We start from the raw sequence: 543,009 nt of genomic DNA on the forward strand, positions 1-543,009 counted from the left end.
CCCTCCAAGCTTTGCCATCAGTTCCTAAACTCTCCCAGTCTGCGGAGCCATGGGTGCATGGCTACCTCAATCGCTGGCAGAATCCGTCAGTGGGCACTTCCAGAATTTACGCCAACATAAGAGTTCCTTGACGGAAACTCCTTCTGGATTCTCTGCGTGACAGTTTCCTGCGCGGAGTGGGCGTCCCCAGCGGAGGTCCTGAGCCCTCTCCGCTGTTCTCACTGGAAACATCTTGGAGCCATTCCTCTGATTGAGTTTCTGCAGGAACTCTCCCTCTCCCCCTACTGGTTCCTTCCTCCGCATCCGAAGGTCTCCTAGCCTCCTTGAGCCCTTCCACCACCTGACTCTCCGATGGCAGTTCCCAGACCTCCACCTCCCCTCCAGGACTCTCCTCACCCCCCATTTCCCCCTCTTCTCTGGGTGGCGAGGCTGGGAACCCCCTGAAAGAATCCTCCTCATCTTCGGATGACTCGAAAACCGCTCTCCACCTACTACTGTCCCTTCTTTCCCCATACTCTTCCCCATCTGATTCTTCTTCCTCTTCCTGTCCTGATTCTGGGAATCCCTCAAACTCCTCTTCCTCATCAGTGGTGCCGAAGTGTTCCTCCCAGAACCTAGCCAAGGGCTGGGGCTTCCTTGGGAACCGGCGATGAAACGTTCCTACTAAGACCTCATCCTTGACCATTTCTGCCGGTAACCAGGTATTTTCGGACTCCGGTTCCCCTTCCCATGCCACTAAGTACTCCACCTGTTTCCCCTTCCACCGAGAGTCGAGTATTTCTGCTACATGACTGCTTCGCTCCCTCTCTTCTACTTGCAGTGCCACGGGAACCTCACCTTCACGTCCCCAAAATTCCCGCCCCTCCCGGTATGGTAATAGTAATGACCTATGGAATACTGGATGCAGTTTCATGTTGTCTGGCAGCCTGAGTTTAAAGGCCACCGTATTGACCTGCTGTATAACCTCGAAGGGTCCCAGTCGTTTTGGCCGCAATTTTTTGCAACCCCCCCTTGAACGGTAACCCTTGTGTTGACAACCACACCCGGTTCCCCACCCTTATGGTCTCTCCTTCCCTTCTGCTCCTATCTGCCTGCTTCTTGTATTCTGCCTTGGCCCTATCCAAATTCATTTTGAGCTATTGATGTATTGCTTCCATTTCTTCCACAAAATGTTCCGCTGTCGGCACGCTCCATCTTTCCCCTCCTTCCCCTGGAAATGCCCTGGGGTGACACCCATAGGTAAAGGTAAAGGTACCCCTGCCCGTACGGGCCAGTCTTGACAGACTCTGGGGTTGTGCGCCCATCTCACTTAAGAGGCCAGGGGCCAGCGCTGTCCGGAGACACTTCCGGGTCACGTGGCCAGCGTGACATCGCTGCTCTGGCGAGCCAGAGCTGCACACGGAAACGCCGTTTACCTTCCCGCCAGTAAGCGGTCCCTATTTATCTACTTGCACCCGAGGGTGCTTTCAAACTGCTAGGTTGGCAGGCGCTGGGACCGAGCAACGGGAGCGCACCCCGCCACAGGGATTCGAACCGCCGACCTTTCGATCGGCAAGCCCTAGGCGCTGAGGCTTTTACCCACAGCGCCACCCGCGTCCCTGGTGACACCCATAGTTAGCCATAAATGGACTCATGCCCGTGGACACATTTTCCGCATTATTGTATGCGAATTCGGCTAGGGCTAATTTCTCTACCCAATCATTCTCTCTGTCATTTACATAACACCTCAGATATTATTGCAGAATACTGTTTGCCCTTTCCGCCTGCCCATTAGTTTCTGGGTGTCTGGCGGTTGAGAAATTGACTTCCACGTGCAGTAAGCTCATGAGCTTCCTCCAGAACCTGGACGTAAATTGTTTCCCTCGGTCTGAGACCACCTTCAAGGGGGCGCCATGCAACCTAAAAACGTGTTTTACAAACAACTTGGCGGTTTCTTCCGCCGTTACCGCATGTGAGCAAGCTATAAAGTTGCACATCTTGGTTAACAGGTCTACCACTACCATTACTGCAGTTTTCCCCTTGGATCTTGGTAAATCCGTCATGAAATCTATGGAAACTGCCTCCCATGGCCGTTCGGGTGTGGGTAATGGTTCCAGCAATCCCGCCTGCGCCGCCCTCTCCCCCTTCGTTCGCTGGCAGCGGTCGCACCCCCTTACATACTCTCGTACATCTTCCCTCACCTTGGGCCACCAGAATTGCCTGGTAACTAACCACATTGTTTTGTGTTGCCCAAAGTGCCCCGCGGTGGGGCTGTCGTGCATTTGTTTGAGTACCCTACCCCTCAATTCCCCTTCTGGTAGTACAATGCCCCGTTCCTTTCTTCAAACCCCCCGGTGATCTCCCCGGCTCTCCTGAGCCCTCTGAGCTTATCTTGGGCGTATTCATCGTTCTCTGTCCCTTCTACCAGTTCTCGTTGCCCCACCAATGCTCCCCCACACACCCAGTGGTCCTCGGGGATGACATGTCTCTCTTCAGGCGCTCCCTCCCCCTCCATATACTCTGGTTTTCGAGAGAGAGCGTCCGCCCTTACGTTCTCTGGTCCCGGTACGTAGCGAATCTCAAAATGGAACTTGGAAAATTCCTGTGCCCATCGTACTTGTCTCTAGTTCAGTACTCGGGCCGTTCGCCAATATTCCAGGTTCTTGTGGTCCGTGCACACCTGGACCTTGCGCTGCGCTACTATTAGCAGGCGCCGCCATTGTCGAAACGCTTCATAAATGGCGAGCAGTTCCCTGTCGTACACTGTGTAGTTCCTTTCGGATTTATTCAACTTCCGCGAGAAGAAGGCACACGGTCTCCAGTCCGACGCATCCTTCCCCGGTTGGAGCAGAACTGCCCCTACCGCTCGATCTGATGCATCTGTTTCCACCCTCATCGGTTTCTGTAGATCCACGTGCAAGAGCTGTTCTTCCGAAGTGAACGCTTTCTTTAGCCTTTCAAACACTCGCTGTGCCTCTTCCGTCCATGCAAATTTCTTCTTACTACTGAGACAATCGGTGATGAGAGCCGTTAAGTGGGCAAAGTTTTTGATGAACTTCCGATAGAAGTTTCCAAACCCCAGGAATCTCTGCACGTCCTTCCTGGTTCTGGGTGTCTTCCATTCCAGTACCACCTGGACCTTGCTAGGATCCATGGCCAATCCCTTGTCTGACAAACGGTACCCCAGGAATTCCACCTCTCTGGTATGGAACTGGCACTTCTCCAGTTTGACCCACAGCTGGTTTGCTTGCAGCCGGCTTAGGACCTCTCGGACATCTCGGACATGCTGCTCTTCGTCCTCTAAGTAGACTAACACATCGTCTAAGAAGGCCACACAGTTCTTATAGAGCAAAGGTCCCAGCACGTAATTCATCAAGGATTGAAAGCAGGCTGAGCCCCCCTGTAATCTGAAGGGCATAACGAGATACTCAAAGGCCCCCAAGGGGGTGAACATGGTAGTTTTCCATTCATCCCCCTTCCTCATCCTTATCAGGTTATACGCCCCCCTCAGGTCCAGCTTGGTAAAAATCTTTCCCTTCCTCACCCTGGTCAAAATGTCGTCAATCCTGGGCATGGGAAAGGCCACAGGTTCTGACACCGCGTTGACGGCCCGGAAGTCCACGACCAGCCTGGGTTTATTAGTGTCTTTTTTGTCCACAAAAAACACTGGGCTGCCCCCCATCGCTCTTGACTCCCTGATGAAACCTCGTTTCAGGTTCTTGTCTATGAACTCCCTTAACTCCTGCATCTCCCTGTCTGACATGGCGTACAGCTTGCCCACTGGTAGCTGGGATCCCGGGAGTAGGTTAATTTGACAGTCAAAGGGTCTATGCGGGGGCAGTCTATCTGCTTCCTTCTCACTGAAGACGTCACCCAGGTCGGCGTATTGTCGGGGTATTTCTCCCTTTTCCCCCACCGCCATCCCTGCCAGACTGGCCCTAGCCAGCCCCTGCATTTCTCTTCCCTTGCAGTGCTCTAGGCAATGAGCTGACCCAAAAGAGACTGTCCGCTGGTGCCATCCCACTAGCGGGTCATGTAGCGCCAGCCAGCTCATTCCCAAGATGATGGGAGGTCCCGCTAGTGTGGCTACATGAAATGCAATGACTTCCGTGTGCCTTGCCACTCTCATTGTCATGGGGACCGTCTGTTGGTTTACTTCCCCTCCCAGCAGTTCCCTCCCGTCAATCGTTGTCACCTGCAAGGAAGGACTTAAGGGCAGCATCTGTATCTGGTGCTCTGACGCAAACTCCTTACTCATGATATTGCAGGAGCTGCCTGAATCTAAGAGGGCTTTTATCGTGAGTGGATGTCCATTGGGTAGCTCTAGTAGCACCTCTACGACGAGAGCAGCTCTCGGGGGTTCCGGCTTGGGCACGTTCACTGATCCTTGGCCTGACTGCTGTGCCCTGTCGCTGGCAACCAGGGGTTGGCTTTTACTTGCTCCTTAACCCCCTCCTCCTCACTCCCAACAGCCCCCACCATTCCTTGCCATCCCTTCCTTTGCGGGCAGACCCTGGCAAAATGTCCTGGCTGTTGACAAAGGAAACATTTCTTGGAGCTCTTCCCCTCCTTTTTCCGCCCTTCGTTAACATTTGAAGTTACGCGTGCACTCGCCCCTCCAATCTCCATCGGTTCCACTGACGGGGAAGGTTGCGCCGGCATCTCAGGAATGCGGAAATCATTCCAACGCTCTCCTCTCCCTTCCTGCTTCTCCAGAGCTCTCGCCTCCTGGCACGCTAAAATTGCAAGCGCTCCCTTGGTCAGCTGATCCATGGACTCCGGACGGGGCGCGCGGGAAAGTTCATCTTGCACCGCTGGGGCTAGACCTTCTTCAAACAACATTTGTATCGGGTCCAAAGACAGATCCCACCCCAATTTATGTATAAGCATGGTAAACTGTGTCCAATACTCTCTGACTGATTGATTTCCCTGTTTGCACACCATTAACTGTCTGCGTACCACGCCCTGTTCAATCTGGCTGGAAAACATCAAGTCCATCGCACTAAAGAATTTCCTCAAGTCTTTTAAGGCGCTATTATTATTTGCCATCAGGGGCCTCACCCAATCTCTAGCCCCTCCCTCGAGGTGTCCAATCACAAAAGCCACTCTCGATTCCTCATCGGCAAAGTCATTGTGTTGCAGGTTCAGTGCATACTGCATCTCTGTCTTAAAGGCTTGGTAGTTCCTTGGATCACCCCCAAATTTCTGTACCAACCCAGGTACATTCCTTCCGATGGGGGTGGGTTTCCCCTGTGCATCCTGCGCCCTCCTTTCCTTGAGCCGCGCCGTGCCAGCTGGTGCTCCAAAGCTCTGTTTCTCCCCTCCAGAGTTGGTCCCCCTCCAGCTCCTCCTGCTCCTCCGGCTCCGGTTGGGTTGCTCATGATGCCTCTCCTTCGCACAAGCAGCGTCAAAGACTGACGGATTGCTGTAATGGGAAAAGGGGGCTGCTCGTGCGTAAGCGTTTAAGCCCTCCAAGCTTTGCCATCAGTTCCTAAACTCTCCCAGTCCGCGGAGCCATGGGTGCATGGCTACCTCAATCGCTGGCAGAATCCGTCAGTGGGCACTTCCGGAATTTACGCCAACATAAGAGTTCCTTGACGGAAACTCCTTCTGGATTCTCTGCGTGACAGTTTCCTGCGTGGAGTGGGCGTCCCCAGCGGAGGTCCTGAGCCCTCCCCGCTGTTCTCACTGGAAACATCTTGGAGCCATTCCTCCGATTGAGTTTCTGCAGGAACTCTCCCTCTCCCCCTACTGGTTCCTTCCTCCGCATCCGAAGGTCTCCTAGCCTCCTTGAGCCCTTCCACCACCTGACTCTCCGATGGCAGTTCCCTGACAGATAGATATTGTGAACTTTGACTTTTTTCCTTTTAAAAAAATGGAGCCCTGCTTGGAACCTCCTGGTGAAGAACGCATAGCAAATATATTTAATAAATGATTAAAAGATGTAATAAATTCTGCTGCAATGCAATGCAAAAAAAGAAGAAGGAAATCTAATGCTGTGAACTATTCAAAGCGAATTATTGGTGTGTTGCGTTAATAGGGAGGTGGTACAATGAACTGAAGGATGCAAATTGTCTTAACAAGAGCTAGATGTGGATTTTGGGTATTATTCCCGTCCCATTGTTTCAGAGTGCCGCTGGTAGTGGGAAGAGGCATTGTTATTTTGATTAATCTCCCTCAGATACTAAAACGTCTGCCAAAGTTGTTGTTCTTGCTGTTTTGCTCGGGTGACATATGGCATGAAGCTTTTAACAATATGTGTACACCCAATTCATGCTCGCGGGTTTGCTGTCCTCCATTATTCTTGCCCAGAGGAAGGCGCCTAACTGTATCATCCTGAACATTTTTTCTTGTGATTGCCTGAAATGTCCGCTGTTATGTGGCTGTAAATGCTTCTCAATGCATTAATTTGAGGCTCCTTTCTTGAGCACAGCCCTGCTCTTGCTCTCTTGAGACACACTTCAACTTGACCTCATGACTGTCTGCAGCCAATTAAGGCATAAACAGAGCAGATATATATTTCCCTGCACTTTTACTTGCTCCTTTGCAGCCCGGATTTTCAACCTGCTCATTGTTCAAGTAAAAACACCCATTGTACTTTCCACACGAAACTTGCTGGTTGTGCGAGCAAACTCTTATCTTTGTACTTTCTCTCTACAGGAACGGAATAATCCATCTTATTCTGTCAGTCTTGAATGTGTTCATTCATAACTCTCCTGTATCCCCTTTTCTGCATGAACCTGTAATTTAAACAAAACCTGCACAAAAGCAATCACACTATAATATAATCATCATTATATTTATTTATACCTCAACTTTTTTTCCCTGACAGGGGCTCAAGGCGGCTGACTTCAGAACAGCTAAAAACATGGGGAGAATAATAGTTCAAAAACAATTAAACATTGTTAGATTTAAAACTATATATGCATACATTCTTAAAATCTATTTAAAACATACAGATAATTAAAATAAAAAGAGCACAGCCACAGACCTTTCATTAAAAGCAGCCAGTTCCCAAAAGCCTGTTGGAACAAGAAAGACTTTACCTGCCGATGGAAGAACAACAAGGAATGAGACTGTCTAGCATCTCTAGGAGGGAGTTCCGGAACCTGGGAGCAGCCACTGAAAAGGCCATTTCCTGCATCCCCACCACGTGTGCCTGTGAAGGTGGCAAGACCAGGGGGAAACCTCCCTCGGAAATCTCAAAACCTGGGCAAGTTCATATGGGGAAATGCAATCTTTCAAATTGTTGTTGTTATTGTTGTTTAGTCGTGTCCAACTCTTCGTGATCCCATGGACCAGAGCACGCCAGGCACTTCTGTCCTCCACTGCCTCCTGCAGTTTGGTCAAACTCATACTGGTAGCTTCAAGAACACTATCCAACCATCTTGTCCTCTGCCATCCCCTTCTCCTTGTGTCCTCCATCTTTCCCAACATCAGGGTCTTTTCCAGGGAGTCTTCTCTTCTCATGAGGTGGCCAAAATATAGGAGTCTCAGCTTCAGGATCTGTCCTTTCAGTGAGCACTCAGGGCTGATTTCCCTAAGAATGGATAGGTTTGATCTTCTTGCAGTCCATGGGACTCTCAAGAGTCTCCTCCAGCACCATAATTCAAAAGCATCAATTCTTCGTCAATCAGCCTTCTTGATGGTCCAGCTCTCACTTCCATACATCACTACTGGGAAAACCATAGCTTTAACTATACGGACCTTTGTTGGCAAGGTGATGTCTCTGCTTTTTCAAATAGCTGGGACCTAAGCTGTATGTTATAACCAGTACGGCTGTACCTTGCTTCACAAACGCCTTGCGAGTCAAACCTTTTGACTCCCGAACACCACAAATCTGGAAGTGAGCATTCCAGTTTGTGAACATTCTTTGGAACCTGAATGTCCAATGAGGCTTCTGCAGCTTCCAATTGGCTGCAGGAGCTTCCTGCAGCCAATCAGAAGCCACGCCTTGGTTTCTGAACATTTTGGAAGTCAAACAGACTTCCGGAACAGATTCCGTTTGACTACCACTGTACTTTGAATTGTGCCTGGAAACAGACTGGCAGCCCATGGAGATGGTGTAGCAAGGGAGTCATCTGCTCCCTATAACAAACCTTAGTCGGCAATATAGTGGCTGCATTTTTAACCAGTCGAAGTTTCTGAGCACTTTTCAGAGGCAGCCGCATGTAGAGCTCATTACGGGAATGTGACTGCGGCCAAATCAGACATCTCAAGGAATGGCTGCAGCTGTTGCATTAGCTTTCGCTGTGTGAATGCAGTGGTGTCACAACGGGGAAGCGGGGGCGGTGCGCCCCGGGTGTCATTTCTGGGGGGGGGTGACAAGAAGTCACCCTGTGGGGGCTCACGGCAGTGCAAGCAGCCATCGCGCCACCGCTGCCACATGTGGAGGATTCTCCGTTCGCGGCTGCAGCTGTGAACAGAGGATCCCGGTGCCAGTGGCAAACCACTATTTACAGCACGTGCGGCGCTGCATGCATGCGCTTTACGTAACGACACCACACATGCGCTGTACATAGCAGTTTGCTGGTGGTGCCGCTCCAGCGCTGTACAGACAGCGGTGGGAACCCTCCATCGCCACTGCAGCCGCAAGCAGAGGATCCCGGCACCATCCATACGGCGCTGGAGCGGCGGCACCAGCAAACAGCTACAATGCACATGTGCTGTACATAGTGGTTTGCCGCTCCAGGTGTCATGACCCCTTCGTTCACCCCACTGTGAATGCATTCCTGGCCAGTGCAGAGAACCAGGCATTCATGCTCAGGACTGAGTTCAAAAACACACCCAGCCAGAGAATGCATACAAAAATGTATATATTGAGGGAAGGTATGTGTAAAAATGCATGTATCGATGAAAATAACAAACAACAATGCATTAGATCCAGGGAGGAAAATGCTTGAAGGAAAATGTGTACATTAGGCAAAGCCACATACCAAAATCTGTACTGGGAAAAATGCACATTAAAACGCTGAGGAATTTTCATGAGGTCATTAAAAAAAAAAACAAGCTGGCGCAGAAATGTGAAGAGCAGTATTTAAGATTTTCAGAAACTGCCCTATGTGAACACTGCAAAACTAACCATTTTCAAGAACACTTATCTTCAAGCCTACTTGGGCGCATTTCATTCCTGGAGTTTTCACAGGAAAGCAGTTTCACTGACAAAGATCTCCACAGGTGAAACTGCTGTGAAACAAATGACATTCACATGTAATAATCTCTTGGTGTTCTGCTGTCCAAGGTGGCTGCCTCAGACTGCCTCCTGGGCAGGCCAGCCCTGAGCTAATGGGTCACAGTCCCTGGGTCATGGTTCAACCTCAACCTCTTAGGGAACAATCTTATGCACAAGAAGCTGTCATAAAGAAAGCTGATGTAAATGAAGACAGCATGAAGTTACATGGGATCCAAACCTGAAACTGGGATAGCTCAGTCAGTAGAGCATGAGACTCTTAATCTCAGGGCTGCGGGTTCGAGCCCCACAATGGGCATTACAGTGGGTTGGACTACATGACCCTTCTGGTCCCTTTGTGATTCTGTGATTCAAACCCTGTTCCAGTAGCAGGGCTGTCGATGCTGTCCTACCTAACCCTGGCCAGTGGAGTAGGGAGGGGGGCACAGGAGCAGTTGCCCCGGGCACAAAATCTGTTAGGGGTGCAAAATTTCAACACCCAATGCTGCCTCAATACAGCTGTGCACTTCTGTCTCTGGGCTCCATTGAAAACGGCTTCTCCATGCAAACTAGGAAGTGACTTCTCCAGCCAACAGAATGGCTCTTCTTTTCTTATATCTGCAGCTGCACCCATTTCCTGGGTGATGCAGAAGCCTTACGCAGTTGAATGAGCATGCATTTTCCATCCATTCCCCTACTCCACCCACCCCTTTGCTCGGCCCCAGGGGGTGGCAACCCACGCTACTGACCTTGGCAGTCAGGTCTTTAAAACAGTGTTCTATACTGGATTGCAAGGCCATGTGACCTTAGCATCTAGCCTAAGTCTCGCACTTTTGTCCTGCCCCCAGCCCCCAGAATGCACCTGGGGGGGGCGGTTTACACCAGGGTTGTCTCAGATAGCTTCATCTCAGATAGCTGAGCCCTGGTCTGCTGGGTCAGGGTTGGGGACTTCATGTTGGATGAGCCAGGAATAAGTCTGATGAGCCAGAGACCTACTGCATTCTAATATGTTCATAATGGTGGATGTTGTCATAGGGTTGAAATCCTATATAAACATACATGGGAATGAGTCCCATTGAATTGGCTTGCTACTGAGCAGACATGTATAGGATTGCACAGTCAGGCACTTTGCCACATTTGCTCCAATTAAGAAAGTGATTCGCTTGCATTAGGTTCACAAATGTAATTGAATGGAATTTGAATGCATTCTTACTTTGGTATTTGCAAGTGACAGAAGTAAAAACCTCTTCATTGTCTGTCTGTCCTGTCCTCCCGCCCCATTTGTGCATCTCAGGCACATCTTCCCTCAATGTCCCAAGATATCTGCAGAGATGGAAGCTAAAACAATTTAAAAATTATAGCCTTTCCACATTTTATACTGCACTTCAATCAGATTTAAGCCTCGTCCTTTATTTTTATTTTGCTGCTGCTGTTGTTGCAGGAAAATAAAAGGAGATAACATGCAAGACAATTCTCTATATTATCATGAATGTACCTGCAGGTTGATTTTTATAGCTCTGCATTCAATAGATGTTATTTTCCTCTCTGGGAAGAGCGAGCGCTAACTTCTGTGGTGCCAGAAAGTGCTGCTTAAATTGTTTTAAGGTCAGTGAATGGAAACTTTCCATCTGCAATTTTTGCCCCAAATCTCCCGACAGTAATATTGCAACATCACAATGATATTCATTATTCAAGGTAGACACGGCAGGATGAACAAAAAGCAAGACGCGAAGGTATCTTTTGTATGATTCAAAAGCCAAATGTAGCTTTATTTCAGCTGCTGGAGCAGCGGGGGTTAGGGTGGGCATAAGCAGCTCTGCTGGAATCAGCATGTGAATACATTATGATGCACAAAGGCTATATCAGAGCAGGTGACAAATATTCTAAAGATGTCATTGATCCCCATGATTCCTATGAATGCAGACTAGCCAGAGAGACTTGAGGACAGGAGCAACATCTTCAAAAACATGAAAACAATGACCGCTCCCCACATCAAATGGGGGGCGCCTTTTGCGTGTTCACGTGCAGCCCCCATGATCCCAGTGTGGCTCCCAGTAGTATGGACTGGCTTCGCCCTCCCCAGGCTGGATACCTGGAGGTCTCCGCCTACCTCAGCCAATCGCCCTATCCCGCCTGGGGAGGCATTGCCAGGGGATAGGCCAGGTAGGGGGAGGGACCACCCTGCCAACACAACAGAAGGTGAATCTTACCTGTGAAGCATTATTTGGCTCCAGAGCTTCTCCCACCCTGCCCTCCCTCAGTTAAGCCTTCTTTTGCAAGTTAACTTTCCACAGGTACGCGCTGCTACGTCAGGGTTGCTGTTGAAGGGCCCGAAATGAATTTTCCTGCATTGGCAGGAAACGTCACAACTTTGGCAGTTTCAGGCCTTGGGCAGAATCCTTTAGTCTATCTTTCTAAATGGGGGGGGGGCATGAAGCGGTGACCCATGCCCCCCCTTGCAGCAGTGATCCCAGGGTTCCCCTTTAGAGGGGTCTTGAGGGGAGGCATTGGCCATACGCCGAGAAGTTACCATTTCTCTCCCCTGCAACAGCGGCAAAACAGGGGGCGGGCTCTCTGCTTGAACATATGTTCTCCAGAGCCAGCCCAATCCCCACACATTCTGGATAACCCTGAAGTCTCCCAGATCCCTGACTGGGGACTGGGAAGGGTAAACGCCCAATATCTGAGCCAAGGTCTCCCAACATCTGAAACCTAATAAAGTTGTGGCCAATTTTAATCCCATAGCACGTTGTCTTGAGTCATTATTCCACTCAGGGGTTGCCTGGGGTTGGTAGGACTCTGCCTGTCATGCAAAAGAGCCTGATGGATACTCAGTGGAAGGCTGCAAGCAAGACCTGAGCATCACAGCAGCCTCCCCACCTGCAATTTCAAGCAACTAGTATTCAGGTGCATACTGCCTCCGACAGTGGAGGTACAAGACCACCACCTTGATTGGCAGCCACTGATAGCCTCATCCTCCATGAATTTGTCTAATTGTCTTTTAAAACCATCCAAGTTGGTGGAGATCATTGCCTCCTATAAGAGTGGATTCCATAGTATTTCATCATAGTATGTGAGAACCATCATAGTATTTGAGAACCATCAGTGGTTCTCAAAGGGTGTGTTGAACCCACACCGGGGTGAGAGGAGAAGATGGCAAGTATGGTAGGAAGATTCAAGGATGAAGGAACGTTTCCACTGAGGTCCAGCTCCGAGAGCCTTCTGGCGGTCCCCTCACTGCAAGAAGCAAAGTTACAGGGAACCAGGCAGAGGGCCTTCTCGGTAGTGGCACCAGCCCTGTGGAATTCCCTCCCACCAGATGTCAAAGAGAAGAATAACTACCAGACTTTTAGAAGACATCTGAAGGCAGCCCTGTTTAGGGAAGCTTTTAATGTCTGAAGCATTACTGTATTTTAATATTTTGTTGGAAGCCGCCCAGAGTGGCTGGGGAAGCCCAGCCAGATGGGCGGGGTATAAATAATAATAAATTATTATTATTATTAGTATACAAAATTAGGTTCCCCCCCAAAAAAGCATGAGAGCTGATAATGTCCCCTATCTGAAATCCTGGAAGGCACTGTCAGATGACCCTCCCATCAGATGTCAAAGAAATAAACAACTACCTGACTTTTAGAAGACATCTGAAGGTTTAGAGAAGTTTTTAATGTTTGATGTTTTATTGTATTTTTAATCTTTTGTTGGAAGCTGCCTAGAGTGGCTGGGAAAACTCAGCCAGATGGGTGGGGTATAAATAATAAATTTTATCATCATCACCATCAAAGAAACATTTAAGCATTTCAGTGTAATATAATATATTATAGTACCAAAACATTTTTTGGGATTTACAGCCAGAAACAGTATCCACTTCAAGAGCATTGACTATTCTACAGTTCTCCATGACATATTGTAGTGAACAGAGATTTCCAGCTCTGAGTAATCTGAGAGATCAGAAAGGAGAAAGGCTTCATTGCGTTGATGAGAAGATGAGAGTCTGTTTGCCTCAAATTAGACATAACATAAATGAGATTACCTGGCAAAAGCCAGCTCACACCTCTCATTGAGTTTGTATACGTACTTAAGGTGCATATACAAGAGGCTTGCTTAGAGTTATATTTTGGGGGTGATAAGTGTTCTTATATGTCTGCATTGTTTTATAATTTCCGGACGTCCTATGATCATATTATAAAATGGTTCTATGTTATAAACCAAGCACTGCTAGAAGTTGTTTCCTTTTGTTATCCAATGTATTTCTTATCAATAAAAAATTGAGCAATTTTTTATTCTGAAAGTGTGGCCCACAGAAAAAAGTTTGGCAACCACTGCCCTTTTTCTCAACCAATGACTGTGTTCCACAAGAGAGGGCAGTCTGCAGATAACTGTCCTTATCAAGAGGTCCATTGTGAATGATCTGGAAGATTTATGAGATTTTCTCCTGAGTCTGAATCTTTCTTGCTACGAGAAAGCTCCAATGTTCCAATGTGAGAGGAGGGGTCCAGCTGAATCATTATTTATATGGCCCTTAATTAGTCTACATTCTGTTTTCCTGTGGCCTTTCCTTCTCACCGAGGCTCAAATGTTGTTGGCACACACACACCTGCTAAGCTCTTATGTCATATATCGACCAAGGAAAATGAGACTCCTTTGCTAAGGGCAAGTGGCTCAGAATACCCTGACAACCAGTCATGTCAGCATGTTCATAGTCATCATTAACTTCACAATGTTATAATAATGAAAGTTCTTTCTCCTGTTTTACACATTCAGAGATTCATAATACAATCATTAACTCTGTAGTCAGGAAGTCAAAACAGCTATTCCCTAAAGAAGGAACTAAGATGTCAAGGAAGCATGGAGTGCCATAGTATTTACTTACATTTTTCAAAGTCACCACTTAGTCCATCAGCACTGTTAATTTAAGTTTAATTATGCTCAATTAAAACTTTCACAGCTGGCAGGTCTTTGATAATGATAGTTCAAGTGTTACAGGCAGGAATATCACTAAGTAGAAACTTGGTTGCAATCTACACATGTAGAGAAATTGATGCAACTAAATTCTGAGTAATAACAGAGTTATAAATCCAGGGAAATCAAATTTCCATGATGTTTCCCCCGACTCGCAGTCAGACTGCATTATTGGTTTTGTTGTCTTAAGTTTGAGTGACATTGGATCAGGATGAGAACTCATTTGGCTGAGGTCAGAGATCTCTTAAGATGGTGACAACATAGGACTATGCAAGCTTACAGAAGAAGGGTAAACGACATGAGAATAACATATGCCATGTTGTACTTACTATCAGAGTATTGGCCAATTTTTTTGCTTGTGTAAGTATTGTAAAGCATGCATTATCAATTACATATCTGGCACATAGCCCCTTTAAAAGAAACAGCTATGACCCAGGAGGCCAGATTATGGAGAGTTGATTCATGCAGCAGTCACATGGCAGTTTGCGCCATCTCCCCAATATTTCACTAAGAAATCCATGTGCAACCCCATCGAAAAGCCACAGTCCCATAATGTGGCAGCTCTTGCAGTGTGAAAGGAACTTTAGAAAATGGGACAGAAGTTTCCGAGCACAATTCAAAGTGTTGGTGCTGACCTTTAAAGCTCTAAACAGCCTCGGTCCAGTATACCTGAAGGTGCGTTTCCACCACCATCGTTCTGCCCAGACGCTGAGGTCCAGTGCCGAGGGCCTTCTGGCGGTTCCCTCACAGGGAACCAGGCAGAGGGCCTTCTCGGTAGTGGCACCAGCCCTGTGGAATGCCCTCCCACCAGATGTCAAAGAGAACAACAACTACCAGACTTTTAGAAGACATCTGAAGGCAGCCCTGTTTAGGGAAGCTTTTAATGTCTGATGCATTACTGTATTTTAATATTTTGTTGGAAGCTGCCCAGAGTGGCTGGGGAAGCCCAGCCAGATGGGCGGGGTATAAATATATTATTATTATTATTATTATTATTATTATTATTATTATTATTATTATTATTACAATCAGGTAAACTAACACAGTATTTCCTATGTCTGAATGCACCTTCAGAGGCGTGGCTCGACTGTATGAATTTAGCTTCTACTTTGTGCAGGTTCCCAGGCCTAATCAAAAATAAAGCTTAAGTTCCCATTAACTCTGCTTGCAGTATATTTATATATAAGCAGCAGAAGAGAAGAGAAGTATGACACAGCAGGCTCATTAAAAATATGCTGGATTTCAGATGCAGCACAAGCATGAGGTGATTTAGCCTAGGAAGTCCCATATGATTTGATGCACATTTCGGCTTTTACGAACTTCAGTGGTGAACTGCTGGAATGACCCCAAACTGCTAGAATGGTCTGATTCCTGTGACAACTCAACCTTCATGACCGTTTGCCAAGCACGGTTGTGAGGATCCTTGTTTCGGTAGCTGACATCTGCCTGTTCTCACTTATCAAAAAAAAAAAAAAAAAAACCCACAACAACCCAGCATTTCACTTAGCAATTAAGTGTAAGCTGTGAAATGCATAGCTTTGCAGCCCATGACCAGATGGCTGACTCTGCTAATTGTTACACTTAGTGACCAATTAGAAAAATGCCTTATGCACATTACTAAGTCACTAATAAATAATTAGTCGAGGCCACTTTTAAGTTATGAGCAGAAATGCTGTTAATATTGCTGAACCTCAGGTAGAAACCAATGTCTTCAGAGAAGACTTTTGCAAAGGATTGGAGGCTGGGTCCAGGTTACGGGCACGATAGCAATTTGAAACTCTGTGGCAGCGGTTGGCAAGGTCTTATCCACTGCTGCACTAAGCAAGCTGCTGTTTGCTTTGGGAACTATTGTCACAGTGGCCAGGTTAACTCACAGTTGGATGCCATAATGGTTATTGCCTGAAAATAGCACCGTTACCACCTGCCACTATTATTTGCACAGTGGGTATGCACAATGTTCCCCATTTCCAGTGATTGGCACACTCAGTCCAACGCCATTTTTTGGAATTAACATCTATCCACCTATGAACACTTGCTTTGACTTTCATTAATGTTGCTGGCCAAATTCGCATTGGCTTTAATAACAGGGCACTGTGGCACATATTAAAAAGGATTCGGCGCTGGAACAGAGGAAAGAAATGAAAAGAATTTGTGTGGGTGAGAGAAAATCTAATGATGTTTGTGCCTAGGACTTTGTAGGCACAGTACAAAGATTAAGAACCCACAAGCTTACACTCTATGATCATTGTTCTTTCAATTATGGTTATTAAGTTGGAGCCAGATTTACAAAGCAATCAAAAACCCCAATCTACTGGGCTCGAGAGGGTTTGGATATGGCAGAAATATCCCTCCAGCTGGGTCTTATCAGTTCTGCAGGTGGCAGGATGGGGTTGGTGTTTCTACTGCCTCAGAGGCCTTGGGAAATAGTCTCAAATAAAAATTGTAGGAGAGAGAAACAACAATGACTTTACTGTGGGTGTCTGCTATGGAACGCCAAGCCAAACTAAAGACTTGGATGATGCCTTCCTAAAGCAGACCAACAAACATTCAAAAAGGACAGTGGAGGAAGGTTGGAAGAAATTTAAAGACTATCTACAGAAACATTGTAAAATTAATGAATGTTGGAAGGATGTTGGAATGAAGTTATGTGGTTTTAGCAGAAATGTTATAAAGGTTTAGGAAAAAACAGACTGTTAATTGGTGAAAGGAGGGAAAGTAAAGTTACATTATATTAAGATAAATTACAGAACAAAAATTGGAAAAGATGGAAAGGATTTGCTGAAATAGTTAACCAAACTAGAATACAAAAAAGGGAGGTGTGAGGAGGTCAAGGAAACAAGCAAATGAAAGATAAGTTATGGGAAGATTCGCTGTGTATTTTAATGGATTTTATTTTTCTGTTTTCTTCTTTTTCTTTTTCTTTCTTTTTTTTCCTTATTGTGATGTGTTTTGTTTTTGTTTAATATGGTGTTTTTACTTTTTCTTTTTGTAACCTTTAAAAACTTTAATAAATATTATTTTTTTAAAAAAAAAACATTCAAAAAGGAGAGCTACAGTAGTCATGGGAGACTTCAATTTCCCTGATATCTTTTGGAACTCAAAATCTGCCAGGAATGTAAGGTTCAAAAAATTCCTCCATTGATTCGCTGACAATTTCATTTCCTGGAAGGTGGAAGAAGCTACAACGGGGTCATCTATCTTGGACCTGGTCCTCACCAACAGAGAGGAAATGATCAACAAAGTGGAAGTACGGGAAACTTGGGAGGAAGTGATCATGTCCTCTTAGGTTTCATGATACACAGGCAAGCGAAAGCTGTGTGTAGTCGGACATGCACTCTGGACTTTAAGAAGGCCAATTTCAGAAAGCTTAAGATGCTACTGGTAAGATCCCATGTTCAGAAATACTCAAAGAGAAGGGAGTCCAAGATGGATTGGCCTTTCTGAAAGGTGAAACGTTGAAGGTACAAATGCAGACAATTCCAACAGGAAAGAAAAGTGGGAGGCATCTAAAGAACCACTGTGGCTGCATAAGGAACTTGGAGATTTGAGATTTGAGAACTGTAAATATAAGAAATGGAAGAAAGGGGAAATCAGTGCTCCGTGAGTGAAGTGAAGCAATGGACCACAACTGCAAGAGAACATTAAAAAGGCAGCACATCACCTGCTTCTGTGGGAGCTGATAGCCTGATAAGAGCTCTACAAGCCAGAGCTCAAAAGCCCCATTTTGGGGGCAGGGAGCAGGATAGGAGGGCTATACAAAGATCACTCTGGGACAGAGTGATCAAACTGGATTTAATCAAAAGAACAGCATCAAAAGCCTGTTTTCTGAATAGATCCTGTTCTCTCATAGGAAGTTTACGCTCATGATTTTCTGTTTTAACCAAAGATGTTATCTTGTTCCCATTCTTCTCTCTCCCCCCCACCACCACCGACATCCTTTTAGCCCCTATAAACAGAGCATAAGGAATACAGATTAATTAAACATCAGACTGAATCTAGATTGTTGTATATGTCTCTCTCTCTCCCAGGACAGCAGCATTAGGGGAGAGAGAGAGAGAGAGAGAGAGAGAGAGAGAGAGAGAGAGAGAAATGCATTTATGCAGTTTATCATAATTTTATTCGGGGAAGGGAAATTATGCTTTTCTGGGAAAGCTGAAGTTGTAGCTTCTTTCCCTGAGCACAAAGGAACAAAAGCAAGTAGGTACATTATAACTGTTATCTGCACACAGAGTTAGAGTTCCCTTTCCATTTGCTGGTGACTCTGCATATAAGTTACCTGTTAAATGCAAGGGGGAAATGGGCAACACAGCATCCATAGAACTGATGGAATGAAACAATGTGTATTGCAAAAGCGTGTTTACAGGTGAGTGAATCTGGCTGCCCACATCACCCCCAGATTTGAAACACTTCAGTGTGGCTGCCTTCATCCTAAATGAATCTCTGGAAGCCCTGGGCAAAGAGATGAGGTTAAACCAGTGGTGTAGTGTGAGGAGGGCACAGGAGCAGTTGCCCCGGGTGCAAAATTGTTAGAGGGTGCAATATTCCAACACCCAATGCTGCCTCAATACAGCTGTGGCTCTGTTGAAAACGGCTGCTCCATGGAAACCAGAAAGTGACCTCTCCAGACAATGGAACAACTCTTATTTTCTTATCTCTGTGGCTGCAATCTCTTGGGCGACACAGATACTGTTAGGCATCTCTACCACCCCACCCTCTGCAGAGCCCTAGATGCTGTGCCACCGAGTTGAAATTGAAAGGAGACAAGATGGAGATGATACAGGGTTTCCAAGCTGCCACAGGCAAGCTGTGCTCATATTCCAAGTTTGATTCCAAGCCCAGGGAGAAAACTGAAGAGGAATCGATTGCTACTCTATCCCCTCATATTGCTGTGTCTTTTAACAATTTGGAAGCAGCCAAATTCTTTGCTAGCAGCTCCAGCTGGAATAACCTGTCATTTGCTCTAACCCTGAATTTTGTTATAACTCCATGCATGCATGTTAAGCCTCTTGCAAGGTTATTGTCAGTTCCTGCATGGCTTTATTCGAAAAGAAAAAGCTTTTATATGAGCAGTTGCCCCAAGTTTTAATATCCTTGTGGTGTCTGCTAATCTGTTAGCCTGCTAATGTGGGCTAGATGTTCTTGATGTATTAATTTTTCTCTTTGTTCTGATGTATGTTGGTTTTTGGGGGTTTGTTGTAAGTGGCATTGAGTTGTCCTGGCAAGAAAAAGTAAAGAAGAAGAAGAAGAAGAAGAAGAAGAAGAAGAAGAAGAAGAAGAAGAAGAAGAAGAGGAGGAGGAGGAGGAGGAGGAGGAGGAGGAGGAGGAGGAGGAGGAGGAGGTGGTGTATGGAGGAGATGGGTTTAAATAACCCCTTTATCCATCATGGAGTACTTGGAGTCCATATGCTTTTTTATTTCATAGATGAGGATTTTCCCCCTGTTGGGTCCTCTCTCTCTCTCTCTCCATAAGAGGGAATAACGACTCCATCTGCTCATGTGGAACCTGATGAATCCAAACAGTCACCATTCAAAACAAAAGACATTTCAGTGCCTCATGAATACGAAAGCTTAGCTCTCTACAACATTGGTGAACCCATCTGCTGGAATCCCAAATCATTATTTTCTCAGGCGTTCATTCCCACCTCCCTCGATAGGCCATTTCTTTCACTGTTTTCAAAGCCAGACAGCTCAACATCTCAATTATGTTCTGAATGTGCTATCAAGTCAGTATTCAGGGCACTAGTTTCTGTTAGTGTGGTTTTCCAACTTGGCAGGTGTTCAGTTTTTCTTTACTACTTCATTTAGTGTTGAGCATTGCCATGTTACAATATGCACCATTTATCAAAGTAACCTGTTGCCTTCCGATGCCAATCTCTTATCAGATGTAACATGCCCAATTTTTTAAATAAAAAACCCACCTCTTTTCTTCACAATTTGGTAATAGCAATAGGCCTTATTTTGATTCTTACACATCATTCACCTAGTAACTGTTTTCACTCTTAATTTAATAGAAGATAAGGGCAAATTAAGCCTATAAAACTCTAAGAGCTTTAAATGAGGTTTGTGCATCTGGCCTTTAGTAAACATTTTCTCACCATTAAAGAAACATGTTAATATTATAGGGACATTTCAGGTTATTCAAAGTCACTTTCCTTGCAGAAAAGGATAGCATGGGCAATTCCTATTGTGCTAATTGTTTCCAGAAAAGCAAGACAAATATTCTTCATCCCTCCCACCCCCTTTTTAACACTAAAATGAAGAGTCCCCCTTGCTGTTAAAGGGAGGATTAGTAATAGCTTTCCATGTTCTAAAGTACCTGCAGCAAATCATTAGCTCTATGTAGATCATCCCACAGCGAATAGATAGTGAATGTAATCACCTAGGGAGCACAGAAAAATGAAGCAAAGAAATGAGTTCACAGAATGTCATCGGACAGAACAGAAGCACAAGGGAAAGCTCAAAGGCTGTGTATCCAATATCATTTACTCCAGCTCCAGCATGCTACCATTCTTGGTGTTTGAAGCTATATACACGTGACATTAGCCACAAGCCCCCTGTATCCTGCAGCTTCTTGAGAAACACTCCTGTTTGATCTGCTTTTCCTCAAAACAACTTCCATCCAATTAGAAAAAAGAAGCTGCGATTAGCTGAGGTGTGCACAGCGGAGGCAGAGATTGCACACGTACAGACGAGAAAACGTAGTATAAACACTGGCAACTGGGAAACACTGGCTTGCAAGCGCTCCAAAGGGAGAATAGCTTCTACCAAAGGCGACATGGACTTTGAAGGTGCTCAAACTCAGGACGAAAGGGAGAAATGAGCTAAGAGGAAGGCACATTTGGCAAATCCTCACTGTGTTCAACTCCTGTCCAGAAACCTATGTTTCCACTGTGGAAGGATGTGCGGATCCAAAATTGGCCTCTGCAATCACTTACTGACACACTGCTAAGACCATATCCATGGAAGACAATCTTACTCAGCTATGAGTTATTGCCAAAGAAGAAGAAGCTACGCAAATGACAACTCAGGAAATTGGAGTTCAGTGCAGGGAAGCAATCCTGATAATGCACATCAGTTGAAAACATTCCCGCCCCCTCTCTGGTGTGTGTAGCAAGGTAAGAAAGTCACTTGAAATACAGCAGGGGGGATGTACTTGCTGAAATTCAAACCGCTGACGTGTACACAGCCAAGGTTTCATGGTGCATCGATCCCCATAGGGAGGGAAGGAGAGGAGAGAATCTATGTTTTCCCCGTGAAAGCATGATGAAAAACATGATGAAAACCCACCAGCTCTTTACGACATATTATTCCTAAAATATGCATTTTTTTTGCAATACAATCTTGATTAGCATTCACATTTTTGCAAGCCACTTCCCCATATGCAATGCATTTTTGTTTGTTACTTTACTAATATGTATTTTTAATGCGTTCTTTCCCCGTATATGTGCATTTTAGGAACTGTGCTTTAAAATGTAAATGAAATTTCTCCTTCATCCTTAAGCATAAATAAAACTAGACAAGACTAAAGGAGCAGAGGACAGACTCTTGCATAGCTGTCAACTTTTCCCTTTTCTTGCAAGGAATCCTATTCAGAATAAGGGAATTTCCCTTAAAAAAAGGAAAATCTTGACAGCTATGGACTCTTGCTATCTAGGTCCAGGGCAGCATGTGTGGTCATACAGCTGACTATAAGGAGAACACCCTAAGGGCCACATGAACTCTCTCATCATCTCAGGGTAAACCAGGTCAGTAGTCGAGTGTCTGGAATATTTTCAGGTAGCAACCAATTTCTGGGTAACCAAACCTGGCAAAGTCCTGCCACCAAGGACAATATCTCTCATATTCTGGCACCACTCAACTGGGCTATAGACAAACTGATTCAGGTGGAGACATTTTTTCAAAAGTTATGGAAACTAAAGGGGATGGAAGACGCAGAGGGCACTTGTGACAGGGGATCCACAACCAAGGACTCATTGTGCATTGTTATATAAAAATTGATGCAAGAACAACTAGTCCAGGCTTCTTCAACCTTGGCCCTCCAGATGTTTTGAGACTACAATTCCCATCATCCCAACCACTGGTCCTGCTAGCTAAGGATCATGGGAGTTGTAGGCCAAAAACATCTGGAGGGCCAAGATTGAGGAAACCTGAACTAGTCTACGGCTACACATAGGGTCCAGCACAACCATGGAACCAAAGAGTAGAGCAGGGCAAGCCCTACCATGCAACAAGATGGAGTAGGTCACTTCAGGCAGTGGATATTTTTTTCTTAGCAGAGGAGTAGAGATGGATAAAGGCAGAACTTGATATCTGAATGGTAAAATTAGATTTTAAAAGTGCTGTCCTATAATGGAAGGGGTGGCATTAGGTGGTCTGGTTTAGTTAGTAAAATGTTTTTTGGGAGTTGAACTAGAGCATCTTTCCCCAACCTGTCCCTTTCCAGAAGTTTTAGGCCATATTTCTTATCACCCCTGATCATTGGCCATTCTGGCTGCAGCTGATGCAAGCTGGGTTCTGACAACATCTGGAAGATGCGACAGGTTAGAGAAGGCTGAGTTTCATTCTTGGATAAGGTCTTAGACTACGGAGTGCAGAATTACAACTAGGTGTCACATCCTAGAACATTAAGGACTGGCAAAGGTAAGGTCTCATAGATAAAGTTTGGCAGAATTCTGGATAGGGCTCTGGGCAGCAGCCACAAGGCTGAGTCAGCTACACTGATGTATAGCCAAAAGACAAAAGCATACAGGTTTATCTTCAGATAATCAATCCAGACAGTCAGGTTAAGGTAATTAAGGGCTCTTCTCACTTTACAATCTCCATACCATTTTGAGAGAGTTCTTTTTCTTCTTCCTCTTTAAGGAACAGCCAGACAATTATGTGATGAACAGCAGGTGTATTTTGCATTAAGAGCTCTGTACCCAAGTTCAAACTTTAACTCAGAATTGGCTACATTAGTTCAAAAATGAAATCTTGGGAGCAGGGCTGAATTGAGAGCCAAAGAAGCCATTTTCCAGGGCAAATAGAATTTGTAAGGAGAATTAAGAAAAATAAATATTCTACAAAAATTAATGTAAAATACCTTCAATTAGACTCCCAGAACTGAGCTTCAACAACTGGAACTGTCAGGTTCAAAGGCGATATGTCATTAACTATTAGTTTCTAAGGAGCAAGAAGAGAAATGGTATATTGTTGTTGTTTTTTTATAATATTTTTTATTAGTTTTATGAAATACAGAAAAAAGAATAAAGAACATATTATGAAAGTAGAAAAGCAAAGTAAGAGAAATGGTATATTGCAGGGTGAAGAATGTGCCCCTTGAGAATTCATTAGACTTCAACACCCATCATCCCTGATCAGTGGACATGCTGGATGGCACTGTAGGAAGTTGGAGTTCGACAACACTTGGAGGGCCACAAGTTCTCTACTGTTGGTGTGTTGCCTTCATGCCTATACCCAGGGCCATCTTGTGGGCCCCTGTGGTAAACAGGATGCTGGTTTAGATCAGAAATAGTCAATGTGATATTCTCCAGATGTTGGACTACAACTCATAGAATCATAGAATCATAGAGTTGGAAGAGACCACAAGGGCCATCGAGTCCAACCCCTTGCCAAGCAGGAAACACCATCGGAGCACTCCTGACATATGGTTGTCAAGCCTCTGCTTAAAGACCTCCAAAGAAGGAGACTCCACCACACTCCTTGGCAGCAAATTCCACTGTTGAACAGCTCTTACTGTCAGGAAGTTCTTCCTAATGTTTAGGTGGAATCTTCTTTCTTGTAGTTTGGATCCATTGCTCCGTGTCCGCTTCTCTGGAGTACCCTGGTGGCTGGGGCTGATGGGAGTTGTAGTCCAACAACATCTGGAGAGCATCACATTAGCTACGCCTAGTCTAGATGGCAAAGGTCTTCTACCTATTTCCATCATAGCTGTGGATCATCTGCAACTTGTAAAACCTACCATCAGGCCCCTTCAGTTAGTCTCAGCCATAAGGGTAGGCAAATGCCCAGTGACTTTTCATAAAAGTAGGAGAAGACACCAGGAAAATTCTATGGCCCATTTATATTCATCATTCTTTCCCCACCTGCTATTGCAGTAGCTACAGCCAGTGGCTGCCTGCATCAGTACCAGCATGCAAGGCTCTCTCTGATGGATTGCAAAGGGGAGAGGATTTAAAGGTGCCCCTCTCTCGATTTCCCCTCCACCCTCTGTCAGAGCTTCAGGATGCGAGAACCTGTCTTCGTGCTGCTGTCTAATTGCCTAGAGAGTCTGCCAACTCATTTTCCAGTGCTATATATGATGGTGCTGGAGTTTTCTCAACTTCAGTTCAATGCACTGATAAGACTGAAACAACAATGATCGGAGCCAAAAGCTATCACTACGGCATTATTCCTAGCAAGGGACAGGCTCATTTAACACAGGGAATCCAGCGAGAGAAGCCAGCGTTGTTTGTGCTCCCATCTCCTCTCCCACTCAAATTTCAATGCAGAGCCAGTTCAGGAAGAACTTCTTAATTTTTCAGGAGTAAGCAAAAGAAGAGGAGTTGAATCACGGGCTGCATGGATGACCTCTGTTTCACACAACACTGACCAATGGCAGAGACTAGTCTATTAGGGCAAATGGGACACTGCCCTACCAGGCTCCTCCTGGCTTCAAGCAACCCCCACCAGCTTGCCTCCTTACTTAACAACAGTCCTTAACAACAGGGGGTGACACTCTTCCTCCTTAGACTTGATGTTGACTTTGTAGAACCCAACCTGGAGAAGGGTGTGAACCAAAGGCAAATTAGTTGGCTCTGCCTGTTGTTGACTCTACCCCTGCCAGCCATTTGTTCTATCGGCATCCCTGCCAGTTCTACCAGCCCCCACTGCTACCCAACTCTTTTTAGGTTTACGTACAAAAGTAATTCCATTATGTTCATTGAACCTACTCTTGTGTAAGTGTCTAATTGACTGCAGATTTAGGAACATGAAATCTTGTGGGTCTACTCCGTCTCCAAAAGAGATATTTCTCACCTATCCAATTCTCAACGTATCAAGACAATGACAATTAATAATAGTGACCATTAAAAAAGAATTCTCCCCAGTCCAGCCAAAGACTGTATGCATGTGAAAAGAGACAAAGGTGGAATCTACAGGCATATAAAGAAACACTGTGAAAAATGCTTTTTTAAAAAAATGTTTTGAAAAATGCATTGAATTTGCCATAGCTCAGCATCGCCATCTAGTGTCACATTTGTATACTGCACTTTACATCACACTTAAAATGTTTTATTTGCAGCTGTATAGCTGAATCTCATATGGTGTCCATACTGGAAAGGGAATTGAACATGTAAATGGGTGCTACATGCATATTTCTCCAGCTTGGGTCAGCAGCCAAAATTGCATACATTTTTTAGCCCTTTTAAAAATGATGGAGTCATGCTCATAAGCTCATAAGGAGGGGAAGCAGAATGAAGTCTTTCCTCCCTGATCACAATCCCTTCAACCGTTAATCAGCGAGATTCCAACTGTGCAAAAAGGGCTGTGTGCACAGATCCCCAGCTGTTTCATACATACTCTGTTGAACTAGATCCCATAATTATATGTTGAAAATATTGCCATATTTCCAACACATACTTACTGATTCTGGCCAGAATGTACATAGAAGCAGCTCAGAAATTTCAGAAAAGCTAGATCATTTGTTCCCTGGATGTAACTTTTTTGCAAATGCTGAGCTATGGACTACTTCCTATTCATTTGGTTCCATTATGTGCTAGTGAATAATTTTTTATCTTAGAGAATAGTATCTTCTTAATCTGACAGCATGTCCATCTAACGATTTGTGAGCTGAAACAAGCTATAGATAAATACATAACCGATAAGTGCTGTATATAATAAAAATATCATTAAAATGGTTATAATCTATAAAACTGTTTAAACACAAGTACGCATAAGATAATTATCAATGAAACATATATTAAATTAGTGAAATGTTTAAAACAAACATAGATGGCTAAATTATATGTCTGTGTACACTGGTTGGGGGAATAAACTATTATTAGTATTTATTAACTTATACAGTGGTACCTCAGGTTACATACGCTTCAGGTTACAGACTCCGCTAACCCAGAAATAGTGTTTCAGGTTAAGAACTTTGCTTTAGGATGAGAACAGAAATCGTGCTCCGGTGACGCGGCAGCAGCAGGAGGCCCCATTAGCTAAAGTGGTGCTTCAGGTTAAGAACAGTTTCAGGTTAAGTATGGACCTCTGGAATGAATTAAGTACTTAACCCGAGGTACCACTGTATACCACTTATGTGCCAAAATGGCTTCCATATAGCAAGCTTGCCTGCCTAACGTCAATATGGAGGTTGTGATAGTGGATGAGGCAAAAGCTGAAAGAAGATCCAAATATTGAAACCTAAGAAGAGAAAGCTAGTTATATGGCCTGGAACAGAAACGGATGAAGTGAATGCAATACATTTTTGCTGTTGTTGCTTTCCGTTTGCAAACAAGACATAACTGATTATGTCCCCTCACATTTTTGCATTGTGTTTCCTTTGCATTGAAACAAATGGAATGGAATAATGTGATATCAACGCAACTTAAGTAATTTATAATAATTTACATGACTAATTACTTAAATTAGCTGCGCTATGTAATTTCACCACATTGGAAGTAACGGCAGAAGATGAACTGCAGTAAAACAGAGACAGCACTGCCTGCAACAAATATAGGGCAGAATGATTCCTTCTTACGTACCTAGAATCATAGAGTTGGAAGGGAGCCAAGGGCCATCTAGTCCAACCCCCTGCAATGCCATTTATAGATCTAATTTATATTTCTCATTATGATATATAAATGTAATAAATGGTAAACAAATAAATAAATTTTGACAGTTTTGTTTTTGACCCCTTTCCTACTGATCCCTAGCGTGGAACTCACCAAGCCAGTTGCCTCAGCCCCAATATCAGCCACTGCTAGTTAAGACATTTTTAATGTCTACGTGAAGTAAGTATCTTGAATCTGACACTCTCCAATCAGAGGCTGGCTGGGAAGGTTCTCAAGCCTCTCCTAGCAAACGCCTCCGAGTGCCTGTCGTTTCACGGCCAATCTATTCGCTGTGCCAATCCATTCCTTAGCACCGTTCCCTTGTAATGGCGCCTCAATTATAGCATTCCATCGGAGAGCAATGAGGCTGAATTAAGCCTGGGACGTCTGCCAGTGAAGTTACACCCCTTTGCACCAGGGCTGAATTTGAGCCTCCCCTGTGTCCCATTAGGCTTAAGTTCCAATTGTTATGTATCTTCTTTACGCTTCGTTTAAAAGGAGCGCTTCGAATGAAGGTCACCTGGATCTGCACCAGGTGGATGGGCCTGATAAGTAGAATACTCCCCCCTTTTTTTTTATTCCTTAATAATGCAGCCGTGCCTGAAAATAAATCAGTACTTCTTCAAAGTTTTGGAATACATTACGTTATATAACACGGGTCATCTATGAGCAGATTAACACTAAACCTCTGAAGTACTTCTGCGGGGATGTAAGCACATCTGCACTGAGGCTCGTGCTCTTTCATCTCATCTGTGTCAGACAAATTCTCACACGTACTGGTTCAGTGCGGTAGAAGAAAGCCAGTTGAGAGAGGAATCCTAAGCATTAGAAGTCACAGGAAATTATGCCAACTTATGCCAGCATCAAGCATGCCAGAACAAATCCCCGTTCAATACTGCTAACTGAGACAGCCTAAGCCTGGCAGAGAGGGTAAAAAAAACCACAAGTCTATAAAACAGAGTTTGTCTTACACCACCCTTTTGGTAGGTATAGGTTCTGCTGAGTCACCAGGGACTCATCTACGCAGCTGCAAATAAAATGTTTTAAATGTGTTGTAAAGTGCAACATATAAATGTGACGCTAGATGGCGAAAGTGAGCTATGCAAAATTCAATGCATTTTTCAAAACGTTTTTTAAAAAAGCATTTTCACAGCATTTTTCTTACATGTGTGTAGATTCCACCCAGGTCACACAACCGAGCCGAATAGAGTTAGACTGCAGCATAAACTCCCCACTGCCTGGTTCTGCCACTCCCCAGAAAAGCTCATTTCCCAGGGCTTATGCCTGCAAAAGTTCCACTCAGCTTGGCTCAGCTGTCTGGCCCCCCAAGTCAGAATGGGGGGGGGGGTGTCTCTAGAGGACCTGTGTTTAGGAATTTATGTTGGTGTAACTTGGCTGAACCAGGAACCAGCCAGCTGAGCCAGAGATCCATCACATCCTAATTCACTCATCCCTTTACAGGGAAGTTTTTAATTGTTGATGTTTTGGTGTGTTTTAAATGTTTTGTTGGGAGCTGCCCAAAGTGATTGGGGCACCCTAGTTAGATGGGAAGCATTTGAATTATTATTATTATTATTATTATTATTATTATTATTATTATTGATCTAGGGTTAGGATTGTGCCCTAAGGAGCTACTCCATGGGTGCAACAAGCCTGTTAAGAAATTGCCCAGCAACCTTCCAACAAATAATAATTTAGGGTGCAATCCATACTTGCCACCCTGTGCCCACCCAAACTGAACAGGATTGAACCCTCCAGTCACCAGCTCAAATATTCCAAGGATGAGACATGGAAATGGAAGTTACTTTCACAAGGCTGGGATGGGTGGGGCAGTTTAGAGAAGCTGGCGGACAGAGTTCTTTGCAGCACTAGTCAAAAGTGTTTAACTTTTAAGATGGCTATTTAGGGATGCTGGAAGGCTACATTACAGTGGTACCGGTTAAGAACTTAATTCGTTCCGGAGGTCCGTTCTTAACCTGAAACTGTTCTTAACCTGAGGTACCACTTTCACTAATGGGGCCTCCCACTGCCACCGCGCCACCAGAGCACTATTTCTGTTCTCATCCTGAAGCATAGTTCTTAACCCGAGGTACTATTTCTGGGTTAGCGGAGTCTGTAACCTGAAGCGTCTGTAATCTGGAGTGTCTGTAACCTGAAGCGTCTGTAACCCAAGATACCACTGTATATAGATCAGTTATTCCATATCTAGAGCATACTAAGGTGCTTTAAAGACAAATATTATTATGCCTTCAAACACTTGGAATGCTTGTGTTTTTAGAAGAAACCTGGGATGTTAGAACTGATTATGCAAATATAGGACTATCTGCTGACAAGCCCTCTTGCTACAGAAAATACGTCTAGTCGCTCTTGGCACCAGAAGGCAACCATCAGATTTGAAAGCAGATTCCTTGGGACTTTGCACGAAACCCACTCTTCAAAGGACAAGGCTAGATAATAGAGCAATATATTGATTTGATGCTTCCTTCAGCCTTCAGTCTCACATATAGAAAGCTCCGTGGTTCTCTGCTTTGTTTCATACCTGCAGATTGTGATGCTTGAAAACCCGTTTCCTTGCACAAAATCACGTATGTGAACCATAGGCAAGGAAGGGCAGGCTGTGAATCCACCCACCCTTTATACTTCTTCTAAACAGCAAGCCAACATCCATTGTGTTTCCTGTCCAATCCCTCCCTGATTTTCATTTAGCTGAAATGGTTCTCAAGCAAGCTTTTGTTTTGCCCAAAGCATCTCAGAACTCTTACTTCTTCTCTCCGATGGAAGTAGTTCCAATAAAAGAAAGTACCATCGCTATGCTTTATACATTACTCTGTGCAACAGAAGGCAAAGAAACTTATCTCCCCATATTCTTCAGAAGGCAATATGCTTGTTAGTGAGGGAAGAGAATATAAACCATTTTCGTAGATTTGCACTTCGCTGGCAGTGCTTAAGGTGCGATGAAGGTCATATGTGACAGGGTTTTAGTCATTCCTCTCTGCAGTTTGAGTTCTCATTATGAGACTTTCTCCCGTCACTTGCAAAACTGTGGCACTCTTCATAAATGCCAAAGGGAGTTCTCCCCCTTTAGAGCGATGAAAGGACACCGTGTTCTTCACCACTGCCCAATTCAGCATCGCATGAGCCATTGAAATGGGACATTTCCACTTGCTGAGCTCAAATCTCTTCTTTGTAATACAGTCATGGAGCATTACTCTGCTAACCTTTCCATTCTCCTCTGTAATGGATCATACAAGAAGCACCTTAAAATTGGCCACCATTTGGCCAGTCCCTTTTGTAATTTGTTAAGAAAAATGAGGCAATGGGATAAATGTTTAGTTGTAAGAATGTTTCCCATGAAGAGAACTGGAATTGCAATCATAAAATTGCAGAATCGTAGCGTTGGAAGGAACTCCAAAGGTCATCTTGTCTAATCCCCCGCAAAGCGTGTTCTCCTTCCTGGAGAGCACGTGTTGCGGTGGGGGCTAACAAGACACCCCACTGTTGCTGCACGGGTAAAGTCAGTTGGCCACCATTGTGATTGGGCTCCCCTTGTCATTGGGGGGATTTAGATGTTGCCATTTTGTGATTGACAGCCAGAGGAGTTAAATTCCCTGCACACAGCATTGAGCTTCCTCTTTTCACTGCGCGCATCGGATCACCCGCCCACCCTCCCTATATTTAGGGTTGTTCACGTTGACCTTTCTATGCCTGTCATGGGGTCGTCTGCTTTTGGGACAGGGGCCCGGTAGGAATTTTGTCCATTTGGCTGATTGGCTGGAGCCATTTGGTTTTTGCCTACTGCATAGCAAATCATCACAACTTGTAAAGTTGTGGTTAGGCATTGGTTTTTTGAATTGGTTGGTGGAGGGGCATGGATTGGCTGTGCCTGCCCCTCTAATGCTGCTGCTGCAAGGGTATTCCATTAAAGGAATCCAGGGGCACGTCATGACTTTGTCCGAACCCCAGTCAAGGGGCTAGGGCCACGCAAGAGCCCCAGAGAGCATTTGGGGAGAGGTGAGGTCATGGTACCCAGCTCCATCGCTCTCCCCAAAATGTTTTCCCTTTTCTGACTTTCGCTGGCATGCAACCAATGCCTAAGCAACCACTCACATTTTTTGTATTTTAATAAAGTTGTGGCCAAAATTATGCCAAAAAGCCTTAAAAAATATTCCGTGTGAATTGTGTTTTTATTGGGGTGGCTTGGGGACCTCAACACGCAATGCAGGAATCTCAGCTAAATCATCCATGATAGATGCATCCAACCTCTGCTTAAAAACCTCCAAGGAAGGAGAGTTCACCACCTCCCAAGGGAGTTCATTCCAATGTCAAGCAGCTCTTATGGTTCTTCCTGATGCTTGGTCAGAATCTCCTTTCTTGTAACATGAAGGTTTCCTCTGTCCTATGACACGAGCTGATTCATACAGTACAGCTGAAATCAATGTTGTATTTGTAAAGATGGGCCATTTTGCTGAACACCATATAGGTACAGTTGCAGACTGTAATTTTTAGCGTTTCATGTCCATTAGAGCTCAATTTCCCAATGATGGTAATAATAGGATTTCTCACCTAGCTTTCATCATAAAATTCCATGGTGGGTTAAAGTAAGATTAAAATACAAGATTAAAAATCCGTTAAACTGTTTATAATCAGAAGAATGGGGTGGGTTCTGTGATAGAAATTTTATGGTCTTAGATATATGGTATAGTGAAGTTGAGGCTCCAATACTGATGTTTGGAAAGATGGAGGGCACAAGGAGACGGGGACAACAGAGGACGAGATGGCTGGATGGTGTTCTCGAAGCTACAAACATGAGCCTGACCAAACTGCGGGAGGCAGTGAAAGACAGGAGTGCCTGGCATGCTCTGGTCCATGGGGTCACGAAGAGTCGGACACGACTAAACGACTAAACAACAACAAATGTTCATATGCATACCAACCAAGCACATACATAGATCAGCAAAGGAAGACAGTCCTGGAACCATTTTGATTCCAAACTGTCCCAAACTGACCAAATGTTTTCTCTGCAAGGTCAAAGTGGGAAATCTCCCTATTGTCTCTTTCCTCACAAATTCTGTCTTAAGGGCACATTTAAGATATGAATAGGGTGTGAGCCTGTGACCTGGCCCAGGAACTAAGTATTTATCACTACAAAAGAATGGCCAGGCTACCCAGGCAATCCAATCAAGTAACCTGCCAGACAGGAGAAAAGCAACATTCAAAATTTATGTTTTAGACTGCCTTTTTTGTGATGTAGGTATGATGTATCTGAGGGGTGGTCTTAGGTTACACCCCTTCTGTGATGTATATATGATGTTTCTGGGGGTGGTCTTGATCTACAGGGTGGCAATTTCAAAAGTCTTTATAAGGCCTTGTGCACCATTTTTCGGGGTTTCCTCCTCCTCTCCTGTGGGTGAGGGGAGCACCCTGTTGTAACAGAACAATAAAGATCAAGCTTACTAGCTGCTTTGCTTCTCAATATTCTCTGGTTGTCCTCTGTTATTCTCTCCTACCAATAGGGAACATAGCTGTCAAGTGTCCCTTATTTGAAGGGACAGTCCCTTATTCCAGCGCCATGTCCCGCTGCTGTCCCTTATTGATGGATGTCCCTTAAATGTTCCTTAAATGATGCCCCTTAAATTTCAAAGGAAGCAGCTCCTCTCCCTCCCTCCCTGCCAGCCAGGGAAGAGGGAGGTTCCAACTGTGTTGCTTGGCTGTGTTGCTCACCCACTAAGAAGTCTAAGAACGACTGGGGGGTGGAGCTTGCATGCCTTGTGTGTGGCTAGTTAATGCAAGCTGAGGGGTTTTTTGAATGCTGGACACCATTTTGTTGCACGTGCTGCTGCAAACTTTGCAGTGCAAAGCCAGGCCAGGGAGCCATCTTAAGTTGAGGCTGCATAGGCCTTGTGGTGCATGTGATTCAGATTCTATTCAGTTGAACCTCTGGTTACAAAGTTGGTTGGACAGTGTTCTCAAACCTACCCAGCATGAGTGTGAGCAGACTGCAGGAGGACAGGAAGACTGGAGTGCCTGGAACAGGTGAGGCTGCAGGTCCCTTATTTTGGCTGCTGGTCCCTTATTTTCAAGGCTGCTGGTCCCTTATTTTCAAATCTGTAAGTTGACAGCTATGATAGGGAACCTATGTAAGTACTCTATATTGGCTCTTGGATACCCCATAAGGGAAAAGGGCAATTTTTGTTTACAACAGTTCCTAAAACAACTGCATTTGGGTGTCAGAGGACAGGGTAAAGAAGCGTGTCTTCAGAATATGATGAGGCAGCGGGAGAGGAGACTGGAAAACCACATGGGAGGGAAAACGGAATGGTTTGATTAAGGAGGGCCTGGCTGGCAAATTGGAAGAGTAAACAGGAGCACTCCATGCCACGTCCTTCTTGGAGCAGGTCCCAATTGAAATAAATTTGTTATACTTTTTCCCTAACCATGCCTACTTGGGTGTAAGCGTTATTGAATTCAGTGAAGTTTATTCCCAGGCAAATGGATTTAGGATTGCAGTTTTAGTCTTTACGGTGCCAAAGGCCTCTTTGTTACTATAGCCGATGCAGAATTATTTCTGCTTTAGCAGAGAACAGTGGGGAGGGGGAGTCCGCAGATGGGAATCAACTCAAGAGCCGCCGTAAACAGCAGCCTGTAAAGGATAATAGTTCACTTTAAATTATATTCAAATCCTCAGTTTGTCCACAAGATGGCATTTTGTTTGCTTACAGTCCTGCCGCTCTCGACAATGTACTGCATATTGTTTGCTCAGGCGACATGACTATTTTACCAGAACAACGGTTGCAATCCCAAGGAACAGTATTGCTTCGGATATTTTCACAACAGCTCTCATTTCCATCTGCCAACGCTGGTGCTACAAAGCTCCGTCACCCTTATTTTGTGGAAATGTAACACTCTGGCAAATAATCAGACCTGTGGATGAGCTCTGCCAAATTGGTTTCCTAGGTTCCTGGTACCTCAAATTCAAAACACAGGAATTATTCCCAAATGGCTTGAAAAGAAGCCCTGGGGAAATGGAGGTTCCCACTCCATCTCTGAAATCATTGCTATGACTTTATTATCCCCCCCCCACACACACACACGCCTTGTAATAGGCTGAGAAATGTTCACCAATCACTGGGTGCTTAAAAATGTAAGAAACGCTCCGCTGGTGAGCAGGCCTTGTTTCTTCTAAGAAAGAGTTTACTTCATATAATCCGTGTGATTTATTGCTGGCTGGCTCCCTGACATCAAAGCGGCCTACAACATGGAAAAATACATGGCTGTTGTTGTTGTTTAGTCGTTTAGTCGTGTCCGACTCTTCGTGACCCCATGGACCAGAGCACGCCAGGCACTCCTGTCTTCCACTGCCTCCTGCAGTTTGGTCAAACTCATCCTGGTGACTTCGAAAACACTTTCCAACCACCTCATCCTCTGTCGTCTCCTTCTCCTTATGCCCTCCATCTTTCCCAGCATCAGGGTCTTTTCCAGGGAGTCTTCTCTTCTCATGAGGTGGCCAAAGTATTGGAGCCTCAGCTTCACAATCTGTCCTTCCAGTGAGCACTCAGGGCTGATTTCCTTTAGAATGGATAGGTTTGATCTTCTTGCAGTCCATGGGACTCTCAAGAGTCTCCTCCAGCACCATAATTCAAAAGCATCAATTCTTCAGCGATCAGCCTTTTTTATGGTCCAGCTCTCACTTCCATACATCACTACTGGGAAAACCATAGCTTTAACTATACAGACCTTTCTTGGCAAGGTGATGTCTCTGCTTTTTAAGATGCTGTCTAGGTTTGTCATTGCTTTTCTCCCTAGAAGCAGGCGTTTTTTAATTTCGTGACTGCTGTCACCATCTGCAGTCCTAAACAATAAATAAAATGTTAACAAAAAGCCCACCAAACTGAACTATTTCCACATAAATCACAAAACGAACTGAAATAAAGATACAAAAAGACAATAGCAACAACCCTCCCATACAAACAAAACACCCCAAACAACTCCCCAGACCAAGACTCTGTTCAGCAACCTCAGCTTATGTAGCTGGAGTCAGTCAGGGTCCTGCTCTTCCACACCAGGTGGAAAAAGACCTACAAGGCAGGGAGCAGGTCTTCCAGGATTCACAGCCAAGATACAGAAGAAGAAAGGTTAGAATGTATAAATGCTATTCCCAGCAATGGTTTAGTAGTGCTATATATTACAGCCTGGTTGGCTCTGACCCTCCACAGGGCCTTTTTCATGGTGGTTCCCAGGTGTGCCGGTCTCCATCATGATTAAATTTCAGGAGGAATTTGAAAACCTTCCTGTTTACACACGCATTTGGTGGCTGGAGAATACTGTTCCTGGCATCCTTGAGATAATTCGATGAACGCATGTTTCAAATTTGTAATTGTTTTTTTAGAATGCTTTAATCAGTTTTAGGATGTTTTTGCTTTGCTTTTGTCTTAAAATTGTATATCTGCTGCTCTGAGCTCCTTGGCGACAAAGGGTGGGATATAAATTCAATAAACAAATGCATACATCTTGGTAGTGGGGGTAATAAAGGTGGAATCCTGTACAGTCCTAAAGCAAATACTGTGTGAGCCTCTAACCAGGCTACATGCTTATTTCTGAAACACTGAGCAATGTTATTTCGATGCTTGTGATAAAGAATTGAGTTTGGCTTTCCACAAATAGCCTGTTTGCAGAGGCCGAGTCTGCCTAGCATTAACCAACCAAGTCTGTGTGGTACAGCTGTTTTCCCTCTCATAGTCTGGGCTAGATTAATCTACTTGGACATATCACTATATTGGAACACATGAGTAGCAGTGGATCAGCTTGGTGGAGTCACCTGTTTCCTGTTGTACAACGATGACATTTATGTTTCCTGCCATCTTTGCTCCTGCCCGATAAGCTGAAAACTGCTGCTGCTTATCAGGAAGGGAAAGTGTTATAAAACATACTCCAGCCTTCAATATCTACCCAGACAGTGTATCAGGATGCTTGGCTTCTCATATCTGGGAGGTCATATCCATTAACTCCCACAGTATGGTTTTCAAACACATCACCTGGGAGTCCACAAGGAGGAGTTGCACACACAAAAAGTTGCAGAGTTGCGACGGAAGATTTTGGACTCTGCTGGGTCTGCATGTAATGAATTAACCAATCATTTTCTTTTGTTTTTATTTCATTGATGGATCATTTCCAATGAAACAGGCCGGAATGGTTTACAATAAAACCACGAACAATAAAAACACAAATAAAAACAAATTCAGATCCAATACATGTACAGACCAGGATAAAAATACAGAGGTATCTCTGGTTACGTACTTAATTCGTTCTAGAGGTCCATTCTTAACTTGAAACTGTTCTTAACCTGAAGCACCACTTTAGCTAATGGGGCCGCCTGCTGCTGCCACACCGCCACTGCGTGATTTCTGTTCTCATCCTGAGCAAAGTTCTTAACCCAAGGTACTATTTCTGGGTTAGCGGAGTCTGTAACCTGAAGCGTATGTAACCTGAAGCGTATGTAACCCGAGGTACCACTGTAGTTATGAGCTTTTTTCAGGAGTAGGCTGAATGCATGGGAGCCCCTTTTAATTGTAGGCTAGCATCCTGGTGAGCCGATAGCCTGGGTGATGGGCCATTAAGGGGAACAAAGGAAGGGGCTCTGTGCAAGACGGCAAATAGGTGGGGCCTCCTCCCTCAGTTGGCAGGTAGTTAGAAAGACAAGTGCAGAATTGAGAGGAGATAGAGTTGAATATGCCTGTTGTCTTTGTCCATGGAGTTTTCTTGGCAGGGATACCTGAGTGGCTTGCCGGTTCCTGCTCCAGGTGGATCACGTTTGGTCAAAACTCTCCACTATGACCTGTCCATCTTGGGTGGCCCTGCATGGCATAGCTCATAGATTCTCTGAGTTATTGTGGTGTAGTGGTTAAGAGCGGTAGTCACGTAATCTGGGGAACCGGGTTCGAGTTCCGCTCCTCCACATGCAGCTGCTGGATGACCTTGGGCCAGTCACACTTCTTTGAAGTCTCTCAGCCCCACTCACCTCACAGAGTGTTTGTTGTGGGGGAGGAAGGGAAAAGGAGATTGTTAGCCGCTTTGAGACTCCTGAAGGGGAGTGAAAGGCGGGATATCAAATCCAAACTCTTCTTCTTATTATTATTCAAGCCCCTTCACCACGGCAAGGCAGTGATCCATGAAGGCCTGAGTGCTCACTGGAAGGACAGATCGTGAAGCTGAGACTCCAATACTTTGGCCACCTCATGAGAAGAGAAGACTCCCTGGAAAAGACCCTGATGTTGGGAAAGATGGAGGGCACAAGGAGAAGGGGACGACAGAGGACGAGATGGTTGGACAGTGTCCTCGAAGCTACAAACATGAGTCTGAACAAACTGCGGGAGGCAGTGGAAGACAGGAGTGCCTGGCGTGCTCTGGTCCATGGGGTCACGAAGAGTCGGACACAACTAAATGACTAAACAACAACAACAAGAGTTGAATACAGCCGTACCTTGTGTTGCGGCCGGGATCCATTCTGGAGCCCCGACCACTGGCTGAAAAAGACGCAGGGCAAAGTGCCACGTATGCACATGGAGCAGTTTGTGCTTCTGCTCATGTGCAAGCTGCAAACCCAGAAGTAACCCATTCCGGTACTTCCGGGTTTGCTGTGGATGTTCGCTGGAATGGATGCTAGATGAGGCGGACGTTCACGGAGGTATTACTGTAATGAGAGCCAGAAGCTAGAAGAAAAGCTGCAGACTGAGAAGCCAGAGAGGGTTAGAGCAATAGTTGATTTCTGTTTGAATCCAAGGCTGCAGCTATGAGGGAAATAAGGACCTCTTGAGGCGTTAATTCTGCGAGCCCCTCCATCGTTGGCTCAGGTTGCATATATGTGTAAATAAATCATATATCATAAAGACATGACAGTCTCCTCTGTGCCTCATTCCTGAAGAACTCTGGATAAACACCAGGAACCCCTGGAATCTAGCATCTCTCAGAGATTGGGGGGGTGGCTTGTTGAAGATAGGAAGGTCTTTGAGAGGTGCTGATAGGAAGTTCTTTGAGATGGCTCTTATCTGATATTCAACGACAGAGAGTTCCAATGGATAGGTGTGGCCTCACTTAAAGGCCCGATTCCTACAATGTGCATATCTAAATTGATTATTTATTAGTTTAACTGTTTCATAGATCTGTACTGTTGGAAGGGATACCAAGGGTCATCTAGCCCAACACTCTGCAATGCAGGGAACACAGATAAAGATTCCTTCCCTGATGGATGGCCATCCCACCTCTGTTTAGAAACCTCAAGTGAAGAGGAGTCCAACACTTTCTGAGATGGAGTCATGTACATGCCTACTTGGACATTATCCCCATTGAGTTCAATGGTACAATCTTCCCAGGCTGGTGTATATAGACCCTCCAAGTGTCCCAGGATTTACGGAGGTCATCCTGGTTTCTGATTTGATCCTGGAATGTCCCGCTTTTCCTTAGGACATCCCTATTTCCTTCAGAGAAATGTTGGGAGGGTTCGTTTTTCATTTGGAAAAATGTTGGAGGGTATGGTCTATCTAGAAGTGCAGCCTAAATATTGTGCGAGGAGATGAGGAGGGGATATTGGTTGTTTATGTTCTCATTTTTATTATCCATTTTATGTTTTTTATCTTGTATTTTTATGTTGTGAACCGCTCTGAGATCCATGGGTGACAGGTACTATACCCATTTAACTAATAAATAAATGCTATTTTTAGGCTGTAGTCAGATATCCACTTACCAGGGAGTAAGATTAATTAGATTCAATGGAATGTTTTTTCTAAGCAGACATGTACAGGATTTCACAGTTAATATTTAATACATTAATATTACTTTCTACAGTGTAATGATATGTTCTGCATGGATTTTTTTGTTGATGATTTCTTTAAAACAGTATTCTATCATTTTAATTCTTTATTATTATTATTATGGTCCGTGGGCAGTAAGAATAAACTCTGACCATGCGCCACTCAAAGCTAAGCATTTTTATATACCACAGATCTCAATGGGACAGCTGAACCAAGTACCTTGATCTCTTCAAGTGGAATTTATGGCATAGAAAAAGTGCTTTGCTGCAGTGCCATAGCGTGGGTTGCCTGTGCCCGAGGCCACTCAGATATGGGTGTGAGGAAGTGAGGAAAACAGACAGAGTATGCGTGCACATTCAACTGCCTAACAGTGTCTATGTCACTCAGGAAATCACTCTCAACACAAATCTCTGTTTGTTAGGGACTGGATAACTTCAAGGGAAGTGTGTGTTTTTTAAAAGGGGAGGGTAGAAGAGGGATGGCCAACATGTGACCCTCTTAATGTTGCTGGACTCCATCTCTCATCAACCCTGACCATCAGTCATGCTGTCCTGGGCAGATTGGATTTGGAGTCCAACAGCATCTGAAAGACATTGAATCAGAGAGGGACTGGAAACCAAGTAACGTAAAATGAGTTCTGATCCGAGCATCATCTGCACTCCTGCATGGGAGACGCCCCATTGACATACCATCCCTAGCTTGTTCCTGCAGAAATTGTGGAGAAACCATGGCAACAGGAAGCCCCATGGAGACCTTTGATGAGTGGTTCACTGTGAATGGCTTGATATGAGAATCAAAAACAAAACAAAAGTCCATGCTCCACACACACACCCGGAGCTAGTTTGTAACTGGTATCTTTAGACCTGACTAAAGAAAGAGGCAATTAAATCCAGGACAAAGCAAGGAATGAAATGCAGAATCTGGAGGACAAAGAGAAGGCTCCACTCATTTATCATTTGTGACAACATGCTGAGAGAAACTGTGGATGCCGCACCGACAATCTGCACACACAAAAAATGCCCTGGGGAAAACAGGAGAGCAGAACTTAGGACATATCAACACATGATGGCCAAATGCTAGATAGCAGACAGGTTTGTACCTTTGGTTTGTTGCCAATGAGATGGTTAGTCTGCATGGCCTAGAACTCCTTATCACTGTGGAGGGATATCTCATAGAATCATAGAGTTGGAAGAGACCTTGTGGATCATCTAATCAGCTGTCCTTTATGGGGATTGAACCTGCAACTGAGCTATCCAAGGACTGCAGTGAAGGCTCACCTGGTTGAATCCAATATACAAATTCTTGACATGTGCGCTCTCTCTCACTTTCTCTCCGAAAGTGGTGGTGCAAGTTTACAACCCCAATAAGAGGTAAAGGTAAAGGACCCTCGGATGGTTAAGTCCAGCTAAAGGCGACTATGGGGTTGCAGCGCTCATCTCACTTTTAGGCTGAGGGAGCCGGCGTTTTTCCACAGACAGCTTTATGGGTCATGTGGCCAGCATGACTAAACCTCTTCTGGTGCAATGGAGCACTGTGATGGAAACCAGAGCGCATGGAAACGGTGTTTACCTTCCCGCCGCAGTGGTACCTATTTATCTACTTGCACTGGTGTGCTTTCGAACTGCTAGGTTGGCAGGAGCTGAGACGGAGCAACAGGAGTTCTCCCCGTCACGGGGACTCGAACCACCGACCTTCCAATCTGCAAGCCCAAGAGGCTCAGTGTTTAGACCACAGCACCACCCGCATCCCTGCTCCCAATAAGAACAAGGTATTAGCGGTAACAATTGATTGTTAGAGATGCAGGATATGTCAGTGTTACTTTAGCAACTTTACCCAACAAAAGTGATGGTTCCATATCAGCTAAGTTTTTGTGGCACTTGATCTGTTAAGCCTATTGTGTAGTACATAGGTGTTTTACAGAAGACTCCAAATATTTTGCTGGCCTTGATAGCTAAGCCTATTTATTTATTTATTTATTTATATTGATTTATTGATTTATTTATTCCCACAAAGGTGAACTTGAAGCAACTCACAAAAGCAAACGTTAAAAGCAAATTTAAAATATAAGAATAACAACATAAAATGCTTACCAATCGTATATATGAAAGAGCAAATCCAATATTGTGGTTACCCAAGCTCTCCCTTCTCTCAAGGAAGCCATCCTGCACCAGCTTCTTATGCATAGGTTCGCTCTTTGGGGGAAACTGTGCATAACAATGCACGTTGGTGAAAATAATATCAGAAAATGCATTATATTAGGGAAAATTGCCTACTAAAAAGTTCATGTATTAGGGAAAGTTACCTAAATGAGTATATTAGGAGAGATTCACATTAAAACAAATTAAAATTTTCAGAAAGACCAACTGGTGTGGGAAAATGAAGAAATGAGTATAAAGTTGGAAAAACGAGAAAATGAAATCTACCCAAATTGACAAATTCACACAGGCTTAAGTACATTCAGTTTAATGCACATTGTCCTCCTTGTGATTGAGAACCCTACACCCTTCAACCAATACAAGTCCAGAATGCCTGAAGATGACTCGGGTGACCTTGAATTCAAGCACTGATAGACAATAGGTGCATTTCCCAGCCCCCTCAATCACAAAGAAAAAGTAGCAGGCACAGGTAGTCATCTGTTGTCCATTGATGCCTTAGGAACTGAATTAGTTCCAAAGATTTTGTGCCTATTTACCACTGTGTATTGTCTGCAAAAATGAGGCATAAACCATCAAAGCCTTTCTTTTACATTAATTTGCATTCCAAGTGACAGTTTGTATGCCAAGTTTCAACATGATGTAGATTAGGAGGTCTGAGTTATGAACTCGTGCCCAAGAAGGTTTACAATGGAAGCGGCAATGAATCCTTAATTATAGCATCATAAAGACGATAATGTAAACACAAGATGTTGCAATGGGAAGTAACAGATATATTTGGCATGGCCTTTAACTTATGGTTTGCTGCAGTTTTACCATCTCTCTCGGAGAGTGGTCTTTTCCATTTATTTACTGTATCTTTTTTTAATCTTTGACAGTTATTTTCCGATTGCAAATGCAGTTAGGGAAAGTACACATTATTCCTCCAATCAAAGAAGGCCTAAAAGATGAACAATTTCAAATTATCTGGGTCCCGGGTCATCATCATCATCATCATCATCATTTATCATTTATACCTCGCCCATCTGGCTGGGTTTCCCCAGCCACTCAGTGTGAGAGGGTGAATCACAAACTGAAATACATAATGTGTACATTTATTTGGTCATTCAGGGCAAGTAGCACCTCAGTAGCAGATGTGTGGGAAATGGTTGTGAAGTTTTGGAGTTATACATGCATGCAAGCCTGCTTCGGACCCCATAAGTAGCCCTCAGGTATAGTGGAAGATTTCCACTGCTAGCTATTTAGGAGAAAGACTGCCATCAGTTTGAAGTGACTACTGGGATTTTTTCCCCCACCCTAACCCTAACCTAACCCATAGAAGCCAACTTCTAGGGGCCATGGGGACTTCAGTCCCCCCAATAAAATATTTGAGGGGGCCTGGCCCTCCAAAGTTGATGGGCATTGTCATTCAAATGATGCGCCTCATGTGATCAATTATGCAGGGTGGGACTTACTTGCCCCCCCAATATTTTATTCAAGTTGGCACCCCTGCCCTAACCCTAATAGTCTTCAACTTCCAAACGTCCTTTCTTTTTAACATTTATCCCCAGTAGAGTTGTTTTGTGCATTGTAAGTGGAAAACCACAGGTATTGGTTGCACCTATGTGAGTGGTTAAATGACAGAAAGTGTGCTGGACTATAAAGGAAATGGTCTCTGACCCATTTAGGACCTGATCAAAACCAGCTTTTGCTTTGCTCTAGGGCCTGTGGTCCTCCAGATGTTGATGGACCCCAACTTCCAAGAGCCTGAGCCAACATTACCAACAATAGAGAATGATGGGAGTTGCAGTACAGTGATGTGCACAGGCTAAACATCTGTTCCAAACTGTGGCTCTGGTGGCTTTCCACACAGCATGCTTTTACAGTACATATAGCGCTGGGTTCCCAGCATCAGGCCAGGCAATTCATGAAAGGAGCTTAGCTGCAGGTGGGCAAGTCAGCCAGTAAGAAATTGCTGCAGCCCTTCTGTGGACTTGTTTAGAAGTCTAGGTTAAGGCTATGGCGGGAGAAGCTATCCCAGGAGGTAGATCTGTATTCTGCTAAGAGTGAAAATTCTATGAAATTGTCTCACTCTCATCTCAGCCTATTAATAAGGAAGTGAGTTCCTGCTGCTCAATTCTCATCTGCAAGTCATTTCTATGCATTTTTTTACATTTAACCTAATCACATCCCCGAGAAGCTGATCGCCTAGTACTATTGCAGAGCATCATTGAAAGCCAAATTATTATCCACTGCTGTACTGTCCATCATTTCCCAGAGACCATAAACACATAAGACATAATCTCTACGAAGAGTTAAAAGGGCACTGGGAAAACTTGGCAAACGGAGCTCAGTTTTAACAGTCCCCATAAAATAACATCTGCCGCTTGTTTTCATTCTGAATGGGCTTTTTTAGATCACTGCGGGGTACACCACTGTTCGTTTCTGGTGTAATTCATCTAAATATTTAATAATATTTTTTGTGCACATATATATGCTATTTACAAAGGGGTGTGCAACTACCATAAGATTTCATTTGGATCCTGATTCAGTACTTTAGAAAGCATACTGCTGCCCAATTTTATGCAGGGTCAAACTGTATCTGCTCCATTACCACTCCCACCCCCAGTTCACTATGGTGAGATTAAAAAAAGCTGTAGCTGATTTTTTTGCCTTTGACAGAAGTGAATGAAATTTGCAGGCAAACAAACCTCTCCCAAGTTGATAAAGTCTGCCAAACTACAGACAGCTAGGTCTAGGCACTTTTGTTCCAGGTACCTTTAAAGTTTGTTTTTAAAAGAAAAAGAAAGAAATGCCTATAGCTTTGGGAGTAGGGTGGCATTTGATTAAATTTTTAAGCATGAATCCTGCCAAATCATAGGGAGGAATGATTTACCTGCAAGGTTTGCAGATATAGTTTTGGGGTAGGTAAAACAGCGTGGCGCTGTGGGTTAAAGCCTCAGCGCCTAGGACTTGCCAATCGAAAGGTCGGCGGTTCGAATCCCTGCGGCGGGGTGCGCTCCCGCTGCTCGGTCCCAGCGCCTGCCAACCTAGCAGTTTGAAAGCACCTCTGGGTGCAAGTAGATAAATAGGGACCGCTTACCAGCGGGAAGGTAAACGGCGTTTCCGTGTGCGGCTCTGGCTCGCCAGAGCAGCGATGTCACGCTGGCCACGTGACCCGGAAGTGTCTCCGGACAGCGCTGGCCCCTGGCCTCTTGAGTGAGATGGGCGCACAACCCCAGAGTCTGTCAAGACTGGCCCGTACGGGCAGGGGTACATTTACCTTTACCTTTAAAACAGAAATCATGCTGACCTAGCATTTGTGAGCAATTGGCCTTTCAGATGTAAGATAGGTGTTCCTGGGTAAGAAACCTAGAAAACCACAGACAGATAGGTCCAGGGCTTTCATGCTAAGCATTTTTAAAGTTGAATTGAGGTCTGGAAGACCTGGCAGTGATTTGAAATCTTGGTAAAATAGTCTGGGCTGCATCACCAGATATATGGTGTCCCGAGCAAGCAAAATAATAGTCCCACTCTAATCTGCCTTGGTCAGTGTCCTGGAGTACTGTAAGATGATCAAGGGTCTGAAAACCACGGCTTAGGAGGAACAGCTGAGGGAGTTGGGTATGTTTAGCTTGGGAAAGAGGAGACTGAGAGGAAAAATGAAGGCTACCTTCAAATATCTAAAGGGTTGTCTCATGGAAGAGGGAACAAGCACAATATACATCAGGAGGCTTAGATTGGTTGGAATCGAGCATACACTTCTAGAGTTAAAACTAAATACATTCCTTCTGGTAAATGAGCCACCATAGATGCTTGAGGGCCATGAAAAGTGGTGTCGCAGGTTTTTTAGACCTGTCTACCCCATGTACTAAGGGACGTGGGTGGCGCTGTGGGTTAAACCACAGAGCCTAGGACTTGCCGATCAGAAGATTGATGGTTCACATCCCCGTGATGGGGTGAGCTCCCGTTGCTTGGTCCCTGCTCCTGCCAACCTAGCAGTTCGAAAGCACGTCAAAGTGCAAGTAGATAAATAGGTACCACTCTGGTGGGAAGGTAAACGGCGTTTCCGTGCGCTGCTCTGGTTCACCAGAAGTGGCTTAGTCATGCTGGCCACATGACCTGGAAGCTGTACGCTGGCTCCCTCGGCCAATAAAGCGAGATGAGCGCCGCAACCCCAGAGTCGGTCATGACTGGACCTAATGGTCAGGGGTCCCTTTACCTTTACCCCATGTACTATCTGAAACCAAAGGGGAACATTGGTTGCCGAATGTGGTGGTGTTCTTTCAGCTGTCCAACCCCACTATTAACTCTTTTCCAATAATATGACAAGGTTGCCATCCCACAAAACCAGATACCTAGATGGAGAATGAAGAGGCAGCTGAAGTAATGCACTTTAGCATTACTTGTGCTTCTGACCACATCCACTTTCTACTCTGTCCCCACCCGCCATCGCCATCAAGGAAACTGACCCTCAGGCCTTAAAATCCTTCCATCCACGCAGAGAAAGCCATTGTGGAACCTCAGTCTGAATTAACTGTGTTAATGGCTTCAGGCATAATACCCACAAAGAGCCACACACAAAAAATAGGTATGGAAAAGGAGCTTGCAGGTATCAAGATACATTATGAGCCACTGGTGTTTTTGGTTTGGTTTTTTTCCCATTTCTTTTTTGAAGACAATGTTATTAGCACTGTTGCTTGCCAAACTAACCAATCAAGCAGTTCACCCAGAGAAAAGGTTTCCAGTGTTGCCAAATATAAAAAGCGCATCAACTGAATCTGTAATTGAGCTTGAAAGCTAATGAAAAGCCTGTGCTTAACCTTTCTTCGCTTCTGTCTATGTTTCGAATGCCATTGGAGATGCTCGCTTTGCATATCCCAACAGACAAAAACTTCAGGTCAGTGCTTGCATTAATCTTTGAGCTGGACAAATTGTATGTTTGTAAGGTATAAAGGGCAGCGCGGTTGTGTTTTCCATTATACACCGGGGAGCCGCTGCGAGAGCAGGTGGAACTTGTGTTATACTATGAACTATTGTTTAAACTTCTGGAAGGATGTTGGGGATACTGCTTGCACAGAGAAACACATTCACATGGTGGAAGTAGCAGGACTGTGTCAAGTAGCCATGCCCCTTCCATGCTGACACATATCATGGCCACATGAATTCAGTGTCAGCTTCAGATGTGTGCACATGCATCATGCATGTGAATGAGAACCCTTAGCAGTCAGGGTTTCTGCTTGCACGGAGGACCTCCTATGGACATGCATCAATCAGTGTGCAGGGCCCCTTCATGCCAACTGTGAATGTGTGGCGCCTAAGAGGGAATCTGATGGGTTGCATCATGGAGCTGCTGGACGACGTCTCACTCTCTTTGTCACATATTCTGTGAGAGGATTAATACCCCCAGTATTAAGTTCACATAGGAGACTGTCCATATAGCTCAGTGTTGTCTACCCTGACTGGCAGTGACTCTCCAAGGTTTCAGGCAGGAAGTATTTTGAGGCATCCCTGGGATAGGGTCTTCTGTATGCAAAGGTGTCAGGAGCTCGTCCTGCACTCGGGTAGGACCCTGGTAGACACACATGCCCAACTGGCATGATCTCACTTTATTTGTTGCAAGTTTGAGACTTTCACTTGAATCTATTAATTGACAGTTTTGATACATTGGATACATTGGAGGATTGTTGCTAAAAACTTTTTCTTTGGAGACTTTCTGTTTCTTTGCTTTCGTGTATATTGGATACTTTGAATTACCCCCTCTAGAGGGCTGAGGGGTAACAGTTGCGAAACAGACTGTAAAAAAACAAGTCAGTGGATTTTTCCATCTAAAAGCTGCTCCTGTGGGAACGACCTTGGGACATGAGTGGCCCACCAGAAGAGATAACAACAAGAGCTAAAAGTAAAATCGCACAAAAGAAAAGGGGCTCAATATCAAGCCTACTGCCAGCAGGTGCAGCCGGGCAGGAAAAAGTGACAAATATACCCATGGATCCAGTGACACAAGCATTACTTAAAGTAAATGAATCTTTAGAAGTTTTACAAAGCAGAGTACGGAAAATACCAAACAGTTGACAGAACTTTCAACAAAACTAGATCTGAATACTAAAAGTATTACATCTAATACAGAAACTATAAATAAATTGATTGAAGAAAATGCCATAACTCGGAAAATTGCTGAAGAAGCTAAAACTACTGCTGAAACACAGGAAAAATTGGCACCAGTCTGTAAAAAGTTGGATGAACATGATGTGACCTTGTCTTTGTGGGACCTACAGAGGAAAGAGAGAAATTTGAGACTAAGATTAGTCCCTGAAAGTGAAAAAGATAACCTGGTGGACTTTCTCACAAAAGAGTTTTCGGAATTCTGGCAGGTAAACTTGAAGGAAGAAGAATTTAAGATAACAGCCGCCTTCAGATTGGGCAAGAGACAAAACACAAAGAGCCCAAGGGATTGTCTGATAACTTTAAGATCCAAAGAGGAAAGAGACAAAATATTAAATCTACATTATCAGAAAACTTTAGAGATCGAAGACGCTTATGTGCAGATCTACAAGGACATCCCTAAATACATTTTGGAGGCGAGAACTCATTACAAAGACCTGGTTGACCTGCTGAAAAGTAACAATATACCTTTCAGGTGGGAATTTCCACAAGGTTTGTCTTTCAACTACAAAGGAAAGAAAGTAAAAATAAGAACAGTGCAAGACAAAGAACAATTCCTGCAAAGAAACGAGGAGGACCTTCAGAAGGGAGTGGTGGAACGGACTTCAGAAGCAGATATTCTAAATTTAACATTTGGACTGAAACCACAGACAGAGGAAGAACAGAAGCAGGGAGCAGCTGGAGGAGGGACTAACTAAACAACAAGATGTCTCTGCAATTTCTAAGTTGGAACTGCAATGGCTTGAACCTTCCCAGAAAAAGGCGTGAGGTTTTTCACATTTTGAAAAGAGAACAATTGGACTTGATTTGTTTACAAGAAACCCACGTGACCAGGGCACACAGAAAACTGCTTATAAATAAAAGATTAGGACAGGAATTTATTTCATCAGACAAAGTTATGAAAAGAGGAGTGGTGATCTATGCAAAGGAAAAGTTGGCCCCAAAGCTGATTTTTAAAGATGAACAAGGAAGATTTTTGGCAATTGAAATACAAGTCCAAGGAGAAAATTTTTTGACAGTTGGAATTTAGGCACCAAACGAAGGGAAGGCAGAATTCTTCAAGAAGTTGCATGAGACTTTAATGGACCATTTGGATTATAAAGTAATTATGATGGGAGATATGAATGGTGTGGTCTCCACAAACATGGACAAAGCACAAAGACAGGTGGTCTCCAAGGACGGGAGATTACCAAAGACTTTCTTTGAAATGACTGAAAATATGGATTTGATTGACATCTGGAGAACAAGGAACCCTCTGGAAAGAGAGGGAACCTTTTTCTCTGAAGCAAACATGACATGGACAAGAATTGACCAAATATGGGTTACTAGTGGGATGGCTCCAAAGATAAAAAAAAGTAGAAATCTGCCCAAAGGCTTGCTCCGACCATAACGCCGTAAAGATGGAGATGAAACTAACAACAGCTGGTTCCTTCAGATGGAGAATGAATGACACCCTTTTTAGAGATGAAGAGATTTACAAGAAGGCCCAAAAAACTTTGAAAGACTATTTTGAGATAAACTTGAGGACAGATGTCAAGAAAAGAATAATCTGGGACGCAAGTAAAGCCGTGATGCGAGGTTTCCTAATACAACAGAATTCTTTAAAGAGGATGAAACAAAATGAGAAGAAAGATAAGATCTTGGAAAAGATGAAAGAAGGAGAAAAGAAATTGAGGTCAAAACCAAAGTCTCATGAGATTTTAAGAGAAATTAAGTTTTACCAGATGCAGTATATGGAACTATTGAATCAAGAGATAGAATGGAAAATTAAGCAAATGAGACAAAGGACATTTGAATCAGCAGACAAATGTGGGAAACTTCTAGCATGGCAATTGAAGAAGAGACAAAAATTGAACACAGTTACAAGTTTGGAGGTGGAAGGAAAGAACATTTATAAACCAAATGAGATTAGTAACTGTTTTCAGAGTTACTTTAGAAGATTATATGCAAGAGGGCCGGAGAATGAAGGAGTAATAGACGATTTTCTTAAGAAATATGGTTTACAAAAGATTTCACAACAAAGTACAATGGTTTTGAATGAGAAAATAACAGAACATGAAATAGAGGGTGCCATTCAAAATATGCAATTAGGGAAATCTCCAGAACCAGATGGGTTGACCTCCAGATATTACAAGGCTTTGAAGGAATGGTTAGTACAACCGTTGAAGGAGGTCTGCAATGAAATTTTAGAGGGGAAAAAGGCACCGGAATTGTGGAAAGAAGCATTTATTACACTTATACCAAAAACTGAGACTGAAAAGAACCAGATAAAGAACTACCGCCCTATATCATTACTTAATGTGGATTACAAAATATTTGCTGACATTTTGGCAAAAAGATTAAAGAAGGTGTTGGTGGAAGAGATTCATAAGGACCAGGCTGGCTTTCTCCCAGGGAGGCATTTGTCAGATAATGTGAGAAATATAATTGACATTATGGAATTGCTAGAAGTCAACATTAATACGAAGGCGGTATTAATATTTGTGGATGCGGAGAAAGCTTTTGATAACATTTCCTGGAATTTTATGAAGAAGAATCTCCATGGGATGGGGGTAGGCCAAAGGTTTGAAAATGGTATAGGTGCAATATATTCTGAACAAAAAGCGAAATTAATTGTGAACAATGTGGTTACTGAAGAACTTCCTATAGAAAAGGGGACACGTCAGGGGTGCCCAATATCCCCACTACTTTTTATATCTGTCCTGGAGGTTTTGTTAAATATGATCAGGGGGGACCAGCTGGTTAAAGGAATTCAGGTCGGAGCTAAACAATACAAATTGAGGGCCTTTGCAGATGACTTAGTTTTAACTTTACAACAGCCAGACACTAGTACGAAAAGAGTTTTAGAACTAATTCAAGCTTTTGGTCAAGTAGCAGGATTTACGTTGAATAAGCAAAAGACTAAAGTTTTGGAGAAAAACTTAACAAATGCTGAAAAAGAGAGATTTCAAAGTGAAACTGGATTAATGGTGGCAAAGAAAGTGAAATATTTGGGGATTAACATGACATCTAAGAATGTGAACTTATTTAAAGATAACTATGATAAATGTTGGACAGAGATAAAGAAAGATCTAGAAATATGGTCAAGTTTGAGACTTTCCTTGTTAGGCCGAATTGCTGTAATTAAGATGAATGTATTGCCTAGAATGTTATTCTTGTTCCAAACATTACAGATTGTTGATAGAATGGACTGTTTCAAGAAGTGGCAGAAAGATATATCTAAATTTGTCTGGCAGGGCAAAAAGCCCAGAATAAAATTTAAGATATTAACTGATGCAAAAGATTGAGGGGGGTTTGCCCTGCCGGACTTAAAACTGTACTATGAATCGGCAGCTTTCTGCTGGTTGAAAGACTGGCTACTTCTTGAGAATACAGACATTTTGGATTTGGAAGGGTTTGATAACAGATTCGGTTGGCATGCATATATATGGTATGACAAGGTAAAAACTCATAAAGGATTTAAAAACCATATTGTCAGGAAAGCACTATATAATGTTTGGATTCGATATAAAGATTTGTTGGAAAATAAAACCCCTAGGTGGTTGTCACCAATGGAAGCTAAGGAGGTGAAAAAACTTAATATGGAATCGAAATGGCCAAAATATTGTGAAATATTAGAGCAAGAGAGTGGAAAAATCAAATTACCGAATTTTGAGAAAATGAAGTCCAAGGTACGAGATTGGCTTCATTACTATCAAATAATGGAAGTGTTCAAACAAGACAGGAAAATTGGCTTCCAGGTGGAGAGATCAAAATTAGAAACAGAACTGTTAGAACCCAATACTAAGAATTTGTCAAGAATGTATAACCTGCTGTTGAAATGGAATACACTAGATGAGACAGTTAAACCAGCTATGATTAAGTGAGCAAAAGACATTGGTCATGATATTATGTTTGCTGACTGGGAACAGTTATGGACCACAGGTATAAAATTTACGGCATGTAATGCCTTAAGAGAAAATATAATGAAAATGATTTACAGGTGGTACATGACCCCAGTCAAGCTTGCAAAAATTTATCATCTGCCCAATAATAAATGTTGGAAATGTAATGAGACTGAAGGTACCTTCTACCACCTCTGGTGGACTTGCCCGAGGATTAAGGCCTTCTGGGAAATGATTTATAACGAAATTAAGAAGATGCTTAAATGTACTTTTCATAAGAAACCAGAGGCATTTCTCCTGGGCATAGTCGGCCAACTGGTGCCTAAGAAGGACAGGACGTTTTTTATGTATGCCACTACAGCAGCAAGGATTCTCTTAGCAAAGTATTGGAAGACACAAGAACTACCCACATTGGAAGAATGGCACACGAAGGTGATTGACTATATGGGACTTGCGGAGATGACCAGCAGAATCCGTGACCAAGAAAAAGAGACGGTGGAAGAAGATTGGAAGAAATTTAAAGTATATCTTAAGAACTGTTGTAAAATTGAAGAGTGCTAAAATGTCAAGGGAAAAGAAAATATTGAATTATAGCTACAATTGATTAAGTATGAAAAGAAGCTAAAAAAGAAAATAAGTAATTAGACAATTGGTGTAAGGAGTTGTTGAAAAAATCTCAAAATAGGGATGCAGAAAAGGAGAGGTAAGGGGAAGTCTGGGAAGTAAGGTTTATGAAAATTAGGTTTGAAATTATACATGTTTATATGTTTTGTTTGTTTATGTATGGTGTCTTGTTTTGTCTTTAAATCTGTGTTGAAAAAAACAATAAAAAATTATATTAAAAAGAGAGAGAGAGAGAGAGAGAGAGAGAGAGAGAGAGAGAGAGAGAGAGAGAGAGATGCCCAACTGGCATGTTCTCTCCCTCCTGGTCTTTCGTTTGGGAGCTACAAAAGCTTTCTTCTGCCCGAACATCACAGCGACCGATGCCAACCGACACTGGCACACTTAGGGATCCACAGAGTCTGCACAGTTCACGTGACAGAACTCAGCATTTTGGCTAATCTCCTTTACATACATATAAACACACACGGAGCACTGCAAAATGGCTCTCTCTCTCTCTAGAATCAGACAGCAAAAAGAAAGAACAAAGGACAATAGTCCCACTTCACAGAACACAGTAACACAAACATCCTGTCTCTGTCACTTCCCACTCTGTGGAGTCAAAACATATACCATCATGTGAAAGACAGCAATCCCATGACTGCAATCACGGAGCAGGAATTCTAACACTAATCTACAACACCTTCTCCAACATTTTCTCATCCGATGTCTCTCAGATTTCATAGAGAAGGAGGTAGAAAAATGCCAGCAGAAGGAGATGGGTGACATGTGACTGCCCCACCCCATCTCCCGCAAGCAGCCCCATAAGACACCAAGAAAAGCCTCTCACTAGAGTCAGAGCCCCTTCCGTATGGGGTGGCCTGTCATGCAGAGACAATCAGGTGGGGGAATTCCTGTACACAGAAAGTGTTTCAGCCCGATTTCAGGCAGTCTCTCACCCTTCTTCCTCAATCTCTCATAACACAGCCAACCCCATTCATCAGGGTCCCCCAAACTTTGGGAAAGGCAAGTCTGCTGAAGGAGGAGGCATAGGTGGGGAAATCATCTTCCACTCACCTCTTTCTGTCGGTCTTTGTTCTGCACATTGTGCGACGTGAGATTTCAGTTGAGATAACCTTTTGATATTTTAAACAATAGCTCCATCAAAAAGGAAAGGCCAGCTCCACCCACTCCCTGTCTTTTCTTCAGAACTGGAATGATGCATGTTCCTACAGTGCAATCTAGCACGTCTGTTCAAAAGTGAGCCCCATGGGATTCACTCTCAGGTAAGTGTGTGTAAGATTTCAGCCTTAATCAACCAAAGAGCACTTGGAGATCGATAACGTTTTGTAAATCTGTTTTTCTTACATTCGGCTTGTGAGCACAATAGCAGTCTGATTATAAGCAAAAGGAGACGTACCGAGTTTTCTTTGGTTTGGGCAAGGAAAAGGTGAGCAAGATGCAGAACGATGAGCTGCTGCTACGGATTAGGATCCCTTCACCGCTCAAGGCTCTCCATCATCTCAAAGCCACTCACAAATTATTAGGTAATTACTTTCCGTTGTTTAGCAGGCAGCTTGTTCTGATTTCAGCTTTCTTTTGTTGTCAGCAACAGAGCTTATTATATCTCTATTGTGCGCCCTGTAGCAACAAGTTCAAAATCCAGAAGATCTCCAGGCCACTCAGGGGGAAATTGCGTGCAAATTGTGTATACTAGGCAAAATCCATACAAAAATGTGTATGTTAAGACAGAGGTGCACGGAAATTCTGACCAATTTTCATAACCACTTTCGAACAAAACAAAAAATCACAAACTGTTACAGAAATGTGGTGAGCTGAAGTTTGAAGATACAAGAGATTCAGAGGAAGCAAAATGGACTGGTTCATTCCAGTGGTGGAGCTTCATGCTGCAGCACTGGGGGGGGGGTGGAGAGCAGGCAGGGGTGGGGTTGGCGTGTGCCCTGGGGGCGTGGCACACCACCTGTGGGGGCGTGGCGCCCAGCGCAGGTGCGGGAACAACTACGATGACACCCCATCGGCATCACGCTGCCGGGGGGTGTTGCACTCCCCCCTTACTCCTCTTCCTCCGCCAGTAGTTCATTCATCCCTACCAGCAGCTGATCCACGGGCTGGGGACAGGGGTGGAACATAATCCTTGCCATTAACCCTACAATACTAACTCCAGGCACTTTGCCCTGCATGAAGATAAGCACATCTCTCCCCCATCGCATGAAATCTGGAAGCACAAGAGGGGGAGACACCACTTGATCATGTTCCTTCTCTTACCATTTCTCATGAAAGTGGAAGCAGGCTTTGTGCCATGCACCTTTATCATTCACTCTGGGCATGAAGACATAGCAGTTCAATTCCACAGGGAACCACAATAGGGTTTGTAAGGCACAAATTGTTCCATGTAACCTTGGTGATGTACCTGCAGCATCTTTGAAAGAGAATGATGAAGTGATAGGTCAGTCTTTTTTAGGTTCCATTGTGTGCTCTCTCTCGTTTCCCTCCCTCGCGCTGTTATCAGGTAACCTGCTCCCTTCTGCAAATCCTACCACAGTTCCCAGCTGGATACCAGTTTCTGGCAATATAAGAAAGCCTGGAGGCTGTACATCTGTTCTGGAACTGTCAGGTAGTGCAGTGAGTGAAGAAGCCCATAAATCTGTAGTGCTCGACTTCGCCCAGGAAAAGAAAACCGGTCTGTTCTTTTGCAGCACCAAAGAATACCATGCATCTTGAGTTTGCTTGGAGCATTTTGCTGACAGACAGCCTGAACATCACATGCTTTTGTTGAATCAAACAGCATAATGGATAAGCAAAGTATGGTTTTGCATGGCGATCCTGAATCTGAGTTCCTTATTGATTACACAAGGATTTAGTCCACGTTGCTATAGATATTATTATTATTAAGGTAAGGTAAAGGTAAAGGACCCCTGGATGGTTAAGTCCAGTCAAAGGCGACTATGGGGTTGTGGAACTTATCTTGCTTTCAGGCCGAGGGAGCTGGCATTTGTCCACAGCAGTGGCGTAGCGTGGGGGGTGCAGGGGGGGCTGGCCGCACCGGGCGCAACATCTGGGGGTTAGGGTTAGGGGGCGCAAATCCACGGGTTAGGGGGTGCAAATTACTTGCCTTGCCCCGGGTGCTGGCAACCCACGCTACGCCACTGGTCCACAGTCAGCTTTCCAGGTCATGTTGCCAGTAGGACTAAACCACTTCTGGCACAACGGAACACCGTGACGGAAGCCAGAGCACACGGAAACACCGTTTCCCTTCCTGCTGCAGCGATACCTATTTATCTACTTGCAATGGCATGCTTTCTAACTGCTAGGTTGGCAGGGGCTGAGACGGAGGTCACCCCGTCACGGGGATTCGAACCGCTGACCTTCTGATCAGCAAGCCCAAGAGGCTCAGTGGTTTAGACCACAGTGCCATTCACATCCCTTGTTTGTTTGTTTGTTTGTTTGTTTGTTTGTTTGTAGTAGTAGTAGTACACTGCCCTTCGTCCAAAGATCAAAGGGCGGTTCACAACATAAAAATACAAAACGAGAACACAAAAACCATAATAAAAACATGAACGAAAACAAACCAATCACCCCTCTTCCACAACCACATTTAAAAAGCCATATAATCATCAGCCAAAAGGCCTGATTAAAGAGAAACATTTTTGTCTGGCGCCTAAAGATATGCAATGAAGGCAGCAGGTGAGCCTCCCTGGGGAAAGCATTTAAAGCATTTCACAAACAGGGAGCCACCACAGGATAGGTCTGTTCTCATGTTGCCACCCACCAGACCTCTCGTGGAGGAGGCACATGAAGAAGGGCCTCAGAGAACCAACTCAGGGTCTGGGTTGGTTCATATGGAGAGAGGTGGTCCTTGAGGTATTGGGTACTTAATAAACTATGCCAGCATATATTCAGCTAAACCAGGGTTGGGGACTTAATCCCAGCTGAGCCAGGCATCAGCCAGTTGAGCCAGAGAACCACTGCATCCTACGCTGCTCATCCCAGTGGAACTAGCCATGTGATCATCCCCTAGGATGATTTCCAGGCAAAACACAATCATCCAAAATAAATGGAATGCTGCTACTTTTGTTTTTTGTTCCTTTTAACTGAGGCACCACCTCCAATTACAGAGGCAGGATGAAGAAATTAACAAATTCAAAACACTGTTTATGATCAACTCGCGTTGAATTATTTTCTATGCAAACACAGTAAACTCCATGTTTAAAAACTGACATAGTATCATGCCTTTTTATGCCGAAGCTGTGCATTGTTGCTACGGAAATGATGTATTGTGTCTGTAATTACAGCTTTCCTTCATGAACAACACAGGTAAGTGACAAAGACAATTTTAAAAGGACCTACCAAATAGAATTACATTTGTTTGTTCAGGTACAGGTAAGAAATGTTCTAAGCGAATGCTTGGATTTCTTAAATTTCATGGACTGATCTATCTGCTCACTGATTCTCTCATAGGTCATTAGATTCCTGCATTGCAGGGGGTTGGGCTAGATGACCCTTGCGGTCCCTTCCAACTCTATGGTTTTATGACCATAGATAAAGTTGAAGCGAGGGAAAATGAGACCAAGGATGCTGTAGGCAACGCAGCAGAATAACAAACAAACAAACCAAAAAAGGCACAGTGAAGCACCATGGAGACTGAAGCAACTTGAATAGCAAAGGGTAGGAGGGGTGTTGATTTTTACTATTTGGTCATGAGTTGGGTATGTTTTTTGTTTCTCTCTCCCAGCATCAAATACGCTACATTCAAATAAAATATTACAATTAGAGAAAGTTTGGCTCTTTCATCATTAGACTTTCCCTTTGGTGTCAGAACAAATGGCTTGGAGACTGGTTGCCCGAAGGACTGTCTGCTTCCATTTAGATTTGCCCAGACCTCAAGATCATCACAGGCCCTCCTCCAAGTTTCCGCTGCCTACAGAGGTGAGATGGGTGGTTTACCAAAGTGAGGACTTTTAGTGGAATACCCTCCCCAGGGGGAGTAGCATGGCACCTACATTAAGATCCTTTGGTGCCTTTAAATAAAATAGATTTCTGATTCTCCAAATTGTCCATATAATTATTAACAAAATAATGGTTGTTATTATTTTCACACATTCAGAATTGATCATTCACAGAATATTTAAAACAAAATGCATGCAGATGAAACAGAATCACTTAGTTACCCATTTGCTTTAAGATTAGAGAGACATGGAGAAGCCTTTCTTTTGTCCTTGGAACAGATTATTTTTCTTGGGTTTAAAATGTTGGTATGTTGCTTACGGGGGACGCAGGTGGCGCTGTGGGTTAAAGCCTCAGCGCCTAGGACTTGCCGATCGAAAGGTCGGCGGTTCGAATCCCTGCGGCGGGGTGCGCTCCCGCTGCTCGGTCCCAGCGCCTGCCAACCTAGCAGTTCGAAAGCACCTCCGGGTGCAAGTAGATAAATAGGGACCGCTTACCAGCAGGAAGGTAAACGGCGTTTCCGTGTGTGGCTCTGGCTCGCCAGAGCAGCGATGTCACCCTGGCCACGTGACCCGGAAGTGTCTCTGGACAGCGCTGGCCCCTGGCCTCTTGAGTGAGATGGGCGCACAACCCCAGAGTCTGTCAAGACTGGCCCGTACGGGCAGGGGTACCTTTACCTTTATGTTGCTTACGCCGCTCTTAATGCAGGGAATTGGAGTCGTTGCTTTTCTGTGTTTTAAGTAATGTTTTCATAATGTTTTATTGCATGTTGCTTTTAATTCTTATGTAAATTGCTAAGAGGACCTTTATTTATTGTGTGGCCAACTCCCATTGACAGATGGTCCTCCAACCTTTCCTTTAAAGGTGATGGAGAGTCCACCACCTTACGAGGAAGTCCATTCCACTGCTGAACAGCTCTTAGCATCAGAAGATTCTTCTTGATGTTTCATCAGAATCTCCTTTCCTGTAACTTGAATCCATTGGTTCAGATCCCACCCTCTGGAGCAGGAGAATGCAACTTCGTACCTCTAAGAACTATGAGCAAGAAGCTACGGCTTTGCCATTTGATCAGTTACCCTCTCTCTGAGACAATGGGCACATTTCTCCTAACACACATATAATGCATTTTTGTGCACATTATCTGGAGAAAGGAGAATTTCAAAGAAGCGGCTGTATTTCAGTTCAAAGGATTAACTGCATGTTGGTGATATTTCAGGAACTGCAAATTAGGTAGGTTTGTCGTAAAATGTCAACCAAACTGATTTTCTCTCCTCTCCCGTCCAGTCAAATGGGAAGAGCAGATAAAAAAAGGGGCAGATGGATATACACTTTTCTTTTCTCTGATGCCAAGGCAAATTCTACCCTGGACTATCTCTTATAATGTTTTCGCCAAGAAAACCAATTACAATAGCCATAAAAATATAATTGCATAAAATCATATTTTATTCATATTAATTATCTGTTTCAACACCACGTAATAGAATTGTATTTCCGTGTTTCACACAATTTGTTGTTGCTGTTGGAGGAACGTTGCCTGGTCATAAAGTATGAGAAATATACAAGAGAGAAAAGAAAAGCTCGAGTCAAAATGTTAATTAAATGGGTCCTATTTCATGAAGCATTATGCCTAAAAAGTATAATAAAAAAAAGAAAAGGACCAAATGCAGTAAAAATTCTCAGTGCTGCAATCTTTTGTCACTATAACACAATGCAATGAAACAGAGAATGATCAAACTTCTAGCTGAGATTTCTGAAATTCCCAAGACCAGAAGTCACACAGGTAGCAATCCAACCTACACTTCCTGGGGGCCAAGTGGCTTCCAGTGAAATGTTCAAAGGCCTGTACTGTTATCCTAGAACATGCATTGACAACATGGTACCTGTAAGAACACTTGTGCCCAGAGAGGCCTTCCTTGATGCCACACAGAAAGTAGGCCTGAAAGAAACAGTCTGTTGCAGCCAATAGAAAACATTGTGGAGTGGACTTGGTTGTTGGGTTTATGTGTCATGCTTGTGACAGTTTCTCCAGTTTGTAAATGTGTCCATTTTCCCAAAAAGGTTGGCAACGCCTGAAGTTTCCCCCTCAAAAATGGCATAGTGGTAAATTTTGAAGTGGAAGATCTGAACATGACTACTCCCCTAGCCACCCTTCCCAGGACAGTCCTTAGACATGCCTCTCTCTAAGGTGAGTCTTAAAAGACAAGCTTTGATCCAGGTGTTGGTCCATTATATAGCTGCGTGCACACATGCACCAGTGTGCAGTGCGTAGAATGATGCCCAGTTTAGAAGGATGTCAGGACATGTGTCGGGACCAGGTCAGTCTCATTAGAACCTGAAATAAGCAGCTTGAAATAAGTAAGACTGCAATTCATCTAATTATTTGCCATTGCGCAATCAGGGTCTTCCCTGGTTATGAGTGAGAAAATGTTTTCCAGGCATGAAACTCATTCTGATGAGCTCATGGTCATCTACAACAATATGTGGAAGGGTCTTAGCTCAGTGGAGGAACATGCAGAAGGTAGAAGATTCAGTCCCTGGCACCTCCAGGCAAGCCTAGGAGAGAATTCTGCCTGAAACTTGGAGAGCCTCTGCCAGTCAGTGCAGATAATTCTAAACTAGACTACCAGTTGCCTGACATGGAATGAGGCAGTTCCCTATGTCCCTGTGGCCCGAGAGAGTAAAGGGATGGGAATTCCGTTTGTGCATATATGTATTACTATGCAGATATGAATTTAGGTGGGCATTGTCCAGCACCTAGTATATGTACACAGCTCACAATCCAGGACGGAAGCTGCATTCGGAAATGCTTCTTCTGTGTGGGCAAATCTCCTTATGATATGATCCAAATAAGCTCATATCCTCCAACATTTCACTGGTCGAAATTGGGATGCTTGTGTTTTTGGTGTGAGTCAGCTGATTTTGGTGTGAGTCAGCTGATTTGTGCCATAGCGTCAGGCCAAAAAAAGGGACATTCTGGGTATCCAGTCAGAAACTAGGATGGCTTCCGGGATGTTCCGCTCAAATCAGAACTATTGAGGTGTTTGCGGGCCACAATAAAATATGCAGTATTTGAGCATGCTTAAGCCCAATAGCTGAAATTGACTATTCACAGAATAGTCTTGCAAAAACCATGGTTTTATAACATACCTCAGTATAAAGCCCATCTATTATGATGCAACTGCCAGGATGAAAGGCACAAAAGAAGTTCAGCAATGCCTCTTAGAAGATCAATGTCTAATAATGAGAGCTTACTGGCTTTGCAAGATACAGGATAAAAAGCCTATGCTCTCTTAGCAAATGTGGTTGGCTGAACCAGTTATTTTCTACTCTCCCTTTGTCTCCTTCACTCTTTCAAATATGACAGCAAAACACTCTAAGCGCTAACCAGACAAGTAAGCTTTGTTCAGGTTTCTTTAGAAAGCTGCTCCTGGATTGTGCATTGGGATTTTTTAACCTCTTTATCCACAAATGACGTTTGTTGAGACCAGCTAGCTGTCCACACTCAAAGGGAACTCCATAAATTGCTTGTTTAGAGAAACTCAGGGCCTCAGAAGGTATATTTCCAAGCTACTTTCTTGATTCGTCATAACCTGCCCTATTACTCATTTATTTATTTCTTATATTTTTTTATATGTGAACTAAACTTTCAGCTAAAATGAACATTGCCTTACAATGAGTTTTTGCCAGCCTTCCATCCAGGCTGTACTGTAGGAAAATCTTATTACATTTTTGCCCTGGCGTGCGTCACTTTCCGCTTGTTTACATTGAATTGCATTTCCCATTTTATGGTCCACTCACTCAGTTTGAGGAGATCTCTTTGGAGCGCTTCACAATCATTTTTGTTTTAACCACCCTGAATGATTTTAGTATCATCAGCAAACTTGACCACCTCGCTGCTCAGCCCTAACTCTAGATTGTGAAGTTAAAAAGCACAGATTGGGGGACTTTCTACATCCTGCCACTGTCTGTTTATTCCTACTCTCTCCTTCCTGTTATGTAACTAGCTCCTGGTTGAAAAGAGAACCTCTCCTCTTATTCCATGATGGCTAAGCTTGCTCAGCAGTCAAATGTCAAAAACATATGAAAATCAAAGTACGCTATGCTAACTCAAGTCCATTGATTTCCACTGGTCTACTCTGACTAATGTTGTAAATCATCCATAATACAATATTTATAGAGCCACGACATTATAGGCTTTTACAGTTCTGGTGTGTTACTTTAGAAATAGGTAGCATCAGGGAAAGGTAGCATCACCACGAGACCAGATGCTGACTCTTCAAAATCGTGGTTCATGCTGGGCAGCAGGGAAGGGAAACCTAAGGCAAACCTAAGGCAATTCATATGATGCTGGACATGAATTTCCATCAGTCCCAGCTTTCATGACCAATGATTAGGGATAACTGGCATTGTAACATACAGTTGTACCTTAGATCTCAAACGCCTTGGCTCCTGAACAAATATGCTCCCGAATGATTGAAACCTGAAAGTGGGTGTTCCAGTTTTCGAATGATTTTCGGAAGCCGAACATCCAGCGCAGCTTCCACGGCAGCCAATCGGAAGCTGCGCCTTGGTTTTCGAATGGTTCCGGGAGTCGAACGGACTCCCAGAACGCATTCTGTTCGAGAACCAAGGTACGACTGTACAGTGGTACCTCAGGTTAAGTACATAATTCGTTCCAGAGGTCCATTCTTAACCTGAAACTGTTCTTAACCTGAAGCACCACTTTAGCTAATGGGGCCTTCTGCTGCTGCCACGCCACCGGAGTATAATTTCTGTTCTCATCTTGAAGCAAAGTTCTTAACCCGAGGTAATATTTCTGGGTTAGAGGAGTCCGTAACCTGAAGCGTATGTAACCCGAGGTACCACTGTACTTAAGCAGGGCTACAAAAGAATCTTAGCGAGTATTAGCCTGTTGTATTACTTCTTCAGCTTCTATGGAGGTAACATTTTATCTACCTCAGCATTGGAGTTCAGCATTTGACACAAATGCTTTCTGGGCTCAATCAGAACACAAAGCGGGGAAGCTGTGGGATAGGTCCACTAGCTTTTTCCTTTCTTTCACTGCCTCTGCTGCTTGTCATGTGTTGGAGGGCGAGCTTCTGCTCAGGGGAGCCTGCGCTATTCATGTGGAATCTGTTAAGGTTTGTTGTACATAAAATGCTGCATTTGGATGCCTTGTATTTAAGATACTGTAGAGGGAAGTTTACCTTAAGCAAGAAGTTTTAGTCTGGCAAAAACATCAGAGAAGGCTTGTAATTTTCCATTACCATGACATCACAGTGGTCATTAGAACGGCATATCCAGTAGCGAGGTCCCAACTAAAGAAAAATGGCAACTTAAAATGGTGGAAAATGCGCAGCTTGCAGACCTAACATACAGAATAAGAGAACAAGAAGAGCATACGTTTAAAGAAGATTGGAAAATGTTTATTGAATATATGGGGGGGGGACTGTGTGCTCTTGAAAACGTTGGCAGCATTAATATAAATTCAACAGTGTAAACAAGATTTGATGGATGTAATAATGGAATACTGAATCGTTTAGTTTATGTAAAATATGCAGGGATTTATGATATGCAAAATGAACCATGGAAAGAGAAGAAGGGAAATTGTTGACGTTTTGAGGTTGTTTAAATGAATATTCTAAATTGTAAAATAGAAAATATAATAAAAATTATACACAAAAATAGAATGGCATCCCCATGAAACACAGAGAAATGGAGCTCTCACAGCAGGAAGTTGAAACTTGAGAAGCCTGTGTGTGCTTGTCCAAGATGGCTGAAAGCAGCAGCAGTTGCAGAGAAGCTCTCCAATGATAGTCAAGTTTAGGATCTACCTCTGGGACCTGAGAGAGGAAGTTTATGGAACTGCATATAGATCTGGAACCCATTGCTGGTTTTCAGTGTGTTACTTTGTTATTTTGTCTTATTGAAGCTGGTATTTAAGACGGCTCTGCAGCAAAGCTTTGAAACTTGTTCTTGCAGTGGAGGAAATTCATTTCTACACAAGGTCAAGACCGGGAATCTCACTGAAGAACTCTTAACAGGATCCTGGAAAATCAGGGCTGCATCTCCCCAAATCCAGGCAGCACCCTGCTGCTAATAGGCACCCCCCAAATTATGATGGGGCAGCAAGAAGGAGGGCAAATGCTTGAAGAGGGTCATAGCCATGCTCAATCTTCAAGGCTGAACAAGCTTGCCAGATCACTGATGCTGGTCCAGACACTCCAAAAAATTGTGTTATAATACTATTTCTTGCCTACCTCTCTGGCTTGGAAGTGCTCTATCGCCACCTACTGGAACATCTGTTAAATGTCAAAGGAGAGTCGTGATTCTTTGTGAATGAAGCGACAAATGGGGGAGGGGGCTCAGTATTTCTGTAGCATAACAGGCTTAAGTGTTTCAGCTGCACCTGGGAGGTGGGTGTATTAATTTCACATGCACAGCAAGCAAAATGCATAGATTTTGCATTGTGTTCTATTGAAATGAGGGACTGTCCATTTCTAAAGACGCAAGAGAGATGATGAGATGGAGGTTCAGAATAGCCAGTACTTATGAACCCTTGCACTGTTATCGTCCTCAAGCCTTTTCTGCCTATTCCAACGTCTCTGAAATAGCCTGTTGGGTTCTGAATCTCAGTGAACAGGACAGGCTCTGTATAAGCAGCGGGTTTCACCCATACTGTCCAGTTAGCCACCAGGAGTGCCATCAATCAGTGGAAGGTTTTAGGTTGAATTCTTGGCATCTACAGCTAAAAGGATCTCGAGGAACTGGAGCTGGGAAGGATCCACTGGCTAAATCAGGTGTGAGGAATTTTTTTCTGGGTTTTGTGTACCAGTGGGTGGGCATAGCCACAGGGAAAAGGTAGATAGGGCAACAGATGTGATTCTTACCTTTTTACGGCAGGCTACGATCAGGGGTTTCTGCACACAAATATCTCCATTGCAGCAAGTTAAGAGTCATTATCCAAGTTCAAGGAGCCCCAGACAAAAGGAGGTGGAGCAAGGCATGTGAGGGGTGTGGCACAGGAAGCGGCGTGGCTTGGGGATAGTCCTGAGGCCTGACTGTTGTATGGACACCTTATTTTGGAGGCCTGTGGTTCCACAACCTTCAGGACTTTATTCTATCTCTATGATATGCCTCTAAATATCTGTTGCTGGGAACCACAGGAGAGGAAAGTGCTGTTGCACTCAGATCCTGCTGTAGGCTTCCCATGGGCATCTAGTTGACCTCTGTGAGAACAGTGTTAGACTAGATGGGCTTTTGGTTTGATCCAGCAGATTCTTCTTGTGTTCTTATCCCTGGCAAAACTCAACACCATAATTTCAGCAGCAGGAGCAGCTCCTTAAATTGTGAACCACTTCCACTACTGATATTTGCTGCATAGTAGAGGGGACGCAATGCACTTACTGGAGGTTGTCAAGAGGTGGCAGGGAAGGCAAGGAAACTGCTGACCAGGGGCTGTGCAGGTTCACAGCTGCTGAATTGCTAGCTGCACTCAATGCACCCTGTATGGGTCAGTCTAGGCTAGGATCAATGGTGGAGTGAAAGCTTGTTGAAGTCCTTGTGGAATTTCTCTTAACTGCTTACAATGGGCTGAACTGATTGCTATAAAAATTATAAGCCAGCTGGAGAGAAAGAAAAGGACTAGCTTGTAGATTTGGCTGCTGAGTCATTCAGGGAAGGGGAGTGGGATGCAAGAGTATTCCTTGGCTCTCAGTCTCTGTACTCTAGCCATTAAGTGACAACACTTTTGCTGCTGTTATGGCACTGCCAACAAAGATTACCATCTAAATCCCATCATTTTTACTTGCGACCAGATGGTCACAGATCGTGGGTTCCAAAAATTAAAGCTTATTCCACCACTCGCAGAATTGCAGAAGAGTAACTTTCCATTATGTTCCTGGTGCCACACTATCTGCTTTAGTGCAATGGTACTCCCTTTATTGAATCAGTTTTAAAACTAAATGAGGTGTAATGGTTCTGCCCCCATGGAGTGAACAGTTCAGAATCTCCTGTTCTTCCTCGGGACTCTCAGAGCACATTATATTAGGGCTTCCATTCGTCTTCCATCCAAGGGCTGCTCCCATTCAAACTTGGTTAACTTCAGGTTTTCATGCTGCAGGTTTTCATGCTCTCGGATTATCCATTTGAATCTGTTGTCAATACACAGGCAATCTGTTCCTGCGCAAACTACAACTGCAAACATTTAGCTCAGAAAACAGTTTTGAATTTAAAAAGCTGCCTTACACCAAGACACGCTCCTTGTTGTATACACTGAGTGGCAGTGACTCTCCAGTGTGTCAGACAGAGGACATCACTAGCCCTTCTTGGAGATACCGGGAACTGAACCTGGGCATTTTGCTCTACAGCTGAGCTATGGCCCAACTTGAGTGCCAAAGCCAAACCAGCCAAACCATAATTTTGATGGAATAACTGTGTGAGTGTGTTTACAACCACCAGATTGACCTTTGGTAATGATTATGCTTATAAATTATATTGGTAAACATCTATGTACTTAAAAAACAAATATAACATTTTTTTCTTTTTATTGTTTATAGGAATATGTCATTATGTTTATAAATATCTCAATAAATTAAGATAAACTAGTGAAATAGTAGGGACGCAGGTGGCGCTGTGGGTTAAACCACAGAGCCTAGGACTTGCGGATCAGAAGGTCGGCGGTTCGAATTCCTGTGATGGAATGAGCTCCCGTTGCTCGGTCCCTGCTCCTGCCAACCTAGCAGTTCGAAAGCTTGTCAAAGTCCAAGTAGATAAATAGGTACCGCTCCGGCGGGAAGGTAAACGGCGTTTCCATGCACTGCTCTGGTTCGCCAGAAGCGGCTTAGTCCTGCTGGCCACATGAACCGGAAGCTGTACGCCGGCTCCCTCGGCCAGTAAAGCGAGATGAGTGCTGCAACCCCAGAGTTGGTCATGACTGGAACTAATGGTCAGAGGTCTCTTTACCTTTAGTGAAACAGAGATTGGTTTTCAGTGGCAATCTAGAGTTTGTTGTTTGTGCGGGCAAAATTAGTTAAAAGGGATGAAAGCTCTGTAAGTATCAGATTCCCTCCCCCTTACTTGTGTAAGCACACCCTGAGTCTCTGTTCTTTGATATGGAAAGTTGGAGGGGGAAGGGGTGTGTTACCATGGTTTAATGAAACATAAACAGTGAATGTAACCCATGGAACAGACTCCAACGAGCATTACGAAAAGAAAACAATTCAACAGATTCCATTCTTGAAAATGAATCTCTTTTCAAATCCTGGCGGGTGGTAGGAGAGTGTGAGTTATTCAAGTATTTCTTTTATGGGGGCTTTCTCATCTGTAGCTCAGATATCAGAGAAATGTCGAGTGTTGTTGTGTGCCGGCTCTTGAGTTGTCAGTGCCGTTGGAATCCAGGCTCGTGCTGGAATGAAACTCACTGATGTGTGCCTTTGTTGTCAGCTCTTTGCTTTGTTGCCGTAAAACCTGCAACTTTCAGCACCCTCCCTGCAGCTTTTACTAGGATTGGCCACCCATTAGCCACATCAGGAAAATGTTAACAAGGGGAAGCTCAACCCCAAGGCAGTGTTTCCCAAGCTTGGGTTGCCAGCTTTTTTTGGACTACAACTCCCATCATCCCTAGCTGGCAAGATCAGTGGACAGGGATGACGGGAATTGTAGCCCAAAAGCAGCTGGAGAACCAAGTTTGGGAAATGCTACTCTAGGGGAAGAAGAAGAAGAAGAAGAAGAAGAAGAAGAAGAAGAAGAAGAAGAAGAAGCCCTGCTGAACCCTCCCACTCATAGATGGATGCACTTGAGATTTGTTTGTAAAATGGCTCATTCTGTACCAACATTTGATGATATCATGTGTGTCACCTTTGCAGTTCCATCTGCGAAATCTGGAACATGTGACACAGTACCCCAAAGCAGTTTCCTGCTTGCTCGCAATTTTGTTCATCATAATACATTACCAATCTAAGAGCACTTAGATGTCTGGCTGAGTTCTCCAGGTGTAGCCATTAAGGCTCTGTGAGCGACTGAACTCACTCCATTTGAGCTTCAGATTTGCTTTTCAGTATGAGCCTAGCATCCCTGGTTAGGCATGAAGTGAAGGAAGAGAAGCCGATTGGACTGCAGATACACACCGCTCAATTCTCATAATTTAGCCTATTTCGTGCATAAGGAGCCAAAGAGAAAGTGAGATTGAGCTCAGCTCCATCTAGACTTGATAACAAAAGTTTCTCTCTCCCTTCCTTTCATGCCACAACTTCAAGTGAACCAGTACTCTAGCCGAGAAAACTGGAAAGACCTTTGGAGATGTTGTCTTTTATGGTGTTATGGGTAATGGGAGACCTCTGCTACTAATAATGTTAAGAACTCATCAAGAACAGCACATCAACAGCAAGAATACTACTGGCCCAAAAATGGAAGGAGGAAGAATTACCATCAATAGAAGAATGGAGAATGAAATTAATGGACTACGCAGAATTAGATAAATTATGGAAGGGTCCGGAACCGACGAGATCACAAGTTTACCAAGGACTGGAGTAAATTTGTGGACTATATGAAAAGCATATGTGATACGCAAATAATGTTTGTGGGTTTACAGGAAGCTTTGTGAAGAAATAATATTGGAAACACTGTAAAAAAGGGAACAAGGGAATAGGTTTATTTAAAATAAAAAGCAATGTTAAATTTAGAATTGCAGATAGAAGATTAGAAAATGGAAGATTCGCGGATGAGCTGAAAGAAGTCAAAATTATGTATCTGTGATAATATTGAAAATGTAAGTTTAAATCTTGTATTGAAAATTGAATAAAAATATTTTTTTTAAAAAAGAACGGCACATCTACTTCTAAATCCGGGCTGGAGAACATGTTGCCCTCCAGGAGCTGATGAAGGACAACTCCCAATCATCTAACTATTGGCCATTTTGGCTGGGACAGATGGAGTCCAAAAACATCAGGAAGACCACATGTTGCTCACTCTTGTTCTAATTACTCCACCCTATGTTTAAGCACACAAATCCAAGGAGCCACCTAACTTCCTTACAAAGTACACAATTCACCTGGGGCTTACAAGGGAGGAATCTATAGCAAAGGCGGATCTAGGGGATCCTAGGCAGAACTGGTGTGGTCACACCAGTGCTTCTGTGGCACTACATCAGGCACTGCAACTATGACATCCAACAGAAGGTGAGGGGGCGACAACACTGGATTTTGGCATCACACAAGGCACCACTGAAATTTGAGATGCCAATGTCCACCACTGATCTACAGAAGTCCTTGTTTAGCTATGTTTATTTCATTGACTTTGTCTCCATCTTCTATCTTAGCAAAGCAAGATCAATTCACAGTGAAGTGTGATTGATTGTGATGGATGCGACGGCAGAGGATTTAGGTCTGTGAATTAGAGCTGTCTGGTAGATCAGCTCTATTTGGGGGAACTTCAGAAATGAAAAGAGGTTGTACAAGTCTGAGAATGTGATATCTCTCTACTTACTTCAGAGAGATTTCAAATGGGCTGTCTTCTGAACCATCAGATCTCCAATAAAAGGCATTCAGTCCCAGCCATGTGCTGGCTGAGTGACTGCCGAGGGAGCTGCAGGTATAATAGAACCCATTTAAGGGTAATCCCCTATAGATATGAGAAACTGTGAGCTGGCCACGAGGTTAATGGTAAGTGATGGTCTGTGTGCCTTAAGATTCCTTGTAGGCACTGCACCCTTCAGATCCTGGTCACAGATAGTATCTTGTGAATGTGGCTTTCAAGATGGATTTGGAACACAGGAAACTGCCTTATATTGAGTCATACTATTAAGGACATACAAACAGACTTCCTGGATCAGGCCAATGGCCCATCTAGTCCAGGTCTAGATCCTGTTCTCACAGTGGTCAACCAGTGACAGTCTGTGGTGCTCAATGAAGGTTCCCTTGGAGTAAACCCATTTAAATTAATGGACTTAACTTAGTCAGGTTCTTTAATGCCAGTGAGATACCACTTAGTGCATCTAAGATAATATTGGCATACATGCAATAAGAAGAACCCTCCTGGATCACGTCAAAGACCCAACTAGTCCAGCATCCTCCTCTCGCAATGTGGCCAATCAGATGCCCATGGGAAGTCCACAAGCAGGACCTGAGTGTAACAGCACTCTCCCCACTGGTAATTTCCAGCAACGGGTATACAGAGACGTTCTTCCTCTGAGAGTAGAGGTAGAACACAGGCATTAAGGAAGGGGAACTGCAAATGCAAGTGCAGGTATTGAGCACCTGTCCATGCATCTCTGCCCAGCACTCAGGGCTCTGCCTAAGCCACACCCCTTCTCATGCCACACTCTTCACAGGACTTGCTCAACCCAATCCTTGGCTACTGTCTCCAACAGAGGAGGGAGAACACAGCCATCATGGCTAGTAGCCATGGACAGCCCTAACTTTCATGTTTTTGTCTAGTCTTCTTTTAAAGCCATCCAAGTTTATTAGAACATCATACACAGTGCATTTGATGATGATGATGATGATGATGATGATAATAATAATAATAATAATAATAATAATAATAATACCTTTATTGTAATTGTACAACCTGTGTACAATGAGCCTCCCCCCCAACACTCAATCTCTTATCAAACAACACACCACCTTGCAAGTCAATTTCACTATGTTATTTTTCGTTCAACAGCCTAACAGCTCACGGATAGAAGCTATTTTTTAGCCTGTTGGTATGGCTGATTATACTTCTATATCTCCTGCCCGAGGGTAGAAGATTAAAGAGGTGATGGCCGGGGTGTGAGTCACCCTGAGAATTTTTCTCACTCTCCTAAGGCAACGATCCCTTGCGATGTCATCTAGCAGACTCAAGGGACAGCCCGTGATATCATGTGCTGTATTCACCACCCTCTGTAGAGACTTTCTGTCCGTGGCTGTCAGGCCAGCATACCACACTATGATACAATATGAAAGGATTGTTCATCAGTTGTTGTTTAACATTATTCTTTCGCAAGACCCTGAGGAAATGGACTCTCTGTTGGACCTTTCTGACCACCTGAGTTACGTTGATTTTCCAAGTGAGGTCCTCACTAAGGTAAACTCCCAGGAATTTAAAGGAGAAGACTCTCTCTACACAGCCCCCCCCCCAACTGATATACAACGGGGCAGGTTCCCCTCTCTTCCTCCGGAAGTCCAACACCATCTCCTTTGTCTTACTAATATTTAGGTGCAAGTTATTCTCTAAGCACCATGTAGATACTTTTTGAACCTCCCCCCTGTACGCTCTTTCATCTCCGCCTGCAATTAGGCCCATTATGGTAGTATCATCTGCAAATTTAATAATTACTGTGGATGGATCAGTAATTTGGCCTAGTACTGTCAACACTGATTGGCAGAGTCTCTCCCAGGCCTACCTGGAGATACCAGGGATTGAACATGAGACCTGCACGCAGAGCATGCATCCTCTACTACTGAGCTTTGGCCCTTTACATGTGCCCGGATGGAAACCTGATACACTAGCTGTTTAGCTAGAATTCAACAGGTGCTACACCAGTTAACTCATCTGCCATCTAAAATTCGTGGTCCTGAGACAATGGACCTGATGGTCCTGATCCATGGACCTACAACCTGGAGGCTCCTTCAAGCCACTCTGTTACCTATTGCAAAGCAAAACGTTGTTGTTGACAGCCTTGATGCATGGGCGCAATGATGTGTAGGTGATCATCTCTCTGCAGTCGAAGGAGCACACTCAGTTAATGGTTTAATTCGGTGGCTCAAATTTACCCATGGCATTTCCATAGGTTTATTACAAAAAGCTACATGATTGAGGTACATCATATTTTACCGCTGCCTGTTCCCAGGCAATGGAGGGAAGCATTATCCAACTGAATAATCTGCCCACTCACACAGTTGTTGCCTGCTAGTTCATAAATCAAAGTTAATTAAGCTGAAGCATCATTTCTGATGGGACTGAAATTTGCATGTACATATTTAATAATGAATAACTGCAGATACTGCTTTATCAGGAAAGACCTCTGCCATTGTATTTCTATTAATCTCTGGGGAGTGTGCTAAATGGAGGTTACACAAGTCGATTAAAGCTAATTTTTTAGAGCAGGATCCTAAGATGAAATAATGATATCCTTGGTGAAATGTAATGGGCACCAAAGCTGTTAGACTTTGGATCAAATTCCCACTCCGTACTTTGTCCACCTCAAGCTAAAAACTAAATTACTTTTTATGCCTTCTAGGTTAACAGCACCATCCAGGGTGATTTTTTTTTTATTTTTTTTTTTTGCTTTATTTGGCTTTTAGACCTATCTTCAGCAAAAATAAATAAAAATCCAAGAGCCGTATAGTACTTTAATTTATTTGCCTCTGTGTTTCTATTGCTAATGTATGTGTGCAAATATTAAGTAAATGCAATCTTATCATGTCTACTCAGATGGAAGTCCCATTCAGTTCAATGAGGCTTACTCCCAGAGAAGTCCAACCTAAATGTTGATCTGGTGTGTATTGTGTGTATTCACCATTTTGTCAGCCACCAGGAAGATGTGTGTTGTACAGTAACAGTTGTTGTTGCTGTTTAGTTGTTTAGTTGTGTCTGACTCTTTGTAACCCCATGGACCAGAGCATGCCAGGCACTCCTGTCCTCCACTGACTCCCGTAATTTGGTCAAACTCATGCTGGTAGCTTCCAGAACACTGTCGAGCCATCTCGTCCTCTGTCATCCCCTTCTCCTTGTGCCCTCCATCTTTCCCAACATCAGGGTCTTTTCCAGGGAGTCTTCTCTTCTCGTGAGGTGGCCAAAGTATTGGAGCCTCAGCTTCAGGATCTGTCCTTCCAGTGAGCACTCAGGGCTGATTTCCTTAAGAACGGATAGGTTTGATCTTCTTGCAGCCCATGGGACTCCAGCACCATAATTCAAAAGCATTCATTCTTTGGCGATCAGCCTTCTTTATGGTCCAGCTCTCACTTCCATACATCACCACTGGGAAAACCATAGCTTTAACTATACGGTTAACTATACAGTAACAGTACAATCCTATATATTTTGAAATATTTCTAGACCACTTTTCCATCCAAAGTGGCTTATAAAAGTCATGCCACATTATAAAAAGGGGAAGCAACATGACTTAGCAGTAGAGCATCAGCAAAAGGTCAGTGCATGCAAAAAATCCCATGTTCAATTCTCAGCATCTCCAGGTACGACTGAGAGAGAACCCATGGCCGGCCAGTGTACACAATATTAAACTAGAGGATCCAATGTTCTTGACTTGAGGAGCAAGTCTATGCACAAGGAACTGGTGTGAAACAAGCCAGTGTAAATTAACCTCACACCATACCCAAATCAGGTTCAGCAGTGGGGCGCCTGCTGCTGTGCCTATGTTGTGGGGGGTGGGAAAACCTTTTAAAATAGTGTTCTGTGCTGAGTTGCCAGGTCATATGACTGGGCTGAATGGGGTTAGGGTCCAGTTTAACTCACTGCCCCAGTCCTGCCCCTGCCACACACCCTTTTGGGGGGATTGAACATGCCACGGATTAGCCAGGTTCAGCTCAGTTGGGATGAGCAAGTTACACATTTGTATTTTTGAACGAGACAAGGTTGAGAATTTAAGGCTGGCTGAATGTGGCTGAGCCAGGAATCAGCTGTCTGAGCCAGAAATCCATTGCATCCTTAGTTGCTCTTCTTGCCACAGGATTTCCCCCATAGTAGAAGACAGCTTCCAAGAACAAAACATATCTGCCCAGAAATAATAATAATAATAATAATAATAATAATAATAATAATAATAATAATTTATTTATACCCTGCCCATCTGGCTGAGTTTCCCCAGCCACTCTGGGCGGCTCCCAATCAAGTGTTAAAACAGTACAGCATTAAATATTAAAAACTTCCCTGAACAGTGCTGCCATCAGATGTCTTTAAAAGATAGGATAGCTGCTTATTTCCTTCACATCTGAAGGGAGGGTGTTCCACAGGGAGGGCGCCACTACTGAGAAGGCCCTCTGTCTGGTTCCCTGTAACCTCACTTCTCGCAATGAGGGAACCGCCAGAAGGCCCTCAGCGCTGGATCTCAGTGTCTGGGCTGAACGATGGGGGTGGAGATGCTCCTTCAGGTATACAAGTAATTTTCCCTTTGTTTTCAGTTGGGCTTACTCCTACATAGTGCATAAAGAACTGTGCGTTTGTGGAGCCATTTCTAAAACGTATGTTGATTGCTTATATTCCACCCCATCAAAAGCTTTGAAGAAATGTACAGCAAAACCCGCAATAAATTATATCTCTACATAATGACAAAGAGCCAGTCAGTGACGAGCAGTTAAAAGAGAGGGAGGGGAAAGTTTAGAGGAACATGACGAAAGTCTCCTGCAGAAAGCAAGTGAGTTGTCTCTATAAGCTCCTTGGATCGGAGATCACCTCGGAATGACATGTAAACCCCCGTTAGCTCCCTGTAGGAAAGAATACATAAACATATAACGTGATGTGAAGTATTACACCCTGGAGTGTGAGGCCGCATAGTCAAAACACAGTGCAGCCTCTTATCATGTCAGCCGCCGTATGCCAAGCGACTTCCGCTGCGCATTTTAAGTGGATCAGTTCCGCGCAATGGCTTTGTCATTGTCAAGATGCTCTTTCGAACAGGAACCAAAAGCTTGCACCCATCTTGGAGCTCTGCAAATTGTGCGTGACACTCTGTGGATTATCACGTGGTTACACTGATCTTACGTCGGACAGCCCCTCTGAGGTTCCGCAAGTAATTAATTACGTATGGATCTACCCTTTTACATTTAGTAGCTTATTATTCCTGTTTACAGGCGTGAAGCATTTGTGACATGTGTTTACTGTTATGCTTGACGAAACAGCATTTGTGTATCTCTGAGTGACAGCCAAACCACACACTACAGCAAGGATGGGGAACCACATCCCCGTGGCAAATATGTCCCCTCAGGTTATGCCCCTCACCGACTCTGCTTCGCACTCTCCTTGAGTGTTTTTCCCTACCCAAAGTAACACAGCGTATGTGGAATTGGCTACCATAAATCACCAACTTGAATGATTTAATGAGAAGATTAGACGAATTCATCGATGGTGAGGCTACCCCTGGCTTTTAGGCATGATGATTGTTGTTAAGTATAATTGTTAAACTGCATGCCAAAACAGAGGAATGCCTGGCTGTATATTGCTAACTTTGGGGGGTTTTATCCATGGTGGTATATTGACAGCTCTTAGAAAGTCGAGGTAATTTCAATCTGTTTTAGTAGTTTCACTTTTGTATGTTCTAAAGTATGGTTGTGATTCCCCGCCCCCCTCTTATTTTCTTTATGTTTTATCTCTCGGTAAACTGGTTTGAGGTTCTTCACAATCGTGTGGTATATAAATTTATGAAATAAATAAATAAATGCTGGCACCAAGCCTAGTCTCCAACCCTGGTGCTCTACTCTAAGAACAAAAGGAGAGCCTGGTACTTGATACCTACGAAATTGGCAAAAATGTATAGGATGAGTAGTAAATTATGTTGGAAATGTAAAGAGAAGGATGGCGATTTTTATCACATGTGGAGGTCACGTGAGAAAACAAAATCATTTTGGGAACTGATTTACAATGAATTGAAAAAGATGCTTAAATATACCTTCCCCCAAAACCAGAAGCCTTTTTGCTGGGTTTGATGGGAGAGGAAATTGAAAAAGTGGATTAAAGGTTATTTAGGTATGCAATGACTGCTGCTAGAACTTTGTTTGCCCAAAAATGGAAAGTACAGGAATTACCAATGGTGGAGGAGTGACAGACGGGAATGATGGATTATGTGGAACTAGCAAAACTAACCTGCAGGATCCGTAAGCAGGAGGAAGCAAAATTCCAAAGAGATTGGAGTAAATTCATGGATTATATAATTAATAACTGTAGAAATGTGAAGACACTAGCAGGACTGAAATAAATCTTACAACGCAGACTTGACAAAATAAGAAGAAACTGCAAGAAGAAGTAGACTGAAATAGGAAAACCTGTTGGAGGGAGGGAAGTCACAGCTCGGCAGAGTGATGGATAAGGAAGTGTGTGAATGACTGGTAAAATTTATCGTATTTTGTTTGTTTAAAATGGAAAATCAATTAAAAAAACATTTTTTTGGGGGGGGAGAACATAAGGAGAGCCTTCTGGATCAGACCAACATCCCATCAAGTCCAGTATCCTGTTCTCATAGTAGCCAACCAGACGCCTGGTGAGAAACCCGCAAGCAAGACATGACCACAAGAGCAGTACAGTGGTACCTCGGGTTAAGATCTTAATTCGTTCTGGAGGTCCGTTCTTAACCTGAAACTGTTCTTAACCTGAGGTACCACTTTAGCTAATGGAGCCTCTTGCTGCCGCCACACGATTTCTGTTCTCATCCCGAAGCAACGTTCTTAACCTGAGGTACTATTTCTGGGTTAGCGGAGTCTGTAACCTGAAGCGTCTGTAACCTGAAGAGTCTGTAACCCGAGGTACCATTGTATGTCATTTTACATGTCCCCACGTCACCCACCTCCATTGTGAACCAGCGGTTGTGAAAGGATGGGGAAGTGAGGTTTTTCAACAGAATGGCGCACAAAGTTTCTTCTAAATTTGCCTTGGACATACGTATTACTTGCAAAGTGTTTCTGTGATTGGACCTCCACTAATTATCTTCAGCAAAGAAAGGTGGGGGGGAGAGAGAGAGAAAGCAGATGCAGCAGGCTAAAAAAAGACGTACAAAACACCATCTTGAATTGTATGCACAAAGGAAGGGTGGTTGTTGTTGTTTTATCATACCCAGCTCAGTTAGGTGTTTACCTGTTTCTGTGGCTCCAGCCTGGCAGGACGCCTAGTAATTCTTCTGGGGATTCTTGCTTCCTAAAACACCTTTGCATCTGTGTACAAAGACTAACCTCAGCTGTGGGGCAGGACTGTCTTGCTGCAGCTGGTTTGAAAGCCTGCTACGACACCTGTTGTATTGCCCAGGCACACGGGATGAACAGACGAAGCAAGAAACCTTTGGTGATGCAGGAACATCACATGCTCCGAGTGCCTCATTGGCCTGTGTTTCTGTCTTCCCCTCTGACCAATATTGTCAGCGATCCAAAATCTGACTGCAGGACTTGGGGAATTATGCACAGCTCAAGCAGGGGGGCTAGAAAGGAGAATCCACCTTTCAACCAGAGCTCTGCTTAAAAAATATAGGCAGCCAGTTTGGTTACCTCTGGGATAGAGAACTTTGCTGCTTTCTCTTTGGCTGCATTGAAGAAGTACTTTATTCTGCTTTTCAAGTGTTTCTTCGCTTGATAATTTCGCATTTTATTAGATCTGCCACCCAACGTTAAGCCACTTCTGAAAATCTAGTGGAGTCCAGTATGATGTCATGGTTGAAGTGTTGGACTAGGTGGCCCAGAAATGGAAACAACAGGAAATACCGACTGTGGAAGAATGGAGAATGAAGCTGTTAGACTATGCGGAGCTGGACAAATTGACAGGGAAGATTAGATATTTAAGAGACCAAAAGTTCATCGAGGACTGGGGGAAATTTGTGGAATATCTGGAACATATAAGTGAGGGACAGATAATGCTAAAGGCATTTAAAGAAGCACTGTGAAAAATTAAGAAGTATTGTCTAAAGGGAATAGAAAGAAAGATATTAATAATGTCAATATAAATTTAAGAAATGCGTAATTTAAATAATAACTATGGATGATTTACGGAAAAGCTGAAGGAAGTCCTGAAAAGGAATAAGTTGTGAAAAATTTGATGTGAAACTAATATGTTTTTTTTTGTTGTTTTTGATGTAAACTAATAAAAATTTATTTTTTAAAAAAATGAAGTGTTGGACTAGGACCTGGGAGACCAGCATTCGAATCCCCACTCAGCCATAAAGCTCACTGGGTGATCTTCGGCCAGTCACTGTCACTCTCAGCCTAACCTGCATCACATGGTTGTGTGGGGATGAAATTCATAGGAGGAGAGCTCTGTACACTACCTTTATCTCATTGGAGAAAGGTTGGAATATAAATGGAATAAAAAATAAACAAAGAGTTCAGAGCCAGGGGCTCCTTACCCATAGAGGCTAGTGGCGCGGGGCGCCGGGGTGCCGGGGTGCCGGGGCGCCAAGTTCTGGAGGGCGCAAGGGAAGAGGCAGAGGGAATTGTGGTCTGAAAAACAGCTGGAGACCCAAGTTTGGGATACCCCGATCAAAACGCTTTGAAGGCAATGGCTAGCAGTGCCCTAAAATACATACCTGGACCTGTTTTGATTGATGTCTTCAGGAGACTTTGTGGATATTTAAGTTCTAATTAGAAAAATCTTAATAATTATTCATAAAGGAAACAGTTTATAAGAAGTAAATAAGGAGGCCAGATACAGGATAAAGGAAGTCTTTTATTTGGTTGTTTGTATTGTTGTATGTTATGCTCACTGTATGTTATGTTCACGTCTAATAAGGGTGGATTTGTGTATGGGGGGTTGAAGGGTTTATGTTATGTTGTAAATAAAATTCCAATAAAAATAGACCTAACATGAAGGCAATGGGTAGCATGCCTCATTCTTCTCCAACATGGTGCCTTCCAGATATTTTGGACTACAATTCTCATCTTCCCTGACCATTAGCTATCCATGCTGTTTGGAGCTGATGGGAGTTGGAGTTCAAAACACCTGGAGTGCATTAGGCTGGAGAAGGCTAGATGTGAACATTGTTGATGTTGTGTTCTATAGAATAACACATATAGGGGGTGGAAGTGCTGGGCTACACATTTTCTACAGTGGATTGATGATCGACTTGCAGGAAGTTCCACATAAGCTTGCTGCAGCAGAGAAAGATGTCATCTTGTGCATATAACAACAGCACACATCAAGAGTAGGAAGGAATGGTTTACTTTTATATCTTCATCAGTAAGTGTTGTTTTAACACAGGCTGTGACTTTCATTCACTCAGCCTTTTATTACATAATTGGATTTTATGTAGCCACATTATTGCAATTAAATGGGACATTTCTCATTCTTTGCGACTTCCATTTCATTGAATGCTCTGCTCGCTGCCTAACCTAAAGAGACATTCATCCTACCTGCAACAAATTGCAGAGATTACTACAATCTTGTCGCACAAATGTAACCAGCACAGGGCCAAATACAATGCTACTCCAACTCAGAGTAGGTGCATTGAAATAGACATTGGTCAACATTTTTCAATAGGTCTACTCTGGGTAGAATTATTTTTAATAATGTTATTATTTGTACCCCACTCATCTGACTAGGTTGCCCTTAATTCCTTAAGTGATTTTTTCTGTGCTTAGTTTCCTTAAGAACAGTGTCTATATCCTGCATACTTAATCTCTCGCCCGTATATTACATCTGAAAGGACAGGCCTAAACATGTGGCCTGGCTCACTACCTCGAGTTATCTACTCTGCATGTGCTTTGAGATCTCTGCATTGGACTCACTGATGGCAACTGCGTTAGGCTCAGACCAGAGGCGTAGCTAGCCTCTCAGGTGCCCGGTGCAACGCACGCACCCTGCAGCTGGGAGCAGGGCGAGCCACCCATGGGGCTGGGCATGTTGTGTGGAGCCTCTCTGCAGCCTCCCCCTCATCTGTAGGGTGGCTGAGGGAGAGGCTGTGGGCAGGCGCAAGCTCCACGCTGCCTTTTCAGGCAGCGCTGAGCCTGCAGGTCCTCAAGCCACCACATCACTTCCAGAGAGATGTGTGGCTCGGGCACACTGCAGGCCCCATGGTGAGTGCTGGCCCCCATGGTGAGGGGCCCATAGCTGTCAACCTTTCCCTTTTTAAAAGGGAAATTCCCTTATTCCGAATAGGATTCCTCCCAAGAAAAGGGAAAAGTTGACAGCTATGGTGGGGCCCAGTGCCAGCTACTTTTTATTGTGTTGACTGAACTAAAAGGTTTCGTGAACCCCCTCCCCCTTTTTTTAAAAACTCATATTTTTGTCATTTTATCACACACACACACCCATAATGACACCTGGGGTGGCCGCACCCTCTGCCACTGGCTTAGACTCAGAGTTCCCCATCTGTAAATAGCAAAATGTTTTCTAGATGCTTAATCCCTTGTCTAAATAATGATATGGTTGACATGATTTGTACTCCTTGGTTTCCCTTTCTTCCTTGAACCATCTGCACTGCATGTAGGATATTTTAATGCTTTTTGATCATAGCAAAATTATAGTTTATGGAAGGCTTGCCTTATGCCGACTCTGACATCAATCCAGCACCAGGCAAAAACATTTTTGTATTGCCAGGCATTCAAAAGCTGGTGTGATTGTTCTCGGGAATGGACCCAGGATCATGATTGCGTGCTGAGGTCCCCAAGACACCCCAAACCCAATAACTCAAACTTCACACATTATTTTTGTTTAAGGTTTTTGGCTTAATTTTGGCCACAACTTTATTATCAATACAAATTGTGAGTGGTTGCTTAGGCATTGGTTAGACTATCTGTCCTCCCCGCCTTGGGGACAGCCCTGACTCCGTAGTCAGTGCGGAAGAGCAAGATCAGGGTCAACTGGAGCTGCGAAACAGACCCTCAGCTAATCCCCGCATGCTCCTTGGAACTTACACGGCCCGCACCCTGCACCAAGGGTTTGGACGAAGGGGATGGTAAGTTCCAGAATTCCTTTAACGGAATACCCGTGCAGCATTGGAGGGGCAGGCCCAGCCTATCCATACCCCTCCACCAACCAATTTTAACCAATGCCTAACCGCCAACCTTACAAGTTGTGACGATTTGCTACGCAGTAGGCAAAACCCAATTGGCACACACTAATCAGCCAAGAGGTAAATTCCTACTGGGCCCCCGCACCAAGGCGAACGACCCCATGACAGGCATAGCAAGGTCAAGCGAAGCCCAACAAGGGAGGGCGGGCGGGAGATCCGATGTCCACAGCAAAAGAGAAAGAGAAAGCTGTGGACCTTGCTTAAATAGCCACTGACCCCACCCCTAAGTTTGCAACATCAACTTTCCCCAGATAACCAGATCCTCCCATCTAAACAAGCCCTGGCTTTAACTTGCCTAGCAATCATGGGGTGCCTTGTATAGCCCCATCCGCAACCCGTGCTCTCCTTTTAGTGAGAACACGCTTTGCTTTGTGGTGCTATGGTTGGGAGACAAGATGTTTTTAGCTGTGCTATGCTTCTTTTCTTGACATGTTTACCTAATTGAATTGTTTTATGGTGTTTAAACGCTGGGTTTTAGGCAAGTTTCATATTTTTCTATATTGTATTTTATATTTTTTCACTGCACTGTGATGTCTTTGTAAAAAGCAATTCTTAAACACATCATCATCCTCTAGATCAGTGCTGGAGAAGCTGTGGTCCTTCAGATATCTTGGACTCCCAACTCCCCAACGTGGTCAGAGATGTTGAGATAGCCAGCAACATCCTGATCTGGCCACAAGATCCTCATCCCTGTTCTAGATTGTGAGCAGCTGCAGACATGTATGGCTGATAAAACTAGTGGCAGGTGACCTGTGAACACATAACAACATTCAGGTATGTGTGCTCTACTCCTGCCCAGCAGGATCCACACTTTCTTAACTCAAGGGATAGAAGAAGAAGAAGAAGAAGAAGAAGAAGAAGAAGAAGAAGAAGAAGAAGAGGAGGAGGAGGAGGAGGAGGAGGAGGAGGAGGAGTAGTTTGGATTTGGTATTCCACCTTTTACTCCCTTTAAGGAGTCTCAAAGCGGCTAACAATCTCCTTTCCCTTCCTCCCCCACAACAAACACTCTGTGAGGTGAGTGAGGCTGAGAGACTTCAAAGAAGTGTGACTAGCCCAAGGTCACCCAGCAGCTGCATGTGGAGGAACGGAGACGTGAACCCGGTTCCCCAGATTGCGAGACTACCGTTCTTAACCACTACACCACACTGGCTCATCCATTTCTTCTTGAAGAAAGGCTATTTATGGAACATTAACGGAACCAGGGTGAGCAGCTGTCTGTCCAAAACATACTTTACTATAGGACTTTCGCCCATGTCACTCATACAGTCTTAGTTATCTGGCCTGTTGTAGTAGATAACTCGGTTGGGAGGCACTGATTTGCATTCAGAAGGTCCCAGGTCCAATCGTGGGCGTCTCCAGGAAACTCAATGCCCAATCAGTGTGGGCCTTACTCAGTTAGTTAGACCATTGACCCAACTTGGTGCAATGCTGTTTAAGTTCCACCTTAGCTTGTTTGACCTTTACAAGACTTGGCAATTGAAGCAGAATTTACTGAGCATCGCTTTTGCACACTTCATTCTCTCCCTGCATGTTCCTTTCAAGAAAAGGTACCAAATATATTTGTTTGGAAAGTGAAACATCCAATGTCATGCCACGATAAGTGTGTGTGTGTGTGTGTGTGTGTGTGTGTGTGTGCGGTATTTCACTATATTATTTCCACACACACCCTCCACCGCATTGAGATAAATGGAGCTTAAAGGCAAACCAAGATGCATCTTAAAAGATTAGCCTGATAATTCCAATATGTCCTTTAATATGGAGGCCAGCTGTGAAACAGAAAGCATGAGAAGTGGAACCAACTCCTTATATTAGGTTGGCATGGCACCCGTCGCTGGCATGGCCTGAGCGGCGGCTATGGCGTCTGGAAAGCCGTTGATAAGAAAATCCTGTTACAATGTGGCACTTTACTGTATGATTAGTATTTATTAATTTGCACCTCATGTGACTTTGCTTTGACTCGATCTGTTTGTAAGCATGTGCGTCAGGCTGTAGCATTCTCTGGCATCAAGAAAAGGTACAGAAAAGCTTTTCAACCAATTTTGGGTACAGGGGAATACAAGGGTGGTATCCGGCAATGCCTGCATGTGAGCGGAACAGACTTTAGCTCATGCAGTAGGACTTCACTTTCCTCTCATACCCCCTTCCCAAATCTGCTCTGTGTTGTTGGGGGGACAGCATCAAGAACAGAGATCAGGGGGCTGAAGAAGGGAGGGAGGGAGGGAGGGAGGGAGGGAGGGAGGGAGGGAGGGAGGGAAAATGAAATCCCAGCACCCGTCTATCAAAGTGACCCACAGAGGGTTGGCCACTTCTGGATCTGGCCTCGATCCAGTCCCATACACCTGCCCTATCCCATGCCATTCAAGATCTCCCAGCCCTCCAACCAGCTTGCAGACCACTGCAATGATCAAAAACTTTATTTCCCTGGAATTCCAGATGTTTCCCTCCTTCCCTTGTTTTGTTCACTCTATTCCACAACCAGGACTAGGTTAAAAGAGAGTGGGGAAAGAGAGTCCCCCCTCCCTCCACACACATACTCCCCCCACCACCACCTGCTAGCACCCTTTACTAAACTGTAATTACAGTTGTGGAGGTGAAAGACTGTCAAGCCCATTGTCTGCCTCTTAACTTGAATGCATGAGTTGGTTGGATTTTGATGAGATGAGCAGTTCTGGGGAAGAGGATTTTAATTCCCTCTGTAGTTTTCTAAATCAGCTTCTAGGAAGTTACTCTTTTGAGGGTGGTTGATCCAAGTTCAGACCGCAAGTTTGAAACTATATTGTGTACTTTGCAACCAATAGTAATCTACCTGTGGTCTCCTTGCTGCTGCATGGAACAATGCATGAATCAGACCTTTGGAATTAGTAAGCAAAGCTTTTAAACTTACTTAAGAGTGTGTGCCTGTTCATTGCTAGAGGGGTAGATAGAGGGGGCAGGTGTTTTAAGGCAGACTAAAAGGGATCTGCAAAAAGGTTTAACAACCTATATTCCACTTTATGCTGCTGGTTAGCTCTGAGGGTGTTTTTAACTCTGCTGGGGGTTCTCTCCCACTGGAGGCTGTGTAAAGCCCTGCATTCTGAATCTAGGCACACAGCCAATTCTTTTGTTCTATTTTCCTCCCACAAATATAACTTGTCAAGAGAGTTCATTAGCCTTTAGGATTGACAGGCATGCAAAAAAAAAAAAAAAAACTTATGGAGAACTTTTATTTAAATGCCACTTCATTATTAAAATTATTCTTAAGCCTTCTTGGTATAATATTAATGCCTGTATTAAAAGTGAACTGTGACATTTCTTTGCAAGCTGTTTATCCTGAACATGATCATTAGTGGGAATGCATTTGGGTTAACAAAAGAATGTAATAAGAGCCCTGATGGATCAGGCCAAAGGCCCATCTAGTCCTGTTTTCATAGTGGCCAAGGAGATGCCTATGGGAAGCACGCAAGCCATTCCTGAGTGCAACAGCACTCTCCCCACTTTGATTCTTGACAAATTGTATTAGAAAGCATAGAGATAGAACACTGTCTAGATAAATCACAAGCCTGGACTTTCCTTGTTTTTAGTCGCATGGGCCTGCATTGTTGCAGAGATAAACTGGAAGAAGATAGACCAGAAAGCATTTGGAGAAGGTGGGTTCTTCATAGGTGTGTCCATCTTGAGGACTTGTATCTATGAGATGGCTTCTGTAGGTTGCCAATAGAGAACAACAATAATCTGTAGTTTTGTGTGTGTGTACATTGTTGGCAAGCAACCAAGGAAACGGGGGCAATTGACAGGTCCCCAGCTGGCTCCAGCCCACCAGCCGGTGTGCCGGGCGAACTCCAGTCCTTGGTGCAGCATGAATCTGTGACCTGAGCTTCAGAAGCTAGGGCACGCTACTCAGCAGAGTAAAAGCTGCGCAAATGGAAGTGGCAGGAGAGGCTGTGTGAGCTTATTTACAAGCTGTTTTTTCAGCGTACATCAGGACAAAAGGAAACATGTCTGATCTCGTTCGTGTCCAAAGCAAAGCGGCAAAAGCTATACACAAACGGAAGTTCCCAGCAAGCTGTGCTGAAGTGTAAACAGGCATGTGACACACAACAATCATGCCTGTTCCTTAAGGAACGGAATATCCCAACATACATGTGTGTGTTGGAACTCAGGCTCACTCAGCCCCATCCCAAGCATGTTTACCTAGAAGTAAATCCTTTTATTAAGTTCAGTAGGTCTTACTCCAAAGCAAAGTTGTATTAAGGATTGCAGCTTTGCAGCCCAATCCTATGACTATGCTTCCTCAAAGTCATTGCCACTGAATGACTGGATCCCACAGGGCTCCTTTCCAAGGAAGTGTGCACCAGACTGCAATCTTTGAAAAGATGTGTTTATTTAATAAAATGCAAACTGCTTTGGGCTCATTCTCACTGTTCATTTTAAAAGGCATGTGTGTTTTAAAAACTGGCTATTTTATATGTTGTTAGTCTCGTACAACATCGTCTGGGGGAACTTATGTCCTAAAAGGTGGTTTAGAAATCTTTTATTAACAGCAAGGTGAGGGTAAGCAGGAAATGGATGCAAAAGATCGATCAGCTGGAAGAGGAGAAAATATGCTTTTAACATCTGATCACAGATGAGTCAGTCTCCAAGGCATCCCATCAGAAGAAAGTTTCTGTAGGTCAGACTGAAAGCCATTTAGAATCTGAGTTTGGAAGGACAGGCTGAAAGTCATTCAGGATCTTAACTAGCTCACTTGACACATGGTGGGGCAGCTTAACAAGTCAAAATGTTCTCACAGCTGCTTAGTCCCCATAAGAAAAGGCTTTTGCTAATAGTTCCAAAGGACATGGACTAGACTCATCAGTTCTTGAATAGGACCTGCAGTCCTTATCAAAAGCTTTATAAGACAAGGCTCAAGTCCCATGCAGAACTTTCACAGATCCTTGTATAATCATACAATCTCTAGGGTGGGTGGATGCATTTCATCACTGGACTACCAATGGCATCAATAGAAAGCTGCCATTTCACTAGAGAGTCCACATTTCAGTCCAGACTCTATTATTGCAAGTGAAAACATACATCCACAAGGGTGGCTGTTTACATAACTTTACAACTACAAAACCCATGACGCAGTGTGGTGGTGAGTACAATTTCTGAAGTCTCTAGCTGAGCCACAAAGTCCTGATGTCATGAAGGAACTGCTGGGGAAACCCATCAAAGTGGCTGTTGGATTTCCAGTGGAATTCTGCTATGTGCTACTGAGAAATGGAAGTGGCAAGAAATGGAATTCCACAAGAGGCTTCACGCATGATTTAAACACACAATTACCTGGGTCTACTCCTGATTTCGTCTCGTTTCCTGTAACTTTCCAACAGTTTGACTTCACCCCTGAAAGTATACTCTTCCATTGTCTCCTGGGACAGATGGATGCCAGCAATAATTGCTTGGACTAGTGATGAATAGATACAAGTTGCTTTCTGGCTGATGGGTGTCAAAGGGACTGAAGAAGTAGAATTGAGACAAGGATGGTGTGGGGAAAATAAGTTGGTCTGGAAGGGACTTAAGGGTGGATTTAAGTGTATTCACAATGTCAGAGGTCTGAAGAGCAGATTACCACCACCATCACAAATACAAATGTGCACCTTAAGTCAGCTTCCCCTTGCCATTTTATTTGGAACATGAGCTAGGATCTCCTTGACTAAAACAAAGGTTGTCTTAGCCCAGGTACATGATATTCTTGTAAAGAAGGTGGTAAAATGCGGTCTTGACTATGCTACCACTCAGTGGATTTGTAACTGGCTGACTGACCGAACCCAAAGGGTGCTCATCAATGGTTCCTCTTCATCCTGGAGAAGAGTGACTAGTGGGGTGCCACAGGGTTCTGTCTTGGGCCCGGTCTTATTCAACATCTTTATCAACGACTTGGATGATGGACTCAAGGGCATCCTGATCAAATTTGCAGATGACACCAAACTGGGAGGGGTGGCTAACACCCCAGAGGACAGGATCACATTTCAAAACGACCTTGACAGATTAGAGAACTGGGCCAAAACAAACAAGATGAATTTTAACAGGGAGAAATGTAAAGTATTGCACTTGGGCAAAAAAAATGAGAGGCACAAATGCAAGATGGGTGACACCTGGCTTGAGAGCAGTACATGTGAAAAGGATCTAGGAGTCTTGGTTGACCACAAACTTGACATGAGCCAACAGTGTGACGCGGCAGCTAAAAAAGCCAATGCAATTCTGGGCTGCATCAATAGGAGTATAGCATCTAGATCAAGGGAAGTAATAGTGCCACTGTATTCTGCTCTGGTCAGACCTCACCTGGAGTACTGTGTCCAGTTCTGGGCACCACAGTTCAAGAAGGACACTGACAAACTGGAACGTGTCCAGAGGAGGGCAACCAAAATGGTCAAAGGCCTGGAAACGATGCCTTATGAGGAACGGCTAAGGGAGCTGGGCATGTTTAGCCTGGAGAAGAGGAGGAGGTTAAGGGGTGATATGATAGCCATGTTCAAATATATAAAAAGATGTCACATAGAGGAGAGAGAAAGGTTGTTTTCTGCTGCTCCAGAGAAGCGGACACGGAGCAATGGATCCAAACTACAAGAAAGAAGATTCCACCTAAACATTAGGAAGAACTTCCTGACAGTAAGAGCTGTTCGGCAGTGGAATTTGCTGCCAAGGAGTGTGGTGGAGTCTCCTTCTTTGGAGGTCTTTAAGCAGAGGCTTGACAACCATATGTCAGGAGTGCTCTGATGGTGTTTCCTGCTTGGCAGGGGGTTGGACTCGATGGCCCTTGTGGTCTCCTCCAACTCTATGATTCTATGATTCTATGAAGGCAACGAGCCTGGCGTTAGGAACATAGGATGCTGCCCTATACTGAGTCAGAACACTGGTCCATCCAGATCAGCATCTGACTCTCCAGATTTCAGGCAGAATTCCCTTACATCCCTACCTGGAGATGCTGGAAAATAGACCTGGGACCTTCTGCATTCAAAGCAGATGCTCCGTTACTGAGCTATTTAGGTAGTTACAAGCAATTGCCATTCATAGACCACACTACCATTTCCCCAACCCCACAACTCCTCCTTCAAGGCCAGTTTACTTCTGAGTTGATCTGGATAGGATCGCACTGTTAGCCTAGTGAACAACTTCACAACTTGTGGCCCTGAACCTCCTTCCATGTTAAATGAAGAAGCACTTTCTTTTGCTTGTCCTAAATATACTGCCAATCATTTTTTATTGGTTCTAGTATTATGCAGACTATTCCTACCTTCTCCATCTCCTAAATTCACACCATTCATGCCCCCGTCACCTGTATCCGCTGTCATCATTCTTCTTAACTAAAAAGTTGAAATCCAGAGGACAAGGACAACAGGCTGAAAATTAGCACAACACTTCAAAATAATCCTGCATTTGTTGACCAAACTCTCTTTTTAAATTAGTCCCTGAAATTGACTATTTTCTTTTTTTATATAATAGATTTTTAAAGAAATTGACTATTTATTTTCAAGTCGTTCATTTGCTACATTTGTAAGCAGGTAAGATGGAGGCAAAACTGTATGATTATCTCTCTCTCTCTGTCTGTCTCACACACACACACACAGCCACCATTGATCAGATCAGAATTAACAATTACCTCCCACTTCTTTAACTTTAATGTCCTTTCTGGAATCTCCACGGGACGTTCATTTCACAACATTTGCATAACACAGAACAAACATGATTTTCATAATGGCTGAGGAATCTTGCATGATATCTCAGGAGACCTGAGAATGAATCAAGAAAGTGTGAATCATTGTTTACCTTAGAAATAGTAGCCTGAAGCCCAGATAAAATATGCTAATGGATTTGTTCAATTCTAAAAGAAACATAAGGGGCAACTCAAACCACTTCATCAGTTATACAGTACCTTGTATGCAGATGAACACCAAAAAATACCTGTGGGATTTTACTCTGGATATCACTTCTTCCTTCTTATATTCACGAATGTAATACCCAAATGCCTATCATTCCGATGAGTGTGATATTTGAGGCCTGTCTGTGAATGGAAAGGGAGCCATTGTGTTTCTGCCAGGCTTTCAAATTTCAGTGGCACCCTTTGTGAGGTCAAAATCCCACACACACTCTTCATTCTGCTCAATTCACTATGTCAGGCATAGGCAAACTCGGCCCTCCAGATGTTTTGGGACTACAACTCCCATCATCCCTGACCACTGGTCCTGTTAGCTAGGGATGATGGGAGTTGTAGTCCCAAAACATCCGGAGGGCCGAGTTTGCCTATGCTTGCACTAGGTCATCATTATGACATCCTGCAGCGCCCCCTAGGCTTAGCACCCAGTGCCACAGAACCAGTAGTGTTGCCCTAAATCCGCATCTGTGCACACTGTGTGAGAGGCAGCTGTTCATTTAAATTGGGATGGGTAAGCATTTCAGTCCCCAAATGTGGACCCAACAACCAAGAATATTGGCAGAAGTGTGCATTATTCAGTAATTAACACTGCTAAGTTTTCCAAATCCATGGATTATTATTAACATCCCAGAACACTTTGTTCTTTTCACTCAGTTGCCTTTTGGCATGCTGATCCATCACTACCACTCTGTTTTTCCACTTATCTTTTAATCTTTAGTTTTCAGCATTTGCTTATTATACAAGATTACCATTTTCACCCTGCATTGCTCTATATCAGGCTTCCTCAACCTCAGCCTTCCAGATGTTTTTGGCCTACAACTCCCATGATCCCTAGCTAGCAGGACCAGTGGTCAGGGATGCTGGGAATTGTAGTCTCAAAACATCTGGAAGGCCGAGGTTGAGGAAGCCTGCTCTATATTTCCAAAATACCCCTCCTGTTTGTAGGACAGTCTTCTACCACCAGCTAGATTGGGGATAACCAACATGGTGCCCTCCAGATGTTTTGGACTCCCATTCTCATCAGCCCCCAACCAACATGGCTTGTGGTCAGGGATGATGGAAGATGTGGCCCACAACATCTGGAAGGGTGGCCCTGTTGGTTCCTCCTGAGCTTGATGATGTTTCTATGCTCCATTTTCTATTTCTGTGTCCCATTCTTCAAGCTACGCATTCCCTACTCTTTCTTTCTTTCTCTCTCTTAGCAGCAAATATCCTTATGATATTTACAAGAGAAGTAATATTTGAATAGTTCCTCTGTTTGGTATTTCCCCTGAAAATACCAAAAGCAGTCAGGTTTCCATGATATTTCTATTGACATTAATATCAGCAGAGAGAAGGTTTCAGGGAGAGAAAGAAAAATATCCGAGTTCCTGCCGACCTCCAACCGGTTGATTTAAACTAGAGGGTCTGGGAAGAAAAGTGGGAGGAAAATAAAATTCAGATAAGTGTACATGTCCAATGTTAGCTGCGTTTTGATTCACATATTGTTTCAGGGAGTGCGAATTAGGTAAGTTTTCATTGAACTGGGGACCACACCAAATTTCCCTCCTACCCCTAGCATAGGCGCTGACTCCTAAAGGCCGAAGCTGTTTTGGCCCCCCAATTATATTTTTTGAGAGGGCTGGGCCTCCTCAATATTCAGAGGAGGATGTGCATGTGATGTCGAGTTGCCCTCCCACCTGATCATCTGGGGAAGCTGACACTTCTGATCCCTAGATAGGTACCATTTCTCCCTGAGATTCCTCTGTGCTTGCCTCAGCCTACACCAATGTAACCAGGATGTTAAGGTGAGTATGCAACACCTCAAAGCCTGTGGCAACCAAGATGTATGGTTTCATTATTAAAACCTCTTCATACCAAAAGCCACATATCTTGTCACTTTACGCTTGTGTTTGAAACTTTTAATTGTATAATAACATTCTCCGTCAGATAATAAAGCATTTGTGATAACGTCTCCTGAAATTCCAGGCTGGGGCTTTAGTTTATGGTGAGATTCTAAAGCCTCTTCGTCTCCCTCTTCTTCTTCTTTGCCAAAGTCTTAAGGCTAAGAACAATCCATAAATGAGAAACATATGCACTGCAGAGGAGCATTAATTTAAGACTTTTGCTATGATTACTAGCATGGAATGCTTCTGAGAGTTATTCTGCCCCCAATCCCCACTCCATACAATTAAAACGCTAATGCTGCACAATCCTGCATGATAAACAATTTGCATAAGCCACTTTTCTATTCTGCAGGCATTTATTAATTCTCTGCTAAAGGTTATTAGTATCTTTGTTTCCATGTTGTTTCTGTGTGGATCTTTCTCTAAAGAAATGTTCATTATCATGCCATATTCCTCTAATAGACTTAAGCATCAGTTTCACCATCCTTTTCACATATAAGAGACAGGCAGGAATAATTATTAAGTTCAACAGAGGCTCATTCTGTTGCTCCCCTTTAATGTAAGGGCATCTGCAATTATTTTTATTTTTATAGAGCCCGACACCTGCGGATTGTATTATGTGTCTGTTTCAGAAGACGCCCACATGTCTTTGGGAAATGTGTATAGAATTCACTGATCTAACACTCTGTTCATTTGCTCAAATCACTATATGGCCTTTTGGAAATTGGCACAAACACCCCTGTTCAGTATTCATTCATTTCTAAGCTTATTTCACAGACATTTAGCAGAGGAAGTTTAGAAAAAGTAAGTCAAGTCGCTTTTTCCCCAGTCATGTATACATAAACACTTCTGAAACTTTGAATTGTGGACTTATTTCATACCCTCCAAGTGTCCCTATTTTCTAGGGACAGTCCCGGAATTTTGAAAGCCATGCCAGCTTCTGATTTGATCCCAGAATGTCCCTATTTTGGGGAGGAGGATAAGCCGGCGCTTGTCCCTTGGACAGCACACCCAAGCTAATGCCTATGGAAAGCCCACAAACAGAACAACCCTCTCTTCCCCCAACAACCTTAGCCCAACAACTCTCTCCTTTGTGGTTCCCCAAAGAAAGTGTAACATATGGATAGCTCAGTGTTGAGTCATGATGACATATCGCACCCTGCTTTCGTGCACAGGAAAGGAAACACACAAAAAATGCAGCATTTTTACATTCTGCATAATCTGAGTCAACAGCACAATCCTGCTCTATTAAGGCCCACAACTGCCATCAAACAGCCATACTGTCTAACTGAAATATGAAACTATGCACCAAGACTGGCTTTTGATGAGATGGATGGTTCTGAGCCGAGCCATAAACTTCCCTTCACTGGGTAGCTCACATCTCTCACATATTTATGTCTGGCTTCAAACATTTCATATATAAAAAAGGCTTTGGCTCTGTGTGCTGTCCCAATATTTTTTAAAGTTCAACTTCCTCCAAAGTTTGCAAAGGAGTTGGGTAAAGAGACCAACAATATAGTCATGGTGGCTGGGGACTGAAACTGAGCTTTTGAATGCTATGGAATTTATTTATTTATTTTAAACAGCTTTATTTGGATCAAGAGTGCTAGGGCCTACACTAGCTCCTACAAGCAGGTCAAGAAAGATGACCCTCCTTGAATTAACCTAGAAGTCCAAAAACTCCATTGCTTCAAGATTTTCATTTATCTTTTCTGTGGCTATGCAAGCCTTCTCTTTTGGAGGCATAATTTAACTCAGTGGGATGTTGTCTTCCATTTCAAGCCATGGGGATGCTATGGGTCTTAAAATGAAATATGTTTCTCCAATATTTAGGTGAAAGCTCATACTACTGAGCAAAAATAATACCTTAGTAATTCCTTTATTCCTTTGCCTAATTGAGTTGTGTCCTGATATATTGAGCTGCAAAAGATTTATAAGTTAATTAACTGTAGGTACGGCTAGCCATAACAATTTGTGAAGTTCATCAGCATTTTTGGACCCCAAACAATGAAGCACTAAAAGCAGTCTCCTCCACCCTGGTTCTCTCCAGATTTTGCTGGATCCATTGGCCCCTTGGCTAGTAGTCAGGGATTATGTGAATCGTAGTCCAAAACATTTGAAGGCCACTGGGTTGGGGAAGGTCAACATCTAGAGGTCCACAGCCACGGTACCACCGCTGTGAATATTTGCCACAATATTTATGATCATGCAGCCACATGAGTAGCTGCAGTGCTCCAACACTGTTTAGGCCTGTTATAGAGAAGCAGAAGGGAGATCATATAATGGTAGCTTAGCAATTCTTGAGCACAGCTTCTGCCACTCCTGCCTTCCCTCCATCTTCTGCCAACCTCCACCCACCTTGCCAAAACCCCTAGACACGGCCCCCTTCACCTTCTTTTTACACCTGAACAAACTCCCTTTTCAGCTCACCTTCAACGTCCTTCTCACTTCACTGTCTCCCATGCTGAGCAGCTGTAGCTCAGTGACAGAGCATCTGCTTTACATGAAGAAGGTCCCAGGTTCAAGCCCCAGCATCTCCAGATAGGACTGGGAATGTTTCCTGCCTGAAAGCATGTTTTCCTAGATGGAGAGCACAGGTTGCGGTAGGGCTAACAAGATACCTCATTGTTGCCAGGCGGGTTAGTTTGGATGTCCACCGTTGTGATTTGGCTCCTCTTGTTGTTGGGGAGAGCTGATGTTGCCAATTATTGATTGACAGCCTTAGGTGCCATTTGGTTTTTTGCCTATTGCGTAGCAAATCGTCACAACTTATAAGGTTGCGGTTAGGCATTGGTTTTAGAAAATTGGTTGGTGGTGGGGTATGGATTGGCTGTGCCTGCCCCTCCAGTGCTGCAAGGGTATTATGTTAAAGGAATCCGGGGGCTCACCATGCTTTTGTCCGCACCCCTGTCAAGGGGGCTAGGGCCACGCAAAAGCCCCAGGGAGCATTTGGGGAGAGGTGAGGGTCTGGCACCCAGCTCCATTTTCTCCCCAAAAATGTTTTCCCTTACTGCCTTCACATATTTGCAGATGTCAGTTCTGTCCCTGGGTGGGGACAGATAGTCACAACCAATGCCTAAGCAACCACTCACATTTTGTATTTTAATAAAGTTGTGGCCAAAATTATGCCAAAAGCCTTAAACAAAAATTCCTGTGTGAAGTGTGAATTCATTTGGGGGTGGCTTGGGGACCTCGACACGCAAACACAAGGCATACAATGCTGAGCAAGGTGAACCAATGGTTTGATTCAGTATGTGGTCTCTTTCCATGTGCCCATCCTAACTCTCAACATCAGAAATACCGTTCTCACCCGTGTGTGTATGTTTTAGGCCCCAAAACTTGTCAGGTTTTTACTCCTCTTGCTTCTTCATCTCCCACAGACATTCTCTTTCTAAGACTGATTATTTATTCCTCTGGGGGAAGCAATTATAAAATGAAGGAACACGCGAGGACATACGGAGTCAGGATAATCAGTCACTCTTGATTTCGCTCTGCAACCTTTGAATTATTGATTATTACGTAGATGGCAGTTTTGCTCGGCTTCCCTTCCCCTCCCCTAGAATTTCTTCCATTAATTTAGTTCATTAGATCAGAGGTGGAAACCTGTGGCTGTGTTGGTGTTGCCAGACGTCAACTCCCATCAGCCCCAGCCAACAAGGCCAATGGTCAGGAATGACAGGAGTTGGAGTCCAGTAGCGTCCAGAGCAACACCAATTCTCCACCCCTGGAAAGAGTAACTTTTTTAAAGATGGGGGGGGCATGTGTGTGTACAATACAAAATAAGCCTAAGCCATTCAATTAATAAATGAAATTGTGCAATGCGGTAAGCACAGACACTTAAGAGACATGCAGACAGGCAGAATGCAAGTTTTGTTAAAGTTAGCATTGCAAAGATTGTATAATGGGGTGGGGGGCTATGTGGTACCCTCAGATGTTGCTGCATTCCAGCTCCCATCATCCCTGACCATCAGCCATGCTGACTGGACCTGATTGACAGGGACTGTGCATCAAAGGAGGAATGGTGGAGACTGTCATGGCTAAAAAATGGCTGCTGTTTCTTTAATGCTTAAAAAGCTGGGTCAGCATGAGTCAGCAGCCTGCACCGAGTTATATATAGAGTGAGAAATGTTAGTTTGTTTTTGGTTGGGTTGGTTGGTTGGTTGGTTGGTTGGTTGGTTAGTTAGTGAGTGAAAGCTGGTAGTGTTGATGTGTGTACAGTTGGTCAGTCACTTTTGCAGAAAGACTTTTAAGAATAAAAGCAGAAAGTACTCTGCAAGGATACTCTTCTCGTGGACTCTTTTATGCTGACAAGGGTCCGAGGACCAGGCTGAGGCAACAAAGGGAGGTCAGAACCCTTTCTCTTTTTTTTTACAAACACTGACAGAGACTGCCTCCCCCCCCCCCCCTCGGACCTTCCCGAGAAGAGGAGGACAGTATAGATTTACAACGGTGGTTTGCAGAAGGTCATGACTCTGAGACAGAAGAGGGACAAAACTGGGAGATAGTGGAAGGAGAGAAGGGGGAAGCAGCAGAGCCAGAGCAGCTGGCTGACACATTATCATTAGAAGGCATTCCACACCTCCCTTCTCCTAGGACCCGGTGGGCATTGAAAGTAGGAGAACGGAAAGCTCAAAGGCAGAAAGCACAGATCAGCCAACATAGGGATGATGTATAATAGGAGAGATGCTCTGTTACTCAGAGCAACACGATTATCCTAGAGACAGCAGCCTACATCTCTCTCTGCGAATACTGAATAAAACACCTTGGCAAGAGCTTCTTGTTTTTCCATTACTGGCAGCCTGCCGTGAGAGAGGAGGATCAGATTCCCTGAAGCCTGTCACTGATGGGAGTTGAGAGATCTGAAGGGTCCCAGTTTGTCTGTCTGTACCGTATAGAAACAGAAGAAAGGCTTTTAGGAGAAGAATGTAAGAAGAGCTTGCTGGATCAGACCAATGGCCCATGTCATCCAGCATCCTGCTCTCACAGTGGCCAATCAGATTCCCAGGAGAAGCCTGCAAGCAAGACACCCACACAAGAACACTCTCTTCTTCTGCGGTTTCCAAATACTAGCACTCAGAAGCATACTGACTGTGGAGGCAGAGCATCATCATCATGGCTCGGAACCATTGATAGACGTATCTGCCATGGATTTGTCTAAAGCCATCCAAGTTGGTGGCCACCACTGCCTCCTATGGAAGTGAGTTCCATAGTTTAACTATGTACTTTGGGAAGAACTACTTTGTTTTCTCTGTCTTGAATCTTCCAACACCCAGCGCCATTGGATGCCTGCAAGTTGTAGTGTGATGAGATAGGGAGAGAAAAAACGTTTCTCTATCCGCTTTCCCTATACAGTGGTACCTCAGGTTAAGTACTTAATTCGTTCCAGAGGTCCGTTCTTAACCTGAAACTGTTCTTAACCTGAAGCACCACTTTAGCTAATGGGGCCTCCTGCTGCTGCTGCACCGCCGGAGCACGATTTCTGTTCTCATCCTGAAGCAAAGTTCTTAACCCAAGGTAATATTTCTGGGTTAGTGGAGTCTGTAACCTGAAGCATATGTAACCTGAAGCGTATGTAACCACCGAGGTACCACTGTACTGCACAATTTTATAAACTATCACCTATTCCCTAAACTAAAAAGATCCAAATCCTGGATTCTGTTCTCACGGTGGTTAACCCAGGGCTATGGGATTTATTTGCAAACCACTTAGAAGTTTTACTTACAGTTAAGCAGGTTAGAAATTTTATGAAATAAATAAATATGAAGTCCAAAGAGGCTGATGGACTCTGGTGGATTTCTGATGGCTGTGTGGGATTTTGCAGTGGATAGAACAAATGATCACATCAAGGCTCTTGTTTCACTATGGAACAGTGAAATGAGTAGGATCGTTGACATCATCATTTCCACAGGTGCCATGCATAGGGCATTGAGCTGAAGGGGCGCAAAATTGAGATGATCTGTCACGAAATTAAAAGACGCCTGCTTCTTGGGAGAAAAGTGATGACAAACCTAGACAGCATCTTAAAAAGCAGAGACATCACCTTGCCAACAAAGGTCCATATACTTAAAGTTATGGTTTTCCCAGTAGTGATGTATGGAAGTGAGAGCTGGACCCTAACGAAGGCTGATCGCCGAAGAATTGATGCTTTGGAATTATGGTGCTGGAGGAGACTCTTGAGAGTCCCATGGACTGCAAGAAGATCAAACCTATCCATTCTGAAGGAAATCAGCCCTGAGTGCTCACTGGAAGGACAGATCCTGAAGCTGAGGCTCCAATACTTTGGCCACCTCATGAGAAGAGAAGACTCCCTGGAAAATACCCTGATGTTGGGAAAGATGGAGGGCACAAGGAGAAGGGGACGACAGAGAACGAGATGGTTGGACAGTGTTCTCCATGCTACCAGCATGGGTTTGACCAAACTGCAGGAGGCAGTGGAAGACAGGAGTGCCTGGTGTGCTCTGGTCCATGGGGTCACAAAGAATCGGACACGACTAAACAACTAAATAACAACATTACTGAAAAGATTCGGGTGCTACATTTTTACCTCACTCAGAGCGCCATAGTACAAAAGATTACCAAATCCACCCTTGTTCTCAGGGGCCGTGAAGATCTCATTACTCACCGCTATCCTGAGGAGGTGTAGTTGATGGGTCATGTTGGAGGAAGACTGGGGCACAAGTGATAGAAATCTCACTCAGAAGCCAGCCAAACACATGGTATGACATATCATCATGCCTAGTATACGATGGTGAAGGCAGCAAATAAATTATATTTAGCTGCATCCATCACATCCTCGTGGAGACAGCTGGCAGAGTAGTTCTGTGTAATCCAGAAACTAGATCGGGGGGGGGGGGGCAATCCTGGGAACAAATGGTTATTAGTTTTGGGTTTCTTTAAAAAAATATTTTTTATTAAAGATTTCTTAGTTTACCCAAAATGTGCATTGTGATTAGTTGTGAGCAATCTGGAAGGCATTTTGAAAATAATGCCACTCAAAATTGCCGTTTCTTCCAGCAGAACTTGTAGAATACTCTTCCTGCAGAAATTCATCCTTGCTTCTGGCATCTCTTGAAGGATTTTTTCATGATAAGCCAGTCTTTTTGATGGTTGTTTTGGACTGTTTTGTGGCATTCTATGTTGTATTGTAATTGCATATTTTGTTGTATGCTGCTTTGATATTTTATATGAAGGGATGCCCTGTAAATATATTTGTAAATAAAGGAGGAGGATATTTCTGCAGTAGCATTCTTCTGCTGATTATGCTCTAACCCCTCAGCCTATATATCACTAATATGACCATCACTACCAATCATGTTTCTTGCAATCTTAGCAAAACCTTCCTTGTCCACAGAACAACAACAACCAAGTATTTCCCTTATGGAACTTTGAACATTTTGGAACCATTTTTGTTCCAAAGATACAGAAAAGGGGTCAGCAAAGTAGAAGACAGTACACCAGTTTGGCAATAAATTTCAGTTACCTCTTAAGCGAGATAAAATGCAATCATTGCTCTAGCCAAGGTATACTGAAAGTTTGCACAGTAAATTTCTCCCAGATAAAAGAATTTTTCTAAGGTACCCCACTCTAAAGACTTTGCCCTTCCTTTGCAGAACATTGTTTGGAACTAATATATAAGCACTGGCATTTATATATTCATATTATTTATATTATACCCTACCTGGGAAAGGAATGAGTTGGCTTTACACCAGAGACAGGGGAGAAATTTGATTCTGTTTGCATTTATTATTAGCAGCAATAATTATTATTATAATTGGATTTATACTTTCCTCCAGGGAGCCCAGAGTGGCAAAACTTTCTGAAACAATAGGAGAGCTGAAACACGGCCATCGTTTGAAATGCTCACTTCTCTGAATTTTGTGATGTAATTCTCCAGCCAACCAATGTTTACCAAAAAAAAAAGCATATATTAGAAGAAAATGTGCGTAAAAATAAAGACATTGGTAAAAATAATGTGCAAAAAAATACATTCTGTTGGGGGGAAATTGCATTCAAAAATATGTACATTGCTCAAAACTACATTATTAGGAGAAATTCACACTAAAATACTAATGAATTTTCATGAGCATCTTTTAAAAAATCTGCAGATTGTTGCAGAAAATGTGGACGACCTTAAAACTGGAAAAATGAGAAGCTGAGGAAACCGAATTCAGCGAAAGCATTCCTTTGCTGGCTCAGCCAGCCTCTTGCCAGCCAACATATGCCCTCGCTTCTGCCCACTAAATGGGCAGAAAGGCAGTTGGTGGTATTTCTGCTACTGGAGCCTGGCAGAATACCACATTCTGGTAGCGGGGCTGAGCCTCCTGGATCCTGAACCACTCTCTCAGCTGATCCAGCACCATTCTGCTCTCCACCCTCCAACCTTCCACCACTGCCTTCATGAATGGCCATGCTGTGGATGTTGTGATAGGTCCATCACTTCACAGAGGCAGTGGCAGGTTTGGGTGGCTCTGGCCACAATGCTTAGAATATAAGCATGGAAATCCATGGGACTTAATCATAACTTGTCAGCATCCAACCCGATATATTTAAAGTGCAATAAAGCAAACAAAGGGGTGGGACTTTCCTCACCTGTTATATTTACCAATGAATGCTGACTGGGGTGAAGATGGAAAGCTGAGGAGGAGAGTGAAAGGAATCCTGGAAGAAGGTTTAGCTGATTAGCTGGATAGAAGGAGCACTCTGCACTGTGTCATTTTATTAAAGGTCCCACTTGCTTCTTATGCACTTTAAATGAGAGAGAGAGAGATGGGGAGAGAGAGAGAGAGAGAGAGAGAGAGAGAGAGAGAGAGAGAGAGAAAAGCTGGGTTGACTTACAGTTCATTGCTAGTAAAACAGACACTCTCTGAGTGATCAGTACTCATGATGGTCATCATGTATACTTTGCCCTGGCAGGTATACTTTCAAAAATGCTACTTCTTCCAATAGCTGGTTTCTCCTTGAGTTACTTTTATGGGACCGTTTTGTTGGCTCTGCTGGAGTAAATTGGCTTTAAATTCACCCCAATGACTCCCTCGAGAAAAATCTGTGTTTCTTGTATGTCTCTGTTTATTATAACCATAGATGGCCATCCAGCCTCTGCTTTAAAAATGAAGAAAAGTCCACCGCCTTCTGAGGGAATCCAACATAAGAGGGATCACATCAGTTTGTAAAGCCCTTTCCTATAAAAGCCATTTTGCCTCATTGTCTAGTGCCTCAGATACTTCACACATTTTCCTGATACCTGGGCATGTCTGCCATGTTTGTTCCTGTGGCGTGGCATTATGAACTATGTGGGTTTGTATAAAGCTTGCTTTATTATTTTATTCAGACTTGCATTTTCCCCATCCTTATTGTCCAACAATATTCTTCTTTGGTGCGTGTACTTCCATGGGTTCCCTTTTATGCCCCATTTTTATTCACTGTAAATAAACTACCTCACTGTGATGGCCTGGGATTCCGATTCAGAGGCTGAACCAGAGGAATCCCAGCCTGCACAGGAGTCCCTGCCTCCAGGGCCGGCTGAACTGGGGCAAGGCCTAGATTCTGAGGAGCCTGCACCTGTGTCAGATCCTCAGGAGCAGGCACCAGGTGAAACCATTCTGGCCCCAGAGGTGCTTGAGGACTCAGTGTCTACAGGTGAGCCTCCTCCGGGGCCCAGTAACCCTTCGGCCTCTCCTGAACTGCAGAGGCTTAGGGCAGAGAGGCGAAGGGAACTGGTTGCTCCCAGGAGGAGTGCTCGCCTTAAGGCCAGGAGAGGCGGGGCTCCTGGGGGCCGGGACCGCCCCTGGCCTTAGAGAAGATAAAGGCCAGTCAGCCCGGTCCCAGGTTGCGGGAGCAACGTCGTTGTTGAGTACCTGCTCTTACCCGGACCTAGACCTGAACCTCCAGTGTTCCTGTTCCTCGCCCGGCTTCCTGCTTCTGACCTTCCAGCGTTCCTGTTCCCGCCCGGCTTCCAGCTTCGGACCTTCCAGTGTTCCTGTTCCCTGCCCGGCCTCCTGCTTCTGACCTTCCAGCGTTCCTGTTCCCGCCCGGCTTCCAGCTTCGGACCTTCCAGTGTTCCTGTTCCCTGCCCGGCCTCCTGCTTCTGACCTTCCACCGTTCTTGTTCCCACCCGGCTTCCAGCTTCGGACCTTCCAGTGTTCCTGTTCCCTGCCCGGCCTCCTGCTTCTGACCTTCCACCGTTCTTGTTCCCACCCGGCTTCCAGCTTCTGACCTTCCAGTGTTCCTGTTCCCTGCCCGGCCTCCTGCTTCTGACCTTCCACCGTTCTTGTTCCCCGCCCGGCTTCCTGCTTCTGGTCTTCGAGAGTTCCTGTCCCCGCCCGGCTCCCTGTTTCGGACCTCGCCTCACATCTTGTGAACTCTGACTTCGGTAACAGTACCTTCCCCCCAGGACCAGCACACTCACTTAAATTTGGTGTGCTTTATTCTGGAATGACCATTCCCCACATCAAATGGGGGGCGCCTTTTGTGTGGTCGTGCACAGCCCCCCGGATCCCAGTGCGGCTCCCGGTAGTACAGGCTGGCTTCACCCTTCCTGGTTGGATACCTGGATGTCTCCGCCTACCTCAGCCAATTGGCCAATCCTGCTTAGGGAGGCATTGCCAGGGGGTCGGCCAGGTAGGGGGAGGGACCGCCCTGCCCACACAACAGAAGGTGAATCTTACCTGTGAAGCGTTAGTTGGCTCCTGTTTTTTGGATTTCTTGGTTAACTCCTACTGTGTATCGTGTAACTGCCTGAGGTTCAGAGGGCAGAGAGTGGACTTTTAGTTCTTGCCTATCTGTATCTCCAGAGATATCTGGTAAAGTCTGATGGGTCTCTTGCCCCAGACTGTATGACAATCAGGAGTGATGGCTGCCTCCTATTTTTGCAGAGTCTAGTTAGAAGGTTCTGGTTGGAATTCTGTACCAGCTTAGGCCAAAACAAGATTTCTCACTGCTGGGGCTTGCAGGTCAGGCAATCCTGACACCCATCACCCTTGAAGATTGGCTTATGAGCACAGGTGTGGCATAGGGGTGCCAGGGGGGCCATTGCCCCAGGTGCACAATGGGTAGAGGCTTGTGAACCAGGCTCCATCTGCAGAGATCCCCATCACACAGCTGCTCACTCGTGAGGCGAGGACTGGGTGATTGGAGGGTGGAGAGTACCCTCTGTGCTGCACCCATCCCTGCCCAGCATGTGAATGCCCGCTCATCGGGGGTGAGGGCTGGGTGAGCAGAGGATGAAGAGCTCTTTCCATTCCCTGCTCCTGCCCAGCATGTGAGTACCTGCCTGTTGGTGGCGAGGGCTGGGTGAGTCACAGAGGGTGGTCTTCACCCTTCACTCCTGGCTCAAGCCTGACCTGGGGAGAGGAGAGAGGAGAGTCAACAGCAGCGTTGGCTGGGTGTAAGGATGCTGCCAAGGCAGCATTCTCTCGCCTGACCAGGCTGGAAGCAATGGGCTATCTGTTAGAATTCCTGCCCCATGATTGCAGTCATGGGACTTTTGTCTTTCACATGGTCGTATATGTTTTGACTCCACTGAGTGGGAAGTGACGGAGACAGGATGTTTGTGTTACTGTGTTCTGTGAAGTGGGATTATGTCCTTTGTTCTTTTTCTTTTTGCTGTCTGATGCTAGAGAGAGAGAGGGAGCCATGTTGCAGTGCTCTGTGAGTGTTTATATGTAAATAAAGTAGATTAGCCAAAATGCTGATTTGCTGAGGTCTGTTACGCAACTGCACAAACTCTGCGGATCCCTAAGTGTGCCTGTGTTGGCTGGCATTGGTCATTGTGATGTTCGGGCTGAAGAAAGCTTTTGAAGCTCCTGAACATTGACCAGGAGGGAGGGAACATGCCAGTCGGGCATGTCTCTGCCAGGGTCCTACTCGAAGTGTATGCCATGCCCATTGGGGTGCACCCGCCCTGGGAAGCTGGAGCATATGCTCCACCACTGTTTATGAGAACCAGAGTTCAACCACAGTTGATGGGTCACAACTTCCTCAGCCCTAGCCCTTCATGCCATGGATCAGCCCCCAAAACTTGTATTAGTACCATAGTTTAGCCATGGAGCACATGAAGTCATAACTGGAAGCATATTCCAAGTGACCTACCGTCATCACTGAGTAACTGCAAGTAGAGATGGAATTAGGAGGAACCGAGGAGTCATTACTCTGGACCCTGAGTGGAATGAGGACTTAGATTCCATGTTGTGTTGCTTGGATGCCAACCAAATTCTCAAATGAGCTGGGTATTTGCACCCAACCATACACATGTCAGGTCTTCTCAAAGTCCCAGAGCTGTACAATGCAGTGCAGAATAATAATAATAATAATAAAGTACATTGGTTTGGATTTAATCTATTTTGTATGAATGTGTTTGATGTAAATAATTCAGAATAATTGAAGGAAGATTGCATACAGTTTATTCCTGTGTGGGGACATGATGAGAAAAGCCTTTTAAAGTCATCATAGACATAACTGACATGACAATCTAGATCAAACTGAGACACCATTATTTTTCTGGTGGAAAGGAAGAAAAACTATATCAACTCACACAGGCACTCACGTACATATATACAATACCATAATCAGAAATGTGTTCTAGAGCAAGGAGTTCTTAAATTACTTCTTTTTTTAATGAGCTGAACTACGCTTTCTATTTGCCTGCTGAATTTAAGGCCAAGACTCTATCCAAAGCAAGGTGCAAATATATGTATTTAAAAAAAAAAAAAAAAGCAAACAGTAAAATCCATATCCGTGTTCAATTTACCTAAAAATAATGTTAGGCTTCAAATAAGAGAAGAGAGGCTATTAACCAACCTGCCTAGTGTTGCATTTCATTTTAAACAAAAAAAATCACCTAAGATTTAGTCCGTTACATTAAAAGAGACTGCAAATAAAATATAAGTAGAAAATGATGGCATAAAACTGCAAGCCACACCAGGGAGAACTAAGACCAGCTTTATCTTTCCTTTGCAATGCATATTCCATTTTTCTTTCCTGAATGGCTTCATATATAATTTTAATGAAATTGGGGGGGGGGGGACCTTTTGATATCGCTTTAATTTTCTCTCTGTTTACCAGCCTTCTGAAGATCTCATGCTGCAAAGCACCAAGCGCTCCTAGACCTTCCACTGATCCAGGCAGGTGGTTGTATCCAATGAAGACGGGCTCAGAGTAGACCTGTTGACATCAGTGGACTTGTTCATGACTAGCTGAAGTCCATTAATTTCACTAGAGCAACCTCTGAACACCAAGCCAAACATGGTTCACACTTCCAACTGTGGGGAAGGTCAGAATTAGGGGTGTGCACAAAGCCACCAGATTTGGTGTCTCACTTCTTAACCCATTCCTGATCTACAGCAAGACGACTCATTCATTTCACTGTAAAAACAATCCCTGATTACTTTATAGTAAAATATAATTGATAAGTATAAACTATAAAGCATAAAAAGCAATATAAAACACAGTAAAATGACACAAATGAACTACAATATTAAAACTTCAGGGCTTTTCTGGGTGAATTTGTTAATTTTGGTATCTCTCCACTTCATATTTTTCAATGAAATATTTTTCATATTTCAGCTCTCCACATTTCAACATCAGTTGGCAGTATATGCAAAGTCTTCGTGAACATTCACCAGCATTTTAGTGTGAATTTCTCTGAATACATACATTTTTTGTATGTAATTTGGCCTGGTGCACATTTTTTGCAAAGCATTTTCTCCAAATACAATGCACTTACGTATGCTATTTTTATTAACATATGCATTTTTAGCCACATTTTACCCTAGTGTATGCATTTTTGTACAGATTACATGGCCAGAGAACTGCACTGCAAAATTCAGACCTGTGCAAATTCTGAAGGACAGCTTCAGTTCATGTATTTTTTCAGAAAGTGTGAATTATGTAGGTTCACCTTTAAGCGTGAATGGAATCAAATTTCTCCTCAATCCCTAGTGATGCATAAATTCAGTAAACTGAAACTTCCTGCCCGAAGCTTCTCCCTGTGGACCTTGAGTCTCTCCACTTCCTTCCATTATTGATTCGATGTGCAGAGATTGATATATTCAGTGCTCTGGGTTTTTAATGCACGTTTATCTCAGCCAATAATTTCTGTTTGCTCTCGTTTCCCCCCTGTTCTTGCCTTTGTTTCCCAATTCTCTCCCTAACTTTCTCTTCCCCCCATTACTTATTTATATTTACAAATCCAAAACTGCATTTCATCAAGGATAAACTGCTGGTGCTCGAGGCTAGCTCTAGCTTTCAAATGTTCAGCAAAAGTATGCGCCTCTCAAAAATAAAACGAATGCTTTATTATCATTTGCCACATTCATTCTTATGCAATGCGTTTGCTCCGAAAGTTAAGCTGGGTTAAACTGTAATCATATTTTTGCTGTGCCCATAACGACTTATTATTCTGCATATTTTTCAGTAAAGCTAAAACCATGGTGACAAGCTACAAATGGCCAGTTTTTATACTGCCCCGGGCCTTGTGAGCCCAGATTCATAGCTGTTGCTGCATCATCCAGGGTGACACTCTGTTTGGGTATCATGATATAAAAATGGCTCACTTCACAACTGGTAAACCACCAACATCCAGATAAATGCAGCTGGGGCCTGCTCTAGGTTTGAGTGGCTCATGGGAACATAATAAGCGGCCATATGCAAGTCAGACTACTGTATTGGTTCATCTCATTCAGTATTGTTTATACTGTCTGAAAGTGGCTCTCAAGGCAGCTGCGAGAATACTAGTGGCCAGAAGTTGGAAATGCGAAACCACACCAACAATAACAGAATGGCAAACACTCATGATAGAGTATTTCCAATTAGCAAAGCTGACTGGAAAAGCCAGGGGAACCTTAAATCAAAATGTATACGGAGAATGGAAAATATTTAAGGAATATCTAAGACTATATTGTAAAAATGATAGCATCCTAGCAGAATTGAATGATATTTGTGTATAATACATAAATGGAATAAATATCTTAGAGGAATATATGGGGAAAGATATAAAACAAACCGTGATAAAATCAAGACAATAGAAAAAGTATAATGAGAACGATTGGAAGCTTTTCACAGAAGACTTTATTGGATAAGACTTGATGTTGTATAAATATCTGGTACTTTTAACTGTTATTTTCTTTTTCTTTTCTTGTTACTTTTAAACTTTTTGATGCAGAGAACTCTTTTTTTCCTCCCTTCTTTTTCTTTCTTTTCTGTTCTTAACTTTGTTGTACTTACCTTTATGGTAAGATTGCATTTTAAACCAATAAAGATGTAATTATAAATTTAAAAAAAAGAAAGTGGCTCCCAAGGGTTTTAGATGAGGCATTCCCAGCCCTGTCTTCAGATGCCAGGAACTGAACCAGGGAGCTTCTCCATGCAAAGCAGAAGCTCTACATCTGAGCTACAGCCCTCCCCCTAATTCCTCACCATAGGATCCTCTGGTGAGCTGGCGTAACCAAATGAAGAAAATGGCAAAGTTATTCTTCTGCTGAGCACTGCACAGAATGACCCAGAGTGATGTATCACCTTCCTGGAGCATTGTGGGGCAATTGCAGTACTAATCACCAAATAAATATATATAAATAAATAAAAATAAATTGTCCAGTAGCACCTTTGTTGTTGTTTAGTTTAGTCGTGTCCGACTATTCATGACCCCATGTACCAGAGCACACCAGGCACTCCTGTCTTCCACTTCCTCCTGCAGTTTGGTCAAACTCATGTTAATAATAATAATAATAATAATAATAATAATAATAATAATAATAATAATTGTACCCCACCCATCTGGCTGGGTTTCCCCAGCCACTGTGAGCGGCTTCCAACAAAGATTAAAAATGCATTAAAATGTCACACATTAAAAACTTCCCTGAACAGGACCTTTGAGAACACTGTCCAACCATCTTGTCCTCTGTCATCCCCTTCCCCTTGTGCCCTCAGTCTTTTCCAACATCAGGGTCCTTACCAGGGAGTCTTCTCTTCTCATGAGTTGGCCAAAGTATTGGAGCCTAAGTTAGTTCTTGGTATAAGCTTTCGTGTGCATGCACATTTCTTCAGATACACGCACACGAAAGCTTATACCAAGAACAAAATAGTTGGTCTCTAAGCTGCTATGGGACAACTTTTTAATTTTTATATATATTTCAACTGCATCAAACCAGCACAGCTACCTACCTGAATCTGATCACCAAGTACTCATTGGAGAAATGCTCTGAAAGGAGGGCTCAGCACAATGACATTGGATGCTGCTATAATAATAATAATAATAATAATAATAATAATAATAATAATTTATTATTTATAGCCCGCCCATCTGGCTGAGTTTTCCCCAGCCACTCTGGGCGGCTCCCAATCAGTGTTAAAAACCGTACAGCATTACATATTAAAAACTTCCCTGAACAGGGCTGCCTTAAGATGTCTTCTGAACGTCAGGTAATTCTTTATCTCTTTGACATCTGATGGGAGGGCGTTCCACAGGGCGGGCGCCGCTACCGAGAAGGCCCTCTGTCTGGTTCCCTGTAGCCTCACTTCTCGCAATGAGGGAACCGCCAGAAGGCCCTCGGCGCTGGATCTCAGAGTCCGGGCTGAACGATGGGGGTGGAGACGCTCCTTCAGGTATACAGGACCGAGGCCGGTGACTCATGTAGCCAGCCAGCCAGCAATATATAGTGGCCCAACAGGCATGAGATAGAGCACTCTTTTTGCTGCCTGTCTGGAACAGCAGAAATGGAGGTGTGGATTGTCACACACCTTGTTGTTGTTGTCGTTTACTTCTTCCTGACTCTTCATGACCCCATGGACCAGAGCATGCCAGGCACTCCTGTCTTCCACTGCTTCCTGCAGTTTGGTCAAACCCATGCTGATAGCTTTGAGAACACTATCCAACCATCTCGTCCTCTGTTGTCCCCTTCTCCTTGTGCCCTCCATTTTCCCAGCATCAGGGTCTTTTCCAGGGAGTCTTCTCTTCTCACGAGGTAGCCAAAGTATGGGAGTCTCAGCTTCAGGATCTGTCCTTCCAGTGAGCACTCAGGGCTGATTTCCTTCAGAATGGATAGGTTTGATCTTCTTGCAGTCCATGGGACTCTCAAGAATTTCCTCCAGCACCATAGTTCAAAAGCATCAATTCTTCGGCGATCAGCCTTCTTTATGGTCCAGCTCTCACTTCCATACATCACTACTGGGAAAACCATAGCTTTAACTATACAGTCTACAATCCATGGCATTGGATTTTCCATTTTTCAGCACCCTAGTGCAGCCCATCCCTGTGGGGCTCACTGTCAGTGCTGATCAGATTCATCCTAAAAGCAAGGCCTTTCGAAGGCATGTGTTCCCCTCACCTGTACCAGGTCACCTGCAGAAGGGGGTTTACAACTGGGAACTCCCTGGTACGGCCAACCCCAGTGGGGCTCAGTGTGGGTTCCAAACAGTAGATCAGTAGGTCCTGCTTGCAAAGGAAGAACCAGGATCTCACTTCAAGCCTGCAGTTGCACTTTTGGAGCCATATTCTTACCTGCCTCACACCTGATGTCACATACAGCATCAGGTATCAGGCAAGTAATGATGTGGGTTTGCGGGAAAGGCTTTGGCAAGCCACAATGGAGCCTATGGGGAGCACAATTAATCCTGAAGACTGGAGGTTCGCCACTCCTGCTCTACAGAAGTGTAGAGAAACCTCTCTTTTCTTTAGGATGTCAGTATGGATATCTCAACATCTTACTTATGTGAAATCAAGGTGACTACCTTCACTCCAAGTATGTGTGCTAAGGATCCAAGCCCTAAATAAGAATCCTGCTTAGAAAATTAAAGGGGAAAAATCCCCAAATGAAGAAAAACCAGAAAGCACAGACTTCCTCTACTTTACTCTTGATTATTCATTTCACAGAAAAGGTGGCAAATGTGCTAATTTCTGGATATGGTAAAGGTATGCCCTTTCCTGTTAAGACTTTGTAGGATTCATCAAGGGAAGGGTAAAATTAAACCTACAGTAAAGAGGGAACCTGATGCTTTCTAATCAAATGTGGTTATCCATACTCTTCACTGCATTCCCTAATTCAAATCTGCAATGCTCACAAAGTTTGTCAAATACATTTAATATGCCACTTTCTATGTAGTACTTTCGTATCTTTTTTCCAATGTTTTGCTAAAACACATCCAGCCTTCCCTTGAAAATCTCTGGGGAACTAGATTCTACAATATCTTTAGACAGCTTGTTTCATTGATGAACTGCTCTTATAATTAAGACAGATAGGCAGATAGAGAGGAGGAATGAGTGTGTGCGTGTTTTACCTTGGTGTTTAAGCTAAATCTATCTTCTTGCAGTTTAAATTACAGAAGTTTGAAATGTTCCAGAGAAATTGCACTGGCCTCACAGTGACTTTTCTTGAAATTCCTCACATGTTTTCCCCTGCAGGGCAAAAACCTCAACATTTGATTCAAATTTATCTTCAGATGAAATTTGCAGACATTATAGGAAAGCACAGAAACCCTAGGAGAAATTTTGCAAGTTGCAGCTGAAGTGTTTTGCCTTCTTCCAGAACTCCTTGGGTGTTTCACCTGCAAAGGAACCATTCACTCTGCAAACGGTTTTTTTTCTTTCTTAATGTCCTAGACAAGCCCTTCTGAAGAGGATAAAGTAGCTGCATCTTTAGGATAATGTTAATAATGTTTAAATTTTCCATTTAAAATGATTCCATGAGGCATGTCTGAGAAGAACCCATGCCCAGCAGCTTTACAGAATGACTCCCAGTTGGAGTAGACAGCAAAGCCAGATGTAGTGATACGACAGTCTGGATACTGAAGGACAGGCAGCTTTGGCAGACTTCTCTGGGTGGCCAAAGGTTCCTCACACCTTCGCTAAGCCATGGTTTGGCTAGGTGTGGCTTGTTTAGTGCATCTGCCCAGATGGAAATGTGGTCCTCAGTCTGAAAAAAAACCTCTGCTATAGACAAATGATTAGTTCTGCCTCATTTTCTCTTCTGTCAGGTTTTGTTTCATAATGCCCCGCTCAAATATCTGGCTACCATTGTTTTCTTTTACATTCTTATAGCCTATAGCCAGAACCTGAAGAGTGCACAATGCAACATATCCCCCTTTCCGCTGCAAAAGTTTGTTTCCATTTTGTGTTATCATCACTTCAATAAAACACTCGTAGCAGCTACACCCAGCCAAATTGTGTTAGTGGGATTCCTTCCCTTGTACTCCAGTAAGCTGCATGCTAGTGAGAAAAGGCCAAAATGCTTTCTTTTTCATCTCTTGTATATTAAGAAAAAATACATTTCTTCAGTAAATTACTTTGACACGAGGCCAACAATGTATCTGCATGTTGTGTTTCAAAAATGTTCTCTTCTTACTAGAGCAACGTTGGTGTGAAACGCAAGTGGTTCGGAGACAAAATTCAGAGGATTGATTCCAGACAACAGCTTAATATTGCAAACAAGGAGCTAAGCAATTGCAGAGATTTATTGGATTTTCAATAGAAACCCCAACTCTGTGATCCTCTTCTGAGGCTCTTCTTCATCTGCCTCTTCCACCAGAGGTCTGGAGGGTGGCAACGGGCCTTTTCTGCAGTGGCTCCCCATTTGTGGGAAGCTGTCCCCAGGGAGGTTTAGCTGGTGCCTTCATTATATATCCTTGTTGTTTAGTCATTTATGGTAGTCGTGTCCGACTCTTTGTGACCCCACAGACCAGAGCACGCCAGGCACTCCTGTCTTCACTGCCTCCCGCAGTTTGGTCAAATTCATGTGGATCGCTTCGAGAACACTGTCCAACCATCTCGTCCTCTGTCATCCCCTTCTCCTTGTGCCCTCAATCTTTCCCAGCATCAGGGTCTTTTCCAGGGAGTCTTCTCTTCTCATGAGGTAGCCAAAGTACTGGAGCCTCAGCTTCAGGATCTGTCCTTCCAGTGAGCACTCAGGGTTGATTTCCTTCAGAATGGATAGGTTTGATCTTCTTGCAGTCCCTGGGACTGCAAGTGATATATTTGAAGAGGGCCAGGCTCCCCCAAAGTTGATGGACATCACCATTCAAATTGTGCATGTCACATCTTGTGATTGATTATGTGGGGTGGGGCTTACCTGCCCCCCCAATATTTTATTCTAGTTGGCACCTCTGCACAAACCTGAGACAGCTCTTTGGATTCCAGACACTGAGGTGTAGGGCTGTCCTTGGACAAGTTTTTGTTCCCATAGCAACCGCATGCCATCGAACAACTATTCTGGGAGGCCTATCTGCAACTCTGAGGACCAGGAGGCTAGATTACCTTAGCTATCTATTCCTGTCTTCAAATATGTCAGAACTATGACTATACCAAAGAGCTCGTAACACCTCAGTGCAGGCTTCACTGACAGCTCCCATCAAAACATTTGCCATGATGGCAGCCATTGCCAGCTGGGAGATGCCATCCAAATTAGTGAGAAAAGAGAAGGGTATAAAAAAGTCCCCGGAGGTAGCTCACAAACAACAGCAGGCTACTGAATCTGCAGCCAGGCAAAACTTTTAATTTTTGAGTGTAATGTGGAGTGGCAAAGATAAAGTAAATGGAATGTCAAGAACGACGGCCTTTTCAGAAATGTAAGGTATAGTTTCTTGTGGTATCTATTAAGATAGGGTGGAAGTGGGAAACATAGTTAACAGTGCTGCTCCGTTAGAAATAATGACCAGGGCAGCCATAAGGAATAATAATCTCATATTATCTTAGGATAACAGCTCCTATTAACATAAGCCACAAATGCATCCTGTTTCAAGTGTTCTATGACCACACACAAAAAATCCACCATGTTAAGGGCCTTCTCGGTAGTGGTGTCCGCCCTGTGGAACGCCCTCCCATCAGATGTCAAGGAAATAAACAACTATCCGACTTATGTTTGATGTTTTATCGTGTTTTTGGTATTCTGTTGGGAGCCACCCTGAGTGGTTGAGGAAACTCAGCCAGATGGGTGGGGTATAAATAATAAATAATAATCTACCCAGAGCTTGAGGTACAGATACAGACAATTTCAGTGAATATTATCAGAAATGCATAATTAAACCTAAAAGAGTTTACAGTGGTACCTCTGGTTACGAAATTAATTCGCTCCAGAGGTCCGTTTTTAACCTGAAACCATTCTTAACCTGAGGTACCACTTTAGCTAATGGGGCCTCCCACTGCCACCGGAGCACAATTTCTGTTCTCATCCTGGGCCAAAGTTCTTAACCTGAGGTACTACTTCCGGGTTAGTGGGATCTGTAACCCGAAATGTTTGTAACCCGAGGTACCACTGTTTTGGGAAAATTGGAAATTTAGAGTCAAGGGATCAAGTAGAAGCCTTTGGGAATAAGACACCTCTGGGCAATGTTCATGGAGCAGAAGAGCCATTTGCCTTGTGGCTTCCTCCAAATGCATGGAGATTCTCCAGAGAAGGACTAGACTCTCTCCAGAAAGTGTGAGAATCTGGTCTGCATAAAAAGCTGGCAGCAATGTAGTGTTGCAGCTACTGCATGGTGCTGCCACCATGTGGAAAGAATGCATTCATTCATTCATTCATTCATTTGTTTGCTTCTTTGATCAACCATCATTATCCAGTGACATTTTATAGAGGTGCATTACAAAAACATTGGGGCTTTCATTCAAAATTAAATAATATTTTCCCACCACCACCACTCCTCCAGGGAGCTCAGGGTGATTTGCATGAGTTCCCTGCCCCTTCTTAATGCCCTATCTCCTTGTATTTGTATTGTTACTTTGCAATGTACCTTTAAACTCAACCTCCTTGTTATTAGCATCACCTGGAGCTGGCTTTATATGTTTCTCAAAAAATATTGTTAGTCGCAGTGACTACATTATTACATAAGCACTGTTCCACAGCATTTGATATTTTCATTTACATACATTCATTTGAAATAAGATGGGGTATGTACTCTTTTTCATTAATGTTTGTATTATACTTTATAATTTTTGTAAAGTGATATGTCATGCAGATCATTGTCTGTAAAAAAAAAATTCAGTTTATGAAGCATTCTATATCCACCCACCACGCTGACGAAGAATTCTGCGAAACAGTAGTCAATATCCGGAATCACTCTTCAGTGTTGGGCATCATATTTGTTAAATACACAAAGCTTCACAGCTTGTCTTTCATCGTACCAAATTTGATACCTCATTTCATTTAAAGATTTTCAGAGACTTTGAAACTAAAGATTTCATTTTGAACTTTTTATGGTTTGAAGGAATTCTATAAAGGTTGTCTATGACATATGTATATGGTCATCATGTTGCCCAGACATTGTTGACGTTCTCTTTGCAACACAGGAGTTTGTTTGAAGAAGAGTTTGGATTTGGTATCCCAATTTGTCACTACCCTAAGGAGTCTCAAAGGGGCTAACAATCTCCTTTCCCTTCCTCCCCCACAACAAACACTCTGTGAGGTGAGTGGGCCTGAGTGACTTCAAAGAAGTGTGACTAGCCCAAGGTCACCCAGCAGCTGCATGTGGAGGAGCGGAGACGCGAACCTGGTTCACCAGATTATGAGACTACTGCTCTTAACCACTACACCTCACTGGTTTGGATACCTTCTTAATGCCCGGCTACCCTCTGACGTAGAATAAGCTAGTAAGAGGATCTGAGCCCAGCAGTGCCCTTCCTACTTGAAATTCCCAACAACTGACATTCAGGAAATTGGTCTCTGACGGTGGAGGTACGACATGAGCATTGTGGCCACTGATACTGACATTGTCTAATGTACTTAACTGGAATGAATAGATAGATATAGATATGTAATTGGGTGTCTATCTATACTGGTGAGGATGATTACCTTTTTTCTCCCTTTAAATGCACATAGTTCCGGCAAGCTTAACGAAATGTCTGGAATTGGGAGAAATGGACTAGCTGACCGAATTTGTTCAAAGGAGAGAAGGAAAGTTGTAGAAGGTTAATTTTGCTGAAAGGTGGGGCCGTTTTGTTGAATTCTGGAAGGACCTGTAAGACTTGAAAGAACTTTGTTTCTGCAAATGGCACCACTTTTTTAAAAGAATACAGTTGCTAGGTGGGGGTAAGAAACTTGCATAGAGCTGAAGCAGGAAGCTGAGAGTGTGGTGCTCTTTCCCACTTCCTCTTCCAGCTCTATGGGCTTGTTAATTCTACTGGGTTCAATTTTAATTAGATCCCTTGGAAAATTAAAATGTGTATACACACGTTTGTCTGTCTGTCTGTCTGTCTGTCTCTCTCTCTCTCTCTCTTTCTCTTTCTCTCTTTCTCTCTCTTTCTTGGCCGGGGGGAGCATGATCCAGGAAGAGAAGTGACCAGAGACAGTGGCAACCACAGCACTAACTCAAAAATCCAAACATGTCCATGAGCCCGAAAAGCATTAGTAACCCATCCTGAAAGCTACACTGGTTCCATGTGGCCTGTGAGTCGAAAGTGCCTGGAATGAGCACTCTGGAAACCTCAAAAAGTACCTTAGCTTAGAGGCACTCTCAGGAAACACTTTAAGACTAAAAAGTCCTACATTCAATAAAGGAAGGAAAAAACCCACAATTCTGATGTCTAATGCTCAGCTGCTAGCAACCGAAATATCAGTTGTAGTCAGTGACTGTGACAATAACTTCTAAATCTGTCCTATTTCACAATGTAACTTTTTTCCCTCTTTCTAAAGATCTCAAGAAAGAAAGAAAGAAATGGGGTTGCATTTGATTTCCTCTTCTTTCTTTCCCCCCTTTTAAAGAAAATGTTCATTTGCATGTGTTCTAGTTTCATCTCGAGCAAGAAAATTGTAACATCTCTATGACTGTCAGGCCATTTTAATGAGTTGAAGAAAAGTGTTTTCTTATAAATTATTCATCCCATAACTCTTCTATTTTCAAGTTTCTTCCCATTGCTATAGGACATTAGTGTGCTGTTCCTTATGAGGGGGGGGGAATACAACTCCAAAACTGCCATGTGACAGCTGACATTTTCACATGAGGATGTACAGATTTTGGATATCTGAAAGCTCTGGGATAGAACTTTCAGAGCTCTGAGTGTTGGCAGTTGCAAGGTTGGCAACATTTTTATTTCGTACGTCAGAAAAGCAGGGGATTGTAAACCTATAATAGGTTTTTTTCTGAAGTTTTTTTCCTGAAGTTTTTAGTCCCTTTGTAAAACTTGGGGTTCCCTTGTGCCTGACAATTCCCCTCACCCTTTGCGCATGGCTGATGTCATATTTGCTATATAGAGACTGACTCTTGGAGAAAGAGTTCACTGTTAATATATAAGATGAGTGAAATCTGCCCATCTCATTTCAGAATAGCTTTCTCAGGGAATGAGTCACTTTTACCAGGGGTGGGGAACCTTTGACCCATGGACTATTAATGGCCAGCCAAGGGATCCAATTTGGCCCAAGAGCCTGATTCCCGAAAACCACACTCACATCTCAGTCACTGGGTAACATCAGCGGGGTGAGGTTCAATCCTTCTGGATAATGCCCTCCCCTCCACCCACAGAACAACTTTGACATGCGAGTGAGACCACCTGACATCATCATGACATCACTTGGCTGACAGGTGAGCCTCTCACATCCACCTGCAAAACTTGAGTATGGGAGAGAGGGAGATAAAACATGTGAGCCACTGGGGAAAAAAGATTCCCTACTTGTAAAGCTCACACTCCACTCCTCCTTTCTTTAAAAAGGTGTGGGTTTTATTTGCTGTGGATGCATACCCTGTAACTTGGTAAGATGTGCAGTTATACTAAGGTAAGTTATACTAGGAATGTGGGTGGTGCTGTGGTCTAAACCACTGAACCCCTTCAGCTTGCCGATCCAAAGGCCAGTGGTTTGAATTCACGTGACAGGGTGAACTCCCGTTGCTCTGTCTCAGCTTCTGCCAACCTAGCAGTTTGAAAACACTCCAGTGCAAGTAGATAAATAGGTACCCCTGCGGCAGGAAGGTAAATGGGATTTCCACGCGCTCTGGCTTCTGTCATGGTGTTTTGTTGCGCCAGAAGTGGTTTAGTCATGCTGGCCACACACCCTGGAAAGCTGTCTGTGGACAAATGCCAGCTCCCACAGCCTGAAGCAAGATGTGTGTTGCACCCCATAGTCACCTTTGACTGGACTTAACCATCCAGGGGTCCTTTACCTTTTTACCATTTTGCAGTTATACTCTTCTGAAAGTAAAGATGCTACTGTATCTTTGGTTGGCCAACCAGTGAACTGGAGCACAAAACAGAACTGCAATTTCATTTGGGCAAAACAATAAATAAGAGAACTACATTTTCAAGACACCCACACCCACAGATGCCTACATTCCATACTTACAGGAATATGTCAATACAAACAATTTACTATACTACAGCAGAAGAGCGCTGAGCAACAGAGAGCCTGCAAATGATTGTTTTTATCTCTCATAAAATGTTTCTGAAATGTGGCACTGTGATGCACTATCAAGCATACGCAATTGCATCTTGCTGTTAACCAGAAGGTTGGTGGTCTGAACCCACCTAGGGATGACTGTGGGCAAGATTCCTGCATCGCAGGGAGTTGGGATCGATGACCCTTGAGGTCCCTTGCAACTCTATAATTCTATTATTCTGAGCAGATGACTCTTTTAGAGAAAATCACAAGCCTTTTAACAAATGCCCAAATGGTACCAGATAGGAACTCCTAAATAAAATCAGATAATCAACTATTTTCTTTTTGATCTCGTCATCGCTACTCTAATTAAATTAACTTCAAGCACCGTATTCCACAAGGAAACTAATGAAGGATTTTTTTCTATTAGGAGATGTGCTGCACATTAATAGCGAAATGAATGGAAAGAAATGAGCAATACCTTATGCATGTTAAATCTTTGTTTAACAAGATGTCTATTAGGACAAGATGTCTATTGGTATCAGCACTGTCTGGAGGCTATATGTTTTGACAATTTATCTCTCATTTTCTTGTCTAGCAGGGTAGACTCGCAAGAAGATGTAGAGGCACGCAAATTCAAGCTGAGCTTTGCAAGAACAGTTTTGCTGGATCAGACCATCCACCATCTCATCTATCGGGGCAGACTTTGGTAATTTTTTGTCATATGGTGTCCCATATGAGGCCAAAATTTGGCACCCCCAAATGGATCGTCTCAATTACAGATCTTCTCAATTTTGCATCCCTTCGGCTAAGCACCCAGTGTAGGGGAATCACTTTGTTGTTGTTGTTTAGTCGTTTAGTCGTGTCCAACTCTTCATGACCCCATGGACCAGAGCACGCCAGGCACTCCTGTCTTCCACTGCGTCCCGCAGTTTGGTCAAACTCATGCTGGTAGCTTCAAGAACACTATCCAACCATCTCGTCCTCTGTCGTCCCCTTCTCCTTGTGCCCTCCATCTTTCCCAACATCAGGGTCTTTTCCAGGGAGTCTTCTCTTCTCATGAGGTGGCCAAAGTATTGGAGCCTCAGCTTCAGGATCTGTCCTTCCAGTGAGCACTCAGGGCTGATTTCCTTCAGAATGGAGAGGTTTGATCTTCTTGCAGTCCATGGGACTCTCAAGAGTCTCCTCCAGCACCATAATTCAAAAGCATCAATTCTTCGGCGATCAGCCTTCTGCCCTTCATGGATCACTGCCTCCCCTTCATGGATCACTGCCTTGCCGTGGCGAAGGAGCTTGAAGCTATGAACTATGCCGTGCAGGACACCCAAGATGGACAGGTCATAGTGGAAAGCTTTGATCAAATGTGATCCACCTGGAGCAGGAACCTCCAGTATCCCTGCCAAGAAACTCCATGGACAAAGACAACAGGGGAATCGCTTGGACCACCCTAAATCCCGCACTGTGTCTAGTATTCTATCTCCAACAACAACCAGACAAATCCTTCTGGGATTCTAACAAGCATAACAAGAAGGATACCCAGTTATATTTTTCTAGAAAAAGAAGTGCTGACCATGAACACCTCCTCATTCTCTTAGAATGGCAGTGGTGTCCACCTAAGAGGGGCCAGAACTGAGTTCCAGCGATTTGTGGCTGAAAAAAAGTCCCAAGAATACCCTTTGCTTCTAGTAAAAGGGTAGCCAGCACGGTTACCCCATGCCAAATGCCCTATTGTCAGGGATGATGGTACCTGTAGTCCAGCAAAATCTGAAGCGCACCATTTTGACCTCTGATCTAACAGAGCTATTCCCTCTGAAGATAATAAAGAAGAGTATATTTGTCACTCTGTTGGCTTCCTTGGGGACCAGGTTCCACAGAAAGGCACCCAAGCTGGAAATGTTCTCTCCCTGGTTGCCACCCATCAATGGTGAGAGCAGTTGAATGGTCCCACTCTTTAATTCCATCCTTGTACTGCTCCAGCTGTTGACACTTTGATACAGAAGAAGCTGTGTGATAACCGACTCATATAACTCCATGAAAGGTGCAGGGTCACTGGGTCTGGCAACACAAATGTTATGTGCTGTCTGAAGCCCTCTCTTAGTTCCTTTGAATGAGAGAATTCTGCCTGTAGCCATATTTGATCAAGTGGGAATTGCTGTTGGGGTTACAAATGAATCCATGGGGGGGGGGGGTTCCAAAGAGCCAACAGGTCCCCAAAATCTCAGAACAGCTACTGCATGACTAGAAACAGAGTTTGTCAGAGGATGCCTGGATACAAACAGTAGTCAGAAGGTCCTGTTCAGATCAGCCCTGAGTGGGAAATATATTAAATCTCCCTCACAGCAGAATTTGCATATATAATCTACTCTATGTAGTGCAGAAGGTTTATCCTGTCAAATAAACATACAGTAATAATTTATGCTCTCTCTCTCTCTCAGCAATCAAGCTAACGGTTTTGAAATATGTAAATGGTTAGGATAGAAAATGGCAACACTTTGGAGTAAGTGGCAAATCTTCATTAATTCCATTGGCAGCAATTATATTAACGAAACCAATTTCGAATAATTTGTATTAATGTGGAAATGGCTGGAGAAGCTGCCTTTAATTACCCTCGTAACTGCAAAGATAAAATAATATACATTTTTATGTGATGTCCTTTTTTTTTACAAGGGAGATGTAAATAAATCTTTAAAATAATTTATTCTGTTAGTTGCTGGGGAAACCTTATTGTTGATATGACAACCGTGGCCAAGTAAATCAGTTCACAGCTTGCCTCCCATTCGCCTGCACTCCACACTTTCATTGGAGATAACTATTTTCTATCTGCTATGCGACAGTGACATCTAGAGAAAAGGAAGCAAAGATGAGGATACACAGGGGAAAGAGGCTGAATTTGGAGTAGCAGCTCACAACAATCACTGCTACACTCATAACAGCATGAGTAGCCATAAATCAGGTGTAGCTAGGAAGTCTATGCACCCTAGTCCAATATGGGGCTGGATCTGAGAGAAATTTGCTTCTTCTGCTGGGCCTCTGCACTTTCGATCCATCTTGCAGGAAGGTCTGGGAGCAGCATGGCTACATATATGAGATGCTATGCCAAGTAGATCCTTCATCAATCCATTATCAGAGAAGAATGATTACAAGCCATAGAAAAGGGTCCCCCATTTCATTCTCTAGGATTTGTAGTTCAAAGGCGAGAGAGAGAGAGGCCAGGCATCAGTAGCAGAAAATTCTCAGCACCTTACCAAGGTACAATTCCCAGGATTATTAGGGGAAGCGAGGGTAAGATCAAAACAAAGCAAGTTTGTTATCAACTTACAAGGTAGGGTCAAGAAAAACATTTTGCTGTAGCTGAGAATGTATCATTAAGATGGATTTATGCTAATAAATTGTGCTATTTTGGGAGGACATCTGTGCATGGTCTGGATTGTAGAAGCGATCATGATTCCCCCTCCCAAAAGACAAGCTCACTGGGGAACAAACAGTGTGACAGAATACTGACTCCAGGCTTTGTATCAACAGTTCCAACTGCCAAGCAACTTTTCTAAACCAACTAGTGGCTTGTCTCCTTGGCTATGGGAACACCTAATGGAAGACAGCAACCAAAGCTAAATCTCCAGCTGAGGTTCTTTCTTGTTGTTGTTGTTGTTGTTGTTTAGTCGTGTCTGACTCTTCGTGACTCCATGGACCAGAGCACGCCAGGCACTCCTGTCTTCCACTGCCTCCCGTAGTTTGGTCAAACTCATGTTAGTAGCTTCAAGAACACTGTCCAACCATTTCGTTCTCTGTCGTCCCCTTCTTCTTGTGCCCTCCATCTTTCCCAACATCAGGGTCTTTTCCAGGGAGTCTTCTCTTCTCATGAGGTAGCCAAAGTATTGGAGCCTCAGCTTCAGGATCTGTCCTTCCAGTGAGCACTCAGGGCTGATTTCCTTAAGAATGGATAGGTTTGATCTTCTTGCAGTCCATGGGACTCTCAAGAGTCTCCAGCACCATAATTCAAAAGCATCCATTCTTTGGCGATCAACCTTCTTTATGGTCCAGCTCTCACTTCCATACATCACTACAAACCATAGCTTTAACTATACGGACCCTTGTTGGCAAGGTGATGTCTCTGCTTTTTAAGATGCTGTCTAGGTTTGTCATTGCTTTTCTCCCAAGAAGCAGGCGTCTTTTAATTGCGTGACTGCTGTCACCATCTGCAGTGACCATGGAGCCCAAGAAAGTAAAATCTCTCACTGCCTCCATTTCTTCCCCTTCTATTTGCCAGGAGGTGATGGGACCAGTGGCCATGATCTTAGTTTTTTTTATGTTGAGCTTCAGACCATATTTTGCGCTCTCCTCTTTCACCCTCATTAAAAGGTTCTTTAATTCCTCCTCACTTTCTGCCATCAAGGTTGTGTCATCTGCATATCTGAGGTTGTTGCTATTTCTTCTGGCAATCTTAATTCTGGCTTGGGATTCATCCAGCCCAGCTTTTCGCATGATGAATTCTGGAACTCTAGCTTTCTCCATAATCCAGCGCATGTTTGCAATTTGGTCTCTTGTTTCTCTGCCCCTTTGAAATCCAGCTTGCACTTCTGGGCGTTCTCAGTCCACATACTGCTTAAGCCTGCCTTGTAGAATTTTAAGCATAACCTTACTAGCATGTGAAATGAGTGCAATTGTGCTGTCGTTGGAGCATTCTTGAGAGTTGTTAGGGGACCCTTATTTCCCTCCCAAAAAGGTAAAATTCCCAGAGTCCCCTGAGAATGGATTGGCTTTTAAACTACTCTGAGAATTTTAGCTTTGTGAGGGGAATAAGGGTTTCTTAACAACTCCCAGCACCCTTAACCAACTATGGTTCTGAGCATTGGGAAGCCATTGCTGTTTAAAGTAGTATTGCTTTAAGTGTACAGAGGGGCCTCACTCCATGCAGCCACTGAGCAGCCATTTTCTGTGAGGATAAAAAGGGTGGGGAAACTTGGGTTTGTTAGCCATCCTGAGAACCCTTGTGATGAAAGAAGATGGGGGGGGGGGGAGAGATATCCCTAAATTATCAAGCCAACACTGCAAGCTGCAGTTCCTTAAACCACTTCAGGAGTGATCATCTTCCTTGCACCTTGTGCAATTCTTCTTTTATAATTTAAAAATAAAATAAAGACGCCGAGATTGGCCACTGGTCCTGGTTGTCACACAAACTCTGGTGGAAGGGAATACAAATGTGCTTCCGGTGTAACTCTGAGGCTGTTGAAGGCTGGCTGTGTTGTGCTGTGACTTATTGCTTGCTGCTTATTGCAGCGGGAGACGTGATTTTGCCATAAGCTGAACCCCAGGTGAGTTCAATTTGCAAGGAACAGATAGTGCACCTAGTAGGGGGGCCTGGAAAACAGGTGCCTACTCTCTTGTTTTATATCATGATCATGCCGTGTTACTAAGAGAGCGCGAAAACCACTTCTGCTGGAGACAGAAAATGAGGAGGACGACACATAATAACTTTCCTGTACATTGGTCTAGAAGTGCTGAACAGAATTAAGGCAGCGCAGAGTTAGATGGTACCTAAAACAACTGCAGGAACAGGCTTATTTATTTGAGAAAGGAAGTGTACTACACCACCCCAGAGAATACAGAAAAACCAAAACAATTGAGGAAGAGATGACATGACTTAGACTGCTGAAGTGGGAGATCTGGTATTTGGTATAGAGAGAGCTGGGCCAGCCCTATCATTAGACAGATTGAAGCACCAGATGCCAGAGTGCAGGAAGCTTTGGCATCCAGGTGCTAGAGGACAGAGCTGTTTAGCTGTATGATCCCTAAGCTAGTCTGCTGCCCTCTGGTGTGCTGGAGGATCCATCGCAATGTGAAAGTAATATTCAACCGTCAGCTTCTGTAAATGAAATGGGCCAGGGCAGCGTGGGGAGGGAGGTGGAGGCCATCTTGTTCTTTGCCTCAGGCAGCAAAATGTCTTGGGGCAGCCTGGATGAGAACTGCATTGTGATACTCAGCAACATGGGAATTGTAATGAGGTAGCGCATTTGACTGAGTATGAGCTGAAGCTAGGAAGTTACCTCAGCCATCAGCTCATTACGCCTCAGGCATGTCTCTTACTCTCAGTGGGGACTCACTGACTTCTGGTGGCTGCTGAGGATTTTCAGACAAGAGTCTCCAACTCCTACCTGTGAGCTATCCTTCCTTGTGGGAAGAATTACTTGATGGAGCCATTTTCTGAGCTTGTTTCAAGAATCTAGGTGCATGCCTTTATTTTTATTTTCCATTGGCAAGATCCCGAGGCCGCTTATCATAGATTCTATCACTTCAATTTAGCCTAAAGTGATGGGATAGTTAAGTGAGGTGCTGGAGGAATAAAAGGCTCCAGTTTCAAGACTCCCTGAACAAGGTGCCCTTTGGGGACCCCACCGCCACCCCACTGCCGCTCACCTCAGTAAAACTGACCAGTGGCAGCAGGAAGGGCTCCTCTAAAAAAACAACCACCACTTTTTTATTGGGTCTGCAAAAAGTGTGGCTGAAGCTGGTCGCCATCTTCTTTCCCTCACAATTGCTCTAGGTCTCGATATAGCAGGACCCAGAGGCATTCTGGGAAAATGAAGATGCTGGACTTCCCAGACTACCCGCTGACTAAGTGAAAATGTGAAATGTCAGCTGCAGTGTGATTCAACATTTGCCAGACCATGCTGGGCACTGCCACTGGGCCTGGTGTCCCTCCACTGGCCACCTGACCTCACTGCCACCCTGCCCTTCTGCCCCAGCCCTGTAAACTGCAGCATGAGGTGTCCAGAGGGTGACTCTGTGGCTCTGCCCCTCAGTGCTGTTGATTTTTCTGGACCATAAGGATCCTTCAGTGGTTTTTCTGGGAGGGAGAAGTTTTCCCCATGGTCACCAAAAGCCTTTGAGGACCCCTAGGGAAATAAAGGTTGTTGACAGATTACTTCTGATTCTGGACACCAGTGTGGAAGAGGAATCTCCAGCCATAAACTAGCCCATGGAACACACTTACTTTTTCCCAGTTCTGTTTTTTGCCTCTTCAACTAAATATATATTTATAAGTTTGTAAGAGAAGTGAATCCCGGAGGACAAGAATTGCCTTCACTTCACTGAAGATTCCCCTCCCCACCCCCTTGAAGTCTTTTGAAGACAGATTCCTTTCCACAGATGTGAAGTCTTTGATGTCATGCTATTTAATTTTCCCATTAACATATAAGTATGTAAACGTGCCAGAGTAGGGGTGGAGGAAGGGTGAGTCACTGAAACTGCAAGAAGGGAAGGCAAAGGGATCTGCCTGAAAGGATGACAGGCTGCCCACTTGGGACTTTCTCAACCTCCAGAAAGCTGGATTACATTCGTGTCAGATTTGATTCAACTTCTGCTTTATGGGCCTCATGCCCCACTCCTAGACAATGGGGGGAAAGCTGACCAGTTCTTGTCCTAGCATAAGATTGTAGGGAGCTGTCCATCAAGATCAATATTTTATACACTGACTGGATACAGGTTATTGGATGGGAAACCTTCCCAGTCTTACCTGAAGTTGCCGTAGATTGAACCCTGGACATTCTGCAATGAAAATAGCTTCTTTTTCCATGGACAATCACTTGGGTGGCAAAACTTAATTCACAAGAAGCATCCCCATGTATCCAGGTCTTGAGATACAAGGGCTGTAATGGGATGGACCAGGGAGATGTGGGAGCCTCTGGAGAAAGATTTTAGCCCTTTTTTTGCTCCCTAAGTTAGTCTTTTGATTAGTTAGAACCTTCACACTCACTCTGAAATTTTGCTTTAGGTGAATTTTGTTGGCAGTGCTAGTTAGTGTTAAGCAACCTCTCACCTAGAAAGAGAGGTACATATATTTTAAAAGAATCTCCCCTGGTATGCAAGACCATGAGAGCAATGGAAATCAATAGGAAGTCTGAAAACAAGGGCTTCTTTTGCAAATCCGATGGCAACACAGGAAACAAAGTGCTGATCATCAAAACTGTAGTGTTAGTGCCTCTAAAGAACTGTTAATAAGGTGGATTCAGCAATTAGAATAACTAACATTGCCTGGAAAAGCACTCTTAGCAGGATTGTCAGACATGGCAATGGTGAGGGCGGGTGGGGGAATCTTATAAATTAGGTCCAGGGAGACTTGTGGATTATTCAAAAGTTTCCTCAGCTGTGTTCATTAAATATTTCCTAGCCTGCTGGAATTGCTTCTGGAAGTGCCCTTGCTGCTGTAGGAGTCAAGCATTCCCGAGGGGGAAGACGGTCTGTAGCTCAAACATTGCCGGCAGAACCTCATGGGACTGGAGATGCCAGAATCCCTGGAATCTCCAGTGTAATGAAGAACCAAGGACCCTCCAGGTATTGTTGGACTCAAACTCCCATCAGCCCCAGCCAGCATGGCCAATGGCCAGACATGATGGGAGCTGTATTATTTCTAGAGTACTTCTTGGTTGGGGGAAATCCCATAGCTAAGCAGCAGAGCTTCTGATCCACACACATTGTACCAATGGTCTGAACTGGTATAAGGTAGCTTCCTTTGTTGCTAGTCCCATGGAGTGGGTGGGTTGCACTCACCTGACCTCCAACTCGCTGCTGCTACCAGGAGTTAGAGGGGGAACAGGTTCAGCGCTGGTGAAATCAGCATGGTGCAGACACACCAGGAAAGTCAATCTTTCACTTCCTCTGGTGTGTTTGCACTGTGCAAAGCTCACTGCCTCCTCCCCCTCCCTCCCAGGAAGCAGCAGCAACACGACCAACAGGAAGTCAAGTGACTGTCACACCATACCATCAGCTAACTGAGATTAGCCAAAGTGAATTAGAGCAATTAACTGACAGATCCACAATATGCATGCAGAATTCATCATGTGAAAGGCTGGACTGGATGAATCCCAAGCCGGAATTAAGATTGCCAGAAGAAATAGCAACAACCTCAGATATGCAGATGGCACAACCTTGATGGCAGAAAGTGAGGAGGAAATAAAGAACCTTTTAATTAGGGTGAAAGAGGAGAGCACATAATATGATCTGAAGCTCAACATCAAAAAAACGAAGATCTTGGCCACTGGGCCCATCACCTCCTGGCAAATAGAAGGGGAAGAAATGGAGGCAGTGAGAGATTTTACTTTCTTGGGCTCCATGGTCACTGCAGATGGTGACAGCAGTCATGAAATTATAAGACACCTGCTTCTTGGGAGAAAAGCAATGACAAACTTAGGCAGCATCTTAAAAAGCAGACATCTCCTTGCTGACAAAGGTCCGTATAGTTAAAGCTATGGTTTTCCCAGTAGTGATGTATGGAAGTGAGAGCTGGACCATAAAGAAGGCTGATCGCCGAAGAATGGATGCTTTTGAATTATGGTGCTGGAAGAGATGCACTCTCCACGCATGACAGAGGTTCAGTCTCCAGTACTGAACTCAGGTAGCAAGCCTAAAGACCTGTGCCAGATGTCTGAGGTCAGTCACAGTAAACAGTAGCTGGTAAAACAGATCAAGGACTTGACTCAGTATGAGCACACGTTTAGCACTAAGGAGCCAAGGCTTTGGTTAGATGGGTTTTTGTGATCCCTTGCAACCCTTTGGTTCTGTGATTGCAACCATTGGCAGTGTTCTACTTGTGAAGACTCACCACCCAGTGTAGTCCTCATCACCCGGGATTCTGCAATGTTCAGGAAGACGACATGAGTACAGCAGGCTACCTGATGCAGACAGTCAACCTCCAACCAACACACCACTGCTCTCTCCCCTCATGTGTTGACTTAGCCAAGAAGACAAACGCTTAGATACAGTGAAGGAAACCGGCTCTTAATCGCTGTCCTTATTAATGTTCAGGAAATATCTGATTGGGATGCCTCCTTGCTTCACCACTAGGAAAGATGCAACCTAGCAATGTTTGTGGGGAGAAAACCCCCCCCCCCATATTTTGAGGCCAACAGGGTTAGAATAAGAATAAGAAAAATAAAATCTAAGGTACAGGGGTATTGGTTGTTTCCCTAAAAGACCTGGTGTGAGTGCAATGGACTTTGGATGACTATCGGAGTGGAGTAATGTGCTTCCTTCCACTGGTGCTCAACCTGTATATTTATAAAGGAGATGCAAATATTTCAAGAATGCCATTAAGTATCCAGTGACCTTGTTCCACAGGAAATCAAACCCAGGCAGAGGCTGCGCTGCTGAAGCCTCTCACTGCTTGGAGAAGTGGGGCAAGCGTAAAAACACCTAATCTGCATCTGTAACTACAAGATGGATAGGAAGTCTCATCCACATGCCCTGCAGTGCACAACAGGCTTTTCATATCCACGTGTACATCGTAATGCAGATGTTGACTCCACATAACTAAAGGCTGTGAAAATTCAGATCTGCATTGCAACTCAGACAGATACCACATCCTGCAATGCACTCGGGTATCGTCTTGGATGCTTTGCACCTAAATAGGCACCCAAAAAGTGTACCATGCAGCATAATGCATGACCTACTTCCATGCACAAATCTTCCTTTCCAGATTCAGCCCTACCCAGACACAGTGATTGTTCAAGCATGCCCATTGAAATCAATAAAACATATGCTAGCCACTGAGCTATGCTTCCAAAAGCTTATTGCAGAGGCAGCCCACCCATGAGGCAGGAGGAAGCTGCTGCCTCAGGCAATGGAAGTACAAGAGGTGGTGTCCCATCTGACTTGTGTCACTTGTGGGGGGGCAGACAATCCCAGCACCTAAAAAAAAGGGACAGAGCAACCATATACAGTGGTACCTCGCAAGACAAAATTAATTCGTTCTGCGAGTTTTTTCATCTTGCGAAGCACGGATCCTGTGCTGAATTTCTTCCTCAGTCGCTCAGGATTTGGAAGGGAGAGGCGACGAGGTGGCGGCGGTGGCAGCGGCGCCCACAGACGAGGCTCCCGCCAGCGCCGACCCATCCGCATGGCCGCCCGGCGCCTGGGACGTAAGAAAAAGGAAACAAACTTGCAAGACATTTTCCTCTTGTGAAGCAAGCCCATAGGGAAATTCGTCTTGCGAAGCAACTCAAAAAAACGAAAAACTTTTTCGTCTTGCGAGTTTTTCGTCTTACGAGGCATTCATCTTGCGAGGTACCACTGTACACATCTATTCAGAAGAAAGTCCCTATTGAGGAAAATGAGGCTCACTCCCAGGTAGGGATGGAAAGGACTGTCAATTCCGATTCAGTTTCTCATTTTCCCAGTCTTAAATTCGGTTCTCCACATTTCTGCAGCAATTTGCAATTAAGGAGGAAAAAAATCCTCATGAAAATTCATCAACATTTCAGGGCAAATTGTATACAGTGTTGACTAATGCAGACATAGTTTTGCAAGCTGTTCTCCCAGATATAGTGCATTTTGTATGTTGTTTTCACTAATATATACATTTGTTTGCACACTTTTGCCTAATATATGCCCCTTTTTTGGAAACATTGCAGAACTGCATTGCAAAATTCAGATAAGTCTGAATTTCATAGATTTGCCTTCAAACGCAAACTGAATCAATTTTCTCCCCATCCCTACTCCCAGGTAAGGGCACATAGCACTGCAGCCTTAACGGCAGTGACAATTTTGGTCTTCAGTAGTTCATATTCTCACCACCTACTTGATACTTTCCTGTATAATAATCCTCCATAAGCATCTTTGATCAAAAGCATCCAATTTCCCCCACTTCTAACTCTGCCAAGTTCCAGGTTTCTTAACTACACACCAGATGAGAGATTTTATAATGAGCATTATATACTTGATCTTCTCCAAGAGGCTCAAACGTCATTTTCTCTACCATGTGTCAAGGATTTTGAAGGATCTAAGAAATATTTCCTGTCCCAACAGCAACCACATTAGTAAATTAATTATCTAGAATAGCTGTAGAGGAGACACAAGTGTCGTTATAAAATGGGGAAATAACTATGAGGAAACATACCAATATTCCTGCAATCTGACCATTAATCATGCTCACAGGGTATATATATTTATTTTACCCAGTATAGATTCAGGTTAATAGCTTTCATTTTAGCTCAGATGTGATGTTTCACAGAATAGCCTTTGATTTATGGACGGAAGGAATAAATTGAGGGAGTTTTCAAAGTATCGTGCAGAAGTGCTCTTTTAGCCTCCTCGGGGGCAGAGAGGGAAGGGAATAATCCCAGAATACAACAGGAAAATTGGGGTCCCAATGTAACAATAGGCAAAATCCAGCCAAAGTTAAGGCATCATAGGAGGGTACGCACAACCCCGTCTATGCACTGAATAAACATGGAGATGTGGGGCTGTGTGGGATGCCCCAACTCCCTAAAAACCCTCAAGGAAGGAGAGCCCACAACCTCCCAAGGGAGTCCATTCCATTGCCGAACAGTTCCTACTATCAGAAAATTCTCCCTGGTGTTTAGTTGGAATCTCCTTTCTTGTAACCTGAAGTCCTCGGTTCGAGTTCTAACCTCCAGGGCAGGAGAAAGAAATCTCACTCCATCTTCCATGTGACTGCCCTTGAGATTGTCGGGGACTGTGCTGAGGAGGGCTACAATGAGGAGGCATGGTGGCAGCTGCCTCCTCCTCCTGACCCTGAATCTCCCAGGAGCAGGAGGACAGTATAGATTTAGAGCAGTGGTTTGCAGAGGGGCATAGTTCAGAAGGGAAAAGCTGGGAAATACGAGATGAAGAGCAGCTAGGAAAAGAAACACTGGGAAAGAGAGGGTTAACAGATTCACAGTCATTGGGTAGCATCCCCCTTCCTTCCCTCCCCATGTTCTAGGAGAGCTGAGAAAGTTGCCGAACAGAAAGTACAGCAACTACAAGCTCACATTACCAGACGTAGGGGTGATGTGGACTGAGAGAGACGAGGTAGGGTGTAGCCTTAATTGGAAGCACCAACCATTCTTAGAAGGAGACATTCATTATCTCGCACTGCAATTATTAAAGAATTCTAAGTGGTAAGAAGACTCCCTTCACATTGTTCTGCTTATCTACTGCCAAGGGGGGAGGAAGCCAATTCCCTGAAGCCCAACAGAGATATTTGAAGATGGGACATGCCCCACCATGCTTGGGGGTGACAGGCTAGTTTAGGAAGTGTGGAGCAGATCAGGTTGTATGCACACCACTGCCCTCCAGAGGAGAGGAACGATCAGACTGGCTACCACTGCTGCCCCCTAACTGCTGTCACACACACCAGCATCTGCCACTTGGACTGGTCGCCTTACTCTCTCTAAGACCTCAAGAAGATCCCTGCTGGATCAGACTAAAGTCCTGCATCCTCTTCCCACAGTGGCCAACCAGATAGATGCCTGTGGGAAACCAGCAAGCAAGAAACCTGAGCATGAGAGCATTCTGTTTTCACAGTAGCCAAGGCTGCAAGCACAAGCTTAGCCCAACAGCACTCACATACTTCTGATTGCCAGCAACTGGTATTCAGAACCATACTGTCTGCAACTGTGGAGATAAAACACAGTGAATTTTAATGGGATATCTAGGTTGAACCATATTCACGTGTCAGAGGTGGGTTTGGGGAGGCGCAACCGGTTCACCTGCACTGGGCGCCAAGCCAAGAGGCCACAGTAGGAGGCGCCACAATGATGACTTAGAACTGAAGGTGAGAGGCTGCGGGGAGAATTTTGGCATCACACACAGGTTGCTGCAGAAATTTGAAAGCCCAAAGCCTACCACTGCATGTGTTACTCTTATGTAGGGCAGACACATGCTTAATGTAGAGTTGTAAGTAAATAAAGTCCATTATTAGAGTTCCTCCACATGTGCAGGGGCTCCTCACCATCAGTTTTCCCACTCAAGTGGAGCTCCTTCCTGCTCAGGACCAGGCGCTCAGATGTTGGGGTCGCATTACAGAAACGCATCACGGACTTGCGGAAATAAGGCATGACATTAGGGGAAGGGCTGAAAGCATCCACTGCATGCTTATGTTTTGCATACAAGTAACTCATGCATACAGTGCTTTGATGTGTATAAGAGTTGCTTTTGTTTTTGTTTTTACCTTAGATTGGTTGTAACTCTCCATTCATTGTTTCTCTTCCAGGTTGGTCCCATTAACAACAATAATTAAATGCTATTTAAAATGCAGTCAAAACACAATTAAGGAATGTGCAGCAGCAGTGCAATAATAAATTCAGTTCAGCAGAGAACAACAAAGAGGAGAATGACAAAGTAAGGGGTTTTAAAAATGGAGCTCACTCACCATGCAGGATGTCACAACTGGAGAAGACTTTTCTCCCATCACCAGCCATCCAATCAGCAGGCAGGCTGCTCTTCTGCTATCATGAACATGGTCTGGTCAGATACTCCTTCCTATCAATCTGTCTCCTGCCACAATCCAAGGGGCCTCAGTAACTTTGAAGGTCTATGTGCACTGGAAGAAGGAACATTCCTCATCTACTGCTGCAAACTTCTCTTATTGCTTGGGACAATGAGTGCTCTCAGACTGCTACTGTTTTAAGCAGGAAAGAATTGTAGCACATGCCAGAAATTTGGGGTTGTGCAATTAAAGCGTTCTGTTGCCTTAAGCACAGCAAATGTACTTTTTTAAAAGAGGGGGTTTTTTACCGTTAGGAAAGTGATGGGGAGATTCGCTGACAATTTTGGGATGAACAAATGATTCTTGGCAAGGTGCACAAACACCCAGCAAGCAAATCAGGATGCTCACTGATGTCTAACCTTCTCCGTAAACAAATCAGAATGAATGCTCAATCAAGACTGGACACAGCCCTCCAGACATCCTTTTTACTGTGCATTCATGCTGATTCGTTCTCATGATGATATCGGGGCAGTTACACATGCAATCTCGCTTTCAAAACAGTTTGAGCCTGCAGAAGTTTCAAGGTAGACATACTGCATTCAAGGTAGACACACTGCTTTGCTTTCAGTTCGTGCATGTTCCATAACTTCCGGCTGAAATCCTATAACTTTTCATACTACAAATGTTCTAGCATGGGGGAGTATGTCCCCACTTTTGTTGCACTATAGCACAAGAGTGTATTTTCAGACCTCAATAATGAATTATCTTTGGGAAAGCATTGGGGAACTAATAAAATGGAATTGTGCATGGACAATCCAGTATATATCAACCACCAATGGGCAATTATTGCATCAATGACATATCACAGACAATATCTGCAAAGAGAATCCAGTCTGGAAAGGTTCACAGTCCTTTCTTCTTCTTCTTCTTCTTCTTCTTCTTCTTCTTCTTCTTCTTCTTCTTCTTCTTCTTCTTCCAATCAAGCCTTATCTGTCATGCATGCCATAGTTGAGATCCCTGCATTGCACAGGAGGGGTGTGTGGATGACCATATGACCATTGGAGGTATGTTCCAAATCTATGATTATCTGAGTATATAAATAAAATTCAAACAACTAAGCTTTGTGCAAGCAAATGAGGATGGATTCAGGTCATTCAAAGGAGCCTGATTCCAGGAATCAAAAGACAACGGCTCCAGGGTTCTTGAACACCAGCAGGGGATAAGCAGAAGATTGTCACACACAGGGCAACAAGGAAATCGAACTCAAATGGTTGAAAATGAAAAATGTAGAGGGATTCTGTCTCTTTGGGCTACAATCCCTAATGTGGTGCTCAGATTACAGGTGGGCCAGAGACTTGTTCCCAAATCTTTTGGAAAGCTGCTTAGATGCTGCTTTTAGAAGGGAGGGGGGTGGTTTCCTAAAATTGGGGGGGGGAGTATCAGGGGGGTTATGCATTTTGTTTCGGAGTCTCCTACCTTCCCCCACCAATAATGTGTGCACTGCTTAGATCTGTGTTCCTTCACTGCATTGTGTCCTATCAACTAAACTAATTGATCGCCATTGTAAAAAGTAACACACACACACACATACACAAATATTTATATTCAACAGATTGCATCCGTACAGAATCAATCATTCTTCCAGGAAATCTGGAAGATTTATAAAAACTTACACAAAGAGAATTGCGCCCATAGATTCTAGGAAGAGAAAAGCAGGACTAATGAAGCAATATTGATATAATAAAGCGCTGTCTGTTTTAAAAGGTATATAGAGTGAAATCACCATAAGCCATCCAGAAATTATAATTCTGTGAACATATTCAGCAGGAGGAAAATTTAGCATGCAAAATATGCTGTGGGAAAGATATTTTGACTTGCAAAGCAGACTCCATCTCTCTTCCAGCATATGAAATGTAAGTTGGTGATGCTTATCTTAAGACAGTTAAGAGAATTTTAATTTGCACTGCAGAATGGAATTGCATATACTAAAGAAGGTTGGCTTTTGAAGTCCCGGCACTTATAAATGTCTGTTAAATTGTCAAAGGTAGCGTGCATCGGCACAGCAACACAGAAAATAATATGCAATCATGACAGTTGTATATTATGCTTTGATGAAGTGAATAGCTAAAAAAAAAACCCCAACACCCACTGTAAACTTTCTTTGGACAATGACCTTGTATTTTCTTGTAAAAGAAACGTGGACATCCCATCATATCTTGGTATGTTGAAAGGAAAGGATTTTATTTCTTTTTAAAAAACATCGAAATAGTCTGAAGAAAAGTACTTTATCACTACTTTAGCTTTGACGGTTCCTGATAACTTGAACAGTACTAATCAGAACTGGACCAAGATATTCATTCTGGCACTGAGGCGTAAAATTCAAATGATACTGCCCCCACCCCCATCTGCCCTCTGTCAAGCATACAAGATGGATAATGGATACACAGGTCGATAGAACTTAAAGAGTGGCTGCACATTCCTTGCCATTTCTCCTACGCGGTCACAGATCCGTCCCGTCCCAGTTGTAAGCCACTGGCTCACCCCACTGCATGCCATTCCTTTGTGCTGTCTACATTTTGTGCACACTTCTTACATAAAATATGCACCTTTCCATAAAATGCACTTTTCAGTGCGTCAGTAAGATGCACATTTGCGTATGTGAAAAAGGGAGATTTTTGCAAATACTTTGCCAAATCTGGAGGTGTTTGCAGAAGATGCAGCAGGCTCGAGGTACCTTTTCCATTTCTCAGGGAATTTACCATATTTTTTGCTCTATAAGACTCACTTTTTCCCTCCTAAAAAGTAAGGGGAAATGTGTGTGCGTCTTATGGAGCGAATGCAAGCTGCGCAGCTATCCCAGAAGCCAGAACAGCAAGAGGCATTGCTGCTTTCACTGTGCAGCGATCCCTCTTGCTGTTCCGGCTTCTGAGATTCAGAATATTTTTTTTCTTGTTTTCCTCCTTCAAAAACTAGGTGCGTCTTGTGGTCTGGTGCATCTTATAGAGCGAAAAATACGATAACTTTCACCCATTTAAATGTTTGTCCTTCACTTCTCTGTGAAAATGCACTTGGGGACACTTCTCCAAGTGGGGGGCAAAATTTCCCCACCCCTTTTAACACCTGAGTGGCCCAACTCCCTGACAACGACCCTGCAGGGATGCCTCACTTTTCTGAGTACTTGCAGAATACAGTCCCCTCCATCCACACCAGCAATGTGGTGTGGACATTTTTAATTTTCCTCTGCAGAAAATGCCCCATTTTGTTAGTTCGTTGGCAACAATGAGCGAATGCCAATTGCAAACATGGTATTAGGCAAACTTGGCAGTCTTAACGTTTTAGCGGTGTTTACGAAATAAAACTAAAATAAATGCACTAAATTAGATTGCTCTCCAGGATAGAGCACGGGACATTTTTTCCATCTTGAGGGCAGCATTCCTTCCTGCATAATCTTTCAGAGGCCATGTGACAGGGTGGGAGGGGCCAGAGGCAAAAGGAAAGAATGAATGCAATGCATGCAAATTTTACTTTTGTGCAGTAGGCTAGCATACTCTCTCTCTTCTCCATGCCAGTCCTGACTAGTTCAGAGGCCAAAATCTGCTTTGTGTCCTCACAGCATAATGCGCTTGTTAAATTGTTTGCTCCCTGCCACACTTGCTCCAGGTATCACAGCTGACGGCTGCATTGCGTTTCTTTCAAACAGGTAAAATGCATAATTACACAGAGACTACAATTCTGTGGCAATCCTTTGTCCACATGCCTCAGTGAATAAAACAATTGTGCAGCTCGGAGGCAAAGGAAGGAACACTTTGCTAATTAGCGCACTTAATCTCTGCGCACAGATAATGGTTTTCTGCCACGTCCCATCAGGGCAGGAAGTGGGTTTCACGACTCCAAAGTGGCAAACAAATGACATTATGTCAGCTTTCGAATGATAAACACAAAACGGCTGGTGAGGGTTACGGGAACAAACAGGGAGCAAACCGAGCGTGGTCTGGAGTCGTCTAATCTCTGCCCTTGGCAGTTAAATGGCAACATCAAACAACCTGAGAAACTAATTCGTAGCAAGCTTAAGCATGCTGCATAAATTTACTAAAAGTTGGTGTTTGCAGGCATGGTCTGAGTGCTATTCTTACTGAATGATTCGGGACGGGGGGGGAAATAGGTACCTCTTCACACAAGGCCCTGCAGCATTTGAATCACAGAATTGTAGATCACATTCATCCAGTGCTTTACCAGCTGCACTGGCTCCCAGTGGAGTACAGGGTCAGGTTTAAGGTGCTGGTTTTGACCTTTAAAGCCCTATGCAGCCTAGGACCCATGTACCTACGGGACCACCTCTCCTGGTATGCCCCGTGGAGGACCTTAAGGTCCACAAATGTCAACATTTTGGAGGTCCCAGGTCACAAGGTGGTTAGATTGGTCGCAACAAGGGCCAGGGCCAGGGCCAGGGCCTTTTCAGTACTGGCCCCGACTTGGTGGAACGCCCTGTCACAAGAGACTAGGGCCCTGCAGGACTTGATATCTTTCCGCAGGGCCTGCAAGACAGAGCTGTTCCGCCTGGCCTTTGGTTTGGACTCAGTCTGACCCTTATGTTTTCCCTCCCCTTATGGTTTTGATCTATGGGCTACTTTTAAAAAGAGACTGCCTTTTAAATTGCATTTTAACCTGTATTTTAAATTGGTTCCCGCCCCCGCCCCCATTACGATTTTACTGCAATTTTACTGGTGTTAGCCGCCCTGAGTCTGGCTTTGGCCAGGGAGGGCAGGGTATAAATAAAAATTATCATCATCATCATCATCACCATCATAGAATTGTAGAGTCGGAAAGGACCATACAGATCCAGTGTTTCCCAAACTTGGGTCTCCAGCTGTGTTTTGGACGACAATTCCTATCATTCCCAGTGGTCAGGGATTATAATTGTAGGGCAGAATTGTCACTGCTCCCTTAGTGGAGGCCGGTTACTGTGAAGGAAGTCTATACATTAACTGGGAATCTGAAGAGCAGAAAGGCTCCGGGAAAAAACTTTATCTCAGCGGAGTTGATTACATCAAACCAGCACTGGTGGGCTCCACTTCTGGCAGCACTTTTTTGTTGTTTTTTAGTCGTTTAGTCATGTCCGATTCTTTGTGACCCCATGGACCAGAGCACGCCAGGCACTCCTGTCTTCCACTGCCTCCCGCAGTTTGGTCAAACTCATGCTGGTAGCTTTGAGAACACCGTCCAACCATCTCGTCCTCTGTCATCCCCTTCTCCTTGTGCCCTCAATCTTTCCCAACATCAGGGTCTTTTCCAGGGAGTCTTCTCTTCTCATGAGGTGGCCAAAGTATTGGAGTCTCAGCTTCAGGATCTGTCCTTCCAGTGAGTACTCAGGGCTGATTTCCTGAAGAATGGATACGTTTGATCTTCTTGCAGTCCATGGGACTCTCAAGAGTCTCTTCCAGCACCATAATTCAAAAGCATCCCCTTCATGGATCACTGCCTTGCCGAGGCGAAGGGGCTTGAATAACTCAGAGAAGCTATGAGCTATGCTGTGCAGGGCCACCCAAGATGGACAGGTCATAGTGGAGAGTTTTGACCAAACATGATCCACCTGGAGCAGGAACCGGCAAGCCACTCCAGTATCCCTGCCAAGAAAACTCCATGGACAAAGGCAACAGGCATATAAAAGGCAGCACTTTTTACAGTAGTAAATAACTCGGGCAAAGATTGAGAGTCTCATACTATTCCATCTGAGCTATCCCCGTTGCTCCCAAAAGATGTAGTGATGGCTACCAACCTGGAAGGCTTGAAAGGATTAGGCATGCAGAATAAGGCTATCAGTGGCTACCAGCCACAATGGTTACATTCTACTTCTACATTAAGAGGTAGTGTGCTTCTGAATACCAGTTGCTGAGAATCGCAAGTTGGAAGAGCACTGGTGCAAAAGCAGAAAGCTGATCCTGCCTGATCCAGCAGGGCTCTTATTGTTGCACCATTATTGTATTATATGTAGTGGGTGATCTTCAATCACATTTGACTCAGAACTGACCCACTGAATCTAATGAACACACCAAAGTTATGCCCATTAATTTCAGGGGGTTTACTAATAAGGAAAACTTAGCTGAATACCACCAAGCAGAAACTACGTTTCCCATGCTTATTATAACTAATAAATGCATTTTAGGCACACTTTCCTTCTCCACATATATTTTTGCAAACATTCCTCAACTGGAGAAAACATTCAGAAAATCTGGAATCTTGGGAGGATAGGTGTATTCCGGTTTGTGCATTTTTGGAAAGTCTAAACATGCAGTTCTGAATAGACTTCGAACTGAATTTCCCTCATGTTTGTATTGACGGTGCGGTGCTTAACAAAAATAAGCAGGAGTTATCAACAACTTTAATTCCCAAATCAGTCATAATTTTTGTATAAACAGCATTAATGAGTGGGTGGCAAGTGAGACAGCATAGCCAAAGGAAGTAATCTGGGAGAGGTTAATGACTGAATTAACAGGGAACAGCTACTATCCATCCCCATTTCAAAAACTAGTTAAAAGGGGTCTTTGTTCTCTTCTAACGTGTTCATAAAAAGTTGCGTTTTTACTGCAAGAGATGCAAAGAGGGTAAACACTTATCAACAAGAACCGTACGACAGACCTTGTGTGACAGTAATGATTATTTTTTTTAATGATTGGTCTAAACGAAGTCGGGCATCACTGACAGGAAAAAAGCTGACAAAAAGAAAACAGAATTAACTTAGTAGCGAGCTAAGATCATACAGAAACTACCAAGGAAAGTGAGAATTAGTTTGTATTATTATTTACAAAGATTAAAGTGATTCTTGATTCTAGAGTTCTCTCACAGTACTGTTCAGTGCACTTTCTACATTTTTCTTCAAGCGTATGAGACACAGCCAATGAATCAACACATCACCAGTGGAGCACATTTCCAAGGCAAGATGCCATACAAGTGTAGCCAATTGTGGGGGACCGGGACTTATGGCGATGATACCTGTTGACTAAAGGCCCACACCACTCCTATAAGCCTGTTGGGACCCTCCATGAAGTATAAACCACAAAGTCTTTTGACACCACAAATTTATTGCGGCACAAGCTTTTGAGGACTACAGACCACTTCATGCATCTGACCATAGTTCACCAAAAGTGCTGCAATAAATTTGTTGCCCTTTAAAGTTGCCACTAGCCTATTTTGCAGAAGACCCATTCCAGCTCTGGAAGGATAGCAGCAAAAAAGGACATTTGTGGATGAAGCCATGCCAGCTAGAAGGCAATCTTGCCTTTGTGGTATTCAAAAAACTGATACCAAATCAATCTGAAGGTACTGTTCTGTGTTGATGTTCTAGGACTGTTTTCAATTTTCATACCATATCCACCATTAAGTTTTGTCTAGGAATAAGGAAGATCTCCTGGGTTTTTCCTTCCAAGAGTACAAGATCCAGAACGTTGAGAGCCTGAACAGCAGCACTCTTGTTAGAAAAGAGAGGACTACTGCAACATTTTGCAGTAAGTCCCCACTTGCTACATAATGGTCAAAGCCCATTCATACAATACAGCTTGAATTTGCAGCTTTCCCACCAAGGCTGCTATCTCCATAAACCAGAAAACCTTATAGCCACAAAACTTCTCTAGCGAACAGCAACTAAAAAATTGTTACAAAGGAACAATACACCATTCCTCCTCTTGCTTGGCCCGGGTGAACCTAATTCATCTTTTGCAAGGGAAACACATAATTTTGTGTTTTTATTTATACGGATTTGCTGGCCACGTTGGGAGCTTTTCTGGTTGAAGAGCAAGGTGCAGATGCATTGAACAAATATAAAAGGAGAAAACAATGGAAGTAGCGAAGTAGGAAGAGCCCAAACGCGTTTCTCTTTGTTTGTTTTTCTGCATCAACATGCATTTTATTTATTTGAGATTTGTCTTCACATCAGCTCCATTAACCTGCCGTGCTGGGGAGATAAGCGCCTCAGCCTGATGATTTTATATGGATTGAAGCAGAAGGGTACATCAAGTTCGATTCCTCTGTGTGTGTGTCTGTTTCTGTGTGTGTTTTTCACTGCAATTCTATCACCTGCTGCTTGTCCCTCTGGTCTTCCTCATCGTCTGTATGGCTTTCGTCATAAACTCTAAAAATAAAACATAATTAAAAGGTTCAGCTGTTTCGTTTCCAGAAATCCAAATGCAAGCAAGTTCCAAATACAAAGATAAGATTAAGTACAATGAAGCAAAACAGATATGTAACCAGTGGCTTGCATCCATTTAAGTGATACCCACTGAAATTGCTGGGCTGGGTAGTCATGCCCATTGACTTCCAGAGGTCTACTGTGATTATGACTTGGTTAGATTCAACCTATTATTGCTCTCAAATTGGCATAGAAGATCAGACCACCTACTGCTTCGGAAAGTGGAAATTATTTGTCCTGTTCCGTCCTTTCTTTTAAAGCCTTTGCCAAACATATCCGGAATCACTGTTCACAGCGTCTGTTTGCGAACTACTTCAGCAGCGTTGGACACCATAAACAAAGCTTGTTTTCAGCAGATAAGAATCTGATACATTGCTTCTTTGAGAGACTTGCATAGTCTTCAAAGACTTTCAGAGACTTATAAGACTTATGTTTATTTGGTTTTATATTTTCAAGAGAATCTATTAAGAGTGCATATTTTTGACTTTCAGAGATTCATAAGTTTTCTGTTTATGTGATTTCATATAGTTCATATTATATAAAGAGTGTATATTGATATTGAATCATTGTATTTGGTCATCGTGTTGCCTTGGATGACTGACTATTGTTTGCAACACAAGGGTTAAATTGTTTGGTTATTTGCCAAATATAAAACAGGAAGTAAAACACAAAACTAAAAACAAAAGCCACTTGCAAATGTTAGGGTATAGTGCAAAATAGGTGAGAACCTGCCCTCATAGGCTCACAGAACTGTAGAATTGGAAGGGATCACAATGGTGATCTAATACAACAGCCTGCAATGCAGGGCTCTTTTGCACAACGTGGGGCTAGAACCCACAATCTAGAGATTAAGAGCCTTGTGCTCTACCAACTGAGCTATATTCAGGACCTTTTGACTTACAACCAATCCAGGGAGTGGCAATGGTTGTCAGCCTCCTCCACAGTCTCCATGTTTATAGTGACTGTGGAACTGAACATGCAGGATGTTGGGAAGGAAATCAAAATTAGCTGGCTCTGCCTATTGTTGGTGCACATCTCTGTTGGGTACACTTGATACCCAAAGCTCAACATACCACACAGTCAAAAAAAAAATTTCCCCTGTATTTCTAAAGAAAGTAATCTCTGCTGCCTGCGCCCCGCCCCCCACTAAAAGAACCATGTTGCATGTTACATGTGAAGCTTGGAGGCGATCTTACTGTTCTTATATGTCTGGGGCAAGAAAATGCCCCATAGTGGGAGATAGCAGGCTTTGAAAAAGCAGCATGAGAAAGTGTCCTGAGCAGGGTTCTCATTAGAAGGCTGTATTTTGTTTAAAAAGAACAAAAGCTGGGGAAAGTTAATGCTTTCAAATCTTGCATAATTAATCACTTTTCAGTGAAGAGGAGATGAGCTGATAATTGAGAAACAAGCCATATTAGCAGATAATTAGGAAAAATAAATTAACCTAGATGAGAGGGTGCAGGACTCTTCTGGCAAACCATGCAGACCTCTTAGTGTTTGTAAGCAGAATTCTGATTTGATTTTGTCACATGCATCGTATAAAGGAAAGTTCATTGTTACACAGAATGTGAAATGCTGGATTTTGGAGTTTGGTTTTTACATTTCGTTTATCCTCTTGTAAAAGTTAATGGCAAGATTAACTCACCTTATAGCATCACCTTTACTGTAGTCTTTTATTTCATGGCTATTAAGGAAATCGGGAAGATTCTGACATGCCTCCTTTGAATGTCTACTGAAGTCTCCAGAGCTTAAGTCACTGAATTCTTCCCAAGGATCTGAAATTTTGTAAGTATTTTCTTTTAGTAACAAGCAACAGAAATACTAAGGTGCCTGAAATTCTCACAGAGCATGAGAAAGAACAGTCAGAGCCATCAAAATGTGACATATTGTGTATTAAAACTGGGGGAGGGGGATATACTCCAGCTCAAAATATTGCTAGAAACTCTCCAATGTAGGGCAAGTCCATAGTACTATAGTTCATAATACATAGCACCTGCCTCTGTTGTTATACCCTCATGAGAGCATCCCACACTGCCGATTCAGCGCTTTAGTGCTAAACTGGAAATGCTAGCAAAGGCATCACTCCAACTGATCCTGCAATTCTCCGTCTGCACTCTGCAGCACAGATTATCAGGGGTAGGCACAGCTGCTGTGCATCTTGTGGAAACTGCATGGGGGACTGAGTGTTAGAATTCCTGCTCCATGATTGCAGTCATGGGATTTTTGTCTATCACATGACGGTGTATGTTCTGACTCCACAGAGTGGTGTGTTACTGTGTTCCATGAAGTGGGACTATTGTCCTTTGTTCTTTTTCTCTTTGCTGTCTGATGCTAGAGAGGGGGGGAGCCATGTTGCAGTGCTCCGTGTGTGTTTATATGTAAATAAAGTAGATTAGCCAAAATGCTGAGTTGCTGAGGTCTGTTACCCAACTGCGAAGACTCTGCGGATCCCTAAGTGTGACGATGTCTGTTGGCATCGGTCGCTGTGATGTTCGGGCTGAAGAAAGCTTTTGAAGCTCCTGAACGATCAACCAGGAGGGAGAGAACATGCCAGGTGGGCATGTGTCTCTGCCAGGGTCCTACTCAAGTGTAGGACGAGCTCCTAACACTGAGTGCATCTGAGAGTCACCCAAAATCTGAGGCAGGATGGTCATGTTTTGATTCCATTTAGACGCTCAACAAGTTGTGGGCCAATGAGTTGCTCAAAACAATCCCGTCTGTGGGATTTAAATTTCGCTAGAGACTAGAATCCCTCCAATATGCTATGCCAGAGAAGGGGAACCTCAGGCCTGGGAATCAAATGTGGCCCCTCGACCTTTCTAACTGGCCCGTGGGACTCTCCACAGGCCACACAATCTTCTGAGCCACACCCTCAGCAGCCCTATTCTGCACTCTCCTCAAGCGCTGCTGCCAGGCTAGAAGGCGTCCTTGATTATGTTGGTTGCTTGCCTGGCTGGAGCATAGAGGGCAAAAACTGAGCCAAAACTAACAAAATTAATTTCAATAGGGACAAATGTAAGGTTTGACACTTATTCAGGAAGAACCAGCTGCACAAATATAAGATGGGAGACACCTGGATCTTGGGGTCTTAGTAGATCACAAGCGTCAACAGCGTGATGCAGCAGCAAAATTGCTAATACTATTCTAGGCTGCATCAACAGAGGTACAGTGTCCACATCAGGGGTAGTTAATAGTACTGCTCTCTTCTGCCTTCATCCAAGATGATCAAGGGTTTGGAAACCAAACCTTATGAGGAACAGTTGAGGGAGTTGGGTATGTTTAGTTTGTGCCTACCCGACTTCACCCAATGTTTGCCTAGGGATCAGGGAATCAGAGAAGTGTTGTTGCTTATGTCCCAATATTGTGGACTTCCTTCTTTATAATTCAGAGAATATGGGAAAATGAAAAACATCCAGCTGAGCATAAACGCAGACTATACAGATAATCAAGCTACCAAAAATACATCTTTCAGAATGGGAGTTTAACGATATTGCATAATTACCCGCATTACTTTGCCATTCGTCTTCTAAATCTGCTAAGGCTTGTTGATCAGTACTGTATTCCAAGAAAGGATCATCATGTTCGGTGACATCAATGCCTTCAATTTCTGAAATTTCAGAAGCTGCTCGGGATAAAGGCCAGGTAGCTGAGCTTTCGGATCCTGTCTGAAGGACTGAAGAAGGGCGAAGTGTGGGTGTGATGGTTCTGCAAAAAGGAATATTTGCAGAAAGGGGCCTTGCAGAAGCATTTTCTGAAAATGTGAGAATGATTTGCTGTTAAAGACCTACAACAAAAATTTCCTTTTCTAAAAATATGCATAGAAAGTCCTTCCCTATTCTAGAAAACATTAAGCATGGGTCCAAAGGGTGTTTACAAACACACTAAGCAGCACTGCATCCCCAAACCTAGAAACCACCTCAATCTGGACAGGAATCAGGCTGAAGTAATGTTGAAGGCCCAATTATATCTAACTTTTTTTAACATTTACAGATAGGTAGCCGTGTTGGTCTGCCATAGTCAAAACAAAAAAAATTCCTTCCAGTAGCACCTTAAAGACCAACTAAGTTAGTTCTTGGTATGAGCTTTCGTGTGCATGCACACTTCTTCAGATACACTGAAACAGAAGTCACCAGACCCTTCTATATAGTGAGAAGGTGGGGAGGGGTATTACTCAGAAGGGTGGTGGGAATGGGTGATTGGCAGATAGCTGTGAAGAGCCTGTTGACGACTCTTAATGACTGCAATAGGTCTTACAGGAAAAAGCAAGGGGTGAGAAGGTGAAAAATGGCTTTGTCATGTATAATGAGATAAGAATCCAATGTCTTTGTTCAGACCAGGTCTCTCCATGGTTTTAAGTTTGGTAATAAGTTGCAATTCAGCAAAGGTTAGAGAGTTTCTTGTTTTTCTGTTTTTTCAGCAGCTCCAGTTGAGAGTGGTAAATGTTTTGTTTTTCCTTTTGGAACTCTTGCCAAGCAAGAGTTGCATTTTTGTTTTTTTTAACATGAAACCCCAAAAAATGAAAGCATGAAAACTCATCATGCTTACACATATAGTCATGAAGTAACAGGGGCAGGAGGAAAATTAAAAGTATGTTGTTCTGTGATATGTTAAAATAGGAGTTTTCAATCAAAGTAGTATTGTTTTTTGCGTATCTGCAGACTTTGTGGTTCCCTACCCCCCATCCTCACATGTGTAGATGGTACTGTTTTTGACCCACTAATACCAAATTCATGCTCCACACTTGGGGAAGGAGTGTACTATTAGTAAATATGACATTATCAATACTTGAACTCTTGCAACCCATATTTGATTTTTCTTAATTGAAAAATATATCAAAATCCCCTTTCTTTGTTCGAGAAAAGCTAGATACTTAACTCAGGAGTTATATATTCAAGCACTTAAGCCTCCCCCAGCCCCAATTCATCATTATAGTTACACACACACACACACACACACACAAACACAGAGCTCTCCTCCTACTCCCTTCAGTTCTTCTTCTGTGAGCTGGAATGTGAATTTCTGAAGTAAGGAACCTCTAGTCCTCATGGAGGCGCTCTGCACATTCTGGAAACCGGGAAAATCAGGAATAGCAACAGTGGATGTACTTCGTCCTGGTTTCACAGTGCAAGCATGCGTTTTAAGTAGGGCTCTTACTGATGGACAACTTCGACCGATAAGCTCTTGGACCTGGGCTTTGCCTTCCCAGTCTACTTGATGGTCTGCCAAGCTCTCTTTCCAAGACATCTTGCACTACGGACTCATCAGCACATTCACTTAAGCTGAACTGCCTCATCCACTGCTGAGACCCTGGAGTTGAAAAAGGTAGATGTTTAATTCCCATAATCAGAATTTTCTTCTTAAAGCATTATTTGGTTGGACAGATTACACCTGCTTTTAAACGCATCCGTCAGCGGCGGAGGAACCCTCTCAGGCACCCGGGGCGGGACGAACCGCCCAATGGCACATGTGCGGCATCCCATACGGTCGCCATGCAAGAAGCAACCCGTACAGACGCCTGTACGGACAGTGCAAGAGAGCTGCAGCCCGTACGGACACTGCGCGAGCTGTGCCCATACTGATTGTGCGTGCCCTTGGTTGCTCTACAGCTGGGGGGAGGCAGGGGCCATCTTGTCAACCCCCCCCCCCGAGTGGCCCCCGAGGCGGCCCGCCCCCTCCGCCCCCCACTTCATACGCCCCTGGCATCCACACAGATTTCCATGCACTGGGTCCTCACTCCATTCCCAGGACTTGCAGGTCATACTTTACAGGAGTTCTGCCTCTTCCTTCCCTGGCCCCGTGTCTTTAACAATAAACTGGCACACAGAAATGAAACAGATGAAGTTTCCCCAACTATTTGCTTCCATGCACAGCTAAGGCTTCACCTTCTACAATTCTGTGTGCCAAGCTGCTCTTTGAGGTCTAATTCCAGTAAATGGGACTTACACAACACAAAGACAACAGATGGAATGAGGGGTGGGGAAGAGGGGAAAAAATGCAAGCTTCGAATGGTTTAATCGCCACCATCAGTCCACTAGATTGTTAGCTGATTACCGTATTTTTTGCTATATAAGATGCACCAGACCACAAGACGCACCTAGTTTTTGGAGGAGGAAAACAAGAAAAAAAATATTCTGAATTTCAGAAGCCAGAACAGCAAGAGGGATCGCTGCGCAGTGGAAGCAGCAATCCCTCTTGCTGTTCTGGCTTCTGGGATAGCTGCGCAGCCTGCATTCGCTCCATAAGATGCACACACATTTCCCCTTACTTTTTAGGAGGGAAAAAGTGAGTCTTATATAGCAAAAAATACGGTAATTGATGGCACCAGCGTCAATGAACAAGGGCGACTTTCATTCCACAAACTGTTAATTTTTAGAGGCTCTCCTGTTTTAAGTAATAAAGAATGAGGAGGGGGCCTTTACTGCTGCATATGGTCTTATAGTTTATTAAATTATCTGTTAATTAAGATTAGTCTGTTAAAAGGCAGGTGATCAGTGAACTTAAAAACATTTGATTGGATGAAGGTCTTTCAGATATCTTATTTGCTTAATAAAAGTTATATGTTACCTCGTAAAAAATAAAAATTACTAAGCAGTTTTCAAAAATATAAGATGAAACACTGAAATGATCAATACAAAAAGTTAAAATTGGGTATTTAAAAATATTTGAAAGATGATTAGAATAAACAGTAGCTAAAAAAAAAAAAAAAAACACATATAATTTATCCACATCTAGACAGGTTTTTCTAAACAAAAACATTTTAAGGTACAATAGGGCATGGTCATTAGCAATTTCACAGAACAAGATGAGCATTTTGAATTGTGCCCGGAGGATTAGAGTGGAGACTCTGGGGCACTGGGTATAACATTGTCCTGCCATCAAACAGTGTCTCCAGCTGAAACCTATGAACAGTCTTTAAATATAAAGCGCATAGTGGCAGGCACAGTTGGTGGGAATTGTCCCTGGCCATAGCTGAACCCTTCAGCGCAGGATCCCTCCAAGGCTGCAAGCCAGAGTGATCTGGGAAGGCTGGATCCTAACTTTCACTTCAAAAGAGTACGAGAGCAAAACACAAACACATTCTAAGAAGAGTGAAAGTAAGTCGCTTGTTAATTTTCATTTAACAATTAGCTTGTGTACTCAAGCAACTGATTTATGACTGCTAATGGCTCCTTAATAATTTCCCAAAGAGCTTAATGCACAGTTATTAAGGGAAAACAGGCCTCATCAAAGCTTTGCTTCAGAGAGGAAAATCAAGACATTTCCAGGTGACTTACATAATTGCATTTCCCACTACAAGTCTGATAAACACAGCTTTACAACTTAAAGCATGAAAGAATGACATGCTTTTGTCTCGTTGGTTTTGCTGCTACAATCTTTTCCTTGCGCCTTCTCAGTATGGCAGTTACACCAGCTTATGCCAAATGCACTTATACATGATGTCCTAGACCTGGCATATCCAGATAAGGATGCTGTGTGTACTTAAATATGCAACTGAGACTACCATGCCCTAAAGCCAATGTGCTCAGTAAGCAACACGCATGGAAACAGGTGTTTGATTCTGCATTACTACCTGAAAATGAAATGCCATGGCTTGGCGATTGCCTGCCTGCACGTGGCGAAGGAAACGATTCCATCATAACTTGCTCACAGCTTGTAAAGAATTCCTCAAGCCCTCGATATGGGGCACAGCTAGGTTTCTCCTTCTGGGCTATTTCCTGTAACAACTGGGGAGAGAAAGAAGATTGGGAAGACAACGCTGTTTTGAAGCCACTTGACATAAGCTTTCCTAGCAACACTGCATTTTTAAAATTTGAAATCTTCTCTGTCCTGGTGAAGAAAGAATGGTTAAACCAGGTTAGTACTAACCATGGTGCGCTGTGTTGGTACTAACCCAGGTGCACCTTTCTCAGCTAAATTAACTTGCGTCTAAGTGGGGCTGTACATGAAAACACCAACGTGGCCTGACTGTCAATTTGCAAGCAAGAGCAATTGGGAGAGGCTGAAAAGCTGCCTTAACCACGGTTTGCTTGACACAGATGGAACAGTGACAATGTAATCCTATGTTTATCTGCTTGGAAGGCCCCTGAGTTCAGTGGGACTTGCTCCCAACAAAGTATACTTACAATGGTCGCTTTAATCCTGGTTGGAAAATGCAATTCAATCAGTTTGACAACCTGGTTTGCAGCCAATCCTGAACAATGGTTTAATACACCATGGCAAATGTCTGTAGAGGCCCTATATGGTGTACAGCTTTACCCTTAAAACTATTCTTTAAATATCATACAGATATTAAAAAGCTAAAGTTATCCACATGTATTATCTTGTCTTTCTTCAAAAAGCTAGGAATTTTGGCAATGTTGAAATTCGCTTAGTTACACAGGGTTGAAATTATGCATAAAAATGAAACTCAGACTTTTAAAAGGTCACAAAAACTGCATTGCTGTGGTTGCATTAAATACATTAAATGTACAAAAAGCACAAAACATCCTCTATTATATATTGTGTCACCGAGACTTTAGAGTCTGTGGGACTCCAGATTTTGTTGCAACTACAACTCAAAGCATCCCATACCACTAGTCATGCTGGCTGGGGTTGATGGGAATGCAGGGTCAAAGTTTCCCAAATGTCTGCTTTAAGAATATTCTGAAATTCCTGCCAAGGCTAGAGTCCAGCAAGCTACTGATCTGTTTTCCTCCAATTTGAGTCCCTAATAGTATTCCTAGCCCCTCCAGAGCTAATGAATGAGAGCAAATCCTAGCCACTGCTTCTTATTTCTCTTCACTTTTTGTATATTTTTTTAAAAATAAAATTGTGGTTGTCAACATAACAGCAAAAATCAAGATCCAAATCAACAGTGCATACACAAAATGCAATTCCATAAAAAACTATATGCTGTATTTAGGGAAAGCAAACATCTTATCAAATAAATAATTGCCCTTTAATCAATCTTCAACTTATATAAGCAAAAACACACTTTAACAACTCGAGAGAGAGAGAGAGAAAACCACCCCAAAAAACCACAGCTCATTTTAGAAACATATCCTCTAAATCGACGACACTGGAATATTTTCCCCCCTCTAATTTTTAATGAACAGATCTAGCCCTTGTCCCTGCTTACTCCTTAAATAATAAATCACTTTCAGTGACTTAGGCTTCTGCTTTCTGCAGGGGAGGGGGGGCGGGCAGATGTTTATAAACAACTTGGCCAATATTGTTCCTAGATGCTGTTTGAAACACAGAGCAATATGAACCCCTCTAGGAAGGCATCAAAGTCTAAGAAAGCCAAATCAAGCAAAAGTAATGGAAGGTAAAAGATAAAGGACCCCTGACAGTTAAGTCCAGTTGCAGATGACTCTGGGGTTGCGGCACTCATCTCGCTTTACAGGCCGAGAGAACCGGCATTTGTCTGCAGACAGTTTTTCCGGGACATATGGCCAGCATGACTAAGCCGCTTCTGGCGCAACCGAACACCGAAACGCTGCAGCGCGCGAAAACACTGTTTACCTTCCCACCGGAGCGGTACCTATTTATCTACTTGCTCTCTCTTTTTTTGCGTTCTTTCGCACTGCTAGGTTGGCAGGAGCTGGGACCGAGCAACGGGGGCTCACCCCGTCGTGGGGATTTGAACCGCCGACCTTCTGATCTGCAAGCCCAAGAGGCTCAGTGGTTTTATACCACAGCGCCACCCGCATCCCCAAAGGAAGGTAGTAGCATGTAATAAAGAACTATTCTATCATCCCCTCCTAGCATGATGACAATGAAACTTTCTCTGCACTTTCTCTGCACTGTGGCCCTGTTGAGCTGCTGACCATTGGCTTGTAACTTAGAATGGATTAAAGGGTGGACACACCCTTCAGAAATGTTTTACACTTATATAACTTTTTAAAGATGACCCCTTTAGCAGAATCCTAATTTCCTGCTTGATTCTGCTCATAGAGTTTTGCTGGAAAACAAAAAATGCAGGCACAAAAAAATTATACAGGCAGCAACCATTTTAGGCGCACCCAACTGAAGGACAACTGTCAATGTGCAGGTCCTTTGGGACCCAGAAGAAAGCAGAATGGGGGGCAAAACAGGAGCAGGGCGGGGGGGGATGGAGCACACTGATACGTCCTACATCCACGTGCATGGGGGGGGGGGGCGGGAACAGAACCTCCGCAAGCAATGCTCCCCGCCTGTGTATTCTTTAGTTCTACAATTTATGTACCACTTAATCACAATTGCCTCTAAACTAAAAAAGAAAAGAAAAACCTGCAATTTCAGGCACTCTCAAGACCCTTCCCCAAAGTCAATTGTGTGGATGTATGGGAGATTAAAATAGTAAGGAAGAGGAGGAGAAAATCATATTCCCAATGTCCCACCAGGCAGGAGTTACGTGGGTCCTTTGTTCCTAGAATCGGAGGAAAATGGGGGTGGGGGGGCTCCCTTAAGATATTTTTGGAGGGTGGGTAGGATTCCCCCCCCCCCGGGGATTTCCTCTTGGATTCTGTTCAGGGAACCACCCATGGATGCCGGATAATCCATTGAAATGAATCTTTTCTATTTGTTGGATCCTTTCGTGGAATTATTCTATGAATGGGAAATATTGCCACCAAAGAGTCCTAAATCAAACAGGGTGAGGGAGAGGAAATGCTAGCAGTCAACCAGGAGGTAGAGCCAACCTATGCTTTTACCTCCATATTCTTGCTTGGGTAAAGGTAAAGGGACCCCTGACCATTAGGTCCAGTCGTGGCCGACTCTGGGGTTGCGGCGCTCATCTCGCTTTATTGGCCGAGGGAGCCGGCGTACAGCTTCCGGGTCATGTGGCCAGCATGACTAAGCCGCTTCTGGCGAACCAGAGCGGCGCACGGAAACACCGTTTACCTTCCTGCCAGAGTGGTACCTATTTATCTACTTGCACTTTGACGTGCTTTTGAACTGCTAGGTTGGCAGGAGCAGGGACTGAGCAACGGGAGCTCACCCCGTTGCGGGGATTCAAACCACCGACCTTCTGATCGGCAAGTCCTAGGCTCTGTGGTTTAACCCACAGCACCACTCGCATCCCTATTTGCTGCATTTATACCCCACCTTTTTTCTTCTTCAAGGAGCTCAAGGTGGCATACTTGTTTCTCCCTCTTCTTATTTAATCCCCACAACAACCCTATGAAGTAGGCTAGTCTGAGAGGCGGAACTAGTCCAAGGTCACCCAAAGAGCTTCATGGTTTATACTAAGACCGGCAGAAACCCTTCAGGATTTCCCTCCCAGCCCTACCCAGAGATACCAGGGATTGGACCCAGAACCTTCTGCATGCAAAGCAGATGCTCTCTCACTGAGCCAGAGCCCTTTCCTCTGAGGACTTGGGAATAAGAAAACTTCTTTCCTTCTGCATCCTGTAGTGTCCCCTTTTCCTACACCTGCTCTTCTCTTCTCTTCAGACAGATGAAACAATGCAGTGGTTCAACTGGCACAAAAATGTTCAGATATTCATTTAGGCAAACACCAGAAGGTTTTCTATTGGGAATAGTACAAGGAAGCCTAAAGGAAGAAGACAAGACCTTATATTTATACGCAACAGTAGTAGCAAGGATATTGATTGTGAAAAATTGGAAAAGTGGTATTGTACTGACAAAAATAGAGTGGCTTGCCAAATTATTGGAGCATTACAATATATCCAAAACAATGGGAGAAATTGGAAGAATCTCAAAAGAGAAGATAGACAGGGACTGGAAGGTGTTTAAAAGATACTTGCAAAACCATATCGAAAAATCAGAACTCCAATTAGAATAAACAAGTTCCGTTTCAAATTCTGAAATACTAAATAAGATGGATAACAATGTGTAATAGAAAAAGAAGTATGAAATTAGGTTAAAGGTATGTGAAAGAAAGTAATAGAAGTGGAAAGAAATTGCAATTGAGTAGATTGGAAGTCTAACACAAAGGTGGGGTGAGGGGTGGTGGATGGTGATGGGAAAAGGAATTATCTGTGGGACTGAGTGTAGGTATGTTTGAACACTTTTCAGAATAAAAAAAAATGGCCCCATTCACAAGATGAAATGAAAAAAAAAGTGCAGTGCGCCATACAAGAGAAATTTATTCCCGCTGTTATTCTACTAATAGTTCAACAAATAACGAGGAAATGGCACCTGCCCCCTCTCCCCAAAAAACAAAAGTGGAGTTTAATTCCTTTTATTTATTTCTTTATTACCACTGAAGACTTGGCAGTGAGCGGCGACGCTTCGTGTGACTCTGCAGACAGCACTGCGCAAGGTTCCCTCGGAGCCGATTTAGGCGGTCTAGAAGCCTGCTCCGATTTCTTGCGAGCGCTAATCTTCCTTGTCTTCGGATGTTTCTCTTTTGCTGCAGCTCCTTTCAAAGGGGTGCTGGGAACCGTTTCCTCTGCGCCGGAACAGCCCCAAGCACCATCTGCTCTTCCTGACTCTGCAAAAGGTGCTCTTGCTAAAGAATTGACGCAAAAGAGAGAGAGAAAGAAACCGTGTCAGTTCAAATCCCTGCATGTAGTTTCTCAAATGATTGCCTTAAAATAGGCCATTAACACACAAGTTACATCAACTCGCATGTAAAACCAGGGACCTGCACTCAGGGGCTGAACATCCAGACAGAAGCTAGGGACAAAAGAAGTTCAGTCCACAAAAGAACCGCCTATGTAAGTTTGAAAGCAGGCAGATAGCTATATTTTATTATTTCCTTCTTGCCACATTTCACCTTAAGCTGTTTCCCTTAAACAAATCTTTCCTCGGTGGTACATACTCCAGGAATGAGGCTTAAGGGTTAAAGGCTCACCCAGCATTTCTGAATGCTGGGAGATTCAGGCCTCCTGCCTGACTGCATAGTCAACAGAAACAGTTAGTTATGTATAGAGGTTAAAAGGTACGCATTATTGGTTTTTAGGAAGGTGTGCGCCCTTGGGAATAAGCACAGAAGTTGTCACTTATCCACGGGTTAAGACATCTGTGCAAACACAAACCACCTACTCTGGGGGAGAAAACTATGTCAGTACACATCCTCTTTTACCAGTAGAAGTGACTACCATAAGCTCACCTCGAGGTGTTTCTTTCTGTTTATTATGAAGCACATTTACACACTGAGCTGCAGGTGAAAGTGATGAAACATCAGGTTCAGTTTTCTGATTTTCCGACATGGGACCACTTAAGGTACAAGACAAAAATTGGAACAGAACATGACCAGATTGCCACATTAAAGAAACTTCCTACAGGTCTATCGGAGATTAATAATAATAATAATAATAATAATAATAATAATAATAATAATAATTTATTATTTATACCCCGCCCATATAGCTGGGTTTCCCCAGCCACTCTGGGCAGCTTCCAACTGAATATTAAAAACAATACAGCATTAGACATTAAAAACTTCCCTAAAGAGGGCTGCCTTCAGTTGTCTTTTAAAAGTAAAATAGTTGTTTATTGCCTTGACATCTGCTGGGAGGGCGTTCCACAGGGCAGACACCACTACCGAGAAGGCCTTCTGCCTGCTTCCCTGTAACCTCACTTCTTGCAGTGAGGGAACCACCAGAAGGCCTTCAGAGCTGGACTTCAGTGTCTGGGCTGAACGACAGGGATGGAGATGCTCCTTCGGGTATATTGGGCTGAGGCTGCTTAGTGCTTTAAAGGTCAGCACTAACACTTTGAATTGTGCTCGGAAACGTACTGGGAGCCAGTGTAGGTCTTTCAGGACCGGGGTTATATGGTCTCAGCAACCACTCCCAGTCACCAGTCCAGATGCCGCATTCAGACCATGTGATAATTTTACACTGAAGCCATTTGATACTGATTTGGTGTGGTGATTATGATTTTTATCTGGGATAATTACTTTTGCATTTACATTCCACACAGAAAGTTTCATTAATTGCACTGCTTCTTTTTTAAGCTGTAATTTAAGTACAAAAATATGTGCTACATGTTTCAGGAAACAAAGGGGAAAAATGAGGCCAAGTTAAAGATTCTAAAATATGAATTTCAGGAGACTGAGCAGCGGATGAGATCCTTCAGTTGAAGCAGACTCTGAAGAGATGAAATAGCAGAAGCCTCTGCACAAATTGCTCACATGAAGGGGATGAGGCAATGGGGCTTTTACAACTTAAAATCAGAAGCTGGATAGCTCCACTGTTGAAGGCAGCATGCTTCCGTGCGACAGCTGATGGGAATCACAAGTGGGAAGAGTGGTGTAATGTGCATGTTCTGCCTTTGGGGTTCCACAGGCATCTGACTGGCCACTTTGAGAAATATATGCTGGACCTTGAGCCTCATCCCGCATGGCTCTTCTTATGCTCGTAATAGGTCTATGTTGGGAAGATCCTTCATGCATTATTAAGGTAAAGGGGCATCTATACACTGAAAAGCCAACAGTATTGCACTCCAGGCCCTGCCTCCAATGTAATGTGGCTTCCCTTTCCACACCTCTGACACCTGCAAAATGCATAGGTAAAGATAAAGGTACCCCTGATGTCAGGTCCAGTCACGGACGACTCTGGGGTTGCGGTGCTCATCTCGCTCTATAGGCCGAGGGAGCCGGTGTTTGTCCACAGACAGCTTCCAGGTCATGCTGCCAGCATGACTAAGCCGCTTCTGGCAAACCAGAGCAGCGCACGGAAATGCTGTTTACTTTCCCGCCGGAGCGGTACCTATTTATCTACTTGTACTTGACGTGCTTTTGAACTGCTAGGTTGGCAGGAGCTGGGACAGCGCTCATCCCGTCACGGGGATTTGAACCGCTGACCTTCTGATCAGCCAGCCCTAGGCTCTATGGATAGGCACCTGCAAAATGGAAGCCTGCATGACTAGCCTTATACGCCAACAGATTTTCAATGGATCCAGAAGTTTACACCTACAGGCTTCTGTTTTGTGGGTGTTTACACTCAATGTGTGGACATCAGGGGTGGCGCTTGGGGAATCAGGTGACCTGGAAGCAGGGCCAGCAGTGCGATGCTGCTACCCCTTTTCAATGCTTGGAGCTCCCTTGCCTTGGAATATCGCATGAAATGGACTACTTTCTTCTCTAATATATGCCTGTTCAGGTTCTGGTTTGAATAAAAAATTCCCAGGGACAACTGCAGGATGCAAATCAAAATGTGTCAGCAGAAATGTGTGTAACCATGTTCCATAATTAGGCTGTAATCGTTACCTGCAATCAATCAAATCATCAGATCCAGCTTCTGACACCACAAAATTGGCAGGTTCTTCTGGCTCCCCTTTGCAAGCCTTATCAGAAAGAAAACTTATTCATTCATTCATTCAAAAGAAAATCTCAGTTCACTCCATCCTAAGCCCAGTCATGTTCGCAATACTGTAACCTAAAATCTAAACAATTACATGGTACCGTAGACAATACACAACAAAACCTTGGTTGTCTGAGGATTGGGCCTGTTTTTAACAGATAATTTTAATATTTTATATTTTTGTAGACTGCTTAAAACAGTTTTTCTTACCACCAAGCAGCATATAAAATTTGTTAAACCAACAAACAAGGCTTCCTGTTGCACCAGACAAGTTTCATTCCCATCCCACTTTGCCGCCCAATATGGATAGATAACAAAAAGGAGAGAAGCCACTGTTTGGGAGCTAATGACTCTCAACAATTGCTCTTAATAATAAGCCTGTGTAGAAAATAGTTTTAATACAGTGCATTCATTTTACACTTGTTGACTGGGCAAATCCATTTCATCGAAGCAGAAGCCACAAGAATTGTTATAAAAATCAATGACCTGTTTGGTCCAGCATAGTCAGCTGTGCCTTCACAGCATAAGTAGGTAGGGTATAAATAGAGCTCATTCTGCACTTTCCTTCTAATATGACAGAGGCTATAATTCAGGGGGTCCCCTGGACCTATATACCCATCCTCTTAATCCCAGCCACAAGGGCTGAGTTTGCTTTTTCGCTGACATAACCAAGGTACTCTCTGTAACTTAAAAAGAGCACACTCTTGGTGCACATTATTTAGCATATTCCAGGGTACCAAAAATAAGTGCAAGGTAAGCCCTGACTCAAAATGTAGCAAAAAATATTGGCTAAATTTATGCCATCAGATGATGCCAGGGAATCCATGAAAATGTTCCGCTGCCTTGGCTGCATTCATGAAAGGAATGGATACGTAAAGTTAACACATAAACAACGCAGAAACATTTGGGCTTGTAATGCAATCCAGCTCTAACTGCCCTGAATATTTGTTAGAAAGATGGGCCATTAATGCTGTATATTATGCATTTTGCAACCACTTCTCAAACTCCTGTCCATATTTCTTCCTCCTGACAAGCCTGTAATGCAACGGATCCCATATTTATTTATTTTCTGCTTTCACTGCTGTTAATGTTACCAGTGTTCAGCTCTGCTTAGATTATTTGTGTTCTTCTCACCTCGCTTCTTGCTACTGCGGTCAACCGTGGGTTTGTTAAAACAAGCCTGTCAAGTTAACTGTCACGGGAATGCAGACAAAGGAAATTTTATGTGGTGGGCGATCCCATTTGTACACATTTATGCTACTGTATATTTTGTGGAGTCTACTAAGTGCAACAAATGAAACTGAACTTGAACTAGCCAGGCAATAAAACACTTACGTCTTCAAGGACCCTGATTTCCAGAGAGGGCTCAACGTTTGCAAGAAGTGCCTCGGGCTCTTTTCCTTTGGAAACATCTGCCCAGTACTTTTTCATTTCTTTAGCTGGAATTAAAAATTAAAACTCTGCCAGTGTTTGTATTTTAGATTTGTACAAATAATTGTTCTTACGCAGCTGCGAAATTACAGTGCCAGCCATTCCAGTCTGTTGAGGAAGCGCTAATGGCAAGGTATTCTCTTGCCTCTTGTTCTAGGTGTGAATAATTGAAACCATTAGGGTAGTACGCTTTGTGCTAAGCAGGAACATCCCTATCTGTAGTAACAATGTGTGATAACAGCTCAGTGAATGGGCAAAAAATGCTGGAAACATGGAGAATCAAAAGGATAGGATGATGGCTCAACAGCAGTATAATTTCACAAGAAAAGTAAGTGCGGTGGGCAGAGCGATGGATGGAGCCAGAGACAAAAAAAAAAACCAAACCCCATTATGGATTAACTAATCTGGATAAGGTTGGTAACAAGGGATTGTCTGGAGAAAAGAAAAAATTTAATGTACTTCAAATATTATCCTTTCTGCGCAAGGAATGAAATGGCTGCACAATAGCTTCACCTCACACTCCCAACTTTCCATACCACCATTTGCGTGTTGGTGCAACTGCATCTTAATTTAACTTTGTAAATTGTCAAATCGCTTTTTGGGAATTCAGTATGTCCCAATTGCAATTATTCCAGAAACCTGATTAGCCATTCAGATTATTGATGTAGCTTGTCACTGGGAGCATAAAAGTACTCTATAACGGATTGAGAAGCGCAGCAAACCTTCAAAACGAGCAAATGCTATATCATCATCGTCTTCATCATCATCATCCTCTCCTCCAACCCAAGTGTCATCAGGTTCATTAATCTGCGGCTTTTCAAGTTTCAGTTCATCCGTTATAATACTATCTGGCAACTTATCAACTGGAGTTCTATAAAAAACAAAGAGGAGGAAAATGCTTTAAAACTGCAAGCCTATTATCACACTGTTACTCTCTTTGGTATGCAGAGAGAATGTGAGAAAACTGATCCTGACTTCTCACAATGGTTATCTACTTCCAGACTGGGTCTTTTGCTGAGTCTCAGTCACAACACAAAGGCAAACCATGGTGCAGAACAAACATGCAGGATCCCAGAGAGACCAAAGCTGTTTTGCTCTTCCTCTGGTCCTGCTACTGTGAGTTAAACAATGGTTTGGTTCTTAGCGTGTCGTCAGAAACCAGGCTTCATGGTTTATCTCCTTTGGACAAATCACAAGATGAAAACCAAGAACAAACCTTGGTTTCAGCTCCCAATTTGTCTGGTGTGCAACAAATAACCTGCCCAGGTTTCGATGACATGCTAAGCCAAACCATGGTTTAGCCCTGGTAGTGCAGCAGCAGCAGCAGGATCAGAGGAGGTGCAAAGGGGATGTGATTTCCTCTCGAGGGAACCACACACTTCTGCTTGTAGAAAGCCATGGTTTGGCTTAGCGCTACGTGCAAAGTGGGCCAGCATCTACTGAGATAAATCAAGTTCAATTTAAAAAATTGCAACCCTTCACAACACTTTCACTTTCAACACTTTCAGAATTATTGGTAACATTATACCCTAAGTTACCTTGACATCCATAAAGTCATTCCCAATAACCATTCTAAATCAGCAACTCCTTTCCCTATGAAGGAGTATTTTCCAATATTACTGCCTGAATACTTTGATTACACTGTTTTAGAATAAGCAATTAGATTAAAGTCCCTTGTGTATTGCAGCAATCCAGCGAATACCTTCTATGCTTCTTAATCAATAATCTTTCCATATACTTCAAGCCATCTTCCTTGAATTCAATTTCAATAGCTTTCTTCGCAACTGGAGGGCTTGTCTGCACCTGACAGGAACCAGTGTTTTCTATAACAATATAGAGAAAACTATCAGCTACCACTCAAACATATTAGGACAACACTCACATTAATTTGCCAACAGTAGCTCTACAGCTCTGGCAGAACCAATGGGATTAACAATACTAAGAAAATAATTCAGAATTGATAATATTTAATAGCATAAAATGCAACTCGTATTAGTGCAGCCCTTGCACAATGCATGAAAATTGCAAGCCAAATGTGTAGGCTAAGCCCCACAAGTAATCAGGGCAGTGAGGTGTCCCTTATATGAGTTCATGCCCAGGAATTTATTTAAATATTTTCCCACTTTTTGGACAATTGCTGTCATCATTCACAAGTCAATTACTGACCTATCCTTGTGTCATGTGGAATACTTAGAATGCAAGCTAGATCAGCTTTCTTTTCCAAATATTTTGTAGCAATTATTAATCCTTACCTGGTCCAACCTGACAGGAGCGTTCCTCCTTAAATTTCGGAGAGTGATTTCTACTTCTCCACTGATTCAGAGCTTCCTGAAAAGACTTTGCAGATTCTTCTTCGTCAAACACACCATGCAGTAGAGACCCACCACACTGGCTTTCAGGCCTATCCTCCGGAGAAGGTTCTGTAGACGCCTCCTGAATTGATTTTGGGAATTAATCTGGGTTAACCAAAATTCACCCATTTCCGATACATCCCAGTATGTCAGTCAGTCACAAACCTGTTTGATACCAAATGCCTGGAACATATAAAGCTTCCTGAATTTAAGGAAATCAGGTATTTAAAATAGAGTAACGTGGAGCAAGGGACACGGGTGACGCTGTGGGTTAAACCACAGAGCCTAGGACTTGCCAATCAGAAGGTCAGTGGTTTGAATCCCTGTGACAGGGTGAGCTCCTGTTGCTCGGTCCCTGCTCCTGCCAACCTATTAGTTCAAAAGAACGTCAAAGTGCAAGTAGATAAATAGGGAAGGTAAATGGTGTTTCTGTGTGCTGCTCTGGTTCGCCAGAAGCAGCTTGGTCATGCTGGCCACATGACCCAGAAGCTGTATGCCGGCTCCCTCAGCCAATAAAGCGAGATGAGCGCCGCAACCCCAGAGTCGGTCACGACTGGACCTAATGGTCAGGGGTCCCTTTACCTTTACCTTTAGTGTGGAGTAAGCCTGGTATGTAAGGTTCAAAATGGACCAAGTTATCACTAATGCAATTCAAGACAGCAATCCAGTACAGTTATGCATACTCAAATCCAGTGAAATGCTTGGAAACAGAGGGGAAATGGACTTTTCTTACTGGGTTAACTTCTGTTGCTTCTGGATGGCACTGTGCAATATTGGGAATGGTACCTCCTAGTCACTAGATTTTTTCTGGTGGAAGAGCTGCCCCCTGCCATCCAGACCGACTGGCAGCTACGAAATATTCCCACCCATCCACCCCCTTAATTTTAAGGAAAACTATGGAAAGAATTAGCAGCCAAAAAAAACCACAGAATACTGCCCCAGGAGGTGTGACGTGCAATATAACCAAAGAATCAACCAAAGTGTTTTGGGGTTCCCTTGACTTGTAACAAAATCCCAGTCCATGCATCTATTTAAAAGGGATAGGACTGAGCAAGATGAAAAACAAAAGACTCTTGAAAAGAGAGAGAGAGAAATCAAAGTGCTGGTTAGGGAGCAGGGGGAGGGACCAGACTCTCAGCTCTGAAGGTACAGCCATTCTGGGAAAGCAGGGATGGTGGCTCCTCCTCTAGAAAAAACGTTCTAGTAACTCTCGCTCTCAGCAAATAGTGTACAATGGCTGCTAGAACCGTCAAGTGAAATATAAGTATATAGCCATGCCCCTTCAAAAAATAACATTCTAACTAATGGACCAATTCATGAGGTCAAAAATCCTCCCCTTATTCTCCCCCAATAAGAGAATCCTAAGATTTCCAGAATCAATTCCTGGGACTGAAAATGTCTAGAAAATTAACCACACCATCAATAAACGGTTGCTTTGACTGGCTGGCATCCATACCATAACAATTAAAAGGCCAGCTTTTTGCTGTGATTCTGAAAGAGAAATTTCCGTAGAATTTAAAACACACAACACTTCAAATGGTAAATTTCCTGAATTACCTCAATATTGTAGGCTGGCATTTTTGGTAAAGGTGAAGGAATATCTGAAGTATTCACTAATATATCTTTAACTTCCTTCTTCAGTCCACTATTTATGCAGCCATTAGGTTCCTCAGGATTTATTGTTTTCAGGAACTGCTGAGCAGCCTCCAATTTCCTTACTGGTATACGTGCTTTTGCCTACAGAAAAAAAGTAAGTCATATGTTGAATTCAAAACAAAAACCGATATTTTGCATAACCAACCAGAGGAGACTACAGGTATGCTGCCTGGATCTTCTATTGCAGTACACAAAATAGCAGATGTGGGAAATATTTGGCCCTCTAAATGTACCCAAACTCCTATCATCCCTGATCATTGGCCATGTCTGCTAGGGCTGAAAGGAGCATCAGCTCAGCAACATCTAGACTGCCAAAGGTTCCCCAACTCCTGTAAATAGATGTAGTCAACTAGGCATTTCTCTTGCACTTGGAGGCTTCTATTCTGGATTTCCAGAAAAAAACCCTGTTCCCAGGAGTTTCACCCATTGTTTCAAGAGTGAGCCGAGTGGAGAAGGATCAGAAGTAGACAATTGAAGAGGCAACTGTCTACACATTGCTGAAATGTTTTGGAACATAATCTAGGCTATCAATCGATGAAAAGCAAGATAGAAATAGTAAGACTAGGGATTTATCATTTAGCAATAGTTTGTGTAGAAGCAGAAATTACCAGCAGAAGCATGTAATGGCAGAAAATAGTATTGAAACAGCAGTCAGAGAATGCACCGGCTGGTTCACATATATCATGTCCAGTTCTCCAAACAATGGTTTGGAAGACTGAGAACAGAGCATTTTATGTGCTCCTTCCTCCCTTCATGCGCTCAGACTCACATTTGCTACTTCCTGGTTCTGTTGCAACTGAACTGGCAAACTATCTTTGCACTTGCTGTCTCCCAAACAGGACTAGAAACCAGCTTTCATGTGCGATTCCTGGTCCTAATTTGGAGGACAAACCCAAGTCATAGATGGCCAGCGAATGTAATGGCAAAGTTCAGCTTGACTGATCTTTTCTTTTTTTTAAACTGACTCTTGGGAGTGTTTAAGGAATGGGTAGGAAAACTAAGGCCCGGGGCCAGATCCTGCCCAATCATAGCCTAGAAGTGGGAACCAGGGAACCAGGCAAGAGGGCCTTCTCGGTAGTGGCACCCGCCCTGTGGAACGCCCTCCCACCAGATGTCAAAGAGAACAACAACTACCAGACTTTTAGAAGGCATCTGACAGCAGACCTCTTTAGTGAAGCTTTTAATGTTTGACAGACTATTGTATTTTAATATTTTGTTGGAAGCTGCCCAGAGTGGCTGGGGAAACCCAGTCAGATGGGCGGGGGTATAAATATAAATTATTTATTATTATTATTATTATTATTACTACTACTACTACCACCTTCTATATCCAGCCCGTGGGCGATCAGGGAATCAGCGTGTTTTTACATGAGTAGAATGTGTGCTTTTATTCAAAATGCATCTCTGGGTTATTTGTGGGGCATAGGAATTCATTCATATATTTTTTTCAAAATATAGTCCGGCCCCCCCACAAGGTCTGAGGAACAGTGGACCAGCCCCATGCTGAAAAGGTTTGCTGACCCCTGGGATAAGGTAAGGAGGGATCATACAAGCCCATGGCACATATACCAACTCCCCTACCAGGAGACTGTACAATCAGAAAAATCACGTGTGATTCAGTCCAATGAAACAAACAGGATAAAAAAGGCAAATATTCAACGAAGCTGTTGTTTTGTGTGCGCATGTGAATCTATCCACAAAAATGGTTTGCGGCTATTTAAAAAAAATAACTGGAGAATATTCAAGTCAATTCTACAGGTTAACAGGGTGTTGTATTGCATATCCATGTGGCAGATGATGCACTGGAGCCACTAATCATTCCTCTTCCAAGCTTTGGAGAGCAGTATTCCAAGCAGATACTCCAACAGAATCAACAGCTCCAGGAACACACAGTGTAAATTCTTTCTCTCTTCTGTAGGAATTAGTGAATACTCTTTTATGTTACCAAGAGGCAGTCTAATTGCTTTGCTTTGCGTTGCCTGTTATGTTCAGCATCTGACTTTCTCTACTCTGCTGACTTTTAGATTCTCTCTCTCTCTCTCTCTCATACATCTGTCCTCATTCTTTTCTACATGCACGGTGGCACCCTTAGCTATTCTTTGGGAGTAGCAGAGTAGCAAATGCTTTGAGAATTTGTTTTTGGCAATAAATAACAGAAAGGCAAGTAAACTACAAGCGTCACTTCAAGGCGATGCAAGTGTCCCTCACGCTCATTCAGATAATTGTTGTTATTATAATTGTTATCACTATTATTATTTTAAAAAGAAACATCAGACTGCATTAAAGGGTAGCAAACTTCACTCTAAAATAAGGCAAAGGAGGAAAATTCAGTTACAAATATTTCATGGAAGGGCGAGGAACTGCATCCTAAAGTCTCCAATCAGATCACAAAGCAAGGCTACATATGGCAAGAAAAAAGTTGATGGAATAAATGTTATTAATTCTCCTTTATTTCCCCGCAAAGGACAAAGCTTATACTCTCTCCAGCCACCTCCCCATTTTTCATTTTCCCTTTCAGAGGCCCTGTCCCCTCCCTGTGTACAGCTTTGAGGACATCTACTTCTCCCTTTTCTATTTACCGACCTTTTAATGCTACCAATTCTTTCCCCCTTTATACAATTACATGCCCCAGAATTTCTGCACCAGAACTGTGGCAATGTCATGTATTTGGAAACCGATTGCGTTTTGTAGTGCTGAATGCACTCAATCTTCAAATGCTATGCCTTTGGTCACTGGGGGATAACTTACGGCAGGTTAACCTCTATTATGGAGCCTTATTTCAGGTCCCTCTTCTCCACCGGATGAAAAGCCAATTTCTTATACTATTTGCTAAGCTTCAGACGACAAACTCTCAACTGCACCTTTCAGAGACAGTCTCTGCTATAACTGATGACCGTATTGTGATGTATACAGTTTCACTCAACAGCGCATCACAAGCGTTGTTAAGCCACATTCCTGGATGGCTTTGAGTCATGCTTGGTGGAACAATGGCATGAGACACTGTGGCAATCAAGGGTGAAACAAGAGCCCCCCTGGATCAGACCCAAGGCCCACCCAGTGTAGCATATTCCTCCTTATAGCTGCCAGCCAGATACCTCCAGGAACCCCAAAAGTAGGGTCTGGACGCAAATCCCTTTCCCACTGTTGCACCCCAGCATACTGTGCATTCACATGCGCTTCCCCAACATTTTGCTCACATACTGCTTTCTCTGCAGAAAGGAAAATGCTTCTGTTTTAGGAGCATTCACCTCTCTACAAAGACTCAAAGGGCCTCCCTCTGAGATTCAGCTCGTCAGTCGTCAGAGAGCTTCTCTGAAGGCCTGCTGATTTGCGGTTACAGCCAGTTCGACAATCACCTGACAAGTGTCAATCACCTTCTTTAAAAACCTAATTATGGTCACACATTTGCAGTCTTGTCTTCTGAGTTTTCAGTTGGTTTGTAATTGTTTCTATATAAACAGTTGTTTCTATATAACCAATTTGTCTAAGAATAAATGCAGAAAAAATGACCTCAGCACAGCAAAAAGGTACGACAACTAAAGATGCTCCTGGAATTGCAAGCATAAATAAATAAATTAAATGAATGAATGAATGAATAAAAAAGCAGAAAAAATAAATGCAGAAAAGGATCCCAACAAAAGGATTTCTACATGGGACAACTAAAGGAGCTCCTGGAATTGTGATGATAATAATAATGGCGATGAGATGTGTGCCTCCTTCGAGAGGATTATTGTACAATCGTAACAAAAACTTTTGAAAGCAACATACCTGCAAAGAAGTAGTTCTGTGGAGCTTAAGTGCCCCCTTCTGGTGCACTCTGGCAAAGCAGCTAGGACAGTAATCTTCTCCGCACTCTAAGCACACCTTGAAAAAAAGAAAATGAAGGCATAAACATGAACTAGCAGCAAAGCTCTCTACATGTCTGTCTGAAGAAAGCCCCACTGAGTTCCGTGAGACCTAAGTCCCAGGGAAGTGTGCATATAAGATTGTAGCCTAAGGTTAATAACACAGCTTTCACTGTCTCATCACAGCTCACGATGGGAAGCTAAAAACTGAAGGCAGAAAGTGACAAGTGTGAAGTGGGATTTCAAGTTTGCAACTGGTGTTCAGTCAGGCTGTCACTTTAATTAAAACGTCACCCCAATTAGGTACAACTCTATCTCACCTAAACAAATTATTGTGCTATTGTCTGCATCTATCTGGGGGAAGCTTACATTTGAAACAGATCGAACTTGGGATTAAACGTTTTCTCCGTTGATTTATTATAAACATTATCTTAAGGGCCTTTCTAGGCATTTTATAGCACATGCACTTCTTGCGTCTTTTGCTGCATGGAAGCCAGATAATTTAGAAAGCCCTGAATAATTTGGGACTTGCTTTCCGGAGTGCCTCTCTCCCTACTGTCTGAGCATTGCAGGACTCAGTCGTGGAGCGCTTCTCGATGGTGTAGCACTCTTAGTTAGTAGCCCCCTTCCAGTGGAATCGCCTTTGTCAGATCCCGCGTTGAAATCAGAGGTGGCAGGTTAGCCATGACTAAGCCAAGTCTCATGGATCTGAATGAAAGTTCAAGTTTTCAGCTATCTTGGGGGTGGGGCTTGATGGAGAGTCAAAGCCAGCACTGCTCCGTTAGCCCTGCCAACTTGGGAGTTGGACGTCCCTGTTCTATAGATTCCACAACTATGTGATCTACTAAAGATGGAAGGAAGCAAGGAAGAAGGCAACTGTATGGGATCTATATGCAAAATCTATTATATTAGCAGGCCCCACTATGGTATTAAGGAAGCAAGACTGGAAACAGATATGAACACAGTATAGTATGAATTACTGGGGTGAGGGGGTAGAGAGAGAGATTGTAGAATGATGCCTGAATCGTCTGAACACTATAGGACAGGTATTTTAACCTCCTCTTTATGAAGGGGCTAGTCTGAAATGCAAACAGTGATAGTGTTTTATTCTTTAAAAAAAACATGAAATGTGCAAATCATTTTACAAACGAAGCATAGTACGCAGAGCAGTAACTTCAGCAAAAGTTTCTTGTGTCATATTTTTGGCCCAATTTGCCAATCTGCTCAATCACCAACATGCTCAATTTCAGATTCAGGTAGATAACTGTGTTGGTCTGACGCAGTGGAAATAAAAATTAAAAAGATCTGAAGAAGTGTGCATGCACACAAAAGCTTATACCAGAACAAACTTAGTTGGTCTATAAGGTGCTACTGGGCAATTTTTTATTTATTTTTTAAATTTTTTATGCTCAATTTCAGATAGTGTAAAACAATATTTTAAGAAAGTCCAATACAGGGGTACTTACTAGCCTTCATTGGCATTAAACAAAACCCCATCACGGAGAAATATTTTAAAAATATTTTAAAAATATTTCAAGAGTGCACTGAACTAACAAGTGCGGCTATTCTTCCTTTCTTCCACCTACTTACCAAGAGCGCAGTCTTTGTCTCACACTGCCCACATGCCTTTCCCTTCACTTTGGGCTTTTCAGGGGCTGCATCTTTTGCTGCTTTACTTGCAAGCGGCTGCTTAGCTGGCTCTGGAGCTGCAAAATGTAGTAGAGCATTGTTGCTGTTGTTGCTTTACGCCATAAACGGTACAGGGCGTGGATTAAAACGAGGCACCGATGGGGAATGCTCTGGATGAGCGGTGGAAGCATCTGGACAAACCACAGTGCACATGTGGACTCAGAGAATTAAAATCCACAGGTTTATAGGATACTGTTAGATCACTAGATAGAAATGAAGTAACAAGGCAAGAGCTTGTTTGTGTTCAGATAAAAACATCCCAGGCAAAGACTTCAGGCTACAATTTTATTACTTAACTGCAACTCATTTTAACAATAATGGCTGGTGTGGTAAGAGAGACCCTTAGATCTGCTCTCCTGACTCAGGTGTCACTAAAGCTTCCCTGGATGGTGGTGAGGTTGGGGCCATGCAGCAAATTGGCTGCCCCATTGCATCCATGTAGCCCTAACCACATTGATGCCCTGCCCCCACGCCATCCAGGTACGCTTGCCTTATTTATAAAAATATTTATTGATCACTACTCATAAAAAGTATCAGAACGGTTTACAGCAGTATACAGTCGTACATTGGATCCCAAATGCCTTGCGAGTCGAACGTTTTGGCTCCCAAATGCTGCAAACCCGGAAGTGAGTATTCCAGTTTGCAAATGTTCTTTGGAACCCGAACATCTGATGCAGCTTCCAATTGGCTGCAGGAGCTTCCCGCAGCCAATCAGAAGCCGTGCCTTGGTTTCCAAATGTTTTGGAAGTAAAACGGACTACTGCAATGGATTCCATTTGACTTCTGAGGTACCACTGTTTATGTAAAACCAAACAGCCATATAAACATTTTAAGTTCGAAAACCAACAAACTATTGTTGAAAGATGTATTCGCAACTGCCTGCATGAGCCTGACAGAACAGAATTTTTTTCTGTGAATGTTTAAAAGTCAAAACAGAAGGTGTCAGTTGAACCTCTATTGGCAAGAGTATTCCACAAAACCGAGCCTTTGAAACTAAAGGCTTGGTTTTCTTGTTGCCGTCAAACGAGCCTCGTGAACTCGGGGAATGACAAACAACACTGACTAAAGCTCTAGCAATGCTGATGTCAGGAAGGCAGCTATATGGCTGCAAGTGTGTTATAGTTATAACAAGACTTCAAAATAGTCTGAGGCACTGAAAGTTCTAAAAATATGTGATGTACCTCAATTTATAAACAGATTTTTCAGTGTATTCCTTATGGCTTATGCAACTTGTTAGGTTTATTTGGGCAGTAGATCAATGGGCCGATTTTCAAGACTGGAGGAGGATACATCTCCTGCATTCCAGTGTCTCGTGTTAATCCTTAAAACTGAATTCCACAGGTACTGACCCAAAGTTCCCCCAAAGCTCAATTTATTTATTTCACTGGGTAGCCACTTTTCAAAAGTAAGTATTTTGCCTAGGTGGCATAGTCTGTCTAACCATTAGCCGAAGTTTTCAATGTAACTTGATTACAACGTATAATGAAAACCCTGGGGAAAGATCATAGCTCAGTAGTAAGGTACCTGTTTTTCATGCAAAGTGTCACAGGTCTCAGTTAGGGCTGAGAAAGACTCCTGCCCTAAACCCAGGAGAGTCATTTTGGACTCACAGCTGTCCATGGAGGTGCAGGTCAATTCTGTGTCCAACTCCATTTGATATGCAGGCTAAGACACTACCTACCCACAGTTCTAGTTACAGGTAGGTAGCCGTGTTGGTCTGCCATAGTCGAAACAAAATAAAAAAAATTCCTTCCAGTAGCACCTTAGAGACCAACTAAGTTTGTTATTGGTATGAGCTTTCGTGTGCATGTAAGGTGCTACTGGAAGGAATTTTTTTATTTTGTTTTACCTACCCACAGACTGTCTCGCCAAACTAGTGCATGCTCTGGTTATCTCCCGCTTGGACTACTTCAATGCGCTCTATGTGGGGAGACCTTTGAAGGTGACTGGGGGTGCAGCAGCGAGACTGGTGACTGGGGGTGGCTGCCGAGACCATATAACACCGGTCTTGAAAGACCTACATTGGCTCTCAGTATGTTTCCAAACACAATTCAAAGTCTTGGTGCTGACCTTTAAAGCCCTAAACGACTTCGGCGCAGTATACCGGAAGGAGCGTCTCCACCCCCATCATTCAGCCCAGACACTGAAGTCCAGCTCTGAAGGCCTTCTGGTAGTTCCCTCACTGCAAGAAGTGAGGTTACAGGGAACCAGGTAGAGGGCCTTCTCGGTAGTGGCACCTGCCATCAGATGTCAAGGAAATAAACAACTATCTGACTTTTAGAAGACATCTGAAGGCAGCCTTGTTTAGGGAAGCTTTTAATGGCTGATGTTTTATCACTTCGTTATTATTATTATCATTAATTCTGTTGGGAGCCGCTCAGAGTGACTGGGGAAACCCAGCCAGATGGGCAGGATACAAATAATAAATTATCATTATTATTATTATTATAGAGCCAGACAGTGTTGCCACACAGTGTTGACTATACTGAGCTAAATGGACCAATGGTCTGACTTGGTACAAGGCAGTTATCTATATTCCTATAACAGTTTTTCCAACACCAGCATCCTTTTACCTGGAATTTGTTCTTTGAGTATTCTTAGTTTTATCTTGCCTGATGAAACCTAGTTAAAATAAAAAGCAAAGAGTTATGTTAGACATGATTTAAAATCTGGGCTGATTTTAATGTCATTTTTGGTCATACTGACTGTTTTCTATTCATCTCATGTTAGCATGCATGTGGAATATAGTTGTCCAAGTAGTCAGACTTATTTCCACATCATGCAACAGACAGTTTTGAAGCATTTTACAATGCGGCCCAGAAAATCAGAATCTGGATGCACAACCGTGCTCAGAAGATTGCTTCTCCGAAAGGTTGATTCACATTCAGTGCTGGTTGATTAAAAAAAATACTACCCAAAATGGGTTTTTTTAAAAAAAAAAACCTCAAAAGTTGCCATATGAATCAGCCTAGGAGGGCTGGAAAATACTATCAAGTATATCAATAACTGCAAATACAGTGTCTTATTCCCCCCACTGCTAGCCTTGCATACGTAACAACTTTGAAAACCTTTTTTCTCTCATCGTGCAATTGCAGCAGCAGCTGGTGGACAGAAAAACACTGGCAGAACAGCAAGAAAGAAAGAAAAATAAAATGAACAATGAAAACATACCCAGGAACAAGAAAGCATAACGTGGAATAAAGGCATAATAATTCTGAAGTGTTTCTCACTGGTGAAAATAACTTCAATTTGTTGCAACCCTGAAATTCAACGAAGCTACAAGCTAATGGGTCATTTTTAGGTGGTTTCTGCAATATTCAAAGCAAACTTCTTCATAGGAGAGAGAAAAAACATCGCCCTTCTCCATTTCCTTTAAAGGTGGTACAACAGAGATGGGGAAAACAGTTCAATTAATGGCTTTGCAGAGTTAGCAACCTTTTGAACAAAGCCCTAAGTTACAATAAGCCTACCTATTTGGAATTCTAGTGAGAGACTTACCTTTCCAACATTCTCTTTGTTCTGCAACAACAGTTGGGGCTGCATGCCCAGGCCAGCTTGGCCTGATTTCCAGCGATATCCACTTGCTCGTCTATAAAAGTTCCAAAACTGCATTTGTAATGTTTTCAGATTAAGAAGAGAAATTTTTACTGCTCTCCTTTCCCCCTACCCTGCCAATACCAAAGGTAAACTTCTAAAAACAGGGCAACAGAAGTATTGGGGGAGGGGGTGGTTTCCTAGATTCTTTACCTTTGGAATAGAAATCTGACAAACACCAGCTGTAATGTGTTTTTGGCACAACTGAGGCCTTCATGGCCCATTAGTATGGCCTGCTGCTACATTCATTATTGTTATTACTGCTCATGTATTAATTAAAATGAGTGTGTCTGTCTTAGCTGGCTGCTATGCTATTTTTGAATAATAGGAATAACATCAATAAAAAAGAAGACCTGTTCCGGCATTCTTTGTTCACATAATGAAAAACACAAGAGGGAGAGTGGAGTGCAATTCATATTATTATACCATGCAGGAGTCTCCACAACTGGAATGCAGAATCTCAGGCCTAAGGGGCTGAATGAAGCCCTCCAGGCCTCCCTAGCTGCCCTCTGGGTCTCTCCCATGCCATACCACACCCTGGTCCTGCTCCATGACACCCCTGAAGTGCTTTTCCTTTACCAGAATGTGCCATTGAACTGCAATAATCCTCGCGCTTGCCTGGAGGGAGATGTGTAAAAATACAGCTGTCCATAACTCAAACGAAGTCCATTGTGCAAAGGTAAGGCTCACATCTGTTGTCCCGTCCACTTTCCCCTCTCACCGCTGGGATGCAGCCCCAGGAAAGGAATGTGGGCCAGTTTTACTCTACATCAGCCTTCCTCAAACTTGGCCCTCCAGTTGTTTTGAGACTACAATTCCCACCATCCTTGACCACTGGTCATGCTAGCTAGAGCTCATGGGAGCTAGATTGGTGACTGGGGGCGGCCGCAGAGACCACATAACACCTACATTGGCTCCCAGTACGTTTCCGAGCACAGTTCAAAGTGTTGGTGTTGACCTTTAAAGCCCTAAACGGCCTTGGTCCAGTATACCTGAAGGAGCGTCTCCACCCCCATCGTTCTGCTCGGACGCTGAGGTCCAGCGCCGGGGCCTTCTGGTGGTTCCCTCATTGCGAGAAGCAAAGCTACAGGGAACAAGGCAGAGGGCCTTCTTGGTAGTGGCACCCGCCCTGTGGAACGCCCTCCCATCAGATGTCAAAGCGATAAACACCTACCTGACATTCAGAAGACATCAGGGAAGTTTTTAATGTGTGACATTTTAGTATATTTTTGGTCTCTGTGGAAGCCACCCAGAGTGGCTGGGGAAACCCAGCCAGATGGGCAGGGTACAAATAAATAAATTATTATTATTATTATTATTATTATTATTATTATTATTGGCCAAAAACATCTGGAGGGTCAAAGTTGAGGAAGCCTGCTCTACATGCATAGGAGGCTTTAAGTCTTCACTCTCTGGGCAGGAAACAGTGATGCACCTAAGCGATCAGGACTTGCAAGGTGACCCCACTTCCCCTCACGTGACTTTCATCATGCCTGACAGGGCAAAGGATGTTACTCTATCCTCCCAATACTGGCGTGAAGGGACTGGGAGCGAATTCATCCATTTGCAGCCATGCCGAGGCCTCGGCTTCTCCTCACAATTAAAGCAGCACCAACCATTGGCTCAATGAAGGTTTTTCTGTTTAAGGAAGGGCTGGAGAGGGAGGTGGGTCTGCTGCTTCATCAAAGGATGTCAGATAATTAAAACAAAAACAGAAAAGGAAGAGCAAATTGTTGCAGCTCGCATGTTCATCTGTGGTCAGCAACAGAAACCAGCCAAGCAAATGCAATCTGTGTCCTTTCACATTGTTGTTTTTAAGAACACATACAATACATAATAATAATAATAATAATAATAATAATAATAATAATAATAATAATAATTTTATTTATACCCCGCCTTCCCCAGCCAAGGCCGGGCTCAGAGCGGCTTACAAGCAATAATAAAAACAAGATGAATGATTACAACTTAAAAACAAAAATAAAATACAACATTAAAATAATGGAACATTAAAATATTAAAATGTAGCCTCATCACAGGAGAAGAAAAAGAAAGAAGGAAGAAAAAAAAAGAGAGAGGGAGGGAATTAAATTGGCTCCTAGCCAAAGGCCAGGCGGAACAACTCTGTCTTACAGGCCCTGCGGAAAGAAATCAGATCCTGCAGGGCCCTGGTCTCATGAGGCAGAGCGTTCCACCAGGCCGGAGCCAGAGTTGAAAAGGCCCTGGCTCTGGTTGAAGCCAATCTAACTTCCTTAGGGCCTGGGACCACTAGGGTGTTGTTATTTATGGACCTTGAGGCTCTCCGTGGGGCATACCAGGAGAGGCGGTCCCGTAGGTACAAGGGTCCTAGGCCGTGAAGGGCTTTAAAGGTAAAAAGCAGCACCTTAAATCTGACCCTGTACTCCACCGGGAGCCAGTGCAGCTTGAAAAGCACCGGGTGAATATGCTCCCATGGCAGAGACCCCGTGAGGAGCCTCGCTGCAGCATTCTGTACCCGGTGGAGTTTCTGGGACAGCTTCAAGGGCAGCCCCGCATAGAGCGAATTACAGTAGTCAAGCCTGGAGATGACCGTCGCATGGATCACTGTGGCCAGGTCGGGGCGGGAAAGGTAAGGGACCAACTGCTTGATGCGGCGAAGGTGGAAAAATGTCGCCTTGGCTGTTGCTGTAACTTGTGCCTCCATGGAAAGGGAGGCATCAAGGATTACACCCAAACTCTTAACGGAAGGCAATGGCACTAATTGGGCCCCCGCAAGAGAAGGGAGTTGGTCCCTCATCCCCATGCCATCCCGACCTAGCCATAGGACCTCTGTCTTTGAAGGATTTAGTTTCAATCGGCTCCCACGAAACCATCCAGCCACAGCTTCCAAACATCTGGTCAGTGTGTTCGGGGCCGAGTCAGTGTGGCCATCCATCAGCAGATAGAGCTGAGTGTCATCAGCATATTGGTGACAGCCCAGCCCAAAGCTCCGGATAATCTGGGCAAGGGGGCACATAAAGATGTTAAAAAGCATCGGGGAGAGAATTGCGCCCTGCGGCACTCCACACACCAAGGAGTGGCACGACGACATTTCCCTCCCTAGTGCCACCCTCTGTCCCCGACCAGAGATAAAAGAGCACAACCAGTTACGGGCTATGCCCTGTATCCCCACGTCTGCAAGGCGGTGGTCCAGTGGGCATAATTGATCACTGCTTTTAGATTATTGTGGTTCCTTTTTTTTACTTTGAAATGAATGTAAAGTTACATAAGTTATGCAAATAGTTATGTATGTTGTGTAATTTACATTAAATAGCAGGCAGCATCCTCTCCACCCCCACCCCCCACCCCCCACCCCAAAAAATCTGCAATGGATTGAAGGAGCCTTCCTTGCAGATGTTGGGAGTCCAAAGGAGAATAAAATCTAAAAGTCCCACTGAGCAAGCAGATTTCTACTGCCAAGTTGGTTGACCGTCAGCGGATATCACTAGTTATGTCTTTGAACCAGACAGAAGCATCAAACTAGATGCATTGATCTACCCAGTGCTTTTCTTCTGGGGGTACGCATACCCCTAAACATTTTGTGAATCTAAGTTTGGCCTCATTGAGGGGCAGTATTTCAATATGAGAAGGAAAATGAGAGTACTGTACAGTGGTACCTCAGGTTAAGAACTTAATTCGTTCTGGAGGTCACGCCACACGATTTTTGTTCTCATCCTGAAGCAAAGTTCTTAACCCGAGGTACTATTTCTGGGTTAGCAGAGTCTGTAACCTGAAGCATCTGTAACCTGAAGCGGCTTTAACCCGAGGTACCACTATACACTTTTTTAAAAAATTAGGGAGAAAAAGCACTGGGTATAACTAAGGATATATGAAGGCATTCTTTTCTGTTCTGCCCTGTACTCATCACATGCAGTACTTTTTCTGTTCTATTGCAGTTCCACCAAAAACTACATTATCTGTCTTGCTGTGAACTGTGGCAAAACTACATTGTCATTATGTTAGTTCAACCCATTCATTTCAACGCAGAAAAAAATGTAATGCAAAAGGGGGAGGAATGCATTCAGAATGGATTGGTCTCCATTCTGAAGATGGGACAACTAAATGAACACCAGCGATTTCTGTTCCTGAATTTTGTTAGAATTATCTGATATTCCTAGATGTAGCATGGTGACTATGACTATAAGGTTGAGTAAGGTATGAATCAAAAAGTCCTTGGGTTCAAGCCAAGGCTTTATGCATTACAGAAAACTTTCTTCCCTAGCTAGTCATGATTTCCTTACCATGTTCCCTCACATCCACTGGAAATTAAAGGTAAAGGGACCCCTGACCATTAGGTCCAGTCGTGACCGACTCTGGGGTTGCAGCGCTCATCTCGCTTTATTGGCCAAGGGAGCTGGCATACAGCTTCCGGGTCATGTGGCAAACCAGAGCAGCGCACAGAAATGCCTTTTACCTTCCCGCCAGAGCAGTACCTATTTATCTACTTGCACTTTGACATGCTTTCGAACTGCTAGGCTGGCAGGAGCAGGGACCGAGCAACGGGAGCTCACCCCACCACGGGGATTCAAACCGCCGACCTTCTGATCGGCAAGTCCTAGGCTCTGTGGTTTAACCCACAGCGCCACCCGCGTCCCACTGCAAATTACAGGATTCTTAAACCTAGTGTCTCCCAACTTTCAATACACTGTTAACATACAGTGGTACCTCGGAATGCGAACGGGATCCGTTCCAGAGCCCCGATCGCATCCTGAACAGAACGTAAGACATGACTGTGGGTCGTGTTTTGCCTTTTCTGTGCATGACGCCATTCTGAGCGTCTGCGCATGCGCGAGCGGCGAAACCCGGAAGCGCTCAACCTGAAGCACATTCAACCCAAGGTATGACTGTACTGGGAAAAATCCCATTTAGAGAATATTAGTTGCTTCCAGTTCCAGTACTATTTTGCTCCTTTGCAAATGATCAGCAAAACAAATTATTATGAACTAAAAAATGAAGTGCCATTGCTTTTAAAAAATGAGCTTCTCCTAGCTAGAATCCACCATTAAATGTTCTGAGAAAGGATGCAGAAATTAATGATTATGATCCAAGGCAATTAGCAACACTTAACACTTAAACAGAACCATATATCTTGTTAAGCGCAGCAGAACACTAATGACTGCACCCTTGCAAAGCTCTTCTGAGAGAGGAAAGTTAGCATTATTATTCACATTACCGAGAAAGAGAAACAGATACAGAGAGGTTAATAAAAGTGGCTCTCGGAATTGAAGAGAAGAGTTACAGATATTCAGCGTTGTGCTTTGTCTGCAGAACATTTTGACTTCCTAAATGGATTCTATCAAATACAGAACAATTACAACTTCCTTGTGTTTTTTTGTAAATGCATGCATATGCACTTAAAACTCATATAGAATTGAGATTCTATTAAAAGATAATGACCGTTTCATGAACAATGAAGCACCCTGAAAGAATACCAAACAGAGTTCATTGGGTGAGAGCGGGGATTGAAATTGAATTCTGGTATCAAAATCCCAACAGCAGCAAAAGACAAAGGCTGCAATTCTACAAAGCAATGTGCCAGCACAGGGCAGAAGCAGATACATAGTTGGGGGTTATCTTGATGCTTCTACATCTGCTGCTGGCACAGATGAATAGGCAAGCCACTTTTCAGTTTAAAATCCACTTTGCCTCTACGGTCAGATGAGGAACAATAGGAAGTTTTCACTTAGACTTCTTCCAACTGAGCATAGAGCACCCCTGGGGAGTGCACATAAGTGTCAGGGGAAAACCATGCCACAAGCTATTGGTTTTTTTTTTTTTTTTTTTAAGGGAAAACACAAAAGCAATGTGAAATCTTACAGCTGTTATCCAACTGAAAATGGGGAGGTTGGCAATTTTAATTGGCTGCTGTTTGTTTCAACCGATCTTATCTACCTGCTCCATTTTATTAAAGTTATGTTGTTATGTATTTTAAGATGGTGATATCTTTTCCTGTGTAGATTTCTTGCACTGAAAGACACTTGGGGTGCAAACAGCAGAAAGGTGGAGTTTGAAATTAAATAATAATTCAAGAAAGAACTCTTGAGGAATACAACTCAACCCAGTCCCCAAAAGTGGGGGGTTGGGGTCGGGGGAGCAGGGGTTCACTAGAATCATCACTCTTAATTTCAAATCATTAAATTTCACCTACTCTCTCTCTTGTTTTTCTCTGCTCATGTTTGATTGTAGCTGCTGGAGTGTCTTCTCCATTTCTTTATTTTCAAGTTCCAGCTGAACCTTCTCCAACTGCAGCTCTCGTATACTTCTGAAGAGAGATTTAAGTTCAAACACCAAATTCAAATTTTCCTCCTCCCGTATACAATATAATATGATCAGCATGGTTCAGAAACAAGCAATTTTAAACCCATTTACTTGGAAGCAAATCCCATATGTTTCAACAGAAGCAACTCCCAAGCAAATTATTTTATGACAGTAGCCATAGGCTGCAATCCTATACATACATAACTAGGTGTGTAGAAACAACAACAACACCATTGAACTCATCATGCAGGTGATTGCTCTGTTCATAGTTATGAATAGCTTGCTTTCATGGTGCACATAAAAAGCCAATAGATTATCGAAGCACACGAGACAGTTACAGGAAATGAACTTACTTTGCTTTCAGTTTTACAGAGACTCCAGTTTTTGAACCAGGGAGAATCACAAAGTCATTGACGCTCATGATTGCCAATTGTCAAACAGTTACAGCAATACAACAAGTTGTACAGACTTGATATCTGCACAGAAATGAAAAATAAATAAATAAAGGCAATATCCATAACCTGTTACCAATTCCAACTATATTTTTAAAAAGGGAAATGTACAACAATAAACTGTCCCAGGGAGTTGACTCAGAATCACCCATGGAACCGGCGCCATCTTCCTGGTTGGTTACATTTTGATGCGGCTCTTAATTTCTCTCTCCTTAATATGCCATTGCTTTTACGTTAGGGTTGCCATATTTCAAGAAGTGAAAATCGAGACAAAAATTTGTTGAGATTTTTTTTCTTGGCGGCGGGGGGGGGGGGGGAATCGCTCAAAGAAAGTTACTGAGATGGGTGGGGGGACGTTTCCAAAACCCGGACATTTTGCCGATTCCATCATTGCAATCCCAGAAGTATGGCGACCCTACTTTACGTACACGTCAGTTATTACTTAAATTGTACCCTGCTGTGAAATCGCTCTACAATGAAGAGATGTCTAAATATATTTTAAATAAATAGAATAGCTATACGGCACTAAAAACGAATACAGGATACACGTGACGAAGATATATATATATTTTTTTAAAAACTAGAGTAGTTTAATCCAACTAGATTAAGCTTATATAGTAAACAGAATTAGAGGTGTAGGAATTAAATATGTAGAATAAATGGTAATATTGGCCCCTATAGTAGTGATGATCACCATTTAGTGGTAGGACTTGTCCTTATGAATATGTTATTGGGTGAGCATGGTATGGATTTTGGTGTTTAAAATTATCTGGTTTTGTTTTATTTGTAGTGCTTCGTGTGCTTAAGTCACTGTGCAATTGTTTCTTTTGTACAAAACTACAAATGTAAAAAAAAAGAAAAAAGAACCCCTATTCTTACTCATTTCCTTCCGCATCAAAGGCCCTACTTTTTAATAGGTGTCTACTAGCAGATCTCTGTTTCATCCCTTGGAACTCCCCAAGGATGCTCCTCTGGCCCAAGCGCTGCCTTCAGAAGCTTTAAAACCTGGCTCTCTAAGGAGATTTTGGAGAAAAGTTAGTTCGCCCTCTTTTCTGTCTTCTTTCTGATATGGATTCTTCCCTACTTTTCTGTGGTTATATTGGCTGGATAATAGTCTGTCGATTTCATTTTTCTTCTCTCTGCTGATGTGTAATTCTTATTATACTGTGTATTTATTTGTTCTTTTTTTTACTGAGCTTGCTTTAGAGCTACTTTGAATTGTTTAAGAAAAGTGGGATATACATAACGGAAATCTCCAAAAACTTCCGCAATGCTTAAGTGACCAAAAGATTTGAGTGAACGATTTGCATGATCTATATGCATAATTCACATATTACCATTTAAGAATGGAGGGTTACCACTAGCCTCTTAGAAATTGAGGTTAGTATTCTGCAAGTGGGAAGCAAGCTAGGAGCTGTTGCTTACAAGTCCTTTCAGAAACTGAAAAATAAAGTTTTAAGCAAGAAGAAGAATTCAGCCGAGGTGTTGAGGCATACATGGGTTTGTCAACTAAAATACCCTGAACTTCATCTCCACCTTTACAGCAGCTTGATCAGCAACATAAATAAGCAACGGTTAAAAGATGGAGACAATTATCATCATCATCATCATCTGCTAATGTCAGCAAATCAAACATCTGAAGAAGGCAACTAGGAAAAAAATTCTGTAAAATAAAATAGAAAGTTGGTAACCAGGTACAGAAGGGGAGTGTTAGGTCTAAAGGCTTGCGTTACCATCTTAAAAGCACATAGAAATAAATCTATGAAAGAAAGAAAGACAGACAGAGGAGTAACCTGGCACACATCTGCCTTTCTTGCGAGCAACAGTCAATTAAGCCCCTCCCAGATGGCAACATTAGACTCAGCAGCAGCATATGGCAACATTGCAGGGGGGCTGCAGTTCTGTGCTCTATATGCTTTACATACAAATGCTCTTTGTTATATTCCCAGCATATCCTGCCACAAAGCACAGGCAGCATACAGGTAATAAGGCAGCGGAAACCCTTGGAGAGTTAACATATTGGATTGGATTGGCCAACAGTAAAAAGGTAAAGGGACCCCTGACCATTAGGTCCAGTCGTGACCGACTCTGGGGTTGCGGTGCTCATCTCGCTTTATTGGCAGAGGGAGCCGGTGTACAGCTTCCGGGTCATGTGGCCAGCATGACTAAGCCACTTCTGGCGAACCAGAGCAGCGCACGGAAACGCTGTTTACCTTCCCGCCGGAACGGTACCTATTTATCTACTTGCACTTTGATGTGCTTTCGAACTGCTAGGTTGGCAGGAGCAGGGACCGAGCAACAGGAGTTCACCCCGTCGCGGGGATTCGAACCGCCAACCTTCTGATCGGCAAATCCTAGGTTCTGTGGTTTAACCCACAGCGCCGCCAACAGTATGATCCAATAAAATGCAGCTTTGTATGTTCATTCTGTGCCCCACACAAATGTGACAATGTAGAGAGAGCTAGGTACATTTGGGTTTTCTGCCGGTTACGAACACATATAATTACAAGACCGCTGGCCCAGCTCGCTCAGTATTGTCTACACACTGACCGGCAGCAGTTCTCCAGGATTTCAGATGGGACTGTCACCCAGCCCTACCTGGAGATTCTGGGGGTTGAACCAGGCACCTTCTGTGTGCCAAACAGAATTGCTGGGAGCACGCATGAGGAAAGACAGAACTGCTCATGGTGGTGAAATAGGAGTGAGTGTGGAGTAGAAGGGTTTCAATAGGGCTTTGTCACAGCTACCGTGGCACCTTGCAGAGCAGCGCTTTGTTGTGCATCCTTTTCGTCTAGCATTCAGGGCTCCGGAACGGATCCTGGTTGCAAAACAAGGTACGACTGTATTCTACAAGAGTGGAACATTCTGTTATTAGGCATTCTTTTATCCAACTGGTCCATGTATAAAAAGGGTCACAATTCCAACCACACCAATACTGAGATTTTTGAAGCTCTTTGGGGAGATTATTATTTGCTATATATTTCATATTTTTAAAACATTAACAATTTATTGTTGCTACCCTTCATAAGCATTCAGGACAGACTGAACACTAAGTTTTAATGAATGTGCAAATGAAAGGGCCAGAGTACATCTTCTGCATGCAGAAGGAAGTCAGCAAGCGTGTATGAGACTAGGGCAGAGAGACAGAAGACTCCAGTTGAATGCCCCACTCAGCCATGAAGCTCATTGGGTGACATCGGTCCAGTCTGTGTTTCTTACCCTAACCCATCTCACAGGGTTGTTGTAAGGATAAAATGAGGAAGGAAAAAAACATGTATGATGCCTTGCACACCTTGGAAGGTCTTATAAATAAATAAATAAATTGCTGGTTATCTCCGATTAAAGGAATTAAGCGGCATTTGAAGAGAAACATCCTTCTCTGCCAGAGGCTGCCAGTCAGAGCTGACGATGCTAGACCGTAGGCAAAGAGTGCCTGGCCTGGTATTGCACAGCTTCTTATGCATCTAGGATCACTTTGCTGCTTGCAAATCCTAACCCCGCCACCTACTTAACAACCCCACTGCAAGTTATCTCCCAGAGCCACTACTGAAAGTTAACTTTTTCATCTATGCCCGCACCTCACCCCTTCGCCACCAGGATTCACCACCTTATTTTTCCCTCAGGGTGGATTTGCAGCAGGCAGAAATTCAACAAGGAAAGCCCCCCAGACACCCCCCAGCTTCACCCACTGGGTTTCCGCCTGATTTGCAGCTGTTCCATTCCAAAGGCCCAGCTTGGGGAGGGAAGGAGAAAGAAAGGTGGCAGCCTAACAACACCATCCCTTCAGGGCTGGGATCATGGACTTAATCAAGGGGGACGGCAGTTGCAACCCTAGATCAAGTAAAACAATAGAAATACTTAACTAATTGACAATCACGGCAGTTCTGCACTTCCCCCACCCCCAAAGTCCTGCACCCACCCTAACAAAAATCTGGCTGCGCCCATGGGTGGGATTCACCAATTGCAGAAATGAAGCAAGTGAGGCTTTCTAGTTCCTACCCACAGGGTTTTTAGGCTGAAGGTATTTCATGTTTGGCCCTTCAGCAGGAACCCCTGTAAATTCAGGGGAGCTGCCTTGAAAAAGAAAAGGGAAAAAAATCCCAAATCAAGGCATCACGTCATCTAGCTCAGTATTGCTTACACGGACTGGCAGCAGCTCTCCAGGATTTGAGGCTCTGCATGCAAAGGGACGTGGGGGGGGGGTGGCTTCTGCATGCAGAGCGGGTTCTCTACCAGTCCAACTCTGCCCCGCCCCACCCAAGAATAACCCGGTGCCCTTCCGACGAGACCCCCGACGCCCCTTTAAATTAACCCTTTCTTGGCCGCCGGCTCCCCCCCCCCGCCTCAGAACCGCAGAACCACTTTGCCCCCCACCACCACACCACACCCCTCAGCTGCCCCTCGGTCCAGCATTTCGCCCACCCCACCCCTCAAGACCTGCCTCCAACGCGGGAGAGGGGCGAACTAAGCGCCGCAGCGACACGAGCAGCTCTCCCACCCAACCAGCCGCCTCGAATCCCTCCTATCGCAGGGCGGGAGCGACGCGCCGGACCGGGCCTCGCCGGTCTCCATAGCAACGGGTCAACGCGGCGCGTTCCACTTCGGAAAGCGGGGGTGGGGCAGTGGCTGCGGCTGGAGCTTCGGAAGATTCCATGCTGCAGAACGGGGGGGAGGTGGAACAGAGAATGAGCCCAGGGGTGGGGGAGTGGGGGAATGATCCGGTTTTTAATTTCCGAGCCTGCTCTGGTTCGCTTTTGGTGCATTTGGAACATCCCAATTCTATATTTCGCTTTAAGGCGGGGGCCAAACCTCACCACCACCTTGCCAGATCCACAAGATCCCTGGTCTCCATGGTTGCCCAGGGCACTGGAGCCCCCCAGGGGGAGTTGGTCCATTAGGGCAGGGGGCGGGCGTTGCCCTCCCAACCTCACTGTGCCCCCAATAAACCTCCACCTGCCTTCAGTGGGTCTTACAATGGCTACCAGCTCCTTGCTTCTTATAGTATTTCCCTTGTAAAGCGGGAGGGGGGCGTGTGAAGATGGGGACACGGCTAGAATTTGTTGGTTCCAGCTGTCATTGGCCCTGGTACCACCTACCATTCGCTCCCCTGCTTTCCACCCCATCTCTTCCAATGGGCACCAGCTGCAAATTTGGGCAGCGGGGAGCATAAGATTGCTGGTGCAACTACTGGGTCCAGGACGGGTCCAGTGCCAAGGCACAACAGCAGTGAAATCAACTCAGGATCTGTTGGTTCCCAAGCCACCTTACTCTCCCTCCCCCACCTTTGGAGCATCCCAACAGCAGCACTCCTGCCCAGTTGCATGTGCAATGGGGTGATATTTGCATCCCTGCAGGAAGAAAGCTTTTTCTCGAAGGGCATCTATTTACCTTTTAAACTATTATATTGTCTTTTTTGTTATTGTTGAAATATACTTGGAGTCGAGTGAATTTCATGCTCTTTATTCAGCTCGTAGTAGCAATGAATGAAACTTTCCCCAAAACGTCTAGCTATATATACATTACCTCGGGTTACAGACGCTTCAGGTTACAGGTTCCACTAACCCAGAAATAGTACCTTGGGTTAAGAACTTTGCTTCAGGATGAGAACAGAAATTGTGCAGCTGCAGCGCGGTGGCAGTGGGAGGTCCCATTAGTTAAAGTAGTACCTCAGGTTAAGAACAGTTTCAGGTTAAGAACAGACCTCCAGAATGAATTAAGTTTTTAACCCAAGGTACCACTGTATTTACACAATGGGCCCTGCGCGATTGGCTAATTCCGGGCTGCTCCTGCAGGCCAATCAGACTGCTGCATTCTGGATCCTATTGTTCTAGGATTCAGATCAGTACATAACAATTGTTATTACTGCTATTGGGACACGGGTGGTGCTGCGGTCTAAATCACTGAGCCTCTTGTGCTTGCCGATTGGAAGGAAGCAGTTCAAAAGCATGCCAGTGCAAGTAGACAAATAGGTACCGCTGCAGCAGGAGGGTAAACGGTGTTTCTGTGCGCTCTGGTTTCCGTCAAGGTGTCCCGTTGCGCCAGAAGCAGTTTAGTCATGCTGGCCACATGACCTGGAAAGCTGCCTGTGGACGAATGCCACCTCCCTTGGCCTGAAAGCGAAATGAGCATCACAACCCCATAGTCGCCTTTGACTGGACTTAACCGTCCAGGGGTCCTTTACCTTTACCTATTACTATTATTGGATTTCATATACGTACCACCTTCCTTCATAAAATAAATTCAAAGTGCCTTACAGAATGAATTTTTGGCTGCGGAAGGATTGCATCTGTCAATATATAAAGGTGTTCCTTGTGACTCGTGGTCTGTTTGTTCTGTGGTTGTAATTAATTGATCCTGAAGTGTGGCAGCATTTGCACTTTGAGACACCTTGCCTATTGACATCAGGTGGGCACCTTCACTGTACTTTCTTTGGTGCCTGCTAAAAACACGCAAGCCTGTTTAGACACGTATAATGTTGTTGGCATGCATTTTAATCTGGTTTTCAGCTTATCGTTGATTTTAATTAATTTTTGGTATGTTTTAAATAGTTGTTTTCATCTCTTTTTTACTGGTAATTTTATTCTTTCTGCAAACTGCTTTGAGGTTTTATTACAATCAAGTGGTATATAATCTTGCGAAATAAATAAAATACAATGTTCTTTATGAGCCAGACCTAATTTAGAGTAAGTCCATTGTTCATCTAATTTGCAGCTCGGGTGGCCACACATAAACGAGGAATAGGTCACTTTCATTCAACAGCGAAGAAAGAATCTAAGCAGGTGTATCTTGCATGACAAATTACGTTTGCTGAAATTCCCTCTTCTGCAAAGCTATTAAACATGCAGGAACCCTGTCTCTTACCCTATTCACAGCTCAATGCTATGCTGGTTTACTCAGAAGTAAAACTCACAGGAACTCAATGGGGCTTCCTCCCAGGTAAGTGAGTTGGTATAGGATTGCAGCCTAATTAAATTTACACATTCTGCTCTGCTGGCCTTTCCCCATGAAAGAATATGAAGAGACCTAAGGCGTGAGAGGGTCAGCTGTTTATACTTGCTCTCGTGAATGATCCTAGTCTGATCAAAGGTCTCTTCGACTCATTTATTTTGTGTGTCTGGTAATTACTTGCCTGAATGCACGGGGCAGCTGGATTCTTTTTCATTCACCCAGGGATACGCCAGCCTCTTAACTGTACAGCAGAATAATCAATACAGGCTGCAGGAGGAGAATTGCATCCTTGGATAATCTGGAACGAATGCTGAAAGAATCTCTCTCTCTAGACAATAGACCTCAACGTGATTCTGCAGCTACATAAAACCCTTAAGAATACTTGAGAAACATGAACTGGAAGTAACATAAATTGGAAATGAAGGTGGCATATATATAGCAGCACTCAGGTTGTGAAATTAAATGTCTCAAAAGCAGATTGCAAACAGCTCTCCGCTAATGTTACACAGAAGATGTGGACCTGATTGCATTCAATATCTTTATTAAGAACAAAAGACGGAAAAATAAAAAGTATATTTTCAGAGGGCTCTGCCCTATACTGAGCCAAACTGTTGGTCTTCAAGTTCAGTATTGTCTGCACTGACTGGCAGTGACTCTCCGGGGTTTCAGGCAGGAGACAATCCCAGCTCTACACGAGAAGCCAGATGTTGAACCTCAGAGTTCTGCATGCAAAGCAGATGCTCTACCTCTGAGCTATGGTGCTTCTTAATATTCTGAATGAACCCTTTGGCACAACCCCTTAGTTGGCATTCTCCACTGCAGCTAAATCTATCATAGAACTGTAGAGTTGGAAGGGACCCTGAGGGTCATCTAATCCAATCCTCTGCAATGCAGGAATCTAAACTAAAGCATCCATGACAGATGGCCAGTGCCGGATTACCAAATAGGCAGAGTTGGCCCTGGCTTAGGGGCCCCGCAGGAAACAGCTCAAAGTAATATTGATTTGATCTTGAAAGAAAATGACAATCAAACTTTCTTAGTTCAGTGTTATCCCACTAGAGCACATGCATGAGGGGTGGGGCCCAAGGTTTTAACTGCCTAGGGGCCTCTGCAGGGTTTAATCTGACACTGCAGGTGGCCACCAAACCTCTGCTTGAAAACCTTCAACGTAGGAGACTCTACCACCGTCAGAGGGAGTCCACAGAGACCTCGGGTCTCAAATTTCAGCAGCTCCCTGTTGTTGTTTAGTCATTCAGTTGTGTCTGACTCTTTGTGACCCCATGGACCAGAGCATGCCAGGCACTCCTGTCTTCCACTGCCTCCCACAGTTTGGTCAAACTCATGTTGGTGGCTTCAACCATCTCATCCTCTGTCGTCCCCTTCTGCTTGTGCCCTCCATCTTTCCCAACTTCAAGGTCTTTTCCAGGGAGTCTTCTCTTCTCATGAGGTGGCCAAAGTATTGGAGCCTCAGCTTCACGATCTGTCCTTCCAGTGAGCACTCAGGGCTGATTTCCTTCAGAATGGATAGGTTTGATCTTCTTGCAGTCCATGGGACTCTCAAGAGTCGCCTCCAGCACCATAATTCAAAAGCATCCATTCTTTGGCGATCAGCCTTCTTTATGGTCCAGCTCTCACTTCCATACATCACTACAGTGGTACCTCAGGTTAAGAACTTAATTCGTTCTGGAGGTCTGTTCTTAACCTGAAACTGTTCTTAACTTGAGGTACCACTTTAGCTAATGAGGATATTGAATACATATTTTGTGTTAAAATACATAGTTAAGTAGGAGTTTAGATATTATTTTTGTACAGATTGGTTGTTGTTTTTAAGAATCACACCAAGGTGAGGAAATGATATGGAACAGACTTAGGAATAAACACATGAGAAATCGACCCAGAGCAGAAATGGACTAATCTACACATCCATTCATACAAACTCATATACAGTGGTACCTCGTTCTGGAGGTCCGTTCTTAACCTGAAACTGTTCTTAACCTGAAGCACCACTTTAGCTAATGGGGCCTCCCGCTGCCACCACACGATTTCTGTTCTCATCCTGAAGCAAAGTTCTTAACCCGAGGTACTATCTCTGGGTTAGTGGAGTCTGTAACCTGAAGTGTCTGTAACCTGGAGCGCCTGTAACCTGAGGTACCACTGTACTGGGAAAGCCATAGCTTTAATTTTATGGACCTTTGGCGGCAAGGTGATGTTTCTGCTTTTTAAGATGCTGTGTAGTTTTGTCATTGCTTTTCTCCCAAAAAGCAGGCATCTTTTAATTTCATGACTGCTGTCACCATCTGCAGTGTTCATGGAGCCCAATTTATTTGCAACTCCCTATGCAACACCAAATTTCAGTGATCCCGCCTCTCATGCTCCATCCTACATAATAGTTGTGGCATCCCCTGTGGCACCCCTGGGACTCCGCACCCTAAATCTGCCCCTGGAGTCCATTCCACTGACAAAAAGCTCTTACCGCCAGAATGACCTTCCTGGTGTTTAGTCCTCAATCTCCTTTCTTGTAACTTGAAGCCATTGGTTGCACACCTTTTTATTGCAAGCCGCTTTGAGATGTATAAAGGAAAGGAGGGTATATATCCTATTTTAATAATAATAATAATAATAATAATAATAATAATAATAATAATAAATAAAATAAACCCTATCCTTTAGAAACTGGAAACAAAACTCCCACCAGATTTAATGAAACCAGAATGCAGCTCAGATCTTTATTCATTGCATTTCTCCCTTATGCATCATGCATAGGGGCACAAGATAAATGACCCCCACCCACTTGCACACCAGTCCAGGCCGAGTTCCCACACATGAAGAATTCTACTTATGTAGGGACAGGGACGCACACCTCCCCAATGTGTATCCAGCCTTCCCTTTCCAAGCCTTGCCAGTAATTGTTCCCAAATTACTTTTGCTTTGAAACAGTGTGCCTTCAGCAAGAGAAAGCGAGACCTGAAATTCAGCTGAAATCCATATGGTGGAGTTGTACTATAAGTTATCAGCTTCCTACATTTCACAGGTCTTGGTCTGTGTTTGTTTCTAACAATTCGCTCACACAAAAGGAGGGGATACAAGGCTTCCTCCCCCCACCCCACCCCAAAACACACCATATTAAGCATATTTTTAAAGAAAACTCTTTTTAAGGCAATCTGTGCAGTGCCAGAAACACCCCCTTTGCCTCCAGTAACATAAAAAAGGGAGGGTTTGTAAGAATTTGCAGTGTCACACCTACAACCCAAAATTAGCTTCTGGGGAGTGCGATAAGTTAATGAGGCAACCATGAAATCTCAAAGGCATTTTTTAGTGTGAGGGGCTGGGCACATTTATGTGTTGAACCCAGTGTGACTATTTAGCGCCCAATCAAACAACAGTGTCTCCAAAAGCTGTCAGTGATGTTTTTATGCTTTAAATCAGGGGTTGGCAAAGTTTTTGTGGCTTGGGTCGGTTCACGGTCCCACTGACGCCGCAGTGGGCCAGAGAGTGCACGCACGAATGCACAAACGCTATTTCCTGTGCTCCTTCCAGCACGGAGGAGGTGTGCGCAGCTTCCCATTGGCTGCAGGAGCTTCCTGTAGCCAATGGGAAGCCGGCCAGCGTCACGGAAGGCAGTCCTCGCTCTGCTCCATGCTGGTTTAGGGCGGTGAATGGGAGCCGACTGAGCAGGCTGTGGGGGCCCCTGAGCAGGCGGCGGGGATCCATGGGCCTGTTAAACACCCCCATGAGCCGCTTTTGGCCCATGGGCCTTAGGTTGCCAACCCCTGCTTCAAAAGCTATGTATGCTTTTGGGTTCACCTCAGGGACTGGTGGGAAAGTGCGCCTCAGACTAGGAACATGGGAAGCTGCCTTGCACTAAATCAGACCACTGGTCTTTCCAGTTCAGTATTGTCCACCCTGATTGACAGTGGCTCTCCAAGATTTCAGGCATGGAATCTCTCCCAGCCCTACAGGAGATGCTACTGGGGAATGAACTGAGGGTCTTCTGCTTGAAGGCAGGTGCTGTACCACTGAGCTACAGCCCTTCCCTGAGACTGCACCATTTCACAAACCAGCTACACAGTAAACCAAGCACTGGTCAAAACCGGAAGACCGTTTTTTAGTGGTTGATTGGCAGCGGGATGCCTCCGGCTAGCAAGGCTACAGCACCCAGGTCATACTTAAGAGATGGGCTGCGATGCATGTGCTCTGGGGACTCCCATCTGTTGTGGAAATGAAACCAGCAGCAATTAATCAGCAACAAAGCCAGGAACAGCTGCTAAACCTGTTGCCTGGAATCCAATCTTTATGAGTGAATTGAAGACCAAAAAAAAAAAAAAAAGTGCAAAAAGCAGAGCCACTTTTAAAAGGGGGACAATGTGAACCTTGGTGTGGGAGAATTCAAAGTGTCTTAGTGCCTAGAAAACAAATGGGGAAGTAACCAAAAAGAATACAAAACATGAATATGCTCAGAATACTAATATAATAATAATTTATTATTTATACCCCGCCCATCTGACTGGGATTCCCCAGCCACTCTGGACGGCTTCCAACAAAATATTTAAATACAGTAATGCATCAGACATTAAAAGCTTCCCTTAACAGGGGCTGCCTTCAGATGTCTTCTAAAAGTCTGGTGGTGGTTGTTCTCTTTGACATCTGGTGGGAGGGCGTTCACAGGGCGGGTGCCACTACCGAGAAGGCCCTCTGCCTGGTTCCCTGTAACTTGGCTTCTCGCAGTGAGGGAACAGCCAGAAGGCTCTCAGCGCTGGACCTCAGTGTCCAGGTAGAACGATGGGGGTGGAGATGCTCCTTCATGCATGAAAGTGGGAGGGTAACATTATGGTCTGTATGTCACAAGCTGCTTAGTGGGGTGAGTACACCTTTGGGAGATCTGTGAACCGTACTGTGTACTGGTTTCTCAGATGCTAACATATTTGGAAATACTGGAAGCTCTTTTAATGCACTAACCATGATTGTTTTTTTTTCCAGATTGTCCCTCTCTGTGATGCTTCAAGTGTCTTTAGGGTATGGTTCCATCTCTCCCACACTGTGTTCCTATTCAACTGCAGGATAGTTTGCAAAGTGCTCATAACCAATGTCCGCTATCAACCAGGACTCAGCAACATTGGGAAAGAAAAAGCGCTTTATGCATTCTAACAGTGTGACACCAGATGGCGCTTAGGAGTTCCATTTTGGCCAACCTGATTTCTCATACAAAGTTTGCAGCATGTTTAACTGAAACACTTCTGTGCTGTGTCTAGATCCAACCACAGTGTTGTTGCAATTAGCGCCCGGAATGACATGTTTTTTGCCTATTTGAAAAACGGGGGCGGGGGGGAGAGCTGGCAATTGCTGCGCTCTTAAAAATGTTTCCCATAATAAGGGGTGTGCTCAGTATGGCAAATGTACAGGATATGTCCACCACCATTTTCAAATCCCCTGAGAAGTATATGTAGTATCACTGAGCATGCAGTGTGCCCATGCCACATATGAAAATATAAGCTTGATTTCCCACTGAAATATACTCGGAGTCGAGAGTGGATTTCATGCTCTTTATTCAGCCCATAGTGGTGAGGAGGAATTGTAGTTCCCCCACAATATCTGCTTTATATACATTAATTACACAATGGGCTGCACGTGATTGGCTAATTCCGGGATTCTCCTGTAGGCCAATCAGGTTGTAGATTCACTTCCACCTGGAGCTGGATTGGGTGGCTCCTGCAGACCAATCATACTGCTGCATTGTTCTAGGACCAATCAGACTGCTGCATTCTGAATCCTATTGTTCTAGGACCAATCAGACTGCTGCATTCTGAATCCTATTGTTCTAGGACCAATCAGACTGCTGCATTTTGGATCCTATTGTTCTAGGACCAATCAGACTGCTGCATTATTCAACTCAGTACATAACACCCACACAATAGAAAAGACGTGACCGTGAAGGCAGGAGGTGGGAATTTAAATATGAAGCCAGCTAATAAGTAATATGGTGCCACCCCAAAAAAGGATTTGCAGCCGTCAGCGTTTTCTACCTGACTGAAAAGGAGGGATAATTGTCCAACAATTCAACTACTTACTCTGTTTTGCAAATAAAAGCTTGTTTATGTGCACAATCAAATAACAGGAGAAAAAAAAGAATGGTTGTTATTTGGGGAAATGAATTTTGGGGGGAAGCCATAACTGTTAAGGTGCTATAAATGGGCTTTAATAAACTACAGTTCCCTACTTTAAATGTGCATTAAATGTACTTTAAATGTATGGTGTGAAAGTAACTGACAAATCCAGAAGAGTAAAACTGTGGAGCAGAAAAACCCTGGGCTGGCATCTTTCCTGACATGGTGCAAACTTGCTTCTATAATCGTTATTACCTCCTGTGCCAAAACAACTATTTCTGGCTTGCTGGAATCAATAATTTAAAGAATGCACCCAGTTTCCCAACCTGCCTCCTAGCATTTGCAGTGATCACCCAAGGCCCTTCATTTTCCCAGCTAATTCATTACATGTTGTTTCTATAAATACAATCTCAGCAATGAAATGGATCGGATATTACAGTAGCAGGGAGAAGAGGATCTGCAAATATTATTCTGCAGCAGTTATTTCCTTCGTTTTAGACAGCTACCAAAATAACTGAGTAGTGCTGGCAGACAGCAATCTGGAAAAAATATATGTTTGAGTGTGGGAGGAAGTCAAACGTTGAGAACTCCAGAAATGAATAGTTAAGCCACCAAAGCCTGCCAACCAGGGCCTGGTTCACACAACCATTTAATGCCATTCGAAGTCCACATGAATTGTCTTTCTAAATCAGGGACAGGGAACACAAGGAGCTCCTGGTGATGTTGAACTCCAGTTCCTGTCAGATTACATAAACTTGAAATCAAGGGGCACCAACATGCCCACCAGTTATTTATTTATTTATTTATTTATTTATTTATTTATTTCATTTACCTCAGGTTACATATGCTTCAGGTTACATACACTTCAGGTTACACACTCCACTAACCCAGAAATAGTACTTCAGGTTAAGCACTTTGCTTCAGGATGAGAACAGAAATTGTGCTCCGGTGGCGCGGCAGTAGCTGGAGGCCCCATTTGCTAAAGTGGTGCTTCAGCTTAAGAACAGCTTAAGAACGGACCTCTGGAACGAATTAAGTACTTAACCTGAGGTACCACTGTATATGCCACATTTTTCTTCCAAGGAGCTCAGGGTAGCGTACATGATTCTCCTGCCCTCCCCCCGTTTCATCCTCACAAGAACTCTGTGAGGTAGGTTAGGCTAAGATATTATGACTGGCCCAAGATCACCCAGTGGCTGAGTGGGGAATCAAACCCTGGTTTCCAAGATCCTTGTCCAACACTCTAACCATTAGGTCACACTAGCTTTCCTGCAAAAAAACAATAACGCCTCCCCTCATACATTGAATACCACCGCTTAAACTTACTCACGTTTCACTGGATACCACGACGGAACACCTCTCACCCATCTGTTACATACCGTCAACATTTCTCTGATGAAAAGACAGTGGACGCTCAGGTGGCAAACGTGATCCATGCGGGAAGCACGTTCTCAACCCGCAGCGTTCGCAACCCGCAGCGCCGCGCGTGCACATACACGGGTTGTGATTCGGCGCTACTGCGCATGCGCAAAGTGCGATTTAGCGCTTCTGCGCATGCGTGACTGCCGAAACCCGGAAGTAACCCGTTACCAGTACTTCCAGGTTTTGGCGCGTCCGTAACTCAAAAAACCGCAACTTGAAACATCTTGTAACCCGAGGTGTGACTGTAGAGATGTCCCCTCTGACATTTCTCCAATGGAAATGGGGACATCTAGTGCTATTTCTCTAGAAAAAGAGTTGGCGGAGCTCACCATGGACGCCTCTCTTGTTCTCTTAGAATGGTAATTGTGCCCACTTGAGCGATGCTGGAACTGAGTTCCGTCAAGTTCCAGCTGATAACAAGCCCTCGGGACGTCTTATTCCACATCCTCCAACATTTCTCCAATGAAAATAGTGACATCCTATGGAAAAGTGGGACATTCTGGGATCAGAGCAAAAACAGGGACGGCTTCTGTAAATCCAGGACTGTCCCTGGAAAAGGGGAACTCGGAGGGTCTGCTGTTATAAACAGAGAGGGGCTAAAAGCTGCTCTCTGTAAGTGCGGCAGTGACTGAAGCAGATCTCCCCACCACCACCACCACCAAGTTGCATGGTGGCATGGCTGCACCATGGTCCTCTTTTTCTGCTCTTTTAGGTGTGGCAGCCATTTTGTGTTATGATACTATTAAATCAGGGCATCATCTAAGTCTCGGAACTCACAGTGCAGTTCAGCTTTTCGGAGGGCGACGATGTAGCTGTTGATCGACTCCTCCTCTGCCTGGTCCCGGTGGTAGAACGCATGGCAGACAGCAATTTTGGATGGCCTCAGAGCGTAGTGGTTTTTTAGTTTCTCTTTTAGCACGTCCCATGGTGCTGCCTGGACTGCTAGTGGCGCGACCAAAACTCAGGCCATCTCGAACACCTTGGGTCCACAGAGGCTGAGGAATAGGCCCCGCTTATGCTCCTCTGACCCTTCCATCAGCTCGTTTGCTTGGAGGTAGTAGGCAAACCGAGTGAGGTAGGAGTCCCATGATTCAGAGGCTGGGGGAAACGGCGGTAAAGGCACAAGTGAAGCCATGGTTCCGATGCTGACATGGTGGGCGATGGATGGAACACAGTGCTCTAGCCAGTACAGTCAGCTCTGAACTGAGTTCTGTTCAGTGATTTCGCTCAGTGTTTCAGCTCAGTGATTCCACTCAGTGAGTGTCCGAATCTGGCTGTGCTCTGATGTCCATCTGATCCCACCTTCGTCGCCAGTATTAAATTGTGGGTGGACATAGCAGTCGACACAGAAATTTCTCCAACTGGTTCTTTATAGTAAGCTGGAACTGAACTGAACTGAACAGCTCAGCTGGCCTGCTTTTATAGGCAGCCGGCTGTCAACGTTGTAACAACAACAACCCAGGGTTTCCCGCCTAAATTAACTTAAGTGGACCTGAGTGAAAACTATATACACAATACCCCTGGTGGCCAGGGTGAGAACAGATACACTCCCCTCCAATAGCACCCATGTGTTGCCATGCCCACACAGCAGCTGCTTTGTCTTATGCCGTGCCCCCCGCCCAAAAAACATACCCTTTGTGACTGGTGCTACCTCAAAATTCCAAATGTGTTCCCTGCCCCCCCCCAAAAAAAGTTGAAAACCCCTATGTGTAGTTTAATAACGTCCGGAGGGCCCCAGGTTCCCCATAATTCTTCCAAATGGAACTGTGCTGCACATATTAAACCATCACGCTGAATGGCCCTTTCCCTTCCTCAGTATTAAGGCAGTTCAAACGCGGCGTAATTTTCTTCAACTCTCCTTGAAGCTCCCTGCTTGATAGTTACCTGAATATGGGATGTTGTAATATTTATTTTCTACCTAGCTTGTACTTTGGGAAGCTCCCGCTGGGAGGTTTTTTTCAGTCCATGTAGCTGCAGGACTTGGGAGTTTGCTGAGCTCTGGTTAGCCGTGTATATACATTTACATTCCCTGGTGCAGAGCACAATAATTTCATTTCCAGGGGCCACTCTTCTTGTAAGAAGCGGACAGTGATATTTGGTTTAGAAATGCTTTATTAACATGAAAAGCAAACAAACAACCAAGTGTCACCGGAAGGGTAAAGTGCAATCTAAAAAGAATACAGTCCTACATCTATTTGAATTGTAGAATAAAATAGAGAATGCATCTGAACTCTGTCTGAACTGACTTATTACAGAAGAATGTATTACAACCAACAGTCAAACAAATGTATAGAATGATGGAGTTTATTTGTGATGTTTTGGAATGACAAAATTCCAGGTACTGATACTACTACAGACGGATAACCACTTTTGCTTTATTGTAACGGATTGATAATTTTATTGCTTGTCTTTTTGTGGTATTTTATCATTTCACCCTCCATATTTATTTATTTTGTTTAACCCAGTGCTTTTTTTCTTGGGGGGCAGGCACAGGGGTATGCATACCCCTAAACATTTTGTGAATCTTTGTACTTTTGTCCATTTACTGTATTTATTTTTCCCAATTTGAACTATAAAATGGTGGTTTTCTTGAGTCAAAATGAGAGTACCCCTAAACATTTTTAAGGGAAAAAAAGCACTGGTTTAACCAATTTATGAACCGCTTCCTAGCATGAAGCCACTGGAGCAGTATTCAAGACGAAAGTGGAATAAACACCAAAAACACCTCCAAAAAGACCTAAAACTATTAAATGGTTTGCATGTTTCTACAGATGTAAAATTAGCATTCCGAAAGTCTTCTGAAACAAAAATGTCTCCAGTGGGCACCAAAACATCATGGCACTGGGGCAGCAGGTACAGTGGTACCTCGGGTTACATACGCTTCGGGTTACAAACTCCGCTAACCCGGAAGTAGTACATCAGGTTGAGAACTTTGCCCCAGGATAAGAACGGAAATTGCGCGGTGGCAGCATGGCGACACCAGGAGGCCCCATTATTGAAAGCGCACCTCAGGTTAAGAACGGTTTCGTGTTAAGAATGGTGGTAACCCGAGGTACCACTGTATTAAGAAGCATTGCTGCAGAACACAGCTGTCATGATGACTAGTAGCCATTGATGGCTTTATCCTCCATGAATTTGCCTCAACCTCTTTGAAACCCATCTAGATTGGTGGCCACCACTACTTCCTGTTGGAGAAGGTTCCGCAGTCAAACTATATGCTGTATGCTGAAGACAAGGCAGCACTTGGGAGAGGATCTTTCACTGCTTCCAAATATGCTTTTAGGGATTTTCCGCTCAGCTTCTATTTGAAAACAAACTAAAAAAACAACAACAAAACCACACATACACATTGGAACTGGCAAGATGGCTGTATCCCGAAGCAAGCCTGTTCTTCCCTCCAATAAGTCTATCCCCAAAGACACAGAGAGATCCCTGCACAGACCTAGTTATGTGGTGAGAGCGATGTGCTTCCCAACAGCCAATTTCTGTCTAGTTTATCATTACTATGGATTATATTTTGTAATAACGTTGAGGCTTATCGAACAGAATCACCAAACAGAATGAGATTACCTGTTGGTAAATTGGGGAAAGGGGCCGTCAACACACAGAAGACTGTATTTTTACAGCAGGAAAAGAAATATGACCAAGATTAACTGCGGCTTCCTGTGAATTTCCCTTGTTCTCTTGGCAAGGATTAAAAAGAACCACCAAGAAAGCTCATTTTAAGGCATTCCCATCTGAGCCGTGTGTGTGTGTGTGTTTTATCCCTGCTTAGAAGCAAAGACGTTATGTTTCTTCACACCTAATTGTAATCGTATCCATTAATTACGAATAAGTCTTCAAATTATCCGGTGTCTTTAGATGAGATGGGATGAAAAGATTTAAGGCACCGAAAGGTATTAAAGGGAGGGGTGTGAGGAGAGGAACGAAGCACACACCTGAGAGGTTCTCTACAATGCTGAATGTAATGAAGGACACAGATTTGATATTTTTCCCTCCACAGCAGGAGCAATGGTTCATCTGCCAGAGGAGTATTGGCCAGTGCTGAAAGCTTGCAGGGGTTAAAGGACCTGTTGTTAAGACGCTGGCTGCATTCACATGGCAGCTTATTCCATTTCCTCGATGTTCCCTTAACTGTTAATTTCCACATTATATCTGAACTTCCACATGATATAAAAACCACTTCTGGAAAACTAATGGCCTGCAGTGCAAGTATAATGCTTATTTCTGTGTCATTGCCAGGGGGGAAAAAACCACCCAAAGCCAGTTTAACCCAGATAATCACCAGAGAAAAGTGATGAAATTTGGGATAATATACCAGCATAGAGTTCTGCGCTGTTATTATGGGGAGGAAAGACACACACACATGTCGAAAGGGTGGGAGAGTAATGACATTGTCCAGTGACATTTGTTGTTGCATCGCATCACGCCCCCTAGTGTGAATGAAATGTAGCCTGTCATGCCGATCTATCGGTCAAAAAGCCACAGTTCCATAATGCGACAGGTACTGCAGTGTGAAAAGAATGTTAGACTACGGGACAGAAACACTAGCATTATAATATGGAAACATAGCACCATATACCCCATGTCTAAATGCACACCTCTGACATCATAAAAAATATCAAATTATGAATGATGTAATGTCTGGTAATGCAAAATAACTTTGTATAACTCTTGGACAGCTCTGGAATGGGAGCCTGATCAACCCGATAGAAACCTTTTTAAAAAAATGTATTTACTTCAACATGTTGCTAAATGATACAGACTCTGAGATGAGGACGGCAGCATGAAGCTCAACCTGGATAAGAAGAGGATATAACTCATCGAGGGTATCGTTTTGGCAAAATAAAGATCAGCACTCAGAGAATGAGTTCCGTGTTTGTGAGTGTGTGTGTCCTTTTTTGGCCTATAAAAGAAGCTATTGGAAACATTATGTGAAAATGAGTGATAGTGATGAAGACACAGAAGGACCTGTCTTAATTTATCCTCTATTCCCAGAAGGAGTCCCATACCATTCACTTTGGGTGCTGTTGGACCATAGCTCCCATCATTCCTGACCATTGGCCACGTTGGCTGGGTCTGATGGAGGGCCACAAATTCCCCAGTCATAGCCCAAGAGGCATTTCCTTCCGAGTTATCTCTCCTTTTTTGGAAACAGAAGCTTGTCAACAATCACAGGTTAAATGTCCCTAATTCTAGAGCTTCTTTTTGTTATGGAAAGCAAGGAGAGAGTGTCGTTCTCTGAGCACCAAGCCAACACTGGCTTTTCAGTATCAGGAAAGACACCTTGACTAAAGAAGGATAGGACCTTTTTTATGTACGCTACCACAGCAGCAAGAATTCTTCTGGCAAAGTATTGGAAGATGCAAGAACTACCTACTCTGGAAGAATGGCAGACAAAGGTGATGGACTTTATGGGACTGGCAGAGATGACCGGCAGAATCCGCGACCAGGGGAAAGAAACAGTGGAAGAGGACTGGAAGAAATTTAAAATATATCTTAAAAATTGTTGTAAAATTGAGGAATGTTAAGATGTCAAGGGGTAAGAAGTAGAGAATTACAGCTGTAACTAACAAGTTTATGGAAACGTAATGAAAGGGAACTAATAGATAAACTGACTAAAGGGTTGCTAAAGAATTCCAAAATAAGGATGCAGCGAAAGGGAGGTATGGGGAAGTTGGAGGAAAGAAGGTCTATGAATATAAGATTATGAAATTATACATGTTTAAATGTTTTGTAAAAAAAAAAAAAAGAAAGACACCTTGAATTGGCATACATGGGAGGAATGAAAGAGCAAGCAAATGTCCTCATGTGGTCCTGCGATGCTTTGCAGATGGGCTGTTGCCTGCCTTTTGCACATCAGCTGGGGATTTCTCAGGACACACATGGCTTTGACTTTGAATGGGTTTTTTATTAGGCTGCTACATTTGGCAAGTATGGCAATTGGGGCCAAGGTTATGGATATAATCGCTGCAGTCGGCTGTTAGGCACAGTCAGTGCTCTGTAAGATGGCATCTGTGCAACGCAGTCACATTATAATACTATATATCTGACTACAGAGAGAAAGAGAGAGAGAGAGACGGTTAATCCTAAACATACAATATGATAATGCAAAGATAATCTTATTCAGAAAGAAGGAAAGCTAGAATCTGCGAATATCTGCTGTAATTCACAATCAGGGGCCAGCAAATGTTTTCAGCACGGTGCTGGTCCACTGTCCCTCAGACCTTGTGGGGGGCTGGACTATATTTTGAAGGGGGGAAATGAACGAATTCCTATGCCCCACAAATAAGCCAGAGATGTATTTTTAATAAAAGGACACATTCTACTCATGTAAGGCGATTGGGCCGGATCTGGCCCCTGGGCCTTAGTTTGCCTACCCATGTTCACAATGCTCTAGATAACTGATTTAGTACGCCAAGTAGAGAACCTATGTTGACCAGTGGAACTGGCAAGAAAATGTTGCAATATATTCTCACCTCCTAACAGGGCTGTTCAGGGTCTCAATCTGCCGGCCGTGTACTTCTCCAGCACATCGGTCTATCCTACCTCCTGAAGTTCCTGTTTTTTCTTTTCCAATTGGCACTTGACATTCCATGGTTACTGAACATATTTCCTCCTTGGGCTGTTTTTTGGGGGGGAGGCAGGGAAGAAGAGTTTGGATTTGATATCCCGCTTTATCACTACCCGAAGGAGTCTCAAAGTGGTTAACATTCTCCTTTCCCTTCCTCCCCCACAACAAACACTCTGTGAGGTGAGTGGGGCTGAGAGACTTCAAAGAAGTGTGACTGGCCCAAGGTCACCCAGCAGCTGCATGTGGAGGAGCGGGGAAGCGAACCCGGTTCCCCAGATTACGAGTCCACCGCTCTTAACCACTACACCACACTGGCTCTCAGGTTTGTTGTTAAGCTTTAAATAACTTTTAGTACTCCTCCAAATTTTAGGCGTCCCCTTGGCATTGGCATTCACCACCGACTCCAGTAATAGAGGAACTTGTAGAATCATAGAACTGCAGAGTTGGGATTGAGCTCAAGGGCCATCAAGTCCAGTGCCCTGCAATGCAGGAATCCTCATACACACAGATCTCTCTCCACAAAAGGTGACCAGTGGAGATTGGATGGTGACAGAGCCATGAGACAGAGACAGACACAGGCAGGGAAAAAAAGTCGGGAGGATCTGCAGCTTCTGCCTGTTGAGGAAAGAGTGCCTTCTCCTTTACTGCTGCCGCTGAAAACCAATTGCTCCACCACTGTGGAGTATGCAGAAGCTGCATATCCATTCTGGATACAGTGGTACCTCGGGTTAAGAACTTAATTCGTTCTGGAGGTCCGTTCTTAACCTGAAACTGTTCTTAACCTGAAGACCACTTTAGCTAATGGGGCCTCCCATTGCTGCCATGCCATTGCAGTATGATTTCTGTTCTCATCCTGAAGCAAAGTTCTTAACCTGAGGTAATATTTCTGGGTTAGCGGAGTCTGTAACCTGAAGCGTCTGTAACCTGAAGCGGCTTTAACCCGAGGTACCACTGTACAGTCTTTCTATTTTTCCTCTGTTTGTCAGCTTCTCTTGATCCCCCATTTTCTGAAACCCACCCCCCGCTCGTGCCCATGCCTCACTGTAATAACTGGAAGAAGAGAAACTACCAGATCATACTTCTTTTGAATATATATATATATATATATATATATATATATATATGCAGGTTTTGGTGTCCTCGGGTGTCTTCCCGTGTAAAAGTTGGGGTGTCTAGGCGACGTTTCGACGAGGTCTCACTCGTCATCTTCAGGCACTGGAAGGTTTCCTCCCCGTAGAGGTAAGATATTTGCTTTCGTAGATTTTCACGGGTACAGGAATGCAGGTTTTGGTGTCCTCGGGTGTCTTCCCGTGTAAAAGTTGGGGTGTCTAGGCGACGTTTCGACGAGGTCTCACTCGTCATCTTCAGGCCTGAAGATGACGAGTGAGACCTCGTCGAAACGTCGCCTAGACACCCCAACTTTTACACGGGAAGACACCCGAGGACACCAAAACCTGCATTCCTGTACCCGTGAAAATCTACGAAAGCAAATATATATATATATATATATATATATATATATATATAAAATGCTCTATGTTACAGGAGGGTTTTTTTGCTAACAGAAGATATCCGGAGAACAAGGGCACATTTCCTATAGAACATCCTAACCAAACTTCAGAAGGCTGGTCTGAACTTTAGACCTTTACACATTCAGCTGCCATGATTAATGAGTGCGAGGAAGTACATTCCAATTTTGTGGGGGGCTAAAATAGCTTCCAAGAGCCTGGTGAAAACCTGGATCAGCACATTTCTGCCTCTGTACCGACTCATCTGTTAAGTACTAGGCAGACTGTGATGAATTTATCTTTGCCAGTGTGAAAAACCCTGTCCTGACTATTAAAATGTAAGCAGACTTGCAAAGGCTCCAAACAACTAGATTCTGACTGCTCTGAGGAGCAAAGATATCACAGAATCAAAGAGAGGGAGGTGGCCTTGTAGCCCAGGATAGTCCAGCACCCCAAAGCCTCCCTCTGCTTATTAGTAGGGCGATCGCTCCAAGCAGGAGCAGATAAAAAACAAGTGAATTAAAGCAAATGAGGAACATCAACAATGAAATCCTCCACCTTGTCTCAGCAGGTTGAAGGTCTGTCTAAACAGGAAGGTCTTTACTTGCTGGCACAGGGAGCTAGGAAAGTCTCCCTGGGAAGGTCCCAAAATCTGGATGTAGCCACTGAGAAGACTCTGAGCAGGAAATTCCTTCCTTCCCTGACACGTCTCTTTGAAGAATGGATTTTGCTGTTCACATTCCAAGTATTCATCCTAGGTGCTGACTCCCTCTCTGCTATTCATTCATGTCTTTTCATGCTCCCACAAACTTCAGTGGTCTGCCCAATCCATTCCCCATTCCTATTATTATTATTATTATTATTATTATTATTATTATTATTATCATTCCCCAGTTTGACAGGGCAGTTTGACATATAAGGGTTAAATTGCTCTTTTTTCCTCCTACATTTTCTCCCTACCACCACCGCTGCCTAAAATCAAAGCAGAGCATGACCTAGGGCCACAGACAGGTAGCCAAGAAGAATATCATGGCAAGAGGAAGAACGACTTGACCCCATCGGTTGGCAGCTGCTCCTAAGCTTTGCTTTTCTCTTACCTCTTCCCTCCCACCCACTGCTTACTATAACAAAACACCTCTGAGCAGTTCACAATAAACAGCCTGAAAAAGCTATTAAAAACACCCATAAAAACAAACTACACACACACACATATACCATTTTTTCAAACTAAGTGTCAAGATTATGTGTTAATCCCCTGAACAATGGCAACACATGTTATGTATTATGTTTCTGAGATTTTGAACCTGTAAAGCAGGGATTGTCTTGTCTTTTAATATATATGTAGCATTTGGGAAAACAGGCCCTGGCTAGCCCCTTCCACAAGCAGGTTTCTAAGCACTTTTACCAGGTTTCCCACTTACAAGTCTCCCTCAGAAGCTCTGCAGGCAACGTTCAAGGGTGTGGCATCAATGCAGTCAGCATTGTATTTCTCCATGGTTAGCTTTTAAGAATGGCTGGAGAGGGATTTGGACTCTATGGCCGCATCCACGCCATGTATGTTGGCATCCGTCTGTCTCAAAAGGCAATGAAGTGTGCCTCTGGGGGCAAGGCCAAGCCACTAGAGAGGCCTGGCACCTGCTGTGGGCTGCAGACCAATAATTCGTAACTGCTGGCTCCTGTGTTGTTTTTAGCACCAAAGTGACATCTTTGGGGTGCCAGTCTGCGTAGTGTGAATGGAGGTCCTGGGCTGCCCAGACAACAACCTCTTGGCCTCGCTGATGTGGTCCAAAGGAACATTGGCACCAACTTGGCTGCAGGAGTCGCCAGAAGGCACCATCCAACACTATTAAGGAACTCCACTCCAGATTTGTGTAGGGTTTACTCCTTAGCCTTTTCTTCTCTGGAATATGTCCTGCAAGGCAACAGGTAACAATACATTGAAAGCACCATTATACCACTTTAACGACCATGGCTTCGCTCAAAGAATCCTGGCAACTGCAGTGGTTCACACAGTGGTTGAACAATCCACCCCACTTCCCAGGGAACTCTGGGAATTGCAGCTCCATGAGGGTAGCTGGGGTCTCCTAATAACTCTTACCACCCTTAACAAACGACAGTTTCCAATATTCTGTGGCGGAAGCCATGACCTTTAAAGTGGCACAACAGTCCTTTAAAGGTGGGTTAAAGCCTCAGCGCCTAGGACTTGCCGATCGAAAGGTCGGCGGTTCGAATCCCTGCGGCGGGGTGCGCTCCCGCTGCTCGGTCCCAGCGCCTGCCAACCTAGCAGTTCGAAAGCACCTCCGGGTGCAAGTAGATAAATAGGGACCGCTTACTAGCGGGAAGGTAAACGGCGTTTCCGTGTGCGGCTCTGGCTCACCAGAGCAGCGATGTCACGCTGGCCACGTGACCCGGAAGTGTCTTCGGACAGCGCTGGCCCCTGGCCTCTTGAGTGAGATGGGCGCACAACCCCAGAGTCTGTCAAGACTGGCCCGTACGGGCAGGGGTACCTTTACCTTTACCTTTACAGTGGTACCTCAGGTTACAGATGCTTCAGGTTACAGACCCAGAAATAGTACCTCGGGTTAAGAACTTTGCTTCAGGATGAGAACAGAAATCATGCGGTGGCAGCGTGAGGCCCCATTAGCTAAAGTGGTGCTTCAGGTTAAGAACGGTTTCAAGTTAAGAACGGACCTCCATAACAAATTAAGTTCTTAATCCGAGGTACCACTATACAGTTGTGGCTTATAGTTCCCAAACTTCCATTTCATACCCTCCAACATTTCTCTGATCAAAATAGAGATGTCCTATTCCATAATATTATTTTTTACTATTTATACTCCACCCATCTGACTGGGTTGCCCCAGCCACTTTGGGTGGCTTCCAACATATATAAAAACATAATAAAACATTAAACATTTAAAAACCTGCCTATACAGGGCCACCTCCAGATGGCTCGGGGCGGGTGGTCAGATAACTCTATACCCTCCAGCATTCCTCCAATGAAAATAGGGACATCCTAAGGAAAAGCGGGACATTGCAGGATCAAATCACTTTCCTATCTGTTATATCATAGCCATGGACAGACCCAGTCAGCATAAGGCCTGAGTATCTTTGAATAAAAAGAATATACTATAAATAAATTTCCCTCATTAGCATCCTCCAGCGAATGAGGCTTTCCATGATTAAACGTTAATGTATAAAGAAGTGCTAATGGACATTGCTAGCAGCTGCTGCTGCTGATTCAGTGCAACGGATATCAGAGAAACGTCTCTGGTTCCCCAAGAATTTTGGATTTTATGTATATATAAAATCATTACGGAAGAGCACAGAACTGCAGACGGTGCACTGTTGCTAGAATCACATTGTCCACGTTATTGCTGCTGATGACTGTTTAGCAGATTATCTGGGGGGGGGGGGGAATGCTGATAGCCACAACTTGGCTGCCTGCTCAGAAAGTTTAGATACTGCCATGCCATGCCAAAATGAAAGAGGCTGTGTAGCACAGCACAGCGTTTTAAGAAGTCAGACCCAAAGAAGAAACAGGTCATATCTGCCTGGGCTTGTGATGACCTGTGCTCTCTGGAGAGCGATTTGTACACAGCTTGGGATCAAGCCTGCTTCAAACTTGGCTGTGTTAATAAACGGCCAGCTATAAGGGGAAACATACTTTAAAAACTGGATAGTGTCTTATGCAGAATTCAGATCCTGCTGCTTCATCGTGCATCAGCTGAGCATGTGTGCAGCCCTTTTAAAAAAAGTAATCACTGAGACTAGAATAATAAAAATGTGTAAATGATGCAGCAATGCAATTATCAGTCAAATCAATTAAATCTTATTTATTAGACACCGCCGTATTTCAGTGTGAGCGGAGGAAGCAACAGCTTGTCAGAGAAAGCACCAAATCACCCAGTTGCAGAGTTATTAGGCTGAGAGAAAAGGTGGGAAGGTACAAGAGTGGCAGGCAGTCAGGTAGAATCTTTTGCTCTCAGGCCCAGCGCCAACACCTGGTATGGCAGGGGAAATGCTAGGACCCACAGGCTAACAGCAACATCTCCTTTAAAAAATAAAAAATAAACTTGTTTAGGGACTGAGAAGTAGTGAGAAGCTCCTGGCTGTTTACATTACTCACATTACCTCTGTGATCCAGCAGCATCCTGGGGAAAGAAACATGGCGGTTGCTGCAGGTACTTCACCTGCTGCTTCCCTTCTTAGTACAGGTGTGAGCAACACTGCTTGCCCCAAGTGCAACATCTGCCAGTGGGGCAGTGGATGTGCTGGACTGTCGTCTTGCCTCTGTAGTGGACTGGACAAGAGCCAACAAGCTGAGGCTCGATCCAAATAAGACTGGGACACTATGAGTTAGGTGGTTCCCTAGACCACATGGATGTCAGGTTGCCTGCTCTTGATGGGGTTACTCTCTCTGAAGGAGCAGGTATGCAGCTTAGATGATCCATGGCTGTCGCTTAAGGCTCAGGTGGTATTGGTGGTGCAGAATGTCTTCCATCAGCTTGGGCAGGTGGCCCAACTGGACAGAGATAGCCTTCTGTTGTCTATGCTCTGCTAACCTCCATGATGTTCATCCAAGCCCCATCACCCACCCTTTTGTAATCTTACTTTGGCAAGATAAACCATGGTATTGCTAGGCAGGCCTGACTGTCAATTATTTTCCAGAGCTTCTTCAAACATGGTCCCAGCCCAAGAAAGCTGAAGGAAAATAGACCCTGCAGTTATAAAAGGCAGCGAAAAGGAAAGTTTTGTAGAATGGATTCAAAATCCACATATACTTTGTTTTCTTGGTTTTTTAAAAAAATGCAGAAATAGTAACAGTATATTCTTTTTCAAAATCTCCTTTTTGTTTATCTCGTCATCGCCAATGGACTGAAGGATTTTGTTTTTATTTCTTACCCGTTTGCTAGCAAAGGAGAGCAGCACATAGGCTGAAGCAATAACTGTCAAGGTGCAATCAAAACGGAAAAGCTTGCCATTTGAAAATTTCCATGAGAACTTAGAAATGCATGAGAATTGTTTTTCTCTTTTTCCTTTTATGGTTTAGATCAGAAACAATACGTTCTCTTGTATATAGCTGCTTCTTGAAGTGCACATCGTTCCTTTCAAATATCCACTTTACGAATCTTCTATAATTACCTGGAGTACTTGAGAGCATTCAAAGTACATAAAATAATTTACAGAGAAGCTAGAAACGAACAGTACATGCAGAAATGGTTTATTCAACCTTGCTATATGAGGTGCAGAGAGACTATTCAGCAGGCAACAGCATTAAAAGAAACCACACTTCCATCTCCCCCTCAAAGCACATGTGACCTTAGTGTGATTCTTATTACTTTTTAAAGGGAGTCTCTGTCTCTTCCCTTTTGCGACTGGGTGTCAGGATTGGCCAGCTTCCCCATAAATACAATGGACCCTGAGTGGAAGGCAGAGAAAAAGTTATTCAGATGGGAACTTCCAAATAATTGCAATAATTTCATTTTCATTATGTTTATCTGGACATCTCTAACCTGACCTTCAAGTGCATGGGTAGACAAACTAAGGCCCGGGGGCCAGATCCAGAAGAAGAAGAGAAGAAGAAGAAGAGTTTGGATTTGATATCCCGCCTTTTACTCCCTTTAAGGAGTCTCAAAGCGGCTCACATTCTCCTTTCCCTTCCTCCCCCACAATAAACACTCTGTGAGGTGAGTGGGGCTGAGAGACTTCAAAGAAGTGTGACTGGCCCAAGGTCACCCAGCAGCTGCATGTGGAGGAGCGGGGAAGCGAACCCGGTTCACCAGATTACGAGTCTACCGCTCTTAACCACTACACCACACTGGCTCCCTAAAGAAGACCAATCGCCTTCCAAATCCGGCCCATGGACAGTCCGGGTGTGTTTTTACACAAGTAGAATGTGTCCTTTTACAGTCATACCTTGGGTTACAGACACTTCAGGTTGTGTTTTTTTGGATTACAGTCCGGCCAAAACCAGGAAGTACCAAAATGGGTTACTTCCGGGTTTCGGGGATCTCACTTTGCGCATGCGCAGACGCACCGCTGCGGGTTGCGTACGTGCATCCCGCACAGATCACATTCGCACCCCGAGCATCCACTGTATTTAAAATGCATCTCTGGGTTATTTGTGGGGCATAGGAATTCGTTCATTTTTTTCCCCCTTCAAAATATAGTCAGGTCCCCCACAAGGTCTGAGGGACAGCGGACCTGCCCCCTGCTGAAAAAGTTTGCTGACCTCTGTTCTAGTGCCTATGTGGGCACTATGCAAAACCACTTGTAACAAATAAAAATAACAGCATCTCACAATCAGTCATGAGTATTTATGCTGCACTTTTCTCAATGGCTCCAAGCCATAGCTGTCAACCGTCCCTTATTTGGCGGGAAAGTCCCTTATCCCAGCGCCGTGTCCTGCTGCTGTCCCTTATGGATGATGTCCCTTAAATTTCCCAGGTTTCAAAGGAAGCAGCTCCTCTCCCTCCCTCCCTGCTGGCCAGGGAGGAGGGAGGCTCCAACTGTGTTGCTTGGCTGCATTGCTCACCCAATAAGGAGTCTAAGAACGACTGGGGGGGTGGAGCTTGAATGCTTTGTGCCGATCAAATTGGCCGCGTTGCCTGGGGACTCGCCTTTGCTCAGCGCTTCCCAGCGGAGAGGTGACGGTGGTTTTCCTTGCTGCATCCCCTTTGCTGGGTTGCTGCACTGTGGGTGTTGTGACGTGGGGTTTGTGATTTCAGCTCTCTTGACATAATATGCTGGAGACAGTTCTCTAGTAACACTTCTTTATTAAAGCAAAGAAGACTGAGACTTGAGGAGGGGAGAGCTACATTTATAGGGACAGGGAACAAGCTAGAAAGGATACATTTTGGAGGGAACAATATCAGGCAATCACAGTCCTGCCTTTTGGAGGAAACCAATAAGACAGAGGATCCAAATACAGCAGCTTAAATGAACCAATAGTAGCTGTACCCTCTGGAACCAAAAGGCAGTTACTTTACCCTAATGCAATACAGACAATAATAATACAGATATAAAATCCTTTGACTCAATACACAACAGTGGGAACCACCGCTTGAGGCTTTGTTTGGCTGCTGGCTGGGCTTTCTGTAAGTTGACAGCTATGCTCCAAGCACTGCATGTTCATTGGGTTTTATCCAACTAAGTTTTCCTCAGAGTAGCTGCACTAAAATGAATGGACCTAAGTTGGCCATATGTCTATTGACTTCAATGGCTCTACTCTGAGTAAGTGTAGCACTGGACACAACCCATGGTCATTGCAACAGCCCTGAATTGTTATTGGTTTGTCACAGGTGGAAGGGCTGAGACTGAGGGATAGTTGTTTGCCTGGTGGTGCCTGCCTTATAATTAGTATCAATATATATTTATTTACACCCCACCTCCTTCCCTGGTGGGATTCAAGGTGGCTTACAGATAAAAACAAGAACCGCTAAAAACAGAAAAATCAGTCATTAAAATATAATTAAACATTGATGGAATTAAAAATATATAACATATATAACATCTTAAAACGTACAGATAATTAGAATAAAAACAGCATGGCACCAGCCCTCTGATTAAAAGCAGTCAATTCCCAAAGGCCTGTTGGAACAAGAAAGTCTTCACTTGCCAGCAGAAGGACAAGGAGGGAGCCAGTCTAGCTTCCCCAGGGAGAGAGGTCTAGATAGCTTGGACCTAAGCTGTGCCTTGAATTGTGCTCAGAAACAGACCGGTAGCTAGTGGAGCTGTTGTAGCAAGAGAGTCGTTTGCTCCCTATGACCAGTTCCGATCAACACTCTGGCTACAGCTCTTTGAGCAGGTCGAAGTTTCTGAGCACTTTTCAAAGGCAGATCCATGCAGACTGCATTAAAGTAAAGGTAAAGGTACCCCTGCCCGTACAGGCTTGACAGACTCTGGGGTTGTGCGCTCATCTCACTCTAGAGGCCGGGAGCCAGCGCTGTCCGCAGACACTTCCGGGTCACGTGGCCAGCGTGACGAAGCTGCTCTGGTGAGCCAGCGCAGCACACGGAAACGCCGTTTACCTTCCCGCTAGTAAGCGGTCCCTATTTATCTACTTGCACCCGGGGGTGCTTTCGAACTGCTAGGTTGGCAGGCTCTGGGACCGAGCAACGGGAGCACACCCCGCTGCGGGGATTCGAACCGCCGACCATGCGATCAGCAAGTCCTAGGCGCTGAGGTTTTACCCACAGTGCCACCCGCGTCCCATGCAGAGTGCATTACTGTAATCCATATAATATTTTTATTCATTACAATACAGTTAGAAGGCCAATTACTCAAATACCAAATTAAACAATTTTGAGTGACTTCCCATGTGTTGAATTTCAGGGTACACAGTTTTTATTTCTTCCTGCTTCCCTGATCTTGATTGATCCAATTACAACAATTCTGATCTACTGTAATCCAAACAGGGTGTAACTAAGGTGTGTGTCACTGGCACAGAAGGAGCTTTTAAGCTCTCCACCTTGTGTGCAATTAATTTGCAGGATTTCAACCAATTAACTTTCAACCATGCAAGGTTGGACTTGCACAAGCAAGACGTGATCATGCTTTACGGTCTTTTCAGCCTTCGCCCAAAAGATTGTGATCCTATGTGCAGTTACTTGGGAGCAAGTCCTTTTAGAGTTAAACAGAACTTACAGCTGAGTGTGGGATTGCGGTGTAAGATAATGAAGCTATTTTCCATTTTAATCCTTCTGCAATGTTTCCTCAGCACATGTCAAAGAAATGTTTTGGCATACCTAACAAAGGTGACATCTTTTGGGAGTATAGTCAACACTAGAATTTATTTTTTTAAAAAAAATATATATATTATTGTGCATTGTTTTTTCAAAATGCATTTCTATCCTGCGCCAATGACTAGGCTGCAATAATGGTTTTACTCCTGATTTATTCAGGGGCTCTGCCTCTTCCTTTTCAGTTCACTTCAGCCTCAGGTTAACCCGAATAATGCAAGCAGAGTCTGAAGGAAGCTAAGGTCTTACCAGGGCCTTTTCAACATTGGCTCCGGCCTAGTGGAACGCTCTGCCTCATGAGACCAGGGCCCTGCAGGATCTGATTTCTTTCCGCAGGGCTTGTAAGACAGAGTTGTTCCACTTGGCCTTTGGCTTGGAGCCAATTTGATTCCCTCCCCCTCTTTCTTTTTCCTTCTCCTCCTGTGATGAGGCTGCATTTTAATATTTTAATGTTTCAATATTTTAATGTTGTATTTTAATCTTGTTTTTTAAGCTGTATTCATTCAATTTGTTTTTATTATTGCTGGTTAGCTGCTCTGAGCCCAGCCTTGGCTGGGGAGGGCGGGGTATAAATAAATATTATTATTATTATTATTATTATTATTATTATTATTATTACCTCTTAAGATCCCCAGAATTCTCTTAGGAGATATATGCAAGTAAGACAATTAAGTTATTTATCCTACAAACAGAATGCAGCTTTGAGTCCCTCCTGTGGCCCTTTCACCTCATTAGATTCGGTGTCCTCTCTGCGCACAATGTGCATGTGAAAACAGTTTGCAGTATCACACAAGTTGTATAAAACACACAACGCTTTTCTTCTTTTTTTTCACCTCGACTCTCCTCTCCTTTCCTCTCCTGGCTGCTGCCAGTGTTCTCTTTGTGGGGCAACTCAGAGCTGTCCAAAAAACACAAAAAACCCTCTTGTGGTCTGGTGCTCTATAAGACGCACCAGACCACAAGAGGAGGAAAACCAGGAAAAAAAAATTCTGAATCTCAGAAGCCAGAACAGCAAGAGGGATCGCTGCGCAGTGAAAGCAGCAATCCCCAGTGGCGTAGCGTGGGTTGTCAGCACCCGAGGCAAGGCAAGTAATTTGCACCCCCTAACCCATGGATTTGCGCCCCCTAACCCTAACCCCCAGATGTTGCGCCCAGTGCGGCCGGCCCCCCCTGCACCCCCCACGGTACGCCACTGGCAATCCCTCTTGCTGTTCTGGCTTCTGTGATAGCTGCGCAGCCTGCATTCGCTCCATAAGATGCACACACATTTCCCCTTACTTTTTAGGAGGGAAAAAGTGAGTCTTATAGAGCAAAAAATACAGTACCCTGGGGAGTTTTGCGCAAGACAGACCTAGAAGGATTTGTATTTATTATTGGCAGCAGTTGCCAAGGGAGACTTGAGTTTGCTCCTAGCATTAAAGGACCAGCACCCCTACCCACCCATGCCTTTCACAGCAGATCGTTTTTGACTCACTTTATTTTAATTTCCATCTCTTTTTGTTGTCGTTGTTCAGATCTATGCAATTCTATTTATTGTTTTGTTTCACAAAATGTATACAGTACTTGATTGCTGTAATCTATCTCCTCAAGCTGGGCACACCCTGGCTGCAGGAATATCAGGTCTTCCCACATAGGGACTCACCAATCCTTGAGCCGCAGAGACTTTGCAAAGCCACTTTGGTCATGCCAGATGTTTGCTGGCTCAAGCCTCAACCTGCCCCTTGGGTCTTTTAAACCTTAAAAAGACAGTCTGCTTACAGATTAAAAGTCCTCAGAAGGAGCAGGGCTGGTGTCAAGGATTGCTAGCCCACATCCTTCGCTGCTTGTTGATGTGCCCTCTCTCAGCGTGCAAGCAGCAACAAGAGCAAATATATATATATGGAGACGCATCTTCCAGTTGCCTCAAGTTCAGCTGTTATGGACTGAGAGCAGAGGATGAAGACAAGCAAATGGGCAGAAGAAGAAGAAGAGTTTGGATTTGATATCCCACTTTATCACTACCCGAAGGAGTCTCAAAGCGGCTAACATTATCCTTTCACTTCCTCCCCCACAACAAACACTCTGTGAGGTGAGTGGGGCTGAGAGACTTCAGAGAAGTGTGACTGGCCCAAGGTCACCCAGCAGCTGCATGTGGCGGAGCGGGGAAGCGAACCCAGTTCCCCAGATTACGAGTCCACCGCTCTTAACCGCTACACCACACTGAAGGGACAAAGAGGAGGGGAACACACTCAGTGGGAAGGCCCACTATGGGTATCTTGCATAAAGCCCCACCCTCTCAAAAAAGACACCTGGATCCAGCACTGATGTAGGAGGTTGGAAGTGCGGTGTAGTGGTTAGAGCCTCAGACCTGGGAGACTGAATCCCTGATTGGCCAGGAAGCTCACTGGCTGACATTGGTCCAGTCACTGCTTCTTAGCCCATAAGCACCCTCACAGGGTTGTTGTGAGGATAAAATGGGAAGGGGGAGGGGCATTTACATTACCTTGAACCCCTTGGAGGAACGGTAGGGTATAGATAGATTGATTGGTACCTCACAGGAAGGTTACTGTCGGACATCAAGCTAAAATGCTTCTTTTGCCAGTGAGGCTATCCTGCTCTCGCCACCATTTGGAGGCAACAATTTTAAATACGTTTCATTTTTACATGCCAAATTAGAGTTTAGACACCACCGTGATTCCCAAGGCTCTAATTCTGTTGCGGCAAGGTTACCAAGAGCTTTGATAAAGCCTGTCTGCCATCGCGATGACAAATTATCAGTAATTCAATACGAAAGTTGCCGTAACAAAAAAAAAAAAAAATACTGATTGTGTAATTGCTAAAAATAACAGTAATTTCCCTTCTTTATTGCAGTCACTATTATTTCCTGAAAATGAGCTGCCACTCATCCTAATCCTCAATTTAAAGCAGCGGGTTACTTTGAGACAGTTTGATTTCAGCAGGGAGCATAAAACAGTAATGCAAATCCCCCCAAACCCTCACACCTTACTTAAGAACAGGCTGTTAAATGTTATGGAGCCAATAAAGAATGGATTTTGTTCCCTATATTTTCCTATGGATAATGTTCCCATGGCAGCTGTCTGGCTGAGGGTCTGTTTAGAGACCCACAGCTTCTGTTTGGGGGGGGTGATATAGGGCAGGGGTGGGGAGCCTTTGGCCCTCCAAGTGTTGTTGGACTCCAGTTCCCATCAGCCCATGCCAGTGGCAAGAGATGGTGGGATTTTTAGTCCAGCAATGTAGGGGGCAGGCTGCCCATCCCTGATGTAGCAACTAACCCACGAATGGGCAGTTTTTACAAGCCCCCACCACCCGGCAACCCCCCCCCACCTGCAGCCAGCCCTTAAATGGAGTCAGATAATGTTGGTCCCAGGCTGGATGTGAAATCATGTCACATCAGACAATAGTTTTTAGAAATTACTATTATTTATTATCATCATTAATATATCAGTGTTTGTGACAGATTTCAAAGAATGAGAGAACAAGTCTCTGCCCCAAGTGGTTTGCAATCTAAAAAATACACAATAGGGAAAACAGCAGAGAAGAGGGAAGGAAATGATGGGAGGGGTGAAAAGGAGAAAAAAAATTACAATTATTTCAGTGGCTCCTACTTAGGCTTAGTTACAGTGGGGTCCGGGGACAAAAGTACTGATTGTGTAATTGCTTAAAATAACAGTGATTTCTCTTTTGCATTCAGCCACTGTTATTTCCTGAAAACGAGCTGCCCCATTTCCTAATCCTCAGTTTAAAGCAGCAGGTAAATTTAGACAGTTTGGTTTTAGCCAAGATCATAAAATAGTAATGTGCATTTCTACAGCTTTTACAAGAAACAGTAATAGATATTGTAGCGGTTTAACAGCCTATTCCTCCTTACTTCCTGTAACCTCTATGACAGGATTGCCTGGAGAAGTTGATTCTGTGGAAAGAGTTGCCAATCTTGTTGGGCCTGTGGGGACATTTGCAATTTAGGGGGAACTTTTTTGGGTATTGCACACATACCCAGCCACCCAGAACACACTGCAAAACTTCATCTTGAGGACAGGGTGGGATCCTGTGGGTCCAAGGGCACATGTGCACCTATAGTTGCCAGTGCCATATTGGTGATGCCTTTGCCCTAGGGTCTGGGCAAACTCCCTTACTGAAGGACTCTTCAAACCTTCTTCAAAAGCCTAAACCTGTAAAAGATGAATGCCTCAAAAATGTGTATCATAAAGGTCAAGGAGCTAGGATTTGCTGGCTGCAGCTTCCTATCAAGTGTATATTCAGTGAGTCGCCTGGTTTGTGGCTTCATAATGTGTGAAACAGCCCTGAGGTGACGTAACCATAGTTCCACACTGGCACTGCCAATTAAACTCCTCTCTCCAGCTGGGAATGGAAACAAACAAACAAAACCCATAAGAAAATCAGGAGGGTCAAAAAATTCATCAACAACAGAACCCAACAGACATAATCAGGGCTCTAAATTCTGTGAGGAGCCCACATGAGCATAATAAGAGTTATGGCCTATCTAATCCTGAGTCCTGTTCTCACAGATGAAACCTGAAATCAGAATCTGAACACAAGAGCACTGTTCAGACAGACAGACAGAACTACACACACACACACAAACACAGAGACGGGCTGCAGACCCATTCTCCCCCCTCACACAATGGTAATCATATCAGAGGAGAAGGTCTGGAAAAAGCTAATGTCTTCACCTGCTGAGAAGTGGTTTAGGACAATGGTCTTTACCTTCCAAACCCTTACCAACCAAGCCTCTAATAAACAACAATACATTGAATCAAATGTAACAATAAATACATTGCTTATCCATTTACCTGTCGAGTTATGTCTCAGGATAAAGAGGAATGGTCGGTTTGCCACAACCTGTTTGTGGGACAGGCTCATGATTGCTGTCAAATGCATGCCTGCAGTATATTTTTTACAAAGGCAAAAACAAGCACAAGGTTCAGACAAAAGGAAGTGTTTTTCAAATGAAAAGATACAGTAACAACCTAAATTATTAGTTCTGTCATAGCTACTCAGAAGTAAGTCCCTTTGAGTTCAGCTGTTCTTACTCTGCAAGTGGGTAAAGGATTGCATCCTAAAATATATACAATCCAAAAATAACAGCAGTAACGTATAGCAGCACTGAAATAGTAGCCCTAAATCCCAACAAGGAACAAGGTAAAAGATAAAGGACCCTTGGAGGCTTAAGTCCAGTCAAAGGTGACTATGGGGTGCGGCGCTGATCTCGCTTTCAGGTTGAGGGAGCCGGCATTTGTCCACAGTCAGCTTTCTGGGTCATGTGGCCAGCATTCTGGCACAACTGAACACTGTGACAGAAGCCAGAGCACACAGAAATGCCATTTACCTTCCCACCACAGCTGTACCTATTTATCTACTTGCACTGGTATGCTTTCGAACTGCTAGGTTGGCAGGAGCTGGGACAGAGCAACGGGAGCTCACCCCATTGCATGGATTCAAACCACCGACCTTCTGATCGGCAAGCCCAAGAAGCTCAGTGGTTTAGACCACAGCACCAAGGAACAGCAATAGTATAAGTCCTTAACTAACCAAATCCATGCTGACATAAAACATGGGTTAAGTCCCAGGGATCACTCCTAAAGCCAAAATCAGAGTCTTTTTTCCCAGATGCCTGCCCCCCTTTTTTATTCATTTTTATGTTTTTGCCAGGCACATAAAGCTGAATGCCCACAAATTAAATGTTTGTAAGTTGTGGGCTTGCTGTATGCTTTAAAGCAAGCAAAGAAGGAGCCAGGTAGAATAGTCTTGGGATTCTGTTCCATGGACCAGGTGCCACAACCTAGAAGTGTTTTTCTTCCCCTCTCTTTCTCTCACACACATCAATTCCTAGCCAACTTAACATCTATTGGCAGGGACGACTCTGAAACTGAACCATCCTGTGAAATTTGCACTTCTCTGAATTTTGTAATGAAAAGTCTCCAGTCAAGCAGTGGGGAGAAGAAGAAGAAGAAGAAGAAGAAGAAGAGGAAGAAGAGGAAGAAGAGTAAGAAGAGGAGGAGTTTGGACTTGATATCCCGCCTTTCACTCCCCTTAACGAGTCTCAAAGCAGCTAACAAGCCCCTTTCCCTTCCTCCCTCACAACAAACACTTTGTGAGGTGAGTGAGGCTGAGGGACTTCAGAGAAGTGTGTCTAGCCCAAGGTCACCCAGCAGCTGCATGTGGAGGAGCAGGGAAGCGAACCCAGTTCACTAGATTACGAGTCCACCGCTCTTAACCACTACACCACACTGGCTCTCAACATGCACATATTAGTGAAAATAAAATACAAATATGCATTGTATTAGGGGAAACTACTTGTAAAAAAATGTGCCTATTCGAGAAAATTGCATACAAAATGTTTATATTAGGAGAGATTCACACTAAAATAGGGATGAGAATTTTTATATATAAAAAAGCAAAGTGATGCAGAAATGTGAAGACTTGAACACTAGAAAAATGAAAAAATGAAAAGAAATCAAAATTGACAGTTTCAACCATCCCTAGTCTTACAATGGAATTTTGTGCTAGAAGTAGTAGGAATCAATGTAGGGATTTGAAGAGCCACATATCAGGGCGATGAAAAGTGAATGGCAGTGGTGTTCTGGTTAGAGATGAGAGGCACAGCAAGCAGAGGCCAGAGAGAAGAAATATCCCTGCAGTAGTCTGGGAACATGACCTGGACTTGCAGGCAAGAGAGCACGAAGGAAAGGGTGGGTACCTGCTGTGTTGTTGTTTTCAGAAGCAGTGATGTGGCCCATACAAGAACAAGGGCAGCGTTGGAATCAAAGAGCAAATCAAGGCTTTGTAGCTAATCAATAGAGAGAGTCGTGATTTTGCCCTTAAACACCAGAGAACAAATGAGAAATATAGGGCTTAAGTCATGGACTTACAAACCCAAGTGATAATTTAGGGAGGGCTGTGATTTTTTATGTGTCCCATAGAATTTTATGGTGCTAGGGCTCTGAATTTTATAGATAAGGATAATTCCCGAAACATGCGTCATTTCTTATAAAACGTGAGCTGTCCAGAAAGGAAAAGAAAGCCTAAAGCAGCCTTTCTCAACTTTGGGTTTCCAAATGATGTTGGATTACAGTTCCCATCATTCCTAGCTAGGATGCCCAGTGGTCAAAGATGATGGGAAGAGATATTGTTGCCATCCATCTGTCTGATGGAGTGTGCCTTCAGGGGTGAAGTCAAACTGCTGCATTAGCAGCATCAAAGTGACCTCCCCAGGGTGCAATCCTGAGCAGTGTGTATGGAGGTCCTGGGCTGCCCAGACGACAAAACCCCACTTCTCAGCCCCACTGGAAAGCAGAGCAACAGTCAAACAACATCTACATGGCAGCAGGTTGGGGAAGACTGGTTTAATATGGCTTGGTCAGTCAAACAAAGGATGCTTTTCAAGAATAAGAGTTCTATCAGCTGTACATATATGCCAATACCTGGTTGGGATTCCTTTACACTAGCTCATTGCAGCCATAATTCCTGATTGCCTGCACTTCTAGCATATTCTGCCCCTCTACTGAAAGCATGGGGGTTGGGGTGGAATCAGCTGCTGAGTGATGGATAAAAAGGAATGTTTTTTGAAGTGTCAGGTACTTGAAAGGCAAACAGCCAATGTGTGTGGGAAACAGTTTTCCAAAATGCTTAAATGAATGCATAATACCATCCAATTGTCACATCTGACATGTGTGGATGTGACTCTCCAGGGTAGGAATGTAAGAGGACATCATTTTCTGTTCGGCTATTTTTGTCACATGCCACAATGTTTCTGTTCCAGTGCTGTTCGTCTTCCACCCAAAATATGTTATTCCTTACTGTTGAGAAGCTGCATAATTTATGTGATTCACATAATCAACTGTGCAATCAATTATATAAATCAAATGTGAAAATTGCATAGTTACATTGCCATTATGTCATTTCACCCCATTCATTTAAATGCAAAGGAAGTGCAATGCAGATTGGGGGGGACGGGACCATAATCAATTACATATTGTTTGTGGACTGAGTCAATTAGCTCACTCAGGACAGCATGAGACTCTTAAGGTTGTGGGTTCAAGCCCCCTGTTGGGCAAAAGATTCCTGTATTGCGGGGGGGGGGGCGGACCAGATGACCCTCACTGTTCCTTCCAACTCTACAATTCTATGATTCTATGAAAGAGACGGGACGCGGGTGGCGCTGTGGGTTAAACCACAAAGCCTAGGACTTGCCGATCAGAAGGTTGGCGGTTCGAATCCCTGCGACGGGGTGAGCTCCCGTTGCTCAGTCCCTGCTCCTGCCAACCTAGCAGTTCGAAAGCACGTCAAAGTGCAAGTAGATAAATAGGTACCACTCCAGCGGGAAGGTAAATGGCATTTCTGTGCGCTGCTCTGGTTCACCAGAAGCGGCTTAGTCCTGCTGGCCACATGACCCGGAAGCTGTACGCCGGCTCCCTCGGCCAGTAAAGCGAGATGAGCGCCGCAACCCCAGAGTCGGTCACGACTGGACCTAATGGTCAGGGGTCCCTTTACTATGAAAGAGACATGAATTTCAAATACCAATCACATCCACTAGATTGCTTTCCCTTCCAGGCATGGGGTGGACAAATGAATGTATTGCCACTCCCTACCTGGGGGTGTTGGAGATCAAACATGGGACCTTCTGAATGCAAAGCAGTTGCTCTACCCCTGAGCTACAGCCTATAGAATTTGCTTAGCTAAATCATCTGCAAAGCTCCCTCCTGTCCTGTCAACTGATGGGATATTCCAGTAGAAAAAGCATAATATTTTATAACCTACTTCGCTCAGCCATCATGAACTGTAGATCAGTTTCATGGCCAAGGGGACATGATGCCTATGTATTAACATAGCCGAATGTGTCACAGATTAACAATATTCCTTATACCTTTTTAGTAAAAAAAGAAGATTTCCTGTAAGAGATCAAACCACCATGTGCCATCAGTTAAGCCTCCAAAATATGACTCAGAAGAAGAGAGAAGCAATTGTTAAATCCTGTTAAATGCTTTTCACTTTTCGGATCACCTACCGTTCTGAGCAAAATCTTTGCAAGTGGAAAATGAGTTACAACATTCTCCCCCACCCGCTCTGCCGCTTTATAGTTACAAATCATCAAAAGGCAATTGAGCCATTACTGGGAAATTCTTATACACCACACCGTTGTTTTATAATATGGCATTTTCTTTAGGGATTTCTCAAAAGCTATCAAGGATAATAACCTGCTAGAGATGCATTGAGTTGAAGAAGTTGAAATCTCAAGATACGGCTCTCCATTTTGAAACTCATTTGAAGGACATATTTGTGACTATATTCACTTTTAACTATAGTTATTACCTTCCCTGCAGGCATTTGTCAAACTGAAAGTTTAAAATGGGCCACATAAACTGCAAAATGTGCTTTAGAAGAGTGGTTTAAATCTGAAAATACATTTGCCTTTTCCCTCTTTTCTTTTACTTTTTAGCAGAAGGCACTATGATAGTAGTGAACTACGCCATTAAACTAAATATCAGCTTTTGTTCAGATTCTTATTAACACCCTTGCTTAAGTGAAGGTAATCATTTGCAAAGTGACGTTATATACTGTACCACTTGCATACAAATATGGCATACAAAGCGCTCAGCAAAGCGGGCACACTCCTGTCCAGGGTTCCTGAGCACCACAGGCATTCAAGCCTTTGATCTGTACTTCTTCCAACTGTGAGAAAAATTGGGCTTGCAGAAGGGGTCCAGATCATGTAAGCCAGTCTGCCACATGACCCGGAATACCAGGGTTCAAACTGCCACTCAGCAATGAAGTTCACTAAATGACCTTGGGCCAGTCCTCATCTCTCAGCCTAACCCATGGGTAGGCAAACTAAGGATCTGGCCCAATCGCCTTCTAAATCAGATGGTCCATGAATCAGCGTGTTTTTATATGAGTAGAATGTGTCCTTTTATTTAAAATGCATCTCTGGATTATTTGTGGGGCCTGCTTGGTATTTTCACATGAGTAGAATGTGTGCTTTTATTTGAAATGCATCTCTGAGTTATTTGTGGGGCATAGGAATTCATTCAATTTTTTTCTTCAAAATATAGTCTGGCCCCCCACAAGGTCTGAGGGACAGTGGACCGGCCCCCTGCTGAAAACGTTTGCTGAGCCCCTGGCCTAACCTGTGAAGCCAAGGGCTCAGCTGCACTTCTACTTGTCTCATGCCTAGACAGCACATGCTCAAGTGTTTTGCTTCTGCTTTCTAGACATGGGTCTGAGCAGTTTCCTTCATGCCCCACTCTTTTCCCAGGGTTAACCCACTCCTTAGTGCTAAATTGGAGCAAACATCAATCCAGAAAAAAACAGAACTACTGTTTGTTCCGATTGGGTGCTAAAGAGTAGTTTTCCCCAGGAGAAAGCCATGGGACCAAAAGAAAGTGTGCATAAACCTTAAACAGAAAGGGTTCCAAGGATCAGATGGAGAGGGAGAAAATCGTGTACATCACCATCTTGAGCTCTTTGGGGAAAGGTGAAATATAAATGTCATTAGGGATAGGCAAATCTGTCAGTTTTGGTTTCTCTCAGTTCTTCGGTTTTCCAATCTTAAATACAGTTCTCCAAATTTGCACAGTTTATGATTTTTTTAAAGTCCTTGTGAAACTCCACCCACATTTTAGTGTGCATTTCTCTTTATACACACCTTTGTAAGCAATTTTGCCTAAGATACATAGTTTGCAAAGCAATTTCTCCTGACATCAATTCTGGTATGGTGCTTTCACTAATATATGCCTTTACCCTGTGAATTTTTATAAACATCGCTTAACTGGAAAAATGCATTGCTAAGGGGAGATCGTAGGAACGGCCCTTTAGGATGCATATGCATGAGCTCAAAAGAATACAGCAATTTTTCTCTCCCATAGGCATATAAGCATCAGCCCAGCCATAGTCTGACGCATGTTCATTTAAAGTACTTGCACACTGAACAACAATGAACTTCACATTAGATTGTGCTCCATTGGCCATTGCATTCCTGAGAGATGTCTGCAGAAGAACTTCCAGTGAATTCAGCTCTTAAACAGGAAGAACCTTGGAAGACAGAGCCACGTGGCTGACTCCCAAATAAGTGTGAGTTCTAGGACTGCAGCCTTCAGATCATAGAAATTCAGGCGGCATCTTTTGCATCGCTCTAGACTGCTGAGAAGCACTAAATATATTCCGATGTGTCTGGAAGGCTACAAAGTCATTAATTATTGATGCCACTAACAAATGGCTCCTCTGAGTCTTGACTTTTAGGCCCCTGTGCTTTGGGGGCAAATGCGTTCTGCCTAAATTATAAGTTAACCAAAGGAAAACCAGAGGGCTAACAGAATAACAACAGTTCAACATCTCCTCTCAAATTAGGACCGTGCCCTCTACTGCATCCTTTGTTTTCTTGCCCCAGTGAAGCCCAGCAAACTCCAACAAGCTCCAGACCTGAACTGGTGCTTGTATAATGTATCTCCAGTCTCTAAAGGATCCTCTTCTTCAGCTGCACATTAGTGAGCTGCATAAAACTTGCTTGGATTCCAGGGCTGGGGGGGGGGCTTTTCTGTGGTGGCCCCAAGCTTGTGAAATGCTCTTCAATGGGAGGCCCACTAGGCACCTTCATTACATATCTTTAGGTGCCAGGTAAAAACATTCATCTTCTCCCAGGCCTTTGTTTAATTTGTCAATCTATGGCCTTTTAAACTGCGGGGGTTAGGGGTGGGGTTTTTTGCTTGTAGTAACTATGTTATATATTTGTGTGTGTTTTGTATTGAAAACCACCCTGTGATCCCTGGATGAAGGGTAGTATATAAATTGAACTAATTAATAACAACCTATGCTTGTTCATATGCAGCTCAACCTCCAGCTCCCATTCACCCCAGCCACCATGACCAATGTGTATGGATGATGGTACTTGTAGTCTAGAAATGTCAGGAGGAGGAAAGGTTTGCCATGCCTGCTGTAGAGCATTTGTCTCTTCATTTCCCAGGGCTCCCCTGTCCTTACCCTGACATGCAGCTTCCTTCCATAGACATGGATGTTAGTGGCATCCATAGATGTATGGAAGTGAGAGCTGGACCATAAAGAAGGCCGATCACCGAAGAATTGATGCTTTGAATTATGGTGCTGGAGGAGACTCTTGAGAGTCCCATGGACTGCAAGAAGATCAAACGTATCCATACTGAAGGAAATCAGCCCTGAGTGCTCACTGGAAGGACAGATCGTGAAGCTGAGGTTCCAATACTTTGGCCACCTCATGAGAAGAGAAAGCTCCCTGGAAAAGACCCTGATGTTGGGAAAGATGGAGGGCACAAGGAGAAGGGGACGACAGAGGACGAGATGGTTGGAAAGTGTTCTCAAAGCTACCAGCATGAGTTTGACCAAACTGTGGGAGGCAGTGGAAGACAGGAGTGCCTGGCGTGCTCTGGTCCATGGGGTCACGAAGAGTCGGACACAACTAAACGACTAAACAACAACAACAAATTATTTCCCATGAGTATTATTGCCCACAAGTGTATACACAGTTTAAAAAGTACAACCCTTTGACCTTTTGGGCACCTAACATCAGCTCATCCCATCCAAATATGGTAGCCTAGATCTGGTCATGAGACATTCGTCCTGATAAACCGAATAAGATCTCTGTCATGTCATTACCGGCGGATGCTGCTGCTTCACTCCCATCTTCATGCACCTCAAAACAGACTTTTTGAATGGCTTTAGAAATGTGGACATCAGCAGAATCTGAGAGGGGACATGAATGATAAAGAGTTCACATATGATGCATGTGTCGTTATTAATCTCAATCCTGCCTATAGAGAAGGGGGGAAATCACATGGGATTGTTCAGAGCAAAAGACGAGTCTTATGCAGCCATCCGGTCTGCAACACAGCCAACCAGATGCCGAAAGAGTGATCACAACTTGTCTCCTGCTATTGTTACCCAGTTACCGATATTCAGAACCTCAGTTCCTGGAGGTAGCATGCAGCCTTCATGACTAGTAGTCCAGTCAACCTTGCAAGGTGCCAAGAGAAGCGCTCCCTCGAGGTGTGTATTCTGCAGTTACTCACTTTCCCACGTGGGACAGTGGTGAGCAGTTCCCGACATCTTCCACTGCTATACTGTAGCCAACAAAAATCCAGCCACTGTTACCACAGCTGCTATTAGACTCCAGACATTTCTCTCAGAGACTAATGGCAGTCTCTGGTGCTATTAGGAAATTCCCCTCAGAGGCTAAAGGCAAGCATCTGTGTGTGGATTTTTGTCAAGTGCACAGTGGGTAAGGAGAGCATTTTCAATGTCTGCATGGTCCCAATAAATGGGTGGGCTGATGTGGGGTGGAGAGATAAGCTGACATTAATTTTTTTTAAACAACACAGCAGCAATTAACATATTTTGTGTCCTGCCATGTAGTTCAGCCCCGAGAGATTAGCAACAGTTTCACGGCTGCCTCTGCTAACATTTTATTCCTTGAACATGCCTTCTCCTGAGAAGGAACTTCCTCATTGGCCTTGAATTTTTCACAAAGTGATTTGTGTGCTGTTGTTCTTTTAAAAAAGAGGGACATGAACATTTGCAACAAAACTTTTAACAAACTTCAAAATTCCTTAGCTGTTTCACCTAAGGAAAGACCACCTTTCACATGTGCTTCCCTCTGAGGTAAAAAAAAAACGATGTGGTAATTCTGTTCTGAACATTGTTCCTTTTCATGCCTTTGCTTGAAATCTGGGGTGAGATAAGCAAGGATTCTGTCACAGAATAATAACCCCTCACTCTTTTTATATAGTTTTAAAAACCCTATATGTTTAAAAAGCAGGGTGTTCCTTTGTCCTTGAACGAAACACTGAAACACACTTTGTTAAAAGTACATGATTACAGCAGACAATAAGGACCGAAAACACAGATAAAATGTTCGCAGCAGCAACCATCAGCATAATAAATCAAAGCACCTGTTATTCCAGAAAGGTCACAGCCATTATTAAAAATCTCAGTAACTTTGAGAGGCTGGATAATCTCTTTCAAGTCCACCACTTGCTCTATTTTAAACCTGTAGGAAGTGAACATATAGAATCAGTGTTGGCTGATTCTTGTTAGAACCAGCTAGGTGCAAGTCAGAGACACCAGTAATAGCTGGAGCCCAAGTCAATGAGAGGCAGAGCCAACTAATTCTAATTTTGACCCAGCCCACCTCCCAGCTGAGTTCTACATGGGCAACACAGAAATTAAGCAGGAGGAAGCTGACAAACATTGCTGCCCCCTGACCTGGACATAAGAAAGATGGCGGGGACCTGCTGAGGAAATACTAAAGGTGATGGGACACATTCACCCTAATGGAACAACCTCTACAAAGGTATGGAATTGGGCTGTGCAAAAAAGCATTAAGGTATCCTTGGTCCACCACGGATAATTTTCTTTCTTTATGTCTCAGTTTCATTCAAGCTGGAGAGTCAGAATATGGTGGGCCCTGGAATATCCCTCCCTTTGAAGCAGTTCCATCTGGCCTCCCTTTGCCAATCCTAGATGTGAGGAGCATCTATGGCAATGGGGTTTCACAGTTGGTGATTAGAGGAAGAGGCATGGAGCCTTGGCCCTCTCCAAAACCAGTTGATGAGAAGGGATCTTAAAAACTTCCCAAATATTGATCCCTGTTGGAGGGGAGGGTGTTTTACTGCTTCTGTTGTAAGTTGGATCCAAGGTCTCTGTGGTGAGGAGGGTGTTGTTGCAGATACAGTGGTACCTCTAGTTGTGGACTTAATCCATTTCGGGGTGCCATTTGCACCCCGAAAAATCCTCAACTAGAGCATGTGTGTGGCATGATCGAGCGCTTCTGCGCATGCGTGAAGTGCACCAATCGCTTATGCGCGTGCGCGCGGGGGGAACCCAGAAGTAAACACTTCTGTGTTTGCCGTGTTCGTAAGCTGAAAGTCCATAACAAGAGCAGAACACAACTAGAGGTACCACTGTACAATGGTAAGTAAGGAGTCTGCATTTATCTCTGCAAAGGCTCAGACAGACAATGTCCTTGATGAGCCTATACATGCTTTGCAAGATGAGAGATAAGGAGAAGCATTTTAATTTGTGGGGGAAATATAAATATATATCTAAGAAGCCTTTTATGGCATTTTAATGAGGTTTGGCTCTGGCAGTGTGACAATGCAACACTATATGTGCCTACGCAGGAGTAATTCCATTAAGGCCAATTGGGTTTACTCCCATGCAAGTGGAGATGTGATGGCAGAAGATTTACTACACCAGATAGATTTTGAATTTTTCTTTATAGATATTATATGAAGGCTATGACAGGCGCATTTTGACAGTTTCATTGGATGTATTATGAGGGATATACAGTAATAAATCGTCCTGATTGTAATAAGAGTGGTTGGAGTATAGTAATTGTAGTAATTATTTTACTTGGTTTTTCTGCTTAAATTATGGATTGGATCTAAGTTTGTATCTTTTACTAGCATGCCCTTGGTTCCTCTTTACCCATATTTTAAAGATGAATTGGCTCTATTAACAGGCACAGCTTCATTTGTTCTGCTTTCCCAGATTGTCTTTTCCCCTTCACCCACCCACAACTCTTTGCAGGTGAAAATACAAGGGTGGTGGAGTTCTATTCAGCACTCCAGAAATGATCACTATCTGAGCTCCCTGAGCCCTCCATTTTTACACACTGCTGAAGATTCTTTCCCACCTACTGGTTCATTTATTTTGCACCAGGCTATTTTAAACTTCAGGTTGCACGTATTATGGAACCAGTAGGTCTTGCAGCCTATTCTCAGCCCTTAATTTGAGTGTTTCTGTTCAGGTTTCCTGACAAACAACCAAGCCCTCCTCCAGTTTATTCTGAGCTATACAGGACTCGAAGGACTCAGCCAACCATGCAGTCCACCAAGACACTAGCAACACATGCTAACATTTAAAAACAGACACAGTTGGGACAGTAAGTACAAGAAAAAAGGGATTAAAGCAGGGATGGGAACCTTTGGCCCTCTAGATGTCATTGGACTATACATCCTATAATCCCTGACCATTGGCTGTTGATGGGAATTGGAAGCCATCTACATTTGGGGTGCCATCTCTGGATCAAGGCAGTAAAAGCACATGGGACCATTACCAGCTTCACAGTGCTTCTTGGAGGAATAGACATTTTGTACCTGTCAACTCTTAATATAGGCCCTAATTTCATTTACATTCGCTAGACCAATTAGTAAACACAAACTGCCATTAGCTTAAATAACTGCAAAGCTCCCAGGTCAGTAAATCAGTTTGCCCTTTTCAGTGTCTTAATTCCACAAACTCTTCCACAAGAAGGATTTAAGACCAAAATGGATAATGAGGAAGACCAGATCGTCACAGGGGTCATTACATACCTGGGAAGGCTGATTTCTACATCCTCATCCTCTTCCGTCTCAGCAAACCAGCTTTTCATCAGCTGGGCTGTAATGAGTTTCTCGACCTCTTCTATAGGCACATCTTCTGCTGGAAGGATCAGCACGAAACTGAATTCCTCTCCTTTGTACGGCAGCTCCAAGACTTGGTAGCTGACATTATGGTCAGAGAAATGACCTAAAACAAAGAATAGAAAATGTGCAAAAGTCTTAATTACCGGACTGTAATAGGAGAGAGCTGGCAAAACAAGAGCAAATGAAAGAGGCTTCAGACTATTCATTAGACCACGGTGAAGATTTACAGAGCAATCCAATCCTCCCTTACAAAAGACTGTGGCTGGTTTGGGTTGAATGGAGGCATCCCTCCACTCAGCTATGCCAGCTGAGCCAGCCTCCAGCTGGCTGCCAAATACACAGGCAGAAGACCTACAGGTGCTGCCAGGAGTGTAGGAAGGGGGGCGGGGAGGCGGTCCACTCCTGGTGTCATCTCTATGGGGGGTGATAAAAGCCCCCCTGGGTGGATAGCTGTGGCACCCCCCTGGGCGCCAATCATCGCACCAATCACACTCCTGGATGCTGATTGCCACCCCAGTCGCCCCCAATGGGCACCGATCACTGCACCGATTGTTGCCCTGGTTGGCACACTCCACCCCTGGGTGCATGACATGTGCGCTGTTTCGAGTGCCCAAGTGGCTGGCTCCGCCACTGGCTCCATGGGGCAGCTGCTCCGCTTTTGGCTGGCCTCCATGGCCCTTCTTCTCCTTCCTCCTCCAGGGCTCAGTATGCTTCGCAAGTGCCAGGGGGAGACTCTGCCATGGGCACAGCCAGCCGGGACAGGACACTCTATCACTGAGCTTCATCCCTTCCCCCAGGGAGGGGATAGGGCTGAGTCAGCCTGGGATCCCCTGGCTGGCATCAGGTCCCATCTGTCCGCCTTCCACCATGGCCTGAAGACAAGACAATACTAGTGTTCACACCTATCTCTGTGTTGCATCTTAAATTATGTAAGAGATGCTCTGCCAAGCCATCAGGTTCCGATTTTGCATGTATTTTAGACACCTCTGTAAAGTGAGGTAGCCAGAGCACTTCTGAGTATCAATTTTTTGAGAGTGAGGAGGCAGAACAGTCAGTGGTGGAGCATATGGCCGTGCTGCCCAGGGTGGGCATGCTCCTGAGGGGGGAGGGGCGTGCTCCCAGGAGGGCTGAGGGTGCCCTCCCAGGCACTGGATAGCCACTCAGGTGCACGGAGCGGCACGTGCCCTGCAGCCGGGGTGGAGCTGTAGGCGCCAGGTAGAATGAAAGGCACACCCACCGATCCTGTTTCCTTCCTCTCCCCTTCCCACCCCCTCGCTTGCCTCCTTCCCGTCCTGCCCCCTGCCTGCCTGCCTCCTCTAGCCAGGAGCATGGGGCAACAGTGTCACACACGCCCGTGACTCCCAAGCCTACCACAAGCCGAATGTCAACCCCCCCTCAGGGATAACACCCAGGGCGGTCTGCCCCCACCACACACCCCTTTCTCCGCCACTGAGAACAGTCAACAGCTTTATAAGACCAAGTGGAACCTTATTGGTTCCTTGAGTCACTTGACCATGGCTGAATTGATAACTGCCTTTGGCCATCTGCAGTAATGGCATGGAGGCAGGTGCTTCTCCTGATAAGCTACCACAGTGGTGCAGCAAGTTAAAGCATGGGCACCTCAGCCACGCAGTCCCTGGTTCAAGGCCCCCTACTGCCTTATAAAGCAGGATCAAACTCACTAATAAACTGAAATGCATACATGAGTCCTTCATTTTGGAAGGGAAAGAGTTTGACATGCTCCGTCCATGATTAATTTAACACATCAGGTTAGATTCAGAGAAAGAGACAGAAATAACGAGCAGAGATCTTGAGATGTGGAAATTATTTGTCTTGTACATGCGCATGATTTAATTGGAATGTCACTATTGCTACTTCGCAATTTTGAGGAAAGCGTCCATTGATCTGCTTTGCCACTTCTCTTTGAAAGCGTCTGCATTTCGTGGGGGGGGGGAAATCCCCTGCGAAACACCACACATTGAAAACGGCACTGTCATACCAACACTTCTGTGCTGTGGTTCACAGTATGCGGTGCACTGCCACCAGAAGATTAGAAGAAACGACATTAACAATTAGAAAGGAAGTTTTAAAATGGCACAGGATAGAATGTGATACTTGTCACAGGAAATATTCAATAATTAACTGCAGTGCTATTTTTCTAAAAGAGAGAGAGAGAGAGAGCTCACCATGAACACCTCCCTCATTCTCTTAGAATGGCAATGGCGCCCACCTGAGGGATGCTGGAACAAAGTTCCTGCAAGTTCCCCCTGGGGGGGGGGAGCCCTGAGTGACTGTAATAATGGTAGCTTTGGGAAACAGGTAGATAAGCACACAGGAACTCATGGTCCTGATGCAAGTAGGCTCAGAGTTCAACAGAACCTACTGTACTTTTCCTTGTATAAGACTATGTTTTTTCTTTAAAAATCATGCTAAAAAGTGGGGGTCGTCTTATACATGGGTAGTGCATAGGGTGGGTGTTTGATTGGTTGCTGCCGTGGCTGTCAGCAGCTATTATGTGTGTTATTGGTTGCTGCGTCAGTGGGTGGGCGGGCAATTGGCAGCTTCTGCTGGCAATGGGACAGACAGGAGGCGGATTTCACAATGTGCGGATTTCACAATTTTAGAGGGCAATCCCCTCTAAAAAAAGCTAAACAACCCTGGGTAATCCTCTCCCCACCCTGCAAAAAAGCTCACAACTCTGTGCCACCTCGCCCCATTTTCTTAAATTTGAGTCCCCAAATTTGGGCGTCTTGTAGATGGACAAATACGGTAATTGGCTGATCTGATAAACAGATTGGAATATAATTAACCTTCAGATTTTGCACTTCTCTAAAATTTTGTGATGAAATTCATGTCTCCAAAAGCGTACCAGAATGCATTTATAAAATGTCTATTTTAGGATAAAAGGATATTGAATACATATTTTGTGTTAAAATACATAGTTAAGTAGGAGTTTAGATATTATTTTTGTACAGATTGGTTGTTGTTTTTAAGAATCACACCATGGTGAGGAAATGATATGGAACAGACTTAGGAATAAACACATGAGAAATCGACCCAGAGCAGAAATGGACTAATCTACACATCCATTCATACAAACTCATATACAGTGGTACCTCGTTCTGGAGGTCCGTTCTTAACCTGAAACTGTTCTTAACCTGAAGCACCACTTTAGCTAATGGGGCCTCCCGCTGTCACCACGTGATTTCTGTTCTCATCCTGAAGCAAAGTTCTTAACCCGAGGTACTATTTCTGCATTAGCGGAGTCTGTAACCTGAAGCGTCTGTAACCTGAAGCGTCTGTAACCTGAGGTACCACTGTATATGCATGTGAAACCAAGTGGAATGTCTGAATTACCAAGCTTTGCCGTGAGCTGAAGATGCATCATCGGTATCTCAGTCACGGAACCGTCACTTTTAGTGAAAGGCATCAAACTGGTGTCCTCTGCTTTGAACGTCTGCTTCCAGTCCCCTTTGAAGAAAAGGGCATTCACCAACAAAAGTCTAGTCAAGGAACCAAGGTCTCCACTAGCCACGAGGTTCCTGATTTTACCTGCGCAGAAAGAGACTGTCAGTTGTGTCTAGCTGTTTTTCTAATTGGCCAGGATGCAAATAAAGATAAAATAAGAACAATAGCATAGAATCTCAGAATTGTAGAGTTGGGACCCAAGGGTCATCTAGTCCAACCCTCTGCAATGCAGGGATCTAAGCTAGATCATGCATGACAGATGGCCATCCATCCAAGGAAGGAAAATCCACCACCTCTCACTGGAGTCTGCTCCACTGTCAAACAGCTCTTACCTCTGTCCATTTTAATATTGCTTTCGATAGGCTTTCATTATGTATTATTTGCTGGTGTAATCAAAATTAATATATTTGGAAAAATATATTTTGGGGGGAGTTGAAATGAAATTTAAGGCCAGTTTGGTGGGTGTTGCTTGGTAATACATCAGTAGGGATTTTTGTAAGAATTTAAAGGAATTTCCTTAAGACTAGCAAAATTTCCTAAGAGGACAATTCCCATATTTTTAGCTTTATAGCATTCACTGTGGAGGTGGAACTAAAATATCTTTTCATAAAGAAATTATGCATTTAATTGTTACACCATGACACAAAAATAATTCCATATATATATATATATATATATATATATATATATATATATATATGCAGGTTTTGGTGTCCTCGGGTGTCTTCCCGTGTAAAAGTTGGGGTGTCTAGGCGACGTTTCGACGAGGTCTCACTCGTCATCTTCAGGCTGGTGCTTTCGGCTTCTTGTTACTGGAACAGAGCGGGATCTCAATGTTTGAGTTCCTATAAATACTGTAGAGGGGGTGTGGTGTCTAGCCTCCAATGTTCTGGGCAGAGAGGAAGTTCCCAGGCTAGTGTGTTCTCTGCCCAGAACATTGGAGGCTAGACACCACACCCCCTCTACAGTATTTATAGGAACTCAAACATTGAGATCCCGCTCTGTTCCAGTAACAAGAAGCCGAAAGCACCAGCCTGAAGATGACGAGTGAGACCTCGTCGAAACGTCGCCTAGACACCCCAACTTTTACACGGGAAGACACCCGAGGACACCAAAACCTGCATTCCTGTACCCGTGAAAATCTACGAAAGCAAATATATATATATATATACATAATTTTAAAAGCATTATGCCTAGAACAAACCTGAAGTTTAGGGATCATAAGTGTGGTACTTATTAGGTCTCCTTGGTTACTATTATGGCTTATATGCAAAATGTCAGATTACATTAGTGAAATGAGCATACAAAGCTGGGCTGAATTTTGGAGCTAAAATATCTTTTAAAAGGAGGATAATTTGAAGAGTCTTAAATTGCACTGTGTGCACAGAATTTCCCAATATTTTTTTTCTCTTTTATTCATGTGAATGTGCCTTTAACTCCAGGGCTAGCCCAAGGCATTTTTCCGCATGAGGCAAAAAAACAAAATGGCGCCTCCCCCAGTTGCACCTTCCTTCAGCACTGGCAATGGGGATAGTGTCCTCCACCTACAGTACAGCTGAGGAGCGCAAGCTAGCTTAGGGTATGTGTAACAAAAGACAAAAGAGGGGAATGGACAGGGGCTCAATGTCTCAGGGCACTGCTGCGGCCACCCAATTTTTGCCTCAATCCACCTAGTGGTTGTTCCCACAAGCTCTGCCCTTTGAAAGAAGCAATGAGGCCTAACCAGCATGCACTGGGAAGCAAACCCATGCAAGAAAGGGGCAAGGAGCTTTTTTTTACCATCTGTTTTGTTTTCTACCCAAGTACTTATGGCCTCTGCGGAAGCTTTCGTATCTTGGAAATTCACCAGCTTTACAGCTGTCTGAAAGAATTCCTTGTTGCTATGGAGATACTGTTCTTTCACCATGAATCCTTCTTGAAGGTAGAGGGCATTGGCAAGATTAAATGTAAATGCCTTTCCTTCTGAGGGGACGGAGAACAGTGTCTGAAGCGGCTTGAAGGCTTCACCTGAAGAAAATAAGTGTTAAGAGTTAACATCTTCATTTGAAGAACACAAACCAGCTGTGTAATAGGGTAGTTATCCAATACAGACATGCGTTCATAATCCCCGCTTCCTGGCCGAGGTGCTCCCTAAGGTAAGTCTGCAGCAAAGATGAAGAGACACAACACAAATGCTATTATACCTGGAGCAAAGAAAGAGTAAGAATGGGGAATGGCAAAATCACCTCTCTCGAGAACTGAATTTGCTTTTAAATGAGCCAGCCACTCAGGCAAAATGAGAGCAAAGCCTTGATAAAAACAACAGACGGGTTGGTCCAACATCCCTATCTATTAAGTTAGCATTGATCTGAGAGCCAGAATGGTGCAGAGCAGGAATGGGGGAACTTTCTCAGGTTGAGGGCCGCATTAACTCATGCGACCCAGAGGCCGCAAGCCAGTGGCGTGTGGTGCTAGAGGCAGAAATGGGTGGAGCAACAGGTGCCAACCCTCCAGTCATTCATTTTCCATATGGTTTTCCCAGTAGTGATGTATGGAAGTGAGAGCTGGACCACAAAGAAGGCTGATCGCCGAAGAATTAATGCTTTTGAATTATGGTGCTGGAGGAGACTCTTGAGAGTCCCATCAACTGCAAGAAGATCAAACTTATCAATTCTTAAGGAAATCAGCCCTGAGTGCTCACTGGAAGGACAGATCCTGAAGCTGAGGCTCCAATACTTTGGCCACCTCATGAGAAGAGAAGACTCCTTGGAAAAGACCCTGATGTTGGGAAAGATGGAGGGCACAAGGAGAAGGGGACGACAGAGGACGAGATGGTTGGATAGTGTTCTCGAAGCTACCAACATGAGTTTGACCAAACTGTGGGAGGCAGTGGAAGACAGGAGTGCCTGGCGTGCTCTGGTCCATGGGGTCACAAAGAGTCAGACATGACTAAACAACTAAACAACAACAGTCATTCATTCATTTATTTTACCCCCCCTCCAGTTGTTGTTAGACTATATATCCCATCAGCCACTGGCCATGTTGACGAAGCCTGGCACTGGTCTGAAGACGGTTGGTCTAGGAGAAGGGAAGCCCACATTCAATTCCTTTCCAGCCATGAAGCTCACTGGGTGGCTCCGTTTGAAACCAGGAACCATCTCTCAGCCTAACCTACCTGACTGGTTTGCTGTGAGGATAAAGTGAGATGGCAGGAGGGCAGCCATGTGTATCACCTTGAGCTCCTTTGGGGGGGGGGGAGAAGGGTCACCATGTAATTAATGAATTGGCTATAAACCAGGCCAACTCTGCCAGTGACACAGTCTAGACAGGTGGCTGGAGTGACCCAGTTCAGAAGCCATCTGCCAAGCCACAAGTGGTGCAGACATTTTTATCATCTCCTTGCCGCATGGCCGGATCCTTGGCCCTAACTGAGCTAAAGGAAATCTTTGAGTAGCAAGACGGCACAGCTACCCCATAACAACGCTGTGTATGCATGCACAGTGCATTTCTAATAATAATTTTAAAGTGCATTACAGTTTTTAAAACCTAGCATATGGGTCAACGCCATCAAATTATTTATCATCCTAGTGCACAGTTTTTAACAACCATGCTACTTTGCTGTCTATCTTCATGCCCTCTAATAAAATGCATCAACTTGGACATAAAAGCTACTGGCCATATCCTCTGGAATTGTTCCATTATTGAAGGCGCATCAGCATTTTCTCCTCTTAATAGTCTTGAATGTTTCTTTCTTTTTATTGCAGAAATCTAGCCCTTGCAGATTTAACAAGGGCCCTTTAAATTTTCCCGGATTCGAACTTCACGAATGTATCCTTGAAGGATGTCAGTTCCAGGAGTCTTGAAGGATGCACAGGGCTTCTGAAATGGTTATGGTAAGCTTGTGAAATTGACATGGTCTCAGGGAAAGGGTTAGGAAGGCCTGAACTCCCTCACCATAGCCCAGACATTCAAAACATTGCTTGCTGTTTTGTGTGGTGGTCCCCAGTATTGCTGCCAGGTTTGAGGCAGGGGGCTAGTCAGGGTGCACTGCAGGGATCCTGCCCGTTTCTTGACCCTCCCCCATGTCACCCTGTCACTTTCTGGCCACTTCTGTTATCTTTATTTTAGAGCAGACTTCCCCCAACCACATGCCATCCAGATGTTGTTGTTGTTGATGATGATGATTAATTAATTAAATCTGTATGCCGCCCTACATTCATAGATTTCAGGGTGGTTCACAACATAAAAAACACAAAATACATAATAAAAATAAGAACAGAAACAAACCAAAAAGTCTCCCCTCCCACAACACATTTTAAAAGGGCATCGGATGTCAATCAGCCAAAGGTGTGTTTAAAAAGGAATGTTTTCACCAGGCACCTAAATGTATATACAGTCATACCTTGGTTTTCAAGCAGCTTAGTTCTTGAACATTTTGGCTCCTGAACACCACAAAACCCGGAAGTGAGTATTCCGGTTTGCAAACTATTTTTGGAAGCTGAACGTCTGACGGGGCTTCCAGTTGGCTGCAGGAGCTTCCTGCAGCTGATCAGAAGCCACACTTTGGTTTCCGAACGTTTTGGAAGTCAAACGGACTTCTGGAACGGATTCCGTTCGACTTCCGAGGTACGACTGTATAATGAAGGTGCCAGGTGAGCCTCCCTGGGGACAGCATTCCACAAACATGGAGCCACTGCAGAAAAGGGCTGTTCTCGTGTTGCTACCCTCCAGACCTCTCATGGAAGAAGAACATGGGCCTCAGAAGATGATCTCATATGGAGAGAGACACTGCTTGAGGTATTGTGGTCCTTAGCCATTTAAGTCTACAACTTCCAGAGATCCTCTTCATTGGTCACGCTGGCTGGGACAGGAAGGCACCAGGTTGGGGAAGGGTTTTTTAAAGACATTTTACAGGAAGATGGCTGTGCTGCAGACCACCAGCTAAGTCTTCACCAACCACTCCCCATGGGACACAGAGGCACCCTTCGAATGAAGGTGGCAGGTGGCTGGAGCAGGACTCAGCCAGTGCTACACTTCACAGCAAGTCCAACCTGCGTGAAACATTTACAAAACAAAACAAAAATAAATAAAAAAGAGATGTTGCAGCAACCAGCTTCAGTCCCATACAGATGTTGGGGGGCCAAGTGCTATAGATCCCCATATTATGTCTTGAAGTTTGGCCTTATGAGTGCCATTGGCATGCTGGTTTGAAACTGCGCAGTAGGGTGATGAGTCCGCTCACCCGTTTTGGTGCCGCAGCATTGCAGAATGCCAGAGGCTTCACCAGGGCCCCAATGAGGGAAATGGAACAGTGGTGCCCTTCCTGATAGGCCGTGAGGGCTGTCTATCAGTAACTGGATCCTAGCCTGCACCTGCACTAGGGGGCAGAGCCAATGGAGCAGGTAGGCTTCCCTCGGCTCCACCCCTTGCCCATTTAAGCAGCCAGCACCTGGGGCATTACCTGTTTGTTCCTTCACCAGGTTTGTTCCTTCACCCTCGGTTTAAGCTGATAGTCAATGACTTTGCTGTGGCTATGGCGGTCACCATCCTTTAAGGAGCCGGGTAGGAATTTGCCCACCGGGCTAATTGGCATGGATCCCCTGGTTTTGCCCACCTCATTGCAATTGTCACAACTGGTTGGGCATTGGGGCAATCCTTTCTTTTGGATGGAGGGGAGGTTGTAGTCTCCACCTGCCCCTCCAAACACTGGGGTTTCCCTTTAAAGTGTTACGGGGGAGTGGCCATGTCTGCATGTCTAGGCGGGGCCAGGGCCAAGGGTGCTCCCCCAGACGGTGGTCCCTGCAAGGGTCACCTATTTGATGTAAATATTAGGAACCCCCATCTGGACTGACCAAGCATCACTTCCAGCGGGCGGGCCAGAAGTATTTTGATTGCCCCATGCCCAAGCCAAACCTCTTTCATTGATTGAAATTGAAATACTTTATTGTCGCTTGTACAACTTGTATACAGTGAGATTACACGAACACCCCCCACTCAGCTCTTTTAGTCTTAATTCCCCTCGTTTACTGACGCACATCCACCAAACCTGAAAGTCAGTTGCCCTGTTGTTATCTTTTCATTCAGCAACCTAACAGCACACGGATAGAAGCTGTTCTTTACCCTGTTGGTGCGACTAATCATGCTTCTATATCTTCTGCCTGAGGGCAGGAGATCAAGAAAGTGCCGGTCAGGGTGTGAATCATCCCTGAGAATTTTCCTCACTTTCCTGAAGCAACATTCTTCCGCTATTTCATCCAGCGGATTCACGGGACAGCCGATAATATCTTGTGCTGTATTCACCACCCTCTGTAGGCACTTCCTATCAGTTGATGTCAAACCAGCGTACCACACCGTGATGCAGTATGAAAGGACACTTTCTATTGTTGACCGGTAGAAGGAGATCATCAAATGTTGATTGACATCGTTCTTCCGCAATACTCTGAGGATCTGTTGGGCTTTCTTAACCACCTGGGTTGTATTTATTTTCCAAGTAAGGTCTTCACTGAGATAAACTCCTAGGAATTTAAAGGAAGAGACTCTTCATCTGTATTCAATAAAGTTGTGGCCTGTTTTGACCCCAAACCCAGCCTCACTGGTCTCTTATTTGCCTGGGTTGGGGTATGGGAATCCGATGCCTGGTCCTGCAAGTAACTTGATGCCATTTACCCATATGCTAGGTTTTAAAAGCTGTAATGCATTTGTTGAGCTTTATTAAAAATGTACTGTGCATGCACGCTCACATAGCATTGTTATGGCTATGCCATCTTGCCACTTGTAGTTTTTCTTTTGCTCAGTTTGCAGCCATGCGGCAAGCAGATTATAAGAACTTCTGCATCACTTGAGTGGTGAAAAGTTCCAAGGACAATGCTCTCAGGGTTAGATTACTTGGATGAGAAAGTATTGGAAGCTTGCAGAGCGCAACCCTATGCATGTTTTCTCAGAAGTCAGATTGCCTCCAGACTGTCAGTATTTTGCAGGAGGGATTCAAGAGCACAGCAGAAATATAGGTTTGCACAATTCAAGGGAGAGCTCTGTCGCCTTGGCGTAACAAATCCACTTAAAAATAAGTTAGTTGCAGTTAGGAAGATGATAGGAAAATGCACTTCAGAATGTGGAGTGAGCGGATTATTTACAGGAAGATGTGTAATCCTGCAATCATTTCAGAATGAATATTCATTCCCTTATAACCTCCCCACAAACAAATCACAATGAAAGCTCAGTAAAAACCAGGCTTCATCTAAGTATCAACTGACTACCATCCTTTACTATAATTAGCTGACCACTGGAGTGGTCTAACAAAGGAATGGTTTTTCAGCACTGCTGTCCTTAATAGCACATATCAGAGAATCAAAGAATTGTAGAGTTGGAAGGGACAACAAGGGTCAATGCAGGAATCTTTTCCACAAGATGGGGGTCGAACCCATAACCTTGAGATTAAGAGTCATACTTATTGCTGGAGCAAGAAGTGTGGGGAAGCTGATGGCAGCAGCAATAGACCAGTAAAATATAAGAGAAACACAGCAGTGCAGGTCTTATAGGGTTCCTTTTATGATGGTCATCTCTATTGCTTTAAAATGTGATAAGTCATGCCTAATGCATTGTGGTCCCCTCCCACTCATTCTGGTGAGCAGGACATTGGACTTCTGCCCCCAAGTACAGTATTGTTCTGATGGCATCACAACAGAAACCCCATAGAGGTAGCAAGAGGCAGAATAGGCCCTGGGCTACAGTTTAGACCAGAAAGGGACAGCAGCTTGTCAACAGGCAAGCATTCAGTACGACAGACCCCCTGGTACTGAATCTGAATTATCCTCATTTCATGCCACAGGTTGTTCATTTAATACCACGGTGGCTGCGTAAGAACAAGGCTGATAAAGTGCATTATTTCACACTCCTCCTAATATCACTTCATGTTGCCATCTAGCAAGTCAGATGTTGCATTTCTAAAGCAATAGAAAGTCCCAGGAGCTCCAGCAGGGATTAAAATAAGCTTAAATAAGGAGAAAGCAAGATCTGTTGAATTTAAAAGGAGCTGAAAGCATCCAAGCGCTGTTCTGATGACATATAAATTTATCTTTCAAAACGACTCTCTGCACAATTTTCAGAACTGGTGTTACAGAAGATATTGAAGCTTTTAAAAAAAATACTTCATGTGTTAGTCATCCTGATCTTTCCTTCATGAACGACTTATATGTACTCTAATGAACCTTCTCCCCTCTTAAAGTCACATGTCCCTTTAAAAAGGGTTTAAGGGTTTCCTATTTGGGTTTTTCTTCTAGTGGTAAAATGTGCACTTGAGGTATAATCACCAACCTTTTATTAACAAGGAGACAATTGAAACCTTATATGGTGGAGATGCATGTGTGCATTGACCACAAAGTTTGGTTCAGACTCTAATTTGGTGCTCCTTAAAACAACCTAACCCAGCAATTTAAAGGCTCCCCAATTTACTTCAGGGGTCCAGGCTTGCCTCATTTCCTCTGCTGCATCTCATATAAGGAAATAAACATGAACCAAAGCTTTTTTTAAAAAAAAATGAACAAAAATGTGTGTAATTTTGAAGCATGGTAGCTCCTAGACTGCCAGATTGCAGACAAGATGATCCATGGGGTTTTATGTTGGAAGATGTGATTCACCCCACTCCACCGCTGGACTTAACTTTAAAGGTAAGGGTAAAGGTACCCCTGCCCGTACGGGCCAGTCTTGACAGACTCTGGGGTTGTGCGCCCATCTCACTCAAGAGGCCAGGGGCCAGCGCTGTCCGGAGACACTTCCGGGTCACGTGGCCAACGTGACATCGCTGCTCTGGCGAGCCAGAGCCGCACACGGAAACGCCGTTTACCTTCCCGCTGGTAAGCGGTCCCTATTTATCTACTTGCACCCGGAGGTGCTTTCGAACTGCTAGGTTGGCAGGCGCTGGGACCGAGCAACGGGAGCACACCCCACCGCAGGGATTCGAACCGCCGACCTTTCGATCGGCAAGTCCTAGGCACTGAGGCTTTAACCCACAGCGCCACCTGTGTCCCTAGGACTTAACTTTAGCTATGGCTATTTTTAGTACGGCCAAACTGGATGGAATTTGCAGGCATGGTTGCCCCTTCTGAGAGCATGAATCCTGCCAAATTTCAGAAGGATAACTGATTTCTCTACAAGGACAGCTATTACAGTTTTGGGGTGGGTGATGAGCAAACCACTTAATCTCCCCATGTGTTTTATGGACCATTGTTCTGAAAAGAGCAGATGTGAAGGAGGTTGCCTCTGGATAAGAAAACTGCTGGATTTCAGGCAAATAAGTCTGGGGACTTTTAAAGCTGATTTTTGGGTAGGAAGACCAGATGATGATAATAATATTTAATAGTAAATTTTATTTATACCCCGCCTTCACCAGCCAAGGCCAGGCTCAGGGTGGCTAACAACCAATAATAAAAACATTTGAATGAATACAACTTAAAAACAAGATTAAATACAACATTAAAACAATTAAAATTAAAATGCAGCCTCATCACAAGAGGAGAAAGGAAAAAGAAAGAGGGGGAGGGAATCAAACTGACTCCAAGCCAAAGGCCAGGAGGAATAACTCTGATTTACAGGCCCTGCAGAAAGAAATCAGATCCCGCAGGGCCCTGGTCTCATGAGACAGAGTGTTCCCCCAAGCCGGAGCCAGTGTTGAAAAAGCGCTGGCTCTGGTTGAGGCTAATCTAACTTCCTTAGGGCCTGGGACCTATTTATGGACCTTAAGGTCCTCCATGGGGCATACCGGGAGAGGCAGTCCCGTAGCTACAATGGGAAGCTCAAAAGCAGAACCTGGGTGAAACAGCACTAATTCCACTTGCCGTTCCTAGCAAGTGGTATTCAGAGGCATAATGTCTCCCACAGTGGAAACAGAACATAGTCATCATGACTAGTAACCATTGATTGCCTTTATTCTCTTTTAAAGCCATCCAAGTTGATGATAATCACAGCCTCTTGTGGGAGCAAACTCCACTGTTTGCGCACTGAGTGAACTTTATTTTTTCTGTCATGAATCTTCCAAAGTTCAGCTTCATTCGATGGCCCCAAGATTTTGTATTATAATTGAGGGAGGAAAATGTTTTTCTATCCATTTTCTCCACATCAGGCATATTATTGACAACCCCGATCACGTCCCCCACCCACATATTGACGTTTTCTTCCTTAACCAAAAAGCGTCAAAGGTTTGCTCCAACCCTTCGAGCATTATGGTTGCCCTTTTCCAGCTCTACAATATCCTTCTTGAGGTGAGACGACCAGAAAGACACACAGTGTTCCAAGTACCGTCTCACCATAGATTTGTATGATGGCATTCTAATATTGGCAGTTTTATTTTCAATCTCTTTGCTAATTATCCTTAACAAGAATTTTGCCCTTTTCATAGCTACCACATACATGGCCAACACATTCATCAAGCTATCCACTGACCTGGGGCATTCGGTTTTCCATTTTTCTCTGGTAGGTGACAATGATTTATTTATTTCTGGAATCCTTATAATAAAGCTATGTTTGAGCTGCTAAAAGACATATTTAGTCATTTGTGAAGAATGATGTGATAGAGGAAGATAGTCTGGCTACAGATCAGGAAACTGGGAAAAGAAATATACGGATTATTAATCATGTCTGGATGACTTACCTTTACACCTGGGATACCCCAGTATAGGATGATTGCTGGGATGTGAATAAATGTTAGGAGAGGATATATTTATTAGATAAAACAAAATTTAAAAATTCCTTCCTGTAACCCCTTAGAGACCAACTAAGTTAGTTATTGGTATGAGCTTTCGTGTGCATGCACACTTCTTCAGATACACTGAAACAGAAGTCACCAGACCCTTATATATAGTGAGAGGGTGGAGAGCAGTATTACTCAGAAGGGTGGTGGGAATGGGTGATTGGCTGATAGGTGTGGTAGACCTGTTAACAACTGCTATTGGTCTTACAAGAAAAAGCAAGGGGTGAGATGGCTAAAAATAGCTTTATCATGTATAATGAGATAAGAATCCAATGTCTCTATTCAGACCAGGTCTCTCCATGGTTTTTACAATCTTGTAAAAGGTAAAGATAACATTTTCTCATCCAAAATATTTGTTGAAGAATAACACATACAGCAGCTTTGTTCAGGCAGGCTTAAAATGGTAATTCAGTTACGGAGACATACTTAAGTCTAGCTTAAGATGGAATCTGAGCATTGGACCTAAGACTTAGCCTCTGAAAAGGAGAATGTGCCCAGGCAGGTAAGAGAATATTTATGGCTACGCCCTCCCCCTATCACAGCACAGTGTTCTCTCTAGCAAACTTACAGGAAAGCTCCATGAGCTTCAGCTCCTACATCATGTGCCTATCTAGCAAGACACGAATTGTTGGTTTGAGTGCATTTTAAATATCCCACAATGATAAACAGGGTAAGTTCACACAATCTATTTACTGGGCCTTTGTAAATCGACAGGATATTCATTCTCTCCACTGTGCAGAGGATAGCCTAGACATTCAATGAAAATTGTTGTTTGTGTGAAAGACCCATACAAGTGAAATAGAGAAATGTCCATGGTTGAGTATCTGAATGATCAGGTATCAGTCAACATGGAACACCCATCTCATATGTTTACACTGAAGTGTAGGTGGGTTCCCACGGGGCAAGACACAGCGATAATGGCAAGAACCATTATTGAACTACATCAGTGGAAAAGACCCTGATGTTAGGAAAGACTGAGGGCACAAGGAGAAGGGGATGACAGAGGACGAGATGGTTGGGCAGTGTTCTCGAAGCTACCAGCATGAGTTTGACCAAACTGCAGGAGGCAGTGGAAGACAGGAGTGCCTGGCGTGCTCTGGTCCATGGGGTCACACAACTAAATGACTAAACAACAACAACCATGCCTGACATTGGCAGCTGGCATGCCTATGTACCTGCTGGAGCTCACATATATATAGAAGACAACCGCTAACCAGAGACACCCAATCTGACCGGTAAAGCAGAAGATGGTTGTCACTCCTCCTCCTCACTGAGAGAGTGAATGAGAGGGAAGAGGACAAAGGTGGAGGATAATTGCTGAAAAGAATAAATGGGTACCATGGCCAAGATCTCTTTCATGCCCCTCTTTATATCTTGAAGAGCGGCATTTTTACAAAAACAGCAGTGTGAAGCCAATCAAGCATTAAGCCTGTTCCATCACTAGATCGTGTGATTGTGTGTACTGCACAGACGTTCCAGAGACCTTCCTTTTGTGTCCATGATTGATAGCAAGGCATTTGGAGGAATTTAGAGGAAAGAGGGTTTATTTCATAATGTATTTTCTAAAGGTGGAAAAATGAACCATAATAGTAGGCAATCATCTGCTTGAATGGGTGGATTTACATCTTCAGTGAAAGGGCTAGAAGAAATGCCGCAAAGATGCCCATCTGTCTTTAGGTTTTGTTTTTTAAATTATTTGCCATAGATGTCAAAGGATTATTTTTTTTTTAAAAAAAAGTAAACTAAGCTATGGCAAATATGTTCCTTGCACACTGGGGTTGATTTGTAGATTTCATTTTGCCCAAACTGCATTTGAGATACAAACAATTATATCCAGCTATTACATTTTCTTAGACCTTGCATTTGAAAGCAGCCTTCAGTTATCAGACCTTTTAGCTTCATAGGAGGCAAGGTTTGTTTTGTTTGCATTTGTTTGCTTTTGCTTCTGCACAAGATACAGAAAGCAAAATGTCATGTTGCATGCCAACAGACAAGAGGTAGGGCTTATACCTCTCTACTGTGCAAGTCACTCACAGTGAGAAACCTCAGAGAACTTTGGTGATATCTACATTTTCTATGGATGAACATACTGTTGCAGAACACTTGGGATTTGAAAAGGCCCAAAGTGAGAAGTGGAGCAACATGTTGTTGTTGGTTTTGTACTTATAAAACACCTTTTTTTCTGAGCACTGTGCACATATTAAAAGATGAGGGCATCCCTGCCTACATGCTCACAATCTAATAAATAAGATGCAAAAGGAATAAGAAGGGAAGAGGAATACGAGTATTGGAATAATTGCTCCCACACTGACCAGTGGATGGAGCCAGACTGACTTTGGCACTACAGTGGTACCTCGGGTTACATACGCTTCAGGTTACATACGCTTCAGGTTACAGACTCTGCTAACTCAGAAATAGTGCTTCAGGATGAGAACAGAAATCGTGCTCCGGCGGCGCGGCGGCAGCAGGAGGCCCCATTAGCTAGAGTGGTGCTTCAGGTTAAGAACAGTTTCAGGTTAAGTACAGACCTCCAGAACGAATTAAGTACTTAACCTGAGGTACCACTGTATGTTCTTTCTGGGAGGCAAGGGAATGCTTTCTCTGAATGTGGATCTGTTTGTAGCCGAAACACCACCATTCAGGCACAAGAAAGAGCTATCACCAGATGGGCAGCAGGTAGGGCAGAACTTGAAGGTTTGAAGGCAAAATAATTGAGGAGGAACCTCTGCAAAAACAAAACAAACCCCTCTCCATTGAGGACTGAGCCTATCCAGTAGCCACAGAATGCTCACTGACAGTTGAAGTGTGTGGCATACAAAACCAGGCAGAGGGGAATTGGAACGGAGGTTTTTTTGTCTTAAAAAAATGATTTTATTGTGTGTCAGTAGTTGGTTTCCATATTGTATCGAAATTAGTCAAAGTGGTTCACTACAAGTAGTATATAATATTTTAAAAAATAACCTATTTGTCTCTGTGCATACACCAATGATTATTTATTATTCCATTTATTATTATTGCATTTACATCCCACTACCCCTCTCCGTTTGCTTACAAATACAAAACCCAACATAAAAAACAAAAGTGATTTAACTGTTACCATGCAACTTAGCAAACTAAAAACAACAGCAAAACTCAAGGAGAGCAGGTAGCTAGCCAGATCATTGTGATTGCAAACATTGGATGGCTACACTGGCTGGGTCTGATGAAAGTTGCAGTCTAAAACAGGAGGTGGAGGGAAAGGGAGCACCAGGTTTGAGAAGGCTGGGGCAGACACTCACCATCATTTCCTTGCAGGTTGAGAAGCTGCCTGATCTCATCGCGTGCTTTTCCCTTGGCTCCTAAGTCGATTGTTCCGAGGGCCAGCAAAACTCCAAGTGGAGAATAGAGAATGTTCTCATTTTTCCGGGAGACAGAAAGAACCCGGGACAAATCCACTGCCAAGTGTGTGGTGCTTTCAGCCACAGGTTGGGAGGTATGGCTTCTGGTGAGGTGGATTCCGGTGACAGCAAGGAGAAGGTTTGGAAGTAGAGCTCTCCTCATTGTACTGCAGAATGTTCGGTAGCTCCTTGAGCTGTTGAATTGTTGGAAAGGAGGTTTAATAATGCATAGTCAAATTGCTTCCATTCCCTTTTAGGAATTATCCTCCCCCCCCCCACCCAACACAATGAAATCTTGACTTAGATTTTGTTTCCAGAATAACCTCATACAAGAGAGGTGTACATTTGCAAGACATATTATGTTTGATGTAAGGAAGTGTAAAGGGTGTAAAGGGATAAACAATGAGAAGGGGAATAAAACACCCTGTCATAACATATAGGTAAAGTACCCCTGGACAGTTAAGTCCAGTCAAAGGTGACTATGGGGCTGTGGCGCTCATCTTGCTTCAGGCCAAGGGAGCCGGTGTTTCTCCACAGACAGCTTTCCGGGTTACGTGGCCAGCATGACTGGTGCAACAGAACACTGTGACGGAAGCCAGAGTGCACGGAAACATCATTTAACTTCCTGCCACAGCAGTACCTATTTATCTACTTGTACTAGTATGCTTTTGAACTGCTAGGTTGGCAGGAGCTGGGACAGAGCAACAGGAGCTCACCCCGTTGTGGGGATTCGAACTGCCGACCTTCTGATATATACTAGTGGGGTTATGACCATATACACAGCTCTTGGGGTTGTGGTGGATAGGAACATAAGAAGAGCCCTGTTGGATCCGGCCAAAAGTCCATCTACTACAGCACCCTGTTATTGCAGTAACCAGCCAGATGCCTATGGAAAGCCTGCAAGCAACAAACCTCTTTCCACTTGTGTTACCTTTGTACAGTAGGCTGCTTCCAACACCCACTCACCCACTCTATCCAAACAAGCAAGAGGCATTGGCAGAGTTCAAGGACCTGTTCCAGCCAGGCAAAAATGCTTGGGGTCCAAAGCAGGACCAGCAAGGGCTGTGGCTTGCAGAGAGTTCCAGGTAAGAGAGGCCTGAAGGGGAGCATTTGGCCTCTGGGTCTGAGGTTCTCAACCCCTGTTCTAAACTACACAGGACTTCCTTATGAGTAAACGGCAGGCTTGTTTAAGCCTCTTACTATTAGATTCCTGATAAGTCCCATTATATCCCTCTTAAAAGGATGAACACGCCACAATCTTGTTTAAAGTATATAAAAGAAGTTTATTCACATCATTAGTTCACAGTTGGATCCCTGAAGGCAGACTTAGTTACAAAGTATATACATGTAGGTCTATCCGATATGGAGATAGTCCCTTTCTCCTCTGAAAGCCAACAGAGCATCTCTAGCCATAAAGCTGCTGGTCCAACGAAGGAGGAAGTCAAAGAGAGAGAGATGGCTGCGTGCCTTGTCCTTTTTGTTACCTGGGCAGGTAAGGTCACGCCCACGTCTAGTCACATACAAGAGGAACTTCCTCTTCCGTCTCAGCCCAGGAGGAAACAGGAAGTTCCGACTGGCTGAATCAAACATCCCCCTGCATGTCCACTCTAGGAAAACAAGGAATGTTGCATTTGACTGCTACTTATGTATCACATCCCACATAAACTCGTTTAGAACTGGTCTTTTAAGATTCCGCTCAGTGGACAATATTCAGTTCCAAAGGAACAGCCACCTTCCTTCCACAAATGCAGTTTCTCTGACAAAGTAAAGCTTTCTTTCCCTTATGTTCTATCACCATCGCCTTTATCGCACCCATAAATCAAAGATCCATTTGAAAGGCAGAGCGAATACAGACTCCTACGCCGTGTTAAAAAGGTGATGGAGACATTTTCATATCCTCATGCAGGGACGATGTCTGCAGTCGCAAGCTGCCAGCAATATTTATTCTGAATGGCCATTTAAGACACTCCCAACATAACTTAATTTTCTTTTCCACTGATGGAAATTACCGTGCTGGATTTCCTGGCATCAATGATCAGCAGTGCTGTTTTGCCACTGATAATTAATGGTTTCGTGGTAAATAATGGATGCAGCTGCAGAGCCATTTGGCACATCCGTAATGTGAGGTCTGCTTCCCGGCGTTAATGAAACTGATATCCCAGCATAACCTGTGTTTAGGGTCAGTCAAGCTGTTTGGGGAGTAGGAGAGTGGGCAGATAAAGGAGAAGAAGAAGAAGAAGAAGAAGAAGAAGAAGAAGAAGAAGAAGAAGAAGAAGAAGAAGAAGAAGAAGAAGAAGACAGCCCTCTTGTAGCATTGATCAGTTGTGTAGTGAAAGTGCGTGTTATGCAGGGTGGAGAAGAGCTATACTAGGACTGAAATACGTATATTTGCACTTGAAAATTCTCCTCTGAACATTGGCAGGGAGTGATGGAGAAGGGGAGAAGAAGAAGAGGAGGAGGAGGAGGAGGAGGAGGAGGAGGAGGAGGAGGAGGAGGAGTTTGGATTTGATATCCCGCTTTATCACTACCCTAAAGAGTCTCAAAGCGGCTAACATTCTCTTTTCTCTTCCTCCTCCACAACAAACACTCTGTGAGGTGAGTGGGGCTGAGAGACTTCAGAGAAGTGTGACTAGCCCAAGGTCACCCAGCAGCTGCATGTGGAGGAGCAGGGAAGCGAACCCAGTTCACCAGATTGCAAGACTACTGCTCTTAACCACTACACCACACTGGCTTTGGGTACAGTTCGGAGTAAAGTGGCAGGAGAGGAGAGGGTGAAGCACATAACATAGTGTCACATTTTTTTCCTTTAAGGCTGTCTCCCAAATATTTTCTTTAAGCCATGCCACTGGGCAGAGTATTAATATTTATTTATTGCATCTATATCCCACTTTTCCTCCAAGGAGCTCAAGATGGTCACATGGTTCCAACCTCTCTTCATTTAATCCCCACAACAACCCTGCGAGGTAGGTTAGGCCAGGAGGCGGTGACTGATCCAAAGATACCAGATGAGCTTCATGGCTGAGAGGGGATTTGAACCCTGGTCTCCCAGGTCCTACCCCAATGCTTTAACCACTAAACCACACTAGCTCTCTTTACAGGTTTATTTATCAATACAAAACTTTAATATTCTGTCCATCCTCCAATTTCGGGGTGGCTAACAACAAGACTTTAAAAAAAAACAGCTAGCCAAATTAAAACAAAGTTTGCAATGTTTGCCTTGGCCCTGAAAGTTCTCCCGTATCTTTAAGTATGGCAAACAAGGAGAAAATAATCGCCATCTGTGGTTTTTCCCATCTGACATATCTAATCAATTCTCAAACCTATTTTTCTTCTTCTCTGCACATTTAAAGTTGCAAAGTCCTGCAATCCATAAGGCAGGTATGGGGAACCTTCAGCTCTCCAGATGTTGATGAACTACAACTTACATCATCCTTGGCAACATCTGGAGGGCCACCGGATAATCAAACGCACCGCAAAGCAGAAACAACTGAGGATCCAACAAGTGCAGAAAACTGGTTTCTTGGTCCAAAATCTTAACACATTTTGAGCAATGCCAGCTGCCCCAGCAAGTGTAAGGAGCTCGTTTTGGAGCTAGTCTTACAGTTCAAAACATATTGGGAATAATGCTTTATACTGGTTGGGTCAATAAGCCAGTTTCCTAAACCTGTGGGAGGTTTTCATTGTTCCTCGTACTCACTTTACAGCAGGGATAGGGAAGCTGAGCCCCCCCCCGATGTTGTTGGATTTCAACTCCCCATCAGCCCTGACTTCTGGCCATGCTGGCTGGGGTTGATGGAGTCTACCAGCCTTTGGAGAGCCAGCCCTTCTCCACAAGCCAAAAGAGAAGGCAAAGTCCATTACAGACCAAGTGAAGGGAGGGAGGGACACTGTGTCCATGAATCACTTGTCCTGCATGGCTGAACTAATTCAGTCCCTGCTTTGCTTCTTCATATTTCAGTACTGGGGAAGCCACATAGATGCCTCCAGCAGAGCTACCAAAGGCAGGATATTTCAGCACGAGCTGGAACAACATCATTACTTATTTAGAAACGGACTCGTGTGAACTCTTCAGGAGCAGGATCACTTTCTGCTGCAAACTTAGTGCAAAGAGCAAAGCAGAAGCCCCACAGAAATACTCCCTGTAACCACTGTGAAAGGAAGGAAAATGACATGGCAACGAAAGGTAGGGCTTATAAGTCACTTGAGCTTTGCATTCATAGCTGCCACTATTGTGCCATCTTCCCCCTCCACTTTTTAATGACTTTATCAGGGCATATAAAAGGCACGTACCTGGAAATCGGCAGCGTAATATTCACCATTCAGCGATTTGCAGAAGGTCTGTGCATCCAGCGTAGGCTGTCGAGTAATGCAAAGATCGAGGAGAAGGCCAAGGGCGTTTACATGGCAACATTTATTGGGAAAAGCCGCTTGATTAATGAGGCGGGCACGTAACAGGTGGTCATTGAATGTGTTATGAAAGGCTGCTTTTCTTCCCAAAGTGTTGTACTGTTAGATAAACCAAGCAGCTCGCTTTGCAAGAGGCTCGAACATCAGGCCATTTGTAAGCGTTCCAGCAGAATGGAAACGACGACCGCGAATCTCACGAGGAGCCCCAGAATCCAGTCCAATTTGTTGCTGCTTTACCTTGGGTGTTATTGGCTGGAAAAAGTTATTTATACAAAATGCTCCCCTAGTGAATGCTGGGACATAAATGGTCATATCCACCTGTCCTGTGAACGCTCAGCTAGCTGAATGGTTTAATTGTGTATATCCTTACGGACACGTGCATAGATACATTTTGAAAGGGGCAGAAATGATGCAGGGGTGTTTAAGAAGGAAAGTCTACATGTAGCAATTGGCCAGAGTCCTTGAGGGCTTAAGTTTGAGACAGCATTCAGCATCGGAATCTATTTTTACTGAAAGCACTCAGTCCTGGTATGAACAGAGCATAAGCGGAACGACGGGTGGAGGCCTTAATGAAATGCAGAAGTCTTATTCCAAGTCCAGGGCCAGTATCTGGTTCCAGGAGGCCCTGGTCAAAGTGCTCTCAGTGGACATCCCCAGTGGACCCTTCTAGAAGATGCAGAGTCCTCTCCATGATGGTGTTGGCCTTACCAGATAGCAAGCAGAAATATGAAGAATTGAACAACTGGGAAACTGAGAAACTGAAATGGACATATTTGTCCATCCCTAATCAGTGCTGTGCCTACTTAACATTGTTTTGTCCTTTTGCTGTTGCCACCAAAGTTTGTGAAGTCTTAGCAACCCCCCCCACCCCCCACCCCCCAGAAAGACTTAGGGGCTGATCAGGTCCCCAGGATGGGGGTTCGCCACTCCAGCCCTATTTGGAAATTGGACTGGGCAAAAACAAACGATCGTGTGAAATCAACCTCACCTAGAGGAGCAATAACTTTGGATTTCTGAACCTTTGTTTTCAGAATGGTTAAATATTCATTACATGAGCAGAGGACTGCATAAATATCTTTAATGAATTGCTATTAAGACAATCTTCTTCAATAAAGGAAATGGCTTCCAGTTCTTGTCTGCTTTTTCTCAAGTACATAAACAAATCACAAGTACATGGCAGGCAGAAGATTCAGGCCTGCAGTGCTGACATTTTTTCATCATTTTTTTGCTGCTGCTGCATCTCAAAAAGCAGACAAACCTTTAATCCATAATAAATGTAAGAAAAGAAGCAAAACTTATATTCTGACTGTACGACACAAATGCACTTTTTCATTCTGAATTCGGATTTTGAAGCTTCTTGTCGTCCTTTGATTTGGTTAACTGTTCCTCAAACCATTTTTTCTTCTACGGTCTAGCAATGCTGTGCAAAACCTTGCTCTAGCAAAGGAAAAGAAATATTGAGAATGAAGTGAATAGGTTTGTACAACACAAAGAGTCCTTGTTTCCACTTAGGTGAAGCATAGTCAAGTTTATTTAGTTTATATAACTTCTATCCAGTGTTAGTCATACTCAGAACAGATCCACTGGTTCCACTGCGTCAGGGAACTGCCATCGGAACAGGGGAGGGAGGCAAGGGGGGCGTTGGGATACAGAGAGTCTCTGAAACCCCTGAGGAGCAGTTCCTCTTCCAGTGGTGGGAAAAGCCACACCTCCAGTGGAGAAGAGAGGGAAGGGGCCAGCCAAGTGAGGAAAGGCCTCGAGGATGCTGCTGACAACCCCAGCGCCTCACCTCGCCAGGTTGGCCAGGAGGGATGCACACCACATCCATCGCCCAGCTTGCGCAGAGGGGTGAAACGCAAGGAGGGGAGGAGGAGGCTTGGGGTGCCAAAGTTCTTATGTTGGGGGAGAAGCCGGAAGGGGCCATTCCCGGATTCTGCAAGTTACTAAGATGGACATGAACTTTGTAGATCTGCACTATAAATAGTTTGCACAGTTGGTCTTCGACCGTAATAAATTATCTATCATCTATCTATCTATCTATCTATCTATCTATCATCTATCTATCTATCATCTATCTATCTATCTATCTATCATCTATCTATCATCTATCATCTATCTATCTAGTTTGCACAACAAAACCTGTAAAAGACAGGTTGGAGTCCTGTCTGGTTACTCACGAGCAACCACCATCAGCACCTGACACACTGGTTCCATTGATTCTCCATTCTTCAAAGCCCCAACCAGAAAAAGGTGACTTTACCTTAGTACCCCATCAGACCATCGGTTCATCTGGCTCAATATTGTCTGCACTGACTGGCAGTGTCTTTTCAGGGTTTCAGGTCAGGGTTTCCCGGCCCAACCTGAAGATGCCAGGAGTTGAACGAAGGACCTGCTCTATCACTGAGCCATGGACCTAGTGAGCATGTCTGGCTACATCCCTTCAGAGGCCCCATTATCAAGCAAATGTAGACCAATAATAAGCATGCAGTGGAGAGAGCAAAATGATCAAGGATGCATTAAGATATTAAAGGGAGAGGGGAACCAGAAAGGCTTTTAAAAACAAAAAAGCCTGTAGAATTAGTTTATAGCTAATTCTTTTGGTGAAGTTTAAAGAACTGGGGCAGAGACAAGGAGGAGAAGGTGATCTGGGTCAACTGTTTCCATCTAATTTGCAAGACAGAAGCAAGGGTTTTGCAAGAAAGCATTGTAATATGATATATTATAACCTAACAAAATGTAATATCAATGTACTGGAGCCGAGATTATGTACAATGTATTATTTATTGGGTGTAAAGAGAACAGGACATTCTGTGACTGTACAGGACGCAAGCTGTGTACTCCGAACCAGCACTATTTTTCTGGAAAAAGAGGTGCTGGAACTCACCATGAACACCTCCTTTGTTCCCTTATAATAGCAATGGTGCCTACCTGAGAGGTACTGGAACTGCGTTACGGCTGAAAATAGCCCCCAGGGGGAGGGCATCTCAGCTAAGCTTAACATCCCTGGCAGATCCTCTGGCATTTCACAGGGACACACTCCAGTGTATGAGTGGGAGGGGCAGCGATCAAAGTCCAGCAGCATAGCTTGCATGACAAGGTTGACACAATCCATATGCAAGCGGAAAACTGGGACTGGTAGATGGCTCCAGGTGACAAAAGCAGGCAAACAAGCCATAGACCACTGGTCCTGCTAGCTAGGGATCATGGGAGTTGTAGGCCAAAAATATCTGGAGGGCCGAGTTTGAGGAAGCCTGCCATAGACTATAAAGCAAGTCAAATATATTCTCTCTCTCTCTCTCTCTCTCACACACACACACACACACACGGAGGGAGGGTGGGAGTTTATATGGTTAAGGAATTTGGCATTAACAGGGGAAGTTGGCTCCATTTGACAGATGAGGAAGACCAAGGTCCAGCAAGAAGTCGAGCACTCTAACCATTACACAACACTGTGTCTCAGTTTTCAGTTCCATGGCAAAGCAATTGCATAGCAAACCATGGGGGCTTCCTTGGTGGACAAATCCATGATTTCCAAGGGAATTTTGTTGTTCCCTATCTTGTATCCAGGGAAGCTCTCTCACACGCAGGGTCTGTAGACTTTCTTTAGAGGAATTACCTACACAACCTCTTTATCATCTTAGAAGCTGTCTTTAGACTCTTTCCCCTGCCTCCTTCTCAACCGGCCAACGCTTGCCTCATGTCATCACCAGGTGGCATCCTTCATACCTACCTCCTTTTTTTGAAGCAAAGCTTGATTCATTTTCCTTTCAACTTCCCTTGCTTTCTCTCGTTTGTTATCCTGCCTCTGTTGCACATTTCCTCATGCAGCTGCCTTGATTTTTTTCCGCGGTCCAGAATTTCTTTGGGGAATAAGTTCTTTTCATCAAATGCAGCTTTCAGGGCTACAGGGTGAAAATAAAGAAAATTAATAAATAACCCCATTAGGACTGGACCGGTTCATCTTTATTTTAAGAGAGAGAGAGAGGAAGAGAGAAGACATGTGGTGAATATGAAAATGAATTAGAGGAAGAAAGCAATACAAAACACAGCCTATTTATTGGTAAGTCGTCATCCTATAACAATTAAGAAACAAAAACCCCTTTTGGTTTAACATGTTATGTTAAGGGCTTTCTGTGTTCACATACCAAAATGCTGGGGAATGACAGCTGTTAAGTTGCATGTATCCAGCTGGCAAATAATACCACTCACACAAAATTTCATTCATGTAGAATTAAAGGTAAAAAAGAGGGGGAAGGACCCCTAGATGGTTAAGTCCAGTCAAAGGTGACTATGGGGTTGTGGTGTTCATCTCGCTTCAGGCCGAGGGAGCCGGCGTTTGTCCACAGACAGCTTTCTGGTGCCAGAGCACATCACATGCCGTTTACCTCTCCGCAGTAGTGGTACCTACTTATGTACTTGCCCTGGTGTGCTTTCGAACTGCTAGGTTGGCAGGAGCTGGGACAGAGCAACGGGAGCTCACCCCACTGCATGGATTTGAACCGCCGAACTTCCAATCAGCAAGCAAAAGTGGCTCAGTGGTTTAGACCACAGCACCACCTGCTCCCTTGTAGAATTACTAGGGGCCTTGCCCCAGCTCACTTCACTCACCAACCCCTTTGCCAATCTCCATCCCCTTTTAAAGGAGTGGGGAGGTGCTTCGCAGAGCAGTTTGCTAAAGTGCTTTGTGAAGCACCTCTCCCTCCTGGGTTAAACACCTGCGACCAGCGCTGCTTCCTTGATCTCCAGCCTGCTGTTGGCCCACCCACTGGAGGCCACACAAACCGCAGACCTAGATCTCTGTGTATGTGAATAGGAAGGTGGCTGCAGCTGAACCATAACTTCAGCTACATAGGCTTCCATGTGCCTATTCAAGTGAACTTAGGACTTAGGATTCACCACTGACTCCAAAATTATATTGTCCAGTTGGTGCATGAAAGAGCTTCATCTCAGAGGCTGTATTCTTCCTCACTTGAATATTCCACTCACCCCCATCCATTTTAAGGGTGAGGAGAAGGGCTCAAACTGCATAGCAATATGACTTCCAAAGCAAACATTGAGGTTTACACATTTTTATGACAATGAGAGATTGATCACCCTGGATACCAAAACAAAAACCTTCTGAATCTTTAATGGTTGCAAACTCCTTACTGAAAGTTAACATGAAAGCTTATTTAGTCTTAGTTAGCTTATTTAGTGCCTAAAACAGGAGTTTCAGGAGGATTAATGAGAAAAATTCTGAAGTGCTTCATATAAATTTAATAATAGCGTTTTGTATCCAAAGCTCCTGGGGAGCAGAGAAAGATCCAAAATTCTGGCAAGATTAACGACAGCAAAGAAAAATCAGCATTTTGCCAACTGAGATCATGCACCTGGCTAGTCAAAAAAGCTCTTTGGGAATTGATCCAGCCTCCAAAAGGATTATATTTTAATTTTTTTAATTGCTTTTTGGAGCCATGTGGGGGCTGTCATTGGGCTGTGCTGAATCATCAGCATAAACTCCCATTTAATTCTCTCCTTTTCCCCCCTCAGGGGGCTTTCCATCTAATTCTCTGTTGCCTCTTCTTATCTAGCTGGAAGATATATTTTCCCCTCTATCAAGTCAGGAGTGCTGATGCTGAGATATGAAAATAGCCTTTCTCCTGCACCAGCTCCATTCACTGTTATAGCCTACGAATGATCTGAGGAAGCCTTTGGTGAAGAATCTGCTGTCACGAAGGCAGTCCTTTCTGAGCAGCACTATGCTAAACACTTCTTCTGATGTCCCCACAACTATTCTCCATCAATCAACAAAGGGGTCGGGAACCTTTTACAGCCCAAGCACCACATTTTTTTTCTGAGCAACCTTCCAGGGAGCCACTTTCCAGTGGTGGGTATGGCTAGAGACAAAGGTGAGTAGAGCAATGAATACAAAATTTACCTTTGTACAGTAGGCTAAGGAGCAGGTGGGGCTTGTCAACCTAGGAAGGCAGCCCATCCAGGAGAAGGAAAACTCTGATCCTATCCCTCTGCTGCCTTGAGGGACATATTCAGGAGAAGAAAGGGCTAAGGAGTAGACCCTACACAAATCCAGGGTGGAGTGCCTAAGGCGGTTGAATAGTGGTTTGTACGCCTCCTTCCAGCAACTCCTACAGCCAAGCTGGTACCAAACATATTTCTCAACTTTCCTATGGACCACGTAAGCAAGGCCAAGAGGGGAGTCTTGTCTGGACAACTCAGGATGTCCAGACACACTGCCCAGGCTTGCGCCCCGAGGAGGTCACTTCAGAGCTGCTAACACAGCAGTTTGACTTCCGCCCCAGAAGTGCACTCCATTGTCTCTCAAGAAGGAGAGATGCCAGCAAGGAAAGTTGGCTAGTTTCTGCACACTCTAATGCACCCGTCTTTTTCTTCCATCCAGGCAAGCAGGAAACATTATCAGAATTCAAGAACATTCATCAAGGGCTGATGGAGTGGCTTAGAAGTGTGTGTGACCTGGCTTGGAGTGCCACCTTGAGCCCTCAGACCTGTGGTTGCCCATCCTTGAGGGTACTTGTGTTCAGAAATCACGTTCAAAAATTATCCAAGGGGAGAGAGAGAGAAATGAGTGGAATTCTTCTGGGTGCAGTGGAAGGGTCTTTTGTCAACACTTATTTTATTTTCTTTTAAGTGATGTTTGCTGTTAAAGAATTCAATGTGGGCAGATGTTCGCTTGTTTTTGAGTAAAAAGAAAGGACTTCCTTTAAAAACTGGCTAGAAGAAGGGAGGGAGGGGTAAGAAACCAGGAACAGGTGTGATGTTGTCGTTTTGTGGAAGGGAAGACACAGGCTCAGGAAGGATCTTGGGCAGCAGGCCTAGGGAAAGCACCACTTCAGCCTGTGCAGATCTGCTGTGGGTCAGGCTGGCTAATACTAGGCTTAATGGAATCGGGATAAAGCAGTTCATCAAGCCCCTTTGTGTTCATGCAAAAGACCTCCAGTGATCAGCTACCAACAGCAAGAGGCAGCTCCCTCCTGCTGCTCCTGCTTCGGGGCTGCCCGTGAACACCTGCCTGGAGCACCTTCCTGAAGACTTTTGCTCTGGCCAGGAAAGTGGTCCTCATATTGTTGGCTGGGAAAAGCTGCAAAGCAAAGGAGTCTAGCAGTTCTGAAATCCACCTGTGGTTGACTCAAGAAGACTTTAGGCAGGGACTGGACCACAAGCTCAACATCCGCTTCAGGCCACCCTGGATAACAATGATGAACACCTCACACAAGATGTTGCATGTACAGAAAACATCTCATGGGAGCAAATTCCACCATTTAACCATGCACAATATATTCATTTGTCTGCCCAATACTATCTGTCATGGTGGCGGCAACGTATCTCCTATCCCAGCAGAGAAACTGAGCATCCACCATCCCCTTTGATCCTTCAGTGGTCACAGCTTGAGTACAGGCTTGCTCTGCAAGCGCCCTAACCATTTGACCACGGCAAGTGACATATTTAACATGCCAACCTTGTTTACGGCTTGGATTGCCTGCTTCCAGCAACTTCCTGGCTTGTCACATCCTCAAAGGCTTGCCAGTGGCCAAGTGATAAATTCTAGACTTTCCTATTACCGTTACTTTCTTTTAAGAGAGATAAGCTGGTGACCTTTATTTTTGCCTCTTGCTAGCAGGAGCTAGAGTAATGAGGATATAATGAAGGTCTACTTACTTGCCGAAAGGGTAGGCAGCTTTAAATCTTCAGAGTCCTTTTCCGCCAACTTTTCCCCAAAGTATTTGTCAGGGTGCAGAAGAAAGTCGCTCTCATTCATTTCTGTCGTCTCCTCTAGGGCTTCAATATTTAATGACCTAAATACAACTTTTCAAACCAGAGGATTATTCCAAAGGCAGAAAATCATTTCACATATCAGCACAATTGCAGTTGAAGCAAAGCTAATGTTTTGTGCCTAATCATACTATGCCACTTCCACAACTGAGAAATATTCAGCTGGATAAACACAGATACATATACGGCGAGATTCACTGGCCGTTTTTTATTAAGTTCTGCCAAGGAAAATGCTTAATCTTCCGCATTAAGAAAGGGAGGGCCATAACCCTTCATTTTAATTAACAGGCAAGTTTTCCAAGCAGACGTCACAAAATCTGTCATTTACATAAGATAAATATGATTCTTTTCATTGAGGTTTCCCATCAATGGGAAGTTCTTGACTCGTTCTTGCAATTTATCCCTTGGCTAGGATCCAACAAGCCATGCTGGGGCTTTTCAGCTGTTTCCTTCCAGTGAGAGTCTCCTGCATTCCATCCCCCAAACCAATCCTGCCCCCCGCAAAAGTGAAGGCATGGCATTCTAGGAGGTGTGAGCAGGGGTTCACCTCTCAGGTGGGTGCCATTACCATTATAGGAGAACAAGGGAGGCATTCATGGTGAGTTCTGGCCCCTCTTTTCCTTGAAAAATAGCACTGCGTGTGAGGTGCTACATCAAGGATGGAATACATCAACAGCCCACGTTGTATGCAGGCCCAGTGTGGGACATCCCATGCTCTCACAAAACTCCAAACTCCCATAGCGGTAGCAGCAATTTCTACGAATATCAATTTCTACAAATATTCATTTCTTTGAGCCAGGGATGGGCAACCATTTTTTCTTTTGTAGGCCTGATTCCCTCAGGTGCAATCTATCAGAAGTCACATGCCAACTGTGGGCAGGGTCAAAGGTCAGGAATGGGTGGGGCCAGAAGCCTATCCCTTCTTCCTTTTTCATTTTCTTCTTCCCCAACCAGAAAGAAGATTGTTAGCCGCTTTGAGACTCCTTGGGGTAGTGATAAAGCGGGATATCAAATCAACTCAACAAGGACTGGTGGCTCTTGCCATAGGTAAGGAACATAGGAAGCTGCCTTATATCAAGTCAGAGCAATGGTCCATCTAGATCACTATTGTCCAGGTGTTTCAGGCAAGGGATTTCTCCCAGCCTTACCTGGAGATGCTGGGGGTTGAACCCGGGACCTTCTGCATGCAAGGCAGATGCTCTTCCCACTGAGCTATGGCCTCTCCCCAGGTCTGAATGGATTGCTTGAGGCTGCTTTTGAACTTGGGACTGAAGGCTGTCCTGCATTAGGCTGAAAGATGCTTTAAGCCAACAGATTGCATCCACTAAGATGCCCAAATGCTGCTGAATTCATCAAATTAATGACGTACCTGTTGGCTTTATCACAGCAGTTCGATTGAAGAGGGTATGTTTTCTTCTTTTCTGTGTTTTCCCCTCTTTGTATCTTTTACCTAATATTGTGTTGTCCCATATATTCAGCCTGGACAGACAGAAATCAGGAAGCAAATTGGCTTAACAGGGCTGAACAAATCAGATGAATGAATCAAACAAAGCAACCAAAGAAAATATTTCATAGCGCCAATGCTGAGTGTTGTCAGATTCCTATAACATCCAAACAAAGCTCTCAGGATGAGACAAGAGGTGAACCTAAAGTCTGAGATCATGCTGTAAGGCTAAATCAAAGAACTGTCAAGAGACAAGGCTTCTTCACAGAAGAGGCTTCAATATATTTAAATATTTTAAATGAACAAAATAAATCTTTAATTGGTTTGCGGCACCAGTACTATGCACATTTAGCTGGGAGTCAGCAATGATGGAGCTAAATTCCAGATAAATGTGCACAGGACTGTAGTCTTAATTATTTAAACAACTAAACCTCAATATCATTTTTGCTAATGTAGGCATTTTTACACACAACTCCTCCTAATACGTGCATTTAATTGGTAGACATTTTGGGGTTGGGAAACTGAGCCACAAAAATCAGAGGGTGCGTTTTGAAGAATAGCCTTGCTTCGGTTTGCATATTCTTTTGGTCAGAGCAAATTGGTCAGGGGGTGCATTGAAAACCAAATTCCTTTCCTGTTCCTGCCTTAGGACATGAGACGACCCTGAGCAAATCAGTCTCCTGAAACCAGCACACCAGTTCCACACCAACCATCTGCACCGATCCTGCTGTGCGGATCCTCAACTGTTGCTGTGCTCAGCATCTTTTCCTGCCCAAGCGCATCATGCTCCAGGCAAAAGGGTCATAGGAATTATTCCCTGGGGGGCTGTGGCAGTATAGGAAGGTTACATTCTTTCGCCCAAGGTTATTAAAATGTTTAATAATACAAAGGTTTCATTATGTTACATCAAGGAAGTTATTTAAAACTGAGAAAGCACTTAGCCAGAGTTTAATTTTACTGTTCTTATGCTCTGGCACAGTATACATTACAAAGCCCCATGAAAGATTTATACATTTTAGAATGTATGAGCTCATTTGGAATCAAAGAGCCTCACACCTCTAACCTCTCAGCCGTTAGAAGCGCAAAATTAGACCAGTTTGTCATAAAGAGTATTTCTGTATATCGCTGCTATGAAATGAGGATGCTGTAAAACCTATTTCTAAAGCAGAACACAGCACGTTGTCATGGAATATCTGCACACAGGACTGCCACCTTCCTTCCTCACCCTGCTCCTGTGCTTTTACGCCATGGCCAAAGCTTTTGCTGCAATGTATTGGGCTGCTAGGGATGCGGATGGCACTGTGGGTTAAACCACAGAGCCTAGGACTTGCCGATCAGAAGGTTGGCGGTTCGAATCCCCGCAATGGGGTGAGCTCCCGTTGCTCAGTCCCTGCTCCTGCCAACCTAGCAATTTGAAAGCACGTCAAAGTGCAAGTAGATAAATAGGTACCACTCCAGCGGGAAGGTAAACGGTGTTTCCGTGCACTGTTCTGGTTCGCCAGAAGCAGCTTAATCATGCTGGCCACATGACCCGGAAGCTGTACGCCGGCTCCCTCGGCCAATAAAGCAAGATGAGTGCCGCAACCCCAGAGTTGGTCATGACTGGACTTAATGGTCAGGGGTCCCTTTACCTTTACCTTATTGGGCTGCTATGTGTCGTCAGGGGCCAAAGGAAACACTTGCCTTGTACAGTATACGCAGGATCAGGAGACAAAAGGCAAAATAACATCATTGGGTGGCCAGAACTAAACGTTGGATGCATCATAATAATTACCAGTTACAATTTCTTGGAAAATAAGAGAGCCTTGTTCCAGGACCCAAACTTATTGCATAAGTGAGGATAGCATGTGAGTTTACCTGGGGAAATTCATTTCTCCACATTTCCACATAAGTTGTGGTTTTTAAAAAAACCACATTCTCATGAAAATTCAGCAGCAATTTAGTTTGAATTTCTTCTAATATACATCTGTTTGCATTGCCTAATATACACATTTCTGCAACGCAACACTTCCTGATATAATGCACTGTCGCATATTTTTTATTTTTTTTACTAATTTATGCTTCTTAATGCATACATTATCCTAGTATATGCATTTCTGTGAACATTACTTGACTAGAAAATAGCATGGCAAAAATCTGAAGGATGGCTGTGTTTGGGGGAGTGCAAATTAGGTAGATGTGCCTTTAAACTGAATAGAATTTCTCTTCCATCCCTACTTGGGTGCCACCATGAAGAAGGCCATGTCCCTGGCTGCCATCCTGAGATACCTCTGAAGTCAAAAGGGCATCTGCTACAAAATGGAGCTCTCAGGCCCTGTAGAGTTGGCTCATTTCAGCAAACATGTACTAGCCGTTAATACCTACCTTGAAAGCTTAGAGGAAACGGCTTCTCTTCACTTGATGGCCCAAACACTCCCAGGCAAATTTCTCCAGCATCATATTTTCCTCCCTCAAACCTTTCTGACTTAGACCCCAAGGAAAAACTGCTACTGGTGGGGTGGAGATTCTGATCTCCTACAAGAAATCCATTTTCTGGCCAGGCCTATTTAAAATTTTCTCTCTGAAAGGAAGCTCCTGATAATTATATACTTTGGCTCTGTCTTAATAGCCTCCCTTTTTCCAAACGTGTCACTGTAAATGAAGCTTTTAGGGAAATTACTTACACACATGCGAAGTTGTCGTTATCCTCTGTAACAGGTACAGCTTGTTCCACTGGAATAGGGGAAGGCTCTTCCTCTTCAACCAAGGATACGGTGTTCTTTTTAATATCATTCTCCTCCTCTGCGTCATACTTGTTTTCTTCCTTCGGGAAGGATGGAACATGATTTCCAATCCTCCAATGTCCTTCCTAAGAAGGAACAGAGGGTACAGTACACGTAACAGAGCTTCGCAGGAGAGGTCCATCTCAGACCCTCCAAGTGTCCGTATTTTTCAGGGACAGTCCTGGATTTACAGAAGCCATCTTGGCTTCTGATTTGATCCCAGAATGTCCCACTTTTCCTTAGAACGACCCTATTTTCACTGGAGAAATGTTGGAGGGTATGGTAGGACGTCCATATTTTCATCAGAGAACTGGTGGAGGGTCTATGTGTTCCATCTCCTGTTCAGGAGACTAAGGCTGCAGTCCCAACATTTCCGCTAGTTTGGCAGGTGTTGACTACCATCTGTGGGTCATTTTCATCATATTTTCTTTTAATGCGTAACACGCCGTAAAATTCATATTTACTTTCCATAAATTCTCCCATAGTTCATAATTAATATTATGACCCACATTCCTGTGTCCACTTAATCATACTTGATTTCACAAATTCCTCTTTTGTTTCCCACTCTAGCAGCAGTTTGCTCATTTTTGATAATACTTTTATTTTTGTATCTAATAAATCCATTGTATTTTGGGTTTTTTTCTGCAAATCCAATTTTCTAATCTATTTTAAACAGTTTGTTAATCTGATGTATCTGTAACCAATGCATTAATACATTTTTTAATTCCTCGGGATTGTTCAGCCTTGGTTCCTGTCCTGTAAGATCTAGGATTTCCTTATATGTTAATCATGGTTTATCCATATTTGTTGTTTTCTTCAGCTGAGGATATCCACATTGGTGTTTTATTTTCTTATAGATTTTTGTACTTTCCCCATGTATAATTTTTTTCTGATCACATAGTTTGTAAAGATTTTATACATTTTGGCCTTCCGATACCATACGTAGGCACAGTACCCAAATTGTATATCATGTCCTTCCAAATTTAACACTCTGATATTTTCCAACAATATCCAGTATTTTATCCACCATAAACATGGTGTCTCAAAGTAGATTTGGAGGTCCGGTAGAGTGAAGCCTCCTCTTTCTTTTCTATCAAACATAACTTTATGTTTTATTCTGGGCTTCCTTCCCTGTCAGATAAACCTAGATATGTTTTTTTGCCACTCTTTGAAGCATACCTCTCTGGAAATTGTTTTGCCTAGAACAAACATTGTCCTGCTGTTGTAATGCCTGAAGCTGCAAAATATGCCAGACATCAGACTTCCAAAAACCATGGGGTGGTGTTGCTGGTTTTTTGAACAATCCAATAATGAAACCACTTTGAATTGGCTTAATAAATGTGAAGCCCTCATCTCCAAAGACGGGTTGGGCATTAACGTCCTAATAGCTGATGTCTTAAAAGCTGCTACCGCTATAGCTGGCCAATGAGAGTGTATTAAAAAATAAGGTCATAGAGTTTATATCAGCTGTGTCTCACATTCAGGATTTGCAGTGCTCTCAACATCACCGCTTTATTTAGACAAATTACGACCCATCCAATTATTTCTTTGAGTTATACGTGCTTTGAGGAAAGCTTTTACCTCTCTGCAATTTCAAACATTGCCTTTGGCGCATTTAACGGAGAGATGTGCCAGAGTCCCTGTGAGTTGTTGCTTTATGTATTTTTGGCAAGGGAGAGAAAACCTGGCACACTATATATGAGATTGCTCTTTATGTGCCTTCCCCTGGGGAAAGATCTCCACAGGAATCCTTGACAACTTTTTATTCTTAAATGATGGTAATGAGTACAACGCTGAGAGGAAGCAAATAGTAATGTCAAAAACACAGTGAAAACAGCCACCTTCCTACCTGCCCAAATATTCCAAACGGAACGCCAGAAATATCAGTAAGAACAATGCTGCAGTCTGCCGAAGACGAGAGGATAAAGAGGCAGTTGTTTCGTACACAGGTCTCGAGATAAGTGATACAATCATCGTGCATCTGGAAAGATCTGATCAGAGTAGGTGGCTGGTAATTCACATTTTCTCCCAAAATAAGGCAGTAATCCTTGTGGGAGGAAGAAAAGAAGCAAGTCCTAAGGTTATTAGAAAGAAAGGACAAGGCTTGGGAATGATTTTTGGCTGGGGGCTGCATTGCAAATCTGAAATTGGCTACTGGGTCATATCTAGTGCAGAAAGAGACAGGATAGCCTATAGCAGAATTGGGGAGTCCACATTCTTCTGGGGACTTTGAGCAGCTTCTGGGGGGCCAGAGGTTGGTGTGACCAGAGGCAAAAATGGGCAGATTGGTGGGTGTGACTCTTACCTTTGTACAATGGGCTACATTCCAGCCATATAAAAGTCAGAGGTTTCTACCCCACGCAAATACACTGCTCCATCATTCATCCAGTTCAAGGACACTTTCCAGGCAGGTAGAAGCCCCCAAGGAGGACATGGATGAGGTGCAGACAAAGGGTGTCGCCTGGGGAAATGAGGTGTGGCCTAGTCAGCACCTCAAGTGTTATATAAAGAGGCCTGGGGAGCCACATTCGGTCATTGGGTTTGAAATGGACACTTCTCAGAATGTCCACCTTCATCTACTGTCATGGACTGGCTGTATGCATCAGCTGGCGAACCCCAGGGGAAGAAGGCTCAGAGCCTGGGGGGTTGGTGGTGGGATGACGGCAAGTGGTCACAGAGAGAAGGAGCAAACTGAGGGAGGAGGAGGTGTCGGAAGCTGAAGAGGCAACAGGGTTTAGTGAGCAGGAAGAGGCTGTGGCAGAGGGCAGTCCAGACTCAGAGGGAGGAGAGGAAGAGGGCTAGGAAACAGAGATGAGGCAGGCTGCTGAAGAATCCAGGGAGTCTCCCTCTCCTGCTGCAACCAGGTCCCCTTCCCCCTGGTCTCCCAGAACACTCAGAAAAATGAAGAGGAAGAACAATGAGAGGCAAGACAATGGAGCTTTCACCTGCTGGGGAAGAAACCAGGGAAGGAGAGTGGTGGGAAGGCAGGGGCCTTCAGTCCTCACAACTGACTCTTTGGGGCAAGACCAACTGGGAAGGGATTTTGTGACCACTTGGACTGAGCTATTTTGATTCCTTGAATAAAGAGTTAACTTCACTGACATGGGTGCTTTATTGTTTATTGCTAACCTACACCTGACTCCAGCTCCTGGCATCTAATTTATTGCTGCCTTGGAGCTTCGTTGCTCACTCTGCTATCCTGCACCACTGCTGTGCGCACATCTGAATGCCACAACCCAGATGGGTGCAATGAGTCTCACCTAAACACTGAGAAAGGCACATGTGATCAGCCTCACTCAGACAGTTATATCCATCAGAGATATCCCTGCTTGATTAGAGCAAATGTCTATCTAGTCAAACATCCTTTCCCCCCCAACTGTGGCCTACCACATGCCTTCAGTAAAGCCCATAGGCAAGGCATGAAGGCAGAAAATTCTTGTCCTGTTTGCCTTCCAACAACCGTTATTCAAAGGGAAACTGCCTGAGGACATGAAGGCTCCATAGCTAACAGACTTACCCTCTATGAATGTGGCCATCTAAGCTAGGATTGCCATATTTCAAAAAGTGGAAGTCCAGACACATAAGTTGTTGAGCTTTTTTTGGCCAAAGTTGTTGACCTTTTTGGCAAAAATCTCAAAAAGAGAGAGGTTTTTGAGCTATTTTTAAGGTAATTTGCCACAAAAAAAATTCAACATTTCTAACACAGGTTGCCATATGTCTGGGTTTTCCCGGAAATTTCAGCAATTTTTGGAAATTCCGCCTGGAAATTTCAACAGACAAATATAACTGCCTTATATTGAGTCAGACCGTTGGCTCAACTACCATGTCATGGAGCCTGCTTTGACTAAGCCCTAGTTGGGGGAGTGCTGCTAGTTAATTTTTTTTAAAAAAAGGGAAAAAAGAAACACAAAAGAGTTTCTAAATGCACCATGCTTGGGCCATGATTTTGAATAGAAGCTTATTACTTTTCAGTCTGCCTCACCTCTCCTGGACTGATGCATGACTCTTTCCACTTACCTCTATGTTCCAGATCTTCACCCATCCAACCAGATCTCCGGTTATGAGGTACTGGCTTCTTTGATCAATGGTCATGATGATGGACCCCACCCCGCTATGGGCTTCAAACTCTGCCAGCAGCTTCCCTTTCTGCATGTTCCAAAACCTCACGTAACCAGCACCTCCACAGGATACCAGGTTTGCACCTCCTAAAACATGAAAACCATGGTGCGTTAGTCCAGTTAGCTCTGGGAACATCTAACTCAGGAGTCCCCAACCTACAGGCCATTGCCAAGCATCCCCAACCAAGCAGCCCACGGAGGCCATTTAACCAGTCCATGAGCCACCCCCAAACCGAGCCGCCCACTTGGCGAGTCCCCGTGCGCTATGCTAAACCGGCGCAGCGCGGCACAGGGACTCTCTTCTGCGGCTGCAGAAATTGCTTCTGCGCATGCCCAGACACTGGAAATAATGTCTGTGCATGTCTGCCATGCCAGAAATAATTTCTGCGCATGCCCAGATGCTGAAAATCCCTTCTACACAGGCACAATTTTCGGTGTCTGGGCATGCACAGAAGTGATTTCCGCAGCCGTGGACATGCACAGCTGTGATTTTCAGTGTCACACTGTGCCAGCCCGGCCCACAGAGGATCTCCACAGGAGTGATCTGGCCCGGTAAGCCTTGCCGACCCCTGATCTACCTCAAAAGAATTGTGGTGTTGGGATCAAAAGAGGGCTCTGTGGAAGTAAGGATGTGCAAACGACCCTTTCCAGGCAAAATGGAGATTGTGGGGAGAGAGAATGACCTCTGATTTTTGGAGTCTTTCATATTTTATAAGACGCTGAGCCTGTGGGGGACTTGCACATGTTCTTATGGATGTTTTGGGTGTATCATTTACTGTTTTCTCTTCTGTTTTGAGGAAAGTTCAGCAGGTGAAGCTTTAATTAAACTTATGGGCTTATGCTTTATTCCCAAAAGAAGTCCATTTTGTGCATCCAGTCACTTCAAGCTGCACAAAAAAATTTTAATGTATTTTTATTAAAGATTTTCTTGGTTTACAAAAGTATGCGCAATGTCTCTCTCTCCCCACCCCACCCCCGTAACATTTTTTACAGATCACTTTCATTTGTTGAGACATTAGGAAGAAGAGGGGGAAAGAGGTGTAGGGGGTGAAAGGTGAGTGGGGGTGGGGTGGGGTGGGGTGGCGATGTTTCTGTTATACTTAATATATGTGGGGTGTTGTGTCAGTGTCGCTTGAAACTGCACAATATTAACATCTGCCACAAAGTTCCCATCAGTGCCAGCTGGCATGGCCCATAGTTAGGGATGATAGGAGCTGGGATCCATCAACATCTGGAAGGTCACAAGTTAGCCACTCCTGTTCTCATTCCTGACATATATTAACATAGGAACCTGCTTTAAACTGAGTCAGACCATTTATCTCAGTGTTGTCTGGTCTGAATGACAGGTGGTCCAGGGCATCTCTCCAGGGTCTTTTCTTTTTTTAAAAAAATTGAATTATTACAGAAATAGAGAGAACGAACAAAGGAAAAAGAAAAAAGACAACCTTCTCACCCATACCGTACAGAAAGTAAATAAAGTTATTACAAAACCAAATGAAAAACACAAATGACTTGCGTCCATTCCTCCGATCAAATACTGTACACAAAACTTGTTGCTGATACAAACTATTAACATGATTAAACTGCTTCTTAGTTAGTCTTAGGTCTTCTTAAAACTACTACTGAAATTAATCAAATGCAACAGAATTTAAGCTGCAACAGAATTTAAGCTGCTATAAATGTATTTTTTAAATACATTTTGAGGACTTCCCATTTTGATACAAATAACTCGAGGGTGTTTTCCAAATGTGTTACTTCAGAAACCTGCTGAAGATTAAACCTGACACCTTCTGAATGCAAAACATTTGCTCTGCCATTGAACTAAGGTTCCTCCTTCTCCCTGTCCTCAGGAGAAACATGGGATGTAACGTCCTATGGGAGTCAGTATTGTGTAATTCTGATTTGCACTCTCCTTGTGTGCTTTTGCCTGACTAGCCCTTGAACTCTGATCGTGCCCTTGCTTGCCTAAATGGAGGACAAAGAGAGATGGGCAAGTACCGTATTTTTCCGTGTATAACATGCCCCCATGTATAAGGCATTTATGTGGTGTGTATAAGGTATATGACTATTTCTGGGCACTCAAATTTAAGAAAATGGGGGGGGGGGTAGCCCAAAGTTGTTGAGCTTTTTCGGGGGAGGATTGCCCAGAGTGTGGAACTTTGGGGGGGGGGCAGGATTACCCAAGGTTGTTGAGTTTTTTTGGGGGGGATGCATAAAATCACTGACCCGACTGACAATCAATCGCATTCACAAAACCCAACAAGCGTCTACCCACTCGACAACAGCAGACGGGAATCGAACGCCCAAGAGCCGCAGCATCAGCCAATCCACAGCAGCCCTTGACAAAACAACCAATCACACACCAAATTACTGCAGCAGCAGCCAATCAAAAGCAGCCCTTGCCGCAGCCAACAATCACATACCAAAGCACCGCTGACAAGATGCAGCTTGCAGCTGCAATCAGTCACCAGTCCCCCCTATGCACTGTCCGTGTATAAGACGACCCCCATTTTTAAACATTATTTTACAGTAGAAAATCCTCGTCTTATACATGGAAAAATGTGGTATGTTAACATTTGTTGCTCAACCCACTTTTGTTTCCACACAACTGGCATGTAGCCCCATTGAAGGTTGACTAGGAGGGAATGCAGCCTTCAGGCTGAGAGAGGTTCCCCACCCCTGATTTTGTGTGTGTGTGTGTGTGTGTGTGAGAGAGAGAGAGAGAGAGAGAGAGAGAGAGAGAGAGAGAGAGAAGCTGTAAAGTCCTTGCTTCCCCACCCCTCCTAGAAAGAGCACTCAGGTTCAAATATCAGTCAACCTGGGACAGCAGGACCAAAGGAAAACATCTGTTAGACCCATTCATCGGCAAGATGGCTAAGGGTTGCTGGGGCATGCTTCTGTTTGTGTGATGTATTTCTGTCTATTGATAATAAGCCCTGATAATTGCTTGATTGGAAGGCAGGGCATGAAACTTTAAAATAAAAAATATATCCATGTCACCTGGATGCATGTCCTGGTAAGTCCAATGGCATTTGCTCCCGTGTGAGTGTACCCAGAGTTTTAAGATTACAGCCTTGACCTTGAATTATTATTATTTTTCTAGCGTGTCCTGCTTGAGAGTAGTACAACGGCACTGTGCATCACTTTCTGTGCTTAACTTTCTCAATGCAACTGTCCTTCTCTAACCACAAGCAATTCTCCCACTGGGCATGAACCCGCTTAGATTTGTATTTTGTTTGTTTGGCTTTTGGTCTCCATTTTAATACTGCAGCCTTCCAGCAGCAGTGAAATACAGTTCAATCCATTGCCTCCCCAAACTGAAAGAAGTTACAGGAAAAAGAAATTGGGCCTTGGGAACTCATTTTCACAACCTTTTATTTTTCTATTTGCAAAAGTTTCACACGAGACTGTAAATCTTTATGTAAATGGTTTTCTCTTTGGCAAACCAAAGTTCTTCTTGTCAATTGTATGTTCTTTATGGACACCAAAGAACCCTAAATAAACCCTTAAGGCAACAGATTTCCCAAATCATTGCAGATAAATCTGCAGAAAGATTCCAATTTGCCTTGGAGGGAAATAACGATAATTTGATTCAGAAAACACCTGGAAAAAAGCTGCTAAGATGAGAAACGGTTTTATACTCTCAAGATTAGCTGCTGCAAAACTCCCCACTGGACCAAATTCTATCATGACTTAACATCCTGCAGCACCTTGCTGGCTTGCAAGGGGTATAAATCAATAGTGAGTTTGACTCTCTGCATGCAAACAGCCTTCTCCTACACATTTGCTCATTTGGTTTATTGGAATTTACAGTCTTATCTCAGGGACAGTTGGCTCAATTCTCTTAGATCTGAGCCATGGGCAACAATCTGGGGGGAGGCAGGAGAAGGGAAGAGGAGCTATGGGGCAAATCAGGAGGCAAGACTGAGGAGAAATCCCAATACCAAAAAGCAAGTTAGAACTAGGAGGCAGAATTGAAGAATAGTGGAGATATCAAATGGAACCAGCCTGATTAGGAATTGGATTGGATTGATAGTTCCAGACCAGGTTGCCCCCCCCCCACCGAATGATCTGGGACTGTCACTGTTAATGGTTTAATTCACACAGAAATGAAAAATGTATATGTATTAATGAAAGCTTAATATGGCTAAATGTGTATTGCAAACACTGGGGGCTTCCCACAAGAGTTTTTCGAAAGGATTCCGAGCTGTAACTAGTTAATTACCTGTTGGTTGTTTCTCTACTCTGTATTGAGAGTGAACCTTTGATCAAGTGATAAAGGTAAAGGTAAAGGGACCCCTGACCATTAGGTCCAGTCGCAGACGACTCTGGGGTTGCGGCTCTCATCTCGCTTTACTGGCCAATGGAGCCAGCATACAGCTTCTGGGTCATGTGGCCAGCATGACGAAGCCGCTTCTGGTGAACCAGAAAGTTTTCGAAAGGACTCCGAGCTGTAACTAGTTAATTACCTGTTGATTGTTTCTCTACTCTATATTGAGAGTAACCTTTGATCAAGTGATAAAGGTATTGAGTTGCAAATCTGCCATCTTGAAAGGGTGTTAGTCACATGTGAAAAGCAGGTCGGAGAGAGAGACACCTTTGCTTTTAGGTCTGTTGGGATTATTTCATATTTTGTAAGATACTGAGCCTGTGCTAGACAGCGCAAGATATTGCATAGATATTTTTGATGTTTTAATTCTGTTTTGAAGAAAGTTCTGCCAGTAAGAGTTTAAATGATATTTTCATGGGTCTGGGCAATGCTTCATTTCCAAATGAGTCAGTTCTTATGCTTCCAGTTGCTTCAAACTGTGCGATATTTAAAATCCACAATAGTCAAAAGGTAGGGTGGTCAGGCGGCAAGATGGAGGGCAGGGGGATAAGAAGAGGCAGGTAAGGACTGCTTCACCAGGACTTCCCTACGGTAAACACACTAGGAAAGGAGCACTCAGCAGGATTTAACTCTCTGCTAAGAAGCTGGTGAGCAGAAAGTTCAGTCTTCATTCTGCAGGGGTCTGGAAGGTTTCCCACAAGAGAAGGTATGTATTGTGCTGCAAAAAATGTTTCCTTTCCTAATGCTCATAAGAGATGGCTCCTAAACCAAAAGAAGGAAGAAGCTCTTCTCTGGTAGTGTTATTTGGTATTCCGTAACTGGAATGTCTCACATGCGTTTATGCAGGTGTGCCTTTGCTTCTGCAGTGAAAAGGGCAATCTCAGTGTTAGGAATTGCAAGGAAGGGGCTGGAAATTAAAGAGCAACTTTCAGAATGCCATTATATAAATCTGCGACACAATCCCATTACAGAACCTGGTGGCTCCCATCTCGAAAAAGACATCGTTGTAGATCCAGAAGAAAGGCTGAAGAAAAGGGTAGTCGTGATGTGGCTTTTGGATGGAGTCCAGACGCTTCCCTGGCACTCTGCTCCACACTGGACCTCCAGGGAACAGCTCTCTGTGGACTCCCTGTAGCAGAGTTTCCGCAGCGTAGAAACTGATGCGGTGCGTGTGTGATAAATCAAGACTCCAGACGGGTGTTCCGGCTTAGCTCTTCTCTTTAATCGTGTAGAAAAACAACATAAATCAGACAGTGTTCAGACCCGGTGAGAGAGCACTCATCTTGCTTCCTCACCGCGAAAACGAAAGGAACAAAGACACAGAGAAAACACTCCCCTCTGTGTAAACTGGCCACGCCTCAGGAATGTGAGACGTCACTCAGAACTTCTTAACTCTATAAATTCTGAATCTATCCACACCCCCTCTCGTCTCCAGTCCTGAGGGGACCTGTGGATGTACCTTTACAGACCTCTGAGAGATCAATTCCTTTCCCATTGCCTTTCGCCCCTTCCTGGCGTCTTTGTCAGGCAACTGTTGAACCTCCTCAAAACTCCCAGGTTCGCACTGTGCGAAACCAACCCACACACCACTGGCCTGATACCTCTCAGGTGGAATGCCCTTCGTTGCTCGAGTGGACCGCCTGAGAACAAATTCAGGTGTTTCTTCTGACCCACTGGGGCCAGCAAGTGTGTCCTCTACATCATGGGACTAGCATTGCGCTTTGACCTACCATCTTGCTCACAGAACTCAGCATGTCTACTGACCAGAAGCTTGGTCTGGTCACCTTCTGGATAGGCAAATCTCCATCCTTTTGTTGCAGGCTCATACCCACAGAAGATCATCTTCTGGAACTTAGGACCACCCTGCTTTTGTTGAGCCTTTGGCACCGGGACCAAGGCCAGTGACCCAAACACACAGAAGAAAGGTACCTGCGGCTTCTCTCCGTAGAGTACGAAATGTGGGGTTTCACCTACCACTGAGTTGTAGGAACTATTCATCGTGAATGTCACTGTTCTCGTCGCCTTCCACCAAAAGCTCTGAGGCAAACCAGAGTCACACAGCAAAACCTCTGTTGCTCGGACCAGAGCTTCACATCTGAGCTCTGCCACACCCCTCTCCTGAGGAGCTGTCACCTTGTGGCGTATCCCTTTCTGGCGAAAGAACTCCTGCAGAGCAGACCCAGTAAACTCTGCACATCGGTCACTCTTGAACCCCTTCACTTTGGTGGAGAACCTTAGTTCCACCTCTGCAACCCAGTCTTTGATCAGTTGTGGTGCATCTTCTTTCGATCTCAGAGCATAGCACCACGAAACCTGGCTAAAATCATCCTGTATCATCAGCAGAAACCTGGCCCCTCCCAGACTTGGCTTTGGCATGGGTCCAAAAAGGTCTGTGTGCACAAGTTCAAAAGGTTTTGTGGTTACCCTCTCCACCCTAGGATAACTGCACCCTTTTACCTTTGCCATTTTGCATGCCCTACAATTCAGAGACCTGCCACATTCCTGTATTTTGCACCTTTTAGTGCACTCTGGCAACATCTGGATCTCTTCTAAGGAACCATGTGACGTTTTCTTGTGCCATGCACAAGCACATGAAACATGAGTGGGATCGGTTGCACCCTTTGCTTGTGCTTTCCCAGCATTCCCCACACCCTTCAGAGGCATTTCTAGAACAAAGAGGTTGTTTTCCCCTTTTTCAACGCTGACCAGTCGCTTTCCCCCTCTGGAAATTGTACAGACATTGTTTTCAAAGCACACCTTATACCCCTCCTGTAAAAGACAAGAGACAGATAAAAGACAATGTTTCATCCCAGGTGCCAAGTAGACTTCCAACTCCGCCTGCAAAACAGAAAAATAAACATTTGCAACTTTAGAAATTGATTTCTTTGTCCCATCAACCAATTCAATACTCTTCCCAGCTGAAACAGTTCTGCAGTTCCACATCTCGACAGCAGGTGTCTCTGTTATCAGGTGCCTGCTGGCCGCAGAGTCAATGATCCAGCATAGCACTCTCTCCTCCCTGGAGCTGTCCTTCAACATCGCCATAGCAACAAACGTCTCGCTGCCCCCACCCTTGGGGCCTCTGCAGCTGTCCTCTCTGGTTGTCACGGCAACAAACTCCCCCCGGCAGGAAGACTTGCCCACGACCTTGGCAGCTTCCGTAGATGCAACTGCCTCCATTGCCTTGGAGACCTGACTTGTCTCCGCATTCCCACACAGCTCTGTAGCTGTTATCTTTACTTTTCGCAGATGGTCGGCCTTGAAGCGTCTAGCTCTCTGCAGCTTCCCAGGCTCCGAGTCACGACGAAAACAACTCTTGGCTGCCTTTGGAAAACAAGCCGTTTCTGAGCTTCCACCGCTCACTGCCCCCCCACTGCTCTCAGGGCTCCCAGGACGTTTTCCTGCACCCCCTCTGGTGGGTAAAGGGCTCCCAACGCTTGGCCTCTCTCCTGGCTCCTCACACAGACACGTTGTTGTGCCAGCAACAGTCCCTTCGTCCCCCCGTGGGGGCTCACAGCTCCTCTCAGCTGTGTGTCGGCTCTCAAGAATGTGCCCAGCGCCATCTTGCCTCTCCCCTTCGGATGCAGCCACATCTTGGCCCTTGCTTCCCACTCCCGCTTCACAAGCCTCACGGAGTGCCAGCCAAGCAGCCTCAGGCCTTTTAGCATCCAGGATAACATGCATTAGATCAGCACTCACATTCTCTGCCAGAAAAGCAAGCACACGCTTCTCAGCTTCACTTTGCTTTGCAGCCTCAGCTTTCCCAACCGCCTTCTGTGTTGGCTGAACTGCTTCCCAAAGGTTTGTCCCAACGAGAAGATATTCTACGTGAAAACTCCACTCCAACCAACTATCGCAAGTCAGCTTCTCACATGGCAGCCTAAGCTCAAAGCCATGCTCCTGGGACAGAGCCATCTCTCCCCCGGTGCCCAGCGTACGTACTCACGTAACAGCAGCAGTAGCTTCCCGGCACACGATTCAGCAGATCAGATTCTCCCAGCGAGTTCCTCTGCCTCCCAGCGTCAGGCAGGACCTCCCAGCTGGCTGCAGCTCCTGTTCGGTTCACTTCAACATACACCGGCACTTCTTGGCATCAGCTTCAAAGCGTTCTTTTGCTGACCCATAACCTGTGGCTTTTGGATGGAGTCCAGACGCTTCCCTGGCACTCTGCTCCACACTGGACCTCCAGGGAACAGCTCTCCGTGGACTCCCTGTAGCAGAGTTTCCGCAGCGTAGAAACTGATGCGGTGCGTGTGTGATAAATCAAGACTCCAGACGGGTGTTCTGGCTTAGCTCTTCTCTTTAATCGTGTAGAAAAACAACATAAATCAGACAGTGTTCAGACCCAGTGAGAGAGCACTCATCTTGCTTCCTCACCGCGAAAGCGAAAGGAACAAAGACACAGAGAAAACACTCCCCTCTGTGTAAACTGGCCACGCCTCAGGAATGTGAGACGTCACTCAGAACTTCTTAACCCTATAAGTTCTGAATCTATCCACAGTGAAAGGCCAAGAAACTTGACTCATCTTCTTTATGAAGAAAACTTCCACATTCTGGGGAAGAGGAATGAGTTGGTGGGAGGCCAGGGGTCAAAGCCTCCTACCATCAGTGACTATTTTGGCCAATACTAGGAGTAATCCTGCTGTCACTTGTAAACATTCAGCTAACAGCACAATCCAAACCTGAGATCCCTTAGGTCAAGAGAGTTGGGATATGGCAGATATTGGGCTTTCTCAACGAGGGCTCAGTCAGCAAAACTTAAGCCAGTGTAATTTACACCAGCACAAGTCTGCCCAAAAGGCTGTGGTGTCAGGGCAAGGAGAGGTTTTCACCTATTCCAAAACTCTTCCAGCTCAATCATGTGTCCAAGCAACCCAGCAGAACTTAGCCAGAAAAAAAGGGTGATGTCGGTTATATTCTTCCTGAACGAAGTTTGGAACTGGTCTAATTTATGCTGGCTTCCTGTAGTTAGGATTGCTTTGTAGGCTGAGTTGGCATCCATCCACACTTTCTTTATTAAAAGCATTTTTACACCATTCTTCAGCTGAAAAAGCTCTCAGAGCAGTTTACTGAGTGTTTTATAAAACCAAACACACCAGCCAGTCCCTGCTCTCAGAATTACAATCGAAAAGATGGCACAGAAGGAAAAGGGGAGTGGGGAATCAAATATGAGCACGTTCTTAAAACTATGGTATTCTTATGAAAACAAGCTGGGATGAAAACTGTTCAGAGAAAGGAAGCACCAAAGGGAAGTTGTCAGTGTGGTGTAGTGGTTGAGTGGTAGTCTCGTAATCTGGTGAACCGGGTTCGCTTCCCCGCTCCTCCACATGCAGCTGCTGGGTGACCTTGTGCTAGGCGCACTTCTCTGAAGTCTCTCAGCCTCACTCACCTCACAGAGTGTTTGTTGTGGGGGAGGAAGGGAAAGGAGAATGTTAGCCGCTTTGAAACTCCTTCGGGTAGTGATAAAGCGGGATATCAAATCCAAACTCTTCTTCTTCTTCTCAGCAGAGTCACCCTACATCTCACCTCTCCCTTGCTCTGCTGTCCGATCGAACACCTTTTGCTCTTCCAAGGTGACACTTGAGGAAGAGGAAGAGCTGGCTGCTCTCTCAGCAGGGCCATTGAAGTGGTCCGGCTTCCCTTCTCTCCCCTCATCCAAATGGCCATAGAAAATGAAATGCCTTTCCCTTACCTGACACTGAAACTTTCCTCGCTTCCAGGAAGAAGAGCCTAGTAATGGAATGACAGTTCTCGTCAGAGTTGGCGTAGTCGGCTGCAGATAGTGTGTGTCTTCTAGAGGACAGCCTGCCAGCAGAAGTTACGTTCCGCTGCATCTGAGAGCCTGCGAGAGAAGCTCCTGATTAGGGTCTAAAAAAAGAAATGTATGCTCTCGAGATGCCAACGGCAGCCACCTCCCCAAGCACAGGTGCTTTCTCCGTACGCACTTCAGCTTATTTTTTATGACTTCCCCTCTCAGCAGCTGTCTCAAAACTGCTTTTAGAACTCCTTTGGGTTTTTAAAAAGCTGTTTGCAGAGCTTGGCATGAGAGCTGCTGGAAGGGAAACCCCAGGGCAGGGAGGGGCAGGGAGAGAGATCCCACCTGTGTGCCAGGGGTAATTTCCCTTTTGGCAACTTTCTCACCCAAAGCCCCCAAAACAAATGCAGCCATGCCAACTAGGAACGTGCATTTCTTTATATTAAAAAATGTAAGCTGGCTTTCTGAAGAACTACAGAGGCAGGCAGATTTTAGGCTTGCCAGATCAATTTTGTTTTTCATTAGAATCTCAGGATTTACCAGCTATGAAATACTGTTGGAATTGGATGCTTCTGAGTGTATTTTCAATACCATGCCATCCATTCCTGGTTAAGGTTTCTTTTTCCAATTCCCATTTGGGCAACCCCAATTAAGCAGGAAAAGTCCTTCTATTCCACACTTGGGAATCAAAAACCCTGGTCAATCTATTGCAAATCACCAGAGAACTACCAGTAGGTCCCAATGTACTTTGCCGCCCATCCCTGAGCTATAAAACCTATACCATTTTGCACATTTCTCATGTTGTATGTGTGTGATTGATTTATTATGTAGAGCCAATTTTGTACATGGGGGTCAGTAGCATTCTGGGGCCCACAGGGAACATTTGCAACCAGGAGAAGCTGTCATGGGAACCACACACAAACCGCAAACCAGTTCACCCTGACATCATCTCTACTGGCCACAATAGAATGCTTCTTTCCACACCAAGGAAAGACTCTGCAGGTCCACCGAGGGCAATTCCTCCAACATTTCTCCACTGAAAACAGGGACGTTCTATTCCATAATAATAATTTTATTATTTCCACCCTGTCCATCTGCTTAGGTCGCCCCAGCCTCTCTGGGCAACTTCCAACATATATGAAAACATAAGAATACATTAAAAGACTTCCCTATGCAGGGCGGCCTTCAGATATCTTCTGAAGGTTGTATAGTTACTTATCTCCTTGGCTCGGGGGTTGCATAACTCCATACACTCCAATATTTCTCTGGTGAAAATAGGGACGTCCTAAGGAAAAGCGGGACATTCCAGGACCAAATCAGAAACCAGGATGGCTTCTGTAAATACAGAAAGGTCCCTGGAAAATAGGGACACTTGGACAGTCTGTCACGGACATCACACTGGCAAATCAGCTAGACTGGTGACTGGGAGTGGCTGCCGAGCCAAGACCATATAACACCAGTCCCGAAAGACCTACATTGGCTCCCAGTACGTTTCCGAGCACAATTCAAAGTGTTGGTGCTGACTTTTAAAGCCCTAAACAACTTCGGCCCAGTATACCTGAAGGAGCATCTCCAGCCCCATCGTTCAGCCTGGACACTGGGGTCCAGCTCCAAGGGCCTTCTGGTGGTTCCCTCACAGTAAGAAGTGATGTTACAGGGAAGCAGGCAGAGGGCCTTCTTGGCAGTGGCACTGGCCTGTGAAATGCCCTCCCATCAGATGTCAAGGAAATGAACAACTATCTGACTTTTAGAAGAGATCTGAAGGCAGCCCTGTTTAGGGAAGTTTTTAATGTTTGATGTTTCATTGCGTTTTTGCTTCTGTTGGGAGCCGCCCAGAGTGGCTTGGGAGGCCTGGCCAGATGGGCGGGGTATAAATAATAAATTATTATTATTATTATCCCTGTTGCATGGGATGCTTTACAAAGAGCAGCTAATCCTTTTGGAGGCACTGTTCCTCCAAATCCCAGTTGCTAGGAATCGCAGGTGAGGAGAGTTGCTGTCATGCTCAGATCCTGCTATTGGGTTTCCCACTATGAGAACAGCATGCTGGGCTTAGATGGAGCTTTGGCCTGATCCAGCAGGGCTCCTCTTATCTGAAACAGACCCAAGGACAAAGCAGAAGAAGGTGGAAAATGGTGAGGTCATGGGTAGGCAGGAGGAGAAAACGTTCTTACACATACTTAGAAAGCTACACTCTGAAATTCAAGAAGCATCCAACCAGTTCCCTGGGAAGAAGGACTGACTGTTAAATTTTAAACACTCATTAATATGCAAACTGAACCGAAATTCTCCCCCTTGCCTAATTACCCCTATGTTATATTATACCTAAAGAAGTTCGCATTCCCACTTCCTTGCAAATAGATTTATTATTTTTTAGAGAGAACTGTCACTCACATTGCAATTGGGGAGAGGTGGGTTTCTGAGCAAGCAGCCTCTTTCACCTTTACTGCTGAAAGTTTTTAAAATACCTCTTTGGCATAGAAGGCAACATCTTTTTTACAAGGAGATTTGTTGATTTTAATCATTTGCATTTTGATATGTTTGCTCAGTTCTGAAATGATTTCATTCCTACACGCCATCCTCGGTTTATATGCTTGTTCAGTTTTGTTATGGCCTATGGGTTCAAAAATATAAAATTGCTGCCGCTGCATAGCACATCAGAAGATAAGTTTTGGAAATAAGGCCTGCCTTTTGTTAGACAACATAGGAAACTTCCACAGCCTCTCGCTGCTTTTTAAATTTGGGGAAGTTTGGTAGAAAGGCTCCCTCATATATGACTACAAATTGACCCTGTGCCACCACTGTGATTGCTTTTTCTGCTGCTGCCACCCCATTTTTCATGGGGACACGCAGAGTCCAGACAGTTGTTAACATAAACAAATAATTAAGTTTATTTTTAAATGCAGGAACAAGCTTATGGTTTCAGTTAGTTTTTCTTCACAGTTTCTTAATCTTAGTTCCTAACAACTTCACACTGATTATCCCCAACTATCTATCTGACTCCACCTGACAATTCCTCTCTCACAATACAACTCGACCAACCCACGGCCTGTTCCTCCCTCTTCCTTCTTCAATTCCCAAAACTCAACTAACTTTCAAAACCTCCCTCTCTAACTTTTACTCCTCCCTTGCATTCCCACTGGCCAATCACATCACACTCATTTAACCCTTTCCTTATGACCCACCTAGGAGGCAAATGCCACAGGCTCCCTCATATATGACTACAAAATTGTGCAGGCATACAACCAGATTTTAGGAAATGGCTATAATATTGATATGCTCTCTCATATTCCCAAGCAGCGAGAGATTCTAGGGACGACTGCACTTCGCAGGGTACAGCTTCCTTGGAATCAAGGTCGATGGAGACTATGGTATCTTTAGGATATATGGTTTTATTTACACAAATATACCACCTGAGCATGGGACACAGGCGCTCACAACATTAACACTCCCATAGATTTTGCCCCCCCCCCCTTTTAGGTTTCCAAGGGAGCCCCAAAGACCAGCACAGAGCAAGATATGCTTCTTTCTCCATCTCCCAACATTTAGCTTCTAGCTCTCACAAACAACTCTGTCTATTGTTCTTCTAGGTAAAAGGTAAAGGATCCCTGGATGGTTAAGCCCAGTCAAAGGTGACTATGGGGTGTGGCATGTTGGGATTTTGCCTATGTGCAACTTCCCACAGAGGCAATTAAGAGTTGGCCAAAGGCCAAGAAGACTGAGCAGGGGGAGTTATTGTGCCTAGAGATATGGGACCTTGGATAAAACTCTGCTATTGACCGAGGTCTCCACATAGGCATGATGGTTAATGACCTTTCTTGGCTGGATAGTTGGCTGGTCAGTGTTGTGTTGTGTTCTGAGAGTTGTTTGGAGTTTGTTAAGAGAGAGAGTTTAAGATCCATGTCTGTATCTTGTATGTAGTAACTTGTAAGCCTGCTGTAAATAATAAACACCTCTAAGTAACCAAGTTACTAGTAGCAGCGTCTTGTTCCTGCCTCATCCTGCCTGCCTGCAACTGATTGCTTCTGGAAGTCTGTGCATGCTCTGCTATATTCAACTGGGTCTGGCTAAGATCCTGCAACAGGTTAAAGTTGTGAAACACCAATATGGCGCTCATCTTGCTTCAGGCAGAGGGAGCCAGTGTTTGTCCACAGGCAGCTTTCCGGGTCATGTGGCCAGCATGACTAAACTGCTTCTGGCACAACGGGACACTGTGATGGAAACCAGAGCGTATAGAAATGCTGTCTACCTTCCTGCCATAGTGGTACCTATTTATCTGCTTGCACTGACATGCTTTCAAACTACTAGGTTGGTAGGTTCTTCTACCTACTAGCCAGGTGAGGAAAGGCCTACCCATTTGTTTCTACAGCAAAGGAGCTCACTCTTTTAAGATGAAGCTCACTCATCAAAGATGCAGATGTGGAGCACTTAGCTGAGCAGCAAACCTTGACAAAGGGACTAGTTTGACCCCTATTTTATAATAGGGGTCAGATTTTGGGCCAGCACCAATGGAGTTCTCATAGGACTCCAAAACATGTTATTGTAATGATTCAGTTACAGATAGGTAGCCGTGTTGGTCTGCCATAGTCAAAACAAAAAAAATTCTTTCCAGTAGCACCTTAAAGACCAACTAAGTTAGTTCTTGGTATGAGCTTTCCCACCACCCTTCTGAGTAATACCCCTCCCCACCTTCTCACTATATAGACGGGTCTGGTAATTTCTGTTTCAGTGTATCTGAAGAAGCGTGCATGCACACGAAAGCTCATACCAAGAACTAACTTAGTTGGTCTTTAAGGTGCTACTGGAAAGATATTTTTTGTTGTTGTTTTTATTGTAATGATGCTGGTCTAGAATACAACGGCCTGATGATAGCCATATCCACTGAATTGGGCTGACGGATGGTCCTGTTAAGGTAAAGGTAAAGGTACCCCTGCCCGTACGGGCCAGTCTTGACAGACTCTGGGGTTGTGCGCCCATCTCACTTAAGAGGCCAGGGGCCAGCGCTGTCCGGAGACACTTCCGGGTCACGTGGCCAGCATGACAAAGCTGCATCTGGCGAGCCAGCACAGCACACGGAAACGCCGTTTACCTTCCCGCTGGTAAGCGGTCCCTATTTATCTACTTGCACCCAGAGGTGCTTTCGAACTGCTAGGTTGGCAGGCGCTGGGACCGAGCAGCGGGAGCGCACCCCGCCGCAGGGATTCGAACCGCCGACCTTTCGATCGGCAAGCCCTAGGCGCTGAGGCTTTAACCCACAGCACCACCTGTCCTGTTAGCTCATTACAATCTCCAAGCTGCCTTTTAGGTTCTCGAGCGTTCGGGAAATCTTCCTTCAACAAAGTAATTGCATTCGTATCCATTAGAGTTTGTTCCTGGCACATCTAGATAGATCTAGGGATTATTTATACAGCGAAAATTAGGCATTCTCCCATTTGGGTGTTTAAAAGGGAGGAAGGGTGAAACCTCCTTTCCTGTGGCTGACATAGAAGCAATAGATCAAAAGTGCCCTATCATATCATTCTGCCTAGTGTTTTATAGGCAACCTAGGCAACAAGATTTCAGAAGATTAAATATATATATATTTCCTTTTAAAATTTGTCTTGGGAGAAGTGTCAAGAAACCTAAATAAGAAACATTTAAAAACGATTTGTCAAAGCCCTCTGTAACGTTAATTTCTCTACCTGCTACAGAGCCCCTTTCTGCCCCCCACCCCACTTTATCCGCCAGTATTTCTCCCATAATGGAAGCTGTGGTTTGTAGAGGAGGGAACAATTACGCATTGCCTGCTAGCACAGCGCTTAATGTATGATAACCATTAGAGTGTGAAGACTTTCAACCAAATGAAATTTTTCAGGTTATGAACAGCCTCAAAGGAGGGGGGCAGGCAAGCTCTGCAAGGCTCTGTTCCGGGAGGGTGGCCTGCAATTATTTATCACCCCTCACCAAAAGAAGACGAAAATTAAGGGAATGTTCCCTGCTGGAGGTAATGATATAAAGAAATGCTGACGTAGATCCGGGACAATAAACAGAAGCAATAGCCTTGAGAGCGATGGGGAATTAGCGAGCCCCATCCCAAAAAAGAGCAACCTCGCTGCCGAGGCTTTGTCACTCTGACGCAGCGAAGGCATAAACAATCCCAGAGCTGGAATTCATTATTAGTGATTTCATAGATCAAAGTTTTTCTAGCCTGGTTGATCCCACAGAATGAGAGACTTAGGGTGCTAGGAGGGTGAAAACAAACGATCATTTACCAAGTGGATAACTTGTTCGCAGCAGCTTTTCAACCACATGGGGAACTGATTGTCTGTAACATCCGCCCATATGATAAGGAGCATTTTGCCACCACTCCTGGCACCAGGGGCAGATACTTGTCAAATTATTCTTGGACTAATAGTGCAGATTATCAGCTCCATGTGCAGCTTGTTATCCCAGGGAATCTTAGGATCTGTCTTCTCCACACTGCTTCTCCCACACCCTCGGGATAAAGCGAATGTCCCTTGGGGTGACTATCTAGGTTTGTGGAGAGGCATGGCTCCAGTCTAACCTGTCTTGGTCCACCTCTGTGGAATCAGATTCCACTGGGTGGTCTAGAACAGTGTTTCCCAACCTTGGGTCTCCAGCTGTTTTTGGACTACAGTTCCCATCATCCCTGACCACTGGTCTTGCTAGCTAGGGATGATGGGAGTTGTAGTCCAAAAACAGCTGGAGACCCAAGGTTGGGAAACACTGGTCTAGAAAGATGCCTCAGGCATCTTCAGTACATTCAGAGCTAGGGCCATGGTGGGCAGTTTCCTGCTTTGTGGAGGAATTGAAAATGTGGACCATGCGGGTGGCAGTGTACCCACCAGTACCTGTTACAGTGCCTGAAAAATGTCTCAATAAGTATCTCCACAAAAACAAACAATGCTCAAGAGGCTTGCGGATTTTCTTGTTCAGTGCATTAGATCAGACTCTCGCCTACACTCAACTTGCTCCACTTGTCACTGGATCTCCACATGTCATTGGATGCCAGGATGGGGCACCCTCGTTCCCCATCTATTCTGGACAGAGGAGAGATGCAAAAAGGTTCTCTCTGTGAATGAAGCTCGGCTGATAAGGTGCCTTCTCCCATTGATGAGACTGCTGGTGCTGGGTTTGGCATCATTTTTGCGACCCTGTCTCTTTTTCTGCTGTTTCATTAGCAACACTTTTGTGCTATGCCACAGCCCATGGCAGCCATTTTGTGACTGGCACTAATACACCCAATACGCCCAGTGGCCCAAAAAGGTTGATGACCCTCTGGTCTAATGTTCTTGGGTGCTCCTTGCATAAACCAAACTCCAAATAAAGGTTCCTCCTGCAGTTTTGTTTGTCAATGTCACTTCCCTTCCCTAAATTAAGGAAGACAGAATCATCACACTCCTCCTAGGTCCTAGTGCTCTCCATCTCCACAGAGACCCCACAGCTTATTTTTTCTTGCTTTTTTTTGGCTCTCATTAAATTTGGGTTATATGATGGTTTCACGCTGACCTGAGCTGGATTTCAGTGATCTCCTGGAATTCAAGGGCAGCTTAGAGCAGGCGCTTTCTGTGCTGTTATTCCATACAACAATGTCACCATCAGAACTCCCTGAAATAGACAATGAAAAGTCGATGCACTTTCAAGGTGGGCTATAATCAAATATGAAATTTTGTAACGTGAGTTCTTTTTTTAAAAGTGGGGGATGTGCTGTGAAAGTGCAATGTCTTTTTGTGGCTTCACAGGCCTCTGGGGAATACAAGCCAGAGCTGTTAGAACAACAGCAAGGTCTGATTTCAAAGAAAATAAAATAAAATTCTATTGTACAGATGCTAAATTAAGTCATACAGCCTATACCTTGTATCACCCAATCTTATTGTCCCATCTGATTTCTGTTTCCAGCATTCAACTTTCCTTATCAGGTGAACATTTCAATGCCATTTCCCTTAAACGTTCAATTGTCTCAGATTCCAAGCTTTGGGCAGTATCTAATGAAGTAGATTCACAAAAATTCCAGCTTGCACAATGGAACCACCAGAACAGATTTAGAACAGAGGCATGCAGGGAACGGAGGTTATGTGGTATGGTCAAAGTCATTGCATTAGTAGATCTGCTTTGCTGGATACTGCTCTTTGTGCTTAGCTGTTTGAAAGGTACTGAACAGCAACTGACTTTGGATCAAACATCAGCTTCATTTGCAAAGAGAATCTATAATATATAACAGGTCAGCTGACTCAGCATTTAAGCAAGAGGTCGTGGCCCATAGTCCCAGGAGAGACATTGTCTCAGCTTTCAATTTCAAGACATATCATCAAATACTTGGGATACATCCTGATCCTGCCAGCAGGTTGACAAGAAAGGATAAAGTTTAACCAATGGGGTCTCCATCACTGAGAGCATCAGGACCATTTGTAGCCTGATTCTGCCCAGTGAGTGATTAGGAGCTTTAAATTGTGACTTGCTTGGCTCTTATTTGAAGGTGCAGGCAGAACCAAACAATCATATTAGCATAGCTTTTATATTTAAAAACTATTGATTTCAAGCAAATATTGCATCCAACCCCTCCTACTGCCTTGCCCCCTTAGTTGCTTCAACAATTCAGATCATATATTGATTTTGCATGTTAGGTGGAGGTGACCTTTGAAGTTGGCTTGTTTCCACTAACCATAGTCAAGATTAACCACTGTTCGTTGGGCTCAGATGGGTTGTCGAGTTCAAACCCAGTGAGCTTCCAAACTCCTTCTCACAGCCATGCCACAAGAGAGGGGAAAGAGAGAACCTATGGGCCTGAGGGGGGAGGCTAGGCACATTGTAGTAACACTAAACCGTGTGTCCCAAAACTGTGGGTCGTCAAGCAGAGAGCAGTGGTGCTCACTGCGATTGGTAGGGCAGAAGTCCAGGAGTCCAACAGTAGCTGGATTCAGAGCCAATGACAGGTGGGGCCTGCTAATTTGAGTTTTTCCTTCCTCCTCCCCGTTGCAGAGTTCTACAAGGTGGAAACTAGGATGCTGCATCCAAGGTTGCCCCCTCATCTGGTTGTAAGCCTGGCAAGTAGGGTGGGGCAGCACTGAATGCACACTGAGGTTGGTGGGGCAGTGCCCCATTTTCCCTTATCAACCAACCAATGGTGGAGAGTTTGATTGCTCTCCACTACCATTGACTACAGGCTATAAGAATGTTCAACTAGACCTGACCCAAACTTATTGAATGTCAATAAGTCATGTGACAAGACCTAAACCAGGGGTTGGCAAGGCTTACCGGGCATGGGCTGGATCACTCCCATGGAGATCCATGTCTGTGGTGCCGGAAATCGCTTCTGCACATGCTCAGACGCCGAAAAACGTGCCTGCACATGGGCATGCACAGAAGCGATTTCTGGCACCGCAGACACGTGTGGACGTGATTTTCGGTGTCTGGGCATGCACAAAAGCAATTTCTGGAGCTGCAGAAGAGAGTCCCCGCACCGTGCCGGTTTAGCGCAGTGCACAGGGACTCGACTGTGGGCAGCTCGGTTCAAGGGTGGCTCGTGGGCTGGTTAAACAGCCTCCATGGGCCACTTCTGGCCCATGGGCCACAGGTTGGGAACCCCTGACCTAAGCTCATTCCAAGTTAGGAAAGCTTTTCAGCCTGAGCACAAAGGGGTCCCACGCCTCTCTCTTGATCTTCTCTGGCCACATCCAGACCCACCTGGGCATCTTCTATGAATCTCATTCCACTGACTTGGTAGGAGCTTTCCCCACCCAAAGCCATGCAGGAGGAGGAGGAGGAGGTGGAGGATCAGTCCCATCATGACACACTTGATGACACACTTTCTGTGTCTGCTTCTTAAAAGATGTCATTTGTCTGTGTCTTGTAAGTAATTCAGCTCTGCCAAGAGCTGAGTAGCTAAGCCAGGCTGGACAGGATCATCTCTAGCCATGCGTACAGATGACGGGGGACCCAACTGCTAATCTCAGGATGATCTATTGGGCAATAAACGTTCCACTACCTGTAACTAGAGTCTGCGGGGGCAGAAACGCCGCACATAAGATGTCGTCCTGGTGCCGAGCTCCTCCTTTCCATTCCGAAGGCTGAACCAGAAACTGAGTCAAGCTGCTCAGGCGGAAGACAGTAATTGTCCTAACGAGAAAGACAAGAGCAAACAAAGCAGCCTGAGCGAACTCCAAAGTCACAATTCATTTTCCAAGCCGAGGCTCTGTGTTTATCCCTCAGGTTCAGGTGCCTGCAGCAGAAGACGGATTCCAGAGGAGTGGAAATGTTTTATTTATTCCAAAGGTAACAGTGCTAGTCCTCAAGCGTATATAGAGAAAGTTTTGGAAATGGGTAGTGTCAAAGAAACCAAGCCTGAATCTGAACAGGGTTTTCCACTGATCAGCAGAAGTGAGACGGAGGCACAGCCTGTGCAAATACAGGTCCACATAGTTAACAGATATCCAGAACTGCAGACTAATTTATTCCCCAGGGCTGGGATGAGCTTTGCAATTTGCATGGCAAAGGAGCCTGTAAAGGGAACACACTTTTGCTTTAGCACCCAAGAATCATAACTAAATTGTAGGGGCAGGAAGCTGTCACCTAGAGCAGGGATGGGGAACCTTTGGGTTTGCAATAGCTATTGGAATCCAAATCCCATTAGGCCCATGATCAATGGTCAGGGATGATGGTTGCTGGAGAGGTATACCATATTTTTTGCTCTACAAGACACACCAGACCACAAGACGCACCTAGTTTTTGGAGGAGGGAAACAAGAAAAAAAATATTCTGAATCTCAGAAGCCAGAACAGCAAGAGGGATCTCTGTGCAGCGAAAGCAGCAATCCCTCTTGCTGTTCTGGCTTCTGGGATAGCTGTGCAGCCTGCATTCACTCCATAAGACGCACACACATTTCCCCTTACTTTTTAGGAGGGAAAAAGTGAGTCTTATAAAGCAAAAAACTTGGTAGTTCCCCATCACTGCTCAAGTGCCTCCTTTACTGCATTGCACCTTCTCGCATGCCTGTTGTCAAATCTGCACACAGTTGCATGGCCGGGGGTGGGGAACCACAGTGAAGCAAATGCCATGCCCAGTAGAGTCAAATTCTGTCGCTTGTGAAAACAATTTTAACTGAGCAAATCTACGTATCACGCATAATGTATTCTGCCTCTACTAGCCATGGGGGAGTCTCAGTGCATTATGAAAAGTCCCCAGCCCTGAACATTCATCCCCTACTCTTGTTTCTGAGTTATTAACAGACAGGCAATAATCTACATGCACACTCTGGCGCATACCTGCCAAATGCCCCGGGGGGAAATGGGACATTTTTTCACATGTGACCACGGCAGCTATTTTGGGTGCCAGAATTTCACACACACTTGTGCTGTGCTCTTAGCCCCCCCCCCCCACACACACACACAAAAAGCACTTTTGGGAGGGCAAGAGCAAGGTGCAGGTCATGTGACTCACCCAGGAGTGCATCCGAGAAGATGTGCGTCCCAGTTTGGGATCTCCAAAAGTTGGGCGATATGCTGGTGGAAGGGACATCCCCATAGCATGCCACTCTTTGAGTCCTTGACACAGAGGAGGTGTGTTCCATTTTACCACTAGAACATACTACATCCCTCCCACTGCTGCTCCCCCCCCCCCTCATTGCCATACCACTGGTGACACCATGCCTCTCTCACTTATGTTGTGTGGCAGTGCCTGCAAAGCACAAGATTTCACTGAAATCTCGTACGCTCTGTGAGTCCTCACCAGAAACTGGTGCCACTGCCTGCATGGGCATTGCCTCTTGGGCTTCCAGCACTCGGGGCAGGTGCCTCACCTTATAATACTACTAATAAGAATTTATTATTTATACCCCGCCCATCTGGCTGGGTTTCCCCAACCACTCTGGGTGGCTTCCAACCGAATATTAAAAACAATATGGCATCAGACATTTAAAACTTCCCTAAACAAGGCCACTTTCAGTTGTCTTTTAAAAGTAAAATAGTTGCTTATTGCCTTGACATCTGCTGGGAGGGCGTTCCATAGGGCAGGCGCCACTACCAAGAAGGCCCTCTGCTTGGTTCCCTGCAACCTCACTTCTCGCAGCGAGGGAACCACCAGAAGGCCCTCGGCGCTGGACCTCAGTGTCCAGGCTGGATGATGGGGTGGAGAAGCTCCTTCAGGTATACAGGACCGAGGCCACTTTGCCTCATACATGGGCCAAGCCTGCTTTGACAATGCATTCCTCATAGCACCCACCTGCCTCTCCTATAGAGCAGAGATAGAGAACTTCATGCCAGATGCAGTCACCAGGGGCTCTCCTCATGCCACACACAACTCTCTTCCCAAGCTATGCTCCTTTCTGGCCCTGCTTTGCACCCTCCTTGAGATCTTATGCTTGGCTGGAATGCATCCTTGAATTCTAAGAATGGATGTGAGTGTGTAGAAACCAGCCTACGGCACAAAGGGTAAAATTTGCATCCATTGGTCTGCCCACTCTTGTCTCTGGTCCCACAAGGGAATTTGGCTCTCAAGCTGGAGAAGATTCACCTGCTGGGCTACAGAGCCATCCTGCAGACCCACATATCTCCCAGAGTGCCATAGGCAGGCTACTCAGACACACTGAGTATGAATTTAGTGCACCATAGTGTTTAGACTGCTGGATTAGGACCAGTGAGTCCAGGGTCCAAGCCTTCACTTGGTCATAGAGCTAATAAGGTGACCTGGAGCCATTTCTTAGCCAAACAAACTTCACAAGGTTGTTGCCTGGACAAATGGGGAGGCCCAAGAACCCTGCCCTCAGAGGAGGTAAATGAGATGATAAACAGTGGGTCGTGCTGTTGACTTTTTCAAAGGAAACTTGACATCTAGAGTGTCTGAGTCAAGATGTCAAAGCCCACTCCAAATACCAGCGTCTGTTTTTCTCTGCGGTGTCATCACGACACAGCAGAGCACATCTAATTTAGGATATCCATCCCCCTCCAACCTCCTGGTCTCTGTGCCTATCTCATCCTCCATTCTCATCTCTCCTTATTCAAATAAAGCAATTTGTGTGAAATCCCCCAAACTTTGGAAAGAGAGCCAGTAATAAAAAAAAAGGGAGGGGGTGACTAACCCTCAAGCAAAGAAAATATAGCACATTGATACATATCTTCGCAACATGAAATGGAATATTTTAATCATTTGTTTCTATTTCTCCCCCTTTCTGTATCAGGCATTGTTATAGAAACTGCATTGTAAGTGTCATTCTGGGATTTTCTCATCCTTCGCCTATTATAGTTCAATCATACTTCCTCGCTGCCAAAACATAATGGCAAAGCTGTCTCCAGTGCAATGCGCATTGTTTCCGACCGTACTAATAGACAAGGGGGATAATTATTGCGCCAGTCTTCTCACGGCAGTGTTATGACGAGCCGCAGTGTTGATTTCTCCCCCACCTTTTTTTTCCTAATTAAAATCTGCATTGGAGGGGATGGGCAGAATAAAAAAGAAAGAAGAAGAAGTGTGGAGTTCTTAAGAAACCCAAGAAGTACACAGGTTTGCGGTTTTTTAACAACCATGAACACGACACAGAGGACAATAATAGGGATGGGTGAATCTGTCAAATTTGGTTTCTCTCCATTTCTCATTTTTCCAATCTAAAATTAAATTCTCCATATTTCCACATCAATTTGCTTTTTAAAAAAATAGTCTCATGAAAAGTCTTCTGCATTTTAGTGTGAATGTATTCTAATATATTTATTTTTATTTATCTACTGCATTTATCTCCCACCTTTTCCTCCATGGAGCTCAGTGAGAAAGGACTTCCTTTTTCTCCAAGTTGCGCAAACCCTGTGAGCTTCATGGCTGACTGGGAATTTGAACACTGGTGTCCCAAGTGCTAGTCCAATAGAGTCAAACCTCGGTTCTCGAACGGCTCCGTTTTCGAAAGTTTTGGCGATCAAACGATTTTCGGAAGGCGAACATGCTATGCAGCTTCCGTTTTGAGTTTCCCTATTGTATTGAGTCTTCTGCTTTCAGTTTTGTGTTGTCAAACGTTTCAGAACAACTGACAACAACATTCAACAACCGAGGTTTGACCATACTTCAACCACTGTACCACACAGCTTATGTTTGTGGGGATTAGGATGTTGGTGTAGAGATTAGAACTGCTTTGAGGGGGGGAGTTACAATAAAGTGGTATAAGCATTTTATGGAACAAGTAAATAAAATAAAAATTTGTCTCCCACTGTAGTCTCAAGTCTGATCAAAGCCCCCATGGTTGCTAACTGCAGCACAGGGCAAAAAGTTTCCCCAGACTCCATACACACCAGGTTCCCAATCTGGATCTGGACCTCCAACTCAAACATTTCATTGTAAAGCCTTTCTTCATTTGGAAGTATTTCTTCCCAACTTTCCATTCCTGGAAAGATGGAAAACTTGTGAAAATACTGAAGAGGTGGAGGGAGCCTCTCATGGCAATGTTTTCTATTTGAGGATAAGTAGTGTTTAAAAAAATCATCCTGTTGCAAAAAACCCTATATCCAGGTGTCAAAAATGAGTAATTTGAGACTGACGGGTGCTGAGATTTAAACTTGCCACCCTGACGCCTTCAAATCGAACCCCAAAACTTGGGACCTAGCAAGACTATTTAATTCACACCAGAATGCAGAGACAGTGGGAGCAATTCCCCCTTCCCACACATTCAGTGGTCCATTCGCCCATCACCAGCAGTCTTGCGTATTCCTGTGTCTTTTTTTATTTCCAAAAATACCTATTTAAATGTGCTTGACTTCAAAGTCAAAAGAGGGTTAGGGAATATATTTTTAGATCAATGTTACGGGGCGCTCTGCTTCTAAACTGCATGTAGCCAGTCTGAGGTGGTTCTGCTTTTCAAGTCTGCGCAAACAGAGAACACCTCTGCCCTGAGGCAATCCCTTATGAATTATTCCTTCAGGGAGAAAAAGGGAGACAGACCTCATAGAAGCCTGACTGGCACAATACTCTGGGGGGCAAATCCAATATACCTAGCGAGAACTGGAAAATGTTCTGCGAAAGTGCAAAATCTGAAAGGTTTTGAATCTATTTGCCCGCCCCACCCCAAGTGATTCCACAACTCTCCACAGGAGACCCAATTGCCACAGTTTTTTGGTTCTTAAAAGGTAAAGGGACCCCTACCATTAGGTCTAGTCGTGACCGACTCTGGGGTTGCGGTGCTCATCTCGCTTTAGCGGCCGAGGGAGCCGGTGTACAGCTTCCGGGTCATGTGGCCAGCATGACTAAACCACTTCTGAAGCAACGGGACACCATGGTGGAAACCAGAGCACATGGAAATGCCATTTACCTTCCCACCACAGCAGTACCTTTTTATCTACTTGCACTGGTGTGCTTTCAAACTGCTGGGTTGGCAGGAGCTGGGACAGAGCAACGGGAGCTCACTCCATCAGAGGTGTAGGAAGGGAGTGCGGTGGGTGCAGTGCTCCCCAGGTGTCATGACTGAGGGGGGTGACAAAATGGAAGGCGAGTGGGCCGCACACCTCGCACCCGGTGGCAGCAGCTCTTCCTCAGCCCTCCTCAGCCATGGCGAGGCACACCCAGCCGCAGCAGCTCCGTTGCTGGGTAATGTCTGACCCGGCTGCGGAGAACAGGAGGAAAGTGAGCAGCAGCTTCCCCGCCCCTCTCCTGCCCTGAACTGTGACACATGGGAGGGCACTCTCTGTGTCCCTCCCCCCTCGGGAGCACGCCCACTCTGGGCAGCACAGGCATTATGCTCCGACGCTGCACTCCGTCGCAGGGATTCGAACCACCAACCTTCCAATCAGCAAGTCCAAGAGGCTCAGTGGTTTAGACCACAGGGCCACCCGCGTCCCTCTAAGAGGATACCCTCTGCAGGTGAGGGTATTCTGCAGATACCGCCTAATTAGAAAGTATCCTGTATGGTGTCAGAATCAGGATTTTAGTGCAGCGGTCCCTCCTTGTGAAGGAGTGGAGACCAGAGGTCCACTTTGGAGAGCCAGGCTGGAGCCATTTTATAAGCTGAAAGCCATCTTAGAGAGCAAACTAAAAGCCAAGTCTCTAACACTTGTTGAAATTTCCACCTTTTGCATATCCTACATCCCTGTTGTCTTTCTGGGTGCCTGTTGAAGATTTCCCTGTCTCAACTGAAGTTGAAGTTCTCAATCCCCAGCCTAGCCCAAGAGGAGAGAGTGACATAGGACTTGGGCGGGGGGGGGGGGCTGATTTGTCTCTAAGATACAGCAGAGAGTTAATTTGTTGTGTCTGAATGCAATAGAATATGGATGAGGTGTTCACACTCTCCTGCCTTGGTTACCTCAGAGTCATATTTAGGATGTATTTTCCCCCTGGAACTAAGGGCTTGCAGAAAAAGAACAGTACCTTGAAATAAGGAATTTTTTTTTGTCACTCTGCTGAGAGAGTAGAGACCAGCAAGCAGAGGTTGAATCCCCTTAATCCTGCCTAATCTATAGTTTATAAAACCACAACACTTATCCTGACTAAAGCAGGCTTTGTAGAGCAAGCAGCGCTGCCCCTATTTTCCATTCTCTTTAAGCATATTTACATTGATTTTTTATTTCCCCTGCCAATAGAATTTGCTCAGAAGAAATGAGGAGAAGCCAGGGTCCACAGCTGAGCAGTATCAGACAGAACAGGCTCGAGGGGAGAAAACCCAGATTTTGATATCATCACGCACTCACGCTATGCTACAGGAGATTTTTAAGACTGCAAACCTCTAGGCACCTTGTTTACTTATTATGAATTTTTAATAGCATAACCGTAAGTGCCTCACACTTCCTGTCCCACTGCGTTTCGCAGCTCATTTGCCCGCTTCATTCTCCCCTCTCATCCCTTAAAAGATGTTCAAGTTCATGATGGACGGACAACTTGTGCATCTTCCAATTAGGCAAAAGACGTTGGATGGGACATTCAGGAAAACAGAAAGTGCACACAAATGTGTCATGTCTAGAATCAGATAGAGACTAATGAGCAATGGCAGCAGTAACTCTGCACATCACCCACCAGTCTCTCCCCTATAAAAAGACCGCTTCCCACTTGTTTGTGCACTTCCTTCAGGTTTAACATTCATGAACTGATGATTTAGATTATGTAGTGTCTTTATTTTTAGCCCTTACCAGGATGTGTTCTTTGCATCCTCATTATCCTTCCTTCTTACTTTTGCTATTTGGAGTCTTTGCGCCTCTGTTCCTCTATACTTGTGGTCAGCAACTAGAAGCCCCCAGATTGACTCCATAGCCTTGAGATACACTGCTCAACTCTTCAATTGCAAACCCACCCATGAGAGATCTGTTCAGTGCTTCTTCTTTTTTCTTAAAAAAATGTTTAGGGTACTCTCATTTTGACTCAAGAAAATCACCAGGAAAGGAAATGAAGCTGCCATCGGAGGCGGTAACAACGAAACTGACCAATCACCATGCTAGAGTCCAACTCCTACTTCACACATTAAACGCTCGCTTTTGTCTGAGACTCAGGAAATACAGGGACAGGAAATGAGACCGCCATTAGGGGTAGCAATGGAACTGGCAATTCACCATGCTATTCAACAGAACTGACGATTCACCGTGCTAGAGAAGAAACTAAAAAAAATTTAAAAAATTAGTTTCTTCTCCTGTTAGATTCACAAAATGTTTAGGGGTATGCGTACCCCTGTGTCCCCCCAGAAAAAAGCACTGGATCTGTTTAAATGAGTGGGCCCTCTGGGAGTGCAGGGAGAGTTAGTGTCATGAACTGGTTGGATGCAGAGGGATGGTGGGAGGAACCAGCTGGAGAACCACCAATGGAAGAAGGCTTAGAACCCAGGAAGTGGTGGTGGGACAATGATGAATGGTTTCAGGGAGAAGAGGGAAAGGACTGGGAAGAGGACATGTCAGCAGCTGAGGAGGTAACAAAAGAGCAGGGAGAGTCTGTGGCAGACAGAAGTCAAAAATCAGTGATAGAAGCTGAAGCAGGAGAGTGGGTGGAAGAAGGCCAAGAGGCAGAGATGAGTCATCTGGCGAAGACTCACAGGTGTCTCCCCTTCCTGCTGCCACAAGCTCCCCTCCCTCTTTGTCTCTCAGAACCAGAAGGGGCATGAAAAGGGTGAAGGAGAGGTCGGCTGAACGCAAGCACTGTCTCCAATTGTTTGGGGGAAAGCCTGGAGACGAGGGGACTTAAATGGATGTGAGGAGTGGAGACTTTCAGTCTTGGCAACTGATTTTCATGGAGGAAAGTCACTGGGAAATGAGCTGCTCTGCTCATTAGGCCTGACCCTCAACCAAGACTGTGGAGACTGAATTTTTGCTAACAGTTAACTACATCTTTGAACTATGTGATTACTGGCCAGCCCACTCCTGTGACAGAACAAAATAAATTTCCAGTCACTGAACTTACTGCAAGGGGTATAAGAAGGCATCGTTTTCCATTCCACCCTGTATTCATCACATGCAACACTGTTTCACCTCTGTTGCAGTTCGCCTTCTGCCCAAAACATTATTCACCTCAATCTCCACTTTGACAGTATTATACCACTTACGTAATTAATTTTGTAAATCACAAGGATTTAACTTTCTTTTCGCATGTAAATGCAAAGAAGCATAATGCATTTTGGGGGGGGGGTTTACACACCAATTACAGGCTGAAAGCATTTGCCCCCACACAAATTAGGGTCAATTACAAACCATTTGGAGAATGAAAGCAACAGCAACAACGAACGTGAATCCCATTCGCTGAACTGATTTTTGCTCTGGAAATGGGTGAGTAATGGGGCAATTTCTGCTTCTCTTTCTGCCAGAATTCTCTGACAATCCTATTTGCTGCACTAGCCGCCTTCTCAGTCCACTTCCTATATTGGATGAAGCAGAATTTTGCCTAATGAAATTTCATAGCTACAAGATACCAGCTACCAGGGCCAGCCCAAGACATTTTGCTGCCTAAGGTGACAAGATGGTGCCTCCCCCAATACACATAACAGATGCTGACCAGAAAAATATTTCTTTAATGTTGTCATGTCCTCACCACACCTGAGGGCAAGAGATTGGCTGAGGATGTGCCGGGCAGACCATGTGGCACACACAGCACTGCCTTTGTTGTTGCTGCTCCCCTGCCCCTGGCTTCTGCCGCCTGAGGTGGCTGCCACACTTTTCCCAATGATAGGGTCGGCCCACCACTTACACAGTTTCAAAGTACATTTAAATCTTTGAACAGTGTTTTACTTTGTCCCTGTTTTGAGCCGATTCCCAATGTCATGTTCAACAAGTGCAACCATCGTGTAATCATTTGATGGTATGGAGTAAGTGGCTAATTGCTATGAAGAGAGCTGCTTTATCAGATGAATGCAGTACCCTTCGGCGGAGAAAAGCAATGGAAGGATGATCTTCAATTTATGCACAGGTGATAGAACACACTTGATAGTCATCACCTATCAGTGTGGCGTCTGTTCGGTAACTGGCCAGCCCAATAACCCATAATAACTGATGAGAGGCATTCCATGCATCCACTTTATCAAACGATAAACACAATCAATTATCATGTGACTAAGGTAAGGTATAGACCTCAGTGATAACCTTTCTCTTTGGGTAACTAGCAGCTACACAGACTTTGTAAAATAAATGAAGGCTCTGTTGTCTCATAATGTTGGTTCTGTAAATAGCACTGACTTGGCTACAAAGAACCTCTTCCACAATATTTTGTTAATGTGTGTGTATGTGTGGGGGACAGAGGAATAGAGAGACTCTGGTTTCCAAGCTCTACCTTCTAAAGCTTCTTCTCCACAATATCCCATTAGGGAGGGGAGGGGAATTTGTTTCAGTTTGCATATTCAAACTTTCCCAAACAAGAAATGAACTGAAATGCAGCCATCCTGAGAAATTTGCACTTCCAGAGAAGCAATGTCCAGAAAAATGTGCACAATGGGGGGAAATATGTATAGAAAGGCATATATTAATGAAAATAACATACAAAAAATGTGTTTTATTAGGCAAAAATGTATGTATATCTGAGTTCTCAGATGCTGACAGATTTTCATGAGGACTTATTCAATTTAAAAAAATTGTGAACTGATGAAGAAACATGGAGGAATGAACCTAAGACTGGAAAAATGAGAAAATGAGAGAAATCAAAATTGACAGATTCGTTCATAGCTACAGCTCAAAACTTGCTGAAGGGTGCCTGGCCATCAGAACTGGCTTTTTAGTGGGGGACAAAATATGCTGCAGTGGGAAAGAGGTGATGGAAAAGGAGAATTTTGGTCTCTGGGCCCAAAGCTAGGGATGTAAGAAGGAATCATTTCCTGTTCAACACTGTGTTAATTGCATGCAGCACTGTTTCTGTTCTACTGCAGTTCAACTTCTGCCAAGCACTATGTTGTTTATCTCTCTGCCCACTGTGGTGAAATTACATAATGTACATAATTTATTATGTAAGTTCTATCACCATCATCTTATTCCACCTCATTAATTTCCTTGTAAAGGAAGCAGAACGCAAATGGGAGAGAGGCAATCAATTACATATTGTTCTGGAACTAAAGACAGCAACAGCAAATACTAATATCTGCTGTACTGATTTCCATTTTGGACATGGAATGGATAAAAAAAATATTAGCAATTTCCATTCCTGCTTCTGCTTATGTTGGAATTCTCTGACAGTCTTCATCTAAGCTATTTTCCACTATAGCAAGTGAGAATTTGTAGGTGGGGGAGAGAGAGACGGGGGGAAGGGAGGAAGATTCTGGACCTGTAGAAAAATAATTTCAAAGGAAAAGAAATATGCACAAAAAGCAATTAATCTCACCCTAATTTCCAGACCATCCACATAATTTTATTGTGAACAACAGCAATGAGCCCCTGCCTCTATAGAGGAAGCAGCCTTTGAGTGTTGTCTAAGTTTTCAAATTTATGGACAGAAGGGTTTCTAATTAAGTCCTGCCATTATTTTTTGCAGAACATCTTGGTGGAGGAAATATATAGCTCATCCCTTCCCTGCCAGGATCTTTAAACAATTTTAATGGCTTTCTCTACCTCCAGCAAAAAAACAAAAAACCCCACCTTTTTTAAAGTAAAGAACTCACCAAATAAAGCAGTGCTAGAATATTACACGTGAGAGTAATCCCACAAGGGCTCAACTAGGACACGTTTGAGTGTCATGAAATTGGTTGCCACCCCACCCAACACAGAACACCAGTTCATGCACTCATCAGGCCTTCGGAGAACTGGGCTACCTGAAGGGAATTAAGCTTCTCCGTGTTGGGTCACTTTTAGAAGAGAAAAACAGGTTAACAACCCTTCTGTGTGGTAGAGACAAAAGGATTGTCTACCACAATGGCTACAGTAGATGTGAAATTTGTTTGCCCTTGCATCACTTTTTTTTTAATAGCCAGCACTGGGGATCTAGGGTTGTTGGTCCTGTGGAATGGGTAGAGGGACAGGGGGTCTTGGGAAATAGTGTTTCCCATGACCCTTAACTGGAAACAGTATTTGCAAGGATCCTTATAAAGGATGCCAAGGACTGAACCTGAGACCTTCTGCATGCAAACCAGGTTGTTGGGCCTGTGGAATGGTTAGAGGGACATGGGGGTCTTGGGAAATAGTGTTTCCCGTGACCCTTAACTGGAAATAGTATTTGCCAGGATCCCAAGGACAGCATGCCAAGACCTTCTCCATGCAAACCAAATGCTTTATCACTGTGTTGTGGTCTTTCTTGCTCACGAAATATCACCCTAGGCATGCATTAGCAGGAGGACCATATCCCCGTGTTTAAATTAAAAAGGGAGGTTAGGTTATACACTTTGCTATAATTCAGCTGCCCCAACCTGGTGGCCTTCAGATTTCAGACTACAACTCCCATCATCCTGGCTATGCCAATTGGGACTGATTGGAGTTGGAATCCAAAAGATATAGAGGGCACCAGGATGGAAAGGTTGCTTTAGTGACAGGTAAAAAAAACAACTTTCTAAAATACATTGTTTTGTTGTTGTTGTTTTTTTAAATATATTTTATTAAGGGTTTTCTTGTTTTACAGTGTAAGTATAATGCCTCATATTTTTTTCCCCCGTGTAACATTTTTACAAATCCATTTCATTTGTTGAGGCATTAGGGGGAGAAGAAAAAAGAAAAGAAAAAAAGAAAAGAAAGGAGGGTGGAGGGAGGGGAGATGGATGGGGGTAGGGTAGCGGTGTTTCTATTATGCTTAATGTATGTAGTTTGGTGTCAGCGTGCTTGTGTTATTCACTTGTGTTCCTTTGGTGGTGAGAGAGGTTGGGGTTGGCCTAGGATGTGATTGTTTGTTTGTGATTGGCTGTGGTGATCTTTGTTTTCGTGTGTGAGTGAGGTGGGTGGGTGTTTTGGATCAAGTTAGCCATATTGATTTGTATGCTGTTGGTGGATTATTGTCATTGTCCTGTTGGGCTGTGTATGTGATAAAGGGGAGCCATTGTGCAATTTAGTCTTGACTACATCCAAGGACATTTCCCACAGAACCTTTTGGAAAGACTCACTTCCCCACTCCCCCTCAAGGAAATCTAAAATGGTGTCCCTGATCAAGACAGATGAGATTCTTTCCTGCTACGCTGCACCTTTGAATATCACATCCTTTCTCAGATGACACACAGACACTGCTAAATCTGTTCTTGGATTCAGTTATCAAACAGCCCTTGAATTGGTGTGACAGCCTGGAGAGATAAGCATTAGTTGATGTTATCTCCAGAAATGGAAGCAAAAAAAGTACACTTTTCCAATTTGCACATTCTCCAACATTGCAACTTGATATTTACACAGTACCTGTCCCAGCCCAGAACTAATATAGTCCAGCTTAGCACCATGATCTGAGAGATTTCAACTGCTCGGTCTCTTCCAGCATTGAGCTTATGGTGACAATGTCCGTTGAAGTCCCAGATCTGCAATTTAAATTAGGAAAACAATATGACAAAAAACAAAGTAGGAAATGTCTCTTGGTAATTTCAGAAGCAACACATCAAAACATGCAAGAACATACGCTACAGCAGCAGCAAGAATACTCATCACAAAGTATTGGAAGACACAAGATCTACCCACCCTGGAAGAATGGCAGATGAAAGTAATGGACTATATGGAATTGGCGGAAATGACTGGCAGAATCCGAGACCTGGGAGAAGAGCTGGTGGAAGAGGACTGGAAGAAATTTAAAGACTATTTACAGAAACAGTGTAAAATTTATGAATGTTAAAATGATGTTGGATTGAAAATAAGGGGTATTAGTGACAAAGCTAGAAAGAGTATGCAAAAATGAATTTGTGGATGGAAATATTGGAGTTGTGATATGTTAAGGTACAAACTTAAAGATGATAAATGGAAAGAGGGTAAGGATTTGCTGATTTGATTTTTAAAAAAACATGCAAGAACATAAACATTGCTAAGACACGCTACATAGACCTATTTAATGTAGGTGGGGGTGGAACATTGCTTGTTGGTAGGACACAGGAGATCATGCAGGAGATCCCAGCTTTTGTCCTTGTAATCTTCCATTAAAAGGATCACATAACATGCGGTGGGAAGGACTCTGCTGTGTGAGACTGATGTGCTCACACTTATAGAAAAAATGCAGTTGCTTTTCTCAGTACAGTTATGGAAGAATAAAGCTGAGTAAGAGGACATTCATGAACCTGGACCAGACTGAACCCAGGAGCTATGCAGATGCTGAAGTCCAAAAGATGCTGGTGTACTCCAGTTCCCATCATCCCTGACTATTGACCATGCTGGTTGGGGCTGATCAGAGTTGGAGGCCAACAACATGTGGAGGACCACAGGTTCCCCATTCCTAATGCACAGTGGAAGTGCAAGAGAAATGGCGGGGGGAGATCTCTGTGGACTCAGCTATACATCTGCAAAGAAAACATTTTAAGTGTGTTTTAAGTGCAATATACAATGTGACACTAAGATGGCGATGAGCCTTATGGAAAAGTCAATATATTTTTTTAAACGCTTTTTTAAAAAAGGCATTTTCAGAATGTTTTTTATATGTGTGTAGATTCCACCTGTGTGTTCAGCTGAATGTCTCAGTGGATTTTACACATGTACAACTGTACGAACATTGGGTTATTATCTTGCAAGCAGGAATACAGGTACTGTATTTTTCGCTCTATAAGACGCACCAGACCATAAGACGCACCTAGTTTTTGGAGAAGGAAAACAAGAAAAAAAATATTCTGAATCCCAGAAGCCAGAACTGCAAGAGGGATCGCTGCGCAGCGAAAGCAGTGATCCCTCTTGCTGTTCTGGCTTCTGGGATAGCTCTATAAGACGCACACACATTTCCCCTTACTTTTTAGGAGGGAAAAAGTGAGTCTTGTAGAGCAAAATATACAGTATATGGGAATGTTCAGCTGAGCACATAGAGGTTATGGGTGAGGGCCCTAAGCACATTCACTGTACGTAATTGTAACAACTGCATGGGATTTTAGCCATTACCAACTCAGTTTGGTCATCAATAACTTTAGCTGAAATGGAACAATGGCTTTTGAAAACACAGCCCTGATTTTCTTAAACCAGTAGGGTTGCAATCCTAAACTGACTGAACTGGGAGAATGCCTCAATGAATTCAATAGGGCTTAATCAGTGCTTTTTTTCCTAAAGAAATGTTTAGGGATACTTTCATTTTGACTCAAGAAAATCACCATTTTATAGATTTTAAATCAGGGAGAATAAATACAGTCATACCTTGGGTTAAAGACGCTTCAGGTTAAATCTTTTCAGGTTGCGTCCTGCGGCGACCCGGAAGTTTCCGAACAGGTTACTTCCGGGTTTCGCCGCTCGAGCATGCGCAGACGCTCAGAATGATGTCACATGCATGCACAGACACAGCGATTCGTGACCCGCACACGCACAGACGCGGGTTGCATTCTGCTCATAATGCGAATGGGGTTCCGGAATGGATCCCATTTGCATCCAGAGGTACCACTGTACAGTAAATGAACAGTAAAAGTACAAAGATTCACAAAATGCTTAGGGGCATGTGTACCCCCGTGTCCCCCCAGAAAAAAAGCACTGTGCTTAATTTTGAACCAATATGATCAGGACTCCAACCTAAGAGATTTCATTACTTTATACAATGGGTATGGAAATCATGGTCCTTAACAACAATTACTGTTTCAACTAAGCAGGAAAGTGATATCTGCTTAGCAAAACAAACAAAGATATTTTTAGTAGTTGGAATATGAGGCCCAGAATGAAAGATTAGCACCATAGGCCTCCTGCAGATCACCCACCTCTGCACCAAAAATCTAGTCTTCCATGGTGAGTTGGATTTCCCCTCTCCAGCAGCACTTTCAGCTGTTGCAAACTTTCCGCCTCCCATACTTCAAGGACTGATCTCTCATCTGCATGAATCCAGGGAACTCGGAGGTCTGTAAATGATCTCTGACTATCGTCAAAGGGGGGAGTCAAATCTGGATTGGACTTGATATGAGACAAGCCATTTCCTGCTTTTTTGGTATGGCTTGGCTTATTTCCAATCTAATTCAGTGTGAGCTCCATCCATCTCTACTATAATTATTCTGCCGTGATTCCTGTTAGGCAGACAATAATTGCCAGCCAGAAGAACTGACCACATGGAAATAAAATATTGGTATTTATTTTGTATTTATATCATCGTTCCTCTCCTTTGCTAACAAGGGTGGGTAAAAACATGCCCTGTATGCAAAACTCCAGTAATCCCAAAAGCTTTTTAATTGCTGCTAATTAAAGCAGGAAAGGTTTCCTGAACTGAAGGAATTATGTGCTGAATTAAGCATAAATGGTTGAAGAGCTGTTGCACTTCGGCATAACTCTCAAAGCACTTTCCACTGGAGGTTAAAACATTATCTCCATTTTTGTAGGCAAGGATAGACCATAATCTTTTCAACATGCATGTGGTGCATTGAATAACTTCATGCTTCTCCTTACCACCCCTTCTCATCAAAAGCTAGCCCGTCAAGGAGCCAAGTCTTTGATCTAACATGCTTAGCTTTTATTATGTAAGAGTTTCTAATGTAAAAAAGCACTCCCAAAATGTAGCATCCCAACTACATTCTGAAGTACTATCACCATGCCTTCTCCATCCCACCGAAGGCAGAGAACACTTTTTATTCTATATAAAGCTGGCAATTGAAATACTGGTAATGGATCGGGTCTTGGCAAAGTGAGCTCAACAAAGGTTCCATTGAAACCAATGGGATAAATTTGTGGGGGGGAATTCAAATAAATTCCAGCCATATATATATGGCTATACAACTGGACTATACATATATATATATATATATATATATATATATAGTCCAGTTGTCTTTGTCCATGGAGTTTTCTTGGCAGGGATACTGGAGTGCCTTGCCGGTTCCTGCTCAAGAAGATCAAATCTATGCATTCTTAAGGAAATCACCCCTCAGTGCTCACTGGAAGGACAGATCCTGAAGCTGAGACTCCAATACTTTGGCCACCTCATGAGAAGAGAAGACTCCCTGGAAAAGAACCTGATGTGGGGAAAGATGGAGGGCACAAGGAGAAGGGGATGACAGAGGACGAGATGGTTGGATAGTGTTCTCGAAGCTACCAGCATGAGTTTGACCAAACTGTGGGAGGCAGTGGAAGACAGGAGTGCCTGGCGTGCTCTGGTCCATGGGGTCACGAAGAGTCGGACACGACTAAACGACTAAACAACAACAACATATTGTCCAGTGGCACCTTAGAGACCAACTAAGTTTGTTCTTGGTATAAGCTTTCATGTGCATGCACACTTCTTCAAATACACAGATTTGAACATCTGTTTCCCTTTACCATTTTGTCATTCCAGAATCCAGTTGCTAATATTTACCCCCTACAACTCCTACAACAGAGCCATGCACTGTTGTTAGCCCATGTAGCCCCCTACAACTCCTACAACAGAGCCATGCACTGTTGTTAGCCCATGTAGTCTGCGAAATTGCATGTTGAGTGAAGTGGCTTCTCCCCTGACACAAACACATACACACCTTTACGGTTCCATCTGTGCTTCCGGTGAAGAGTCTGGTCTGAGTCCCATCGAGAGCCATAGTACTGATCTCAGCATTGCCATGGCAACCTGTAAACTCTTTGATTTTCTGCCCAGTATCAATCAGCCAGAAGATAACAGTAGATCCAGCATCTGAGCTGATTACCTAAGGAAGAAGGAGGGGGAGAGAGTTTCTGGAATGAAAACCTTGCTTGTTTGCTCTCCGCATCTCCTTCCACACAAACACCTTCATTACTATAATCTTACACATACGTGAACTTCACTTATATAATTGCCAACATTTGAAATGCAAATCCGAAAAATGTCGGCATTGATTTTCTCATCTTCTTTCTTTCAACTCATTAGAAGATTTATCTCCCCCTCCCCATTAAAGTTTATGGACTGCTTCTTATCCTATCTTAAATACCTGCCTTCCCAGCAAGCTCCGTTTAACTAAAGAATAATGATTTAACTGCCATTATCATTCAAGGGAGAAAAGAGGTGACTTGTTCCTTCTGCAGATAATACCCCAATCCAGAGGGGGACAATGTGTCCTTAGCAGCAAGAAGTGCAACAGAGAATTTTCCAGCTGAAATTATAAGGGTGCACCAGACAAAGCGCTTTGTACAGTGCCATGAGATAAACCAGCCTCACTTTATCACAGCAATTGATCCATTGAGTAATGGATCTTTAAAGCTGATCTAGGAAATGTCTCAGTATGCATTAGCTTTAATTAAAAAAATTAACTGTGTGGTCAGATTGGAAGAAAGTCCATTTGGAGACAGATCATGCTCAGTCTCCTATGATAGCTTCAAGTCCAGGGCATGCTATGTTACTCATAAAATTACATTTTCTTCACCATTTTATGTGTGATTTATTGCAGAAGAGTTGGAGCCTATCAGTCTTATTCTGGCACAGGGATAGACAACCTCTCCCAGCTTGTAGCTTTAAAAGTCCGAGCGACAAAAGCAATATATGGTTTTTCAACATGGGCATATTTGTGTGGGGGGGGTTACGCTCTGGACCCCCACACACATTGGCCCACGTAAGGCAGTCCCGCCCCATTCTGCCTATGCACCCAACCTGTTTTACCCCTTTCTCTGATGTTCTTGTGACATTTTTGGTTCTCTTCCAGGTTTGGTACAATGCTTGTGTGCGTGGTCACACACAATGTTGGACACGCATAAAATGGTCGCTGCCTGTACTCAGAGAATTGTATCCAACTAAGCCATACTCAAGAGAAGACCCACTGAAAACAATGAGCTTGACAAATTTGTATACTGATTTAAGTAGGTCTGTTCTGAGTATGACTTAGATACAACCTAGAATAGTATTTGCTCAACATACCTAAAAATCAAAGCAAGAGAAGGCTGCCATTTGGGGATATGGTATCGGAGTCCTCAGAAAAAACTGCTCCTTTTCCCTTATGGGGTACCCAAGACCCCTTATAGAGTCCTTAAGTAGGTTCCCTATCGATAGGAGAAAATAACAGAGGCCAACTAGAGAATATTGAGAAGCAAAGCAGCTAGTAAGCCTGATCTTTATTAAACAGTTGCAACATGGTCCTCACTCACCACATGCAGGAGGGAGGAGGAACCCAGAACAATGGTGTGCAAGCCCTTATATAGACTTTTGAAATTGCCCACCCTGTAGCTCAAGACCACCCCCCAAAACATCATACATACATCACAGAAGGAGGCGGTCTACAGCAGAAATCCTGTCTGCCAGGAAACCTGTTAATGGTCAGTGATTGCCCTACCTGGGCATCCTGGCCATTCTTTTGTGATGGTTAACACTTTAGTTCCTGAATCCAGATCACAGGCTCGCCCTATTCATACACAAATATGCCCTTAAGACAGGATTTGTAAGCAAAAAGACAAAGGGAAGGCTTTCCCCATTTTCTCCCTCCTTGCAGAGAAATAGATCAAGGTCAATTTGGGAGTCAAAATGGCTTCAGGATTGCTCTCCTGTACTATTTCAGACACGTGATTTATATACTTATGTGTTTGCCTTGTACATTTATGAACGTTTTTAATATTTGAAACCTTGGATGAAACCTTAGAATTCTTATAACAAGCAGGAGACAGAGTCCCCTGGAAACTGTGCTGAAGATCCACTGGGTTGAGATCTAGCAATGAACATGTAGAGCTCTTAGAGGTGGTCCCCGTTATCAAGAACACTGGCACCAGAAGGTCCTGGTCCAGGCTGGAGAGCTGTGATACAGCTTGCTTCTATGGACCTAGAGTCACTGTGTGGCTTCCGAGTAAGGGCTCTCTTTTCCCTGTTGTGCCTTGTTCAAACTCCCTGAGATAGTGAAAATAGATTATTGTCCGGTGGTGCCTCTGGTTCATATTTTGGACCTCGACTGATTTTCCATGTTTGATCCTGCATTGTCTACACTGCACCTGCAACCCTGGCCTTGCAGAAGGCCTTCTTGGTAGTGGCACCTGCCCTGTGGAACGCCCTCCCACCAGATGTCAAGGAAATAAACAACTCTCTGACTTTTAGAAGACATCTGAAGGCAGCCCTGTTTAGGAAGTTTTTAATGTTCAATGTTTTATTGTTTTTATTTAATATTCTGTTGGAAGCCATCCAGACTGGCTGGGGAGGACCAGCCAGATGAGCAGGGTATAAGGAATAAATTATTATTATTATTATTATTATTATTATTATTATTATTATTATTATTATTATTTTGGTAAGAGGCTTACACCTCCTAGGGACTTGGATCCTCATCCCTGAGGGCAAACATCCACTGCAGCAAAGCAATACCTTTGGGGGGAGGTATGAAAAACCACACTTTTTTGCTGCAATTACTTGGAGTTTTCCATTCCCACCCCCCATAAAATGACTAGCCTATAATCGCTTGAGACCCTGTTGTTTGAAATATTGGCTACAACCATATTAACTTACCCTCGCATTAAGTTACTCATCAGAAAACCTTCTCTGGTTGCCTTTGCTTTCAGGCGCAAGGCAGGTGACAACAATGAAATTTTAATTGGTGGTGTCCTGCTTATGGGATGTCCTCTCTCGAGAGGCCTGCCTGGTATTTCCTTGTTGACTTTTGGGTTCAATGCATCTTATTTGTCTGAACTGAACAATAATTTAGTTTTATCAACCCTAAATATTACATTGAGTGCTTTTTGTTATGATATATTTATTTATACCCCGGCTTTCTGTCTGTCAGGGACTCAAGGCAGATAAAAATAAGAACAGCTAACAAAAATAAAACCAACTGTTAAAAACAATTAAGCATTGTTAGAATCAAAACTATATATGCAAACATTAAAAATCTATTAAAACCATACAGATAATTACAATAAAAACAGCACACGCAAGCCCTTTCATTAGAAGCAGTCAGCCAAAAAGCCTATTGGGACAGGAAAGGCTTCACTTGCTAGTGGAAGGACAACAAGGAGGGAGCCAGTCCAGCTTCTCTGGGGAGGGAATTTGAAAGGCTGGGAGCAGCCACCAAAAAGGCCCTCTCCCATGTCCCCACCAGGCGTTCCTGTGAAGCTGGCAGGACCAACAGAAGGGTATCTCCTGAAGTTCTCAAAACCTAGCCAGGTTCATATGAGGGAATGTGGTCTTTCAGGTAGCTTGGACTGAAGCCATGTAGGCCTTTACAGGTCAAACCAGCACTTTGAATTGTGCCCAGAAACAGATTGGTAGTCAGTGGAGCTATTTTAACAAAGGAGTCATTTGCTTCAGCTGCTATAGTATCATGGTTTTCCTATTTTTGCTGCCGTGAGTGTTGATCTCTTGAGTTTCTGCTGCTAACACATTTAATCTTTTGAGCGGTTGTGGCGTTTTCAGCGTGTTTTGGATTTATTGCGTGCTGCACTGGACATTTTATCTGGAAATTCAAAAGCAGGATTTAAACCTTTGAAATCAAAACAGGTCTGTTCCGAACGCAAGATAAATGTTGTTTGCTAGCCTACAATAGCAATGGTTGTTATAGCAGTCAAACCTAGGCTAATGAGGGGTTTAGCACAGTTACCTACATTTAATCACAACAACACTTCTCACCACAAAGATAATGAAATGCTACAATGCCTATGTTACTTGCTTTATAAATATTATGTCATTATTCCATAGATGTGCTTTGGAGAGTGCATTTTTGACCAGCTGGCCAACTAAAGGTCAGCAAGTAACTTGAAATGCCTGCATATTCAAGTTTGGTGAAGGGTTTTTAAAGACCTATCGTTACAACTGAGACAAAGCAAGTGAAATAAGTTTGCTGCCCTTCAACTTTGGTAATTAAACGAATCTTCCTTGTGAAGAAGTGATATGCTCCATACTTATCATATCAAATGAGCAGTGCTCCTCTAAAGCCCTGAAACCATCATTACAAATGGCACCCAAGTGGAATTTTAATTGCAACCCAATGTGCTTTTAATAACAGGAGCACTGCCCACCGGTAATATTGGAAGGTCTCCTCCAAAAAAAGTGAGCGAACTGGGATAGTTAGACCTGTCGTTACAATACAAAGCAATGGGAAAGAAATTGCCTGAGCCTCACTCTTGGCAGCACCTGAAAGGTATGAACATCAAGTCAGCAACAAAGAGTAGCACAGCTGTTTTATGGCTTCTTGGGCCCAGCATGAAGCAGTGAGAGGTTGTGTGTGTGTTTTTGGTTTTTTTGAATGGCTATATCCTTTTATTCAGTATGATTCAGAGAGAAGGATCACTGTGCTGTTTCTTCCCATGGATGGATGTCAGGAATTCATGGGGAATAAATAATTATAGGTGGGGATTTAGATTGTGCCTGTGTAAAAGGGAAATAATAATAATAATAATAATAATAATAATAATAATAATAATAATAATAGAGAAGAAGAAGTAGTTCCAGCTCCCATCAACCCCAACCAGCTTTATTACATTTGTATTTATTATTTCCATTGATACCATTTAAGGTAAAGGTAAAGGACCCCTGGACAGTTAAGTCCAGTCAAAGGCGACTATGGGCTGCAGTACTCATCTCGCTTCAGGCTGAGGAAGCCAGCGTTTGTCCACAGACAGCTTTCCGGGTCATATGGCCAGCATGAATAAACCGCTTCTGGCGCAACAGAACACCATGACGGAAACCAGAGCGCACAGAAACACTGTTTAGCTTCCCACCACAGCAGTACCTATTTATCTACTTGCACTGGTGTGCTTTTGAACTGCTAGGTTACCAGGAGCTGGGACAGAGCCATGGGAGCTCACCCCATTGCAGGGATTCGAACTGCCAACCTTCTGATCAGCAAGCCCAAGAGGCTCAGTGGTTTAGACCACAGCGCTACCCACCACTCTTGGTTCAGATTCCTAGAGTTGTTCACGGTAAATGTACAAAATGCACAACAGCAAACAATGAATAATGTTAGAGGCTACATTAAAAACAGAAAAGTCATCTCATGACTTTCAAAAGAGCAATAATCCCTGCTCCTGCTCTGCCTCCTGCCTTGGTTGAAGAAGGATGAAGAGATAGACTTGTTGGGACTGTGTGATTGTTATATTTATTCCCTTAAAAGGGACACACAAAGTAGAGGGGAGCATTGGTTGGTAGAATGGTATGTTCCTTTGGGAAAAGGCAACAGTCTTTCCCGCGTGACATGATGTATAGAAGGAACGGGGGGGGGGGGCGGGTCTGGGATCATCCCCATGCCTAAACATGTTCAAGAGACTTTTTGAACAATCTGTATATAAGCTTTTGGGGGTGACTGGGGATACTGTGGTGACAGCAGCCATGAAATTAAAACACGCCTGCTTCTTGGGAGAAAAGCAATGACAAACCTAGACAGCATCTTAAAAAGTAGAGACATCACCTTGCCAACAAAGGTCCATATAGTAAAAGCTATGGTTTTCCCAGTAGTGATGTATGGAAGTGAGAGCTGGACCATAAAGAAGGCTGATCGCCAAAGAATTGATGCTTTTGAATTATGGTGCTGGAGGAGACTCTTGAGAGTCCCATAGACTGCAAGAAGATCAAACCTATCCATTCTTAAGGAAATCAGCTCTGAGTGCTCACTGGAAGGACAGATCCTGAAGCTGAGGCTCCAATACTTTGGCCACCTCATGAGAAGAAAAGACTCCCTGGAAAAGACCCTGGTGTTGGGAAAGATTGAGGGCACAAGGAGAAGGGGACAACAGAGGATGAGATGGTTGGACAGTGTTCTCGAAGCTACCAACATAAGTCTGACCAAACTGCGGGAGGCAGTGGAAGACAGAAGTGCCTGGCATGCTCTGGTCCATGGGGTCACAAAGAGTCGGACACGACTAAATGACTAAACAACAACAAGGGGATACTGCACTGCTTTCAGCAGGATCCCGGACTGCACATGCAGATCTTATGCATATATGTGTAGGGTCTGTCAGGGGTGGGGGTGGGGGGACAGCAATGAGCCAAACTCGACTTCTCAATGACATGCATTCCTTGTACCCGTCTTGTCTTGTAAACAGGGCTGTAAGGCATTATTTATGGCTGCTCCTCAAATTAGCAAGTCCTCTCCCATTCACACCTGCAGATTTACCAACATTCATGCCTGAGCACATTTTGGGAAGGATTCTAAGTTTTAGCTGTTAAAGTCTGCCTTTAGAGTTCAGGTTTAAGTCAGGGAAGGGTAGGGAAAATCCTACTGAAAAAAGATAAAACCTCATTTCGTTTTGCTGACTTTTGCTTTTGTTCTCACTCTGAGTATCTGCCCACGGCAGACTGTGCACACAGGAATAAAAAGAACTGAAACTGTTGGGAGTTTGGCAGGGAGCTATTTCTGTTTTTCCATCTCCTTTCCCCTTCCCTGTCTGTTTTCTCATTGAGAACTTTTCAGCTTCCTTTATTTCAAATATTTTGACTAATGAAAGGGGCATATACACATATATAAAGTGCTTTTTTTCTTAAAAAAAATTTAAGGGTACTCTCATATTCCTACTCATATTGAAATACAGATAGATATATAGATAGAGATAGAGAGATAGAGAGATATTAATATATATTTGCTTCATCCAGCTGATTGTTACAATGCTAGGCAATGCTCAGGGCTGGATCTAGACACATTAAAACACAGAGAAATCCACTTTCTAAGAGGTCAGGCTATTTGTCCATCTCACCCACAAGTGTGCACTCTGACTGGCAACGGCTCTCCAGGGCAGAATTTCTTCCCATCACTGCGTCCTGAACCTTTTAACACCAGGAAGTGGACCTGGGATACCGGGTATGTGGTGCTTTACCACTGAGCTACAGCATCTTCCACATTGGTCTTCAATGTCTGTGGAAGGACGTGTGGACCCAGAATTGGCCTCCACAGTCACTCACGGACTCATTGTTAAAACCGTGTTTATGGAAGACAATCTTACTCGGCTACGAGTGATCGCCAAAGAAGAAGAAGAAGAAGAATTGATTTTGTAATGGAATCATAATTTCTGCTCTTTGGGGCAGATTCAACTACCCCATTCTGCTAGTGGAATGCACCTGCACGTCCCCCAAATCCACTCTGGTGGGTTGGAAGAACCCCCAGAACAGCAGGTGAGAGAAGGAGAGGAGAGAGTGTTCCACTGGACAACCAGAAGTGCTTGCACTGCTCAAATACGCTCTCTTTAGTGCACATCTTCTGATGGGGCTATTTGCCTGTACGTCTTCCATGCTTCCAGTTAGGAATATCAATGTTTCTTGCCTTCAGCCAGTGTGTGCAGAATATTTTCAATCGACTCTACTAGCAAATTGAGGGACACTTCAAACATTATGCAGACGCACACCTGCATTTCCCATGGGGCATACACTCAATAGCCAGTCACACCTCCCTGATGTGGGGACATGTGTGATTCGTGCATTTGTCACATTCACTTTCATAGACACTACACATTTAAAACCCATTCAAAGCCCATTTCCCCGTGAAAGAATAATGGGCACTGTAGTTTATTAAGTGTTGCTAGGCATTGTAACATTCCAACATTCCAACTGTTAGAGAATGGCAAACCAAATTGTTTGAGTACATAGAATTAGCCAAGTTGACACAGAAAATTAGACATCAGAAAAATATAAAGTTTATTAATGATTGGAACAAATTTACAACATATATAGAAGCAAATTTAGGAAATATTAAAATCACAGTAGGTGAAATATAAAACCTGCGACGTAAAGATTTAGTGAAATAGACTGCAGAGAGATATGGGGTCTGAACAGCCCAATCTGAGATGGAGGGAAGTCAATTATTGTTTTAAAGTAGATTTGTCTGTTAATTGTAATGTGTGTTAGTTTTTGGTGTTTTCTTTTTGGTTGTCTTTCTTTCGTTTGTGTGTTGTTATGTTTTATTTCTAATGTTTTATGTCTTTTTCTGTGCAGTGAAGAATTTAATAAAAAGAATTAAAAAAAAAAAGGAATTGTAATTCTGAGAGGGGTAAACTAGAGGGCCCAGAATTTTCAGGGAAAGAATGTGCTTTGAATGTCCTTTGAAGATGTAGTGTGTACACAGCCATACACTTAAAATTTCCTAGGTGTACACCCAGTGCTATTTTTCTAGAAAAAGAGGTGCCGGAACTCACCATGAACGCTTCCCTCATTCTCTTATACAGTCGTACCTTGGATCCCAAACACCTTGTGACTCAAACGTTTTGGCTCCCGAACACCGCAAACCCAGAAGTGAGTGTTCCAGTTTGCGAACAATCTTTGGAACCCGAACGTCCAAAGCAGCTTCTGTGGCTTCTGATTGCGTACAGGAAGCTCCTGCAGCCAATAGGAAGCCACACCTATGTGGTTGAACGTTTTCGGAAGTTGACCGGACTTCCGGAATGGCTTCCATTCAACAACCAAAGTACGACTGTAATGGCAATGGCACCCACCTGAGAGGTGCCAGAACTGAGTTCCGGTGAGTTCCAGCTGAAAAAAAGCCCTCTAATACACCTAATGTGTGAACTGGTCCTCTGTCTGTATAAATATTCTTCTTTAAAAAAATACCCATGTCCTATGCACTTGGGATTTTATCCTAACAGGATATTTGAATATTCTGCATGAAAACTTCCTTTAGCAACATTTAGACTTTTGCTGTCACTCTAATTCAGGTTCCAAATACTTGATTTGTACAAAAATACACGACCAATCGCATTATTGACACTTGCAGTTTACAGATCTCTTTTCAGATTACAGTGATGGCTGTAATGCATGGAATGTAGCAATGTTACCCCTGCACACCTGCTGGTGAAGTCGCAGCAGAAATAATCGTTAATCTGAAGCAGCAGAACAGGGTCACGTTCTACAATAACACAACACATAAAGGTTGGGAAGATCTAAGACTCAGGGAGACCTGCACAATTAGAAATCTTATTTTTTATCACTGCAAGTACCAAGCCAAATTACCATTTCATTTATAGTTTGTTTGTTTTTTTGTAGTTCCAGAGGGCTCAATGTCAACACTGCTTTGCCATATGCTGTACACATTATATTTGTCCAACTTACATGATATTTGTCCAACTTAGACACGTCTGCTAAATTCCCTTATTGACCTCCACTTGGTCTCATTCATTACATAGCTGAATAGCACTGGTCCTTGAGTTGGGCTTCGTCTAACTCCTCTCTCCACATTGAATTTTTGAAGTACTTTAGCCTTGCACTCCTGTGAGCAGTGGATCCAGATTTAATTTTGCCCATTCCTCAAATGTCATTTTCTGGTCTTCCATCTGCTCTCAAAAGCTCATAATTTTTTCTCCCACTGCTAAATCAAATGCAAAAGTAAAAAAAAAAAAAAACCACCCAAGAAGTGATGTATAGCAGTGGCCCATATCTATTATATGTCTGCAATTGTGATCTAAGTGAGATAATATTGTTGACGGTTCAGATAAAAAACAGAATCTCAGTTCAGACATCACACCAAATGGTGATTTGCATTAGCTGTTTGTGGAATCCAAAGCATGATTTTTGGTCAATCCCCAAAGAGCAACAAGCCCTAGTGTCTCTTGGTTTCCCCACCCCCCTGTCTTTGTGACCTGATGTTCTCAGCATGAGGCTTCTGTCTAATTTAACCCCATCTTCCTCCAATTCATCCCTGGCCCCTGCGGACGTCTCCCTTGTGGTTTATCTGTGCCGACAGGTACATCAACAGAACAATCCTATTTATTTGTTATTTGTTTATTGAACCACATTAACCCCAGTCTTTAGGCAAAAAGGCTCCCAGTGCAATTTACAGAAATCAGTGGTAAGATAATTCCTGCCCCACAGGCTTGCAAACTAAAAGAAATGATATACAAGGGGGGAAAGTGTGGGTAGGGAAGAGGGGGGGAAGCAAGCTCCTTAAGGTTTCAGCTCCCTGGTAAATAGACACAGGGGGTCCTTCTTTCTCCTTTCGCTTCACAATGAAACTTAAGGAGAAAGGCAGGCCGTATTAACTGCTTGCCTTGTGGTGCATTTGAGCTGATATTTTCATTGATATATAAAAATCAATCACACCTTTCATTCTGGAAGTGTCCCCAAGGGATTTTTTTTTTAAAATTGAAAGATAAAGTACAAAGAAGATAGGCCACACGCACCCCCGCCCGCGTGCACACTTTCAGACACAAAAGATACCACTGTTAGCAGATACAATGCAGCAGTAAGAGAAAATGTCACATGGCCGAAAGCTTATGAGATAAGGAGGCTGGAAGAGAGCTGTGGTAGAAAAACTGGAGATAGTGTCCTCAGTTATGAAGAGCTTGCTGGATCTGACCAATGGTTCAACTTAGTCCAGCATCCTGTTCTCACAGTGAAATTTACCTTTGGTAAATTTGGTAAAGGGTGGTGCTGTGGGTTAAACCACAGAGCCTAGGACTTGCCGATCAGAAGGTCGGCGGTTCAAATCCCCGTGACAGGGTGAGCTCCCGTTGCTCGGCCCCTGCTCCTGCCAACCTAGCAGTTCGACAGCACGTCAAAGTGCAAGTAGACAAATAGGTAGCACTCCAGCGGGAAGGTAAATGGCGTTTCCGTGCGCTGCTCTGGTTCTCCAGAAGCAACTTAGTCATGCTGGCCACATGTATGCCGGCTCCCTCGGCCAATAAAGTGAGATGAGTGCTGCAGCCCCAGAGTCGGTCACAACTGGACCTAATGGTGAGGGGTCCCTTTACCTTTACCTTAAATTTGATAATTTTTTGTACCCTTGGTATCAGCTGCAAAGGGGGAGATGCAACCAAATCACAGACATTCCGGAGCCTTACTCCCATGCAGGCGTAGATGTGATTGCAGCCGGTTAGTGCTTAATTTACAGCCAAGGATGGAGAACCTGAGGCCCTCCAGATTTTGTTGAGACTCCAATTCTAACCATCCCGCAACATTGTCCATGCTGGCTGGGGCCAATGGGAGTTGGAGTCCTACATCTGCAGATCACAGATTCACAGCAATGGCGCTCAGGGTAGCTATTGCCTTTATTTGACAGGCAGCAAGATTCCTGCTTTGTTCCAAAGCACTCACACACAATCAAACAAAAGAATACGGGGTTGTTGTTTTTAAAGGGGTGGGGAATGTAAACGATCCCCCCCATAGCTCTGTATCACCCCACAGCATACAGCTATGTTTGCTTTAGCTGAATCTCAATCTGGAGATTAAAAGATGCTGTTGGGCGCAGCTGAGGGAGAAGGAGGAATCAATCACAGGGGTCTTTCCCTTTTCTTCCGAGCCTGACTATTCATTGAGATGCAGGTAGTGCTCTGATGGCAAGGGCCGCAGTGCTGGGAAGACAAATAACACCCAACTTGCATACCAAGTGGCATTGCATTTAACTGATTTCATTTTGTGATGAAATACATAACTGTGATCCAGGGCCACCATACTGAGAGTCACTTCTGGGGAAATGTGCCAACAAGAAGGCACATCTCAGCTAATTACACCGTGTGCATATTTTATATCTATCCTGGCAGGTGCAGTAAGGTGACTTCATAGGAAGATTTCAAAACCGGGTGAATTTGCAACTGGAAGGAAGATATTAACAGCAGCAGCAGCAACATATTAATATTGCTAGTTTTTAGGATTGGCACTGGTGATGGAGCAATGCAGAGTTGCAGCATCTGCTGCACTGGGAGCGGGGAACAGCTGTTCTCCAGCAATTTGTTCTGGGACGGATAAAACTGGGCCACTTCAAAGCAGGGCTGCAAAACCTTGAAACTGGATTACTGCTGTGGGCAATTTTGGGCTGCACATGGGCCACACCCAGAAACTCCAGCTAGTATAACATGCATTGGCTAGACTATTGTTGGGGGTAGACTGCTAACAGCATGACACACCTGTGCTACAACATCTGCACTGGCTGCGCATATGATGTCTTCTGTCTGGTCCGAAATAACTGTTGATGTTAACCTTGTCTTGGAGAAACCTGTGGATATTCACACACTCTGTATGGCATGGGGACTAACAGATTTGTGAGCCCTTTTGACCAAACTGCGGGAGGCAGTGGAAGACAGAAGTGCCTGGCATGCTCTGGTCCATGGGGTCACAAAGTCGGACACGACTAAACAACAACAATGGTGCACAGAGCTGGAAGAGCGAAAATCCACTACATACTGCTCAGTGTTCTGAAGTTATTGCTGCCCTTTCTACATATGAATGTGTGGCTTATAACCTCTTTAGATAGCTATTTGGACATATGGAATGCCTACATTATTATGCTTAAATTAAGATAGATAGAATATTCTTATTGTCACCTGGTGATGTTTTTATATTTTCTTTTTTGTAAAAAAAATTATTTAGTTTTACATAATAATTATAAGCAACAAACATAACAAATCCAAAGGAAAAAGAAAGAAAGAAAAACACCAAAAGGCTCTCTCGAACCTCTGGATTGCTCTCCCTCCCTCCCTGGTTTCCACTTCTAAATTTTATTCCTGCATCTCTTACTGTATTCTATCTGTTACATCTCCATAGTATCCAAAGTTCATGTTACTTTTCAAGTGTTATTGTATTCCTGCTAATGATTTCAGCTGTTTACATTGGTCTCTAAGATACGTTATAAAGTTAATCCAGTCCTTAATAAAAAATTGGTCTTCCTGATTTCTGATCTTTCCCGTCATTTTTGCCAGCATAGTTCATCAGCTTGGTCTGCCATTCTTCTCTGGCCAGTACTTTGTCCCTGCTGCTCTTGACACGTACATAAACAGTCTTGATTAAGATAACTTACGTTTTTATATTTTCGTTCCTATTTTTTTATATATTTGCACACACACACGCACACAAAACACACACACATGTATATACACATACACACATTCAAGTTAGGGGCTGTGTCCCTGTTGCCAACTCCCTTCCCAATACACACCCTGAGACCATTTTTGGTAGCTCTCTAACCAAGCCCTCTGTGGCTACATAAATCTGTATTGAGAATGAGCAAATAAAATATGTAAATGGTGCCTCCCTCCACCTGCTGCCTCTCACAATTTCATTTGGTATGGAGGTTGTCATTGATAGCCCTGTTTATGCAGTCTATTCATGGAACAGAGAGCAAATTGCCCTCAGTGACCCTTCCCCAATGGCTTCCATACATCGATTCACAGTTGCGAACTGTGCTTAAGCACCTACAAGAAGCATGCAGGGCACCCCAGTCATATGGGAAGGTGTAAGTTTGGTGCAGGTTCAGAGGGATGCATGGAGCATAGGACTTATTGTCCATGGCATTTGCAACGCCAGCAAGTAATCTCTGAACAGAGATTAAGTACATGGACTTAAGCCATACTGAATTCACTGGCACCCTTGCGAAACAAAGCTCTTTAGGAAGCCAAAATGCTCACAATCCTTTGCAGGAAAGTCACCAAACGCTTACAATTAATACACGTTTGTATTACATAGTTTCCTTTCCCCCCGTGCTTCTACTTGCTGAAATCGCAATAAAGAAATGGTGAATCAAAGGTTCGAAATGCTTATCAGACAAATACAGAAAGGGGCTCTATTTTCTTTCTTATTTTACCTGCTGGAGCACTGAATTGTAAAGGAGGCACGTAACGGCTTTCCTGTGACTGGCAACTCTGCTTTTGCCTGAATCTTGCTCCATCTCCAGCAATGTCAATTGGTTGTTAAACGAGATGAAAAGACGCCCATGGGATTCATCAAAGCAAAGCGTGGAATGGAAATCTAGGCTTTTGGGGAAGGAACCAGAAATCCTTTGGATGCAAAGCTGATGCTGAATGTCCCATATCCTTAAGACCTGCACATGGTAAGGAGGAGAGGAATAAATCAGAACCAAACTTCTTCTTTTTTTTTAACTCAGAAGGTGCAGAAATAGGTAAAACCAAAGCTTAGGTATAGTTCCTCAGGGATGGGGAATCTGTGGTTCTCCTGATGGTGTTGGACTACAATTCCCACAATCCAGGACCAAAAGCCATGCTGGCTGGGGTGGATGGGAGCTGGAGTCCAGCTCCATATGGAGGACTACAAGTTGTACTCTATAGGCTTCATCAAGTCCTCTGAAGGCTTCATATTGTTCAGGCTGGCAGGACCATGCAAAGCTGGCAAGAGGCCCATGCAAGATGGGAAATGTAGACCCCAATTCAATCATCTTTACTCAAGGGCCCCCTTTGCCTTTACCTGAGGTTGGGAGGGAGATGAGCAAGGATGCTGGAGGAACTGAGGAATTTTTAACAAGTGCCTGGGGAAATATTTTGGCAGCTTCTGTGTCACTTGTAAAGGACTCAGACTTTTCCAGAGTCTGTGAAGGGTGAGAGATTCCTTCCCTCATTCCAAGGAACCTGCCAGAGGGACGAAGATAGAGTGGTCCAGGGCAGGTGAAGTGATTTTGTTGCACTAGGTCAGGGATGTCCAACTTACAAGAGACTGCAATCTACTCCCATTATAAAACAACTGGCAATGGTCTACCCATTGGATTGACAAAAGCAGTTAAGCTTTTTTGGGGGGAGGAGGGTTTCGCGATCGACCAGGATCTACCACAGACACACACACCCCCCAGCGATTGACCTGTTGGACCTCCCTGCACTAGGTGAATCTTAATTTTGTCTCCTCCCCCCCCCATCTTGCATTTCACTTGTGGAGGCCTGTGTTCAAATCCTGGCTTGTCCACATACCCTCCAACAATAGGGACATTTTCATCTGAGGATTGTTGGAGGGCATGCTAACTGGTGGAGGAAGAGGGGGCAGGGGGAGCGCACCGCCCCCAGCACCACGATCCCGGTGGGGTGCCATCGCGGCTGCCCCCCCCCCAGCGCTGGGTGTCACGCCCCTGCAAGCGGTGCACCACGCCACCAGAACACGCGCCACACCCTTGCGTGTGGCATGCCACGCCCCCAGGACGTGCACCAGCCATGCCCCCACCTGCTCTCTGCCCCCAATGCTGGAGTCTCTGTTTCTGTTGCCACCCCACTAGGAGTTATCACTCCCTTCCCAACTGACCCCCTTCAACCCCCATTTTTGTGCCTCCCCATGGAGCATTTCCTATCAAAAGAAGGCTGAGTGCCATCACAGCTACACCAATGGGATGCCCTCCACTCCCCCTTCATTCCCGCCTAGGGTACCCCTGCCCACTGCCTGCCCCTCAGAGCTAGCACGTCATGGAGGGCTGGACCTCCCTGGTGGTGGCGCCTTCTACCCAAACTCGGTGGCAGTGCTGTCAGGGGAAATCCAGACATTCCAGGATCAAATCAGGAGCTAGAATGGCTTTCATAATTCCAGGACTGTCCATGGAAAATTGGGACACTTGGAAAGTACATCAATGGAAGCCTCACATCGTGACCTCCTGCCAATCACAGTCTCTAAGCCTAACCTACCTCACATGAGATAAACTCCATGACTGGTGATGCTGAATTCAACAGCCACAGACTACTATTTGACGTCATTTCATGCACTGTTTAGTAAACTTCCTACTGGTCATTTCTACTCCCACAGGCAAACCTCTTAGAAATCATTACTCTTAAATCCCTGGACTGAAAGATATCCTAGTTTCCTTATGAGGATGCAACCAAATTAAAATTAATAGTTGTTTTCTCCCCAAATCAAGGCCTTATCTGATGTGAAGTGCAAGCTAATCATGGACGCCTATATTTCTTTTTTTCCTGAGCTGTCAAACCAAGGCTTTCAGCAAAGGAAGCCTTTTTATCTTTTCTTATTCCAGCCCTTGTCCTACATGGCACTGCGTAGCAGATGTGTCATTTGGGTTGGCTGGCAGTATGTTGGCGGTTGCTCTAGCAGAGCAGGAGGTTTGCATGTAAATAAACTCTACCAGCTCAGGTGCCCATTCATCCATCAAAATGAAACAGATTCATGTTAATGTCAAGAATGCTAAAAGGCAGTAAAATAAGGGCTAAACCACTACAGGCAAAACAATGGTCACAGAATGTATTAAGAGGCTTAGTGGCAGGGAAATAGTTTTTGTTGTTTTTTAAGGACATGTTAACTGGACACAAATCAAGGCTGCAGGCTCAGATTGGCATGAGAAACACAACTAATGAAGGATCTTAGCTTAAGGTTCCAAACTTTCCCTGCTTCTGTGCATTTAAAAGCAGCCTCACACCAATGCGGCAGGTGAAGCTTTTCCTGGAATGGAAATAACTGATCCAGAGCCAGTAAAAATGTGGCAATAAAAATTTGAGAAATGTCGATAAGTCATTTTTTTAAAATGGCAGCAAAAGCTGACTTGCATTCTAGATATTTCAGTGAAACAAAACACAAGATTCAGTGGAGAGGTGTCTCGTTATTTCTTAAGGTATTGAAATAAATGCCATTGTGGTTGTGGCTAGACATTCCCCAAGGGCAGCATCCCTAAGGATGAAGAGACTGGAGTGGATTGGAGGGAGAGCAGGTCCAGCTGGTGGCAGCTGCAGCGAATGGAGAAGGGGATTGCCATAGCTGTGAGAAACAGTGAAATGAAGGCCATTGCAACTCAAGACCAGAAAGGAAGAGAGCCTAGCTAAAGGTGGGCTGGAGGCCGAAGGTAGAATCCAGGAGTTGATGCCCAATGAAGTCGTCCAATTGATGCAAAGAAAAGACTTCTGCCTATACAATGAGACTTTCTCCCCCTTTCCTCTCCCTTTGTGCCCCACAAATGTGTTCCAGGGGTTCCTACAACCATATGGAGCAGATTTGGGGGGCAGGAAGAGTAGAACCCATTGTGCTAAAAGGATGACTCCATTTAATACAACCACGGGAGATGGTGTGTTCTTTAACCTTGGGGAACTGGCTGTTGAAGTAGCCCTTCAAAGAGAATCGAGAGGAGGGGGGAGCAGGACAGAGAAAATTGGCAATGAATAGCTAACCAGAGAGTCTCAAGAGGCAAGAAGAAGAAGAAGAAGAATACCTGAGAGATACTAAGTGGACTTAATTCCTGGTAACAGCCCATAAAGAAAAGGAAACACTACTTTTTCACTTGAGATATGAATCTGCTCTTATCTTAGGAGAGAAGCAGAATGGAACTCATATGGCCTTCTGCCTCCTTCATATATTAGCGCATGTGAGGGGAACATTTCTCAGTACTGGGTGGGACCAGCATCAAAAGTGTGCAGAGCAACAAATGTAAAATTTACCTTTATACAATAAGCTGTTTTCTACATGCACAAAAACTACTCAAGAAGAGCAATGGTGGTGAGGGGTGTTGCCTGAGGGGAGTGGGTGTGGCTAGGGAAGGAGGGGTGTAGAGAGAGTCTTGAGAACCAGATAGAAGGGCTTGAAAGGCTGCATTTGGCTCCCAAACCTGAGGTTCCCCACCCCTGTCTTAGAAGCTTCATTTTGTTTAGAGTCTTCCAAGGACGAGACCATTTCTACCCATGTTAAGTAGACTTAGTCATGAACACTACAAAGTGGAGCAGCTGCTGGATTGAGAGTGTTGTCTAGAGGAAGACTAATGATCTCCGCTTCTCAGGCCCTTCCCAAGCTCACCTTATCCTTTCCGAAGCTGAAGAGCAGTTTGCGCTCAGTAATGAACTGGACGGCGATTACACTGTCTGAATGGCCCTCCAGGACTCCAGCGGGCTTAGACGTGACATAAGGATTCCAAAGGCAAACATGGCGATTAACTCCTGCGGTCGCTGTTCAAAGTCACAAAGTTGAAACTCATTTATACAAACGGTTTTTTTTTTACAAGCATGACAAAGAAATATGCCAAAGTTGCAGCAACTGTAAACAATTTTTGTTAAATGGATTCCATTCCACTCTCCAGATTTGATTGCCTTGATGCAGCTTCTCCCTCACCCCCTATTCATTCCCTTCATAAAAATTAATCTGTTTTTGCAGCTGCTTGACTTGATATGGAGCCAATGTGAGCCAAAGAAAGGGAACACTGGCTGAGACTAGGAAAGATGGGTCTTGGAGACCTTGGTGCAGTCCTACAATGGACACTCCTTGGCAGGGGTGAGGAATCTCAGGTCCACAGGCCTAAAGAGGCCTGTAAGGCCTCTCCATTTGGCCTGTGAGGGTGTTTTAGCCAAGCCCTGCTCATCTTCCCTATACAGTGGTACCTCTGGTTATGAACCTAATTCGTTCCGAAGGTCTGTTCTTAACCCGAAACTGTTCTTAACCTGAGGTACCACTTTAGCTAATGGGCCTCCTGCTGCCACCACGCCGCCAGCACGCGATTTCCATTCTCATCCTAAGGTAAAGTTCTTAACCTGAGGTACTACTTCTGGGTTAGCAGAGTTTGTAACCCAAGGTGTTTGTAACCCGAGGTGTTTGTAACCCGAGGTACCACTGTATGTAACATCATATATCCATAGGCTGTTGACACCTCTATCAGGGGATGGACTCCAGCACACCTCAGAGACTCACTGGGAATTGCTTGAGAACACAGCCATTCATCTCAGTAGCAAGCTAGATGCCAGGACTGATACAGTCACTCCCAAGTAAGGTGTTGTTGTTTTTAATGCTCCATCAAGTCATGTTTCATGAGATCAGTTTCAGTTTTCTCCGTCTGAGGTTGTTGACAAGGTACTTATGTGTATGCACACAATGACATGCCCTTTGGACCCCTGCCTTCAATTGCTGACTAAAGCTAGCCTGAGTGGCATGACTGGGTGGGTTCAGGCTGCGGTGAATATGTCTCTGCATGAAAGGAGGCAAGTAGCAACCACTTTGAAGGAGGTGAAAATGCCCACCCCGTCACAAATACTTCCTTTTTGAGCAAAGTACTTGACAGGGTAGGGGTGCGGGTGGCACTGTGGTCTAAACCACAAAGCCTAGGACTTGCTGATCAGAAGTTCGGCAGTTCAAATCCCAGCAACGGGGTGAGCTCCCGTTGCTCTGTCCCTGCTCCTGCCAACCTAGCAGTTCAAAAGCACGTTAAAGTACAAGTAGATAAATAGGTACCACTCAGGCGGGAAGGTAAATGGCGTTTCCGTGCGCTGGTTTGGTTTGCCAGAAGTGGCTTAGTCATGCTGGCCACATGACCCTGAAGCTGTATGCCGGCTCCCTCGGCCAATAAAGCGAGATGAGCGCCGCAACCCCAGAGTCGGTCACGACTGGACCTAATGGTCAGGGGTCCCTTTACCTTTACCTTACTTGACAGGGTTGTGGCAACACAGCTGCAGGCATTCCTGGAAGAAACTGATTATCTAGACCCATTTCGGTCTGGGTTTAAACCCAGGTTCAAGGCAGAATCTGCTTTGGTTACCCTGATGGATGACCACTATAGGGAGAAAGGCAGGCGGAATGTTGCTTTTACAAGTTCTCTCATCAGCTTTTGATACCATTGACCATGATTTCCTCCTGGACCACCTACAGGAGATGGCTTTTGAGGGCACTGTTCTGCAGTAGCTTCAGTCTTCGCTCCAAGGACCGTTCCAGAAAGTAGCACTGGATGAGTGCTTCTCGGCCCCTTGGCTCTTGAGCTATGGGTTGCTGCAGGGCAGTATATTCCATTGCTATCCACATGAAGCTGTCGGAAGCAGCCATTAGGAATTTTGGAGCAAGGTGACACGAGTACACTGATGATAACTCCCATCAGCTCCGACAATACGGTTGATAGTCAGGGGATGATGGGATCTGCAGTTCAACAACATCTGGAGGGCCACCGATTCCTTATCCCTGTCTTAGCAGATGTTTTATATTTGGTTGCCTCTTCTTTACAACAGCCTCCCCAGTCCTCTACAACATCTCTTTATTGGTTTTGCTGTCTATCCATCTCCTTACAAATGCCTCAGGTCCCCTTTGTTCCCCTTTCCCTACCACCCCACTTCACATCAATTCAGAACAGAGCTCCATTTGTACTTTTTTTTGTTTTAATGAATTTCCTTTTCAGTGTGACGCTTATACTCCTTCCTCCGGCAAGTGTTTCGTCGGCAATATACGCTTTATCACCTGCACCTGGCTTTTGGAGGGTGCAATCAAAAGTCTACCCTCTAGGCATTTGTGGGCTGTAGAGCTGATGCTAAGCCAAAGGGGTGGGGAGAGAAATTGACCACCATAAGCATAAAATGGCTGGACAATTATGACTCTGCCTAAGAAACACTTGGGATTTTTTGTTCTGTTTGGGGATTAAGAACATAGTATACCCGGAGAGCTCACTAAAGCACAGCTTGCAAGAGTTCCTCGGGGGAACTTTGTTGGTTTTATTTATCTAAAATCAGTTCACATTTGTCAGGCAGAAGTACCCTGATATATAGAGCCCTGGGCATTTAAGAGTTCTAAGATGCAGCAACCACTAGGTAAATGTCATGTTTTACAACATCAGTACAATTTACTGCACTTTACTGTGTGGAATGCAGCCCAGAAATTACTCCCATACTTTATCACACTTCCTTCCACATGATAACCCCCCTTCAGCAGCCAGAAGACTTGGAGACTAGACCAGGCATATGCAAACTTGGCCCTCCAGAAGTTTTGGGACTACAACTCCCATCATCCCTGACCACTGGTCCTGTTAGCTAGGGGTGATGGGAGTTGTAGTCCCAAAACATCTGGAGAGCCGAGGTTGCCTATGCCTGGACTAGACCCCTCTCTCTGAGGAGAAATATTACCAGCTAGGCCACAACTGGATTCACGGGCATTTTCAAAACGACCTTCCCTTATAGCCATTTCCTCCCATCCTTTTTCCGTATGTGCCGCGTCTTGGGTGCTATATCCAAATCAAACTAGAATTTCTGCCCTCACCTATTCATTTATACTGATATTATGTGGATTTAATTGTCTTGTCACGGCTTTCCCCAAAGAATTCTGGGCATTGTAGTTTAATGAAGTTGCCGTTAGTGAATTTCTACCTAGCCCACTTTACCAAAGTGAAATTGTTAGGGAGGGGGAAATGGCTGCTATGCTAGGTTGAGTCTGCAATAAACACTGGCCCATTAGGGTGCATGGGGTACTCATTCGCAAACTCCTCACCTTTCTACCAGCTTCCTCCTTCTCAGTCTCACTGTTACCTCATTGTTGTCCTCCAGTAGGGAGGAGGATGGAGACAAAACTAGAATTAGGTCTTCCGCCTGTCACTGGCTCTGGTTCTACCTCCCGTCAGGCTCCCTTCCAGTCTACCAATCCACATGGGCACCAGCTACCACTGCTACAGTGCAGACATACTCTTAGACTTCTGATTGTCCCTTTCGGTTTTACAAGAAAACAAATTATAGTGACATACCTATCAAGTTGAGCCTTGAATGGAAATCAAAAGCACTGACTCCTTGAGTGACGTGGAAAGTTGTTGTTGTAAGACGAGGACTTAATTTCTCTCTCCAAGCTAGCACCAGTGTGTTTGTGCTGCTGGTTGTAACAGACAGAAAGACATCTAAGGAGGGGATGTATGCAACTGAAACAGTACAGAGATGGCATTTTGATTAGATTTGTTATCAAGTAAGAGGTTCTTACATAGAGCTGAGTCAATTGGGGTGAATCAGTTTTTAAGTTTTGTTGCGCTGTGCTAAGATTTGGATGTTTTGAATGCTTCTGCAGCCTGTTCTTAGTACCCTACTTGGGTAGAAAAGAAGAGATATAAATGATTAGAAGATGATAGATATAGATCAATTGATTGATGATGATAGATGATAGGTAGATGGTACATGATAGATAGATAGATAGATAGATAGATAGATAGATAGATAGATAGATGATAGATAGATGATAGATAGATAGATAGATAGATAGATAGATAGATAGATGATAGATAGATAGATAGATAGATAGATAGATAGATAGATAGATAGATGATAGATAAATGATAGATAGATGATAGATAGATAGATGATAGATAGATAGATAGATAGATAGATAGATAGATAGATAGATAGATGATAGATAGATAGATAGATAGATAGATGATAGATAGATAGATAGATAGATAGATAGATAGATGATAGATAGAGATAGATAGATGATAGATGATAGATAGATAGATAGATAGATAGATAGATAGATAGATAGATGATAGATAGATAGATAGATAGATAGATAGATAGATAGAGATAGATAGATAGATAGATAGATAGATAGATAGATAGATATAGATAGATAGAGATAGATGATAGATAGATAGATAGATAGATAGATAGATAGATAGATAGATGATAGATAGATAGATAGATAGATAGATAGATGATAGATAGATAGATAGATAGATAGATATAGATAGATAGATAGATAGATAGATAGATAGATAGATAGATAGATAGATGATAGATAGATAGAGATAGATGATAGATAGATAGATAGATAGATAGATAGATAGATAGATAGATAGATAGATAAGCAGAGCACAAACATTTGCAGTAGAAATTTAATTTTTCCAAGCCTTCAAATCTAGTGCTATTCTTTCTCCCAACCTGGTACCAGATTTGTTTTTGTAGTCTAATAATGGGAAGTCATGCAACATCACTAAGCCCCATCACTTGAATTTAAGGTTTGAGATGCCATCAAGCTGGCAACCTAAACATGAAGTGTACTTTTGTTGGAAAGCCATGACTAACGCCAACTGCCAGACAAACAGGGCTTTGTATTTGCATGTGTGTGTTTTCATGCATTGCCTTTGTAAAAGGCATATGTAAAAGCATTTAATGGGTACACAGTAAAAAGCATTTAATGGGTACACAGTAAAAATGTAGCATGTGAAGACGGCCATTAAGAAAGAAGCTCTGAATACAAAATTGGTGCCTATACTGCAGCAGTGATGGGGAAGAAGATGCTGTTCAACTCCAATCAGCCTCAGTGAGTATGGTCAAAGGTCTGGATGATGCGAGTTGTAGTCAAACTACTTCTGCAGATATCTAGAAAAAAGTATAACCATCTGGAAACAGGTTTTTATATGCTGCTGTAATGTTTGCTATTGAATGGCATAGGAGTTTCAATAAAACACTCAAGAATGTATAACTTGCTGTTGAAATGGAACACACAAGACGAAAGGGTTAAATCGGCTATGATAAAGTGGGCACAGGACATTGGGCATAACATTATGTTTGAGGAATGGGAAAGGTTGTGGACCACTGGGCTAAACTTTACTGCATGTAATGCTTTGAAAGAAAATATAATGAAACTGATATACAGATGGTACATGACCCCAGTTAAGCTTGCCAAAATATACCACTCGTCTGACAATAAATGTTGGAAATGTAAAGAAAATGAAGGAACATTCTTTCACCTCTGGTGGACTTGCCCTAAAGTGAAGGCCTTCTGGGAAATGATATATAATGAACTGAAAAAGGTATTTAAGTATACTTTCACTAAGAAACCAGAGGCCTTCCTTCTGGGTATTGTCGGCCAGAAGGTGTCAAAGAAGGACAGAACTTTCTTTATGTATGCAACAACGGCAGCAAGGATACTCATCGCAAAGAACTGGAAAACTCAAGATCTACCCACGCTGGAAGAATGGCAGATGCAGCTGATGGACTATATGCAGCTGGCGGAAATGACTGGCAGAATTCGAGACCTGGGAGAAGAAAGGATTGAAGAAGACTGGAAGAAATTTAAGATTTATTTACAAAATTATTGTAATTTGATGGAATGCTAAGAAGGATGCTTGATTATAAACAATTGGCCATCACTAAATTAGATGAGCATTATTAGACTATATTGTAATGATTGGTTATAAGATTACAAATAAGATGGTAATTTGCTTGAAAAATTTTATGAACAATGTAAGTGCGAGCGGATGACGCGAGGAAGTCCAAAGATGTTATGAAATTTTGTAAAGACACAAACAATGCTGTTTTTTAATTTTGTATCTCTTTTATTAAAAAAAACCTAATAAAAATTTTGGAGGAAAAAAAAAAAAGGAGTTTCAATAAAACACACGCCTCTCTGGACTCTAGGGACTTTTATGAGAGTAAAATGTTATGAATATTAGGAGCTGAGAAATCTTCGCAGTTTCCAACAAAGACATAAACTTGTTTCTGTCTAAATTACACTGTAAGTCAAGCTCCTTGGAGGATGCCTGACTGAAAATGGTGGTCTTAAGAATAATTCCCATATCAGAATATATATAGCAAATTAAAATGTTATGTTCCTTGAAGAAAAGACTGAGCCAGTTGCTGTTCTTCGTACTGTAGAATCATATGGCTGGAGGGGTATTATAGATCATCTAATCCAATCTCTGGCTCAAGGCAGGGAATTCATAGCTAGAGCATGTCCAGTCTCTGCTTGAAGACCTCTAGCAAGAGAGAACCTGCCATGTATACCATGAGTCCATGGTTAACACATACAGCAGGGGTAGGGGACCTGTTGTAATTGAATGAAACTCTGAAGGCTGGGGCCTTGTTCACAATGAAATGGTAAAGCTAAGTTTGGGCTGTACCAATTCAGGTTTCAGCAGAGGTTGGGGTTGCTAATATTTATTTATTAAGCAAAAATATTTGAGCACTGGATATTTCAATTTTTAAAAATGGGATCCTGTTGCACTACAAATCCCATCAACCACAGCCAGTGAGCAGGGATGATGGGAGTTGTAGTCCAGCAATAGCTGGAGGGTCACAACTAAGCAACCCTTAAAATATTGGACCAGGCTGCTGTCGGAAATCAAGCCTTTATCGGGAGAAACTGGCAACTCTCCCAGGCACCCGGCTTGGTCTCCTGTTGACCTCCCTGGCTGCATTCCCCAGCAAGATCCAGGCTAGGTCACGATAGGCGATTCTTCCCAAACGTGGGAAGAACACACCCACTCCCTCCTGCTCCCCCGGCAGGGAAGGAGATAGAAAGAAATGCATTTACATGCCTTTATTTCTGTCTTTGCAGCATTACAGAAAACATGTCTGTACTCTTCAACTCCAGCAGTCAAGTGACAAAGACTTCCTGTACTTCCTGTACATACGCAAGAGGAAGAGCTCATATTACACTCTGAGCAAATTCCGGTGCATTGCCCTGTGAACTGACTGTTCCACTGTTTCCCACGGACAGTCCCAACATTCCCATCATGCTTTGTTTCCAAGCTAGCAGTTTGCAGCTGCATTGCATCCATAACAGCTGCAACCCAGAGATCTATCTTTGGATTGCATGACACAGATGGAGACAAGGCAGCTGCAGTGGCTTCTTCCCACTCATTACTCTCCCACTTCTGCTGCCTCTCCTACTTGCAATAAAAAGGAGCGCTCCAGGTATGCCATGCAGCAGGCAAGGTAGGGAAACATAAGCAAGTGGACAGGGTGGGACAAGAAGAAGACGCCATGACTTCTTGTTCTCCAACATTACACTGTGACATCAAAGGTCCAGATCGCATCCTTGCAAGCATAACTCTGAGATGCAAGGTTAAAATGTTGTATTAAGCAGAACACTTGAGTGGCAGAAAAGAACGATATTCCCCCCAGCAGGACTAGGAAGGCCATTCATTATTCAGACACGAAGAGTTGGGTTGATTGCATGCATGCAAATTACTTTAACTCTTTTTTTTTTAAGAAAAGAAAATAGACTCACTTCAGGAGATGTGATTTCAGAACCATTGTTATCCTCTGGCTTTGATTTAAAACTTTTAAATGAGCTTTGGTGTTAAAGAGGCTATAAAAGCTTCTGGAAGGAAGCAATCAGGCTTTTTTGGCACAGGACTTGGCAGCAAAATCTTAATTTCCAAAAGGCAGGCCCAGAAGTCGCAGCCTCCTCTCTCCTACTGCCAAACACCCCACAAGTCGGTCCCCCCTCAAAAAAAAAGAAAAAACGATGCAGCTATAAAAAATATTACCACCGCCTAAACATCAGCAAAATTAACCCCAAGGAAAAAAATACAATCTGAGAAGTTGAAGTTTGCTGTAGAGGCTTCCCTTGGGAAATGTGAACACCAGCATGAAAGCAACCATTACCAGGTTGACATTGCTGATGGAAATAAAGTGTGGTAAAGTTCATATGAATGTGTGAGAATTCGCAGGGCTACATAGCATGCGTGAACCCAGCTGCGCTTGAGGCCAAGAACTCCAGGACCTACTAATAACAATGCAAACTTGTGTGCGTTTACACCGAAGTAAGTCCTACTATGTTCAAACGGAGCTTCCTCAAAGTAATCACATATTTTTATTGTTTATTATTATTAGTTGCATTTATACCCCACCTTTCCCTCCAAGGAGCTCAACATGGCAAAAACACACATATTTCTCCCTCTCATTTAATCCTTACAACCCCAGGTACTAAGTTGGGCTAAGAGGCAGTGACTGGCCAGATATCACCCACTGAGCTTCCTGGCCAAGTTTGGATTTGAACCCTGGTCTCCCAGGTCCTAGTCAGCCACTTTAAACACTACACCACACTGCCTCTCATAGGATTTCAGCCTTTAAGAGCTTTTGTCTGATACCCCAATCTACACCAGAGGCTGGCACCCAAGATTAAAAATAAATAAATAAATAAAGGACTTCCTTGCGTCATTTCTCAGATCAGTACCTTGTCTAACCCATTCCTTATCATGGAGTTTGTGCCTTAACACATAGCAGCATTTGTGATACCCAGAGACCAGCTCCTGCCAAGTCACAGTCATTGTCACATTTTCATCTTCAGTGGAATTTGAAGGTCGTTCAAACAATGAGATCAGAGCTGTGTTGAAGACAATTGCTTGGACCTGTGAAGGATAGAGTTAATTTTTTATATTAAAAAAATCTTCTACCACTCTCAGCATTTCAAAGCAAACCATTACTGATGGCAATAACCTGAATATCACACAAAGCCCCTCCTTTGTTATAAATTCATAACTTGCATGCGTTTGAATTTCACAGCCACGGCTAAGGCTATTTTTTTGCTAATGAGGCTGCCGGGATTTGCTTAGGAGAGGACAACGGAAATAACTTAAATATGTATAGGTAGCCAACATGTATAGTTGGACAAGATATGACAAAAGGGGGAGGGTAAACCAATCTAAAAGCAAATGAAGGGAACAAAGCCTTGGGCAGCTAAATGTACTTTCAAGAGAGTGAATATGAGTAATGAGAAGCAATTGGGATGAATTGACTTTTGACTTAACATAAGAAGAAAAGCTAAATCTCCCTGGAGTTGGAAGTTCTGAAGCATCGTCTTCACCATTGAACATATGAAGGTGGACTGGATTGACTCAGTATATAAGAGAAATGCAGATGGAGGAGTCACCATCCAGTTCCCATCGTGTCCCCTTGCTCTCCTCAACTGCTGCTACAGGGACACCTGAAAGCCCATCTTACCCCGAGGGGAGGGGAGAAGCAGTAGTAATTGATTTTTATTTTTTTTAAAAAAAAAACAAGTTGTTCCCCCCCTACTCCCAATTGTATTGCAACTTTAAAGGAAAAAACCCCACCATGCTTATTGTTGTAATAATCTTATGTAAACTGCTTTGTGAGGTCTGCCTGAACAGTGATACTGTGAACAAGTACTGTCACTAAATAAATAACAAGTGCTCAATCTGTATGGATAGTGCCCTTACATATTTTACTCACTAGATGTTTTGTTGGGTAGAGCCAGGCATTTCCTATTACTTTCTGTTCTTCTCTAAGAAATATAGCTAAGCTCTTCTCTAGCTCCCTGACTGATGTGTCCACTAAGCCTTCTGACAGGGGTGGGTACCTGGAGCAAGTCAGAAATAACTCATGTGAATTCTTTATTCAAAGAAGAAAGTCTAGGAGGCCGTGCACAGCAACTCTTCCCCGTAGAACTTGCCCCTATGAGGTAGTTGTGGGGACCGAGGGCCACCGCTTTCCTACAGCTCCCTAAGATTCCTCCTTCCCCAAGCAATTTGAGACTCTGTCATCTTGCTTGTCTTTGCTCCGCCCTCTGCATACCTCTTCAGGTTCTGGGAGATCAGGGGGGAAGGGAGCTGGTCACAGCAGGAGGGGGAGACACCATGGCTTCTTCACCAGCCTGACTCATCTCTGCCTCTTAGCATCCCTCCAGCTTCTGCCTCTGATTCTAGACTGCTGTCTGCCTCAGCCTCTTCCTGCTCACTCAACCCTGTTACCTCTTCAGCTTCTGACTCCTCTTCCTCCCAGTCTGCTCCTTCTTCTCCCTCTAACCACTCATCACTGTCCCACAACCGCTCCCCTGGCTCTGAGCCTTCTTCCCTTGGGGTTTCCCCAGCTGCTGCCTCCCACCATTCTTCTGCATCCAGCCAGGCAATGGATCCAAATTACAAGAAAGAAGATTCCACCTAAACATTAGGAAGAACTTCCTCACAGTAAGAGCTGTTTGACAGTGGAATTTGCTGCCAAGGAGTGTGGTGGAGTCTCCTTCTTTGGAGGTCTTTAAGCAGAGGCTTGACAACCATATGTCAGGAGTGCTCCGATGGTGTTTCCTGCTTGGCAGGGGGTTGGACTCCATGGCCCTTGTGGTCTCTTCCAACTCTATGATTCTATGATTCTAGGCCAGGACACCTTCCATGACACTAACGGCCCAGCACTCTTCAAGAGGCAGCTGGTGTCCCAGTACAACAGGGATGAGGAACCTGTGGCCACCCAGATGTTCTGATATTTTGTGCCGTACTTGCCTGCCCACAAACATCTCCCATGGTCAGAATAGCATCGTTTCCATCGTGAGGGTTGTACCAGTAGTCCATGCACATCACGGTTCCCCCAAAGCCTTGAAGTCTATACTGACATGAGAACCCTTGTTTGGAATTCAGCTCAGCAAAATAGATCTCTTTGCTTGTAAATGAGACAGCTACCTATATGGGGTGGGAGAGAAACAAAGTTAGTGGTGGGGGGAGAGAATATTTCTCCAAGTTTAACACACAGGAGCCATCCAGAAGTGCCTTCATTTCTTAAAAGACTTGCCCATTAACCTCTGTTGCCCTTTATGTCTCCAATCTTATGCAAAGAACTCCTCTGTGGCATGTGAGCATTCTCACTTTCTTCTTCAAACCCCTGCTCAAAATCTACCTCAAGCCTTTGTGTTAATCCAGGAATAAGGAATTTGTAGCCCTCCAGAGATTGGTTGACCCTAACCTCCATCAGCTCCAGCCATCATAGCCTATGGTCAGGGAAAATGGGAGCTGTAGCTCATCAACATCTGGAAGCCCAGAAAGGTCCCCACTCCTGCCATCACCCCTCATTTCTCTTAACTTTCTGAAACAAAGCCTCCCCTCTCATTCATCTCTTGATATCTTTATCTTTGTATCCTCTTTCTGCCTGTACATATGACATAATGCGGATTTTAAAGTGCTGTGTTTAATTTTAGTTTTGAGATAGATTTTACGTTTTTATTGATGTTATGACCTGTTGCCGCCTACAGAGAAAGGTTTTTACAGAAAGGCAGGCAAGAAATATTGATGCCTACAGTGCAAAAAGAAAGAAAACACAAACCTCAATGGCCTAAGAAGATAGAGAAGGAGGTAATTGTTGAGGCTGGAGTCAAGAGCACACCACAGCAAAGTTGCTTGGTCCTTTGATCCACTAATTGAGGAGCTGTGTGTACACGTACACACACACACGCACACAAAGGCACAGACACTCAATCAGCTTCCATCCCAGCACTATAGGCAGGCATCATCCTTGCTAAGACCAACTTCAGCACCTAGAACCATTGGACAGCTCCCTAAGGCACACTGCCTCTTAGGTTTTACTCTGGTCCAAGATTCCAAGCAGTGCTATGCAGCTGCCTTAAGTCACTGTTTTAAGTTCCCACAGTGCCCCAACCTAAGCTAACTCTTTGTGGGAACTTTAAATGCTGAGTAAACCCAGCCGTGTAGCACAATATTGAGAGCTATCACAACAGCTACATAAGCTCACCAAGACAAAGGGGAGCCCACCAAGTGAAACTTTGCCCAGCATCCTCTTAAACTCAGTCCTGTGCTTTGCAACCTTTGGATAGCCCAGTTAGAATATTTTCCCATCATTCAGTCAGGGTTTAGGTGGATAGGAGGGATCTGCTTTCTGGGCTAGGGTGCTACCCATCAGCTGTAGCAGGAGCTGTATCAGAAAACAGACCATCCTTTCCTTGGGGCTGGGCTATTGCCCACATGTTGGAAGGGAAAATTAATGTTTTCTGTGTCCCGAAGGGCAGTAAGTGATTGATACATCCAACTGAGAGGCGATTCCCAACACGGATGGGATCTGTGAGAAGCTGTGAAAAATTATCAGCACTAACATGGTTTCAGAAGTACTGTTACACTTCCATGAGCACAGCTACATACCTTGTTAACATTTGGCAGTGCAACCAGAGAGGTCACCCAGAGGTCTTTAGGCTTGACAGCTTCTGTGGTGATCTGAAGAGTCCTCTGTAACTTTAGACTCTCTCCCCAGCAGCCGAGCAAACCGTTCCTGCTCACAGTCAGGTAGCTGATAGGGCTTTTCAATAACGTTACCTTCTGAACAGCATCTTTGTGGATCAGAGGGAGAAACCGGAGGTCCTTCCAGTGAGGGATGACCGATCGCCTTGCCCGTTCATCTCTCTCATACAGCTCAAGCAGCACAAAGGAGGTCAATTTGTCCCAGTCAATAAGGCCATCTCGGATCAAATCTATCTTGTCAAACAGCTCGCCGTACTCTTCCTTGGTGCCTTGCCGAACTGCTGTGGACATTTTGTCTATAAACTCTTCTCTCGTCATTGTGCCGGTGCTCTCATTCGATTCTGGGAGCTTGAAAGAACAGCAAAGAGAGAAGGAGGAGTTTGCCAAGGTGCTAAGGATCGACTCTCATGGAATTCATTCAGTGACCCACTTCTCAATGGCACCCAGAAGAACTGTCTTAATGAGGGAAAGTGCCATGTTTGGTGGTGACAAGGTGCTTTGAAAGCTCCGTCAGTGACATTTTCTACAGGGTATGTTCCATAGCTCAGTCGGTAGAGCATGAGACTCTTAATTTCAGGGTTGTGGGTTTGAGCCCCACGTTGGGCAAAAAGAATCCTGCATTGCAGGGGGTTGGACTAGGTGAACCTTGGGATCTCTTCCAACTCTACAGTTCTATGATTCACCATTTCAGGCCTGGTATCTTCCATAGTGATGCCTTCCATTAGGCATTACAGAACATAAGAAGAGCCTGACGGCTAGACTCAGGTGCAGGACCCATATATTCAAGCATCCTCTTCTCACAGTGGCCCACCAGATGGAAACCAGATGCCCATGAGAAGCCCACAAGGTTGTATGTACCTGATGTTAGTCTTACTCAGAGTGGTCTCATTGGAAATAATGGATATGGCTAAGGGCTGTATCCAATGCTAGTCATATTTTGAGTAGACCTAGTAAAATTAATGACTGCAACTGACTTAAATTCTTAAATTTCCGTGGATTCAATGGATACAACCCACAAAGTCCCTGGGCAGTATGTAAAATTGACCCTGGGTGATTGTTTGTCATTATTATTATTATTATTATTATTATTATTATTATTAATACCCCGTCCATCTGGCTGGGCCACCCTGGGCGGCTCCCAACAGAATATTAAAAACATGATAAACCATCAAACATTAAAAACTTCCCGATACAGGGTTGCCTTCAGATGTCTTCTAAAAGTCAGATAGTTGTTTATTTCCTTGACATCTGATGGGAGGGCGTTCCACAGGGTGGGTGCTACTACTGAGAAGGCTCTCTGCCTGGTTCCCTGTAACTTCACTTCTCACAGGGAGGGAACCGCGGAAGGCCCTCGGATCTGGAGCTCAGTGTCTGGGCAGAACGATGGGGGTGGAGATGCTCCTTCAGGTATACTGGGTCAAAGCCATTTAGGGCTTTAAAGTTTTTAAAATCAACAATAAACTAAAACTAGTTTAAAAAGACATTTTTTACATGTCTGGGTAGGTTTGCCTAAACAAAAGTGTTTTTTTATCATGTACCAAAAAGAGTGAAGGCATCTGTCCAATGTCAATAAGCAGGGAGTTCCCAAGTTGTGAATGCAGCTTCACTAAAACATAAATGTCTTACAATTGCAGAACAAGTATTATGTGGCACCTCTAACAGTGCCGGTTCTGCAATTTAAAGAGAGGGCAATTCGATATATGGGGTGAAGCAACCACACAAGTAAATTTAGTAATAATAATAATAATAATTTATTATTTGTACCCCACCCATCTGGCTGGGTTTCCCCAGCCACTCTGGGCGGCTTCCATAGAAACCAAAAATACACTAAAATATCACAGATTAAAAACTTCCCTGAACAGGGCTGCCTTAAGATGTCTTCTGAATGTCAGGTAGTTATTTATCGCTTTGACATCTGATGGGAGGGCGTTTCACAGGGCAGGCGCCACTACCGTGAAGGCCCTATGCCTGGTACCCTGTAGCTTTGCTTCTCGCAATGAGGGAACCGCCAGAAGGCCCTCGGCGCTGGACCTCAGCGTCCGGGCAGAACGATGGGGGTGGAGACGCTCCTTCAGGTATACTGGGCCGAGGCCGTTTAGGGCTTTAAAGGTCAACACCAGCACTTTGAATTGTGCTCGGAAACGTACTGGGAGCCAATGCAGGTCTTTCAAGACCGGTGTTATGTGGTCTCGGCGGCTGCCCCCAGTCACCAGTCTAGCTGCCGCATTCTGGATTAGTTGTAGTTTCCGAGTCACCTTCAAAGGTAGCCCCACGTAGAGCGCATTGCAGTAGTCCAAACGGGAGATAACCAGAGCATTCACCACTCTGGCGAAACAGTCCGCGGGCAGGTAGGGTCTCAGCCTGCGTACCAGGTGGAGTTGGTAGACAGCTGCCCTGGATACAGAATTGACCTGCACCTCCATGGACAGCTGTGAGTCCAAAATGACTCCCAAGCTGCGCACCTGGTCCTTCAGGGGCACTGTTACCCTATTCAGGACCAGGGAGTCCTCCACACCAGCCCGCCCCCTGTCCCCCCAAAACAGTACTTCTGTCTTGTCAGGATTCAACCTCAATCCATTAGCCGCCATCCATCCTCCAACTGCCTCCAGGCACTCACACAGGACCTTCACCGCCTTCACTGGTTCTGATTTGAAAGAGAGGTAGAGCTGGGTATCATCTGCATATTGATGGACACCCAGTCCAAACCCCCTGATGATCTCTCCCAGCGGCTTCATATAGATGTTAAAAAGCATGGGGGAGAGGACGGAACCCTGAGGCACCCCACAAGTGAGGGCCCAGGGGTCTGAACACTCATCCCCCACCACCACTTTCTGAACCTGGCCCAGGAGGAAGGAGCGAAACCACTGCATAACAGTGCCCCCAGCTCCCAGCCCCTCTAGACGGTCCAGGAGGATGTTATGGTCGATTGTATCAAAGGCCGCTGAGAGATCCAGCAGAACTAGGAAACAACTCTCACCTTTGTCCCTAGCTCGCCGGAGATCATCTACCAACGCGACCAAGGCAGTTTCAGTCCCATGATGAGGCCTGAATCCCGATTGGAAGGAATCCAAATGGTCCGCATCCTCCAGGCGTGCCTGGAGTTGTTCAGCAACCACGCGTTCAATCATACAGTGGTACCTCAGGTTACATACACTTCAAGTTACATATGCTTCAGGTCACAGACTCCGCTAACACAGAAATAGTACCTGGGGTTAAGAACTTTGCTTCAGGATGAGAACAGAAATTGTGCTCCGGCAGCACGGCGGCAGCAGCAGGCCCCATTAGCTAAAGTGGTGCTTCAGGTTAAGAACAGTTTCAGGTTAAGAACGGACCTCTGGAATGAATTAAGTACTTAACCTGAGGTACCACTGTACTTGTATGGTGGCCTAGATTTATTTTAATTTTTTATCTCACTCTGGAGTCCTCTTTGCAATGAAGAGTGGGTAAGGAATGTCTGAAATAAAACTACCGGTAAATAAAATCCTATGCATGCATACTTACTCGTGAGTAAGCCGTATCGAACTCACAAGGACCTAATCCAACTAAATACAAACCTCCTCTAAAATTATGGGTTGGTGACAAGCCAATTCTCAACTTTGTATCCCCCATAAATAACTGCTGGTTTCCTTCTGTAAAATATGCTTAGTAAATTGGCTTCCTCTGCTTTGGTAACAGATTGCAATGGACATTTTCGTCATATAGATACCTGGGGCCAGGTATGCTTCCATATGCTCCAATGAAAAGCTGTCAGAATAATGATTTTGGATCATTCTGCTAAAAGCCTCTTTATCCTATTTAATAATCATCCAATCCACTCTTCCCTGGGGGATTTCTTCTTTTCTTACAGAGGCTTCCTTGAATTTTCTCATATCCACAAATGAAAACATTGTGGCAAGGGAATAAGAAATGTTGTTATGTTATAAAAGGCCTCTTCCTAATCCACTGTTGTAATTATTTAACTGAACAGCAGTAAAAAAAAAAAAAATTAAATGGCACTTCGGTTTTAACATTTCATACACAGAGGGGGAGGGTGGCATCTAAAGTATAACACCATGATAACTTTGTGGGAAATCGAGTTTAATTAATTTTCACGTTTTTTAAAGGGGGAAAAAATCCCATTAGTATTTCAACACTATCTATCTCTGTGTTCCACATAGAATGTTAATGAAACAATATTTCAAAATGGAAATTACACTCCATTGCCCCTTCAATATTATTTCGCTTTTATATATATATAGACAGCAAACAGGAATCTGAAATGAATCAGGGCACTGGGTGTGTGTGTTGTTTTAAGAGTTAGGTTTACAACCTTGTTTTTGAAAATGCTGCACAGCCAGAACCTCTGGACTCAATATACTCCTTGTTATCCGTGAAACATCAGCGGTATCATGATTGATTGACAGTTACAGGCTTGAGCCCTTCTGGAGAGCAAGCATCAAAGGCACTAACTCGTTGAGTGAAATCTTATTTCAAAACAGTCTGTGCAGCAAGTCCCTATAAGTGTGCAGTCACCAAATGGACAGCAGGAACGAGGGTCAGTAGAAGAGGTTGACTATTAGGAAGGTAAAGGACGCGGGTGGCGCTGTGGTCTAAACCACTGATCCTCTTAGGCTTGCTGATCAGAAGGTTAGTGGTTCAAATCCCCATGACGGAGTGAGCTCCCGTTGCTCTGTCCCAGCTCCTGCCAACCTAGCAGTTTGAAAGCACACCAGTGCAAGTAGATAAATAGGTACCGCTGTGGCGGGAAGGTAAACAGCATTTCCGTGCACTCTGGTTTCCGTCACAGTGTTCCGTTGCACCAGAAGCAGTTTAGTCATGCTGGCCACATGACCCGGAAAGCTGTCTGTGGACAAACGCCGGCTCCCTCAGCCTGAAAGCAAGATGAGCGCTGCACCCACTAGTCACCTTTGACTGGACTTAACTATCCAGGGGTCCTTGTTTACACCTATTAGGATCATGGAAAGCTGCTTCGTGCTGATTGAGGCCTTTGAGTACATCTTGCTCAGCAGTGGCCACACTTCCTGGCATTGGCTGCCCTAGATTTCAGGCAGGAAGCATTCCCAGCTCTTCCTGGATATGCTTTTCCTAGAAATGGACCTTCTGCCTGCAAAGCACATGCTCTACCACTGAGCAGTGTATGGCATTTCCTCCACTGACAGATACCAGGGTCCCTGCACCATCCCTGGGCCTTCTGCAGCTAAATATGACAGACAGGGCAGCTGGAAAACACCAGATGTTTAATTTTTTAGTTTTTTGTTTGTTTCCGGCCTTTCACCCTACCATCCAAAGGAAGGTTCCAACATTGAAACACAATACAGTGGTACCTCGGGTTACAGACGCTTCAGGTTACAGACTCCACTAACACAGAAGTAGTACCTCAGGTTAAGAACTTTGCTTCAGGATGAGAACAGAAATCACGCCGCGGTAGCAGCGGGAGGCCCCATTAGCTAAAGTGGTACCTCAGGTTAAGAACAGTTTCAGGTTAAGAACGGACCTCCAGAACGAATTACGTTCTTAACCCAAGGTAAAGGTAAAGGGACCCCTGACCATTAGGTCCAGTTGTGGACGACTCTGGGGTTGCGGCGCTCATCTTGCTTTATTGGCCGAGGGAGCCGGCAAACAGCTTCCAGGTCATGTGGCCAGCATGACTAAGCCGCTTCTGGCGAACCAGAGCAGTGCACGGAAATGCCATTTACCTTCCCAGTGGAGCGGTACCTATTTATCTACTTGCACTTTGTGCTTTTGAACGGCTAGGTTGGCAGGAGCTGGGACTGAACAACAGGAGCTCACCCTGTCACGGGGATTCAAACCGCCAACCTTCTGATGGGCAAGCCCTAGGCTCTGTGGTTTAACCCACAGCGCCACTCGCATCCCTGAGGTACCACTGTAACCCGAGGTACCACTGTATTAAAAACAGTTTTAAACCAATTACCATCATAAAAATAAACTGGGTGCTAAGAATATGCACCACAGGTGTCAGAAGCACTGAAAAAGCTCCCTCTGGCCATGCATTGATCATGGAGAGGAGGGGGCACACTCACTGGACCTGCTATCATCTTTAACATGATCACACTGTCATTGGTCTGTGTCCAAAACCATTGTGGGGTAGCCCTCACCCGACCCATTTCTTGCCTTTACGTATTTCTAAGAAGCCCCAAACGAACATTTCAACTGGCCAGCGTGTGTGAGTCTACACTTTTTTTAAAAAAGATCTATGACTCCATCTAGTTTTTAGCTGCTCCTTGCCGCGATAGGTCAAATGATGGGGAGGGGCCAATTCATATTTCCTTTTCCTCAATCTGTCTCCCATGTAGTCACAGTGGGCTTTAAGCTTTCCTTCCAGGCCTCTACCGTTGCACACACACATGTTTGCATGAGGGCCCTTCTGAGCTACCCTCGTCATGTGCCTGAATCTAAGAGATCGAGGGAGGCGGGGGCACAAACAGAATGGACACATCCCAGTGGATTTAGGGATGGAGCAATCGGTCTATTTCTGGCCCCTATCAACTTTCCACGTGTCTGTTCATAAGCCCATTCTGTCCTGTTTTCAATCTGTGACTCCTCCTTTTAACCATCATATTCAAATGCATATCTTATTACAAATTTTATCACATGATGCATAACTAAACACAGCGTGTGCATTTGTAAACGCATTGTATCCCCCTTAAACACTTTTTTAAAAAATGCAGAGAACCGTATCACACATTTTGGAGAAATGCAAAACCAAATACATTTTGCTGTGCATGATGAGTCCTGCAGGAGATATGGATCAGGCTGATTTTGCATTGCAGTTCACTGAAATTGAATTCCTCAGGGATCCGTATGTGGTCCTATCTTATGAAGGAGGTAGAAACTAAAGAGCCTGTTTGTAACAGATACTCAGGCACTTGGCAAAGAGAAACCCCTTCATTTAACAATAACGTAAAGGCAGAAAATACTTTGTCTCCCTTGGGTCATTCCGTCTGCCGAATTACATATTTCCATACAAATGTAATGCTAATCTCAGAGGTAACATAGAACAGCTTCTCCCACAGATTTTTTTTAAAAAAAGTATTAACAATACATGTAAATGAGACAGCTTTCTCCTGGGAAAGCGCTTCATATTTAAAACCGCTTGTTTGTACTTCGCTGGGGTACTAAGAAGGATACCTGCAAAACATATTTTCTGAAAGCAAGGAACAGCAGCCTACTCTTGAGACAACCAAAATACTAAAGTATGTATCAGTGTGGCAGAGAGTGAAATTGTGACCACATCTATTGCTACAAACCGCATGCAGACTCCAATCGAGATGCAGTTTTGTGCAAAAATGCACAAGTAGCCCAGTGGAGTGGCGGGAGATGTACACAGTGGGGTCGTGGCAAATTTCCAAGCACAGGAGCTTTGCCTCCATAGAAACACACACCCAATGAGAGTCCAAAACTGCAAATAGTTGTGCTGACTCATCACAAACGACCGGAAAACTTGAAAGCATTGTTACTGCCTCATTTGCTTGCAAGAGGGAGGAGGGTCCAGTCTGTAAATCACACTAGAAACGCCGGCAGAAACTACCACTTGTGACGTTAACATATGAGAGTGCTGGAGGTGAAATAGTTAAACAGGTTACCCAATCAGGACCCAGGGGGTGGAGTCAGAAGGACTATAAAACCAGCTCTGGGAGGCGCGAAGAGGGAGTTCATTGGGAGTTGAGTGGTTGGTTGGAGTGGGAGTGAATTGGGATAGAGTCTGTGGATAGGTTGAGTTAGTGCAGCGAAATAAGCTGAGTCAGGAACTGTTAGGAAGTAGGAAGACAAGGAAATATCTGAGAGGTGGTTTAGTGAGTGAGAGCAGGTAGCGGAAGTTATAGGTCTGGATAGGCACCCCATGATTGTAATGGACTGATACCGTTTATGAAACCACACGCTTGTTAAACTGCAATAAACAAACAGAAGTTTATGTTCCAATTTAACCCTGACAGGACTCAGTATTGTACCAGGTAGGGCCTGGGTGGCGGCAGCGAGAAATAAAGTGATGGCACATGGATCAATAGATGGTGAAATGTCCGGGGACCCTGTGTGATCACACCACCATTCCTGCTTGGAAAAATGTCCTGGAGTCGCACTTCCTAGTATTACAGCTGCAGTACACTGCTGCCATGGACCCACAACTCCTGCCAGTCCAGGGAATCTGCACACAAATGCTGCTCCTTCGGCTGGGTTGGGACAATCACCTTGGAATCACCTTGAGGAGCCAGCAGGGGGAGTCTGTCCCAGAGAGCAGTCCAGACTCGGAGGCAGAAGATGAAGCAGGAAAGTGAGATTAGGGAGGCCAAGAGGCAGAGGTGAGTCAGGCTGGTGAAGAGGGGGTGTCTCCCACCCCCTGCTATGACGAGCTCCCCTCTCCCCTGGTCTCCCAGAACTAAGAGAGGCTAGAAGAAGGCAGAGGAGAAGTTAGTGCAAATTTTGGGGGCTCTTAATCTCATGGTTCTGGGTTCGAGCCCCACATTGGGCAAAAGATTCCTGAATTGCAGGGGGTTGATCTAGATGACTTTCATGGTCCCTTCCAAGCCTACAATTCTAGGATTGTACGCAGGAATCCTCCTCTTGTACCTAATTTTTCCTTGCCAATGAACAATTTCTAGGCCCCTCCGCCACCTTCCAAAACTTGTTAAAGACTAAAGAGCTCATCAAACAGGGAAAAACAGGTGGCAACAGTAGTCAGGCTAAATACATTTCACTGTCTTGAGTGATTTTGAGGGACAGGAGGAGGTCTAACTCCATGCACAAAGAAGAGCTGTAGTTTTTCAAAAGCAGTAAAAAATAAAATATAAAAACGGGGATTTTTCGAACACAACAGTAAATCAGAGCTTTTGAGAGACCATTCTGCTCTCTGTCCTCCCTTCTGCCCTTGCTGGCAGCTGCTGTCACCAAGAAAAGGAACGACTTTTGCATCCACCCACGTCTGAACTGTGGGGGCTTTTGATTCTGCCAATGAAACTGTCTATCACACTCAGGAGTCGTAGAATTTGTCTGCCTGAGAGTGATCATTCTCAAGATGTTTGCATGCTGGGACTTCACAGTTGTCCAGATAAAGCAATTGATGGAATAAGCAAACCGCAGACATGCTAACGCAGAGCAGGCAGGAAGGAGATCCCAAGCAGTTTTTTCCATACAGGCAGGAACCTTAAATTAACACATTCTGTGTAAAAAATCTGTTCTCCAGTTTCTCAAAAGTTTTCTTCTCCTGCAAAAGAGGTGTTTATTTTCACCTGCTTGCACTGCGCTGACCTCAAAGCTGCCCATCCCTTCTTCCCCCCAGTATGCCAAAGCACTTTACCTGCTATCTCACCTGGTAAGCCGTTTCCAGACCCTCCAAGTGTCCCTATTTTCCAGGGACTGTCCCGGATTTACAGAAGCCACCCTGGTTTCTGATTTGATCCCAGAATGTCCCACTTTTTTTTGGACGACCCTATTTTAATTGGAGAAATATTGGACGGTATGGAGTTATGCAACCCTCGAGCCAAGGAGATAAGTAACTCTACAACCTTTAGAAGACATATGAAGGCAGCCAAGTATAGGGTAGTGTGTTTTTTAAAAATGTTTAATGTTTTTATATATGCTGGATGCCACCCAGAGTGGCTGGAGCAATAATAAAATGATGGTGATGATGATGATGATGGAATAGGACGTCCCTATTTTCATCAGAGAGGACGAGATGGTTGGACAGGATTCTCGAAGCTACCAGCATGAGTTTGACCAAGCTGCAGGAGGCAGTGGAAGACAGGAGTGCCTGGCGTGCTCTGGTCCAGGGGGTCACGAAGAGTCGAACATAACTAAACGACTAAACAACAATAATTTCCATCAGAGACATAGGAGCCAACTCCTAGGGCCCAGGAGGTCTTTGCCCCACCAATAAAATATTTGAGGGGGCCAGCCCCCCCAAAATTGATGGGCATTGCCATTCAAATGAATAGTGTGCACAGTATCATGTGATCGATTATGTGGGGTGAGCCTTAGTGTCCCCCCATTTTAAAAAATTCAAACTGGCACTTCCAACAGAAATGTTGGAAGGTATGTAATTTTCTTCTCTTTCTTTATGTTTCCACCCCCCCTTTTTTATTCAATGCCTCCCAACTGCACCCAAGGCTATCACCACCGCCACCACCCCAGGATCATTCCAGCGCCCCCCAGGGACGTTATGTTGGATATTCTCTCTGTGTGAGAGAAAATCATTTGTTCCAGAAACAGAGAAGAACAGAGAAGAAATTTCAAGAAGCAGCAGAAGGCTGAGATTGTTTTGTCTATGCAAGGACGTTTTCTGTGGGAACTGTTCTTTGGACATGTGCAGTGAGACAGGAAGTACTGATAACAACGGTTCTGTGTAACTTGTTGCAACTTGTTGTGAGTCTCTTGCTTGTGTCTTGCGGTGAGAGAAGCAGGGAGAGCACCTTGGGATCTTGTTGGATTCTAAGCATGCCTTGACCACGGCACTGGTGAATGTCCGTATATACTTGCTACCAATATGTTTTTATATGCCTGGCAAGTAAACCTCTACACTTGGCTGAATCCTTATGGCATCCATGGATGTTTATTGCCAACCGTGTGTACCTTCAACCCCAAAGATGCTTCCAAGGAAGGAGCTGCGTTGAGATGTAACTCTGCTGTGTATGGATACTGGCATAGACGCACAGTCAAAGTGATGCCAGACCCAATCCCTCTAAATCATGGGCAGGCAAACTAAGGCTCGGGGGCTGGATCCGGCCCAATCGCCTTCTCAATCCGTCCCGCGGACAGTCCAGGAATCAGCATGTTTTTACATGAGTAGAATGTGTGCTTTTATTTAAAATGCATCTCTGGGTTATTTGTGGGGCATAGGAATTCGTTCATTGTTTTTTTCCCAAGATATAGCCCGGCCACCCCAAAAAGTCTGAGGGACAGTGGACTGGCCGCCTGCTGAAAAAGTTTGCTGGCCCCTGTTCTAAATCATCCATCAGAGGTTGATGGATTGATCCAACACATTATTGGCCATTTTGGGAAACACTGTACCAAGGGTTGCCAACCTTTTTCTCTGCTGATACAGTGGTACCTCGGGTTAAGAACTTAATTCGTTCTGGAGGTCCGTTCTTAGCCTGAAACTGTTCTTAACCTGAAGCACCACTTTAGCTAATGGGGCCTCCTGCTGCCGCCGTGCCACTGGAGCACGATTTCTGTTCTCATCCTGAAACATATGTAACCCGAGGTACCACTGTACTTCGTTAACACCTGCCCACCAATCAGAAATGTGGCACCTGAAGTTCCCCGTTGCTGCATAGGGAAAGGGTTGATACTATGCTTGTTATGCCACTGTTGCGAGATGGAGAAATAATGAGTTGGCAACCCAGATTTCTGCCGCCAGCAGCTGGCGGCGCTCCCCAATAAGCAGCTTTGTGTACCCACTGGCAGATCTGAGGTTTTCATCATTTCATGTGAAGCAAACCCCCTGCTCCCACCTCCTGCCAATTCTTTTCCCATAGAAAAGCCGGCGATCGCATAAACGATTGAGCAAGAGCCCTGCAGGTGATCTGAAAGTGATCTGTCAGTGAGGAAACGACAAGTCGCTTGCTCCCTTGAAGCTCAGAAACGAGACCTCTCCTTTTCGTTTCTCCGGCGGAAGATCCTTCTCTTTGCAAAATCAAAGCAGTGCATGCAGCTCCAAAACGAAGCTGACCGTGAAAAGGGTCCGTCACCTCGTCAAATCGCCTGCTCCCCCTCCATGTCTTGCTCAAAAAGGAGATGCAAGCCACGTTCCTCTCATTTCCTGCCAAGATACAGTCCGCTATATATGGATGCCGTCAGCTCCCATTAGCAGAACGGCTGGCAGAGGGGAAAAGGCCAGCTCGTGGAAGGCAAGCTATTGTAATCGCAATCACCTCAATTAGACCCAATTTAAACCACAGGCCTGACATGCTACAGTAATTAGAGATCAAAAGCTTGGCCTGTCAAGCTTTTGCTGCTTCTCCTCTCTCTTACAGAGGTGCAGGTTAGTGCAAGAGGTCTTGAAATTGTACTTCTTCTACACTACAGCGGCAGACAAGGCCAGATCAAAGGACATACGCATCTCCTAGTCCCTAACCCATTAGTACCCATTCCGAGAGAACTGACTTGTGCTGGTAGAATAGCAAGGAATGGAACAAGAACCCATGGAAGAATCAGCCAGGGTGCATGTCTCTGTCTGCGTTGATGCTCATGGGTACATGCATTGCCTGACATTGCAGAACTTTTGCTAATAAACTAGCCATAGTCATTTGCTTTTCATACCTTGAGCTCTCTGAGATATTCTGCCTCACTATGAAGAATTATTCTGGAAGGGCCGTGACTGGTTGGCAATTGAGGAGTGTGCCTTTAGGGGTGAAGTCAAACTCTTGGAAGGTTGCAGCAGCTGCTGTGGCTGCAGAAACCGATATGGGAGAGACATGTTTTGGGAGGGGTGTAGCCAGGTGGTAAGGCCCATGCTTTGTGTGCAAAATGGCCCAAACTCAATCCCTGGTATCTTCCAGGTAGGTCTGGAGGAAACCCATCTGGAAACCCTGGAGAGGAACCAACACTGGGTGTAGATCTGAGGTTGGGAACCTGTAGTCTTCCAGATATTGCCTGCCATCATCTGTGAGCATTGGCCGAGCTGGCTGGGTTTGACAGGAGTTGGAGACAAACCACGTATGGAAAGCCACAAATTCCACATACCTGATATAGACAGTACTCAGCTAAATGGGCCAAGGATCTCACTCACTATAAGGCAGCTTCCTATGGTGACATCGATATTTAAAGCACACTTAGGCCACTCTTGTTAGTCATGGCTTCTCCCGAAGAATCCTGGGAACTGTTCCAGGTATGTATGTTAACATTGTTGACTTCCATTCCATGTGGCTCTTCCCTTTGAGCTGGCTCCACTTTCAAGATACGGAGCTTCTTTTCCTGCAATATCCCAGATTTGGGTAGTCTGATCATGTTCTCTTACTTAAATTCCGTCTCTACTATCTCACTGCTTCTCTCTCTGCACTTGAGGACCTAAGTTGCCTCCAGAAGCCTTCAGTTCTCTTCTTTCTATATTTGTAGGGAGAAGGCTTTAAAAGTTTCCATGGGCTTTGGCACAGCACTAGTCCATCCTAGTTGTGATTAGTGTCAAGGACTTGGACCAAAAAAACAAAGACGATATTTTGAGGAGCAACTGAAAACTCACCAATTAACAAATTATCAGCTGGAGAAGAACTTCTTAAGAAATGATGTTCAGTTGGAAAGACATCCAAATTCATATCCCAGACCAAATTCACATCCCCAAAACAGATAATTAAACATGTTAGCAACATCCCTACTGGTGAGCAGAGTTTTCTGCCTAGTACCTCATGCAGCTTTCTTGGTTAGAATCACAAAATTATTGTGACACCAATGACTGGCTTTGTTCAGATTATGCATATGCAGCTTCCCCCATTTTATTCTTTTAATGAATAATACTATTTTCCACAGAAACGTAAGCATCTTCGACAACAGTTTGCTTGTTCCCTTTCCACTTCACAGGCGGGAGCAGGGAAAAGCACATAAAGAACAGGAAATCAGGAACTGTTTGCTGAAAGGTCCCCAGGAGGCAGCATTACTGAAAAGTCAGGTGCCACCAAACCAGAGTTTTTGTGGGCAACTTGCAACCCCTCAGCCTAGACTACATTCAGATTTGGTGAATACTGTGTTGGTTTTCCTGATTATAATAGTGCTTCTGTTCTGCTTGATCACATTTCTTTCACACTGCAGAACCTATTGTATTATGGGACTGTGGCTTTTGGACCAGTATATTGACATGTCATGCTAAATTTCATTCAGCAACAAATGTCATAGGACAATGGCACTACTACTGCATTCTGTGTAGGCAGCACTGTATTGGGAAGTTTTTAACATCTGATGTTTCGCTATTTTTTTAATATTCTGTTGGAAGCTGCCCAGAGCGGCTGGGGTATAAGTAATAAATTATTATTATTATTTTGTTCCCCCATGAAAGCCAGTATTGCGCCCCAATTTTTGTCATTTTACTCACACAGTTTACTCACACAGGGTCTGCTGGAATCAAATAACAGGGAAACGAGTGCTAAACATGTGCTATGTTCCATCATTTTCCTGGAAGTGGCTTTTACGTTGTATGAAAACTCAGATATCGTGAGGAAATTAACAATTAACAGTTAGGGGAACGTCAGGGAAGTGGTGTAAACGGCCACATGAATGCAACCTTAATTTCATACAGGTGGAAAGGAGGAGAAAACTGGTAGTGAAGGATAGAAGTGAGAAAATGGAGTCAGAGAGAGAGAATGGGGTGCCCCACCAGCATGCAACCTCTAAGTAAATGCAGCCCTATGCAGAAAGGTGGGGAGCCCACCCCTCCCCCTTCTGCTTTACAGGCCGAGCCAACATTTTATCCTTTTAGCCGGTTGCCAGAATCAGACGAGGCAAGGCCAGCGAAAAAGCATAATCCCATCACTTGCACTTGGACTGCTCAGAGACCCATTACTGAGTGACGGCAGAACAACAGCATCACTGCCTTTTAATTCCACGGGCTGTAAAAGCTTCCTCTGAGGATAGTTTGAGAGCAAATGGCACCTGTGGGCCTCCGGGGCCTAACAATTCAGAGCAGCTGGACCAGCTCCACTCTGAGACTGATACTCTCGCTCTGTTCGTTAACCTGCCATCCCACATGAGGCTACAGAGCTAGCTCAGGGGCATATTTCAGGTTTTGGGGTTGTTTCTGCTTTTGTTCCAGGCTGTTCTGCTCCTCTGGCTTTTGCAACCTTTGAAAATAGATCCATGCCATTCCCCCCCACACACACTTTTGTGTGTGCGAGGTACAGTCAAAAGCAACCATTTATTTTAATACACGCTGTCACTGGGCTTTGCTTGTGTGTGTTTATAGATTACAAAATATAACACCGCCATTTCCTTTCCAGACTCCTCTCTAATTACACTTTTGAAAAGAAACAGGCCTTTTGAGCTAAAACGTGCCAACTGTCAGGGACGGGCTGGACCCTGAGGAGTGGGCACCGGGAGGGCGGTTTCCCCCCCTTTTAATCCCAGATGGAAGCTGTCTGACATCACTAAGTGCTGAGAGATAGCACTCTGCCTATGTTCAAGGCGGTTTATCAGTATTATATGCTCATTTCTAGAGCTGAGCCTTGCCACTGAAAATAGCTTCAGGGTCTACAATGTGGCGAGCCCTGGCTCAAAGTAAGTCTTGCTTTTGAAACAAACCTATGATCAAAATGTGTTGGGATTTATGCTTGGTAGATTTCTAGTTTTTGCAACTATCAGAAGCACAGAAGGCCTGCCCTTCTTGGCATTGGATCAGTCTCCTTAGGACCCGCTTGGATCTCCAGAACCACCGCTTGAAGAGTAATGCAAGTACCTCCTAATCAAATCATGACATTCTCCATGTGCAGCAAATAATGCAAAAACATGCAAGTTTGTTGTGACCGCTCCAGGTCAGAAGTGTGGACCCACAAGCCTTGGGGCTTAATACAGCCCTCCAGGCCTCTCTCTCTATGGCCTGAGGGACTCCCCCAAAGGCTATACCAGGCATAGGCAAACTCGGCCCTCCAGATGTTTTGGGACTACAACTCCCATCATCCCTAGGCTAACAGGACCAGTGGTCAGGGATGATGGGAGTTGTAGTCCCAAGACATCTGGGGGCCGAGTTTGCCTATGCCTGGGCTATACCCTCTCCAGCCATGCCCCTCTTCCCAGCCCTTCATTGCATTCTCTTTTGCATGGCGGGTGTCCTTGAATTTTTGCTAATACTTCTGACTCATCTGGATGGAGAATAGAGAGGAGTATGTAGGAGAGCATATAGAAACCAGCCTCCTGTGCATTACTCTGCCCACTATGCCTCCATCCCTGCCCCAGGTAGTTCCCCAGAAGTTTGTCCACAAAGGGATGTGTCTCTTGGGAAGAAACATGTTGCTCAAGCCAATAGGCTCTCCTTCCTCTGATCTCTCTTTCCACCCCTTTGTTCTTCCCTAACAACTCTAAAGCCCTTCAGGTCACTGAGAACTTACCTTAAAAAACTCCTGCATCCTCATAAAATCATGAATAGTCAGCCTGTTTTCAAGTCGTTCTGTACTTTTCTCTCTCGCAGAATCTTCAGCCATGTTAAGCAGCTGCTTCCCAGTAGCAGCCATGGCTTTTTTTTTGACCCAGGAAATGTGGTGCTCGTGCTTAATTTGCTTTTATCTCAATCAATACATCTCCAAAGGTGGTTCTTTGCTCGGCTTTTATGTCCTTTCAGAGTTTAATTTCCTCCAGAATAATTTGTGGTGAGCAAGCCGTCTCTGGAATGTCAAAAAGGGTTTGGATGGACAAGAACCAAAAGGACAAAACACGGACTTCGATCACAATGCTCTCATTTTTATTTCTCACAGGTTGCATGTGAGCTCTGGAATGCTGTATGCGAGCCAGGAAAACGTAAGTGGCTTTCTCTGACGGTAAATAGAATCCATCCCAGCAAATTTATAACCTTTTACAGTTTCTTCCTGGAAATGTAACAGAAGCTGTTCACCTGGAGAAAATCCATTTTGCTTACCTTGTTTGCTATTAATGTGCTATTTATTCAGATTAAAATCCCATTATCTTTCCCAACCACACTTGATTAGCTCCAGCACTCCTTTCTCTTGAGTGCAGAGTGGAGGCTATAGGCATTTCGCAGGACTGCTTCGAGTAGCTGAGTTTCCTTGAGTTTGCAAGCGTTCCTTAGCAACCTTGCACAACACTAGCTAACTGCCCTTTCCACCCCTCCCAATTAGTGGGAGAAATTGCTTAGGTAGGAAGGATCTGTTGCAGCAAGCTGGGAAACGAAGCCCACCTATTTGATTTAAAGACTTGGAAGCCATTCAGAAGAGCAAAGGGTCTTGAATTCTGAACAGGTGCATGCACACAGACAGGCATAGTGCTTGTGCAACCCTCATGAGCTGCTGATTGGCATGGTTGTTATAGAGCACTACTACAGACCACTGAGCGGGATCCTGGCAGTAACACAACTATTACTAATTTTAGACCAGAGGTGAAGAACCTATAGCCCTCCAGCTATCCCAGCTCTCATCACTCCCAGCCAACATGGTCAATAGTCAGGGATGGTTGAAGTCCAGCATCATTGGGAGGTCTATAGGTTTTCCATCCATATTTTAGTCCATCTGTAGTCTGTTTGCAGAGCGGGATACGACCCAGTAGCTATGTTGTATTTGGTCTCTGGTTTTGCTTTACTCAGAAAGAAAAGGAGCTGGAAGGCCAGGAGAGTTGGAGATTACTACCATAGTACAGTGTTTTTCAACCACTGTTCTGCGGCACACTAGTGTGCCGCAAGATGTTGCCTGGTGTGCAGTGGGAAAAATTGAAAAATTCGAAAGATTTTTTTAAAAAAGACAAATTTTCGCCCACTAGGCGGGCGCCGGACTGTGTCCACCCTATTTTCCATCCGTCCTGGGTGGGGATCAGATCGGATGGGATCGGATGAGAGCGGACAGGCAGTCTGCTCTAATTCGATTCCCCATAGAGAGCAGCGGGGTTCTGACATCTCCCTCTCCGCAAACAGTGCGGAGACGGAGCTGTCATCCGCCGGCTCAGCGGGGATCAGCGGATCGATCCCCGCTGAGCAGAGAACGGTCCGCAACATTTTTGTTTGCCATTAAAGAAAAAAAATTAAACATTTTCTAATGGTGATGTGCCTCGTGATTTTTTTCAAGAAACAAGTGTGCCTTTGCCCAAAAAAGGTTGAAAAACACTGCCATAGTAAATTGTAGCCACCATGTGCAGTCTCCTTCCACCCAATCACCCAAAAAATCTCACATATGATGAGCCTTCTGAGCAACAGTTTGGCTTCTTTGAACCACTGGAGGTTGCTGGACCAGAACTCCCATCATCTCTGACCACTAGTCATGTTGGGTGGGGCTGATGGGAGCTAGAGCCTAGCAACCTCCAGAGAGCCACATCCCTTAGTCTTTAACCTATTTTGGACCTTGGTAGGAGAGAGAGAGAGAGAGAGAGAGAGAGAGAGAGAGAGAGAGAGAAATGGGCAGAGGCTAGGGGGCTGCATCTAATCCTCCACTGCCCCTAACTGACATGGCTGACGACTGATTAGGGTTTCACATGGCCAGCCCCAACTACTATAGAATGCCTTCCATCTGTTTGCAAGCCTTAATAAATAATAATAATATTATTTTCTATGCCGCTCATCTGACTGGGTTTCCCCAGCCACTCTGGGTGACTCCCAACAGAATATTAAAAACACAATAAAACATCAAACATTAGAAACTTCCCTAAATAGGGATGCCTTCAGATGTCTTCTAAAAGTCAGATAGTTGTCTATTTCCTTGACATCTGATGGGAGGGTATCCCACATGGCAGGACAATGATGTTGTTGTCACAAGCTTGATGACCACTGAATTTTATCAGTCCCAGCACCTGGCTGAACATGGGATTCAGCACCAGACTGAAGACTTCTGGGGTGATGGGTGGAAGAATGGGATTTTTTTAAAAAAGAAAACATTTTGGTAGACTTACCTCTATCTGCTAGTCAGTTGGCACTCCACTGTTCCACTTCCAGGTGCTGCAAGATTATTCTGCTGTGCAGCAAAACATAGCCAAGCTTAACACTGGGCATTGAGAAAGGATTGACAATGCAGCTCTTTCTGATGGCTACGTCCCTGTTAAACAGGAATGCTTTGATCTTATCCTACACAATGCATCAGATACTCCAAATTATACTAAAATCACAGGCCCCTTTCATCGCTGTCACCAGGCCTAAAAACTACCTTTAAAGGCTAATCCCTTTTCTGCTGCCTCTAGAGCTGTGATCAATTTCTGTCCCGCTGCTGAGAGTAATCCAAGGCTTTGTAGATGTTCACAAAACAAAAATGCAAGTCAAAGCTTTACATAGAGAGGCTGCTACTGGGCTATATCCCCATGAAACCAAAACCCATATAATCAATTTCTTCTTTAAAATTTCTTTTACTGACGTTTGCTGCTGTTCCGTACATAGGGAGCTACCATTTCCTCTAGCCTAATAGTGTTTCATTTTATTGGTGTTTTACTAATAGCGTTGGCAGCAGCAACAGCAGATTTCCAGGTTCTCAAGGGAGAGGTCCTTCACATCATCTGCTACCTGAACCTTTTTTTACTGGTGGACTCTGGGATTGAATCTTGGACCTTCTGGGAGGAAAGCCTGAATACTTATCCTAGGGATAAAAGGATCTGGAAAATTTTGGCTCTCCGTTTCTCATTTTTTCAAGGCTTAAATTCAGTTATCCCAATTTTTCGGCATTTCGTGATTTAAAAACAAACAATCTCATCAAGGTTCATCAGCATTTTAGTGCAAACCTCTCCAGATAACTTTTTATATGCAGCTTTGACTCACATACACATTTTTTGCAAGCATTTTCCCTGATGCAATATATTTTTGTATGTTAATTTTCACCAATATCTTCACTTTTATGCACACATTTCCCCAATATATGCATTTTCATATACTGGCTAGAGAACCGAATCACAAAATTCAGAAAAGTGCAGATTTTGAAGGATAGCTGTGTATCAGTTTTGGAAACTGGTAAAATTCAGCTTTAAGTGAATACTGGATTGATTTTTTCCCCTCTACTCCTAGTCCCCACCCTACAAACTAAAGGCTAACACCTCCATCTCAGAAAGCAGGGTAGAAACAAACCTAGACAGGAGCTCCCTTCTAGTTATCAAATAGAACCGCCGCAGCTGCTATTCAAAATACAAGAAAATATTACTTCCAAATCGGCAGATCAAACTTCAATCAAAAGAAGATACAAGAGAACAAAGGACTGAGCAGGCACAAGGAAAACTCCGGCTGGGCCCTGATCTAACATCTGAAGGTGGGGAAGGTCCCATGCACACACTGGTTTGTTACCTGATCTCCAGCAAAAAGAAAGAAATGTGATGGCAAGTCCAACCATCCTTTCCCATGTTGTGGCAGATCAATCAGCCGACTACAGGTCATCAAGCCCCCCCCCCCCAAACATGCCTACTGAAAATGTCAGAAAGGCACAAATGTCAATTCTTTAAGAAAAACCAAGGGTAGACCCGAGGTCCAAATTGCTTGCACTTTATGGAGCTTTTATATTAGCAACGGACAAAAGCAACCATCAGAGTGAATTGTATTGTGGAATTTTAACTCTCTTGTTCAACCAAAACTTGACAGCCACTTGGGCTGAATGAAGTTTTAATTATCCAGAACACCCTTTTCATAGAATCATAGAGTTGGAAGAGACCACAAGGGCCATCGAGTCCAACCCCCTGCCAAGCAGGAAACACCATCAGAGCACTCCTGACATATGGTTGTCAAGCCTCTGCTTAAAGACCTCCAAAGAAGGAGACTCCACCACACTCCTTGGCAGCAAATTCCACTGTCGAACAGCTCTTACTGTCACGAAGTTCTTCCTAATGTTTAGGTGGAATCTTCTTTCTTGTAGTTTGGATCCATTGCTCCGTGTCCGCTTCTCTGGAGCAGCAGAAAACAACCTTTGTCCCTCCTCTATGTGACATCCTTTTATATATTTGAACATGGCTATCATATCACCCCTTAACCTCCTCTTCTCCAGGCTAAACATGCCCAGCTCCCTTAGCCGTTCCTCATAAGGCATCGTTTCCAGGCCTTTTGATATTCTGCAGTTCTGCATATGTTGTGGCCTTGTACATATTTTACTAAATGTTTCATATTCTTTTCTGCCAACTACCTTGGGGAATCTTTGTGCGGTCCAGAAGAGGCAAGGGCTTTCCCCATGAGTTCCAGCGTGAAAGAGCTGTGTGCATAGCAAATGGAGCAGAGCTTTGAAACATGCAAACCAGCTGCAGACTCCAAGTGCTATGTGTAAGACTTGTGTGCAATCAGTGCTTTGAAAGAGTCAAGCAGCTGCACACCCCACCACTCTATAATAGTTTCTCAGTTGCTACCAGAAATACAGAACATCTGGAAGCTAGGAGGTTTAAAAGCTGTTAACTTTCCAACAACAGCATTTCAGAGAAACCAAGAAATGCCCTTTACCGAAAGCACTCAAAAGGTAATAGTTATTAACAGCTGATAAACAGGAGTTAGGTTTGGCTGTGAGCATCTGGAGCAGGCACACACAGCAGAAGACACAAGGATCAGTCGCACTCTTGAGAAGTCCCTTTCACAGTGCATTAGTGACTAATGGAATGGCTGAAGGAGACATAAGAAAAATAGTTTCCCTTTCCCCTGCTATCATCTTTGGGATAATATTTTAAACCTTTGTGGATGTGAAAGACATGCACACCGCCCATTTCCAATCCTAAAAGATAATATAATGGAAACAGATTATACAGATAATCTAACAGATGTAAACTATTTATTGAATATTTGCCACCAATATCGTTAAATACATCATCTTGCAGTTTTTTTGTTTGTTTTTTTTGCTTTCAAGTTAAAATGTCAGAAACAGAACACCAAATATTTACAATTCTTATAAGGAATGTTACATAATGACACATTAAGGCGTAAATTCTTTTGGCTTATAATTCTGAAAAGAATGATAATAGCAAAAAAGTGATGCAAAATCTTCATCGTGAGATTATGATTAAGCTACAATGTTTTTACAAAAATATGGTGTAAGATGGCAATAAATCCCATTCAAAATCCTGCAATAGGTCCCTTCAACTGGGACTGATAATTTATACAGTCAAAACTTTAAAGTTTACATATAAAGGTATCCTATCCACCATTGAAAAGTACAGCTCTCAACATATACAGTTGTGTGTTTTTTTCAGGCCACAGTTTTGAAGGTCTGGAGTATCAAGTTGGTTTGATGAATTAGTCGGTTGGCACTTATGAACACATTTATTGCCCTGTTATAAGAAACAAAACACATTTCAGCAGCAGAACAGAGACCTGAAGCCATCAGATAGAATACATTTCAAAAGTTATTCAAGTGGAATGGCACTAGTGTCGATTTCAACGCTGCTTATTTTTCAGCACTTACAACTCCAAGCAAGAATGCTGATCAATTGATCATTCAGTGCTAGAGAGGAGCAGCACCTGGACTGATAACTTGAACTAATTAGGTTGTTTGTTTGTTTGTTTGTTTGAAGTGCCCAATAATTAGTTTCTCTCCCCACAGATTTCTCTCCAACCAACTGAATGAATGACATGCAAAAATACTTCATTTGCACAAAACATTCCACATATTAGCACACCTCTCACCTCCAATTCTGAAATAAGGAACTCATTCACATATTCTTGCATAGGATCCCTTCAGTAAAGGACACAATGAGGAACACATCTTTCTTATTACCAGTGTGAGCAAAGAAAGATAGGTGGTCTTACCCATCTTAAATCCTGTTGCAAAGTTGACATATTTATGCTTCATTTTTGTGTCTTAAAAGTCTAACTTCTAAAGCATTATTAAGCTACTTTTCCAGATGTTTAAAGTGATGTACCTCATTTAAAAAACCCATGATAAAATAAAGAAGAGAATTATAGGAACAGTCCAAAATACACTGAGCAACAAACGCCTCCAACTCTGTACTGACGAGTAAGTCCCTTTGCGGTAAATGTCTTTATTTATTTCATTAATCTATATACTGCTCAATTTCAATTTTCTCTAAGCAATGTAAAAGTAGCTGAATACATTTTTTTTTTTGAAGTTGAGACAAATTGAAAGTTTAAATCAGAATTCTGGAATTCTGTTAAAATGCCTGCTGGGTGTGGGGAGACTTCAAAAAGTATGGAAGTTCAACAGAGAGGGGAACCATCTGAACGCAAATGGAAGAGTGCTCCATAAAATTGTGCACACAATACTGAACACACAGTTCCAGATGGATGCAAGCTATGCATCTGAGCCACAGCGGACCACTAACAGTGACTCTCCTACCCCAAACTTCAGTTATTGGCTAGGGAAATAATAAAACAGCTGGTCCTTGAGACATCCTGGATCCAACTTGTTAAAGGCCTTGTAAATTAACGTAAGAGCATTGAACCTGGCCCAGTAGCGTATATGATGATACATGGGCCTTATCCCTAGGTAAGTAGATATAAGGTAAAGGTAAAGGTACCCCTGCCCGTACGGGCCAGTCCTAGGGTTGTGCGCCCATCTCACTTAAGAGGCCGTGGGCCAGCGCTGTCCGGAGACACTTCCGGGTCATGTGGCCAGCGTGACAAAGCTGCATCTGGCGAGCCAGCGCAGCACACGGAAACGCTGTTTACCTTCCCGTCAGTAAGCGGTCCCTATTTATCTACTTGCACCCGGGGGTGCTTTCGAACTGCTAGGTTGGCAGGCGCTTTTACCCACAGCGCCACCTGTGTCCCTAAGTAGATATAAGATTGCAGCCCAAATCAACCAAATGCCTGCCAAAAAGGTCTTACAGCTCTTGTGGAAAATCACAAAAGGGGCTGCTCTTCATCTCTAGAGGCAAGTCATTCAAAGGTCATGAGGACAAGGCAGTAAAAGCCTTAATTTTTTACTATCACCACTCTTGCAAAAACTGCTTGATTAGCCAACCCCAACTATTATATGGGGCAATATAAGAGGCGGCAGTCCCTTGAGTAGGTGGTTTGTAGGCAACAAAGGGCTTTATAGGTAGAACACTGCATAGTGAATTGGGCCTGGAAACAGTAAATAGCACAAAATTGACTCAGTGTGCTAATCCTATGGTGTTAGAAGGTGAGCAGAACAATTCTACATTGACACTTCCATGCCACCTTCAAGGGAAGTCCCACGTAAGAGCCATGGGAGCATTGCACACAATTATATTCCCCCCACCAACCAGTGCTATACACATTGGCCAGGATTCAAATAATTCCTTTTGGCAGCACCCAAATCCTGGCACATTGTCATGGATGTTGTTGACTTTTTTCAAAAGCAGAGAACCCCACAAGCAGCAAACGTGAAAAATAAAAATTTGGTAAGACCATAGCAGTAAAATCCACTGACCTACATACACTTGCAACCCCAGACAACTCAGCTTTTATGCTAAGTAACGCTAGAATGAATTAACAGTTAGTGAAGGCCATCAAACTCAAATGTGAGTGTTGCTTGGTTAGTAAAATTGACCTTTTTTTTTTTTTTTTTTTGCTTCATCCTCAGCTAAATCAATTTCACTTCTTGTTTGCAAATTATACCCAGTCACAGCATGTGTTAGTTTCACTCTTACTAACTAATGAATTCCTGGGCTGCCCAGTGTTTAACAAACCAGAATAATACCATATAGTATTATAAACTTTAAATAAACTGAGCACTGTACAATGCCAAAGACTGGAGGAGTTTGTGTATATCAGCATTGTCCATTTAACTCCAACCACTATGAACCAGGTCAAGGAACAGATGGATTCTTTTCCTCCTCACTACCCAGAGCTAAAATCGCTGTTTGATAACTTCCATCACTGGCTGCTGTAGCTAGTCTTGTTGCACATGCTTCCCCTCATGTGCAGTACACCACTAAGGAGCAGTGAAAATGCATGCACTCCTGCAATGGCATACGTTAAGTGCCAGCTGCAAGAAGGAACTGATCAGTTGGGAAAGTGTGGCACAAAGACCAGACCAAGTGCCTATGTAGTTCAGCATGCTGTTTCCCACAGTGGCCAACTCTCTGAGTCCTCTTGTCCTCTCCCAAAGTTGTTCCTTAGCCACTGGTACTCAAGATACATAATGTCCTGGACAAAGCATAAAGGCATCTTGATTACTGACCAGGGACGTCCTTCCACCATTAGCTCCCATTATGTGTTCCTTTGGGGTGTATCACTTCTATAGTTGGATACTCCATTTCAGCTATCCTGGCTTATAAGGAAAGATATCTAGAAGGTCACAACTTCCATAATCTCTGAACATCAGCCATGCTGGCTGAGTCTGATGGGAGTTGGAGTCCAGCAACCTCTAGAGGACCAGTTTCCTCATCCCTAAAATGGCCATTAACTTGACCATATATGACAACTACTTTTAGGAGACTTCCCATTCCTTATTCCTCCTCCCCAAACAATCTGTCACAGCAGCATTAAATGTGTTAATTTTAGTTGGGGAATGCTGGACAGTATTGGAAGAGCAGAAGAAAACATGCTTGGATGATTTTTCCTGTTTTGAAGCCATCAAAAGTTTCAGTATTTTTTAAAAAATCCCTGATTCCCAAGAAAAGTTAATGTTAAGACTGAAAACATGGCAATCTCTATAGTAACAGGCCAATCTATTTTCGAACACTTGTTGAAGTGTGTTAGCAGAAAGTGAAGAAGTGCTTAAGACACTAGTCAGTACAAACAATACTCATTGCTGTTACAAAATATTTTAAATAAATATTTAGAAAGAAGGATGACAGGGAAGACATAACAAATTCACCAATTCGAAAAACGAAAAGAAAAAAAACCCCAAGCATACTTACTTTCCATCTTTAAAATAGGTTTTCAAAGTGTCGCTGAAACTTTTAGAGTATTTTACAAACTCTTTCTTTTGGTGCTCAAGTGCCTGAAATATACATATGCAAAGAGTCATTCAATCAAAGCCTCAACCTTCATAAACCATTTTTATTAGCCACTGGACACTGATTAAAAAGATAAACAGAAGAAAATAAGCATAAGTGCTGTGATAGCAAAATTCTGTTTAGGAAATGAAACGACTAACAGCACTTCTGTAAATGCATCTGGGAATGTTTGTTTACAGCAACAAAATTCATACAGAGCATATTAGAAAATTATACTAAGCCTTAAATGTAGCCACTGCAGACAAAAAATCCACAAATACTAAAAATCAGGCAGTAGGAAAAACTAGTAGCTTAGTGACAGAAGATTGGTTTTCATTCTGTTTGCTTCTTCCTCTGCAAGTTTATTTGTCTTAACTGCCAGTGGTTGTTGAAATGATTTACAATTCCCACCACCCAAGCATTATAAACTGCGGATCCTTTAATATTTATAGTTAATATGTTTATATTTCTGACAAGCCAACATAGCAGAATTTAATTCACATACCCTCCGGTTCTGGTATTGATATTTCTTGAAGACATTATTTACTGTGTCAAGAAGTTCCTTTATTGCACTGGCGATGTCCCTATTTGGCAATGAAAAGATAATTGCAACATCTTTTAAAATTAGACTAACTCAATGCAGAATTTTAATCACTTCCAAAATTATGTCTGACATGTATTTCTAAAGGATTTGCTGTCTTCAAGAATGAGTTTTAGATATGGCACAGCAAGAGTGAACACCAAGAACTAATTAGATTATATAGCATTTCAAAGTCCAAATTAGGTTTAATGCAAGCCTTCCTATGTGGAAAGGTGGCATCTGCTGGATTTAGAACTCGACACAATAGTGTTACACAGCAGGAGCTCTGGACTATCCTCAGAATGATACCCTCCCTTCAGAGGAACTCTGAATATATACTATGAATAAAATGAACAGATATGAAAAAGTGACCCATGATTCACCTTAAACTATTTTATGAGCACTGATCTCATGAATTCAGGCTGTTATCTTGTCCTACCCAAGTCTCTAGGCATTTAAATAAAGTTAAACCACCTGGAAGAAAACTGTCACAGCAAGTATTATTGAAAGCAATTTGATGGCAGTAGCCCCTCTCAGAATTAATGGATACAATTTCATCTTGTTCTAACTTGGCAGAATTTAAGGTCACTCTACAACAAGACTAAACAGCCTTGCGCTGGGGCTAAGAGAGGTCAGGAGAGAGAAAAGACAGTTAACACTATGATCTGTGGACAACTCTCAGGTTTTCACAATTACAACCAAAGCCACAGAATCCTCCCCAAAGTCACATGTGAAATTAAAATCATAGCCTGAGAAGGATTCAGACAAGCATCTACACCCAAGGCAGCAAGTGTGACATTAAGAAGGAGTAACTGAGCATATTCAGGTCTACTTCAGCTTCCTTGCAGTTCATCTTCAAAAATGCCTATCAAACTGCCACGTTAAACCCAAAGGCACAAAAGAGTTGGGATTATAATTTGGCAACTGAAGCCGGGTAGCAGGTCTTCTATGTTTACTATTGCACAACTGGGATACACTTTCCCATTTTCTAGGTTTGGGATTCTGTGGGCAGCAAGCTGTTCAATAACTCCCCCCCCCCCAAAAAAAAAAGTTATGTCACACCAATCATGCTTGCAGCTGGTGACTTCAGCATAAGAGATTGTGGGAAAGTTGGGTTAAGAGGATGAACCTTAATGGGAGCTGGAGGGATTAATTAAGATTTGTGGAAGTGCTTTCTCTCTGATCCTAACAAATACTTCTCGAGGGGAGAAGAATTTTAAATGTATGGGGAGAGGGGGGCTTAACTACGTCAAATATTCTTGAATAAGTAAAGGAGTGCAACTGGGACAAGAAAATATGTGCTCTCAGTCTACCTGCTACAGCACCATGCACATGATTTTTTGCACATTTTTTTCTGCCTATCTGAGAGCTTTTCCTAGGTATGCAGAACCCCCTCCTACTCAATCTGCAGAGAGCTCAATTTTGCTGCCCTGTGGATAGGCAAAGTGCCTTTAGCTTAACTAGTCAAAAGAATCATGGATCAACTTATACAGAAGTTAATTACACCAAATGAATCTCAAAACTAATATGAAGTTTTTTTTTTAAAAAATGGCTCCAATCAAATGAATGTGCAAGCTTAACTCTCTCATGGACTGTGGCCTTTTACTTTCTCATCACTGCAACGCAAAAAGGGTTTTAAAGTTATAGTCATAAACACGGGAGCGTTTTTAAATATGCCATGTCACAGGGCACATCTAAATTGAGAGGCCATGCAAGTTCTGGACCAGTGCCTAGATGAGAGGGCCAAAGTTTCTCTAAATTCTGGCAAGACAGACATTTGGGCCAGTGACCTGCATTCAATGGGGTTTTACTCCCCTTGAAAAACTAGGTTTGTAGTCTGGGGATGCTCCTGGACCCACCTTTTTTCTACAGGCCCAGGTGACCTCACTGACTAGGACTGAGGACTGCCTTTTGAAGGCAAAGGGACCCCTGACCATTAGGTCCAGTCGTGACCGACTCTGGGGTTGTGGTGCTCATCTCACTTTATTGGCCGAGGGAGCCGGCATACAGCTTCTGGGTCATGTGGCCAGCATGACAAAGCTGCTTCTGGCGAACCAGAGCAGTGCACGGAAATGCCGTTTACCTTCCCGCCAGAGCGGTACCTATTTATCTACTTGCACTTTTGAACTGCTAGGTTGGCAGGAGCTGGGACCGAGCAACGGGAGCTCACCCCATCACGGGGATTCGAACCACCAACTTTCTGATCGGCAAGTCCTAGGCTCTGTGGTTTAACCTACAGCGCCACCTGCGTCCCAGGATTGCCTTTTACTGGCTGATAAAGACAGTTATGATCATTCTGGACCACGATAGCTTGACCACTGTCACCCATGTGCTGGTAACCTCCAGGCTGGATGTCTACAACATGCTCTATGTGGGGCTGCCTTAAAGTTGGTCCAAAAGCCGCAGGTGGTACAAAATGTGGCAGGTCAACGGTTCACTGGGGCAGGAGATTGCCAACACATTATCCTGCAATAAATAACTGCATTGGCTGTCACTTGGCTACCAGGCTAACTTCAAGGCATTGGTTTTAACATATCAAACCCCATACAGCTTGGACCAGGATTCCTGAAATATCATTTCATCAATCACTATGCTCTGCAGAAACCATCTTATTCAGGATTATGACACCTACCCTTTGGAATCCCATCCCTTTAAATACTATGTTGTGTTTTCAGTGCCTACTGAAGACCTTCCTCTTCCCAGCAGCCTTTTAAGTAGAGATCTTTCCCAGTTTTTCATCTGCACTGGAACTGTTTCTGAGATGTTTTATTATCACTTGTTTTTTGCCACTCTGGGCTCTTTTGGGAGGAAGGGCAGAATATAAACTGATTAAATAAATAAAAACAGCTGCACATATGGGTCTTGGCACCATTGGAAGTCAGTCGCTTCTAGTGCCCATCATAGCTACTCTTTAGGTAGACACTGTGACAGCCTCTTTACCCTTAAAAAACTTGATAAAGCTATAATGCAAACTAGCACATGGTTCCCTTAAGGTTAGAGGAAGTCCCTTTTTTAAAAATCTGATGGAATGCTTAAAGTACTATTATAAGTAAGAGTTTATTACGGCAAACTGGGCAAAATTGGCATTGCTGTCCATTGCCAAGTAACAGATGCTGGTTAAGCTGCTGTAGCCACTATTAGCACTGCAGCGGCTAAAGTCTATCCACAGCTTGAACAGCAGACAGAAAGAAAATTTAATTTTGAAGCAAAAATTCACAAGCACCATACACTAAAATGATAAACACCATAATTTAAAAACACTACATATAAACTGTAAGCAAAAAATACAAAGCGGGGGGGGGGGGGGAGAGACCAGCATAAAATATAGGTTTAAGGAAAGTCTTCTGCTTGGATCAGCAAACTAGTTTAGACAGGAGCACTTACTTGATTGTCTGAAGAAACCTCACTCTGTCATTGATTTCATCTGGAATCTTACTGAGAATCTGTTTAAGTGCTCGTGCCTTTTCATTTAAGTCTTGGAATTCTGGCTCTGGCCTTTCAATCATATACTCTGAAGGGCGTGAGAGAGAGAAAGAAATTGGTTACTTACTGCAATAAGATTAGTTTTCTTTTTCAGTGGGGATTTGAGCCTGGGTCTCCCCAAAAACCACACCAATGCACAATGCACATGGTGGGCAAGAACTGAACTATGAACCCACCCAGTTTTCCGTCTTCAGTGTAAGACAATGTAGGTAACTGAAGTCCTAAGACATGTGCCTGACTGCCTGAAGGATGCTTGAGGGACATGCCAAAGCAGGATAAGCAAATGGTGCTCTAGGTGTATGAGGGGTATTTCAGAGCCAGTAAACAGAACAAAGTCCTGGATTTGCATTCAAACTGCACTTCTGTTGAACTCACAATTATTTTTCATCTCTTTTAAAAAAAATAAAAAACACATTTCATGATAGAGTAGTTTTAATCAGCACAATCACAGAAGTTTAGCAGAAATACCTTCTACATCGTCAGCTGCCATGCGCAGGAGAGACTCAGTAAAGTTAACTTCAACACTTTTTTTCTCCAAAATTTTTATGATGATATCTTGTGTGAGACCTGGATTTTCCTTCTCAGCCTGCATTTCAAATAAGTTTTATTTATTTAGTACACCAACAGTCAATTTGCACGCAGTAAAAGATATCCAAGAATCACTACGGGTTCTAAATTCGAAATTATGTTTTTAAAAGCTAACCAAGCAGCACTGCATCATAATAAACATCCAGTTCTGCACCACCATTTTCTCCTTGAAAGGAAGACCTATATTTCTTGAACTGCATCAACATTTTTCATTTGTAACTTTGCCCAGTAAGCCATTTCATTTATTTCTGTGCAACATTTATTTCTATGCACTATAACAACCCTCCTTCTTCTTTTTAACCCAACTGAAATTAAGGGACAGACTTATTTACATGATTACATTTAAGTCCCTACAACATTATAGGCTGCACAGAATTAGGTACGTTCAACTTATCTTCATAGCTCTTATCTTTAGATACACCAGAATAACTTTTTCAACAGCTAGCAATGTTCATATCTTGTAACAGTAACAGGAGATAATGAACTCCACAGAGGGTAAAAAGGAGCTGCAAAACCTCACATTTCCTACATCCCATGTCTTATACTTTCCTCAGAGTGCTTTTACAGTATTGATTTTTTAGCTTTTTACAGAGGATATAACATGAAGTAGTAACAGTCAACCACCACAGTGATGACTATACAAACTATGAAGTAAGATTGATACTTTCTGCTCCACACACCTGTGCCCAAATTCCTATCAATTATAAACAAGGAAATCTGCACTCCCACTTCACATGCTTGTTTCTCAGAACAGAATCTAAAGGTAAACTCCAAATCCCAGGCCAGACACAGGCTATCCTAGGCCACAAATACTGTATTGATCTTCTGTCCCTCCCTATCCCAGTCCACCAAGCTAAAGAATGGGACACCATCTCCTGCATCACCAAAAGAGGACCGCTAAGGAGACATCAGAAAGTGCCCTTTCCCCTTTTACACTGGGAGGCCCACCAGTTCAAAAGCCCAAGGCCGAATCAATTTATTGGCTTTAGTGGTGTGCAAAATCAGGGACGATTCACTCCCCGGCCAGCACCTCTTTAATCTTCTACCCTCGGGCAGAAGATATATCAGTCGTACCAACAGGCTAAAAAGCAGTTTCTATCTGTGGGCTGTTAGGCTGCTGAACGGAAAATAATATAGTGCAACTGACTTTCGGGGTTGGTGTGTTGTGCAACAAGCACACAGAGTGCAATGAGATCGAGTGTTTGTGGGGGGTGGGAGTCTCGGTTAATTTCATTGTACACAGGTTGTACATTGACAATAAATGCATCATCATCATCATCATTATTAAAATGTGCTTGTGAAGTAGCTCTCATACAAGCCAAACTGCAGCATGCAAGTCATTGCTTCCTGAACCAGCAGACCCCTACTCCCACCCCGGTGCTAGATGGAGATGTCCAAAGGACCTCTGTAGCATTAGCTTAACAGAAAGATGCCTGCCCAACCATAAAGGAAGATTCCAAAAACTCCCCAGACAGCTTATTCACTGCTCATCTACTCTTATGGGCCATAATTCAGAGAACCAGATTGCTAATTCTGGCTGCTCAGTGTGTCTTTTGATATTGTTTGCCTTTAAACAGTGGCCTCCCATGTTGCATGGCCAGCCTTTCAAGAAATTAAGGGGACTTTCAAAAGCAGTTTGCAATGCAGCATGGGAGAAAAGAGTACGTGTTTGAAGGGGGAAATTTCTAAGTGCCAACTGGGTTTGTGAAATCTTTTGAGGGCAAATGCTGAAGCTTCTAGATTCATGTTCCCGATGTTGAACATAAAACCTTCCTCACTGAAGCGTAAGAATATAGCTTCTTTTCCTACTGGATGAATTTTCTTAAAGCATTTCAGAGTGTCCACAAAGCCCCATAACCAGCTGCTTCCTAAAGTTAGCTAGTTAACAAGAGTGCTTTGCATCTTTCGCTTAAAGATACAATTTTCCCAGGTACACACTTGAGTCTTCTAAGTTGCCAAAATTTCTTCTTGAACCATGGCACACAAAAATGAGTATAGTACTTTCAAAGCAAATTCTACTAATGCCATATCAAGAAGTATTTTAGTTCCTTGTCCCTGGAAACCAAGCATTTCAGAAGCCGTAATATCTCTACCAAAAACAAAAAAAATGTTGGGAGTGAAGTTGCTTAAGCTGGTGCAGTTATGCTTCAGTAATTCATGCCCACTTAGTGACAGAAGGTAAAAGAAAAAACACTGAGCTTACATGCTGTCAAAGTTAAACTGTACTCCTAGACAAGAAATGGGACAGTCTGAACATAAGCCATACAATTTGGTAGTATTTTCTTCATAGGGCCAGAAATTTAACCATAACTTCTTATCCATAAATACAGCCCACTTCTACTAGAAGAAAAAATGTGCAACTGATTTACAAAGAGTGCAATTGTGCTAATTCAAAATACAAGGTTGTAAGTAACAAGCTAAAAGCTTGTGGCAAAAGAGCACTGCTGATTAAAGTTTACAATACTGATTAACAAATAATTTTGATATGAAGTGTTTAACTATGACTATATTCCATTTTATGCATTTGTTAGAGGAATGATTGGTTTTCACAAAACAAAATCTAAATAATTTTATTTGAGACACTTGCAGTTCTTTTAAATGGTGGGCAAGGTCGCAGCCACACAGAATATAAAGCCATGCTTTCAAATTTCTTTGGTTCAAGCAGCAACTGTCCCAGGAACTACAATGAGTGGAAAAACTCATTGGACTTCCCACCATGCTCTTTGTGCTCTAGCCCAAAGAAGAAAACAGATACCAAGGGATAATCACAGCTGCATTTCTAGGCTCTTTAAGAAACACAGCCCAATGAATGCCACAGCAGTCTTTCCAGAGGGTGGGAAGCAAAGCTGGGCTAATTCCAACTCACTTCTCAGACCTCAAAACCAAAACCAACAACAGGGTTAGCACTGCATGGCTATCTCTGTTGTACCTCCTTTAAAGTACTGTGAGAGGGAACCCTTTTAAGCCTTTTGCGACCAGGGAAACAATACAGTAAATGACAGGAAGAAGAGAGAGCATGAATGGGACCAGGTTTGAAATGGAAGACTGGCATACCAAGCTCAGAGAAAAGGAGCAGAATCTCCTTAACTGTCTGCAAATCTGGAATACATCACCAATGCCATAGGGCATAGGCATTTAACTTATGAAGTTAGACCAAGTCAGGGTATCTAGCCCAATACTTCAACTCTAGAAGTTCTTCAATGTCTCTGCAAAGGTCATTCACAATTCCTACCAAAGATACCAGAATTTAACTAGGACCTTTAGCATGCAAAGCGGATGCTTCATATCCGAGCTATAGCCAAACAGCAGATAGCTTTCTGCCTGTCTCAACCAGATGCATGCTAATTAGTGCAGGAAGTGGGATTTGTTTGGGGTCCCTAGGGAGAAGAAAAGTAATGGATCAGGACAGAACAAAACCAGTAGCTAAATCCGGTATGCAGTTAATCCAATTTTTACATTGCTGTATGAAGCTGATGTACAAATACACACAATGTTAATTATTCTTACCTTAATAAAAGCTGCTCTCAGTGTCTGAGCTGCAGATAAATTTACTCGTTCTAGCTGCAAGGTGGAGTTAAAAGTAAATTGTTATACTAATATAAAACATGCAAAACAAAAAACACTTTGCCTTATGAAACTCCACTTCCAAATTTTCTGTCAACTTATTTAAGCTGATTCTATGTTTAAGAGTAGCAGGCACCGCCTCTCAGCTCAAAATTAAGGCTTCACACAGCCACTTACAAGCATAAAATTAGATAGCATGGTGATTTTTTGCTCTCTATATTCACATGGCAAAATGGTTCTGTGAATGGAGGAAAGACCTGAAAATTACTGGTTATCTGGTAGAATTTGACAGCTGGTGGAGAACCATTTCCACAAAGGCCAAGGTTTTGACTAACATACAGCCAGGGGTGGTGCAGTGATGCGTTGCAACAATCCATTCATAGGACAGACAAAAAAGGACTCCTAAAGATTTACAGTTGTGTTTAACAGACTGAAGGGTGATAACTGGAACATAGCTTACTATAGACAGACAGAATGAGATGCTTATACTTCCAAGGAGTGTGTAATAATTGCAAAGATAATTTAATATTTATATATGATTTTCTTAAATGCACACCAGAGAAGGGCTGTTCCCTTGCATACTTAAACAAAAACAAAAGTTCCAGCTTCCTGGATCAGCAAATATTTCTGGATTTTACCATTTTAAAACAGGTCAATTCTGTGAAACTGCAGAAACATAGTATAAGACTTTCTGCCATCTCTGTGGCTGCCTAAAACCTGGATACTAATTAAAACCAACTGAGTTTACATTTCAGAAACTTGCATATGCTGAGAAGTATCTTGAGAGCATATAAGTCCTGAAAGGAATGCCAGAACTAAGAAAAAATCTGGGGCCAAAAAAGTTAAGGTTATAGATATTGATTTCATGGAAATAAGCCAAGCCAAAGAAAGATAGAAAGCAGGACTCATTAGAGCAGTTTGTAAAGACTTGGTAGAAAATGTTAGCTTACCAAGTATAAACAGTATGTTAGGGTATCCTCTAACCTCCTGCTTCCCAAGCACTGTAATACATAGAAAATCAACTAGAAGGCATGTTACCTCATTAAAGACAGGATACATAACAGCATAGAGAGGCATGGAAACCATAGAAGTGGTCTCTGCTTCATTCTTCATCTCTTCCATTGTCATCCTCATTCAAAGACCCACTCTTGAAGAAAATGGCTATCAAAGCAATGGACTTCTCATTCAATGAAGCGTTTCTTCTTTCTTCTAGTTGTATCAGAATGCTTAGAGCACTTTAAAAAACTACCCTGGAAGGAAGGAAGAGAGAGAGAGAAAAGGTTTCATTATGATCAGTATCACCTTTCAGACAAGTAGTACTACCAAAAATGTAATGCAGTAGATTCAGTACTGCCCCAATAAGCTCAGTTCCCTTCTAATCAAAGTTCAAATGTGCTGCAGGTTAGCTGATGATCTGTATGCAATTAATGCAGTTCTTGAGGATTTATCACAAGTTCTCATTTCAGCCACTTTCTTGAAAAGAGCAATGAAAATGAGAAATGATGTCTTTAAAATGCTAAAGGTCAATACTATTTTTACAATTTATACAGTAAGCGTTCATCAGCACTAGCAAAGTTAGTCATACATCCAACAGTGACTTGCTTGGAAAGTGATCGAAGAGACCCAAAATAGCAAGTAACATGTAAGCTGTATGTATGCCAGCATAATGTCATCTGCAAAGGTAATAGCCGATAGTCTATCTAATAGATTTACTATGACTATGCTGTAATAAGTTTAAAATGTACAAAAAGCTACACAAACCTCTATGCTTAGGTTGCTTTAAAACAAACAAAAGTCTCAAACTCTGTTTTCATAAGGGTGTGCCAGCAACTGTTAGCTCAATGGAAAATAATGGTTCATGAAACCGAATCTGGTTTGAGATCCTCCACCCTACCCTGCCCAGCCCAGCCCAGAGAACAGTGGACCTGAATTTCAAGTATTGGTAAGGAATTACTCCTATTTCACGGAGGATATGAAAAACTATGCTGGAAAAGCATTAACCAAGTGTATGCCTAAAAAATTGATCTTAACAATTAAGTATGCCAACTCTGACACATCTGAAATATTTTTTCATCCTCGTAAGAAGTTTGTGGAGGACATATATGTTTCAAAATATCTATTAAATGGATTTTAATAATATGACAGGTAAAATTAATCTAGTCCATTGGTCTTCCACCAGTGACCCAGGCAACACAAGCGGGTTGCCTTCAACCCAAAGTGAGACACAAAGCAACACAATCTCTTTTTTAGGTTATGTGTTAAACTGATAAGAGAAAAAGCAAGGAAGAATCATAGGATTGTAGAGTTGGAAGTGACTCTGAGGATCATCTAGTCCAACTACTGTTCAAAATCGTGCAGGCCGAAGACTTGTTTCGTGACTGGCACGGGTCCAATTGTGACCATGCGGAGATCTCTGGATGCCAGGTTGGCAACTGACATCTCCAACTGGCTGGCCCCTCCAGCTTTTTTAAGCAGGTAAGCGGAAGAGCTTATTTATTGCATTTATATCCCACCCTTTTCTCCATGGACTACAGTATATGTTTCCCTCCCCATCTCAGTTAATACCTACAATGTCCCTATGAGGTAGGCTAAGAGGCTGTGACTGGACCAAGGTCACCCAGTGAGTTTTATGACTTGAGTGGGGATTTGAACCCTAGCTTGACATTCTAATCACTATAACACACTGGCTTCCTAGAATACCGCTATGGGAGAGCTATATTAATTAATTAAGTAAATAAATATGGGTAAAGCAAATCTGAAATATTTTCCTTTAAGCTTGAATTTGTTTTATTCTGGATTGTTTTATTTGATGTTTTAATGTGCTGTAAACTGCTTTGAGATTTTGTTTGTTTAAAATACTGTTTAAACCCATATAGAAATGAGTAATAATTCCCACAGCAAAAAAAAAAGGCATCTAAACATTCCATTGTAGCAACTGTAACCTAGGTTTAAGATGCCATTTGGCAATTGGCTTATATATGGGTTGTAACACCAACTCCAACCCCCTGCATTGCAGGAATATGCAGCTGTCCTGTATGGGTATTGGACATGCAACCTTGGTGTTATCAGCATCACACTCTAATCAACTGAGCTATAAAGTGGTACAGTGGAAACTGTGAGCAAAGGAGATGGAAAGTAAGGGGGAATGAAGGGAGAAAGGGCAAAAGAAAGATTCAAAGTTTCCTAGATTTCAGGATGGACTAAAGGAAAGTGCCAAGTCTGAAAAGGTTGAAAATTACTGCTCCAGTTTCTACCAAATCACTTTATGATCTTGTCTCATACAAAAGCTAACTTCCATTATCCATGCATTGCCTCAGTCAAGAGCTCCTCTCTTATTTCCTTCACCTTTAAGTATAAAAACTCATTTTGAGGTTAATGTTAGCTGCACAGCCTCTGGAATGTCAGGTTCATCTAATAAGGTATTGAACAAGTACATTCACTCACCCAAGCATGAGTAAATGGGTAGGAAAATGGGGGGGGGGGGGGAGAGAGAGAGAGTTTAAAGTGATGCACATTGGACCAAAAATATTTCACATATACGCTCATGGGGTTTAATGGCCAGCAACAAGTCCTTGGAGTCAAAGTGGATAAATCAGTGAATATGTTAATCCAATGTACAGAAGCTGTGAAAAAGACAACTTCCATTATAGGGATCATTAGGAAAGGAATTGAAAACAAAATTGCAAATATCACAATACCAATTTACAAATCTATGGAGTGATCACACTTGATGTAATACGCAGAGTTCTGGTTGCCTCATCTCAAAAAGGCAATTGTAAAGACGGAAAAGGCTCAGAAAAAGACAAGCAAGATGACCAAAGGGATGGAACAACCTCTATGAGGAAAGGGGCTTTTTTAGTTTAAGGGGGAAAGTGAGTAAGCGGAGATTTGGTAGCAGCGCATAAAATTATGCATGGTGCAAATATAGTGGACAGAGCAAAGTTTTTCATCCTCTCTCATAACACTAGAACTCAGGGACATCCAATGAAGCTGAACACTGGAAGATTCAGAACAAAAGAAAGTACTTCTTCACACAGCACACAGCCAGATGGGAGGGGTATAAATAAGAAAATTATTATTATTATTATTATTATTATTATTATTATTATTACAGTTAAAACTCTGGAGTTTTCACCCACAAGTAGTAGTGATGGTCGCCAACTTGGATGGCTTTAAAAGAGGATTAGACAAATTCATGTAGGTTAAGCCTATCAGGGGCTACTAGCTACAATGTTCTACATCCACTGTCAAAGCAGCATGCCAGTTGCTGTGAATCACAAGTGGGGATTGTTATACTCTGCTTCTGCTTGTCTGCTTCCCATAGGGATCAGCTTAACTACTTTGAGAGCAGGATGCAGGACTAGATAGACCACTTGCAGGCTCTTCTTATGAGACATGAGGATAACCAACTCCACAAGTACTGCCTGCAAGGCTGGTTTTATCTAACCTCACGTTGAATTCAGCATTTCACTGGCAAAGAGAGGTTAAGTTTTGAAGAAGGAAGATGACATCTGTCTAGCTACACTGCAGTAAATTTACTGGTTTACAGACAAAAAGCTTAGGGGAAGCTACAGCAAGGCAATTAACCTTGACCAATTTTCTAATGTATATTCTCTCAGCATGCAAGCCAAATAGAAAAGCAAACAGAAGCTGGCAGCTGTATATTTGGCCAAAGTACAAACATATTGCCAAGCCAAGTTGGCGTACACTATTTCTACACTTAGCTTTTTACAGAAATTAACACTCATGCTTTAGAAGAGACTGCAGCCTCCAGTCAGGATTTCTGAAAATAGCTGAAACTGGATTTCAAAAGAACGTTTTGGGCTAATGAAATGTACACCATCTTCTGCTCCCAATAAACTCTCAGGTGCCACAAAGCACAATTACATAAATGTGCACCAACATTTAAGAAACCTGTGTTTTTTCACTCCAATGGTAAAAGCAGTTAACACACTGCTGTAATGCACTGCAAATACCTGACAGTCGGTAGTGCACAGAGCTAGTAATAATAACAAATTCAGGTACTGGGCATCATCATCAGCCAATATTTAGGCACCTTGGCATTGGAAGAGCCTGGAATTTTTCCAGGACCAAACAGAAACATTAGTAACACATAAGCATATGAGAGCCTGAATTAATTTGTTTTACTTCTGTATTGAACTCAAATTTCAGGTATGCTTTCAGAGCTGAAACCATTTCATACTGAGAGCACCAGACAAAATTATGAGCCAGGGTGAGTCTTGAACAGAGCTAAATTTTCAGTTCTCAAGTACCAACATCAAAAATCTAGGTGTGTAGGATTTTATCAGATCCCAAATTTTGAAGGGGAATATAATTAAATTAGATGAAGAATGAAATACTTCCCTGCTGGTTTGTTCTATCTGTTGGGGAGATATAGCAGTGCTTGGAGAGGACAGAAACAGGACTCTTAAAGGAAACTAACAATTATCCTAAATGGAAACTCACATACAATTGTCCAAAAATAATCTAACTTTTACGATTTGCATACAATGCTCTGTTTATACTCTTACTTGTACAAGTGTTCAATATATGGCAACTTCTTCAGTGCATACATAGTTATGAGTACCATAATATTCAGCATTTCTCTACGTAATTATTTTGACCTAGTTTACCTTGATATGCCACAGGGGGAACTGCTATTAAGAACTACCTGTTCTTAATGAAGTCTGTGAGAAGATTTTCATTCCAGAAGAGAGCCTGTTCTCTAAGTCTCGGGAGAAGAAAGCACTAGCTTGAAATTTCAGTCCCACAGTTACTAACACCTTTCTTTGAGCTCTTTATGGAGTTACCTGCTTTTTAAAAAATTTAACTCTTATTATTTTATCTTATCACGATGACTAATGACTTACCAAACCCAGGGCAGGTACTGCCAAACCAAATCAGATCACAAGGCAGTTTACCACTTCTAATAGTAGCTAATTACAGCTGCTTAAGGGGGAAATGGGGCCCATCAACCTGGGAAGGTAGCTTATCTGGAAGAAGAAAAACTCTGATCCTAAAGCTCTGCTGACTTGCGGCTATACTCATGCGTGAGGAAAAACCTGTACTCGCTGCCTTTCAGGACACCTTTGAGAGAAGAAAAGGCTAAGGAGTAAACCCTATACAAATCTGGAGCAGACTCCCTAAGACGGTTGGGAGGAGTCCTGTACTCCTCCTTTTGGCAACTCCTGCAGCCAAGCTGGTGCCAAATGTTTTGCTCTGCTTTCCTTTGCACCACATCAGTGAAGCACCAGGTGAAAATGTTCATCTTTAACCAGGCATTTGGTTGATTGTCATCCAATGCCCTATTAAAAATGTGGGAGTGCAGGGCTTGTTTGTTTTTATTTTGATTATGTATTCTGTTTTTATATTGTGATTTAATCCTGTGAACTGCCCTCCGGATGCAGGGCGAAATATAAATTTAATAAATAATAATAATCTGGGCAACCCAGGACCTCCAACCACATTGCCCAGGCCTGCGCCCTGGGGAGGTCACCTGGGTGCTGCTAATGCAGCAAAAACAATGCGGGAGGCAGCACATACGAGTTACCTGTCTCTGTAGCCACAGCAGGAGCTGCGATTTTCCAGCTGCCTGGTTTAAGCCCTGAAGTAGCAGTCCATTGCCCAAGACAGACGGATGCCAACAACAGTTGCTTAGGAGGTGGTGGCAGAAATGTTTTCAGCACCATTTAGACATCAGTAAGTAACCTTCAGTAAGTAACTATGGATGGAGGCTCGTAACATTATACAGGAGGCAGCAACGAAAACCATCCCAATGAAAAGGAAATGCAAGAAAGCAAAGTGGCTGTCCAATGAGGCCTTACAAATAGCGGGGGAGAGAAGGCAAGCAAAATGCGAGGGAGATGGTGAAAGATACAGGAAATTGAATGCAGATTTCCAAAGAATAGCAAGGAGAGACAAGAAGACCTTCTTAAATGAGCAATGCAAAGAAATAGAGGAAAGCAATAGAATGGGAAGAACCAGAGATCTGTTCAAGAAAATTGGAGATATGAAAGGAACATTTCGTACAAAGATTTCCATAATAAAGGACAAAAGTGGAAAGGACCTAACAGAAGCAGAAGACATCAAGAAGAGGTGGCAAGAATACACAGAGGAATTATACCAGAAAGAAATGGATGTCTCGTATACCCCAGGTAGTGTGGTTGCTGACCTTGAGCCAGACATCCTGGAAAGTGAAGTCAAATGGGCCTTAGAAAGCACTGCAAATAACAAGGCCAGTGGAAGTGATGGTATTCCAGCTGAACTATTTAAAATTTTAAAAGATGATGCTGTTAAGGTGCTACACTCAATATGCCAGCAAGTTTGGAAAACTCAGCAGTGGCCAGAAGATTGGAGAAGATCAGTCTACATCCCAATCCCAAAGAAGGGCAGTGCCAAAGAATGCTCCAACTACCGCACAATTGCACTCATTTCACACACTAGCAAGGTTATGCTTAAAATTCTACAAGGAAGGCTCAAGCAGTATGTGGACCGAGAACTCCCAGAAGTGCAAGCTGGATTTAGAAGAGGCAGAGGAACCAGAGACCAAATTGCAAACATGCGCTGGATTATGGAGAAAGCTAGAGAGATCCAGAAAGACATCTACTTCTGCTTCATTGACTATGCAAAAGCCTTTGACTGTGTCGACCACGGCAAACTATGGCAAGTTCTTAAAGAAATGGGAGTGCCAGATCACCTCATCTGTCTCCTGAGAAATCTCTATGTGGGACAAGAAGCTACAGTTAGAACTGGATATGGAACAACTGATTGGTTCAAAATTGGGAAAGGAGTACGACAAGGCTGTATTTTGTCTCCCTGCTTATTTAACTTATATGCAGAATTCATCATGCGAAAGGCTGGGCTGGATGAATCCCTAGCCGGAATTAAGATTGCCGGAAGAAATATCAACAACCTCAGATATGCAGATGACACAACCTTGATGGCAGAAAGTGAGGAGGAATTAAAGAACCTTTTAATGAGGGTGAAAGAGGAGAGCGCAAAATATGGTCTGAAGCTCAACATCAAAAAAACGAAGATCATGGCCACTGGTCCCATCACCTCCTGGCAAGTAGAAGGGGAAGAAATGGAGGTAGTGAGAGATTTTACTTTCTTGGGCTCAATGATCACTGCAGATGGTGACAGCAGCCACGAAATTAAAAGACGCCTGCTTCTTGGGAGAAGGGCAATGACAGGCCTAGACAGCATCTTGAGAAGTAGAGACATCACCTTGCCAACAAAGGTTCGTATAGTTAAAGCTATGGTTTTCCCAGTAGTGATGTATGGAAGTGAGAGCTGGACCATAAAGAAGGCTGATCGCCGAAGAATTGATGCTTTTGAATTATGGTGCTGGAGGAGACTCTTGAAAGTCCTATGGACTGCAAGAAGATCAAACCTCTCCATACTGAAGGAAATCAACCCTGAGTGCTCACTGGAAGGACAGATTGTGAAGCTGAGGCTCCAGTACTTTGGCCACCTCATGAGAAGAGAAGACTCCCTGGAGAAGACCCTGATGTTGGGAAAGATGGAGGGCACAAGGAGAAGGGGACGGCAGAGGACAAGATGGTTGGATAGTGTTTTCGAGGTTACCAGCATGAGTTTGACCAAACTGCGGGAGGCAGTGGAGGACAGAGGTGCCTGGCGTTCTCTGGTCCATGGGGTCACGAAGAGTCGGACACGACTAAACGACTAAACAACAAACAAAAGTAACCTTCACCCATTCTTCTGTGCTTATCTATAAAACTATTTAGTGTTTTTTGGGAGAGCAGTGCTGGCCAAACATCATGAATTTAACAGAATGGCCCTCCATATTTGATTTTTAAGCACAATCCAGGATGTCCGTGTTGACCTCTACAGTGCTAGACTCACTTACCATGGAAAATGGCTGCCTAAGTGCTACAGAACACTATCTGCTAATGATGTGCTACAGTCTGTGGCAAGAACAAGAAGTTTACATGGAGAACAACATTATCATTACTGTCACTTAATTCTACAACTTCCTACCCTTGGAGTCTGTCAAAGTTTAAGAACATTTCAGCAGTGATACAAAAACAGTAAACTGTTGAAGTGTCTGATGGTCTGAAATAAGCATGTTTATTTAAAGGCTAACACTTTTCTCTCTCAAAATACTAGTAAGCTGCCACGGTTTAGAAACAAGCAACAATACTTTTTGAATGAAAATAGCTTTTCTAACCAATTTTTGCTTCTGCAAGTATATCACTTATTTGCTTACCCATTATTTTAAAATTCTATATAAATATAACAGATTAGTTGTTATTATTAGATTAGATTTCAATTACAAAACTAATAAATAGATCTAGGGTTTTCATTAAGGGCAGTTCCAAATGTCAGGTTTCCTGGTGCACAAACACAGAGCTCTTCTTCATTTGTTATGAAGAATCCAGGCACCTTTCTTCAATGTTTTTTCTTTATTTTAAAAAAAAAATCACAGGGGACTATCATATGGCAAGATCCATCAGGACAGGCAGCTTAGGATGCAATGGATCTGTTTCAGCTAGTGTTAAGCCCCCAATCCCAGCTCAGGCAAATATGAGCAGGTGTAATTTGTTCTTCCTAACTGAACCGAAGCTATTTGAGCCAAGGCCAGTGTAAGTCCTCAAAAGGAGGCATTCCAATGGTGGGACTGGGGCAGGGGAGAATGGATTTAGGCTGGATCATAAGCTCAGTCACACAGAACTCTAATTTAAAGGATCATTCTCTCCCTCCACCAAGCTTAGACAGAGCTGTGTCAGACCCACTGATGACCAGTGTTTGGATTTGGTGTAACTTTCTGCTGGCTTAATTTATACCGGCTTGCTTTCCATCAGTTTCTTGTACATAGGATTGCTCACTGTCACATTGCAATATAAATTTTCCCAACTATATGAACATTTACAAACAAAATTGTGTTTGTATTATTGGGCACTGAACTTTCCAGAGCAGAGACAATATTATTCTGGCACTTGGGGAAATGCCATTCTTTCACCAACTAGTACAGCTTTTAAAACAGAGCATCCTGCGTATAATGTGGCAGCATAAGGATCACAAGCCACTTCTTGAAACTATCAGTAAAAAGCAATACAATTCATTACTCCTGCTCCTCCACCATATCTGCACCTATTTTGTGTATCTTTAAAGTTTAATTATAAAAAATAATGAATACTACCAAGAAGACTGCCTAAACCACAAAATGTATAACTACATGGACATTCTGAATGGTGTGGGATTACCATTTATCTGTGACTCTAAAGATGACTAGCAATAGTAGCAGTGTTAGAAACTCAGATACATAAGCTAGGAGCCAAATGGCTCCTTAAATTCGGGTTTCAGTCGCCAAAATGGAATGTCTGGTTGCCATTTTTGAGCAAGACACCTCTAAAGTCTTATTTTTCAAATGAAGTACTGATTGTCATTGATTCTCGGTTAAATATCTGGCTAATTCAGATGACAACTGTGAGCTAGGTTGAGAATTTTGAGAACTTAGAGAAGAAAAGTCACTTGATCCAGGGACAGTCCACATATATTGCCCCATTCCAACCCCTTTTTCTGAATGGTGACTGCTCCTGCTCAGGCTCCATTGAAAAAGCATTTTTATTCCAGAAATTCATTCCGACTGCGCAGATACAGTATAACTGAAAGAATTCTACAGAATGTGTCCAGATCCAATGATCCCCAGACATGTACTTCCAGATGTAGGACATGTCAGGCACCATCCTGGCACCTAGGCATCTTCACTTGGTCAAAAGTGGTCAATTGCCAGGTGCAAAATGTGTCTGGTGCCTGGCTAATTTTGAACACTGATAAGTAATGCCCTAATGGGAAAAGCAACATTTTGCTAATGTATGTTTAAAATTTTTTTTTAAAGAAAAAAGCCTCAAAAGGAATTTTGGTGATAGGCTTTCTTTTGCATAGATAAAAACTGAAAGAACACTCAAATCCATATGACATGGATCAGTTTCATTTTCTGTTTTTCAGATGCATTATGAGATAAACAGCCCATAAAAGAATCCAGGCAACTCAAAAGATCCAGGAACTGCCACTATCAACTGTATAAACACAAGAGTTTCACATAAATGAGTGTTAAGCCAACAAAGGCTTCAAATGGAATGAGCACCATTACTACACACTAGCCACTGTCATTATAATCTCTCTTTACCATGAAGCAATACACTAAAGATCAGCACCACTTTTTAAGAATCCTACCTCTAGACTTCAAGACTGCCTGCCTCACAATTTCAGTATACAGTGGTACCTCTGGGTACGAACGCTTCAGGTTACGAGCTCCGCTAACCCGGAAGTAGCTGCTGCTGGTTGCAAACTTTGCCCCAGGATGCAAACGGAAATTGCGTGCCAGAGGTGCGCACACAGCAGGAGGCCCCATTAGCGAAAGCATGCCTCAGGATAAGAATGGTTTCAGCTTAAGAATGGACCTCCGGAATGAATTAAGTTCGTAACCAGAGGTACCACTGTTCAGTATTTACTGCCTGGCATTTGTCGCCAAACAGCCCTGTTCCCTGGCCATGTTAGAAAAATGGTCTCTAAAATTCTCCAAGTCTCAGGATTCCAAAGCTGTTCAGCCTGGTCACATCAAGATGGAGACACGTATACACCTCTTGCCTTCTCCAGCTAAAAAATGGGAGCCTTGGTTCAAAAGGCAGAGGACCTATCAATAACAATCTGTCTTTGACAGCAACCTGCATGCTCAGTTCAATGACTCCAAAGCAAACTCTTTAGTTACTGTACTCACTCTTCTTGCCTTCATTCTACCAACCCTCACAGTACTTCCAAGCCACATGACAACATAGTATAACCTGATAAACAAAATAACTAAGCTATGCCCAGTGATGTGCGGTGGGAAATTTCCAAAGTGGAACGATTTTCTAAGTTTTATTTTTCCGCAACTCCCCCCCCCCATTTCATTAATTCCTTTGTGACAACGAATCATAGAATCGTAGAGTTGGAAGTGACACCAAGGGTCATCTAGTCTAACCCCCTGCAATTTAGGAATCTCAACTGGATCATACATGACAGATGGCCATCCAAACTTTGCTTAAAAACTTCCAAGGGAAGGAGAGTGAGTGGATAACACACTACATGTGCAGTATTAGGTAAACTTGACCATTTCAAAGTCTTCAGCTTTGTTTACTAAATATAAGCAAAATAAACATGCAAAGGTAGATCATTCTCTAGGTTATCCCAAATCTTAGCAATAAATATGGAACATTTTCAATGGAAATTACTCTATGCAAGTTATCCTAATATGCCAAGGATTCCCCCCAAAAAAGTACTCCCTCTAACTGCCTATATCTATTCTATTACCACCCCACTCAAGAATCCAACTCCACCCTCTGTTATCCATGCAAGAGAATGCAACAACTGCCCTTGCTATATCAGAGCAAAGGTCCCACCTAATCCAGCATTCTGTTGGAATCTCCTGCATCCAATGGCCCAAGAGCCCTCTTCATCAAACCTATTCTTCGAGCCCTCCACCAAGCCATCTCTAACAAGCACACCAGCTCTCCACACTCGAGCATGTCTACTGAAACAGATGAAAGCAGCAAAAACATACCTGGGCTATTTCCTGCTACAGGCTGTATAATAATACAAAACTCTTGACCGAGCGCCTATCTATAAAAGCTACTCCTTGCATGCAGTAAACTGAGCACATGTTGGAAATGAGCACCTAACCTTTTCCCATGATATGCCAGCTTTCCTTCCCATGCCAGAAAGCATTAATAAAAGTAATAATAATAATAGTAATAACATGGCCCACCACATTACCACCTGTAACCTGAAGAGAGACAGTCTCTTTTCTTCTGCTATTTACACAAACCAGGCTTGTCTGGCCTATGCTGCTGCTCTCCTCTTTCGGCAGAGGGAGGAATACATTACTGCCCCCAACCCCCTGCAATATTATATTATTATTCAGCATAATTACTGGCATAATTTAGACAAAATACCGTCAAGGGGGAAAATTATATTTATTGTATCTATCTGCAAAAACACACACACCCTTGCTTCAAGAGGACTAAGGTCTGTCCCCCATCGAGACTGCTTCCTCTTCCCGGTTCTTCCCCCCACCCCACTTCTCTCTCTCCCTCCGACCTTCCCCGCCTACCCTTGATATTTGACCTCCCCCCCCCCCAAGCACGGAAGCCACCCTAGCCCCAAATCCTCCCCAACGGTACACGCCATACCTCCCCGCTTCGCAGCGCTGGCACCTGCGCCCCCCGCCCCGTCCCTCGCCTCCCAGGGAGACACACCGGCCTGGCCTCTCCCGGCAAATCTCTTCCGCTTGGGAGATCTCGGGTCGGGGTCGGGGAGAGGCCCTGCCCCTCCGGGGAGAAGGCTGGCTGGGTGGGTGGACCTCTCCTGCTTGGGGTTCCTCCGAGCTGCGCCTGACGGGAAGCAACTAGGCCGCTCGCCGGCTCCAGCCCGGCCACGGGATTCTCCAAGGCCTCTTACGCCTCCGGGGCGGCGTAACCTCTGCGGCGCGACTAGGCCCCGCGGAAACCTACCAGTGACCCCTGCGGACATTGCCGGCGCTAATGATAAGGGTAATAGGAATGGCTGAGGTAAACGACGACGACAACGGCGGTAAAGGCCGCCGGAGCCGCAGCAGTTAAAGCTCCTTACCTCCCCTCCCTGCCCCACCCGCCCCTCGAAGCCTTTTAGGGCTCCCGAGCGGGCTCCGCCGTCGCTGCTCCCGGAAGTACCAGCCGGAAAGGAAGCGCCCTCCTCCTCCTCCTGTCGCCAGCCGCCGCCGCCGCCGCCGTTACCACACAACCAGGCGTTGTCCGGAACTAGCCGGCGACCGCGCGGGCCCATGGGACCTGTAGTCCGCTTCTTGGAAAGACTACAGCTCCCGAGAAGCATTGCGGGAGAGACGAAGCCAGGCGACGGAGGGGGGGGAAGGGAGGCATGAGAGGGGCTAGGGGGAGGGTGGGAGAACGAACCAATCAGGGCGCGGGACTGGGGAAAGAGGCGCGGCGTTGACCATGTATGGGAAACAAGGGGGCGGGGAAAAGGGGGAAACTATTCCAGGCGCTGAGAGACTAGAGAGAAGCAACCCCGGAGGCGGTGCTCGCGCTTGCTGCTGCTGCTGCTGCTGCTTCTGCGTTCGTTGCTCCGGTGAAAGGAGCTGCTGCTGCTGCGGAGCGAGCCAGGGGTGCAGCCACACCTGCAAACAGCTGCGTCGCTCGCATCGCCAGACCGGCTGTCAGGTAGGCGAGCGCGCAAACAGCAGCAGCAGCAGCAACGCTGCTGCAGCCAGCGCCGCTTGTGCGGGGTGGAAGAAGCAGAGCTGGGCTATCTCTCTTTCTTAAATAGGATAGTTATTTTCAGCGCTTTTGAAAGAACGGCGCAAGGGGTTGCGTTTGGCGGTGTTCTCAAAAAGATTTTTTTTTAAAAGGTTCCCTTGCTGCTCAAAAGAACGGCACGCTGCTCCTTTTTCTTTTATCGCGGATGCAAGATGTTTCAGCCAAACAACTTAAGCCACTTTCGATCTCTTAGGAAATGCCGCCTCTGTTTTGTAGACGCGGCTTGGCGAATCCCTCCGAGGCACTGATAAAGAGCCGCGGCTGTTTTCTTCCCTCTGGTGCCTAAGAGGGTGTATATATATATATATTCTTGTGTCCGCATATTATGCCAACGAGACGCGTTTCCTCAGAAACAAAAGCCAAACTAAGCCCTGCGATCTTTTCTTTCTCTTTTCCTCATCGGGATTTTAGCCAATGCCCGATTTCTCTGAGTCATTAGAGAAAATGCTCCTTTTACTCGAAGGGAGTCTCGTTTTCACCCATTGCCATTCTCCGTAAGCGGCGATTCACAGGTGCTCTTTGCTGGGAGTCATTCAGACAATGCTGCCATTTACTGTAAGAGATGTACAGAACTTTAAAATGTAACGCTGAGAAGTAGCATTTTAGAGTTCGTGGGTGCGTCTCTCTGTGTGTGACAGAGGCGCTATTATTGCTGCCTCTTAATATGTATCACCTTAGATTAGGCGTTCTTGATATTTGTTCGAGATGCTATCTCTGTTAATTTCATACCTATCTCCTCCTACGGTGGCTTCTGCTGCATAGCATCAGGGTATCTCTTAATTAACTGTTTTTGAAACATGTTGGACGTTTTATATTGAATCTTTGTGTATAGTATATTGAATATCAGTCCAGTATAAGTATCCCCAGTCTATGGGCATTGTATATTTTCATGTCTATTGATAGAAACTGAAATCGGTGGCAGTTTTGCCATTGACTTCAAGTGCATCATTGTTTAGTAGTTCTAGCTGCTGTTAAAAGAAGAAAATGAAAGTGAGTTCTCAAACTGTATATTAAACAATCTTACCAACAATAGAAAAGGAGGTGATGTAGTGATCTAGAGGGGGTGAATTATGCAGTTTTAACAAGTCATCTACATTTGGGTCTCCAGTACACTTAAGGTTATAATTCTCTGTACGCTGTCTTAGGAGTATGCCTCATTCAACACACAGGGGTTTACTTCTGTGTAGAGACCTGGTTGTGTGCTGAGAAACTTGGACCTGCAGCCTAATTCTGGAAATGTTTACTCAGAAGTAGGGCCTGCTGAATTCATTGGGACATACTTCTGGGTAAGTGTGCAGAGATTTATTCCTATTAATCAGTGAGTCTGCTTTATATTATGCTTCCAATTATATAATCTGCATGCCTCTAGATGGTTGCTAATGCATGCCACTTGCAAATACAAGACCCATCTTTGATTAGAACTTTGGAAGTTTCACATTTCATGTGAAATTGCAGAACCAAAAGTTGGTGTTTAAAATTAAGCCAGGGGAAAGAGAATCGGGAATCTTTCATACTGGTTTCATCAGATGATTGACCCTGTCAACCAGTGGTGATAATGGAGAACTACTCTGCAGAAAATCTGTGTTACCTTTGAAACTGCTGCCTTTGAAACTACTGCCTCTGTCCAGTGCAAGTGAGACTTCAGCTATATTGGACAGCAGCATAGTGTGTCATCATTCATCACTTTTCCCCATTTGTCAAAGGGTAAGAAGCAAGAACGTTATGAAATGCATCTGAATGTTACGCCCTCTTAAGAAGAAGAAAAATCTCCTTAGTGTTCTAGTCTTCACATTTTCCCCTTTCTTCCCATAGTTAATCACAGAGCGCTTCTCAGCATTGTGTTCTGTGATGCTACTTGTAGGCTAAAGGTGAAGTAATCCTATGACAGAGAAATGCAGACATTTCAAGTTTCCCAGCGTTGTGTTTTTCAGAACAGTCCATGAGATTATGAGAAGATTTCAAATGTTGAGAGGGGCAGATGTTGACATTTTCTTAAGCTTGACAATTTACGCTTCCAAACTGGATTTAAGCCAAAATAATAATAGGAAACCAATGTCAGTAGTGCCTAGGTGAAAATAAAAAATTGACTAGGATTTTGTTTTGGAAGTTTCTGTTTTTTGTTGGTTTTTTTTAAGGTGTAATCCTAAATGTGTTTACTTCGGGCAATGTCCTTATCCCAAACCATTGGTCCATCTAGTCCAGTATTTCTACACTGGAAGTAGCACTCAAAGGCTTCAGACACCTACCTGGTGATGCCAGTGATTGAACCTATTACTTTCAGCTTGTGGAACAGATGTACCACTGAGCTGCAGCCCTTCAACATAGTAAATAAGCTCAGATCAGTCCAGCAGAACTTATTCCCTTAGGATGCAGCCAATTTATATTCTGAAACCTTTCATGCAGTGGTGAGTAAAGCTCTGTACATCATTAACAAATGTAATTGTTGCCGTCTGTGAAATTACTTTGGAGTAACTGATGAATTGCAGCACTTGGACCGGCCCATTTGTTTTGCTGTACTCCTCTAAAATGCACTGCCCTTTATATTCACTCTGACATTGTATACACCTTGTCAGATGACAAAAATTCTCCTAATTATACAGGCTTTCCCAGAAAGACGTGTTGACCAGCAGGCAATATCCGATTTCTTCTGGAAACTTGTTTTTCTATATCATATTTACTGTATTTTCAGTGTTGTATGCCACAGTGATAGTTGCTAATATTTAACAGTCTTCAGGATTTCCAAATACTCCCTTTGAACATAGCAGTGGGTGCAGTGGTCTATATGCCTGGTCCTGAGTATGTATGTGCCAGTGCCACAAGGTTTTGAGGATTAGGCCATAGCTCATATTTTGGTGCTTAGATTATGCTTTGTATTCATGTTCCCCTCTCCAGCTTTTGAGGCCCATATCTTACATTCCCACAAGTTTCTGACTGCTGTTGCCTTTGGTTTATCCTTTTTTTACCAATCATGCACAAAATGAGCTGTAATAAGCATACGGAAGACAGGTGAACTCAGTAGTGGTGACACATCTAGAGCTGTTGCGTTCAGTCTTGCTTGCAGATTTCCCATGGGGAGAACACGATGCTGGACTTAGATGAGTCTTCTGCCAGCAGATCTTTTCTTAGATTGCTGTCCAGTGATGGGCGCATGTGCAGCAACATACAGAACCTCCATCCAGTGTCTTTGCATTGGCCAACTTGAGCTTGCATAAGAGCAACAATAAGGAGCTCATCTTTCTGCTCAATCAGGGTAGCTCTGAATGTAGCTACGTCTCTGTCCAATTCATGCCTGTGATCTCAGAATAATGGGAGGTCACCTAAGTCCCGCCTTTCATAACCTCGCGCCTCTGGCTGTTATTGGACTACAGCTCCCAGCATCCCCAGCCAGCATAGCCAGTGGTCAAGAATGATAGGAGCTGTAGTCCAGCAGCAACAAAATCCCTGATGGATGGCCCTACAGCCTCTGCACCTCCACATAGCAAAGCCCATGACCTCTCAAAGTGGTCTGTTCCAACGTCGGACTTGTCTTCCTGTTAGGCCATTTAGACACAGGGTGTGTTCGGACATGGGGAATATTGCATCCGTTTTCCTGGTTGTAGTGCTAGCATTTCGGTTCCATTTTCTAATGTCCTTTCACACTGCAGTATACCTGTTGGGTTATGCAGATGCAGCTTTTGGACCCAATATATTACCATGCTGCAACGAAATTTTGTTTGGCAACTAAGCATCGGTAGGCACTTTCTGACAGTAATGGGTGTTATTGGACAGCATCGCTCTCCCCCAAGTTTTCCGCATATGTGTGCTTCTGTTCCCCCATGAAAATTGCAGGAAAGAACTGCATGCTTATGTTCCACCCCCGGTTCTATGTCTTGTTCTGGTTTAAGGGGACTGCCAGCTGTCCGCCCCATCCTAGAATCAAATACCAGCAAAATCAGCCCTGCATATATATTTCCTTAGTTTCCCTAAAGTGCAGTTTACATCATGTGAACGCTCAAACATAATGCAGAAATGAACAAGTTAGGGAACCATCAGAGGAAATGGAATAAACTTCTGTGGGAATGCAGCTGAAATTTGCTTCCACTTATTAGTTTGCTGTAGATTTGAAGATAGCATGAAGTAGGTTTTTATTATGACATGAGCGTTTATAAATTGCTACCTGATTAAAGAACTCTTAGTGGGTTAGTTATATGAGTTTTGATTAATTGTGAATTTTGATGACCAAATTATTGATTAAATCTGCACACACTTACACATGAACAAAAGGTATAGTACTGAAGGCAGAAAACCAAACTTATAGGTGATGCACCCATGATTTGTAGAAAGCACTGTTTTAACTTTACTACAAAAGGGAATGCCATTTCTATGATGGCAGTCCCCAGCTACCATTTTTGTAAATATTTGAATTTTTAAAAACCCCAGTCCTGCCCATAAGGCAGGACATCTTCAGTTTTCATACTGATCATCCGAACATCAAAGTTCCACAGTAAACCTCTGTTTCTGTAGGTTTCCATGCTGCACACCTTCTGTGCTGGATTTAGACTTCCCCTTGCATCCATGGAAGGATGCAAAAGCCACTGGAGCAAGGAGTGGAGGTGGTTTTTAACCTTTATTCCTTTCGCAATTCCCACATTCATTTCCCACACCATTCTTGAGGGTCGCTTAACCATGCAGAGCAGATTCTTAGGAGGTACAAGACTGAATCCAGTGCTGTGTGCATGGAGTTTGGCTTGAACAATGGAGCATCTCCCTCTTCTGCTTGCGCATCCCCAAAATCTGCTGTGGGTGGTCATGTCCCCCCCCCCCACTCTCTGGAGCACAGAAGGCTGCAAAGTAGAGGAGAGAGACGTTTCCTTGCACAGGCAGAAGTCTGTTGCACAAGCAGAATGACAGTGTGCAATGCAACCTTCAGAAATGGGTAAAAATTGCTTCTCTCTACCACCTAGTATGAGGGACGCGGGTGGCGCTGTGGGTTAAACCACTGAGCCTAGGGCTTGGCGATCAGAAGGTCGGCAGTTCGAATCCCAGCGACAGGGTGAGCTCCTGTTGCTCGATCCCTGCTCCTGCCAACCTAGCAGTTTGAAAGCATGAGAAATTGCAAGTAGATAAATAGGTACCACTCCAGCGGGAAGGTAAACGGCGTTTCCGTGTGCTGCTCTGGTTTGCCAGAAGCAGCTTAGTCATGCTGGCCACATGACCAGCATGTGGGCTGTACGCCGGCTCCCTTGGCCAATAAAGTGAGATGAGCGCCGCAACCCCAGAGTCGGTCACGACTGGACCTCATGGTCAGGGGTCCCTTTACCTTTACAGTGGTACCTCAGGTTACAGATGCTTCAGGTTACAGACTCTGCAAACCCATAAATAGTACCTCGGGTTAAGAACTTTGCTTCAGGATGAGAACAGAAATTGCACGGCGGCGGCAGGAGGCCCAGTTCCAGGTTAAGTTCTTAACCCGAGTTACCACTGTACACTTGCAGAAGTGACTTGTTCTCCTGCCAAATCTGGATCCAACCCTCTCTCTTTGCAGTAACACACAGGTGTCCCACTGAGGCAGGATATTATGTTCCTTTTATCTTTCATTCCTATTTACAGGAGATCCAAGGAGTCCCTAAGGCACACTGAACACACAAACACACACCAGAACCGCCTCCCTCCCATCTACTGCAGCTTCTTGTGTTGTATCGGAAGCTTTTCTAAAGGTCCCCCGAGTTTTTGAGCAGGGCTTGTTGTCTGGAGTGGAAGTCTGCAGTCAGAAGTAGAAGAGGAGTGCTTGCAAGCTTCGTTCTGCCTTCAGATGTTCCCCATGTGGCCTTTTGGATCCCAGCCCCTTTATGCTTGCCTTTTAAAGTTTATCCTAAAGCTCAAAATATCAATTGAGCATCACAATCCTAAGCATGTTTTCTCAGGAAGTGTGTCTCATTGACTTGCATGGCTTATTGACTCCAGCTCGTGATATCAAGGGGGGAGCTTAACTTCAAGCTCGGATTCAGACAATGCGCTAACTCGAACCTTGGCTTAGCTCAGCACGCTAGTCAGGGTGTTTTCAGATGTAGAGAATATTTCTTAGTTTCCCCGATTATTATACTATTGCTTCTATCCTGTTTACTAATTTTCCTATCACACAGCAGTACCTGTTGCTTTATGGAACGGCGGCTTTTTGACTGATATGTTGCACTAAAAGTAATTCACACCAGTGATCATGATGTGACACAACAAACATCATTGGCTGACATCTCTGTGCACCAACCCTTTCCACACGTTTGTGCTTCTGTTCCCCCACAATTCCCCCATTAAAATGGGAGGGGAAAAACTGTGTACTGCCCCAGATTTTGGCACTTTACTCCAGCTATTTTTCTGGTTATGGGGGCTGCAAACAGATTTGTTCAGGAATCAAATAACACGGAAACACGTGCTATATTCTATCACTTTACTCCTGAAATTTTGGGGGCTAGTGGGATTGTAAACAGATTTTTTTTCTGAAAGCTATTGGCATGGAAGTGAGCTCAGGGTTCGAAATTAGCAGGGCACCATGCGTGTTTTTGCAACTAAAGATTCTCCATTTGCGAGCACCTCCAAAACTCTGGGTGCCATTTTTTGCACCTGGCTGACACTCAAGAATTACTGAAATGGATGTACTTTGAAGATTCAAAGTATATGTTAAGGATAGACATTAAGTTAAGGCACGGGTAGGCAAACTAAGGCCCGGGGGCCGGATCCGGCCCAAACGCCTTCTCAATCCAGCCTGCGGACGGTCTGGGAATCAGTATGTTTTTACATGAGTAGAATGTGTCCTTTTATTTAAAATGCATCTCTGGGTTATTTGTGGGGCCTGCCTGGTGTTTTTACATGAGTAGAATGTGTGCTTTTATTTAAAATCCATCTCTGGGTTATTTGTGGGGCATAGGAATTCATTCATTTTCATTTTTATATTCAAAATATAGTGCGGCCCCCCATAAGGTCTGAGGGACAGTGAACCGGCCCCCTGCTGAAAAAGTTTGCTGACCCCTGTGTTAAGGAGCTTAACAATAAAGAGTAGTTTTGAAAACTGAAGTATGGTATCTATATTTTATTGTAAACACCAAATTAAACATGTAATAACAATTTCCGCTAAAAATGTGATATTAGCTATGTGTTACTTACGTGAATTTCATATTAATTCATGCTTATCAAAATAATAAAGGAAAAGTGGTTTCTGACCCGCCCCCCCCCCCGCCCCCTGGTGGCGACTAGACATTCTGTTTTGGTGCCCACAACCCAGGTCCTAGAAACCATTTGGCTCCTAGCTTTTCTATCCCAGTTTCTAACTGAAATTTGAGCTCCAAATTCTCTGTATGTTTCACTAGACTTCCAGAAGTGGCCTATACTTCATGTGAAAGCACAAAAATTAACTGGGAAGTGCCGGGCTAAGGGAATAAACTCATGTGTGAATGCAACCTTAAAGAAACAACAACAACCAATGGGCCATAGACCAGCTTCATGCTCATCTCTGGGCACATATTTTAGTTTACCATGTCATGTGACCCAGACCCCACTCCTCGCCTCTTTCATCTAGCTTGCTCTGTCCATTGCCTGTTGGCTTTTATTTATTTATTTTAATTTGTTTAATCATTTTTTTGATACAAACATCAAAAGACACATACAAAAAAAACCCACAATAGCAATAATAACACAATTTGACAGTTCAGATTTGAATACACTGATATACCTACGACTACACCTTTTTTAAACAATATTTTCCCACCTCTCCTCCCCCTACTTCCCACCACTATCCACCTAATCGCTTAAATATTTGCTCCAGATTTGTTTATATTTATCCATTCTTACTTTGCGTCGACATGCAATTCGTTCATATGTAGCTAATCTGTCCATATTATCAATCCATGTGCTCAGTGGAATCTTTTTGTGGCTCTTCCAATTCTTTGATAACAGTGCGAAGAAACTGTCTTCTTTTGTGTGAATTGCGTCCATTTGCATTATTATTTCCTTGTAACTATGCGTAGTAGCCTGGGAAAGACCTTCTATCTCACATGGTATAGAAAGCTGGTACCTATGTGCAAGGTGTGAGCTGCTACAGGTCAGACAGATGCATTGGCCAATAAGGATCAAAAATATTATGTCCTGGTGCTTACCACTGTAGAGCAAAAGAACAGGGGGGGGGGGTGCAATCCCAGGCACACCTACTTGGAAGCGCATCTGTTGAATTCAGGCTTATTTCTGGGAATAGGGTTGCAAAATCAATGTGTATAATCAGCCAATGTTCCCAAGCAAAGTGTTGATTATCTTTCCTAGAGGGAAGTGGCAGAATTATTAAGCCTGGTGGCATACACTGTAAGATGAAATTAAATTATTCTTCTCTTCCTCTCTTAACAGGCAAAGGAAAGAGAAAATAACTTGGCTTGCCTCAAGGCTTAAGGGCAGCGTAGCAATTCCTCCCATAGGCGTGTTTATTGTTTCTCCCGGCTCCTCAGTGTGGTACAAGCCGCAAGATCCTGTCCCCTCTAACCAGCAGGGTGCAAACAAATGCTCCCCCGCTGAGTGCAAACCAAACGACATCATAAAAGTGTTAAGTAATTGTGAGGAAAGGGCATGCAAATAAGGAAAGCGCTCTTTTATTTTAAAAAGCATTGATTGTCTCCCAGGTAGTCTGACCGTTAGTAGTAGTGCTACTCCAAAAATCCCGCCCCCGCAAAAAAACTATTCGCCATCAGTTAGTGAGGAAATAAATTGTATTTGAAACTATAATATAAATTGTATTTGAGAATATAAAGGAAATTCTCATGTGTCGAGTGCAGGTTTGTGTCATGCTTTCCTTACTTCTGAGGTCGCCAGCAGGTGTTTGTGGGCATCCTTGCTTTCATTCTACTACTTATCTCACTAATCTGTATGCTGTAGTCAGCCTTCCTGGGTGCCTGTACTTCAGTCAAGGCCCAGGGGAAGACATCAAAAGGTAACTCCACCCACAGGGCTTTTTCAGGTCAAGTGGTGTATGCAGCCAGGGAGGCTGCAGTGTCTGGACAAATGTTTGCTGGGACAAACAAACACACACACACACCCATCCTTGGTCGCCTTACAATACATGCTCAGAACCCACACTGAGCAAAATGCTAAAGAATTTTTGAGTGCCCCATTCAAAAACAATCATTTATTTATTTAGCTCATTTATGAATTGCTTCCTGTGAGTCATCTTGAATCAGTTTACTACTCAATAAAAACCTATACAAAATCAGTTAAAACAACTGCATATATCAAAACATTTTTTTAAAAAGCACAAAAACACGATTACATGTAAAACAAGAAACAACAATTGCATATATAAAATCAGTTTCTAATCTAATACAGAGACCAACTGGGATAACAATCTCCATTTAGGCTTGTTGAAAGGAGATGAATAGAACTTTTGATAAACTGGAGGAGGGATTTTGGCACAGGACTTGTTATTAGTTAGATGCTTGTTTCGAACCCCCAACAGACCAGTATTTGCTTTGTTTTTAAACTCATAACACAACTCAGAGCACTCTCTAGTTCTGCTTGACATAAATTCAAAGAAATCACACCTCTATTATATAAGGAAGGATAATGCCCAGGGTATGTTGAAGCATAAACACAGCCTAGTAACCTGTAGATCCCTGCCCAGAATCTTGAAATCAAAGTACTGTAATACTTAATTGAGATGAAATTTCCAAAAAATGCTGAAGGTTAGGGGAGTTTATGGGAAACTCCATCTGAAACACTGCATCTGAGGAGTGTAATTGGTGGGCAGGGATTTTGGAATTGTGGGTGTCCCTTAGGCATATAATAGCAACCACATGCATTAATAGTAATTTCAAAACTGTTGTGAATTGATGCTGAGTATTGAGGCTGATACCAAAGAATTGATGCTTTTGAATTATGGTGCTGGAGGAGACTCTTGAGAGTCCCATGGACTGCAAGAAGATCAAACCTACCCATTCTGAAGGAAATCAGCCCTGAGTGCTCACTGGAAGGACAGATCCTGAAGCTGAGGCTCCAGTACTTTGGCCACCTCATGATAAGAGAAGACTCCCTGGAAAAGACCCTGATGTTGGGAAAGATGGAGGGCACAAGGAGAAGGGGACAACAGAGGACGAGATGGTTGGACAGTGTTCTCAAAGCTACTAACATGACCAAATTGCAGGAGGCAGTGGAAGACAGGAGTGCCTGGCGTGCTCTGTTCCATGGGGTCACGAAGAGTCAGACACAACTAAACGACTAAACAACAACAACAATTGCAGTTGCACAGAAAGGCCACCTTGTACCAAGTCATTATGGTATTTATTTTTTCACACAAAGGAAATAGATGTGTGTGTGTGCATCTCTCCCTCAGCCCTGCCAAAAGTCGTCTTGTTTTTTTAATGCTCCTCCTTACTAATGAGAGTATTTGGCAATGCCCAGTTGTGCATGCTGTGTAAAAGATAAGGCAGATGTTCTTTTTGGAGTGAAGCTTAATGTTTCATAAGTTCAGGAAAGCCTAGAATCAGGATTTTAAAGAGCAAATTGATTTGCGTGATTTGATGAGTGTACTGGAAGCCGTAATGTCCTCCTCCTCTTAATAGCTTTGTTTGTTACTTTCCATTAGTTTGAACGAAACAAGGATGGCAGATTCTGTTCTGCTTGCTCTGATGATTCAACTAATTTTAATAAATCAAAGTTATACATGTGGCAGAAATGAATTGATTCTCCTAGCTAACAAATGGGCAGAGATTATCAAATTCACTCTTCTTTTTCATAACAAGGGCCTTATATTGTTAACCTGTATATTGCACACCTCCAAAGGGGTATATATGGGTCATACCAATGAATGGGGCTTAGTTCAAACATAAAGGGGAAACTGTTTTGCAAAAGAGAGCTGAAGGGAACGTTTGGGTTGTATGCTACCTCCCTTACATTTCTGTGCCCAGAAGAAGTACCGTAGCTGATCTTCAAACTACAGTTTGCTGTGATGACCAGGCTCACAACTGTGGTTTGCTTTAACCACAGCTACTGAGGATAAACCAGGGGAACAAACCAGGGTTTCAGAACATGATTTGTTCTGGCTATCCCTATTTTTAGCACACTGCTTTTCCCCAAGTTTGGATATCACAGCATACTACTGTTAGCTAACTTAAAATCGAAATAGGAAAGTTTAAAAATCTTCCTTGTGGGCATACAGTTGGAAGAGCAGGGCAGCATGTAAGCTCAAGGTCTGCCACAACCTGCTCACAATCTAAACAGTGGTTTCCAGTTGCATCTGAACCAAACTCCCGTATGGTTGGGTGGGGTTTGAAGTCAGTCACCCCTAATTCTGACTCAAGACAAGTGCGTTGGGTAATTTTCAAAGTTCCTGTTCCACTAATGCAAAATACTTGTGGAATGGAACCTTCCCCTTCTCTCCCCTACAGCCCCCCCTACACCTTCAAAATTACGTCTGGAGGGCTGGGGGATTCTCCAGAGCTGATTTTTGGGGCACAAGCCAAGTTCCACTTACAGAGCACTGGACACGGCTGTAACACCTCAAACTCTAATGCACACTTGTATCTCTTCCATAGTGCTTGTTCGTCAACTGACTTGGAGGAACTATGGAAACTCGATTCTAGGTTTTGGGAGGGAAGTGTCCGAAAGATAATTTCAGTTAGATTTAATAACATGAAACGCCGTAAGTAGGTTGGCTTTGCAGTCACTAGAGGAGTACATTAATCTTAACATTTTCCTTCCTCGTGTGAAAATGTGTAATGGAACTGCTTCCTCTTTAGATTTGCGAGATGCCAAATTTTAATCCTTAAATTCTCCTCAGGTAACTGATGAAATATAGAACATAAACTCGGCAATAAATATGAGTAATAAGATACACTATACAACTTGTATACCTGTGGCTGTCTCATTCCAGCGCTGCTTTAATCAATATTTCTACACTGCTCGGGTTTTATAGGAGAACTTTCCGTTCTGCCTCAGCTGCATGAAACCCCAATCCTAAACATTTCCAAGAGCATGGCGGTGCCCCTGTCCTGCCATAAAAACATATTGGTTTCCAGATACGTCGATGCAATGGGCATTAGAGGGAAACTGCACATCGTGCACAAGCCAGGACTCTACAGACCACACTGGCCCTGCGACACACCCCTTTTCTTGCAGGAATGTGTCTTTGGACTCTGACAAACCCCCTTGCTTGTCTGGATGAAGGATAGAAAGGAATGTGTGTAGAGATTAGGTTATGGTACAATGGTAAAATGTACAGTCATACCTCAAGTTGCGATCGCTGCGGGTTGTGCATTTTCGGGTTACGGACGCGCCAAACCCAGAACTACCAGAACAGGTTACTTCCAGGTTTCGGCGCATGCGCCGAAGCACTAAATTGTGCTTTGCGCAGAAGCGCCGAATAGCATCATGCGTGCATGCAGATGCTGCGCTGCAGGTTGCAAAAGCTGCGGGTTGTGAACGTGCGTCCTGCACGGATCGCATTCGCAACCCGAGGTTCCACTGTACATTTAATGCCCTGCCCACTTTCCCCCTCTGGCTCCACCCACCAATGGTGTGCGGCCCTCGGAAGTGAACCTGGTCCTCTGGCTGAAAAAAGGTCCTCCACTCCTCCTTTAGAAAAAGGGTGGTATATAAAGGAAGCAAACAAATACTATATTATGATAAGATAAACTCTGCATCCTCCCTCTGGCAGAAGGCAAGACTTCTGATGTCTGCTTCTGCCGCCCTGAAATAGATCTCTGCTGGTGCATCAAGGGAAGGGTACTTAGGCATGATAAAAAGCCTCCCAGCTCTCTGTTCTGTTTCATGAGCGCAGCTTTCTGCCCACTGAGGTTGCAGAGCCTTAATGTCCTTGATCTCATGTTGCATTCACAAGTAGTTTGATGGGAGCGACTAGGCACGCGTGACCGAAATCTCTTTGTAGATCATTCCTCTTGGATGTGTTTTTTTCTCAAGACTAGTATGAACGCTGCAGGCATATTTATGAATCATGCATTCTGAGAGGTGGTGGTTGTTTGTTTAGTCCATAATTCAAAGACACAATTCATTCACAGTTCACCACAGGGTCCTTAATAGCTGGCAGGTGTCTGAGTGGAACCAATTCCTGCCCATATGAGTTATCAGTTGGAATCACGGCTGGTTTGAATTCACTACCACTCCCATGTACTCCCGCTCCCACACTTCCAGTACGTTTCCGAGCACAATTCGAAGTGTTGGTGCTGACCTTTAAAGCCCTAAACGGCCTCTGTCCTGTATACCTGAAGGAGCATCTCCACCCCCATCGTTCTGCCCAGACACTGAGGTCCAGCTCTGAGGGCCTTCTGGCGGTTCCCTCATTGCAAGAAGTGAGGTTACAAGGAACCAGACAGAGGGCCTTCTCAGTAGTGGCGCCCTCCCTGTGGAACACCCTCCCTTCAGATGTGAAGGAAATAAGCAGCTATCCTATCTTTAAAAGACATCTGAAGGCAGCCCTGTTCAGGGAAGTTTTTAATATTTAATGCTGTACTGTTTTTAATATTTGATTGGGAGCCGCCCAGAGTGGCTGGGGAAACTCAGCCAGATGGGTGGGGTATAATTAATTAACTATTATTATTATTATTATTATTATTATTATTATTATTATATGATTGAACATTTTTTTCCCTAGAGAATGGGTGGGTCCAACCTCCAAGCATCTCTGCTTAGCCCCCAAGCCATGCCACCTCCTCAGGTCTCTCACTCACTTTCTCTCTCACTCACACTCACACTTCCCTGACCTCGATCTGCATTCTCAGGTGCATTTGAATGGCTGAAAAATATCATTGAATTGTGATCATTCTTCTTGTTTACTTGGATGGAACTGCAGAGGTATATTTATGTGTGTATTTTTTTTTTACTTTGCAATGTTGCTTATTAATGCAGATGTGAGCCACACCCCTTACTCCACCCACTTTTTGACTCCAGCCCTACCTGCCACTTGCATATGTCTCCCTCCGGCTGAACAAGTTTCCCCCACCCCTGAACTAGAGGAACCTTCCTCAAGCTTAGGTCCCCAGATGTTGTTGTGGGACCACTGGCCATCGCTGACCACTGGCCATCCTGGCTTGGGGTGATGGAGGTGCAGGTCCATGGGGGTGTCCAAGATTGGGGAAGACTGACCTAGAGAATGTTTGCTCTAGGATTGCTTCCCATTTCACTGCAACTTCCTTGTTCTTCTCTGCTGCTGCGTATTGAAGAAGCAGCAAGGCCATACTGTAAGAGTGTTGGAAAGGAACTCTCTGCAAATGGGCCTTCATTTCTGGTTTCCCATGTGAAGAGTCACTTAGGAAGGTTCCCAGAAAGTCATTGAGGGCTTCCCAAACTTGGGTCTCTAGCTCTTTTTGGACTACAACTCCCATCTTCCTGTAGTTAGTAGGAGCAGTGGTCAGGGATGATGGGAACTGTAGTCCCAAAACAACTGGAGACCCAAGTTTGCGTCTAAATTTTTAGGATGTGGTGGCCTCCAGTGAAAACTCATTGCCATCCTAATTTTGCTGAGTCTGAAAGCTGCTTTTCCATCTGCATTGGGAAGGTTTGGAACATAAAGCTACACCCTCTCACTGTTATAAACAAGTGCTCTGGATTTGCAGGCTATTCCAGAGCATCAGTTAGTGGAAGGAAGCGAGTGAATTCCTGCATAATCTTTCATAGGCAGCTCAAGAGGACAAGTTTATTTAGGCTTCAATAATGATTAACACAACTCCTTTGGATCACGAGAGTGACGCCCAACCAGTAGTCTGTCTAAGAAGAAATACTAAAACCTGGCTGTCGGCCACTGAACTAGTTCTGCATTGATTTACAATTATAGTTTAATTCTTCTTTTCACTGTTGATTCCTACATGAGATTTGGATGCATATGTCCTCTGTGGACGTGTTTTTTGTTGTTGTTGTTGTTGTTCTTCCCACAACCATCAAATATCACTTTGGGCACATATATTTAAAATGATAGTCAAACGTCGCCTTCTGGCAATCTCCTTTTCAATATTGGACGAACTGATGCTGCTTGTTCTCTCCTCAGTGATTCAACACTACAGCTAATATGAATTAATACTTAATTTAATTGACTCTGTAAATCTGCTTTTCTGGAATACTTTTTCCCTGCTCATATTAAAGCAAGATTTACAGCAATTATCTGCTGTGTATCTCACACATTAAATTAGGATGTGTACAGGCATTTTATTTTATTTTTTTGGTGGGGAGTCAGTGTGGTTTTTTACATCCTGGCCTGACTCTGACATCATAGCCTATGTGACACATACATGTAATTTTTCCCTGCTGTGAAATCCATTTCCTCCTGCTTCTTCCATTCACACTGGTGAGTTGAACCACACTGGAATGTTGTACTTCCCTCTGTGCCTCCAGAAAATGGAATGGGTTAAGTTTTTTTTTAAAAAAACCACAAAAATACTGTTTTAGTGATGTGTCTTGACATTCTAGTAAAGATATCAGTGTGGTTAACCAGTGAGCAGGCTCTGTATGTGTATATAGTCAATCAGGATCACATGCGCATTTAATTTGTGCAAATTCAATGTTGCACGCTCTGCTGCAGCTTCATCCCAGATCCATTCAAGCCTTTTTCTTCTGCCTGTGTCTCTTTCTGTCTGCATCCCTCCTCCCTTCTGAACTCCCTGTACTGTCTTCCCAGTACGTTTCCGAGCACAATTCAATGTGTTGGTGTTGATCTTTAAAGCCCTAAACGGCCTCGGTCCAGTATACCTGAAGGAGCGTCTCCACCCCCATCGTTCTGCCCGGACGCTGAGGTCCAGCGCCGAGGGCCTTCTGGTGATTCCCTCACTGCGAGAAGCCAAGTTACAGGGAACCAGGCAGAGGGCCTTCTCGGTAGTGGCACCCTCCCTGTGGAACGCCCTCCCACCACATGTCAAAGAGAACAACTACCAGACTTTTAGAAGACATCTGAAGGCAGCCCTGTTTAGGGAAGCTTTTAATGTTTGATGCATTACTGTATTTTAATATTTTGTTGGAAGCCACCTAGAGTGGCTGGGGAAACCCAGCCAGATGGTGAGGTATAAATAATAAATTATTATTAATAACAATAATAATAATAATCATCATCATCATCTAGATAGCTTGTAGGTGGAAGAGTGAGCAAAGACAGCAGAGGCACAGGGAGAGCCTTCCTACAGGGCTTCCTCCCCCTTTGCCAACCAGAAGCCAGGTGAAAATAGGTGATTTTCGCTATAGGCAATTTTTGCATAAAGGCACTGCCTCTAGCATGGGATGTGTGGGTAGATTGTATAATCAATTCTACCCCAGATTTCAGATTGTCTCGTGTATATATTCTTCACATTAGAATGCTCCCTGCACGAATTCACCATCTTTGTCTCCCAGCATGACATGGACTGAATCAATGAGGTATTGATGTTCTTCTCCTCCCTGCAAAATGAAAAATCCCCAAACCCACTAGCTTCACAAAACGCTGCTGTAATTTTTGCTGCCATTATATTGTGGGGGAAAGCCAAACTCTCCATATGCTAGTTTATTTCTCTGTTGGATTTGGCTACATCTGTACAATGTCAAGCGTTTGGTTGCCAAATAGAAGAGGGGAGATAATGGTGAATGAAAGAAACACGTCCAGCAAAAAGGTTAAGCACCTTCCAGGTAATCCGGCAGACAAGATAATAAGTAATGCCCAGGTGTCTGTCTTTGCCTCCTTTGGGTTCTTTTCCACTGAGCCTTTCAGCCACATTGATATTGATTGAAACCTTATGGGTTCCTGGGATGAGAGGTGTGTTTATTTTATTCTGTTCATTTAAAGGCCTTTTTTGTTTTTTAGTATTTCAAAACAGCTAAAAAAGACGGAACAAAAAAGCCAAGGAAAAACAACAAAGGGAGCACAAAAATAATAAAATTAACAGACAAGGAGACATTCAAACAAAACACAAAGGGCAAGCACCATAAAAAGGCAGGTCAGATTCTTTTTTAAAAAATGGATGGGCTCTGTGTAACACCTGAAACATAGTATGGAATGTATTTAGGGAAGGAGTTCCATCATTTGGGTGGTACCAACCAGGAAGCCCACCTGCCAGTAGAGGAGCTGATTCCAAGTTGGAAGGGTCTTGGGCAAAGCTGCCTTTTGCTAGGCTCCTGCCATCACTTGGACCCTCCACCAACATGTCAGTCATGTGATTGACATGTTGGTGGCCCTGCCCACTGAAGTAGCCGAGTCTCCATAAGCTACACACAATATTACGGGCCTCTATTTTCAGGTGGGCATGATCTGACTCAAACCATGCTCGCCAACGACTGTCTTCCCTCTGCCAGTCTGCAAGGAGAGGGAAATGTTCCTTTGCAGATGGGATTTGAATTCAGAGCACATGTCTACGAATGGACATCAAAAGGGCTCCCTCTCAGCAGCCACCAGTTCTCTCGGCGCTGAGAGTGAGATGGACTGTCGGCCCCAAACAGCTTCAAAGGAGCTGATCATCAACTGATATTATGATGTCATTGGGTGATAGGTGGGCAGCCAAATCTACCTGTCCATCTTGGCCAGCCCAGGAGAGGGGGGATATTAGGGGTCCCTTTGTTCAACGTGTGACATGTTGAATGAATTCAGGCTGCCTGCAGTAACCTGAATGAAACCTGATAAAAGGATGTTCCAAAAGGGGGAGACAGGTTGAGAGCATTGAGAAGAGATCAACATTAGGAATCCCATAAGCTACACATTGGGAAGTCCTGTTGATTTCAGCAACTAACTACACCTGCAGCTAGAATGCTGCTTTGGTAAGCAACACGACATACTAGCAAATGGTAAATGTAAAAGTAAGTGCAAGGGAGGAATACGGGGAGCAAGTTCATTGATCAAGGTTTCAATTTGGAAGCCCTGAACTCTATATATCTTGCAGCAGATGATATATACCTTTGCCTGGGATGAGCTTGTGTGGCAGCGTACGCAGTGTGCCAAAGCTCTGATCCAAATGCCACCTGTTAACACGGGTCATAAAGATGATGGAATTCAAAATGAGAAAAATAGAGCTGTAAAGCTGCAAAGGAAATATATTTGACAGGGGTCCATTAGTCATACAGTAGCCTTGTGAGAATAGTCTGATCTGTGGCACATTGAATTCTCCAAGTGCAGATTTCGATTTTTTCCAAATGTATTCGTATTCAACATTTGTAATGAATACCTCTTCCTCCATGAAGCATGGACTGGAGCAGACTCCTTAATTTTGGAAAGAATACCCAGATGAATTATGACCTATTGATACTAAATGTGTTTACTCAAAAGTAAGTCCCACTTAAACACCAGTCTGAACTATGTTTGCACATAAGTAATTCTGGTGTTAATGGAAGATGCTTCCAGATAAGCATTCTCAACACTACTACATCTTAGCATGTTTTAAGACTATGGTCCTGGCAGGTAGAGTGTTGAAACTAGAGACCAATTTAGTAATGCACTCACTGGGGGTCTTCTGCCCCTCTGTGAAAGGGGAATAGCTGTTTTGGGAATAGAATAGCAAGTAAACCATTTTCCACGCTATAGAATATGTATAAAGCTACTTGTTGTAAAGGAAACGGTTTCATTTATTTTTGCTTAGAAAGCATACAAGAAACTGAAATGTGTTGTCACTCATGCAAAAATTCATTATGTTGAGTATGGTTAGAGCAAATCTAAGAGAATTAGCTTCCCCCTGTACTCTGGAAGTAGGCAATTGCAGTCTTGCAGTGTAGCAGAAATGATATGAGACAGACGGAATTGGATAAAATTTGAATTGCTTCATCAAGCTTTGATAGAACAGAGCTGAAGTCAATTTGCCGAGTAAAACGTATTTCTTAAAAGAGTAATCGGAGACTCGTATTGCAGGTTTGCTTGAGGGTCCAGTGCTCTCTCATATGAGAGTTTTTCATCTATAGAATATTACAGAGACCACAGAAGAGAAGAGCTAGAAAAGGTAAAGAGGAGGGCAACAGAAATTATCAAGAGTTAGAAACCTCTTTCCTCTGAGAAAAGGGTACAACATAGAAGGCTTTTCACTTGAATAGAAAAGATGATGGACAGCATAAGTTTATGAAAACTTAACAGTGTGCGTAGGAAGTCTTCATCAGTCTGCCATTAGCCTATAACTTGGGTCACACAATGAAATGGACTAGAGGCAGGGTCAGTACAGACAAAAGAAGGTGAGTCTTATTAAAATATTAGTAATAATCCTTTATAAAAATGCCTAAGTTTCTCTGGGCACAGTATAAAGATTAAAAAGCAAGCTGTCTTGGCCTGCAGGCTTCATAATCTAATAGGCACAGCACAAAGGGGAAGGGAGAGGAAGGAAGAGAAACGAGCAAATGGCAGGATCAGTTTTTCAGGTTTGCATAACTGTTCACTGGTGTTGAAATGAATTGCAGGTGACATGAGCCGATGGAGTGGGACCCCTCTGTCCCCTCTCTCCTGGAGCGTCAGACAGGTAGAATGAACATATGAAATTCACTACTACAAGATGTGGATGTCGATCAGCTTAAGTGTGTTTTTTAGAGAGATTAGACAAACTGGAAAGTTGGGTTACAAACAGCTGTGTCCTTCCAGTCTCTCTGATCTAGAAACTTGTGAAAGCAGAAGGTGTCCACTTGTGGATGAGGGTCCCCCAGCCCTCCTGGAGCAGGTTTTCAAAAAGTGCTGGAGGGGAAGCAGAAATGGGTGAAAAGCCACCTCTTCCCTTAGTAGTTTCATCGACTGGAGGGCTGCTGCAGAGTGGCAAAGCGCATGCTTTTGCATGCAGAAGATCTCTGATTCAATCTGGGACATCCCAGGTAGGGCTGAGGAAAGACAACTGTCTGATATCCTGGACAGCTACTGGTGGTCAGTGTTGGCAATAGTTGTCTAGGTCAGCGCTTCCCAACCTGTGGGTCATGACCCACAAGTGAGTTGTGAAGCCTGTGCAAGTGGGTTGCAGGCTCTATTTTAGGTTTACTTATAATTATTGCTTTTAATCCTTAAATGGTATACCTCTTACCTGTTTTTGTTTTCTTCGTTTATTATAATGATGCATTAACAGTTGCAGCCAAAATTTGAAAAAAAAAAACCACAACCCAGAAGCATTTCTGTTAGGGATTTTAGGACCAGACCTGCCAAGAAAAATAAAAAACTTATTTATGTATGCTACAACAGCGGCAAGAGTCTTAATAGCACAAGGATGGAAGAATGAGGAAATCCCAACAAAAGAACAGTGGCAAGAGAAATTGATGAGTTATGCAGAATTGGCCAAACTGACATACAAACTGCGGGAGGACAACTGTGACTTTAAAGAAGAATGGGAGCTTTTTACAAATTATTTAAAAAGACAACAACTGGCAAAATGAATTGGACTCCTTGGCAGGTTTTGAATAAACATACACAAACTTATTGGTTGATAACATGATAGATAGATAGATAGATAGATAGATAGATAGATAGATAACATAAGGATATGTATAATTTATATAATATGAGAGCCAGTGTGGTGTAGTGGTTAAGAGCGGTAGTCTTGTAATCTGGTGAACCGGGTTCACTTCCCCGCTCCTCCACATGCAGCTGCTGGGTGACCTTGGGCTAGTCACACTTCTCTGAAGTCTCTCAGCCTCACTCACCTCACAGAGTGTTTGTTGTGGGGGAGGAAGGGAAAGGAGAATGTTCGCCGCTTTGAGACTCCTTCGGGTAGTGATAAAGCGGAATATCAAATCCAAACTCTTCTTCTTCTTATAACATGCAGAGAACAATATGTGCTGAGAAATCAGAGAGAGGAGCCAAACACTGGAACGGCTCGAGTCTTAGGTTTTAACACTTGGGAACCCCTCTCTGGTGGCCTGCCGCAGATTTGGCGATGGTTCACCACAAGGTGCTTGTACAGGGAGTTGTTCTGAGTGACTATTATGGCTTGCCTCTGGTCCAACGCTGCTTTCAACACCTGTACAACAGAGATGAGCTGCAACAGTTGCTTAAAAAGAACAACTGGCTTTGTGGTGAAATTTCACCAAATCTGCTGCCAGGGTTAGCCAAAGGCGATTTGAAGTTTGCTCAAAGTAAGAAGTTATTAACCCTATTTTAGGAAGACAAAATATAGAGGTATGCTATGTATCCTGGCAATTGTCAAATCATTGACCTACTCACTGGCAAAATGCAAGCTTAGCCATCCTCCTGAAATTTGTCCAAATGGACTTTACTGTGAATGGAACTACTGGATATTATGAGTATGATTATTTTTAACACTACTTCTGTAACCGTATGTTTTTAGAATGCTTTTTAATAGCTTTTGAAGCAATATCCTGTAGTCAGATGGTTGGCATTCTTACATTCCCATAAACAAAACTGTGAATAACTGTGTAAGGACTATAAATATTTCAACAAATTTCACATTAATAAGGGTGTTGCACGATTTTTCACTTGGATGCCTCGAGTCATAAAATAGGCAGTCAAAATGCACGAAAGTGATGGCACCCAAATAACTAAGGTCCAAAATTAATGTGACAGTAAAAGGATGCATCATCATACCAAGTAAATTTGCACTATTAGAGCAATATGCCAAAAGGTTGGGAACAATTTGGTTTAAACCAATAATATTTATTGGTCAACTTTCTTCCGAAAAAAACTGTATTCCCCAAAGGTCTATTAATCACTAAACAGAACTTCCATATTCAGTAATGAATGGCTGGTGTTGGAAACATAACATTAACCTTAGATGGGCCTGTGATCTGACCTAACTAGCTAATTAACATTATTTTTCAGATTTAAAGGCCAAGGTGGGGTGTGTGTGTGTGTGTGTGTGTGTGTGTGTTGACAATCCTAAATCTTCCTCTTTTTGAAATTTTACTAGGTGGAAAACATCTTATTTACGTTTCTGATGGCTGTCTCCAAACCTCCGCAAAGCATAATTAATTGAGACATGCTATACTTTCCCCCTTTTGGAGTCAAACTAGAATGTTCAGCTGGCCGACTTGCATAAATAATCCATCACTGTGAATCATTAACTTACAAGACAGGCTGCCGTAATTGATGTCTTTATGCAAGCTATAGAAGCATTTGGGGAAATAATTTATTTCCCTTGCTGGCAATTTTTTAAACTCCGTTTGTTTATTTTAGCATGCTTTGTTGGGCTAAAAAGCAGTGTGCAAGTCAGACTTGCTTGAGGTTAAATGCTTCCATGAGATGCATTTTCTTAGTTTTCATAGGAAGCTTACCTTGAAATAACTGCTTAGTACAGGAGAAAGATGTACATTGCTCTCTAATGCTGCATTTTGTGGGATACTTTAATGTGTATGTTTCTGTTGTGTCTGTAAGCCCCCAACCACCCTCCTTGGGTAGAGGAAGTGGGATACAAGTGCCCGTGTGTGTGTAATGTTTGATATTTTTATATACTAATAGCAAATTATGTAGGAAAACTGGGAATGCTTGCACGCAGTCGGGTTGCAGAAGATGGGTAAGGGAAAAACAAAGCACATCCACATCTCAAATTATATAAACCACTATAGAAATAAGGCAAACATGGAATAAAATGGAGCCAATATAAATTACAAAGAACAAATAATCCTGGAAGATGCTTCAGAGGAACTGTTGTGGACTATCAATATTAAGGCCATTATTAAACTTTAATATATCTCTTTCCTGTTCATAAAACTCACAGGTGCAGAAATGCATCAGTAGAGACTGGGGTATGTTCCTCTATGCTTGTAAAGACAATGAAATCATGCCATACTGCAAAAAATGAATAATTTCTACACCGGCCAATTTCTCAAGTAGTGCTTACCTGCCAAATCTTTTTGCGCTCGGGCATCTACAGATATTCATGGAAGTCACTCCAGACCTGGGCACCAAGACTCTGGCTTCTGATAATACATCACTTATCAACTCCCAACTTCTCAGATCTCTATATTGCCCTCAAAATAAATTTAAGGTAGCCAGCTGTGAAGAGGATTATATAGCCTGACCATTAAATGAACCAGTAAATGTCTCGCGCCAATTGTTATACTTTGCAAGATTGCAAAGTGTTATACTCAGTCTTTAGTAATCCTTCCAACAGGTAGGCCATTAGAGGGAAGGCTTCTCTAAGAGCTCATATATTTTGGGCTGCCGGCTCTGCATGTTATCTGTGTTTGGTTCAGTTTTGGGAGTGTTTATGTCATCGCAGGTGCATCAGTGGCAAAGTAGGCCAGCACCTGAAGAAAAGGCAAGTGTATGAACTGGTCTCGAACCATGCAGAATTATTGTTGTATCGTTGGAAATATGCCAAATCGTAGTTCTCGTTTCAAAATGAATTCTGCCTCATTCATCATAATAAGACTCTACTAAACCTCTTTTTTAAAGAAAAGAAAAGAGAAAACTGCATAGTGACATTGACTCGGTGGAATTAAGCTTCCAAAGCCAGAGATATTTATTCCAGCACATATAATGCTTCTGAAAATGAATAGCTGCTGCTTGTTCCTTTTAGGAGGTGAAAGTACTTGCACAGACTTCGGAATTATTTTTAGATCGGGGCCTCTTGGGGGAGAAAGCAAAATTAAATCTGTAAATCAATGGAAATTGTCAAGACTCAACTTGGAGCTTGAAGTTTACATCTGTGGTGGTTTTTTAAAACAGAAGTTAAAAAAAATGTGCTAAATATCGGGTGATCTAAAATGTGCTATTGGGTACATCAAAGGAACCTTGACTTTTGAGTTTGTTTGCAAATACAGTGGTACCTCGGGTTAAGTACTTAATTCATTCCAGAGGTCTGTTCTTAACCTGAAGCTGTGAAGCACCACTTTAGCTAATGGGGCCTCCTGTTGCTGCCACACCGCCGGAGCACGATTTCTGTTCTCATCCTGAAGCAAAGTTCTTAACCCGGGGTAATATTTTTGGGTTAGCGGAGTCTGTAACCTGAAGCGTATGTAACCCAAGGTACCACTGTATTACATCTCCAGCCCTACCTGGAGGTGCCCTGGATTGTACAAGGGAGCCTTCATAGAATTGAAAGGGACCCTGAGGATCCTCTAGTCCAGCCCCCTGCAATGCAGGAATATGCAGTTGTCCCATACAGGGATCGAACCTGCAACCGTGGCATTATCAGCACTATGTTCTAAGCAACTCACCTTCTGCATGCAGGGCACATGCTCTGCCACTGAGCAATGGCCCTTGCCATGGATGCATCTGTTGAGTCTAAATCTACATTAGTGCTTTGGGGCTCAGCTGTTACTGCTCTACAAAACCCCCAAATCTACTTACCTGGCATAGGCAGCACATTGCAAAAACGGCATTGGCAGGTGTTCAAGGAAGCGCTTGTGTTGCTGCAGCATGGCCCACTGAGCCCAAGGCTCAAAGGAATCTTGCAAGCCTTTAATCCTCTTGTCTGATTTAGCCTGGCGATGTGATCTTGGAAGCCTCTTAATACCCCCTTCCCTCAATAATCCTAAATATCCAAATAGCATAGAATGCTAGACATCTGCAATAGAGAGCTCTTATAATGACTGACAAGGAGACTAATCTGCATTGTTGAGAGGATATCATCCATCATGTTGATGAATGGTTGCTGACATTTTTCAGGATGCCATTCTTGCCGCCAAATAAATAGATCATAAATGCCTTTGCAGCCTGAAATATTTATTGATGCCTGCTCACTTGCGTGCCAAGCTAAAAAAGCAGACTGGGGAGGGGAAGTGAAGCCTTTTCTTTCTCATGCCAGGAAAACCTGTTCCTCTTAATAACTGCTATTTGAAGATAGTTGGATAGCTCAGTTGATTAGGATGTGGTGCTGATAGCGTCAAGGTTGCAGGTTCGATCCCTGTATAGGACAGCTGCATATTCCTGCATTGCAGGGGGTTAGATTAGATGGTCCTCAGGGTCTCTTCCAACTCAACAGTTCTGTGATCCTGAACATTTTGTTTGCGTTGGCTGCTTTATTTTCACAATGGGTCCCATTGATTTCAGCAGAAAGCCCATTGCTCCTTAGCTTGGTAGAGAAAGGATTCAGGTCTGGCAGTCAATCAACGATTTGCCCATGTTACAAGCCACTTAGAATCATAGAACTGTAGCGTTGGAAGAGACCCCGAGTGTCATCTAGTCCAACCCCCTGCAGTGCCCAATGTGGGGCTCAAAGCCACAACCCTGAAACATGAGTCTCATGCTCTATGGTTTTAAAGGTAATAAAAAAGGTAGCATTTCAATTGAGGCTCGATGAAAGGCAGAGGGCATGTGTTCATTGGAAAAACTTAGAAGAAGAGTTTGGATTTGATATCCCACTTTATCACTACCCTAAAGAGTCTCAAAGCCCCTAACAATCTCCTTTTTCCCTTCCTCCCCCCACAACAAACACTCTGTGAGGTGAGTGAGGCTGAGAGACTTCAGAGAAGTGTGACTGGCCTAAGGTCACCCAGCAGCTGCATGTGAAGGAGCGGGGAATCGAACCCGGTTCACCAGATTATGAGTCCACCACTCTTAACCACTACACCACACTGGCTCTAACTTAACTGGCTCTAACTTAAGGCTGAAGTAGCTGATTTGTGGCCCTAGGGAAGGGGTAGGCAACTTCCAGGGCCTTCATGTCAATGTCAGTGGTGGGCGGGGCTAGAGGCAAAAATGGGTGGAGCAATGGGTGTGATTCTAATCTTGCTAAGGAGGCTACATTCTTGCTAGGGAGGCTAATAATAATAATAATAATAATAATAATAATAATAATAATAACAACAACAATAATATTTTATTTATACCCCGCCCTCCCCAGCCAAGGCCGGGCTCAGAGCGGCTTACAAGCAATAATAAAAACAAGATGAATGGTTACAACTTAAAAACAAAAATAAAATACATTAAAATAATGGAACATTAAAATATTAAAATGTAGCCTCATCGCAGGAGAAGGAAAAGAAAGGGGGGGGAAAGAGAGAGAGAGGGAGGGAATCAAATTGGCTCCAAGCCAAAGGCCAAGCGGAACAACTCTGTCTTACAGGCCCTGCAGAAAGAAATCAGATCCTGCAGGGCCCTGGTCTCATGAGGCAGAGCGTTCCACCAGGCCGGAGCCAGAGTTGAAAAGGCCCTGGCTCTGGTTTAAGCCAATCTAACTTCTTTAGGGCCTGGGACCACTAGGGTGTTGTTATTTATGGACCTTGAGGCTCTCCGTGGGGCATACCAGGAGAGGCGGTTCCGTAGGTACGAGGGTCCTAGGCCGTGAAGGGCTTTAAAGGTCAAAAGCAGCACCTTAAATCTGACCCTGTACTCCACTGGGAGCCAGTGCAGCTTGAAAAGCACCGGGTGAATATGCTCCCATGGCAGAGACCCCGTGAGGAGCCTCGCTGCAGCATTCTGTACCCGCTGGAGTTTCTGGGACAGCTTCAAGGGCAGCCCCAGCTTCAAGGGCTACACATCAGAGATTTGGACCTCTCTGAAGCTCCCATGGCAAAGCTCCCTTGAGATATTTTGCATGCAGCTTCAAGTCATAGGAACCACCGACATGCTTGTGGGAAGTTGCATTAGGTGTTAGAAACTTTCAGATGCTGCCAAGACCATTTGTGCTTGCTTGGTGTTTTGATGGACTATTCCATTCCATTTCCCATAAAGACTTTTCAGAGCAGAACCAAGTCATTCAGCTCATCTCTAGTTGTTACCTGCCCTATAATATGGTGGAAGCCTTGGCCCCCACCTGTACCTGGAAATCCCAATTTTCTTGATCTGAATCACATCAAAAGCAACTGTCCATTGTCAAGCTTACGACCAAAAAAAGATGGTGATAGTTAACCAGAGAGCAACAGCTTGCTGTGATGCAGTTACCTGTGTTCTGCTCTCAATAGCATCCACAGTCATATTGATCATCCTATATTATCAAAGCGGATCTTGCTGCATGCAGTTACCTCTTTTCTTTTTGCGGTGCTTCATTTCTCAACAACACTTGAGATTGTGGGAAACAATTGCATGAGGGATATCACTGTGTGTTAAGACTTCTCTGATGTGTAGCACCAGCAGAAAGGGAGCTGTGAAATAAGCACAGAAGAGCCCTATAGAAATGGTTGGAGGGAAAAGTGGTGGATTTCATTAAGTGCCAAACAGAGCTATTTTTCAGGCAGGGGGGAAGCTGACCTCAAGGTGTTTTGCATAGTGATGAAGTCTGTTCTTTGATTTCCTTTGGATGATCACATGGGAAATCCTTTCATGGCTGATCTTTTTAATATATGATAAAAAGCAGGTCTCCAGACACTTACATTGTCTCCATGACCAAAGAACGTATTTCCTTCTGAATGCGCTCTGAATTAGACTGAAATCGCTAGTGATGTTAAAACCCTGTTAGGGTGTTCATTGCTTCCATCTTGAATAACATGGGACCAAGGAAGAGGACTGGGCTGAGTAGGCCCACTTCAGTGTTGCATGCTCCATCTGCTACATCTGTGATGCTACATGATACTAGGGAAAGGATTCTTTTGGGAGTACACAAGTTAGTACTAAGCCCTGGTTTAGCTAAGCACAACATGCAAACTGGGTCTAAATGGAATCAGATAACCCTCTGTGAGAAGACTCATGGAAATTAATGAGCGTGACTGTGAAGTCCATTGATTTCAATACATCTGACTAAAACCTAGTTCTTTTTATTATGTATTTTGTGTTTTTATATTGTGATTTTATGTTGTGAACCACCTTGAGACCTGTGGGTATAGGATGGTATACAAATTTAATAAATAAATAACAAATAGAATAATAAATGGTTGAATAACACCCATTAACTTCTATTCTCAGTGCTAGCATTTTCTAACCGCTGCCCATTTATTAAAAAAAACCTAAATAAATAGAACGAATACATCTAGAAACAGGACCTCTATAAGTAATCCAGATATTCTCCAGGAATGTATTTGTTCAAACCTTTCTTTTGTTGTTTGTTTCGTTCTATTAGGCAGAAGGCTTCAAAAATAGCTTTGTGAGTCAGTCTTTTTCGTTGGCATCCATCAGAACTTGGCAACTGCGGTTGCGTCGATAGCTGTTACAGACTTTCAGTGTTGGAGCGTCTCTGCCAAAAGAGTACCCACAAAGTAGGGGCCTTGAAACCCCCAGTTGTTGATGGCATTGGTGGACAGTTCCAGATCCCCTGCCAGGATATCTCCATTACCTGAATGGGTTTGAGCTTTAGTGACCCGTTGCCAGCACTACTCCCTTATTGAGGTTGAGAATCATCGCCAACACATAAGCTGCCAAGAATGGCTGGGTCTTTGTCGGCCTGTTGATTATGTGTTTCAGAGTCAATGTAGCTCCATTTTGAATAGGGGCTTTTGGGGGGCTGGCTGGCTGTTATTCTGGCTACCGTGACTGTCTCTTGATTCATATCCTCTCTTCCAAGAGTAATTACAGCCTGACTGGGAGCTCACAACTGACTGCTGTTGCAGTTTTTCATCTCGCGTGCTATAATTGGCTATAACGCTGAAAAACATTGGAGAAGCAACTGCTGCGAGTTTAAAACAAATCCTTGATAATGATATATTGGCATTCCTAACCTAGTGAAACGTGACATCTTCTTCCACTCCTAAAAAGCTGATATTCTGTGGCTTTCCCCCTCATTATAGAGCCCCTAGCCTAGGCAATCGATGGGTACTGTGCCACTAGGGTTTTGGTTCCTAGGGCTGATTGTCATCTGTGCAATCATAAATGAAATGTAACTTCGCTGAACCTAGCAGACGTATATAGTTATCATTCTGCTCAATTCTTTGGAAGCAAAATGATGTTGTTTAGGAAGAAGGTAAACTTGTCACTACAAAAAAGGCATTTATGTTGCCGCTCTTTGAAGCAGCAGAACTTTGGTGTTTTGTGTGGAGTATGTTATCTGAAAAGTATTTTATTTAATATCTTACTGGATGTGATTTTTGGCCTTGGATTTTTAGCCTTGTTTATGAAAATAGAGAACCATTGGCATTTGCGGGGGCAGGGACAGCTCTCACCAAGGGATTTTTTGTGGGGGGTGGAGGATGTTGATAATTTTCTCTAGACCAAGCATTTTACTTCGTGTGTAGAACAAGGATGGCTAAGCTGTGACCCTTCAGACGTTGGACTGGATCAATGTTAGCCAGACATTCCCTAGCGGTGGTGGCAGCACCAAAAAAGTTACCACCTCCTGATCTTCAGATAGCCACCTTCAAATATCTCAAGGGCTGTCACATGGAAGAGGGAACATGCTAGTTTTCTCCTGCTCTGGAGGGTAGGACACAAACCAATGGCTTCAAGTTACAAGAAAGGAAATTCTGACTAAACATTCAGGGGGGAAACCTTCTGACAGTAAGAGCTGTTTGGAAGCGGAACGGACTTCCTTGCAAGATGGTGAGGTTTTTCCATGGAGGTTTTGAAGCAGAGATTAGATACCTGGGGTGGACCAAAGTTGTAGACACTGATGTTGAATATAGCCACATGTGATGGATGCTGTAGCTGAGATTCCTGCATTGCCGGGGACTTGATAACCCTTGGGTCCCTTCCAGCTGAAAGGTTCTATGATTCTATGATCATAGGGTGCAAGATGGTTTGTTGGGGAAGGTGCCCTTTTAGGTGCTTGGCTCCCAAGACAGTTAGGGCCTTATATATTAGTGCTAACACCTTGAACTTAGCCTGGTAACTCAATGGCAGCCCATGCAGTGTTTTCAAGACTGATGGCACATGATTGCTTTAGCTGCCCTACTTGCTAGCCTACCAGCCACATCCTGCATAATATATGTTATACCATAATCCACAGGTCTTAATTTGTGCTAGGACTCACCCAGATGCATTCCTAGAATCCCCGCTCCCCCCCTTAAGATTTGGTGCAGTCCACGAACATACCAAATGCTATAAATTTCCCTGGAAACTCCCTGTGCACACTGCCATGGGTTCATTGACGGGGTGTAGAATGACTGGGTATCAATTAAATGAAGAATTGCTGGAAGTGCCTCCAAGCAGGTGCAAAGTCTATTTCCCCCACCGCAGCAAAGAGTTTCTACATATGGCATTATTTTCAGAGAGTTCTGAGCCCCAGGCATTGCTTTCCCTTGATGTTAAGCGCTGGTGATTCATTTCTGCTTCCAAAGGTCGCGGCAACTATTTCAAAGTTAACAGGCTTTCCTGCTACCAGCAGACTAGCGCTGGTGGTAATTAAAGTCTCCTGTGCCTCCTCTTATGGGAGCCTTTTTGAAATCCTCGGCAGCAGGAGTTACCAGTATTAAATGGTGTGGTGCACCACATAAAGATTGTTAATAGGATTTAATAGCACTGGGGAAGTGTAATAATGCTGTAATTACTTTATGATTCAGTCATGCGTGCATACAGGATCAAAGTAACGGTAAGAAATCTGTGCGGGCTACAATGCTAGGTTGAAATAGCAGCGGGATGAGTTCACGTTCCTGAGTGGGAAGAGCTGGCGAGAAGAGCATGCCTGACTGAGTGCCACCATTTGAAGATGGCTTCGAGTAACAGGGCCTAATATCCCCCCTGTCAGCCTTGCCCAAAGGGAAGGGTCAACAGGACAGGAACCATATTCAGTTGGGCATTGCTTCTTGAACACAGGAAACAGCCTTAGACTGAATCAGACCAAAGCTCAGTATTGTCTTCACTGACTGGCGATGACTCTCCAAGGGTTTCAGGCAGGTGACAATTCTCAGCCCTACCTGGAGATGACGGGGAGTGAACCTGGGACCTTCTGAATGCAAGGCAAATGCTCTGTCACTGAGCTATGGTCCTTTCCCAGATGGCCTTTCCCAGATGTATCTGCTTGGCTGCCACTGCTCTGAAAGTTCCCTAAATGGCTTCAGGTAGTGGCATCCTGACAACTTTGGGGAGGAGGTGGCCCGTTTGGCCCTGTGCAACCACGGCTCTCCAGGGAGATGCCTTGGTCACGTAGAGGTCAAACAACCCACAGCCTTCAAACTTTGGAGCTGGGGAGATGCCACAAAACTGCCACGATGACACCTGGCCACTGCCGTAGTCTCGTTGCTGAGCAACCACGGGCAGAGCTCAGGGAAGTGGGAGGCCAGCCAACCGGAAGAGTCTCTGAGATGTATTTGCCTAGAGGCAGAGACAGCATCCAAAGTCCAGTCTGGTCCAGCCCTAGGGTTGGGCAAACAGCCATCCATGTGGTCAGATGGTCCAGGGGTCAGGGAATCTGATGATCAGGAGGTCGGGGTCAAGACAATCAGGAAGCTGCAAGTTTGGGCCACCAACAACAGGCATTATTGCCAGCATCTTGACTGCTGCTGGAAGCTCTGCTTGAGAAGGTCGAATCCCACTGGTTCTCATCAATGCCTTCTCCTCTGTGTTCTTGAAGACTGGTCAGCTGCAAGGGGAGTCACTTCACCTTCTCCCACTTCAGGCTGCTGTTCAGCAGGTGAAGCTGACTCCTGGCCCATGACAGCCACTTATGCAGCTTCAAAGTTGGGAGGAGGTCTGGCTTCCCTAACCAGAGGGCAGTCTGATTCACTAACCACTGCAAGTGTAGTGAACAGCATGGTAGAAACCTATCTAGATATTTTGGTTCCTGCCTCTACACTCTTCAGGTTGCAGTATATCCTCCTTGCGTTGTCTCTTTCTTCTACCTCTCCAACTCCCCATTCTATCCAGAGTGCATGTGTACTATTGTTCCATTTCACAAAGATAAATCTCTCCCATTTAACGAGATGCCACCCACCATTGTTCCTGCTTGATAGAGCCGCAGTCTCAAAAGCCCCATATTCTTATGAGATGTATAGAGTTGGATCTGTCCAAAGCATGGTGCCGGCTGACTTCACAAGTTGTGGTCAGTTGGGGTGACCAATCACACAACCCCAACTTCTCATTAAGTCTACCTGGTCTGCCAGTGATGCTCTTTGTGACACATGGACCACCTCAACCCCAATGCCCCAGAAAACCACCTGTATAAAAATCTGCTCCCTTTTGCAGCAAATTAGAATGAATTCCGAAGTTGTGGCTCAAAGCATAACAGCTAAAAAAACACAACAATTTCCATGTGTTTTGTTTTGATAAAGAATCCAACAGGTTGTCAATCTAGCTGAAATTCAGATGAGGTTCATGGGTCTTGTTTCTCGCCTTATTCCACATCCCCTTAGGCGTTTCATTCTACAGTTCTTCAAAGTTCAAATTCTTGCACATGTTCTCAATACACAATATTTGAAATGTCTGACCTTAAGTTTGCTATGCTCCCAGTAGCTTATAATTGGAAGGAATTTTCAGTCTAATTTTTGACTGCAAGGATATCTGTGGATCTTCAAGATTGTTTCTTCTTATTATGTATCTGTCTGGTTTGTGGATTGAAACTCTTTGTCCCCCACTCCCCCCGCTGTTAAATGTGTTATTAAAATAAAACCAATGATAGCTTTTATAGCCCACTGATGTGCTAATATCATGAGCCATAATAACAATTTCTACACCATAAGTGACAGCTTTCATCGCTTATAAAACTACGCTTCAGTACATGCAGTAATGTCGCCCTTAGACTTGAACTGCAGCTATTACAGATGGCAGTCACATATGGTGAATCTTAGATACTGCCCTTTTAATTAAATTGCAACTGGGGAACAGCTTCTGGAGGTAAACATCAAAATACCAAATTTCACAGTAAAATACAGAATATGCAACTTCCAGATTCTAAGAAGTGAGAAAGCTCAAAAAAGAAGTGAAAGAATAAACAACCTTTGGTGCAGTTACATTTACAATGCTAATATACAGCTCCATCTCAAAAATCATACTGTAAATGTGGTAACTGCATTTAAAAATGGCAATGTAAATGACCAAATGACCAAAGATAGACTTCCTCCTTAATGCTTTCTTTAAATCCTAGGAAGCTGGTTTTAATCCTCATATCTGTGGTAGCAGTATGTGAAATATGCCCTTTTGTGTATTTGGTGATGGAGAATCTATAGACATCCAAATATTCCCATTATCTCTGACCATTGGCCATGCTGGCTGGGCCTGATGTGAGCAGAAATCTAATGATGTCTGGAGAACCATAGGTTCCCTTTTTCTCACCTGTCCCGAATCTCCTGCCAATCAGTTTTACTGTATGAACTAGTTACAGTATTTTGAGAAACCGAGTAACATTTTCTTCTCTGTCCACATCAGCCTAGCTATATAAATCTCTGCTATGCCACCCCCCTTCCACATTATTATAGCCACCCTTAAGTCATTATTTTCAGGGCAGCTTACAAGCAAAGTAATGTTAAAAATATTATATATAACAATTAAATTCAACAAAGAACAATAAAAGATAGTAGCAAAAACCCATTTAATTGTAGCCCTAGGCAACATAAAACAGTCTGGATTAAAAAAAAAACCCCAATTATATATTAAAGGACTTACGTTTATATTTAAATATGGAGGAAAAGATCATTTAAAAAAAACCCCAGATGCTCTAGCTCAGCACTTCTTAAAATTTAGGCTCTGACATTTTATTGTGTGACCCAGAACAAGATGTCTCTCCTCGCCCCTGCAATTTCCATTGGTGGTTTTTCTTTCACCAGGCCAATAGCAGCAAACACTTATTTCTGTTGGATATTCATTTCAGAGATAGACTTGCTCACTTATTCCCAAATGCCATGCTTAAAATTATATGCACATATGTGTTACCTATATATACAACTATATGATTACAGTGGTACCTCAGGTTACAGGCTCTTCAGGTTACAGATGCTTCAGGTTACAAACTCTGCTAATCCAGAAATTGTACCTTGGGTTAAGAACTTTGCTTTAGGATGAGAACAGAAATTGTGCAGCAGCGGCAGAAGCAGGCCCCATTAGCTAAAGTGGTACCTCAGGTTAAGAACAGTTTCAGGTTAAGAACAGACCTCCAGAACGAATTAAGTTCCTAACCCGAGGTACCACTGTATTAAAAATATAAATATAAAACTTGTCAAGTGTTAATTGCTGATATGATATTCTTCCTTTGTATGTTATAGAAGGGAAAGGTTAAGGGTCAAAAGGTGGAGGTAGTTTACAAGGATTCCCCAAAGGCTGAATAAGTGTAGAGGTGAGTCCCATTTTAAAATGTCATTAGGAAGCAGAGTTTCAAACTTTCCTTGATAATTTCACATTATTGTGCCCATTTCAGCTCAGTTATATCCCTTTTTCTCTTGCAGGGATGGGTGATTTTGTCAATTTCAGTTTCTCTCCATTTCTTGTTTTTCCAATCTTTAGTTCAGTTCTCTACATTTCCAAATCAGTCTGCAAGATGTTTTTAAAGGTCGTCATGAAAATTCATTAGCATTTTAGTGGAAAATCTTGCAAAGCAGTTTCCCCGATACAACACATTTCTATATGTTATTTTTACAAATATATACTTTTTAATGCCCACTTTACCTTATCATATGCATTTTTGACACATTACTTGGCTGAACAAATGCACTGCAAGATTTGGAGAAGTGTGCATTTTAAATGATGAACATCTTTTGGTTAGCATGTTGTGTTGGAAATTGTGAATATTGTAGATTCATCTTTAAATGTGAACTGGATTGAGTTTCTTCCCTGTTCCTATTCCTATGAGGCCATCAAGGCCATGACGTATGGTTATGCTTCCCTGAGGATTTGAATTCAAGAATTCAAGAATTGCAGGTCTGCTCAGGCTGAGCACAATTCATCATGTCATGTGATCTGCCCCATTTTTTTTTTCAAACCAAGGCAGACAGAAAAACCAGGACCTATCATGAGACCTGGTGGGCTGCCATACGTGAACTCAGTTTGCCTTAGTGAGTCACTAATTGCATGAAGAGCTGCTCATGTATTGTCTCTGAGATGACATCCTTGCCGTTGTTTTATTTATCCTTCTAAATTGGACAGCATGCAGCAAACAAAATGGAAATCAGCTTCAAGTTTTCCTGGCTCTAGGAAGCAAGCAACTAGGTGAATCAACAGCTGGCGTTAAAATGCTGCAGTTTTGTTCTTGGCACTCATGCATGCTGAAATATGAATATAACTGCACATCACTAAGGAAAGCAGAACAAATCTAAAAATGTTTATAATGTGTGGCATATGGTCATAAAGACTCGGGTTCCAAGGCCGTGAGCTTGAATAGCTTTGTTAACATCTACATACTAAACCAGGGCAAAAAAGATTGGTAAGCCAGAAATACCGTGGTTTATTTGGGAGAAAAAAACCGTAAGTGCTGGTTTGCACATCATGGTAAGACAAGGCTTGGGGACTGTTGCTCCTGGAAGGGCAGAGTGAAATGGGAGCAATGTCAGCAGCATGCATCAGCACAGTGCTCTCTCAGTAAGCCATGGTTTATGGTGTACTGTGATGTGCAAATGGGGCTTGTGTCTTTTTATACTACAGTGGTACCTCAGGTTAAGTACTTAAATCGTTCCGGAGGTCCGTACTTAACCTGAAACTGTTCTTAACCTGAAGCACCACTTTAGCTAATGGGGCCTCCTGCTGCTGCCATGCCGCCGGAGCACAATTTCTGTTCTCATCCTGAAGCAAAGTTCTTAACCTGAAGCACTAGTTCTGGGTTAGCGGAGTCTATAGGAGAGCCAGTGTGGGGTAGTGGTTAAGAGCGGTAGTCTCGTAATCTGGTGAACCGGGTTCGCATCTCCACTCCTCCACATGCAGCTGCTGGGTGACCTTGGGCTGTTCACACTTCTCTGAAGTCTCTCAGCCCCACTCACCTCACAGAGTGTTTGTTGTGGGGGAGGAAGGGAAAGGAGAATGTTAGCCGCTTTGAGACTCCTTAGGGTAGTGATAAAGCGGGATATAAAATCCAAACTCTCTGTAACCTGAAGCGTATGTAACCTGAAGCGTATGTAACCCGAGGTACCACTGTACTGCTAAAACATTTTATCTATTGAATGATCCATCAGTAAACAGAAAATTCAGTTCTCGGTATTCCATCAAAGCTCAGTGGTAGTGCATCTGTTTTGCATACAGAAAGTCCTAGGTTCAATCCTGGCACACAGAAACAAGAGTCTGGTTTAAAAGGAGAGAGGAAGAAATATAATGTCTCGGGCATAAGCAGGTGGGATCGTCTCTTCCTTGTAGCCTAGACAGCAATTTGATTTGATGGTGCAGGAATCAGGGCTAGATTGTGAACTGCAGAGCCGGCTCCACATTTTGTTGTGCTCCTAGCTACCCCCCTTGTTCCCCATCCCACCCTCCCATCAAACATAACTCTCCTTTTGTCAGTTTGTTTGCACACTTCAGCCTTTTTCCTGAATGCGTTCTGGGATCCTTTGCTTTTCTAGCCTTGTATATTGACTGAAGTGAACATAACAAGGCTGTTATCTGCCATGCTGCCATTGCTACATGAGCAGAAAGAACTTTATTTATATATTTTTCTTACTGTGCTGAGCTATCAAAGTCAAGAATGAAGACAAATCTCATGTGGCCTTGAAAAATTGCAGCATTATGGAACTGGCTAGCTTCAGCTGTATTACAAAAAGGGGTCAGAAAGGAGAGGGGGGGAAACTATCACTCCTAAACTCTCCCCTGTGCAAACCTTGAGCTTTCTGGCATCAAATTAAGGACTTGTTTTCTTATAGCACAAACAGAGGGAGAGGGAGAGAGAGAGACTATTTCTGTCAGTTTTTCATGCCTTATTTGTTTTTCGAAAAATGGATTTAAGGGTGGGGTACAAAGGAATTAGAATGCAGGCAACTCCCCATTTGCACATGCTCTATTTGCATGCAACCAGGCACACACTCAGTGCCGGGATCCCAAAAGTGGATTCCGGAAATGGGGAGCACTCTGAAGAGCCCTCCTGGCTTGTGAGGAGACTCTCCTCAGAGCCCGAAGAGGATATACTCTTCAGACTCTGAGGAGAGTCTCCACAAGCCAGAGGGGGGTAGCGAGGCTTTCTCAGCTGATATGCAGGGAAGCAGCGGTGGCACTCTGAGTTGGGTCTCCTCAGGGGCCAGGAGAACTCTCCAAGGTGTTCCCCATTTTATGCAATTCCATGTATGAACACAGGGGTTCGGAACATAACCCCCACGTAAATGGAGAATCACCTATACAGTGTCACAAATGCAATGTAAATAGGATTGTGATCAACAATCCAGTACGATTCAGAGGAATAAAACCAGACTACTAACTAAAAATTCCATCTCTGATTTGTTGTGGATTCCACATTAAGAAGGAATAGTTGGGTGGTTCCTCTATGTGTTTACACATCATTCTCATATATATATGTGTTTACACATCATTCTCATATATACACACACACACACACACACACACACACACACATATTCTTCTTCCTCTCTTTTTCGGTCTTATGCCTGAAATGCTCTTTGGCAGGTTTGCAATGAAGGCAGTTGACAGGGTCTTGGCCTTCCTGAGCGGCCTTGGTAGTGCTGAGCTAAGTGTAACTTCCTAGTGGTTGGTGTTGTTTTTTAAAAAATGTGATGATGACAGTTCCCAGCTTATATACAATGGGTTCTTAGGCATTGGAATGAAGGAAAGTCTCGTGTGTGTGTGTGTGAGAGAGAGAGAGAGAGAGAGAGAGAGAGAGAGAGAGACTTCCCTATAGTGCCTCAGAAACCATCATATAGAACTTGGGAACTATTATTATTATTTATTATAAGTGAACTAGCAACCTAAGGAGGTGAATTTCTACACCTGTCTGGGCACACAAAAATATGCTATTTTGGGCTGCTATTTTTATTTGCATGGACAGATTTGCTGTTCTCTGAACAGGGGTTTTGAAGTCCCTGCTGCTCCAAGAATAAGCTCCAAAACAGCCTTCTGTCAAAGCTGGAGAAAAACCAAAACATTTAGGTACCTAAGGGGATGAAGTATAAACGGTGTCACCTCCCTATGGTTGTAAAATGTAATGATGATTATAAGAGAAATTGCGTGCACAAAAGTACTTCTTCATACCAAGAATAAATTGAACACAGGGAATTTACTTCCTTAAGACAGGGCAATGGCCACTGGCTCAGTTGTCTTTAAAATTGGGTTAGATAAATTATCAAGTCTATTGACCATTATAGCTCTGTGGGATCTCCTCGTTCATAGTTAGTATGCCAGCCAAATACAAGTTCCTGGAGATCGACAGTAGAATGGGGCTTTTGACCATACACCACTTCCAAGAAACTTCTAGTTGGCCTCTGTAGGAAGGAAGGCAGACTCTGAACTACAGAGATGAACCTTTCGTCTAATTTTGCAAGCCTCATGGTCTTATTTACCTATTTCTTAACAATTTTACAGGCTGCATTTTCGATCCAAAATTCTCAGGGTAGTTCACAGTGATCCATAAAACCAACTTGTTAAGACCAAGTAAATCCATAAGCCTTAAAAATACAAGCGAATGAATCCAATGTAGCAGGAGGAAAAAGGCTAAAATGGTGCAGTACCTGACTAGGTAGGATGTGGGAGACTGGGATTCAAGCCCCCACTTGGCCATGAAGCATACTGGGTGACCTTTCTCTCAGCCTAAAATAACCTCACATGGTTGTTGTGGGTATAAAAGTACACCATCTCGGACTCTGTGGAGGAAAGATGGGGTGTAAATGCAATAATAGATATTGCCAGGGAATCAAAGACTTGGTGAAATGAAAAGTCCTCTGTTTTGCCTCCCTTCCAACACTACAATTCTGTGGAAGGAACCACGAAGGTCACCCATAGCTTCAGGAGGCAAAATGGAGGACTTTTCATTTCACCAATGGGGACGTGGTCTAAACCACTGAGCCTCTTGGGCTTGCCAATCAGAAGGTTGGCATTTCGAATCTCTGTGATGGGGTGAGCTCCCATAGCTGTGTCCCAGTTCCTGCCAACCTAGCAGTTCAAAAGCATGCCAGTGCAAGTAGATAAATAGGTACTGCTGTGGTGGGAAGGTAAAGGGCGTTTCCATGCGCTCTGGTTTCCGTCATGGTGTCTCGTTGTGCCAGAAGCGGTTTAGTCATGCTGACCACATGACCTGGAAAGCTGTCTGTGGACAAATGCCAGCTCCCTCGGCCTGAAAGTGAGATGAGCACCACAACCCCATAGTTGCCTTTCACTGGACTTAACCGTCCAGGGGTCCTTTACCTTTTTACCTTTTACAACTCTGTAACTGGATAAGGGTGGGTGAGTAAAACTGCTTCAAAGGTACAGTAACTTGTGTAAAGAATCTTAGATTGTATAAATATAAGACCCGCAAGAAATCATGATCATTTAGCTGGAACAAGCACAGAAATTGATAGAACTTGCATATTTAACACCAGCTGAGGCTCTGCCTCTGCCTATATAGACTAAAAGGGCAGATTTAATTTCAGTCATAGAGTGCAGCAGCAGAACGATGTCATCAGGAAGCCACAGGGACATCTGTCTTAGTTGTGAAGAGCTTCATGCTTTAATCAGCAAATGCAAAATTAGCATATTCATGCTTTAAATGCTCAAATTATTTTCCCCATTGTTTAAAAGTAAGCTTATAGTGTGAGGTAAAGAGAATGACTGGAAATGATTCAGGACTCAGCTAAACTGGTAGGGAAAAAGCGATTTATATGTGTTGTATGTGCGATATAACTTTGTGACGGGGAGTGGGAGCTGCTGTGGTCTAAACCACCGAGCCTCTTGGGTTTGCCGGTCAGAACATCAGGGATTTGAATCCGCATGATGGGGTGAGCTCCCGTTGCTCTGTCCTAGCTCCTGCCAACCTAGCAGTTCAAAAGCACACCAGTGCAAGTAGATAAATAAGTACCTCTGTGGCAGGAAGGTAAACGGAATTTCCAAGTGCTATGGTTTCTGTTACGGTGTTCCATTGCACCAGAAGCGGTTTAGTCACGCTGGCCTCATGACCGGTAAATGTGTCTGTGGACAAACGCTGGCTCCCCCGGCCTGAAGCAAGATGATTGCTACAACCTCATAGTCGCCTGACTGGACTTAACCGTCCAGAGGTCATTTACCTTTTATTTACCTTTTATAACACTGTGTCACCAGGTGGCGACATGGAGCCCCGTTTTCCCTGTACCTGTTTTCCCTGTTTAAATTCACAATGCTTTAAACTGAAACACTTCTCTGATGTGTCTAGATCCAGCCTCATATTATACCATGTACTGTTTCAGGTGAGCAAGGGCGTTCCACAGAGCTCTTTATTCAGGATTGAAAAGGACGTATACTGGCAATGCATTATTATTCTAACTTAGAATCATTGCTTCGAAGCAATGATTCTTCAATATCAACTTTGCTAGATTAGTCATGTTGTTCGGATGCCTGATTATCATCTTTCAAAGCAACTACTCTATTCCAAACTTAAGAATGGAAAGCGTAAGGCTGGTGGTCAACAAAAGAGGTTTAAAGACTCTCTCAAGAGCCAGTGTGGTGTAGTGGTTAAGAGCGGTAGTCTCGTAATCTGGGGAACTGGGTTCGCGTCTCCGCTCCTCCACATGCAGCTGCTGGGTGACGTTGGGCTGTTCACACTTCTCTGAAGTCTCTCAGCCCCACTCACCTCACAGAGTGTTTGTTGTGGGGGAGGAAGGGAAAGGAGAATGTTAGCCGCTTTGAGACTCCTTAAAGGGAGTGAAAGGCGGGATATCAAATCCAAACTACTACTCCTACTCCTACTCCTCTTCCTCTTCTTCTTCTTCTTCTTCTTCTTCTTCTCCTCCTCCTCCTCCTCCTCCTCCTCAAGGCAAATCAAAACAAATGTAGGAAACACTGGCCTGCGAGTGCTCCAGTTGGAGAACAACCTTTACCAAAGGTGTCATGGACTTTGAAGATGCTCAAACTCAGGACGAAAGAGAGAAATGTGCTAAGAGGAAGGCATGCTTGGCAAACCCTCACCATGATCAACTTCCGCTTGGCAACCTATGTCCACACTGTGGAAGGATGTATGGATCCAGAATTGGACTCCACAGTCACTTACGGACTCACTGTTAAGACCGTGTTCATGGAAGAAAATCTTACTCAGCTACAAGTGATCGCTAAAGAAGAAGAAGAATTAGCCTAACAGTAGTTAACACTTTGTGAACTGGTGGGCAGATGCCCAAGCTTCACACAGGGGGGTGGGGTTTGCTTTCCTCCAAAGCAAAGTTAGCTAACTGTCCCATCTCCTACCTGCCAGTTTCCCCAGTGATTTCTGTTTTGGCATGTCATGATGAAATCACTGAGGGCTGCCTATTGGGCAGTAACCACCCAGTCTTCATTTTCAGAAATCTAGAAAGCTTGAGATCTGGTTACCTGAAGAAACATCTGCCTCTGTGCTGGGGTTTTGTGTGTAGGCTCCTCCTTGGAGTGCCTCAGGGATGCAAGAAAGGGCATGTTCAGTGGTGGTGCCCCATTTATGCAACTAGTTCCAGGGGAGGACTTCAATCTTCCAAATTTCAGTGGCGCCCTACACAAGGCCAAAATTTTGGGCCCCCTGCCTCTCGCCTTCTGTTCATAGTTGTGTTGTCTTGTGACACCCCCTAAGCTCAGCACCGAGTGCAGTAGCCCTAAATCTTCCTCTGCCAGCTCCCCAGGAAGCCTCACCTGGTACCCTCTTTGCTATCATTCTGATGCCCAGTGATTGCCTTTTTATTCTCCCAGGCTTTTAGAAGTCCGGAGTCTTATATTGTTTTATATGATTTTGGGATCCATCTGTCTCAGGAGACAGGGTTCCTAAGGATTTCACTGTTAGCTTCTCATTGCAAACCACCCTGCTAACCATTTCAGAAGTTGTAAGTCAATCTAATGACCACATTTGCATTAAATATTTTTAATGGCTGCAAGTGCTTTTAAAGGAGGGAGGATGCTCTCTCTTCCAATCTACCTCTCACCCAGCAGGAGCCAATGATTCTAGGCTGAGAGGAACAGAAATTTCTTGCCAAAAGTCTGGAAGCTATATTTTTCTAATACCCGCTCACAGCTTATTCTGCTGGCCCCCAAATTTGCTACTCCTACACTCCCCAAATTGCACTAACCAAGAGTAGCCCCAGGTGTATGCAATAAAGGATAATGGAGTCCACTTTAGTTGATATAAGATACACTCAATGCACAAGAAAATGTCCCCTAATGACTTAGGTTAAAATCCTCTGAACTCAGTAGATTATACCACGCATAGGCAAACTCGGCCCTCCAGATGTTTTGGGACTACAACTCCCATAATCCCTAGCTAACAGGACCAGTGGTCGGGGATGATGGGAGTTATAGTCCCAAAACATCTGGAGGGCCAAGCTTGCCTATGCCTGAATTATACATTTTAGTGAACCTCCATCGATAGGATCAGGCTACAAGCCCGCAAGATGCTTGGTGTAAACCAGACTGACATATCCCTTTCCCTCATAAGTGCTAACTTGCAAAGATTCTTGACAGTTTGTTGTTTACCTTGAGATACTGCAAAACATCTGCAAACTTTTCAGTGTGTTATGTCAGTCTTACACCCCCAGACATAACTGAAATCATCTCATGGGGGATCTCTCAGCCTGTCAGTCCAGGGTTTGTATCAATGAGAAGCAGTTCATTGTGAACCCCTGTTCAGAGACTAAGCAGCCCCCAAATCTCTAATGCAGTAGTAGGACTTGTGAGGTGTTTGGCACCAGAATATTATGATCATTGTAACAACTGAATATGCACATCATTTGGAGCAACTGTGACTTTAATTTTTGCTGTTAATATTGTTTCCTTCCTTTTGAAGTGAGGTTTTTATGTTTTAAGAAGAAAGCACCCTCAATTTAGGGGAGATTAAACAAACCCTTTACGCAGGTGGCGCTGTGGGTTAAAGCCTCAGCGCCTAGGACTTGCCGATTGAAAGGTCGGCAGTTCGAATCCCTGCGGCGGGGTGCGCTCCCGCTGCTTGGTCCCAGCGCCTGCCAACCTAGCAGTTCGAAAGCACCTCCGGGTGCAAGTAGATAAATAGGGACCGCCTACCAGCGGGAAGGTAAACAGCGTTTCCGTGTGCAGCTCTGGCTCGCCAGATGCAGCTTTGTCACACTGGCCACGTGACCCGGAAGTGTCTCCGGACAGCGCTGGCCCCTGGCCTCTTAAGTGAGATGGGCGCACAACCCCAGAGTCTGTCAAGACTGGCCCGTACGGGCAGGGGTACCTTTACCTTTTACCTTTATATTGGATGCAGAAAGAAGACCATTACTGAGATTCCACCATTAAAACACAATACCCCCAAATTTGGAAAGCTTTCCCGCTCCCTGCCCCTTATTAGGAAAACAGAATGTCTTTTTTCCACCTTGACTAATCTTGAGCACCCCATCAGTGGGAAATTTGTTGAAAAATCTGTTGAAAGAGCAACTGGCACAACCAAAAGTCCCGTTGCTTAAAAAATGCATACGTTTGCCCAGATTATTCCTAATATTCTGGATCATTTTATTCCTCGATTCTTGAAGGCAACCTCTTCATTGCCATCTGTTAATTAACAGGGCCAAAGGTCATCTTGTATGATTAAAATCGACATATATTCTACTGTCATAGCATCCATACTTCCATCTGTTGTAACACAATGTCTGTAATTATGATAGGCAGGATTCGTTCTGCAGAGTGTGCTATCTACTGCTGTTTACGTAGAAACTGGCTACAAGCTGAGTTAAAGGCAGAACAAACCATTCTTGATGAGGCCTGGGAACCTGCACAGAATTGAAATTAACTTCTCCAGCCACGCCGTGTCTCAGAGTCAGCACCCAGAAACCAGCCTCCTGGGTCATAGCTGTTCCTCTTAATGGGCCCCATATGCCAGATATTTAGATGGTAATGCATACATTACACAGAGCATATGTATTGAAGAACTGTCAGGGGGCAAGTTGGCCAAGTTTGATTTATGAGTTTATAATCTAAATACTACAAGGAGAAGTAAAATAGGAGAAAAGATGGTGTAGGCTCAGTAACATTGCCCATCACTCCATAATGGGTTTGCTCTGTCTCCACGATCAGAGGCAGTAATTCTTCTGAATAACAGTTCCTGGAAGCCACAGGAGGTCCTGCTTCCCGATTTTCTGCAGCCAGCAGGTTGGCCTTTGTGAGAATAGGATGCTGAATTAGATGGGACACTGGCCTGATCCAGCACGCTCCTCTTAAGTTCTTACGTTTGAATATATGATTAGGCTGTTTCCTTTATTTTATTTATTTTTATTTATTAAATCTATACAGTGCCCAAACCCGCAGATCTCAGGGCAGTTCACAGCATAAAATCACAATATAAATAATAATATAATAATAATATTTTTTTATTTATACCCTGCCCATCTGGCCAGGTTTCCCCAGGCACTCTGGGCAGCTTCCAACAGAATATTAAAATACAATAGTCTATTAAACATTAAAAGGTTCACGAAACAGGGTTGCCTTCAGATGTATTCTAAAAACCACAAAACCCATAATAAAAATAAAAACAACAACAAACCAATAACGCCCCCCCTTCCACAACACATTTTTTAAAGGGCATTGGATGTCAGTCAGCCAGAGGCCTGGTTAAAGAGGAACGTTTTTGCCTGGTGCCTAATCATGTACAGTGGTACCTCGGGTTACATACGCTTCAGGTTACAGACGCTTCTGGTTACAGACTCCACTAACCCAGAAATAGTACCTCGGGTTAAGAACTTTGCTTCAGGATGAGAACAGAAATTGTGCTCTGGCGGCATGGCGGCAGCAGGAGGCCCCATTAGCTAAAGTGGTGCTTCAGGTTAAGAACAGTTTCAGGTTAAGAACGGACCTCCGGAACGAATTAAGTACTTAACCCGAGGTACCACTGTATAATGAAGGCGCCGGGTGAATCTCCCAGGGAGAGCATTCCACGAGCAGGGAGTTACTGCAGAAAAGGCCCGTTCTCATGTTGCCACCCTCCGGACCTCTTGTGGAGGAGGCACACAAAGAAGGGCCTCAGAAGATGATCTCAGGGTCTAGGGAGGTTCATATGGCGAGAGGCGGTCCTGAGCCTTTAAAGACTTTATAGGTCAAAACCAGCAGTTTGAATTGGGCCCAGAGACTAATTGGTAGCCAGTGCAGTCAGACCAGGATCAGTGTAATATGCTCAAAGTGCCTTGCTGCAACCTGGCTGCTGAATTCTGCACCAGCTGAAGTTTCTAAACCATATTCATAGGCAGCCCCACATATAATGCATTACAGTAATCTAACCTCGAGGTTACCAGAGCATAGACAACAGTAGTTAAGCTATCCCTGTGCATCAAATCGACGAGGTCTGAGTTTTAAGAAAGTATATATAGAGCAGGCAGGTGAGAATAAGTAGTGGCATTAAAACTCATTATGTAGTAGTTTCAAAACCTCAGGGTGTTTTGCCTTGTGAGATAGTTTACTCTTATTCTCATTTCATACATGTTGTATAGAGACTGAGATAATGGGTTGCCCACAGTTGCAGAACGAGCCTAAGGCAGAGCTGGAACTTGTCAAAATCCCCTTATCAGAGTCCACTTCTTCTATATACTGGCACACGGCAGCTTTCATTAAGGAACAAAAGTACCTAGGGAATAATAATGAATAAACGTTGATTTCTGTTTTTGTTCAAATGAATTGTTTGCCTTACAGCCCTTGAAAGAAAATGATGATGGCCATGCCTCAGAGAGAGGAAGATTATTTCTCACCTCTCCCCTAGGAAAATGTTAAATGGCTTTATGGCACTGCTGAAATAGGTAGTTGAGCCTCAAGCAGCATTCAAAGCCAACCATGGTCAGGGCTTAGATAATTTATTTTTCACCCTACTACAGCAAATAGTGAGGTAAATAAGAGATGTGGACAGTGGAGCTATTATTACTTCTTCCTCAGCTTGCTAAATACTCAATAAATGATGTGTGGGAAATGATTTTTTTCTTCTTCAGTGTAGCATCATAGATGTACTGTCCTCCGCAGATGAAAAATGCAGTGACCTAATTTGCAGTTCACAGTAAGCCACAGTGAGGCACACCAAGGTTTGGTTTAGTGTGTTGCCCAAACCCAAGCTCTCTCTCTCTAGACTAGCCATGCTCTGTAACCAAGAATAGACATTGGTTACAGCTGTGGTTAGTCTTTACAGCCAAGAGCCTGGGTTGGAATGGCATGCTATGACGACGACGACGACGACTACTACTACTGCTACTACTACTAATTTATTTATACCCCACCCATCTGGCTGGGTTTCCCCAGCCACTCTGGGTGGCTCCCAATCAAATATTTAAAACACAATACAGCATTAAACATTAAAAACTTCCCTAAACAGGGCTGCCTTCAGATGTCTTTTAAAAGTAGGATAGTTGCTTATTTCCTTGACATCTGATGGGAGGGCGTTCCACAGGGCGGGCGCCACTGAGAAGGCCCTCTGTCTGGTTCCCTGTAACCTCACCTCTTGCAATGAGGGAACCATCAGAAGGCCCTTGGCGCTGGATCTCAGTGTCTGGGCTGAACGATGGGGGTGGAGATGCTCCTTCACATATACAGGACCGAGGCCGTTGGCAGCATGGCAGCCAGGGACAAAAGAAACATCTGCAAGCTCAGATCCAGGAGTCTACACTACCCCACCAAGCCATCATTTGGCTTGACACGTTGCGTGACTCAAACCAGTCTTATCCCTCTGTTGTGGAGGGCGTAGCTGAAGCAAGCTTACCATTGTATGAGTGGTCTACGAAGTGACACAGGTGGCTGTGGGGCAGAGAATTCACCTATTGATGCCCCCTGAAGCAGATTTTGCAAAATTGTCAAGACTTCACGTAACTTAAGTTTGGGGCCTTGGTAATTTAAACAAAATTGGTTGCTTGCAGAAAAACTCTTCGACTGATGCTATGTCATAATGATCACGCACTCAAAATGTCTGTTAACTGTGAGTTGCAAATGCGACTCTGGTGGAATCCAGACACATGTTAAAAACGTTTTGAAAAATATATTGGATTTGCCATAGCTCACCATCGCCATCTAATGCCACATTTGTATAATGCACTTTACAACACGCTTAAATTTTTTTTGTTTGCAGCTGTATAGCTGAGTGCTCTGTGTATTGCGAACTTCTTAAGAATAGAGGAGGATCATATTTGGCTGAGCACTGAAAGGAATATCTATAAGGCCATATCCCTTTCAGGCACTGACTATTGGACATACTCATGAGAAGAGAAGGTTCCCTGGAAAAGACCCTGATGTTGGAAAAGATTGAGGGCACAAGGAGAAGGAGACGACAGAGGACGAGATGGTTGGACAGTGTTCTCGAAGCTACAAACATGAGTCTGACCAAACTGCGGGAGGCAGTGGAAGACAGGAGTGCCTGGCGTGCTCTGGTCCATAGGTTCACGAAGAATCGGACACGGCTAAACGACTAAACAACAACATTAGACATACTGGCTGGGCTTGATGGGATTTGTAGTCTAAGAACATTTGGAAAGATTACACATGATTGAATAGTCCTCCTTGTTGCAAAAAAAAAAAATGTTCTACATAGTAAAGAAAAGTTTAAGTGAGAGGAGTTCCAGCTTTGCCTAGCCTTTTCCCTAATATTCTAGAGTTGTACATACGAACAATTATTTTCATGGGGAAATAGTTCTCCTACCAGGAATGATTTTAGCCATCTCAACCTGCTGTTTGCATATAGTAGGCATTCATGCTGCTGCCAAAATACACACAACAGACTATTACACCGTGTTTCTTCACCTATAAAATGGGTTTAATAATATTCAATTACACACCACTCTGAGCTGTCACAATATTTAATTGGATAATGTTTGTGGAGCACTGTGCTAATAAGATACACCGTATAAATGTTAAGTATTATTCTCGCAAAAGGTCAGCGAAGAGAAGGAAACAAACCACCTATTAACAACCACCATAAATGAACCATATCCAAGTCAAGCAAGACGCTGTCTCTGCACTTTTTTAAAAAAATAAAAGATTGGTGCATTGTACAGATTTATAATTATAGATTGTGTAATGACAACGTTCTCGCTCTCTTCATGCTTTGCAAGACAAACCTCCCAGGGCAAATAATTTGATGGTTTCGGCCCAGCGACTATTTTCCTGATGGATTAGTGTATTGATGTTGAACAAAAGGGATTAATTCAGTAGTGTAATGGGGGGACCTCATGGCAGGAACCAACTGCATGTTATGCTCTTCTTCAGGGCAATACTCTTTTCCATTCTCTCCCTTTCTGGTTACTATTTCTCATTTCAGGAAGATAAGAGTGGACAGAAAGCCCACTCATCATGATACAATTTAAATATGCTCAGTGATCCCTGGATTGTCCATGTGCCTGATATAATTAAGGACATTGTTGATCCAGAACATTCAATTCAAGAAATTTGAACCGCTTAAGCTGGTTGAATTGCTTTTTGGGTTGTTATTTCTCAGATTTTTTTATATTGGGTGGCAAAATAATTCTCTTTTTTGCCATATCATTTTTATTAATTTTACAATAATGCTTTCCATTACAATCTCTCCTCTTATATTATACTATTGGGCTTTTTAGGGCCATGACTTCCTTCAAACCTTCCTTACGATTTTCTATCTTTCATTTCAAATTTCTGCATTTTCACCACTTAACCATTGCTTTCAAATAAAAAACATCAAAGCATCGTATTTTCTTATTCTTCTCTGCAGTGATTTTTATACCTTTCCTTACAAAGCTTCTTGCAATCCTACCATCATGTTTGACTGACTACAATTGTCTTTCAAATAATTTACAAATTTAGTCCAGTCCTTGATGAACTTCTGGTCCCACTGTTCTCGGATTCTTCCCGTCATTTTGGCCAGTTCCACATACTCCGGGTGGCAAAACAATTCTGCTAGTGCAAGGACCCTCTCCACTCTTTGCATGCCTGCTGAATGTGTTCTCTTGCATGGTGTAGTGGTTAGGAGTGGTAGACTCGTAATCTGGTGAACTGGGTTCACGTCTCCGCTCCTCCACATGCAGCTGCTGGGTGACTTTGGGCTAGTCACACTTCTCTGAAGTCTCTCATCCCCACTCACCTCACAGAGTGTTTGTTGTGGGGGAGGAAGGGAAAGGAGAATGTTAGCCACTTTGAGACTCCTTAAAGGTAAAGGTAAAGGGACCCATGACCATTAGGTCCAGTCGTGACCGTCTCTGGGGTTGTAGTGCTCATCTCGCTTTATTGGCCAAGGGAGCCGGCATTTGTCCGCAGACAGCTTCCGGGTCATGTGGCCAGCATGACTAAGCCGCTTCTGGTGAACCAGTGCAGCTCACGGAAATGCTGTTTATCTTCCTGCCGGAGCGGTACCTATTTACTTGCACTTTGACGTGCTTTCGAACTGCTAGGCAGGAGCAGGGACTGAGCAACGGGAGCTCACCCCGTTGCGGGGATTTGAACCGCTGACCTTCTGATCGGCAAGTCCTAGGCTCTGTGGTTTAACCCACAGCGCGACCCGCAACCCTTGCTTGAGACTCCTTAGGGTAGTGATAAAGTGGGATATCAAATCCAAACTCCTCTTCTTCTTCTTCCCAACTCTCTTGAGCAGATTTGGTAGGGCTTCCAACATATATAATAGAACATTAAACATTTAAAAACTCCCCTATACAGGGCTGCCTTCAGGTGTCTTCTAAAGGTTGTATAGCTACTTATCTCCTTGGCTTGGGGGTTGCACAACTTCATACCCTCCAACATTTCTCAAATGAAAATAAGGACATCCTAAGGAAAAGTGGGATATTCCAGGATCAGATCAGGAACTAGGATGGCTTCTTTAAAATCAGGACTGTCCCTGAAAAACAGGGACACTTGAAGGGTCTGTGGCAGTTCAGATGGCGACTGCATTTGTAATTTAGTGCATAATACATCCGTTGAAATGTACATGTTGTGAAGACTGCATGCTGCAAATAAGAGACAGCACCCTGTGCTCCTCATGGAGCTCCACCCATTAGTGGCTGGCACGGTTTTTGCTCTCCTATTTGCTGACTAGACCAGCCAGCCAGAATTGTAGCTGGAAGAGAGATGCCTGTCTTAGAGGAAGAAGCTTCCCAGCTTCCCAGGAACTGATAAGTGAATGCAACCATGAGCGCATTGTCCAGAAGGACTAACATTTATTCATGGACCTCCTAAGCAAAAGGAACTGAAGGTGTAAATTAGACTGACAGCATCCACAGTGAACTGTAATGTAAGGTTCCATTCCAAGCTATTTTTCTCTACATCCTGGCAAAAAGGCAATGAGCTATGCTTTCATGTGTCAAAGAAAACATACGTCTTGGATGTCCTTTCTTGCTTTAGGTGTTAACCCCGTCTTCTAATAGGTGTATAGCAGGAGCTAGAAACCTGTGGGTCTACACAGACGCGACAGCAATGCTTCTGAATACCAGTTGCTGGAAAACACAGGAGCTGAAGAGTGCTTTTGTGCTCATGCTCCAAGCTCCAAGCAGCATGAGCAGTGGTCCAGGACGATGGGAGTTGTAGTCCAATAACATCTCGAAGGCACCATGTTGGCTGCCGTTGCTCTACATCAGTGCTTCCCAAACTTGGGACTCCCGCTGTTTTTGGACTACAGTTCCCATCCTCCCTGACCACTGGTCCTGCCCACTACGGATAATGGGAGTTGTAGTCAAAAAGCAGCTGGAAACCCAAGCATGGGAAACATTGTTCTACATGCTTCTTGCAGATTCAAATCCCACTGTGTGTTCAAAGGATTCACTTCTCTTGCATAGCAGAGTTAGCCTTAATGCTTATCGGGGCGAAGAAACCTTTCAAGGAACTGGCTATTGGATATCCATTTTATGTGTTTTCGCAGTTGGATGAGGCATTGCCTCCCTCATAGGTTTTGGTTTCTCGCAGCTTCACATTTCCCCAGTCTTCTTCAGTTTCCTCCATTTCTGCATTTTTTTGTGATGGATGCCCATTTTTTCCGTGGGCATTTTTGTACACATTTTGTTGTCAACGTTAGAGAGCTGCATCACAACATTTGAGGAAGAGCTCTTGGCTCACGGGTTAGTTTGGAAGTGGCAAACAAGGCAGGTTTATGTTATAATGCAAACTGAAACTGACACGGGGACAAACAGAAGAAGACACCTTCACCCCGGTATGGCTCCCCTTTATCACATACACAGCCCAACAGGACAATGACAATAATCCACCAACAGCATACAAATCAATATGGCTACCAAAGGAACACAAGTGAACAACGCAAGCACGCTGACACCAAACTCTACATACATTAAGCATAATAGAAACACCACTACCCAACCCCAACTCCATGCATCTCCCCTCCCTCCACCCCCTTTTCTTTTTTTTTCTTCTCCCCCTAATGCCTCAACAAATGAAATGGATTTGTAAAAATGTTACATGGGGGGAAAAAATACGAGGCATTACACTTACACTGTAAAACAAGAAAACCCTTAATAAAATATTTTTTTAAAAAAACAGGTCAATTTTCTCCCTCCTCACTACTCCCCAGAGGCAGCACCTGACAAAGAATGGAGTCTAAGTCCCATAAAAGGCATTCTTCCTGAAAAAGGAGGAGTTGGATAAAACTGATGTGAGGGGGTCACAACCAATGGCAAACTCCTGCTCAAACTCTAGCCAGCAATGTAAAACTGCCATCAACCACCCCCATCATTCTGCCCGGACACTGAGGTCCAGCGCCGAGGGCCTTCTGGCGGTTCCCTCGTTGTGAGAAGCCAAGTTACAGGGAACCAGGCAGAGGGCCTTCTCAGCAGTGGCGTCCACCCTGTGGAACGCCCTCCCACCAGATGTCAAAGAGAAAAACAACTACCAGACTTTTAGAAGACATCTGAAGGCAGCCCTGTTTAGGGAAGCTTTTAATGTTTAGCAGACTATTGTATTTTAATATTTTGTTGGAAGCCGCCCAGAGTGGCTGGGGAAACCCAGCCAGATGGGTGGGGTATAAATAATAATATTTATTATTATTATTATTATTATTATTATTATTATTAATCATTATAATCCCTGACCATTGGCCATAGTGGCTGGAGTTGATGGGACAGGAAGTTCAGTAACACCCACAGAGCCATAGTATCACTACCCCACCTTACGGGAAATCTACCTCCCCACTCATGGGAGGGAATCAATATCCATTCTTCTCTCATCAGGATTTCATCTTCTTCCCATTTTGGGGCAAGTAACATTCTTGCAGCTGTAGTTGCATACTTAAATAAGTTTCAATACTGTTTTGGTAGTTCTACACCTATAATTCCCAAAAGGAAAGCTTCTGGGTTTTTTGTGTGCAAATGTTACTTTAAACATCTTTTTCAATTCATTATATATCATTTCCCATTAAGCTTTAACATTTAACCACATGTGATAAAAAGCACCTTCTTTCTCTGCATTTCCAACACTTATTAAATTTTGATTTATACATTTTTGCCAATCTACTAGGTGCTAGATGCCATCTATATAACATTTTCATGTCCTTTTCTCTTAAACCATAACATGCTGTAAACTTTATGTCCATATTCCACAATCGTTCCCATGTTTCCATATCTATATTATAACCAAAATTTATTGCTCAGTGTATCCTTGAAGATTTTACTTGCTCGTCCTTTGTCTCCCATTCCAATAATATCATTTTAGAGTAGACAGCACTTTGACATTACATTCCAACAGGTCTCTCTCCAATTGTGATAATTGTTATACATTTTTCTAATTCACTCTTGTGTGTTTGTGAATGGCTTCTGAGTTACTGGTTTTTTAAAAAGAAAGAAAGAAAAGAAATTGACACTATGCTCATGCTTAATACAATTTAATGACCCAATAATCCATTATGTGCACAATATAATATTAACTCGTCAATTATTTAATTTTCCTTACAGATCTGAAACGCCCTCCATTCAACATGCTTCTCCTTGGCCTCCTGTCTCTGCTTGTTTTGCAAAGTGAAGGCTTCAGCACCAGTTTTCCTGATGAAACCATTGCGGAGTTTTCAGTGAATGTTTACAATCAGCTGAGAGCTGCGGGGGAAGATGAAAACATTATTTTCTCTCCACTGGGAATATCAATCGCCATGGGAATGGTGGAACTCGGAGCTCATGGGTCCACCCTTAAGGAAATCAGACACGCCATGGGATATGAAGGTTTGAAAAACGGTAATGAGTGTTCAACAAAGCGTCAAGCGACACTTATTTGATTATTATTTTGTCCAGTCAATACATTAAAACAACAGCTTAACACTCACCTGGGATTAAATTCCATTGAACTCAGCAGGTCTTAAGATCTTAGCAGACACACATAGGGTGGTTCTGCATAACAATCTAGGAAGTATGAGTGTCACATATATATTTTTCTTTATAAATGGCTCTTTCATAGAATTCTAGACAGGATTGATCACCTGTGTTGATGGAAGTGAATTTTAATATTTCTACAAGGTCTCATCTGCTTGAAGGAAAGAAGGGGGGCCCTTAATATGTATTATTAAAGAGAAAATGATGAGTTGGTATATTAATACCTCGGCTTTCAATAATAAAAATGCCCAAGGCAGCTGACAATAAAATTCTCAATAAAAAATAACACATAAAAATCAGATAAGAGCTGATAAAAAAATAAATTAATCTTCTTTTATGCGTATTGAATGAAAAGCTGCTTGAAGGAAGATATTATATTACTTGGGGGGGGACACCTCATTTTATTTTGGCATCATGCTGATTGGGTGATGTGTATGATGTCACAAATCAACACACACACTATTCCGGGAACAGCTCTGTATTCCTTTTTAAACAAATAGTTTAAAAAGATAGTTTAAAAACTATTAATAAATAATTGCTATTTTTATTTATTTTATTAACTCAATTTATATCCCACTTACCAGCCTAGCAGCTACCTTCTATACTAGAGGCAACCACTGTCCCGTCTTCATGGGCAGCCCCACATACAGTGCATTGCAGAAGTCCAGATGGGAGGTCATCAGAGCATGGACAGCTGAGGCCAGGCTATTCCGATCCAGAAACTGCAATTGTGATAAATCATTCTAAGCTAGGCATAAGCACACAGAAGCCACTTGAGACTCGAGGGACAAGTTGAAATATAGGAGTACTCCTAGCCTATGAACCTATTCCTTCAAGCGGAGTTCATCCTCTCTCAGAACAGGCTGTACACCTGATTCCGGGACACAAAAACCTCCCACCCACCTCTCTTTACAACTTGTAAAGATTTAGCATCAGTTTATTTTCCCCACCCATCCTTCATTTCCTCCAGATGTTGGTCCAACACTTTCATAGCCTCTTGTGATTCATACGGAATAGTGAAGAGAAAGCTGGTTGCCATCAGCATACTGACGTGTTTCAAATCCATGTATAATAGCTCCCTTAGTTTCATATAGGAGAGATAATGGACCTTTGTTGGACTCCAAAGGTTATGGAGCCTGCAGCAATCTCCTAGTACAGTAGTACCTCCGGTTATGTAACCCTCTGGTTACATAAACTATGGGATGCGAAAGCGGCAAACCTGGAAATATTTGACCGGGTTTCATCATGCACAGAAGTGGTCTACTGCCACATGCGCAGAAGCAGTCCTCAGGTTGCAGAGACCTCAGAATCCAACCGGACCTCCAGAACGGATCCCGTCCGCAACCAGAGGTACTACTGTACTACTTTCTGGTAGCGATACTCCAGGTAGGAGCTTTGTTACCACTGTAACAGAGTACTCCCACCTCCCTAAGACATTCCAGAATAATACCATAGTCAAAGGTATCAAGAACCACTGAGAGACCAAGGAGAACCAACAGGGTCTTAGCTCTCTTCGTCTCTCTTCTGATAAAGCTCATAAATCAGGGCAACCCCTAAGGCTGTATTTGGGGACGCGGGTGGCGCTGTGGGTAAAAGCCTCAGCGCCTAGGGCTTGCCAATTGAAAGGTCAGCGGTTCGAATCCCCGCAGCGGGGTGCGCTCCCGCTGCTCGGTCCCAGCGCCTGCCAACCTAGCAGTTCGAAAGCACCCCCGGGTGCAAGTAGATAAATAGGGACCGCTTACTGGCGGGAAGGTAAACGGTGTTTCCGTGTGCTGCGCTGGCTTGCCAGATGCAGCTTGTCACGCTGGCCACGTGACCCGGAAGTGTCCCCAGACAGCGCTGGCCCCCGGCCTCTTCAGTGAGATGGGCGCACCAACCCCAGAGTCTGTCAAGACTGGCCCGTACGGGCAGGGGTACCTTTACCTTTACTTACAGGCCTTAAACGAAACTGGAATGTCTCTAGGTAACAAGGGGATGAACAAACACATAAAATATGCCTGCTACATTGTTTTAAAATGGAAAAGACGAGTGTCATGCAATGATCAGAAAGGCAAGACTGAAAGGTAGACCAGCATTTAGTTGGCTGGCATGTATATATCACATTCAGATGGTGTGTTGTAGCTAAAGAATTCATGGCTAGTCTTCTTTTATAGATTATTTAACTAATTTAGTTATGCATTCTTAAACACACTTCACAGAAAAGATTCAAGGGTTGTTTACTCATGCATATGATTAAAGCAACAGTATTACATAACTAAACCGGTTAAGACTATAATCAGTTCCCATTATAAACATTCGCCCACTTCACCAAAAATTCAGCATTCAGTCCACGCACAACGGAGTTAAAATTACGAACAGCATTAGCCTAATCAAAGGCCTGATTAAGGTGTGTCAAGCAGAGGAGGGAACCTTGTGTTGTTGGAATGCAATAAAATGTTGAATTGGACCTGGTAGCATATGGTAGCCATTGCAGTTAGTGCAAGACTAGTGTTATGTGGTCCGGAATAGAAACTTCACTCTCAATCCTGTGCGCTACTTTCTGAACACACTGCAGCTTCCAGTCTCCCTTCAGAGGTGCATTACAAAATCTAAGCGTGAGGTTACCAGATAATGGGCCACTGTGGCTAGCTGCTATCCTGATCCTTCCGTCTTCACCCTTTTTATTGTATCTGAGACATGGGGATAAGGTCCCCCCCCCCTCAATAATTTGGTCCCTTGCTCGATGTGATTTCATGCCTCTTCATGGGAGAACAGAGGTATATGGGGTCCACTGGAGCAGATTTGGGGACATACAGAGATAGCAGAGGAGGATTAAGTTGTGTTGCATGAGTGGAAGAAGAAGAGTTTGGATTTGATATCCCGCTTTATCACTACCCGAAGGAGTCTCAAAGCGGCTAACATTCTCCTTTCCCTTCCTCCCCCACAACAAACATTCTGTGAGGTGAGTGGGGCTGAGAGACCTCAGAGAAGTGTGACTAGCCCAAGGTCACCCAGCAGCTGCATGTGGAGGAGTGGAGACGCGAACCCGGTTCACCAGATTATGAGTCCACCACTCTTAACCACTACAGCACACTGGAACTCTGTGTGTAGAGTGTTGGATACAACCCAAAATGTATACTCCGCCCCCATTCCCCTATTTTTTCACGGCTACCACAGTACCTACAATCCTCACTTTTTCAACAGTTTTTTGTGAGGGTAAAGGCAACTGCCAGCCCACTCCCTTGCAATGAGCTTGGGCCTCGCACTAAATTCCTTATGTGTCCTGTCTGCAGGCCCATTTGGACCCTCAGCTCTTTTAAACCATCCCTGCTGACAGAACCGCATTTGATTTATTTTTATTTTTTTGCAAACCTTGCAGCGCTAAACAAAAGGGGTGAAGGAATTTAAAAATAAGTCCCGTTCTCATTTTGGAGACAAGGTGACAGTCTGTCATCATTTTCAAAATGCAGCGACATTTGCAGCACGCTGAGCTGGTTTATTTTTTCTGTGCAAATGGTATGCACTAATCCTATGTAAACATCGTTAGTGCGGCTTTTGGGGAAATCTTGAAGGAGCTCTATGGGAATCTTTAGAATAGCAGAGGAAATTTTAAACAGCTGGCCCAACAGTGTAAATATTTAACAAAAGTGGTTGGGAACCTCCCATTAAAAGTTGGAAACATATGGGCACATAATGCCGGTTTATAAAACAGTTGATTGTCAACTGATGAATGCTGTTCCCTGTCAAAGGGCTGCTTTGTGCTCTAGTTCATTGCCTTGGTTATGATTTTTTTTTCTTTTCAAAAAGAGAATGATGTGCACACAGGGAACAAGAGGAAAGGTGAGGGTGGAATTAAAAGAACAAAAGGAAATGGCCGCAAAGAAGTTTTTGTTCCCCTGTCATAATATTAGGAATTTGGGTCACCCAGTGGAATTGGTTGGCAGTGGACTCAGGACAAAAATACCTTGAGCAATGCATAATTTAACTTGTGAAATTCACTGTCGCAGGCCCTCAGCTTACATCTCTGTAAAAGGGGATTAGACATATTCTTGGAGATAGATCTGTCAATGGCTGGGGCTTGTAGTTGAGAAAATTTGGAGGGCCAAAGGTTTCTCAAACTTGCTCTGTGATGAGAGGGGGCTGCCCATTATTTTCCATGTATGCAAAGCATGACATAATAGGGACACATATTGAACACTTCTTGGCATTAATAGAGAATTCTCCATTTAAATGTAGCTTTGGCTGCTTGTGAGGACCCTTGAATTGCTTTGGGCGGCTGCCCCTGCTTCTAATGTTTTATTAGTCCCTAGTCTTTTTGAAGAAGAGTCAAGCCACCCGATATACCATTTTGCAGTGACCTTCTCTGTCGAAAGCGAAAATATCACTGTGATTTTCCACTGGGAAGACAATGGGATTCTTTAAGCCCTCAATATATTTACTTAACCCTGACAGAAATATTTCCTATCTCGCACCTTGCTTCCAGGTGAAGAATTTTCCTTCTTGAAGGACCTTTCTGACATGGCAAACGCTGAAGACAGTCAGTACGTGATGAAGCTTGCCAATTCCCTCTATGTACAGAGCGGGTTTCACGTCAGTGACAAATTTTTGCAGCTGATGAAGACGTACTTCAAAGCTGAAGTGGAAGATGTGGATTTCAGTCAAAACATAGCAGTCGCCAGCCACATCAATAGATGGGTGGAGAATCACACAAATAGTACGTTCCTGTATTTTTACATTCCTCCTCACTGTCAACAGTTGTCATTTTATGCTCGTTGGGATGCTGTTGAATGTCTTAAAATGGCTCATCGCTACAGTTGTCGATTGCGCCAAATGTCTTGTGTTTCTTTCTTTGGAGAGAGCTTAAAAAGAGGCTCAGCCCAGGGACTGCAATCCCTTCAGGGAAACCTTCCAGGAGCTACATGCCACTGGTTTGAAAGCCTTAGGGTTCCCCACCCCCTCCTTTCAAACTTGGTCCCAAACATTTCCATCTCTTTGCAGAAATACTGGGATGAACTGCCTTTCAGTGGTGCCCTTATATTGTGGTTCTGAAGCATGGTGACCAAGCCATTCTGAACCCACTTCCGGGCATGGCAAGTTGGAAGATCAGCCTTGTAGAATTGTAGAGTTGGAAGGGACCACAAGAATCAGTCCACGACCCTGAAATTGAGACTCGTGTTCTACTGACTTGAGCTATCTGGTCTGTTAAACTGATGTAGTTAGTAGTTACAGATCTCTTATCTCCATGTAAATGTTTGATTCTAATTTTTTTTAAATAATATTTATTAACAATTTAAACACTACAAAAAATAAGAACAATACAGTACATCACAAAAACACTACACAACACCAACACATTTAAACTAATAAAAAAAAACAATTTAAAACACATCAAATAATTTCAGTATCTTATCTTTCATTCACTTATTTCCGCGACCTCCTCACACCTCCCCTTTTGTATTCCACTTCTGTTAACTGTTTCAGCAATTCCTTTCCATCTTTCTCTGTTTTCTATCCTATAATTATCTTAACACATTCTAACCTTATTTTTTCCTTTGATACTCTATTAATCTATTTATACTTAATTCCTTATAACACTTCTACTACAGCCATATGGCTTTAGCTATAAAGCTAAATGTTTGCTTCTAAATTATCCCCACCAGTAAATGGCTTGGCTGACTTGCTTCTACCATGCAAGCAAAGGCACAGTCCCAGTTGCGCACCAGAATGCGCACGGCTGTTCGGATCGGTGACTCTGTACCCGAGTGTCTCTGATGCACGTAGCTTATTTTATCCCAGATAAAACACAGAGACCCCCGTCTGTAGTGATCTGTGAAATTTCCACCCATCCACTCGATTCATCACTGTCGGCGCAGAAATCCAAAGACGAAATTATCATACCGAAAATCAAGCAAGCCGTTCCCAGTTGGCAGCACCAGGTAGCAGACAATGCCTTCTGATTGGAGTGATTTATTTAGGAATGTGGGCACAGCAGCTGCTAGGCTTGGCTAACAAGCCTCCCCTGACTCAAACAGATGCAAGACATCTCTTCCTTTCCTTGAGTAAATGTCAGCGGTGCGGATGCTGAGATGCGTTCCCCGTTTTATTACTCGCTTATTACTCTCGAAGCCTGTGGGATGTTGCCCAGGTAAAAGCTAGCAGGAATAGTAGCGTGAGGAAAGTTTGAAGTTGATAGACTTGCTCTCTGGATCCTGTGTCAATTTTGTACCGAAAGTTATTTGAAGATGGGAGGCAGTCAACAGAACAATCCCTTTAAGGTAGGAGGATGCTGACTTAAGCTTCAGAGGCCCTGAGCCAGAGGTGCTTGCTTTGGTGTTGTATATTCGTGTTAGTGTAATGGAGGTGTCAGGGAACTGCCATCGGCTCAGAGGCGAGAAATAGAAGGGCAGTTGTATTTCAGGCAGCCTCCAAAAATCTTGTGAAGCAGTTCCTCTTCTGGGGAGGAGGAAATCCCCACCTCCAATGGGGAAGAGGTGCAAGGACCAGAGGATGCTGGGGGGGAGCCTTAACACAGCTCCTGGGCAAGCCGGACAGAAGAGAAACACGCCCTTGCCATTGCCCATCCTGCGCAGTAGTCTGAGGTGCAGAGAGGGGCGGAGACAGTTGGGGGTAACAAAACTCTTATGTTGGGGGAGGTCCAAAAAAAAAACACTCCCGGATTCTGCTACCGATTGAGCTTTGGTGCTCTTCACTATAAATAAAAGGTAAAGGTAAAGGTACCCCTGCCCGTACGGGCCAGTCTTGACAGACTCTGGGGTTGTGTGCCCATCTCACTTAAGAGGCCAGGGGCCAGCGCTGTCCAGAGACACTTCCGGGTCACGTGGCCAGCGTGACATCGCTGCTCTGGCCAGAGCCAGAGCTGCACACGGAAACGCCGTTTACCTTCCCGCTGGTAAGTGGTCCCTATTTATCTACTTGCACCCGGAGGTGCTTTCGAACTGCTAGGTTGAGCAGGCGCTGGGACCGAGCAGCGGGAGCGCACCCCGCCGCAGGGATTCGAACCGCCGACCTTTCGATCGGCAAGTCCTAGGCGCTGAGGCTTTAACCCAGTTTGCACCAAAATAAAGCCTGTTCAACACAGGTCGGAGCCCTGCCTGGTTACTCTCGAGCAACCGCAACAGCCACCTGACAGCGGGGGGGGGGGGTCCACTTTCACAAATCACATTTCCATCCCTCAGTGTCCTCCCCTCCTCCACCCCCAGCCTGGCAGACAAGAGGCATTAATCAGAGTTTATGGGCTCATTCCAGCCAGGCAGAAGCAGCATCCAAAGTGGGGTTTGTTTATTATTTATTTATTGAAGGGATTTCTATATCAATTGTTTGCATTTGTAAGCAGCGTGGATAAAAGCAATCTGCAGAAAATGGGGACAATTGGGGGGGGGGTGTCATAAAACTAAACTCTACCTTATTAACACTTGCCGGAACAGGAGAGTCTTAGTCTGTGCCTGGAGTTGAGCAAAAAAGGTGCTTGTCTAGTCTCCGTTGTGGGAGGGAGTTCCACAGGCTTTGCAATGACTGCACAGAATATTGAGGGGTGTGGCCTGCGCAGAGGAGGTGTGGTTACTTGAGAATTCCACCTTATCACTTATATACAGCCATTAGGTCACTGTGGCATACAGGAGAGTTTCTCCTGCAAATTCCAAAGAACTGAGCCCACGCCACAGTAATTTGGAGCAGGGCTTTCAGCATGGCTCTGTTCTGTGGAATAGCATTCCTGTCGAGGTAAGACAAGCACCCACTATCTGCGCTTTCTGGAAACAATTGAAAATACCTCCCCCACTAACAAGCTTTTCCATCTGGAAAGAATGGGTCATTATCAAGGTTGTTTTACATTGTTTTTCAAATGCAGCCTGTTGTTGTTTTCTGTTTTGTTTTTCACTCTTTTTATGGGCATCGCCTTGATCTAATATACCAGCTGGTTAGACAATTTTAATGCCGATAACTTCAAAACTATTTTAGACAAGTGTATATTGTACTTGTTGTGCAGGTTGATCTGCCTGCTGTGAAGCCTAAATTCTCCTTCAACCAAACACTCGACAGTTAAATGTGGGAATATGGAAAGGAGTTGCTTTTAGATTGTTTTGTTTTCCTTCCATGGTGTTGGTTTTTGGGGGGTTTACAGCTTTGATATAAATGTTCAATTAGGCATTCTGATCAATGCACTCCTTCTCTCCCCTTTCAACCAACAGACATGATCAAAGATTTTGTGTCGGCCAGGGATTTTGGTGCTCTCACTCACTTGGCCCTCGTCAATGCAATCTACTTTAAGGGAAATTGGAAGTCTCAGTTCAGGCCAGAAAACACAAGAACCTTCTCCTTCACTAAAGATGATGAAAGTGAAGTGCAAATTCCAATGATGTATCAGCAGGGAGAATTTTATTATGGTAAGCAATATCGTACATGTTTTCTTTCTAGCAGAAAAGATTAATTTTCTAGGTATACGCTATCACCCTTCTTCAGCACTTAATGCCAATTCACACCTCTTAATAACATCTCCTGCACAATTGCCAACCAGACGAAAATGAAATCACATTGTTTGCACCGGGGCCTCAGAAATGTAAGTTTCCAAAGGAGCCTTCCATTATTATTGTGTCAACTGCAATGTTTTCATTGCTATATCAGTATGGAAGATGTGAATACTGGGGCACGTGGGTGGCACTGTGGTCTAAACTACTGAGGCTCTTGGGCTTGCCGATCTGAAGGTTGGTGGTTCGAATCCCTGCAACGGGATGAGCTCCCGTTACTCTGCCCCAGCTCCTGCCAATCTAGCAGTTTGAAAGCAAGCCAGTGCAAGTAGATAAATAGGTACCACTGTGGCAGAAGGTAAATGGCATTTCTGTGCGCTCTGGTTTCAGTTATGGTGTCTCATTGCACCAGAAGCTGTTTAGTAATGCTGGCCACATGACCCGGAAAGCTGTCTATAGACAAACACCAGCTCCCTCGGCCTGAAAGCGAGATGAACGCTGCAATCCCATAGTCACCCTTGACTTGACTTAACTGTCTAGAGGTCCTTTACCTTTTACCTTTATCTTCCAGGGTTGTTTTAAGGATTGCAACAAGACAGGGTCATCTTTCCGCAGGGCCTGCAAGACGAAGCTGTTCCGCCAGGCCTTTGGTCAGGGTTCAGTCTGACTCCCCCTCCACTATCATAAGAACCTGCGTGAAAGCAGCCTCCCAATTTTTCTCGCAGAAAGCAGCATGAAACTAACCTCCCAGTTTTTCTCACATGCTCATATAAGTTCAGCATTTAAGGTCCCCAACCCTAATCTGTGGGTTGCCATTTGTTTGAATTTTATTCTGATCCTGATCTGATTTTTGGATGTATTTTAATTGATTGTCTGATTTTATGTTAATGTGTTATGCATTTGATGTTAGCCGCTCTGAGTCCAGTTTTGGCCAGGGAGGGCGGGGTATAAATACAAATTATTATTATTATTATTATTCTGCCGCCCAAGGCAAAACAGGAATCCGCTGCCGCAACACCCCACACCAGCAAATCCTCCCTGATCTGTAGCAATAGTGATGGCAGTTTCCAGTGAGATTTCTCAAGATTTCAGCGGTTTCCACCAAGATCTCAGGAGATTTCAGTCTTGCCCAAGGCAGCTGCTTCATCCACTGTAGTTCCGGAAGTTGATTTTATGTACAGTGGTACCTCAGGTTAAGTACATAATTCGTTCTGGAGGTCTGTTCTTAAGCTGAAACTGTTCTTAACCTGAAGCGCCACTTTAGCTAATGGGGGTCTCCTGCTGCTGCCGCGCCGCCAGAGCACAATTTCTGTTCTCCTCCTGAAGCAAAGTTCTTAACCCGAGGTACTATTTCTGGGTTAGCAGAGTCTGTAACCTGAAGCATCTGTAACCTGAAGCGTATGTAACCCAAGGTACCACTTTATTCTGAAAGCTCAAATATAATGTGGAAATCAACAGTTAGGGAGATGGAATGGAATGAAAATGGAATAAACTGCCATGTGAACGCAGCCTTTGTATTTTTTGCCCACAAAAAAGGGGGAAGTACCCCCCCCAAAAAAAGAAACAAACAACGAAGAGGATAAACCCACCAATCCTACGCCAGGAACATTGTGTGTGTATACCCATCTAAAGGTCAAATAATTGATATTGAAAATGTGAAAAGACAATCAAATGGTTTTAACGGCTGGTCATAATTTGCCTCAAGGCCTGTTCTCAGCTGGAGACCATCCTATGGATTTCAGTACTGTGCAGGTAAATGAAATTATCTCCAAAAACCCAACCGGGCTGTTTTTCTTTTTTCTTTTAGGGGAGTTCAGTGACGGCTCCAATGAAGCCGGAGGCATCTATCAAGTTCTAGAAATCCCCTACGAAGGAGATGAGTTCAGCATGATGATTGTTCTTTCCAGGCAAGAAGTTCCCCTAGCCACACTGGAACCTCTGGTCAAAGCCCAGCTGATTGAGGAATGGGCAAGCTCCGTAAAGAAGCAGAAGGTGGAAGTCTATCTACCCAGGTGAGAATGCTTTTCCAGATTCTGGCAGGATGGAGGGGAGAGGAGAGCCAGTTTGGCTTAGTGGGTGGCATGTAGAGCTGGGTGATATATGGACACAGCATCCAAAATCCGTGTGAATGCCATATAATGATACCTGTTTCATAATTTTGACCTGGCAATATATCTTGAATCATGGTGCATGTGTTATGCAAAAATCACAAAACCGTGAAGCCAGCCAATGCTTATCTCGATTCCTGCACCCCTCTCTGCCAGCTGAGATCTCCCCTGCCTCCTGCCATGGGCAGCAAATCACAAGAGCAGGCGCCGGCAAAAATCACGATGCAGGAAAAACCATGAAGCCAGCCAGTGCCTCTACATGGCTCCGTCCTTATTTCAGTCATTGTGATATATCGGTATATCGCAATGTTCAGCTAGCGATATATCACAAAAACCAGATTATCGCCCAACCCTAGTAGCACGTTGGATATTGGCCAGGCTAGGCACTGTGAAAGGCATTGGATTCAAATAAACAGCTTGACCCTGCGGCTCATTTGAAAAGTTTCTCTCCATTTTTCTTTTGTTTTACCTCAGTGCCCCTCATGTAAAATGGAAACACCAAGATTGTCATTTGGAGAGCGCATAATAACATAGCTGTGAGGAGAGGACTGTTGCACTCAGGTCCTGCTTTGGGACTAATAATAATAATAATAATAATAATAATAATAATACTTTGTTTATACCCCGCCCATCTGTCTGGGTTTCCCCAGCCACTCTGGGTGGCTCCCAACAGAATATTAAAAACACAATAAAACATTGAACATTAAAAACTTCCCGTGGGCATCTGTTTGGCCACAGTGCGTACAGGATGCTGGACTAGATGGGCCAATGGCCTTAGCTGTCAACTTTCCCCCTTTTTTAAGGGAAATTCCCTTATTCCGAATAGGATTCCTCGCAAGAAAAGGGAAAAGTTGACAGCTATGCAATGGCTTGATCCAGCAGGCATTTCTTATGCCATTATGGATAATAGTTTGGTAGGATGTTTTGAGACAGGAGCCACTGTCAGTTTCAGTAGACCGTCGCAATCTATTCTTGTGGGTGTGCAAAGGCTGACTGAACTTTGGGAGAGGTCTTCTGTTGGGAACCATAAGGCTGCATGTTAAAAGAGTCATGGTTCATGCACAAAGTCATGGGGGGAGTTCTCTCTGATTTTCCCACTGAGTTTCTCATCCAACCACACACAGCCCTTCATGTCTCATTGCGTGTCATGCTTGAGACTCCCCTGACACATCAAAGCAGCTTTTTGATGCACAGGCACGAGGGAATGTACCGGAAGGCAGGTGAAAACGCCCTGTTGCAGAAGTGGACCCACTCATGGTTCTCTGGATACAAGGCAGAACCTGAAAACAGTGCTCAACAAAGGGTTTCATCACCTACTCTTTTCTTCTGCTCACCAAGCTGAACGCTCCTGCATCTTCTCTTCCATCTCTGGTCACATCCAGACCTTAGAACTCATTTCAACATATGTTTTGATGTAAAGCTGTGATAAGTTACCTGCAATACTAGAAAACTTGTGGATTTTTTGCAGGAGCTTTAGGGGTGTGTGTTCTGCTCCTCTTTGTGCAGTGTGGTGAAATAACAGCTCTTTCCCACTTCCATCAGACCTGGCAAGCTGGTCCCTCCCCAAGTACCAATGCATGCCCACATGTGGGTTTAATGTTCAGGAATGGAGTACGTAGGCTAAATCCAATGTGCATAAACCCAGATTTCAGTCAGTCCCCACCCCCAATAAAATCCGGGTCTCTCGACATTGGATTACACATGTTTGTAGATCTATATGTGGATATCTGGTGGGGCCAAGCATGTTGGGTAGGCAGTTCTGTTTTCCCACCATGCATTGCATCATCAGAGAGTGATCCAAATAAGCTTGTTGTTCAATCTCACCCAACCTCCAGTTGCCGTATATGATGTTTGCAATTCCATTGTGGAAATCAGAACGCTGAATGAATGGGAAGTGTCACATTTCTGCAGGTATAAGAAATGATGCAGCTATGGGAGGAAACGATCGACATATGTTTGCAACAGGAGCGGGATTTTAAGAAATTGCATTAAATCAAAGTAATTTGGTTGGATTTATAATAATTTGGGAAATTAATAAAAAAATATTGGAGAACGTAAGAAGTTCCCTTATACCAGCGGTTCTCAACCTGTGGGTCCTCAGATGTTGTTGGACTACAACTCCCATCATCCCTGAGCTCTGGTCTTGCTAGCTAGGGGTGATGGGAGTTGTAGTTCAACATCTGGGGACCCACAAGTTGAGAAAGGCTGCCTTATACAGAGTAAAAAGAAGAAGAGTGTGCATTTGCAATGTGATGTCCTTAATCCAGGTGGCTTCCTTGAGGGGAAGATATTCAAACGATGAGCAATTATCAGGGAAACAAATGCACAAACTCCAAATACCATGATACAGAGTGAAATGATTCCGAAGCAGAACGTTGCAGACTTGGTTACTGTTATTAGCTGGTCCTTGCCCTGCGTTGCATTCCCCGGCTAAATTATGCTTGGAAATCATTTTTGCAAATTAGTTTCATGGTCTGTTTCCCTGCTGCACAAAAGTGGATTAAAAAATGTTGATCTCTTTGGCTCCGAAACAATGATTTGGGAACGGAACGGAGTGTAATTTAACAATCCTGTGCTGTTTCCCCACCCCCGTTTTGCTATTAAGACAAGCAAACTGCAGTTTCAGTTGGATGTAGATAGTGCAGACAGAAAATTGGAAATGTTGTGATTAACTCAGCTTTGCTTAGTCGTTCAAGCCCTATTACAAATGCAAAAGTTAAAAAAAAATGTTCACTTTGTAAGTGGATGGACTCTTTCGGGGCATTGGGAATTTAATTTTATTCCACTGCTATTTCTCAGTGTGCGAGGCCCGCAGGCCCACACATTCCTTTCCCTTCCATCTTGGTCTCTTGCCTTCTTTGAGGGGGTGGAGGGAAAGGGAGAAATAGCATAAAATATTTATGGAGTATTTATTTGGTGCATTGATAACATCCACCAGATCTGCTTGCCATCCTCAGAGAAATTCAACCTCGGAAGTATATAATTAATTTCTGCAATTTAATAAGGGAATTACAGCATCGGAGTGCTGCACTTAAAGTTTGCGCTAGCTAGCTACCTTTTCCATTCCTATTATGAAAATACGCTGGAGAGGAATGGCATCTAATTTTATCCATTCTCCGCTATGCTTCACTCATTAATATTTACAAAGAGCCTTAAGAATGTTTGGGCAAATTCTGAAAGTATCTGCTTTGTTTATAAAATCCAGTCCCCAAAGATCCGTCACATTCTAGCGTCACACTTACTGTGACCAAGAGACAGATCCTTCATTGGGTCTAGGCGGATATGAGCATGTTTTAAGCTCAAGGACTGCAATTGCTAGAATCTCTGAAGGCTGGAAGTTGTCCATACAGTTCCCTCCAGATGACAGCCCAGGATGCAGCTCTTAATTTTGCCCATGGTATTCACAATTATTTCTGTAGCACCATCAATTTGATTCAATTTAATGCTTGTATGCAGCAGTTCCAGGAATTAATTGGAGCCCTCAAAGCAGCTAACAGCAGTAGCAAAGGTGGACTTTAGCTAAGTTTTACTCAGAATGGCTGAGATCTCATCTCACAAAGAGCGTGCTGTCAGCTTTATCGGCCTCTCCAGGGACTTTGCAACATGCAAGCCCCCATTCAGCACGTGCAATTCTGTAGTAATGGCTGTCAAGTTGCTAGTCAATATGTAACAGCAAAATCTCAATTTTTATCCGGTTGGTATGTTTATGATTCTGGGTTGCAGACCCATTGAAACCCATGAACCCAGGTTTGTCACGCTTATTGGCTTCGGTTAATCAACTCTGAGTAGGCCTGGCATGGGACACAGTCCTCTTATCTTACTGTATGTAAAAATTGTCCAAGAATTATTATTTTTTTAATTTATGCTTGCTAGTGAGAGCTGTCTCAGATCACCTTATCACAATTATGATAAAAAGTTGATTTTTTTTAAAAAAATGAAATGATCAAAACAACACGAATAAATGGAAATTGAAGGGAAGCAGATATTGGCTGAACATTAAGAGACACTTTCCAACAGCTGTTTTGGAGTGAGCAGGCTGTCTTAGGGGCTCAGGGTCTACGTTCTCTCTTTGCTGGATGCATTTAAGCAGATGCTGGACATTGAAGCAGATGCATGGAGCAGGAAGTTGAACTAGGTGACCTCCCAAGTCCCGTCCCCCCCAATGCTAAATTGCGTCATAGAAATCTGCCTTATGCTGAGTCAGACCACTGGTCCATGTGGCTTATAAGAATAAGAATAAGAATAAGAATAATTATTTATACCCCGCCCATCTGGCTGGGTTTCCCCAGTGATTCTGGGTGGTTCCCAACAGAATATTAAAAACACGATAAAACATCAAAGATTAAAAACTTCCCTAAACAGAGCTGCCTTTAGATGTCTTCTAAAAGTCAGATAGTTGTTTATTTCCTTGAAATCTGATGGGAGGAGCTTTCACAGGGCAGGTGCCACTACCAAGAAGGCCCTCTGCCAGGTTCCCTGTAACCTTACTTCCTGCAGCTATGATCTTACAGTGCTATGAAATTCCCACAATACGTAACTTTTTATTTGCATTTTCAAAAGTGGTCCACATCACTTAAAATGTAGGCAGAATGCTGCAGAATCTGTGGGCAACTCCCTTCACACACAAATTAAGGGGGCAGACTTTAAATCATGCACTGTTATCACTGCTGAGAGCTGCAAACCCCTCAGAAATTAAAGGATATGCTGAAAGCTCAGTTTATATAACTGTAATATGTAGTTATCTAAGGTGACTGACAAGTTTGTATGGGCACCCTTGTGCATTCCCATCATATATGAAAAAGTCTGACAAGGCATTTGTACCCATGGGCATATCTCTGCCGTTGCTCCAGGTAACTGGCAGAAATCAGCATGTCAGCCAGGAAATCAAAGGTGACAGTAAGACGGATTTCTATTTGGATCAAATTAATTCCAAATTTATTGTCGTCTCCTAGGTAATTGTAACTGGAAGGCTCAAAGGACTTCCTTGCCACTACCAGAAATGATTCTCTGTTTGCTGAACACACAATAGAATCTCAAACTGTCATGGAAACATAAAATGCATAGTTTATGGTCACAGTTGTTTACCATTGTTTCCAGCATTTCTCAGCTTCACTTGTGTTGCACAAAGCAACAAAGATAGAAAATAGGTCATATTTTCTTTGTGTGTTTTTATTCTACTATTCCTTCGATCAGCTTAGGGTAGCATGTGTGGCTTTATCCCCATAACAGCAATGTGAAGTAGTTTATGTTGAAAGAGGTTATAGAGTTAGATGTCTCAGGGTTATTCAGTGAGGTTCATGGCTGAGTAAGGATTGGAACCTGGGTCTCTCCAATCATTGATGAACATGGTAGCTTGGTTTTCTCATAGCTTATGTCTCCTTTCCAGCCTTTTGGAGGTGTTAGTCTATCCATTCTTTTTCACATTTTTATAAATGCATACAACGGCTCATAATACTCTCTACTTGCTTAAGGTTGGGCGTTTGTTGAGTAAAAATGCAATTGATTGATTGGAGTGGGGACCTGGTGTGGGCCATTCAAAAAGATAAATATACAGAATTCCAGTGTGTATCGTTCAGGGTATAACCAGGGTGTTTGGAGCTTAGTCATTTATTTCCCTTTGTAGCAGCACCAAACTAAATGAGACATCTGGTACCTTTGGCCCACAGGTCAAATAACAGCTCCAGTGTATACAGTCACAAATCTCCCAACATCTCTACTCGTTATGCTGCTAGACACACAACCCAGCACACGGCAGTAGAGGCAAGGGTACGCTTGGTTCTTACTGGCCCCCATTGAGTTCTATGGGATGAGGAGTTGTTCTGCCTGAGACATTGGCACCAGAGATGACTGGGGAGTTAAAGTGGTGAGTGAAGAAAGCACTGAGCTCTCCCCGCTGCTCCAACTTGAGGAACCTTTGGCTGAACACTGCAGTCCAATATGACTCGGCAAATGCAGCCCAGTTAATGCCACTGGATATCTTGTTTTTAAAATACCTTGTTTTGGCTTGCTCAGCTGTTTTACAGCCCTGTTACAACTTGCCATAATAATAGAGCAGGGAGGAATAGGTTATTCACATCAGCCCCATGTTAGGGGCCATGTTAGTGCCCACTGAGGAATGGTACAACCGAAGGCAGGGAGCCCCACAGTAAGTGGAGCCCAAAAAATAGGACGGGCATAGCTAACTAATTCTAGTTTTGTCTCTACCCACCTCCTTGCTGCTCAGTACTATGAGAGCAACACTGAGCCTTAGGAGGAAGAAGCTGACTGGCAGTGCTGCCCCCCTTGGACTGGCTGTAAGTAAGAAGTCAAACAGATGGGGCCAGCTCAGGGCACCCTAAGGTTTGTGGGGCAGTGCCCCATTTGCCCTAATGGATCAGCCTCCATTGAGTCCTTTGTAATTTTGTGGAGTCCAACCAACAATCCACTAGTACCTTCTAGACCTGCTGTCTTCTACATCACTTCTCTGTGGACTTCTTTCCAAAAGAGTGCTTGGCTGTGCCAATCATTTCAGACCAGCTGGCTTCCTGAAGAACCCTGAAACGCAGTTTTCCCAACCCGGTGCTCTCCAGATGTTTGGGACGACCGTCCTGAACTTAGAGATGTAGCGCTGGCTGTGCAGTCCAAAACACCTAGAGAGCACCAGGTTTGTGAAGGCTGCTGTCACATGTCCCACTTGTGTGCTACGTGCTCCCCTGTGCATTCCACAGCGGCCGTCTGTGGAACCGAAATCATTCATAATTAATGCGCCCGTCATTCTAATAAAAGCCTTTTCGTTCCTCTGGTGTTTTCAGCTATGCTGCTTTGTCTGGCAATTATGCCTCTTGTGACATTTTTAAGCAGCCTCTGGTTACCATTTCTCGACGTTGCTTTTCAGACAACCTCGTTTGCTGCAGGAATCCAGATGGCCAGGGGCGTTTGTCTCGTTTTGTACCTCTTATGCAGAGACGGACAACTTACATTCCCTACACACACACACACACACACACACACACACACGCTTCACAGTCAAAATTTGACAGATGGGTGCGGTTGGCCACCTGTTAATCACCTGATGTCAGAATTACACCAGGCAACACCTGTCTGGCACTTTGGAACACAATCAGCTGATCAGCAGGACTTCAAAGGACAGCGCAGGGCACTTTGCAAGGGGCTCTGCAATCTGTGTGATCACCGGGCCTAATAATGACTTGTGAGCAGGGGCTTATGCAGTAAAATACCGTATTTTTTGCTCTATAAGACTCACTTTTTCCCTCCTAAAAAGTAAGGGGAAATGTGTGTGCGTCTTATGGAGCGAATGCAGGCTGTGCAGCAATCCCAGAAGCCAGAACAGCAAGAAGGATTGCTGCTTTCACTGCGCAGCGATCCCTCTTGCTGTTCTGGCTTCTGAGATTCAGATTTTTTTTTTTCTTGTTTCCCTCCTCCAAAAACTAGGGTGTGTCTTGTGGTCTGGTGCGTCTTATAGAGCAAAAAATGCGGTAAATGAATGAACCAGTTTCAACGCTAACGGGTGCCCCACACATTGAGAAGTCAACCCCCCCGTGCTAGAAAATAGTATGGTTGCACCTAATGGCAACAGTACTACTTGGGAGTTCATTCCTGTGTGATATAGTGGCATCATTTCACTATATTTGATTCAGTGCTCAGAAGATGCATTGCTGTGCCCGTGATGGAATGACAGCTTGTGCACAGGTGGACAATTTCCCTGCTGGGGTGCTTACAGCTTCCTTGATTTAAGGCTGTTTTGTTCTTGAAAGCACCATTCTGCGATGCGCATCTCTCATTGCCTGCAGCACATGTTGGTCTGGATTGCATAAGTCTGTCCGTGGCTGGCTCTTTCTGCTTTGGGGCAGAAGGCTGTACTTAGCTGGCCAAGTAGCCTCATCTTTCTCTGTTCAAAGGCTGCTGGTCTCTCCCTTGGTATACCATTATTCATTTCTTTTATTCTTGTAGTTCAAGGTAGGGCAACCTGTAAACCTTAATTTCATGCAAATAGGGGTGGGGTGTCAGAAAGAGAGATAACTCTTTGGAGCTCTGCCCCCTATGACTCCAGGCAGATTATCATGGGTGGGTTGTGTATCCCTCAACAGAAAAAAGCTTGCCAACCTCTACCTATAACCTTTGATAGACTTCTACATTGGGTTTATATTCTTCATATTTTGGCGTACTTTGGTAGGATGTGCCTGTTTGTTTGTTTTTTTTAAAAAAAACAGTAAAAAAAGAACAAAAACTTCGTCTTTCAAATTCAGTCTCTGGTCTGAATTTTTAAAATTTTTAAATTATTTTTAAAAACTGATTGCATGTCAGGTGGCTTCATACACAAAACTATCACCCTCACCCATCTTGTTGACACAAACTCCTTTGGGGAAAGTGTTGTTTGACTGCAGAACTGTTAGTTTAACTGACCATATTACGGCAAGCAAACGAATGGCCATCAATAAACTAGCGCTGAATGTCAGCTCAATAAATATGATTCATCACTTTTTTAAAAAACCACCCACACATACAAAATTTTAAAAACTGCTTTTTCCCATGCTGTGCTTCCTGAAGACCAGTCCCATCTTGCTGATCTGCTTCTGCAGTGGGAAGGGAAAGAGGCTCATGAGTTTTCATTCTTTTTTATGTCCTCTAGGTTCACAATAGAACAGGAAATAGATCTGAAGGATGTTCTGAAGGGCCTTGGAATTACAGAAGTGTTCGGCCGGAGCGCTGATCTCACTGCAATGTCTGGTAAGAGGCTTTTTGTACACGTGTGTTGCATCCTTGCACATGTTCTTAAACGGGGGCAGATTACATTGACCTCATAAGGCATCTGTCCTGGTCTGTGTAACTACCATTGGCCACTAACTGCCTGTTGTGGCAGAGTCTTCCTTCACAGGAAAGTCCTCTGCAATATTCCAGCTACAGCAGATAAGGTGCCCAGTGTATTCTACAATGGTGAAACACTGGTATGTCCACACATAATGAAACCACCTAATATAATCCAGTGGATTGCCCAGTTAATTTAATCTTGCTTTCGTGATGGGCAGGTATATAAGATATACGATACCTTGATTGTCATTGTACCATACAGAACAATGAAATTGAAAATCTACATAAAACATTCAAAAACCCCTAAAAACTCTGAAATCCCATTTTAAAATACAATATACTATAGAGACTCATAGAATCATAGAGTTGGAAGAGACCACAAGGGCCATCGAGTCCAACCCCCTTATGCTGCGTTTAGAACCAGAACTGCATTTGTGTAGAAACTGTTTCTCAGACGGCTAGTCCTGGTCTTTATAACCCTATACCTTCTTCCAGAAGGCAGAAGTTGAAAGAGATCATTTCCGGGGTGCATACTATCCTGCGCTATCTCTGTAGCTTTCTTATGGTACCTGACAGCATAGATTTGATCTAAGGTGGGAAGAGTGCACCCAATTATTCTCTCTGCAGTCTTTACAACCCTGAACAGCATTGGTTTTTCCCCTGGCCATGCAGCACCCAAACCACACACAGAGACCATGAGTTAATACACTCTGCACAGTACAATGGTAAAATGCCATCAACAGTCTTTTGAGAGATTGATTTTCCAGAGGATTCTCAGGTATATCTGTTAGAATGACCATGGCACAATGACCAGCAAATGCACTGTTAAACAGCACACGCCTATGCACTTTTACTAGGAAGTAAGTCCCACTGAGGTCAGTGGATCTTGGTCTAGGTATGTCTAGGATTGCAGTCTTAAACAGGGGAAAGGCGGAACTTGGGGAAACAGAATCAAAACAATTCCACCGCTTGTTTATGTCTAAATTGGAATGGCTGCTTGTCCACCAAGAAGTGCTCAAGGCAGTTTCCAATCGAAGATTAAGACATCATTAAATGTGTCTGACAAAGGATGCTTGTGCTTTGTAAAATAGCAAAGGGGGGAATCTATGAAGGCATCACTGTGGAGATAAAAATCTTTTTAATGACAGTTGAATTGGCTGAACTATCATTCCGTAAGAACAATGCAATCGCTGTCTGCCCAAAGAGTTCTGCTTCTTCAAGAAACTATTACAAAAGCCCTCTGCATCAATGGGAAGCCTCCACACACTGCCATGACTTTTAACAAAGTATTAGTCATGCCCGCCTCTATTAAGGTTTCTGACTCCCACCTCCAATTAGGTCTGACTGCCATGCTTGTTAAAGTTCTCACTTACGTATTCTCTCCCCTTTATCCCTGTGCATTTCTCACCCGCGGTTTGATGCCTCTCTGTATTGGAGGGTTCAGGTGAGCAGTAAGGACACCACTGGCAGCTGGCGTACAGCCAGCAACAGTAGTCGGCTGATAATTACAATGTCAGTGCCACGGCGAGAAGGAGACGTGTCATGACCGCAACAGAAGTGATAGAGTTTTGTGTCCCATTATGCATTGCAGGGCTACCCAGACCATGTAGGCATCTTATCTTTTCACAGTAAGACATTGCGCAAGCAGTGATTTAAGTAAATCTTGTAGTGTGTGTGTGTGAGTCATTTGCTCTGTTCCTTTTCTGAAAAATGGAAAAGAACAGCCTCACTTCATTAGAACTGTGATCCATTAGGTTCAACAGTCTGCTCTGGTAGGGATGTGCCAAAAATGTTAGTGTCAAACTAAGTTAGTAATGGAGCGTTCATTTAATCCATTTTTACCGCCTGCTTAGATTATGCTTTCTGGAGAAAACAACCAAGAGGGCCTCATCACTCAGAGTATAACATAAGGTTGCCATATTTCAAGAAGTAAAAAATCCAGACAGCTCAGCTTTTGGGGGGCAATCGTCCAAAGTTGTTGAGCTTTTAAATTTTTAAATTTAAAATTCCTTTTGGGCACCAATTTAGCTCCCAACCCCTGGACATAACCAGAATTTTTCAGTTTATTTGGTGACCCTAGTATAATGCTGTTTGCCTGCTTGACCACCTGATTTGATCCTTGAGAGATACGTTGTGCTGAGACACTGGAATTTCCAGTCATGTTTCCTAGCTTAATGGATGTTGATAGACAACTTGCTCCAGAAAGACATCTACTCCAAACAAATAAAAAAATGAAAATGAAGGTATGCTCAATATTAGAATCATCTTGCTGTCAATTCAGCTTGCAGTGTGACTGCAACATTTGAAGGCAGGGTTAGTCACAAAGACCCCTTAATGCAAGTTGCTGGACCAGTCCCTTACTACAAATTGCTTGCCCGCGTTTCCACACTGGTGTTTCCAGGGCAAGTTAGAAAATGTAGGCTTCAAATCTCTTAGCAGGCTAGTCAAACAGTTGCCTTCTGCCTAATGGACAGGAGGAAATGAAACTGATCACTCCTCTGGCCTTTCTTTGCTTTGCAGCTACTACTGAAATCAATTAGGCTGGTAGAGAAGGGACAAAGTGGCCTGTCCCTCCTTTGCCAACCTGCTTGCTGACCTGTGGCAACCAGGTGAGGTATTAAGCACAAGTCTCTGTGTTAGGCTGGTACAATATTTGCTCTGTTTACAAGTATACAAGCATAGGCTAAGTGGAGGCAAAAGCAGCATTCTACAAGACAGACGATCCTACAGAAAGCAACCTAGACTACACCTCTAATTCTAGTTTAAGCCACCTAGAAATTCTCAGCTCTCCCTTTTCTGTTTTCCCCCCTGCTTTCTTTTTGTTTTAATAATATTATTATTTATACCCTGCCCATCTGGCTGGGGGTCCCCTGCCACTCTGGGCAGCTTACAGCACATAAAAATTTGTAAAGCATTAGACATTAAAGATCTCCTGATACAGGGTTGCCTTCAGATGTCTTCTAAAAGTCAGGCAGTTATTTATTTCCTTGACATCTGGTGGGAGGGCATTCCACAGGGCGGGCACCACTACCAAGAAGGTCCCTACCTGGTTCCCCGTGAGGGAACCACCAGAAGGCCTTTGAAGCTGGACCTCAATGTCCAAGCTGAACAATGGGGGTGGAGACGCTCCTTCAGGTATACTGGGCCGAAACCGTTTAGGGCTTTAAAGGTCAGCACCAACACTTTGAATTGTGCTCGGAAATGTACTGGGAGCCAATTTAGACCTTTCAGGACTGGTGTTATATGGTCTCGGCGTTTTTGTTTTTTAAAAAAATCCATTTGGATTTCCCACCTTCCTTCCCTTAACTGGAGGGGTTTCAACTTCTGCAAGCCCTGGTGAGCATCGTATTCAGAAACACAGAGAGACCCCCAGCTTTCAGGAGACCTTTAATCATGAGCTGTCTTTAATACAATCAACCAGCTGTATTAATCAGCAATGGGTGACCAGAAAACATGACACAATGTTGCTGTTGTGGTTTTCTTAAGTATTGGACTTTTCCAGCTTGCAGGACAAGATTAAAACACTGGTCCTAAAGCCACTTATGTGGAGGCAAGTCCCTTTGATTCAAGATCCGTGGGTGAATGTGTGTTTTTAGAACTGCCACATCAGAGCACATGTGACTGTGGATAAAAGGTAAAGGACCCCTGGAAGGTGAGGTCCAGTCAAAGGCAACTATGGGGTTGCAGCATTCATCTCGCTTTCAGGCCGAGGGAGCAGGCATTTGTCCACAGACAGCTTTCCGGGTCATATATAAAATCAGGAGTAGAATGGGTCAGGCGGAAGCGAAAAAGCAACAATTCTTCAGCCTGTTGCTAGAACAGCACACCAGTGAATTAAATTGAGCGTGTAGGTGATGTAAAAACAAAAGAAATTGCATGTTTCCACTTGGTACATCTGTTGAACCAACAGTAATAATAAAGAGTAGCACATTAGCAAAACGATAGAACAAACTCTCCAGAGGAGAGGAAACGAAAAAAGCTGCTAGACTAAGACTGGATATGTAGGTCATCTGCTTCAATGCTCAAGTGTTCATAACCTTATTATCAATTACCAGAGCCTGTGACTACCTGGAGAGCACAGTCAACGTGTTAACAGTAGGAGTCACCCATGGAACGAAGGGGATCCTAAGTCCCTCTGCTATAGGATTTGAGAGTTGGAAGGGACCTTGGAGGTCCTCCAGCTTAGTTATTCCCACCCTTGGATTCCTAGATGTTCTGGACTACAAGTCCCATCATCCTTAGCCAGCAGGGCCAATGGTCAGAGGTGATGATGTTGTCCACCAACATCAAGGGACCCAAGGTGGAAAAAGGCTGCTCTAGTTCAAGCCACTGCTGAGTGCAGGATCTACAATGCAGGTTGCAACTTCAGCAACAATAGGGAACTTGTGGACTGCCAGTTGTTGTTGGACCCCAACTCCCATCATCTCTTACCATGAACGGTGCTGCCTGGGATTGATAGGAGTTGGAAGCCCAGAACATCTGGAGGCCCACAAATTGCCAGTGTCATACAGCATCCCTGTCCAGCCTCTGCATCATTGTTTCCAGTGAAGAAGAGCCTTTCCAAAACAATCTGTTTACAGTCGTACCTTGGAATCCATTCCCAGAAGTCCGTTCGACTTCCAAAACATTTGAAAACCAAATGGCAGCTTCTGATTGGCTGAAGGAAGCTCCTGCAGCCAATCAGAAGCTATGGAAGCCCCGCCAGACGTTCGGGCTCTAAAAGAACATTCACAATCCGGATCAATCACTTCAGAGTTTGCAGCATTCAGGAGCCAAAACGTCCAAGTTTCAGGGCGTTCAACAACCAAGGTGTGACTGTACTGTCAAACACCCTGTTTAACAATAGGAAATTTCTCCTAAAGACTTGCTGATAATCTTTTCTCTTCAGCCAGGTGTGGAGAACATTTTATAGCCCATTTCTTTATGGACAGCCCTCTGAGGGCCACATGTCTGTAGTGGGTGGGGCCAGAGGCAAAGGTAGGCAGGACAACAAATGTAGGCTAGTTTCTACTTGCATACCTCTTTGCAAGGCAAGCAAGAAGCATTATCAGAATTCAGAGGTGCCCCAATTCTACACAGCATTGGGGGAGCCCCTCGTGCGCATGTGATGTCACCTGTGATGTCATGCACATTGAGAGGAGGCTGCAAGGCCACAAAAAGGCCCAGCAATGCCCAGTGCAGGGAGGCCCAACAAGGCCCTTCCACCATCACGGGGAGGCCCAGCCCCTCAAGATTGACAGAGGTTCATCCCTGTACCACCTTACATTGGGGGGGGGGGGGGCTAAAGTGTCCTCAGCTCCATAAAAAGTGTGTCAAGATTTCAAGGACAACTTCCAGCCAAGCAAAAACGATGGCCAGGCCAGTGAGGCATGTGGCCTGGGGAAAGGGCCCAGGGTCAGATAGAGAGCCCTCAATGGTTGATTTCAACCCCTGGCTCTGAAGTTCCCTACTCCTGCAGTAAACTGAGAACCAGCAGCTGGGCCACAAGGGAAGCGGGTTTGCCTCCACAACCAGCTTCCCAGAGGCATGTGGTTGCCTGGTCAGTGCCAGCAACAAAACTGTGGCCTCGGTTGCTCTTTGGCTTGATCCAGTAGAGCATTTTTGACTACTTCCACACCTTTATTTAGCTCCTTCAAAGTGCTGATGCAGCGAGCCCTAGGATTCGGCTGTGAAGCACAAAAATCAGCAGCTGCGTTGAACCGGCTTTGCATTTCATCCAAGAGACAAATTGTTTTCCTAGAGATTTATACTTTTCCTGCACCTTTACCTTATGAAAACCAGCAGGCGAACCTTAAACCCACAGACCTGTTTTTACGCGACCAAATTAACTCCTCCACCGTTTTAAAGATTAAGTTGTTTATAGAGGAACGTTGAGCATTAAGCATAGAGAAGATTAATGGGCTCCACAGCAGGGTTGTTAATTTTTCTGTGTGAGTAACAGAGGCATCCCAGGTGGTGGCGGAAAGGTTTGCTCACAGTTGGGTTTTATTGAATTAAGCACCCAGCAATAATTTCAAAGTACCATCTTTAAATTACTTAAGAGCTCTGGCTTGATGTGGTAAATGCAGTGCTTCATTTATTTTTGTTTCTCACAAAGGCTACTTTCCCCCTTTTCTAATTACCAACAAGGTGAGAAAACAAAAATGAAATGCATGATTTTCCTCTCAGTCATTTCTCCTCTAAGCGGGCTCAGGCATGCAAAACATGAGTGTATAAAATTGCCATTTTGATGCTCAGGCTGTTTTCCCAGTTTAGGGTCTGATGGGCAAATGTTTTGGTCTCATTTGTGTTCATGCTGATGATTTGGGTTATGGGTGTCTCTTCAGCACACCTGGTTAAAAGAATTAGGTGACAGTGATGGAATAGACATTCTGCCTTCAATCCTGGAGAGCCACTTCCCATCAGAGTAGATGTTACTGGGCTAAAGGAATCGTTGAATTGACTTGACATCAGTGCAACACACTCCGTGGAGTTGCCCTTGAAGAGAGATTGATTGTTAAACCTATAGCTTTAGATGTGTGGTGTAAATGTGGGCAGAGACAGAGAGCAAGTGCCTTTGGAGAGATCTGATGTGAGAGTGGTGGATTGCTGGGGGTATTTTAGCTTAGCTTCCTCCACCTGCACCCAACCTGTATATCTGTAAATAAGGTAAACGTAAAAAGGTAAGGGAACCCTGGATGGTTAAGTCCAGTCAAAGGTGACTATGGGGTTGCAGCGCTCATCTCGCTTCAGGCCGAGGGAGCTGGCATTTGTCCACAGACAGCTTTCCAGGTCATTTGGCCAGCATGACTAAACCGCTTTTGGCACAACAGAACACCGTGACAGAAGCCAAAGCTCAAGGAAACCCCACTTACCTTCCCGCCACAGTGGTACCTATTTATCTGCTTGCACTGGTGTGCTTTCAAACTGCTACATGGGCAGGAGCTGGGACAGAGCAACGGGAGCTCACTCAGTCGTGGGGATTCGAACTGCCAAACTTCTGATCGGCAAGCCCAAGAGGCTCAGTGGTTTAGACCACAGTGCCACCCGCGTCATCTGTAAATAAAACCAAACAGTACACATACTAAATCTCTGATTGTCTCTCTCAAGGGAAAGCCAAGCTCACAAGGTGTCCCTGAGAATTTTGATCACTAGGAGAAACGGGGAGACAATAAGCTAGTGAAGTGATCTAATTTGCACCTCCTGGAGCAATAACCGGATTAGAGTATAATTATCATTTGCATTTTGCACTTCTCTGAATTTTGCGATATAATCTAGGCTCAAAAAAGGACCAAAATCCATTATTATTATTTTTTTAAAAAAAATGTGCATTCTAGGATAAAATACACTTATAAATGTGTATATTGAGATAAAATACACACTTTGATGAAACGTACATACTTAAATATATATTTAAATATGAAATAACCTTTCACACATCCCTGATGCTATTTTATTAAATGAAGTATGGACACACACACACACACAGAGAGAGAGAGAGAGAGAGAGAGAGAGTGAGTTGGAAATTGCTAATAGCTTTGCAGGGGAAAGGAACATTTGAAACAAATGCAAGGTTTTAAAAGAAGGTAGTATAGATATGATTTTAGTAATTAATTTTGCAAATAAGATGGATTAATCTTAAGACTTTATTTTATTATACCAAGCCCAAGAACTGCAAAATAAATCACTGGTTATTTTATTTCTGTTTCTGTTTCTTTTTTCCACATATTTAATGTTTCATTGGTATGTGGGTGTTTTGAGCACACTGATAAAAAAATTAAGAGGCGGCCAGTTTGGCTGTGAACCTAGGGTTTCCTAAAAAGTAAGCTGCATACATAAATGTGTGTATCAGTAGAAATAGCACACAATTGCATTGCATTAGGCATACATTCAACAAAATTGTGTACAAAATGTGTATATTCAGAGAAATCCACACAAGTGCATGCAGATTTGTGTATATCAATGGTACATGCATGGGCCGTGCTTCAGAGAAGAGGTTTAGGGTCGGCACAGATGGAAAGAGGTGAGCCCAGTTGTCTAGAAGATGAAGTATGTACAATCCCTGATACATACCAAACACACACATACAAAAATAAAACTGCAAAGTGATGCTGAAATGGAGTGAATGAAGCCTGAGACTGGAGAAAATGAGAAACTATGACACATACACCCATCCCTGCTTTTCCTCTGCCCTCCATTTCTCCTTTTTCTTCCAGACAACAAAGAACTTCACCTTTCAAAAGCAGTTCACAAGTCTATCTTCGAAGTGAATGAAGAAGGCTCAGAAGCTGCCGCCGCCTCAGGTTTGCACCTCCTCAAGCTATTGACTCAGTTACAGGAACCACCGCTATGCATCGGCAGGGTATACTGACTTGGAGCATAAGATGGGAGTTTAAAAGTTCTGGGTTCAGATTATAGCTCAGCCATGAGCTCGCTTGAATAGCTTTAAGCTACCTCCTCCACCTTACTTCCTGATCTGTTGTATGGGATAATGACATGGGTGTAACTTGCTCAGAGAATCCTTGAGACCTTGTGGGCTTGGCCATTGTGAGAAGCAGAATGCTGGACTAGACAGCAGGGTGTTGCAGCGGAACAAGCCAGATAGCAAATCATGCCAGCACAAGTCTTTTGCATAGCTCAGTTGGCTAGAGCGTGGTGCTGATAACACCAAGGTCACAGGTTTGATCCCCATATGAGACAGCTGCATATCCCTGCATCGCAGGGCATTGGATTAGATGAGCCTCAAGGTCCCTTCCATGCCTACAATTCTATGATTTTAAGGTCAACCCTGGATTGGGTTGAGGCAGCCTCACTGGGTCCACCCAGAGTGATCTGGGGCTGTTGAAAGGGAGAGCAGTCTGGCAGTGGAGATTTGGCATGGAGGAGAAGCTTAGGCAAGCTGTGTCACAGTCCGGTTCACGGGCGGTCGAAGTCCCGGCTGAGGACGTAGGGACGAGGGGCAAGATGGCGGTTGGGAGCAGGAACAAGAGTCCAGAAGTCAGGGGTCCGAGAGTCAGGAAGCAAGGAGTCACAAAGTCAAGGGTTCAAGGATCAAGAAGATGGGGGGTCAGGAAACCGAAGTCCAAGGATCAGGAAGCAAGAAGCCAAACGCAGCAAGGCAGGGAACGTGTTGCTGTGGCAAAGAGCCGAAGGGAAATGCTGACCTTATATCCCTTCCCGGCTCTTGCCACCAGGTGCTGTGAGTTACTAATCGGCCTCACCTGTGCGGCCACGCCTTGCCTCTTCAGAACAAACTTAGGAAGGCCCCAGTCCTGCAAAGTCCTACTGGTCACAGGGCCTAGCTCCTGCACGCACTCCTGTCAAGCTGTGTGTCTCCTTCTTCCTGCCCCCAACTATGTGGTCAATTAGGGTTTTAAATGTGCCGTGGAAAGGCAGCAGGGAGAAGTGTCAGATGAGGCCCTAAATCATCAGAGGACCCCTGCACAGCACTACTAGACATTAGATAATGGTCTGAGAGCTATTCATAAAGTTGGAACCTGTGTTCTGTTGCTGCTGTATAGCAAAATGTTGAATTGGAGTCAGAACTTTTTGTTTCCAAGTAAGCTGGAAATAGTGCAAGAATTCAGTTGCATTTGGATAAAGGCATTGTATATGAATAAAGAAGGGGGGGGCAGCTTTCTAACTGTTACGGAAGGACCAGATGGTAGAACTGTTTGCTTGTCACTTGCAAATATTGGCTTTTCCCACCAGCAAATCATTTCTGTTTCTTCTGTGGTTTGAATTGATCTCCCCAGGTCCAATTATTTCATTAGGAGAAAAAGAAATAATCTTTGCGTCAATCCCCCTGTACAGCTATAATTCTGGCTGAAAAACTACATTCCCCAAACTGTTCCAAGTGAGGATTACTCTAATGCCTGGGCATGCATGGACATTTTATTTACTCAGGTTTATTGTTGCTGGTTTTTTTTTCACATATCAACGCAATAAAAGTTAAAAAGTTAATGAAACCCTTGGAAAATGCAAAGCTCAAGGAAGATTTTAAAAGATCATAAAAGATTTCCAAATTTTATTAAGATCAACCCCTGCCTCTCTACTAATATGTTTGGCCTACAGTGTTCCTTTCATGTCCCGGGTGTTAAAAATCAAATCTGCTGCTGCTCTGGTTTCACCAGAAGCGGCTTAGTCATGCTGGCCACATGATTCGGAAAAACTGTCTGCGGACAAACGCTGGCTTCCTCGGCCTGTTAAGCGAGCTGAGCGCCGCAACCCCAGAGTCATCTGCGACTGGACTTAACTGTCAGGAGTCCTTTTAGTATCACATCTGCACCAACTCCTAAAGAAGAATCTTGTCTCTTGCTGAGGGTAAACACTGCAAAGTAAACACTGCACACAAAGTGGTGTGATCATTTCCAACCATAAGCCCACAAGTCCTATGCGCACTTAATGTCTGTAATCAGAGTAAGTTAACAAAAGTTTTGCAATAACCTATTCAAGAGCTTGCATTCCTTTTGGGCCCAAATGTTTGATTTCAAGGAAGGCCAGAGCAAGTTGCAGGAAATGACCATAGTCCGATAGATCCAAGAGGGAATGGGTTTCCACGTTCGCCCAATGCGTTCTGCCACTGCTTAGCATGTGGGTGGCAGGAGTGTCGAACACAATGCATTTCCTAGGTTGAAAGGGAATGGCCATCATAACTCTCTCTCTCAAAGTTCTGCCTCTTTTTGTAAGTTATAAGCCCTTCCCCCAGCAGTGAGAAATAAATGGCGCCACTGCCAGTTGTTAATCATTCCCAGAGCATAACTCAGCACATCCATTTCTTTGCAAGTCTCTTTTCATTTGAAGACGAGATTGCTAGCTGTGTGTCTTGTTGACAGCCTGTGCTTGCACAGAAGAGTTGTGGTGTGTGTTTCTTCAGATTTCCCATTTTGCGCTGTCTTTACATGTGTCCTTAATGGTGTGACACAGAAGAAGAGTGAGGGATTGTAATACGAGGACATTGGTGGGATATTTCAAAGGTTGCCCCTTTGTTGTCTCTCCCCAGGAATGATAGCCATAAGCAGGATGGCCGTGCTGTACCCCCAAGTTATAGTGGATCATCCTTTTTTCTTTGTGGTCAGGAACAGAAGAACAGGTGAGTGCATTCATCTCTTTTTTGAGTTCTTGTTACTCCTGTTGAATCCTCACCAGAATATTAAGAAGCTGCCTAAAGCCAGGTGAACCAAGTAGATAAATAGGTACCACTCTGGCGGGAAGGTAAACGGTGTTTCCGTGCGCTGCTCTGGTTTGCCAGAAGCGGTTTTGTCATGCTGGCCACATGACCCGGAAGCTGTACGCCGGCTCCCTCGGCCAGTAAAGCGAGATGAGTGCCGCAACCCCAGAGTCGGTCACGACTGGACCAAATGGTCAGGGGTCCCTTTACCTTTACCTAATAAATATGACATGATCACCTTCTCCCACATAGGCATGCCCAAACCTTAAGATCATTTTCAGATGCCCTGATATTAGCATTGCACCAAGTGGAGAGGGCCTTTTCAGGATTGACCCTGCAGCTGTGGAATAGCCCCCCTAGAGAGGCTTGTCTAGCACTTTCTCTATGGTCTTTTCATCATCAGTTGAATAAGACTTTGTTATTCACCCAGATTTCTTAATTGTGGCTCAAACTAACTTCGGGTTGTTGTGACCTAGGGCAGTTTAATTTGGGTTGTAAAAGTGTAAAAGTGTATATGCGCTCTCCATTTGCAAGAAAAGTTACTTGATTTTTTTTTAAAAAAATGCTTAGTATTATTTCCAGTTATTAACACCTTGTATTTTTAGCATCGTCACAAACAAGACAATGTACAAAATGTTAATAACTGAAGCTGTCACTATTTTTTTTTAAAGCCACTCGGTGTATAATTATTGATGAGCGTTTATATACATTTAATTAATTATAATGATGGGGTTTTCTGACTTGTTCTCCTCCAGCAGAACATGCAATTTGTCATGCTGGTGCAAGCCTCCTAAATATAGGCTGAGCCTGCAGTTCTGTAATGAGTGTCTTGAGTGCCATAGTGGCCTCCCAGAAGCAAATTGGCTCTCCAGTCCCCTGTACACACATCCCAAAAGACAATTGTTTGCTCCTGCTCCTGCTTCTCTCAACACATCTGTTTTGGGGGACGGCAGCAGGGGAAATAATATATGAAATGGCTGTAAGACAATTTAAACTTCTAATTGCTGCTTTTCATTTATTTATTTTATTTTTTAAAATGTATATCTTGCTTTTCATTGTCAAGGTTTATGGTGATTTTAAAAAATTCACAATTTAAAAACAAAGATGAAAGCTCCAAAACAGAGAGACCTCGGAAAGTTAAAATGTCAACAGAAACCATCAGGATTTATTTATTTTTAAAATATTTTTATTGGAAATTTTATTTACAACATAACATAAACCCCCCACCCCCTCATACAGAAATCTACCCTCAATAAACATGAATGTAACATACAATGGGCATAACATACAACAATACAAACAACCAAATAAAAGACTTCCTTTTTCCTGTATCTGGCCTACTTATTTACTTCTTATAAACTGTTTCCTCTATGAATAATTATTAAGAGTTTTCTTATTATAACTTAAATATCCTCAAAGTTTCCTACAGACATTAATCAAAACAAAACCAGGTATGTATTTTAGGGCACTGTTTTGTAAAGTATTCTCTGCACTTCCCCCATGCTTTTTGAAACTCTTGTTTGAAACACCAGAGAAGCATTTGTGATGGCAGAGGCCTCTTGAAATAAAAGCAGGTTTAAAGCAGGTACCTGAAACTCAGCAAGACTAGTGCCTGTCTGACTTCTAGTGGGAGGCTGTTCCACAGGCTTCGACCCTCAGCACTAGAAGCATGACTTCTCATTAGCATGAGTCGTGCTTCCGTTCCATGGGGGAGCGCTATCGTGCCCCTCCAGACAATCTCTGCTGTATAGCTCAATTGGTTGGAGCATGGTGCTGATAGTAGCAAGGTTGCAGCTTGATCCCCCTACGGGGCTGCTGCGTATTCCTGCATTGCAGGGGTTGGACTAAATCAGGCATAGGCAAACTCGGCCCTCCAGATGTTTGGGGACTACGACTCCCATCATCCCTAGCTAACAGGACCAGTGGTCAGGGATGATGGGAACTGTAGTCTCAAAACCATCTGGAGGGCCGAGTTTGCCTATGCCTGGACTAGATGATCCTTCCACCTCTACAATTCAGTGATTCTCTGATCTCAACGACTGGCTTGATGTTTCCCCCCAGCAGCAGCAAAAAACAACACCACACCCTGATAGTGTACATAGAACTCATTTATTTGTATAAAATAGAATTACTTGTGGGAAGCCATTCTTAGGATGGTGAGAGCCACTGCCAGTTTGCAAGAGCGAGCCAGCGTTTTGACTCCCTTGTGGCCTAGCTTGAAAGACGCATGCAGCTGTCCTCCTTTCATCCAGTATCAGAGGCGGTTTGCTTCTGAAAATGAGTTTTAGGGAACTGCAAGTGCGGGGAGTGCCATTGTGCTCGTGTCCTGCTTTGAGGCTTCCCATTGGCTACTTGTGAGGACAGAACGCTGGGCTAGAAAGACCTCTGATCTGAACCAGCAGAGCCGCTCTTATGTTCTCATAATATGCTGCACTTTTTGAGTCTTATCCCACTCGTCAGTATTGCAGCAGAATACTAAAACTTTGAACCGAGAGTACCCAGGCCAGCAGTATGATCAGTTATTCATGTGTTGGACAGGAGTGGTGAGAATTGCCTGCTATCTAACAAAACAGATTGATTTAAGAGCATATGGAGTTTTCTTCGCCTGTAGTCTTGGGAAGAAGCAACAGCTGAATGGTAGAGTACAGGCTTTGCATGCAGGATGTTTCAGATTCAATCCCCAACAGCGCCAATTAAAATTGCAGCATTGGGTAGCAGGACTGGGGTAAGATCTGTTCTGCACACGACTCAGGAGAACTGCTAGGCAAGATGGACCAGTGGTCCGACTAAGACAGCTCTGTATGTTTCCCTAGCAAATGATGCAATGATACCTATGTAGTGACCAATCCGTGTTTCCCACATAAAATCGAAGGAAGCCTGCTGAGATTCCTGCATTGCAGGGGATTGAAAGAGATGAGCATTGGGGTCCCTTCTGAATCTACAATTCTATGATCCTGTGTCCATGTTAGACTTTGCCCATTTTAGCCCTTTTGCAAACATTATGTCCATTGTGCATTGACTGTCCTAGAGATTGAATCGATGGGTCTGGTGGATGGGATCAACACTTCCCACTACTCCAGGCATAGGCAAACTCGGCCCTCCAGATGTTTTGGGACTACAACTCCCAGCATCCCTAGCTAACAGGACCAGTGGTCAGGGATGATGGGAATTGTAGTCTCAAAACATATGGAGAGCCAAGTTTGCCTATGCCTGCTCTACTCATAGCCTTATCCAAATCAGTCCATAACTGGATTGTTTTGGGCATATTGTGGTGTTCTTCATCTTTTTTTAAAAAATCCACTTCTCAAACAAACAAATGTGGTTTTTTTGCAGCTGGTCTTACAAAAAGATGTGGCGCAATACAATATAAATTTTAAAACAGAGTGCATCAGCCTCAAATTTTTACAAATTCCGATAGTTGTGAGAAACGATCTGTTAACTTTCCAGCAGCTTCCTTAAGTCTCTCCTCGGTTATGAAATTAAGCCATAAAAGAAGACCAGATAATTGAGCAATTCTCCGCCTACCACATGCATAGTTCTCTAGTGGATGGAGAATTCTTCTATCCGACATGCGGAGTGGGAAGAAATTTGACTCATTCTGCATTTAAAGGCAACCCTACCTAATTCATGCTTTCTGAAAGGGTATGCAAACCAAAACACAGCCATCCTTTGAAATTCAGACTGCACCAAATTCTGCAGTGCTGTTCTCCAGCCGGGTAACATGTACAAAAATGTATGTGCTAGGATGAAATGTGCATAAAATGCCTACGTTGGCAGGGATAGTATACCCAAAATACATTGTTAGGGAAAGTGCTTTGCAGAAATTCACACTAAAATGCTTTCGTGGGAACTTTCGATTTTTATTTTTAAAAAAATGCAGATTGATATAGAGATGTGGGGAACAGAAATTAGGACTAGAAAAATGAGAAACCAGAATGGATAGATTTTCTCACATCCACACAATGCCACTTATAAAGGGCATGAAGCAGCCATGGCTCAGCCAGCTGTGCCAAGGTTGGCGTTAATTCCCCAAATTGAGGCGTTCTGGGAGTTTGGTAGGGGCAGGACCAGAGAGAGGGGGCTTGGGGTGAATCCTAAGCCCATTCAGCTCAGCCATGAGACCTGAAGGCTTGTTTAAAGACTTGTTTTGATACTATTTAGGCAGAACAGGAATGGCAGCCCTACAACTGAACAGGGTCTGGTGTAACTTTACATCAGCTTAACTTAGGCAAGCTTGCATTACGTCAGCTTCTTGTGCATAGGATTGCCCATTTTGTCTGCACAGCTCAGTATTGTCTGACTGGCAGCACCTCTCCGGGCCGGTCTCAAGCAGCAAACATTCCCAGCCCTGAGAGACCCTTGGGTATAGGGCGGTATATAAATTCTTTTTTTTAATTACTTCTTTATTCTAAATTAAAACAAAACATATTGTCCAGAAACATATCATCCTTATTTTCCCCCTTTTTTCCTCCCTCCCCCTCCCTCCCCCCACAGAACCCACCCACACCCACCCCCCGACTTCCCTCAGTTCCAGTCTTTGATTTCTCTAAAAATGCTGTTTTCTGCATGTTACACAGTTGTATAGATCCTCAAACTATTTAGGTAGTTATTATCAATAAAAGGTTTGTGAATGTTTATTTCAAAACCAGCCAAGGAGTCCAGTTCGCTTTGTTGCGTCTTCAAATACTTTGTAAAGGGTTCCCATTCATGTTTAAAGTCACAGTTATCCTTGTCCCGTAGCTTGTATGTCAGTTTTGCCAGTTCTCCATAGTCCATCAATTTTTCTTGCCATGATTCTTTAGTTGGGGTTTCTTCAGTCTTCCATCCTTGTACTATTAAAACTCTCGCGGCCGTTGTCGCATACCTGAAGATGTTTTTCAGCTTTTTGGGCAGATCTTTCCCTACAATCCCTAATAAAAATGCTTCAGGTTTTTAAACAAATGTAAAAAGGAACATTTTCTTCAATTTGTTATATATCATTTCCCAAAAATTCTTAATTACCTTACAATCCCACCACATATGGGCGGTATATAAATTCAACAAATCAACAAAATGCCAAGGATTGAACTTGGGACCTTTTGCATAAAAAGCAGAGACTCTACCGCTGAGCTATTTTATCCATGAGTTTTCCAGCCTTGAATCCATACATTTTGAAAGATGCAGCAAACGCGCCCCCCCCCCCGCTTGCCCTCCTTCTGATGCCTTCTCCTCCTTTGTACATCTCTCTCTTTTTCTCTTCCCTTTAGGTACCATCGTTTTCATGGGGAGAGTGATGCACCCAGAAGCGATGAATACAAGTGCTCACGACTTTGAAGAACTGTAATATCCCCACAAGGCTCGCCAAACCCACCCACACACAAAAGAAAATAAGCACACTGAGATTGCAGTCGATGTATTTAAGATTTGCCGTGTGATTTGTTTGTTTCTTTTTTGCATTGTTACATTCGAGGCACGGTTTGAACGGAAGGGAGGGGGGAAAAGGAAAACCAGCTTCCAGATCTTAACTTCAGCTAGAAATTGCAGACTACGGCTGTGGAAGAAAAGCTTTCAGTATTAAAGTAAATGTCGTCCTTGTGATACCTTGGTGTTGGTCCTTTAAAATAAAAACCGTAACCATGTCAGCGGCCGCACTTTCTGTCTCGTTGAACTGTAATGCAGTTGTCCCCAAAGTCTGTACTGCAGTAACTTCCTGTGCTGTGGAGAAACTAATTGGATGCTAGGAGAAATAATTAAAGAAGGGGCAGCTGATATTTTGGGGAGCCAAAGGGCCACATTCCCCATTGGCAAGCTCTCTAGGGGCCACATGGCAAGTGTGGGTGTGGCCATGCCATACTCTCTTGCACACACAAACACACACAAATTGTACACAGGCAGATCAGCTGAGGGGGGAGTTCTTGCTCCTTTTCAGCTCATCAAATGATCTATTTGATGACTAAGGAAGGGTGCAGTTTTCATTCCCGTCAGGGAGCTGCCCCCACCCCAGTCTGTTTTATTGCATTTTTATTTTTATTGCCATCATTGAAATTGGTACGTGCTGAAGTGGGGCAGAAAAATTGTTTCAGGTTGCTGTATTGGGAGTTAGCCTGTCCTGTGAGTCCTCCTGTGGGGAGGATTTCAAGGTCAGTGGTCCCCAGAATGTTTTGGGGCATTCTGCAGAGGAGGAGCGGAGCAAATAAAGGCCTCGCTTCTGTTGTCCATATTTATTTTTCCCCCAGAATACCACAGGACAACAGCCTCCTTCAAGTGTTGAATGGAGCTGCGTTGTTGCGGTGCAAACACCTTGAAGGTCATGTGACTGCATCGGCCCCTCCCACCACAGGATTCTCAAGTGTGTGCAAGGCCTAATTACATAGGATTTCCTTTGCAGGCAGCCACACCTAATGTTGGAGGGCAGAGCTAGTGATGCCATGGGGCTCAGGATTTCAACCAGCCAAGTTGTACTTAGAGTGGACACATAGAAATTAATGGACATAAGTTAATGATGCCTGTTATTTTCATTAGGTCTACTCTGAGTAGGGCTAACATTGGCTACCACCCTAAAGCTGTTTTGTGCTGCAGCATCACTCTGAGGTTATTCTAATATAAAACAATAACAGAGCAACCGCTCTTAAATGGTGGGAACTCCACCCACCCACCCACCCACCCAGAATGGCCCTCAGAACAGTGGTTTGTCATGACATAGTGTAGTTCTGGAGCATTCAGAGGAAAACCCAAAATGGCGGCTGGCAGCAGTGGGGAACCAAAAGATGCTGGTGAGTTTTCTCCACTTTGAAAAGACTCGTGGAGAATGCAAAATACAAATCTGGTCTGACTGACCACCTTGTCTTTAGAGTCACCATTCCAGGCTTGTTTCTTTCCCATGAGGAAGCATCCCAGAATCATAGATTAATGCAAAGACCTGGAAAGGCTGTTGGAAACACAGCTCTGAAGGAAATTCTTACTCAATCTCAAGGTTAATTTTCCAGGATGTAGGATTGATGTGTGCCTGCCATATTAATTCCATATATATATATATATATATTCAGATTTTAGAATTTTGGGAACTGCTGTAACGTAGTGACGACTCTGCCAGCTTGAAATTGAGTAGCTGCTCTTGTAAATGGCAAAACTTCATAATCAATACGAGAAAGTTAATAATTTATCAGGTTTTAATGTGGTTCCTTCTTGCAAGCAGATTTACAGGAATTCGTGCGATGCCTTCTGCGACGCTGTGGGTTGCTTGTGAATGTAGCAAATGAGTATTGCAATAGCACTTTGCTTCAGTTGTATATAACTGGTCCCAATCCAGGTACAGATTGTTGTGACTAAAAGTGCAACCTTGCACATGTATACTCAGAAATCAGTTCCTTAGTGTTCAGAGGAACTTACTCCTAAGTCACCTACATACACGGTTGCAGCCTTAGTCTTGCTGGGTTATATTCAATGAAGTCACCTGATTGGTGCAAGGAAGGATCTCATCCTGCACAGTGTGACTTCTTTGTATTTTCCTCTCTGTCTGCTCCCCTAGCCCTTAGGAGCAGCTTTGGGGAGGTGCAAGGAAAGGATGAGAGGAAGACCCATTGTGCAATGGGATGAGTTCATTGGATATAGCCCATTGAAAGCAATGGGGCACGTGTTGAAGGCTAACTTTGTTTGCATTGATTTCAATGGGGCTTGGTTGGCAGTGCCCATAACTTTAATTTTCCTTGTGGTTGAATGATTGCTGGTAACAGCATGTCTGGCACAAATGCACGAGCATGTAGAACTTGGCTATTCTTTCCTCCCATTGCTAGCATTCCTGCATGTAACTTGCCGTTTTCTGTTTCTGAGAACATTAAACTCATTCAAATGCAGGTGCAGTGATGCTTGTGAAGAGTGACTATGATACAGATTACAAGAAAAACCTGGCCAGAAGTAAAGCAAGGGATGTGAAACCTTTTACAGCCCGAGGACCTCAATCCCTTCTAGGCAACTTCACAGAGGCTACAAGCCAATGGTGTGTGGGGCCAGTGGAAAAGGTGGGTGGAGCAATGGATGTAAAATTTACCTTTATAGTAGTCTTGCCTTGGTCAGACCACACCTGGAATACTGTGTCTAATTCTGGGCACCACAATTTAAGAAGGAAGTTGACGAGCTGGAATGCGTGCAACCAAGAGGGTCTCAAAACCAGGCCTTATGAGGAACGGTTGAAGGAGCTGGGTATGTTTAGCCTGGAAAAGAGGAGACTGAGAGACAATAGCCATTTACAAATATCTTAAGGGCTGTCACATGGAAGAGGGAACAGGCTTGTTTTCTCCTGCTCTGGGGGGTAGGACTCAAACCAATGGCTTCAAATTGCAAGAAAGGAGATTCCGACTAAACATCAGGAAAACCTCTCTAACAGTAAGAGTTGTTTGACAGTGGAACGGTCTCCCACAGGAGGTTGTGGGCTCCCTTGGAGGTTTTTAAGCAGAGGTTGAATTGCCATCTGTCCTGGATGCTTTAGCTGAGATTCCTGCACTTCAGGGACTTGGACTGGATGACCCTTGGGATCACTTCCACTTCTATGATTCTACACACGCTCACACAGTCCGCTGTTTTTCATTCATACAAGCAAGAGTTCAGAGACACATTCCAGGCAAATGAAAAATATGAAGCAGGGCTATTGAGGGGTGTGGTCTGGGGAAAGAGGTGTGGCCAGATAGGTTTGCAGGGCCACAGGCTCCCCACCTCTGAAGCACAGTACCTTGGGTGCCTATCCTGTGCATGATGAACTGACTTCAGTGGGAATTAACTGTGAGTTAACATGCATAGAATTGGGGAAGCATAATAGCCACCCCCAACCACTTTCCATTATTTACCATTCACTAACTTATGATGTACGGGACGCAGGTGGCACTGTGGTCTAAACCATAGAGCCTAGGGCTTGCCGATCAAAAGGTTGGCGGTTCGAATCCCCACGACGGGGTGAGTTCCCGTTGCTCGGTCCCAGCTTCTGCCAACCTAGCAGTTCGAAAGTATGTCAAAGTGCAAGTAGATAAATAGGTACTGCTCTGGCGGGAAGGTAAACGGCATTTCCGTGCCCTGCTCTGGCTTGCCAGAAACGGCTTAGTCATGCTGGCCACATGACTCAGAAGCTGTCCGCGGACAAACGCCGGTTATATAGAGCGAGATGAGCACGCAACCCCAGAGTCATCCACAACTGGACCTAATGGTATCTTAACCTTTACCTTTAACTAATGCTACTCTTACAGATCTATTGCTTTCCACCAATCAATGAAGCTGTTGCTTAGGAGGAGCACACAAATATAATATATTGGTGCTTAGATCATGCAGACTTAACAACTGAACATACACCCCTCTATCTTTTCCTTCCCATTTAAAGCAATTGTTATTGTTATTGTTATTGTTATTGTTATTGTTATTCTTGACAATACCCTTTGTCAGCTCTGACACCCTTCTATAGGGAACAGAACAGCAATCTAGGTGTTTGCAAGCATAAGGGAGCCCACTGCTATTCATGGAAAGAGAGAGGACAATTTGCAGCAGTCAGTACCTAAGCCCTGTGAAATGATTATTGCCTCCAACTTTGTAAATTTAAACAAAAAACAACTGCAATTAGTTCCAACAGAAAAAAGCAGGAGAAGGAAAGAAGAACTGAAGGCAGGATGAGAAGCAAAATTAAACCTAGTTTTTTTATTTTAAAAATCCTAAACGGAACAGACTTCGGGGTAACAAATGAGATTAATTGTTCTCCAGTTGAAACTGGAGACCCACTACTGGGACACAGCCTGATCTGAGCAGCATGACCAGCATACATGACAATATTGTAGCAATGCATGTTGGGATAAAGGTGGCTTCTGGTGTTAGTTGTGTGATCCTGTCAATATCGGTGCATACCATGCCAAATCTGGGCCAATGCATTGGACCACAATCAAGGTTCGGTTTTGCTCAGCAGCCCAGTGGTATAGGGAGTAAAATGTAGGTGGTTTTTTTTTAAAGACCAAACTCACAGACTACTGAGTGTAACTGAAATGAATCACTGGGTTTACTGATACCCAAAGCTTAATAGAATTAAATGATATGAAATAGAATTGCAAATGATCTAGAATTTATAGAGAAGTTACATAGAAAATTGAATTCCTAGGAATCGATGCAAAATAAGATAAAATATGATTAGGCTGAAAGCAATTGGATATGATTTGCATATGAACTAATAAGTAGCATTGGCAAAGCAATCAATCAAAGTAAATAACATCACTCCTAACTCCCTCCAGTCCATCTAGATGTGAAACAAATTTAAGTTCCCTAGCATATTAGATCAATAAAAATTCATAGCTACCTATCTTAGGGCAGCAGGCCAGGTCTCGTCCTAGTCCTGAGCTTCAGCAAAGCATATGAAGCAAGGCAGATAGCAAGCAGCATGAATGAAAGAAGAAGGAAAAACCACAACCCCCGCAAAAAAAGAAGAATCAGCCCCAGAAAAAAACCCTGAGCACAGCTTTTCTATCTACCAGCAACAGTTGTTAGACCTTACAGTTGAATTTTTCAATTCAGTTGACTTTTTCAGTTTTAAAATTGGTTTTACTTTTCATGTGGGCAGACCTACATAAAATGTAGACTTTGAATTACCATTATTTATCTGGGAGGTGCGATTGAGCAATCGGGACCCCTCCTGTACCAGTGATTCCCCACAGAGGGGATGCTGATACACTTCCAGTGCTGGTTTGCAGAAACATGCTTTCATGTTCTGGTATCATAGAAGCTTTTTACTACTCTCATCATAATACCAACATCGCCATGAGCCTTACATAATGCAGAAAATATGTGTGTAAAGGTCCAATCTGCTTCAAGACTACCCAATCATCTATCTAGGGCAGCCTTTCTCAACCTATGAGTCCCCAGATGTTGTTGAACTACAACTCCCATCACCCAGGGATGATGGGAGTTGTAGTCCAACTACATCTGGGGACCCAAAGGCTGAGAACTGCTGATCTAGTGGATAGACTGGCAGCACCTCTCCAGAGGCCTGGTCCATTTAGCAAGAAATGCTGGGGGTTGAACCAGTGACTTTCGACATACAAAGTGTTATGTACTGAAGTACTCACACTGGGCCAGCAGGGGGATACTGTAGATTTCACTCAGGTCCACATATGCAAATAAGGGATTGAAAGTGACGTTCAGTGATTGGATAGTTACAGAAAGTGTTACAGTTGCGTTGTAGTGGAGCTCTATATAAGCAGGCTGGCTGAACCCTTCAGTTCAGTTCTGTTCTGGCCTGTGAATAAACAAGAGCTGTTTGAAGAATTGCTGTGTCGTCTGATATGTTCACCCACAACTTAACACAAAGCAAATGTTTTACCACTGAACTAGGGTCCCACCCTCCATTTTCCCACTGTTTCTTGTCTCCTAAGTCCCAACCTTGGTCTGCTGACTTGTTTTCTAGGCCTGTAGTCTTGCCTCCTTTCCAAGCCCTTTCCAACTGCCTTGCGTCTCCCTGCAGTCTGAGCAGCCACATGCCCTCTCTGACACCAGGGCAGCCCAACCAATAACTGCTAAGGCCTTCAACAACACTGCAAAATCACTGAATGTATCACAATAGTTTGTCTTGGCTTCCAGAAGAAAGCAAGAGATTGACTGGAATTCAACTCTGCCCTATCCCTGTCCTCTAGGGCTGGTTTAGCTGGTTTGCTGAATGAAAGAAAAAGTCGAGAGAGATTTGTGCTCATGCTTCTCTGCCCTGTGCTCAGCTCTTTGGCCCAAACTGAACCCATAGGCAGAGAAGAGTGCACAGGCCGTGTGACCCCCAGCGTGCTTCTGAGCTCACCATAAAGGTTTACAGATATAAGCATGAGGATTTGTGAACTGGTGGTGGTGGGTCTTTGTTAAAAGAAGCACTCCTATTTTGTCTGCTACAACAGGTGTGAGGAATCTTTGACCCTCTGGATGTTGCTGAACTACAACTCCCATCAGCCCCAGTAAGTGTAGCCAATGACCAGGGATTCTGGGAGTTGTAATTCAGCAACATCTGAGGGGCCAAAGATTCCCCTCACCTGTGTTTTCTCTTTTTAAATCCTGACCCAGACATGATTCATCCAGCCTTTAAATCTATCTGTCATTGGAGGAGTGGAAATGTATTTCCTTCAGAAGCCCTGGGTGCGTTATTTCAGTGCAAAAGACTATTATAAACCACTTGGCTTCCTTGAAGGGAACCACATGTTGTATATGGGCTGTACTGCCCTTCACTGTCCTTGACTTCATTTGCCCCCACTAACTACTGTTTATTCTGATTGGCTGTGGTGACTCACATGACTTAATTCTACATCCAAAAGATGGTGTCACAGAGGTTCATAAAATCACATAAGTCATTACAGCATATCAGATTCAATATAAGTATGAGTAAATGAGACCAAGGTCAGTAAAGGAAAAGCAAATGATAATGGCACCGAGAAGCAGCAGACAGAGGAATAAAAGAATGCTAAATAGTGTTGAAACAATGTGAATGTTTGGTGCAGTGAATATTTTTTGCTGTAAAAGAGGCATCAAATATGCTAATCTTGAAGCAAATATCAAAACTGAGACTATCTGATGATGACTTGCTGAATCATGTACCATTTCATTTTTCATTTCACTTTTAATTTGTATACTGCTTTTCTACATTACCATACACAAGGCGTTTCACAAGCTGAAGAAACAACAAAGACCTCGCACCTTATAACAATCTGATCCAATACAAAAAAGTCATAATAAAAACATAAATTTAAAATAAACAACTTATATCAAATGAAGTAATATTCAATAATCCATTAGAATACAATAGTTCACAATACAATTAAATATCAGCAAATAATAGAAATTCACTATTAACAATTACAATAAATAATTTCTAAATTATAATCAACAAAAACAACAGCATTTTTTTTGGTTATGCTTAAAATTCTACAAGGCAGGCTTAAGCAGTATGTGGACTGAGAACTCCAAGAAGTGCAAGCTGGATTTTGAAGGGGCAGAGGAACCAGAGACCAAATTGCAAATGTGTTGGATTATGGAGAAAGCTCCAGAAAAACATCTACTTCTGCTTCATTGACTATGCAAAAGCCTTTGACTGTGTCAACCACAGCAAACTATGGCAAGTTCTTAAAGAAATGGGAGTCCCTGATCACCTCATCTGTCTCCTGAGAAATCTCTACGTGGGACAAGAAGCTACAGTTAGAACTGGATATGGAACAACTGATTGGTTCAAAATTGGGAAAGGAGTACAACAAGGCTGTATATTGTCTCTTTGTTTATTTAACTTACATGCAGAATTCATCGTGCGAAAGGCTGGGCTGGATGAATCCCAAACCGGAATTAAGATTGCCAGAAGAAATATCAACAACCTCAGATATGCAGATGACACAACCTTGCTGGCAGAAAGTGAGGAGGAATTAAAGAACCTTTTAATGAGGGTGAAAGAGGAAAGCGCAAAATATGGTCTGAAGCTCAACATCAAAAAAACGAAGATCATGGCCACTGGTCCCATCACCTCCTGGCAAATAGAAGGGGAAGAAATGGAGGCAGTGAGAGATTTTACTTTCTTGGGCTCCATGATCACTGCAGATGGTGACAGCAGTCACAAAATTAAAAGAGGCCCGCTTCTTGGGAGAAAAGCAATGACAAACCTAGACAGCATCTTAAAAAGTAGAGACATCACCTTGCCAACAAAGCTCAGTATAGTTAAAGCTATGGTTTTCCCAGTAGTGATGTATGGAAGTGAGAGCTGGACCATAAAGAAGGCTGATCGCCAAAGAACTGATGCTTTTGAATTATGGTGCTGGAGGAGACTCTTGAGAGTCCCATGGACTGCAAGAAGATCAAACCTCTCCATTCTTAAGGAAATCAGCCCTGAGTGCTCACTGGAAGGACAGATCCTGAAGCTGAGGCTCCATTACTTTGGCCACCTCATGAGAAGAGCAGACTCCCTGGAAAAGACCCTGATGTTGGGAAAGATGGAGGGCACAAGGAGAAGGAGAAAACAGAGGACGAGATGGTTGGACAGTGTTCTCGAAGCTACAAACATGAGTTTGACCAAACTGCGGGAGGCAGTGGAAGACAGGAGTGCCTGGCGTGCTCTGGTCCATGGGGTCATGAAGAGTTGGACATGACTAAAAGACTAAACAACAACAAGTCCCATGTAGTCCATTACTAGTTTTACATAACTCACTATCATGAAACTAGAGTCAAAGTAAATCAATAGACCTGATTTATTCAGAGGCTCATTTATTATTTTAAACAAAGTTGGCATCAGGTTCAGTGAACTGATTGTGTACACAGAAAAAATGGTTGTGACTTGAGTATTTACCACACAATGGCTCCGGTGATGGACAGGAGACATCCAGGCTGCACTATTGTAATATATTATACATGGGGCTGCCTTCAGAGATGATTTCTAAACTTCAAATGATGCAAAATGCAACCCCCAGACCAGGTAGTTGGAATATTTAACACTCATACTAGTGGCCAGTGCATTCCTGAGCCCTGTTTAAGGGCTTGTGTTAACCTTTAAAGCCCTACACCATTTCAGTCCAGATAATTTTGAGCTTATGACCCTGTCTGGACCATAAGATCAGCCTCAGAGGCTTAACTGTAAAATCAAATTAATTGGTGGACACGAGACAGGGCTTTTTTGGTGGTGGCTCCCATAACTGTGGAACTCCCTTCTAATTAAGTTGAACATTGCCCCTTCAAATGGGCCTTCAAATTCCATTTGTTTTGGGCAGTTTTCTCTCAAGTGTGTCTTGGCCCTGGTCTGAAGTTATTTTCTGATGTCTTATGTGGATGTTTTTTTGGAATGATTTCAGCCTAAGAATTGGTTTTAATCCGCTGTTCTAACACAAAGGTGTTATTTTAGGCTTCATGACTGTCTTAGGTGTGCCACTGTGTGAGGGCTACACCCTCACAGGCAGCCTAAAAATGCATAAATGAACAAACAAACAAACGGCAAAGCATTTCCTGCTTCTGTCCAGATTTCAGGGTCCAGTTCCCCTAAATTGTGCACAGGAGGATCAACCGAGCCTCATTTCATGCACTGTGCCCTGGCTAAATAAGCAAAAATTCTGACACAATAGAAACTCCTTAAAAAATAATGCTCAGGATATGCTAGACTGCATCAACTCTGCTGGACACCTTTTATGTAGACAAAGGGTCCTCTCGTCTGTGGAAAGATCCTTTGTGCTTGGCAACACCATAAAGAAAACGAGCACAGGGCAGCCTTAATGTGCCCAGGCAGGAACATAATTCTATTCTTCCGGATTCATGAACCCGCAACAACGCACACCCATCAGCTCCATGTTCCTTGTTGCTCACATAGTTTAAAATCCACGTTCTACCACCAAATGTGTATTGAAAGAGAGGGAAGAAAATCTATCCTTCTTACAATTCTTCTCAACTCAGAATGTGTGCTTACAACTGCATGGATAAGGTGAGGGGAAGCATTTCTCCATCACGGTTAAGTGAGCTTGAAAAGGAAGTTCTGGAGCCTTGGCTTTAAATTTTGATTCAGGGACTAATGTTTTGTTGGGCTGTGTACACAACCATGCATTTAAAGCTCCTTCTGTCATAGCTCGCAACAGGTAACCCTGCTTACGTTGGGGCGTGGGGCGGGGCTGTGGATCTCAATTTTTGCATTTCAGTAACTTTCAATATCAAGCATGATCGTTTTGGCACAGAAATCTTTAAACAGAACTGGCAGCTACATTGTACAGTGGTACCTTGGGTTACAAACGCTTCAGGTAACAGACGCGTCACAGACTCCACTAACCCAGAAATTGTACCTCAGGTTAAGAACTTTGCTTCAGGATGAGAACAGAAATCGTGGCGCAGCAACAGCAGGAGGCCCCATTAGCTAAAGTGGTACCTCAGGTTAAGAACAGTTTCGGGTTAAGAACGGACCTCCAGAACGAATTAAGTTCTTAACCTGAGGTACCACTGTATATAAAATTGACAAACACCAGCAGTAGAGCAAGCCGATCGGGCGCCTGGGGCCCCAGGGATAGGGCCAGCTGCCCGCGGGGGACTCTCTGTGGGGCCTCTGAGGAGTTTGCCTGCTTCCTCCCACTCAGCCACCCTATAGCTGAGGGGAGGCGGTGGGCGGGCTGTGTGGGGCAGTGTGGAGCCTGCGTCACTCCCAGGAGAGATGCATGGCTCGGACGAGCTGCAGGCCCCGCAGTGAGTGCCACCTGGCATTTTGTCACCCCCCTCAGTGAGGACACCCGGGGAGACCCGCACCCACCACACACCTCTTCATCCACCCCTGACAAACACTCCATAATGTTGCTTCTTTCTGGTGTATTTCAGGTATGGGAGAATGAGATGCTAATGTCCAACAAAGGTCTACCAGACGTGCGTGCTGAGCATGCTGCTTTATGGAAGTGAGTCATGGGCAACTTAAAACTGCCAGAAGCATTGCCTCAGCACCTGCCATCAGCAAGGTTTTGGCCATCACATGGCAGGACAGAGTCCCAAACAAAGATGTGCTCTTCCAGGCCTACATTCCCAGCACATTCACACTCCTGTCTCAGTGATGTCTATGCTGGCCTGGTCATGTCTACAGAATGGAAGATGGCAGGGTCCTCAAGGACATGCTCTTTGGGGAGCTGGCTTCAGGCACCAGGCCCATTGGCAAACCAAATCTGTGTTACAAAGATGTCTGCAAACATGACATGAAGGCAGGCAACACCAACCCCGCCCTGTGGGAATCCCCTGCAGACAGCCACAGACAGGCAGTCAGGTCATGCGTCCATAGCTGTGACCAGAGGAGGAATGATCGCTGGGAGGAGCAGAGAGAGAAGAAACATCATGATGCATGGGCAGCATCACAGCCAGATGCCTTCTTTTGTCCTAGCTGCAACAAAACATGCCTTTCCCACATCGGTCTCTACATCCACAGTAAGCACTGTATGTTAGCATTTCACTCCTCCGTTGCTGGATGTGTGATTGTTATAGCACATGTCTGTGTTTACTTTCTAGGCTTGGAGAGTGTGAGAACGGAAGCCAGTCTTATCTTTCCCGCTGTACTGTACTTTTGTGGTTACTTTCTCTCTCTCTCTCTTGGAGAAGAAGGAAGAGAGACACCATGATTGCTTTGTTCTGTTGTTGTTGTTGTTTAGTTGTTTAGTCATGTCCGACTCTTCGTGACCCCATGGACCAGAGCACGCCAGGCACTCCTGTCTTTGTTCTGTATATATTACTTAATAAATACTTAGAATGCACACACCGACGCTCCACTTCATTTCTGCTAAACTCTGCTGAGTGAACATGCCGGGACTGAAGATTAATAATAATAATAATAATAATAATAATAATAATAATAATAATAATAATTTATTATTTATACCCCGCCCATCTGGCTGGGCTTCCCCAGCCACTCTGGGCAGCTTCCAAAAAAATATTAAAATACTGTAATACATCAAACATTAAAAGCTTCCCTAAACAGGGCTGCCTTCAGATGTCTTCTAAAAGTCTGGTAGTTGTTGTTCTCTTTGACATCTGGTGGGAGGGTGTTCCACAGGGCTGGTGACACTACCGAGAAGGCCCTCTGCCTGGTTCCCTATAACTTGGCTTCTTGCAGTGAGGGAACCGCCAGAAGGTCCTCAGTGCTGACAGTGTCCGGGTAGAACGATGGGGGTGGAGATGCTCCTTCAGATATACTGGACAGAGGCCATTTAGGGCTTTAAAGGTCAGCACCAGCACTTTGAATTGTGCTCGGAAACGTACTGGGTGCCAATGTAGGTCTTTCAAGACCGGTGTTATGGATGTTCTGAGCTGCGCTTCATAAGGAAGATGCCTGGAGAGGTTGGTCTCATTCCGGGGGCTGTGTGTGCCCCCCAGGTGTGTTCCAATACTGTAACTTTCCAACAGTTTGACTTTGACTTCACCCCAAAGGTGCACTCCTCCTTTGTCTCCCTAGACAGATGGATGCCAATAACTAATCTAATCTTTCCATAGTTGCCCTATTCTGGTTAAATCCATAATGAAGCTGGAGCTCCAATGCACATGAGGAGTTCATGTCTGCAATGATTTCCTGACTCAACATCCGTTGGGGCGGGAGACCTTTGCACATGCAGATATTTTCTATGCTGTCCTCTGTACTGAAATGAACAGAGAAGCTTGTATCTTCAAGATCTCCGTGTATACATAGGAGTGTACATGGAATTCTAGGGCAATGTCCTTCATTTGGCGGCATCACAACCATACGTATCTATCATTAAACCACTTAGAAGCCTGTGATTATTTTGTGGTGGTTGCATTTTGACAGTTCTTCCAAGTCTGTAAATTCCACAGTATAAACAGTCATTGGAAAATCTCTGAAGCAGGGAAAATTATTCGCATCCTGATTTGAAAATGAACATTAGAAAGCTGCAAACGGCAATAAAAACAGGGTTGACAAACAGGGCAAGATTCTCATTGACTCCAGCAAATAAATGTCTATCTCAATGTATAAAATGAATGCTTGTGAGACCAGGAGTCATACAGTGACAGAAATGAGTAAGTGATCGTTTAGTTCAAATGTGTTGTGCTTGTGTTTCTCCAGATGTTTTTTCCCCTTCTCGCCAACATTTATCATCAAGACAGTCTTGCTGAGTCATATCAAACCTTTGCAGAAGCTGGATCAATGTATGTTATGCCTTTGTTAGAGCCCTGATAGCAAGATCAAGGAAGTAATCCATTCCTGCCACAATTAAATGCGTAATCTTACAACAAGACTGCCACCGGAGGTTAAGGAAGCAAGTATTGCAATTCACCCTTAACTTTTGGGAGGAGGGCAGGATCCAGCTAACTAAACCATGGAGTAAAGGTAAAGGTAAAGGGACCCCTGACCATTAGGTCCAGTCGTAGCCGACTCTGGGGTTGTGGCACTCATCTCGCTTTATTGGCCGAGGGAGCCGGTGTACAGCTTCCGGGTCATGTGGCCAGCATGACTAAGCTGCTTCTGGCAAACCAGAGCTGCACACGGAAACACTGTTTACCTTCCCACTGGAGTGGTACCTATTTATCTACTTGCACTTTGATGTGCTTTCGGACTGCTAGGTTGGCAGGAGCAGGGACCGAGCAACGGGAGCTCACCCCGTCGCAGGGATTCGAACTGTCGACCTTCTGATTGGCAAGTCCTAGGCTCTGTGGTTTAACCCACAGCGCCACCCGCGTCCCTTAAACAGTGGAGTATGGCCCTCCTAAAAAACCCTCACCATCCCAGCTTAGATAAAGTATGTTCTGTGCTGCTTAGGGGCAATAATTCAGTTGCAAAGCACATGCAGAACGTTTCAGGTTCAATCCCCAACATCCCCCATCTGGAAGGATCAGCTAGCAGGGGATGCTCAAGACTTCTGCCTGAATGAAGGCTGGCATAGGCATCACTAGGAAGTGCTTAATCCAGGGGCTGACAACAGCCATATATCCTTGGGGTAACCTGTCAAGGTCCACATGCTGGTCAAGGGTAGAGGTTGTTGGTGCAATGTGAACAATGGGTTCAATGGCAAAGTGATTGGTCTCATGTCTTGAGCTAGCACATCCCCCCCCCCTCAGGTCTGGATCTTCAGAGGTAAGAGAGCAGGTGCACTGGGTTACCACAGAAACAGAGCAAGGTCAAGTGTATGACTTACTGAATCATTCACCTCACTCATTAGTACAGGAATGCAGAGATGGGTATAATAATCTCTAGGGCAAAGCTTCCCAACTTTTCATGTTGGTGACACACTTTTTAGACGTGCCTCATTTGGCAACACAGTCATTCAGTTTTACTAGCAAACCCTTATAAGAGTGTTTGTACGACACACCTACACACTGCAGCTGACACACTAACATGTTGTGACACACCGTTTGGAAAGCTCTGCTTTAGGGCATTGCTTTCATTATATCTGTTAGGTTGAATCCTGTTGCATTTTTGTGTCCTGTCCTGTTTGCTGTCAGGGTCTGACTCTGAATCTGTGAGAGTCAGGGGAAGACGCTGTGGGTTTTACGCAGCAGGTTAAAAAAAGGTAAAGGATCTCTGGAAGGTTGAGTCCAGTCAAAGGCGACTATGGAGAGTGGCGCTCATATCGCTTTCAGGCTGAGGGAGCTGGTGTTTGTCCACAGACAACTTTCCAGGTCATGTGGCCAGCATGACTAAACTGTTTCTGGCACAACAGAATACCATGATGGAAACCAGAGCGCACAGGAATGCTGTTTACCTTCCCACCGCAGTGGTATCTACTTATCTACTTGCACTGCCGTGCTTTCAAACTGCTAGGTTGGCAGGAGCTGGGACAGAGCAACGGGAGCTCACCCCATCACAGGGATTCGAACTGCTGAGCTAGCATGGTGAAAGTGTTAGAGAATCTCTCTGCACATATGTATCTTGACTGCAGAGACCAGAAGAACTGTATCTAATAGACAGAGGTGTTTAGCTTTGTCTTGTATCTGGACCCAATAAACACTTGGTTACTTTGAATTGTGTGAGAAAGGAGTTTTTCCCTTAACCAGGGGCTGTTTCAATGTTACGTTTTGTTCTTATGTTAGGTTGTATGCACAGTGCCCTGTGCTCTCTTTGAAGGAAGGGCAGGGTAAAAAAAAAGGATAACAAACAAATATATCAAAACTCAGCATTCAAAGGCCACTGAAAAGGCGAAGGAGGGTTGCCTTTTTTCCTAGCCTGGGGACTTCTCAGGAGTGATGAGAGTGAGGGAGAAAGCCCTCTCTACATAAGTAATTCAGGGCTTTGACAAAAGTAATCTGTCCCTTCTTTGGCAGCCTGCTGGATGGGGAGGAAGCGAGAGAAGGGGGGAGTGACAGAAAGAGGGGGAAGGGAGGAGAGAGAGAGAGAGAGAGAGAGAGAGAGAGAGAGCATCTTTTTGGGTTTGGCTCTGTCCACCACTCACATTTGAAAAGAGGGTGGTCTTCCCATGAGTAGCCCTGGACTCCATTCGCCACCGGATCTGGACCTGCCCATTGCCAGCATGCAGCCCCCACCCTCCACATTATCCCCTTGGCAGGAAAAAGAGGGGTGCTAGTGATCCTAAAAGACAAAGCCCTCTCCCCTCCCTGCCTCAGATATAGCAGAGGCCTCTGCAGGACTGCAATGGAGAATCACACCCACTGCCTTAAAACAGGTTGATGAAAAACCAAAGGGAAAGTAATCAATGCTCATAACCTTAAGAGGTATAGACCACCAGATGTCACTGTGCCCTAAGAAGCAAAATTACTTTTTTACAAACCATAGTTCAAAGGGGCTTTCAGCCCTTTGTAAATTGCGCTGAACAAAACGGACACCTTCTGCGTCTCAATTTGCACAGTGCTTCGGGCTCGAGATTTTTCAGTGCAGTAAGAGTTTGGCATGCTCTTTCTCATTCTGTGCCCCTTTAAAAGCAGGGGTGGGGAATGCCAGCCCTGGAGGCCAAATGTGGTCCTTCCTGTGGCCACACCCTTTAGCTCCTGGCTTTGCTCTATGCCGGTGGTGTCCAAACTTTTTTCAAAGAGGCCAGATTTGATGAAGTGAAGGGCCGTGGGGGCCAACCATAGGGCCAACCAAAGTTGTTGACCTTTGTTTAGGATTTACTTTTTGAGCTTTTTTAAGACTTGGAGTTGCTGAGGTTTTTTTAGGATTTTACCCCCAAAAATAAACTGCCACAGGGGCCGCAAATTAAACTGACCAGTGGACTGGATTAGGCCCCCGAGACGGACTTTGGACATGCCTGCTCTATGCCCTCTTCGAATGCCTTTATGTGGCTACAATATGTACTTGGACTGTGACCATTTTTCTTGCTTCCTTGCTGTGGATAGATCAGAGAACTGTGCACAAGTAAAAACTTCTGGCTTTTGTCTGGGTGGAGCTTAGCCTACTATGCAAAGAATCACATCTGTTGCTCCTCCCATGTTTGCCTCTGGCACCGCCCAGCTGGCCTCCAGAGGGCTGCCCATGAGGGAATGTGGCCCTGAGGTTGAAAAAGATTCCCCCCACCCACCCTCTGCTTTAGAGCACTGAGGAATTGTGCTGTGCTGTGTCTGGCCACATTCACAACATAATTTTAAAACACCAGGTTACCACTTTAAACAGTCGTGGCTTCTCCCAAAGAATTATGGGAGCTGAAATATACTCAGAGTCGCAAGGTGATTTCATGCTCTTTATTCAGCTCATAGTGGTGAGGAGGAATGAATGAATGTCCCCTCAAAGTATCTGCTTTATATACATTATTTACACAATGGGCTGCACATGATTGGCTAATTCTGGAATTCTACTGTAAGCCAATCAGGTTGTGGATTCACTTATATCTGGAGCATGATTGGGTGGTTCCTGCCAACCAATCATATTGCTGCATTGTTCTAGGACCAATCAGACTGCTGCATTCTGAATCCTATTGTTCTAGGACCAATCAGACTGCTACAATTTGGATCCTATTGTTCTAGGACCAATCAGACTGCTGCAGTTTGGATCCTATTCAACTCAGTACATAACACCCCTCCCCTCTAAGTTCCAGTCCTGCCCGGGAGGTCGCATTCATAGTCCTCGAGGTACGCCGGCGGCCTACGTGTGCGTTGTGGCCTGTGGTGTTCCCTGGTCCGGGGTTCAGGTTCTGGCTCGTGTTCCAAGGATGCTGGCTGTGCTGGGCCTGTTTGGTCTGGCGCAACCGGCTCGCTCAATCGTGGTTCTGGCTCCGGTGTCCTTTGGGCCTCGCAGGTCCTCTCTGTATTTACTGATTCTGCCTCTCCTGCTGCCCCCTCCTGCTCTATGGGCCTCACTGCCCCGCTGTTCCCTTGGGACTCCTCTGACCTTTCCTCCTCCTGGTTTTCTCCCGGGAATCGTCGCCGTATCTGGTCGCAGTGGCGGCGCCAGCATTGCCCCCCATCCGTTAGCACCTCGTACGACACGGGGCCAGTGACCCTGGTGACTGTGGCAGGTACCCATGCTGGGCCTGCCCCAAAATTCTTTGCGTACACTGGGTCCTGGGCCTTGAAGGTCCGGGGGTTCCTGCCTTCCCCCACCACTACCTCATCCTGAGCTCTATCGGGGTGAAGGCGGTCCAATCTGATTGCAAGGTGCCGACCCATTAGTAGTTCAGCGGGGCTCCGGCCAGTTGTTGAGCTGGGGGTGCTGTGCTGTGCTAGGAGGAATGTGGCAAGGCGGTACTCCCAATCCCCTTGCGTCATGCGGCGAAGGGTGTCCTTGGTGGTCCGCACCATGCGTTCTGCTTGGCCATTGGTGGCAGGGTGGAATGGCGCCGAACGGATGTGGCGGATGGCGTTCTGCACTGTGAAGGTTTGGAATTCTCCTGACGTAAATGCAGTCCCATTGTCTGAGACGAGAGTGTCAGGGAGCCCGTGGGTTGCAAAGAGCCTGCGTAGTACCTGGATGGCTGCGGATGTAGAAGTGGACGGTACCAGTGCAAATTCCAGCCATTTGGTGTAGGAGTCCACCACTATGAAGAATGTTTTCCCCTGAAAGGGGCCAGCGAAGTCCACATGCAGGCTTGACCATGGTGCTCGGGCGGACTCCCAGGACTGGACTGGGGCCCTTGGGGGATCTGGGCGGGATTCTTGGCAGGCCTGGCAGTGTTTGACCCAGGCCTCTATCTCTCCGTCAATCCCTGACCACCACACATAACTCCTGGCCAGGGCCTTCATTCTTACTACCCCTGGGTGTGTCTCATGTAGGGCTGTGAGGACCCTTTTGCGGAGGGGCTGGGGAACAACAACCCTGCTTCCCCATAACAGGCACCCCTTGTGGGCCGACAGTTCATGTTTGCGGGTTGTGTAGCCAGCGAATTCTGGCCCAGGACTGCTGCTGGGCCATCCCCTCCACACCCAGTCCAGGACCCGGGAGATGACCCTATCTTTCTTGGAATGGTGTGCAACTTCTTGTGCCTGAATGGGGCGGTCAGGAAGCAGCTCCAGGCTCATAACCTCTTGTGCAGGTGCTGGGTCGGGGCCTGTTTCTGGTAGTGGTAGCCTGCTGAGGGCGTCCGCATGGCCCATCGCCTTCCCCGGGCGGTGAATCAGTGCATACTGGTAGCTGGCAAGGAAAATTGACCACCTGAGGACACGAGGAGACAGCACTTGGGGGGTCTGCTTTTCGGGAGCAAACAAGCCAAGCAACGGCTTGTGGTCAGTCACCACGGTGAAGGGCCGCCCGTACAAGAAATCATGGAATTTTTTTACTCCCTTCACGATTGCGAGCCCCTCCTTGTCTATTTGCGAGTAGTTCCGCTCGGTTGCGTTGAGTGTCTGGGAAAAGTATGCTACCGGTACCTCTCTCCCATCCGGGAGTTGGTGTCCCAGGACAGCGCCAATGCCATAGGGCGAGGCGTCGCATGCTAGCACCACCGGCAGCCTCTCGTCGAAGTGTGCCAAGACCGAGTTTGAGACAAGCAGGTCCTTGACTGCCTGGAATGCAGCCTCCTGGCGCTGGCCCCACACCCAAGGGGCCCGCTTGTCCAGGTGTCTGTGTAGGGGCTCCGCTACTGCCGCTTTGTGGGGAAGGAAGGAATGGTAAAAGTTCAATAGTCCCAAGAAGGCCTGAAGTTCAGTCTTGCTCTTGGGTGCTGGGGCATCACAAATGGCCCGTACCTTGTCCCTAGTTGGGTGGACCCCTTCTGCGTCCACCATAAATCCCAGAAAGTCCACCTGAGGCACTCCTAGTAGACATTTTTCCCGCTTCACCTTGAGACCCGCCATCTGGAAACGGTGCAGAACGGTGCGGAGGCGGTCCTCAAACTCCTCTGGTGTGGGCCCGGCAATCAACACATCATCGAAGAAGGGGGTGACGCCAGGAATCCCTTTAAGGAGCGAGTCCATTAGATTCTGGAATATGCCTGGTGCCACACTGACACCGAATTGCAGCCGCTTTACCCTGAACACTCCTCTGTGTGTCACAATTGTCTGTGCCTCTGCTGTGGCCTCATCTACTGGAAGCTGTTGATATGCTTGGGCCAAGTCCAGCTTGCCAAAAATTTTCGACCCAGCCAGGGTGGCAAGGACATGGCTGACCACTGGCACTGGGTATGCATGGGCCGTGAGGGCCTTGTTTATGGTACATTTGTAGTCTGCGCAGATGCGGACTGAACCATTAGGCTTGACGGGTGTGACGATTGGGGTTTCCCGGGGGGCATTAGGCACCGGCTCCAGCACTCCTTGCTCCACAAGCCAGTCCAATTCCTCGTCTATACGGGGTTTCAGGGCGAACGGGACCCGGCGGGCCTTTAGCCTGACCGGTCGTACTGCAGGGTCAAGCTGTAGAGCAATGGGGGGGCCCGTATACTGTCCCAATTTCCCATCGAAAACCTCTGGAAATTCCTTGCATATGGCATCCACGTCCACTTGTAAGGTAGTGTGGTTCACCCCGGTGATGGCTAGCTCCAGTGGTCCAAACCATGCCAATCCCAGTAAGCTAATGTAGGGGCCCTTGACCACAAGCAAGTCCAGTTGCCGCGTCCGCCCTCGGTATTGCACCCTGAAGGTCCCCACCCCCATTGTGGGGACCTTACGTTTCTGGAAGTCCCGGAGGGTGAATGGGGCCGGCCTGAGTTTGGGACCCCCAGTAGGACACAGTTTCCTTAAGGTCCTTGCCGAGATTATGGATAGATTTGAACCCGTGTCAAGCTCCATGCGGCATGGGGCCCCCTCTATCCGTACCTCTACATAAATTTTCTCTATGTTGGGGTAGGGCAACTGGTATACCTGGACGTCTGTGAGCTCCGTCGAGTTGCCTTGGTGCGTTGGGCCCCGGGACCTGGGGCTCTTGGATTGGTCATCTGATGCCTGGCGTCGGGTGGGCCGAGCCCGACACACCCGGGCGATGTGTCCCAATTTTCTGCACTGCCTGCACTCTACGTTGCGGAAACGGCAGGTCCTCCTCTCGTGACTTTCCCCGCAGCTTGCGCAGTTCCCTCCTTCTCGTCGAGGCAGCTGTAGTATGTGGGCTGCTTGAGTGTGCTGCTGTACTCGGTGCACTTCCTCCCTGTCAGATCCTGAGTCGTCGGTGAGGTCTTCGTGGTGAACCCTCGGTTGGGATGGCAGGCTCGGCCGTGCCTCTTGTGTCGACCTCTTGGCAGCTTCCGTTGCCAGGGCCTCCTCCAGAGCGACCTGGAACGTTAGGTCCTTCTTAGCGTAGAGGCGTCGTTGCAGCTTCTCATCCTTCAGGCCACCGACGAGGCGGTCCCGAAGCATGTTCTCCAGCTCTGAGAAGTTGCAGAACCGGGCGGCTTGGCGGAGAGAGGTCACAAACCCAGTTATGGTTTCCCCAGGGGCTTGCCGCTTTGCGTAGAAGGCATTTCGACGAGCCACCACTGAGGGCTGTGGCGAAAAGTGCCCCTTAAGCTGTTCCATTATTGTTTTGTATGGAACAGTAGCGACGTCTTCAGGCGCAAGGAGAGCCCAGGCGATTTCAAATGTCTCCTCTCCGCAGACGCTGAAGAATATCGCCCTCTTCTTGGCGTCTTCTTCATCGGTGGCCCCTTTGGCTTCTAGGAGGAAGGTAAAACGGGAGGTGTACGCTTCCCAGTCTCCCGTTGCTGGGTTGAACGGCGAGAAGCTGCTGTCGGTTGCCATTCTGAGTTCCTTGTGTCCCGGAGCTGAAGCCTGGATACACGGTGCGAGGCAGCGGTGCGGCAGGTGGCGGTGCTGCGGTGCTGTGTGTGGCAGTCAGCTCAGCGGGATCCCACCTTCGTCGCCAGTGAAATATACTCAGAGTCGCAAGGTGATTTCATGCTCTTTATTCAGCTCATAGTGGTGAGGAGGAATGAATGAATGTCCCCTCAAAGTATATGCTTTATATACATTATTTACATAATGGGCTGCACATGATTGGCTAATTCTGGAATTCTACTGTAAGCCAATCAGGTTGTGGATTCACTTATATCTGGAGCATGATTGGGTGGTTCCTGCCAACCAATCATATTGCTGCATTGTTCTAGGACCAATCAGACTGCTGCATTCTGAATCCTATTGTTCTAGGACCAATCAGACTGCTGCAATTTGGATCCTATTGTTCTAGGACCAATCAGACTGCTGCAGTTTGGATCCTATTCAACTCAGTACATAACACCTGTAGTTTGTTAAAGGTGCTGAGAATCATTAGAAGACCCCCTTTCTCTCCACACAGCCACAATTCCCAGAGTTCCCTGCAGATAGGAATGGACTCTAGGAATGGTAGCCCCGTTAGAGGAATAGGGGTCTCCTAACAACTCTCAGCATACCCAAACAGTAGAAATGTGCAGAGTACTTTATGCAGATAAATAAGAATAAGAATGTATTATTTATATTCTGTCCATCTGACTGGGCCGCCCCAGCCAGTCTGGACAGCCTCCAACAAATTAAAAACATTAAGCACAGTAAAACACTAAAAAAAACTTCCCTATTCATGAGAAATAAGACAAATGGTACAAACTGTTGTAAGAATGTATTAGAAAAAATATAAAGAATAAGCTAATAATGACAGGTACATTCATTATCAGAATGAGAGTACACACCGGGAAATGATAGGAAGCCCAATTACATTCTTTTAATTTATGTTAATAAATAGACAAGAAAATAAGAGGTAGTAAAAATATAAATTAAGCTTAATTTCTGTAAACATATAGAATATTACTTGTATATGCTTTTTGTTTATACGGTTTATATTTTTGTTTATTTATATATTTCTTATATAAGATTGTCAATAAAGCATCTAAAAATTTAAAAAACAAAAACTTCCCTATTCAGGGCTACCTTCAGAAATCTTCTAAAAGTCAGATAGTTGTTTATTTCCTTGACATCTGACGGGAACGTGTTCCACAGGGTGGGTGCCACTACCAAGAAGGCCCTCTGCCTGGTTCCCTGTAACCTCACTTCTCGCAGTGAGGGAACTGCCAGAACCATGTATAATGCATACAGATTACAGAAAGTCCTCTTTGCTTGATGAAGTATCTGGAGCAGAACACTGCTATGTTTTATTTTGAACATCGAATGCATTCAGCCTGTTGGCGACGTGTGAGATTGTTGTCTCTTTAAATATTGCTTCAGTTGGGGAGATGACAAATAATTGAGGGGCAAGGGGAATGTTGCTGCCTCAGCATCAGCCCACATTTCGACCAGGAAAACAGCACACTCAGATATTCCATTGGCTTCTGCTCTTGTAGCCCAAGGGAAGCTGACTGGCGTCTTACAACTTTGTCTTTCAAAGACGCTGACTGCAGCTTCCCCCAGGGCCTTCCTCACAAGTTAGAGCAACAGTGATGGACACAAGCTAATGGAAGAGTCTAGACTACAGAACGAGCACAATCCCAAAGTGAGGTCATTAAATACGTGGAGCAATGAACATGGGCATACTTAGTGCATCGGCAGATGAGTACAATGCCCAGTGCACAAATGGATTCTCCCTTTCAATTCAGTGCTAGAAACTCTCAGTCTCGTTCCAAAGTGACCTTGAGAAACTTTAGACTCAGAGAGCCACTCAGAAACAGTGCAATTGTATTATTCACAATGAAGCATGTAATATATATGTAAATGGTTTATATATAATAGGCCTGCACTTGTTTGCTCTCCTTGGGGGAAAGGGGTGTGAATATTACACTGACCTTCCTTTGAAGCAAAGTGCACTGAGACTTACTTATTTTATTTTTATTGCTTTTATTGAATGTGCTGAAAGTGACCCAAAAGGTGTTTACATAAAAAGAAACAAAACTTTTCATTACAAATCACGGAACACAATTACGATAACGGTGAAACAGCAGCGGCACTATCAATAATAAGACCACAACATTAGTACTGTACTATGAAAATAAACAGTCTTGGTAAGGCTTGAAAAAGTCGTACCATTGAAACCAAGAAGTACAAAAAAACAAATAATTTGCCATGGAGCAGTGTACTACAAACAAATACATGGCCAGTCATGACTTCAAAAAGAGGGTGTGAGACTTATGGAAAAAAATCAGGAGAAAGAGACTAATTTGAAATAAGACATGACTAATTTCCAGGAGAAAGTGTTACAATTAAAATGCATCTTTAAACATGCTTTCAGTAAACTGGCAATGCTAATAAGCAGAACTTGTGTATTTGGCCATCAAATATGTTGATGTTTATTAGAGGTATTTATGCTTCTGATGTGTTCACAAATAACGCTTTTTGAAAATGTGTATCGAACCTCTTCATTGTATTCTATCCATTTAAAAGGAAGCTGTGTTTTTAACCCAATTGGATTGAAAAGCTTAGTTGTGAGCAGTGCTAAATATATCAACTTTGATAAGAAATAGTTCAAGCCTTAGTTACTGCATAGCAACCAGTGTGTATGTGTGAATGGGTTTTGCATTGGGGGTGAGGGAGGTTGCGTGACAAGGTACCAACACCCCCCCCCCCATTCTTGGTAGAATAAAGACACATGACTCAAATATTTAAGGTTAATGGGCTAAAAAAAGGGCCACAACTTTATTGGTTACAGATGACGAGTGGTATTGGCTTAGGCATTGGTCCTAACCAACTATATCTGACTCCAGCCTGTCTGCAAGGAGCCTGGGAAGGAGTTAACCACCAGTAGAGGAAGTCCTGTTGATGCACATCAACAAGGAGCTCCTCCGGGGGTCACCGATAGGGGTTGTGCCTTAGGCCCTAACCTCCCTAGGCTTCAGACAGGGCCAAGCCCCCCGGAATCCTTTAACGGAATACCCTTCAATATGTGGGGCAGGTGATGGTGCTACCTCCCCTCTTCTCCAGAAATATTCCAATGCCTAACAGCCAAACTTTAAAGGTTGTGATAATTTGCTACGAGGTAGGTGGAAACCAAGTGGCTGGTGCCAATTTGCCAAGTGGAAAAATTCCTACCAGGCCCCTCAACGGCGACCAACCGAAGTCCATAGCAATGCCAAAAGAGATGAAAACCTTAAAGGGTGGGAGGGTGGGAAAACCAGAGCAGCTGGAAGCAGGAAAGAGAGAGATCTCCCGGCTATCGGAAATCCAGCCTTTATCAGAAGAAACTGGCAACTCTCCCAGGCACCCGGCATGATTCCCTGTTGACCTCCCTGGCTGCATTCCCCAGCAAGTTCGAGGCGAGGTCTCGATAGGCGATTCTTCTCAAACGTGAGAAGAACACCCCCCCCTCTTTCCTGCCCCCCCTGGCAGGGGAAAGAGATAGACAGAAACGTATTTACATGCCTTTATTTCTGTCTTTGCATCATTACAAAAAACATGACTGCTCTTCAAACTCCAACAGTGTAGTAGCAAACACTTCCTGCACTTCCTGGACAGGAACAAACAGAAGAGCTCATATTACACTCTGAGCTAATTCCGGTGCTTCGCACTGTGAATTGACTGTCTCTCTGTTTACCACGGACAGTCCCAACATTCCCATTATGTTTTGCTTTCAAGCTAGCAGTTTGCAGCTGCATTGCTTCTATATCGTAACACCAGCTGCGTCCTGCCTTTATGGGGCTGGCCACACACACCAGACCAACCGGATTGGTCCGCCTGGCCATGACGCAGCCGGGAATCCCTCAGTCGCACAGGGCTGGCTACCCACCCCCTGCGCAGGTGGGAGGGTCATGAGAGCCCGCAACACCACCACCTCCTTAAGGCGGAAGTGGCCTTGCATGGAAGGTCCTGACCCCCCCCCCTTGGTAGAATAAATACACATGACTCAAATATTTAAGGTTAATGAGCTAAAAAAGGCCACAACTTTAATGGTTACAGTATTGGCTTAGGCTATGGTTACCAGATTTTTTTCAATGAATCCGGGCACACTTTTTTTGAAGCTGAGTAGCAACAGGGAGTCAGTAGTGGGGTCCAAGACCCTGGGTCCAAGCACATGTGCATATTGTATAAACGTGCAAAGCCCTTCTTTTGCACCCTGTGAAACATAAAAGCGCAGAGCTTTAAAAAAACTGGGCAATGCCCGCCTGCAACTCCTGAACCTCCCCCAATCAGTCAAAACAAAGGGGGAAGAGGGCAGGAGATCTGTACCACTGAATGTCCCCGGTATCCCTTTGGCAGTGGTGGTGGCAGCGGCAATCAGCAGCCTGGAGCCAGCCTGGTAGCACAGTGGACTCTGGCTGGTTTCAGGAGCTGCTCGCTGCTGTAGCGCCCACCATTCCGGAGAGGAAAAATGGAGGGCGCCACAGCAGCGAGCAGCTCCTGAAACCAGCCAGAGCCAACTGTGCTACCAGGCTGGCTCCAGGCTGCTGAGGCTGCCGCTGCCACGTTTCCTGGGGACAGATTTGCAAATCTGGGGACAGAATTTGTCTGGGGACAGATTTGCAAATCCAGGGACTGTCCCCAGAAACCGGGGATGTCTGGTAACCCTAGCTTAAGCATTGGATCTAACTGACAATATCTGACTCCAGCCTGTCTGCAAGGAGTCCGGGAAGGGTTAACCACCAGTAGGGGAAGTCCTGCCGATGCACATCAACTAGGAGCTCCCCCGGGGGTCACCGATAGGGGTCGTGCCTTAGGCCCTAGCCTTCCTAGTGGCATCATTCACCACAATACAGGATGTTGGTTTTCCTCTCCTGTTGTGGCTGCTCAGGCATTTAGCTCAGTTCAGGCCTAGGGGTGAGGAAATAAAAATTTGATAGAGCATTTGCATGCATGCCGATTTGCGGACACCTCTTGACTGACATCACTCACCTTCCTCTATCGGGCTATACCTGTGGTGAAATCTCCACTCGGGCATAAGGCTCACTACATGACTGCTTCAGGCAGTACCTCTCAGTGTAACCTACTCAGAGTTGTTGTTAGGAAAGAATTGTGAGGCAGAGAACCATAGGACAAAATAACAATGCAATAGATGCATTCCTGGAGCAGCTTTGCAACTGCAGTTATTAATTCTATTTTTGCAAGGTGAAAAATGAACATATAGGCAAATCTGTGCCCATGTGATTGGGTGCTCAGCTAGCATGCTATTTTGTTGTTGTTTTTTTCAAAAGTCAAAAAACCCTGTAGTTAAGTATTTGTTTTGCAAAACACAGTTCATTTGATCAATAAATGTAATTCAATTAACGGAGCCGTCCAACACATAAGTAGATAATGAGCTAATAAGCTATCAACATGGCCTAGAGAAAACGTGCAAAAGGTTAACATTTTCCATTGACTTTTTAAAATATATAATCACAGCAAACCCATCATATCAAGGCACCCACCCAGCCTTAATCAAGTCAAGGTTCCCACTCAGTCCTGATTACAAATTTTGTGGGTGTCGAATATATTTATTTATTTTACACTAATACAGACCCTGTGACCCTTCAGACGCTGCTGGACTCCAACTCCCATCAGCCCCAGAGAGTATAGTCAATGGCTGATGGGAAGTGGCCGTAGATTCCCTGCTCCTGGACTCCATGTATTCTATAACTAGTCTAAACCAAAGCAGCTTCATTGTGGCATGTTTATACCAGAGCTATTGCATGTCTGAAGGCAGAGGGCCTTCTCGGTAGTAGCACCTGCCGTGTGGAATGTCCTCCAATCAGATGTCAAGGAAATAAACAACTATCTGACTTTTAGAAGACATCTGAAGGCAGCTCTGTTTAGGGAAGTTTTAAATGTTTGATGTTTTATTGTGTTTTTAATATTCTGTTGGGAGCCAGCCAGGGTGGCTGGGGAGGCCCAGACAAATGGGCAGAGTACATTTAATAAATTATTATTATTATTATTATTATTACTACTACTACTACTACTATTTCTGTTCCTCCGCATTATAGGGATTGTAGAGTAAATGGAAGAGCTAGCAGGTAGGCCAATTGTCATAGAATCATAGAACTGTAGAGTTGAAAGCAACCCTGTGGATCATCTAGTCTAACTCCCCACAGTGCAGGAATATGCGACTGTCTCATATGGGGATCAAACCTACAACCTTGGTGTTAGCAGCACCTTGCTCTAACTCAGTGTTTCCCAACAGGGGGCCCTATGGCCCCCTGGGAGACCCCAGGATATTCCAAGGGGGCCACAGGTGAAAATCACAAAAATGCAGGACCACAGCAGGAGACTAGGGGGCCACAGAGCGAAGTGAGAAATGAAGAAGAAAAAAATCATATATATATTTAATTATGAAAAACGTCCTGATTAGCTGGCTATCTGCTTGGGTAAGGGGGCTGCCCACGAGGGCCCAACGCTCCTTTTTGCCACGTGTGTTTTCTTGGAGCAAACCAGGCCTGAGCTACCCAAGCAGACCACACACTCTGCCACAATACACTTTGGAGAACAGGGACTTCAGTCTCGGTCCTCCATACTCTGATTCGACATTCCCCAAGCTGATGCCCTCCAGTTGTTTTGAAGCACAACTCCAATCAGCTCCAGCCAGCCAGGGAGGATGAGAGTTGTAGTTCAAAACTTCTGGAAAGCACCCAGCTGGGCTTGGCTGCTCTAATCCGTTCTCAAAATGGCCCCCTGGCAAAAACTAACTGCTACTCTGCCATTCCTCTTTAATCAGGTAATAAAAAATGCTAGTATCTGGAAATAATTGAGAACGTGGCAGATTTATCCCATTGATGAATCATGTATAACCTCGTGTGGGTTGTCAGCCTCTAGAAAACTCCTGAGGAAATAAAGGGTTCTTTGCTATTGGCTGGAACCACACAGGAAATCCTTCGATGCACTTAAGAGATTGGTAACAGTACCTCCTTCAGGTGGATGAGCATCGCGAGTCGAGCAGGCTGTCTCCTTAGCGACACTGAATCCAAAGAGTTCCAGCCAAGACCCCAAAGGGGTTTTTGTGTTTCTGTCAAAGGGATGCCGTGTTGCAAAGCCAGGAAGAGGAAAGATGGGGGGAGATGCTTTTTCGGAAGGCAAATAGCTTCATGGGAGCCTTGAAAGCTTCACGCAGCCGCGCAACATGTCTGAAAGGTAGGCAGCTGAAAGTAGGCGAGTAACTTTAGTCTTTGCACTATTGACTTGACACACTTTGAAAAACCGAGATAGGGTTACAGGATTGAGTATCTCCTTTTTTGTATATTAACGCACAGTTAGCAGTCACTGAATGGCTGAGGCTGGTTCTGCGTGCTGGGAAAGCGAAGGAGAAATATGTCACTTATTCATTACTGAAGACAAATAGCATCCTCGAAGAAATGGATTATTTATGAAAAGCAGGTACAAACAGCCTCTCAAATGCGATATTAAATGTACAGTCGTTAACATTATTGACGACTAGCCTGGTGTCCGCGTTTTGCATCCGCCGGCGATGGCTAATTGTATGCGATATGGCTAATTATGCTAATTGGGCCTGAATTGCAAGTCAGAGACATTTTCTGTGCAGCAAAGAAATGAATGCCGCAATGTTAGGATAATCCTTCACTGTGTGGCCACACGTTGGAAAGGTATGTGCGTTGGTAAAATTGCTCTGAAATGGTTCCGTTATAATAGTTGGAGCGTCTAATGAAGCCCCAAAAGATATATTGCTGTGTCTAATGGCTCAAATGTCGGTGGTGGTGGCGAGACCTGGAATGTGCCCCTCTAAAGTATGCCAAGCTACAGCTGGGTTGTTAAGCTAGCAGGAGAGAGATGGCTGCAATCACCAGAACAGCAGGGTCAGAACAAAATAAGAATAAAAAAAGAAAAATAGCAGTCACTGTGGAGTGTTGAAAGGACTTCGGTGTAATGTAGGCCTTCATAGATGAGGGTCCACAGCTATTTATTTCCATCCCATCTCACATAATGGTCAACTGACCAGAAAAAAACACGCAGGCTTCTTTAGTTGTTCTGCTTTCAGGTACTTGCCAGAACATAAATAAGGAAGGCTTGCTGTTGTTTTTCCTCCCTAACTTGCTTGACTTTTAAAGCGGTATATTTTGGGTGAACTGCACTGGCCACACAACCAAACTCTGGGCTCGCTAGCCCCCAAACCTACCTAAAAGAATCGGGTTCCACCAAGGGAGGCTGGGTGCCCTGTACTGGAAGGGTGGTTCTGCGTTTCGTCCTCTGCTGTTTTCGCAGAAACTCACTAAAAACTGAGTGAATGCTATAGCAGACTTTATTCTTCATGAGGCCTGGGAGCCAGGCCACACCAATGGGTTAGCTCTCCAGGAGCTGGTCTTCTGGTCAAAATTGCTTCTCTTAAAGGGGCCACATGACACTTATTTAGCTGGTGACACATACGCTACAGTCTGGTCCAAGTACAGTTTAAAAATAAAGAACGGGAAGAAAGGAGAGCAGGATGGACCTTAAAGTTGCCCACCAACAGTTAGACTGAGCAGGCACATCTTCTTCCCTGCTATGGTGAGAGGTCTTGTATTTTCACTGTAGCATTTACAAATGTGCATCCTTACATAAACATTGTTGTTGTTGTTGTTTAGTCATTTAGTCGTGTCTGACTCTTCGTGACCCCGTGGACCAGAGCACGCCAGGCACTTCTGTCTTCCACTGCCTCCCGCAGTTTAGTCAAACTCATGCTGGTAGCTTCGAGAACACTGTCCAGACATCTCGTCCTCTGTCGTCCCCTTCTTCTTGTGCCCTCCATCTTTCCCAACATCAGGGTCTTTTCCAGGGAGTCTTCTCTTCTCATGAGGTGGCCAAAGTATTGGAGTCTCAGCTTCAGGATCTGTCCTTCCAGTGAGCACTCAGGGCTGATTTCCTTAAGAATGGATAGGGTTGATCTTCATAAGCATTAGCGTATCCAAATGTTATGCAGATCCGCGTCATCATTTGCCCTCTTTTTTGGGTGATGAACAAGTGTCCAACTCTACCCTTCGAGCATCCTGCTTTGGGCTCTGTCTTCATGCCCTGCCCTGGCATTTGAATTTTGTATTTCAACGCTAGCAGTCCTAACCTTGCAAGCCGTCCCTCCCAGTCCTCACATCCCTCACATTTACTAGTCGTTTACAGCACTGCATTGTTTTTCCATTCATCCCTGCCACTGAGATTGCAAAAAACCAAGCGCCACACACAGCCCTCTAATTCTATCTGGTGATTGTAAGTTGGCTCATGTAGAGCAAGAGCACAGTGCAAATAGGTAGAGCTGCTATGTTATCCTTCTCTTGGTAACCCCCTGCCTGGATTGCCTGCCGCTCATTGTTTCTTTCACACATGGAGTCGGTGTTCAGCCGACAATGCTGGAGTTCCATTGCTGCGTGATTCACTTTTCTTATCTCTGTGGGTTTTGCTATTGGAGAATCCACTCCTGTGGTCTCAGATGACCCTGATTCTTTTCAAATGCTTTCCCTCCTCCCTCAGAAAAATTGAAGGAGGACATCCTAGGGCTATCAGACAGAAAAGGACAAAGGTTTGTTCTCTGCTGCCCCAGAGGGTGGTTCTTGAGCCACATCCACAGCAGACATTTATAGCACTATTAGACCACTTCGAACAGTCATGGCTTCTTCCCAAAGAATTCTGGGAACTGTAGTTTGTTAAGGGTGCTGAGAGTAGTTAAAAGACCCCTGTGCCCCTCAACAAGTGGCAATTCCCAGAGTTCTCTCTGGGACTGTAGCTTTGGGAAGGTAATAGGAACCTCCTAACAACTTTCAGCACCCTTAATAAAATACTGTTCCTAGAATTATTTGTGGGAAGCCATCACTGTCTAAATTGGTACGATGCTGCTTTAAATGTATTGTACGGATGCAGCAGTTGCTGGGAGGCTATTGGACAAGATGTTTCCGGTCATTGGATTACTCAGTATTGGGTGACTCACAGATGAATTGTCTCCATTAAAAAGTTGACTTTGAATGATATGAAATTGGGTGCTGACTCATTCACACATCCAAGCAATTGCTTATTACTGTAGTCAGTGAATGGTGATTACGAGCCCCTTTTAAGACGCTGAGAGGCACTGAATGTTTATTTGAAACCTCCTTTCTTCTCTCCACTGGAAAAAAACCCCACACAAATTTTCAGACACCATATATTACTATATTCAATAGTATATTGGATTCACTTGTAATGTGGTGCACACTTCCAGTCCTTCTGTATATGGGATCCTCTTTTCATGTTTTATCACATAATATAAACATCTAGAACAATGGCAAAGGATCCTCTCTCTCTTTTTTACATATAATGACAAACTGTATTTGCGTTATTGTAAATCTTACGATTTCTTCTTTTCTCTCCCCTCCCCTTCCCCCTCGCCCATCCAACATTACTTGGCAGCCAATTCAGACAGCGGATTATCAAAAATAATTATTCGCAGAAGTTCCTGTTCTGTGGAGAGAAAAGATAATGACAGTCTTGAGTGCAGCACTGTTGACCGTAATCTATTTTGTATAAAGGATAATTTGGAGAATGTTTTTTCTCCTTCAAATGGGCAGAAAGTTCTGGGAACATGTGGAAAATCTTCAACCAGTTCCTTGTTGTCAATTCTCCTCGGGATTCTGTGTGCAGTGGTCTCAAATCTTTTACATCCCTCTGTAGTATCTGATATGTGAGTCCTCCCAGAAAAAGCAGAAAGCGCAGAGAGGGGACCAATTGCTTTCTGGTTGATGAGGTGTGAGAGTACCCGATTCCACATCTAAAGCATGCAGCCTAATTGCTGATGTGAAACCTACCAGCTACAGTTGATGTTTCTAAGGTGTGTTTAATTTAGTTAGCTCATGGCAAGGGGACGTTATCATCCTATAGTTGAATTTGTTTTGTGATTATTTCCCCCCCATTAGGCTTATGGAGTTCGTTAGTGAGATTCTTGCCAGTGGGGAGGGGAGGGGAATTGGCAACAACATCGCAGTCCCTATCTACCAATGTTGATTATCAATGCTGAAGCCAGTGTGGTGTAGTGGTTAAGAGCGGTAGTCACATAATCTGGGGAACTGGGTTCGCGTTTCCGCTCCTCCACATGCAGCTGCTGGGTGACCTTGGGCCAGTCACACTTCTCTGAAGTCTCTCCGCCTCACCTCACAGAGTGTTTGTTGTGGGGGAGGAAGGAAAAGGAGAATGTTTTTTTTTTAAATAAATATTTATTGGCATTTTCAAAAGACATATAAGAACAAAAGCAAAAATAAACAAAAAATAACAAAAAATACAAAAATCCAAAACTTAAAACTTAAAAAAAAATTAAAAACACATAAAATTTCAATTACTTATTTTCTTTTAACTTGTTTCTCAGACCTCCTCACACCTCCCCTTCTTGTATTCCAATTTAAGTTATCAGCTCAGCAAGTCCTTAACTTATTTCTCCACTTTAACTTAGTGATTTATTCTAACATACTGTTATTTTACTTTCCTTCTTTCTTCCATTTCCTCGATTTATTTTTGCAAACCTTATTTTCATTTAATTTAAAAACCAGTTTTAACTTATCCAATTTTACACATCATTACTCATGCTTCATTACTTATTCTTAAACCTTTTTCCTAAAGTCGACCAAAATTTCCCTTCCATGATTTCCCCAATTTCTATACAAATAGCAAAACAAAATAAATACAAAGCGAATTATATTTATATACCCTTTGGATTCCCAAACTCCACCCACCCTTTTCCCGGTTTCAGTCCCCAACGAATGTCCATCAATCTCTATATACTATTTAGCCTGGAGATCTCACGTCCGAGGCTCTTAAGTCTCTCTCAGTTCCCCTCTGCCGGTCTTTTTGATAGTCCTTAATGTTAAACCCCAAAGCTCGAAGAGGCTCTGGCCCAACAGGATCCATGTTTCTTCCAGCCAGACCTCCATATTTAAAAACAAAGTCTGTGGGGTACTCCATCTCTTGTTTCATACTCCTTTCAAGTCCAAATACCCCCAAAGTTCCAACTTTCGCCCTAAGCAAATTTGTAATCCTCAGGTCTTCAGATCTCCACCTAAGGAGATCTCTCCATTTTTCAGTCTCCAGTTCTGGCCAGGCTTTCCACATCAGATTTTTGTTTCCCCTTTTTGTCATCATTTCAGGCCTCAAATTGTAAACCTCCTTTAGCATCTGCAGAATTTCAGTTCCTCCTTCCTTTTCTTCAGGAACAGCATATGTCCCCTGCTCCATATTGTCAAAACTTTCAGTTTCCTCTATTTGTTCAATTGAATGGGCTTCCTGTTTCAAGTCCTTACAGAGTCAACGATGTTATTTACTGTCAAAACTAGAGCTGTAGCATTTGTAGCCAAAACATTGAATTGGCCTTGTAACTTTCCCAAAAGAACAAATGTTCTATCCAGCTCAGCTTGTATTTTCCCTCCTCCAGCCATTCCTGTAATGTCACTAAACCCCTCTAGGGGGATTTTAGTTCCTTAATAATCCTTTCGGCTCAAGTCCAAAAGTCAAGTTATTTTGTATCTAACCTTCCTTATTTTCAACAAATTATAACAAATATAACCAGCAGAAGCAACAGAAACAAAGTTCTCTTTTCCCGTCTTGACAGTTGACTTGACAGCTGTCAAGCTCTTCAGTATTTCATCAACAGGCTTTTCTCACGGGACGCTCCCGGGTCCGGGGGGGTGAAACTTAGTCTTTTATCCTCCAGTAAAACCTCTTATAATGACAGAACCGTGAAGTTAAAATCTTTTACTAAAAAAAAGAAAAAATTCTCTCGACCTTAGCAACAGGTCCTTTGCTTTAACTTGTTTACTAAGGGGGGGTGGACTTCCTTTTTAACCCTTCCCCGCTCGTTCCTAATCCAAGAAATTTTTCTTTAGAATTCCAATTTCCGTATTACTCACGGGTTGATGTTTTAAAGTCTGATCTTTCCAAGGAAAAAGTCAGCGCTCTCCGATCATGGCTTGCGGCTTCACTCCGTAGAAAAAGGAAGTACTCTCAGCACCGCGCCGCACCCCGTCCCCGTTCTGAAGCCTCTAAAGAGGCTCCTTTACGGATTGGGGGGGCACAAATGGTGCCTGCCGAGTCTCTGTGCTCACAGGCTTCTGCACCTGTGATTTTAAGGGTCCCCGCATCACCGCGGCGGCAAGACCCAGCTCTACAGAGCCGATTCCCTCCGGAGCTCGGAGGGAATTCGCCATTAATCGATGGTGCCAACCCGGAAGTCCAGAAAAGGAGAATGTTAGCCTCTTTGAGACTCCTGAAGGGGAGTGAAAGGCGGGATATCAAATCCAAACTCCTCTTCTTCTCTTCATGGATGTGGCCCAAGCAATTGCCCCCTGTACACACACACACACAGAGAGAGAGAGAGAGATGACTATGCATTTGTGAACACGAACTACCTTTCATCTGGTTTGTCCCCAGAGACCCACTTGCAGCAGTCTTCAAATATCAGCAGTCCCAACCTAAAGAGAGACCTCTCCTGTTACAAATTACCAGGGGGCTGAAAGAAAAGGCTTAGGACTGGGTAGGGATAAATATTATAGCCCAAGGGCCACATTCCTTCAATGGGAACCTTTCCAGGGCCACATAACAGCAGTAAGTGTGCCTAGAGGCAAAAGTGAGTGGAGCAACAGATATGTCTCTTGATTTTGTACAGTGGGCTGCATTGAAGCCATGGAGACTTTACTGCACACCTTTCTCTATCCAAACAAGTAAGAGGCATTATCACAGTTCAATATTCCAGCCAGGCAAAAGCATGCAAGGATGGGGCTGAGCCAAGCCAGTGAGGGAAGTGGGATGTGATGGAGCATGTCCTAGAGAGATTCCTAAGGGCCAGATAGATAGAACTGGAGGGCCACATATAACCCACTCACACACACCCCACTTTCCTGGACCTGAGGTTTCCCACTCCTGGTCTGGAGCTATGAGCATAGGAGGTTTCTGTGAGAACATTAGTGGTATGAATTCGTCTCTAGAAGTAAGGCCTGTGATTTATGGGAACAACCAATTTCTCACTGTGGGCAAAAGGAGGGAAATAACTCTGCCAAGACAGACAGCATGAATCTTTTTTCCCCCCCTCCACTTAATGGTTGATATCATCTAAAGTGCGTCTCCCAGAGGGCCTGTTTGGAGATTCAGACTGAGCCAAAGTGCTCTCCAATCTAGGCAGAAAGCTAAGGTAGTTTAAAATATGGTAAGCTGTAATTGTTTTAAATTGCATCCTGCCTCTACTGCCACAATTAGTTAAACTCGCCCTTAAGAGGCAATAATAAAAAGGAGAGCGAGGGGGAAATTGTCATCTAGCTGAACCGATCACCTTACCTGGAGTTTTAAAATATTATGGGGTGTGAAAATACAACCAGCTGAAGCTCAGCATCTTGCTGGCTGAAAAGCTGTTCACCTTGAATGTATCTTTTATATACCTGCCCTACAGCACCAATTCCCCAGCCGCCATTTAGCTCAGCTCTGTCTAGTATGAAAGAGAGCAAGTTCCCAGAATCTGAGCCAGAGGCCTCTCACGGCACTTCCGCCTGTGATGCTTTTAGCTGGAGATGGAACCTCTGACCTTCCGCTTGCCCATGTCCTCTGCTTTCCAGATATGGTCTCCCACTCTCTTGCTTCTTTCAATGGATAGAGGTATTAAGGCAGCCTTATGGGATAAGAAGAGTGCAGAGAAGGCTCGTGGTGTTTTCGCCATCTGTGTTCGTTTATGAAGACACAAGAAGGCCAGATGGGAAGGAAGCAGGCAGAAAGGCGGGCGCAGGAAGATGTTTTAAGGCAGGTCAATCTATAGCCTTTGTGCATTATACACATGGAGATCCATCCTTGCAATTAAGGGGAAGTAAGGCCCCACCACTAGCTTTTTCTCCATAAGAACAGCCCTGCTGGATTGGATCGAAAGCCTTTCTAGTCTAGCATTCTTTTCAACCAGATTGTGCTGGTCCCAAGGGTTAATCTTTCGGCCAGGTCTGAGTCCAGTCCAAGGTCATGGGTGCGGTATGGAGGCTGTCCGTCAAAGCTGAAGCAGGGTCCAAGGCAGGGAGTCGTGTGAGGTCAGGAACTCTGGCAGAAGAGCAGGACAGGGTTCAGGCAGAAACAGGCTACCAACAATGTTGCTCCCACAACCTGGGCCTGGGGCTGGCTGGCTTTTATCTGCCCCGAGGCATAGGGCGGCCCCAGTCCACAGGTGACTCGCCTCTCCTGGCCTGGAGGCGAGCACTCCTCCTGCGGGAACTTAGTTCCCTCCGCCTCTCTGCCCTGAGCCTCTGCAGCTCAGGAGAGGCTGGAGGGTTACCGGACCCAGAGGCAACCTCAGCTTCCCCTGACGGGGCTGAGAGTGGAGCACCTGCAGGCAATGGGTCCTCCATCACCTCAGGGGCCAGAGCAGACTCAGCTGGTGCCTGCTCCTGAGGATCCAGCACAGGTGAGGACCCTTCAGGCTCAGGCCCCAGCCCCGGCTCAGCTGGTTCTGGAGGCGGGGAATCCTGTGCAGGCTGGGATTCCTCAGGTTCAGCATCCGAATCCCAGGCCATCACACAGATACATGCCTGGGGCCATAGGATACGTTGGCTCTCTCCTTCCAGTGTTGGGGGGAGAGAGAGAGAGAGAGAGAGAGAGAGAGAGAGAGAGAGAGAGAGAGAAAGCTCTGACCTTGGAGAAGGAGATCTAATGCCTGATTCCTCTCTCTGAATCTCCCATGGCTTTATCTAGCCTTCCAAATATGGGATCTCCAACAATAGGTGTGGAAGAGGGTGACTATCAAGGCATGCTAGAGCAGACCAGGGGAAAACCTGTGCCTTCCTGATCCCATGACACAAACTAGAGATTTAATTTTGCCAGCCAGGAGCTAGTGTAGCTCAATCACATTTCTTTCCCTCCAGTTACTCTTTTGCATATCTTTAGAGCCAGTCTGCAACAGGCTTCATATTTGAATATCATCCTATCAGATCAGCTTCTTCATCCAGCTGTCACTTTTTTCTTTTTTCTTCATTTCTTCTTTTATCTTCATTTTTTTTTTACCGCAACTTTGCATTTTCTTAGCATTAAATATCTACAACTGAACCTGTGGTATCCTTGCCGTAGCATTTTCAATCTCGCATTCGTAGACTAAATCATTTTAACAAATGACTATAATTTAAATCGGGGCAGGCAGACTTGAGGCTTGTCGGATCTGCTTGGTTTTTACTAGAATCCCAAGGTCTGCCCATCAGAGCCATTTTCAAAAGGGCAAGATGCTTAGAGTGAAAGAAAAGGGTGCCTCGGAGCACATCTGTAGTATAGGAATTTGTTTGCAGCACCCAGCAATGAACCGAGCTCACAATCCTTTCACACAGAAGTCCGCACCTTCTTGGAAGAAGTATTCCCCCGAATACCAGTGGCAAGAAATCAAAAGTGAGGAAGAGTTGTTTCACTCAAATCCTGCTGGCTGGCTGGCTTCCCATGGAAATCTGGTTGGCCACCGTGAGAATGCTAGATGCTAGACTCGATGGGTCTTTGGGAGCTTTCTTGATGTTCCTCAACACCAGCATCCATGGTTTTCCTCTAGGCTTGGTTAAAGCCATTTTGGGGTTGACTCTGCAGAAAAGAAGCTGCAAAGGAATGGCACAGAAGAAGACCTATCCAGATCCAAGCCAATAACTCTTTTGCATTTTCTCTAGATGTTTATTAGTTCAGTAAATTGTTCCTAAGTGGCCTCAGTCTCTTAAGAAAATATAGCTGCTGCTGCCAGACTTCTATCTTGGAAAACATCCTCATAGAAACCTGATCAAAACTGGGTAATGTTAATAGTGAACTACAGTGGTACCTCGGGGTACATACGCTTCAGGTTACATACGCTCCAGTTTACAGACTCCGCTCACCCAGAAATAGTACCTCAGGTTAAGAACTTTGCTTCAGGATGAGAACAGAAATCGTGCTCCGGCAGCACGGCAGCAGCAGGAGGCCCCATTAGCTAAAGTGGTGCTTCAGGTTAAGAACAGTTTCAGGTTAAGAACGGACCTCCGGAATGAATTAAGTACTTTGTAACCATCTGGTGGCATTAAATGTGGAAGGAACCATAAAATCATAGTGCCTCATTCCACTTCGCAATGAAGCTCCCTGGGTGGCCTTCGGCTAGTCGCTTTCACTCTGCTAAACTTACCTCACAGGGTTGGTGTGCTGATAAAATAAGAGAGAAGCAATGTATGCCACCCTGACTTCTTTGGGTAGGGTAGGAAATAATATTTGAACCATCACCATCATCTCAACTCTATAACACTCTGCACTAACAACCACCTCTCTCCTATTCTGAATTATTTTCCACGTGCATTGTGACATGGTATAATGACATATTTTATGATACTGACAGTGCATCCGATGATTATATTGAAAAAGCTAATAAAAGTCACCCCCACAGAACAGTTCACTCAAAGCAGCTTCAAATCCTTGCGCACAGCAACAATCTAATGTGGCTACACGGAGAGGAATGGCACAGTAAATTAACATTTTTATCGGCTTGGGAATAGAGGCACGTAAATATTGTTTTCCAATCCAGCTTCATAAATCAACTGTAAACACCAAAACATATACACAGATGTTTGTCAGACTCTAAATTTAAGCTCGTATAAGTCAGCCCATGTATAAAACAAAAGAAATGTGAGATTCAGAGGATGTGTTAGTAAAACGACTATGTGCTTGATCCAAGCCAGGGTTTGTAGGGGAGTCCTGGCTGAGCACAGTAAACATCCAGAATGGGCTGCAGGTCATCAGGACCCTGGACAGCTCACAGTGGCACTTAGTAGCTCCTAGGTATAAGCTTGCTCCAACAGTAGTCTAGAGCAGGTGGTTCCCAATCTTTTTGGGTATGGTGACTCACAAGTATACTTGGTCTGTTGATCCATCAGTTTATTGTCACTTGAATTTTGGACCTTAGGTCTTCTCTGCCGCCAGTCTCCAGAGAACTAAGTGTCAGACCTGGGAGATGAGAGTTCAAATCCCCACTCAGCTACAAAGTCCATTGGGTGACCTTGGGCCAAAAAGGTGGCATTTATATCCCACCTTTCTTCCAAGGAGTTCAATGTGGTGCACAACAAATGTGAGTCCTGAAGTCTTACTTCATAAGTAATACCTCTTAACATTTTTCTTGCTGTTGTGTTGCCCTATTATAATGCTGTGTTCACACTTGTAACCAAACATTGGAAAGCATTAAAATTTAAGGCTCAAGACTTTGGTGTGGTACCAGAGAGAGGTTCAGAGGATGAGACAGAAGCATCCCTTCCCTCTTCAGTGCGGGAGAGCGCTATCTCCTCAGGCACAGAGGATGAAGGCATAATTGGTCCCTGATGCTCCCCTTCCATGGAAGTATTTGATGGGAGTTGCTTCAGATATTCTCTTCTGTGATAGAGACTCTCTCCTTGGGTGATTCCTAAATCTCATCTTCTCCTTTTTCTGTAATGTTGGACATCTTCTTTGTTGGGGGGGGGGACATGATGGAGCAAAAGTGTACACAGTCCAGAACCCTGGGAAATGGAAGGTTCAAGACCATGTAAACAGGAACCTGGAGTCATCCAGATGTCTGTACTGTCCAAGCGGTGCCATTCATGTAGGGATGGAGAACCTGCAGCTCTTCAGATGTTTTAGGACTCATCAGAGACCATCAATGGAGGGATACAGGTTCACGATCCATGCTTAAGTACATAAAGGCCATGGGGTGGAGCCAGTAGGCATGGCCCGCAGCTTGTCCACCTCCACAGGTCTTTCTTTTCGATGCCTAGCACACACCCAGCTTGTCTCCTATGTAAACAGATGGCATGCCTTTGAGGAAGCCAAAATTTTGCCACAGTTCATTTCAGGCAAATCGGAATGGAAAGGGTCCCCCTGAGCTTAGGGAGTTTGAGAAGCATTGCTTTAAAGAGCATATGGAATATTTGGCAGAACCTCTTTTATCGGATATTTCAAAACGGTGAGTTTTGCCGAAGCAACTTATGATTCTGTTCAAGGGTATTCTCAAATGACAACACTGCTTCAATTTGAAGCCACTTAGTACTTTATATTGGCCTTACACTCTCGTGTAGAAGGAAGGTTCCATTACCATTCTTACCAGAGCGTTTTATAGTTGCACGTCTTCCTCTCCTCCCTTGTGCAGCTGTTATAATCATGTTTTGTGACAGATCATGGGGCTTGTAGAATAACCGGAGTGTGGTTTGCTGAATCGACTGTGCTACTAAAGATCAACATGAATATCTATCAAGGTATTCCTCCATAGACTTCTCTGCGCCTTTAGAGATGTTCATTTGCTTGAAATCACAACCTTGAAAATTGCACATTTATGCAATAAAGAATAAACCAATTTCAATTCTCCTGCCCAACAAAATAACAAACCGTATAAGCTCATCTGGTGCATGCATAAAGTGCTATCTGTCAGACTCGGCTCCAGTAAAGTCAATGGTGGAGAAGAGAATCATAGAATCACAGAATTGTAGAGTTGGAAGGGCCATCTAGTCCAATGTGGGGCCCGAACCCACAACTGAGATTAAAAATCTCATGCTCTGCTGACTGAGCTATCTCAGCAAAAAGGGGAAAGTGTCAAAATGGAATTATAGAGTTTGCAAGTTGTTTTGGTCAATGAACAAGCCTGATCCATAAGCTTTTATAGGGATCAGGGTGTGTTAGGGTCTGGCCTATCCTTGTTAAGAGGCTTTCTTGCTGGCCATCTAACAGTTCCCTTCCTTTGTGCATTGCCAGGTGATGTTACAAAGGCCCAGCCTAACAATCCCAGGTCCTGGATTCAGTGACAGAGCACATGGATTGCATGCAGGAGGCTCCCAGTTGAACCCATAATACCTAGTACCTCTCAGTGAGTACCACTCACTGAGAGCTCAGAAGTTGCTGCAGATCAGAATTGACAATGCTGGGGTAGATAGACAAAAAGCCTCACCTGATAACAGGCAGCATCCTTGCCTTGTTCAGGCATTATGCCTGAACAGGGAATTCCCAACATGAACAGAGAGTACAGGGTAGAGGGGAAGCACACACGAGCCCCACTTCCAAGAATCCCATGCATGTTGGCCCCATCTACTCCACCCTTCATTTTCTCATGTTGTGCAGGTGGGTCTGAAGGAGACGTCTAAACATGTTTGGATGAATGCTCTTAGAATCCTATGCTATCAAGGTTCGTGCCACAGGTTCTCCATTTACATTAGAACCAGACTTTAACCCAAATGCATCTTGGATGCAGAGTTCTAAGAGTAAATGGACTGTGGTTCTGACCCACCTCTGCAATTTCTGCGGAACCAAGATCATTTTTTCAACTCTGCGTTTTGCTCCTATACTTTGTGCTCACCAGCCTCACAGCAGTGACCTCTGTGTTTCCCACCCTTATCCCCTGGGCCTGATTGCTGATACCAGACCAGGAGACCCCTCTGTGACTTTACAATGTGATCTTTTTAAGCTCCTCAGGACTGAACGCAAGCTGGCTTAGATTGTGCACCAACCATTCATCACCCTTCTCCGATCTAAGCGATCCAGAAATCCCTTTGCCAGTGTTATCGTCAAGGAGCAGAGGGGTTCGCCCGCCCAGCTGTGATTCCGGCATTGCCTCTCCAGTAAGCATTCTGGTTCTGAGTTCTGTGGAAAGAAGCACAAGTTGATGGTAACCTCACTACTAGCATCTCCTTCTGCAGCATGAAAGTGCAAACATTCTCCCTGAGTTTTAGCCATCAGAAACAAGAGACTGTCTATTGTAATAGAAGAAGTAAGGGTGACCAATTTGGGTGTGGGTAGAGATGGATTGCCTCTTCAGATCCACCTGAGTAAGGACTTCAAAGCACCTTGCAAGGTGCTGTTAAAATAAAGTTGTCTCCCTGCCCCCTAGATTTAGCAAAGTATTCCATGCAGTTTGCATGGAATTCTGCTGAACGGAGCAAGATTTAAACCCTCTGCATCAGCTGATGAGCTCCGTTTAGCTGCTTGGTCCTGTTCATTGCATGAACATTGCATGTTCATTGCATGTGGTATGCCCCGCGGAGGACCTTAAGGTCCATAAATAGCAACACTCTAGAGGTCCCGGGCCCTAAGTCAGATTAGCCTCAACCAGGGCCAGGGTCTTCTCAACACTGGCTCTGGCCTGGTGGAACGCTCTATCTCATGAGACCAGGGCCTTGCAGGATCTGATTTCTTTCCGCAGGGCCTGTAAGACAGTTGTTCTGCTTGGAACCAGCCTGATCCCCTCCCCCTCTTTCCTTTTCCTTGACTCCCCCCCCCAAAAAAAACAGTTTTTGATCTGGGCTTCCACTGAAATGAGGCTGCATTTTAAGTTGTATTTTAATCAATTGTTTTTATACCTGAAGTTAGCCCCCCTGAGCCCGGTCTTGGCCGGGGAGGGCAGGGTATAAATAAAATAAAATGAAATAAATAAATAAATAAATAAATAAATAAATAAATAAATAAATAAATGTGTAGCCTATGCAGGGTTTAGTCCTGTCACCCATCAGATGATGTCACAAGTTACGTATGTCAGCTGCTGGGCGTGTGGACATGGTTTGAGGGAAAGGGCCTCATGGGCCAACTTGAGCTCCCTCATGGGCCATGGACCAGAGGTTTCTCACGCTTGCCTTAAAATAATTAAGAAGTGGTCAGGTGGTACGTATTCTTGCTTTTGCACTTTTTTAAACTTTGCAGCTTCTCGCTAGCCTTGCTTTCTGGTGGTTATTTGAGTCCTCAAACAGGCTTATAGACCTCCCAATAAGCCTTTAAAGGTTTGCACCAAGACTTCCATTGCAAAGCTGCATAGTGGTATTCCTGTGGAATTCTGAAGAGCTCTGAGGTTTATGTGTTGCTAAAGCAGAGCAGTTTAAAAAAAAAAATAACTTAAACTTTTCAATTTTAAAAATATCCTCTGCTGTTGTGATCTAACAAAAACAACAATCCAGAGCTCTTCCATGCTTTGCAGGCAATGTTTTGGACAGCTTTGCTTCTGGCAAAGCCCATGAACCTAGAGAAATGTATTGACACAAAACCGAGCACTCTGTGACAGGAGTGCCAATTTGAATAAAATACTGGGGGGCAGGTAAGCCCCACCCTGCAAAATTGATCACAAGATATGGTGCACACACACCATTTCTATGGCAATGCTGATCTATTTGAAGGAGGCCTAGCCCCCTCAAATATGTTAGGGGGCAGAGGGACCTTGGCTCCTATGCTCTGTGGGGGGCCTGATCCAAATGAAGTCAGCTGTTGACATTGTTCTTCAGGAGACCCCTAAATCATCCTGATTTTTCAGTCCCCACACCTAATAAATGTGCCATCCTTTTAAGGTGCTTTTGCCATTTTCTTTCAAATGCATCGAAAATGTCCACTGTTTGGAAACAAGCTAAAGTACTGTCTGAAATTTTTGTGCTGATTAAAAGGTATCTGGCAGAAGGGGAAATATTCCTAATTTGGCTTCTCCTCTTTCAAGCTTCCATCAGATTCCTTCAAGTATCTCACCTGGCATGAATTAGAAGAGCATGATGTTCAAGGGAACCAAATCCGCTGCCCCCGAGTGAGAGAAGGTATAGAAAAAGAATCTGGTTTGTAGCCTCCATGATATTAGGAAATAGTGGGGTGGGAATGATGGTGCCTTGCTTTGGAGCTTGTGTGTGCTTCAACGACATGCCGTAGGATTGTGCAGACAGACTGTTCTATGAGTTCAGTGAAGGTGTACTTCTGCATTCCCATAGGAGGTTGCCCTTTTCAGTGAACTGACTGGGTTTAATTGGTCTACTCAGTAGATAAATCAAAAGATTTGGATAATTATCTGTTGCAGGCCAAATTTGAGTCAGCAGGGTTCCACGTTAAAAGCAGGCTTGTTTGCATTGCGGTCATCTTGTTTGCGTGGTTAATAATAATAATAGTTATTATTTGTACCCCACCTATCTAACTGGATTGCCCCAGCCATTCTGGGCAGCTTCCAACCTGTATCAATATATAATAAAAGGCTTCGCTAACCATTCCTGTTAGGCAGATCACTAATGATTGTTGCTATTATGTCAATGAGAGCTCATGGTTAGCAGATAACTGGATGTCTCTCTGTGTTTCAGAGCCTTCACCAACCTGCTGGCTCAGGCTGATGGGATTTTTAGTCCAAAAAAAATCTGTAGGCATCACTGTTGTTTGTTTGTTTCCATTTAGGACTTGTTTCCGATAAAATATCTCAAAGCTATTTAACAGTAAGAACATCAACAGTAAGAAAAAAAATGCAACAATTTAAAATAGAAAGCAATTTCATACCCAGTACTGACAGAGACTGGGATAAAAAAATATATATTTAAGAAGCACTGACAAGCCAATGGAAACTGTGCCTGTCTGATATGTAACAGAAGGGAGTTCCACAGGGTGGGTCCACCATGATGATGATGTTTTTGGAAGGGGGCTCCCTACCTTTGGAACTTCCTCCTGTTAAATATTTCTCCTGCAGGCTCTTTCTTACAGAGCATGGTGATGTTGGACATATGAATGATGAGCTATCCTGGTCCCAAGCTGTATAGGGCTTTGTACACCAGTACTAGCACTTTGAATTTAGCTTAATTGGTAGCCAGAGCAATTGTTTCAACAGTGACACAGCATGATGGCAATATTCTGCCCCAGTATGCAATTGAACTGTTGCAGTTTGCATTAGCCTCAATTTCTGGACCAACCTCAGGGGCAGCCACACACACAGTGCATTGCAGTTGTCCAAACTGGTGGTTGCCAATGCATAGAAAACAGTGGTCAGGCTACCCTGGTCCAGAAATGGTTGTTGCTGGAAGCTGGTGAAAGGCATTCCTAGCCACTGAGGTCACCTAGACCTCTAGTGATGGTTATGGATCTAGGAATGCCCTCAAATTATGAATCTGCTTCTTCAGGAGGGGTATGACCTTGTCCAAAGTGGTCACTTTACCATTTATCCTGTGTAAGGATCTGCCTACCCACCGTGCCTCCATCTTGCCAGGATTCAGACTGGGTTTATTGGCCCAGGATTTATATAATAATAATAATTTATTATTTATACCTTGCCCATCTGGCAAGTTATTATTTATACCTTGCCCATCTCCCGCCCTGACCCTGCTCCCACGGTGGAGTCTACCTCTTCCCAAATCTGAGCAACATTATCTGCAAAAAACTTAGCAAAATCATTGCAGGAGATCATGTGGCCCGTACTGGGCCCTGATGGAGCAGGTGGTTCCGCTAAATTGTGAACCACCTGAAAGAGTCTCCTGCTGCTGTTTTCTGCAGATGCAATAGAGGCGGTGAAGAAAGTCTTCTTCGCCGTTGCTACCGCCACCTGGTAAGCTCGACATTGAGCTCTAACCTGTGTCCGATCAGCTTCAGAATGAGTTATCCGCCACCAGCACTCTAGCCATCTCAGTGATTGTTTCAGTGCCCTCAGATCCATGGAAAACCACAGGGCTGTCTGGGCTCCATGCAATCAGAGAGGGCGCTTCGGAGACAAACAGTCAATAGCCCTGGTTAACTCCAGCAGGCCACCAGGGAATCAGCTGAAAGGTCATCAACATGGGATAAAGCATCCCCTACCACTCTCTGGAAACCATTTGGATCCATTAAGTGGCAGTGGCAGACCTTCCGAATCAGTCCCACCTCCCTGCAGAGGGGAAGGGTCACGGAGAAGTCTAGTTGCACCAGGAAGTGATCTGACCATGGCACTTCTTTAGTTTCACTTTTACTTAGTGTCAGATCACCAACTTGCACAGCTTCTCCTAGTTCATAAGTGATAGAAAAATAGGTCTGGGTATCATCAGCCCCAGATTTCCTACTGACCAGCAGCTTCATATACAGTAGATGTTAAATAGCATTGGAGACAAGATGGTATCCTATGGTATCCCACAGTACAGTTGCCAGGAGGCAGACAGATAATCGTCCAATGACGTTCTCTGAAAGTGATCCCAGAGATAGGATCAGAACCAACATAAAACAGAGCCGCCAGCATGCATCTCACTGTGTCGGCTCAAGAGGATATCATGGCCTATGGTATCAAAAGCTGCTGAGATATCAAGTAACAACAGGGTCTCAATCCCCATTCCTTCTCCTGAAAAAGGTCATCCATCAGGGTGATCAAGGCCGATTCAGTCCCACAAGCAGGCTGGAAGCTGAATTAAAAGTGGGTCAAGATAATTGGCTTGCAACCGTCCTGCCGTGACCCTCTCAATCACCTTCCCCCCCAAAGGGGCATTTGTGACCAGGCAGAAGTTGTCACAAGCCAATGGATCTTGGGTGGGCTTTTTCAATAGTGGTTGAATCACTGTCTCTTCCAAGATGGCCAGAACAACTTCCTCTCCTAAGCAGGGCTTTTTTTCAGCTGCCATTATAAGAGAACAAGGGAGGCATTCATGCTAAGTTCTGGCACCTCGTTTTCTAGAAAAATAGATATCACAGCCCCCAGAATATCAGAAGCCTGCTTCACAGTAACTTAGAGGGGACTTTTCAGTATGGTTGCCCCATGCTGTAGAACAGCATGTCTGTTGAGATATGACAGGCACCCACAATCCATACTTTGTAGAAATATTTGAAGTGCTTTGGTTTTTCTTTTGACTGGCTTTTCCACAAGGTGGAAATGTCTGTGCCTTAGGTCTCCATTCTGTCTTCAGTTGTTTCTGTACTGTTTTAGACTATTTTTTAGCTGTTTTGTTTTTATGGTATATCGGTAAATCAGTTTGAGACACATGTAAAAGGTGATTCATTAACAATACTAACAGCACTAATGAATTAAACTTTATTGTTTAAAGCCATAGACAGTCACAATATAAATAGAGCAAACACTATATTTAACATATTCAATGATGATGATGATACCCCCTCAGCATGCTTTAGAAGCCAGGGGCAAGGCCCAGTGGTTCCCAATTAGCCAATTACTGAGGGTGCCCTATTTTTTCAAAAGTCAAGCCACAGACCCCCTACTTTTGAAAATTTTGATAACTCTATGGTAGTTACCTCTGCAAAGCAATTATTTGAACAAAATGTGGGGTAGCCCCTAATAAGCAAAGGATTTTAGGTACACTTTAAAAAACGGACCATAGAATTTGTGATATTACCATGCAAAAATGACAAAAACTTAGTTGGAGGAGAGGCACAGGATGGGACCATGGGCCCCCTGACTCCTAACTGGGAGCCACTGGTCTAGCCTCTTTCATTGCCCTTTGTTCTCTAGTATACCAAAGTGCAGAACAGGCTCAGCAGTGTCAGAGGGGGTGGTCAGAGAAAACTGTATCAAGAGGGTATCATGTCTCACTTGTCCACTGTGCCATTGCCACCTGGAAAGACAGCCCCTGGAAAAACGACTCCATTTGGGTCGTCGTCGTCGTCCCCTGCCAAACATTCCCTCTCCACCTTTGTTCATTTGGGATCACCTCTGGTTATTAGCCAAATGCTGTATTTGATTAATGGATCTTCTTAGTAAACTTGACGCAGCTTACAACAAAGAAATGGGCCATGCTAGGATGTTACAGAATGTTAGGAGCTTTCATAAGAAGCAATCACCTTACCCTTTCCCCGGTACCATAATAAAGCACATGCCGTGGGATTTTGGCAGCAAACACATTTATTTAAAGTGGCAGAACAACGCAAAGCAGGTAGAAGATTGTGGAACTGCCAAATCCAAAGCTAGGCTTGTGTTCACAGGTTAGAAGATGTGGGTTTTTCAGGAGGGTGTGTGTGTTTCCTTCCCCCCCACTTTCTGGCAGCTGAGGATTTTAAATCCAACTTACACACACACACACACACACACCAACACACACACAGAGCACCTCCTTTTTGCCCTCCGCTGTAGGAGCACAGACAGCAGAGGACCAACAGCCACTGAGGCTTTCACACCTGCAGTGAGGAGACCTAGTGGATCATCTTCTCTGTATCTCTCGCTTTCCACCCATGGAGAGGAAGAACTGCAAATCCTATGGCCTCTATGGCTTTCTAGGCACCATGTCATAGGTCCCTTAATTGATCCATTAATTGGTTAGTTAAAAAGTAGCTGATTGATCAGTTGGCAGCCCCAATTATCATGTTCAGTTGGAGCTACGCAGTTTATCTGTGTACGGGCCTGCAGCTGATACATACTACTATCCCAGTGATCAGGAAGTATGAAGAAATGATGGAACAGAAAGGAATAAAGCAATCAAAACCTGGCATCGGAGATAAGAAGTAATTTGCAATGAGAATCAGTTGAAAGAATTCCAATTTGTTTTCCTGGCAGCCATCATCATCCCTTTCTCCCCCAAAGCAATCTTGAAAGCAATCCAATACGGCAAATACATTATCGTAACAATGCAGGCATCCATGATCGTCCCAACTTCCATTTCAATGCTGTCTTTCTAGGACCTAGATGGAGATCAGTTTTGCCAGATACAGCTGTCCCAAGATCTAATCCCCAAGCAGTTATTTTATTCACTGTTATTGACAAACAATAAATATGAGAAAGATTATATGAGAAAATCCTTAAGATATGGGAAACTGCATGGTTATGCTGTCATCCCACTCGTGAATTTGGTTTTGTAAGTTTTGTTTTTTTTACTGTATCAAAAACCTATGGAGCCTGTTTGCACAGAGGCTGACAGTGGGAGAAAACAAATACGTGTGTCTGCAATGGGAAATAAAGAAGTCTATAGAAATTTTTAAAATAACCAGTAAGGATGAGCCATCCCTATGGATGAAGGACCAAAAAGGTCTTGTCCCTCAGCCACTGATCTTAAACCCTGGGTAGGCTCATATGCATCCAGGCAGCCTTTCAGATACATATTCTGTGGTGCCAGGTGTGCATAGAAGCAACCTGAGTCTTAAAGTGCACTCCCAGTTGTTCCTTGGCGAGACAGGCTTGCTGTCAGTGCCAGTCAGCTGATCAGCAATGGAAGCAAGCCCTGGTGGGATCAGTAACACTGCTGAGGTACCAATTGGCAGCACAGCCAATCCATGCCCAGTCAGCTGATTGGCCCTCGCAGCATAGTTCCAAAGGTTGCTAGCAAAGGAAATATTCACTAAGTGTCATCTAATGTCATTTGTGATGCCAGCCCCTGCCCATCTGCCAAAGTGGCCTATGGGGAAGCTCAGCATCTGACTCGCTGACCAGATCCTGTTCACTGACCCTGGTTTAGAGCTTTAAAGGCCAAAGTTAAAGGCCTTGACAGTTAGGTCCAGTTGTGAACGACTCTGGGGTTGTGGTACACATCTTACTTTAGAGGCCGACGGAGCTGGCGTTTGTCTGCTCTGCAGACAGTTTTTCCGGGTCATGTGGCCAGCATGACTAAGCTGCTTCTGGCACAACAGAACACCGACCAGAGCAGCACACGAAAATGCCATTTACCTTCCCGCCAGAGTGGTACCTATTTATCTACTTGCACTGGCATGCTTTTGAACTGCTAGGTTGGCAGGAGCTGAGACCGAGCAAAGGGAGCTCACCCCATCACAGGGATTCGAACCACCACCCTTTTGATCGGCAAACCCAAGGCTCAGTGGTTTAGACCACAATGCCACCCACGTCTCCCTTAAAGGCCAAATGCTGCCCATTACATTGGGTCCAGAACCCAAAAGGAAGCCAGTGTAACTAGCCCAGAATTGGTGTGCAGTAATGCGATCTGAACACCTGGCACTCAGCCTTAATGGCTCTCTCTCACAAAGTATATATAATGTACTCCAACTATGGAGTTGTCTTCCCAGGGAAGTCCACCTGGCAGGAGAATCATTATCATTTTGGCACAAGGCTTTAACTCCAGGAATTAAATCTTTAATGTTTTGTCTGCTGGTCTGGGTTTGATTTTGTGAGCTGGTTGTTCTAATAGTGGCTCCTACTAGTCTAGCGGTGCAAATCTTGAGTTGCAATTGCTTTTAGTGAGCCGTATTTCAAAAAGGACACCCCAAAAGTTGTTGAGCTAAAAATGCGATTTTTAGATTGACTTGCCTAAGATCAAAAGATCCAGGACAAAGAGCCACTTTTCAGAAAATTCCTCCAGGTGTCTATTCCGCCTTTGAAATCCCAGTAATTTCTGGGAAGATTCAGACGTATGGCAGCCCAAGTTTGTATGCTATTTGTATGTGTTTTGTGTAATCGGCCTTGAAACTTTTGAGGTGTAAGGCACTATAAATATATATGTGTGTTTGTATACGTGTGTGTGTGTGTGTGTGTGTGTGTGTACACATGTACATACGTGTGTGTGTGTGTGTGTGTGTGTGTGTGTGTACACATGTACATATATCCCCTCTTGCATATTTCTAAGCTTTGAAATATTCTGCTAAGATATAAGATAAAGGTAAAGGACACCTGGACATTTAAGTCCAGTCAAACTTCACTATGGTGTTGTGGTGCTCATCTCGCTTTCAGGCCAAGGGAGCCGGCGTTTTTCCCGCAGACAGCTTTCCTGGTCATGTGGGCAGCATGACTAAACTACTTCCCACACAACAGGACCCTGTAATGAGTGCCATACCAAATGGAAACACCGTTTACCTTCTCAATGCAGCTGCTATGCTTTCAAACTGCTAGGTTGGCAGGAGCTGGGACAGAGCAATGGGAGCTCACCCCATCGTGTGGACTCGAACTGCTGACCTTTCAATTGGCAAGCCCAAGAGGCTTAGTGGTTTAGACCACAGCGCCACCCATGGTCCTCTGCTAAGATATAAATGATAGGAGCAGGAATATAATATTGAGATGCCCTTCTCTCTCCCCACCTCTCCTCTGCCACAGCCTTATGCCATCTATAACATTAGTGTCTCACACTGAATATAACTGATCTATAGAAAGGACTATGAACTGAAAGCAGAAGTGCTATGTGTACTTTTGTAACCCCATAAAATCTTAATGAAAACAGTTTTTTGAAAAATATTGAGATGGATATCTATATTTCTGAACAGGACCTTCTGAAGAAGAGCGTTTTTTCAGAGGAGAGCATCACACTCTGTGTGCCAGAAAAAAACTGACAGAGAATGAGAAATGGGAACAAAGGCTGCAAGAGAACTGGGAAAACTGTGTGGTAAGGACTTTTTTAAAATTGTGGGCTTTATTTTTTAAAAAAAAACATTGTTAGTAATATCTCATTCAGGCTGCATTCCTATACACTCTTACAAGGAAGTAGGTGTCATTGGACTCCTAAATTATTGTTTCTGATGCTGAATAAAAAGTATAGGACTGTCAGTGCAGTTTTAAAAATATTTTATTTAAAGAATTTGTATCCTTCACTTCTGCCAAAAACGGTTCCCATAGCAGCTTATAGATCACAAAAAGACAGTCCTTGCCCTTAAGTTTATAATTGTAAAATATGGGGCACAAAAGGAAGTCTGATTAGGAGGAAGGAAATTTGTACTTATGCATGACATCCTCCTACCTATCAAATTTCCATTTGTGCCACATCTTTTTAGATTACAGTAATCGCTTATTCTTATTCTTCCTCTACTACTACTACAGGATTCTCAACCCTGTCAGGTAGTTTGAACCTCTGCCAAAGAAGGCAGCAAAATTCAGCTTGTCAAATTTGTCACCCTAATTTGTTAGCAGTTATAGGTATAACAGAGAGCCTATATGCAAAAACCAAATTAACTCAGTGAGCCTCACAGTAGCTCAGTCATCTTGCTTAGAAGGAAGGAGAGTTCTGCGTTGCATGGAAACCAAGGGCCAAACAGAGATGTGCAAAGTAATCTCTGCTCCCTTTAAACATTTATAGTATCCTTTAAACATTTGCAGTCAAGCTATGGAATTTGGAGATCCATTTTGGAACTGTGACAGGGGACATTTTAACCCTTACCTCTGTACCATTTCCCCCCATGAATATCTACCAACACCACCTCAGAGCTGTGATAAGCATTTCCCAAATTAGTAAATAACAGTTTTGGAAGAGATTTTTCTTGGGGAAAGAACATGGTGGGATTAACCCTTCCACCTCACCAAATTACTCAAATCCATACTGTGGTCCTCTGGAGTTGCTATTTGCAAGACCTGAGATGCATTCTTGTCTAGTTTCGTCTTGATGCTGTCATAAACATTCAGTGTGCAAAAGATCTCCACTTGACTGTTCAGCTAAATGGGATCTATTTGTGTGTTCTTTGAATTCCCTCCCACCACCAGAGTTTAAATCTTTCTTACCAAGACTTGGGAGACCTTTACCAGGTAGAAAACTGCAAAAGGATTCTCCGCCGTCTAATCCGAGTGGAGAGGCTTTGGCTGGTGGACAACTCCTTGACAGATCTAAGTGCCATATGCTTGCCAAGGTAATTTGATTATTATTGGGACTTTTCCAAGCATTAACTCAGTTAATAGCAGAACTATGTATATCCCATGCATCCGCAGTCACAATTGCAAGCAATTTACTATAGTGGATTTAAATCATTAGATCACGTTATATTTGTTGCAAGCGCCATCTGGAGAGGTGTTTTTTGGCCACTAGAAATTGCACTCAACCTTAGTTCATCCAAGTTTTATTCAGCTTGGAAACTAGGCTTTCCTGGTTCAGAAAAGAAGCCAGAACCACAGTTTGGAGTCCTTATAAGATCCTAGACTGTTCTGACCCTGGCAACCACAGTTTGTCAGTCTGAATGAAAAAAGGGGGGATAATGGTTGAGAGATTGTGCAAATCTGAGGCTTCTGCAGGACTTATTCTCAGTCTTGTTTCACTGGAACATTATCTCATCATCCCAGAAAGTAGCACACCCAAACTGTAGCATAAGGTAAAAGTAAAGGGGCCCCTGACCATTAGGTCCTGTCGTGGCCGACTCTGGGGTTGTGGTGCTCATCTCGCTTTACTGGCCGAGGGAGCCGGCATACAGCTTCCAGGTCATGTGGCCAGCATGACTAAGCCACTTCTGGCGAACCAGAACACCGTTTACCTTCCCGCCAGAGCAGTACCTATTTATCTACTTGCACTCTGATGTGCTTTCGAACTGCTAGGTTGGCAGGAGCAGGGACCGAGCAACGGGAGCTCACCCCGTCACGGGGATTCGAATCACCAACCTTCTGATCGGCAAGTCCTAGGCTCTGTGGTTTAACCCATAGCACCAACCTCATCCCATAGCACTGTAGCATAGCCGGTGCTATATACACAACCTGAGAGAGGCAGCCAGGTGAGAGGCAGTGAAGAGTGGAAGATGCTGTCTGTGTTGCAAGGAGGGAGGAAAAACCAAGGCAAGCTTTTTTCCCCCTGAAGGGAAAGGAAAGTTACAAAACAAAAAGGCAAATCAAGGCTGGGAGACATTTACTGTAGCTCTTGCAGCGATACCAAATAGTCTCTGTGTGGTCTTATCAGAAAGGGAGTTTTTCCACACATTGGTTAATTGGAGACTTCTGGGTTTAATTGCCGCAGGTTGTGAACGGGGAAGCAAAGTGGCTGTTGACATCTTGGCTAATTGTGCCAAGAAACTGTTTTCCAAATGAGCCCCTTCACTGACACAGGAAGAGTGTCAGAGAAATGCAATGTGAAACCAAGCTGATACGGTCCTCACCTGAGGTCTTGACCATTTCACAAAAAGATCTTTGAGCATAGTTCTTGCAGCACTGGAGACTAATTAGCACATTTTCTGGTGCCTTTTGTAAGATAGTGTCAGTATGGGGGTCCATTGAATTGCTTCTTACAAAAGAATAATTGTCTACATTTTCAGGACTTAAAAAAATAACCTCCCCAAAAACCCTTGTTGTTGTAAGTTGGAATTTCTTTTTTCCTGCATGTAATAACCGATCACACACATTTAATGTGCTTTCCAGATGCAAAGAGCTGAAACTCAGCAGAAATCATTTTACATCCTTCAAGCAGCTGCCAAAACTACCTGCGATTCAACATCTGTCCCTTGATGAGAACAACATTGAGACCCTACATGGGCTGTGTGCCCTGAGACACACTCCACTGAAGTCTCTCGTACTCCAGAGGAACCCCTGTGAGTTTCATGACAACTACAGGCAGCTGTAAGTTATTGCACGCCGCTGGAGTGTATTTAGTAGCAAGTCGGTCTGCAACAAAATGTTGCAGCGTGTCCAGTGTCTCATTTAGTCAGCCACCCCCTGCGCTCCACTGTCTGTCCCAGGGGTGGGGAACCTGTGGCCCTCCACATGTTGCGGCATGACAGCTCCCATCATTCCTGACTCTTTCACCACCCCCCTTATCCAGTTCCCCCCTGCCAACAGTCACTTGCTTCTCTATGACCAGTGGGCAAGTTGGGTCCTCACTGGTATGTTGAGGGGAAGGGGGGTTTGCACCCTTGAATCCCCCCATCCTTTTGTACTTTGCAAACCATGGGGTTCCTTTGAGTCTGCGGACACCTCCCCCTCATACATGGATAGGAAACATAGGATTTTCACAGAGTCCGATCGAGGATCCTTCTAGCTCAGTATTGACTGGCATGGACTGTCTAGGATTTCAGATAGGGGATATTGTGAGAGCAGGTGTGGTGTAGTGGTTAACAGCGGTGGACTCGTAATCTGGTGAACCAGGTTCGCGTCTCCGTTCCTCCACATGCAGCTGCTGGGTGACCTTGGGGGGGTGGGGAGACACATCCACTGTATGCAAGGATGTAAGAAAAGCCCTGCTGGATCAGACCAAAAGTTTATCTAGCTCAGCACCCAGCACAATGTTTTCTGTCTAGCCAACCAGATGCTCTTAGCCATGCTAGGGGATGTCTCTGCTTGTCACTGAGAGCCAGCGTGGTGTAGTGGTTAAGAGCGGTAGACTCGTATTCTGGTGAACTGGGTTCGCGTCTCCGCTCCTCCACATGCAGCTGCTGGGTGACCTTGGGCTAGTCACACTTCTCTGAAGTCTCTCAGCCCCACTCACCTCACAGAGTGTTTGTTGTGGGGGAGGAAGGGAAAGGAGATTGTTAGCTACTTTGAGACTCCTTAGGGAAGTGATAAAGCGGGATATCAAATCCAAAACTCTTCTCTCTCTCTCTTCTCTATCTGGAGATGTCGGGGATTGAACTTGGGGCAGCGTTTCTCAAACTTGGGTCTCCCCAAGCTGTTGTTGGACTACAACTCCCATCATCCCTGACCACTGGTCCTGCTAGCTAGGGGTGATGGGAATTGTAGTCCAACAACAGCTGGGAACCCAAATTTGAGAAACACTGACCGGGGGGGGGGGGGCTCTTCTGTGTGCAGTTCAGATTCTCTGCCACTGAACGATGGCCCTTCCCCTGGTATTGTCCTGAGTGGTGGTGTTTTGCGTACTGAAACACTTCCGAACACTGGAAATAGAAGGAATTGTATGTTCCTGGGAAAGCATGTTAAGTTGTTCTCAGATTCACTGATACACCCAAAGGCATGGGAGTTGTAAGTTAAGGCACATGACCTTAACCTCTGCACCATGGAGTCAGTCAAAGCATTCTACTCTCACATACTGTGCTCACTTAGAGTTTAATTTCTGGGCACCAGCTGTTTCGTTTGGTCTTCCTTTGAGTCCACTAGTGGCAAAAGTGAGGTTGACCGACACATACACACACCAAATTTCAGGGATGGAGAGCCCAAACTGGAGAGGGAGGGTATGGGAGCAAAATTGAAGTTAAGGTCAAGGGCATGGGATGGTGGAAATTAATTTACTCCTAAATCATATTCTCTTCTAGTGTCTTCTCTAACTTGCCAAACTTGAAAATGCTGGATGGGATCCTGAAACTGCCAGAGGACTGTCCTCCACCGGAAACCAATTTCATGTCGAAAATATGCACCATCCTATAGCATTATATTTTGTGAGAGGACTGAAGGACTTGCCACAATTCAAAGAATGAATCCTGCAAATGCACAAGTCTGTTTCCTGACCTTGTGGTCATAAATAGAGCAGCTTGTATGTCGTGCCAAAAATGTCCAAATTATGCACCACAGAAAACCAAAATATGCATGTATATATACTTAATTTGGAATATATTTCCAATACTTTGTGGAGGCTGAAGGTGGCCTCAATGGCTAGGAGTGCCTATTCCCAACTGCAGTTGGCTCACCAACTTTGACCACTGTACTCCATACTCTGGTGACTTCCAGATTGGATTACTGCAACATGCTCAACATGGAGCTGCCCTTGAAGATGACTTGAAAGCGTCAACCAAAATGCAGCAACCAGATTACTGACTAGGGTTTAGGGCTCACATAGCTCCTTTTTAAAACAGATGCAACGGGTTGCAATTCAAGGTGCTCACACTAGTGTTTAAAGCCCTAAACGACTTGGGCTCCAAATATCTGAAGGGTTGCCTCCTTCTCTGTAACACCTCTTGGGTGTGAAGATCAGCTGAAGATTACCTTTTGGTAATTCCACCAACCTTGGAAGGAAAGGGCATTCTCTGCATCTCGCCACCATCCCTGTATAACTTTCACATACAAGACACACCTCTGTAACCGGACCTTTGGCAATGGAGATATTCATTTTCAGAACCCATCCTGTTCCTTTGATTGTAAATGGTTTAAACTGGTCATATTATTGTATTTTTACGTTGCTGTAATCTGCCTTGCTCCCTCCCCCATTTCACCCTCACAACAACCCTGTGAGATGATGGCTAGGATTGAACCCGGGTCAAAGTCTCCGGTCCTAGTCTAACATTCTAACCACAATGAGATTGGGCCGAAAACCTTCACACTTTTTATTTTGTATTTTAATGGACTCTTATAGAGCAAACAGGCCTCTTCTTTTCTTAAAATAAAAACGAAGGGCTTATTCTGACACTGTTACCTGGCTGATGCTTCTGCTCACTGGGTGAAGAAGTGGCCATGCTTTCTCCAGGCTGGTGACCTCTGAATGTTTTGGAATTTAGCTCCCATGGGCCTAAGCTAGCATGTCTGGGGAGGACAGCACTGGAGCAGCTTATTGAGGTTCTCATGGTTCCCCTGGCCCCTAACCCCAAAATGGGTTGGGGTTGATGGAGCTGAGATTGCCTGTTCTTCGTCTGTAGTAAATAAGTCTATTCCCATTGCAGCTCAGCAAAATAGGGTGCTATACACTTCCCGCTACTCCAGCCCCCAATTGGTGAGAGCTTTCAGGATCAATACACAGGTTTGGAGAGCTCTCTAGAGACTTGCAATATTGTAATATATGAATTTCTGTACAACTATATTGTTATGAATTTGAAGGGGGCAAGTATACCATACCATAATATGTACAAAAGAGTCAAGTTCCATGGTGCTTTCTGCAGCATAATTTTATAAGTATATTAATGCATACATATTTTTACACCGTTATTATATGCACTGATGTATATACCTATCTAATTGCTTTTTACTTTAGGGAACCTGAAGCATATAAGTGTGTACTATGTGTATAATATTGTACGTATAATAACACATATAATAATACATATAATACCGTTTGTGTTTTATCAGAACTGGGGGGCAAGGGTTAAAGAACAGGACAAGAATTAGGAGAAGTCCATACAGATAACTTTGACGCTGATATTTTCAGAAAGTTCCGTCTCCTGAGCTTCCGTATGGGAGGAACAGAGAGTTATGTATGGCAAAGTCACAGGCAAAGTATGGCAAAGTGTCACCAGAAGACCGTTGAACCCTCTAATTGTTTCCTACAAAGACGCACTATGTCCTGCCAGAGAATGGGTTGCGCTGACAGATAGCCAAAACATTTGCTTTCTGCCCTCTCCCTCTCCAGCTGATTATAATCAGACCCTTTTCATTCATGGTTACCACTGACCTGTCCATCCCCAAAATTGAAAACTGCAGAAAGCCTGTGGAGAGAATTTCTTGGTCATCAGCACTAAAAGAGAAAAATGAATTTAAGCACACATGTGCTGATGGATGCTCTGATCAATTTGGATGCATGTACAGAAGCACGCAGGGGCACCGTTACGAGAACTTGAGTCAGGCGCATGCTATTAAGCTGTTTCGGAGCCCATCATTTTTCATTTGTGAACTCAATCGCAATATTTATTTCAGGTGGTGTGCACTCTGCCACGCTTAATAATTGAAAGTGCTGACAATAAGGAATGGGGTTCACAGGCAACATATGCCGGAGATCAAAGGAACTGTATAAACAAATGTAATCAGTTTGAGAAGAATCCTGCAGGCTGAGACAGTGATGAATTAGCAATGACCGCTGCACTCATGAATAGTCAAGGGACAGGATGTCCCTAAAAGCAACAGAAATGACGAGATGCTTTAAATATGGAGAAACAATTGACACTGAAGAGTGTGTTCGTTGTCCTAGCACCGTGGTCCTCCATGTACAAGACTGATATCCTGGGGCTGTGGATGTAGACAGAGAGAGAGAATTGACAGCAAGGGTAACCTTTCTACAATGATCTTGAAACTTTGTGCTGGGGCATGCAAAAGGGCTGCAAAAAGGTACAGCAGTGTCCATTGCCTGTTTTAGTCACCACACTGGATGCATCCATTATGCTAGACACATCTGGGAGCAGGGTGGTTGTTGCAATGATCCCTTCTTTTATCTCCCACCTTATGGACAGGGGCACCATCCCATCAGATGGATTAAGAATGACCTGGGATAGCTCAGTTGGTAAAGCATGAGACTCTTAATCGCAGGGTTGTGGGTTTGAGCCCCATGTTGGGCAAAAGATTCCTGCATTGCAGAGGGTTGGACTGGATGACCCTTGTGGTCCAGCTCTACAATTCTATGATTCTACAAATGAACTGGGATTCTTTGGTTATTTACTTAGAGCAGGGGATTTCAGGCCCAGGGGATGCAACCCTACAGGCCTCCTTATCTGGCCACCAGGATCCTATCTCGGCCACCAGAAACACCCATCACAACCCCACTGCATGTCATCCCAGAGGGCTTACAATTGAGACAATGCTGATTGCTTGCTTGGGTGGAGGATGCAGAAGCATTCATGTATATATAGAAACCTCTGACCTTTACCTGTAGCCCACTATACCAGAGTTGCATCTGTTACTCTGCCCATCATTCCTTCTGGCCCTGCCGGCTCCTGAAGGATGCCTACAATGGCCTCTAGAACACTGGTCCTAAAGGATCTACATTGGCTCCCAGGAGGCTTCTGAGCACAGTTCAAAGTGTTGGTGCTGACCTTTAAAGCCCTAAATGCATACCCTCCAACATCATTCAGATGAAAATAGGGATATTTCTCACTCCCCCTCAACTGACCCTCTGCAACTCCCCATTTTTAGCAGAAGTCTGGGAGTGGGGTGAGTTACACACATTTAGGGTTAGTTACATACCTACTTGATGCAGCTTTCTCTGCATGGAGATGTGGAGAGGAATCCTAGAAACATCAGCATTTGCCCCCCCCCCCCAAAAAAAAGTCCCATTCCTAGGGATGAGCAGATCTGCCTGTTTCATTTTCTCTCAACTTCCCCATTTTTCCAACCTAAAATTCAGTTTTCCGCATCAAATGATAATGATAATAATAACAATAATAATAGTTGTTGAAAGCCCCTGGCCTGATCCATCAACCTCTTATTATGTTTTTATCACCATTTATGGCTAATGGCCATTGATAGACTCCCATGGTTGACTATGTTTAGCCTGGATAAGAGGAGACTGGGGAGAGATTTTAAAAAGGTAAAGGACCCCTGACAGTTAAGTCCAGTTGCAGATGACTCTGGGGTTGTGGCACTCATCTCGCTTTACAGGCCAAGGGAGCTGGCGTTTGTCCGCAAACAGTTTTTCCCGGTCATGTGGCCAGCATGACTAAGCTGCTTCTGGCACAATGGAACACCAAAACAAGAGCAGCGCACGGAAACGCCGTTTACTTTCCCGCCAGAGCGGTACCTATTTATCTACTTGCACTGGCATGCTTTTGAACTGCTAGTTTGGCAGGTGCTGGGACCGAGCAACGGGAGCTCACCTCGTCGCAGGGATTTGAACCGCCAACCTTCTGATCAGCAAGCCCAAGAGGCTCAGTGGTTTAGACCACAGCACCACCTGTGGCCCTTTGGGAAGAGATAGCCCTCTTCAAACACTTGAAGGACTGTCATGTGGATGATGGAGCAAGCTTGTTTCAGAGATTCCAACAAAGTAAGAACTATCTGGTGGAAAGAGCTATTTCAGTGAAACACACTGCCTCAGAAGGTGGTGGACCTCTGCTGGAGGTTTTCAAGCAGAGGTTGGGCAGCCATGTGTCAGGGATCCTTTATCTGTGGTTAGTCTAGATGGCCCTTGGTGTCCCTTCCAACTCTACAATTCTATGATTCTATGACTAATCAGTGGGTACTAGTCTTGATAGGACACATGTGGTGCTGTGGTCTAAACCACTGAGCCTCTTGGGCTTGCTGATCAGGTCAGCGGTTCGAATCCCCATGACAGGGTGAGCTTCCGTTGCTCTATCCCAGCTCCTGCCAACCTAGCAGTTCGAAAGCATGCCAGTGCAAGTAGATAAATAGGTACCACTGCGGCGGGAAGGTAAACGGCATTTCTGTGTGCTCTGGTTTCCGTCACAGTGTTCCGTTGCACCAGAAATGGATTAGTCATGCTGGACACATGACCCGGAAAGCAGTCTGTGGACAAATGTCAGCTCCCTCAGCCTGAAAGTGAGGTAAGCACCACAACCCCATCCTCGCCTTTACTGGACTTAACCATCCAGGGATCCTTTACCTTTTTTACCTTTACTACTTCAAGGAAACATGTTTCTAAACATCAGTCACCGTGGATCAGCTGCAGTCATGTCCTGTTTGTGGACTTCCCATAGACAACTGAGGAAAACTGGATAACGGCCAAATAAGTCTCTGTTCTGATCCATCGGTACCCTTCTTATGTTCTTCTTCTTATGTTCTTTCTTCATCAGTTTGTTTAATCACCTGTTAAAGTCGTTTCAGCTTGGTGGTCATCATAAATTCCAAAAATTAATCATACATTTTATGAAGACATTCTTTCATTTATCCGTCTTGAAACGACTTTTCATCAATTCCATTGGGTGACCTCAAGCTCTAGTTTATAGGAATGAGAAGCAAAATCTCTGTATTCAATTTTCCCCACTCCCCCCACACACACACACACAATGGTGAAAAGGAACAAAAGCAATAGTAGTTTCAGCATAACACTAGAACGTGAAGTTTCTTTCTTTACCCCAAAAAAGTTAAAGAAATATTTAGTCAGGTATCCTTTTGAGGATACTTCAGGAAAAAGGAATTCTGTCTTGGGACTAGGAGGTCACGTGAGATGATGCATTGGATTCCTCGCAGCTCCCTAATTCTTCCTTCTGTATTGCTCTCCGGTTTGTATCATCCATCACTGCAATCAGCGTGTTCAACATTAGCAGGTTGGCATCTCCTATGTAGCCCACGTAGATCCCATAAATCACAGGTGGAGCAGGTGCGTCTACAGGGAAAGGCAGATCCTTCAAGGCTCTCATCAATTCCAGTGTTGTACACAGCGTCCTTGGGTAGTCTTTAGAAGGCAAACACTTCTTCAGGACGAGCGTCTGAAATGGCATATAAAAATGCGAGGGGGAAATAACTAAGAAAAATCATAAATGCACCAAGGTCCCAAAGACCTGTAAGATTAAGCCCGAACACAGGCAAGAGAAATGGTGCCTGAGTTTTTCCTGGTTATACAGAGAATGTAAGAAAAGCTGTGCTGCATCAGACCAAATAACCTTTCCAGTCCTGTTTCCCACAGTGACCTTCCATAAGACCTTCCCCACTGTTAGGCCCCGGCAGCTGATGTTCAGAAGAAAGTTGATTCTCATCCTGGAGGTAGCATATAGCCATTATTAGAGGACGCCTCCCAATACATTTCTGAGCACAGATCAAAGTGTTGCCCTAAATGGCCTTGGCCCAGTATACCTGAAGGAGTGTCCAGCCCAGACACTGAGGTCCAGCTCCGAGGGCCTTCTGGCAGTTCCCTCACTGCAAGAAGTGAAGCTACAGGGAATCAGGCAGAGGGCCTTCTCAGTAGTGATGCCCTCCCATCATATGTTAAGGAAATAAACAAGTATCTGACTTTTAGAAGACACCTGAAAGCAACTCTGTTTAGGGAAGTTTTTAATGTTGTCTGTTTTATCGTGTTTCTAATATTCTGTTGGGAGTTGCCCAGAGTGGCTGAGGAAACCCAGCCAAATGGGCACGGTATAAATAATAAGTTGTTGTTGTTGTTATTTGTTGTTGTTTAGTCGTTCAGTCGTGTCCGACTCTTCGTGACCCCATGGACCAGAGCACGCCAGGCACTCCTGTCTTCCACTGCCTCCCGCAGTTTGGTCAGACTCATGTTTGTAGTTTCGAAAACACTGTCCAACCATCTCGTCCTCTGTCATCCCCTTCTCCCTGTGCCCTCAATCTTTCCCAACATCAGGGTCTTTTCCAGGGAGTCTTCTCATGAGGTGGCCAAAGTATTGGAGCCTCAGCTTCAGGATCTGTCCTTCCAGTGAGCACTCAGGGCTGATTTCCTTCAGAATGGATACGTTTGATCTTCTTGTAGTCCATGGGACTCTCAAGAGTCTCCTCCAGCACCATAATTCAAAAGCATCAATTCTTCGCCGATCAGCCTTCGTTATGGTCCAGCTCTCACTTCCATATGATGATGATGATGATGATGATGATGATGATTTCTACTCAGAGCAGACCCTCTGAAATGGGAAGTTTTATTCACACAGGCACTCCAGTTGCGGTTACTATGCCCACTTCCTGCTCCCAGCACTGGCCCTGGCTTCATTCTAAAAACTCTGCATGCTCAGCTACAGGTATGAATTTCCTGCACACAGGAGGAAGGCAATACACAGCCTTAAAGCAACTCGTGCGCTTACTATCTCTGTTTAAAATCAGCCAAGATACTCTTTCATTTGAGTGAGCCCCGTGCCTATATTGGAGCTCCTGGATCTTGACCACTTTGAGTAGTTGACTAAAGTTCTTAAGGATCTTTCCCTTGAGCAGTTCCACCTATTTCAGTAATGTTACTTCTGAACAAATATCCTCACTCCTGCAAATGAATTTGTAGAGTTCCACAACTCTTCAATTAGTACAGCAGCCCAATATGAAGTTAATAAAGCAAGAGATTTCTGCATGGACAGAATCCAAAGCACGTAGGCTTGCCTTCTGCATCATAATTGAAAACTGCCCCAGCATTGTACATTTTCTGGCACAAAAGGTCTGAATTGCACCATCCAATAAACAGCAGCTGGAGAGAGAGGAACAGCTCCCAAACCATGACCGATGGTCCACGGAGTAACTGTCTGAGAAATTAAAGTGAACTAGATTATCCTCAGCAAAATAAATGTGTTATTAAGAAGCTCCCCCAGAGGCATTTGAAGATGAATAAGCATTTCAGAGGAGAGAGAAAAATTAAATTAGCTGAATACCTTCAAACTAAATGCCATCTAAATGCCAAACTCTAATCCAGAAATTCTTATTTACTTTTTCAGTTTCCCTCCCTCCTTGTTTGTCTTAAGTAACTGGCTGGAAATTGTTCCCTCCAATTAAATTCTAAAAGCAGATCTTAACATCCTCCCTTCATCCCGTCCATTTTCTAAAATATTTTTCTTTAAGGGTGTCATGATTTGCGAACATTTCATATCCAGTTTTTAGCACTGAAAAATTGCCAGAAATAATCCCTACTGCTTTTGTTACAATAGAACCCCCCCCACACACACACACATCCCTGCACCAGCAAGATAGGCAGACCTGTGGAACTAATGAGAATGAGCATTGCAAAGTTAATCCATTCCACATTGCACTTGAGGGATTCATTCAGACTGAATGGGAACAAGCATCCCAATTCAGACCTATTGGTTGCATACATGCCCATGTTTGTGGATATGTGCATGGACACACATAAACATAAACACACACACACACACACACACACACACGTTAGTTGCAATCAACTAATGTGTACCATTTGTTTCAATGGGACTTATTCATGACTAACATTAGTTTACCATTCAATTTACATAGCCTGTGACTCCTTCATATCAGCCTCAGCCAGCATGATCAAGGATCAATGGTGACTGAAGTTAGGAACATAAGACGCTGCCTTATACCGTGTCAGATCACTGGTCCATCTCGCTCAATAATGTATACACTGACTAGCAGTGGCTCTTCAGGGTTTTAGACAGAGGAAATTCCCAAGCTTGTTAAGTATAGTAATTTAATTCGTCGAAATGGCAAATGTTTCTATGCATTATTATGTGTTTAAATTTGATTGGTTGGTAACTGAATTGTAGAGAGTTCTCTAGTAGTTCTCATGTGATCGGCTAACGTTGGTCACATGGGAGATACCTGGCAAAGAGGAGACTCCATTTATGTGAAGCAAGATGACTGTGTTTTAGAATCCACTGTGAACACTGCTAAGTTGACTAGAGGGTTGGAGTGCTTCTTCTCTGCTTGAAAGGAAAAGAGCAAAGCTTCAGGAGAAGCTAAAAGTGGGAATCTCTCATAGGAGCTGTGAGGCATGGCCTAACTGAGAAACAGAAGGCCGAGTGCTGAGCTCTGGAAAGAGAGGGGACATATAGTTGTTCGGAAGTTAGAAGAAGAGACTGCAAGCCCATGCTTTGAAAGCATGTGACTGTAAATAAGATATTTTAATTCATCCACGGTATATCTATAAGTAGCACTTTCAAGAGTTTGGCTTAAGGCATTTACTTGCGACTTAATGACCGCCATTATTTCCCATTTCTGTAGTCCAGGGGTAGCTCAAACCTTGGCGTCTGAAATTTCAGCAACATCCTGTGCAATGCCAACAATTCTCATCTCACACCTTCCGTTGGACATCATAGTTGTGGGTGCCTCTGCTACGATACCCCAGAAGCTCCCTCCCCTAGACCTGCCTTTGCTAACGTGATTCTCTCCTGACATTGTTGGGCTACAACTCCTATCAGCCCCAGTGAGCACAGCTCACCCACCCTTCAGTTTCATATTATAGATACACACACACATTTTACAAAGCAAATGCAATGTTACAGAGGGATTTAGGCACGTCATTAGGAAAGGTTCTGTTTATCCAATATTTGTACTTCAGCTCAATCAGTTTCAGGTGCTTGGCATGGTTGCAGGTATTATTCGTATTACAGCATGAGCAAGAAGTTCAATCAGCATACTGTGATGTTGGTGCTTTATCACTATTTGTTTCAGCAACATGCATAACAAAATCAAACTGCTGTGAAATAAACACGTTCCTATTTACCCTAGCCATTCTTAATTTATTTGTCAATTTTTCCATTAAAGCAATGCTCCGTATCCTTTTGTAACAATAAGCTTTCATGGCCCCTGTAGTATCTTTTCCAGAATCGCTAAGTGGACAGTCGGGCTGGCACTAGTAAGTCACTAATGGTTGATACAGTGGTTGATACAGAACCCCTGGGGTTGATGGGACGGTGCGGGGAATGAATGAACTCTAGAGCAGGCTTCCTCAACCTCGGCCCTCCAGATGTTTTGAGACTACAATTCCCATCTTCCCTGACCACTTGTTCTGCTAGCTAGGGATCCTGGGAGCTGTAGGCCAAAAACATCTGGAGGGCCAAGGTTGAGGAAGCCTGCTCTAGAAGTTAATAGAGGGCTGAAAAAAGCCTTAGTGTGGAAAAGAAGTTTATGAGGTTTAGTGCAAAAAAAAAATATTTAGGAACTATGAACCTCAGAAATAAAGAACATCATGGGCATGTGCAGAGCACATTCACCTTGCCAGTGAGGAACCTCTGCATTTAATAAAATGATTCCACAACGCAACAATATTCTCAAACCATGGTGCTTTATTGCTTTAAGTCCTGATTATTTTACATTTTATGATCCCTAGAAATGGCGATGGATGATTAAGAAGTGTTGATTATATATTGATTTTCCTTGACTATTTCATTGATATTCCTAAGAATTTGGGTTGAAGTTGACCTCAACTTTATGAGCTCACCAAGGGCTCAAGTTTTGGAAACCCTGGCCTAAAGCCACCCATGAGTGGTGCATCATTTACTTTGTTCCTCAGTGTAGTGGAATGGGGTGGCTAAAACTTCCAGGAGGTCCTGGCTGTTTTTCTGCTGGAACGTTTGAGAATTTCATATGCACAGCAATGAAAACCAGTGAGAACCCGCCTGTTTTAATCTAGTAGCAAAACATCCCTGTGATTTACAGCCTCCTTTGCCGCATCCTATTAAGCTCAATGACATCCCAGAGTATTGAGGCAGAATTTAATTTTGCCTGCTACAGATTTTTATAGGGGGCTATAAAAAAAGTTATGTATCTGTGTTGGTGTGATGGTCCCAGAAAAAAGGCCAGCTCCTATATTTTCGTTCAGAGTTAACAGTTGTTTTCTAGGGGCCTTCTGAAGTTAGACGTTCTCATGTCCTGCTAGAATTCAGTGAAGAGGTATGAGCTCAGAGTTAGAGGATGTGAGAGCATGGGAAAAGCCAGGATTATATCTTTAGGATAGGGTTACCAGACGACCCCGGATTTGCAAATCTGCTCCTGGACAAATTCTGTCCCTGGAATGTTCCCAGATTTGCAAATCTGTCCCCAGGAAACGTGGCTGCAGCAGCCTCAGCAGTCCGGAGCCAGCCTGTTAGCGCAGTTGGCTCTGGCTGGCTTCAGGAGCTGCTCGCTGCCATGACGCCCGCCATTTTTCCTCCGCCATGGCAGCAGGCAGCGAGCAGCTCCAGAAGCCAGCCAGACCCAACTGCACTACCAGGTTGGCCCCTCCTGGGCAACAGCCGCCCGCCCATGACTCCCAAGCCTCCCCTGATCTGTCAAAACAAAGGGGGAAGGGGAAAGGAGGAAGGAGATTGGGGAAGGCTTGGGAGTCATGGGCAGGCAGCATTCTGTTGCCCAGTTTAAAAAAAAAAAAAAAACTCTGCTCATTTATGTTTCGCAGGGTGAGAAAGATGTTAGTTAATGTTTGATGCATTACTGTATTTTAATATTTTGTTGAAAGCTGCCCAGAGTGGCTGGGGAAGCCCAGCCAGATGGGTGGGGTATAAATATAATAATAATAATAATAATAATAATAATAATAATAATAATAATAATAATAATTAGGGCTTTGCACCTTTATACAATATGCATGTGTGCTTGGGCCCAGGGTCTTTTGCCTCACCATCCACACTACTGACTCCCTGTTGCTACTCAGCCTCAAAAACAAAAAAAGTGTCCCTGGATTCGCTGAAAAAAAATCTGGTAACCATACTTTAGGAGTCTGTGCTTTTTTAGCAGCTACACAATGGACAGGAAATTAGAACCCTCATATGTGGAACTGCCATATCCTCAGCTTCCCCAGACTAAGGAAAGCTGAATTTTGTTAAAAGGAAAACACAAAGAGCTTCTCAGAACAGTTGGCCCCCAGAAGCTTGCCCAGAGGGGAATGTAGCCCTTTTAATGAAAAAAGGGTCCTTTCTCAGCAGTGGCTGGTGCTCACTAGGACTTGTAGGGCAGAAGACAGAGAGCCCAATAATAGGAGGAGCCAGAGTCAATGACATGCATAACCAATGGATTCTAGTTTTGTCCCCATCAGAGGAGCCAGCTTCTCCAGAGGATCAGGGGGACACCGCTGCATCCTCTGAATATTGAGGGGAGCCAACCCCCTGGGGAAAAACTGCCTTGGCCCCTAGGAGTTGGCAGCTATGGTCCCCATCCTTTTCCCTGCTGAATTCTATAAGGGCAACACTGAGACTCCGGAGAAGGAAGTTGAAGGAGAAGAGGAGGAGTTTGGATTTGATATCCCGCTTTATCACTACCCGAAGGAGTCTCAAAGTGGCTCACATTCTCCTTTCCCTTCCTCCCCCACAACAAACACTCTGTGAGGTGAGTGGGGCTGAGAGACTTCAGAGAAGTGTGACTGGCCCAAGGTCACCCAGCAGCTTAACCACTACACCACACTGGCTCTCAGTGACAAGCAGAGACATCCCCTAGCATGGCTGAGAACATCTGGTTGGCCAGACAGAAAACATTATGCTGGGTGCTGAGCTAGATAAACCTTTGGTCTGATCCAGCAGGGCTTTTCTTACATCCTTGCATACAGAGGATGTGTTCCCCCCCCCTTCCCACTAGAAACACGACTTATAGTCCCTCTGTTAAGTTCTGGCACTGTCACAGCAAAGAAATTTGCCCAGATCGGCACAGCCAGTTGATGTGATGGATGGATCTCTCTGCCCTGCCAAGCTGTAAACTGAGCCGATTCCACACCTGATGGCTTTAAATGAAGTGCTGGACGTTCATTTAAACACAATGAAAACAAATGAGGACGTGCCTGTCTCCTTTTAAAGTCAAATTTGATTTGATTTACAGTCTCCTTGGCTGCATTCCTTTCAGTCAAATGTTGTATTGCTCTGAGAACAAGAGAGAAGGCAGGTAAGGGGGAGACTTGGTCAGGCTAGAGGGGCAGAGAGTTGTTGTTCTCCCTCTGTGCTGGTCCGGGGGGGGGGGGGTTACCGTGCGGCGTGGTCTAAGTCCAGTCCTAGGTCGAGGGTAAGGAGGCTGTCCGTCAGGGGCGAAGCGAGGTCCAAAGCGAGGAGCCGGGCGTGGTCAGGAACTCAGGAGAGTGGGTCAGGGTGCCGGCAGGAACAGGTTACCAACGATGTTGCTCCCGCAACCTGGGACTGGGCGGGCTGGCCTTTATCTCCAAGAGGCATAGGGCAGCCCTGGTCCCCAGGTGCCTCACCTCCTCTGGCCTGGAGGCGAGCACTCCTCCTGAGAGAACTTAGTTCCCTCCACCTCTCTGCCCTGAGCCTCTGCAGCTCAGGAGAGGCTGGAGGGTTACTGGACCCAGAGGCAACCTCACCTTCCCCTGACAGGGCTGGGAGAGGAGCACCTGCAGGCAATGGGTCCTTGATCACCTCCGGAGCCAGAGTGGATTCAGCTGGTGTCTGCTCCTGAGGATCCAGCACAGGTGAGGGCCTTTCAGATTCAAGGCCCTGCCCCGGCTCAGCCGGCCCTGGAGGCGGGGACTCCTGTGCAGGCTGGGATTCCTCAGGTTCAGCCTCTGAATCAGATTCCCAGTCCATCACCCCCTCTTTCATACAGCTAGAACCTGGGGTCATCGAATGAGCTGCCTGGTGAGAGATTCAGAACAGACAAAGTGAAATCCTCCTTCATTTGGGTCAGTATCAAGGATCAGCAACAGCAGGTGCCTGCCGAGTGCCTGGAAGTTTAGAACAGCCCATGATGAACCCAACTACCAATGGGGCTCCAAGCACTATCAAGACTCATCTGCCCCGCCCCTTCATCTTTGTAGACATATTTACCCAAGCAGCAGTGCTTGTTGCCCAGTTGGCAGCAGCATTTATTGCAGGAGCCAAGAACTGGGTCAGCATAGCTCAAGGCATCAAACATGGTGGCTATCAGAGTTTGGAGGGCAAAGTTCTGAAGCAAAGAGCTTCCCCTACTGATGGAGGCGCCCTGCACAATTTAGAACCCTGTATCATCACGACGCAGGTGGCGCTGTGGGTTAAAGCCTCAGCGCCTAGGACTTGCCGATCGAAAGGTTGGCGGTTCGAATCCCTGCGGCGGGGTGCGCTCCCGCTGCTCGGTCCCAGCGCCTGCCAACCTAGCAGTTCGAAAGCACCTCCGGGTGCAAGTAGATAAATAGGGACCGCTTACCAGCGGGAAGGTAAACGGCGTTTCCGTGTGCGGCTCTGGCTCGCCAGAGCAGCGATGTCATGCTGGCCACGTGACCCGGAAGTGTCTCCGGACAGCGCTGGCCCCTGGCCTCTTAAGTGAGATGGGCGCACAACCCTAGAGTCTGTCAAGACTGGCCCGTACGGGCAGGGGTACCTTTACCTTTTACCTATCATCACGACTCTTAATGAAGCAGGAAGCCTTCCTGCTTTAGAACTTCACCTTTCAACTCATGGGGAGGTCTTAGGTAGATGGATAGAGATATTGTATTGCAAATATATCATTAGCCACTTTGAGAATTTACCTGAAATATGTCAGGTAACTATCTAACTAATAACTCTTAGCTGATGATGGGATTGAGCCAGCAGTAAATCACACAGAATAAGTGATGTTAACTCTTTATTAGCAAAAACAGAATTTGCACAGGAGTGCCAGGCCTAATAAGCACAGCAACTCATCTCCGGTAACTCTTGCCCCCAGGAAGCAGTTGCTGGGATTGAAGGTCCTTGCCTAAGCTGCCTAAGTCCCCTCTTCTCCAGGGTTTTCCCCAAGCAATCTGAGACTGCGCCTGCACAATGATAGTTTCTCCTCTGCCCATTTCATACCTCTTCTGGTTCTGGGAGACAAGTGGGGAAGGGAGCTTGTCGCAGCAGGAGAGGAAGACACCCTGGCTTCTTCACTAGCCGGACTCATTGCTTCCTCTTGGCCTCCCTCCTCTCCTGTTTCAGCTTCTGCCTCTGATTCTGGACTTCTCTCTGCCACAGACTTTCCCCGCTCACTAAGCCCTGTTATCTCTTCAGCTTCCAACACCTCCTCCTTAGTCTTCTCCCTCTTCCACTCATCATTGTCCCACTACCAATTCCCAGGCTCTGAGCTTTCTTCCTTTAGGGTTTCCCCAGTTGGTTCCTCTCACATTCCTCTGCATTTAACCTTTCCATGATATCTGGCTGGATCCTAATTAAGGCAAAGCATCTTTTCAGCAAGCCTAGGCAGGCCTGAGGCTTGGTGTCCACCCATTTTTTTCAAGATATATACCCAATGTGTCAAAGGAGAAGCAGACCCTGCCCTAAGGTCCACCGTCTATGCATCTACCACCACCAATGTCTGTACAATCAGTGTGAAGTCCAAAAAGAGTGCCTCTCATCAGAAAGCAAGGGAGGCAGGAAAGGATATATTGTTTAATAATATCCTTCCTAACTTGCGTTAACAAGTTCTATAACTTAGCAGAGTTCCAAACATTCCCCCTTTTGAATTACACAGCTGTTAGCTTGTTGCCGGCTCGTCTGAGTCTCACTACTTAAGATTCCTGGTAAGATCCCATCTAATCCCTCTTAAAAAGAATAGACACAAGAATCTGATTAAACTTAATATAACAGCCGTTTACTCACAGATTCATTCAGGTTCACAGATAGATCCCTAAAGGCAGGCTTAGGTTACATAACTATACATCTACTGTCTCATAAGGGAATTAGTCCCAAGTGATTGCGACTGAGCAGTCACTTCTCCTAACACACAGGAACACAAAATGGAGAAGAACAGAACAACATGGAGGAACATCTGCTCCTCTGGCCAGAACAGGCCACACCCTCTTCAAGTCACATGCAATGGAAGTCTGTCCCAGCTCAGGAGGAAACAGGAAGTTTTCTCCTGAGTGATACAAAACATCCTCTAAGATGTCCACTGGAGGAATGTTGTACTTGACTGCTATAAGTTTCACATCCCACAAGCAATACACATGTAGGCTCTCTGGCCAGCCCATGCATGAGGTGATGTGGAGTACCTGCCTCAGGCGATGGAAGTGCAAGAGGCAGCACTCTGCCTGCCCCCAACTTCTTTTGCTGGCACTCTGGCACGCGACATTGCTGCTCATCTTCTGCACCCGTGGGTGGAGAAGCTGAGCAACAACGCTTTGAGGAGTCTCCCGGCTCCCACTGAGTTTGGCGAAATCTGGGGCATGACTGTGTTGCCGATTGGCTGCCACCCCAGGGGGAAGCCAAGGGGCAATGCTTGAAGGATTTAATGGCTTCTCTCAAATGTCACTAGGATTCCCTTACAACCCTGGACATAGGATCTCAAACAGTAGCTAGAATGGGCTGGAAAGGAAATATGCTGTTACTAATACAATATTAAAATCCTGTCACAGAAGCCTTTTCCTACTTAAGCCTACTCTTAAGTTTCGAGTTCTGCTTTTTAAACAGATTTGCCCGGCTGCACATCCATAATAGTTGTAAAAAAAGAAGAAGAAGAGAGAATTAAGGTGTTATTCTTTCAATAGGGAGGTCACATAAATTCAGTGGATTTCAACCTGAGAGGTACCTGCTTCCCCACAAAAAAATGCTGCGCTGCACACATAAGAATTTCACTGAATATTTCCCTCCCGTTTGATAATTTTTGTATCCTATTTCCTTTCTCGCTAACTGACAGAGAATGGTTAGCAGGAGGGGAGAGGCACTAGTATGTATTGTGATTATATTTTAGGTTTATTCTTTAATTTTCATTCTTTGTTAAATTCTTTACTGACTTGTTATCAAGCAAGGTTAGCAAATAAAGCATTTCAAATAGAATAGAACAAGTTATTTGCAACACATCAACAGCATAAAAAAGAGGATATTTTTCTCCCTTTTTAAATAAAAACAAACTACCAATGAAGAGACTGGTGAGATGCGGATGGCAATGATGTAAACAGTCTCTCTGCACCACTTGCATTGGTTTTTGTGGGCAGCTGGGCTTGTAAAATGGGATTCTCATTTTTGTGCCAGCCTGAACTAAGGCTTGGAGGCCCATTATTTGGGAGAGTGTTGCAGCTTCTAGTTTCACATCAGTCCTAAAAGCATTACCCATGAACATTTACTGGTTAGTCACAGTGCTATCCTATGCATGCCTACTCAGAAGTAAGCCACATTTTACATAAACTAAACCATTCAATATTCCATTATTACATCAATCAAAACTCATTTACACTGTCAAATTTATCTTAATGCTGCCGTTTTCAAGTGTACACAATTTCCCCCCATATATTCAGTTAACATTTCCCAATCTTCTTTAAACGTATGTTCTTCTTGTTCTCTTATTCTATATGTTAGGTCCACAAGGTGTGCATATTCCATCAGTTTAAGTTGCCATTCTTCTTTAGTTGGTTACCTCGCTTGTTTTCCATTTTTGGGCTAACAAAACACAGGCCGCAGTAATGGCATACATAAATAACATTTTTTGACACCTGAGAATTTCCATCTGAATTATCCCCAACGAAAAAGACTCTGTTTTTTGGGGGAAAGTACTTTTAAACATTTTTTAAAATTCATTATGGATTATTTTCCAATATTCTTTTACCCTTTGACAGGTCCACCACATATGAAAGAATGTTCCCTCGACCTCACTGCATCTCCAGCCCTTATCTGATTCAGTCTTACACATCTTAGCAAGCCTACTCAGAGTTAAATACCACCTGTAAATAATTTTCAAGTAGTTCTCCTTCAAAGAATAACATGCTGTAAACGTCAAATCACTTCTCCAAAGTTTTTCCAGGGATTAAAATCTATATTATGTCCTACATCTATTGCCCAATGTGTCATAGAGGCTTTGACAAGCTCGTCTTTTGTTTCCCTGACCGGGATTCATTTCCCATTCATTTTCCTTAGGATCAAAGTCTCATATATTTGCACGTACCATATTTTTCGCCCTATAGGATGCACTTTTTCCCCTCCAAAAATGAAGGGGAAATGTGTGTGCTCCCACGGCTTGCAGAGAGCTGCCTGTTTGGGGGCTGGGGTCGGGGGAAGCTCGGGCCTCCCCCGCCCCAGCCCCACGCCTGGGGGGGAAATAATTTTTTCCCCTTTATTTCCCCCCCAAAAAACTAGGTGCGCCTTATGGGATGGTGTGTCCTGTAGGGCGAAAAATACGGTACACAGAAAACACCCGAGACCAAAATCTAGGACTTCTTGCATTAGAAAAGAATTGGAACAGGATTGGTCACATGGGTCCTCATCTAGTGCCACTGGCAGTAGGATCAAGGAAGCGTGTCAGCTGTTAACTTGTCTGGTGAGATCCCACAGAACTGGAGGTGGCAACCCTATCCAGGAGACCCCCACACACACACATCATTAGAGTAGTTCACGGTATCTGACCATTAAAATACAAACCCATTCGTGCTATAAAGTCTTCTGTGTAAGCTACACAGCACAAAGCACAACAGTATTAAATGTCTGTGCAGATGGGGTGTTAATTGGTGACTGAATGATCAGCAAACAGAGACGTGTGCAGAGAGCTAGATGGGATCTTGTGGAAATTGGCGCTGGCTTCCATCCAAAACTAAATCATTCCACTAAAACAACTTCAGCGGCAGGATTGGGGGGCGGGGGGCGGGACGACGACTGTGCTTGCTATTCAAATAAGGAAAAATGTTTCAAGTCTTGAGGCTCCCTCCTGAAACCATTTCCAGTTACAGGCAGTTGTACTTTACCCAATATTACCCTCAGTGAAATTAGTCACCTATTTATTAACAACTTTTCTCTGGCTCGCAGCCAAAGGACTCTGGTTATCCGCAAATAATGAAAGAGTGGGGAAATCAACACTATTGCTACAAGTGGAATTCCTGGACCGGAAAGAGTGTTATGAATGTGGAGGGGAAGGGAGACCCACTAACCCACTAAACCTAAGAAATTAACGAATGCCAGTAGCTAGAATAATATTTGGAATGTTGAAGGGAAAATACAAGCTGTAGTCCTGGGTTAGCCTACGCAAACCAGCCGGAGCCATTAATGGAGTGCCATTAAGGGCCATTGGCAATGTCAAATAACTTTCCTCTTCCCCTTCAGGTGTGAACAGAGACAGGGGGTGGGGAGTGATGTCAGAGGGAAATCTGTCCTGTTTGGAAATCTAAGGGTGTGGTGGGAAGGAGGAGAAAAAAGGCCAGTCACCCATGAACTGGAGGTGATACCATCTTGACGCCCCCAGACTTAGGTGGAATAACCTGAGGATGGCTAAAGGGTACCTACATGATTTGCTAAATATCCCTTTTTTCCAGATAGATCTTATATCTGTAGTACCCCTAAATGCCACGCCCTGGCCAAGGAAATTTATGCTCTCCTTCCAGTCTGCAAGGATCCCACATCTTCTTGCAAGACAAAAAGATCGGCTGGCACCCTGGGAGATTGTAACAACAAGAGTCTTTAAGGACACGAGTGTTAAACCTCTTTTTGCCAACATTTTAACCGGCAATGAATGCTCGTTACCTCCTTCGGTTCCTATAATAAAGGAAAAAACACCTAGCCGGGTACCCCCTGTTCCACCTGCGATCCCAAGTCCCCATCTAGTTACGCTGAGGAATGATCCAATTGCAAGCGGAGATTGGAATATCCCTGAAGAGAGAAATCTTATGTCCTCTTATGGAAAACTCCCTTCAGAAGAACAGCAGGCTATTCTCGATAGATTGGATCTACTCAAACAAAGACTCCTATCGCAAGGGGACCCCTCTATGCCGACGAGAGAGGAGAGCAGGCGCTCCACGTCCCACAAGGCGTCTCCATCAAATGCCTTGATAATCTCTCAACCTGCTACTTTGTTACCCCCTACTGATCTGAATCAGCAGTCACCTGTTGACCAACAGCACCATTCTACCGTGGAGGAAGTCAATAAATTCAATACTCCCGTCTCAGACCTTATGTCCAATCAAAATATGGAAGTTGATGATTCCTTTGCTTCAATGCCTGAGCTAGAATCTACCCTGTCTGAAGATCACCAGGAAATGACTATGCATGCACCATCCCCACGTTCACGTCCTTCTATACATCTGCGTGATAATTCTTCTCCATCTGCGCAGCAACTACTAGTGATGGCTGGAACACCTCTTAGCGCTAACCTGGTTAAGACTGACAACTCTGACGGATCTACTAGTATAGCCCATCAAAGACTTGCTACTACTCACCTCAATGAACAGCATCCGACCTCACCAACTTTGCCTAATTCTTCCTCCCCGGCAAAGCCCTCCCTGCCTGTTAATGTTACCAAATCATGGATTCAATCAACACAGAAGAAGACCTTATCCGCACAAACTAAAATTACTGATTTCCTTATGGGTCCTCGTTCTACCTCCAAGAACCTATTAAACAACTCAAAGTGACAATTACCGGGACAGCAAAAGGACCTGACATTATCAATACTTAGCTGGAACATTGCTGGTTGGAGAACCAAAAAATCAGATCCCGAACATAAACTCATTTAATATCATTCTATTCCAAGAAACATGGGATGAGGAAGAGATTACCATAGACGGCTTCGATCTTCTAACACTTCCGGCCTCCCCTTCCTTGAAAGGTGGTCGCCCCAAAGGGGGTCTTTTGATTGGGATCTCACTCCAACTTCACGCCAAATTCACTCTGGTACGGGCTTCCCCGCCTTTTGCTTTATCTGGACTGATCGCAGAAGGGAAGTCCTCATTACTAATTACTAATGTTTATCTCCCCCCTGAAGGCTCAGCACCTGATCTTGATTGGAGATGGGAATCATTTGAAAATCACCTATTGTCATGTCATACCAAATGCCCTAACTCGTACTCCTTAATTGGGGGAGACTTTAATGCTCGTATTGCCACAAATTGGGACCTACTAACCAAGTCCAAATGGTGGACTCCCCCATGCTTGGACAACTTTGACTTGGAACATACCAGAATTAGAACTTCAAAGGACAACAGAGTAAACAAAGCAGGAGTGACCCTTTACCAAATGGCCATTCACCTGAATCTAGTATTCTTGAACAGCACCTTCCCCCCCGATATACCGGGGGAGTTCACTCACCTGGGACTAGCATCTAACAGTGTTATCGATTACTTCTTGATCTCTGCAAATTTGGCCATTAATGTACTTTCCTTCCAAGTTGAAAACCAACATTTCAGTGATCACCTTCCAATAGTGACCACTTTGTCATTGTTCCGGTGCCAGAAGGACTATGAACACTCAGTCCTTCTGGAAACCTTATCATCGATCAAAATAAGAGGGATCAAATGGTCGGAGGCTGTGGCCCAAAAATACCAGGAATTTTTCCATAGGGAAATCGTTGCCTATCTACCTCAAATAACTACTGATTTACAAGATTTCAATTCGGTTTTGAAACTTTTTAACCTTCTTATAACAAACCTTACCACTTTTTTTACATCACCTCCTCAAAAGGCGAAAGTGGCGCATTGCAGTGCTGGGGCCCCTTGGTTTAACAACTCTTGCAATCAAGCAAGATCCCTTCTTCATTCCATCTATAATGAATACAAAAACTCTAATGCCCAGGCTCTACCACCCTCCTATTTACAAGCCAAAAGAGCATACAAACAGACTTTAAAGCTGGCCAAACGTGAGTGGCACCAAAAGCGTTGGCGAACCTTGATTGCGGCCTCTAGATCCCGCAGACCACAGGAATTTTGGGCTCTGATAAACAAAAGAGGAAGGAAGTACCCACTGGCGATTATCCCTGCGCCCACATGGGAACAATTCTTGAGTAAATATCTCTCCTTGGCAGAGGAATCCAACTCACCCACGGAATTCTGAGCCGACCATCTACCTTTGTGGCCCTCTACCGACCCAGACCTGATAATGGACTTGATACTAGATCTGAAAACGGGCAAAGCCCCCGGGCCGGATCTAGTCCCTGCTGAGGCTATTGTTGCGCAACCGAGGTGGTGGGCTGAAATTCTGGCCAAAGTCTTTGATGCAATTAATTCTATGGGGCTTATCCCTAGGTCATGGAAGGAGGCCGTGATCGTACCAGTCCATAAAAAGGGTCCCCCTGCTGACCCAGAGAACTATCGGAACATCAGCCTTTTGTCTATCATCGGGAAAATCTATGCAAAATTTTTGCTATCTAAGCTGTCCCATTGGGCATACAACTCAAATTTGATTGGCCATGAGCAAGCGGGCTTTAGGAACAATTATTCGACCACTGACCATATGGTAATTATGTATCATCTTGCCAGAAAATATTCTGCCCCGAGTCGGGGGCGCCTATGTGTCGCTTTCATAGACCTAAAGGCCGCCTTCGACAGTATCCCAAGAAACTGTCTATGGAAGAAATTAGAGAGATGGGGCATAGATAGAAGGCTGTTATGGCTTATAACCCAATTACACCACGGGTCGTCGGCTAGAGTGAGACTCACACCGGCGGGAAACCTATCCAATGAGGTCCCAATAAATAGAGGAGTGCGCCAAGGCTGCATTTTGGCCCCACTCCTCTTCAACTTGTTTATTAGCGACATGAAGCTCTTTCTGAATGAGTCTCAAGCCAACATTCATGCCCCCCGCCTAGCTGATTTTCACTGCCCTCTGCTCCTATATGCCGACGATGCAGCGATCCTTTCCTACTCTACAGTCGGTTTATGCAGAGCTCTAAAGATTTTTGCGGCTTATTGCAAACTCAACCATCTGACAATTAATCATGGGAAATCTAAAGTCCTGGTCTTTACCAGGTCTCGGAAAACTTACAGCTGGAAGTTAGATGGAGTCCAATTAGAACAGGTTTTCAAATTTAAATAGCTGGGAGTCTTTTTTCACTACAACCTAAGCTGGAAGCCACAGATACAGTATTTACTAAACAAAGGGAAAACAATACTTTATACTCTACTCCAATTTTTTGCGGCCGACGGAGCCTCCCACATCCCTTCTGCATTGAAGGTGTACCACGCAAAAGTGGTTTCCACCCTCTGTTATGCTGCCCCGCTCTGGGCCCCAGGGTCCAATTTAACATCGCTGGGGACATTGCAGAATCAGTTTCTCCGTCGCCTCCTGAAACTCCCCATGTGTGTGAGCAACGCAGCCATACATCTGGAGTTAAGGATTGCATCATTGGAGACTGTCATCTGGAAGCGAGTCTTTGGCTATTGGCTGTCCAGCTGGCATAGGCTTCCCGACCATTACCTCTTTCAGTGCCTCTGGCGGGATGACTTTGTTAATCCGTGGGTAGGAAAAATCCATGCCAAACTTCTGAGCATCGGAATTTCCGCAGCGGACTCCTTAAAGATGAACCTACGCTCAGCCAAAAGCCTTATCGAGCAAAGATTAGCAGACATTGAAAATCAACACAACCTCTCCAGGGGTGGGGGTGTCTGCTCCCCCAGGTATCACAGAATAACCCCACCACTTGGCCTTCTATCATACATGTCATCTCTTTCATCTGTACCACACCGACTTGCATTTATTTGTGCAAGGTTCAATGTTTTTCCATCAAACCTGCTGAGCCACAGATATTCCAAGGGTTTGGTGTCTCCGCTATGCGAGTGTGACGGGAAAACAGTTGAATCTCTTCCACATATAATGTTCAACTGTCCCCTACGTAGCATAGCCAGGACTAAATTCCTGGGTCCTGCTTTACTGCGCTTGGTTGGCAGGCCTGTTGAGTCACATGCCGCACTGCTTTTGCAGGATACAGATCCTTCTGTAACTCTGCAGGTGGCGAGATTCCTGAATGCGGTTATCTCACACACAAAAACCACCAAAAAACAACAACAACATCAAAAACTAATCGGACAGTTATGATGAGAGTGCATGACGGATCTTGACTCCAGTTTTCCTTTTTCTGTGAACCGTCCCTTGGATCTTTCCGGGCCCCAAGCTATTATTTGTCACTGCTCAATGACCCACCCTTGCATTGTGGTGTTCCCCTTCTGCTGTTAGATATATTGGTCTTTATGCTTCTGTGTTTTTATGTTCGTACATACTTTATGGGTTAATAGCCGTATAAATAAAGAATTGAATTGATCTTGGCTCTTGCTTGAAGAGGCTGTGGTAAGAGACCAGGACTGCTGCTTTGGAACCAAGCTTGCTGAAGCCAAGAGAGCGGCAATGAGACACACTTGGGATATAATGTGCTATGTCCCCTCCATTGAAGACTTCCAGGTGTAAAGAAGTGTTGATAAACCGTATTTCTTAATGACACAACCCTGGGTAAGCGCCAGGAACCCCTGGATTTTCACATCACTCGTGAAGTCCGACTGCTGCTGCATTCATCTCTTGTCAAGGCCAGAGATACACTTCTACAGTTTCTGGGATTACTCATTACTGGGGTTATTCAGGTGTGTATATTGCTCACAAAGGAATATATTCTCCACTGTTGTTTTTCCCCCCAACAGAGATCCCATAATGAGAGGTAGAGTAGGCTTCTAACCTTTGCAGGG

General features: G+C 44.1%; 6 protein-coding genes and 1 long non-coding RNA gene across 17 annotated transcripts; 2 read left to right on the forward strand and 5 right to left on the reverse strand.

The window, feature by feature from the left end:
- Window positions 1-136,297: 136,297 nt before the first annotated feature.
- ZBBX (zinc finger B-box domain containing) lies at window positions 136,298-177,800 on the reverse strand. Of its 3 annotated transcripts, none has more exons than XM_083739399.1 (20): window positions 177,587-177,800; window positions 173,047-173,169; window positions 172,584-172,697; window positions 166,322-166,412; window positions 165,397-165,445; window positions 162,725-162,840; window positions 161,058-161,153; window positions 157,191-157,370; window positions 155,535-155,715; window positions 154,985-155,105; window positions 154,005-154,153; window positions 153,187-153,290; window positions 151,758-151,834; window positions 149,655-149,761; window positions 148,801-149,051; window positions 144,186-144,339; window positions 141,770-141,922; window positions 140,118-140,366; window positions 138,261-138,390; window positions 136,298-136,558 (listed from the first exon to the last, which is right to left on the reverse strand). In XM_083739399.1, exons 2-20 carry the CDS (start codon window positions 173,112-173,114, stop codon window positions 136,486-136,488), a joined length of 2,463 nt encoding a protein of 820 aa, XP_083595525.1. In that variant the 5' UTR covers window positions 173,115-173,169; window positions 177,587-177,800; the 3' UTR covers window positions 136,298-136,485. The 3 variants fall into 3 exon arrangements, with proteins under 3 accessions (XP_083595525.1, XP_083595526.1, XP_083595527.1); XM_083739400.1 differs by having other exon boundaries at window positions 177,583-177,704; XM_083739401.1 differs by having other exon boundaries at window positions 173,047-173,282; window positions 177,523-177,701.
- Window positions 141,976-142,216, reverse strand: LOC310845193. Its single transcript, XR_014564563.1, has 2 exons — window positions 142,172-142,216; window positions 141,976-142,130 (listed from the first exon to the last, which is right to left on the reverse strand). It is a non-coding gene; the product is annotated as an uncharacterized lncRNA (long non-coding RNA).
- A 23,140-nt stretch (window positions 177,801-200,940) lies between the features above and the next one.
- Window positions 200,941-243,807, reverse strand: SERPINI2 (serpin family I member 2). 2 transcript variants are annotated; one of them, XM_083739679.1, is made up of 9 exons: window positions 242,752-243,807; window positions 238,363-238,655; window positions 226,141-226,368; window positions 224,251-224,445; window positions 220,801-220,996; window positions 218,377-218,474; window positions 217,085-217,171; window positions 209,254-209,343; window positions 200,941-201,120 (listed from the first exon to the last, which is right to left on the reverse strand). In XM_083739679.1, the coding sequence occupies exons 1-9, from the start codon at window positions 242,778-242,780 to the stop codon at window positions 201,044-201,046; spliced, it is 1,293 nt and encodes a 430-aa protein (XP_083595805.1). In that variant the 5' UTR covers window positions 242,781-243,807; the 3' UTR covers window positions 200,941-201,043. The 2 variants fall into 2 exon arrangements, with proteins under 2 accessions (XP_083595805.1, XP_083595804.1); XM_083739678.1 differs by lacking the exon at window positions 242,752-243,807 and adding an exon at window positions 242,159-242,498.
- Window positions 243,808-243,931: 124 nt separating this feature from the next.
- WDR49 (WD repeat domain 49) lies at window positions 243,932-345,178 on the reverse strand. The gene is made up of 20 exons (XM_083739273.1): window positions 345,018-345,178; window positions 342,521-342,994; window positions 326,385-326,828; window positions 324,741-324,917; window positions 322,679-322,853; window positions 317,475-317,642; window positions 313,793-313,941; window positions 309,879-310,115; window positions 295,989-296,153; window positions 291,790-291,905; window positions 279,051-279,181; window positions 276,575-276,673; window positions 269,003-269,152; window positions 258,880-259,067; window positions 256,712-256,909; window positions 254,764-254,948; window positions 252,026-252,135; window positions 250,543-250,689; window positions 246,599-246,770; window positions 243,932-244,305 (listed from the first exon to the last, which is right to left on the reverse strand). The coding sequence occupies exons 2-19, from the start codon at window positions 342,641-342,643 to the stop codon at window positions 246,625-246,627; spliced, it is 3,108 nt and encodes a 1,035-aa protein (XP_083595399.1). The 5' UTR covers window positions 342,644-342,994; window positions 345,018-345,178; the 3' UTR covers window positions 243,932-244,305; window positions 246,599-246,624.
- Window positions 345,179-347,823: 2,645 nt separating this feature from the next.
- PDCD10 (programmed cell death 10) lies at window positions 347,824-373,986 on the reverse strand. 6 transcript variants are annotated; one of them, XR_014564437.1, is made up of 9 exons: window positions 373,783-373,936; window positions 361,189-361,400; window positions 360,094-360,147; window positions 356,467-356,584; window positions 355,900-356,026; window positions 352,441-352,519; window positions 351,247-351,940; window positions 349,789-350,842; window positions 347,824-349,509 (listed from the first exon to the last, which is right to left on the reverse strand). XR_014564437.1 is itself a non-coding variant. In XM_083739959.1 (8 exons), exons 2-8 carry the CDS (start codon window positions 361,282-361,284, stop codon window positions 348,257-348,259), a joined length of 639 nt encoding a protein of 212 aa, XP_083596085.1. In that variant the 5' UTR covers window positions 361,285-361,400; window positions 373,783-373,986; the 3' UTR covers window positions 347,824-348,256. The 6 variants fall into 6 exon arrangements, 4 of the variants coding, with proteins under 4 accessions (XP_083596085.1, XP_083596083.1, XP_083596086.1 ...); XR_014564438.1 differs by lacking the exon at window positions 373,783-373,936 and adding an exon at window positions 373,344-373,415; XM_083739959.1 differs by lacking the exon at window positions 349,789-350,842 and having other exon boundaries at window positions 347,824-348,338; window positions 351,858-351,940; window positions 373,783-373,986.
- A 188-nt stretch (window positions 373,987-374,174) lies between these two features.
- On the forward strand, window positions 374,175-463,506 carry SERPINI1 (serpin family I member 1). The gene is made up of 9 exons (XM_083739864.1): window positions 374,175-374,369; window positions 426,954-427,226; window positions 431,824-432,054; window positions 435,548-435,742; window positions 437,631-437,835; window positions 446,561-446,658; window positions 454,935-455,021; window positions 457,721-457,810; window positions 463,135-463,506. The coding sequence occupies exons 2-9, from the start codon at window positions 426,977-426,979 to the stop codon at window positions 463,209-463,211; spliced, it is 1,233 nt and encodes a 410-aa protein (XP_083595990.1). The 5' UTR covers window positions 374,175-374,369; window positions 426,954-426,976; the 3' UTR covers window positions 463,212-463,506.
- A 27,920-nt stretch (window positions 463,507-491,426) lies between these two features.
- Window positions 491,427-519,855, forward strand: LOC310845034 (acidic leucine-rich nuclear phosphoprotein 32 family member B-like). Of its 3 annotated transcripts, none has more exons than XM_083739918.1 (7): window positions 491,427-491,653; window positions 504,894-505,047; window positions 506,901-506,994; window positions 514,310-514,428; window positions 515,517-515,659; window positions 517,146-517,343; window positions 518,990-519,855. In XM_083739918.1, the coding sequence occupies exons 1-7, from the start codon at window positions 491,643-491,645 to the stop codon at window positions 519,099-519,101; spliced, it is 831 nt and encodes a 276-aa protein (XP_083596044.1). In that variant the 5' UTR covers window positions 491,427-491,642; the 3' UTR covers window positions 519,102-519,855. The 3 variants fall into 3 exon arrangements, with proteins under 3 accessions (XP_083596044.1, XP_083596043.1, XP_083596045.1); XM_083739917.1 differs by having other exon boundaries at window positions 504,902-505,047; XM_083739919.1 differs by lacking the exon at window positions 491,427-491,653 and having other exon boundaries at window positions 505,022-505,094.
- Window positions 519,856-543,009: the final 23,154 nt, after the last annotated feature.

Source organism: Podarcis gaigeae, assembly GCF_964106915.1.
Source record: "Podarcis gaigeae genome assembly, chromosome: 5".
In the NCBI taxonomy this organism is placed as follows: Eukaryota; Metazoa; Chordata; class Lepidosauria; order Squamata; family Lacertidae; genus Podarcis; species Podarcis gaigeae.

Excerpts from the sequence above, each read along its gene's own strand:
- SERPINI2 (XM_083739678.1), bottom strand. The coding sequence starts at position 242,358 with ATGGACACAGTGTCCCTCCCTCCCTTCACTTGGTCTGTAATGGACTTT. Across the intron at positions 226,369-238,362 it reads CAACCTGCAAGGAAATGATG|GTGAAGCCTTCAAGCCGCTT; the intron begins GTGAGTGTCTGC and ends TATTTTCTTCAG. Across the intron at positions 217,172-218,376 it reads TGACCTTTCTGGAATAACAG|ATTCTGCTGATGTCCACATT; the intron begins GTGCTTTGATTT and ends GTCCCCTCTCAG.
- LOC310845034 (XM_083739917.1), top strand. The coding sequence starts at position 491,581 with ATGCTTTTTCGGAAGGCAAATAGCTTCATGGGAGCCTTGAAAGCTTCA. Across the intron at positions 491,654-504,901 it reads CCGCGCAACATGTCTGAAAG|GACTGAACGCAAGCTGGCTT; the intron begins GTAGGCAGCTGA and ends TAAGCTCCTCAG. Across the intron at positions 506,995-514,309 it reads CTGCCCCCGAGTGAGAGAAG|GACCTTCTGAAGAAGAGCGT; the intron begins GTATAGAAAAAG and ends ATTTCTGAACAG.
- PDCD10 (XM_083739959.1), bottom strand. The coding sequence starts at position 361,284 with ATGAGGATGACAATGGAAGAGATGAAGAATGAAGCAGAGACCACTTCT. Across the intron at positions 352,520-355,899 it reads AGGTTTCTTCAGACAATCAA|GGACATCGCCAGTGCAATAA; the intron begins GTAAGTGCTCCT and ends ATTGCCAAATAG. Across the intron at positions 351,941-352,440 it reads ATCAATACCAGAACCGGAGG|GCACTTGAGCACCAAAAGAA; the intron begins GTATGTGAATTA and ends TGTATATTTCAG.
- WDR49 (XM_083739273.1), bottom strand. The coding sequence starts at position 342,643 with ATGGCTGCTACTGGGAAGCAGCTGCTTAACATGGCTGAAGATTCTGCG. Across the intron at positions 322,854-324,740 it reads TGGGAGATGTTTGTGGGCAG|GTCCAAGCAATTGTCTTCAA; the intron begins GCAAGTACGGCA and ends TATCCTTCACAG. Across the intron at positions 252,136-254,763 it reads AACGACAACTTCGCATGTGT|GCTGAATATATGGGACAACA; the intron begins GTAAGTAATTTC and ends CTGTCTGTCCAG.
- ZBBX (XM_083739399.1), bottom strand. The coding sequence starts at position 173,114 with ATGAGCGTCAATGACTTTGTGATTCTCCCTGGTTCAAAAACTGGAGTC. Across the intron at positions 154,154-154,984 it reads TTGATTAAGAAGCATAGAAG|AACTCCAGTTGATAAGTTGC; the intron begins GTATTCGCTGGA and ends TGTTTTTTATAG. Across the intron at positions 149,052-149,654 it reads ACAGAAAGAAACACCTCGAG|CAAGAGCACCTTTTGCAGAG; the intron begins GTGAGCTTATGG and ends TCAATTCTTTAG.
- SERPINI1 (XM_083739864.1), top strand. The coding sequence starts at position 426,977 with ATGCTTCTCCTTGGCCTCCTGTCTCTGCTTGTTTTGCAAAGTGAAGGC. Across the intron at positions 435,743-437,630 it reads GCAGGGAGAATTTTATTATG|GGGAGTTCAGTGACGGCTCC; the intron begins GTAAGCAATATC and ends TTTTTCTTTTAG. Across the intron at positions 455,022-457,720 it reads AGAAGCTGCCGCCGCCTCAG|GAATGATAGCCATAAGCAGG; the intron begins GTTTGCACCTCC and ends GTCTCTCCCCAG.